Below are 565,265 nucleotides of genomic sequence, written 5' to 3' on the forward strand. Positions count from 1 at the left end.
CAGGCCCCAGATAGCTGAAATGCATATATATATATGTAAATGATTTAATGAGCCCTGACTCTTGGCGTCTTCCAGTGGCTAGAAAAGCACTAAATTTGTTAACTTGAGATGCTGCCTGTTGGGTTTAAGTTTAGTATTTCTAAGTCTACAGGTATAAAGTGGACACATTTCCAAGAGGAACAAAGAGAGACAAATCTCAACATTTGGAGCCCTGGCACTGATGGCAGACACTCCCAGAGAGATCCATCTGACAAAAAGAATAGTTGTCACTGCCTTTTCCCACAAGATTGTGGGATGGACATTGACAGTGGGGAATTGTAACCAGGAAGGGTTAATTTTGACTCCATGATGGATCTATTTCTTTGACTGTAACCCTTGTTTTTGCTGGTTTTGTTATTATAAACATATGTAGTGCCCTGCCTCAGAGAGCCCTGCCCCTTCTGCCTGACCCTTAAACTAAAGTGAAAGTGAAGTCACTCAGTCATGCCTGACTCTTTGTGACACCATGGATAGTAGCCTGCACCAAGCTCCTCCATCCATGGGATTTTCAAGGCAAGAGTACTGGAGTGGGTTGCCATTTCCTTCTCCAGGGAGTCTTCCCAACCCAGGGATCGAACCCAGGTCTCTCACATTGTAGACAGACGCTTTACCCTCTGAGCCACCAAGGAAGTCTCTTTGTTTAGCTCACAAAGAGATAATCTAACTCTGCCTGAGGCTTGCCATTCTAGGAGATATTTACAAGAATTAAATGGTCTTTTTACTTTGTTTCCTTATTTCCCCCATCTCTGATTCCTAAAAGAACCTGGCATGCATGCCCCGCCCAGATGGCTATTTTGAGACATTAGTCTGCCATCTTGGTCAGCTAGCTTTCCAAATAAAGGCATATCCCTTACCTGAACGCCTCATCCCTTGGGTTTATTGGCCTCTCATGCGGCGCAGAGCAAGGTTAGATTCAGTAACAAGCCTTGTCATCCCCCATGTCCCTAGGACATTTTTCTTGGTTTTTATGCTTAGAATCCTCAAGTCCTAGTGAAGCTGTATAGATGACTCTCTTTTGCCCTCTTTCCACTCTGTTTCTTTGAAGAGCAGCAGGCTTTTGAGAAGAGTCACAAGTTTCTTCAGCAGCTGGAAATTTGCTTTGCAGAGAACCCCTCACACCACCAAAAGATCATCAAGGCCGGCCCTCCAGAACTGTGCAGACTGTTTTCCCCAGGAGATCACTGAGGTATTCTGTCTTGTCCTGCTTCCCTCCCAGGGGCCCTGTCTCACCTCTAGACTGGGCAATCACCATCCATGACCCCCTGTACCCTCCAGTTCCTTCCTCCTCCTGGGGGCCCGCTCCGTCCTCTAGGGTTCCCTTCCCTCTGGGCCCCCCTCAGCGCTCCAGGCCAACCCACCTGCCTTCTGGGGACACAGTTCTGCCCTCCAGGGTCCCCTCTGTCCTCCAAGGTCATCTCCAAGGGCACCCTCTGCTCACGAATGTCCTGCAAGATTGGAGAAGGCAATGGCACCCCACTCCAGTACTCTTGCCTGGAGAGTCCCATGGATGGAGGAGCCTGGAAGGCTGCAGTCCATGGAGTCGCTGAGGGTCGGACACTTCACTTTCATGCATTGGAGAAGGAAATGGCAACCCACTCCAGTGTTCTTGCCTGGAGAATCCCAGGGATGGGGCATCCTGGTGGACTGCTGTCTATGGGGTCGCACAGAGTCAGACACGACTGAAGTGACTCAGCAGCAGCAGCAGAAGAAATAAAGAATAACCAGTGACAACACAATCACTAAAAATTAAACATGCGCTAGAAGGAATCAATAGAACTACTGAGGCAGAAGAATGAATAAGTGAGCTGAAAGATAGAATGATAGAAATAACTGCCAAAGAGCAGAAAAAAGAATGAAAAGATTTGAAGATGGTCTCAGAGATCTCTGTGATAATATTAAACACAAACATTTGAATTATAGGGATCCCAGAAGAAGAAGGATCTTCCCTGGTGGCTCAGATGGTAAAGAATCCGCCTGCAATGTAGAAGACCTGGGTTCGATTCCTGGGTTGGGAAGATCCCCTGGAGGAGGGTATGGCAATCCACTCCAGTATTCTTGCCTGGGGAAACCCCATGGACAGAGAAGCCTAGCAGGCTACAGTCCATGGGGTCACAAAGAGTTGGACACAACTGAGTGACTAAGCATAGCACAGAAGAAGAAGAGAAAAAGAAACGTATTAGAAAATATTTCAGAAGATTATAGTCAAAAAATTCCCTAACATGGGAAAGGAAATAGCTACTGAAGTTCAGGAAGCCCAGAGAGTCACATATAGGATAAGCCAAAAGAAAAATACACCAAGACACATATTAATTAAACTAACAAAGAGTAAACACAAAGAAAAAATGTGAAAAGCAAAAATTAACATGCAAAAGAATCCACATAAATCCAACAGCTGATTTTTCAAGAGAAACCCTGCAGGCCAGAAAAGAGTGGCAGGATATCTTTAAAGTCATGAAAGAAAACCTACAACCCAGATCACTCTACCCAGTAAGGATCTCATTCATATTTAATGGTGAAATTAAAAGCCTTATAGACAAAGTCTAAGAGAATTGAGCGCCACCCAAGCAGCCTTACAACAAATGCTAAAGGAACTTCTCCAGCAGGAAACACAAGAAAGAGACTCACAAAAACAAACTCTAAACAAGAAAATGGCAATAGGAACATACATATCAATAATTACCTTAAATGTAAATGGCCCTCAGCACTGTGGACTTGGTTTGCTCATACTGATTTGTATTTCACATAAAGTGACCCGGTAAGTGTTATAGGTCACCCCTTTATGTGGGAACCCATTTACCTCAACTGTTACATAAGGCCATGAGCTGTGTCTGATTTCAGGAGGATATTCCACAGAAAGTCAGAGTCATCAAGGGAATATTTCATTCAAGGATGGGCATGATAAAGGACAGAAATAGTAAGGATCTAACAGAAGCAGAAGAGATTAAGGAGTGGCAGGAATACATAGAAGAACTACATTAAAAAGGTCTTAATGTCCTGGGTCACCACAATGATGTGGTCACTCACCTAGAGCGAGACATCCCGGAGTGTGAAATCAAGTGGTCCTTAGGAAGCATTATTGCAAACAAAGCTAGTAGAGGTGATAGAATTACAGCTGAGCTATTTAAAATCCTAAAAGATGATGCTGTTAAAGTGTTGCACTCAATATATCAGTAAATTTGGAAAACTCAGCAGTGGCCACTGGACTGGAAAAGGTCAGTTTTCATTCCAGTCCCAAAGAACAACAATGTTCAACAAGGCCAAAGAATGTTCAAGCTATCATACAGTTGCACTCATTTCACATACTAGTAGGTTATGCTTAAAATCCTTCAAGCTAGGCTTCAGCAGTACATGAACTGAGAACTTCCAGGAGTACAAGCTGGGTTTAGATAAGGCAGAGGAATCAGAGATCAAATTGCCAACATCTGCTGAATCATAGAGAAAGCAAGAAGATTCCCCCCAAAATCTACTTCTGTTTCATTGACTATGCTAGAGCCTTTGTGTGGATCACAACAAACTGGAAAATTCTTAAATAGATCGGGAATACCAGACCACCTTACCTGTCTCCTGAGAAACCTGTATGCAGGTCAAGAAGTAACATTTAGAATCAGACATAGAACAACAGACTGGTTTGACAAGGCTGTATATTGTCACCCTGTTTATTTAACTTATACACAGAGTACATCATGTGAAATGCCAGGCTGGATGAATCACAAGCTGCAATCAAGATTGCTGGGAGGAATATCCACAACCTCAGATATGCAGATGATACCACTCTCATGGCAGAAAGTGAAGAGGAACCAAGAAGGCTCTTTATTTATTTTTGGCTGCACTGGGTCTTCATTGCTGTGTGCAGGCTTTCTCTAGTTTCGATGAGCAGGTGCAACTCTCTAGCTGCTGTGTGCGGGCTTCTTATTGCAGTAGCTTCTCTTGTAGAGCAGGGGCTCTAGGGCAGCATGCTCCATAATTGTGGCCCATGGGCTTCGGTGCCCCTTGGCATGTGGACTCTTCCCACACCAGGGATTCAACTCATGTCCCCTGCATTGGCAGGCAGATTCTCAACCACTGTACCACCAGGGAAGTCCTAAAAAGGCTCTTGATGAAGGTAAAAGAGGGGAGTGAAAAAGCTAGCTTAAAGCTCAACATTCAGAAAACTAATATCATGGCATCCGGTCTGATTATTTCATGGCAAATAGATGGGGGAAAAAGTAGAAACAGTGACAGAGTTTCTTTTCTTGGGCTCCAAAATCACTGCAGACGTTGACTGCAGCCATGAAATTAAAGCTGCTTGCTCCTTGGAAGGAAAGTTAATGACAAACCTGGACAGCACATTAAAAAGCAGAGACATTACTTTGCTAACAAAGGTCTGTCTAGTCAAAGCTATAGTGTTTCTAGTAATCATGTACAGATGTGAAAGGCCATATATAAGACTGAGCACTGAAGAATTGATGTTTTCAAGTTGTGGTGCTGGAGAAAACTCCTGAGGGTCCCTTGGACTGCAAGATCAAACCAGTCAATCCTGAAGTAAATCAACCCTGAATATTCTTTGGAAGAACTGATTATGAAGCTGAAGGTCCAATATTTTGGCCACCTAATGTGAAGAGCCCACTCTTTGGAAAAGGCCCTGATGCTGGGAAAGTTGGAAGGCAAAAGAAGAGGGAGGCGGAGGATGAGATGGTTAGATGCCATCACTGGCTTAATGTACATGAATTTGAGCAGACTCCAAGAGATAGGACAGGGAAGCTTGGCGTGCTGCAGTCCATGGGATCACAAAGAGTAGGACATGACTTAGTGACAGAACAAGTAGAAGAACAAGAAACCATAATGAAAAATGATATATATATACACATATATATTTCATTTAATTTGCTGTACATCAGAAACTAACAAAACACTGTCAACTATACCTCAATAAAAATTTTTTTAAAATCCCAGCTTCTACAGTTTGAAAACAGAGGATGAGGTCAATATGATTACATATAACAGGGATAAATGTAAAATTCTATTTGGCCTTCAAAACCTATTGATGGGCAATAGGAGACCTCACTTGATGAGTCTGAGTAAAAATAACTTAGTCGTTTAGGTGAAAACAAGCTTGGCGTATACCTAGGCTAATGCTGACTTACCCTGTCAGTGCAGTGTCCAAATCACAGAAGGGTAATATAATTTCATCTGCACTGGTCATGACACATATGAAGGTCTCTATTTCTGAAAAACACAAAAATTGCTGTTTTTTGTATTCTTCTGCCAGGCATGTTTTAGAGCATTCTCTAAAAAAAAAAAGAAAAGCCATTTCCTAGTTGGATTGTGACCCCACCCTAAACACTGGAGTCTGGATGCTCAAACCTTCTGGATTGTCTGAGACATAGAATCTCTTAAGGGAAATGAAGGAACCCTAGGCTGACAGCAACTCTCACCTGCTTCTCCCATCCAAACTGGGATAGGACTGAGGCAGAAGCAGGGCAATTCATTTTTCTTTGGGGGGCCAGGAAAACAGCACAGGAAGTTTGTTATCTCAGTACATTTTACAGGAATCTCCCAGAGGAAAAACTTGCATCTCGAGTTTTTATTTCCCATCTGCTTCCCTATTTTCCACCTCACTCTCTGCTCCAGGGAGTGTAACTGATCTTGGAGCCTGTAGGGTTGGGTCTGGGACCAGCCGCTCCGAGATGACGTAATGCTTTCTCTGGTACACAAAGCGGCCTCCCCCGGGCTCGGCCTTTTGCGCCCCTCCCACTCTGGGCTGGGCCGGATCAGGCCCCCGCCAGCACCAGCGCGGGTGAGTCCCCCTTTTTGAAAAGCCGGCCCAGGGAAACAGGGAACAAAGGCCTGAGAAGAAGAGCCTAGGCGCTGCCAGGAGGCCCAGAAATAGACATCACGTCATCCCCCAACCCAGCAGCGCCAAGCGCCATTTGGTAGCATCGGACGGACCCCACCATTACGATGCAGAATAGACATGGCAGGGCTCACGTTTCCTCCCGGCCCCAGCATCCAGCTGACCGGCTTCAGGAGTGGCTTCCTTTTTGCTCCCCACCCCCGCACCCCTCTTTCCCCAGAGGCCGCCGCCTCCCCTGGCTGCCTGCCACACAGCCCACAGTCTCCAAGCTGCCATCTTGATGCCCCATCCCCCTTGCCACCTCCCTCCCCCGCAGCCCTGAGGAGTGGGAGGGGGAGGAAGGGGCACCGCCCTGCGTGCCCCAAGGGGGAGGGCTCGGCCTACCTCGCCTCTCCTCCCCTCGAAGGAGGGGTTCACGTCCTTCGCAGGCTCTCGGTTTCTCACCTCCAGCGGTACTGACAGTGCACCATACGAGGTTTTCGCATCCTGGACGTCCCCACCCTTGCTGTGACTCTGGCCTTCTCGGCCCCTGCAGCCCGTAGCTCAGGTTCGGACGCTGTCCACTGCCCGCAATACCACCACCTTAGGCCCGATTCTACCCACCACCACAGGCCCGAATCTCCAGGGGCTGGCACTTGAAGGCCTTGATCTGGGCTTCACGCTCTGCCCAGCCGCGGAGCTCCCTTGGCTTGGCAACGGTTTCACCTACCCCAGGCTTAGTTTGCCAGATTTTTACTTACCAAAGCTAGGTCGGATGTTGGTGATCTCAGCAATGTAATCAGAGGCTATTGCTATAAATGCTTTTGCAATGGTCAGACAAGTCTGGGGCCTCCAGTGGGTACCGAGGCCGCCGCTGCAGAGCATTAGGTTAGGGAGGGGGAAGGTATCTGGCGGATGCCTCCTGCGACGGTCAGGTCCCTGGTTGACAGCTGCGGTCGCCTCTTAAGATGTTCCAGAGTTGCGCTGAGCAAAGGATGCAGCCAGATTGGTCCTGATGCCAGGACTGATGAAGGACCGGGAGGCCCCTCCTTCCTCCCAACGGCCTTTGGCTAAAGACTCCGCCTCTGTCCGAAATGTTCCGGAAGGCAAGCTCCGCCCTTTTCCGGAAGATGCCTGAAAGGGGGACTCCTTCCAACGCCAAGATTTCGAGAGAATGAGACCCCACCTATTTAGGGCTTGTGGGTCTATAAGATGAATTCCTCAAGGCCTGATGAAGAAGTGTATGTACTTTATCATATGAGATCTTCTAGATCTTGTAATTCGGATTCCCCAGGCTTAATATAGCAGCAGAATGTTCTGGGCGAGGAATTGAATTGTATAAGTAAAATGGATGGATTCTGTGACGTGTGAACGGAAGCTGCTTTTAAAAAAAGACTAATGAAGAGTACCAAAGTTAATCATTGTTGGAAGGTTCAGGTGCTGACAACTGCTTAGAAAGTGCATGGGAGAGAGAGCAAACCAACGGATCTACAGGACAGAAACTAAACTGGAAGCTTTTAGAGACTTGAAATTTGAAGAGTTAGGGTGACTCTCGGTTAGAGTCACTATTGGTGGTTATCTCCATGATTACATCAAGTTCGCCATTTTAGTCTAGATACTTTCATCCCGCTTCAATTCTGTCTGCAGACAGGATCAGGTCAAGTAAATTATTCAAATGTGTAAGTATTTGTTGGTGGTTCATGGCAACCCACTCCAGTACTCTTGCCTGGAAAATCCCATGGACCGAATAGCCTGGTGAGCTGCAGTCCATGGGGTCGCTAAGAGTCGGACACGACTGAGCGACTTCACTTTAACTTTCCTGCATTGGAGAAGGAAATGGCAACCCACTCCAGTGTTCTTGCCTGGAGAATCCCAGGGACGGGGGAGCCTGGTGGGCTGCCGTCTACGGGGTCGCATAGAGTCGGACATGACTGAAGCGGCTTAGCAGCAGCAGCACCTGTACCAAAAGCGGGATGAATGTATTTTTCCAGCTTTGACATTCTGTACTTCTAGAAAAGAGGAAAGAACATGGTTTTAGGAGTTATTTATTCAAAACACATGTATTGAATTTATTGGCCTTCAACTATGTTCCAGGCACCTTCCGGGAAACCAGATGAATGCATTAGAACCTAGAGTCAGGATACCTGATTCCATCTGATAGTTGTGCATCTTTGTGAAATCACCTACACAGCTGAGCCTAAATTTTGTCTTGTTTAAACCGGGAGGTATAATAATAGCCATTGTCATAGAATTTATTGTGATGATTGAAAAAAATCACCTGTGATAAGTGAAAGCATTTTACAAGCAGAGTATTATACAGATATCAATAATTACTTTGGATTGAATTAAAGACTTATTGTTGTTCAGTCAATCATTTGGGTCTGACTCTTTGCGACCCCATGGACCGCAGCATTCTGGCTTCCCTGTCCTTCATTATCTCCCAGAGTTTGCTCAAACTCATATCCATTGAGTCAATGATGCCATCCAACCATCTTATCCTCTGTTGCCCCCTTCTCCTTATGCTCTCAAATCTTTCCTAGCATCAGGGTCTTTTCCAGTGAGTTGGCTCTTCCCATCAGGTGGCCAAAGTATTGGAGCTTCAGGTTCATAATCAGGTCTTTGAATGAATATTCAGGATTGATTTCCTTTAGGATTGACCGGTTTGATGTCCTTGTAGTCCAAGGGACTCTCAAGAGTCTTCTCCAACGCCACCATTCGAAAGCATCAATACTTCAGTGCTTATCCTTCTTTATGGTCCAACTCTCACATCCATACATGGCTCCTGGAAAAACTATAGCTTTGACTATATGGATTTGTCAGCAAAGTAATGTCTCTGCTTTTTAATATGCTGTCTAGGTTTTGTCATATCTTTCCTTCCAAGGAGCAAGAGTCTTTTAATTTCATGACTGCAGTACCTGCCCACAGTAATTTTGGAGCCCAAGAAAGTAAATTCTGTCACTGTTTCCATTTTTTCCATCTATTTTCCATGAAGTGATGGGACTGGATGCCTTGATTTTAGTTTCTTGAATGTTGAGTTTTGAGTCAGTTTTTTCACTCTCCTATTCCACCTTTATCAAGAGGCTCCTTATCTACAGCAGGCCTTCCAGGCTTGCCCCAATAAAGGCAATTCCAACCTCCAAAAAAAAAAAAAAAAAGCTTTTTGGCTCTTTAGTTCCTCTTCCCTTTCTGCCGGTAGGATAGTGTCATATGCATATCTGAGGTTATTGATATTTCACCTGGCAATCTTGACTGTAGCTTGTGCTTCATTCAGCCTGGCATTTAGCATGACGTACTCAGCATATAAGTTAAATAAGCAGGGTAACAATATACAGCCTTCATGTACTGCTTTCCCGATTGTGAACCAGTCTGTTGTTCCTTGTTTGGTTCTGTTGCTTCTTGACCTGAATACAGGTTTCTCAGGAGACAGGTAAGGTGGTCTGGTATTCCCCATCTCTTTAACAATTTTCCAATTTGTTGTGATCCAGACAGTCAAAGGCTTTGGTGTAATCAATGAAGCAGAAGTAGATGTTTTTCTGAAATTCCCTTTTGCTTTATTCAGGAAACTATACTATTTGTAACCCAAGATTTCTTTCTGAAATTTCATGAATTCTCCATTTTCTTGGGTCCCCTATTCCAGGTGTATTGCGGCGAGAAGGACTGTTAACTTAAACCACTGACCCTTAATACCCAGTTTTGTTTTGAGTAGGATTGCTCCGTGGAGAGAGACAGGTACTGCCTTTAAACTTTTTTGCCCACAACGGAAGTACTAGCCTTTAGGCTTCATTGTGCCCTAAAATAGAATGGCGTCTGAGATTGGCGCATGCTCTTTGAAACCCTGACGCGGCGTACAGCGACCTGGGGGCGAGCACGTCAGTCGCTGCCGTTGGTTGACTTCCGGTGATACCGAAGCTGAGTTTCCGCGGGATCCGGCTGGCTGGTGAGGGTACTGGGTCGAGTGCGGTGGGGCGGGAACAGGCAGCCTGGAGCTGTACCTTCGGACGAAGGATGTCCAGGCTGAGGCGGTTTGGTCTAGGCCTGGTGCGGTTTGCTTGACAGAGGTAGGGACGTGAAGGTGTCTTTCTGGGAGTGGAGACTAGGGCCAGCGTTCCGCGTTGAGGTGAAAAGCGCAGTTAGGACCCCTTTGTGAAATCTTTTTCCAGAAGGGGTCCGCTTCACGGTTGCCTCCGGATTTGCCTTCATTCATGCTGTTGGTTTGATTGCAGTTCCAGAGATTGGGCAGAGCCTTTGTTGTAATGGATGTTCCTGAGCTGATCCCTGCACTCTCCTGACTGAATAGTAGCTGTGTTTTTTTTTTTTCCATTCCCCCTCCCCACTCCCCTTTTTTTGGACCTCAGTAATTTATCTGAAATATAAGACTTGTCTGAACTAATGCCACTACCCTAATTTTCCCTCAGCATTCCCTTATCAGAGGAATCTTTACTTGTTTATTGAAGTTTAATTATCAAGTTACGGACAACAGTTGGTTTGGCCTGTGCTGGGGAATGTCTCCTAGTGTCCTGGAAAATCTGAATGAAAGTGGTTTAAAACTAACCTTATAGTTCAAACTCTTAGAAAGTACTTTATGTTGCTGTCCTCTAGTCCAGGTTTTCACCTGGTGTCTGATAGATGGGGGTTCAGGCCTTACTTGAACATTATTAGTGATGAAGAACTCACTGTATCAATCACAAGGCAGTGTATTCTATTCTTGGACCTAGCTCGAAAACCTGAGAATAAAGTTTTTTTGGGTAGAAAGGTGCAGTTAGTTTCCATATAATGCTCTTGGTCCAGCCTGCATAGAATATGCACAGAATAGGAAGTTCACACACTCATTCATTCGGGGGAACAGTTATTGAGTGTCTGCAGTAGGGCAGATATTGCCGAGTACTAGTAGAACTTCTTGAAAGAATATTTTCCCTCAGAAAGCACATTGTGGGGAGGGTGATGGGAGAGTGACAAGAAGTAATCATAAAAGTGGTAAGTACAAAAAAAAGAGGTTTGCAAATAGTTTCTATAAGAACAAAGAAGATACATCCACTTTAGGACAGTCTTGCCATTAAAATGTGATCATTTGAAGTGAAGCCAAGAGTCCAGGATTTTCATAGAGAACAGTTAGTTTTTGATTAAAAAAAGTATATTACGGTCTAATTTTGTAGATGCAACTTTTGTTTTCAGTACAGAATTTGTTAGTATAGTTTCACCGTTTTACATATCCATACTTTGTTTTTGGATTGTTTCTGTTTATGGAAATACCTGTGTTTGTAAGCAACAATTGCAAACATTTACTGATCTAATAAATTATTATCTAATTTCATAGATGAAACTTTTATTTCATTGTATAGCAGACAGATTCAGGTTAATTCATGCAAGGTCACAAGACTAGAGAGACATCCACTTGGGAAGCAAATACTGGTAGTTTGATTCCACAGTTGACTCTCAGCATCATGCTGTTCTCCCTCCCTGATGGTAATAGTAATAACTGACACTGATTAATTGCTTACTATATAATTCTTATAACAACTCCATAAGTTTAGAAAGATTATTATTTTTTACAGTTGAGGAAACCAAAGTTGGGAGAGGTCACTCAGGCAAGATAACACACTAATCAGTAATAGAGTTAGGATTTGAATTCTGCCTTTCTAACCTGTCTCTCACTTTCCACCTAATGGGAGATTGTGCATTTGGTGTAATATGCAGTGTTCATGATTGAACATGAATAAATGAAAATATGTTTGAGGAAATGTTGTTACCTTTAATTAATAAGAAGGTGATAAGAACTTGCCTTTATCCTTTCAGGATGGAACAAAAGTGGGACTTGGAAAATGTTGCCCTGTAAGAAGAGAAGAACTACACTGACAGAGTCCGCACAGCATCAGGGCAACCAGGAGGAAGATGACGTAGACCTGCAGGCAGCTGGTAAACCAGAATCTGACCTGGGGTCAGTTAAAGACCTGGGGTCAGTGTCCCTGTCCTGGAGTCCAAGTCGTGGCAGAGCAGCTGACCTTGAAGTGCAGGCTGCAGGAATTCAGCTTGGTATGGAGGACCCATCTTTGAGCTCTAGGATGCTCACTGAGCATACAAATGTAGCAGTTCTGGAAGCCGTGGATGTGGCCGTCTCTCAGGAAATCACCCTAGCTTCCTTGGAGTCTTCCCAGCCTGTAAATACACACATTGGTAAAGGAAAACTCCAGGCCACTAGCTCAAGGAGAGGGAAGAAAATTACACTCAGACCTGAGTCAGTTACTCAAGAAGACAGAGGCGATCATCCTATTGCTAAGGAGCCTTTTTCAGAAGAGCCTAGTGAAGAAGTCAAGGAAGGAGGTAAGATACGGAAGATCTTCAGGTTATATTTTCTTTGTCAGTACCAGCTTGTCATTGCCTTTGTACTTGTCATTGCACTCTCTGCAGTGCCTTTACAAAACAGCATTTCTGAAAGGGGAGGCTGGCTGGGTTTGGAGTTGGAGCTGTGGTGCTTCTAAGTGTCAGCACTGAACGGTATGATTATGAATGGGTAGAAACTTTCTTCTCCCCTCCCATTTCCTTGATCATCTTTCATATTCTTTTCTTTCCATTCTCTTACCTTTTCATTATTTCTGGAGGAATGAACTGTGTATGTCTTTTGTGATTTGGTGGCTATTTATGGAGTGGACCTTGAGAGACTAATACCTCTGTCATTTGGTTAGGCTCTCCAGAGATGTCGTAGTCCTTAGGACTTGAAGGATGCGTGTGGTTTGATAGAGTGATGGCATGGAGTATCTTAGGCCATGAAGAGCCTGGCAGAGGCAGAAGCAGAAGAGGTATGAGGGATCACTTGAGTGGTAGATTGAATTGTGAAGGGCTTTTTTTTTTAATTTTAATTTTTGGCTGCACTGGGTCTTTGTTTCTGTGAGCAGGCTTTCTCTTCTTGCAGTGAGAGGGGGCTACTCTTCGTAGTAGTGCAAGAACTTCTCATTGCTGTGGCTTCTCTTGTTGCGGAACATGGGCTCTAGGTGAACAGACTTTAGTAGTTGTGCCACATGGGCTTACTTACTCTGTGGCATGTGAAATTTTCCTGGACCAAGGATCAAACCTGTGTACCCTGCATTAGCAGGTGGATTCTTAACCAAAGGACCACCAGGGAAGTCCCAGAAGTCTTTGCTTTTCATGCTTTGAACTTTTCCTGAAGGTTATAGCCAGTTAGTAAATAAAAGAAGCAGAAGGCATAGTTCTGATCTCAGAAAGCTCTTTTAGTCTAGTTGGGAAGACAAGACAAGAGCGCATAATTCGTTTGGAACAGTTTAAGACAATATGTGATTTAAGTGCTAGTGTGGTACAAGTAATTAGGATTTTTAAAATTGGAACTTAGTGGATTGATAAGATTTGATAGGTTGGGGTGAAGGAGTGGAAGTAGAATAGCATTTTCTACAAATACATGAAAGTGCTGTGTTTGTGAGGAAGGAAAGCAGGGTTTCAGATGGAAATGATAGATCCAGATTACGACACACAGCCATGCTGTTACGCCATTGAGACCTTAGAAAGCATTGCTGTAGGATGTTGGCAGTAAGGATGGAGAAGAAAGGTATATCTTAGAGATGTTGTTATTTAGTTGCTAAGTTGTGTTCAACTCTTAGCGACCCTATGGACTATAGCCTGTCAGGTTGCTTTGTCCATGGGATTTCCCAGGCAGGAATACTAGTGGGTTGCCATTTTCTTCTCCAGGGGATCTTCCTGGCCTAGGGAGCAAATCTGCATCTTTTGCATTGGCAGGGGATTTCTTTACCAGGGAAACACAGAGACATTACAGAGGAGGAATTTAATATTTCTCAGAAACTGATACCATTTAAGATATCTGGGTTGGGGCGTGGTGAAGTATGCTTTCCTGGGAAAGGTATTTGAAAGTTTTAATGAGTTTAGCTTTAAGTATGTGAAGTGTGAGGTGACTTTGGGGCCATCATGGAAAAATGGAAAACTGAGATTAAAGTTTGGTAAGAGGTATGATTAGAAAAGTTTTAATTGTTCTTCATAGAAAGGAACATGGAAGAAGATGACAGAGAAGGGAAATCGGGAGAAGTATCAGTAGTGAAAGTCAAGGAGGGTGGAGAGTTTTTTTTTTTTTTTTTTTGGTAGAGAGTTTTAAAAACAGATACTTCATTTAAAATTTAGTGACAAAAGAGATATAATGATGCATGAGAAAATACTACATTAAAAAAAAAATTTTATGAACCTGAGTCTGCTGCATTGGCAGGCCAATTCTTTCCCTGGTGCATTGCAGCCATGAGGGAAGTCTAAAAAAATACCTTATGTGAGGGTTGATGATATTTAAGAGTAGATTTAGGAGTTTTGGGAAAAGGAAATTGAATGATGACATTAATGAGGGAAGGATGAAAGCCCCAGTGATAATTTGTGCAGTGGAGTGGAATTGGAAATAGCTGCTGCTGCTAAGTCGCTACAGTCGTGTCCGACTCTGTGCGACCCCATAGACGGCAGCCCACCAGGCTCCCCCGTCCCTAGGATTCTCCAGGCAAGAACACTGGAGTGGGTTGCCATTTCCTTCTCCATGGAAATAGCTAGAGGGCAGCAACACTGTTGGAACTTTTTCCTTGGCTTCGTTGTATTTGTGACCTGAAGACAGGAAGAAATGGAGGAAGATGCGGGATTAAAGTGCTAGAGAAGGAATGTAAAATTAAGCAGGAGTTTAACGTCTCTGACCTGTTGAAGAGTGGAGGGTAGAGTTTTTATTTTTTAGTATAACATGGCCAACCGCTGAGTACTCATGATCCAGAATTGACAGTTGTTAAGATTTTGTTGCATTTTCTTCTAATATTTATTTATTTATTTGGCTGTGTTGGGTCTTGGTTGTGGCATGTGGGATATTTTTTACATTATGCAGGGTATTTCCTTTCGGTGCATGGACTCTGCAACTTTGTCGTGAGGTCTCAGTAGTCGTGGCACGAAGGCTCAGTTGCCCTGTGGCCGGTGGGAATCTTAGTTCCCCTACGAGGCATCAAGCCTGCATCTCTTAAGGCAGATTCTTAACCACTGGACCCACTAGGGAAATCTCTAGAGTTGTCTTTAATGGTAAGTTTATAAATGTTCAAGTGTAGGTAAAGTAAACATTTTTTAGAGTTTATCTGTAATACTGGTAATAATACTCCTCATTAAGCTGGGTCGGAATTCCCTAGTAGCTCAAATGGTAAAGAATCTGCTTGCAATGCGGGAGACCTGGGTTCAGTCCCTGGATTGGGAACACCCTTGGAGAAGGGCGTGTCTACCCACTCCAGTATTCTTGCCTGGAGAATTCCATGGACAGAGGAGCCTGGAGGGCTCAGTCCATGGGGTCGCAAAGAGTTGGACGCGACTGAGTGACTTTTACTACCACTACTACTACATTAAGCTGGGTAAATGAAAGTTGATTCTCCCACCTTATAATATATCAATTAGCCGTATATACAAGTAATACCAGTACAAGAAGTACGTTATGACTCCTTTCTCCCTCCAAGTAACTTTTTTTTTGCCAAATCGACATGTCACATGAAAAGCAGGAAGAAAAAAGGAATATTGTAAATTCATATGTGTATTTGCATTTTGGAAAATATTGGAAAATTGAAAGAAAATAATCACCCATAATTTTACTACTCAAAGTAATTACTGTTATAATTTAGTGCATATTCTTTTTGTTGTTTTGCTTAATTTAACATTTTGGTTTTTTAATTATCAAAATGTGGGGAAAAAGGCAGAAAAACATCTAGGCTATTTGGAAGTATCAGCACTGTGTTACAATTGATATATACTGTAAAATTGTTTCTAGACTGCAAGTGCTAGTGATTAAACCTTTCTTGGTAATGGTGTTTACCATTAATTCTCATAGAATTTTAATTGTTCTTTTAAAATTGTTTTAATTTTTCCTTTAAGTCTTTTTTCCCCTTTCTTTGTCTTCTAAAAATGATTAACTTAGGCAGATTTCAACTTATAATTGGTTGGTTTTTACAGTTTTTGGCTAATTATTTTCATATTAATTTGAAGTTGTTAGGCTGGCAGTAAATGAGCTACAGCCATGCTCTCTAATAAGGCTTTTCCTTCTCTGTCTCTTACCCTTCTTGACTTCTCTTTCTAAGGTCTTTGGTATCTAGCACATTGAGAGAGGAAAGGAAGAGTGGGATCCTGAGGAGTTCTGTGAGAAGGGAGTTAAATTGAGAAGCACTGTGATGGGATCAGGGAGAAAAGTATTGCAGAGAAAAGGAACTTTTTCTCTATGTAGGTATGGTGCAGCTGATAAACTGTCGGGGCAGTTTTGGAGTCGTTCCAGATGTTTGAGGTGGAAAAAGTATTATTGGAAGCTCTGTCTACCAAACTGAACTTTTGTATTTTGGTTAGATGTAAAGGTTCTGGTATGTTTGTTTTAAAAAATCATTTGTGTCAGTTCAATTTTTAAATGTTAGACATTGATTCTAAAAATTATTAAAGATTGTTGATTAATGAGAAAGCTCTGCTGTGTGATTGAAGTTCCTCCCTCTTATAAGACATTTGCCTGAGAGGAACTTTTAATTTGTTGGATTTAGGATTCAACTCCTTGTTGTACAGTCCCTTTTAAAGCCACAGTTTTTAACCTTTTTGACACTGTGAAGTAATCACAGACTCCAGAAGTAAAGGAAATAAGATTAACAGTAAATAGAATTATGGATTGAGTCATGCTTTAGTTGAAAGTAAAGGCTTTTTTTTTTCTTTGTTGGAGGGAAGTGTCTTCCCGTTTAAAATCTTGTTTATATCAGTTGAAGCTGCCAATGTTGATGGGATAGCAGTCGAAACAAGTACTATCTATTTTGAATGGAGTTCAGTATTAATAACAAATAACTTGATCTTTTTTTGAAAAAAAATTTTTTTTTGACTGTGTAATACACAAACATGGTAAAAAGTTCCTAAATACAGAAAGTACACAGGGAAAAGTTAGGCACCCTTTCACTTTGTCCTCTTTTTTTCCAAGTTACCTTCTCAGAAGCAATCACTGTTTAGCAGTGCCTTGTGTATATTCTACAGATCTGTGCACACACAATCCTGTATATATTCTTTTCCCCATGAATCCAGATTTTAATGTTTGCTTTTGATATTGCATGCATGTTTCTTTGTCTTTTTAATGTCCCTCATGAAAAAGGGGAAGAAAGGTAGCACTTACTAAGAGTTGATTTGAGGAGGGAATTCTGGCTGTTCAGTTAGAACTCGGTGCTCTCGCTGCCAGGCCCCCGAGTTCCATTGCTCATTGGGGAACGAAGATCCCACAAGCTGTGAGGCTTGACCAAAAAGAGCTGAGGGGAGGGAAGGAAAAAGTTGTGTAATGAACTCTGTGACCATGTGTTTACAGTGTTATGGGGATTTTTACTCTAATGCTCTGTAAGATTGATTTACAGAGTCATAAAGTTTAGGACATTTTATATATATATATATATATATATATATATATATATATAAAATTTACGGAGAAGGCGACAGCACCCCACTCCAGTACTCTTGCCTGGCAAATCCCATGGACGGAGGAGCCTGGTAGGCTGCAGTCCATGGGGTGGCTAAGAGTCGGACACGACTGAGCGACTTCCCTTTCACTTTTCACTTTCATGCATTGGAGAAGGAAATGGCAACCCACTCCAGTGTTCTTGCCTGGAGAATCCCAGGGACAGGGGAGCCTGGTGGGCTGCTGTCTCTGGGGTCGCACAGAGTCAGACATGACTGAAGTGACTTAGCAGCAGCAGCAGCATGTCATTTATAGTTGATATACAATCACTGATATATATTAGATACATATAGTTGATAACATGTATCGTTTGTAGTTGGCTAAATGTGGTATTAATGATCATCTATAAAAATGTCCCTTTGTCATCAGGAGCACAGCTCCCTGTCCTACAATTATGCATATGATTTTTTCATGGGGAAAAAATGCATAGCTCAAAAAATATATTAGAACTAGAAAGATCTTAGCAATTACTTAGTTCAGTTCCCTGACAGTAAGGATGAGTAAATAGCATCTGAGCTTTGATTTCAGTATTTTTCTTAGGACACTGTTTTTAAGAGAGAGGAATGCCTATATAGTGAATGCATCATTATTGAAGTAATCTAACTAAAAAGGACTTTGGAACAAGATGCTGATTTCTACGACAGAGTATAATTCAGAACGGTCAAAGTGTTGAGCAGTATTTGTGATTCTTTCAGGAAAATCTCAAATGCATTCTGGAGGGGAGATGCCTTCTTTGCCATCAGACGGCCACTCTGCAAAACCTGCCACCCCACCTAGGAAATCATCTCAGCCAGATGTCTGTGCCTCTCCTGAAAAGCCACTCAGGACTCGAGCTCACCAAGCTGAGGAAGAGACAGAGGATGGTGGACTCTTTATTCCAATGGGTAGGCTTTCTTTTCTTCTCATTAAAAAGCCCCTCTCTTTATTGAACTATAATAGGCAGAAAACTGCAAATATTCCAAGATATCCCAGTTCACTGAATTCTCAAAGGTTGAAAACACCCATGTAACCAGCAACCAGATCAAGAAATAGAGTATTACCAGTACCCAGAAGTCCTTCCTTTCAGTTACCACTGACACCTTACCCATCCAGATAAGGATGGGTAACCTTATCTTGACTTCAAGCAGCATAGATTAGTTCCCTGTTTTGTACAGTATATGAATGGAATCATGAATGTATGTTTTTTGACTGCCTTTTCCTTCAGCATTATGTGTAAATGAAATTGGTCCACACTGTTGCATGTGCTTGCATTTTCATTGCTGTATAGTATTCCATTGTTAGAATATTCTGCATTTTCTTTATTCATTCATCTCTTTGCAGTTTTCTTTCTTTCTCTCTTTATGGTTGCACTCGGTCTTCGCTGGTGTTCAGGCTTTCTCTGGTTTTGGTCAGAAGGGGCTGCTCTTTGTTGTGGGCTTCTCACTGTGGCGGCTTCTCTTGTGGCGGAGCACAGGCTCTAGGTGTGCGGGCTTAGTTGCTCCACCGCACGTGGAATCTTCCCAGACCCGGGATCCAACGTGTGTCCCCAGCATTGGCAAGTGGATTCCTATCCACTGTACCACCAGGGAAGCCCCCTATTCATTCAGCTCTTAATGAGCATTTGAATAGTTTCAAGTTGTAGGCTACTCTGATTGGTGCTGCCGTGAACATAGTATTAGAAATCTTTTGGTGAACATTGGTGCCTAATATTTGTTGGGTGGAACTGCTAGGTCATAGGATTAGGCCTCCTTCAAGTTTTTTTGGAATATATTTTTATTGTGAAATATAACATATACAGACAAATGAGTAAAGACTTCTTTATTTAGCTTAACAAACAGTTTTAAAGTGGACACTTCTGATTTCTTTTTCTTGTTACAAATAATAGACCTCCATTGCTGTGTAAGTTAGAAGTTGCAATAGTGGATTATCCATGTCTTGTTTCTGAACTTGGGCAAAGGTGTTCAGTATTCCTGTTTATGTGTAATGATAGCGATAAGCTTTTTATGGATATATTATTGTATCAGATTACAGAAAATTTTTCCTGGTTTTCTGAGCATTTTATCCCATATTGAATTGTGTTAAATGCTCTTTAAAAATCTCTATTAAGATGATCATATGGTTTTTCTCCTTTATTCTGTTTTTTATTTTTGTTGTTTCTGTGCAGCATGCAGAATCTTATTTCCCTGACCAGGGATCAGACTTGTTCTCCCTGCAGTGGAAGTGCAGAGTCTTAACCACTGGACTGCAGGGAATTCCCTCCCTTATTCTGTTAATGTGGAGAGTTACATTGATTCTTTTTAAATGTTTATTGAGGTTTATTGAGATGTAATTTTCTTTTTTTAACACAAAATTTATTTTTAATTTTTAAAATTTTTGGCTGTGCTGGGTCTTCTTTGCTGCTCTTGGGCTTTCTTTTTGTTGAGGCATGAGGGCTTCTCATCGTGGTGGCTTCTCTTTTGTTGTGGAGCACAGACTGTAGGCACTTGAGCTTTGGTAGTTGCGGGTGGCAGGCTCTAGAGCATGGGCTCAGTAGTTGTGGTACAAAGGCTTAGTTGCTTCATGGCATGTGGCATCTTCCCAGACCAGGGATTGAACCCAGGTCCCCCTCACTGACAGGTGGATTCTTAACCACTGGACTACTAGGGAAGTCTGAAATAGGATTTTAATACAATAAAATATTTTAAGTGAGTTTTGAGAAATGTATATATTCGTGCAACTACCACTACAGTTGGGGCTTCCCTGGTGGCTCAGAGGTTAAAGCGTCTGCCTGCAGTGCAGGAGACCTGGGTTCCATCCCGGGGTTGGGAAGCTCCCCTGGAGAAGGACATGGCAACCCGCTCCAGTATTCTTGCCTGGAGAATCCCGTGGAGAGAGGAGCCTAGTAGGTTGCAAAGAGTTGGACACGACTGAGTGACTACACTTTCACTTTAACCACTGCAGTCAACATATGGAACATTTCTCATTCCAAAAGCTCCTTCATTCCCCTTTGCAGTCCTTTGGGAACCACTGATCCCAATTTTTTTCTTATACTCTTGTGTTTTCTACAATATTATACATGGGAGAAGGAAATGGCAATCCACTCCAGTATTCTTGCCTGGAAAATCCCGTAGAGAGATGAGCCTGGTGGGCTACAGTCTATGGGGTCACAAAGGGTTGACATGACTGAAGTGACTTAGCATGCACAATGTTATGTATAGATGTTATACAGTATGTATGGAACCTTTTGCATCTGGTATCTTTTTGAATTTTTATTGAAGTATAGTTGATTTATAGTACTGTGTGCATCTGATACCTTTCACTTCGTGTAATGCTTTTGAGATTAATTCATGTTCTTCATCGCTGAGTAGTATTCTATTGCATAGATGTACCACAGTTTATCTGTTCACCAGTTGATGGACATTTCAGTTCTTTTTATTTATTTTTTAAATTTTATTTTCTTTTTAAACTTTACAAAATTGTATTAGTTTTACCAAATATCAAAAGACATTTCAGTTCTTTCTCATTTTTACCTGTTACAATTAAAGCTACTATAAACCTTCACATACAGTTCTTTGATAGAAATAAGTTTTTGTTTTTCTTGGGGAAATGACTGTGAGTGGCTTTGCTGGGTCCTATAGTAAGTGTATCTTTAACTTTATATGAACATGATAAATTGTTTTCCAGAGTAGCTGTACCATTTTACATTCCCAACAGGAATATATGAGATTTATAGTTGGTCCACATCCTTGTGAGCAGTTAACAGACTTTGTAATTCTCTCTCTTCTACTGGGTGTATTTCCTTATGGTTTAACTTGCATTTTCCCAATGAATAATGATATAAAGTATATTTTCATGTATTTATTGGCCATTTGTAGATTTTTTTTGTGAAATGTTTCTTCATTATTCTGTTGTTTGCCAATATTCCATTTGTAATTACTACATATTTTGCACAAGATAGTTTTAAACTATGTATATATTCTTATTTCTCCTCAAATTTAACCCCCTCTAGTTTTAGCCTCTATTGCTTGATCACCTGCAGCAGTTACTGTGTTGTTCTAAAGGTGCTTTTTATTTCTGTCATTCCTTTTACATTTAATAATTGGAATTTTTCTGTAAAGAAGAACAGTCTCTTCTCCTTCATTTATTTATTCAGTTTTTATATGAGTGTGGACTCATGGATATTTGTTTCATTGTTTGAATTACAGTGCCATTTATCATTATTTATTTTGCCTGAATTGTTAAGAGTGTTAGCCATGGGGAGCTACTTCAGGTTTTATTTTTATGGCTTATGCTTTCATATCGTGTCAAGGAACATTTGCCTAATCCAAGGCTACAAAGGCTTCTTTCCTGTTTTCTTCTAGAAGTTTCAGTTTTACACATTACACTTAGGTGTATATGCTCCATTTTGAGTTAATTTTTATATAATGTGTGAGGTATATTTGAGATTCTTTCTTTGCCTATGGATGTACAGTTGTTTCAGCCCTATTTGCTGAAAAGATTTCTTTCCCTATTAAATTACTTTTGCATCTATGTGAAAAAGTCATTTGGCAATTTTGTGTGGGTCTTTCCTGGACTCGCTGTTCTATTCTGTTAATCTGTGATTTAATATTTACGCTTTCACTAATATCACACAGTCTTGAAATCAGGTAGTCATGAGTCTTCCAACTTTTTTTTTTTTAAATACTTTAAGCTATTCTAGGTACTTTTAATTTCTATATAAATTTTAGAATTGACTTGTCATTTTCTTCAAAAATATTTTCTAGGCTATTGATTGATAATGAATCTATGAATCCATTTGGGAAAATTGCCATTTTTTTGGCCATATTGTGGTCATGCAGGATCTTAGTTCCCCGACCAGGGATTGAACCTGTGCCCTCTGCATTGGGAGCACAGAGTCTTAATCACTGGACCGCCAGGAAGTGCTAGGAAAGTTGCCATCCTAACAGTACTGAGTCGACTAATCCGTGAGTGAGATATCGCTGTGGTGAGAATGGGCACCTTTTCCTTTGTTCCTGACCTCTTACAGGAAATGCACTCCATTTTCACCACTAAGCTGGAGGACATTGGTCTACAGCTATTGTTTATCAGACTGAGGAAGTTCTCTACTATTCCTGGTTGCCGAGAGTTTTTGTCATGACTTGATGTTGGATTTTGTGAAAAGTTTTTTCTACATCTCTTGAGATTGTCTTTTGTTTTAGTCTGTTGATATGAATTATCTTGATTGATTTTCAAATTTCAAAGCATTTTTGCATGGCAGGGAGAAATCAACTCTTGATCATGATATAGGTGTTTTTTGTTTTGTTTTTTTTTAATTGCAGGATTTGATTTGCTAATATTTTGTTAAGGATTTATGTGTCTGGTCTGTAGTTTTCTTGTAATGTCTTTGGTTTGGGGATTAGGGTAATACTGACCTCTTACAATGAATTGGAAAGTATTCTTTCCTCTTGTGTGTTTTTTTTGTTTTTGTTTGTTTGTTTTTCGAAGAGTTTGTGAATTGGTTTTATTTCTTCTTTAAATGTTTTATTGAATGCACCAATGAAGCCGTCTGGGCCAGGAGTTTTCTTTGTAGGATGTTTTTAACTATGAATTCAATTTCTTTAACAGATAAAGGGCTATTTAATTATATATTTGTTCTTGAATGAGCTTTGACAGTTGGTGTCTTTCAAGGTATTTGTTCCATCTAAGTTGCTGAATTTATTGTTATAAAGTTTTTCATAATATTTCTTGGTCATCTTTATTTCGTTTCAGGTTTCTTTCTTTCTTTATTTTCTGGCAGCGCTGGGTCTTCATTGCTGCTTTCGAGTTTTCTGTAGTTGCAGTGAGCAGGGGCCACTCTAGTTGTGGTGCTTGGGCTTCTCCTTGCAGTGGCTTCTCTTGTTGCAGACCCTGGACTCTGGGCAGGTGCATGGACTTCAGTCATTGCCACACATGGGCTCAGTTGCTGCAGCTCACAGGCTCCAGAGCACGGCTCAGTCGTTGTGGCTCTCGGGCTCGTTGCCAAGGCATGTGGAATCTTCCTGGACCAGAGATCAAATTTGTGTCCCCTGCATTGGCAGGCACATGCTTAACCACTTTTGTCATCTTTTTAATGTCTTTAGGATCTATAGTGTATCTGTTCTTTTATTCCTGATGCTGTTAATTTATACCTTTCTCTTAATCACTCTAGCTAGAACTTCTTCAAAGAACAAGGTTTTGGTTTCATTAATTTCTCTACTTTTCTGTTTTCTATTTCACTGGTTTTTGCTATTGTCTACTATTTTATTCTGTTTCCTTGTTTTGGGTTTAATTTGTTCTTTTTCTAGTTTCTTAAAGTGGTAGCTTAGGTCACTGATTTGAAACTTTTCTAATAATACTACAGGATGTATCAGTTTTCCTTTCAAACAACAGAAATTTATTTTCTCACAGTTCTGGAGCCTGGGAAGTCCAGTATTAGGTGCTGGTAAATTCAGTTTTCACGAGAACTTTCTTCTTGTAGACAGCTGCCTTCTCGTTATAACTTCACACGACCTTTTCCTTGGTGCATGTGTGTGAGAGAGGGAGTGAGCTTTCTGATATCACTTCTTATAAGGACACTCATCCTGTGGGACCAGAGATTCACCTTCTGGACTCATTTAACTTTAATTACTTCCTTAGAAGACCCATTTCCAAATATAGCCATACTGGGGGTAAGGCTTTCAGAGTATGAATTTTGGGGGGACACACACATTCAAATTTTCTGTACAGGATTGCAGTTCTGTACAGGATTAGAGACAGGGAAGCCTGGTGTGCTGCAGTCCATGAGCTCGAAAAGAGTTGGACACGACTGAGCGACTGAACTGAACTGAACTGGAGTCCTGTTCTCTGTTGTTTTAGAACCTGATTTTTTAAATGTAATTTTTATAGTTATAGAGTACCATAAGGCTTATAATAATAAAACAAAAATCCACTGGAACTTTTTAGAAATGTGTTCTTTCATTTCCAAATATTTGAAGACTTGCCAGTTAGTTTTTTGTTACTGATTTCTAATTTAATTCCCTCGAGTTCATGTCACACTTTGTATGATTTCAGTACTTTTATATTTATTGAGGTTAATTTTGTGGCCCCAATATAATCTTTATTGGTAGCTCTTCCCTGTGTATTTGAGAAGAATATGTTTTCTTTTGTTTTGAGATACACTGTTTTATAAATGTCAGTTAGGTCAAGTTGATTGATGGCATTGTTAGGTCTTCTCTATTTTTACTGATTTTCTTTTGGTCTCTTCTGACAGTTATTGAGAAAGGCATATTGAAGTCTCCAACTTTAATTGTATATTTGTCTATATTTCCTTTCAGCTTTGTCAGTTTTAGCTCTACATGTTTTATTTATTTATATTAATTTTTTTTTTCTTATTTAACGTGTTTTGGCCACACAGCATGGCATTTAGGATCTTAGTTCCTGTACCCGCTGCTCTGGAAGTGCAGTCTTAACCACTGGACCACCAGGGAAGTTCCTAGCTCTCATGGTTTATTTTTTTTAATTAATTTATTTTAATTGGACGATAATTACTTCACAGTATTGTGATGGTTTTTGCCATACACCAACCAACATGAATCAGTCACAGTTTACATGTGTCCCCCATTCTGAAACCGCCCCCTCTTCTCCCTCCCCACCCCATCCCTCTGGGTTGTCCCGGAGCACTGGCTTTGGGTGCCCTGCTTCATGCATTGAACTTGCACTGGTCATCTGTTTTACATATGGTAATATACATGTTTCAATGCTATTCTCTCAAATTATGCTACCCTTACCTTCTCCCACTGAGTCCGAAAGTCTGTTCTTTGTATATGTGTCTCCTTTGCTGCCCTGCATGTAGGGATCGTACTGTTTTTCTAAATCCCATATATATGTTTTAATATACAGTATTTGTCTTTCTCTTTCAGATTTACTTCATTCATTCTATATAATAGGCTCCAGTTTCATCCACCCCATTAGGACTGACTCAAATGCATCCCTTTTTATAGCTGAGTAATACTCCACTGTGTATATGTACAAGAGCTTCCTTCTCCATTCATCTGCCAGAGGACATCTAGGTTGCTTCCACGCCATAGCTATTGTAAATGATACTGCAGTGAACATTGGGGTACATGTGTCTTTTTCAGTTCTGGTTTCCTCTGGGTGTATGCCCAGCAGTGGGATTGCTGGGTCCTATGGCAGTTCTGTTTCCAGTTTTTTAAGGAATCTGGACTGGCTACAAGGCCTCCTGCCCCTGGGCGGGTGGACGTGCCAGGGACCCTAGTAGGGAAGGGTGGGGTCACCCCCTTGTTCCTCCGCGCCCCCGCTCACTGCAAGCTCATGCACCGAGCTTGGGCGGTTGGCTGTCCTCGCCATGGGTGGCACAGGTCCCGTGGGCCCCTGGTGATCACCTTCCTTACCCCTTCCTCACCTTGTGGGTTTCTGCTGCCACTACATGGGGTGTGTTGCTCCATACCCCGCACCCTGCAGGCCCGGCTCCTTGTGTTCCCTTAGGGCTTCCCTGATAGCTCAGTTGGTAAAGAACCTGCCTTCACTGCACCCCGGTTGGATTGCTGGTTTGGGAAGATCCATTGGAGAAGGGATAGGATACCCACATCAATATTCTTGAACTTCCTTTGTGGCTTATTTGGTAAAGGATCTGCCTGCAATGCGGGAGACCTGGATTCAATCCCTGGGTTGGGAAGATCCCCTGGAGAAGGGGAAGGCTACCCACTCCAGTATTCTGGCCTGGAGAATTCCATGGGGTCACAAAGAGTCAGACATGACCAAGTGACTTTAACTTTCACTTTCCACACTGTTCTCTGTAGTGGCTGTACCAGTTTGCATTCTAACCAACAGTGTAAGATTCCCTTTCTCCACACCCTCTCCAGCATTTATTGTTTGTAGACTTTTTGAAGATGGCCATTCTGACTGTGGCTCAGATCATGAACTCTTTATTGCCAAATTCACACTTAAATTGAAGAAAAGTGGGGAAAACCACTAGACCATTCAGGTATGACCTGAATCAAATCCCTTATGATTGTACAGTGGAAGTGAGAAATAGATTTAAGGGACTAGATCTGATGAACTATGGACAGAGGTTCATGACATTGTTCAGGAGACAGGGATCAAGACCATCCCCAAGAAAAAGAAATGCAAAAAAGCAAAATGGCTGTCTGAGGAGGCCTTACAAATAGCTGTGAAAAGCAAAGGAGAAAAGGAAAGATATATTCATTTGAATGCAGAGTTCCAAGGAACAGCAAGGAGAGATAAGAAAGCCTTCCTCAGCGAGCAGTGCAAAGAAAGAGAGGAAAACAATAGAATGGGAAAGACTAGAGATCTCTTCAAGAAAATTAGAGATACCAAGGGAACATTTCATGCAAAGATTGGCTCAATAAAGGACAGAAATGGTATGGACCTAACAGAAGCAGAAGATATTAAGAAGAGGTGGCAAGAATACACAGAAGAACTGAACAAAAAAGATCTTCATGACCCAGATAATCACGACGTTGTGATAACTCACCTAGAGCCAGACATCCTGGAATGTGCAGTCAACTGAGCCTTAGGAAGCATCACTATGAACAAAGCTAGTGGAGGTGATGGAATTCCAATTGAGCTATTTCAAATCCTGAAAGATGATGCTATGAAAGTGCTGCACTCAATATGTCAGCAAATTTGGAAAACTCAGCAGTGGCCACAGGACTGGAAAAGGTCAGTTTTCATTCCAATCCCAAAGAAAGACAATGCCAAAGAATGCTCAAACGACTGCACAATTGCACGCATCTCACACACTAGTAAAGTAATGCTCAAAATTCTCCAAGCCAGGCTTCAGCAATACGTGAACCGTGAACTTCCAGATGTTCAAGCTGGTTTTAGAAAAGGCAGAGGAACCAGAGATCAAATTGCCAACATCCGCTGGATCATTGAGAAAGCAAGAAAGTTCCAGAAAAACATCTATTTCTGCTTTCTTGACTATGCCAAAGCCTTTGACTGTGTGGATCCCAATAAACTGTGGAAAATTCTGAAAGAGATGGGAATACCAGACCACCTGATCTGCCTCTTGAGAAACCTGTATGTAGGTCAGAAAGCAACAGTTAGAACTGGACATGGAACAACAGACTGGTTCCGAATAGGAAAAGGAGTTCGTCAAGGCTGTATATTGTCACCCTGCTTATTTAACTTCTATGCAGAGTACATCATGAGAAATGCTGGGCTGGAAGAAGCACAAGCTGGAATCAAGTTTGCCTGGAGAAATATCACTAACCTCAGACATGCAGATGACACCACCCTTATGGCAGAAAGTGAAGAAGAACTAAAGAGCCTCTTGATGAAAGTGAAAGAGGAGACTGAAAAAGTTGGCTTAAAGTTCATCATTCAGAAAACGAAGATCATGGCATCCAGTCCCATCACTTGATGGCAAATAGATAGGGAAACAGTGGCAAACTTAATTTTTTTGGGCTTCAAAATCACCGCAGATGGGTACTGCAGCCATGAAATTAAAAGACGCTTACTCCTTGCAAGGAAAGTTATGACCAACCTAGACAACATATTAAAAAGCAGAGACATTACTTTGCCAACAAAGGTCCATCTAATCAAGGCTATGGTTTTTCCAGTAGTCCTGTATGGATGTGAGAATTGGACTGTGAAGAAGGCTGAGCACCGAAGAATTGATGGTTTTGAACTGTGGTGTTGGAGAAGACTCTTGAGAGTCCCTTGGACTGCAAGGAGATCCAACCAGTCCATCCTAAAGGAGATCAGTCCTGGGTATTCTTTGGAAGGACTGATGCTGAAGCTGAAAGTCCAGTACTTTGGCTACCTGATGCGAAGAGCTGACTCTTTGGAACAGACCCTGATGCTGGGAAAGATTGAGGGCAGAAGGAGAAAGGGACGACAGAGGATGAGATGGTTGGATGGCATCACGGACTCAATGGACATGGGTTTGGGTAGACTCCGGGGGTTGGTATTGGACAGGGAGGCCTGACATGCTGTGGTTCATGGGGTCGCAAAGAGTTGGACACGACTGAGTGACTGAACTGAACTGATTCTGACTGGCATGAGATGATACTTCATTGTAGTTTTGATTTGCATTTTTCTAATAATGAGTGAAGTTGAGCATCATTTCATCTGTTTATTAGCCATCTGAAAATCTCTTTTGGAGAAATATCTGTGTAGTTCTTTTGCCCACCTTCTTATTGGGTTGTTTGTTTTTCTGATATTGAGCTGCATGAGCTGCTTGTATATTTGGGGGATTATTAATTCTCCTGGTTGCTCAGACGGTAGTGTCTGCTTACAATGTGGGAGACTTGGGTTCAATACCTGGGTTGGGAAGATCTGGAGAAGGAAATGGGAACCCATTGCAGTATTTTTGCCTGGAAAAATCCCATGGATGGAGGAACCTGGTTGGCTACAGTCCATGGGGTCGCAAAGAATCAGACAGGACTGAGTGACTTCACTTTGATTTTCACTTTCTTTGTCAGTTGTTCTGTTTGCTGTTATTTTCTCATTCTGAAGGTTGTCTTTTCACCTTGCTTATAGTTTCCTTCCTTGTGCAAAAGCTTTTAAGTTTAATTAGGTTCTGTTTGTTTATTTTTGGTTTTATTTTATTACTCTTCGAGGTCGGTCATAGAGGATCTTGCTGTGATTTATTTCAGGGAGTGTTCTGCCTATGTTTTCCCCTAAGAGTTTTACAGTTTCTGGTCTTACATTTAGGTCTTTAATCCATTTTGAGTTTATTTTTGTGTATGGTGTTTCAAAGTGTTCTAGTTTCATTCTTTTACATGTAGTTGACCAGTTTTCCCAGCACCACTTGTTGAAGAGACTGTCTTTTCTCCATTGTATATTTTTGCCTCCTTTGTCAAAGATAAGGTGTCCATAGTTGCGTGGATTTATCTCTGGAGTTTCTATTTTGTTCCATTGATACAGATTTCTGTCTTTGTGCCAGTACCATACTTTGTTGATTACTGTAGCTTTGTAGTATAGTCTAAAGTCAGGAAGGTTGATTCCTCCAGTTCATTCTTCTTCTCAAGATTGCTTTGGCTATTTGAAGTCTTTTGTGTTTGCATACAATTGTGAAATTACTTGTTCTAGTTCTGTGAAAAATACTGTTGGTAGTTTGATAGGGATTGTGTTGAATCTATAGATTGCTTTGGGTAATATACTCATTTTCACTATACTGATTCTTCCAATCCAAGAACATGGTATATTTCTCCATCTATTTGTGTCATCTTTGATTTCTTTCACCAGTGTTTTATAGTTTTCTATATACAAGTCTTTTGTTTCTTTAGGTGAATTTATTCCTAAATATTTTATTCTTTTTGTTGCAGTGGTGAATGGGATTGTTTCCTTAATTTCTCTTTCTGATTTTTCATTGTTAGTGTATAGGGATGCAATGGATTTCTGTGTATTAATTTTATATCCTGCAATTTTACTGTGTTCATTGATTAGCTCTAGTAATTTTCTGGTAGCATCTTTAGGTTTTCTATGTAGAGAATTATGTCATCTGCAAACTGAGAGTTTTACTTCTTCTTTTGCAGTCTGGGTTCTTTTTATTTATATTTCTTCTCTGACTGCTGTGGCTAGTCAAAAAAGCTCCAACAAAAAGCCCAGGACTAGATGGCTTCACAGGTGAACTCTACCAAAAATTTAGAGAAGAGCTAACACCTATCCTACTCAAAGTCTTCCAAAAAATTGCACAAGAAGGAAAATCCCCAAACTCATTCTGTGAGGCCAGCAATACCCTGATGCCACAAAATAAAGAAAACTACAAGCCAGTATCACTGATGAACATAGATACAAAAATCCTCAATGAAATTCTGGCAAGTAGAATCCAACAACATATTAAAAAGATCATACATTATGTCCAAGTGGGCTTTATTCCAGGGATGCAAGGATTCTTCAGTATTTGCAAATCAGTCAGTGTTATATACCATGTTTACAAATTGAAAGATGAAAACCATATGATTACTGAATAGATGCAGAGAAAGCCTTTGACAAAATTCAAGACCCATTTATGATAAAAACTCTCCAGAAAGTAGGCATATAAGGAACATACCTCAACATAATAAAAGCCATATCTGACAAACTCACAAGAAACATCCTCAATGGAGAAAAATTGAAAGCATTTCCTCTAAAATTAGAAACAAGACAAGGGTGCCCACTCTCACCACTACTATTCAATATAGCTTTCATAGTTTAAAACTCTGTTTTCCTGTACATATGCCTAATAACATACATTGATTGTTTTGGGTTTTTTTAGTATGCATTTATTTGGCTGCACCCAAGTCTTAGTTGCAACACGCAGGATCTTTAGTTGTGGCATGTGAACTCTCAGTTGCTGCACTGTGGGTTCTAGTTCTCTGACCAGGGATTGAACCCATTCCCCCTGTATTGGGAGGGCAGAATCTTAGCCAGTGGACCACCAGGAAAGTCCCTACATTGATTGGGTTCTGAAGTTAAAACAAATTAGCATTTCATGGATAAACCTATTTGGTCATGATGTATTAGATTTTCTAATATACTGAGGTTTTTGTGTCTTTGTTTATGGAAGATATTGGCTTTAATTTCTTTTTCGTGTGTTGGTATTAGGACCATACTGACCTTATAAAATGAATTGGGAAATTTTTCATCAGTATGTATTCTCTGGAAGAGTTTGTAGAAGACTGCTGTTATTTCTTTCTTAAATGTTTTGTAAGAATTAACCAAGAAAGCTAGCTAGGCCTGGGGTTTTGTCAAAAGGCTTTTAAGTTTTGGATTAAATTCTCTAATAATTATAGGATTATTTAGATTTCTTGTTTCTTTTTGTTTCAGTTTTGGTAAGTTGTGTTTTTCAAGGAATTTGTACATTTTCTCTGAATTGTCAAATATGTTGATACAAAGTTGTTTGTAATACTCATTTTGGAATGTCTTTAAAATTTTTATTGAGGTCATCTTTTTTTTTTTTTTTTTTTTGAGGTCATCTTTTTATTTCTAATTTTAGTATGGTCCTCTTTTTGTGTCTTTTTTGTTGATAAGTTTGGCTAGTGGTTTATCAATCTTTTTAAAGAACCAACTTTTTTGCTTTCTTTTTAATTTTTTATTTTATATTGGAGTATAGTTGATTAACAGTGTTAATTCAGGTATACAACAAATTGATTCATTTATACATGTACAAGTATCTGTTCTTTTTCAAATTCTTTTCCCATCGAGGTTTTTATGTAATATTGAGCAGAGTTCCTTATGCTGTACAGTAGGTCCATGTTGGTTATCTTTTTTATTTTTTGGTCACACTGTGTGATCTTTGTACCCTCCATGTGGGATCTTTGTACTCTGACCAGGGATTGAACCTGTGCCCCCTGTAGTGGAAGTGTGGAGTCTTAACTACTGGACCACCAAGGAAGACCCTATCCATTAAAAAATTTTTTTATTTACTTACTTGACTGCACTGGGTCTTAGTTGTGGCATGTGGAATCTTTTTCTTTCAAGTTTTAATTTTATATTGGAACATAGCAAGTTAACAGTGTTATGGTAGTTTCAGGTGGACAGCAAAGGAACTCAGCCATACGTACACATATATCCATCCTCCTGTGGCGTCTTTGATCTTTGTTACAGCATGCAGGATCTTTTAGTGTGGCATGTGGACAGTTCCCTGACCAGGGATTGAACCAGGGCCCCCTGCATGGAGAGTGCGAAGTCTTAAGTCGCTGAACTACCAGGGAAGTCCCCATCCATTTAAAATATAGCAATGTGTACATGTCAGTCCCAAACTCCCTAACTATACCTCCCTTCCACCTTTCTCCACTGGTAACCGTAAGTTCATGTTCATTTGTATCATTTTGGTTTTGTTTGGTTTTAATTGCACATACAAGCAATATCATAAGATGTTTGTCCTTTGTCTGGTTTGCTTCACTCAGTATGAGACTCTCTAGTTCCATCCTTATTGCTGCAAATAACATTATTTCATTCTTTGTGATGGGTGAGTAATATTCCATTGTATGTATGTTCCACATCTTCCTTATTCATTCGTCTGTCGGTGGACATTTAGGTTGCTTCCGTGTCTTGGCTTTTGTAAACAGTGCTGCAGTGGCAGTTGGGGTGCATGAATCCTTTTGGACCATGTTTTTCTGTGTGTGTATGCCCAAGAGTGGGATTGCATTGGGAGGCAGATTCATAACTACTGAGAGAAGTCCAATTTTGTCTTATTTTTCTTTCACATGTTGCTCTATAGATTAAAAATATACAGTCTTTGAAATTACTATAGTCTATCTTAAATTAGTACTTTTATCACGTCAAACAATGTAAGAACTTTACAACAATTTTATTCCATATATCTGTTTCTGCCTTTTGTGTTGATACTGTATTTTACTTTTTCATTTGTTTTAAACGCCGTGATACTTGTTTTTTTCTTTTTCATTGAAGATTTATCTATTTATTTTTGGTTGTGCTGGGTCTTTGTTGCTGCGCCGGCTTTTCTCTAGTTGTGAGTGGGGACTGCTCTCTAGTTACAGTGGGTTTCTCATTGTGGCTTGTTGCAGAGCATGGACTAGGGTCCTCAGGCTTCAGTAGTTGCAGCACGTGGGCTCAGTAGTTAGGCTCCCGGGCTCTAGAGCACAGGCTCAGTAGTTGTGGTGCACGGGTTTAGTTACTCCGAGATATGTGGGATCATCCTGGACCAGGGATGGAACCTGTATCTCCTGCATTGGCAGTTGGATACTCTACCACTGAGTCACCAGGGAAGCTTCTGAACACCAGTGGGTTTTCACTTTTTATCTCTTTAGGATTGTCGAGTTACTTGAATCTGAGATTTGATATTTTTCTCAGTTAAAAAAATCTTTGTCAATATTTTAAAAATATCATTTCTGTCTTCCTTTTCTCCTGGTGTTCCGGTTATATGTATGTTAGATTTTTTTCGCCATGTCCTGTATATATTTGCTTTTCTCTACATTCTTTTCTTTTTTCCTTCATGCATCAGTTTCTGGTGTTCTGTAGTCTAGTTCACTAGTTCTTTGTTTTGCTGTGTCTATTTAATTTTTCATGTCATTTTAACACTATAGATTCTGTATTTCTGGTGAAATTCTCCATCTTTTCCTTTATTTTCTTGAATGTATTAATCATAGTTATTTAAAAATCCCTTTTCCTGTATCTGACTCACCCATAGTTCTTTCTTGTTTTTACTGTCACCTGTCACCGTCCTCTACCCCCTGGTGTTTTGGCCTTTTGGTTCTGTTTTTACTCTGCTGTAATTTTCGATTGGATAGTGGACAATGTGGGTGAAAAATTCTAGAGGCTTTGGTGTTGTTATCTTCCTCCAGAGATAAGTATGTTTTCTTCAAGCAGGCAGATAATTGGGGAGGGTGAATAAAATTCAGCCTAGTGTTTGTTTTATGCTATATTAAGACTTCTTTGTTTCAACTTTCTACTTATTTCTAGATGGTGGCCTGTGTTTCTAGTGGGTGACTCCTGGGGTTTCATCACTTACTTAGTTTAGCAAGAATGCTGCTTTCAGCTTGGATTCTCCTTATGTGCTTCCCTTCTCTGAAGGATGACAACTCCTTAAATCATGTCTGTAGGGGTTGTTAGCCAGTGCCTTCAGACTGTGTATATATTTTATTCTGCTTTAATGTAATTTTATAGTTTTATATTATTCCACAGTTGTTTTTGGCATGAAGGTTTCATCTGATAAAAAATACATTGTTGTGGCCAGAATCAGAAGTCCTGGGTGTGTGACAGGGCTGTTAAGCGGCTTTTTTCATACACCAAAGCAGCTTTGGTGATTCAGATATTATAGAACCCACCCATATCGTTATTGACATCATCCACTTTACAGTACATTTACAGTGCAAATTTAGTTTCAATTTACTGCTTGCCTCATTAAATCTGCTCCTTAGCAAATACCTTGTTTTTTAGCCATATCCCACCTTTTTCATAAAAGGAAAAATTAGATTTCCTTCTTTATTCTAGTCTGATTTTTATAGAGCAGCTTCCTTTAAAAAATTTTTTAATTTCAGTTTTTTAAAATTCTGAGTCAATGGTATCCCAGTATTTTAAAAGTAAAATAAAAGGTAAGTTCTAAAACAGAGTAAGAAGTAATTGAATTATCTGTTTTTTCTTGGATTGTCTGTGCAGTGTATTGGAATGTATTAAATTTTCCTTATAGACCCACATTCCCTGTTAAACTAAGCCTTAAAACCAGAAATCAGAGGAGAAATATGTGTGATGTGATTTAGGAGGATGTAGTTAATTGGGGTGGTCTTACCCCCCAGTCATGCGGAGAAGGCAATGGCACCCCACTCCAGTACTCTTGCCTGGAAAATCCCATGGGCGGAGGAGCCTGGTGGGCTGCAGTCCATGGGGTCGCTAAGAGTCGGACACGACTGAGTGACTTCACTTTCACTTTTCACTTTCATGCATTGGACAAGGAAATGGCAACCCACTTCAGTGTTCTTGCCTGGAGAATCCCAGAGACAGGGGAGCCTGGTGGGCTGCCGTCTATGGGGTCACACAGAGTCGGACACGACTGAAGCGACTTAGCAGCAGTAGCAGCAATACCCCCCAGTCATTACTTTGATTCTTGTAAGATAATCGTTCTAAATGGGAGTTATGGTTAACTTCAGTGCTTTTTCCATTAAAAAAATATTTTCTGTAGTAAGTTTTATTATTTCCATTTTAATCCTGTGATAACTTTTCTTCTCAGTGCTTTAAATTTTTTTTTGTTTGTCTTGATTTTTATTGGGGTTAATAAATGTTTTTCAGTGTGTATTTTAAAGCAGTATTTCTCAAAATGTGGTCTGAAAACCAGTGCTAGTTGAGAACTGTTACTGGTTTGAAACAAATAATTCATGGAAACTGAGAGTAAAACTTTAAAAATTTGACATTCATAACATTGTAAAAATTGAAACATTTGACAGTATGGCTATATTCTTATTTTATAAAAATGTGAGTCTACAGTGGATTCGCCACAGAGATTTTGAGAAGCACTGCTTTAAAGGATAATTTGATTACTTATCACCTGTCTATATATAATTTTATAAATTTTTAGCTGCTTCTATTGTAAATTTTCTTTTTTGGTCTTTCATGAATTTTGGCTACATTTTGTAGGTTAAATTTTGTAATGAAGATTTTTATTTATTAGGTTACTTTTTAGCTAATAACATACTTTATTATTTCTAGTATAATAGTAATAGTTTTAACTTGTGTCTTTCAAACTTTTTTCTCTTGAATTAGTTTACAGTTGGCAGTGTTACTAACAACTTGATAGGTTATGAATATGAAACTGAATCAAGACTTCCTTGGGTGTCAGAAATCCTCTTCTTGTTCTGCATCTACTGGGTCTTTGTTTAAGTGCTGATGAATTGAGGAGGGAGAGGTGGGATTACAGAAACCAGGAACTGGCTAGATTGGTCTGCATGAGAAAGGATGCCAGAGGGAAGGGAAGAGCGAAGAGGAGATTTAAGAACGGTGAGAGAGAGAGGAGCTTTGGAGTTTATGGAGAAAAGAGGTAAATGAGGTGAGAAGAAAGACTTTGGGAAAAGATACGAATACAAAGTTTTAGAAAGTTTTGTTGTGTATTATGCTACATGAGTCCCTGCTTCCCTGGTGGCTCAGAGGTTAAAGCGTCTGCCTGGAATGCTGGAATCCCAGGTTCCATCCCTGGGTCGGGAAGATCCCCTGGAGAAGGAAATGACAACCCACTCCAGTACCCTTGCCTGGAGAATCCCATGAAGGGAGGAGCCTGGTAGGCTCCAGTCCATGGGGTCACTAAGAGTTGGACGTGACTGAGCGACTTCACTTTCATGCTACATGATTCCCCTTTTGCTGCTTTCTCAAATCACCATCAGTAAAGAGCTTTATCACTTTATCACTTCTGATGCATTCTAGAGTTTTATATTTCTTTTGCATCTATCACTGTGTTGGGATGTACCTCAGGATAGTCCACTTTAGTTTGTTACACAAATGTAAGTTGTGTATGTTTGAATTCTACCTTTTGTTTCTTAAAAGTCATTATCAGTTTTTTTCTATATTATTAAAAATTCTTTGTAGTCATTTTTAACTTGTTGTCCACTCCACCCCACCCACCAGGCTCACATAAAAGGGACTGAACCTAGTGTTTGGGAGATGTTCTAACTGACCTTCATGCCAAGGCAGCAACAAAAGCCTCTTGAAAGATGAGGGGGAGGTGGGTGGCACGCATGCATGCATGAAGTCCATTCTGTCCATTCGACAGATGGTATTTTTAATGACTCAGTTACAGTCCAGTATATGGGTGTACCACTTCACTTAACCATTCTTTTTTCATATTGCCTGTGCACACAAAAAGTGGTACCTGCCTTTTCAGTAAAGAACGAATGAAAAAAAAAAAGAGTGAATGTTGCTTACTCCCAATCCACAAGCCACTGTAGCCGCAGCTACTGTGGGGAAAGATATGAATACAAAGGTTTTAGAAAGTTTTGTTGTGTATTATGCTACATGAGTCCCTGCTTCCCTGGTGGCTCAGAGGTTAAAGCATCTGCCTGGAATGCGGAGTCCCAGGTTCAATCCCTCGGTCGGGAAGATTCCCTGGAGAAGGAAATGGCAACCCACTCCAGTACCCTTGCCTGGAGAATCCCATGGAGGGAGGAGCCTGGTAGGCTACAGTCCATGGGGTCACTAAGAGTCCACCAAGGGTGTGCCCTGAGGAAAATTCAGTTTAGAGATAAAAGGATACTGGCCCTCGATAGTAAAGATGCATAGCTAATAACTCCAGTGAACCCACAACTCTTGCATCTTCCTTTACATAGAAAAGCAGTAAAATCATTAACTTGAGATGTCATTTTTTGCAGTTAGCAGTAATCTTTTGACGTTCAACTACATATCTGTTTTTTCAGCAAAAACTTTTGTATATCCTGGGTTTTCCTTTACCTCTATGGTGCAGCTCCTCAGAACCATCTGAGAGGCTGTCTTCAAGGCTGTAGTCCTCAGTAAGGATAATAAACATAACTTGCAACTTTCAGATTGTGTGCTTTTCTTCAGTTGGTATTTGGGTGTTTTCCATGTTTTTGCATAAGTAATTGATGTTGAGATAAATAACTTGTTTAGTCTTTACATGTGTTGTTGTTCAGTTGTGTCCAACTCTTTGTGACCCCAGGGACTGCAGCATGCCAGGCTTCCCTGTCCTTCACCGTCTCCCAGAGTTTGCTCAGTAATTACATACGGAGTTATTTCCTTAAGAAGAATTATTGGATTGAAAGTTATGAGCACTTATCAAGTTCTTCATATATATTCATAAGTGAAAAAGCAGTTGTTTGAAGTTACTAATTTTCACAGAATAAATATTGCCAGAGTGCAGCTTGCAGGTCATAAAACCTTTTTAAACCAAGAAGATTGTCTTGATGTTAATTTTCTCTAATCCCTTGTTTTCATTCAGTAGCAGACCAAAAAGTTTCAGAGAGATGAGGCCCTCATTTTGGTATTGTGTGATAGTCTACCTCAAGATTTGCGAGAATTCTCCAAGCCAGTCTTCAACAGTATTGTGAACCAAGAACTTGCAGATGTTCAGGCTGGATTTGGAAAAGGCAGAGGAACCAGAGATCAAATTGCCAACATCCGTTGTATCATAAAAAAGCAAGAGAGTTCTAGAAAAACATCTACTTCTGCTTTATTGACTACACCAAAGCCTTTGACTGTATGGATGACAGCAAACTGGAAAATTCTTAAATAGATGGGAATACCAGACTATTTTACCTGCCTCCTGAGAAATTTGTATGCAGGTCAAGAAGCAACAGTTTGAACTGGACATGGAACAACAGACTGGTTCCAAATGGGGGAAGGAGTACTTCAGGACTAAATATTGTCACCCTGCTTGTTTAACTTCTATTCAGAGTACATGTGAAATGCTGGGCTGGGTGAAGCACAAGCTGGAATCAAGATTGCTGGGAGAAATATCAGTAACCTCAAAGATGCAGATGACACACCCTTATAGCAGAAAGCAAAGAAGGACTCAAGAGCCTCTTGATGAAAGTAAAAGGAGAGTGAAAAAGTTGGCTTAAAACTCAACATTCAAAAAATGAAGATCGTGGCATCTGGCCCCATCACTTCTTCTTCTTTTTTTTTTTTTTTTAAATGATCACATCTTTATTACAAAAAGCATACAGAACAAAGTTACATGTATTCATATTGAACAATCAAGATTGAAACATCAAGCTATGTAATAGATGGTAAATTTCAAACCCAGATTCACTTGTGCAGAATATACACAGGCAAAGGTTACAATACAGTTCCTTGGACCTTGTATTGCTCATTTAGATTAAGGATATTTTAAAATATTAGGAAGTAGGAGGGGAGGAGTTGGTGAGGGTTTTTTGAAAGAGAAATCCTGGACTTTCCAGGTGGGCTCAGTGGTAAAGAATCCACCTGCCAATGCAGGATGCACAATAGACTCAGGTATGATCCCTGGGTCCGGAAGATCCCCTGGAGGAGGAAATGGCAACCCACTCCAGCATTCTCACCTGGGAAATGCCATAGACCGATGAGCCTGGCGGGCTACAGTCGATGGGCTTGCAAACAGTTGGGCATGACTTAGCCACTGAACAACCAAATGGGGTGGGGAATAAAGAGCAGAAAGGCAGGATGGGAAGCAGGTTCCACCTGGAGCAGAGATCAGGTTGAAAATTGAGTTTAGTGTTTGTGTTCACATGTGGGAATGGACATTTTAATTTCTGAATTGAGGACTATCTTTTAACTAAAAGCAAGTAAGAAAGTTATGGCTCTGCCAGAATTTTTCTCTAGTGTCCGAACAAGATTTCTCTACCTTAATAAATTTTCAAGAGATAGTGAAAGGCAATAACAAAGGTGTATGTTGATCACATCACTACATTCGGTACTCGATATAGTGTTAAGTGTATGTGTAAAAATAGGGAAGTGAGCTGGGGCAGGAAGTGAGGCTGTGTTTTCGAAGGGACTGTTGCTTTGGTTTAATATTTTAATTCACTACAGTAAGAATAAATTGTTATATGCATATAATGTGCATGCATGCTAAGTCACTCAGTCCTGTCTGACTCTTTGTGACCCTGTGGACTGTAGCCCGCCAGGCTCCTCCGTCCACGGGATTCTCCAGGCAAGAACACTGGAGTGGCTCGCCATCCCCTCCGCCAGGGGATCTTATGGACTCAGGGATAGAACCCTCATCTTTTACATCTCCTGCATTGGCAGGCAGGTTTTTTTTCTTTTTTTCTTTCTTTTTTTTTTTTTTTAACCACTAGCGCCTGTAGGGAAGTAAAGTCGCTCAGTCACTTCCAGCTCTTTGCAACCCCATGGATTGTAGCCTACCAGGCTCCTCCATCCATGGGATTTTCTAGGCAAAAGTACTGGAGTGGGTTGCCATTTCCTTCTCCACCCATCACTTCATCATGGCAAATAGTTGGGGAAACAGTAGAAACACTGACAGGCTTTATTTTCTTGGGCTCTAAAATCACCACAAATGGTGACTGCAGCCATGAAATTAAAAGACGCTTTCTCCTTGGAAGAAAAGCTACGACCAACCTAGACAGCATATTAAAAAGCAGAGACATTACTTTGCCAACAAAGGTCCATCTAGTCAAAGCTATGGTTTTTCCAGTGGTCATGTATGGATGTGAGAGTTGGACCATGAAGAAAGCTGAGTGCCGAAGAATTAATGCTTTCAAATGGTTGTGTTGGAGAAGACTCTTGAGAGTCCCTTGGACTGCAAGGAGATCAAACCAGTCAACCCTGAAGAAAGTCAGTCTTGCATATTCATTGGAAGGACTGATGCTGAAGCTGAAACTCCAATACTTTGGCCTCCTGATGCAAAGAACTGACTCATTGGAAAAGACCTTGAAGCTGGGAAAGATTGAAGGCAGGAAGAGAAGGGGATGACAGAGGATAAGATGGTTGGATGGCATCACCAACTTGATGGACATGAGTTTCAGCAAGCTCCGGGAGTTGGTGATGGACAGGGAAGCCTGGCATGCTGCAGTCCATGGGGTCGCAAAGAGTTGTGCAAGACTGAGTAACTGAACTGAATAATCTGGAAGCTTTTCCTTTTATCTGGTTATATATGTGCTCCTTTCTTGTCGAACAGAGGTACTTCATCCTCTCCACCCTTTTTAATATGATTCAGAGTGGATGTTTTTATTGGTTTGCTCCTTGTTTTTCTCTTTTCTGAACTCAGTAATATAATAATAATAATGATAAATTATGTTTATATAATATTTCATGGGTTATAAGGCACTTTGATAGATATTATTTCACTTAATCTGCATGGCATCATTGGTGGGAAGATATCTGTATTTTACAAAAGAAAAAAATTAAGAATCTGTTGTCAAGGTAACCCAGTTAAGTTGTAGGTCTGAGACATAAGCCCTGGACGTCTGATGTATATTATCTGGGCAGTATAGAGTAATAATTAAGACAGTTCTAGAACTGAAGTGCTTGGCCTCAGAATGTGGCTTTGTCATTATTAGCTCTTGGGAAAGTTTCTTAATCTTTCTGTCTCACTTTCTTCCTCTGTACAGTGGGGAAAAGAGCAGTCCCTACCTCATAAGGTTGTCATGAGGAATCAGTGAAGTAATGTGTATAAAGTGTGTAGAAGAATGCCTGGCCTACTAGGAGTATTCAGTGAATGTCGGGTGTTACTACTGTGTTCTTACCACATCTGGCACTCTCACCACTGTTCCATCACAGCCTTCTTTGATTCCAGGACCAGACAGCCGGCAGGTGGTTTTTCTTTCACTGTTGACTTTTTGGGTTGTGTTCTGGGAGCAGTGGCTTGGGTATTCAGGTGATGTTCTTGGTTTATTTGCAGAAGAGCATGACAGTGAAGAAAATGAGAAAAGGCGAAAAAAGAAAAAGGGTACCAAGAGGAAAAGAGATGGCAGGGATCAAGAAGAAAGGACTTTGTCTTGTGACCTGAAGCTGGATGACATGCTTGACCGCACCTTAGAGGACGGCGCCAAGCAGCACAACCTGACCGCAGTCAACGTGCGAAACATCCTCCATGTGAGTGCGGCTGGGGCAGTTGTGTAATGGGAGTGCAGCTCTTTCACAGGAAGCAAAGGAAACTTTGCAGTCTTGGTATGTGAATTACTAATTTTATGAGTTCCTGGTGGTAAAATATTCTACATTTCAAGGTAGCTTTCTCTTTGCATTTGGCACAAGTTTGAAATGTGAACACACGTGGAAGAACTTAATTGGGAGGATAAACTGTTCCACAGCTTCCTTCCACTGATTTGATTGTTTCTTGTTTAGCAGATTCGAAGATAATGGGAGATGATAATGTTCAAGGTGGATTTACTCTTGTGGGTGGGTATGTCTGAAAAGATGCCCAGTTAACAGTTTACAGTACTTTGCACATAAGCAAATTCTCTTCTTTGCTATGTGGAAGTACAACTGTTTATAAGACTGCTGTTGTTTATTACTGTTTCTCTTAAGCAGATAGTTAACTCGAGAATTTTTTTTTTTTTTTATATGTGCCATTCCTGTTAGTATCAGCCAGTGAGGTTGATCCATTTGCTTACTACATTGTTGGAAGCTGTGTGCTTCTCTCCAAAATTTGCTTCTTTGCTTTCAGTTGCCTTGCTTTACCCTAATCTGAAGCCATTTGAGTATCTAGCTCTCACTTATCCTCTACATATATCTAGCAGAGTTACATAGAGATGAGTATTATCTGGATAATACATCTTTGGTTCATAAAGTGAAATTTCCTCTTTTTCCAGGAAGTAATCACAAATGAACATGTGGTAGCTATGATGAAAGCAGCCATCAGTGAGACGGAAGATATGCCAATGTTTGTGAGTAGTTCTTGTTCATTTAGTGTCATGAGGCAGAGCTGTCTGTAAACTGGCGAAGTATAGGAAGGAGGTCCTTTGGAAGTTTGTAAATAATGTAACAGTTAGGGACAAACTCAGTCACTCCTTGATTTTTATTGACTGTTTTCTTCTCATTTTCCTTCTTAGGAGCCCAAAATGACACGCTCTAAACTGAAGGAAGTGGTGGAAAAAGGAGTGGTGGGTGTTCTGTTTTTTTCTTTGTTGTATATTTAGCTTTGTTAATATTATCTAATTCCAGGTTATTTGTAGGGCAAAAAACTGTAGGAAAGATTTATTATGATCTAGGTTTTCCTCCTTAAAGAAATAGTTGTAAAAGGCAAATAGACATGTGGAGATGGAATATATGAAATTATTGTCATAGTTTATTTTTATTTTAGTTGCTTTTTTGGAAGTGCTAGGTAGATAACTTTCGGAATGTTTGAAAGCAATGAAGAGGACATTTTTCTATTCATGTTGTCAGATATGTGGCAAAGTGATTAAAGTAGTATATTTCAAATTGTGTTTCAGGGAACAGTTTTATCACAATCACCCTAGTATGGGTCCCTTATGAGTGTTTAATGAAAAATACATATTTTGGGGCTCACCTCAGACTGAGGAATTGGGACCCATGGGTAGGGCCTGGGAATATGCATTGTTGAATACTAAGGTATGCGAGCCACTTGAAGACTTTTGAAGCATTCTCATATAGTACAGCAAGCTCTTTGATGCTGGGGACTGTGTTTTCTTCTGCTTAACAAGCACATGTCCAGCTTGTGCTGACCTTTTGTGACAAGGTAGGAGATAGTCCTGAAGGAGTCCATTCTATCTCTGATAGTAAGGAAGGTTTGCCTCCTGGACTCAAAATACATATTATAGTTTTTGTCTGTTTGTCTGATTCTGTTCCTTGCAGCCCTGTCGAGGAAATACCTGTTCCTCTTTCATATGACTTTTCCTCTAGTTGAAGAATACTAGTATATCTTCTCATAACATTCTTTTCTTGCTAAATGTCCCCCAAATTAAAAAAAGAATTTTTTTTTGGCCAAGTTGCACAGCACATAAGGTCTTAGTTCCCTAACCAGGGATCGAACCTGAGGCCTCTGCATTGGAAGGTGGGTTCTTAACCACTGGACCACAAAGGGAAGTCCCATGCATTGGCTTTTTATTGACAATCACATCATATCTGTCTAATTGACTAACTCTGCATAAAGTGAAATTTCATCTTCGGGAAAGTAATTACAAATGAACATGTGGTAGTTATGATGAAAGCAGCCATCAGTGATACAGAAGTTATATGAAGTCTGCCTGACATAGAATCTAATTAACATTAATTCCATATTTGACTTGGGGAAAAAAAACCCAAGGAGGTCCAAATCAGGCCCTAGATTATGTTTACCAACCATGTATATAGTTGCATAGAAGGTGGACATCCCAAAACTGTAGTTTATATGGGGAGCAAGGTTTAAAGTCCATCTCTCTTGCTTTTTAATGCTTAATAGACTGATTCCTTCCTGATGGATTTGGCAGTAGGGAAATCTGTTGGTTTAAAAACAAACATGGGACGAACTATGGACCTGAATCACATTACTCCCTTTACCCTGTATTGGACCTGGCTACACAGAGCCAGATGAATAGCTACAGCATAGCAGGGCTGAGAAGATATGGAGGACCTAAGGATTCCTGTAGAGACAAAACCTAATGACCTACTGGAGTTTGTTCATGATGATTTTGTTTGGGTCACCATTAGATGGTCAAGAAATTATACACTCCAATTACACAGTCTAATGGCATTTTGTCAGAAGTATAAAAGAGATTTTAAAGGATTCTTTAAAAAACTTTCACCTCTACCAACTTTATTCTTTAAAAATTAAGAAAAAGTTAAAAGAATTTTAGAGTGAATCTAGATTCCATCTAGACTTAACAGTTGTAAAATTTTGCCATATTTGCTTTATGTGTATATATACCTATTTTTTTTTTCCTGTATTATTTTGAAAAGTTGTGTACAAATTGGTCCTTCACCCCTAAATCCTTCCCTAAGAACTTTCCACGGCTGGTTTTTTGGAGGCATACTTACGGTAGCTTTATGTAATTGATAAAAAAAAAATTAAAATTTATGTGATTGATTATTAATTGATACAAAGGCTGCTATTGCCTATAATATCATAGATTTGTGTACTGTGGTTGTTTACAAATAGTTTTCACGTTTATTATTCTATGTGAACCCAAGCTGTAATATAAAGTAGGCAAGACAGACACTTTGTTCATTTATGGGTAGTACAGATTATTATTAGGTTTAAGGCAGAAATGCTAATGGTGGGAAAAGATTTGTCTCTCCTTTTCTTCTGCCAAGCTCTGACAAGTGTTTGAGAGTATAGATCAGTACCCCTACATCACTGTGGTTACATGTTAGTCCCATGACTCCTTGTGATGGTAGAGAAGTAAAAATGAAAAACGGTCCATTTTAGTTAAGAGAACTTACCTATTTATATTCTTTATTGGTAGGTAATTCCAACATGGAATATTTCACCAATTAAGAAGGCCAATGAAATTAAGGTAAATTTGGAAGAGGTAATTCTATTCTTCTCAAGAAGGTAAATTTGGAAGAGGTAATTCTATTCTTCTTAAGAAAGACTTCATTAGTCTCAAAACCCTTTTATTTGTTAACATTTTTTGGACCTGTATATTTAGTTAAATTTCAGCTTTGGTTTTTTCCATTCTGTTACTCTTAGGTTTGACTCTCATGCTAGAAATTAAAAATTGTTTTTTAAAATTTATGTATTTATTATTTTATTTTTGGCTGTGCTGGTTCTTTGCTGCGAGGGCTTTGCTCTAGTTGTGGAGAGTGAGGGCTGCTCTCCAGTTGTGGTGCGCAGGCTTCTCATCGCAGTGGCTTCTCTCGTTGAGGAGCCCAGGCTCAACAGCTGTGGCGCACAGGCTGCGTTGCGCTGCAGGGTGTGGGATCTTCCTGGATCAGAGATCGAATCTGTGTCTCCTGCATCGGCAGGGGTTTCTTTACCACTGAGCCACAAGGGAAGCTCCTAGAAATTTTTTTTAACTCTTGACTCTTATTGCTTGCTTTAGCTGCTTGTGCTCTTAGGATTTCTTTTTACCTGCTCTGCTTTCTTCCCTTTAATTTCCAAGTACATATGATTCATATTTTCTAATCAATTTATTTTATTTATTTCTATAATTATACTTAATGTAGCCTCCTCAGTTTGTGGATATCCACCTTGAAGATGATGATTCCTCAGATGAAGAGTACCAGCCAGATGATGAAGAAGAAGATGAGACTGCTGAAGAGGTCAGTGGTTACCTGTGTGAGTGTTAGTTGGTAATATAGAAAATTTTTGGTTCCACAAGGCAGACTGTACTTTGCTTCCTGAGTAATATCACTTGTTCTATACAGAGGGTTGAAACACAGTACTTTTTTTCAACTCTTTTCTTTACATAAATCTTAAGACTGACTCCTTTTCATGTTCCCTTGGTTTTTTGCATGTCTTGTATTATGAAATATAATACACATATAATGTATAGAAGTGTGCATAGGATAAAACAAAAACTATACAGCTTGAATAACTATAAAGCTAATCCTCATTAAACTTCCTTAAAGTCATTAAATGTAATGTTGCCAGACACCTCTTATCACAATCACTTCTCTTCCCCTACAGATAACCACTATCTTGACTTTTTGGTAGTTACTTCCTTGCTTGACCTGGGTTGGGAAGATCCCCTGAAGAAGGGAAAGACTACCCACTCCAGTATTCTGGCCTGGAGAATTCCATGGACTATACAGCCCATGGGGTCGCAAAGAGTCGGACACGACTGAGCGACTTTCACTTAATTTCCTTGCTTATCTTTATGGTTATATCACCTAAATATACAGCTCTACACACTATGTTCAGTTTTTTATTGTTTCTGAAACTTACGTAAATGGAACCATTAGTGTATATATTGTTTTGTGTGGCCTTTTCAAAATTTGGTTCAACACAAGTCATTTGAGATTTTATGTTTGCTTGTGGCTGTAGTTTTTTCATTTTCATTATAGCTATGTAACAAGTCTATTTTTTAATGTGTTCTTTGACTTATTTGTTAAAGGATTTTAAATCAGTGCCTTACAGTTTTGCAGAGGTTATGACACTGATGAGTATATAGTGATCAGATCCCTGTTCCTACTTCAGAAAATTAAGCTTCTATTTAAATTTTATTCTTTTACTCTGACTAATTCAGTGATTGATATTTTATGATTCATTCTGTTGAGATACTTCAGACTCAGTAGAATGAGGTAGGGGCATAAATATGAAAGTGAACTGGATTTGTTTTGTAGAGTTTATTGGAAAGTGATGTGGAAAGCACTGCTTCTTCTCCACGTGGGGCAAAGAAATCCCGATTGAGGCAGTCTTCTGAGATGACTGAAACAGATGAGGAGAGTGGCATATTATCAGAGGTAAATCCATACCATGCTAATAAGATAAATTAGAAATACTGTATAAGTAGATTATTTAACTGTATAAATAGATAGTTTACCCATGGTGATTCTGAGCTGTCACCTTTTGCCAAACATGATTCAAGATCAGTAACCATGCCATTATCTTCCTTGTATTTGTGACTAGTTATAACTGAATTTCCAAGTCGCTTAAGTCAGTGAAGGGTTAAGAGAAAACTGGAACTCAGTGACAGGGAGAGAGATTTTTGAGTTTTTGTTAAGGGTCCAAATATGAGTGACTGGCAGGGTTTCTTTTGTCTACCCTCTTTTTTGTATGTGTTTTCTAATATTCTAAAGCCATTTTAATTTATCTCCCATTTTCAGTAACCTGAGTAGCATCCTGTTGGCTTCATTGGAAATAGGATGAAGCCTATTAAATTAATGTACTTGGCAATGTCTTTTGTTTTTTTTTTTTTTTTACCTCTGTCTGGCTGGGAAGAGAAAAATCGCTAGCATGTGAAAGATGTGCTTCTTTCTTCCTGCTTCTTTTTTTTCTCCCACTTTTCCTCCCCTCCCCCCTTTCATTTTTTAACATAGTTGCCTCTTTTAATTAGGCTGAGAAAGTGACCACACCTGCCATCAGGCACATCAGTGCTGAGGTAGTGCCCATGGGGCCTCCGCCCCCACCAAAGCCCAAACAGACCAGGGATAGTACCTTCATGGAGAAGTTGCACGCAGTAGATGAGGAGCTGGCTTCCAGTCCGGTCTGCATGGATTCTTTCCAGGTGAATGTAACTCTAGATTGCTGAGAAAGTGAATGGAGTAATTAGTTGTTGCTCAAATTGGGAAGGGAGAAAGGAAGATACTACATTCTGATATAATAAGTTTGTGTCATGAAATTGTAGGTCTTGGGTACTATTTGGTTTGTAGTATTTTATTGTGAGAATGGCATTTCCTAAGGAAGGAATAAAGGTATGTGACAGAGCATTTTTTTAAAAAATCATTTATCTGTTTGCACTGTGTGGAATCTTTAGATGCAGCATGAGAACTCTTCGTTGTGGCATGTGGGGTCTAGTCCCTGACTAGGGATTGAACCTGGCCTCCAGCATTGGAATGTGGAGTCCTAGCCACTAGACGACCAAAGACGTCCCACAGAGAGAATTTTTAAATGTGGAACATAGAAACAGTCTTCAGCCAGATTCCTCAAAATTAAACTTTACCACAGTTGCTTTAACATCTTCTCCTTCTTTCTCTTTGTACACATTTTTTTTTTCCTGAGTCACTTTGGAGTGTGCTGCAGTCATGATGCTCCTTTACCCCTAAATACCTTAGTGTATATGTCCTAAAAATGAGGACATTTGATTATGAAAATAAGGAAATATATAATATTATATATAAAATCTATTAAAGTCCTTACTTGGATTTTACCAATTGTCCCAATAGTCTTTTGTATAAACCCAAGGAAGAACAATTTCTTTGTGGTCCAGGATCCAGTTTAGGATTCCATGTTGTATTTAGTTGTCCTGTCTCTTAGACACTTTTAATAGGGAACAGTTTCTCAATCTTTTTTTGTCTTTCATAACCTTGACATTTTTGAACCTTATGAAGCAATTATTTAACAGACTATTCCTCTATTTTGACTTTTCTCATAGTTTCTCGTAGTTTTATCCAGGTGATGTACTTTTGGCACAGATCCCGGAAGCGATGTGTCCTTTTCAGTGCAGCATTTCGGGAGGCACGTGACTTCTGTCATGTTAAAGTTGATCATATGGTTAAGGTGGTGTCTGCTTTTTTTCTCCTTGCTGTAAAAATGTTATTTTTCCATTTTAAAATCAATTAATATGTATCTTTTATTTTAAGGTAAAACAGCTTTTCACCCACTTATTTTAGCATCCATTACTTATTCTTGATTGAAACAATCATTACTATGGTTATTGTCAAATGATGACTTTCTAAATCCCATCATTAGCTAGTTCTATTTTTGATAAGTTTAAGCATAAATTTTATTTATTTATAAAACTTTATTTTATATTGGAGTATAGCCAGGTAATAATGTTGTGATAGCTTCAGGTGACCTAGGTAGTTCTTTTTAATGTTTAGGTTTTCCCCAGTAGTCTTACCAGTCAATGAAAAATATGTCTGTCTTAAAATTTAAAAACAGAATATTGAATAAAACAGCTCTGAAAGGACCATTTAATTTTTTAAATTTTTATTAAAAATTAAAAAAAATTTTTTTGGCTGAGTTGAGTGGCATGCAGGATCTTAGTTCCCCAACCAGTGGTTAAACCTGTGCCCCCTGCAGTGAAAGTGCAGAGTTTTATAATCACTGGACTGCCAGGGAGTCCCAGGGGTCACTTAATTTGATCACCCTGCTTTGGAGTGAATGAGTAATTGTGTTGGGATATAATAGTTTTTATGTAATCATTTATTCATACACATACTGAATGACTGAAGGTGGGGAATAACTGTGTATGAGACAGAAAAGGTCTTTCCTCTTCTACCTTATTGTCTGTTGGAGAGATATAAACCATAAATGCATAAATTATTTCAGAGATGGGTAAGAAATGAACTAAATAAAAGCAAGGAAATAAGGTAGTGCCTATTGTAGTGCTGTACATAAGATGATTAGAAAAGTCCTTGAGTAGAGCACATTTGAACTGAGATCTGAATAAGCAGGAGGCAGGCATCTAAATTTTGCCTGGAGAATCCCATGGACGGAGGAGCCTGGTAGGCTGCAGACCATGGGGTCGCAAAGAGTCGGACACGACTGAGCGACTTCACTTTCACTTTTCCCTTTCATGCATTGGAGAAGGAACTGGCAACCCACTCCAGTGTTCTTGCCTGGAGAATCCCAGGGATGGGGGAGCCTGGTGGGCCGTCTATGGGGTCGCACAGAGTCGGACACGACTGAAAAGACTTAGCAGCAGCAGAAGGCATCTAAAAGATCTGGGAACATTTAAAAAAGCTTTTTTTGTGATATTTTCTGATTTAATGTTAAAAATGTCCCTTTGGCTAAGCTGTGGGAAATGAGCTATAGGAGAGCAAGAGAGGAAACAGAAATCTGTTGGGATATTATTGTAGTAGTCTAGGGAGAACTTCCTAAATAGATCTACAAATTCATTACAACCCCTTTCCAAATGCGAGCTGCTTATTTTGCAGAAATTGACAAGCTAATCCTAAAATTCACATGGAAATGTAAGGGACCCAGAATTGCCAAAACAGTCTTGAAAAAGAAAATAGATGGAAGTCTGTACTTAGTAATTTCAAAACTTATTGCAAAGTTACTGTAATCAAGACAGTCTTGTACTGGCATAAGAATAGACATAGACCAGTGGAACAGAATTGAGAGTATAACGATTAACTCTTAGGACTTCCCTGGTAGTCGGTTAAGAGTGCACCTGCCATTGCAGGGAACACAAGTTCAGTCCCTGGTCTGGGAAGATTCCGTACACTGCAGGGCAGCTAAGCCCCTGCGCCATAGCTCCTGAAGCCCGCATGCTCTAGAGTCTGCTTGCTGCAACTACTGAAGCCCTCATGCCTTCCAGCCTGTCCTCCACAAAAAGAGAAGCCATCACAATGAGAAGCCCACGTACCACAACTGGAGAGTAGCCCCTGATTACCGCAGCTAGAGAAAGCCCTTGTACAGCAGTGAAGATCCAGTGCAGACAAAAATAAAGGAAAAATTAAAAAAAAAAAAACAACCCTCTTAATTTGTGGTCAGTTAATCTTTTAGGACTTCCGTGGTGGCTCAAACAGTAGAGTCTGCCTGCACTGCGGAAGACCTGGGTTCGATCCCTGGGTCAGGAAGATCCCCTGGGTCAGGAAGAAGGAAATGGCAACCCACTCCAGTATTCAAGTTTGGAAAATCCCATGGGCAGAGGAGCCTGGCGGGCTATAGTCCATGGGGTTGCAAAGAGGTGGACATGACTAAGCGACTTCACTTTGAACTTTTTAATCTTTAACAAGTGTGCCAAGACCAATTAATGGGGAAAGAATAGTCTTTCAACAAATGGTGCTACAATAACTGGAAATAAATTCATTTGTGTCTTTTTTTTTTTTTTTTTAAGATTCCACATGAGTAATATTATATGTTACTTGTCTTTCTCTACCTGACTTGATTTACTTAGTATGTCCATCCATGTTGTTGCAAATGGCATTATTTCATTCTTTTTAAAAATATACTCTGAGTATCTTTTAAAATATATATATATATATTTATTTGGCTGCATCGGGTCTCAGTTGTAGGACATAGCCTCTTTGTTGCGTCATGCAGGATCTTTCGTTGTGGCACACGAGCTCTCTAGTTGTGGCATGTAGGCTCAGCAGTTGTGGGGTGTGAGCTAAGTTGCTCCACTGGGATCTTAGTTCCCAGACCAGGGATAGAACTTGATTCCCCTGCATTGTAAGGCAGATTTTTAACTACTGGACCACCGAGGAAGACCCTATTACTTCATTCTTTTTTTCCTAATGTTTTATTTTTTAAATTTTTTGGCTGCACTGTGCAGCATATGGTATCTTAGTTCCCCAGCCAGGGATCGAACCTGTGCACCCTGCAGTAGAAACCTGGAGTCTTAACCACTGGACCACCAGGGAAGTCCCCATTTTTTTTTTTTTTTAATGCCTGAATAACATTCATTTGTATATATGTACCACATCTTTATCCATTCGTCAGTGGACATGTAGGTTGCTTCTGCGTCTCGGCTGTTGTAAACGGTGCTGCAGTGAACATGGGGGTGCGTATATCCTTTTGAATCTTACTTAACGAAACAGAAACAGACTCACAGTCTTAGAAACAAACTAATGGTTACCAGGGGGAAGACTAGGGGCGAGGGCTAGACTGGGAGTTTGGGATTGACATGTACAGACTGCTGTATTTAAAACAGGTGACGAACAGGGACCTACTGTATAGCAGCAGGGGACTCTGCTTGGTATTCTCTAATAACCTAAATGAGAAAAGAATTTGGAAAAACGATAGAAAATAAACAAAAAACAATTGGTGCTGCAACAACTGAAAATTCATATGTGAAAGCATGAAGTTTGATTTTACCTCAAATCACACTTAAAAGTTAACATAGATAACTCGCCTAAATTTAAGAGCTAAAATGATGAAACTATTACAAGAAAACAGAGTGCATCTTTGTGACTTTTGATTACAATATTGTAATAGGTAGTGAACTCTTATAACTCAACAATAAAAAGACAACCCAATTAAACAGTGGGGAAAAATATGAACACACAATTCTGTATTCCTTTCCTTTTTTCTCAATAAAAAAGAATGAAGTACTGATAACATGCTACAGGATGAACTTTGAAAACATGCTAAATGAAAGCAGCCAGAGACAAAAGGCCGCATATTGTATGATTCCTTTTATATAAAATTTCCATCATAAGCAAATCATAGAGTCAGAAAGATTAGTGATTATTAGAGACTGGGATGAGGGAAGAATGGGGGGCATCTGCTAGGAAAAATGGAGTTTCTTTTGGGAGTGATGAAAATGTTTTAGAATTAGATAGTGGTGGTGCTCACTCAAGTGTAAAACCTACACAGTTATGCACTTTAAAAGAGTGAGTTTTATGGTATGTAAATTTTATCTTAATTTAAGGACGACATCAAGTTTTTTGTTCGTTTTTTTGTTGGTGGTGGTGCTGAAATTTTGGTTTTAAAACTGATGTCATTATAAGATACAAGGATATATTGTACAACGTGGGGAATATAGCCAGTATTTTATAATAACTATAAATGGAATATAACCTTTAAAAAAAAGATTGGTACTACCACCACCAACAAAAAACAACAAGGAAAAATAAAAAACAGTTGATGTCATTGTCCTTAATGTTTCTCAAAGAATAATAAACCCAAATGATTTCAAGAAAAGACCTTGTGGTTTAAGCTAAGAAGAGAAGCACACAGGATATGATGAAGTTTGGAGAAGCTGAAAGCATCAGGCATCCAGTGATAGACTTTTGTTTCCTTCCCCACTGTCTAGCCCATGGATGACAGTCTCATTGCTTTCCGAACTCGCTCTAAGATGCCACTGAAAGATGTTCCCCTGGGGCAGCTAGAGGCAGAGCTCCGAGCTCCAGACATCACCCCAGACATGTATGACCCCAATACAGCAGACGATGAGGACTGGAAGATGTGGCTGGGAGGACTTATGAATGATGATGTGGGGAATGAAGGTAACTGCTTTTGTTTGCATTTACTGTCCTCTCTGTCCATGGTCTCTATGGTAAAATTTTCATTAGTTAATATCGTAAGGAAAGGGATGTTTTCAGTTGATTTAATTTTGTATTTAACAATATACTCTAAATCAGTAGTTAAATCCCCCCTCCCTTTTTTCTGTTGAGTCTTTTGGGGAATCTTTTGATTGCTAAGATTCTGCCTCTGAAACATAAATGTACATATAATTTTATATATGATTGCATGAGAGCGCATCGTTTTACTCAAAGACTATTGTGTTAGTTAAGATTCTTCCTGATGCAAGTGAAAGAATCCTAACTCTCAGCTTGCTGAAGGGCAAATAAAACCAGACTTTGGAAAGGGCAGAAAAGCCTGCAGTGGAATTGAGGCAGTTTAGGCCCACTTTCTCTCTCTACAGCTGTTATCTGTACTTCTTTTTGTCAGTCAACTCGATTCTTAAACCTTTTTTTCTACAAGGCTGGAAATACGATCATACACACACCATTCACTTCTTGCTTTGTTCCCACATCAGAAGAAATCTCTTCTACAGGCTCTAGTTTTAAAAGTCCAGAGGAGCAACTGTGGTTTGGTTTGATCACATACCTACTCTCTTGGTGTTGCATGGCTTTGATAGGAAGACTGTTTAAGCATGGAGGTCTGTGACTGGCAGCACCTCATAAACAATGGTTGGGATAAGCAGTTACTCAAAAGAAGTGGTAGTGTTTCCAGAAGTAGGGAAGGAGAATTGATCAGACACAAGCAACTTTGACTGCAGTCATACGTGGTGTAAGAATCCTTGCTGCAACCCTTATTTGTTTTAGAATATAAGTAAAAGTTCTTTCTTTAAAACAGTGAATAAAGATTGTTAAAATTGTTTTTGGTGATTTTTTTTTTAAGTGTACTGTAGTGAAAATCAGGTATCACTCATCATTTTGTGCAGTGCTTCTGTAAATGTAGAGCAAATGAGAGATCGCCTTAGTTTGTCGTGATTTCCAGATGATTCCTTACCCCTTTGAGAATGTGCTGAAAGCTATGCAGCCACTCCCTGGAAAAATGTCCACATCTACATACATGAAGCTTTTTTATGTCACTTTCTTTAGGGAGATTTATAATTTTCTTGAGGTTCATTTATTGACATTTCCTTTTTCTATCAACCCATCTCAAAGTCCAAGGCTCACAAGGCTCAAAAACCTCTGCAGAAAGAAATGAACAGGGACAAAGATAATTCTATCAATTTTATAAAAGTCTCAGAAATTCATTGTGTTACTTTGTGTTTCAGAATCCATTTGTTATACTGCTAGAATTAGAACCCAGTTTAGTTTTCCAGGAACATGTCTCAAAGAAGTGTCGGGGGCATGAAAGCATTTTTTAAATGCGTATGCTACTTCATAAGCAAGCTCTGCATTTTATCCTTAGACCTAAGCTAAGACAAAATAACGATAGTGATTACGTCTCGTGGCTTTATTAGTCCAGCAGCTTTGGTGCCTTAATTGTTAACACCTTGGTTGAAAGAGCTGAGATACTGGCTATTGAGGAGGAAAGGTCAGACTGGGTTGGCTGTCAGGATTTTGGGAGCTTTGTTTCTCACGGAGAAGGCAGTGGCAACCCACTCCAGTACTCTTGCCTGGAAAATTCCAGGGACAGGGGAGCCTGGTGGGCTGCCGTCCATGGGGTCACACAGAGTCGGACACGGCTGAAGCGACTTAGCGGCGGCGGCAGCAGCAGCAGGACAGTGTTTCTCATAGTTAGTGTCTAGAATTTGAATCAGAATCAGAGTGTGTTAGGATGTTTGTGTTGGATGGTGTAAAGATGTAAATTCCATTCCAGGGCCTTGCCCTGTACCTACTGAATCAGAATCTCTAATGGGTATCGTCTAGGGATCTAATTCTTACGTATCCTAAAGGTTGGAAACTACTGGCATGGGAGGAATAGAAGAGTATGATAAGGGTCAATTGAGGAAATGGAATAATGGTTAGTGGGGAGGGTGAAAATGTTTTCTTTAAAACAATTGTTTTGTTTCCTTAGTAGGATCTATTTAAAAAAGAGAATATGAATCCAGTGACTAGGGTAGATTTATAAACCACATCTACCAGCTGAGTTTAATGAGTGCTGGTAAGTAGGAAATAATGCTAGATATAGATCATAGAACCAAACTTCAGCCATATGCTGGTTTATTTTTGTAGTATTATGTGGTTATTTTCATATGTTCCTAGTACCATCTGCTCTTCTATTAAGAGTGTCATTTGCAAAAAATAATTTAAGAGGTCTACTAATGGAGTGGGTACACCAAATTGAGATCAGCTGGATAGATGCTGACATTGGGTGTTAATATCAGTCAACAAAGTAATTAGACCCAGAAGTTAGGTTCTACAATTAAGGTACTAAAAGCCAAGCAGAACTCAGAAGAAACCTTCCCAAATGATTTTTCAGCATGTTTACCAAATGAATTCTCTGAGAATATTGGCTGGCCCACTTGTATGATACAAGCAGAAGCCTTCTTTGTAGATCTTGCACCTCAACAGATGGGGGTCCAAACGTATGTACCGTATCCATTTGATATAGGCTTTCTCCAGAACTTACATTATTCGCAACATTTGTAAAGAATCTGCTCTAAAGAGGCTTACGTAGAAAGTACTGTAGAGATTAGGAAGACAGGATTCCAATTCCCAAGGATTTAAAACATTTTTATTGGGGAGATAACCTATAGATGGGTGAAAAAGACTTCACATTTAAATAACTATATACAAACAATGCAGATTTATATACTGTAAACAGAATAAATGTTGAGTAAAGAATATCAGGTTAGCTAACACAGCATTGTATGTTAATTATACTCCAATAAAAATTAAAAAGATTATCAGGTTAGATTGGGGCTTATCAGTACAGATTTTTCAGTGATGGTGAATCAAAGATGTATGTGTATATATTTTTATTTTTAATGAAAGATACTCATTTGTTGTGAAAAATCAAAACATTATGGAAGGGCACAAAGTGGAAAGGAAGAATTCCATTCTTCAGTCTTTGTTAATTCTTTCGAACTATTTTCTGTGTATCTAATCAAGCACATATTTATCTTTTTTTCCATGAAAGGCATCATACTATACATGTTATCCTGCATCTGCAACTTGCTTCTTTCACTTACTGTAATTTAGAGATCTTTCTATTGTAATGTGTACAGATCTCCCTCTTCTGTTGAATGGCTGTAAGATGGTAAGGTGTTTTTGTTTTAATTTAGTTCCTCAGTTGCGCTAGCCGCATTTCAAGTTCTCAGTTGCCTCATGTGATTACTGTTGTACAATGCATATGTATTAGAACATTTCCAGCCTTGCAGGAAGTTCTGTTAGATGATGCTCATCTAAAGTTGTCTTGGGAAGAATTTCACCTTAATATAACAATTCTGTATATTATTGACTCCTTCACAATTTTTATTTAGCAGTCTGTAGGGAAAGAGCAAATTAGCCCAGATGGTGGTGGTCAGGCTCTCTTGCCCCACAGCCTCTTGCTCTCGCCCCACGTTTTGTAAATATATGGTTATGTAACAGCTGAGATCACTTAAAGCACTGTGTGTCACGATGTACCTTCTTGGTCATGGGCCACTTTTGTTCTGTAAACACATAAAAGCTGCCCCTAAAAAGCCCTTGAGGCTACATTATGGCTGTGTGTCAGCTGTGTCAACCACGAGAGAATACAGTGTGTCTGCTGCTTCGGCTGCTTGCCAGCCTGGAGAGAATAAACAGTGCAGTTCTTATGACTCCTTGAGTTTTCTTCCAGCGTCCCTGCTTGCGCCTTGCCTACCCTGGGTTCAGAGAACAGTGAGGAACAGCAAGACAATTGGCATAGTTGACAGGATACCCCCGAGGTAGAGGAGCCTGAGGCGCCAACACATAGCATGTGTTACCAGGAGGCTGCAGTTTTCTCGGTGTGGAAGCTGATGGAAGACTGGGAAGTGGCGGGTAGTTCACCAGATAGCATTGAAAAGGCATTACAGGTGGTGAGTTCCCGTTTGCCTGACAAGGTGGCATGGACTGCCGCTGGCACCATGGGGTGGATTTTCCTAACTGCCTTGAAGGCGAATTGGATAGTGCCCTCTGTGATGCTACGCAAGTGTGCCAGTTGCAAAGACGAGACGAAAAGTTGGAACCTTGCCTATGTATGCTGAAACAAGAGATGCATGGCCTTGAAGAGGAACCCAGTGCCTCGGACTGTGAGGTAATGAGGGACGATGCTCACAAGGCCCTATTTACAGCAGAAAGTGAAACATGAGCAGCGTATGGCCCAGCGGGAGCATCCTCAAGGGGCCCCCAGTGTGACTGAGTTCACGACGTATTGCCCATATACTCAGGTGGAGTTGGTTGACTTGGGTAAGCAGTTTCAGCGAAAGCAAGGAGAACCGTTGGCAGCATAGTTTTTGTGAGTCTGGGACACAGGAGTGTTTGGTATCCTTTGTTCCAGGGACAAAATAGAACAGTTGGCATGTATAACCACTCACCCCTCATTGAGACAAAGGTTGCAGAATGCTAGGCGACTCATGCAGGGGGTGCCTAACCAAACACATACCCTGATGGAATGGATTAATGCCACCATCCACACCATGTGGATGAATGCAGAACTCCCAGACACCAGCTATGGAGGCAACTGCAACTGGAGCAGCAGTTTACCAGGTGTGAGAAGCACCCAGAGCAGAGATACAAGCAGTTACATGAACTCGTGATGTGTGAGCTGTGATCCTGAAGATACAGATTCGTGATTGAGCTGTGAATGCCACAAAAAGCCCCTCTTTGAAGGCGTGGGCTGCCTCCTGTGGGAGGATTTGGTGAGCCCTTACTGAGAGAAGTAGAGGGAGAGCGTGCACGGCACCATTGAAAGTGTGAAGAGCCTGAAGGGGGCCCTAGCTGGCAGGGGCCGCTTTTGGGTTACACAGATGCAAATGTGGGCTGATTGGTGTGAAGGCATACTGTAAGGGCTGTGTCCTGTCTTTAGATCTAGCTGTGTCCTCTCTTGCAGATTTAGAACAGTGTACTGTGAAGGCTGTGTCCTAGATTTAGAACAGGGTTCTGTGAAGGATGTGTTCTGTGATGTGTTACTAACTTCTGACTCTTGCAGATTTAGAAGTGTGAAAGCATTTGGAAGGAATCGTGGGTGGGCTGTGAATGCTGCAGAAATCCCTCTTTGAATGGGTGGGCCTGGTGCCTGTGGGTGGTTTTGCGGGTCCTTAGTAAAAAGCCCTGCAGGGGTGGAGTTGCCCCTGTCGAGGCTTTCCTGCAGTCTCACAAGGGCAGATGGTGGGCTGGCCATGGAAGATAAAGGCACTCCACATGCAGTGGGGGGCTCTTCTAGCCCCATGAGGCAAGGGCTGCAACATGAGTTCCAGGTGATACCGGGCGTTGGGTTTTGCTCTGCACTGGGGATGTAACTGTTTGTTGTAGCATCTACTGCTGTGTAGAATGTGGGTTCGAGGGTCTGTGCTAACTCACCAAGGGAGTATCGTGGAAGATGGACTGCACGTGGATTGTGAGGCGAGAGACCCTGAAGGGGTGGAATGTAAGGAAAGAGCAGGTTAGCTAAGATGCTGACGGTCAGGCTTTCTTGCCCCACGGCCTCTCTCACTCACCTCACGTTTTGTGATCACACGATTAGGTAGCAGCTGAGATCATTTATAGCACTGTGCATGTATGTCAGATGTACCCACTTGGTCATGGGCCACTTTTGTTCTGTAAACATATGAAAGCTCCACCTGAAAAGCCCTTGAGGCTGCGTTATGGCCGTGTGTTGACTGGGTCAACCATGAGAGAATATAGCGTGTCTGCTGCTAACAGCCACTGTGCCAGCCTGGAGAGAAGACACACGTCTGCAGTTCTGTGACTCCTTGAGTTTTCTTCCAGCTTCCCCGCTTGTGCCTTGCCAACAGTGTGTGAACAGTGAGACAGAATCTAAACGACATGATAACATCAACATTAGAGAAAATTATGAGGGAGAAGAATATCCATATTTCTATATTCGTATATAACAAATGTTTAGTATTTTTTGTGTATTTTTAGTTATTTCTGAGTCTTATTGTAGGGATATAATTTCTTCATGCTTATGAGTGTTATATGAGTATTGTGTTGTACTTTTCTCATGTATATATTGAACATGTATATAATGCTTAAATTCTGCATGTATCTTCTGTCTTATACTGAGGCATCTTAATTATAGTCATTCCTTAATTATTGGGAATTAGGGTTGTTTTTTTTTCTTTTACTGTCAATGCCTTTGTATAAAGAATTTTGCAAAAATATTAGTTTAATGAGATGCACTATTCTAAGTGGGTTTACTGAGATAAATTATATGTTCATTTTTTTGACTTTGGCTGCATTTTGAGAAATTTAAGTCTTGTTTGGAGCGAGGAAGGAACTTAGCTTAGTGGGGAGAATAGGTGCGATGAGTCAGCTGTGGGAAATGATCTATACAGAGGCACTGAGAAAAAGAAGAATAAGTAGTTTAAAAACTTCGGAATAGGGAGTTCCCTGGCGGTCCACTGGTTAGGACTCTGCCTTCACTGCCAAGGGCCTGGGTTCAATTCCTGGTGAGGGAACTAAGATCCTGCAAGCCACATGGTGTGGCCAAAAAATAAATAAAAAAATTAAAACCTTCAGAATAAATGTGCTTTATTGGAATAGATTTCCTGTGGTGCTGAACATCTTAAATATTCTTTGGAAATATGAGTTTACAGTTGAATAAGTGTCTGAAACTTTTTTTTCCTAGATGAAGCAGATGATGATGATGATCCGGAATATAATTTCCTGGAAGACCTTGATGAACCAGACACAGAGGATTTCCGCACTGACCGGGCAGTAAGAATCACCAGTGAGTCTGTGTGTGTTATGAGTCCTGCTCTTGACTTTTCCCCATCTAGCTTTGTTTACTTTGCAGAGTTTTGAGGGTGAAGCAGCCCACTCAAGACATTTAAGCTTCTGCTGCCTATTTATTTCTATAATTCTTTACATTGACATCTATACTCAGGAATCCTATCCACATCCCACAGTCATGTGTTAGAGTCCAGTATTTGGCAGCGATTGTACCAAAATGAGTAAGACATGGCCTCTGCCTGTAGGATGTCAGCTTAGGGGGATACAGACAGGAACAGTTACAGTACAAAGTGATAGATGCTATAATAATAGCTTATATACTGGTGGCCTAAGAGAGGGTATAGTGTCCTATGTATACTATGGCTTGTGAAATGACTCATAAAATGATTCACCTTAGTTTAGAAGGAGCAATAAGAAGGTTTTGCTGAATGGGGGCAGAGAGGGGTTTTGTAAATAGAAGAATTTTTGCAGACCATGAAATTATGAAACAGCAATACATGTATTTTGAAAATAGTAAGTAGTTTGATTTAGTTATCTGAGTTGTGGTAGGAAGTTAAGCAATGTTCAGTTCATGGAGAACCTTAGATTTGATTTTTAATCTGTCAAAAAAGAAAGGTCAAAAAGTTTTAAGCAGGAAATCAATAGGAACTGATTTGGATTTTAGAAATATTATTTTGATTTAATGGCAGTTTAATGTATTGATTTTGGTGGGTAAAGAGCAAGATTGAAGGCATGGGAAACAATAACTTGGCTTGAGTCATTTTTTAAAAAAAATCATTCCATTGCTAGTTTGCCAATAATGGATAACATGTTTCGGGAACTGTTGATTTATATTGAGTGTGTGCAAGTCCCTGTACTTGGATAATATACACCATATGGTGAAGGTAAAATGTTGGCTCTTGACAAGGTTATGAAGAAAGATATATCAGTATCCAGAAGTGTTTATTATGTACCTAAAGAATGTAGGTCTTTCTGCAGAGAGAATTATGTAAGCACAATCCTTTAAATGTTCTGTTTTGTTGCTTTAGTTCATCTTTCATATTGTTTTTGAGATTAGAGTGTCATTTTCTTTATGAAGGTCTTCCATTTATTTTGGTATCTTATGACAGTTAAGGTTAGAAGAAGCATTGAAAGGAAAGCACCAAGAATCAAAGAGAAAGGGTAGGAAAAAAAGGCTTTAGGATTTAGATTTTGAGAAAACTGGGAAGGATTGTCTAGGAAAGTATGAGAAAAACCAAGAAAGTCTTGTGTTTCAGAAACCAAGGGAAGAGTCAAGAAGGAGTGACTGGTCCACAGCGTCATGTGCTGGTGGTTATGAAACATTATTTGCTTGAAGCAGAAAAATAGGAGTTTGCATTTCAGTTTAGTTCTCATCCTGGAATACATTTGCCTTCCCCTTTCGTTTGTCTGTGACTTTCTTCAGTTGACCTTGAAGAACTTGGGGGCTACGGGTGCTAAACCATTGTGCAGTGAGAAATCTGACTGGAAGTTTTGACTGTCCCTAAACTGCTAGTAGCCTACTGTTGAAGGCTTAGCAATAAAGTAAATAGTTGATTAACATGTATTTTGTATGTAATGTGTTTTATGTACTATATTCTTACAATAAAGTAAGTTAGAGAAAAGGAAATGTTATTAAGAAAATCATAAGGGAGACAAAATACATTTTTATACTACTGTTGTATCCATACTTCCAAATGTAAGTTTCTGTTAATCTGTTTACAAGATGAATCATCTGTCAGTATCTACATTAATATTATGTCATATAACACAGAATACTGGAGACATACATGTCACAAGCACTGGATATGAAAAATGAGAAGATAACGTGAAAAAGAAATTCGTGTTTATTTATGGTGTAAGGAGTCATGTATCAATAATGAAGAAGCAACACTATGACGGCTTGATGATAGCCTAGTGTAACTGATAGAATTGCTTCACAGTACTCTTGTCAAGTGGGCCTTAGAAAGCATCACTACGAACAAAGCTAGTGGAGGTGATGGAATTCCAGTTGAGCTATTCCAAATCCTGAAAGATGATGCTGTGAAAGTGCTGCACTCAATATGCCAGCAAATTTGGAAAACTCAGCAGTGGCCACAGGACTGGAAAAGGTCAGTTTTCATTCCAGTCCCAAAGAAAGGCAATGCCAAAGAATGCTCAAACTACCGCACAATTGCACTCATCTCACACGCTAGTAAAGTAATGCTCAAAATTCTCCAAGCCAGGCTTCAGCAATATGTGAACCGTGAACTTCCTGATGTTCAAGCTGGTTTTAGAAAAGGCAGAGGAACCAGAGGTCCAATTGCCAACATCTGCTGGGTCATGGAAAAAGCAAGAGAGTTCCAGAAAAACATCTATTTCTGCTTTCTTGACTATGCCAAAGCCTTTGACTGTGTGGATCACAATAAACTGTGGAAAATTCTGAAAGAGATGGGAATACCAGACCACCTGATCTGCCTCTTGAGAAATCTGTATGCAGGTCAGGAAGCAACAGTTAGAACTGGACATGGAACAACAGACTGGTTCCAAATAGGAAAATGAGTACGTCAAGGCTGTATATTGTCACCCTGCTTATTTAACTTCTATGCAGAGTACATCATGAGACACGCTGGACTGGAAGAAACACAAGCTGGAATCAAGATTGCCAGGAGAAATATCAATAACCTCAGATATGCAGATGACACCACCCTTATGGCAGAAAGTGAAGAGGAACTCAAAAGCCTCTTGATGAAAGTGAAAGTGGAGAGTGAAGAAGTTGGCTTAAAGCTCAACATTCAGAAAGTGAAGATCATGGCATCTGGTCCCATCACTTCATGGGAAAGAGATGGGGAAACAGTGTCAGGCTTTATTTTTCTGGGCTCCAAAATCACTGCAGATGGGTACTGCAGCCATGAAATTAAAAGATGCTTACTCCTTGGAAGGAAAGTTATGACCAACCTAGATAGCATATTCAAAAGCAGAGGCATTACTTTGCCAACAAAGGTCCGTCTAGTCAAGGCTGTGGTTTTTCCTGTGGTCATGTATGGATGTGAGAGTTGGACTGTGAAGAAGGCTGAGTGCCAAAGAATTGATGCTTTTGAACTGTGGTGTTGGAGAAGACTCTTGAGAGTCCCTTGGACTGCAAGGAGATCCAACCAGTCCATTCTGAAGGAGATCAGCCCTGGGATTTCTTTGGAAGGAATGATGCTAAAGCTGAAACTCCAGTACTTTGGCCACCTCATGCGAAGAGTTGACTCATTGGAAAAGACTCTGATGCTGGGAGGGATTGGGGGCAGGAGGAGAAGGGGACGACAGAGGATGAGATGGCTGGATGGCATCACTGACTCGATGGACGTGAGTCTGAGTGAACTCCGGGAGTTGGTGATGGACAGGGAGGCCTGGCGTGCTGCGATTCATGGGGTTGCAAAGAGTCGGACACGACTGAGCGACTGAACTGACTGACTGACTGACTCTTGGCTATAGATAAATGAATTGTTACAGAAATTTTATGGCATACAGTATTACAGTCATTAAAAAATTAAGATGATGGCATCAGGTCCCATCAGGCAAACAGAAGGGGGAAAAGTAGAAGTAGTGACAGGCTTTATTTTCTTGGGCTCCAAAATCACTGTGGACAGTGACTGCAGCTATGAGGTTAAAAGATGTTTGCTCCTTGAAAGGAAAGCTATGACAAACCTGGACAGCATATTAAAAAGCAGACATCACTTTGCCGACAAAGGTCCGTACAGTTAAAGCTAATGAAGAAGCAGCAATACGATAACTTGATGTAGTGTAATTGATAGAATTGCTTCACAATACCCTGCCTATACATTGATGAAAGAATTGTTACAATATTTTTATGGCATACAATATTACAGTCATTTAAAAAAACTTAAGACCCTGCCATTCACTCTCATCACTTCATGGCAAATAGAAGGGTAAAAAGTGGAAGCAGTAACATTTATTTTTTTGGGCTTCAAAATCACTGCAGATAGTGACTGCAGCCATGAAATTAAAAGACATTTGCCCCTTGGAAGACAAAATATTAAAAAGCAGAGACACCACTTTGCCAACAAAGTTCCATATAGTCAAAGCTCTGGTGTTTCCAGTATTCATCTATAGATGTCAGAGTTGGACCATAAAGAAGACCAAGTGCCGAAGAATTGATGGTTTTGAACTGTTGGGACTGAATGGAAATCAAACCAGTCAATTCTAAAGGAAATCAACCCTGAATATTCATTGGAAGGACTGATGCTGAAACTGAAGCTCCAGTACTTGGGCCACCTGCTGTGAAGAGCCGACTCATTGGAAAAGACCCTGATACTGGGAAGGATTGAGGGCAGAAGGAGAAAGGAGCAGCAGAGAATGAGATGGTTAGATAGCATCACTGACTCAGTGGACATGAATTTGAGCGATCTCTTGGAGATAGTGAAGGACGGTGGAGCCTGAGGTGGTGCAGTCCTTGGGGTCGCAAAAAGTTCGATACAACTTAGCACCTGAACAACATTACAGTCATATTCATGAACAGGATTGGAAACACTGTTAAATTTTTTATAATTGTGATAGATTGATACAGGCTTTCTCTAATTATAAGACAGAGGCATACTGTAAAATAATGTAATTTTTTGAAAGCATAATTATGAGTCAGTAATAAAACTAACACATAGTTGAAAGTGAAAGTGTTAGTTGCTCAGTCATGTCCGACTCTCTGCAAGTCCATGGACTGTAGCCCGCCAGGCTCCTCTGTCCATGGGATTCTCCAGGCAAGAAGACTGGAGTGGGTTGCCATTTCCTCCTCCAGGGGATCTTCCCAACTCAGGGATCAAACCTGGGTCTCCTGCATTGCAGGTAGATTCTTTACTGTCTGAGCAACCAGGGAAGCTCTACCATATAGTTAATTTTATATCACTCATTTTATGCCTATGTAAGGATAGGTTATCCATTTCAATACAAGTCTTGCACAAGATTTTCTAATACTTGGGCAATGATGATGGTGACACAAAAACATCTCATATACTTCTTGCCATACAATTATTAAATTTTCACACGAAGGCAAACACATCCACCACAGATAAGTTTATTAACTGTAGGCATGATGACTGTTTACTATTCATTAAGTCATAGTAGATCATCATAAAGGCCTCTGTCCTCTTTGTCTTCACATTGACTCAGCTGAGGAAGAAGAGGAGAAAGAAGGGGGTTGGTCTTGCTCTCCCAAGGGTGGCAGAAGCAGAAGAGGTGGTGGAGGAGGAAGGGGTGGCCGAGAGTGTAACTTTATGGAAATACATTATAATTTCTGTCTGACTTTTTGCTTTTTCATTTCTCTAAATATGTTTCTGTATGATCCAATCCCTCTTCCCACCATATGCTTTGGTTTCAGAGTCTATATATCATGAAGGCTTCATGTAAAAGAAATCAAAAGGAGTCTTGAATAATCAGAACTCTTCTGCCAGATTTTCTAATATCAGTTTGTTTTCTGACGCAGCTTCTCCTTTGTCTTCTTGCTCATGGTCTGGCACTGGTCTGGAAGCGTTCATCTCCATCAAGGCATCTTCTGTTAATTCCTCTGGTGTGGTGTCTGTTAGCTCTTGAATTTCTCTAAGATCCAAAAGTTGAATCTTTACCCCCATGTTTTTGGGCTATATTCACAGTCTCTTTCATAATTTCCTTGATTGGCTCTGTTGTAAATCCTGTGAATTCATGCATAACATCTGAACACGGTTTTCTCCAGTGGAAAGTTATTGTTTCAGGTTTGATGGCTTTCTTGGGTTTTTCTTTAACAGCGATGGCATCTTCAATAGTGTAATCCTTCTCCCAGACTTACATTCTCTTCTTCTGTAGCATTGATAATCCTTTCCATAGAGTATCACATATAATGAGGCTTAAAGATCCTTATGACTGCTGATCTGAAGGCTGAATTAGAGACGTGTTCGGAGGCGAGTTGACCACTTAAGACACCTTCAGTGTTGAATTCATTGGGCTCTGGGTGGCCAGGGGCATTGTCCAATACCAAAAGAAGCTTAAAACACGAGGTATTTCCTGACTTCAGGGACAAAGCATTGATGAAACCAATCCAGAGAAAGGGCCTTCTTTTTTTTATATCCAAAGACTGGTAACTCCTGTTTATCTTTTTCTTTCAAGGCTCTGGGGGTGAGCAGCTTTATAGAGAAGGATAGTCCTGGTCATAAACTAGACCATAGTCTCTGGTACATATCAGGCAATTTAGCGTTTTCTTGTAATGTCATGACTGTGCTTCTGCACTTCAGCTAGTAACAGGAGGGAACTATGAAATTATTGCAGAAGTACAGTATATGCCACTGTTAATTTTATGCAGTTACGATTTCATACTGAATCTTTATATTTGTGTTTCTCTGGCACTTTGTGTGGTCTGCATTTGCATAAATTTTGATAAATTTTTACTTTCAGAGTAGATTTGTGTATATTTTAGTGATAGTTAATGATAAAGTAGACTAGTATCTACATATAGTTTATGTGTTCATGACATACCTCACTTTCTCTTAAATGTTTTATGTTCTAGACTGGGGTTTGTCTGAGAGTTTTTTCGAATTGTTGCACATCCTCTTCCATTTTTCCAATAAATTTATTGAAAAAACTCTGCATATAAGTGGACCCATGTAGTTCAATTCCATGTTGTTTAAGAATCGACTGTAATTTCTCAGTGAGATCCTCCTCATTGAGGATTGACTTTCTTGCTTTGTATTCCATATGATTTTATATGTCCTTTTTAATGCTAATCTCTCTCATAATTGCTTATTTATATCTTGTCTCCTCCACTAGACTGTGAGTTTCTCATGATTTTTGTATTATTTATTGCCTTTGAGCAAGTGTTTTTCACGGTGCTGACAATATTTGCCGAAGAGTAGACTTTTCTGGGATGCCTGAATGAAGGGTCCTCCTTTCTAGTCATAGCGTTCTGTGATTGTAAGTAAAAACCAGGATAGAATTTTAATTTTGTTTCTACCCCTTGTTATCTTACGTTATCATGTTTAATTACAGTCCTTTTAAGAGGACTTATGTGGATGATAAAAATTTAAAAATAAGCTTAGAATCACAGAGTCTGGAATGCTTCTGTGATTATGTATATTTTCCTCCCACTTAAGCATTTGTTCATAGCCTCTCTGATGTGACCTTTTAATCTGTTTGGGAACCTCTGGTGACAGGGAGTTCATCAATTCTGCAGATGCTGTGTCCTGCTCTTGAACACCTCCTCAATTAACATTTTCCTTACTAAACCTGAATCTTTTATATTTCTGTTTTTCCTTTGTTCCTAAAAAATGTAACTTACTACCAAGTGTACATAGTATAGTGTGTTTCTTTTCCTACATTTTTTCTTTACTATGCTAAACATACCAAGTTTCTTCAGTTCTCTAAAGAGACTTTCCACACTTCAACACCCAGGTTACCTTCCTCTGGATATTAGCCTTTATTTTTAAGAAAATTTCTCCTACATTATGTGTTTTTATGAAACTCTTCAAACATGTGGACGCCCATATACCCAGGCTTCCCCAGTGGCTCAGTGGTAAAGAATCTGTCCGCAGTACAGGAGTTTCAGGAGATAGGGTTCAGTCCCTGGGTTGGGAAGATCCCCTGGAAGAGGGTATGACAACCCACTATAGTGTTCTTGCCTGGAGAATCCTATGGACAGAGGAGCCTGATGGGCTACAGTCCATAGGGTCGCAAAGAGATGGACACAACTGAAGTGACTTAGCATACACACACGCACCCATATACCCACCACCTAGTTTCTGCAGTTAAGTTTTCATATATTAACTTAATTATGCAGCTCTCCATCTATTTCTCTATCTGTTAATCCTTGTTTGTTTGTTTTTTTTAAAGCATTTCATAGTGAGTTGTGGATATCTAAACATTTCAGCATGCATATCATTAATTAGAACTCAGTATTGTTTACAGATTTTAGGTAATGTATACATACTGTAGTATAGAAATCTTCAGTGTACCATTCAGTGAGGTTTGTCGTGCCTCTTTGTTAGAGGGGTGTACTCAACCCCTAAGAAGATAGAGATTCATCACCCCAAAAAGCACCTACTTGTTCCTCCAGATCAGTCCACACATCATCCTCCCTGGTGAAACCACTGTTCTATTTTCTTGTATCATAGATTAGACTTGCCTCTTTTAAAGCTTCATGTAAATGGAATCATAGTATGTGTTCTGTTATGTAAAGCATCTTTCACTTAGCATGATGTTTCTGAGATTCATGAATATTGCTTGTATTACTTAATTTCCTTCCTTTTTATTGCTGAGTAGGATTCCAGTGTATAAATATACCAATTTGTTTATTTGTAATCAATCCCCAGGTGTTGATGGACACCTGGGTTCTTTCTAATTTCTAGCTATCTTGAATAAAGATAGCTCTGACCTTTCTTTAAAAGTTTTGTGGACAGATGTTTCATATCTTTTGGGTCAGCTCTCTAGGGGAGGAATCATTGGTCATAAAGTAGATCTGTACTTAGTTTTATGTTAAATTGCCAGACCTTTTTTCAGTGTCTTTCCTTGTACATTGTTTTTAGAGTTCCAGTCGCTGCACATCCTCACCAACATTTAGATTTTATTTTTTTAATGCCCTCTTGAGAAGGGCTTTTATAGTGATGATCACACTCTGCTGTGATTCAGTGATATGCTTGCCTTCTTGGTCACAAGCATTGTTTTGGAGCCATTGTGTCATATTGATCTTTTTGTGCACTTAAGAAATTGATTTTTCAAAATCCTAAATGTAAGACCTTAAATTTATCCCCATTATATTTCATCCAGTTAATTTGAGAAAATTAGAACTCTGTTATCTGTTGGTCTGGTGATCCCTTTTAGCTTTATATTATTTGCACATTTGATAAGTGTGTTTTCTGGGTGTTTTAGGTTGTGGATGGGATTGCTGAATAGTTCAGGCCCAAAAGTAGAGTCTTTTGACACACTACTGGAGACTTCTGTCTTGATTCCATTCAGTAGGATAGAACTGAATTCTATCTACCCATTCTCCTTTTAGTCCATCCAAGAGAGAATGTAATGACAGGAGATTTTGGTAACTAATAAACTTTGATTATCCATATCTTAGTAAAGTTTTCCTTAAGCTTTTAGATAGCCTCTTCAACACAGATTATGAATTTGTCACATTATAAAATCATCTAGCTTACGTTTTTGTTTGTTTTCTCACTAGAATTTAAGCTTCATGAGAGTAAGTTTCTGTCATGTATCTGAGCATCTAGAACAGAGATTAAGGCATATAGTTGTTCAATAAATGTTTTTAAATGAATGAGTGAATGATGGATATTAATACACATGAAGATTTTGTCCAAAGCCTTGCTGAAAAAAGCTTTCTTTGTTTTCTTGAAATTCCCTGTATTGCAAAATGAAATAAACATGTGGCAACAGAATACTGTTTGGCTTTTTTGCAGAAAAGGAAGTGAATGAACTGATGGAAGAGCTGTTTGAAACTGTGAGTAATGATCTTTGAATGAGAACTCTGGATACTAAAGCTCTGGATTCTATACTAAAGAGCTTTGGATTCTTCAGCAAGCTCTGTCCTTTGGTCTCAGGGCCCCTCTCTCCAGAACGGTGGTCTGACCAACCCATTCTCCTTGTAGTCCACCCAGGAGAGAATGTAATGACAGGAGATTTTGGTAACTAATAAACTTTGATTATCCATATCTTAGTAAAGTTTTCCTTAAGCTTTTAGATAGCCTCTTCAACTATCACATGATAATCCTTAAAGATTGCAAACTAATTTTAGATTATTCTGAGAACAGATAATTCCCTTTCTCATACATTTCTCTCTTGAAAGATAATCTGATCATTTTAAGTTATCTGTGGTGTGTCTTTACCACTACAAGGTGATAGACCGAGAAACTGTTTCTGGCATAAAGATTATTCCATGTGCAGAACTGTGCAAGCCCAGAAGTGAGAAAGGATCCAGTGCAAGCTCTTTCCGTGTGCCAGCATTATTAAAGTCCTGTAAACCAGTCTTCATTTTCCCCTGTCACTGTTGGAGTGACTTACATGCCCATTCCCCAGGAAAATCCTTCTTTTCCTTTGCCCTCAGTTTCAAGATGAGATGGGATTCTCCAACATGGAAGATGATGGCCCAGAAGAGGAGGAACGTGTGGCTGAGCCTCGGCCTAACTTTAACACCCCTCAAGCCTTACGGTAGGCTAACCAAAGACCTTGAGACCTAGAGGAAAAGTGTATGTCTGAGAGGGAGTTTTGAGAAGTTTTGGTTAACGATTTCCATCCCTGACTACCTGCTGTTACTGTTATAAGGATGCTGAACCCCATTGGCAGTGATGGGTGTGAAGTGAATAATTCTCCTTCATATGGGGCAGTGCAGCTCTAGACCAAGCTGTATCTGTTTGGGAAGGGAGAAAAAGCAGTAGCTGGCATTCATAGCAGCTTCTCCAGGTGAGTGGTGCTGGAGAGGTGTGTAGGACTCTGCATGGCCAGCCACAGAAGCTACCCCAAAGTTTAATAGCCACTATGTCCCTTTTGTTTTTCTGTTTGCTGTTAACATCTAGTAAAAGTTAATGAACCTTTGTTAGTCTCCAGGGCATTAACTGAGCAAACCATGAAGCACCTTCAGTAATGTCCTGAAGTCTGAAATGTGTTTACTGTCCTCTTCACATGAATTAGCACTTCTCTTGTCCCACCCAGAAGGTAGAGGCTTTTATCCCCCCCCCCCCCATATTTGTGATGAGTTTGCAGATTTCATCTGTACTTTGTTGTTATCCATCCTGAGTAGTAGCCTACTATCATTAGGTACTGGCTAGATGTCAGGGTATGGTTTGTGCTGTGGGTGGAACAAAGCAAAACCCAAGGACTCATAGCCTTTAATTAGTCCTTTGGTTTAACTGGAGAGCTCTGGATCCATCTGAAAGCTAGACCTTCAGGTAACGTGCGATTTAGTGAAAAAGACAAGGTATACTAACCAATGTGTAAAAGTCAGAAGTATCAGCCATTCTCCATTACATTAAATACCATAATATAATCACAAAAGAAATCTCAAGAGTTCCTTTTTGCCCCCAGGTTTGTTGAGTTATAATTGGCAAATAAGATTGTAAAGCATTCAAAGTGTACAGTGTGATGATTTGATATACATATCAATTGCAGAAGGATTTCCCCATGAAGTTAGTTAATACTTCCGTCACCTTACATATTTACCTCTTTTTTTTGGAGAACATTTTCAAGATATCTTAGAGTCTGTATTTTGACTGACTTCTCCCAACATTTCATAGAAAACAATTCTAGTGTAGCAGAATAGAACCTAAGCACTTTTTATCATGGGATTTGATCAGTAAACATATTTCATTTCCACTAGTCACCTCTGTGTATGAACTTTAAAAATTTAAGAATTACATAACTACTTAAAAATTCTTATTCCAGTTCAGTTACCTTCTGATATTCAGTTGCTCTGCTTGGGCTGCTGCTGCTTTTTTTCAGCTGGAAATGCAAACCTAGCTTAATATTTGAATAATTAAAATATCGCATGGAAAGTGCATTAACTGTGCTCCCCATCCAAGTAATTCTTACTAAAATCAGGTGCAGGCTCTTTTCATTATCTAGCTTTTTTCCTGCTTCTGTTCTTCTGTTCCTTGGCTAGTTATGCAGATAATCCAGAGTTTTCAGTTCTCAGTAAAACTGTATGGAGGACAGTCTCATTCTTTAGATTTTCACCCTGTGCCTGTCCATTCTCGCAGTAAATACTGTAAAAGGAAACATAATTTTTATCCTCAGAGGCTATTGAAAAAAAAATTATCATTTATATTGCTTCAGTCTAGAGGATTTATTGAATTACGATAACCTGCTGGTCATAGCTGCTTGAGCAGGTTGTATCCTGGTTTAGAATAGCAGCTTGAGTGTCTTCTTCTGTCTCTCCCTCAGAACTAGCATTTGGATTCTACTTCAGCCCCCAACAGAGTCTCTTTCTTTCTTGCAGGAGGTGGGGGTGAGAGGGTAGTGATAGAAAGCTTGGAGGAGGAATTTATTTAGAGGCTAATGCTTGGTAGGGTAATGCTTGAACCACCTTCTCACTATTCGTCTAAACTGCCATGTGCTTTAGGGCTTCCCAGGTGGCACTGGTGGTAAAGAACCCACCAGCCAGTGCAGGAGACGCAAGAAACGTGGGTTCAGTCCATGTTTCAGGAAGAGCCCTGGAGTTAGGAAATGGCAACCCACTCCACTATGCTTGCCTGAGAAATCCCATGGATGGAGGAGCCTTGTGGGCTACAGTCTATAGGGTCGCAGAGTCAGACAGGACTGAAGTGACTTAGCATGTGTGTAGGCACCATATGTTTTAGTTTATGCCTTTTCTACTCCAAGCTAGAAAATCTTTGAGTTTTTAAGAAAGGAAGTCAGGGCAACCTGATTGGATAGGAGCTGGAGAAAAGGAGAAACTGGACCTGGGGTGGGAGTAACATCTAGATTAGAGAACAGATGTTGTGCTTTGGGAAGATTCTGTATCACCATTAAGAATAAGTCCCAGATTAATGTAACTGTCAGTGGGATGTGAAAATTGTGGGTTCCCATTAGCTCCTTGGCTGCTTTGTTATCCAGACATTACCATATGTTTAGATTTTAGTTTAATTTCACCTTCATTAGTATATTACTTAGAGTACTGATTGTAGAAGAATAGGTGGGGGACGATTCAGAACCGTCTTATTTGAATCTGTGCTAACAACTATGGGAGAAGATTTGGGTAGGCTAGGAGTTTGCTTGTTGGCTAAAGTGAGACTTGAGGATTAGCAGTAGATGGAAGTTGCTCAGACTGGCTTAGCTCATGGTAGGAAGGAACTGGATGTGTTTTGGACCCATGAAAATATTCAAATCTAGTCATCTCCCTGTGGGGGACAGGTTTGAGGAACCACTGGCCAACTTACTAAATGAGCAACATCGCACCGTGAAGGAGCTACTTGAACAGCTGAAAATGAAAAAATCTTCAGCCAAACAGCAGCAGGAAGTAGAGAGGGTTAAGCCCCAGAGGGAGAAAGTTCATCAGACTCTGATTCTAGACCCAGCGCAGAGGAGGAGGCTGCAGCAGCAGATGCAGCAGGTAAGACTCTTCTTGGTAATGTTAGTATTGGATCATCTTCATCTTTTGAGATGAAGCCAAAAATCAGCAGCTTGTGAAATCAGAAATAGGTGTCTTGGTAACCATTGAAACCACAGGACCACAGCATCTTTACGTTGGTCAGGACCTTGAAAAGTCACCATGGTCACGTCTCTATGGCTCAGGTCAGAATGCATATCAGGACTCTGATAGTTTTCAGAATGATAGATTTCTAAGAATCTTTAGAAATCCTTTCTGAATTTCACAGCTTAACTGCCAGAGTAGTTTTTTTTTTTTTCTTTTTTTTCTTTTAATCTTAGTCCCTCTAGTTTGAAGTTAAATTTCCCCTGGTTCTGTCAGTTTGTTCAGGTGGAACACATCTGAGAAAAAACGTTTACACCAAGATACTGTGTTGTTCTCATAGTCTCTCTACAGAATAAAACGTGTAGGATAAAGTCACGAACATCTTGGTGTAAGGTCTTCTGGGTTCTGGAGATGACAGCATCATAACATGTCACACTGTATTATTTGCTTTCCCTCCCCAGCATGTTCAGCTCCTGACGCAAATTCACCTTCTCGCCAGTTCCAACCCCAGTCTCAGTTCGGAGGCCAGTACCACCAGGATATTTCTTGTAAGGTTTCAAATATCCCTAATCTAAAGAATTGTGTATGCAGTTAGTTAGGAAGTTATTTCTCACAGATGTTGACTCATCATAAGCTACATTTATTCTTCTCTCCTGTTTGTATTGGTAGGTATTCGTATGGCTTCCTGTGTTTGCTGTAAAAACATAAGTTACTGCTTCCCATGAAAGGACAGAGAGTGTATTCAATTGTCTATGACTGTTTCTCTTACTTTTTTATTGGGTACTCTTCCTCACCTGTAGATCCTCCCATCTTAGGCTTTCTTGTTATTCTTGTACTTCTCTTGTTATTGAATTCATTATTTATTAAGCTTGATATCAGTGTTTTACATATAAAATTAATTTTGCTCATGGCATTTTGAAATATTTTGGAGGAAGGGCTTTTAATTTCAAATTTTGGGGAATTCCTTGGTGGTCCAGTGGTGTGGGATTCGTTGCTTTCACTGTTGGGGCCCAGGTTCATTCCCTTATTGGGGAGCTAAATAAGATCCCGTGAGCAGCAGGGAATGGCCAAAGAAAATTCACATTTTAAAATCTGAACTTTGGGGGCAATAATAGCAATATTCTTTGCCTCTCAGGTAATTCTCTCTGGAGTCTGAGGTACCTCATAGTCAGAACTTCCTTGGATGGTCCGCAGACTATGTTTCCCTCTTATTGTGTTCAGGGGATCATGAGAAATACCTTGTTCTAGGTGTTATTCAGAGAAACAAACGAAGAATTATTATTATTTTTTTAAGTAATGGCTCTCACTCTTGAGAATTTTAATTCCAGCTGGGGAGCTAGAACATACATCCAAAAGGCTGAGGAACCCTGAGACTGAGAATAAAACAGGAACGAATTAATGTATCACACATGCCTAAACATCTGAGGACTCAGCAGAAGAGCAGTCTTAATGGAAAAACGTTAATTATGAAAGTCCTTATGATGATTTTTATCTGTTTTTAGCCTGTTGTAGGAAAGACTGCTTTTCTCTCAGAGGCTAAGGGCTACTGGTATTAATTGTCTGGAACTTAGATGTCCTTTGTGTCTTATTTTCCCAGAAAGAGCTGGGAACCTTTGCTCAAAGCTCCATCGCCCTCCATCATCAGTTCAACTCCAAGTTTCAGACCTTGTTCCAACCCTGTAACCTAATGGGAGCCATGAAGCTTATTGAAGACTTCAGCACACATGTCAGCGTTGACTGGAGTCCTCGTAAAACTGTGAAGAAGACTGGTAGGGAACAGATGGGTCCGCTCTAAGTTTTTACTTGCAGTGCAAGGTGGCTGTCTTACCCCACAGATCATTTCCTAGGGATAATTTCCTAGGGTTGGAGGAGACAGGGTATTTGTAATTTCTTCCTTCTCTCTTTTATCCTTCCTTTGTGTTCATTACCTAACTTGGAGAACTAGGTAGTAATACTTGGGTTTAAGTAGAGGATGGGGTCAGTGAACAGGACAGGGATGTGGGAGGTAGAGATGTGGCATTCATTGCTAATAATTGGACTGAAATAGATATGAGGGGAAGTATTAGGAGTTAGGTCAAGACAAACTGGTATCAAGATAAAGATGGAAGTCAAGTGGTAAAGTCAGGTTGTGTTTATTAGGTTTTTACTCTCTTCTTCATTAGGATCATTTTATTTCCCATGATTATAGTAGTATCTCCAATTATGTTGATTTGGGAGTTAGGAACAAAGTAAAAATGTTGTACATTTGCCTGTTCAGTATTTCAAAGAAATTTCCAGGTTTGATTTCTACCGTTCATTGGTTTAGTATTTTTAAGTAAATATTTGCCCCTTAAATCAAATATTTGTTTCTGATTGGTTCCTGGTTTAGCAAATTAGTTGTGGTTTGATCTGGATTCGGATTTGTCTTTGGATTTGATTTTAAATCCCTGACTCTTAAAATTCAATAGAATATAGTTGAATTTAAGGGCATTATATGATAGACACAACTTTTTTAGTTATATGTTGGTAATGAAAACTTAGCACCAGACTACAGTTATAACTTGGGCTTTGAAGGTGGGTCTGTGGTAGAGAATCAGCCTGCCAGTGGAGATGCGGTTCAGTCCCTGGGTCGAGAAGATCTCCTGGAGTGGGAAATGGCACCCATTCCACTGTTCTTGCGTTGGAGAACCCCTTGATCAGAGGAGCCTGTTGGGCTACAGTGACAGGATTGCAGAGTTGGATGCAACTGTGTGGGCGTGCACAGTTACAAGTTACATGCGTAGGATCCTGTGTTTTTCTTCTGGGGATGTAAAAATAACATTTTTGCAAGCAGAAATATGGCTCTAGAGGTATTTATCTCTGGAAAGACAGAAATGCCTGGAAATTGAGAGGCTTAGACAGCAAGATAGAAATGAATGAGACTGAAGTGTCTCATCCTCTTTATGGTTTTTTTGTCCCCAACCTCAGGAGGAATCTGGGAGAATTTAATGAGAGTTAAGTAAGAATCAAATAGAAATTTGGAATACCAGATTTGTGAGTGAGGTTAAAGAAGTTGGAATCTTATCCTGGAAGAAAGCATTGTTGAAGGTCACTTTTCTTTCAAGGATTTAAAAGGGGAAGGAGGTAAAAATTTTTGGAGTGTACACTATCTGCCAGGTATTGCTTGGTACTTTATAAGTGTTTATGTTACTTAGTGAAACAAAGACAAACAGTTGTCTTTGTTTCCTGTTACACAGGAAACAAAGACAATTTTTAAGTTTATCTTTTTGGTATATGTTAGGCTGAGAATGATTGTGGAGACTTTTGGGAGGGGGGTATGTGTATGGAAGGGCATCACGTTAGCTAGGGTTGGCTCTCTCTAAATGCCAAGATGCATTCAGAAGCTTTTGTGAAGCCCTCTCGTGTTCTGCAGTTTCATTTATCATGAATTTTTTTCTTATAGCCTGTAAATTGCCCTGTTTGCCGAAGCAAGTGGCTTGGATCCTAGCCACAAGCAAGGTTTTCATGTATCCAGAGTTACTTCCAGTGTGTTCTCTGAAGGCCAAGAATCCCCAGGATAAGATTTTTTTCACCAAGGCGGAAGACAAGTAAGGATTTACTGGGTGGGGAGAAAAGCACAAAATATACTGAGATAATAAGATTATACTGTACAATGAGGAATGGACTCAAAGGAGAGCAGTGCAGATGGACATAGGGCTACAGTGTGTGCGTGTCCCAGCAGTGCCAAATACAGCTCTTTTTAGGGGAGGACATACACGTTTTTGGAAACATTTTAAGTTGTTTTTTGTCTTTTATAGTAAAAACTAACCTCATAATCCTGTGAGTGGGTAATTTTCAAGGGAAACATTTTTATCCGTTATCCTGACAACCCTTACACAATAATTTTTCTCTGTGTATTTATGTAACTATTGGCAATTTAAGTATGATTTTGTTTTGCTCTTTTTAACTTAATATATTCTTGACCTTTTTTCTGAATTCCATGCTGTAGCATTGTCTTTTTCTTTGTCTCTGTATATTGTCCTTTCGGGCAGCATTCATGGCCCTGTCAGAGTCCTTTTGTTTACCACTTTTCCCCTCCCTCTCTTGTTTAGCTGTTTTAATGAGGCTTCACCAAGGATCTTTGTGCACAGGGCTTTTGAAACTCTCTGAGTTTTTATCTCTTTGGGTAAATTCTTAAGAGTGAGATTATTTGATAACGGTAATAAACACTTTCCTGGCTCTTGATGTGTGTTTCCCCACTCCATCAGCAAATACGTATACAGGTAACTGTAATTGAGTATGTTATGTTGTGAGATAGTGTTGGTGTGGATTTAATATGTCTAGTATGGTGCCCAATATTCATTTTATATTTGTTTTTTTAGGGCCATTCTTCTTCCCTCAAGCTTTGTTTGTATTATTACTGTAAAGCACATCATGTTGTGACATTTATTAGTGATTTATGCTTGGTTTTCCCTCTTCTCACTTGATGGGAACTCCTCATTGAGTCTTATTCTCATAGCCCTTCTTAGTACTCAGTAATTATCTGAAATTTTCTGTTGAGTTTCCATTAATGTGTACAAGACTTAGAGGTAGAAGAAGTAGGTTGCAGAATGTGGAGTTCGTCTGGGAGGCTTTTTTGCAGGGTGGATTGTCAAATGAGATTGAGTGTCACTGCCCCCTTCTCAGTTTGTTAGCTTTAGGCCTGAAGCACTTTGAAGGGACGGAGTTTCCCAAGCCTCTGATCAGCAAGTACCTTCTCACTTGCAAGACTGCCCACCAGCTGACAGTGAGAATCAAGAACCTCAACATGAACAGAGCTCCTGACAACATCATTAAAGTAAGTGCTCCCTGCCCGCTCCACTAGGTGCCTTGGCTGAGTGCAGCCTTTCCTTTTCTTTTTCTCAGTCTCAGTGAATAGCCTTTTATCTAACGCTAGTCCCTCCTAACTGCACACTAGCCCTCTTTCCTTTCCAAGGACATTGATCTATTATTTTCCTATGGAGTACTGTCTTCTTCCCCTGTTATGGATATTTCTGCTAAATTGTTCAAATGTAAAAATACTTATCAAATTTGTTTTCCTCTAGCTGTTCATTTTTTTTCCCCACTCTAAACCTTCTTCACAGAGTAGGCAACAGTCCACTTATATCCTTCTTAATTCTTTATACTTGGATATTTGTATCAGAGTTATAAAGTATACTTTAAAGTGGGGGTCCCCAGGCCACAGACTGATACTGGTCCATAGCCTGTTAGGAACGCGGCTGCACAGCAGGAGGTAAATGGCAGGCTAGAGAGCTAAGCTTCACCTGTATTTACAGCTGTTCTCAGTTGCTCACGCACAGCCTGAGCTCCACCTCCTGTCACATCAGCGGTGGTCGTAGATTCTCAAAGGAGCACAAACCCCACTGTGAACCACGTTCACAGGAGGGTCTCAGTTGCCAGCTTCTTATGAGAATCATCGTAAAACCATCCATGGGTCCCCTGCCCCTGTCCTGTGGAAAAATTGCCTTCCGCAGAATTGGTCCCTGGGGCCAGAAAGGTTGGGGACCACTGCTCTAAAGAGTAAAATATCTCTGTGAATCTTGTCATGAAAAACAATCATTTTTCTCCCTATTTCCTGCTAAGCGAGGTTTCTGCAGGGATGGTCCATTTACCTCTAATCTAGGATCTAGGTAGCATGCTTAGAATTGCTATCATTTGACTTTTTGGATTTGGGCCTTCTCTGTTAAACTGAAACCATGGAAGATGAAGACAGTTCTCTCCATGCTCTCTCACTGCTTCACCTCAGTTATAGCACAGTGTAAGTTGGATTTTTCCAGAGTTTATAAGCAGTGTGTAAAAACTCACAGCTGAGCCAGGTAGTGTATCATGATTACCTTGCTTTTCCTGCTGAATATTTTGTTTCTCTTGGAGTTAATGATTGCAGTTTTGGAGGGTGAGTGGGACTTGGTTTTGCTATGTATTTATTACCAGTTTCACTGAAGTCTGCTTAAGTTTTATAAATCTCTCTTCAGCGTGTTCAGGTATTTCAGGTGCTCCGCTGTCACCTGCATCGTCCTGAAGAAGCCGTTCCCAGAGCGCTCTGGTCCTGCTCCGCTCTACCCATGCTGCTCTCTTGGCTTGCTGCACTCATGTCTTTGGCTTTTTCTTCACGATTTTCCTGGGGGTTTCATTTCACCTCTTATTTGTGTTGGATCCTCTTCTTTCTGTCTTTAGAAGTATTTTTATTTCTTTTTTCACTGTGCTGGTTCTTCGTTGCTTCACAGGCTTTTCTCTAGTTGTGCAGAGCTGGGGCTGCCCTCCAGTTGTGGTGTGTGGGCTTCTCATTGCAGTGGCTTTTCTTGTTTTAGGTCACAAGCTGCAGGCTATGCGGGCTTCAGTAGTCTTAGCACATGGGCTCAGAAGTGTTGCGTGGGACTAGTTGCCTGTGGCATGTGGAATATTCTGGGAGTAGGGATGGAACCCATGTCCCCTTGCCCTGTCAGGTGGATTCTTAACCTCTGGACCGCTAGGGAAGTCCGGATCCTCTTATTTCTGAATCCCACAACTTTTTGGCCTTGTTTTAGTGGAGCAAGTCCTATATTTGAGAAAAAAATTTTTAGATTTATATTGCTTGTGTTCATGGTGCATCATGACATGACTTGACCAATGCAATTTCCTAGTTTTGCTATTGTGCTGTATACCTAGTTTTTATATATAACTATTGTTACTTTGTAACAAATGTACATAAGACCTGTCTATGAAACTATAATTATTAAAAATGAAAAGTTTTAAATATGTCTGTGTTCTTTTCTCCCACTTTAGTGAGTTTAACATTCGGGGTTGAAAATCACTCTAGTCAGAACAATTGAAGGACTCCATTTTCATCTAGTTTCTAGCACTGGCTCTTTGGAAAGTTGATGTTCTTTTGACTCTTGAACCTTTATATGACACGTGTTTTTTTCTCTTCCTCTAGGAGTACATAGGATTTTCTTTTTTCGCCAGTGTTTTGAAGTTCATGATAATATACCTTACTATGTGTCTGGTTTTACTAATTATGCCAGGTACTTGATGAACTTAACTTTGGAAACTCATAGGTTCCAGTATTGGGAAATGTACTTGAGTTTTGCATTGCTGGTTTCCTCCCCTTCTTCTGGTCTGTTGTCTCCTGTGGTGCTCAGTGGTCTGATGTTAGGCCTCTCAGGCTAGTCTTCTCATCTTGTCTTTCTTCTTTTCTCCCATCACTCTGTCTTCTTATTGTATTTTCTGGGATATTATTTCATCTTTTTTTCTAACCCTTCTGCTGAAGTGAGTCATTCCTTCTTCTGTCATAATATCTAATAGCTTTTGTTGTTGTTTATTGAATATTCTTTAATAGCCAGTGGCAGAGGCCTGTGGGAAAGCAGTAGAGGAAGGAGGCTAGAGTTTTCTCACGTGTCCTGGGCCAGCATTGCACACCTGTCCTTAGTATGCCCGACAGCCTCAGTTCAGAGAACGTCCTTTCCACCATGCTTCTGCCAGGGTAGGGCTCCATCAAACAAGAGGGAGCATTCAGGGTCTCACTGCCCCTTCAACAAATTTAAAATTTAAAACTTGTCTTTCTTATCTTGACCTGTTTTTAATTCTTCCACTTCTGGAGGTATCTGTTGTCTTATCCTTTTGCCTGTCTTTGACGTCAGTTTAGTTGGCCCTTACCTTTTCTAGGTATTTGGCTTTCTTCATTGTCCTGTGTCACTTGCCACTCATCTGTCGGCTCTTTAGCTTTGAAGATGTTACTTTTACCTTTTATTTCATTTCTCCTTTCAGGCTTTTATCTTTAAAAATTTCCTATCTGTTGTTTTCTTGGGGTTTCACAGGGAATAGAGACAAATGGATGTGTTTAATCTGCCTGTTTTTTTTGTTTGTTTTCTTTTATAATTTATTTATTTATTTTTCTGTGCTAGGTCTTTGTTGCTGTATGAGCTTTTCTCTAGGTTGTGATGAGTGGGGGCTACTCTAGTTGCTATACACAGGCTTCTCGTTGCGGTGGCTTCTCTTGTGGCGCACAGGCTCCAGGGCATGCAGGCTTCCGTAGTTGCTGCTCTGGCCTCGAGAGCACAGCGTGAATAGTTGTGGCGATGGGCTTAGTTGCCTTGAGGCATGTGGAATCTTAATTCCCTGAGCAGGGATTGAACCTAGTCCCTTGCACTGGAAGGTAGATCTTTCACCACTTGACCACCAGGGAAGTCCCTCATCATTGGTTTCTACTTGACTGTCTCTTCCGCTGTCTATAAGCTCCTTGGGAGCAGGGGTTGCCTCCTGATCTGTATGCTCGGCTTGTAGCGCAGTGCCTAGTGCTTATTGTCAGTGCAAGCTCATTCCCCTCTTCGTTTGCTCTGAAAACTGAGCTGTCTCAGTCTTTCCGTTCTTCTTTCCTTTCCTTCCAATATTCCTTGCACCATTATTTGCTTAAAGGGAAGCTTCCCTGTGGTCAGGATAAGGATTAATAAGGCACTCCCATTGTGGCTGCTGAGCAGGAGCAAATTTTCGAAAAGATGACTAACCATCTGCTTCCTTTTCTCTGTGACCTAAGCTTTTCTGGTGACCAGAATAAAGCTTATCAGAAGATACTAAGTAATGATAAAATATTTATTAATTGGAGATGAGCTTAATTTGAAATACAGAGCAGTCAGTATATGCTATTTGTGTGTGTGTATATATATATGTATGTGTGTGGGTGGATGTTTCTCAGACCACTGCCCACCACACTCCCCAGCCTGACGAGAGCAGTTTCTAGAAGGAATGTGACTCTTGCTTTATTTCTTCACACTCAGTTTTATAAGAAGACCAAACAGCTGCCCATCTTAATGAAGTGCTGTGAAGAGATCCAGCCGCATCAGTGGAAGCCGCCTGTAGAGAGGGAAGAACACCGGCTTCCGTTCTGGTTAAAGGTACAGCGGTCCTCCTCAAAGTGTGTCAGGAGCAGAAGGTCACTATGGACCTGGCAGGATGTTCAAGGCCTGCTTTACACTCTGCTGCTTTAGCTGTAGAATTAGGACTTAAGAAATCTTCAATCACCTTTCCTCTCCTATTTCTCCACCTCCCTCCATCCCCCACTGGGGATTCTCTAACCTTTTAACAATAGTGGTTAAAATGATAGTTTCTTAAAGGAAATTTAAGGAGTTTCTAGAGTATAAAATCGGGATGTAGTCTTCTTACAAATATCTGCTATTCTGCAGAAAAATCCTTCTTAAAAGATGTCTTAAGACTGTCCTGTAAAGGCACATAATATCTAGAAAGCCCAATTATTTTCCTCTCATTCTAGCATGGGCTAGATCTGAGTGTCCTTGTTCCCACTAGGCCAGTCTGCCGTCCATCCAGGAGGAACTGCGGCGTATAGCAGATGGTGCCAGAGAGGTCGGAAATGTGACCGGAACCACTGAGATCAACTCAGACCCAGGCCTAGGAAAAGGCAGCTCGGAACTAGAGAGTGAAACTCGGTATCCACTGCTGCTGCCTAAGGGTGTAGTCCTGAAGCTGAAGCCAGTTGCCAACCGTTTTTCTAGGAAGGCTTGGAGACAGAAGCGGTCCTCAACCCTGAAGCCCTTCTTTTTTGGACCCAGCCCCTCTCTCCAGCCTAGCTCCAGCTCTGGGAAGACACCAGCTAGGTCAGCTCACTCAGAAGCCCCTCCAAGCAAAATGGTGGTCCGGATTCCTCCCCTGATCCAGCCAGCCACGGTCTTACAGGCGGTGCCAGGCGGCCCTCCTCTGGGGGCCCCTGGGGGGGATAGTTTTGAGTCTCCAGCAGCGCTGCCAGCTACAGCTGCTGAGGCCAGGACCAGCTTCCCTCTGCCTGAGCCGCAGACCCTGCTGTCCTCCGCCCCTGTGCCCAAGCTAATGCTGCCCTCACTTGCTCCTTCTAAGTTTCGAAAGCCATGTGTGAAACGGAGAGCCTCCAAGAGAAAGGGACCCAAGGCCTCTGTCTGTCTGAAGCCTGCCCCTCTCATCCACCCTGCGCCTGTTTTCTTCACTGTTCCTGCCACCACGGTAAAGGTTGTGAGCCTCGGCAGCGGCTGCAACGTGGTGCAGCCTGTCAGTGCAGCTGTGGCCCAGAGTCCTCAGACCATCCCCATCACCACCCTGCTGGTTAACCCCACTCCCTTCCCCTGTTCATTGAACCAGCCCCTTGTGGCCTCCTCCATCCCTCCCTTAATTGTCTCTGGTACCCCTGTGAATCTTTCTGTACCATCTACTCCTGAAGATAAAGCCCCAGTGAATGTAGACATAGGTTGTCCTTTGGCTGAGGGGAAAAATGCCTTTCAAGGCCTCGAACCCAAATTAGAACCTCGGGAACTCTCTCCTCTCTGTGCTGCTGTCTTCCCCAAAGAGGAGCACAGCCCAGGACCTCCAGCTACAGACAGAGTGTGCCAGGAAAAGTTGTCGGAGAGCAGCACTTATGGCTGGACTATTGTGAAAACAGAGGAGGGGAGACAGGCCCCTGAACCACTGCCTCAGGGCTTCCGAGAATCTCTGACCACCTGCCCTGAGGATTTAGAGGAAATCGTTAAGATGGAGCCTAAAGACCCTGGGGAGGACACCTGTGGTGGATCCCTGGAGCAGGGCAGCCATGAGGAAATCAAAGAAGAACACTCTGTGGAGTTGGACACTGGCTTCCCAAGTGAGGAGTCAAGCAGGCCTAGAGAGGGGAAGAAACAGACAGGCCTCCAACAGGAGGAGGAGAGGAGTCAAGCAGCTCAAACCTTTTCGGCTTCTCAAGCGCCTCCTGGTGAAGGAAACTCAGGCGATGTGAGCAAAGGGTCCCCAAGGGATGCTTCCTTCTCCACTGACCCTGAAATGGTGCTTAGCAGCCCTCTGGGGAAGCCCGAAGACTTATCCAGCGTTGATGGTCAGTCAGTGGGGACCCCAGCAGGACCAGAAACTGCAGGAGAGAAGGATGGGCCAGAGGAAGAGGAAGAAGAGGACTTTGATGACCTTACCCAGGATGAGGAAGACGAGATGTCATCAGCTTCTGAGGAATCTGTACTTTCTGTCCCAGAACTCCAGGTGAGAGTTGGGCACTCTTCTCCAATATTTTGTGGATTCAGTAATAGATTTAATTTATTGATAGGCCACCTGCTTGCTTTTTGCACTAGAGATAGTCAAAAAATCATTTTTGACTTTTGAATGTATTACGGAGCATAGTTTGGGAGTTGAGGTGAGAGGAGAGGGAAGAGTTAAATGTTACATATTATATTGGATTTAAACTCATTTAAATATTAAATTGAATTTCCTGAGCACAATTTAAATGACTAAAAAAAGAAAAAGGGTCATAAGTATGGACCCTGGCAAAGGAAAATTACCTTCAGAGGAGACTTTTCAAAGCTCATCTGCTCAGGGACTCCCTGGTGGTCCAGTGGTTAGGACTTGGTGTTTTCACTGCTTAGAACTGGGTTCGATTTCTGGTCAGGAAACTGTTGACTAAAAAATTAATCATAACCTCAAAGTAGAGAATTATTTTATTTGGTAGGAATGTTAAGGATTCTGAACTTGGGAGGTAGCATCTCAGTTCTCTGAGAAAACTGCTCTGAGGAAGCAGGAGGGGGAGTCAGGCTATATACAGTTGGCAACAAAGAGGGTAGGAAGTCTGAACATCAGAGATTATTATTAAGTAGTAAGGAGAACCAGGTATCAAGTCAAGTTAAGGAATTTAGTGTTCTTCTATGTGTGGCAAGATGGAGCCTCTGGGCTCACTGAATTCATTCCTTTCATATGCACCTGAGCTATCTGGGGCCAAATCCTGTTTCCTGTCACCTTAAAGGGTGGAGAGGATGGTGGTTGGCTGCTCTTGCATGACACCCACTCCCCTCCAGTTCCTCACCAGTCACTGGGCGTTGGCATCTTCTGGATTGTAGGCCTTGTGTTCCCTTTTGAGAGCCCTCATTCACATTAGGAGGCCATGAATCACTGATAGCTGTGACATTTTTTGTCCTCCGGTATGGCAAGAAATATTTCACAGAACTAACATCCCTCATGCTGTACAGTGTGGCCAAAAAACAAAACCAAAAAACCCCGATCACCCCCTTTACCATCCGCTTCTCACCCTCCCTCACCAGTTGATTAGCCGCAGTTCCTTCTGAGAAACTTGGTGCAGTCAGCCCATGGTGGGCTATTACAGCCCTCATGCACACTCTTTGGGGGGGTTTGCAGGAAACAATGGAGAAGCTGACTTGGCTTGCATCTGAAAGGCGCATGAGTCAGGAGGGTGAGTCTGAGGAAGAGAACTCCCAGGAAGAGAATTCTGAGCCTGAGGAAGAAGAGGAAGAAGAAGCAGAGGGAATGGAAAACCTGCAGAAGGAGGATGAAATGATGGACGAAGCCATCGGAGACCCTGCCGAGAAGCCTCCTGCCACCTTTGACTCCCCAAAGGCTGCTCCAGAAGTGGAGACCAGCAGGACCCCACCAGGTGAGTAGGACAGGCCTGAGTGGGGGCGGGTCTCAGGAGGTCTCATTGACTCAGGACATGTGCAGAGTGGCTAGCTTATAAAACAGGTGCCAGTTCCCAGAAGAAATCCTCTGGATCCTGCCTGCCAGTCACCCTTCTCCCAAATAGATGTTTAACATGCTGCCGTTGTAGGGAAGAGATGCTCAGAAATTTAAAATTTGACTCTCCATCAGCTGGTAGATTTGTACTCTGTTCATGCAAGTTTTTATACTGGTTCTTAATTCACATGTCATGTATTACGTCAAGAGCTATGTTTATTTCAGAAAGTGCTGCTTGTTCCTCACCAGGGCATAATCCCTGAGAGCCCAGCATCAGACCACACCCACTCTTCAGACTTCTGTGTTCAATATGCAGTAGCTAAGCAGCTCATTACATCCCAGTTGGTGCAGTCATGTTGTTGACTCTGCATAGAGCTGACTTTACAGGAAGAGACGTACCTGTCATAGCCTTTTTCCAGCAGCTTTTCTCGCAAATTACTATGTAATGTTGATTAGGGGAGTTGATGGGGAGGGTGCATTTGATAAGTTGGGAAGAGCAGAGGTTGCAAGGACAGAGAAACAGTTGTTTTCATGTGTATCCTAAGGAGAGAGCATCAAAGCTGCTGGGAAGGGCCGGAGTAATCATCGAGCTCGCAGCAAGCGAGGCAGTCGGGCCCGGGCCAGCAAGGACACCTCCAAGCTGCTGTTGCTGTATGATGAGGACATCCTTGAGCGAGATCCACTCCGGGAGCAGAAGGATTTGGCTTTTGCTCAGGCTTATCTGACCAGGGTAGGCAAATGCTGCTTCCTGTTCCTACCAGCCCCTCTGTTTTTAAAATGAAGTCTGCCTTTCAGGCTGCACAGGAGCCTTCTCTGCCTCTACCTTTGTTTTCCTGGAAATACCAAAAGAACTGTGTGAGTGAAACCACAAGGACACCGAGTTCAGTCTTCAGCCGATTTATTATTCCTGCCCATCATACTACCCCTCTGTTGCCCTGAACCTGGGGAAAGGTGATTTCAGCATCATCCCTGAGAGAGTAGACTAATAAGGACCTTACCTGAGCCCTTGGCTTCAGAGGAACAGCATGTACACTGACCAGAAAGTGGGCCTCAGTGATCTTCAGGGTCATGAACCTGCCTGTTTTTCTCAGTGGTCCCTATCTCATTCTTTTGGTAACCACCTAATTCTTTATACCCCCAGCAAGTGGAGTTCTAGCAATAACAATCATGGGTTTTCTTGTTCCTGATATTTTACTAACATTCCTAATTTATGTATTATTTACCCTCAGATGATACCATGCTGAAATACATGTAGCAAGCACTCCTTATCTATTTCAACATGGAGGTGAAACCAGGAAGGAGAGGTCCAGGCTGTGAGCTAGAGAAAAGTTTACCTGATTTTGCGGGTAGCACTGTAATCCCTGGAAAACAGAAATTTTCCCATTCCTCGCTGTCAGAAAAAGAGCTCTGCCTTGCTCATGGCCCTGTGGCCTCCATTAATCATCAGATCTTAGGACCTGTCAGAGGAGTAGCCTCTGACGGATAATCTGGAGCTCTTTAACAGTAATTCTTCCTCCTTCCTCTGTCCCATCATTTCTTGGGGCCCAATGAAAGGGGATTGGATGATTGAAAGTCCTCTCATATAGGTCCGAGAAGCCCTGCAGCATATCCCTGGCAAGTATGAAGACTTCCTTCAGGTCATCTATGAGTTTGAGTCAAGCACTCAGAGGCAGACAGCTGTGGATCTCTACAAGAGCCTGCAAATTCTGCTCCAAGACTGGCCTCAGCTGCTGAAGGACTTTGCTGCTTTCCTGTTGCCTGAGCAAGCACTGGCCTGTGGATTAGTAAGTAGAGAGGGGGGCAAAGAGCACACAATAGGATCCCTGGGTCAGAGCAGGACTGGCTTGGGTCGTGTTGATCAGGACTGTTCCAGACTCCTGGCTGTTTCCGTAGATGGCCTTCCCCTAGACCAGGATCACGAGAGCCACCTCCTTTTCAAGGGATGGTCTTCCCAGCTCCTGTTCTCTCCTTTTCTTTCCATGTGGAGTGAAGGCTTTGACCATTGAGTGGAGACCTTAGGTATATCATAACCCTTTGCTCCTCACTGTTGCAAAATAGGCTTTCATTCAACAAATATTTATTGAGTACCTGCTGTTTCGGGCAGAGTTCTAGGTACTAGAAATGTAATAATTATAAAAGACTAAAATCCTTTGCCTTCATGGAGCCTATATTCTCATGGGGAAGGGCAGGTGTTAAATAGTATATTGTATATTGTAAATATATATGTTATAAAAGTGATAAAATATATAAACAGTAACATATATTTAATGGTTTATAGTGGTAATGTTGCAGTTTTATACACAGTGGTTTGGGAATGCCACAGTGGTTACATGACATTTGAAATGTTGGAGAATAAGTGTCTGAACTTGAGGGATAGCCCCGTAGTTCTGGGTTTCTTGTCATGATGGATAAACACAGGAGTAATGGATATGATATTATTATATTATTATGTTCATATTGTTATTAGCCTGATAGTCTTAAAGCAGTTATTGGTCATGGGATGATTATACATAATTTTTTCTTTATCATTATGAGGATCAAATGAATACATACGTGAAAATACTTGGTAAACTGGCATGTGTCTGATCTCACAATCTTTGAAAACTGTAAGCAACTTGAGATATAGAACTCTTAAATCTTTCATTTACATCTTAGTTTTCTTGAGTCGGTAGATGCCAGTAACCCAAAGTAGATAGATGCTAGGGTCTTAAAAAAAAAAAAAACTTACAGGGAATTCCCTGGCAGTCCAGTGGTTAGGGCTTGGCACTTTCACTGCTGGGGCCCAGGTTCAATCCCTGATTGGAGAACTAAGATCCACAAATCTTGTGGTGAGGCCAAAAAACAAAAAGATCTCACTGTTGTAAACCAGAGCGTTGTCATCCCCTATGCCTCCAGCACATTTTTTCTTGGTTTTTATGTGTAGAGCTCTCACGTCCTTCTCAGGCTGCAGAGATGACTCCTCTTTTGCCCCCTTTCCACTCTGGTAGTTTGAAGAGCAGCAGGCTTTTGAGAAGAGTCGCAAGTTTCTTCGGCAGCTGGAAATTTGCTTTGCAGAGAACCCCTCACACCACCAGAAGATCATCAAGGTTCTCCAGAGCTGTGCAGACTGCTTGCCCCAGGAGATCACTGAGGTATTCTGTCCTGTCCTGCTCCCCTTCCATTGTCATCTTGGCTTCTGGCCCTTCATTCTCCCTTCCCTTAGCAATCCTCGCTTCTGAGCAATGGACTTCCTGGAGGGGATGAAGATGGAAAGGAGGTTTTAGGCTTACCTAAGGCATAAAACACTTGGGTGAGGTGGTTACTATCTGAAACCAGAGCCTGACTGCTTCTCACAGGCTCAAGAATGCTATAAATACCCTGGAAGGGAAGTTTAGGGAAGGAGGTGATGGTCTGGGTGGATGGTTGGTTTCCCTCCTTGCTCTGTGTTGAGTTAGTGCCTGAGCTGGGGACCAGTAAGGCAGGGCTAGTGAGTAGTGAGTGTCACTGGGAATCAGACCTGTTAATGCAGGCACGTCTAACCAAGACTTGCTGCTACGTCACTTCAGTCATGTCCAACTCTGTGCGACCCCATAGACGGCAGCCCACCAGGCTCCCCCATCCCTGGGATTCTCCAGGCAAGAACACTGGAGTGGGTTGCCATTTCCTTCTCCAATGCGTGAAAGTGAAAAATGAAAGTGAAGTCGCTCAGTCGTGTCCAACTCTTAGCGACCCCATGGACTGTAGCCCACCAGACTCCTCTGTCCATGGGATTTTCCAGGCAAGGGTACTGGAGTGGGGTGCCACATGGGAGCTCCCTAAATGTGCATTGATGGAGGAATGAATGAAGACCTATTTGAAGTGAAATGAAAGTCGGTTAGTCGTGTCCCACTCTTTGTGTACCATTCTATACAGTCCGTGGAATTCTCCAAGCCAGAATACTGGAGTGGGTTTCTGTTACCTTCTCCAGTTAATCTTCCTGACCCAGGAATTGAACTGGGGTCTCCTGCATTGCAGGCTGATTCTTTACCAGTTGAGCTACCAGGGAAGCCCAAAGACCTATATATACACAATGAAATATTACTCAGTTATAAAAAAGAATGAAATATTGCCATTTCCAGTAATATGGATGGATCTAGAGATTATCATACTAAGTGAAGTATGATTTAATTCACTTGATAAGTATACTTATCATACTAAGTATAGAAAACATTTGGTTTATAATATAGAAAACCTATAGTCACCAAAGGGGAAAGGTTGGGTGTGGTGATAAATTAGGAGTTTGCGATTAACATGTTCACACTACTGTGTATAAAATAGGTAACCAATGGGGATCTACTGTATAGCACAGAAAACTATACTCAGTATTTTGTATTAGCCTGTAAGAGAAAAGAGTCTGAAAAAGTGTATATATATATATAATATATATATATGTGTGTGTGTATATATGTTTGTGTGTGTGTATACAGACATACTGAATCACTGTGCTGTACACCTGAAACTAACAGAATGTTGACAATATTGTGAATCAACTATATATATCAGTTAAAAAAGTAATAATTCAGGCATACCTCAGAGACATTGCAGGTTTAATTCCAGACCATCATAATACAGTAAATATTGCAGTAAAGTGAGTCACATGGATTTTTTGGTTACCCAGTGCGTGTACAAATTATGTGTACACGATGAAGTGAAGTGCGTGTGTGCTCAGTGAAGTGTGTGTGTCTGACTCTCTGCAATCCCATGGACTGTAGCCCACCATGCTCCTCTCTCCATGGAATTTTCCAGGCAAGAATAGTGGAATGGGATGCCATTTCCTACTCCAGGGGGTCTTCCCAACCCAGGGATTGAACCCACATCACTGTGTATCCTGCACTGGCAGGCAGATTCTTTACCCACAGTGCCACCAGGGAAGCCCAACCATAGTTTATTAAGTATGCAGCAGCATTATGCTTTAAAAACTGTACATACGTTACTTAAAAAGTGTTCACAATTTGTAAATCAAGTATATTTCAACTTTAAAAAAATGCTAGGGAATTCCCTGGTGGTCCAGTGGTTAAGACTCCAAGCTTCCATTTCACAGGGCCTAGGTTCAATCCTTGGTCAGGGAACTAAGATCTTGAATTCTGCACACAACAGCCAAAAAAAAAATGCTAATCAGCATCCAAGTCTTTAGCAAGTTGTCATCTTTTTGTTGCTGGAGGGTCTTGCCTCAGTATTGTTGGTGCTGACTGATCAGGTAGTGGTTGCTGAAGATTAGAGTGGATGTGGCAATTTTTTTTTCTTTCTTTCTTTAAAAAACATTTATTTGCCTGCACTAGGTCTTAGTTATGGCATGCGGGATCTTTTGTTGCAGCACGTGGGATCTACTTTCCTGACCACCCATCAAACCTGGACCTCTTGCATTGGGAGTGTGGAGCCTAAGCCACTGGATGACCCGGGAAGTCCCCACAATTTCCTAAAACAATGAAGTTTGCTCCACTGATGGGCTCTTCCTTTCATGAATGATTTCTCTGTAGCGTTTTACTTAGAGTAAAACTTTCAGAATTGGAGTCAGTCCCCTCAAACCTTGCTGTTGCCTTATCAACTAAGTTTATGTAACGTTCTAAATCCTTTGTTGCCATTTCAACAGTCTTCATAGCAGCAGCTTCACCAGGAGTAGATTCCATTTCAAGAAACCTCTTTTTGTTCATCTGCAAGAAGTGACTTCTTGCCGCTCAGGTCTCGTGTGGGATGCAGCGTTTAGCCCCATCCGCAGGCACAGCTGGCTTAGTCCTCATGCTGCTCCTGTCACATCTGCCGTTACTCCCTCCATTGAAATCTCGAACCCCCTCAAAGTCACCTGTGAGTGTTGAAATCAACTTCTTCCAAACTCCTGTCAGTGTTGACTATTTGGACCTCTTCCTGTGAACCACAGATGTTCTTAATGGTATCTATAATGGTGAATCTTTTCCAGAAGGTTTTCAGTTTTCTCTCCCCGGATCCATTGGAGGAATCACTATCTGTGTCAGCTGTAGCCTTATGAAATGTATTTCTGAAGTACTGAGACTTGAAATTAGAAATTACTCCTTGATCCATGGGCTGCATGATGGTTCTTTTGCTAGCAGGCACGAAAACATTAATCTCCTTGTACGTCTCCATCAGAGCTCTTGGGTGACCAGATGTATGGTCAGTGAGCAATAGTGTTCTCAAAGGATTGTTTCCTGAGTAGTAGGTCTCATTGTTTCCTGAGTAGTAGGTCTCAGCGGAGGGCTTCAGATGTTCAGTAAACCATGCTGTCCACAGATGTGCTGTCGCCCAGGCTTTGTTGTTCCATTTAAACGAGTAGAAGCAGAGTAGATTCAGCACAGTTTGGAAGGACGGTAGGATTTTTGGAGTGGTAAATGAACATTGGTTTCAAGTTAAAGGCACCAGCTATGTTAGCCCCTAATCAAAGAGTCAGCCTGTCCTTTGAAGCTTAGAAGTCAGGCATGACTTTTCCTGTCTAGTTACAAGTCATAGATGGCATCTTCTTCCAATAAAAGTCTTTTTCTACACTGAAAATCTGTTGTTAGTGTAACTCTCTTCTGGATAACTTGCTGTAGCTTTACATTAGCACTTGCTATTTCATCTTACACTTTCATGTTGTACAGATGGCTTCTTTCTTTAAACTCTATGAACCACTTTTTCTAGCTTCAAAATTTGCTTCTGCAGGTTTCTTCACCTGTCTCAGCCTTCATAAAATTGGAGAGAATTAGGGTTTGGGGGCTTCCCAGGTGGCTCTGTAGTAAAGAATTTACTTGCCTCTTTCCCAAGCATGAGAGTCCCAGGCAACTCCGTTTCCACCTTTGTGCCAGGAAGGTTCCCTGGAGAAACAAGTGGCAACCCACTCCTGTATTCTTGCCTGGGAAATTCCACGGACAGAGGAGCCTGGCGGGCTACAGTCAGTCCTTGGGGTGGCAAAGAGTCGGGCGTGGACTGAACAACTAAACAACAACAAGGCCTTTTTCTGGAATAGGCTTTGACTTAATAGAATGTTGTCACTGATTTGATCTTCTGGTTTGATCTTAGACGACAAAACTTTCTCCATATCAGCAAGAAAGCTGTTTTGCTTTCTTATCACTTTTAATTTCCTTCAAGAACTTTTCCTTCGCGTTCATGGCTGTTTGGCACAAGAGGCCTAGTTTTCAATCTGCCTTGGCTATAGGCGTGCCTTCCTGACTAAGCTTAATCATTTGTTGCTTTTGACTTAAAGTGAGAGGTGTGTATCTGTAGCTTTCCATTGAACACTTAGAGGCTTTATAGGCCCTAAGTATTCAAGTGAAACTGGCCTAATTTCAATATTGGCGTGTCTCAGGGAATAGAGGCCCAAGGAGAGGGAGACAGATGGCGAAACTGTTGGGTCAGTGGAGCAATCAGAACACGCACAATCAGAACAGAACAAGTCCACGGTCTCTTTTGGGTGAGATGCATGGTGCTTCCAAGCAATTACAGTAGTAACATCAAAGGTCATTGATCACAGATCGTCATTATAGACATAATAAACAATTTTGTAATATTGTGAGAAGTATCAGAATGGGACACAGAGACACAAAATGAACAGATGATGTTGGAAAATTGGTGCTGATAGACTTGCTTGACCCAGGGTTGCAATGAACCTTCAGTTTGTTAAAAAAACAAAAACAGAAAAACCAAAATGCTGTATCTGAGGCGCGATGAAGCAAAGACACTAAATCGAGATATGCCTGTACTCCTGTGTAGGCAAGCAAGGAGGGAGAGGGAGTTTAGGAGTTCGTAATCAAAGAGCATCTTCTGTGTGTCTCCCAGTTGATAAGGAAAGTAGATCTCAGAAGTATATTGGATTGATTTGGAATGGTGGTCTAGAGAGGCTCTGGAGACTTCATCTTTCCTTCTGCAACTCTCCCCAGCTCAAGACACAGATGTGGCAGCTTCTCAAGGGCCACGACCACCTACAGGATGAGTTCTCCATCTTCTTTGACCATCTGCGCCCAGCAGCTAGCCGGATGGGTGACTTTGAAGAGATCAATTGGACCGAGGAGAAGGAGTATGAGGTATAGGCCGTGAGGCTGCAGTGGGGGTGTCCAGGGGGAAGGTCAGGTCATATGTAGGAGGGACATCTGCCCAGAGTCTTTGTTGAGTGGGACCAACTCCTCCCCAGTTTGATGGCTTTGAAGAAGTGGCACTGCCTGATGTGGAAGAGGAAGAGGAACCTCCCAAGATACCCACAGCCTCAAAGAACAAAAGAAGGAAAGAGATTGGGGTCCAAAATCACGATAAGGTACGCCCGGTTGTCGGGGATTATCCTGAGTCGAGCCTTGCATTTTCTGTCTAAGTGGTTCTCTGGCGTAGGGTGGTGCCACGCCTCGGTGAGCTGAGGCGGCCATGGAGCAGGAACCTCAGGTCAGGTCGGGCTGCTGTGCGGTACACCCTGAGCCCATGGGAAGAACAGTGCAGTGGCTGAAGAGGTCCCCCCACGATTAACTCATTAGAAGGATCTGTTTCTGTGGCTCAGAGATAACTTCGCTTGCCCTTGGGTCTTCCTTTCTGTTCCTGTGAAAAATAGGAATCCTGGTTCTCCAGGATTCCGCATTTTAGTAATGACAACAACTGATACCTAGCCATATTCCAAAGCATCATGTATCTCCTGTATTTTACAGGGATTATTCAGTTAATTCTCATAGTTACCCTGTGAAAAGATTGTTTTGTTTGCATTTTACAGAAGAGGACACTGAAGTGCCAAGAGGGGCCATTCCCAGGGTCTCATGTTTGATTAGGGAGGGGTCTTTTGGCTCCAGAGCCCGCTTGTGCTCGTTGCTCTCTTTTCCCTTCAGGAAGTAGTTTTTTTTTGGTCCCTGTCCCTTTACTACACATCTTGTACTCTTTCTTGGGGAAAACCACTTCTTAGTACCTGAATGACCTTGGGCAATTTATTTAATCTTTGTTTCCGTTTCTTCATTGTTAATGGGGATAATAACGGTACTTCTGTCTTGGGTTTATTGAACAGAGAGTATCATTGAGTGAGCCTTCCATATGTACAAAGCCCTCTCTCAAGGGGATTGGAAGAGAGGGGAGAGCTCCAGGCACAGGGAGACAGAAACAAAGGCAGACGAGTGAGTAGATCACATCTCATGACGGAGCTCTCCAGTGACTTTGCCTCAGATTGTATTCCACTTAAATATTTCCTGCAGCATCTGGGCAATTGGGATCCGTCAGCCTATGGCTCATATAAGGATTGTTTCAGGGATGCACAGTAGGCTTTAATTGAGTTTGGCCATTCATCTCCCCAGGCAGTGTGAAGAAATGGCATATAATAAACGAGAAAGGAAGCAGGGGAGGGGTCCGGGGGCGGGCTTGTTCGGATGGCTCACAACTCGGCTCCCTCTTGGTGCCAAAAATGTTTGCTAGCTAACCAAGCCCAGATGTCTCCTAGGAGGCCGAGTGGCCAGATGCGGCCAAGGACTGCGCCTGCTCCTGCCATGAGGGAGGTCCTGACTCCAAGATGAAGAAGAGCAAAAGGAGAAGTTGTAGCCACTGCAGCAGCAAGGTGAGGAGAGGACTGGTGCCCAGGGGCATTAGAGCTGCTGGGGCAGGCCCCAGGTACTCTGCTGTGTGTGGTATTGTACCCCAGATCTGCGTGTTAGTGAATTCCTAGAAAGATCACACATGAATAAATAATATGCTGTATACATACTCATTAGTGTGTGTATGCAAATAGAACCTTCAAAAATATAAATAACAGATTTTACTTTTTAAAAGGAATCTTTTAGGTAAAGTTTTGAAATAGGGAAAAATACCAACCAGTTCATATATTTCCCTCTAAGATTTTTTTTTTAATGAAACAAACGTGTATGGGGAAAACAGCCGAAGGGTAATGCTGGTTCTCTAGGCTTGGTTGCCAGCAAAAATACAGTCCTTGGTTGGAGGAGGAGGGGTAGAATGCAGCACTCTGGTCTGGGCCCTTGAAAATCCTTGGAGCAGCCATGCATGTTGCTTGACTTGCTGAGCCATCACGGCAGGGCTTCTTCCTATGGTCAGCCCCCAAGACAAGTGAGGTCAGGAGACCCTTGACCCAGAAGGCCATCCCTGCAGGTCTGTGACAGCAAATCCTACAAGAGCAAGGAGCCCCATGAGTTGGTGGGCAGCAGCCCCCACCGAGAGGCCAGTCTTATGCCTGGTGCTAAGGAAGCTGGGCAGGGCAAGGACGTGATGGAGGAGGAAGCCCCAGAGGAGCGAGAAAGCGTTGAGGCAGCCCAGAGCAGGACTGGCAGGAGTACCAGGAAGGGAGAGATGCCTGTTGCAGGTGAGTGATCCGACTGCCAGCCCAGCCTTTCTCCCTTTCTTTCTGTCCCATTCTCACATACTTCACGCAGGGACGTCTTTGAGCCTGGAAAATACTGGTCTTTTCAGGGATAGACTACCACCTCTTTTACTAATAAACCAGTAGGAAACTCTTCTCCTGTCTAGCCTTAATTTTCTCTCCTGTGGCCTCAATCCTCTTGTAGGATTAAGAGTGCTTAACATCCACATGATCCAGCATTTTCTTCTTGTGTTCCCATTCCTGAACCCCTTCTCCTTCTCTGCAGATCCTCTATGATCTGTATTCTAAAGACTCAGCTACTCTCAGCTTTGGCAACGGACTTTATATAAACAACTCTAGCCCCTGCCCTCGCGTCACTCTTGTACATCAGAACTTTAGCACAATAGTTTGCCAGAGTGACCCCATGGCAATTTGTAGTCCTTAGATGCAGTGTGACCCTTAGGTCCTTATTTTCCTCCTAAACAGGATTGGCAGCAGGGAGCACTTTGCTGTCCCCTCAAGAAGTGACTTTTACAGACCAGCTCCTCCTTGATGGCCCGCCACCACCCTGCTCACCAGAGACTCCTCAGCTTCCCTCCACAGCTGGAACTGTGCTGTGCGCTGTCAGGAGTAACCAGGCTGGGCCTGCAGTTCTCTCTGGCCTCAGGGCATCCCCCAGACCTCAGCATGAGGGGGAGGGCCATAAGCCAGGGGCTGAGTTGGAACCATCCATGCCCTGGGATGCTTCCGAAACTGAGAAATTGCCTGGAACTGTCGAACCCCCTGCCTCCTTCCTGAGTCCTGTTTCCTCGACTGGAGACTTCGGGAGAAGACAGGTGCCTGGGAAAGCAGACACACAGGAGAGCTGGCTGCCTTCCGGCCGAGCTGGGGTGACCACAGCAGACAGGGTGTCCCCTCTCCGTGGAGTTTCTTCAGCAGGAATTGACACCGCAGAGACTTCTCCTAAAGCCCCTAGAGGAGGTTTGGCTAAAGACAGTGGACTACAGAGCAAGGGCCCAGCGGGGGAGCTGCAGGCGAAGGCTACAGAAGCTACAGTCTGTGCCAACAACAGCAAGGTCAGCTCCACTGGGGAAAAGGTGGTGCTGTGGACGAGGTAGGTACGCACGGGGGACGTGTGCGTTTGGAAAGCGCATGGGGCACGCCAGCTTCCTGACTGAGACTGATCGCCGTGTGTGGTTCCAGGGAAGCCGACCGCGTGATCCTGACCATGTGCCAGGAGCAGGGAGCGCAGCCGCAGACTTTCAGTGTCATCTCCCAGCAGCTGGGAAATAAGACCCCTGCTGAGGTAAGCAGGGTGGGCCCTGCTAGAGCTTCAAGCCCTAGAGGAACCAAGGAAGGGTTTGGCAAGAGGGCGGCTTGGCCAGCTAAGATGATGGGGGATTGTAAAGTTCTGCCCTGAGTAAGACCTGGACCTGTCAGCACGGATAGTAGTGGCTTCTAGAAGAGAAAGTGCAATTTTGAGGGAGAAGCCCCAGATTGCATTTTAGTTCTTAGAAGGAATGTGACTTCGGGCAGTGTTTAGCCTCTTGACCCGAGTTTCCTTATCTGTAAGGAGGACTCAACCCTCACAGCTGGTGTTCCACAGACTAGATGGTTCATGTTGGTGTATCATATAGCTTGCTTGAGTGAGTGCATGCCAAGTCGCTTCAGCCGACACTTCACGACCCCATGGACTGTAGCCTCCCAGGCTCCTCTGTCTGTGCGATTCTGCAGGCAATGAGTGGGCTGCCATCCCCTTCTCCAGGGATCTTCCTGGCCCAGGGATCAAACCTGTGTCTCCTGCATTGGCGGGCGGGTGGTAAATGTTAACGTGTCACTAACTTAAGAAGGGTGTCGTCAAGGCCCTCACTCTCCTCCTAGGTTTCCCACCGTTTCCGAGAACTCATGCAGCTCTTCCACACAGCCTGTGAGGCCAGCTCTGAGGACGAGGACGACGCGACCAGTACCAGCAACACAGACCAGCTGTCTGACCACGGGGACCTGCTGTCTGAGGAAGAGCTGGACGAGTGAGACCCGGCGTGTGAGGGGCCATCCGAGGATGGAGCCCGCCGGGCCCCCTGGTGGGCAGGGGGAGGGTGGGGCGCTTCGCTTCGCTCCTGCAGCTCTTGAGCTGAGTGCGCAGAGCCGGAGGAGCGGGGGCCAGGTGCAGTGACAGGCAGGCTGGGGTCACACGGTCCTGCCGCCCTGTGCGTCTTTTATGAGGACCTTAGAGACAGCTGTGAAGAGTGCTGAGGGAGTGGGCGCAGCTCCTTTCTGTGTGTGTGTTTTTCTGTCTGATGGTACATATTTATTGTTGTGTGGTCTGATCACAGTGTTTCTAAATGTAATAAATGTGTGTGTTGGTGTAGCCAGTCCCAAGACACTGAGCTCCTGCACCCAGCAGTTTTTATTGTAAACTAGTCCTTTCCTTTTCTTGGTGCTTTAGTCCACGAGTCTGTCGTCGCCGCTCTCGTAGCACTGGGCCAGGCTGCGCAGGTCCTGCAGCGTCTCTTCTAGGTCATCCTGTTCCACCCCAGCGTCCATGAAGCTGGCCCAGCGCCGCAGGTCGAGTTTGGAGAGATCTTTGGCCAAATCCCCCAGGGCCCGGTTCAAGGAGGAAGAGGAGCAGAGGGCCCCGAGCACTGGGATGCTCTCCACCGCTGCGGAGAGAGAGGATGGGAGCTGTTCTTCCTGGGGCTCTGTCGCTCGCACGGGGAAGTCTGGGCCTCTGGCAGACTTGACTGTACAGTAAACTACACAGTGTCCTGTCCCCTTTGTGTACCAGCAACCAGGGCAAGAACACTTCTCCCAGGAACCACAGAGTGAATAAAGGAGTATAACCTGGGCCCCTCCCCAGGACCTTCATCCATGAAGGGAACTGGAAAAGTCTCTCATGCTTGAAAACCTCTGGGTTTTCTTCACTTGCTACATACCTGTCCCTGTTGGGAAACCATCCAGAACCGAACCATGCTGGCTGAGGCTTGAGGAGAAGAGGGAGGGGTAAGGAGGGACTACCTTGCAGGGAGTCAGCAGCAGATGAGAAGAGCTGTGGGGGCGAGAGAACAGTAGCCGAGTGAGAGAAAGTCAGGGGAGGTCTGAGGTCTGCGAGGAGAGAAGAGAGCATTCTACTGACCTCCTGACTCTAGGCTGCTGCTGCTGCAAATACTGGGCCAAGACTTCTTCCCCAGTCGCGCACGCATGGAGCGGGGAGGGCAGAGGTGTCCCGGGGGCGAGCTGACTGCCAGAACAAAGCCAAAACCACCTTTAATCCGTGGCAGCGTGAATGAGAAACTAGGACTTACGTTCTCAGGCCGTCAGCTTGATCAGGATGCTCAGAGTCTGTTTTGCTGATAAGTGGGGCAGAGGGGAGGTGAGCAGGGTAGTGCCATTAGGCTGTCCTGGAGGTATCAGGGAGAAAAGGGTGTGGGACAGAAGTCTGACAAGGGCTCCTGAGGACCACCACTCCTTACCTGGTGTGGTGTGCTCTGTCCAGACCCCTCAGCACCACCGACTGGGCAAAGCAGCATGTTCCAGGAGGGTCCCCACATGCAGACAGAGGGGTCCATGGGGTGGCCTCTCCAAGCTGCATCAGGGTATCAGGGAGGGACTGGCTTGGAACTAAGGGGAAGGGGATAGTTGCTCCTGCTGTCACCACCTAAAGGCAAGGAAGAAGTCAAGTTATAGAGCCTTACTCAGCCCTGACCCAGCTCTTCACAAAGCTTCATACCTTTTTCCCAGAGAAGTTCAGCATATCAGCCAGATGAACCATGGAAACTGGTGAGGAGCGTAGGCGATAAGGAACAGTGACTGTGTCCAGGGCTGTAGCCAGGATGGCACCACAGTGGAAGGGCAGAGCGGCCTGTAAAGAGGGTATGAAGAAAAGCACTTGGCCTTTTGGGTGCAGAAGGGAGGCTGTGTCGGCAGAGTAGTAACGGCAGAGGTCTGTGTGCCTTGGAACAGAGCAGGCGTGTGTTTGGCCCCGGGCTGGACAAGCATAGGACAGTGTCATCTAAGAGGCCACATCGGGGCCGAGTTCAAGATGAGGCTTCAAAATAGATCCAGCAGCGGGTAAAGGCTGATTTGGGAGCGTGTGTGTGCGTGTGGTGCCCTCATTAGCTGTAAGTCAGAACAAGAGCATCGAGTCTTACATCATACTGCAGGAGAGGGAAGCTGACGGGCGGCTCGGGTCGCAGCCCCAGGCTCCCACCCAAGGATAAGGGGCAGACCAGAGAGCTGTGAGCAGACAGGTGCACCAGACCGAAAGCTGTGTTTAACAGACGGTAGATGTTTTTCTGCAGCTCCTGGTGAAAGAAATGACAGCAGTTTGTTTTAACCAATGTTCTCGCTGGGCTGCATTCCTTCATTTCTCCCTGGGGCTCTTCCCCTCACACCCCAGAAGAACTACTCACCCCAAGGCGGTACGGACCAGGGAGCAGGCCCCAGGTGATTATTCCCCGCCCTGAATACTCGTCTTGTAGCAACTCTGCAGCCTTGGCGCCCAGCCCAGAGAAGCCATCATGCAGGTCACACAGAATCTGGAAGCCCTGGAGAGGGGTGGAAAGTGAAAGTGGGCAGGATGAGGGACGTTTCTACCCCACTGCCCACCGTGGATGAGGGATGTTTCTACCCCACTGCCCGCCGTGCCCTCAGCTACCTGCAGGTAATCACACTCCTCCACGTAGAAATGCAGCCTGTCCTCCAGCTCTTCCAGGTACTTGGGTTCCTTCAGGATGCTCTCCCCTTGGCCGAAAGCCTCCAGGCGGCCTGCCTCCCTGCCGCACAAAACCACAGTCTGGGACTTACAGGACTCCCCAACTTCCGTATTTCTGCCTAAGATCTCTTGTTTTGGAGGAGGGCAAGGAAGATGGCCTCAAGAACCTCATCCAACACTGGTGGGGACCCACATTCTTGCCTTAGAGCCTCTAGCTCCCCACCCCGCCACCACCATGCCTCATACCCATCATGGTTGTACTTGTGAATCATACAGATGCTCCGGGGGTGGAGATGGACTCTGAGGAAGTCTGACCAGACTCTGATACTGCCCTCTGTGGGCATAACTGGTTTTGGAGTTACAGCATTGGTGAATGGTGGGAGACCTGAAGAAAAAGCAGAGGCAATGTGCCTTTCTCTGTGTTCCTGCACTGCCCAGTTCCCCATTCTGCAGTCCCTGGAGAAGTCTCACCTTTGCCATTGGGAATGGATTTGACCCTCCAGGTACCATCGCTACTCAGCACTCCCTGGAAGGGATAAAAAAATCTACATTTAGGTCCAGGCAGTCTAGAGGCAAACACTGATTTATTCCCCCCACCCCCTTTTTTTTTGCTGGCCACATCCTGTAACCTCCTTCCTGTTCTCATAGTAGTCACAGTCCTTTAGGAGGAAAAAAGTGCTTTTTCTTAAAATACCATTCTAGGGCACTGAAGGTGACCAAAATGCTCTTTTTCTCTGCCCCAATGGAGGCACTCTGGTTGTAGCACTGGGCTTACAAGTTCAGGACAGAGGCCCTCACCTCTGCACTCAGAAGGTCCTGGAGATAAGGGTTCTTGGGATAGAGTTCCTCTTTGTGTGTGGTGAGCTTCCCTTGCCTGAAAGAAAGTGGAAATTGATCCTAGTGTCAGCTTCTTTGAGTTCTCCAGCTTCCTGCGCTCCTTCCCAACTCCTCTCCAAAATCACAAATACCATGCTATTGCAGCATCTAGCTGTTTGTCCCTGTAGAGTCCACCTTCTTGCTTTAGAGAGCTCAGACTACCTGTACAGAAATAATAGGCAATGTTAGGTAAATCCCAGCCCCTCCCGTCCTGCAGCTAACCTTCCTCCCATCACCTGATAACCTGCTGACACCCTCACTCCAGCACTTGGCCTTTCCAGGCCTTCTTGTAATACACATGGGCTAGAAAAAACCCTTGCATAGGAAAATCTGGATTCTATCCTTCTTTTCCCAGCTTAGTCATTAGCTGTGGAACCTGGGCAAAGACCACAACCAGCGGTTCTAGGGGAGCGCCACAGCGCTGAGCATCACACTGTCCAGGGACAAGCAGCCCATTCTAGAGACAGCACTTGAACGGAATAGTTTTCTTTTCTTGCGTCCCCTCGGGTGTCGGCATACTGTGGTTAGCTCTCCCTATGGCTCCTCATCTCTAGTCCCACAGGCTAGTATAGTAGGAGTCAAGGATCTTGACGCGAACCGCTGCTAGAAACTCCACACGCGAAGGGGAACACTGGTAACTGGCTGACCCGGGCCACCACCTAACCCTTCAGATCCATGAGGATGAGTCTCGGCGTGTAGGTCTCTTGGCCATGTAATGTCCGGCCGGTCCGGTACAGGACGTCGGGGCACAGCTCTCCCGGCGGCTCTTTGGCATCGGTCGGCCTGCACAACGCAGCATCCTGGGGAGGCACAGAGGAAGGACTGGACTCGGGCGGCGAGAGGAACAGGCCAGAAGCAAAGACTTCTGGAGACCCGGAAAACTCAGCAGAGACGGCCAAAAGACCTTACCTGCTGGTTCCACCAGTGCGCTCCCACGAAACCCGCAAAATGTCCCAACTGCAAAGTGAGCACCTCCCGAGCCCCGCCCGCCATGCCGCGCGGCTCCGCGGAGTAAAGCCGCAGCTCCCTGCCCACCGTTGCTCCGTGCGGATTGGCTCAGCGGGATGTGGGTGGGGCCTCATCCCCGGCGTCCTATTGGTCCATAAACACATCCTTTCCCATAGGATAAAAGATTCGTTGGCTTTAAAGACCCCGCTTAGTATACCCCGCCTCTTCCTAGCGTGGACCAGTCCTGCTTACCAGTTGTCGCCCAGGGGCGGGGCCCCGCGGCGTTTGCCGGAAGTTGTAGGCACGCGTGCTCAAGCGCCACGCTGAAGCGTTTTTGGGTCTGCGTCTCATGTGGGCTCCCTGGCGTTGCTCACTGAAGGTTCTCATACATGCTCCTTGCGGCTCTTGCAGCTGTTGTTTCTTCTTTCAGAGAAATAATGCTGGCTAATAGCGCCTCAGGCAAAAAATAAAACCTTGCCAGAAAATAGACTCCTGGAGGACGAAATGGTAACGCACTCCAGTATTTCCCCTGGGAAACCCCATGAAGAGAGGATCCTGGCGGGTTACAGTGCAAAGGGTCGCAAAGAGTGGGGCATGACAGAGCACAGCACAGGAAACAGACGCTTACTTAAAGCCTCACATGCGTTTTCTTCTTCTGTCCAAAAGTCATAGCCTTCCTGATGTGACCCTGCGGACTGACTCGCTCGCTCTGTCTGTTATGTAAGTCATATGTAAGTATGTTAAGTAAGTTATGTAAGTACGTATTCTTTTGCTTCTGCCTTTTGTTCAGTATTGTTAAATTCTTCCCTGTTCTTACATATACTTAGAGTAGTTCATTTTCATTGCTTCAGAATTCCACCTTATGATTATACCTCAAATGATTCACTGCGGATAATAGACTTTGAAGTTGTTTCCAATTTGGGACTATTAGCTGCAACGGTTAACATTCTTGTGCATGCGGACATGCACACATTTCTGTTGCGTATACACCTAGGAGTGTACTTGTTGGGTCATGAGGATGGATATGTTTGGATATGGTAAATAAACGTCTCTAAATTTACCAATTTACAGTTTCACCAGCAGTATAGAGAGTTTTCAGGTGATGCTCCATAACCTTGCCAACATTAAAAAAATTTTGTCATTATCATTGATTTTATTTTCTTGATTATCGGTGAGATTGAGAGCATTTTTTTGTATGTTCATCACCTTTAGAATAGTCACTTTTGTGAGGTGTAGAGCATGTTCAAGTCACTTGCTCATGTTTCTTTTGGATTGTCTCATCTGTTTGTAGGGTAAGTATTTGATTCTGAATACAAGACCTTTGTCAGCTATATGTGTTGAAACGATCTTCTCCCACCGAATTATATTAACTCTCCCAGTATGTCAGTTTTTGTTTTCTTAGGCTATGTTATTAATACATACTACTTTACATTTCCTGATGGATTGAAACTTCCACCATTACAAACTATCCCTCTTTTTCTCAAATAATGCTGTTTTACGTTAATACCTGTTTTGATAGTAATATAGATGAACCAGCTTTTTTCGATTAGTGTTTACATGGTATAATTTTTTTTTCACTTGTAACTTTATTTTGTATTTTGAAGACAGTATAGGCCAGAAGCAAACACCAAGATGGGAGTATACATATATGTGCTTTGTCAGGGAAATGCCTGTGTGGAAACATCTCAGGGAACCAGAGGAGGCTGGGAGTCTCAGACCGTGAGGAAGGTATGAACCTAGTGAACAGTATAGGGAAGGAAGATGTCTGCAGTTTGTTTTTTTAACCCTTATTGAGGTGTTATTTATATACATTAAATGATTTGAGGTGTCATTTATATCCGTTTTAAGTGTTTGATTATGTAGATAGAGTTGTGCAGTTATTACCATAATTCAGTTTTAAATCATTTACATCATCCCCAAAAGATTTTTCCTGTGTGATTATAGGTAAACTCTGTTCATACCCCTAACACCAGGCAACCACTAGTCTACTTTTGCCTTTATAGCTTTGCCATTTCTGGACATTTCATATAATTATACAAAGGTGGTCTTTTGTGTTTGGAGTCTCATCGTAAGGTTTTTGAGTTCCTGTGTTGTAGCATGTGTTAGTATTTTGCTCATTTTTGGTAATCCATTTTTAAGTTGATAGTTGGATTATTTTCACTTTTTAGCTATTATGAATAATGTTGCTATGAATAGTCTCATGCTGCTGGAACACAACTCTTGTGTGGACATATTTTCATTTCTTTAGGGTAGATACTTAGGGGTGAAATTGCTGGATCATGGGATAACTTCATGCTTAACATTTTTAGGAACTGCCAAAGTGTTTTCCAAAGTTATATTTCTATTTTATATTGGCACTTGAAATGTTAGAGGATTTTTTTTTTTCCTCCTGTGTGGTGTGCTTTGTGGGATCTTAGCTCCCTGACCAGTTGAACCTGGGCCTGCAGCAGTGAGAACATGGAGTCCTAACCACTGGACTGTCAGCGAATTCCGATCAAGGGTTCATTTTTCTTCACATCCTTCCCACCACTTAGTTATTTTTTTGAATTTGTAGACATTCTAGTGGGTGTAAAGTAGTATTTTATTGTGGTTTTAATTTGCTAAAATCACCAGTCATGTTGAGCATCTTTTCATTATCTTGTCAGCTACTGATATGTCTTCATTAGAGAAATCTCTATTCAAATTATTTATCTTCTTATTAATGAGGGAATTTACCCAGAATATATTCTGGGTAAAGTCCTTTATCAGAAATAGGATTTACAGATATTGGCTCCATCTGTGGCTTGTCTTTTCATTTTCCCAGTGAAAATAAATTTTAAAATCTTGATAAAATCCAATTTATCAAGTTGGATTTGTATAGCTCATATCCTCTTATGGAAGAAATATTTGCCTAATTTTTATAAAGATCACAGCTTCATACTAAAGAAATATATGCCTAATTCAAAGTCACAAAGATTTCTTCATGTTTTCTTTTAAATGTTTTATATTTTACTTTTTACATTAGGTCTGTAATCTATTTTGGATATCTGATGTGAAGTAACAGTCAAAATTCATTTTTTTGCATGTACATATCCAATTATGACTTGATGTCTTTGTTGAAAATCAATTGATCATAAATATAAGGATTTGTTTCTGGACTCTCAATTTTGTTCCATTGTCTTCCTTTATGCTTAGCAACTGCCTTTGACTGTGTGGATCACAATAAACTGGAAAATTTTGAAAGAGATGGAAATACCAGACCACCTGACCTGCCTCTTGAGAGACCTGTATGCAGGTCAGGAAGCAACAGTTAGAACTGGACATAGAACAACGGACTGGTTCCAAATAGGAAAAGGAGTATGTCAAGGCTGTATATTGTCACCCTGCTTATTTAACTTATATGCAGAATACATCATGAGAAACGCTGGGCTGGAAGAAGCACAAGCTGAAATCAAGATTGCTGGGAGAAATATCAATAACCTCATATATGTACATGACACCACCCTTACGGCAGAAAATGAAGAGGAACTAAAGAGCCTCTTGATGAAGTGAAAGAGAAGAGTGAAAAAGTTGGCTTAAAACTCAACATTCAGAAAATGAAAATCATGGCATCTGGTCCCACCACTTCATGGCAAATAGATGGGGAAACAGTGGAAACAGTGGCTGACTTTATTTTTTGGGGCTCCAGAATCACTGCAGATGGTGATTGCGGCTATGAAATCAAAAGATGCTTGCTCCTTGGAAGGAAAGTTATGACCAACCTAGATAGCATATTCAAAAGCAGAGACATTACTTTGCCAACAAAGGTCCGTCTACTCAAGGCTATGGTTTTTCCAGTGGTCATGTATGGATGTGAGAGTTGGACTGTGAAGAAGGCTGAGCGCCAAAGACTTGATGCTTTTGAACTGTGGTGTTGGAGAAGACTCTTGAGAGTCCCTTGGACTGCAAGGAGATCCAACCAGTCCATTCTAAAGGAGATTGGTCCTGGGTGTTATTTGGAAAGAATGATGCTAAAGCTGAAACTCCAGTACTTTGGCCACCTCATGGGAGGAGTTGACTCATTGGAAAAGACTGTGATGCTGGGAGGGATTGAGGGCAGGAGAAGAAGGGGATGACAGAGGATGAGCTGGCTGGATGGCATCACCGACTTGACGGATGTGAGTCTGAGTGAACTCTGGGAGTTGGTGATGGACAGGGAGGCCTGGCGTGCTGTGGTTCATGGGGTCGCAAAGAGTTGGACACGACTGAGCGACTGAACTGAACTGATGCTAGCGTCACTTCACCTAAGTTACTATACCCCTTTTAAAAACTTATTTGGCTGCATCAGGTGTTGGTTGCGGCTTGCGGGCTTCTCTCTCGTTGCGGTGTATGGGTAGCTGCTGCTTCTCAGTAGCTGCTGCATGTGAGCCTGGGATGGCATGTGGGATCCTAGTTCCTCAACCAGGCATCAAACTTGTGTCCTCTGCATTGGAAGGCAGATTCTTAACTACTGGACCACCAGGGACGTCCTTTAATTACTGTAGCTTTTTTTTTTTTAACTGGAGGATAATTGCTTTATAATGTTATATATTACGTTCTGAAAATAGGAAAAGTCCTCCTGCCTTGGTCATTTAAAAAATCATTTTGGTTTTATTTCCATATCAACTTTAGATTGGTTGTCAATTTTTGCAGAAAAGCCTACTGAAATTTTAATATTGATTGTATTGAATTTATGGTTCAGTTTGGGGGAGAATTAATATCTTCACACTACAGAGACTTGCAATCTATGACCATGGACTGTCTTTTCATCAATTTAGATTTTTAAAAATTTCCTCAGTAATATTTTGTAGTTTCTGGTGTATGTCTTGCACTTCTTTTGTTCAGGTTGCTAAGTACTTTATTTTCCTGTATTTTTAGAATAGAATTACTTTATTAATTTCATTCTTGGATTTTTCATTGCTAGTATAGAGAAATACAATTGGTTTTTGTAATCTTGTGGTATTGTGACTTTGCTGAACTTGTTTTTAGTTCCAGTAGATGTTAGTTCTAGGAGTATGTTACCTGAAAGTAAAGATAGTTTTGCTTCTTTCTTTCGATTCTAATTCAGTCCACTTGCGTGATGAAGAACAGCCCCAAGAGGCCAGCTGTGCAGCAGGCTTAGCATGGAGACAGTAAAACTCGGGTCCTGAGGATCAGGTCTGAAGGATCTTAAGAAGCAAAGGGGATTGGATAGGGTAGGTGGTACAGTATTTGGAAAAAGATGAATTCGTATTTAACAAATTGCAAAAGTAATGAGGTAACTCTTCAATAAGGATTTTGTACATAAATGATAGTATACCATTCCACATTCATTAAAGGGAGTGAAGCGTATTGATTATGAGCTCGCCTTCCAAAGATGAGAGCATTTCCCAGCCTCATGTGCAGTGAAGGATCAGGCTTGCAATCATTCAGGTCCCGTCCAGTAACCATCTGGTAAGGGGAAGTGTGGTGACATCTTGCTTTTTGGGGAGGGGAGTGACAGCCCTGGAGCTTCTAGGGGCCAGTTGCCATCGTCAGGCTAGACTGCAGTGCCAATGTTCTGGCGGCCCCGCTGACTTCATCACAACACCCCTCCCCCGGTGTGGTTAGGTGTCGGCAGTGGCTGCTGACTGTGCCAGTGTGCCTCTTGGAGGCTGTGTGCGGCCTGTTTCCTTTTCTTTGGCTTTATATCTTTGTGGCTGTGCCGGGGCTTCATTGCTGCGCACAGTCCTCTGCTGTGAGCTTCTCCCGCTGCAGAGCAGGGGCTCTAGAGCGCGGGCCCAGTGGTCGTGATGCACAGGCTTAGCTGCCCCTCACATGGATAATCTTCCTGGACCAGGGACGGAGCCTGGGCCCTCTGCATTGGCAGGCGGATTCTTAACAACCACTGGACCACCAGGGAATTCCTTCCTTTTCTTTTTAAATTCCTTAGAGCAGGCATTGGATTTACAAGAAAAATTGACAATTTCCAAGATATGCAGAAACATCAAGGTATAAAAGAGTAAGTATACTATTGTGTTTAAAAATTTTTTTAGAATTTTTTCTCTAGAATTTGGTTGCTTCCCAACCAGTCCATTCTGAAGGAAAATCAGCCCTGGGACTTCTTTGGAAGGAATGATGCTAAAGCTGAAACTCCAGTACTTTGGCCACCTCATGCGAAGAGTTGACTCATCGGAAAAGACCCTGATGCCGGGAGGGATTGGGGGCAGGAGGAGAAGGGGACGACAGAGGATGAGATGGCTGGATGGCATCACTGACTCAATGGACGTGAGTCTCAGTGAACTCTGGGAGTTGGTGATGGACAGGGAGGCCTGGCGTGCTGCGATTCATGGGGTCGCAAAGAGTTGGACACGACTGAGCGACTGAACTGACTGACTGACTGAGGGAGCTGAGAGGAAATGAACCTGATATTCCATGAAATGTTTCTGTATGGTTTGAACTTTGTAACGCATTGTTGTTCAGTTGCTATGTCATGCCCGATTCTTTGCGACCCCATGGACTGGAACATGCCAGACTCCCCTGTCCTTCACTTTACCTCCCGGAGTTTGCTGAAACTCATGTTCACTGAGTCAGTGATGCTGTGTAATCATCTCCTCCTCTGCCGCCGCCTTCTCCTCTTGGCCTTGATCTTTCCCAGGATTAGGGTCTTTGGCAAACATAAAGACATAGTGAAGCCACTGAGTGGCATGAAGGGAACTGCACGGTGCTGTTTAGGAAGCTCACTGAGGTAGCCTGGTGGAAGGTGGGCTGGGGGAGGAGCCCGGAGTAGTTAGGAGCAGAGAAACAAATCAGCAAAGGATAACAGCAACTCGAACAAGAAGTGGTGGGTTATGTAATAAGGATGGAGAGGAGGAAGTTATTGAAAAGGTACTTCTCAAGGCTTGGGAGGTGCATCAGTCAGAGAAGCAGAACCATATTATTCAATAAAAAGCATTTGTTAAATGGGTTCAAGCTTTCCAGTTGTGGCAGCTGGTTAAACAGTCTGTGTAAGGGTGCTGTCTGATGCTATACCATCAGTCTAGCTAAACTGGGGATTGGTCAGCGATGGAGTTTCATTTTTGATAGGGAATCCTTGAAGAGGTGGTTTAGGGTAGGGACATTCAGACTCTATCATAGTAATTTTTCAAATAAAGCATTAATAAAATCCAAGTTATAAACAGTAGCTACCTGTCATTTAATGCAGACCCACTGTGAGGCACATGACATATATCATGTGATTTAATTCTCACAAAATCCCTGAAAGTTTAGCATTATTATTACCTTTACATAAGGTGAAACAGAGATAAGATAAAATTAGAGAAGGAAATAGGGTAAGACAGATAGCTAGTAAGTGGCTGTGCTAAGTCACTTCGGTTATGTTTGACTCTGTGCGACTCCATGGACGGTAGCCCTTCAGGCTCCTCTGTCCATGGGATTCTCCAGGCAAGAATGCCGGAGTGAGTTGCCACTTTCTTCTCCAGGGGATCTTCTCAACGCAAGGATGGAACTGGCGTGTCTTACATCTAACCTGCACTGGCAGGTGGCGAGGTTTCGTGGTAAACCTGCATTTACCACTAGCGCCACCTGGGAAAGCCCAAAAAGTGGGAACCAAACTTCTGACTATAACCAGCCACGTGGACCTGGTGAGAACCAGACTCTTCTGAAACTGATGTGAGTCTCTGTTTTCTCAAATCTCAGAAAGCTGGTAACAGATACTACTATTGTTAATACATGGATTAAAGGTGTTGATTCATTCCATACAGTGTGCTGCGCGGCAGTGGTCCCCAACCTTTCTGGCACCAGGGACCAGTTTCACAGAAGACAGCGTTTTCCACGGTGGAAGAAGGGGAGGCAGGATAGATCTGGGTGGATTCGGGCACATTGTGATTTGCTGTGCACTTCACTTATTTGTGCCGTGCACGGCTTTGTCTAGCAGCGCTCAGTGTGGGCTGCTCTTCACTGGGGCGGGACGGCTTCTCGTTGCAGTGGCTTCTCTTGTCGCGGGGCACGGGCTCTAGGTGCTTCGGCTTCAGGAGCTGTGGCTCTTGGGCTCTGGAGTGCGGGCTCAGTAGTTGTGATGTCCAGGCTTAGTCTCCCAGTGGCATGCTGGATCCGGACAAGAGATTGAACCAGTGTCCCACAAACTACAAGGCAGATTCTTCAGCCCTGGACCACCAGGAAAGCCCTGCTGTGCACCTTATTTCTATTAGTATCACATCAGCTCCACCTCAGATCATCAGGCATTAGATCCTTACAGTTGGGGACCCCTGCTCTGGGGGTTTAGAACTTATTTCTTTCAGGAAGCTGTAGAAAGGGGCTGTACCATACAAAGCTGCCAGACTCGGCTGGAGTTTGAGGAAACTTCTTAGGGACCATGATAAAAGTAAATAGGAAGTGAATGGTCTGGAAGAGATAAGTCAAGCTGTGAGTCCCAATCTCATAAACTGAATAAAGACTGGAAAATTTCTGTAGAATTTAGTCTCTTCAGACCCACAACAAGCAGAATGCCAAAGAAATTCAATTTGGCCAATTCCAAATAGGCTCTTTCCATCTTACAACACTTTAAGAAACATACTTAATTTTTAAGGAAAAGCTACATGATTATTTAAAACGTGAAAACCACAGCTAATAAACCGGTGTTAGTTTCAGGACATCTTGTTGCCATCACAGGCCCGTTACAAGGAACCCGCCACAGCAGAGGCTGGGAGCTGACTGCAGCCCCGTTGGCGCCACGTGTGCAGGCGCTGGGCTGCTCCTCCTGTATACCGTGGGGCCTCCCATCTGACTGGTCCATTAAAGAAACATCCATTGTCTTCCATGCACTTTGTGACCATGGCTTAGAGGTAGGCACAGAGCCGCTCCAGCAGCCCGGGATTCCTGTTACTTAAGAACAGCAGCTCCTTCTTCCCTTCTTCTGTATGAGCTAAAATAGAATCAAACATAGATAATTGGCAGATTTCTCCTGCAGCATTGTTACTCAGCAAAATCTATAGTCAGAGGCTACGTTATCCAAGTTATATTCTAATGTAATTAATACTCCCAAGACCTCACTTCTAGACCCTTTATTCTGCAATGCCCCCCACCCAAGTATTATTTTTTCTATGCATGATTTTCTTTTCTGCCTGTTCCTCCAACCAGCATCTAACCCTCCCTCTGTTCCAAGACTATACTCTGGACTTGAAGGGCTCTTGTGAAATCTCACCATGGTGCCTCCTAACTCATCATGCTGCAGTGACTTTATACACTCCCCCTTATTCCTCTAATAACCCATCCCAATTTGCAGCTAATTCTCTATCATCTAGTGACAGAAACACCTTTATTTTTCCTCCACCCCCTACCCCACACACCCCAGAGCTAAGGGCAAGGGTAGAATGAGCAGCTGGCACACTTTCAAACACAGATACTAGGACAGGTACTAGGACAGATACTAGGACAGGTATGGCAAGGATTTGGTTTGGTGCTGGAGTAACTCCTCACACGGTTTCAGTCATTCTGTGGGTGTCCCAGCACGTAAGCCTCTCAATCCAGGCTTGCTGAATGCTGAGTAGGTGCAACAGCGAGAGTGTGGCAGCAGCTAAGCCCCTGGAAGCTCTGCCAGTGCTCCTCTATGAGCACGAGCACCGTATTCTAGAGTAATACAAGAATTTGGGGAGAGATATGTCTCATATAAATTAAACTATAACCACCCGCCAACCTCACACTTTCTTTACCATCTAATCAGCCAGGAAGAGATCAAGATAAAAGGGAAAAAAGATGAAAAACAAATTACAGGCTGCTCCTGAGGGAAGAAATTAAGGTTCTGACTCAGTGGGGTTCTTCTGTGAGAGGAAAAAATTAAGCAACTGACCTTTCTCATGTTGAAGCCAATTGTTCTCCAAATAATACTGAAGACAACCTTCAAATTCCTTTGGGTTATAATTGGAAACCAGGATGGGAATAAAGGGATCCAGGGTATCAAATCCTTCCTGGAGAAGAAAAAGGATAAAGAAATAGTATTCGTTAAGTGACAAATTGGTATTTATTTAAACACTTTTCAGGGTAAGGTTTTTGCTTTTGTTGTGTTCCACCTGATTTCACATTCTCTGGGGCTGGTTACTGTTGTTCTACATGGCCACACACAGTATATTTAAAAAAGAGATACTGCTTGAGACACGGGGGCGAGGGGGAGCCACTTATCTGAGCGTATACCCGCATAAACATACACATCTTCAACTTTTTGGAGTTCTAACTTCAACAGGCAACAATAGTTTTGATAGTTCATATACTCCAAAACAAAACAAAAAAACCCAAAATGACAAGGAGTGGGGGGAAAAGATCCTGAATGGCATATAAACTGAAACAAATGAATCAAATTGTAAAGTTCAAACATAACACTGAAGGGAGAAGGGAAGCTAAGAGAAACTAACTTGCGAATGGAGTATTTGAAGAAAGACTCTGGCTCCTGTCTGACTCTTTGCAACCCCATGGGCTATACAGTCCCTGGAATTCTCCAGGCCAGAATACTGGAGTGGGTAGCCTTTCCCTTCTCCAGGGGATCTTCCTACGACCAAACCTGGGCCTCCCCCATTGCAGGCAGATTGTTTACCAGTTTAGCCACGAGGGAAGCCCAGGAACACTGGAGTGGGTAGCCTATCCCTTCTCCAGCAGATCTTCCCGACCCAGCAATCAAACCACTGTCTCCTGCATTGCGGGCGGATTCTTTATCTACTGAGCTATCAGGAAAGCCCAAAGACCCTTAGGCTAAAGATGAAAACTGCTCTGAAACATAGTGAAACTAAATAAAAGGAAAAAAAAAATTTTGTGTTCTAATGTCTGGCAAGGAAAGGGCCAAGACCCAGGCTTGCTGAGAGCAGAGGCCCTCCCCGTCCCCAGGCTGATCTTAAGAGGAGGCTGCAGCAAGCTGGGCAGCCACCATCAAGAAGGCCCTGTCAGGGGCCAGAGCTCCTTTGCCAGTGTAGGCTCCTCAAGTTGGGACTGCATAACTAAACCAGTGGAACTTTTTTTTTTTAACAGCTTTTTTCCCCCCAAAATGCTTTGTAGTTGTGTGTGCAGCACTTCACCCTGATATGTGTGCTGTACAATAAGAACCAAACCTAATCTATTCTGGGAGCAAAAAAACAAACCCGCTTCTTACTTATAGAGAGGCAAGGGTTAGCAGTTCTGAAATTACTTTTTCTGTAATCTAAGATTGAGCTAATATGTAAATACACTGTGAATGAGAGCAGAGTTCCTACTGGAGATGAGGTTTTCAAATATGGAAAGCAGGAGGATATAATGGATGCTGTGATGCTAGCTGGAATTAGAAGTATCAGACTTCTGTTTTTTTTAATGTAGAGAAACAGATACAGGTGTGTGTGCTTATGTATACAGAAACACATGTGTACAGAACATATACACACGTATGTATGTATGAATAGTGCATATATCTACTTGCTGACTCTGCTCGAGGGCCTGGAAGAAGGGACACCCACATCCTAGTAGTAATGAGCATACCTAGCACTCAGGTCTTGGTTTCTAAATACCATCCTCCTCCAAAATGAACCAAAGCTCCTTGAAGAAGTGGCTGATTTTAGCACTGGGGTATGGAAAATACAAGGTGAATCTGGAACATATTCTTGTGCCTAAGGTAAAGAAGTGCTTAGAAAAGACGGGGGCAGAGGAGGAGAGGTATGGAGAAAAATGATGGCGACACATTAAAGGGACAGAGAAGCCAGCTTCAAGGGCGCCTACCGGCCCAGTCTGGGATAACTTAAGCACCAAAATAAAGAACGATAGTCAAGGTTTGTGTGTGCATGTTCAGTTGCGTCCGACTCTGCGACCCCACGGACTGCAGCCTGCCAGGATCCTCTGTCCATGGAATTTCACAGGCAAGAATACTGGAGTGACTTACCATTTTCTCCTCCAGGGGATCTTCCTGACCCAGGAATTGAACATTTGTCTCTTGTGTCTCCTGCATTGGCAGGCAGATCCTTTACCACTGTGCCACTTTTAGAATCCATTAAATAAGAATCCACACTCTTATGTGTAGCAACAAATATATAAATACATAATGCAGAAAGGAAAATTCTTCAATATAAGAGAGGGTCAACTGATACATTTAGTAGTAATGATGGCGCTAGAAAATGTCCATCTTGTAACTGTCATGTGATTTAGGGCGGAATCACTGATGAGAACTAAAACTGCTAAGGGGAAGCTTGAGAAATAAAGTCTCAAAGTATATCTTCATGAGATATTTATTCATTATGAAGGGAAAAGAGTAACTTTGTTAAGCAGACAAAGTGGACATCACCATAACCAAGTGTTCAGAGTTTATACTGCCAGTAAGAGGAGAAATAAGCTTTACGTGTGTTCAGATATTATGCACTGAGAAGGCACAATATAACTTCTAACATCCCATATACTCAAGAAAAACACATCAGACAAACCCATAAAGTAACCCAACATAAGATAACTAGCATATACTCTTCAAGAACAGAGATATAAATATGAAGGTTATAAAAGACTAAGGATCTGCACCAGGTTGAAGCAGACTAAAGATTCAGGGCAGCAAGTGTGGTGCCTCGTCCAGGACCCCCCTTCCCTGTAAAGGACGCTAGAAAACTGGCAAAATCAGAATGCATTATATAGATAACAGTCAATGGCAATTTTCTGATTTTGGTAATTGGGATGTGTTAATACATTAGAGTCTCTTTGATTTTAGAAAATATGCATATAACAAGGGCTTCCCTGATAGCTTAGTTGGTAAAGAATCCACCTGCAATGCAGGAAACCCTAGTTCGATTCCTGGGTCAGGAAGATCCCCTGGAGAAAGGCTAGGCTACCCACTCCAGTATTCTGGGACTTCCCTTGTGGCTCAGCTAGTAAACAATCCGCCCGCAATGCAGGAGACCCAGGTTCGATCCCTGGGTTGGGAAGATTCCCCGGAGAAGGGAATGGCTACCCACTCCAGTATTCTGGCCTGGAGAATTCCATGGACTGCGTAGTCCACGGAGTTGCAAAGAGTCGGACACGACTGAGCGACTTTCAAGATATAAAAGAGGGCATCATATCTCAGGTTCAGTTCAGTTCAGTTCAGTTCAGTCACTCAGTCGTGTCTGACTCTTTGCGATCCCATGGACTGCAGCACACCAGGCTTTCCTGTCCATCACCAACTCCCAAAGCCTGCTCAAACTCATGTCCATTGTGTCAATGATGCCATCCAACCGTCTCATCCTCTGTTGTCCCCTTCTCCTCCCACTGTCAATCTTTCCCAGTATCAGGGTCTTTCCCAATGAGTCAATTCTTTGCATCAGGTGTTCAAAGTATTGGAGTTTCAGCCTCAGCATCAGTCCGTCCAAAGAACACCCAGGACTGGTCTCCTTTAGGATGGACTGGTTGGATCTCCTTGCAGTCCAAGGGACTCGCAAGAGTATCTCAGGTTACTATTAACATAATTCAGAATAAAAAAAAAAGATGGAGAGAAAGAGTAAAGCAAACATGGGAAAGTGTTAGCATTTTAGGAATCTAAATGTTAAGGTGCAGAGGAATATGCTTTTTCTCCAAGTCTGAAATTATGCCCCAATATATATATATGTGTGTATCTTCAGACAGAATGACTAAAGTAAACAAACTTTCTGTGATCCGACCTTTCCCAGCAGCTCCTGGGGCAGATAGGCTTTCCGGGGCTTAAAGAGAGACCCAGTCTGGCTCACAGTCAACACGATGGCACCTCCTTGCTGAAATAAAGAAGAAAAAGCTGAATTTCAGCAAGACAGAAAAATGCATTTTAATCATCTGCACATTTTTTTTTGCCATATAGAACAGTTAAATGGCAACTAAATTTTAATTTGTGATTTGACCCTGACAATAAATTGCTACATGATCTTAAATTTATCAAAATCCTCTCCAAAGTCGGTAAGAAATAAAAACACCTTGAACAAATGCAGTCAAGTGAAATTATGCCAATATTTAAAAAAAAATGCTTTTGAATAAGTGTACTCCAGTCAAGATGATAGATAAGCCAAATTACAGACATTAAATAAGATAAAAGAACTTTCTGTCCACGTACTTAGAGACTGGTTAAGTATTAGCAATGAAGCAATCAAACGTCTTTGAAATGAAAATACATTTTTTTCTGAAACGTGTTAGGCATTGTATGTACTCACCCAATCATTTTTCACCATTTTCCTCAGGTTGTAAATAAGGGCTAGTTCTTCCGGGGCAATCTGCATATTGGTCAACGTGTGAGAGGGAGAAGGAGAAGAGAGGGAGAGAAGAGAACATTACTTGCTTTACCTGGATGCTCTGAGATAGCTGCATTGACAACAACCAAAAACTCCTCAACTGGGATTTCTCTGGTGGTCCAGTGGTTAGGACTCCATGCTCTCACTGCCAAGGGTCCAAGTTCAATCCTTGATTGGGGAACTAAGATCTCACAAGCCATGCTGCATGGCCAAAAAACAACAAACTACATAACTGTGTACCTGGAGGTACATCTCTGGGATAGGCTACGCGGCCACTGGTCCTCAAACTGCCCTGCTTCTGGAGATTAAAAACAGTAGAAAAAATAACCACTGCCCCAAACCACTTATTACCTTGATGCTTCTGATCGTCTCTGCTTAGAATACGGAACATCATTTTGAAAAGACAATAGAAAAAATTGTGAAAAGGAAACACAGCTTTTGCTGTCATGCTCTTGGTGTTCAGCAGATGATAGAACATAGCATCACCTTGTCTTTCTGATACTATTTTCACTATACGTCTTATTTCATATATTCCAAAATCAAGAAAATATACTGCCTGGTTTAAAAGGCTATGTCTCAGCCTACATATATAAAGATCCCTGAAATCAGAGAAACCAAAATAGAGAAACTTAGTTTTCCTACCGGGCTTTTATCTTCTCTTTTCAGTGTGGTCCTTCCCCAGAGAGCATTGACTCCATCCACTGCCACCAGGAGGCGAAAAATACCCAGAGAACTTTGCCTCTTGAGCTCTTTAAGCACAATCCCAACTGCATCTGTGGCATTCCTCACTCGCATTATGCCCTGTAGGGGAAGAGGGACAGGGGACTGCAGTGCTGCAAGAGGCTGTCTCTGGTTATGATCGAGTTCACGTCCCGTCTTTTTTAAATACCTGTTCAACTACTTCTGCCAGAGGACTGCCTTTCTCAGTGCTTTCTCGCTTATTCCAGACATACTTGTCTTGAACTTTTATCTAAAAATAAAACAAAGACCAAAAAAGGCCACTTAGCCTGAGAATGAACCCATCCCTAGCTAGGAAGGTAGGGTAGGAGGTTAAGGTTATTAGCAGTCAGCTTTAATCTATTTTTCAAGCCAAGTAAGAGACCTTGGCAGGAAGTGAATGCTTTCTAGCCCATTTCTGCCTGGAGCTGGAGCATAAAGAAACACAAGGAAAAACATAAGGGATTCTGATCAAAAAGGCCCAGGATGAAGCCTTGCCATCTGAATTTTTAACAAGCTCCTAGGTGATTCTGACTTACATCCAGAGTTGAAAACCCCTAGCCCACAAGAATCACTTAAAAATAATTTTACAAATCTGTTTCTGGTTCCTAAAAGATCCAATCTGGAAAAAATTATGTAGTTGAAATGTTCGTTAGAGGATTTTAGGCTGTCACCTTGGAAAAGTCAATGAATCTGTCTGGACATCCTTTTGCTACACACAGATGCAGACAGCTTACTGCTGCCTCTATTTCCCATGCGTAAATGAGTTTCAGGGTATGAACTCACTGTGAATAAATGTATGCAAGAAAGAAAAAAACGGTATAGTTACCCCAACTACAATATTAGTTCTCCATAGTCTACTGGTACTTAGGGCACAAAGAAGATAAAATCTTAAGGACTGTCCAGCACCAAACTTCTGGGAGTCTAGTCACCTGACTCAAGAAACGCTCATTTGCAGTTTTGAAATTCTTCAGCCAGATTGAAGCTTCTAAAGGTTGATCAAAGCGCTGTTTGTTGTAGGTGGACTGCAGAAGATCCCGGCAGTTTTTCACCCAAAGGTGAGCTAATCAAAAGGCAAAAGAAAACAAACTAGGTAGAACTGAGTGTATTCAACTCAAAATACTCCATGCCCCTTTCTGTTACGGGAGATGACTTTAGATTCCCATATATATTTCTTAAAGCCTTCCTGCTTCAGAGGTTTATTTTTTGGTCTGCTGCTGCTGCTGCTAAGTCGCTTCAGTCGTGTCCAACTCTGTGCGACCCCATTAGACGGCAGCCCAGCAGGCTCCCCTGTCCCTGGGATTCTCCAGGCAAGAACTGGAGTGAGTCGCCATTTCCTTCTCCAATGCATGAAAGTGAAAAGGCAAAGTGTCTAGTTCATCGTAAATATTATCACTATACACAATACATGAACAAATGGATTAAAGGTCACCTTAGCTTCTTGGCAGTTTTAGTTAGAATATGTCGATGCAAACAACACTGAACAAAACAAGGAGAGACAGGGACTTCCCTGATGGTCCAGTGGTTAAGAGTCCACCTGCCAACGCAGGGGACACGGGTTTGACCCCTGGTCTGGCAAGATTCCACGTGCTGCAGAGCAACTAACCTCATTCTCTGTAACTACTGAGTCCGCACACTGCGATGAGAAGCCCATGTACTGTAACAAAAAGTAGCCTCTGCTCGCTGCAACTAGAGAAAGGCCACAGATAGCTAGGAAGACCCAGTGCAGTCAAAAATAAGTAAAATTATGTACTAAAGAAACAAAACAAGGAGGGATGTGTATGAAGTGTGAGAGTGTAATTTTTAAACTTCATGCTAACAACCCAGAATGCTGGCAAGCAGTACCATGGCAAAGGCTCTGTGGGTCTCAAAGTTGTTAGCTGATGGCATAAAGCCTGTGGTGAACACAAAGGTGGGAGTTCATGCTCATGGGCATCAGGTAACTACCAGAGGCCTGCGTTACCGAGAGGACCGCTGGGCCAAAATACTTCATTCCTATTATCAAAAGGTTCCCGAACTGGCTCACAGCAGTCTGCCTCTGGAGCAGGGCCTGCCAGAAAACTGCAGCCACAGTGCCACCACATAACAGAATAACCAACCCCACAGAGTGAGGGGAGGAAGGTCTTACCATCTGGAATATGCAGTATCAGCCAGTCTTGTTTTGCACAGAAATGAATAATATGGCAAAGACTGAGGGTCTTTCCTGTTCCCTTTTCGCCATCTAAAGCACTTGCTGTTAAAGAAAACACTACCAAAAGGGACACTTCCACTGTCAAGAAATACAGCATTTCTTCTTTTCCCACATTTGAGGGAGGAAAGCCCTGGCTCAGACGGCCTGGGCAAGCAGGAAAGGATACAGAGAATGTATCGTACAGCTGGGTGAGCAAAATCGGTGTTTTTCAGGTAATGCAGGAGCTCGAGGGCTGGTTTCCTTACCATCAGGCAAGCTTCATTGAATGTCTTCACCTAACAAGACAGGAAAAGAGGGAGGAAAGGGTGGGGCTGGAACGTCTAGCCAGCTCTGGTAATATACACCGAGCCTAATACAGCAACCATAGGATCAAACTGCCTACTCTTCATTTACTCAGTTAAAGGATGTTGGTATTGAATTTGAAAATTTAACCATGTAATTTAGCTAAAAATTAAAACACATCATCCCACACCGAGCACTTAACAGTCAGCTTTTGATTATTTCTGTAAATGAAGCATTAGTTAATTGAAATTTACAAAAAATTCTGATGTCTCATAACATAACTATGCATACTACTTAAGGTTGATACAAATATTACAAGTGTGTAAAATGCTGAACAAGGTATCTGATACATGCTAATCATCAAATTAGCTGATGGCATAAAGCCTGTTAATTCTTTAAAATTTATTTTTAGCTAGATCTTACTGTAACCACCTACACTTTTCTCTGAACTATATATGTACCAGCTCAGGAGCAGGTGTGACCAGTTGCCTCAGCTATGAGGCCATACTTGACAATACCAGCATATAGATATACCAGAGAACTAACACACAAAATTAATTCCTTTAAAAAAAAATTAATCCCCTTTTAGCCACCAGGAATAGTTTGGTGGAAAAATTTTGGAAGCAGTGATATGTGTGAAAATGGTTTGCAAATAAAGTATTTAATAATGTGTATTGATAAAAATAAATATCTAACAAATACTATTCACAAGTATGTTAGATAAGGGTTAAAATAATGTTGATTTTTTTTTTTTTAATCCTAACCAAACAACTGGATTGGAAGAGGACTTTGACAGGTAAGTTCAAATTTAACAGAAAGTGAAAACTTCAAAAACATGATACAGATATTAAAACAGAAATGCTGTTATTAGGCAATATGACAGTACTAAATACACAGACAACAGCGAGCGGGTTGGCTTTTTACATAAATGGAAGCCGTGGAAAGAATGAGTGATTCCCTCCAAAGCACTGGTGGGTAAGCCATTCTGAAAGCAACCTGGGATCAAGTTAGACCCTCAGAACCACGTTAGAGATTGCACTACGAATGTCTTGGAACAGTTTAATGATTTCTTGTAATTGTGTCCTATTTCCAAACAACAAAATTTTGGATGAGAGTCTGTGGTCGAGAATTAGCTCCTTTACTGGTGTCTCATCTGATTTCTTGAAACGAAGCACACTAAAGAAATGACATCCTCTGGCTTCTAAGCCAAATATCACCCGCACAGTCAAGTTTGATATTTCAATAAGAAGGAATAATTTCTGAGACTGAAAATAATTGAGCAGGAATTAGCCAAAGAACCAGTTTTGCCAATAAACCCTGCTTCCAGTTAACTGAATTCTTTCACTGGCTATTAAGGCAACCCAAGATCACACTCTTTGGGTTGACGTTATGACTACAAAACTGTATTTTCTGAAAACCCATGAGACTGAAGAACAATGAGTGACACATCTAAGCCATTTGTTGTTTCTGACTCATGAATACGTTCTTATTTTTCTACTCATATTAACTATTTTCAGGATATCTTGCTAAAGCAAATATTAAATTAATTTTTAACAATTTTTGAAGGCTGAAGTTTCTAGAAATCTGTTGGGTAACACAAGAAAAAAGAGTGGGGTATTATTTATTTACTTAAGAATATTTTGCCTGGCTTCAAAAAGGATTTAAATTGGTTAACTTCAGATCTGCTTAAAGTAATAATAGTAACAGCAGTATTCACAAAAGATAATCAATAGCTGAATTTATCTTTTTGAAGATGCAAATTAAATCTTTTAGTTTTCTACTCATTTAATTCTACAAACACCTTGTGTTACAAGTCCCCTCTACAACCCTCCCGCTTTGAGCACCTGCATTACAAAGCGAGGAGGCAGGCCATGGGGGAGTACGGTCTTCAGTTCTGGGATGGGTATGCTGTAGTGCTGGCCCACGTGCCGCTCCCCATGCTTGGTCTAGGAAATAAAAATGCAGACAAGTATAATGGAGAGCGACCAAGACTTTGAAAAAGCATCAAGGGCTTTCCAGACGCCACAGAGGAAACAGTTCTCAGAGCTGGAAAAGATATTCTATTCTTTAATTTCTTTCTTTTTTTTTTTATTCTTTAATTTCTTATCTTAGACAAAAATGTTCACTGTTGTCCCCAAATCCACAGTGCATGTATTGAACATAAAGCTTATATTGGCCTGAATGATGCAGCCAGTTGCTCAGCAACATAAACCCTAGATGTGGAGGCAGCAGAGACAATTCTTGCCATCTGGATTCTTCTGTGCTGTGTATAGAGATGCTCCAATCACGTGACAAGATCATCTGCATGCCACTGTTGCCATAGAAACCCCAGAGGAACTGGCAGATAAAGGGACTACAATTACAGGGAAACGCTGAAAGACACTTCAATGACTTCATTCACTTATCCTATTTCATTTTGTGCTTGTGAAAGTAGATGAACGCTAGAGACATAAATACAACACACCCTGCTGAGATGGTGTTTTGGGTAATGAGTTATTTTTTTCCCATTCCACATGTGCAGCATATGTTAAGATGGGGCAACTCAGGGGGCAAGGGTAGGGACAAAAAGGAGAGAAAAACTATTGGTTCCCTTCACATTTAGGCACAGATCACACAACTAATTTCATTTATAAGAGGCAACAATAATACTGAGGAATGAGAAATAAGTGTTTAGCCTAATGGGACCTGAGGTAGAAAATGCAACCAGATTGGTTACTAGAAAGACTGTGTTCTGGACCTGCCCTGCCATGTGATCCTGGGTATGTAAGTCGATTTCTTAGGATTCTCCAAACCAGGGTTGGTAGACTATGACTGGCTATCCATTTTCATAAATAAAGTTCTACTGGAGCACAGCCATTTGTTTATGGCACAGCTAAGCAGCTGTAACAGAGATCACTTTGGCTCATATGTCTAAAATATTTATTATCTGGTCCCTGAAGGAAAAGTTTGCTAACCCATCATACAGTAAGATCAACAATAATTACTAAATTTAACTTCTAAGATATTGAATATTTAAGTGTTTACTAGGTACCCACTCTCTATATATAACAAAACTGACAGCATGAAGTGAGTTCAATGGCAGGCATTAAATCAGAACAGATACAGGCTGAGCTGCCCGAGTTATGTTACTGGAGGATCAGATAGGGATGAGGAAGATGAAGGTTCCAGAATGCTGTCTCAGGTACATTGTCTGACTGTATGTAAATCTGCTTACCTTCCTTTGGTTTCAGTTTTCCTGATACATAAAACAATGGCAAACAAATTATAAGCCCTGAAAAAAATCCATATACACATTAGCAACTTACCGGATCGTTCTCAAGAGTGCGGGAAATAGCTCTGGGACTCTCAGTTGGAACCTGGTTATCCAAGTGAGCAACAGGGCACTGGGGTGCCTGGGTCCCTAAGTGCAAAAAACGTCCAGGGTCCAACTATAAAAGAAACCATTTTAGTTTTAAATTATTAGGCTTTTTGTGCTTGCTACAACACTGAGGTTTAAAGCCAGATGTGCAACAGGGGAAAATATTACTAACATGCATTTTAGTTTTATGTAAAACAGAACCTTGTTATTATTTATAATTCTCGAAGTCCAATCACATTATTCATACTCTGAATCTGTTTCAGCTGGTGTTGCTATGTCTGGGCGCTGTCCCACATGGAAACAATTCCATTAGAGACTGTTCAGGAGTATAGCTCAGCCATTAACAACTAGACTCAGGAAACTTCTTTTAATGCTCTTGCCCAAAGTGATGAATGGTGGTCAGTACTGTACAATTCCCAGCTGTCTAGTAATCCTAGTCACCTCAGTTATTAGGGGATTAGTGCAATGTTCCTATTTGTCAGGTATAATTACACTTCCTGCAACAATGTGCTGGCTAGCTCTGCCCTGAAATAAAGAATCTTTCATTAAGGACGAGTAATGAGGGAGTGCATAAAGCACCCAGCTAAGTGAAAATAAACCGCTCTACAGGCAAGTTGGTGAACTGCACATGGAAACCTCAAAACTGGGGGAAGGCTGGGCAAGAGGATGCAATTTCAGGAGATAAATCCAAGAAAAAGCTAACTGGAGAACTCCTAAGCTGAGTTAGGATAACAGGCCTTGTTTATAAGTAAAGAGATGCCAATTACAAGAGAAAGATTAGAGTACGGATCCAGCAGAGTCAGGAGGACAGGGGTGTGAGAGATGGTTATAGTAATGGAGTTGCTTGCTAGGTCAATAGGTAATAGGAAAGCTGCTTGTATTTATATTCAGTCTCACTAAGCAGCTGCATGAGTGTAGAAAATGTATATTATTTTTATACCACCTTTTGTAACACTTTTATCCATTTATAAGACCTTTAACTCCGTAACAGCTTTTTAACTAGTATCTTTGAATCTTTGACAGTCCAAAAGATTTGTCCTCCCAAACAGGTTTCATGTTCAGCTAATCAAAAAGTTGGGATGACTCTTGACTTATGTTAAAATAAGTCTCAAAGTCCTTAACATGATGACGAAGGCCACTGCTGTAAGCTCAACCCACCTTTCTAGTCCCGCCCCGTCCACACTCTAGTCGGCCAACCATGCTAAAACACATTATTCACTTTTATGCCTTCATAATTCTGCTCATTCTACTTCAACTTCCCTCTCCCCCTATTTAAATCTTACTTATCCTTTAAGACTCATCTCAAATGACATATCCTTTGTGAAGATTTGCCAGACACCTCCAGGCAAAAGCAATGATCTTTCCCTCTCTATTGATAGCACTTTCTTTGTATTGCATGCATTTTTACTCTGCCTGGAACTACATTCATGGTTTTCATTAACTGAGTACCTAAAAAATGCTAGGCAACACATATACACATTATTTTTGAGCCAAGAATCCTAGAAGATAGGTAGAGAATTACACTGCTTTATTATGAGGGACATCATGGTTCAGGGAAGTTAGATAATTTTGTCTAAAGTCATTGAGTTGGTAGGTATTGAAACCAGAATCCAAATCCAAGTCTTTCTGACTCCAAAATCTTTATCATGCTATCTTACATGTAAGTTTGTCTCCCATTTTAGGCCACACACACTTGGAAGAGAAGGGATCAGGTATTGTACATCTTTGTGTCTACTTCTCCGAGTACATAATGCACCACAAATGCTTCATGCTCATGCCCTGGAATAAAAAGTCTTTCCCAGAGACATGTGATGGGGGAGCACATACAGCATCAAGCTAACAGAGTGAACTGCACTGCACTACAGCTTGGTGAACTGCACATGCAAACCTCTGAACCAGATTCACATACATTAATACTGAGTTGGCCAAAAGGTTCGTTCAGGTTTTTCCATAACATCTTATGGAAATTTTTTGGCCAACCAAATATAAAGTAATAGGGTAAAGTAATACAATTGCTGCAACTTTGAGGATGCAGAGACAGCAATGTTTATCACATATCTAAATACGCTAATCTCCCAGCCTCCTTTGCAGATAGATTGGGGTCACATTATTAGTTCTGCTGCTGCTGCTGCTGCTAAGTCGCTTCAGTCATGTCTGACTCTGTGCGACCCCATAGACGGAAGCCCACCAGGCTCCCCTGTCCCTGGGATTCTCCAGGCAAAAACACTGGAGTGGGTTGCCATTTCCTTCTCTAGTGCATGAAAGTGAAAAGTGAAAGGGAAGTCGCTCAGTCGTGTCCGACTCGTAGCGACTCCATGGACTGCAGCCAACCAGGCTCCCCTGTCCATGGGATTTTCCAGGCAAGAGTACTGGAGTGGGGTGCCACTGCCTTCTCTGATTAGTTCTGCTAATAAGCTCTAAATGGAAATAACTTGGGTCACTTCTAGTCAGGCAGCTAAGAATGGGTAAAAATTCCCTTTTTTCTTCTGCTGTGGCAAACAAATCTACAATGTGAGATCAGTTCAGTTCAGTTCAGTCGCTCAGTCGTGTCCAACTCTTTGCAATCTCATTAACGTAGCCTGCCAGGCTCCTCTATCCATGGAATTCTCCAGGCAAGCATATTGGAGTGGGTTGCCATTTCCTACTCCAGGGGATCTTCCCAACCCAGGGACTGAACCCAGGTCTCCCACATTGAGAACAGATTCTCTACCATCTGAGCCACCAGGGAAGCCCCCATATCTGCTTATAAACCAATTTTGATTTTTTGGCTGCAGCGCAGAACATGTGAAATCTTAGTTCCCCAACCAGGGATTGAACCTGTGCCTCCTGCAGGGGAAGTTCAGAGCCCTAACCACTGGACAGCCAGGGAATTCCCTGCCTGATAATCATTTTGGAAATACAGCAATAGCAAAACAAAGCACAGACACAAAACACACAAAAAATACACAAAAACCAATATCATGTGCTGAGTTAAGCCAATGAGAATTCGAGGCCTGTTACCTCAACACAGCATCTGAACAATGCACCTTACTACTGATAAAATTTTTTCAGTTCTACTGCAGAGAAAACATGTCTCCAAATAAAGTAGCATTCAAATGGGAAATTATATTCAAAGACCACTAGGTGGTGCTATTTCTACAAGAAACCTATGACATTTTAGTTAAGTGTTTTTTTGCAGCAAATTAAAAGCTAACAAAATGGACTCCTTCCTTCTTAGTGTGATACATGGCATCACCCAGCTAGTCTCTCGTTTCCAGGGCAAACAAGCATATGTACAGCTACCTCTGCACTGTTCCAGAATGAAAATCACGCAGTTCTTGAAAGAGAGCATTCATGAGCTAATCAAGGTTCCTCTAAACCAATCTACAGAAAGCATACAATTTTCTCACTGACACTCCTCTGCAGTTTGGACTCAAGACTTTCTTGTCTGCTATTAGGAAGAAGAAATTGTAGCCTTTTAATATAATTAGTTGGGGCCAGAGTCCATCCATTTGTTGATATTTCCTTTCATTTTCATTTTGTTTTTTAAAAATGGGTTATTTTATGCACATAGGTTTGTCATGAATCTCTGGGGAAAAGATGACTACCATAAGAGGAAGGACTCCTTTTTAAGGAAATCTAATCTGCAATTAAATGATCAGATGGGAGTGACTAAGCCCTTCTGCTCAGTGCTCATCCTTCAGGATTTAGCTCTTTAGGATTTCCTCTGGATCCTCCTAATCCAGTTAGGTGCCTTCACCATACTATGACAAAATCATTTAATCATGATTCTGCTACTGGATTTGGAGGTCTGAAAGAAAAACGGGCCATAAAATGCAATACAGCAGAGTGGTTAAGGTCATGGCCTTTTAAGTCAGACAGACCTGCCATCTAGTGTGGGCTCAACAACTTCACACCGTGTTACTTCAGGCACGTTACTTAGCCTTTCTAATCCTCAATTTCTGCATCTGTGAAACAAAGATATTATCTACCTTATGAGTTGATCATGAAGATTAAGAGAAACAAAGCACTTAGCACAGTGTCTGGCACATAATGGATGCCCAACAAACAGAAACCGTTATTAGTGAGATGCGTCATCTTAGAATCCCGAGCATCTGCCTCATGGAATGTGCTGAAAAACTATTTGCTAATTAGATGAGAGAATGAAGTAAAGTAACAGAATTGTTCTTACATATGACTGTTATTTAATCAACTATCAGAAATTAGCAACTTTTTTTTTTCCCAATACTTCATTAAGGGATGAGAACTCAACTAGAGAATAATAAAAGTTAATAAACACAACTGTGCTTAAGCTTATTTATCTACTAAAAAATGTTAATTCTCTTATGATAGGGTAAAATTCCAAGGACAACTATTCTACTAAGACCTGTTATTGAATTTTTAGGGCAGTTAGGAGTGATGTGTATGGCAGAGAAAAGGAATTGTGAATGCTTTTTTTTGAGTGGTCAGTCAGCTCAAGTTCACCAGAGCATTTTATTCTGGATACAATCAATTTAGAAAGGAAATCCACCTAAAGACAGTTTGCACAAAGCACTTAGGTCAGTTAGGACTTACCTTATGGACCCTGGAGACAAGCCTTGTCATTCCTTTCAGCATTATCCCTGTGCTTTAAAAAAAAAAGTGAAAAGGTAAGCCGCAACTGGGAAAAGATATCTGCATGATGGGTTAGAATTTAGAATAAAGACTGCCTAGACACTGATTAAAAAATGAACAGAGGACATGAACAGGTATTTCGCAGAAAAGGGAATACAAATGGCTAGTAAATCTATGAAAAGAGTTTCACCCTGATGACAAATCAGGGAAATAGAAATTAAAACCATGACAAAAAAGACTTCCACAATCATCATATTGAGAAAATTAAAAAGACAACAGCAAACGCTAGAGCACGGGGAACACTGGGAACTTCCCTATACTGTCAATGGAACTATAAATACAAATATCTTAGAAAACAAATTTGAAACTACCTGTAAAGTTGAAAATGTACATAACTATGGCCCAGGTATTCTACTCTGTATTTATTTTAGAAAAACACATATACAGGTACACTGAAAAATATGTTTTACAATGTTTATAGTAGTAGAATATGAATAATCAAAAACTGTAAAAAGCACAAATGTCCACTGATATAAAAGAGTGTATAAACAGAGACACAGTCACACAATGGAATGCCATACAAAAGTAAACCGCAGTTACATGTATGGCATAGATGGACCTCAAAACTAATACTGAGGGCGAACTCTAATATAGAACATGATATAGTTCATGTGAAATTCAAAACACAAATCCTATTTGGGGAATACACATGTATGTAGTAAAACTGAAAGAGAAGGAGCATGATAAACACATATTTAGAATAGTATTTATCCTTAGGGAAGAGATAAAGGGACAAGACTGGGGAAGGGCACGGAGATCCAACCAGTCTATCCTGAAGGAGATCAGTCCTGGGTGTTCATTGGAAGGACTGATGCTGAAGCTGAAACTCCAATACTTTGGCCACCTGATGCAAAGAGCTGACTCACTGGAAAAGACCCTGATGCTGGGAAAGATTGAGGGCAGGAGGAGAAGGGGACAACAGAGGATGAGATGGTTGGATGGCAACACCGACTCAATGGACATGGGTTTGGGTGGACTCCGGGAGTTGGTGATGGACACGGAGGCTGGTGTGCTGCAGTTCGTGGGGTCGCAAAGAGTCAGACACGACTGAGCGACTGAAGTGACTGACTGACACAAAGAAAATTATAATGATCTACTTCAAATGATGGATAATGAATATATGATCATTTGCTTTTTTAATTTTTATGCCATATGTGTTATGTTTATTCATTTGTATGCTGCTGCTGCTACCGCTGCTAGGTCACTTCAGTCATGTCCGACTCTGTGCGACCCCACAGACGGCAGCCCACCAGGCTCCCCCATCCCTGGGATTCTCCAGGCAAGAACACTGGAGTGGGTTGCCGTTTCCTTCGCCAATGCATGAAAGTGAAAAGTGAAAGTGAAGTCGCTCAGTCGTGTCCGACTCTGTGCGACCCCACAGACGGCAGCCCACCAGGCTCCCCCATCCCTGGGATTCTCCAGGCAAGAACACTGGAGTGGGTTGCCGTTTCCTTCGCCAATGCATGAAAGTGAAAAGTGAAAGTGAAGTCGCTCAGTCGTGTCCGACTCCTAGCGACCCCATGGACTGCAGCCCACTAGGCTCCTCTGTCCATGGGAGTTTCCAGGCAAGAGTACTGGAGTGGGGTGCCAGGGCCTTCTCCGCCTTTGTATGCTGGAAGTATTTAACAGAAAAACCTTAATTGTGTGAAGTAAAAAATTGTTTAAAATACTTAAATGCAACTCTCAATATTCACTAGTAGATAATAAAGTTGAACTCATTTATTCAACAGCTACACAGCACCTGTTATATGCCAGGGCCTGTGAATAAGATGGTGAACAAAGCTGTTATGGTCTCTGACTCAAAAGAGCTTATAGTACAGTTAAGAGATGATGTAAACTCCTAAGAATTTTATTCCCTTTTAGTTTTCAAGTTTACTTTTTCTCTTTTAGAAACAGTTTATTTTCCATCAACCTCTTTCCATTTTAGCTTGTGGAAGAACAGCTTAAGACTACTCAGTGGTTGCGCCCTCGTCTTCAGGGGCCTGAGCGGCGGGAGCTGCACAGCGGTCTTCAGGAGGCTCCGCACGCCAGGCTGCAGCAGGGAACTGCCAAACAGGCACCAGCGGCACCTGCATGCCTGCAGCCCAGCCTGGCGCCTCAGGTCAAGCAGCAAGGAACTTAGGAGCTGAAGGGGTCTATTCACCGTAAAATTCCTCCAAGTCGCAGCCTTCTCAGCTGCTGCCTGCTCTTCTTTTTCAGTCTCTTCAGGATCTCTGTAAAAGTTGAGATCAGCCATGACCTCCCATTGGCGTTCACAGGAGATGGTGCCATGCATGCGCAGAACTTCCCCGGGTGAGTATCCACCACATCAGACCCACCAAGTCAGCTTTCTTATTGCATGGGATGACAACACCCACTCTCCTCTCCTCTCTGCAGAGTCTGTGTTACACAGAGCAATGGTGGGCAGCTGAACGTAAGAGGTCTCTGTGAGCAGCTGTAACCACCAGAAGTTGTGGCTCTGGCAGGCTGCCCAGATCTGGTTAGTGAGGTTCCAGGAGAGAAGCGGCCAGCAACAGGAGTGGCTCCAGGAGCAGCAGCAAACTCCAACACAGCTTCCTGGAGGACGTGACACTCACATCAGCTGGACTTTCAATGGCAACAATGGCACGACCTGCAACAGAAGTTCCGCCCAGGTTTTCAGATTTATGATGTAGATGCCATCATTTTTCCTTTTGTAGATGTACTGTTCCATTTGGAAGTCAAGTGTGGGTCCCAGCTGCAAGAAATTTAAGGACACCCACGCCCTTCATCTGCAGGACATAAAGGACTCTAGACATTGTGAAAGCTTTCCTTTAAATTAAAACGGGAATCCCAAACAATGCTGTTATGGATCCTTGTCTGGGCAGTGTAGAAAAGCTAACTTCTTAGTAAAGATGTCAAAGCACGCCTTAACTCAGTCATTCCAAAAAAACGTGTGATGTGCTTCTACATGCCCAATCATACAGAGCATTCAGCGGTGAACAAGCCTGGCGTGGTCTCCACTGGCCTGCCTCCTGTTTACATGTGGGATTCCAGGCTCCTTTGCTGTGTTTCAAAACCAAAAGTTCTAGAGCAGCAGTTCACAAAATGAGTTTGGTGAAACTAGTGATAAGATGCATCAATGATTTCTGGACAAAGAAACTTGAGAATACTATATAGTTATTCATTTCTTGAATAATTACAATGTATGTATCAGTTGAGTTCAGTTCAGTCGCTCAGTCGTGTCCGACTCTTTGCGACCCCATGAATCGCAGCACACCAGGCCTCCTTGTCCATCACCAACTCCCGGAGTTCACTGAGACTCACGTCCATCAAGTCAGTGATGCCATCCAGCCATCTCATCCTCTGTCGTCCCCTTCTCCTCCTGCCCCCAATCCCTCCCAGCATCAGAGTCTTTTCCAATGAGTCAGCTCTTCGCATGAGGTGGCCAAAGTACTGGAGTTTCAGCTTTAGCATCATTCCTTCCAAAGAAATCCCAGGGCTGATCTCCTTCAGAATGGACTGGTTGGATCTCCTTGCAGTCCAAGGGACTCTCAAGAGTCTTCTCCAACACCACAGTTCAAAAGCATCAATTCTTCGGCGCTCAGCCTTCTTCACAGTCCAACTCTCACATCCATACATGACCACTGGAAAAACCATAGCCTTGACTAGACGGACCTTTGTTGGCAAAGTAATGTCTCTGCTTTTGAATATGCTATCTATTTGCATATTTAAAAGCTTTGGGGAAAACTATAGTAAAGAGGAGGGGCTTCCGTGGTAGTTCAGTGGTAAAGAACCTGCCTGCCAATGCAGGAGATGTGGGTTGGATTCCTGGGTTAGAAAGGTCTCATGTAGAAGGAAATGGCAACCCAGTCCAGTATTCTTGCCTGGAGAATCCCATGGACAGAGGAACCTGGTGAGCTACAGTCCACAAGGTTGCAAAGAGTTGGATATGACTTAGTGACAAAAACAAAACCAAAAAAAATAGCAAAGAGAATGTTTTTTCCCCTAAGGTGCCCTGGGTCTTCGCTGTGGTGTGCAGGCTTTCTCTGATTGCAGCCCAAGGGCGGTCTCTGGATGTGGAGCACAAGAACGCGTGGGCTAGACAGCTGCAGCCTGTGGGCTTCGTTGCCCCAAGATCCTAGTTCCTCGACCAAGGATCAAACCTGCATCCCCTGCATTGGAGGGTGGACTCTTAACCACTGGGTCACCAGGGAAGTCCCCCAAATCTTTTTAATCCAAATTTACTTGGTCTTAGAACCCTTGGAACTCCACAAAACACTATTAATTACATTCTCCTGGGTGTGAGCGAAAGGGTTGCTGCTGTGGAACAAGCATATGCCCAGGCCTGAGGATGAACCTGCTAGGCCACAGGCAGAGTCGAGGGACCCTCTGCTCCCCATTCTCCCTAGCTCTGCCTTAGTGCCGCCATTGCTGCTCACCACCACCCAGGGCCCACCCCCACCCCCACCAGCACACGCTACCTAATCCAACTGTGCAGGAAAGAACTAAAAGAGCAAGGCTGCCCTTAGCTGGGGAGAGTTCCCATCACTCCCAGAATGGGTAAGCGTGACTCACTGCGCGTAAACTATTTACCCAAACAACATGGTTTATGTTAAACACTTGCTTTCCTTCTGGAATGTGGAATTTTAGTACACGCCAGGCAGCAAATGACTGCATGGCCCGCCCCAATTAAAAACCCTGGGCACTGAGACTGTTGACAGTTTCCCGGGTGGCAACAACATTTCATGTGTTGTCCACTTTTTGCTGAAGGAATCAAGTGTGTCTTACACGATTCTACTGGGAAAGGACTCCTGGAAATTTGTACCTGTTTCCTCCAGATTTTGCCCAGTGTGCCCTTTCCCTGTACTGATGTTGCTCTGTATCTTTTTGCTGTAATAAGTCACAGCTGTAAGCACAACTATATGCTGACCTCCGAGTCCTTCTAAGGAATCACAGAACCTGGGGGTACTCCTGGCAACCATCAACACAACAACCCAGTGCCCAAAACCACCCAGCATCGATTTCCACCGGATACAACCATCACCTGACACCCAACACCACCATCTCTGACCAGCTCAATTTTCTTAACTTCAGGTCTCCTTCCTTCCCTATTTCAATTACTTCAACTCCCTGCCTCCATCTGTGACAACCAACCTCCATACAAATTCTAACCCTCCATGTCAGCTGATTTCCAACCCTAAGCCCTCCACCCAACCTCAACTTTTCCAGTTCCCAAACTACTTATGACCCAGTGTCACTCCAACAGTATCTAGCCTACTCAACCTTGTTCCCTGTATCTTCTCAATGTGCCCTGGTACCACCACTGATATGAGACATCTGTGGGCTGCAGCTCTGCAGCGAGGTCGGGTCCTACAAAGCATGGTGACATAATCCTGAGGGGAGTACTTTCTCCATATACGCCTGTGGTCACTGAGGCCATTACTCTGGCTGTGTTTTAGAGATTATGGGAAATGCTGGTCAGGAAAATGTGACCAGCTTTCCATCTTGTACCCAGTCATCTTGTATCTTACCAGCCTCCATCCCTGAACTTCTCCAATCCATCCTTTCCACTGAAGTCTTGCTCTTAAAACCCTTCAATATTTTTCTACTGCTTTTAAAGGTAAAGGACACACACAGCTTACATAAGAATGAGAGAAGATATTTTAAGGAAAAAAGGAGAGTGAATCTCAAAAGTATAATCTCAAGGCAGACAATCTAGACTAAACCACATTTTCCAAGTTCTATAAAATACCTTTAAATAAAAACAAACAAACAAACAAAATCAAATTGACAGGCCAACTGAAAGCAGAAAGAATAGAATGTGTGCTCATTCTACATTCCAGTTCAGTTCAGGCATTCATTTGTGTCTGACTCTTTGCGACTCCATGGACTGCAGCACACCAGCTTCCCTGTCCATCACCAACTCCCGGAGCTTGCTCAAACTCATGTCTATGGAGTTGGTGATGCCATCCAACCATCTCATCCTCTTTCGTCCCCTTCTCCTCCTGCCTTCAATCTTTCCCAGCATCAGGGTCTTTTCCAATGAGTCAGTTCTTCACATCAGATGGCCAAAGTACTGGAGCTTCAACTTTAGCATCAGTCCTTTCAATGAATATTAAGGACTGATGTCCCGTAAGATTGACTGGTTGGATCTCCTTGCAGTCCAAGGGACTCTCAAGAGTCTTCTCCAACACCAGAGTTCAAAAGCATCAATTCTTTGGTCCTCAGCTTTCTTTATAGTCCAACTCCCACATCCATACATGACTACTGGAAAAACCATAGCCTTGACTAGACGGACCTTTGTCAGGAGGTAATGTCTCTGCTTTTTAATATGTTCTTTAGCTTGGTCATATCTTTTCTTCCAAGGACCAAGTGTTTTTTAATTTCATGGCTGTAGTTACCATCTGCAGTGATTCTGGAGCTCAAGAAAATAAAGTCTCTGACTGTTTCCCCATCTATTTGCCACAAAGTGATGGGGCCAGATGCCATGATCTTCGTTTTTTGAATGTTGAATTTTAAGCCAACTATTTCACTCTCCTCTTTCACTTTTAACATGCTCTTTAGTTCCTCTTCGCTTTCTGCCATGAGGGTGGTATCATCTGTATATGTGAGGTTATTGATATTTCTCCTGGCAATCTTGATTTCAGCTTTATCCAGCTTTATTCAGCCCAGCATTTCATATGATGTATTGGCATACAAGTTAAATAAGCAGCGTGACAATACACAACCTTAACATACTCCTTTCCCAATTCGGAACCAGCCCGTTGTTCCATGTCCTGTTCTAACTGTTGCTTACTGACCTGCATACAGGTTTCCAAGGAGGCAGGTATGGTGCTGTGGTATTCCCATCTCTTTAAGAATTTTCCACAGTTTGTTGTGATCCACACAGTCAAAGGCTTTAGTGTAGTCAATGAAGAAGTAGATGTTTTTCCGAAAGTCTTTTGCTTTTTCTATTTGATCTCTGGTTCCTCTGCCTTTTCTAAATCCAGCTTGAACATCTGCAAATTCTTGAGCATTACTTTGCTAGCATGTACTACTGCTAAGTCCTTCAGTCGTTTCCGACTCTGTGTGACCCCATAGACGGCAGCCCACCAGGCTCCCCCATCCCTGGGATTCTCCAGGCAAGAACACTGGAGTGGTTGCCATTTCCTTCTCCAATGCATGAAAGTGAAAAGTGAAAGTGAAGTCGCTCAGTGGTGTCCAACTCTTAGCGACCCCATGGACTGCAGCCTACCAGGCTCCTCCGTCCATGGGATTTTCCAGGCAAGAGTACTGGAGTGGGGTGCCATTGCCTTCTCCGGCTAGCATGTGAGATGACGACAATTGTGCAGTAGTTTGAATGTCCTTTGGCATTGCCCTTCTGTGGGACTGGAATGAAAACTGACCTTTTTCAGTCCTGTGGCTACTGCTGAGTTTTCCAAATTTGCTGGCATATTGAGTGCAGCACTTTAACAGCTTTTAGGATTTGAATTAACTCAGCTGGAATTCCATCACCTCCACTAGCTTTGTTCATAGCAATGCTTCCTAAGGCCCACTTGACCTCACACTCCAGGATGTCCGGCTCTGGTGAGCACACCATCATGGTTATCTGGGTCATTGAGATCTTTTTTTTGTATAGTTCTTCTGTGTATTTTTGCCACCTCTACTTAATATCTTCTGCTTCTGTTACATCCATACTGTATCTGTCCTTTATTGTGCCCATCTTTGCATGAAATGTTCCTTTGGTATCTCTAATTTTCTTGAAGAGGACTTTCCCATTCTATTGCTTTCCTCTATTTCTTTGCACTGATTACTTATAAGGCTTTCTTATCTCTCCTTGCTATTCTTTGAAACTCTGCATTCAAATGGGCATATCTCTCCTTTTCTCCTTTGCTTTTAGCTTCTCTTCTTTTCTCAGCTATTTGTAAGGCCTCCTCACACAACCATTTTGCCTTTTTGCATTTCTTTTTCTTGGATGGTTTTGATCACTGCTTCCTATGCAATGTTACAAACCTCCGTCCATAGTTCTTCAGGCACTCTATCAGATCTAATCCCTTGAATCTACATTCCAAGATATATACAAATCAGGGCACTTAAAAAAAAAAAGGCTCAAAGCCACTAATACTACGAAAAAATTGAGTAAAGATTTCTCCTTTCAGTTTTTTCATATTCTTTGAGTGCTGATTTGCAGCGCACAAATTAATCACATTGTTATTGGAAGGCAGATAAAGGACCGGTTTCCTCATGGTATAAGATGAAAAGAGTTATGCAGATGAAGGGTGTGATGTCTGCACAATAATGTGTATGTGACCATGAACTCCTTATTGCCAAATTCAGACTTAAATTGAAGAAAGTAGGGAAAACCACTAGACCATTCAGGTATGATCTAAATCAAATCCCTTATGATTATACAGTGGAAGTGAGAAATAGATTTAAGGGCCTAGATCTGATAGATAGAGTACCTGATGAACTATGGAATGAGGTTCATGACATTGTACAGGAGACAGGGATCAAGACCATTCTCATAGAAAAGAAATGCAAAACAGCAAAATGGATGTCTGGGGAGGCCTTACAAATAGCTGTGAAAAGAAGAGAAGCGAAAAGCAAAGGAGAAAAGGAAAGATATAAACATCTGAATGCAGAGTTCCAAAGAATAGCAATAAGAGATAAGAAAGTCTTCTTCAGCGATCAATGCAAAGAAATAGAGGAAAACAACAGAATGGGAAAGACTAGGGATCTCTTCAAGAAAATCAGAGATACCAAAGGAACATTTCATGCAAAGATGAGCTCGATAAAGGACAGAAATGGTATGGACCTAACAGAAGCAGAAGATATTAAGAAGAGATGGCAATACACAGAAGAACTGTACAAAAAAGATCTTCACAACCCAGATAATCACGATGGTGTGATCACTGACCTAGAGCCAGGCATCCTGGAATGTGAAGTCAAGTGGGCCTTAGAAAGCATCACTACGAACAAAGCTAGTGGAGGTGATGGAATTCCAGTTGAGCTATTCCAAATCCTGAAAGATGATGCTGTGAAAGTGCTACACTCAATATGCCAGCAAATTTGGAAAACTCAGCAGTGGCCACAGGACTGGAAAAGGTCAGTTTTCATTCCAATCCCAAAGAAAGGCAATGCCAAAGAATGCTCAAACTACCGCACAACTGCACTCATCTTACACGCTAGTAAAGTAATGCTCAAAATTCTCCAAGCCAGGCTTCAGCAATACGTGAACCGTGAACTTCCTGATGTTCAAGCTGGTTTTCGAAAAGGCAGAGGAACCAGAGATCAAATTGCCAACATCCGCTGGATCATGGAAAAAGCAAGAGAGTTCCAAAAAAACATCTATTTCTGCTTTATTGACTATGCCAAAGCCTTTGACTGTGTGGATCACAGTAAACTGTAGAAAATTCTGAAAGAGATGGGAATACCAGACCACCTGATCTGCCTCTTGAGAAATTTGTATGCAGGTCAGGAAGCAACAGTTAGAACTGGACATGGAACAAAAGACTGGTTCCAAATAGGAAAAGGAGTACATCAAAGCTGTATATTGTCACCCTGTTTATTTAATTTCTATGCAGAGTACATCATGAGAAACGCTGGACTGGAAGAAACACAAGCTGGAATCAAGATTGCCGGGAGAAATATCAATAACCTCAGATACGCAGATGATACCACCCTTATGACAGAAAGTGAAGAGGAACTCAAAAGCCTCTTGATGAAAGTGAAAGAGGAGAGTGAAAAAGTTGGCTTAAAGCTCAACATTCAGAAAATGAAGATCATGGCATTCGGTCCCATCACTTCATGGGAAATAGATGGGGAAACAGTGGAAACAGTGTCAGACTTTATTTTTCTGGGCTCCAAAATCACTGCAGATGGTGACTGCAGCCATGAAATTAAAAGACGCTTACTCCTTGGGAGGAAAGTTATGACCAACCTAGATAGCATATTCAAAAGCAGACACATTACTTTGCCAACAAAGGTTCGTCTAGTCAAGGCTATGGTTTTTCCTGTGGTCATGTATGGATGTGCGAGTTGGACTGTGAAGAAGCCTGAGCACCGAAGAATTGATGCTTTTGAACTGTGGTGTTGGAGAAGACTCTTGAAGGGTCTTCAAGTCTTGAGAGTCTGCAAGGAGATCCAACCAGTCCATTCTGAAGGAAATCAGTCCTGGGATTTCTTTGGAGGGAATCATACTAAAGCTGAAACTCCAGTACTTTGGCCACCTCATGCGAAGAGTTGACTCATTGGAAAAGACTCTGATGCTGGGAGGGATTGGGGGCAGGAGGAGAAGGGGACGACAGAGGATGAGATGGCTGGATGGTATCACTGACTCAATGGACGTGAGTCTCAGTGAACTCCGGGAGTTGGTGATGGACAGGGAGGCCTGGCGTGCTGCGAATCATGGGGTCACTAAGAGTCGGACACGACTGAGCGACAGATTTGATCTGAGCTGATCTGATACTCTTGCCTGGAAAATCCCATGGATGGAAGAGCCTGGTAGGCTGCAGTCCATGGGGTCGCTGAGGGTCGGTCACGACTGAGTGACTTCACTTTCATTTTTCACTTCCATGCATTGGAGAAGGAAATGGCAACCCACTCCAGTGTTCTTGCCTGGAGAATTCCAGGGACGGGGGAGCCTGGTGGGCTGCTGTCTATGGGGTCGCAGAGTTGGACACGACTGAAGCGACTTAGCAGCAGCATCAGCATACACTTAAACATGGTTATGATGAAAAATAAATGGTTATAATGGTAAATTTTATTTTATATACATTTTACCACAATAAAAAGTAGGGAAAAAAAACCGTAAGAAGACTCAAGGTTAAAATTAAAGATAAATAATTAGCGCAAGTGTTCTAGGAAGTAAAGATGATGGAAAAATTTCTCAATGATATCATTAAGATCCGCCTCTAATATTGCTTCACTGCCATCTTTCTGAGACTTTACCCATTGTCTATTTCTACTATTCTAAGGTGCAAGAGTCCTCCTTCCAACCCCAGTCATTCTTTGTTTAAGGTGTGGATAAAACAAACAAATCCCAGAGATAAATAATTCCAGAGTCTTTAAACCACTTGGAGCTTTTTCAGGTACACTTGGAAGGAACGTTTCCTCACTACTGTACTGCAAGTTCTGTCACTCTTTTGATGAAACATTTTGGATAGTGTTAGGACCCTCTTTTTTAAAAAAAGTATTCTCACATAGGCCAAATGTATACTGAAAATGAAATCAGAAAAAGCCTGTACCAAACTTACAAAGCTATCCCAAAGATTATGTACTAACCCTTCAGTGGTCACAAAAATAATTTTTTAAATTAAGCATTTACCATTGAGACATTCACAGATTCACATGCAGTTGAAATAAGTAACACATGTTCCACAATGTTCCACGCTCCAATCCCAAAGAAGGGCAATGCCAAAGAAGGCTCAAACTACTGCACAACTGCACTCATCTTACACGCTAGTAAAGTAATGCTCAAAATTCTCCAGGCCAGGTTTCAGCAATACATGAACCGTGAACTTCCTGATGTTCAAGCTGGTTTTCGAAAAGGCAGAGGAACCAGAGATCAAATTGCCAACATCCGCTGGATCATGGAAAAAGCAAGAGAGTTCCAAAAAAACATCTATTTCTGCTTTATTGACTATGCCAAAGCCTTTGACTGTGTGGATCACAGTAAACTGTAGAAAATTCTGAAAGAGATGGGAATACCAGACCACCTGATCTGCCTCTTGAGAAATTTGTATGCAGGTCAGGAAGCAACAGTTAGAACTGGACATGGAACAAAAGACTGGTTCCAAATAGGAAAAGGAGTACATCAAAGCTGTATATTGTCACCCTGTTTATTTAATTTCTATGCAGAGTACATCATGAGAAACGCTGGACTGGAAGAAACACAAGCTGGAATCAAGATTGCCGGGAGAAATATCAATAACCTCAGATACGCAGATGACACCACCCTTATGGCAGAAAGTGAAGAGGAACTCAAAAGCCTCTTGATGAAAGTGAAAGTGGAGAGTGAAAAAGCTGGCTTAAAGCTCAACATTCAAAAAACGAAGATCATGGCATCCGGTCCCATCACTTCATGGGAAATAGATGGGGAAACAGTGGAAACAGTGTCAGACTTTATTTTTCTGGGCTCCAAAATCACTGCAGATGGTGACTGCAGCCATGAAATTAAAAGACACTTACTCCTTGGAAGGAAAGTTATGACCAACCTAGACAGCATATTCAAAAGCAGAGACATTACTTTGCCAACAAAGGTTCGTCTAGTCAAGGCTATGGTTCTTCCTGTGGTCATGTATGGATGTGAGAGTTGGACTGTGAAGAAGGCTGAGCGCCGAAGAATTGATGCTTTTGAACTGTGGTGTTAGAGAAGACTCTTGAAGGGTCTTCAAGTGTTGAGAGTATGCAAGGAGATCCAACCAGTCCATTCTGAAGTAGATCAGTCCTGGGATTTCTTTGGAGGGAATCATACTAAAGCTGAAACTCCAGTACTTTGGCTACCTGATGCTAAGAGTTGACTCATTGGAAAAGACTCTGATGCTGGGAGGGATTGGGGGCAGGAGGAGAAGGGGATGACAGAGGATGAGATGGCTGGATGGCATCACTGCCTTGACGGACGTGGATCTGGGTGAACTCCGGGAGTTGGTGATGGACAGGGAGGCCTGGCGTGCTGCGATTCATGGGGTGGCAAAGAGTCGGACACAACTGAGCGACTGAACCGAACTGAACTGAACTGGTCCAGGTATCCTTGTGGCTTAGATGGTAAAGAATCTGCCTGCAATTCGGTAGACCCAGGTTCAATCCCTGGATCAGGAAGATGCCCTGGAGAAAGGAATGGCAATCCACTCCAATATTCTTGCCTGGGAAATCCCATGGACAGAGGAGCCCTGCAGGTTACAGTCCAGGAGGTCCCAAAGAGTCAGACTAGACTGAGCATCTAACACAACAATATATCCTTTACCCAGTTTCTTCCAATGGTAACATCTTGCAAAACTATAGTACAATATAGTACCAAGACACTGACACGAACACAGTCAAAACAGAAAACTTTTCCATCACTTTAAGGATCCCTCACGTAGCCCTTATATAGCCTCCTGCACTTCCCTTTCACAACCTTCCCACTCCTTAACCATGACAACAACTAATCTGTTCTGTTTCTATAATTTTGTCCTTTCATGAATGTTGTTACATAAATGAAGTCGTACTCTATGCAACCTTTTACTATCAGCTTTTTCCAGTCACCATAATTTTCTGGAGATTCATTTGGGCTGTGTGTTACATGTATCAGTAGTTTCTTCTATTTTAAAAACTTTTTTTTTGGCCATGCTACACAGCTTGTGGGATCTTGTGCAGCATTTGGTATCTTAATTCCCTGACCAGGGATCAAACTCATGCCCCAATAGTTTGTTCTTTTAATCCTGAGTACTATTCCATGGTATGAATGTTTATTCATAAACTGTTTATTCATCCACTGAAGGTCCAGGTTTTGGCTATTACGAATAAACTGCAATTAAACATTTGTTTACAGGTTTTTGTGTGAAGAGAACCATAAATTCTTAAGGTTAAGGTGATTTACTTCATACAGAGCTCATTCAGAACTGAATTAATACTACAATGATCTTATTACCAGTTTTTCTTTTTTTCCAGAAACAGGCACTGTATTAAGCAATTTATAGGCACTGTCTGACAACACAATCCTATGAAGTAGACACTATTAAGTGCACATGAAAACAGGGATGGATAGACTAACTTGCCTGAAGGTATATAGCCTAGAAGTGACAGTTCTGGCATTCAAACCAGACGCTGCGTTCCTTCCCATCAGCCACTGCATACACTGTATTGTCAATTACCAAGTGCCTGAGCATTTCCACTGATGGGGAACGCACTAAGCAGTCCATATGGTTTTCAGCTTTTATGGAAAGTTCTTTCACAATCTGAGGTAAAATGTCTCCTTGTAGCTTTCAATCCACTATACCCGTTTTTCTATTTGGTTTTACAAGCCACCTTTCACACAATGAATCGAAGGTAGTTATGTCCCCTATTTTATCTTTTCCTGGGTAACTGTTTTCAGTTTCTCAAAGCAATCATCATACAAGTCCTTTACATTACTCATCAATACTTTTCAGCTATCACCTACTGTTTCTAGATTTTATATTTTCGAGAGTAACTACTTTGTTATTCTGTAACACCATTGTTTCATTGAGAATACAGCTCGCCAATATCATCAGTTCTTTCTTTTTTAACCAAATATTCCTAAGTCCTAGTGTTAGTCACTCAGTCGTATCCGACTCTTTCTGACCCTCGGGACTGTCGCCTGATAGGTTCCTCTGTCCGTGGGATTTTCTAGGCAAGCATACTGGAGAGGCTTGCCATTTCCTTCTCCAGGGGATCTTCCTGACCCAGGGATAGAACCTGGGTCTCCTGCACTGCAGGCAGGTTCTTTACCATCTGAGCCCCCAGTGGTTATAAAACAAATATTATTATCTAGCAAAATCCCAGCAGCCTTTTTAATGGAAATTGTCAAGCTGATCTCAAAATTCATATGAAAATGTAATGAACTCAGAATAGCCTACAAAACCTTGAAAAAAAAAAGTTGGAGGGCTTACATTCCTGATTTCAAAAGTTATGGTATGAGCATATGCCTATAGATCTTATGTCTCACCTATATGCCTACAGATAAACTGAACAGGGTTGAGAATTCAGTAATAAACTCTTACACTACAGTCAGCTGATTTTTAACATCAGTGCCAAGAAAATCCAACGGGAGTAAGAACAGTCAAGAAATGGTGGGACAGCAGAATATTCACATGTAAAAGAATGAAATTATGACATCTAGCTAACATCACATAAAAAAATTAACTCAAAATAGATTACAGACCTAAATGGAAGTGCTAAAACTATAAAACTATTTTCTTCTAAGAATACAAGAGTAAATCTCTGGGATTTGGATTATGCAATGGTTTCTTAATGATGCCAAAAGCTCAAATAACAAAAATAAAAATAGGTACTTGGGCTTCATCAAAATTAAAAAGTTCGGCTTCAAAGGATACTATCAAGACAGATAATTCCTCAGCAGTTCAGTGGTTAGGAGTAAGTGCTTTCATAGCCAGAGCCAGGTTTGATCTCTGGTGGGGGAATCAGCAAAAAAAAATCAGCCAAAAAAAAAGAGAAACAAACAAAACACAACAAAACAAAGAAAATAAAAAACCCACAGAACGTTAGAAAAGATTTGCAAATTATGTATCTGATAAAGATATAATATATCTGATTATATATCTGTATATCCCTATACAAAGAATTGAGCAATAAAAAGAAAACATAACTCAAAAATGGTCCAAGAACTTAAACAGATGTTTCTCCAAAGAAGATATACAATGACCATTTAAGCACATGAAAGGACTCTCAACACCACTAGGAAAATACAAATCAGAAACACAATGTGATATAGGACTTCCCCGGTCCAGTGGTTAAAAATCCACCTTGCAATGCAGGAAGCATGGGTTCTATCCCTGGTCAGGGCACTAAAATCCTACATGGCTCGGAGCAACTAAGCCTGTGCACCATTACTCGAGAGTCCATGTGTGTACAACAAAAGATCCCATGTGACTAAGACCCAGTGCAGCCAAATAAATTTTGTTGTTATTCAGTCGCTCAGTTGTGTCGGACTGTTTGCAACCCCATGGACTGTAGCACGCCAGGCTACCCTGTCCTTCACTATCTCCCAGAATTTGCTCAAATTCATGTCCCTTGAGTTGATGATGCCATGCAAACATCTCATCCTGTTGCCCCTTTCTTCTCCTGCCCTCAATCTTTCCTAGCATCAGAGTCTTTTCCAAAGAGTCAGTTCTTTGCATCAGATGGCCAAAATATTGGCGCTTCAGCTTCAGCATCAGCCCTTCCAATGAATATCAGGGCTGATCTCCTTTAGGATTGACTGGTTTGATCTCCCTGCAGTTCAAGGGACTCTCAAGAGTCTTCTCCAGCACCATAGTTCAAAAGCATCAATTCTTCAGTGCTCAGCCTTCTTTATGGTCCAACTCTCATATTCATACATGACTACTGGAAAAACCGTAGCTTTGACTATATGGACCTTTGTTGACAAAGTAATGTCTGCTCTTTAATACACTGTCTAGGTTGTCACAGCTTTTCTTCCAAGGAGCAAGTGTCTTTTAACTTCAAATAAATTAATTAAAAAAAAAATACAATGTGATACCACTCCACACTCACAAGGATAGCTAAAATCAAAAAGAACAGACAACAACAGGCATTGAGGAGGATGCAGGAAAACCGGAATCCTTATACATTGCTGCTAGGATTGTAAAATGGCTCAGTCACTTTGGCAAACTGTTAGTCATTTCCTCAAAAGTTTTAATGGATTTACCAAATGACCTTCCCCTAGTTCTATACCCAAGAGAAATGAAAACATTTGCGCACATTACCATTTGTGTGGAAATGCTCACAACTGCTTAATTCATAATAGCCAAAATCTAGAAACAATCCAAATGTCCATTAACTGATAAACAGATGTGGTGCAGTCATTCAATGGAACATTATTCAGTAAATAAAAAGCAATGAAGCTCTGATACATGTTACAACATGGATGAACCTTTAAACAAAAGGAATGAAGTCTGTCACAAAAGATCACATGTAGTATACTTCTAATGATATGAAATGTTCACAATGGGCAAATCTACTGAGACAAAAAATTCCATTAGTGGTTGCCAGAGCTGGGAGAGGGGAGAATGGAGACTGACTACTGGTGGGTACTTTTGGGGTAACAAAAATGTTCTAAAATTAGATAATAGTAATGTTTATGCAACTCTATGAATATACTAAAAACTGACTGAACTGTACACTTTAAAGACACTGAGTTTAACTCAGAAGTACATGAATTATAGTATGTCAACCTCAATAAAGCTGTTATTAAAAAATATTGTTCTAGCCATATTAAAATAACCAAAAACAGAAGCTAAGATGCAGTGACTACTATATGCCAGACAATGTACTCATATGTATTACATGCTTTATGTTATTTTAGCATCACAGCAGCCTCTGAAGCATTTTATCAGTTGCTGCTGCTGAACAAACTACCCCAAAACTCAGTGGCTTAAAACAATAACTATTATCACTCAGAAGTCTACAGCTACAAGCTGGTTACTTCCCTTGCTCTGGACCAGATCTGGCTATCTTTGAAGTACTTCCTCATGCATCTGAGGTTAGTCTCAACTAGGATGACTGATTCTACTGTACACTGTCTCTCAGCTTCTTTGCAGAGTGGCCTGGACTTCTCACAGCAGGAGCAAAGGTCCAAGAGAACTAAAACACTTAAGATCCCTTCAAATCTGGCTCAGACCAGTAAAGACTGTTGCATTCTACTGCAGACCATGACAGGCCAACTTGACCAGGCTTCAATCCCTGGGTTGGGGAGATCCCCCGGAGTAGGAGATGATGGCACCCCACTCCTGTATTCTTGCCTGGAAAATTCCATGGGCAGAGGAGCCTGCCAGGCTACAGTTGATAGGACTGCAAAGAGTCGGACTCGACTGAGTGCACACGGAGAGATATCTAAGTTACAGGTATGGTGTCCTGTGTTGTTACAGTCCATGGGGCCGCAAAGGGTCAGACATGACTGAGCAACCGAGCACACGCATACAGTCCAGGTTGGGTTCAAATGGTAGGAAGGAGACTTTACCGCTTTGTGGGAGGATCTGTAAAATTAGACCATGGGGTCGCAAAGAGTCGGACACAACTGAATGACTTTCATTTTCACTTTTGCTGCAAAATTACAATTTTTCTAACAAGTGGAAACCACTGTGCTGTTAAAAAATGGAGAAGCTTGGATCTAAACATGGTTATTGGAATTGAGAGTAAATATTCCTCATCACTATACCATTTTTCTTCCTAGGTAGCCTCAACACTTTATTTGTGCAGCTATTTGTTGATTTTGACCTTAGTTAAGAATAACTGGACTTCCCTGGTGGCTCAGACGGCAAAGCATCTGTCTACAATGTGGAAGATCTGGGTTCGATCCCTGGGTTGGGAAGACTCCCTGGAGAAGGAAATGGCAACCCACTTCAGTACTCTTGCCTAGAAAATCCCATGGACGGAGGAGCCTGGTGTCCATGGGGTCGCAAAGAGTCGGACACGACTGAGTGACTTCACTTTCACTTTCTAAGAATAACTGAATTGTTAAAATTTAATTGTTTTGAAACTTTTTTGTCAATATTATCTATATTAATGAAAGTTTTTGAAACTTCACAACTTAAAAAATTTAGTTATAAAGTTAATCAATGAGAACTAAAAGTTGTTTTGTTGTTGTTTAGTCACTAAGTCATGTCTGCCTCTTTTGTAACCCTGGACAGTAGTCTGCCAAGGCTCCTCTGTCCATGGGGTTTCCCAGGCAAGAATACTGGAGTGGGTTGCCCTTTCCTTCTCCAGGGGATCTTCCTGACCCAGGGATCGAACCTGTGTCTCCTGCTTGGCAGGCTGATTCTTTACCACTAAGCCACCTGGGAAGCCAAAATTGTTTTGATAAAATTCCAAACCAGAAATTATTGAATAGAGTTGCAGTTTTCATATCAGTTTCAGCATCAGATGAAATTTGACTTTATTTTGTATGCATAATATTAGAAACTTGAGTCACACAGGTAGTTGCAAGGGATAAACATTTGTAATAGTTTTTTAGTTTTCATTTTTAAAAACTTTGGGCCAAAAGAACAGCAAAGATAGTAGAAAGAGTTTCCTACACCCTTCATCCAACTTCTCCTAATGTTAACATCTTACATGCCCATAGCACAATCGTCAAAATTAAGAAATTAATATTGTTACAATACTATTCACTAAACCATGGACTTTATTTGGATTTTGCAAACTTTTTTGATAATGTACTCTTTCTGTTATAGGTTCCAATTCAGGATCCTCCATATGGATATCTGCATGTTTTTCTGAAATCTATCACCAACATATTACCTATCCTTTAAAAATTGTGTGAAAATTATAAATTTGAAAAATATATCCTCAGCTATTTCATTCAAGTAACAATTTAATATGATACAGTTATCTGAAGAGTTTTGTAGCATAGCCTAGAACACTGGTTTCCAATGTTGGCTGCACATTAGAATCATCTGAGTATAATTAAAACTCTGCTATCCAGATTGTATCTCAGACCAATTAAACCACAATGTCTATTAGTGAGATTCAGACATAGGTATTTCATAGGTATTAGAGCTACCTCACTAATTCCAATGTGCAGCTAAGAGTGAGAACCACTGCATAGATGTCAGTGGTTAAGGGAATTTCAACCCATTTAAGAACAGGTAGTCTCTGGGTATGGTTATATAACCAATTCAGCATTCAGTACATATTTCTCCAAAAAGCCATGAGATTATCAAATGTCTTACATTAATGAAGATATATATATATAATGGCATTATTTTGGTTTACCATTCATGGAATTCTGACAAAAGATGATACATTAATCTGCCATAACTTTTTCTCTATTGAAACTTGACTGATTTCCCAATGATCAGTAATTCTTTTTCATTCATTTTTTTTTTTGCCATGTCATGTAGCACGTGGGATCTTAGTTCCCTGACCAGGCATAGGGATTCAATCCATGACCCCTGCATTAAGAATGTGGAGTCCTAACCTCTGGACCACTGGGGAAGTCCTAGGAATCTTTTTTTCTAAACCAGCAGCTTTGCCCCCTATGAAACATCTGGCAATGTCTGGTAGGAGTTTGGTTGTTGCAACTTGGGGGAGAGGTGCTCCTGGCATCTAGTGAATTGAGAGGCCAGGGTTTCTGTTAAGCATTCTGCAATGCATAGGAGAGGCTCCCACAACAAAGAATTATCCAGCCCCAAATTTCAGCAGTGCCAAGATTGGGAAAGAGTGTTCTAAATCTTGAGTACTATAGGAAAAATTTGGTTCTTGGAGATTATTCACTGCAACATTGTTTCTAATATTGCAAGAATGGAAAGAGTCTAATTCAGCATATCCATACCATGGAATACTATGCAGCTGTTTAGAAACAAAACAATCCCAAACGTTCTCTCCATATTAATGAGGAAAAAATCTCTAATATACAGTAAGTGAAAAACAAACCAAAAACAAAATGCAGAACAAGCTATACAGCAGCTATCATTTATGTACAAAAGGGGAAAATCTATCCAATTTGTTTGTAAAAAGGTAAATATTTTGAAGGATATACAAAAATTGATAATTCTGTTTGCCTTTAGGGAAAGGAATTGGGTTCTTGTGGGGGCAGGAAGAGAGTGTAGTGTCTTTTATACTTTTTGACCTCTGAGCCATGTTGCTATCACCCAGGGAGAAAGTAAATTAAAAAAAATTAAATCAACAAACCCCTAATGAATCCTTTAAAGCTACCAAATAGCTTTTCTGTATGAATTATATTACTCTGTTTAGAAAAATCCTGCTGCATCCAATTGTGTTAGGCTGAGGTTAAAGAAAATAAACAGTGGGGCCCCATCCCAACAACACATCTAAATCTACCCTGGCAAGGTTTGGGAAACCCTCAGGTTTCTCACAAGGGTACTTGTCATGTACCATTCTTCACAGGAAAAATAACATTGTTTCAAGCTTGTAAAAACATCTTTTTTTTTTTTTTTTTTCTTTACTCTGTGAGCCCAAGTTTCCTATCTGTAAAACAAGGGCAAGGACTATAGTAGTGTTTTCCAGACATTTTTCCTTCCTTTGGTAATATAACATTTACCGAGCTAAGAGCAATTTAAAATACCAACATATAAAAAATATACAAGGGCTGTACTGGGAAAAACAGGAATAAGGCACATCTGCTTTGATGTTCACTTTCTTCCAGCTACTAAAGTACAGAGGAGAACATCTGGGTTCAAAAAACAAAACAACCCAGAACCAGCACAATAGTGACAGCTAACATTTACTCAACATTTTCTGTAGATCAGGCACTGGTCTGAGTGCTTTATGTAAATTAACTCTGTATATTTTCAAAACAATTCTATGACATAAATATTATTATCTCCAACTTACAAAGATAAAGTGGCAAGTATGGCAGCATAGTTAAAAACATGGACTCAAGAATAACTTCTTAAAAAAAAAAGAATCTAACTTCTAGGATTTGAAATGGGGCTCTCCTTAGTTGTGTGACCTTAAGCAAGTTACTTAAACTTTGTGTTGTCTGTTTCCTCCTTTCTAAAACGGAGAAAACGGTAGTATTTACATACAGGATTCTTAAAAGGATTACATTACTTTTAAAAAATGGGTTATTACTATGACCAACTAGTTTCTACCCAAGTTTGCACAGCTACCAAGTAAAAGAGTCAGGCTTTGAACCCAGGCAGTGGGGAGTGTACATTTCTACTTTGCTAAAAGGCGATTACCTGAAGCATGAGTTTAAAATCATGGTACCCAAACAAAAATTGCAGAGTTCCTCCCTTGGTAAATAGAAAATTATTTATGGACTATTATACACATATATACATATATATATATATATATTTTTTTTTACTTATCATATAAGAGTTTGAAGCTCTATATTTTTATAGTATTTACCATAACTTGTCAAGTGTAAAGTTAACCCTGATGATGCTCCAGTAGGTTGTATTTTTAAATGTTTGAAACTTTATTTTAAAAGTGTACATCAGGATTTCCCTGGTGGTTCAGTGGTTGAGAATCTGCCTTGTAATGTGTGGAACTCGGATTCGATCCCTGGTCAGGGAACTAAGATCCCACACATCTTGGGGTAGCCGGTGAGCTGAAACTAGAGAGCCGATGTGCCACAACTAAGACCAGACGAAGCCAAATAAATAAATATTTTTAAAAAAGTGTACACTGAAAAGCTTTTCTTGCTAATCTGCATTCCACCTTTCCCTGCTGCAACATCCCAGCAAGGAAGCATTATGAGATAAATGTTTAATTACTTCTATTCTAGTGGGGAAATCTGAGCTCAGCTTAGCTAAGACTGCTGCTGTATAGCAATAGCATAGAGCCCAACTGTCTATTTACAGCTTGAGGACTGATGCCAGAAGCAGAGCAGTAGGGAAACTCTGGAAATCTAGGCGGTTTTGCTGAAGGCCTCTCACTATGCTTAAAGAAAGTGAATTGAAGTAAAGTAAAGTGAAGCTGCTCAGTCAGGTCCGACTCTTTGCGACCCCATTGACTGTAACCCACCAGGCTCCTCAGCCCATGGAATTTTCTAGGCAAGAGTACTGGAGTGGGTTGCCATTTCCTTCTCCAGGGGATCTTCCCAACCCAGGGATCGAACCCAGGTCTCCCACACTGCAGGCAGACGCTTTACCGTCTGAGCCACTTTCAGTTAAATCTTACCCTCTTTTAAATTAAAGTACAAAACCATCATCCAAGGCAAAGTACTCTGGAGGTAGTTGTGATTTGGCCCCCTTTCTGTGTTTCCTATTGCTACTGTAACAAATTACCACAAACCTGGTGATAATAATAAAACAACATAAATTTGTCATCTAGAGTTCTGTGGTTTAAAAGTCCAAATCCAAAGTGTCAGCAGGACTGTGTTCTTTCTGGGTGCTCTAGTAGAGAATGTTTTCTTGACTTCTCTAGGTTTTAGAGGTTGCCCTTCATCTTCAAAGCCTGCCTGCAGCAGCTGGTCAGGTCTATGTCCTCCTGCCTCACTCTGACACTGACTCTTTGGTCTTCCTCTTTCATCTTTCAAGAACTCTTGTAATTGCAGCGGGGTTACCAGATAATTCAGGGTAATCTCCCTATTTTCAGGTTAGCTGATTCGTAAGTATCCTTAATTTTCTTTTGCCATGTAATATAACACATTTACTGCTTCCAGGGATTACAACACAGACATCTTTCGCGGAACCATTATTCTGTTTTCCATACTTTCCTTAGTTCAAATACTTTAAGGTTCATTCATTCAATAAGGTCATTTTATTGAGCACTTAATATATTTTAGTCTCTGGTAGGCAGCGGGGGCATACATAAAAGAATTGAATGCTATTTTATCTGTCTATACTTAATGGGCAATTCATGAAGTGCAGTTACCAGAAGTTAAAGGCAGAGACTATAAGTAACTCTCTATATATACAAGTGTAGTGGAATTGTATTAGAAGTGTTTTTTTTCTTTGTAGCATATGCAATTATGTTGCTAAAAACAAATTTACTGTGAAGGCAATGTGATATAGTGAAAAAAGTTACATTTTTAAGAGCCAGGCAAACTCAAGTCTAAAGATAGTTATCTGACTTTTTTGAGCCTCAGGCTTCTCATCTGTAAAATGGGGATAATATGATCTATTTCAAAGTGTTATTTTAAGGATTAAACAGGAACGCAAGTTCTCCTGGCATAGTATTTCACAAATGTTAATTTTCTTTCCCTTCTAATGTTTTTTTTTTTTTCCTTCTAATGTTTTAAGTATCTAAAATTCATTTCAACATTTCCATGACTTGCTTTACACTAAACTACCAAAGAATATAAAAGAAATGTTAGACATAGTTCCTGACAACAAATTTAAAATGCTTTTAGTAGAGCAACACACTTGCATACATGGCACAATTAAAAAAGATCAACGGCTCCTGAACAGCTCCATGAAAAAGTTCAGACTTAAGGTTAAGAAAAGCAAATATAGAGTGAGGTAACTGAGGTGAATTTCCCTTTTAAAAAAAAAAAAACAAAAAAAACAAAGAAAGCAAACAAAACCAGACTCACATACTGAAATATGGTAAGGAGGAAATTTAGGAGTGTCTAACTTTAGAGCTTGAATGGCCTTTGAGATTAATCTAGTACAGTGATTTTCGAACCATTGCCAGATCCCTAGAAGTCCACAGATGTGAAGGAAAAGGGAAACCTAAGTGGATTCCTTGCCTCATGGATTCGGCTTTGCCTACAAGGTGAAACAAAAGATTACTAGAAGAGAGCTTTGGAATTACCTGTGGCTTTTAACAGTCCATAATTCTTTTGAATTCAATCAAGAAAAAGGAAATGTTCATGCAGAGTTTTGAGACACAAGTATCAGTAACTATGGAAATCTGATAGACCTAGATTTGCATTGTTTTATTAACGATTTGGAAGAACAGGACACAAACTACCAATTACATCCACAAACCTTATCAACATCACCGTGAACAATAACGTAACACTGCACTTTCCCTGTACCTAGGAGTTAATTTGACTCTACACGTATTATTTCATCGCACATCAGCCCTGAAGGCAGATTAGGGGCTCACTAATTGCTATGTTCAATTTTTCGTTTCTTGTTGACAACTAAGAAAAATAACTTTCTGAAGGACACATAAGACACGGCAGATGGAGTCCAGACCTGAATTTGATATATATGGTATCTTTATTCCCTAACCAGGCTGCCTAATGAGGTTGAAAATATATCATCCATTCATCATCCACCCACGAGGAATGCGTAAAAATGCACAAAAAACATCACTGCATATAAACAGTAGTGTGAAACTCGAGAAATTTAAGCTGGGTTTAAAAAAAAAGAAAAAGCCGATCATTGAGTGCGTTCTTTCCTGGGTCCTAGGTCCGCAACACAGAGCCCAAAGGGAAGCCCCCTGAGGAGGGTCGCCGGCCCTACCGGTCTCACTCCCTACCTCATGGAGATTCAGAGTCCCGCTCCTTTCCCTCATGGGTATAACCCCCGTGCCGGTCCATTTCCTCACCGAGTCACAAACTAGCTCTCCCCGCCCGGCAAACGGCAGACACTGTCAAGCGCTGTCTCCACGCCGCGCGTCCCGCAGCGGAGAAGCAAGCTCGGGTCGTAAGGCAGGAAGCTGCTCAATGCGCAGCCGCCGCGGCCTCCAACCACCCGCCAGCGGAGGGGCGCTATGCCGCCCCCGACCCGCTCGCCGCGGCCAGAAAAGGAAGCTGCGGCGCCAGGGCGCCGCGGCCCGCGAGGTAAATAGCCACAGGTTTCTCTCCGTCGCTCGCGGTAATTCGTGTCCTAACGGCAAGCTCTGCCCGCTTCGCCTGTCGTCTTCTCCCCCGCTTCTACAGCCGACGGGAATGGAACAGTCCAGCGGGGGGGATTGTGGGAGGCGCACGCGTGAGGGGTGGAGGGTATGTCGGGGGGGCCGGAGGAGGAGGAGGCCGCGGCGGCCGTGGCGGCGGTTGGTGGCAGTGGGGGCGGGGAAGGGGGGGAGGAGAGGAGAGGAGGTGGAGGAGGAGGCTTAGGCTCGCGCTGCTGAAGGTACGCGTGAGGGCCCACGCCAGAGCTGGCTTGACAGGGGCCGAGGGGAAGGGGAGGACTGTGCCACAAGGCGCCCCAGAGGGAGTGCGTACTGGCTGGCGGGCGCGCAAGGCGGCCGAAGGCGGTGGTTGGTGGGAGCAGCGAGCGACAAGCCCAGATACTCTCTGGCGCGTGCGGGCGGGCGTGCGCGCTCCGCCGCCCGAGTCGGGTGAGGGGGGAGGACGAAGGGGGAAAACGCGAGGAGGGAGGAGTGGGAGGTGGGGGGGCACGAGGCGCCCTTCGCTCCCTCCCTCCCAAGGAGCTGCCGCCGCCGCCGCTCTGCCGCCGCCGCTCCCGCCGCCATTTTGGGTTCGCTTTGCGGAGGGGGAGAAGATCCCCGTCTCGGTTGCGGGACCCGCCTCCCCTCAGTTTCCCCCGCTTAGCCCCACGCCTTTCCCCTCTCCTCTCTCGCATTTCCGCCAGTCCGCTCACCCGCTGGCCGCCTCCTGACAAGCGGGAGGGATCCGCTGTGGACCAAGGGAAGCGGAGGAGCCTGGTGGCGGCCGCCCCCTCTTCCCCACTTCCCTGCACTCTCATCTCCCTCGGCCTCGGCCTCTGACACGGTGAGTAGAACCGTCTGGGGAGGCCTCTGGGCCTAAGTACTTCCTCCGCGACTCAGCCCCTGGCTTCCTGGGAGCTACTGTCATCTCCCGGACCTGGACCTCCGGGAGAGCGGCGGTAAGGATGGGGGAGGGGAGGGGAGGGCAGGGGATCCTGAGCTCGCCGGGAAGTCCCTCCCGGCGGGGGTGAAGGGGTGTCCCTGACAGGCGGGCTTCTGCCTGGGGGAGGGGGCGGGAAAGTACGCGAGTGGAGGCGGAGTCCGCGGTGCCCCTGACAGGTTAGTTTGTGTCTTGTGGAGGAGGGATTGGAGCATCCCCCATAGTCCTGTTTGTTTCGTTTAAGGCATAAAAGTGGCAGGAGGGAAGATTTTCCGTACGGTCAGATCTGCGGTGTCTCTGACATGCTGAAGTGTATGTAGGGACGAGAGGATGATCTCAGTTTCGCAAGTTTAATAAATGTTGCTCGTTGCTTTGGGCATTGAAAGACATGTTTTTGGTCTAGAAGACAGATGGTCTGTTGGTGTATAGCGGCTGTGTTTGTGTGCGTATACAAGGAAGGAAAGTGTTCCGGAAGAGTTTGCTTGTATTTTTACAAGTGTAATGGAGTTCCCCCTTATACTAGCTTATTTTTAAAATAAAGCTTGGGATGTTCCTTGCTGGTTGATATGTTTGTATATTTTAGGGTTTGGGATTGCCTTAATACTTACTTGTAAAGAGAAGTCATGGCAGTATTTTGGAAATATAGCGTGTAAGTGGTGGGGTCAGGAATAGGAGAAACTTATCATAGTTAGCTATTCTTAAGAATAGTTTGTTGCTCAGAATAGAGTGAATTGTTCAGATGTGAAGGCCCAGAACATCTTTACTTGAACAATGTACTGTGAGTGTATCAAGAATGGATGGGGTTTTTGTTGACCTGAGTTTGTATTAACACTTTGTAATAGAATAAAGCTTTTATATTGTTCAAAATGCTCTTTTGGTTTGTTTGTAGTCATAAATCTGTGGAAATGGTGGGATGACTGTTTCCTCCCATTTTACAAAATAGGAAATTGAGGCATAAAGACATCATTTTTTCAAGGTCATATGTTAAGTTGGTGACACACTTGGGATACAACAGATACTTTTGACTCCTAGTCCAGTAGTATAGTCATCATATCATGACATCTCAGGAGATCTTTGTCAGACAAATCTGAGTCTATTGGAAAGATAGGGGCATATTGAATGGTATTTGGTAGAGATCAGTTGTGTCAGACAGAACATAGGTTGTCTTTGCCAGGTTGGCCTGTGAGAGATGGGTATTCCCTGAGGACATTACTTTTTGTTTATGGAGGAAGCAGAGCGTTTCTAACACTTGAGTTTGTGTATTTGAGGGAGGGATATTTAACTGGTAACATAGAAGCAGGGTGGGGGCTGACAGCTTAACTTTAAGGGAGAAAGGATCATCTTTCATTCATTCAACAAATATTCACTGAGTAACTACTCAATAAATGGTCCCTGCTTTGGGGTGAGAATAATCAGGGTGACTCTGTTGAAGCAGCTCGGCTACATTTGTCTTGACAGTGGTAAATACTGAGACAGTGATACATATTGAGTCGAGTGAGGCAGACAGGTCAGTGTGGAGTTGAAACTAGAAAACATTCCTCAAAAATATACTGTTTGGAGGGAATTTAGATCTTCCAGACGTTTTACTGTGGAAGGATACAAGTGTATTTAAGCATCTAATAGGGTGCCCAGTTTGTGGAAGAGTGTGCTGCCTTTTGCATTTTCTTTTGGCATTTTCCAGTAAACTCTTTTTGGGATCTGGAATTGTCAGTATATGTGCCTGTGAATATTGGAACTTTTTGGCTGTGCTGAAGAAATTCTTCGAAAGACTAATTTTGTAGTAAGGATCCCCTTCTCTGAACATGAGAGAAGTATACTTAAATTAAGGCAACTTAACTGTATTTCTCTGGAAAATAGTGTTTTTGATTTGCTGGATTAGTGGTTCTTAGAAGTTTTTTTGGGGTCCACTTATTCTTCTGAGAATGTGATGAAAAAACTCACTGTAGAAAATGTTGGGCATGAGCACCGTCACACAAATTATGCATACAATTTTTAGAAACTTAAATTCTAATGAAGTAGAGCTAATTTATATTTAAGTCTCATTTAAAAGTCTTTTTTTAAAAATGGTTTTGTTTGGGAGTAGAGATGTTGGTAAGAGTTTAAGATGAAAGATTTTTTGACAGTGAGCATGCTGACAGTAAGGGGAACTTTAAGATCTTTTTTATTCTGTTTATTTTCTATTCTTTGCAGATTAATTTCTGCAGTGTTAAAACATGATTCTAATTAGGTGATCAGAGAATGTGATATAATTGCTTTCTAGTTTTGCATTGGGACTGAGGAGTTTTGAAGCTCATTTCTTGGAATTTATAAATGTTATTGAGTTGTTTTTATGCAGGGGACACAAAGATGAATAATATATGGCCTTTGTCCTTGAAGCTATTCTAATTCAGTTGAAGTTATGAATTGCATGTTAGTGGGAGCCTTTAAAAGAACAAGGTGGAAGGAAGCATATTTCTAGAAGTTGAGATTTCATGACTTAATTGCCTCAGAGGTTTTGCTGTTATTCTTAGGAAGTTACGAAGTCTTCACATTCTGTATGCAACTTTGCAGCTTAAAAAATGTGTTTTGGTATCATTTGATGTTTTGAGATGAAGGATCTCTGGCTTGAAAAGGATGTAAATGTTGGTAGCATTTTTTATCTTGTTTTGGATGTATTTCTGTGGTGGGTTTACATAAAAAGGTCTTAATGTCATTTTTGGATAGACATGTATCTAGAAAATACTGGGGTGATTTGAAAGACTACCCCTGAATCTAGTACTGAAAATTAAAAATAATTACTGAATTTTTTAAAGAAAAGAAACTCAGAAAGGCATTTTAATGGTACAGATTACAGGATTCAGTCAGATAATGGAAAGGTCTTGAGAAAATTGGTCTGATTGTCTCTCTTGTCATGTCCTCTGGGTAAGAAGTCATGTAAATTTGTGAAAAGTTTATTTTCTCTAATTTTTAACTTAGTAGGTTCCTACATTTAAAAAAAAGTAACATCATTTATATGTGTGTGTGTGTGTAGTGTGTCTGTATCTTTGCATATGGATAACATATGTATATAGTCTCCTCTATGCATGAGATACTTCACAATTTAAAAAAACAACTATTGCAATAATTATGGAAAATACACAGGATCTTAAAGGATCAAGAATAGAGTGATTTTCATGTCCTGTTCTTGGGTTGTATTCTAAGATATGAAGCATAACTTCCCTGTCTTGCTCAGTGCTGTGTCTTTATAGTGTCAGCAGTACCACTTGAGGTTTTATTCTAAGTCTTCCATGCCTTATGAATAAAGAATTTGGACACATTCAGTCCTGCCTAAAATAATCTGCCTGCACATGGTGGGAAAGTTTTACCGTGTGTATAGGTAGTGAGTCTGCAATAAATAATTTCATATTGTTTTTTCAGGTATGCATGTTGATTTGAGTTTCTTAAAGATAATATATTCCCTTATATTACCTTAGTTTGTAATCCACTGTGAGGTCTATTTTGTGCCAGCCTTTCCAGAAGCATGAGCTAGCTTAACCCTGGCTATCATGAGACAGGGAAATGAAAGTAGTTTTTAAGCTATATTGCTAGTCTTTTTTTTTCTTAATGTCTATCTTTAAACTACTTGTAATTTATTTGGTTTATATTCTTTCATTTGGAAAGGTTAGGTTTCATGCTTATGATTTGTTATCTGAGTTAATAACTGTCATTTCATATTTTAGAAATCACTTTCTTAGTGACTGGGGGTGTTGGTGGCAGTGTGATGTCAACACAACATAATAAATTATGGCTTCAAGCAGTAATGAAATTTAGCTGATAATCTTATTGCTATTTCAGAGTTATATTTCCTTCATTGAACATCTAACTTTTTTTAATGTTTGAAGAATATATAAAATTTTATTTTTAGCATTAATTGTTTTTGCTTTCCATAGTTTCTAATCATTTGCTGTCAGGCATTTGCAAATTGATGACAAGAGTTTATATATTTTTTCCATTTAATTTTGTTCCTTTCTTGAAGTGTGGAAAATTTCTAACCTGGAGAGCAATGAAATAAATAACAAAGTTCTCATGTATTCAACATCCAGCTTCAAAAGTTATCCAAACCCAGTTATCACACTATATCCCTATCAACTAGCCTCTCTTCATCCTCCCTTTGTTTATTTCAAATATTATATCATTTGATCCATAAATACAGTGTATACATTTTCACTTTTAAATGGGGAATTATTTTCCTTTAGTTAGGTTTATATAATTTTTTAAATAAACTGTCTAAACTTTTCATACCGAATACTTACAATCTGTATTACCTGTCAGTAGGAATTCCTCTGCAACATAAAAAGAAATGAACTGAATAGAACTTTACTTAATTGCCTTTAGATGTTTGCGTTGTAAAATGCAGTTGGTTCCTGTGTTTCCTAGAAAAGTGTATCAGCTTTTTTTTCAAACACAGTGAGAAGTAATGTCTCTTAGTTTTTTCATTTTTTTTTTTTTTTAGTCATAGTGACAAATTGTTAAAAACATTTTCTAGATCCTTTTCAGTTCAGTTCAGTCGCTCAGTCGTGTCCGACTCTTTGCGACCCCATGAATCGCAGCACACCAGGCCTCCCTGTCCATCACCAACTCCTGGAGTTCACCCAAACTCATGTCCATCGAGTTGGTGATGCCATCCAGCCATCTCATCCTCTGTCGTCCCCTTTTCCTCCTGCCCCAATCCCTCCCAGCATCAGGGTCTTTTCCAATGAGTCAACTCTTCGCATGAGGTGGCCAAAGTATTGGAGTTTCAGCTTTAGCATCAGTCCTTCCAAAGAACACTGGACCCAGTTATCACAAAGAAATCAGATAATACTGATGATGTTGAACAGGAGCTGAAACTGGTCTAAAATCAACATGCTTTTTAAAGAGAATGAAATACACCTTGTTTTGAGTTTTGAAATTCCTTTTGTGGACATTTGAAAATACATGTCATTGCTTAAACTGCTAAAAATAAACCATGCTACAGAGCATGATGAGTAGAAAGAGGATAGATCAGATCAGATCAGCCGCTCAGTCGTGTCCGACTCTTTGCGACCCCATGAATCGCAGCACGCCAGGCCTCCCTGTCCATCACCAACTCCTGGAGTTCACTCAGACTCATGTCCATCGAGTTGGTGATGCCATCCAGCCATCTCATCCTCTGTCGTCCCCTTCTCCTCCTGCCCCCAATCCCTCCCAGCATCAGAGTCTTTTCCAGTGAGTCAGCTCTTCGCATGAGGTGGCCAAAGTACTGGAGTTTCAGCTTTAGCATCATTTCTTCCAAAGAAATCCCAGGGCTGATCTCCTTCAGAATGGACTGGTTGGATCTCCTTGCAGTCCAAGGGACTCTCAAGAGTCTTCTCCAACACCACAGTTCAAAAGCATCAATTCTTCGGCGCTCAGCCTTCTTCACAGTCCAACTCTCACATCCATACATGACCACAGGAAAAACCATAGCCTTGACTAGACGAACCTTTGTTGGCAAAGTAATGTCTCTGCTTTTGAATATGCTATCTAGGTTGGTCATAACTTTCCTTCCAAGGAGTAAGCGTCTTTTAATTTCATGGCTGCAGTCACCATCTGTGGTGATTTTGGAGCCCAGAAAAATAAAGTCTGACACTGTTTCCACTGTTTCCCCATCTATTTCCCATGAAGTGGTGGGACCGGATGCCATGATCTTCGTTTTCTGAATGTTGAGCTTTAAGCCAACTTTTTCACTCTCCACTTTCACTTTCATCAAGAGGCTTTTGAGTTCCTCTTCACTTTCTGCCATAAGGGTGGTGTCATATGCATATCTGAGGTTATTGATAGTTCTCCTGGCAATCTTGATTCCAGCTTGTGTTTCTTCCAGTCCAGCATTTCTCATGAGGTACTCTGCATATAAGTTAAATAAACAGGGTGACAATATACAGCCTTGACGAACCCCTTTCCTATTTGGAACCAGTCTGTTGTTCCATGTCCAGTTCTAACTGTTGCTTCCTGACCTGCATACAGATTTCTCAAGAGGCAGATCAGGTGGTCTGTATTCCCATCTCTTTCAGAATTTTCCACAGTTTACTGTGATCCACACAGTCAAAGGCTTTGGCATAGTCAATAAAGCAGAAATAGATGTTTTTCTGGAACTCTCTTGCTTTTTCCATGATCCAGCGGATGTTGGCAATTTGATCTCTGGTTCCTCTGCCTTTTCGAAAACCAGCTTGAACATCAGGAAGTTCACGGTTCACGTATTGCTGAAGCCTGGCTTGGAGAATTTTGAGCATTACTTTACTAGCGTGTGAGATGAGTGCAGTTGTGCGGTAGTTTGAGCCTTCTTTGGCATTGCCTTTCTTTGGGATTGGAATGAAAACTGACCTTTTCCAGTCCTGTGGCCACTGCTGAGTTTTCCAAATTTGCTGGCATATTGAGTGCAGCACTTTCACAGCATCATCTTTCAGGATTTGGAATAGCTCAACTGGAATTCCATCACCTCCACTAGCTTTGTTCGTAGTGATGCTTTCTAAGGCCCACTTGACTTCACATTCCAGGATGCCTGGCTCTAGGTCAGTGATCACACCATCGTGATTATCTGGGTCGTGAAGATCTTTTTTATACAGTTCTTCTGTGTATTCTTGCCATCTCTTCTTAATATCTTCTGCTTCTTAGGTCCATACCATTTCTGTCCTTTATCGAGCCCATCTTTGCATGAAATGTTCCTTTGGTATCTCTGATTTTCTTGAAGAGATCCCTAGTCTTTCCCATTCTGTTGTTTTCCTCTATTTCTTTGCATTGATCGCTGAAGAAGGCTTTCTTATCTCTTCTTGCTATTCTTTGGAACTCTGCATTTAGATGTTTATATCTTTCCTTTTCTCCTTTGCTTTTTGCTTCTCTTCTTTTCGCAGCTATTTGTAAGGCCTCCCCAGACAGCCATTTTGCTTTTTTGCATTTCTTTTCCATGGGAATGGTCTTGATCCCTGTCTCCTGTACAGTGTTGCAAACCTCATTCCATAGTTCATCAGGTACTCTATCTATCAGATCTAGGCCCTTAAATCTATTTCTCACTTCCGCTGTATAATCATAAGGGATTTGATTTAGGTCATACCTGAATGGTCTAGTGGTTTTCCCTACTTTCTTCAATAGGATAGAAAAAGAAGGTAAATATTCCTGGAGACTAGAGATTTGAAGTGATTGCTAGTTAAGTACAATATAGGCGTATATCCTTTTTTTCCAGAAAAGGCTGACAAGATGAACATGAATTCCATCATTAATGAAGGTTTGGTTAACTTATCTTCTAATTCTACAGTAAATAAATCATAAATCTTTGACTTACACTTCTTGTTTTACATTTTTTTCCCTACCTTTTCCACACTTGATACAAACCACTCCTCTCATTCAGTTTTATTTGTCCTAAGATCACAAGTGGACACTGTCCAATTATAAAGTAGCTATATCATGGCTTCTTGGTGTAAATGACATTGAGAATGTGATGGAGACATTCCGTATGATAAAAGTTTCTTAAATTCAGCATTGATGAAAATGAAAGCCCTAGAGTTTAAGGACTAACGTGAAGCCTAATGGGATTTAATGGAGAAAACTTAAAAGATTGTCTTTGAAAGAAAAACTGCCAATTCTGACATTTGAGAAAATGGAGAAGTGAATTAATCATGTATAATCATTATTGGATGAACAGTGTTTTATATATGTATATTTGAGGATACAAAGATAGGGAGATAAGAATTTCAAATAAGTAGAGATTCTATGTATACAACTGATAACTAAATGATAACACAGGTTGGAAAGTTATTTAGATGCAGAAGCATATAAAGATGCAGACTCAAGAAGAAAGAAGAGGAATCACCTTGAAACTGAAATTAGTTAGAGGTTTAAGTTAATTTTATTTTTCTGTGTGTGTTTAAGGGGGAAGAAACTCTCAAATGTAGAACAAGATCAGAGTTTAATTTTTTCTGAGTAGTTATTCTTCATTCAGCCAATCAACATTTTTTCCAGTACTTCATTCCTATTTCTGTGCTTGCTGCTGCTGTTGCTAAGTCGCTTCAGTCGTGTCCGACTCTGTGCGACCCCATAGACGGCAGCCCACCAGGCACCCCCGTCCATGGGATTCTCCAGGCAAGAACACTGGAGTGGGTTGCCATTTCCTTCTCCAATGCATGAAAGTGAAAAGTGAAAGTGAATCACTCAGTGGTGTCCAACTCTTAGCGACCCCATGGGCTGCAGCCTACCAGGCTCCTCCATCCGTGAGATTTTCCAGGCGAGAGTACTGGAGTGGGTTGCCATTGCCTTCTCCGATTTCTGTGCTTAGGTGTTGGGAAAAAAACTAGGATTTTTTTTTTGGTTTGGTTTTTCTTTGAAGAGAGTTGTGAATCTAGTAAGAGAAACATCATGTTAACAAATGTATCATATGATGTAATACATTTCTTTCTCCAAGGTAGAGAGCATTTTTAAGTCTTGGGGGAGAGAGGAAAGGCTAGGGATGGCTTCTGACCAGTGGGAAGAGACATGTTTTAAAGGATAAATATGAGTTATTCAGAAGGGTATAGTGAGGGCATTCTAGGTAGAGAAAGATCATCTGCAAGGATATGAAGTGAATATAACAACAGAATAAGTTCAGGAGACTGTAATTTGAATCAGTGTAGTACTTTCTACCATTCTCCTGTGATTTCCAGTGACTTCAGTACTATATAAGATTGGCCTTTGTGCTTAGAGATCCATAAAAAAAAAAAGATGAAACTATGTTCAATATACTCTACTTAGAGAAAATAGTGTATTGTTACAGTTCAAGGTAATTTTAACAAAGATTAAAATCAAGAAAATGATTCTGTTTTAGTTAGAATTTTTTTTTTTATTGGAATATAATTGCTTTACAATATTCTGTTAAACAGGAACATGAATCAGCCATATGTATACATATATCCCTTCCCTCTTGAACCTCCCTCCCACGTCCTCATCCCACCCCTCTGGGACATCAGAGAACACGAAGCTGAGTTCCCTGTGTTAAAAGGCAGCTTCCTGCTAGCTCTCTGCTTTACACATGGTAGTGGATATGTTAATACTACTGTTAATACTACTGTTCAGTTCATCATCCCTTCTTTCACCCTCGGTGTCCACAATTCTCTATGTCTGCGCCTCTATTCTTGCCCTGTTAATAGGTTCCAGTACCGGTTTTCTAGATTCTGTATATATATGGTAATATACAATATTATATATTGTATATAGCAATATATATGGTATATTGTATATGTGTTAAAATATATATGTATATTGGTTTTTCTCTTTTTGATTTAGAAAATTTTTACTACAATATACCCCATTCCTCCAGCATTTTAGTTATTCAAGCCTTGTCTATAACAGGTATCCAGCCAAGTAAAATAATAAATAATTGCTTTTCATAATAATAAACAAATCTGCCAGTCTCCACACTGGTATATTTCTCCTTCATTTGTTGAAAATCTCAAGTAGTGATTAAGATTGGGGACTCTTAAAATCAGATTGAGGGATTTCCCTATAGTCCAGTGATTCAGACTGTGTGCTTCCACTGCAGGTGGCGTGGGTTGCATCCCTGGTCAGGGAACTAAAATGCTGCAGCCGCGCGGTGCTGACAAAAAACTTATTTGTAACTTTTCACAAAATAATTATGGTCTTTGGTTTCCTTGACTGTAAAATTATGAGAATTGTTGTTGTTTAGTCGCTAAGTCGTGTCTGATTCTTTTTTGTCCCCATGGACAGTAGCCCCCCGGGCTCCTCTGTCCAACGGAGTTCCCAGGCAGAATACTGGAGTGGGTATTTCCTTCTCCAGGGGATCTTCCCAATCCAGGGACTGAACCCATGTCTCCTGCATTGCACTTAGATTCTTGACCCCTGAGCCACCAGGGAACCTCAAAATGGTAATAATACTTACTGCTAAAGTTTGTTGGAGGATTTTATGAGATAATATGTGTAAATGCTTAGCATGATTTATGTCATATAGCAGGTGCAAAATACACATTTGCTGTTAATTTCTCTTCTTCATTTCCTGAAAAGAAATTTTTTGAGGAAAACAAATGACTTTCCTTATACGTATTTTCTATAGGAGGTAAGAATATGAAAAATACATTTGTGAAAGTGTATATATAAACAACTTATTTACATGTATACATATTTTTTCCTAATTCTTGGTTTATCTTATTTTCCTCACATGTGAACTCTACTTTTGTATTGATTTCAGGCTAGGCTTTTGCATTTGGCTTTATTTATTTGGCTGCCTTGTATCTTGGTTGTGGCATGCGAAATGTTCCATCTTCATTGTGGCATGCAGGATCTTTAGTTGTGGCATGCGGGATCTTTTTTTTTTTTTTTTAGTTGCGGCATGCAGAATCTTTAGTTGCAGCATGTGGGATTTATTAATAGTTCCCTGACCAGGGATGGAACCCAGGCCCCCTGCATTGGGAGCATGGAGTCTTAACCACTAGACCACCAGGAAAGTCTCCTGCTTGGCTTCATCTTACCTTCTTCAAGGATTTGTTTCTAAAGTGAACAAGAATATATATTATTGTGTGAATATTTTGGGGTGAAGAGCCTTGTCTTTGTACAGTGTTGGCTTTAGTTATGACAGTTCTCCTTTTAGAGCTTATCAGTATTTCCTTTTATTTTTTAGGAATAAAAGTCTTCTAAAGCTTTGTAGTCTTCTAAAGCAGAACCCATCTGTTTTATTAAACCACCTCTTTTGGTTGAGAAAAAAGACCAACATGTAGTCATTGAGTGATTATTATGTGCCAGGCACTAGGATTCAGTGACAAACAAATAAGGTTCTTGGGCATTTTTCTTTTCATTTTCTAGGACATAATTTTTCAGTATTGATGTAACATATTGCTACCATCATATTACATGTGGTTCAAGCAAAACTTGTTCTTAAGGTAGAATAGAGATTTCTGAAGAAATGTCTTGGGATGTGATATTTTATGCCAGAGCAAATCAATTCTAGGGAAAAAAATCTCCTAACTTTTGAGGAATCTTTATTGTCTCCTATGTTTTATACAGGGAGTCTGTTGGGCAGTTAGTCAAGTCCTCTGTTTAGAGTCAAATAAAAAACAGCTTTCTGCTTCCTGTGCCTTCCAACAGAATGCATTCAACAAGTATTGATTGTATACATTTGGCCCTCTGTATTCATGGGTTCTGCATCTGCAGTTTTAACCAATCACAGATCAGCAATATTTGGGGGAAAAGAAATTCCAGAAAGTTCCAAAAAGCAAACATGAATTTGCCTCATACCATTAGCTATTTGTATAGTGATTATATTGTAGTATTTATAGCTATTTATATAGCATTCACATTGTATTGTGAATGTATTGTAAGTAATCTAGAGATGTTTTAAAGTGCAGAGGAGAACATGCTTAGGTTATATGCAAATACTGTCCCATTTTATATAAGGGAGTTGAGTATCCCTTGTGTTTTGGTATCTGTGAGGGGTCTTGCAACCAGCCACCTGCAGGTACCAAGAGAGGACTAAACTTTATGCCAATACTGTATTAAGCCCCCATTCTAGTATCCTTGCCTGGAGAATCCATGGATAGAGGAGCCTGGCTGTAGGGTTGCACAGAGTTGGACGTGACTGAAGCAACTTAGCACATACTTAAGCCCAGGGGTTACAGCAGTGAATGATAGTCAAAAATCACCGCCCTCATGGTGCTCACTTTATAGTGAGTAGTAAGATAATTGTATAAGTAGGTGTGATGTTATGGCATTTTGTGATAAGTGTTGTAAGAGAAATGTAAACAAGGTAAGAGGGTGAATGTTGGGTAGTTTAGAGAAGTCCGTTGAGCTAATAGTGTTTGAACAGAAATCTGAATGATACGAAGGACCCCATGAATCTGTCTGAGGCATAAGTGCTGAGGCAGTAGTGTGTTTGGTGTGTTTAAGAAATAGGAGTGAGATAGAACAGAGTGAACAATGTGGGGAAGAATAATAAAAAATAAGGAGAAGGAGGTAGCCAGGGCCTAGATAATGTAGGGACTTTTAAGACTTGACTAAGTGTTTAGGTTTTATTCTGGATTTGATTGGAAGCTATTGAAAGGTTTTGAGTGGGGAGATGACTTGATCTAATATGTACACTTTGAAAGGCAAGAGCGATGCAAGAGTGGCAAGTTATATGGCAGTTACAGTATTTGAGTCAAGAGATGGTTTGGAGTTGAACCTAAAGTGTGATCAAGAAGACGGGTTTAAGATATATTTTGAAGATAGTAGTGATGATAACCTGTATTGGATGTGTGGTCTGAGTAAAAGAGTAAGTCAAGAATGACTCCAAAGATGGCCTTAACAGCTGGGTGCCATTTACTGAGACGAGGAACACTGGCAGAAGCAAGTTACAGGAGTGCAGATGTTAAGAGTTTGGTTTGGATATATTGACTTTGAGTTATCTATTAAATGTTACCAGTGGAGATACATTGAGTAGGCAGTTGGATATATAAATCTTGAGGTTGGGATAAGTGTAAATTTGGGAGTTGATCAGTGTAGAAATGCTTATTTACAGCCATGGGACTTCATGAGATTACCTGGATAGTGAGTGCAAATAGAGAAGAGATGTTCTTGGACTGAGTTGTGGCATATTCTTGACGCTTAGTAAAATTGCCAGGGTTGAAAGAATCTTTTGATATTATAATATTAGGAATAATACATTCCTAACTAAGAAAACCTAGAAAGTAATAACTAGTCAAGACATAGAGACAAAAATAAGATGGTTGAGAAACAGATTGCCATTCTTTTACCTGTTAAATAGCTCTTTGTGTCGCAGAGCTCAGAACACTCATTTTATGTGAAATTAAGAGCAAGAGTGCCTATTTCTACTTGATTACTCTGAAAAGATGGCCAGAATGGTCATTAGTTTCCTAGACGTCCATTGTGAGAGGCAACATAAGGTTAAACAAACAAGTAGAAGTTTATGAAATAATGAATCAAGTATCAAAAGATGTTAAGCTACTTACTCATTAATATGATACCCCTTTCTAGCTTTGAAAACTTGCAGAATTAGAGTGAGATCAAGCAGTCTCCTAATTTCTTATTTAACTTGTCATTGGGCATTGTTAGACCTTCCTGGGAAGCTGGTTTTTCATCTATGGACTTAGTTGACATCCTAGAATACATATATGTGACTGTTAAGGGCTTAATACTGTTTAGGTTGACTTACTGCATTTTGCAGGTTTTTCTGGATGTGGGTAAGGATCCATTTAAATGTATTTGAGGTGTCAGAAATTGGAAGGAATAGGAATAACAGGTGATAAAAGCAATCACAGTCTACAGATTTTGTTGTTGATAATTTGAAAACCTATCAGAAGTCCTCTTAGCTAACGCATGAAACGTATTCTCTTGCTTGAGCATATGACTTCACACTTGCCAGTCTACCTCTACCATTAGGAAAATGAAGGGCCCATCTGTTGAATTGGCACTGTGCCCAAAAGGCGGCTAGTGTCGGACTTTGTCAGTTCAGGAAAAGGTATTAATTCCAGGACATTGAGGGGAAACTTTTCTAGTAACAACATATTCTCTAGGGTTTATTTGATTGCTTGTTGGCTGTTTGATAGAAAGCACCTGAGAATTAAGGATCCGTATCATGTATGATTTCTTTTTCCTAAGTCAGAAACATCATTTGTATGTATTTGAGACCCAATTCTCTTTCATATAAATGGCATTCTTTTTTTTTTTTATAAATGGCATTCTTAAGAAACATTACCAAAAATTTCCAGATAGTTAGAAGCATTTTTATTAAGTAGAACTGAGATGTTTTAAAAAGTAGTATGATTTGGGATTCAGATAAGCCTCAAAAGACATTTCTAGGTGTATCCGTTCCATGCAAATCCGGAAACTATGTTTACTGAGATTTAGAACTAGGTGATTAAAAAGTGGCGACCTCCAAGTTTCGTGGGCATCCGTTTTGTACCTTACCTGAGAAGCTGGCCTTAAAAACAGGATCATAACTCTTTTGGTGGTGGTGGTGGTCATGGACCCCATTTAGAGCATAATGAAACCTTTCTAACCTTTCCCCAGAAGTGCACATATGCCTATAAGATTTTTGGCATGTAATTTGGGGTGGGGGGGTTCTTGTGCAATTTTGATTGTAGGCTATTATACTTTGTTTCATAAGAATCTTAATTATGAATTGTTATGTCTTCAATAGGGATTGCATTTAAAAATGGAAATAAACTTATATGGTATCATGGTTGGATGGTAGTTTAAATAAATCTTTGCCAGACTGTCTGTATCTGTCCACCTTCCTTTTTTCTTCACCATTTTGGTAATGCAATAATTTCTGGAGAATGACTAGTTAAAGCAACATACCAGTGTTAGAACGGCAGGCTGGATTTTAGAAAAGTAACTGTCCGAAATTGGAAAAATGGCAGCAAAATGATAATGATCTATCTGTGTCCTACCCTGGATGGCTTCCAGCTAGGTTCCCTAGCTATATCCCACACACTCTGAAATGCATGCAGTTTCTGAATCCAAATCTGACCATGTGCCTTGGCAGGACATACTCTAGCACTGTTAGGATCCTGCCTACTTCTTTAGTCTTGTGTCTCATTGGGCCTCTTACCCTTGTGCTTCAGCTGTTTCGAACTGTCAGTCATTCCCACACACAAATCGTTTATATCTCCATGACTTTCATGTTCCTCCCAGTGCCTGGCTGCTTAGAGAACACCTACCCAACTTCTGAGACAAAGTTCAAGTTGATGCTGTGAAGCTTTACCTGGCCATCTCCCCTCTTTTGGTGAACAGTATGCACTCATTTCTCTTTGGATTTCTCTTTGGCATATACCTAGGAGTGGAATTGCTGGGCCACAGGGTAAGCATATTTTTATCTTTAGTAAATACAGTCAAACAGTTTTCCAAGTTTTATTGTATGACTTTATGACTTTATCAGGCTCGACATCTTCCCCAATTTTTAGTGTTGCCATTCTTTTTAATTTTAGCCATTTTGGTGGGTAATAGTATTTCATTGGTATTGATTTACATTTCACTGCTGAGGTTGAGCATCTTTTCATGTGTGTGTTGGACATTTGGGCATCCTCTTGTGAAGTCCTGCTCTTAATATATATTCTGAATGCAATTCCTTTCTCAGATCTGTGCATTGCAAATATCATCCCATGTGTGGCTTCCATTTTCACCCTCTTGGTGGTGTCTTTTGATGAACAAAAGTTCTTATTTCGTGAAGTCCTATTTGTTTTCGTTTTCTGATCTAGGTTGAAGAAGCATATAGTTGCGGGTAGAAGGAAAGGAGAATTACTTAATAGGCATAAAGTTTCAGTCAAGCAAGATGAATAAGCTCTAGAGATTTATTGTACTGATTGTACATATAGTCAACAATAACGTACACTTAAAAACTTGGTAGATCTCATAGTGTGTTCTTACTACAATAAGACAAAAGACAAAAGAGGTGTGTTCTAGGTGGTAGTCTTGAATGGAAACAAAAAGGAGAGGATTGTATTAAGAAAATAGCACTTCAGGAATTTCCCTAAAGGTCCAGTGGTTAAGACTCTGTGCTTCCAGTGCACGGGGTGCAGATTCAATCCCTGATTGGGAACTAGGATCTCACATGCCTTGTGATGGAGCCAAAAAAGAAGATAGCTAGTCAGTATTAGGATAATAGAGTTAGAAAGTACATCCAAAGGCTGTTGGGTTAGATTTCTCGATTTTATGTATATATGAACAAGACTTGAGAGGTGTGTGCATGTGGCAACGATGGTGGTGGCTTAGTTGCTAAGTTGTGTCCGACTCTTGGCAACCCTGTGGGCTGTAGCCTGTCAGGCTTCCCTGTCCATGGGTTTTTCCAGGCAAGAATACTGTACGTATATGGAGCATGTATATTTCAGTATATTTCAAATTTTTTTTAATACGTTTTTGTTGGATTTGTGCTTAGTTATAAAACTAATAAACTCTGTAATAGGTCAAGGAAAAATTATTTATAGGTAATTTTTTTCCCTGTTTACTTCCAAATCTTTTCCCCTAAAGGTAACCAGTGCTATCAATTGGTGTATAATCATCCATTCATATTTATTTCTGTGTACATACAAATATGTATTTTTTTTTACCCTTTACGAATATGAGATCATGCTTGCATTTTTACTTAAAAATAGCATATATGGCTGTATATTTGTGTATATGTGTATATATATATATTTAACTGTTTTTGTGTGTGGCACATCAAGGACTGCTATAATAGCCTTTCATTGGTGCTTTTGTTTTTCTATGATAGAAAATACGACTTTCCAGAGTGATGGTGGCCACTAGTGTCCCTGTCCCACCTTGCCAGTATTAGTTGATATCAGTCTTAAATTTCAGCCAAAGTAATGAGTGAAAAATACCTTGCCTTAGTTCACATCTGCCTGACTACCAGGGAGGCAGGTCATCTTTTGATGTCAATTTTCTGTGTATATCTCCTGTATATCTTTTCTTTTGTTCTAGTTTATAGAAGTAACTGTGTGTGTTAGAGATATTAATCCTTTTTCATATTTATTGTATCTTCTCCCAATTTATTGTCTTTGATTTTATTTACATCTTATGTTACAGGTATATAATGCTTTTATATAATCAAATCTGCCTGTATTTTCCATTGTGGTTTCTAGTTTCCTGATTTGCTTTAAGGTTTCTCAACCATAGGCTATAGAAATAGTCACAGATACTCTTCAAGTGCTTTTATTTTTACATATAGCTCTTAAATATATGAGGAAATTATTCTTGAGTTTAAAGTGAGGAATGGATCTTTGTTTTCTCCAAATGGGTAGCTAATTAAGTCCACATGCAGCAAACGTATGTCAAATAAATTAGCTTCTTGCCATATTGAAATGTTAACTCAGAAAGATTTTTTTATAGGGACTTCTCTGGTGGTCCAGTGGCTAAGACTCCACACTCCTAATGCAGGGGGCCCGGATTCCATCACTGGTCAAGGAATTAGATTGCACAGGTCACAACTAAACCTACATGCTGCAACAAAAATTGAAGATCCTGTGTGCTGCAACTAAGATCCAGTGCAACCAAAAAATAAATGTTGTATATGAGCCTATTAATATATTTTTTTAAGTTTTTACAGGATGGCCAGTAGTGTATTCTGTATTTATGCAAAGTAAGAAGGGAATCCCTTCCACAAGACCCTTTATTTTGATCTGCCATAAAAATGTTAAATAACTTTATTGAGGTATAATTTATTGAGGTACTGTACAATTCACTAATTTGAAACATACAATTCAGTGATTTAGTATATTCACATAGTCCTACACCCATCTCCACTATCTATTTAAGAACATTCATCTTGGTGCCCACTAGCAGGCACTTTCCAGTGCAGGTATCCCCTGTTACCCCAGCCCTAATTACCAGGGCTGTCAGCCCGCTAATCTACTTTCTTTCTGTATGGATTTGCTGGTTTTGGACATTTCATACAAATGGAATGTTACAGTGTCTTCTGTTGCTGGCTTCCTTCATTTAACATAGTGTTTTCCAAGTTCATCTATGTTATAGCAGGTATCAGTGCATCTGGCCTTCAATATCCTTGGGTTTCACATCCTCGCATTCAACTAACTGTGGATTGAAAATGGGTGGAAAAAATTCCAGAAAGTTCCAAAAAGCAGAATTTGAAATTTCTGCATGCAACTATTTACACGGCATTCACGATATACTGAACTGAACTGATGTAGCATTTACTTTGTGTAAGGAATGAGAAGCAATTTAGAGGTGATTTAAATGCATGTAGGTTATATGAAAATACTTTGCCATTTTATGTAAAGGGCATCAGTATGTTTGGATTTGGTATCTGGGAGGGTTTTGAAGCCAATCCCCTGCCTATACTGAGGATGACTGTATGCTGTTTTTTAGATGAATAACATTTCGTTGTATGGATAATGTTGCTGTGAATATGTACAAGTTTTTGTGTAGATAAATATTTTCATTTCTCTTGGGTATACACACACACACACACATATATATACACATACACCTAAGAGTGAAATTGCAAGGTTATGTGGTAACTCTGTTTAGCCTTTTGAGTAACTGCCAGACTGTTTTCCAAAGCAACTGCACCATTTTACATTCCGACTCCAATTTTTCCACAGAAAAGTTTTATGAAAAACAAATGTAAGATATTTACAAAGTAAATGGTGCCCTCTTGGAAGTGACTCTTGTTTAGTGTATAACCAAGTGGATTGGCCCTGAATTGACAGCCTTTAATCCTGGTCAAAGTGTAATAATTCGTTAATGAGCAAATCTTTCTGATGTTAACTTGTACTTTCCTCCTGTTGCCATTCTAGAATTCCATAGGGATAGAGATCACTGTCCCTGCACATTCCTTGCAGTCATGGACCCATCCCTCCTTTCTCAAAAACAGAATAGAAGTTATATATATTTGATCTTTGTTAACTTTATTAGGAAGAACTAAAGTAAGCTTTGATTAGATTATCTTCCTGACAGACAGTTGATGAGTATAATTTTTTCCTCAGGATTAGCTTTGGGAATTCTTTCTGTGTGTATTTTACTTTTGTGGCTTACTAATTATAATTTATGTCTGCTATTTCACTTTCCTGTTCTAAGTTTCTGCAATAATTTGTTGGTATAATATAGTATTTCTTTGGTCATGAGAGACATTCTTTCCTCCCTGTTTAATGTTTCTGAAATTAGGAAATAACACAGCTGATAATTACATTTAATGCAGTAGTAGTTTATAAAAAAATTTTCCCCTGGAAATGTGGTCATTGATTCGTGAAACTTCTTAGAATCAGTAGCATCTTGGAATTTAAGAAATATGTACAGTATATAAATATAAAAATAGCTAGATTTATTGCTGATTAGTACGGTGTTAGGAATTGTTGGTGATTCTCCCTATCTTTTAAATGAAGGGTTGTTCTGTAGTTGAGTAAAAAAGCTTAATTTGTCCAGCTTTGTAGTTTATGTTGTGTAAATCATTTAGGAACACAGCTCAAATTTTGTTGGTATCTTCATGAGGATATTTTAGCTCTTTGTGATTTCAGTGACTTATGTAACGTTTGTGATTCAGTGGTTTAATGTAAAATATCTTAAACCAATTAGGACACTGCTTATGCTTTTACTGGTAATACACATAGTGCTTAATTTTAGTTATTAAAACAATGTGAGGAGATTGAATAGTGTCTAAAGACAATTAACATACCAATTCTTTAGTATTTTGATTTCCATTTTATCTATTCTCTGTATACATGATTAAAATATAGTAATACGCACGTTTGCTTATTCAGTCTCTAGGTATTTATTGAATATCTCTTATGGTCCAGGCACTTTACTAAGGATAAAGCAGTAATAAGGCAGACAGGATTCTTATTATTATGAAGCAACTGGTCTCATGTAGAATATGGATATTAAGCATGTAGCTTACTAGTATAAGTTGCCTCAGGACTTACAGTATGCGATCAGTTCAGTTCAGTCGCTCAGTCGTGTCCGACTCTTCGCGACCCCATGAATCACAGCACACCAGGCCTCCCTGTCCATCACCAACTCCCGGAATTCACTCAGACTCATGTCCATTGAGTCAGGGATGCCATCCAGCCATCTTATCTTCTGTCGTCCCCTTCTCTTCCTGCCCCCAATCCCTCCCAGCATCAGAGTCTTTTCCAGTGAGTCAGCTCTTCGCATGAGGTGGCCAAAGTACTGGAGTTTCAGCTTCAGCGTCATTCCTTCCAAAGAACACCCAGGACTGATCTCCTTTAGAATGGACTGGTTGGATCTCCTTGCAGTCCAAGGGACTCTCACGAGTCTTCTCCAACACCGCAGTTCAAAAGCATCAATTCTTCGGTGCTCAGCTTTCTTCACAGTCCAACTCTCACATCCATACATGTCCACTGGAAAAAACCATAGCCTTAATTAGATGGACCTTTGTTGGCAAAGTAATGTCTCAGCTTTTGAATATGCTGTCTAGGTTGGTCATAACTTTCCTTCCAAGGAGTAAGCATCTTTTAATTTCATGGCTGCAATCACCGTCTACAGTGATTTTGGAGCCCAAAAAAATAAAGTCTGACACTGTATCCACTGTTTCCCCATCTATTTCCTATGAAGTGATGGGACCAGATGCCATGATCTTCGTTTTCTGAACGTTGAGCTTTAAGCCAGCTTTTTCACTCTCCTCTTTCACTTTCATCAAGAGGCTTTTTAGTTCCTTTTCACTTCCTGCCCTAAGGGTGGTGTTATCTGCATATCTGAGGTTATTGGTATTTCTCCCTGCAATCTTGATTCCAGCTTGTGCTTCTTCCAGCCCAGCATTTCTCATGATGTACTCTGCATATAAGTTAAATAAGCAGGGTGACAATATACAGCCTTGACGAACTCCTTTTCCTATTTGGAACCAGTCTGTTGTTCCATGTCCAGTTCTAACTGTTGCTTCCTGACCTGCATACAGGTTTCTCAAGAGGCAGATCAGGTGGTCTGATATTCCCATCTCTTTCAGAACTTTGCACAGTTTATTGTTATCCACACAGTCAAAGGCTTTGGCATAGACAATAAAGCAGAAATAGATGTTTTTCTGGAACTCTCTTGCTTTTTCCATGATCCAGCGGATGTTGGCAATTTGATCTCTGGTTCCTCTGCCTTTTCTAAAACGAGCTTGAACATCAGGAAGTTCATGGTTCACCTATTGCTGAAGCCTGGCTTGGAGAATTTTGAGCATTACTTTACTAGCGTGTGAGATTAGTGCAATTGTGCGTAGTTTGAGCCTTCTTTGGCATTGCCTTTCTTTGGGATTGGAATGAAAACTGACCTTTTCCAGTCCTGTGGCCGCTGCTGAGTTTTCCAAATTTGCTGGCATATTGAGTGCAGCACTTTCACAGCATCATCACAGTACGCTATATGAACCTCTAAAAAGGAGATCTCCCCTGGTCTAGGGGGTTAGGAAGTGTCTGCCTGATGAACTGACCTTTAAGCTGAGATGGAAAGGATGAGTGGTAGTCGACTTAGAAGGGAATAGAAAAGAGTTATAGGCAGAGAGAACTATGTGTCCTTCTGGAGGGAGGAAGACAGAGACATTTGGGAAACTGAAAAGTTCTTAGAACACTTAGAACTGTTTCTGTGTTATACATATATTACTGCTTTTGAGGGGTTTTATTTGCTCCTGCTCTGCTCACAGAAGAATGAGAAATGATGCAGCTAGAGTTAGGTAGAGGAAGATAATAATAACAAAAAAGTAAACACTTTGAGTGTGTGTGTGAAGTACTTTTGTAAGTACTTCTCATGGACTAGTTCATTGAACCCCAGAAACAGTTTCTGTTCACAGATGAGACAACAAGGCATGGAGTGCCTTGCCCAAAATTAATCTACCAGAACCTGGGATCTGAGCCTGTGCATTCTGGATCCAGTTTGTGTCCTGAAATACTGTACCATACTGAAAATCTAAATTATGTTTAGGATTAGGGACTTTTATATCCAAAGGTCAATATAAAAACTTCAAAGATTTTAAGCTGAGAAATGACATAATTAGGTTATTTTTAGAAATCATCTTTCTGACTGTATCTTGGGAAAAAGACTGATGGAGAGCAAGATGAATATACAGGGAAGTTAGAAAACCAATATTATATTTGGGGTCAGAATTAATTTTTTTGGACAAGTCAGTGGCAGTGGAATTAGAAGTATATGTAATCAAAAATTATTTATGTGGTTTTCACAAGTTTTAGTTGTTAGGTTGAGGAGTCAAGGATGATCTCCACATTTCTGGTGGTACTGTGATTACTTAGCTAACATGATACATTCTAAGAAATATTACAGTCATCTATAAGAATTTTAAAGAGCATGAAACCCAAGACAAATTAAATGCATAATGAACTATAAATTTGTAAAAGCCTCATATAGTTAATTTATATCTGGTTTTGAATGTTGAGATATAAAGTAATGATTACAATCTCTTAACTGTGTTTAGTAAAGACCACAGAGGAACATGAAAATTTATTATAGATGAGTCAAGCAAGATTTTACTTATTTTAAGCTAAAAATCTGCAAACATTGTTTAGTATGCAGTGTGGTGATTATAAATGTGTACATATCTAAAAAGAAAAAATACTGTTTTTACGTATTAAGAAAAGTTAATAAGATAAATTACTTTTCTTACCAAGTTAAAACAGAAACTTATAAAATGCCTTTTACTTTATATTCATATATTATCATAGCAGCTTCCCTGATGGCTCACTTCGCAAAGAGTCTGCTTGTAATACAGGAGACTGAGGTTCGATCCCTGGGTCAGGAAGATCCCTTGGAGAAGGAAATGGCAATCCACTCCAGTATTCTTGCCTGGGAAATCCCGTGGACAGAGGAGCCTGGCAGACTACAGTCCAAAGGGTCACAAGAGTTGGACATGACTTAGTGACTAAACCACTACCACTGTACATATCATGTACATATATTTTTGTCTGTCTGCTTGATCTTTCTATGTAAATGTTTCACAGGCATCTAAGATTTAAGACATTTATTACTGAACTCTTGATCTCACGTTTCTCATCCTGGAAAACAGTTTATAAATGTTAGCCCCATGAGGGCAGGATTTTTGTGGGTTTTTTGCAATGCTATACAAGTTTTTGTTACATAATGAGCACTTAGTAAATATTTGTTGAAGGAGTGTGTAAATGGTCTACCACCGTAGAATTCTCTAGTTGCTCAAGTCTTCATATTTTCTTTCCCTCTTCTCTTCCTCCTTATTGACAAATCATATCAGTTATACCTCTAAAATATCTCTTAATTCATCAATTTTTAAAAAATTTCCAGTGCTACTGCCTTAATATGTCAATTTTATGATTATTTCATAATCAACTCTTGCTATCTTTCTGATTATTCTTCCATAGCAACCAGAGGCGTTTTCTTAAAATGTAGATTGTATCTTGTTACTCCCTACTCAGAGCCTTTCTTTGCATTCCATATCTTTCACACAGACTAAAAAGGCCTTCTGCAAGCTATTTTTACTTATCTTTCCATTTTCCTTTTGTACCATTCTCCCTTTGGTTTACCTTTACAATATCAGGGAGTTTTTACACACACCATTCCCCTATTTTTGGATAATTTTCACCTCCATATTTTGCCTGGCTAATCCCTGCTCATACTGGGTCTCAGCTTATAGTTACATGTTTTTCTAAGATGTATTTCCCATCCTTCCAAGTTTCCTTGATACTACCTCAAATAGTAGTACCTTCACGTTTATTAGAAGTTAAGTACGTTTATATGATTAGTCATTCATCGGTCTTCACCTCGAAAATTTAAGGTTCATGACACCAAGGACCACATTTGTATTACTTATGACTATCTGCTGTAGATGTCACAATTCTCAAAACATGCTTAGAGACTCTGAAAATATTTATTGAATGGATGAAGGATTTATTGAAATTAAGAATGATGAATCCATAAAGGAAATGATAGAATGGTTAGAGAGGTAGTTGGAGAGCCAGTAGAAGTGTGATCGTAACAGCCAGGTGAGAGTTTCAAATAGCAAATGTAGCAGAGAGGAGTGATAAGATCAGGACTAAACATGATCTTTGAAGAAGGAAATGGCAGCCCACTCCAGTATTCCTGCCTGGAGAATTCTGTGGACAGAGGATCCTGATGGGCTGCAGTCCATGCGGTCGCCAAGAGTCGGACACAACCAAGTGACTTAACAGTAAACATGATCTTTGGGAGGCAGTGTAACCAGACAGACCTAGACTCTACCTTTTAATCGCTATTAACAAAGAGTTGGATACAACTGAAGTGACTTAGCACGCAAAAAGGCACGCCTGTTTTTTCATCTCTAGAAAGAGGGTAATAATAGTAACTGCTTCATGGTTGATTGTGATGCTTAAATGAAATAATCTATATAAAACTTTTAGCATAGCGCTTTGCACATATTAAGAGCTTGGTGAAATTTAGGTATTTTTATTATTTTTAAATTACTAATGCTAAGCCCACTGTAAGGATTCAATATTTGTAGTACTTAGAAAATATATATAGCTGACCCTTGAACAAAATGGGGATTAGGGGCCTGCCCCTCCAGGTGGTCAGAAATCCACATAGTCGGTTCCTTGTATATGCAGTTCCTCCACATGTGTGGATTCAGCCAACTGTGAGTCACATAGCACTGTAGTATATACTACTGAAAAAAATCTTTAAGTAGACCTGTGCATTTCAAACTCTTGTTCAAGGGTCACCTGTAATTAATAATTTTCTAAAAACTTTGTTCATAGATAAAATGATCTAGGAAAAGGGACTTCGTGCATATATTTAATGTTGTTTCCTCTAGAATTTGGGCTAGACGTTTTTGGATTGTTTCAGTGGTGTGAAAATATAAACCCCAATGTTGCACATTAGCTGAATGTTGAATTTGCCTCTTTGAGCATGAATGAAGACATTCTAGCATTCTTAGTTCTGTGTTTCTCCTTGAAACTGTGTTTTAAATTGAATATATTATAGTAAGAACCAAAATAAATTGTGTAACAATATGGAATCCTTGCCCTGAGATGGAAAACCTAGGTTGTATAGATACATCTTTCCAAAAGCTGAAAGAATATCATTCACAAAGAACAGTGCTTTAAAAGTTCAAAAACAACATTTTGGCAGCTGTTGTAGGGACTGCTTTTCAAGCAGTTTACGTTTAGCAGATAAAAAGCATTCTTTGTTGTGAAGTATCTTCAGAACTTGGATTTGTTTTTACTAGACACACTTAAATTTGGTATGTGGAGTTTGCCAGTCATGATTTTCCAGTCTTCCTAAATGGATTCACAAAATATGCCCTTAGGATTTTCTTTTTTCCTCCTTGATGAAGTTAAGGAAACATAATATTTCTCTTTTCTTACATATATTTCTAGGGTAGTGGTCAATATTTTCAAATTAAATTTCTTTTCCATTTATTGATGTTCTGTTAATAATTTGTGTGTCGCTTGGTTTCAGTTTTTTCCGTTTTTAAAATGAAGAGAGTCATGTTCTCCAAACTCTTCTCTGGAATGTTTTGGAAATAAGTGCTGGTAAAAAAATGCTTTGAGCTTTTTGGAAGAAATACAGAAATTCTACTTTATATTTGTAAATGTACATTAAAACTTCTGGTATTCTTTCATTATGAAAATTAAAAAATGTTGATAAATTTTAAAATGTGTATACTTTTGAGTAGTGAGTGTAAAAGCAGTTGTTTTTGAATAACTTATTATTTGTTTTTATTCCTAAAAGAATTTCTTTTTATAACTAACCAGTAAGATATTTGGCAGGCCCATCAGTTCACCATTAGTAACACGAAACCCTGGATTGGCATTAGAATTTAAGAAACAAGAAAGAAAGAGGAGGGAAAAGAATAAAAAAGCAACAAGTTGAAGCCAATAAGATGTAACCCACATAAGGCATGGAATGAATTGAAATATTTGTTGAACACTACCTATGTGCCAGGTACTGTTGTTGATGCTGGAATACTCCATTGAACTAAACTGACAAAAATCCATTTCCATGTGGACTTTACATTCCAATGGAAGGGTGTAGGCAATAAATAAATATATTGTACACCAGATGGTGAGAAAAGCGCAGGAGAAATAAAACAGGATAGAGTGTGAGAGGATGTGGGCTGGGTGTTTTCTGTTTTATAGGCAAAGACATAATAAAAGTGACAGTGCAGATCATGCAGTGATCTGGGGAAGGGTGTTCTTGTCGGGTAGAATAAGTGCAAAGACCTGAGGTAGAAGTATTTCGGGTTTGAAAAACAGAAGAATACTTGTGTCCACACCTCCTTGGAATTAAGCAGGAAAACTGGTAGGAGAAGAGGGAGTAGAGGAGATTGTAGGGCATTTAGACCATTGTGAGAACTTTAGCTTTTGCTTAGAGTGAGATGGGAAGTCATTGAAAGGATTTTTGAGTGGAGGAGTGACATAATATGATACAGCCTTTAAAGGGATTACCATGCTGTTGAAAAGGCTCTAAAGAGATACAAAGGCTGAAGCAAGGAATCAGTTAGGATGTTATTGAATAATTCAGGTCAGATATTATCAGTTGGATTTGATAACATAGCTGTCAAATTAGTGAGAAATAGGTTCTGCATACATTGTGAAGGTGGTGGTGGTGGTGGTTTAGTCACTAAGTTGTGTCCGACTCTTGCAACCCCATGGACTGTAGCCTGCCAGGCTCCTCTGAACATGGGGATTCTCCAGGCAAGAATACTGAAGCGTGTTGCCATTTCCTTCTCCAGGAATTTTGAAGGTAAAGTAGGCTTTTCTGACCAAGTGGACATATGGGGTATTTAAGGAAGGAATCAAAGATGATTAAAATTTTTTGGTCTTAATATTTCTGGTTGGAGTTGCATTTATTGAGATGAGTAAGCCTGTGGGAAAAACAGATTTGAGGGGCTCAGAAAAGGCAAATTGACTTTGGACATGTTAAGCTTGAAGTGCCTAATTATTAATTATATAGTCAGTGTGTCAAGTAGCATTTAGATAATATGCATTTAGAGTTCCAGGAGGAGTCTCAGCTGGTCTCTATCTGGAGATAGAAATTTTTGAATCATCCATGTTAGATGGAATTTAAATTCAAAAGACTGGGTTTCCCTGGTGCATCAATGATAAAGAATCTCTCTACAACACTGGAGATGCAGATTCAGTCCCTGAGTCAGGAAGATCCCCTGGAGAAGGAAATGGCAACCCACTCCAGTATTGTTGCCTGGAGAATTCCATGGACAGAGGAGCCTGGCGGGTTACAGTCCATCAGATGGCAAGAGTTGGGCATGACTTAACTGACTAAACCACCACCACCAAATTCAGTAGACAGAATCTGGTGATTTAGGAAGTGAATGTAAATAGAAAAGGAAAAGGCATACCCTGGGGCACTCCAGTGTTTAGAGTTGAGTGAGAAAAGGAAGAACTGGCAACAAAGACTCCTTAATCACACACTTTAATAATTCTGCATTAAAGTATATGCCTGTTCACAGAAATTGTGGTAATTAAGACCAAAATGGATTCAGATCAGATCAGGTAAGATTTTGTCATTTAGAGTATTATGAAAAAACTTTTAATTTTTTCAGAGTTTTGAATTTCAGGATGTGAACACATCATTAACACAGATATTAAGAGGAGGTGGCAAGAATACACAGAAGAACTATACAAAAAAGATCTTCATGACCCAGATAATCACGATGGTGTGATCACACACCTAGAGCCAGACATCCTGGAATGTGAAGTCAAGAGGGCCTTAGGAAGCATCACCACGAGCAAAGCTACTGGAGGTGATGGAATTCCAGTTGAGCTATTTCAAATCCTAAAAGATGATGCTGTGAAAGGCTGCTGTCAATATGCCAGCAAATTTGGAAAACTCAGCAGTGGTCACAGGATTGGAAAAGGTCAGTTTTCATTCCAATCCCAAAGAAAGGCAATGCCAAAGAATGCTCAAACTACTGCACAATTGCACTCATCTCCCACACTAGTAAAGTAATGCTCAAAATTCTCCAAGCCAGGCTTCAACAGTATGGGAACCATGAACTTCCAGACGTTCAAGCTGGTTTCAGAAAAGGCAGAGGAGCCAGAGATCAAATTGCCAACATCCGCTGGATCATGGAAAAAGCAAGAGAGTTCCAGAAAAACATCTATTTCTGCTTTATTGACTATGCCAAAACCTTTGACTTTGTGGATTACAATCAACTGTGGAAAATTCTGAAAGAGATTGGAATGCCAGACCACTTGACCTGCCTCTTTAGAAACCTATATGCAGGTTAGGAAGCAACAGTTAGAACTGGACATGGAACAGCAGACTGGTTCCAAATAGGAAAAGGAGTACGTCAAGGCTGTATATTGTCAGACAACTTATTTAACTTATATGCAGAGTACATCATGAGAAACCCTGGGCTAGATGAAGCACAAGCTGGAATCAGATTGCTGGGAGGAATGTCAATAACCTCAGATATGCAGATGACACCACCCTTATGGCAGAAAGTGAAGAAGAACTAAAGAGCCCGTTAATGAAAGTGAAAGAGGAGAGTGAAAAAGTTGGCTTAAAGCTCAACATTCAGAAAACTAAGATCATGGCATCCAGCTCCATCACTTCATGGCAAATAGATGGGGAAACAGTGGCTATTTTTTTGGGCTCCAAAATCACTGCAGATGGGTACTGCAGCCATGAAATTAAAAGACGCTTACTCCTTGGAAGGAAAGTTATGACCAATCTAGACAGCATATTCAAAAGCAGAGACATTACTTTACCAACAAAGGTCTGTCTAGTCAAGGCTATGGTTTTTCCAGTGGTCATGTATGGATGCGAGAGTTGGACTGTGAAGAAAGCTGAGCGCTGAAGAATTGATGCTTTTGAACTGTGGTGTTGGAGAAGACTCTTGAGAGTCCCTTGGACTGCAAGGAGATCCAACCAGTCCATCCTACAGGAGATCAGTCTTGAGTGTTGATTGGAAGGAATGATGCTGAAGCTGAAACTCCAATACTTTGGCCACCTGATGCAAACAGTCGACTCTTTTGAAAAGACCCTGGTGCTGGGAAAGACTGAAGACAGGAGGAGAAGGGGACAACAGAGGATGAGATGCTTGGATGGTATCACCAACTCAATGGAGATGAGTTTGAGTAGACTCTGGGTGTTGGAGATGGACAAGGAGGCCTAACGTGCTGCGGTCCATGAGGTCGCAAAGAGTCGGACATGACTGAGCAACTGAACTGAACTGAACACATCATGGAATAAATAGAAAGCACATGACACTGAAGAGAAATGAATACAATTTTTTAGGGACAATAAAAAAAACAAAAAGCAGCATTGACTAAATCATAGAGGGTGTGTTCTAGGAAGTAGGGATAGACATGTCTGAATAGTTAGAGCCAGATTATGAAGAGCCTTATGCCATTGTGAAGTGTTAATATATGAAATGGTAGACAGCAAGAATTGTCATATGTAAATGACTTGAAAATTACTCTTTGAGCTGTTTGTGTGAATGAATAGAATAGGAACACACTTCAGTCAGTTGCCAGTATTTGTTGAGTAACTACTTAAAATGTTCCTAGTACTACTAGTAAAATTGCTGGCACCTTCTGTTGAGCCTTGCTATGATAGGCCAGTCATTGGGCTATGCATTTTGTTTACAGTTCTTGTATGGGTTTTAAAAGTTATATCATATGATATTTGCTTTGAAAGTCCTACATTCTCATTGGAAAGAAAAGTCTTAAGGCACATAGTTTAAACTATAAAATATTCTACTTCATGTGCTAAATCGCCTCAGTTGTGTCCAACTCTTTGCGACCCTATGGACTGTAGCCCGCCAGGCCCCTCTGTTGGGATTTTCCAGGCAAGAATACTGGAATGGGTTGCCATGCCCTCCTCCTGGGGATCTTCCGAACCCTGGGATCTAGCCTGGGTCTCTTACGTTTCCTGCATTGGCAGGCAGGTTCTTTACCACTAGTGCCACTTGGAGAGCCCATTCTACTTCATAAATGGAACTTTCTAAGGGATGTGAAGTGAAAGTCACTCACTCATGTCTGACTCTTTGTGACCGCATAGACTGTAGCCTGCTAGGCTCCTCTGTCCATGGATGGAACACTGGAGTGGGTAGCCGTTCCCTTCTCCAGGGGTTCTTCCCACCCCAGGGATCAAACCCAGGCCTCCCTCATTGCAGGTTGATTTTTTACCATCTGAGCCACCAGGGAAGCCCCTTCTAAGGGATAGGATATTCTTTTTTTCCCCAGATGCAAGTCTTGGATCATATATTCAGATACATGTTTGAAAGAAAAACTAGTTTGTCCTCAAGAATAGTGAATTACTTTGGTTTTATATTCAGTAGTCATTAGATAGTATAGTAATATAGTTTCTTGAGAATCTTTTTTTAATGAAAAGGGTTTGCCTTGTGTAGATTATTCAGATTCTCTGGTAAGGTGTACCAACTATTGTAAAACAATAAATATGCATTCTGGGTTTTTGGTTTTTTGTGTTTTTGCATTCTGGTTTTAAAATATTTTATGGATTTGGGAGACTGAATTGTGACAACTGACTGCTATTGGGAAAACTTTTGAAGATATACTTCTGGTGTTTAGAATTTTTTTTTTTAATTTATTTATTTTAATTGAAGGCTAATTACTTTACAGTATTTTATTGGTTTTGCCATACATCAACATTCATCCACCACGGGTGTACACATGTTTCCAATCCTGAACCCCCCCTCCCACATTCCTCCCCATACCATCCCTCTGGGTCATCCCAGTGCACCAGCCCCAAGCATCCTGTATCCTGCATCAAACCTGGACTGGCGATTCGTTTCTTATATGATATTATACATGTTTCAATGCCATTCTCCCAAATCATCCCACCCTCTTATGGCAATTGTTCTAAATAATTTATATAGTTACTTAATGTTTGTCTTTCTCACTATATATAATGCTTATAAATTTAGGAACTGGATTTGTTTTGTTCAATACTGTAATTTCCAGGGTGTTGCCCAGTGCCTGGAACATGATGGATGTTTAGAAATATTTTTTAAGGAATGAATTCATGAGTATATGGATTCAGAGTTGAATCGTAAACCAGCATTAGAGATAATTCCAGCGCAAGAGTCTTAACCTGGAAAACCTACCACCTCTTAATAAATAAGATTGGAGTGCTGAAACTAGCCCAAAATATGATTCTTTACCTTGAATGAAATTGATTTTCATTAAGTAAAATGTGAGAAATATATTCCTTTGAAACTGAGGAATGTTGAAATATATATTATTTTTATCTTAGACTGTGTTTGCTTGACTATCAGTTGCAGAAGCTTGTTGGTTGGATTTTAACAGTGGTTCTTAAACATTGATTTGCACTATACCATTGCAGCTTGTTTATAATATCTGGAGAATAATAGACATATTCTAAAATATAAATTTATTTGTAACTAAGGGAATTTAACCATTTTGAACTGCATTTTGATCCATTTTAACTGTGATTTTGGGTTCTTCCTGACGTTCTTATCTCCTCTCTATACCCATTTCTTGTGTTAACCAATAATTGCCTCTGTTCTGATAAATTTTTGTTATGGTCTATCCTGCAGAGAAAGAGATGCTGGTTGCAAGTTTTGGAGAACCCTGTTTTTTATGGAACTCAATTCTATAAAATTTTCAAAAGATTCCTTGGCAATAACATACACTTGTGATGGACCCTAGAAATACTGCTATGTTAGGATTGGGTTCTGATTCCGAAGGATTTTCAAGAAAGAGTCCCTCTGCCATCAATACGGGCACACTGGTCAGCAAGAGAGAAGTAGAGCTAGAGAACAACACAAAGGAAGAAGAAGACCTTCGCAAGTGGAATCGGGAAAGAAACACTGAAGCAGGGAAAGATAATGGTTTGACTGATGCACAGCAACAGTTTTCAGTGAAAGAAACAAACTTTACAGAAGGAAATTTAAAATTGAAAATTGGCCTTCAGGCTAAGAGAACTAAAAAACCTCCAAAGAACTTGGAGAACTATGTATGTCGACCTGCCATAAAAACAACTATCAAGCACCCAAGGAAAGCACTTAAAAGTGGGAAGATGACAGATGAAAAGAATGAACACTGCCCTTCAAGACGGGTAAGTAGAAGTCCTGACAATATATGATCATTAACACTATTTGGACTAATACTCATTTTTATCGAACCTATGTACATATTTCAGGAATTTTTATTTTAATCTTTATGTTATTATTTCTAAATAGTCTATTTTGGGAGCCTCAAACAGATTTTGAGGCTTGTAAGAGAAGCGGGTGGTAGTATAACTATGCATGTATTTCAATTTGTAAAATTATGGCAAATATTTTAAATGGGGTATATCCAGATTGCTGCTCCTACATGGCCAAGTGGAAGGAATATTGAATTTTTAGTTAGAAAACCTAGAGTTGAATCTTGCCCTCATACTTACTAACAATATGATGATAGACAAATTGTTAATAACAGAGAAGAAACTGACACTCATAGATGTTAAATGATTATACCACCTACCTTTCAGGATGGTTCTATTCTTGCTGACCTCAAGAATTTTCTAAAGATGAATTCAAAAAGTTTTTTATCTGGACCTTTTTATTTGAAACAATGTTAGAGCTTGTTTTGCACAGCTGATTTTTAAAGGGCTTCAAGATGATTGTCTTTAGTAATCTTTCTATAGTATTTTTTAAAATAGTGCTAATAATAGGTTTTGTAGTAAAAAGATTGCACCCACAGTATGTACTTATTTTTAATGTTTAAGTAGTTCATATCCTACTTATATTGTTTGTAGGAGAATATAGTTTTTGGTTCCTGAGGAAAGCTATCTGTATACTCACAAAATTGTGGTAATGAGTAGGTGCTTATTCTTCCAACAGTTACTTTAACATAGGATGTTGACTATGTTACTACCCTCTAAATGAGTTCTTCATAAATAATGGGAAGAGCATGAATTATGGAGTCAGAAGCAAATTCAAATCCTGGCTTAATAACTGCACACAGGTTATTTGGTTTATCTTACTGAGCTGTGTTTTTCTTATTTATAACATGGAACTGTTTATGCCTATATTAAATGGATAGGCATTGGAAAAAACCCAAGTGCCCATCAACAAACAGTTGGCTTAAGAAGATGTGGTATGTGTATATGTGCATATATGTATATATATGGAATATTAGCCATAAAAGAATGAAATATTGCCATTTGCAGCAACATGGATAGACCTAGAGAATATTATAGTTAGTAAAGTAAGTCAGAGAAAGACAAATATTGTATGATATTACTTACATGTGAAATCTAAAAATAATATAAATGAATCTTTATAGAAAACAGAAACAGACTTACAGACAGAAAACAAATTTATGGTTATCAAAGGGAAGAAAGGGATGGAAAGACAAATTAGGAGTATAATCAACAATTGCACATGAAGTAGATATGCAGTGTGGATTTACTGTATAGAGCAGGAAATTATGTTCAGTATGTTATGATAACCTATAATGGAATATAATCTGAAAAAAACACTGAATCCCCTTTGCTATACACCTCAAATGAACACAATATTGTAAGTCAGCTTTACTTCAATTTTAAAAAATAATTAAATTTGTGTATAGTATTTAGTATGAGATAAATTCTTGTAAGTGTTCTATTCTCCCTTTTTACAGCCTAAGATATGGATTTATAACCTGGGATCTCTAGAAAGGTTTGGTTTTTTATGATTGCTCTTGGACTGTGATAATCTGTGAAGAATTTTGTGTTCATTTTGATGCATTTTTACATAGCTCTTAGCAGCTTTACTAAGGGTTTCATCACTCCAAAAAGACTGAGCATCAGTGGCTCAGGAGAGAAAGCTAGACTGTTACAAGGCATGTTGGTAGTCTGAGAAAGCTTGTGGAGCAGAAGTGGGCAGAGAGGGAGTTGTTTTATTTATTTTAAAGCAAGGCTTTACCAAAACAACCAAAACATTTCCCCCCCACAAGTCTTCAAAAATAGTTGGGTTTTTGTTAGTGGTGATTTTAAAGCAAGATTAGGCCTTAGATTTCTAGTAAAAACATAGAAACATAGATCATATATTTTATTTCTTAATAGAAGTTTTCTTTTGACCGTGTTCAGAGGGCAAAAATAATTGCCCTGTGAAAAAATGTTTTGCTAGAATGATTGCTGTTTATGTAAATTTTTTTTTTTTTTTTTTGACTGTGCTGGCTTTTCATTGCTGCGCACGGGCTTCTCATTGTGGTGGCTTCTCTTGTTGCAGAGCTAGGGCTCTAGGGCGCATGGGCTTCAACAGTTGTGGCACCTGGGCCCAGTAGTTACGGCTCCTGGGCTTCTAGAGCACAGGCTCAGTAGTTGTGGCACATGGCCTTAGTTGCCCCATGACATTTAGGATCCTCCGGGATCAGGGATCGAACTCTTTATGGCCTGCATTGACAGGTGGATTCTTTACCATTGACCACCAGAGAAGCCCAGTTTATATAATGGCAAAATATAATGATTCAGTTCCTTAAGTGAAATTTTCCCTTTCTCAAATTATGTGACATATTGTTAAATTTACAGTAGTTGACTCATGGACCCTATTATTTAGAGCAATCCAAATATGTCATTTTTTTTTTTTTAATTTTTATCCAAAATTTAGGAATTGTCACATTAATAACTAAAGTTTTAAAGTTTAGTTCATTCCTTTGAGAAGTATTAGATACTTTTTGTATCTTTTAGTTAAAGTTGTAGAAGTTATAGATTTTAAGGGTCCTATTTTTTAAAATGTATTTTCCCCCAGTTTTATTGTGATAAGATTTGACATACAGCACAGTGTACAGTTTAATATGTATTTGGTTTATTTTTAATTAGTTTTGAGATTTATCTTTCTATATTACATTTTGGCAAAATTAAAAAATTTTATAATGTTCAATGTTGGCAAGAATATAGGGGAAACAAGCACTCTCATGCACTGTTGATGGAGAGTGTATTGATACTGTACTTTCTGAGAGCAGTTTGCTTGTATCTGTGACAATTTAAAATGGACAATTCCTTGATTCCACAGTGTCACTTCTAAGAAACTATCTTATAGAATACTTGCTAGTGTATAGCAAGATACATGTGTAAAATATTTATTAGAAGTATAGATTCCTGATACCTTCTTATTGATTCTGACTCATTATGTCTGGGTATTTTAAAAAATGTCTTTATTGAGGTATAATTCATGTATCATACCATCCACCCATTTAAACTGTTACAGTTTGTGGTTTTGTTATTGATATATAACATTATTAATTTTTAAAAGTTGTAAAATATGTTAATATAGAATTTGCCATTTTGATCATTTTTAATTGTAAATTCAGTGTCACTAATTCCATTCACAGTGTTGTGCAACCATCCTCACTATCTCTTTCCAAAACCATCTCATACCGAATAGAAACTCTTTAACCAATAATCTGTCTTGTTACAGAGCCCCCTCCCCCAATCTTTGATGATTTATAATCTACTTCTGCCTCTATGAAATTGTCTGTTCTAGGTGCCTCGTATAAATGGAATCATGCAGTATTTGTCCTTTTGTCTCTGGCTTCTTTGACTAGCATAATGTCTTCAAGTTCATCCATTTGTAGCATGTACCAGAACCTCTTCATTTTTGTGGTTGAATAATATTCCATGTACATTTATGCCACATTTTGTTTAAAATTCATCATCTGTGGATACTTGGTTTGCTTCAACGTTCTGGCTATGGGAAAACATGCTACAGTGAACACTGGTGTACAAACATCTGTTTGAATTCCTGTGTTCCATTTCTTTGGGTACTATACTTAGGAGTAGAATTGTTGGATCCTGTGATGTCTTTGAGGAACTGCCAAACTGTTTTCCATAGCAACTATACCATTTCATAGTCCCACCAGCAGTGCATGGGGGTTTCAGTCACTTCAAATCCTCATCAGTACTTGTTATTTTCTGTGTGTGTGTGTGTTCGTGTGTATGTATGTGTATTTTAAATAATAGCCACTCTAAAGAGTATGAAGTTGTATCTCACTGTGGTTTTCCTTCCTTTTCCCTGATGACTAGTAATGTTGAGCATCTTTTCCTGAGCTTGTTTGATTTGCGTATCTTCTCTGGAGGAATGTCTGTTTAAATCTTTTGACTATCTTTGAATTGTGGATTTTTTTGTTGTTGTTGCTGAGTTTTCAGGGTTCTAGATATATTCTGTATATGACTTGCTAATATTTTTTCCCTGTGCTGTGAGCTGTCTTTTTCACTATCTTGATAGTGTCCTCTGATGCACAACCGTTTTCAATTTTCATGAACTCTAATTCGTCTATTTTTTCTTCTATTGCCTGTGCATTGATGTCATAGCCGAGATATCTCTTCCAAATCTAGCATCATAAGGATTTTCCCCTATGTTGTCTTCTAAAAGGTTTTACAGTCCTATCTCTTATGTTTCAGTCTTTGAGAGATTTTCAGGTACCCCTCTCACCCTGAACTTGCTCTCAACTGATTACTATAGCAAGGAAAACTTTGGACATGGAAAACTGTTACAAATCTAATGCCTAAGAGTATGGATACTGGACTAGCAGCTTTGATCAGTATTAACACTCCTATGGTTCAGACTTTAAAAGACAAAAAAGGAAACAAGCATTGTTACCATCAATATACTTCTCTCCCTTCTTTTTAAGCAATCATGTGATAACCCCCATATGACAACTAAGCAGAACAACATTTCTTAATCAAAATGAAGAAAACTGTTCTGTATAATGAAGTTGTCTTACTTGGAAAATTAAAAAAAAACAAACAAGTTGTTTGGAACCAAAATTGGTGCAAAGAAATTTCTAGGCGTTTCTAACTCCAACATCAGTGCCTTTGATAGCTCCCACAAATATATATATATATGTATGTATACAAGCAAATACATGTAATCCCACCCTCCCCATTTAAAAATATAAATGGTACTATACTGTACACACTTTTCTTCATCATTCATTTTTCCACTTATATAGCATATTAGTACATTCTAGAGGATTTTCCCGTACAAAAACTAAGAGAGCTTCTTTAGCCCTTAGAAATATGGTTAATAAGTGTTTTTTTTTTTCCAGTTTGTCATTTGTCTTTAGATCTTGCTTACTGTTTATTTTGCCATGCAGAAATCTTTAGTTTTTTAAAGAGTTTAGTTAATAAGTCTTTCCTTTTATGGCTTTGAGCATTTGACATGTCACTAAAAAGGCCTTCACTTCAAGTTTATTAAAGTTCTTATATATTTTAATGTTTCACTTTTTATTATTATTATTTTTGGCCATGCCACAGAGCTTGCAGGACCTTAGTTTCCCAACCAGGGATCAGACCAGAATCCATAGCAGTGAATGCTTAGCTTGTAACCACTGAACCATTGGGGAATTCCCTAATGTTTCATTTTAAATATATAAATATTTGATCCATTTGAAGTTTACTATGATATGTAAGTTGTGGATCGAACTTTATCTTTTTCCAAATAGCTGCAGGTTGTCCTAATACTTTAAGAATTCTTCTTTTAGTCCTCAGAATTGAGACAACGCCTTAATCGTACACTGAGTTTCTGTGTGTACTTGGGTCTGGTCTGATTTCCCACTTTGTGTCATTGTTCTCTATTTGCCATCATGGTAGTTTTAATTACTATGTTTTATATCTGGTAGGGCTAATCCTTCCTCATTATTCATGTTTTAGAGTGTTCCTTGCATTATTGCATATTAGTTTATAAACTTTATGTGATTTTAATAAAAACAGTTTTTTTCTAGAACTTGTTCAGTTGATTACAAAGTTAATATTTCGTTCATTTTTTTTTTTTTTTTTTAAATCTGTGGTTAAACTTGGAACCTGTTTGGTAGATGAGTAGCTCAGCTGGTAAAGAATCAGCCTGCAATGCAGGAAACCCTGGTTCAATTCCTGGGATGGGAAGATCCCCTGGAGAAGGGAAAAACTGCCCATTCCAGTATTCCGGCCTGGAGAATTCCATGGACTATATTGTCCATGGAGTCGCAGAGTCGGACACAACTAGCAAGTTCCACTTCACTTCACTTCTTTGAGAAGCTCTGAATTTGCTTTGCCAAGATTTAGGGTGTTCAAATGGGTTCCTGAGACCCTTCCCCCCAGCAAAAGGCTGCCTGCGTGCAGCTCTTTCTGCGGTGGGTGGAGAGCTGGAGGGTGTGCGCTAGACCTTGGACTGGCAAATAGACGCCTGGCGGGGTGGTCAGCGTGCTAGAATTTCCTCCCCAACAACAACTGAATTTTTAAGATATCTGAAAACCAAGGGGACTTCCCTAGTGGCTCAGACAGTAAAGAATCCGCCTGCAATGCAGGAAACGTGGGTTTGATCCCTAAGTCGGGAAGATCCCTTGGAGAAGGAAATGGCAACCCACTGCAGTACTCTTGCCTGGAGAATCCCTTGGACAGAGGAGCCTGGTGGACTACAGTCCATGGCGTCGCAGAGTTGCTGAGCCACACACACACACTCTAACATTTTTTTTTTTGGACCTTTGGATATTTTTCTTACTTCCTAAGAGGCCACAGTGCAACAACCATGGTATCTTATTGCTGGATTGAATTATTTTGTTGTAGTAGATGGATATTTATGGTGTTTAGCCTGCCATATGGCTAGAGTGGAAATCACCTGATTGTTTTATAAGAAATATATTGACTATTAAATGTATAATAGATCTTCCTGTCTCATTTTTGTTTGTTTATAGTGGAAAGAAATGTTTTCTTTTGAATTTCATATAAAAGTTTGGGTTTGGCTGTCATGTTACTTTATGCAGTGTCTATGTCATTTCATAAGTTGTCAGAATGGTATAGTCATTCTTCTGTTGCAGTATTTTAGAAAGTGAAAGTAGAGGTGGAAGTCATAATATTTACTTGTATTTATCACACACTAACTTAAAAGGAAAAGAGGCAATGGTATATTCCTTTTTAGTATTTAAACAAAATTCCAGCTTTGGAATTGTGCAGCATAGCTAGTTATATGTGATCTTAGTTTACTTAGGATACTAAATTGAAACATGCTCTTTTGTAACAAATGAAAAATGACTAAAATACTTATTTCCTGTAGCAAGTGATTAAAACTGAAACTTGTGTGAGAGAAAAGGGATTGGGGGATATCTCATACCACTGTATACTGATTTTATGTGTGTGTGCACACGTGCACTCAGTCATGTCTGATTCTTTGTGACCTGATGGACTGTAACCCACCATGCTCTTTTGTCTATGGGATTTTCCTGTTACCAGTACTGGAGTGGGTTGCCATTTCCTCCTCCAGGGGATCTTCCGAGCCAGGGATTGAACCCAAGTCTCCTGCATTGCAGGTGAATTCTTTACTGCTGAGCCACTGGGGAAGCCCCCATTATAAATTAGGTCAAATAAGATTGAGATTTGGTGTTAAGTTTTTGTTATTGAATAGTTTATTGGATGTCATTTTACCATAGTTGAGTGGATTGAATGAGCAAAGTGAATTACAAACAACGTTTACAGCTGTAATTGTAATTTCCCTGCCAAAAGATACTTTTTTGCTTGGAAAAGAAACGACTATGCTGACTTAATAGATTATTTAAGAAACAGTAAATTGTAGATGTAATTTTGAATTCACTGATGTAATTTTTATGGAGACCTATTAAAACCCTCATTGAATCCAGGTATTCTAATTAGGGCCTGTTGGCCTAAGATTTTTATTAAATTATATAACTGATTGATGTAGTTTCTTTAGTAAGAAAATATGCAGATAATCATGACAGTTAGCTCTGTTCTTGGTTAATTTGCCTAGTAGTCTTTAAATTGTTTCACACAGATTCCAGTTGTTTGTTGATGTATTTGGCTGTGCCAGGTCTTAGTTGCAGCACACAGGATCAGTAGTTGGGGCAGGCAGGGTCTTTAGTTGCAGCATATGAACTCTTAATGGTGCATATAGGACCTAGTTGCCTGACCAGGGTCCGCTGCGTGGGGAACAGGGAGTCCTAGCCACTGGACCTCCAGAGAAATCCAGTAGTTTCTTTAAATTATGCCATATATTAGATTAGCTTGGTTTTGGATAAAATTTATATATTTTTAATTGAGATACAATTCTAACACCATAAAATTTCCTCTTTTAAAGTGTGCAGTTCAGTGGTTTTTAGTATATCCCCTGTATATTAGCTACATACAAAGGTTTGCAACCATCACCACTAATTTCAGAATATTTTCATTACCTTGAATATATGTTTTAATTTGGCTATTACATTTTAGAAAACTGATCACAGGGCTAGTGTTTTTACTTTCTACTTCACAAAAGAGGGTCAAATTTTGTATCCCTTAATTTTGAGCATAATCTCTAATGTAGGCTTGTAGCAATGTTTTATTTATTCCTCCATAAAATATTTGATTGCCTTCCCTGTGCAGTAAATGAGTAATTATGATATAGTATGATAACTTACAACAAAGCTAGCAGAGGTGATGAAATTTCAACTGAGCTATTGAAATCCTAAAAGATGATGCTGTTAAAGTGCTGCACTCAATATGTCAGCAAATTTGGAAAACTCAGCAGTGGCCACAGGACTGGAAAAGATCAGTTTTCATTCCAATCCCAAAGAAGAGCAACACCAAAGAATGTTCAGACTGTTGTACAGTTGCATTCATATCACATGCTAGTAAGGTTATGCTCAAAATCCCTGAAGCTAGGCTTCAGCAGTATGTGATTAAAGAACTTCCAGATGTACAAGCTGGGTTTAAAAAAAGCATAGGAACCAGAGATCAAATTGCCAACATTCACTGGATCATGGAGAAAGCAGAGGAACTCCAGAAACACATCTACTTCTGTTTTATTGACTACACTAAAGCCTTTGACTGTGTGGATCACAACAAACTGTGGAAAATTCTTAAAGAGATAAGAGTATCAGACCACCTTACCTGTCTCCTGAGAAACCTGTATGTGGGTCAAGAAACAAAGTTAGAATCTTACATAGAACAACTGATTGGTTCGAAATTGGGAAAAGAGTATGACAAGGCTGTGTATTGCGCTCTGCTTACTTTTGTACAGAGTACATCATGCAAAATGTGGGGCTGGGTGAATCATAAGCTGGAATCAAAATGGTTGGGAGAAATATCAACAACCTTATATATGCAGATGATACCACTCTAATGGCAGAAACTTAAAGGAAAAAAGAGCATCTTGATGAGGGTGAAAGAGGAGAGTGAAAAAACTGGTTTAAAACTCAGCATTAAAAAAACTAAGATCATGGAATCTGGTCCCATCACTTCATGGCAAAAAGATGGGCAAAAAGTGGAAACCGTGACAGACTTTATTTTCTTGGGTTCCAAAATCACTGTTGACAGTGACTACAGTCATGAAATTAAAAGACACTTGCTCCTTGGAAGGGAAGTGATGACAAACTTGAACAGTGTATTAAAAACAAAGACATCACTTTGCCATCAAAGGTCCATATACTGTAGTTTTTCCAGTAGTCATGTATGGATGTGAAAGTTGGACCACAAAGAAGGCTGAGTGCCAGAGAATTGATACTTTTGATCTGTGGTGTTGGAGAAAACTCTTGAGAGTCCCTTGGACTGCAAGGAGATCAAACCAGTCAATTCTACAGAAAATCAGTCCTGAATATTCATTGGAAAGACTGATGCTGAAGCTTCAATGCTTTGGCCACCTGATGCGAAAAGCCAACTCACTGGAAAAGACCCTGATGTTGGCAAAGACTGAGGGCAAGAGAAAGGGGCAGTTGAAGGTAAGATGGTTAGATAGTATCACTGACTTAACGGACATGAAGTTGAGCAAACTCCTGTAGAGAGTGAAGCATGAGGAAGCCTGGCATACGGTAGTCCATGGAGTCGCAAAGTGTCAGGCATAACTTAGTGACTTATCAACAACAACAAATGATAACTTCCTTAATAGGAATACATATGAAGTGTTTATAGGACTATTTGGAGAAGGTAGTGAGCAGGAGAGTATGCATGGAAAGCTTTACAGTGGAACTTGTATTTAAAATTAGATGTTGACATTTTTGTTAGCATTTGCTAGACAAATTCTAATTTGAGGACAAAGTAAATAGTAAAGGGCAAAGGTGAATTTAGCATGTTTCCTAGAGTGTTTGTGAATTGTGCTGTCAAACAGTTTGACAGCCCTTTAGTGTAGGTGGGCACTAAGAAAATAATAAAGAATGGAGGACAAGTGGGGAACTTACAACTTTTTATTGCACTCAAAAGTTAAAATTGCTTTTTTGAAAAGTTTTTCTATTTGAGAAATTTAGGATTACTTGTAGTAAGTAAGAACCCTATCATTTGTAACTGTAATATTAAATCTTACCAAAGACATAGTACCTGAATTTTATTTTCTAAATCTGTTAATAGCTGACTACTTTGGTCTTCATGCATACTTAGTCCCTTTAGTCATGTCCAACTTTTTGTGACCCTATGGACTGTAGCCCACCAGGTTCCTTTGTCTATGGAATTCTCCAGGCAAGAATACTGGGGGGGTGGGTTGCCATGCCCTCCTCCAGGGCATCTTCCCGACCCATTGGCAGGCGGGTTCTTTACCATTAGCACCACTTGGTTTTCATGCAGGAGTGAAAGTCAAGCAGGAGTAATACTGGGGCAGGTTTGTAGAATTTCTTGAGAACACAGAACTGCAACAGCAGATGGCATTAGAGATCAGGTTTAAGGATGAGTTGCAAGGATTTAACTGTTAAGGGGGGAAGGGAAATGAGGTGCAAGGATTTAACTGTTTTAAGGGGGGAAGGGAAATGAGGTGAATCGGGGATTCAGAGTATAGCTGGCAAAGTTCAATATGACCCTTGGGCATTGCTGGTCTGTTTAAAGGTTTATCTGTAGTTTTTTAAAACCAACTATTTAAAAAATCTAGCAATTAAGAATTCTCTCCCAAGAAGAAAAGGAAATTTTTGTTGTATATCTAATAACTCCTTCTCCCCCAACTAAAAAAAGATAGAAAAATATGAAGGTGGCATACAGGATCTATTTAATAGCCTTAGCTTCTTTGTTTTAACTAAGTATCACTTTGCACCAACAAGTACCTAATATTAGCTGTTAAGAGTGGTATATCTGACTGGGTAAAGATTTACCTGGGAAAAGGGGCAGTAGTTTGCGTATTAACTGTGGCTTCCTTGGATATAAATGTGAGTCTTTCTTCAAACTGGATTTATGGTGTTCCTAAGGCTTTGGTTTCTCCAAAATCTATTTTCTAATGAGGGAATACATATTAGCAAAAGAAGATAATGTCTCAAAGATGTCAGAAATAAGTAGTGTTAAAGTGAAATAGTAATGAGAGCCCACTCTTTAAACAGAATAGGTTCTGAACTGTTAAATTTGATCTTTTTTTCCTCTATTTTTTAACAGTCAAGTTCTGGTCTGCTATGTGTATTTTACCTTCATTTTTGGAAAACATTTCAAAGTTGATGTGCAAGTCAAGAACTTGTAATAAAGTTCTGCTCCTCTATTAGGAAGTTGGAGTTTAGGAGGTGTGCAAAAGCATTTTGACAAAAATTCACAGATGGTAAATATATACATTAGAGTATTTTAACTGTTTTTAGCCAAACTACATAGAATTACTAACATCTGAGTAGGTATGTGAAAGTAAAAAGACAATCCCAGAATTCAGTAGTAACTTTCACAGTAAAAACGGTGGAAGAAGACAGACCTGAACCCCACCTTTTCATTTTTTGGCTTAATTGCTAAGTATGATTATCCTGTAGTTCCTTGTCTAGTCCTTGGTTGCATGGGTAGGAGGCTACAGAAGACTGCTAAAGAAATCACAGATTCTGAAAATTAAAAGCCAAAGGCAGGGGAGCTTGGTAACTTTTCTTTTTAAACTGTTTATTAATTATGAGTGTTAGGAATTCTCAAAGAAGTGGAAAATCTCCTAGGCATTCTTGGTGACATGTTTTTCTTCTCTTTCAGCCTTGAAGTAAATTGTCTAAGATAAAGATGAGAAATTAGAAAAGTAAGTTTAAGATTACTAAGTTCCTAAATAAAAAGAAAAATAGTTGCAGTATACAATAGAGAGAAGAAGTAGGATGATGGAGTGGAAAGACTCAGCTCAAATGTCACCCAACTCTTTGAAATGTTACCTGAACCTTCCCAGGCAGAGTTGGTTACTCTAACTTCTGTGCTTCCATTGCATATATTTCTCTGTTTTTAACATAAATCACATTATAGTGTAATTATTAATTTGTCTTTTACTAGTGAATGCTCCTTAATTGTCAAGGTGACGTTTTTAGTTTTTGCATTTCATTATCAACACAGAACATGCTTTAAAAATAGTTCAATAAAATTATAGACTGTGGGTTTATCTATCAGCATAAATACTGCCACCACCACCAAAAATACTGCCCTTAAAATACAGCTTGGGGATAAGAGAATTTGTTTGCCTATCCCTAAGATAGTGCTTATTCATGTAACTTTCATAAGTGAACTACTCATAAATATTTTCTCTTCTTTCATTTACTTTAAGTATGTACATATTAAAACTTATTAGGTTCTATTGTGATTAGTACAGTCAATCGGTTATTAATTTTAAGAAGTTAGTATTATTGGTAGTAATGCTTGCAACTGTGGCTGTTTCATGAATTTCCTGGTAAGGCACAGCTTTGGTAACTACTCTTCTAATAGGTCAAACAAAAACTTTACTTTGTTTTGTCACAACACAGAGAGGTGAGCTAAGTTATCTATGTTATCTCCAGTTAAAAACAACCCCCCACATTAGGCTTTTAGTTTAAGAAAATATTTTTAGTAGTCAAGTACCTTTTGAATGCATCTGACATATCTTAGTGACTCACCCACTAAAAGGTGGTACCAGATTGTTACCAACCAAGGGCTCTTGTGCCCAGGCAGGAAGTCAGACTCTGGCAGGGGTGTTAGCATCAGAGTAAGAATTTATTTGCAGGGCTCCAAGCAAGGAGAATGAGCAGCTCATGAACTTTGTTCTGATTGTTTGGTGCTAAGGTAACGGTGATGTTTCGGGAATGCCAACCATCTGATTATAATCGGCCTGGGGTCTGTGTGCTTGTGCCCAGCATGTAGTCACCATCTTCCACCTGGGTAGGAGTCTTAGTTTCTACAGAACGCTCCAGGATATACACCAGATTGTTATTCATGTCCCTTCAGGAGAAAGCTCGAGATCCCTGTGACACTACTGCCCTAATGGTGAGCTGCTTGAGCCTACTGTTTTGAACTCCTTGAAGGCCTAGAAGCTTTCCCCCCCACCCCAAGTAACAGGAATACAGAGGTGCTTTTGTACCCAGGAACCGGCAGGGTCTTGGTTGGTTTCAGTATCCTCTTTTCTTTGATACTTCTCAGTCCTCAGGGGAACAGGGGCAGGACAAGAAAGGAAATAAAGCTTCGGATAGAGAGGTTAGTCATAAACCCTATATGAAGTTGGTTTTAGGGAGAGTTTGTCTCCAGATGAACCCCAGGTGAAGCTTTTATTCTTACTGGTATCTGGTTTATGTTTACCCAGTGGTTTTTTTTTTTTTTTTAATACCAATTTTTTTGTATGTTTAAGCTCCTTAGTTCTTATAAGTGAATTCAAGATTTGGTAAATAGAAGATCGTCACATTCTTCTTACTTGTAACTTGTGAGCTGAGTGCCATCTGTGAGTGTAGTCTTTCTTATATCAACTTACGGGGAGGTTCAGAACACAAGTCCTCATTATCCCACTATTACTTTTCCACTGCCATGTTTATGTTGTCAAGGTTATTCAAGCAGGAATACCTGATGGTATATAGCTATCTCCAGGTTCTGCTTTGAATGGAATTCTGTTTTACCTTCATACTGATTGTTTGCTTTGAAAGCTGCTTGAGCTAGAATTACTTTGTAGTAGAGAAGAGAATGGTTGGCATAGATCCCACCTTCTCCAGGGCAGAGGCTATTATGCAAATTTCCCCAGATCTTCCCATTTCAATAAAGCCTTCTTTTCTCCCTTTAACACACACAAAACAGACTGTTAAGGGGGCAGCCAAGATCTGCCCTCAGCCTTGAAGACAAAATAAGGTCATTGCCACTCTTTTCCCAAAATACCACCAATTGTAGAATCTCCCATCAATGCTCCCATAAATGAAGGGGAAAAGCAGATCTCTTCTATTGCACAGTGCAGCTCTGCTATAAATGTACCAAGAAGATTAAAACTACCATAATTAGTTTCCTCAGGCTCAGCTTCAGTTCTTGCTTTCATTTTGTAGTTGAAACTTCTCTATTTTTTTAAATTTTATTTTATTTTTAAACTCTACATAATTGTATTAGTTTTGCCAAATATCAAAATGAATCCGCCACAGGTATACATGTGTGCCCCACCCTGAACCCTCCTCCCTCCTCCCTCCCCATACCATCTCTCTGGGTCGTTCCAGTGCACTAGCCCCAAGCATCCAGTATCATGCATCGAACCTGGACTGGCGACTCGTTTCATACATGATATCATACATGTTTCAATGCCATTCTCCCAAATCTTCCCACCCTCTCCCTCTCCCACAGAGTCCATAAGACTATTCTATACATCAGTGTCTCTTTTGCTGTCTTGTACACAGGGTTATTGTTACCCTCTTTCTAAATTCCATATATATGCGTTAGTATACTGTATTGGTGTTTTTCTTCCTGGCTTACTTCACTCTGTATAATAGGCTCCAGTTTCATCCACCTCATTAGAACTGATTCAAATGTATTCTTTTTAATGGCTGAGTAATACTCCATTGTGTATATGTACCACAGCTTTCTTATCCATTCATCTGCTGATGGACATCTAGGTTGCTTCCATGTCCTGGCTATTACAAACAGTGCTGCGATGAACATTGGGGTACACGTGTCTCTTTCCCTTCTGGTTTCCTCACTGGGTATGCCCAGCTTGCTGGGCAGGATTGCTGGATCATAAGGCGGTTCTATTTCCAGTTTTTTAAGGAATCTCCACACTGTTCTCCATAGTGGCTGTACTAGTTTGCATTCCCACCAACCAGTGTAAGAGGGTTCCCTTTTCTCCACACCCTCTCCAGCATGTATTACTTGCAGAGTTTTGGATCACAGCCATTCTGACTGGGGTGAAATGGTACCTCATAGTGGTTTTGATTTGCATTTCTCTGATAATGAGTGATGTTGAGCATCTTTTCATGTGTTTGTTAACTATCTGTATGTCTTCTTTGGAGAAATGTCTGTTTAGTCCTTTGGCCCATTTTTTGATTGGGTCATTTATTTTTCTGGAGTTGAGCTGTAGGAGTTGCTTGTATATTTTTGAGATTAGTTGAGCCCCTCTCCCCTAGGGGCTCTTGCCACCCCAGGGATCGAACCCAGGTCCCACACATGGCAGGTGGATTCTTTACCAGCTGAGCCACGAGGGAAGCCCAAGAATACTGGAGTGGGTAGCCTAGCCCTTCTCCAGTGGATTTTCCCCACCCAGGAATCAAACCGAGATCTCCTGCACTGCAGGCAGGTTCTTTACCAACTGAGCTATCAGGAGAGCCCAGACTACCAGGGAAGTCCCTCCATAACTCTTTGATCAACAAACATTGTAATAGGGGTGTGTATGCATGCGTGCTCAGTTGATTCTGTCATGTCCAAAGCTTTGCGACCCCATGGACTGTATCCCACCAGGGTCCTCTGTCCATGGGATTCTCCAGGCAGAATACTGGAGTGGGTTGCTGTGCCCTCCTCCAGGGGATCTTCCTGGCCTGGGTATTGAACCTGCATCTCCTACATTAAGGCAGATTCTTCACCCACTGAGCCACCTGGAAAGCCCAGAAGTGTGTATAATTAGTTTGTAAGAAGATAAAATTGTGAATTTCCATTTATATCTCAGCTTTCATTGCATACAGAGTAGTTTCAAAATCTGCCATGTACTAGGATGATAGGAGGATCTTTCTGGCACATATCATGTAAAAGACAAATATATAAACTCCTAAGACACATTACTGTTTTAGTGGATTCCAGTAAACTACTTTGAATAAGTTTTCCTGTGTTGATATTGTTATCTATAGAGTGTAACTTTAAAGCTTTTCTTTGTTCAAATGCTCTTTTTTTAACATGTAATAAGGCTATCCTTTCCTGTTTCATTAAGTACATGACAAGTTAATTTCAGAATCTCTTAGTATAGCAAGAATGATGAAAATAGCCTACTGTATTTCTGTTTACAGACTAGTTCTGTTACTGAAATTCTGTGCTGTAATCCTCTGAACACACAACTTGAGGATTTGAACAAAACATCCTATTCTTGGTTCCAAAATCTTGAGTTATGAGCACATAACCTTCACTTTGTTTGTTGTAAGTACCAATTAAATAATAATTTAAACTATCTTTTCCTTTTTTTGACATCCCCGTGAAGTCCCCTGAACCACCAGAGAAGTCCCAGTTTATATATAGTCTCTGGAATTTTGTACAAATTTTTTTTGAGATTCTGTTGTTATAGTTTGTGCATTACAGATATCTTTCATTCAGTGATCAAAACAGAATTTTAATTTTATCATCCTGTGCTGTCAAGTATTTATGTCTGATGTGTGAGATACAGAAGTAGCATATTTAATTATGTCATTAACATTTTCTTCTGAGCAGAGTGAGATTTTAGGAACAAATATTTCAAGAAAATGTTTTCTCAAAAGGAACTGAGCAAATCTCAAAAATTTTTTTGTCATCAGCTTAGAAGTTATTGGCAGTTTGTAGAAGCACTTCAGAAAGCTTATTCAGATATGAGTGAGTGAGTGAAGTCGCTCAGTTGTGTCCGACTCGGCGATCCCATGGCCTGTAGGAGCCTACCGTGCTCCTCCGTCCGTGGGATTTTCCAGGCAAGAGTACTGGAGTGGGTTGCCATTTTCTTCTCCAGAGGATCTTCCTGACCCAGGGATTGAACCCATGTCTCCCACATTGTAGGCAGATGCTTTACCATTTGAGCCACCAGGAAAGTCAAATATTAGGATTCATGAATCTTTTCCATAAAGACAATTTTTTTTAAGGTTAAAAAAATATTTATTGGCTGCACTGGGTCTTCTTTACTGCAGCATGCAGGGTCTTTAATTGCAGCATGCAGGATTTTTTTTCTAGTTGAGGCATATGGGATAGTTCCCTGACAAGTGATGGAACCCAGGCCCCTGCATTGGGAACACAAAGTCTTAGCCAACTGGACCACCAGTGAAATCCCCCTAAAGACATTGTAAGGCTTTTTTTTTTTTTTTTAAATGGAATGAGAATAACCCTTGTTTTAGATATTTTGTTCTCCTCTAACATTTTCTTCTTTTTTATACTATTTACTATGTCCAGATTAAAATTGAATTATAATGAATAACGGTGATGTATTTTGGAGTTTCTCTCATGAAATTTGGACCTAAATAGACATTTTTCTTTAATTAATTTTCACACAATGTCAAGAGTTCCCAAAGAGAAATTTTCTTGAAAGATTCAAGGATTGCTAAGAGTTAAATATTTCACTTAAAGGCTAGTATTAATATGTTTAATGTTGTTGTTAAAATTTTAGAAAGATTAGAATTATGACATAAGTGCAATTCTTATTGTTCTCTTATATGATTGTTTAAGTATTAATTCATGATCTTTTGTTTATTTATTTATTGACTGAACCCTGTGGCATGTGGGATCTTAGCTCCTGGACCAAAGATTAGCCCCATGCCCCCTACAGTGCTGCAAGAGTGAAGTCTTAACCACTGGAACACCAGGGACGTCCCCATGATACCTTCTAAAAGGAGATAGTTTAAATTATTTTTATAATTTTTTTTTCATGTTTCCCTGTTTGTAGGTTACCCTTTAATTAGATTCTGTGAATATATTTATAGAGGTCTCATTTATTTTTTTTTAATTCTCTTGTACTTCTTGGCAGTCACTCATAATAATGGCAAAATATGAAATCACTGATGTAAAAAACACATATACTTTCTTTTACTAGTGATTTTGAACATTTTTTTTTTGTTCTACTAATCAGTTAGTTCTCTTTGAATTGTTTGCCCATATATTTGCTTGTGTTTTGTTTTGAGATACTGGAGGACTTTTTTGTTTTGTTTTATTTTTTTAAACTACATCTGAGTCTTTTCCTTTATATATATATATATCTTGTTATTAATACCTTTCTCCCAGAAAGATTACCTCAAGATAGAGAAGAACTAAAAATTTACCTATAATTTATTCTAACCCCATTCAAGGTGGGAGGTTAGGACTGGGATTCTTCAAGGTCTGTACCCTCAGTGACCCAGCTCTTAAGAAGGGCTCAGAATTGGAAATGAAAAAACAGGAAAGTTATTTATCATGAAAAGCAACAGGAAGTAGACACAACTAATAGCAGGATTAAATTTTGCAGGAACTTCAAATAATATATTTATTGGATAAAGAATATAAAATAAGTTTATTTGAAGTGATTAAAGACTTAAAGAAGAATAAGCCTTTAAAAAATGACCAGGCAGATTTTCAAAAAGAAGCCAATGTCATATATTTTCTAGATATGAAAAACTGTATTTTCTTGATGAAAAATGCATTCATTGACGTTTAAAACTCAGTGAATAATTTAAGCAGCTAATTTAGACACAGCTGTGGAGAGAATAGTAAACCAGAAAATAACATTGAGAAAATGCCACTGTGGGCTTCCGAGATGGCTCGTGGTAAAGAATCCGCCTGCCAAGCAGGGGACACAGATTTGATCCCTGGGTTGGAAAGATCCCCTAGAGAAGGAAATGGTAACCCAGTATTCTTAACTGGGAGATCCCATGTACAGAGGAGCCTGATGGACTCCAGCTACGATTCATGGGTTTGCAAAGAGTCAGACACAACTTAGCAAGTAAACAGCCACCATCAGTCACCTCATGAAAAGGATGAAGGGTGAAACAACAGTCCACGAGCTTGGGAAACAGAAACGCGTAAAAGCACCCAAGGAGACAAATAGAAGAAGAAAAATATCAGTTGTGTAAAAGTGAAATTAGAAGCATCACATGTAAAACAGTGGGAAAGGAAGAATAAAATGGAAATGAACAAGACTCTAAAGGTTGGGAGTGTGATATTTATGAAAAAAAGAAGAAATACAAAAATGTGTAACTGATATCTTAAAAGAAGAAGGCAGAAATTTTAAACTTTAACATAAAGCAAAGAACCTCTTTGTGAACCAGGTGAAAGGATCAAATTACCTCCTGAGGATAAAATTCAAGATGTTCTCAAACATCAAAATCCAGAACCAAAGAACAGTGGGACAAAATCCATGATGTCCTCAAACTGGATAGTTTCATCTATACCAAAATGATAATGACAGACATTTTTGAGCACCTCATTCTTCAGGAAATTTTAGAAAGCAACCTTCAGTCTTTTTGTTAGCCACAAAGATATGTAACATGCTTACTTGCTCAGTTGTGTGCAACTCTTTGCGATCCCATGGACTGTAGTCTGCCAGGCTCTTCTGTCTATGGGGATTCTCCAGGTAAGAATATTGCAGTGGGTTGCCATGCCCTCCTTCAGGGGATCTCCGTAATCCAGGGATTGAACCCAGGTCTTCAACATTGCAGATAAATTCTTTACCAGCAGAGTCACCAGGGAATGGTGAATTTCTACAAACAATGTAGAAATGAGAGAGAAAATGAAAGTCATTTAAGTATATACTGATCTCTTCATTTAATATAGTAGGAGTCAGACAGTGTCAGTTGTTAAAACTGATACTGTAAAAAACTGGTGTAGTAAAAAACTTATATATATATATATGTCTAATTGGATAATGAGGCAGCAACAGGAAGAGAATGCTGATTTAATCACTGCTAATAATGTCAGCAAATATTGAAGGCTAAAGAGAAAAGGAAAGATATACTCATCTGAATGCAGAGTTCAAAGAATAACAAGGAGAGATAAAGCCGTCCTGAGTGATCAATGGTGAGAAACAGAGGAAAACAATAGAGTGAGGAAGACTGGAGATCTCTTCAATAAAGTTAGAAATACCAAGGGAACATTTCACTCAAGGATGGGCACAATAAAGGACAGAAACGGTAAGGACCTAACAGAAGCAGAAGATACTATGAAGAGGTGGCAAGAATACATAGAAGAACTATACAAAAAAGATCTTAATGACCCAGATAACCATGATGGTGTGATCACTCAACTAGAGCCAGGCATCTTGGAGTGCGAAGTCAAGTGGCCAAGGAAGCAACTCTGACCAAAGCTAGTGGAAGTGATGAAATTTTAGCTGAGCTATTTCAAAATAATCCTTAAAGCTGATGCTGTTAAAGTGCTGCACTCAATATGCCAGCAAATTTGGAAAAACTCAGCAGTGGCCACAGAACTGGAAAAGGTCAGTTTTCATTCCAGGCCCAAAAAAAGGGCAATGCCAAAGAATGTTCAAACTACCGCACAATTGAACTCACTTCACATGCTAGCAAGGCAGTGCTCAAAGTCTTTCAAGCTAGGCTTCAACAGTATGTGAACCGAGAACTTCCAGATGTATAAGCTGGATTTAGGAAAGGCAGAGGAACCAGAGATCATATTTCCAACATCCGTTAGATCATAGAAAAAGCAAGTGAATTCCAGAAAAGCATCTACTGCTGCTTCATTGACTACGCCAAAGCCTTTGACTGTGTGGATCACAACAAACTGTGGAAAATTCTTAAAAGACATAGGAATACCAGACCACCTTATTCTGTCTCCTGGGAAACCCATATGCAGGTCAAGAAGCAACAGTTCAGACCTTACATGGAACAACTGGTTTAATATCACAGATCCTTTCCAAACTTAGTCTTTTGTCTTCTTTTATGCTCTGATTTTCTCCATAGCACATTTCACTATCTGATATTCTCAATGTTTTACCTTTTTATTGCCTCTTGCCATTCTCACGCATTAGAATGAAATTTCTGTGTTGAAGGGAAATTTTTTTTCATTGCTGTTATTCCTAGCATTTAAACAGAAGGTACTTTAAAACTATTTGTTAAAAAAATGAATTACTGATGAAACAAGAGTTCAGGATTATAAAGTAGATAAAATCAGTAGTGTTTTTGAATACCATCAGTTTAGAGTTAAGAACGGAGAAGGCAATGGCACCCGCTCCAGTACTCTTGCCTGGAAAATCCCATGGACGGAGGACCCTGGTGGGACGCAGCCCATGGGGTCGCTAAGAGTTGGACACGACTGAGCGACTTCACTTTGACTTTTCACTTTTCATGCATTGGAGAAGGAAATGGCACCCCACTCCAGTGTTCTTGCCTGGAGAGTCCCAGGGACGGGGGAGCCTGGTGGGCTGCCGTCTATGGGGTCTCATAGATTCGGACACGACTGAAGCGACTTAGCAGCAGCAGCAGAGTTAAGAAATGTAACAAAAAATTTATTCAAAGAAATAACATTGTTTATAAAATATTCAGAAGGAAACTTGACAGCAAGTGTTTAGAAGCTGTATGAATAAAATTATCGGTATCTAGTAACACCAATAAGCTTGACTAGATAGATAAATTTACTTTAGTTATTGTGGAGCCAAAGTTAATGTTGAGATATCTTTTTTCCTATTTTAATATATAAAATTAATGGTACTTGGAGTTTTTCAATATTTTATATGAACTTCAAGGTCATCTAGAAGTATACATACGCAGAAATAACCAGGAAGACTTACGAAAATGTTCTAAAAAGTAATGGTTATGGCTGTACAATTCTGTGAATATATCAAAAACTTGAATTTGTGCTCAGAAAGGGTACGTTTTACTTTATGTGAATTATATCTCAATAATGTTATAAATAATCAAGGAATTCCTATAGGATTACAAAAAGTCAAATATTTTTTTAAGTATTAAAACATATTATAAAGTTATAGTGTCAACATATTATTGTATTAATGGCTCAGGAATAAACATAAATGTGAAAGTGAAGTCACTCAGTCGTGTCTGACTCTTTGCGACCCCATGGCCTGTAGCCAGGCTCCTCTGTCCGTGGGATTTTCCAGGTAAGAGTACTGGAGTGGGTTGCCATTTCCTTCTCCAGAACATAAATGTAAAAGAAGCAAAATGGAGAGCTTAGACCTAAATATAAATAAAAATATGTGATAAATGTATTTTAAGCCAGTGAATATGAAATGAGAAATGGAAAAACTGTAAGAACAATAGACAAAACCTTTTCAGGTAAAAGTTGTTTCCCTACCGTAGATTATGTTTTAAAAATCCAAAATAGATAAGTATTTTAAAAGTAAGAATGAGACCATAAAAGCATTCATTGAAAATGTGGTGAAGATTGTCATCAATAGGAGGATGTGATCATTTCAGTTATCTATGAAAACCAAACTATAAAGCTAAAGAGACTATTTTATCCAGTAAAATGGTTAAGAGCTTTAGCTCTGAAATCAGACTATGTTTAAAGCATATTTGAATCACTTAATGATTAAGTGACTTTGGTCAGGTGACCTAGTTTCTAAACTATATTCCCTTGTTTAAAAGTAAATAAATTTAATGAGGATAATTACATTAACCACATCATATGTTTGTTGTTTGGATCAAATGACAGATTGTGTGGTAGTACAGTTTTTCATATGTTTTTGAATGCACTGAACTTCTTTTTAAGAAAAACAATAGGAAGCAGGAAGATAGCCAGTAAACTGAGAGAGAAATGTGCAACATCAGAGAAACAACTACTATTCAAGAATATTGAAGGCTCTTCTAAATGTGCTGTGCTTAGTTAGTTGCTCAGTCATGTCCAACTCTCTGCGACCCCAAGGACTGCAGCCCACCAGGCTCCTCTGTCCATGGGATTCTCCAGGCAAGAATACTGGAGTGGATTACCATTTCCTTCTCCAGCTCTTCTAAATAAGAAATTATAAACTCCACAATTTAGAAAAATTACATAGGTCAAGACCTTCAACAGCTGTTACACTGCTGAGAAAATATACAAGGACTACAAAATCACATTCCAAAAAATGTCTTGTTCAGAATACCAGTCAGTAAGTGAAATGTAAATAGAAATGCCTCAAAAGTGTATCTTAAACAGGTTGTGAAACCTTAAACACTGATAATGGGAGTAAAAAAATATTTTCTTTACATTCAGCACATTGACATTTCACAAAAAGAAAACTCACATAGCTTAATGTGAAAATATTACAAGCCATATAAGAATACAAACCAAAAAGTAGAAAAAAAAAGAAAGAGTCAATAGATGAGTATAGACCTCACAACCAAAGAGGTGGAAATATTGAAACCATCTGAAAGATTTTGAAATGGTTTTTGGGCAAAAAGATAACCCATTGATAAAAACAGGACAATAAGAAATGGATTTGAAATGAACCAAATAGTAATTAATGTAATGACGTTTGAAATGAAAACTCAGTGAGTTTATTGGAAGAGTAAATGAGAGAATATTGTTTTCTGGAGATAGATATAACCAAATCACGCACTTGTCAAGGTTTGGGAACGTTAAGATGGACATGAATACTGTTAGTCTGATGTTTAATTTCAGAATTGTCAGAAGCAAGGTTGTCAGTTATTACTGGTTCTGCCATAAAGAATATCATAAGTCATAAGATATTATCTTGGGTTACAGATGCAGTGTTTATAATACTCTGAATTTTTATAATAAACTTTTTTCCATTAAAAAAAATCTTGATACAGAGCTGTCCTATTTGTATAATTACTAATTGTGTATATCTTTTGCTATGACAAACCTAGACAGCATATTAAAAAGCAGAGACATTACTTGGCTGACAAAGACGCGTCTAGTCAAAGCTGTGGTTTTTCCAGTAGTCTTGTATGGATGTGAGAGATGGACCATAAAGAAGGCTGAGCACCAAAGAATTGACGCTTTTGAACTGTGATGTTGGAGAAGACTTGAGAGTCCCTTGGACTGCAAGGAGATCCAACCAGTCCATTCTAAAGGAAATCAGTCCTGAATATTAATTGGAGGGACTGATGCTGAAGCTGAAGCTCCCAATACTTTGGCCACCTGATGTGAAGAGGGGACTCATCAGAATAGACCCTGATACTGGGAAAGATTGAAGGCAGGAGGAGAAGGGGACAACACAGGACGAAATGGTTGGATGACATCACCAGCTCAATGGACATCAGTTTTAGCAAGCTCCGGGAGATGGTGAAAGACAGCGAAGCCTGGTGTGCTGCAGTCCATGGGGTTGCAAAGAGTCGGAAACAACTGAGCAACTGAACAGCAACAACAGATAACACCCTTCAACCAAGCAGCTCCACTTTTAGAAGTTGATCTGAAGGAAATTATTGGATGAATAGGCAGAGATTTATATAATTAGATGTTCATCATCATAGTACAATAACAGATAGGCAAGGACTTTCCTGGTGGTCTAGTGGTTGAGAATCTGCTTGCCAGTGCAGCAGACGAAGGTTCTTTCCCTGATCTGGAAAGATTCCCCCATGCTGTGGAGCAGTGAAGCCCTTGTGCCACAACTATTGAGCCAGTGTATATAGCCTGCAAGCCACAACTGCTGAGCCTGAGTTCCTAGAGCCTGTGCTCCACAGCAAGAGAACTTACCTCAGTGAGAAGCCTATGCACTGCAGTAAAGAGTAGGCCTTGCTTGCTGCAACTAGAGAGTGCTCACATGAGGCAACGAAGACCTAGCCCAGCCATAAATAATCTTTTTTTTTGGGGGGGGGACTGTTAGGAGAAGAATTTAAATTAAAAAATAAATAGCCAAAAATTGTTTAAAAAGTAGCCAGTGTGAGTTTGATTTTATTAATTTTGAACTATTATGAAACCATTAAATTGATAGACTGACTTGCCGGGGTCCAGCCCTGGCTGATCCCAGGGTATTCGAAGGAGAGACGGCCTCGGCGACCTATTTATTTAAATATTCATCAAAGATATAAAGAGTAATAGAATGAGGATAGCTCAGTGAGGAAATTCAGTGGAGAAAAGCGGCTGAAATAAGGATAGCTCAGTGAGGAAATTCAGTGGAGAAAAGAGGCTGAAATAAGGATAGCTCAGTAGGAAAATTCAGTGAAGAAAAGAGGCTGAATAAAATTCCAAAGCAGGGAATTTACGTCATCTACGAAGGCCACAGGCGTCCTCCCGTTCTCCTGAAGGAGAGGAGACACTAAGGCCTCCTCGGTCAGATCTTAGAAGCCCAGGTAAAATTAGTAGGTTTGACGAGCTTCCCCGCCTCAGAGGAAAAATTCAGCCAGAAGGTGAAAGAAAGAACGACATGGGGAAACCAAATTTCGGTGAACAAGGCCCGCACTTCATTTTCCAAAGTAGTTTTTATACCTTAAGTTATGCATAGAGGATAATAGGGGAAGGGGTAGAGTCATGCAGTAAGCCAGGCTTTCTTCCTGCAAACTTATCATATGCAAAAGTTTAGGTGATTTGCATCATCTTCTGGCCTGGAGGCCTGTTAACATTTTAAGACCCTTTCTTCAGATAACTTATTTTTCTCTAAAGGTGATTAGGAATGTGCCACCCTCCAAAAGCATTAAAGTTGCATTCCTATAGGGCAAAGGTGTGGTGGGCTACAAGAAAAAGAATTAACTCAAGGGTCCAAGGTTACAAACATTAAAGCTACTACTTACACCAATTCTATTAATCAGTACACTGCCAGGGACACAGCAGGTAAGGGATATGGAGACTTAGCAGCAAACATTGGCCCAACAAGTGAAAAACCCTTCACCAATACAATTTCTAATCAATCTTTTAACTACTTAAAGGAATCTGTGTTTAGACAGTTTAGAACATCTCCTGCCTTTCACAGTTGGGAGGCTCTGAACAATCACATGTGGCCAGAAAAACCTTTTCAGGCAGGCTAGAGGATTTCCAAAGGAGTTTGTAGGTTGAAACACTGTCACACCCAGGAATTATTAACTGCAGCTGTAAGCTAACTCTTTTTTCAGAGAGAGGTAGTGGGGGACAGCCCCCCGTAAAGTCAGAGGTGTAGGTGAAAGCACAAAGCAGAAAGTAGGCAGACTCTGGTTTTGGGGGTAGATGCTCGAGAATTTCCAGGGGAACTCCCGAGGCTCAATCCCGCCTTTGCGTATGCCAAGCCTCCTTCCTCATGACCTTTGCCACTGATGGAGCTCGCTCCCAGCACTGACTCTTGATTTATTTGCATAAAAAGGCATCTTCCTTGTATTATTCCAGTGGGATATGAAACCACAATCATTTTGGCCCCATTTTTAAGAAAGAATGTACATGTGTTTATTTGAGTATATCATGAAGTATCTGAAATGTAAAATTGTTTATCTATGGATGGTAGTATTTATACCTTCCCTTTTCTAGTGAGAATACTTTTATCTTTGTTTTCAAGTTGAAAAAAATTATATGCTGGAAATGATGTTTTGATACAGTATCCTTTTCATTGGAAAATAATACACTCTTAAAATTGATACCTCTTACCCTTAGTTGTCATTTAAGAGATTCTTAGAATTGTAAGAGAGTAGTACCACCAGTACCAAATGTAGTTTTCAACATATTATTCTCTTTCACTCAGTTTATTCAGTGTCAGTATTTGGAAGAAAAAACTCTTTGAAACCAAATTATCTGTGTTTTCTGTTTTATTTTTATTTTTCCCTTCTTTAGTCATAGACCATTTACTAATAGTTAATGTGGAATACTAACTAGTTTAGGATGATTTTAATTAATCTGATACATTTATTTCTGACAAAGGTGAAACACCAGATTTCAATATAGTCTTTTAGCAGTTTACAGGAACCAGATTTTTTTACTTTTCTTTTAGGCAGAATTTTTAAAATATCTTGATGAAGTGTAACATAAATATAAGTGTAACAACTCAGTGAATTTTCACAAATTCAGCCACCCCTTGTAATGAATATTTAGTTTAACAAATAAAACTTTACCAGCACCCACTAAGATCTATGCTGCTTTCTCATTACTACCGCACAGGAGGGGTAATCATTTTCCTGACTTTTATTATCATAATTGGTGTACCTCTTTGTGAACTTAATATTCGGTATAAATAGAGTTATACAGTATGTAATTTTATTCTTATTCTGTATCCTTTCAGTCTTGTTTGTGAACAGTATCTATACTATGGTACATAGTCATAGTTTGTTCATAACAGATTTTTTAAGGTAAGTTATAACATTTTCAGATATATATTTTAAAATACTTAATAAAGCCTTTTTTTAAGCCTTTTATTTTTAAGTTTTGAAAAGTAACTGTAAAAGTACAAAATGGGAATATTGTTTTTTTAATAAGATGGAAATAAAATGTACTTCTTTAATTACAAGCTTAATATAATTCAGTTGTATATGAGACTGTCAACAAAGCCCGTTTCCTTTTGGGCAAAATTATGAGAGTCCAGTCCAAAACAAGAGATAGTTCTCTTAATTCTGAGTCAGTCAAATATTGGTCATATTTTGTTTCTTCCCTCATAGATTACTATTTTCATTACATTTTAGTTTATTCTTCCATTTTTAACCAGATATGTACGTATTAATATAGCCACATTCCTTTATCCCTGTCTTATACAGAAGGTATTGTTATAACAACTGTTGAAATTGTTGTTTTTCCCTTTAATAATACATACTCTAGATCATCATTGCATAGCAGTGTATCGATATTTCCTCCCCCCCCTCCCCCCCCGTTTTTTGACACTCCATTGTATAATATATTTTGATTTATTTAGCCAGTCCCCTGTAGGTAATTATTTAGATTTGTTTTCAGATTTTGCTATTAAAATAGTGTTACATGTTTAGCCTTTTGCAAACATTAGATTTTTGCCAGTGTGTCTTGGGTGTGCCAGTGTGTCTTCTCACCTAAAAGTGGGCAAAGGAATTAATGCATGTGTGGTACCATTTTATATACAGCACTTTTCCATGTATGTATGGATTTGGTTTTGAGTTTTCTATCCTGGTCCATTGGTTCCTTTGTCTTTTCGTGCACTACACTATTTTTGTGATAGAGGCTTTAAAAGTTAACATTTGATACAGTTATCCCCTTCTTTTTAGATTTTGCTAGTATTCTTGCTTATATATTTTTCCTAATGAAAGTTAGTAACTATTCTTATTCCTGAGAGACTCTTGTTGGTGTTTTTATGAGGATCATATTAAATCTATAAATTTGCTTAGGGCAAATTGTCATCTTTATGTCTTTCCTATCCACATGCGCAGTATGTCTTTACCTTTGTTCAAGTCTTTCATTTGTCAGTTATACCTCAATTCTGAAAAATCTTTGCTGAAACATGAAGAAAATAATCTTTGTCATCCAAAAGTAAAGCATACTGTTGTGTGAAATGATAAATTCATTTGTAAAGTATATAGTGAGGATGCATGACTTTTATAGCAATTTATATTATGACTTAAGATTTTATATAAAAACATTCTAAAGAAAATATGAATATATTATCTTTTCTTCTCACATGAAGAGAAAACTCGACTGTTCATTCAAGATTACAATAAAGAATGTGTTAAAGGAGTGAAAGTTAAGTCAGAGATTGACCTGTATTGGTTTAAAATAATTTAAATCAATTGAAGAGATAAGCAGTGAACCATTGTTTTGAATGAGGACCATGGGATATTGTAGCTAACAATATTTATCTTTTCAAAAACAGTAATTAATATAGTAATGTATATTTAGTCCATCTAAAGTTAGGTGAAAATAGACTGGGAATTTGCCTTTTTAAAATAATGTAAAAAAATATCAGGGATATTTCTGGTGGTATATGTGTTCATGTGGTTGAAAGTCAAGAAAGACTGCATCTTGATAGCCTCTGATACAGTAGTAGAGGAACTAACATACTGTGACATTAGTGTAACACTAGTTAGGTAGGTTTTTTTAAAAAAGCACTACTGCGTATCTTATATCTGATATGTGATCATCTAGTTCTATTGTAATGCTAAACTAAAATGGTATATAAGGTTTACTCTCTCTGAAACCCTTTTCTTATTCAAATTTTAGGATCCTTCAAAGTTGTACAAGAAATCAGGTGATGTTGCAGCCATTGAATGCCAGTCTGAAGAAACCATCCATCTTCATTCACAGGGAGAAAACAATCCTTTGTCTAAGAAGCTTTCTCCAGTACACTCAGAAATGACAGATTACATTAATGCAACATCATCTACTCTTGTTGGTAGCCGGGATCCTGATTTAAAGGACAGGGCATTACTTAATGGAGGAACAAGCGTAACGGAAAAGTTGGCACAGCTCATTGCAACTTGTCCTCCCTCCAAGTCTTCCAAGACAAAACCGAAGAAGTTAGCAACTGGCACTACTGCAGGATTGGTTAGCAAGGATTTGATCAGGAAAGCAGGTGTTGGCTCTGTAGCTGGAATAATACATAAAGACCTAATAAAAAAACCAACTATCAGCACAGCGGTTGGGTTGGTAACTAAAGATCCTGGGAAAAAGCCAGTGTTTAATGCAACAGTAGGATTGGTCAGTAAGGACTCTGTGAAAAAACTAGGAACTGGCACTACAGCGGTATTCATTAATAAAGACTTAGGCAAAAAGCCAGGGGCTATCACTACAGTAGGACTGCTGAGCAAAGATACAGGAAAGAAGCTAGGAATTGGTATTGTTCCAGGTTTAGTGAATAAGGAACCTGGGAAGAAACTAGGACTTGGCACTGTGGTTGGACTAGTTAATAAAGACTTGGGAAAGAAATTGGGTTCAACTGTTGGCCTGGTAGCCAAGGACTGTGCAAAGAAGATTGTAGCAAATTCAACAATGGGATTAGTTAATAAGGACATTGGAAAGAAACTAGTGAGTTGTCCTATGACAGGATTGGTCAATAAAGATGCCATAAACCTTAAAGCGGAAGCACTGCTCCCCACTCAGGAACCACTTAAGGCTTCTTGTAGTACAAACATCATTAGTCATGAAAGTCAGGACCTTTCTGAATCCCTGAAAGACAGTGCCACCAGCAAAACTTTTGAGAAGAATGTCACACGGCAGAGTAAAGAAAGCATATTGGAAAAGTTCTCAGTTCGAAAGGAAATCATTAATTTGGAAAAAGAAATGTTTAATGAAGGAACATGTATTCAGCAAGACAGTTTCTCATCCAGTGAAAGGGGGTCTTATGAAACCTCAAAGCATGAAAAGCAACCTCCTGTGTATTGCACTTCTCCAGACTTTCAAATGGGAGTTGCTTCTGATGCATCTACAGCAAAATCCCCTTTTAGTGCAGTAGGAGAAAGCAATCTCCCTTCCCCATCACCTACTGTATCTGTTAATCCTTTATCCAGAAGTCCCCCTGAAACTTCTTCACAGATGACTCCTAATCCGTTACTTTTAAGTCCTACCACAGAACTAATGGAAGAAATTTCTGAATCTGTTGGGAAGAATCAATTTACTTCTGAAAGTACACATTTGAACATTGGTCATAGGTCTATGGGTCATAGCATGAATATTGAATGTAAAGGGATTGATAAAGATCTAAATGATTCTAAAACTACACATATAGATATTTCAAGAATAAACTCTTCTCTGGGAAAAAAGCCAAGTTTGACTTCTGAATCCAGTATTCATACAATTACCCCTTCAGTTGTTAACTTCACTAGTTTATTTAGTAACAAGCCCTTTCTAAAACTTGGTGCAGTATCTGCATCTGACAAACACTGCCAAGTTGCTGAAAGCCTAAGCACTACTTTGCAGTCCAAACCCTTAAAAAAAAGGAAAGGAAGAAAACCTCGGTGGACTAAAGTGGTGGCAAGAAGCACATGCCGGTCTCCAAAAGGGCTAGAATTAGAAAGATCAGAGCTTTTTAAAAATGTTACGTGTAGTTCACTATCAAATAGTAATTCCGAGCCAGCAAAGTTCATGAAAAACATTGGACCATCTACATTTGTAGATCATGACTTCCTTAAACGCCGATTGCCAAAGTTGAGCAAATCTACAACTCCTTCTCTTGCTCTCTTAACTGATAGTGAAAAACCATCTCATAAGTCTTTTGCTACTCACAAACTGTCCTCCAGTATGTGTGTCTCTAGTGACCTTTTGTCTGATATTTATAAGCCCAAAAGAGGAAGACCTAAGTCTAAGGAGATGCCTCAACTGGAGGGCCCACCTAAGAGGACTTTAAAAATTCCTGCTTCCAAAGTCTTTTCTTTGCAGTCTAAGGAAGAACAAGAACCCCCAATTTTACAGCCAGAAATTGAAATTCCTTCTTTCAAACAAAGTCTGTCTGTGTCTCCTTTTCCAAAAAAGAGAGGCAGACCCAAGAGGCAAATGAGGTCACCAGTCAAGATGAAGCCACCTGTACTATCGGTGGCTCCATTTGTTGCCACTGAAAGTCCAAGCAAGCTTGAATCTGAAAGTGATAACCATAGAAGTAGCAGTGATTTCTTTGAGAGTGAGGATCAGCTTCAAGATCCAGATGATCTAGATGACAGTCATAGGCCAACCGTCTGTAGTATGAGTGACCTTGAGATGGAACCAGATAAAAAAATTACCAAGAGAAACAATGGACAATTAATGAAAACAATTATCCGCAAAATAAATAAAATGAAGACTTTAAAGAGAAAGAAACTGTTGAATCAAATTCTTTCAAGCTCTGTAGAATCAAGTAATAAAGGGAAAGTGCAATCCAAACTCCATAATACAGTGTCAAGTCTTGCCGCTACATTTGGCTCTAAATTGGGCCAACAGATAAATGTCAGCAAGAAAGGAACCATTTACATAGGAAAGAGGAGAGGTCGAAAACCAAAAACTGTCTTAAATGGCATTCTTTCTGGTAGCCCTACCAGCCTTGCTGTTCTTGAACAAACAGCTCAGCAGGCAGCTGGATCGGCATTAGGACAGATTCTTCCCCCTTTGCTGCCTTCATCTGCTAGTAGTTCTGAGATTCTTCCATCACCTATTTGCTCTCAGTCTTCTGGGACTAGTGGAGGTCAGAGCCCTGTAAGTAGTGATGCAGGCTTTGTTGAACCCAGTTCAGTGCCATATTTGCATTTACACTCCAGACAGGGCAGTATGATTCAGACTCTTGCAATGAAGAAGGCCTCAAAGGGGAGGAGGCGGTTATCTCCTCCTACTTTGTTGCCAAATTCTCCTTCACACTTGAGTGAACTCACATCTCTGAAAGAAGCTACTCCTTCGCCTATTAGTGAGTCTCATAGTGATGAGACCATTCCCAGTGATAGTGGAATTGGAACAGATAATAACAGCACATCAGACCGGGCAGAGAAATTTTGTGGGCAGAAAAAGAGGAGGCATTCTTTTGAGCATGTTTCTCTGATTCCCCCTGAAACCTCTACAGTCCTAAGCAGTCTTAAAGAAAAACATAAACATAAATGTAAGCGCAGGAATCATGATTACCTCAGCTATGACAAGATGAAAAGGCAAAAACGAAAACGGAAAAAGAAATACCCCCAACTCCGAAATAGACAGGATCCAGACTTCATTGCAGATCTGGAGGAATTAATAAGTCGCCTAAGTGAAATTCGAATCACTCATCGAAGTCATCATTTTATTCCCCGAGACCTCCTTCCAACTATTTTTCGGATCAACTTTAATAGTTTCTATACACATCCTTCTTTCCCCCTAGACCCTTTGCACTACATTCGAAAACCTGACTTAAAAAAGAAGAGAGGGAGACCCCCTAAGATGAGGGAGGCAATGGCTGAAATGCCTTTTATGCACAGCCTTAGTTTTCCTCTCTCTAGTACTGGATTCTATCCTTCTTACGGCATGCCTTACTCTCCCTCACCCCTTACAGCTGCTCCCATAGGATTAGGTTACTATGGAAGGTATCCCCCCACTCTTTATCCACCTCCTCCATCCCCTTCTTTCACCACTCCACTTCCACCTCCTTCCTATATGCATGCTGGTCATTTACTTCTCAATCCCACCAAATACCATAAGAAAAAGCATAAGTTACTTCGACAGGAGGCCTTTCTTACAACCAGCAGGACTCCCCTCCTTTCCATGAGTACTTACCCTAGCGTCCCTCCTGAGATGGCCTATGGTTGGATGGTTGAGCACAAACACAGGCACCGGCACAAACACAGAGAACATCGTTCTTCTGAGCAACCGCAGGTTTCCATGGACGCTGGCTCTTCCAGATCCGTCCTAGAATCTTTGAAGCGCTATCGATTTGGAAAGGACACTGTTGGAGAGCGATATAAACATAAGGAAAAGCACCGGTGTCATATGTCCTGCCCTCATCTCTCTCCTTCAAAAAGTTTAATAAACAGAGAAGAACAGTGGGTCCACCGAGAGCCTTCAGAATCTAGTCCATTGGCCTTGGGATTGCAGACACCTTTACAGATTGACTGTTCAGAAAGTTCTCCGAGTTTATCCCTTGGAGGATTCACTCCCAACTCTGATCCAGCCAGCAGTGATGAACACACAAACCTTTTCACAAGTGCAATAGGGAGCTGCAGAGTTTCAAACCCTAACTCCAGTGGCCGGAAGAAATTAACTGACAGCCCTGGACTGTTTTCTGCACAGGACACTTCACTAAATCGGCCTCACAGAAAGGAACCACTGCCTTCCAGCGAAAGGGCAGTACAGACCTTAACAGGTAAGAGGTTTATTTTGTTGCCAGTTGTTTGTGTTAGAGAAATGGTGCATTTTGCCTACTGGTTGCCTGGTATATGTACATGAGCTTTGAATAGCTCTGATGTTTTGTGTTTTTGTTTTTATAAATGTATTTTGAAATGTTATCTTCCACCGTTTAGTTTTCAGTAGATGTGAGAAGTAAGATAAGGCATGTCTTTGAGTTAATTTTTAGTTTTGAGAAGCGAGATCATTATCAAAACGAGATAATACTCAACTTTTGGAAATCAGGAAAAATTACTTTCTTGCTCAAAAAGGCCATTACAGTTTCTTTAGGGAGATATGGCTTTACAATGTTGTGGCTCTCTGTTAACAGCTTTGCAGGATTTTTAATATATATACTGTTATTTGGTTTTTGTGGGGTTTTTTTTAAGTATAATTGATTTACAGTGTTGTGGCTATCTGTTAATAACTTTGCAGGATTTTTAGTATATGCTAATTCAATTTATAAGTGTTTCTATGTTATACGGAGAATATGTTGTTAAGTCTGTACGTCTCATAATAAAAATCTAAGCATTCAAAACTGAATTTTGGGGCATTCCCTGGGATCCAGTGGTTAGGACTCTATGCTTTCACTGCTGTGGACCCAGGTTCAATCCCTGGTTGGGGAACTAACAAGCCATGCAGTGTGGCCGAAAACAAAATAATCAACTTTGTAAAATTTAACTGAAAATTTAGCAGGACTTCAATTTTCAGAGTACCTTTAGGTATCTTCAGAAAAGTTGCTCTAGTTGAATAAAATGACATGAAGCAAATTTAGATAATGCCTAAATGTAATGTCTAAAAAGTGTCTTGAGAATTGAAAAGAATATAGAAAACAAGAACGAGGAAGCATTGCCTGTTCATGTATAAGATATCTCTAAGTCAGGAGTTCTTTATCAAAGATCTCAAATTTGCCAGCTGATAAATTAACTCTAGAAAGTTCATGAAACCTCTGATGTTGTAAGTAAAATTATGTGTATGTGCTGCTGTGTGTGCTGTGCTTAGTTGCTCAGTCATGTCTTACTCTTTGCAACCCCGTGGACTGTAGCCCACCAGGCTCCTCTGTCTATGGGATTCTCCGGGCAAGAATGCTGGAGTGGATAGCCATTCCCTTCTCCAGGGGATCTTCCCAGCCCAGGGATTGAACCCAGGTCTCCTGCATTGCAGGATGTTCTTTACCATCTGATCCACCAGGGAAGCCCTATGTATATATATGCTTGTGTGTATTTTTCAGGAAAAAAATCCATGCATTTGATCAGATTCTCCAGGTAAACTCTCTAAGCCTCAATATCTCTTCTATAAAATGGAATTAGTTGGGTTATTATTAGAAGAAGTAAGTGTGATTATAGTGTTTATTAAAATGATTTGCACATAGTAAACACACTGCTGCTGCTGCTGCTGCTAAGTTGCTTCAGTTGTGTCCAACTCTGTGCGACCCCATAGACAGCAGCCCACCAGGCTCCCCCGTCCCTGGGATTCCCCAGGCAAGAACACTGGAGTGGGTTGCCATTTCCTTCTCCAGTGCATGAAAGTGAAAAGTGAAAGTGAAGTCCGCTCAGTCCTGTCTGACTCTTCGTGACCCCATGGACTGCAGCCTACCAGGCTCCTCCGTCCATGGGATTTTCCAGGCAAGAGTACTGGAGTGGGGTGCCATCGCCTTCTCCGAGTAAACACACAGATGTTAATTAATATTATTCCTCCAAAAGATTAAAAGCTTGTGCATTAGAGGAAATGATAAACCCCTCAAAGAAAAGAGTTTTTGTTCCTGATTTTAATTATTTGTGAACTTTTGAAAAATAGAAGCTATCTTGGTAGAGAAGCTGTAGTTTTTAATAGTGTAATAAAGAGAAAAAAATCACAAATTCTAGGTTCATTCAGCATATTTTTTGATAAAAATTAGTCAACAGCAGTTAATGAATATCTGCTGTCTGCCACACATTTTACTTGGTGGACCATTGTAATGTAATAGAGAATAGGGCACACAGGTTCATTGTTCTCATTGAACTTAATATTGGAGGAGATAGGTAATAAACAATAAAAGCTACAAATTAAATGTCATAAAAATTTTGACAAGCAGTTTATAAATGTACACAAAGACATACATACATATATATATATAATTTTTTTTTTTTTAAAGAATGTCCAGGGTTCTTTTTAAGTATGAAATGGGGGCCTAACTCAGGAAGCCTTCCCTGAGAAAGTGACCCTAGACTGTTACTTGAATGAAGGATGAACAGCAGTTATCTAGGTGAACAGAATTTCCCCTTATTCATCTGTTCATTCATTCATTTATTTATTGAATTGCAAAACATCTAGCATTCTTTCAGTCACTTTTATATAGTAGAGAGTAAAGACTTAATACCTTGCCTCATTAACTTTCAGCTTGGTGAGAGAGGACAAACTGTAGAGTGGTAAGCACACAAATAATGGTATGATTAATTTAAACAATGCTGTCAATTAATGTAACAGCATTAGAGTAAATAAGGGGAGGGGGGTACCTATTTTAGGTGGAGTAATTAGTTATAGCCCAGGGATGAAAATTTACTGTTAAGGGATATGAAACCACCAAGCTTTTTAAACTGAGAATTGGGTGAAGAGCACATTTGAAGATCTTAAAATATTAAGGAGCTTAGACATTAGGAAAAGTAGGGGAGAGGTCAGAAGGTTCATTGTGGTAGGAGAGGGAATACAAAACAGAATGGTGAGAGAGTTGTGAAAGAAAAAAGCCAGAGTGTATGTTAAAGATATTGATTTTATAAAAACCAAAGCAAAAAAAAACAAGTTTTGATTTTAAATTTGCATTTTTAAAGATCATTCTAGCTCTGTGTGAACATTGAATTGTAAATGTAAAAATAGTTACAGGGAAACCAATCAGTGGACAATTGCAGTAGCCTACATAAACTGATACTTAGACAAGGGTGTTGGCAGACTCCTTCATGAATGTTTGAGAGGTTCGTGCATTGTCCTGATATAGAGTAGACTGGAAGAGGAGGGATTTTGGGAGAGCACAGGTTTGCTTTTTAATATTTATAAACCTTGAAATGCCTTTATAAAATTCAAATGGTGATGCTGAGTGGGCATTTGGGTATCTAGTTCTGGAGCTCAAGAGAGATGTTTGGGCTAGAGATAAGGGCATTTCACTCTGAGGTTTTGAAAAACTTTGGTGATATTATTCACTAAAGATAAAAGGGTGTCTGGAAACAATACAGTTAGGAACAGACTCTCAAAACCTATTAAACTCTGTAAACAGAGCACCAAGAAAAGCAATAATTCTGGAAAATACCAGCAGCAGGTAAAAATATGTGTTAAATTGTTCAATAAGTAATGAAATACTACAGTAAACATAGGACTTTTAGGAAAGATGAAAGTAGCCTTATAGAAGCAGATATAAAGAAGGGTTAAAGCTGCTCAATGTAGTTAACATGTTAGTCACTCAGTCATGTCCAACTATTTGTGACCCCATGGATTGTAGCCCACCAGGCTCCTCTGTCCATGGAATTCTCCAGGCAAGAACACTGGAGTGGGTTGCCATGCCCTCTTCCAGGGGATCTTCCTGACCCAGGGATCGAACCCAAGTCTCCCACATTGCAGACAGATTCTTTACGGTCTGAGCCACCAGGGAAGCCCAGTGTATATCATAAATATAAATTGATGCCAGATATAGTTGGTTCTGGTTTATTGTCCTCATTTGTTTCTTTTGCATTAAGATTGGGGGAAACACACAGTAAGCATTTGTAGGAATATCTGTGACCAGTTGTTCCCAAAAGGATGCATGGGCATTCTGAACAAAACTACATTGCTCAGCGGTTTACTGCATTTAGTTTGTGTTCATGTAGTCTTCGTTTAGCTGCTGATCTTGTGTTTCAAAACATTAATGTACTTTGAAAAATCATGTATGTACTCACACAACTTCTTTGTCATTCTGGAGCTGTTTCACACTGTAGAAGCACTGTAACAAGACAGACTATATATCTGTGAATCTGCTTATCTGTTTATCTGCATGTCATCATGAGAGAAAGATTTCCCTACAGAGAATACAGAGTGAGAAAAAGAGAGAGCCTTGGGTAGCTTTGAACAATTTCATTATTTAAAGTAGTGGTTAAAAACCATTGACCTTTGGTTTGTATATGACCCATTGTGGTGATTTCTATAGTTTTTTTTTTTTAATGCTGAAATTTTAAAATCTGGAGATTTCACATAACTGTTCAGAGTTCTGCTTTCCTTTGAAAAGAAATCAAAACATCTGACAACACTTAATCCATATTTCCTGGATGACATCAAGGTTGGGTCTCAATAATGGCACCCCCTCTCCACTCCCCAGGTCTTTAGTCGGGGCATGCAGTCTTCCATTTGCCTCAGTCTTCACAGTTTCCTGATGTGTGTTATATCTAACCCAGTTTAACTATTTAAGTGGTTTATCTGGCTCCAAGGAATATTAAAGCTGTGGCCTCTAATTTAAGAGTTGTGAGAAGAAGCTTATAACATGTGGGGAAATTGAGGTGAAGGTGAAGTGAAATGACTTGAATGTGTCAAGTATATCACCTTCATGGACAATAAAGTCACCCAAGAGGCCATTTATTGGGGTTAGAGTAGAAAGGATGGATCCACATCTGGCTTCAGGGACCTTAGGGACTGAGATAGCAGGGAAATCTACCATATGCAGAAATACCTGCTTAATGAATAAGAAGCTGTCTTATTTCTTTCATTTGAAAAATAGAACATAGTAAGACCTCTGTGGAGAGTGAAAAAGCTGTCTTAAAACTCAACATTCAGTAAACTAAGATCATGGCATCTGGTCCCATCACTTCATGGCAAATAGATGGGGAAACAGTGAGAAACTTTAATATATTTTTGGGCTCCAAAGTCATTGCAGATGACAACTGCAGCCATGAAATTTAAAAACACTTGCTACTTGGAAGAAAAGCTATGACCAACCTAGATAGCACATTAAAAAGCAGAGACATTACTTTGTCAACAAAGGTCCATCTAGTCAAAGCTATGGTCTTTTCAGTAGTCATGTATGGATGTGAGAGTTGGGCTGTAAAGAAAGCTGAGCTCCAAAGAATTGATGCTTTTGAACTCTGGTGTTGGAGAAGACTCTTGAGAGTCCCTTGGACTGCAGGGAAATCAAACCAGTCAACCCTAAAGGAAATCAGTCCTGAATATTCTTTGGAAGGACTGATGCTGAAGCTCCAATACTTTGGCCACCTGATGTGAAGAACTGACTCCTTGGGAAAAACCCTGATGCTGAGAAAGATTGGAGGCAGGAGAAGGCGACAACAGAGGATGAGATGGTTGAATAGCACCACTGACTCGATGGACATAAGTTTGAGCAAGCTCTGGGAGTTGGTGATGGACAGGGAAGCCTGGCGTGCTGCAGTCCATGGGGTTGAAAAGAGTTGGACATGACTGAGCAACTGAACTGAAGTTCCTGTTCTGATCAATTCTCTGTCACCAACTGGGTTTCCTCTAATTTAGATCAGTTCTGATACTAATCACCTTGAGTTAGAGAAGACCCTACAATTGAGGAGCAAAGATTTTTTTTGAAGACTACCCCCGCTTAAGATGCCAGCTGCAAGTTTCAGTGTCGCCAGTCCACCCACACTTCTGTCCAACCTGCCACAGTTTAGGTCTTACCACAACCCTTCATTAAAAAAGAAAACCTGAAATGGGTTATTTATTTTATTTTTGGCTACATTGTGTCTTCATTACTGCGCGTGGGCTTTCTCTAGTTGCAGTCTGCAGGCTTTTCATTGCAGTGGCTTCTCTTGTGGCATCTCTCGGGCTCTAGAGTGCTTAGGCTTCAGTGGTTGTGGCACAGGGGCTTAGCTACTCCATGGCATGTGGGATCTGCCTGGATCTGGAATCAAACCTTTGTCCCCTGCATTGGCAGATAGATTCTTAACCACTGGACCACCAGGAAAGTCCTAAGCCCTCAGTTTTGATAATTTGGTGGAATGGCTCACAGAACTCACTGAAACCACTGTAATTACAATTGCAGTTTTATTATAAAGGATACAGATCAGAAATTGAAGAGATGAATAGGGCAATAGCTGGTGTGGAGAAAGGGACAAAGAGTTCCCATGCCCTCTTTCTGGAATATGGGTGTATCATCCAGTAGATCACTGTGTTCACCAACCAAGAAGCTTCACAAGGCCTTTGGGTTCAGAATTTTGATGGGGGTTTCATTGTATAGGCATGCTTGATTAAATCATTGGCCACGTATTTGCACTCAGTCTCTAATCCACCTCCATCCTCTGCAGGTTGGGCTCACCCAAAGTTTCAACTGTCTAATCTTGTGGTTGGTCTCTAATGACCAGCCTCCATCCTGAAGGAATCTTAGGGTTCACCTTAAGCCACGTCTTAGACATAGCAAAGACACTACTATCAGGAAATTCCAAGATTTTTTTTGAAGTTACGTGCCAGGAATCAGAGGCAGAGATCACATGTATTCTTTATTCTATCACAAGTCTAATTTAAATTCTTTTGTTAATTGATCTGTACCTTGGAATCTCTCTTCTTCACAGTACTCTTTAGTTAAGTGGGTAGAAATGTGTCTTGATTTACTAACAGGGTTGTTGTTTTTTCTCCAGGAGTTAAAGAATGAATAGGAAATAATAGGGAAATGTGGGCAGTTAAAATTCTTACAGCTTTGACAGACATGAAAGTCTTAACAGACATGAAAATTGGCTTACCTATTCACAGAAAACCAGCTGAGAAAAAGATTTTCAGTTAAGGAAAATAATAAGGAAAAAGTGCTAAATCGTGGCATATCTTCTAATTTGATCACTGAAAGTCAGAATTTGTTTTATTTAGGCAAAGCTTAAGAACTTGGTTTTTTATTCTTAACTATTATGATAGCTGTCCATTCAGCAGTTATTTTGTGTCTATTGTTTGCCAGATACAAGGAATAAGATATAATTTCTGCCTTCAGAGAATTTATAGTTCATTGGAATATATGAACATGTATACAAATAGTCATTGATAACTCCTAAAGTTGAGGTACTCACAGCATATTTTAGGGAGCAGAGAAGGACTCACTTAAAAGGAGCCAGGAAGATATTTTGAGTTTACTGTGCAAAGAATAAAGGGTAACTGTAAATAGTCTGATATGGGACCAGGAAATGTGTTTGGAAAGATAGATGGGGAACATAGAGCCTCTTGTTTATGTAAGATACCAAAGAGTTTGGAGTTTACCTTATAGACAATGGGAAATTAAGGGTTTTAAAGTAGAATGATTTGCTAAGATCATATGGATAACACTTTGATAGATGGATTAGAGAAAAATCAGGTAAACCAGTTTGGATATTGTCTCAGTGAAATATTATGGGGCCCTGAACTAAGGTAGTGATAGAGAAAACAATATTCAGAAGAAATAGATTTTATTTTTATAATTTTGTTTGTTTGTTATTGACTTGACTGGATCTTTGTTACTGCATGTGGGCTTTCTCTAGTGGCAAGCAAGAGCTACACTCTGGTTGTGGTATGCTGGCTTCTCATTGCGGTGGCTTCTCGTTGTGGAGCATGGGCTCTAGAGCACAGGCTCTGTAGTTGTGCTGCGTGAACTTAGTTGCCCTCAGCATGTGGAATACTCCCCAGCCAGGGATCAAATCCATGTCCCCTGCATTGGCAGGTGAATTTCCAACCACTGGACCACCAGGGAAGTCCAGAAATGATTTTTAAAAGTCGTAAAGAAAAGAGAGAGGGAAGATTTTAGAATGTCTCTAAGATACCTCTCTCAGGCAGTTGGTTGAATGGTGATGTGATTAAAAGAAAATATTAGTTGTTCAGTTATGTCCGACTCTGCCACCCCATGGACTGTAGCTGTCCAGGCTCTTCTGTCCATGGAATTCTCCAGGCAAGAATACTAGAGTGGGTAGCCATTCCCTTCTCCAGGGGATCTTCCAGGTATCCCCTGGGTTTCCTGTGTTACAGGCAGATTCTTTACCATCTGAGCCACCAGGGAAGCCTAATTAAATAAAAGGTGGTATGCAAAAGGAGACTGGAGATGGAAAATGGATTTGACTTACATGCTGTTTAGTGGGGTATATGAATCTGTAGCTCAAAAGAGAAATCAAACCTGAAGGTAAAGTTTTAGATCAGTGGTTGTTTAAAGGAATTAAGAGCAGGAATGATAATGTTTAGGGTGAACACGCTGGGTTTCCTAAGGGAGTTTTGTACTGGGGAGTATCAGATGCTGATCATTTAGATAAGGACTGAAAGACAGTTTGCTTTAGCAGATTATCTTCTGTAATCTAAGAGCAATTTCCATAGTGGCAGTTGTTAGATTTCTGGAGGTTAAGGAATGAATGGGAAATAATAGGGAAATGTGGGCAGTTAAAATTCTTACAGCTTTAAACATTGTAACAATCCTGATTGGTTTATTATTTACTCTTTCCTTATAATTTTGTATTCTCTGAAGGAAATAACTGCATCTTCTCGATCTATAATTGTCTCTGTCAAATAGTTTTCCTTCTTAAAGTATAAAAAGAGCATAACTAAACTGCATGTTATATTAAATTGATCTTCTCAGTCATCAGTTGATAATTTTTCCATACATAACTTGGAGATAGATTCATTATACATAAATTGCTTTCCTGTTAAAATGTCCAAAAACTATTTACCATGTATTCCGAAATGGTCAGTTAGCTTTGGGACATTATTATCCTGAAACAGCTGTCCAGTGCCCAAAGCTGGAACAGTTTAAGCAACTAAATAATGACATTATGCAATTAGAACCTAAGATTAAGGTAAATGTTCATGAGTCCGTGCTGATACAAATGATTAAGTAAATAAATAGAGGGTGAAAGTGAATTTGCTCAGTCGTGTCCCACTCTTTGGGACCCCAGGGACTGTAGCCCATGCAGGCTCCTCTGTCCATGGGATTTTCCAAGCAAGAATACTGGAGTGGATCATCATTACAGAAGTATTCCAAATAATGTATGTAGACTGTTCCCTCAAGAAGGTGAAAATTAACTCCTGAATATGGACTGAATTTAGTGACTTAATTCCCAAGAACAGATTATGGAAAGGGGAAAGTAGTAACTTTACAGTGAAGACCCCTAGCAGACAGCACTTTAAACCGAGTGAAAGTATAATTTCACCAATGATAAATCATGATGGTAATATGTATCCTCTGATATAATGTGATAGAAGGGAACTTCATTCCTCTGTTACTCTGTACAAAAACCCTTAATCCCAGTGTAAACATATGAAAACTTCAGAAAAACAGGAGCAGGGGCAAGAGTGGAGGACCTTGTACAAAATACTTGGCCAGTACTTCTGAAGAGTATCAAAGACCTGGAAAAACAAGGAAAGATTGAGGCAGCCATCACAGATCAGAGAAAATTAAGGAGACTTGATAACTAAATACAGTGATATCCAGATTAAAATCTGGAACATGAAAAGAACATGAGTGGAAAAATTATGCCAATGTCAATTTCATAGTTTTGACAAATATGCCATAGTTAAGTAAAACATTAAGGAAAGTTGAGTGTAAAAGACGTATGATAACTGACTTTATAACTTTTCTGTAAGCTTAAATTTATTCCAATCAGTTTAGTTTAGTTTTTTTTTTTTTTTTTTAAGTACTGATTGCCAAATGAAACCAATCTCTAACTGATTAAGGAAAAAATAAAAAATATTCTTTACTATTTGTGTTGAGTAGATTTATCATAAGGGTTAGTTAAAATAAAACAGGCATATTTGATCATTTATGTTGAATAAATCAGATCAGGGCACAGGCAGAAATGATAGATACACAGTCTAGAACAAGGCATTTAACCTTTCTGTCCTTGTTTTCATTGTAAGGAATCAAACAGATTTAATCACTTCAGCAGTTTTGAACTAAACAAATCTCAGAAAGCTTTGAAAAGAAAACTAGTTGTTTTATAAATGATAGCTTATTTTTTAAATTTTCATACTGTTCTATTAATACACTGTTATATATTAAAAGTCTAAAATCAGCTTGATGCAAATAAACTTGTAGTAAAATTATACTCTTAAATGTGGCCAGGTTTCTGGTTTCACCCAGTTCTTGATAACTAATTCTGTTTATTTAAGTATCTTTGTTAAGTAGACATGAAATAGGACTGGTGAGGAAGTTTCTGACTGGAGTGTCAGACACAATCAATGGTTTTCGGCATTTTCAATTCATAGCTAACTGCCCGTGCTAGAACCTGCAACCTATTCAGTTCAGTTCAGTCACTCAGTCATGTCTGACTCTGTGACCCCATGAACTGTAGCACGCCAGGCCTCCCTGTCCATCACCGACTCTTGGAGTTTACTCAAACTCATGTCCATTGAGTCGGTGATGCCATCTAACCATCTCATCCTCTGTTGTCCCCTTCTCCTCCTGCCTTCAATCCTTCCCAACATCGGGGTCTTTTCAAATCTTCTTTTTGTTTGGAAAAAGCTTATTTACTATAGTAGAAGCATAATGGTTGAAGCACAGTGTATTGAGTCTTATTTTCTTTTTAACTGAATGTGACGTTGATCAGAATTTTCTGATTTCTGACAGTTTCTCTAGGGTGATATATAAGATACACTCATAAGTGAAGTGTGAACATGTGGCGATGAAATCAGAAAATTTATTGTGGTGATTAGTACAGTTCTGGGAATTTCCAGAGGAATTCCATTTCAGTGAATTATCTGATTTGGACACTGAGAAATAACCTAATTGGAAGGAGAAAAACATGGACTTTTTAGCATAAAAATCACCAGCACAGACTCTGAATCATTCTTGTACTGCGTTTAATTGGTGAGTCAGATGAAATGCATTGCTTTCAGTAAATAAATTTCCCACAATTGGAAACAGCTGTTTTTATTGTGGAACCAGTTTTTATCTCAGCATTCAGCTCATTCAGAAGAAGCTTCCGGGATTCTTATGGTCTGTGAACCATAGCGAAGGATTCAGAACTTTCTGGAAACAAGAAGACTTGATCAGAGATTTCCACATCGTTGATATTTTATGTTCATATTCTTCTCCTATGGCGTCCATTTTAGTTATAACCAGTTTTGATTCAGTCACCATTTAACAAACATTACCAGTAGTCTTGACTTATAAATAATAGAAGAAGAGGAATTTCTTAGAATTTGGGGACATGCTTTAGTTTTGGTGGGAAGGAGCAATGTAAATTTTAGAAATTACTTTTAAATGTGTTATTTAAAAATAAATTTATAGTATCTATGAACTGATTACTGCACAGTGTCCGAGTCTAGCGTGGTTAATCTGTTTTTCCATAGTTGACCCAAAGATACGTATAACATTAGAAACCCGAAACAGCTCATTCAAACCATCCCCTAGTTACTGGGGATTGTAGTGCTGAACTCTCAGCAGAGTATAACCAAAACTCATACTATGTTGTTGTTAAAGTTTTAATAGTAGATTTAGACTAAAGAAATGCCTGTTTTATCCAACCAGCTGTCAGTTTCATTCACTGTGTTCTTTTGCCAGCTTACATTTGGAAGTTCCTTGTTTTTTAGCCTAGGACACTCAAGGCTTCAGTGAAGTAATTACGTTGACACTTTATTCCAGTGTTCTGTGATGCCTTCTACCTCTCCTGCACACTGTTATCAGTAGGAATTTTTTCTATTTATGCCGATATCTTTGCCTGTATGACTCTGTCCTCACACCCAGGCATCTGTAAATGTAGTTATTTCTTTTTTATCTTAGATTTGTTTCAGTTTGTCCTCTGTAGACATCAGTCAAGATCTCTTGTGACCAATCAACTTGAGAACAGCTTTTTGGTTTCCGCATGTTTTTGTGTATAATATAAAAATTTCCAGGTTCTTAATCCCTTTTAAATGTAGGTATGTTCTTTTTGCTTTCTTAAGTTTCAACATTCTTATCCATGGTTTCATCTTATGACTTTGCTATAAAAGTACCATCTCTTTTCCTTTTTTGTCTAATTTGGCACAGATGTTTCCCCCAAACCTGTCTCTGTCTTTAAAAGTTCATCCAATAATGGTCAAATAAAAACCCAGAGATTCCACAGTCAAAACCACTTGCAAGGCTCCCTCACATTTCCAAGGTTTTTTTTTAATTCTTAATTTCTTATTATTATCCCAATTAATAGTATTGTCTCTCTTCAGTTTCCCTCCTTAGTAGTAGTCCACCTTCTTTTTTACATGAATGTCTCAACTGAAGGAAAATAATTTACTTGTAGTTTTTACCTTACATTTATGTTAAATTCCAGTTCTATTTACATATTACGTTTATGATTTATCTTTAATTTCTCTTTCCTTCATTTATATGTATAGAATTCCTAAATATATTTCTGAAGCTGTTATCTGAGTGATGAGACACTCAGTAGGGTTTCTACCAAATAGTAAATTGAGGAGTTCCCATTAATATTCTCTGCTTGCTTCTGATGTAATGAGAAATGAGAACTCATTTCCATGAGAATTCTCCGATATTTAGAAGTATATGTGTTCCCCGTGTGTATTCTTTGAGGAAGTATCAGATTTTCATGAATTGGAATACAAACATACCTCCTGTCTTGTGAGGAGTGGAGAGTCTTCACTTAGCCCTCCAGGCAGATCTAAAATGACCGCTGATGCTACGGCCATACCACCCTGAATGTGCCCAATCTCATCTCATCATAAAATGACCACTGATGACACATGAACAAATATTCATCACAGGGTGGAGATGATAACAGGGCAATAACTCCTTTAAGGAATCAGCCATGATTTAGAAGAACCAAAGAGCCAAACAAGAGAAGCAGAAAACTACTTTCTCCACTGGTACAGAGCTGAACAGAGAACCAAACACTTTCTGGTTCTGACTCATCCTTTGAGCACATCATATTTTATTGATATAATCCCAAAGCTGGGGAAGCTATGATGAAGAGTCAGTGAATTAGGAGATACACTTCAGAGGAGCTTTTTCCAACCTTATGATTACCTACCAGCCCTGGAGTTACCTATCTTAATAGTACTTCTTAATTAGAGGTACTTATTTTACTAGTACTTCTTTATGTTTAAGATAGATGCTTGACATTCTCGAATAGTTCTGGTTCCTAATTGGATGCAAGGCTCTGTCCCTCTTTAATTTTAATATTGAGTGGTTGTTTATGCATATCAATGACATTATTAAGTATTTAGAGTCTAAAAGTTCTATGATAAACCTAAGGAGCCAATTAATATAACATCTGTTATTGTAAATTTAAAAAATAAGATAAAAATAAATAAAAAAACAAAATAAATGTCAAAAAAATATATAACATCTGTCAAAGCCTTCTGAGTTTTTTACATTATCTCATTTTGGAACTCAAAACAACCATGTCAAAAAAAAAAAAAAAACAACCATGTTAGTTAAGAATGTTTTATTAAATGCACATTCCAGTATGTTTACTTGCCTAGAACTTATTTTTCAATTCATAGCAGTGCCAGGAGTCAAAACTCAGGATACTGCGCTCCATAGTTCATGTGCTTAATACTGCTACCCTCCACTCTGCATTGCATTCTGAAACGGAAGTATGTTGGTCTCTTGAAATGAGCATACTCATTCTCTGGGCATTGTCTTGTTCTCCCCTATCCACCCAATTGCATAATGGCACTTAGAAAACATTGTGTTTCTGGTAGTATTAGAGAACATGTTTTATAATTTCTGTTATTAGGCCAGTTTTAGCATGCTTTTAAAAGTCTTTAACAGGTTATTTAGCTCTTTCGTATAAGTTTATATCATCATTTTCTAGTCTTAAACTTGATTGCTTTACATCTTTAGTTAATGTTTTTTTCCCTCAGGTATCCCTACCCTCCTCCTCTTACTCCTCCTGTAAGCAATGTTTTTAAGTGAAATAAAGGTCTAGATCAGCTGATTATCAAGCCCTAGAGATCTGTATCTTCAGGGATACAACTTTATTCCCCCTTAAATACGAAAAATTGTGAAGAACAGCTCTACTCTGTATGATCAGGGAATTCAGACTTTAAAATAAAAAATGAGGATCTTCCTGAATGAAGTTTTATTCGTTTCCTATTACATCCTAAGAATAGGCTGCTGGCCTCCATTACTTTCAGGAAATGAAAAATGGCTCCGAAGCTAAGTGAGCTAAGCCATCTCTCTCTCAATTGTTTCAGTTTCTCAGGAATTGCTGTACAAAGCTGCCAATAACGGTCTCCGGGGATCTGACCCCCATTCCACCTCCCACTGCCTCCTCTGCAGCTCCAGATGCCACCAAAAGAAGGAGCTTTGAAGAAAGTGCCTGTACCCTCTTTTACCCTGAGGTGGGTGAGGCCAGGCAGGGTGATTCTCAGGATATCCTGATGATCAAAGGTATAGTTGAAGCCTTCATCAAGACTTTCTTGAAGATGACCAAGAAATTTGGGAAACGTGGCCAAATAGCCTAGAAACTGAAGACGGAGCTCAAGAATGGATGGCTCAAATGCCACCTGAAGTGTAATACATGATAACATACAAGACCCTAAATAAGCTCCTTGAGGGCAGAAACTATTACACTGTTTTTACTATCTCTCCCTCACCCACCTCCACAATGTCTAGCATAGTGCCAAACATATAAACTATACTCAATAAATGTAAGTTTATAACAGAGAGAAGACTTTATAAAAAGTGCTTTCCAATCCCTTCTTTCCCTAGTGCTTAATCTAAGATTGCCCATTCATCAGAATAATGATAAAGAGAGTTCAGTGATGTCTCAAGCTTCTTGGCCACTGTTGTCTTCTGTCTTGGCTGTGTGTCTGAGTAGGAAATACTTATCTGTCCTGTCCAGTATAGGAATTTTTCAGTATTAATGCTTAAACTTATGTCTTCACTGATGCCTGGGCTTTTACTTCTTAGATATTTTATTGTGATAGTTTAGCTCTTTAATGGAAATCTTTTCTGAACCACACTCTAGGGGGATTTATTGTATTGTTGGTTTTTAAAAATCCCTTTGTATCTGTTTTTAAGATTCAACAATAAATAGTCTTGCTCCTTAATTATAGCTTACAGTAGTCATCACTGTGTTTCCAAAATGGGATATTCTGTCATAACATCAATTTCCCCCAAATGTAACTTGTTATTCTTGAATGGCAACACATAATCTTACATCTCACCAGAGCAATGCTAAAAAAAAAAGCCTGCTTGAAAGAATATTTATAGTGATGTGATTTAAGACACTGAGTGATTAAAACAAAGTTCATGGTTCACTATTTTTTTCCAGAAACAAAAATATTAGAAACTTAGCTCCAGTGAGTTCTTCTATTCCCAAGTTGTCCTGTTTGTCAGTCAGTCATTTAGTCATTTCAGTAAGGAGTTAACTCTGATTTAGAAACAGATCTTTAAAAAAATCTCATCTTCAGATATTTAATTTCTTGTACCTTTTGAGCCTCCAGTTATGTGTAAGATTTTGTTTTTTCAAGTTAAAAGTGAACATTTCAGACTGCTACTAGTTTTTTGACAAACAGTTGCTCATTATGTATTCTCAACAAGTGGCTTTTTTAGGGTATAAGAAGTCCAGTATCAGAACCAAGTATATTTTGTTCAGGAAAATAATCTTTCCTGAATGACATACTTTCTCTTGAGTAAGAGTTTTGTAAATTATGCTGCATTTATTTGAGGTTTTTGAGAAGAGTATGAGCCTTTTTTTTCTTTTAAGGAAATGGAGTTTCTTTATCTTCATGAACTTTTATGTGTATAACCAAGGAACCTTAAGTGTAAGTGATAAAGGAGGTTTAGTCTGTTGCATAGATAATCACAAATTCCTTCTGAATGATCTCTGTGGATTATGTGGCGTGTATGGATTTGAGGTTCAGCTTTTAATTTTCATCTCTGATTCTATTAAGTAAAATGCTCAGGTTGGACCTGCTTTTCTCGCATCAGTTGTTCCTAATTAATTGCATTGTAGTTTTGTCAGTTTATATGATGAATTTGAGTCAATAATCAGGAACAGAGTTGATCAGGTTATTGCTAGTGATTTTTATCAATAGATATCTTAATAATATGTTTGATAGCGGTAATACATAAAAACTAAATTATATATTTTTTCATCCTTCCACTATAACTAGTCTTTCCTCTGTTAATGTAAATTATGTATTTGAGACCTGTGAAATTCTGTGCGCAACATCCAGTGTGATTTCTCCTTCGAGTAATGTACTCTTACTGTCAGCTTTAAAGTCATATTATTACAGAGAATTGCAGTGGCAACAGCTAAAATATTACAGTTCCAACACAGAATGGTTTCACATTATTTCTGGACTTGGATTTTCCTATGATTTCTGTCTTTTCCTGTCTCTCCAGGTTCCCAGCCAGCCTCAGATAAGTCTTCCCAGCGACCATCAGAGAGCACAAACTGTAGCCCTACACGAAAGAGGTCTTCATCTGAGAGTACTTCTTCAACAGGTAAGGGCTATTGTTTTAATAGACTCTTAAGATAATTTCCCATCTGTTACTTGTGAACAGACTTGGAAAATATATATATATATTTTTTCTTTTTTGGCCTCACCTTACTATGGAGCTTGGGAGATCTCAGTTTCCTGACCAGGGATTGAACCTCTAAGCCAAATTGTAACTGCTAGACCACCAGGGAACTCCCTTACAATAGATTTACACTATAGACTACAATTTAAATTGGCTTGGAATATAATACTATAGAAAAAACAAGTAAATGGTCCTGCAGTATGAGAATAATAATGTATAATGAAAAAATAGGGCTTCTCTGGTAGCTCAGATGGTAAAGAATCCGCCTACAATGCAGGAGACCTGTGTTTGATCCCTTGGTTGGGAAGATCCCTTTGAGAAGGGAATGGCAACCCAGTCCAGTATTCTTGCCTAAGTTTAAAAAATTAGCCTGTCTGGCTAGTCCATGGGACCACAAAGAGTCAGATACAGCTGAGCGACTTAGCACCCACACATTGAAATAATAAAACAGTAGTCCCCTTTTACCCCTTTTATGACCAATTAAGCCTACTCCATGAGATATGGTGATTTTATTTTTTTCTTCCAGTTTTATTGAGATATAATATGCTCTGTATAAAGTGTACAACCTAATGATTTTACTTACTTATATCATGAAAGAGTCACCACAATAAGTTTAGTGAACATCCATCATCTCATACAGGTACAAAATAAGAGACACATTTTTTCCTTGTGCTGATAACTCTTAGGATTTACTCTCTTAACAACTTTAATATATAACATACAGCAGTGCTAATTTTACTTATGTTGTATATTGCATCCTTAGTATTTAATTTATCTTATAACTGAAAGTTTGTAGAGGTATAGTGATTTTGATGTAGTTTAAAGGGATAATTCAAAATGAATAGTTACAAAGATAGGCAGACACAAAAATAGAGATTTTGAAAGTTGAATTGAGATAATGGGGTATGGAATGTAATGGGGACTGTAGATTGGAGCTATCTAATAAAGACTTAGATATATATAAAGTTGTCTAGTAAAGTGATAGTTTCCAGTAGCATTTACACATCTTTGAGATTTGTGAAACAATTTGAGGTTGTAAGAAGAACCTCTATTAATGTTTATTTCAAATCAACTGTTAAAAGTTGTCATTTATGTATTTTAATATATATAACCTCTTCATGGGGCTTCACTAGTGGCTCAGACGGTGAAGAATCTGCCTGTAATATGGGAGACCTGAGTTTAGTCCCTGGGTTAGGAAGATCCCCTGGAGAAGGGCATGGCAGCCCATTCCAGTATTCTTGACTGGAGAATTCCACAGACAGAGGGGCCTGGCAGGCTATAGTCTGTGGGATCTCAGAGAGTTGGACATGACTGAGCAACTAACACTATACTAACCTCTTCATACAGTATATCATATCTGTATACTTTATACAGTATACAGATTGTGCTCTCAGTTTTCTTCTTACTGATAATATGTGTGTTTACCAAAAAAAAAAAATAGAGAATGATAATTGTCTTCTACCTTTTTAGAGGATTGGAGAGTAGGAAATCGTGGAGTTTTTTTTTAATTAATTTATAAGTCGGAGGATAATTGCCTTACTATGTTGTGTTAGTTTCTGCTGTACAATGACATGAATCAACTGTAAGTATACACGTATCCCCTCTCTGTTGAGCTTCCCTCCTACCCATCCCCCATCCCACCCCTTTAGGTCATCTCAAGCACCATGCTGAGCTCCCTGTGCTATACAGCAGCTTCCCACTATTTTACGCATGATAGTTTATATACATCAATGCTACTCTCTCAATTCGTCCCACTTTCTGTCACCCGCTCTGTCCACAAGTCCATTCTCTACATTTGCATCTCTATTAGTAGGAAATCATTTTTAATTTATCAGTATTATCAGGCAAAATGGGGAGTGATAGTTTCATTCCCAGCAATGGGAGTTATACATGTAAAGGGGAGAGCAGTAAGTTTAAAAAATTAAGGAGCCAGTGTGGTTGGAGTAAAGACAGCAACTGAATATGAAGCTGGAAAGGTATGTGAGGACCAATCATGTAGAGTCTCATTGATAACACTTAGAAGCCTTTGAAAGTTTTAGCAAGGAAGTGACATATTATTTCTTAGCTTTCTGTCCATGTGGTTTTGCTTAGCAGATCATTTAATGACCTATGATTGTGGTGCATGGTCGTGTCCGACTCTTTACAACCCTATGGACTGTAGCCCACCAGGCTTTTCTGTCCATGGGACTCTCCAGGGAGGAATACTGGAGTGGGTTGCCATTTCCTTCTCCAAGGATCTTCCCAACCCAGGGATCGAACCTGCATCTCCTCTGTCTCCTGCACTGGCAGGCGAGTTCTTTACCACTAGCACCAACATCAGAAAATTTCATTTCTTCATCAGCATAAGGCCTCACTGTCAAATTATATCAATATGGTATTTAATTTTTATTTGATTATTATCTTCACCATATTTGAAGTTTTTATTAGTACCATAGTGCCAAAGGTACAGTGGAGTTGAAATAGCAATGATAGTTTTGTCTCATAGTACTTTGTGGTTTATACTACTTTGGGGAGACTTTGAAACTCTTTCACAATGAGTGACTACTTTTGATGGTATCAGCCTTGATCAGGGTTCAGCAAACCACAGCCTATGGACTAAGTGTTGTCCAAAGCATCTTTATTGTTCAGTCTTCAAGCTAAGAATTGATTTTACATTTTTAAAGGATTTTTTTTAATTTTCTTAAAGGGAAAGAAAAAAGTATAATATGTGCAAGAAATTATATGTGTCCTCAAAAGTCTTAAAATATTTACTATCTTTTTAAAGAAGAGGTTTGCCAACTCCCAAAGAAAAAAAAGAATTAGATTTCAATAAGAAACACACCTATGAAGAAAATCACCAAAATGTTTTATTTTAGTAAATAATACTTATTTAGGGTTACTATATGTACAGAGCACTGGGGATACAAGCATGAATAAAATAAGGTTCCTGCCCTCAAGGATTCAGACATATTCACCAATTAAAAAGTGTTAAATTTTATAACAAGCCGGTATACAAAATGTTATGACACACAGAGGTACTCAACTACTAACCACTGACGTACTGAAAATGTGACCTATATGCTACTATAATTTGAGTAGACGAGTGGGACAAGGACATGAAGTTGAGAAAGTAATAATGGATTTTATTAGATACAGTGTATTTTCTTATTTGACAGAATTGAGATTTTATGATAGATGCAGTTGGGAGCTATCAAAGGATTTTGAACAAGAAAGATGAAAAGTATTTGGTGTATCGTATCAACCAGAGTAAGCTAACTTTTGCAGTGCTAAAAAAAAAAAATCCCAAAATTTCAGTGACTTAAAACAACAAAGACATTTTTTGTTCATGCTGTTTGACCATGATGGTTCTGCTCCATGTTATCTTCTCTCTAGTATCGAGTCTGATGGAGCAGCTTCTATCTGTCTGGAGTGTTACTTGTCTTATGAAAAAGAGTGAAGGACCATAGTGATGCACTAACTAGCTCTTAAAAGTTCTGTCCAGAGGTAATATACATTACTTCTCACATTTTAGTGCCAAAGCAAGTCACATGATTAAGTCTTATGTCAAAGAAGTATGGGAAGTATAATCCTACTAAGGGAGGAGCAAGCAGATATTTATGAATAATAATATAATGTGCCACATGTGCATTTTAGAAAAATGCATAACATTACAGTATGGAGAATGGAGTGTTGCTTGAGAAATGTGTAGAGACAGCAGATAATGGCTTTAGGTTTGGATATATTAAACTGTCTTTAGGTTATTGAGATAGAAATGTTAGCCATTTGGAAGGTGTGGTTTATAGTTTATGATGCCTGTGGTAGAGATACGGATCTAGCAGTGTGTATATAAACTTGAATCTGGCAGTGAATGAGGTTGCCCAGAGAGAAAGTGTAATTTGAAAAGATGACAGAGTTGGAGATTCAAGATACGTTAAATTTGAGAAGAAAGTGGATTAAAAGATGTCAGTGAATGCCATAAAATTTTAAATAGTTTTTTTAATATAAAAAGTAAAGAGTACATGTCATAGAAGCCTCTTAATGTCAGATGTCATACGGAAGTCAAGAAAGGTGTAGACAGAAAGTGTAAAATGATTGGGGAAAAGATTTTTTGAAAAACAGATGTAAAGTTAGAGCAGTTTGAGGGCTTTAGGTGAGGAAAGGAGACTATTAAAATTCAGGTTACATTGAAATAAATTAGAGCTCTTTATTTCCAGTGTGGTAGATTAGATGTGCAGAGTAAACAATCTTCTTGATGCCTGAAACTAAGTACAATGTGGGAAACATTTCTTAATACCTTGCTGAACTTTGAAATAAGTAAATAGAAAACCAGAAATGTCCAGAAAGCTTGATTCAACAAAAACAAATAGCGTTAGAGGTCTTTGACACCTGCTTGAGTCCTGGTGATATTGAGCCTGCTTATTGGAACACATTCAGTTGATAAGAGACAAAGCGCAAAGCCTAGGACTCTAGCAGACAGAGGTTTCCATCAGATTTCCCTTCATGAATGTGTAACACCCTAATGGTGACTCCAGTGCAAGAGCAGATAGAAACAAATCTATCACAGAAGCTGGATCCTTATTTCAGTTTTAGCTTTGGGTGAAGCAGAAGAAAGAGTTCCTGAACACAAGCTCACACTCACCTTCTATGTCTCGTGCAGATGTATATTGCTTGTGAGACAAAGAAAAACATGAATAAAATTTTGTTGTAGATCGGTAGCGCCTCCAGTTGCCTTGCAGAGCCAAAGGAAGATTTAATTTCTCTTCATTGTAAAGCTGAGTTTCTTTTTTGATTAGGGTATCCTTGATCTTGGTTTACCTGGCATTTGCATTTACTCTAGCAACACAGGAATGCCAGCCTTTATCTTGCAATTGAAAGGCAGATGAATCAACCAGAACTATGTATATTCAATTTGTTCAACTTAACATTTTAAAAAGGAAGACAGCAAAATTGAAACACTTAACAATGTATCATTACAGCATTTGGCATCAATCAAAAATTAATAGACATGCCAAGAAGCAAGAAAATATGACTAAATGGAATATGGAATAGTAGTGGGAACTGGCACAGAAATAGTATGTGATGGAATTAACAGACAAATACACTAAAATAGCTATCTTTGAGGATTTAAAGGAAAACATGAATATAGTGAATAGTGAATATGGAAGCTATTTTTAAAATCTAGGGTTAACTTCTTTAGATGATAAATATCTGAAATGAAAATTTCACTGAATGGGACAACAGTAGATTAGACACTCCAGAAGAAAAATTCTTTGAACTTGAAGCAATACTATTAAAATCTATCTAAAATGAAGTGTAAGGACTTCCCTTGTTGTCCAGTAGTTAAGAACACACCCTCCCAATGCAGGGGACGCAGGTTGGATCCCTGGTCAGGGAACTAAGATTTCACATGCCTTGTGGCAACTAAGCCCACTCATTGCAATTAGAGAAAGCCCACATGCCATGACAAAGACCCAGCACGACCAAAAATTTTTTTTAAATAATAAAAACGAAATGTAAATGTGGGGTAAGAAGACTGATATAAAATGAACGCGGTTTTATTAACTTGTACAATATCAGGAAGGCCAACATACATAGGAGCTGAGTCTTACAAGGAGGGAGTTAGAAATAAAAATCATTTGAAAAATAATCTTCCATAATTAATTAATAGTTTAATGAACGTTGTAAACCCATAGGTCCATGAAGTTCCACAAATCCTAACCAGGAAGACAATGAAATGATGTCTTTAAAATGCTGACAGGGGAAAAAAAAGTATCAGTTTAAAATTCTTGAACCAGAAAAATACCCTTCACAGATGAAGGCAAAATAAACATAATCAGAAAAACAACTTAAAAGATTTGTTGTCAGCAGGTTTACAGTACTAGAAATGTTCTTCACACAGAAAAGTCATGCTAGTTGGAAACATGGCTTTACCAAAGAATCGAAGCATTCCAGGAATTGTCAATAAGTAAATAGACAACACCCTGTTCTCATACTCTTTTTGATGTTCATGTGAAATTATACCAAGCTATTATCATATTCTGGGCTGTAAAGCTTCTTAATAAACTTTAAAAGATTGAAATCATATAGAATATATTTTAAGAACACAGTGAAATTGAATTAGAATTCAGTAACACAAATAACTTGTGTTACTAAGTAACACAAGGTATCTTGACATCCCCCCCCAAAAAGTGAAAATTTAGCAACACATCCCTTTTAAAAAAAAATTATGTATGTATTTATGACTGTGCTGTGTCTTTGTTGCTTCGTGAGCTTTTTCTGTAGTTGCGTCAGCTGGGGCCACTCTCTCGTTGCAGTGCACAGGTTTCTCATTGCTTCTCTTGTTGTGGAGAATGGGTTCTAGGAGCACAGGCTTCAGTAGTTGTGGTTCATGAGCTCGGTATTTGAGGCACATGGCTTAGTTACTCTGCATTGTGTGGAATCTTCCTGGACTGGGGATCAAACCCATGTCTCTTGCTTTGCCAGGTGGATTATTTACTACTGAGCCACCAGGGAAGCCCAACAACACACTTCTAAATACTGCATAAGTCAAAGAGGAAATCACAGATAGAATTTTTTTTAATTTGTTTAAATATTTTATTTGTTTTATTTGTTTATTTGTTTGACTGTGATTGGTCTTTGTTGCTGCACAAAGGTTTCTCTAGTTTTAGTGAGCAGGGACTACTCTTCACTGTGCCGCATGGGGCTTTTCTTTGCGGTGACTTCTGTTGTTGTAGAGCACAGGCTGTAGGTGGGTACGCTTCAGTAGTTCGATTCATAGGCTTTGTTACCCCCTCGCCATATGGAATCTTTCCAGACCAAGGATCAAACCTATGTCTCCTGCATTCAGAGGCAGATTCTTATCTACTGTACCACCAGGGAAGTCCAGAAATAAATTGAATAAAAATGATAATACATAAAAATTTACAGGGTATAGCTAAGTCTGTGTTCTTAGCTTTATAGCTACATTATAAAATAATAAAGGTCTAGGTCAGTAGCCCAAACTCTCACCTGTAGGAAGCTAAAGACAGTACGGCAAGTTAAACCCAAGTTAGGCAGAAGAAAATTTGACAAATACAAGAGTGAAAATAAATAGCATAGAAAAATTGCTGAAAGCTTATACTGGTTTACTGAAAAAATTCTTTTTTAATTTATTTTTTTATTGAAGGATAATTGCTTTACAGAATTTTGTTGTTTTCTGTCAAACCTCAATGTGAATTAGCCTTGAAAGTGAAGTTGCTCAGTCGTGTCTGACTCTTTGCGATCCCATGGACTGTAGCCTACCAGGCTCCTCCGTCCATGGGATTCTCCAGGCAAGAATACTGGAGTGGGTTACATTTCCTTCTCCAGGGGATCTTCCCAAACCCAGGGATCGAACCCTTGTCTCCTGCATTCCAGGCAGACGCTTTAACCTCTGAGCCACCAGGGAAGCCCAAAAGGTATACATCTATCCACTCCCTTTTGAACCTCCTTCCCATCTCCACATGCTGGCCTGTGAGGAGAGAGGCTATGGTGATGGCTCCACCCCCTACACATGACTCAGCAGTATCGCCTGGCTTCCATGGCTGCCGGCTTTCCTCCACAGGCATTTCCCACCACAGTCCCCTCACTCACATCCCCTCGACCCGTCTCTCCGCAGTCAACAGCAGCCTTCGCCCTGGGATTGCTCCACAATCCCTAAACTCCAGCTCCCAGCTGCTGCGCTTTCCAGGGGACCTGCTTCCCTGTCCGGGGTATGTATGGCTGCAGCAAGGACTGTCTGAGTCTCATTCCACAGGTGTGAATGAGAATAGCCACAGATCAGCTGTTTCACTCCCAGCTTTAAATGTTTCTCTTCTGACTCAGACAGTTGCCCTGATGTGGCGATCAGACCCCTGCTTCAGTTCCCCCACACACCAAGGGCACCTCCAGTCCTACTAACATTCCTGTTTTTCCCCCTACTTCCTTCCTCCTACTGAGTTTTGCGTGGTTCTATATATTCTTTTCCTTTGGTCAGATACTCTTGTAGCTGGTGTTCTGCATGCACTTCTGTGTCTGAAGGTGTATTCCTTATCTGAAAATTTTTTTAAAGATGTGAACTCTAGCCAAAAGGATTAAGAAAAAAGAAACTGAATTAACAGTATCAAGAATGAAAGAAAGGATATCACTGCAATTGCTACATACCACAGGAGGCTAATAAGGGAGCATAATGAACAGTTTTTTGCCGATAAATTTGATAAAAAGAGAAAAAACATTTACAAACTCAAGAACAAATAGCCTAAATAGCCTCATATCTATTTAATAAATTCAACCTGTAGTTTAAAACCTTTCTTTAATGAAAATTCAAAACCCAAATAGTTTTAATCATGAACATGCAAAGAAAAGAATACTAATTATACAAAAACTATTCCAGAAAGTAGAAACATTTTCCCAATGCATTTTATGAGGCCACCATTACCCTGATTCTGAAACCAAGCAACACACACATTACCAGAAAACTACAGACTAGTATTGTTCCTATGCATGAATGCAAATGATACAAAATGTTATCAAATTGAATCCAGTATGTTGAATGCTTAGCATACCACGTCCACGTGATTTTATTCCAGAAATGCAGGATTGGATTAACATTAGAAAATCGCTTATGAAATTAACAGTAAGTGAGAAAATTACAATTTTCTAAGTACCTAAAGAGAAAACATTTGACAAAATCTGACATCCATTTAAAAAGAAAAGCACCAATTCTTTCACATATTAATCAAACTAACAAAAATTAAACACAAAGAAAAGCTATTAAAAGCAACAAGGGAAAAGCAACAAGTAATATGCAGGGGAAACCGCGTACAGTTAATAGCTGGTCTTTCAACAGAAACTCTACAGGCCAGATGGGAATGGCAGGATATATTTAAAGAAATGAAAAGGAAAAATCTACAACCAAGATCTTGGATCTCATTCAGAATTGATGGAGAAATCAACAGCTTTACAGACAAACAAAAGTAAGGAGAATTTAGCACCACCAAACCAGCTGTACAACAAATGTTTCTCTAGGCAGGAAACACAAGAGAAGGAAAAGGCCTACAAACTCAAAACAATCAAGAAAATGCCAGTAGGGACATATATAGCAATAATTACTTTAAGAAGAAGTCATAAACAAGATGAAAAGACAGCAGTAAGAATGGGAGAAAATAATTGCAAATGAAGCAACTAACATAGGATTAATCTCCAGAATACACAAGCAGCTCAACATCATGAAATCAACCCAATCAAAAAATGGACAGAAGACCTAAACAGACATTTCTCTGAAGAAGACGTTCAGATGGCTAATAAACACATGAAAAAACACTCAACATCTTGCATTAGAGAAATGCAAATCAGAACTACAATGAGGTATCCCCTCACACCAGTCAGAATGGCTGGCCATCATCAAAAATCTACGAACAGTAAATGCTAGAGAGGATGTAGAGAAAAGGGAACCCTCTTGCACTGTTGGTGGAAATGTAAATTGATACAGACAATATGGAGAACATTATGGAGATTTCTTACAAACTAGGAACAAAAGTAACATATGACCCACTACTGAACATACACGCTGAAACAGGTTATATATGTATAATTGAAAAAGACAGATATGCCCACAATGTCCATTTCAGCACTGTTTACAATAGCCAGGACATGGAAGCAACCTAGATGCCCATCAGGAGATGAATGGATAAAAAAGATGTGGTACATATATACAATGGAATATTACTCAGACATAAAAAGGAATACATTTGCAATGAATGAGTCAGTTCTAGTGAGGGGATGAACCTAGAGCCTCTTATACCCAGTGAAGTCAGAGAAAAATAAATATCATTTATTAATGCATATATATAGAATCTAGAAAAATGGTACTGATGAGCCTATTTGCAGGACAGAAATAGAGACTTAGACATAAAGAACATACTTATGGACACAGAGGGGGAAGGAGAGAGTGGGATGAATTGAAAAGAGTATCACTGAAATATATACAATATCATATATAAAATAGATAGCTAATGGGTAGTTGCAGTATAGCGTAGGGAGCTCATCCCAGTGCTCTGTGACAATCTAGTAAGGTGGGATGTGGCAGAAGGTAGGAGGGAGTTTTAAGAGGGAGGGGACATGTGTATACTTATGGCTGATTCATGTTGAAGTGTGGCAGAAACCACCACAACATTGTACAGCAATTATTCTCCAATTAAAAATAAATTTTTAAAAAATGCCCCCCAAAAAAACCCCAATTCTTAGAAATAAAAGGCATACAGGTAAGACAGGAAGAAGAAAAAAAGTATATTTACAGATGATTTGATCCATAGGAAATTTTCTAAGTAGTCTGTCAGAAAAAAGCTACTGCACCTAGAAAATGAGTTTAAGAAAGATATATAAGCTGAACATAAAATATATTTCTGCATACCAGCAATGAATAATTAGTAATTGAAATGTAAGCAAAATACCATTTACAATTGTATTAAAAGTTATAAATATACAAGATCTAGATGATAAAAAGTATGAAGCATTATTGACAATGGTTAAAAGATTAAACAGATATTCTAGATTAATCATTTGTTTGGAGGAATCAGTATTGTTAAAATGTCACTTCTGTTAAAATTAATTGATAGATTTAATGGAATCTCAATCAGCATTCCAGCTGGCTTTTTAAAATATAAAGTTCCAAACTCTATAATTTATATAGATACATAAAATATCTTAAAAAGTAAAACATGTATGCTCTTTTTGAGAACAAAATTAGAAGACTTCTACTGACTGATACAAAGACGTACTATAAATTACTCAAGACTGTTTTTGGTGAAAGGATATATAGATCTTTCAGTGAAACAGAATAGACACTAGAAAAACAGACATTCCCATAGGTTTTTAAATTGATTTTCTGCACATATACTATATTTTTGTGGACCAGGGATAATCTTTTGTACCAAATGGTGTTGGAACTGCTGGATATACTTACGGAATAAAAAAAATCATTGACCTTATACCATATGTAGAATTTAACTTGAAATAGAATATATACCTGTATGTAGTTTCTCCAACTGTAGAACTTGCAGAAGTACACTTAGTAGGAAATCTTTATGACCTTGGGATATTCAAAGATGTCTTAAGTAGGATAAAAAGCACGAACTGTTAAAGCAAAAAAAAAAAATTTAGATAAATTGAGCTTCATCAACTTTTTAAACTTTTGCTCTTCTAAAGACATTAAGAAAATGGAAAAACACACAGAAGTAAAAAGAATTTGTAACTATGCATGGTAATGGTGATCATTTTGCAGTATATACAAAAATCATTATTACTGTTGTACATGTGGAACTAATATATGTCCTATGTCAATTATATCTCAGTAAAACTTTTTAAAAAATAAAACAGAACAAGCCAGTGAAGGTACCCAATAAAAATAATGGGGAAATTTTTTGAATAGCATCATTTCAAAAGACTGCTTATGAGTTGCAGTGAAGTACATGAAAATACTTCATGAACCACAAGGCTCTGCTCGTGACTCAGATGGTAAAGAATCCGCCTGCAGTGTGGGAGACCTGGGTTTGATCCCTGGTTTGGGAAGATCACCTGGAGCAGGGCATGGCAACCCACTCCAGTATTCTTGCCTGGAGAATCCCCAAGGACAGAGGAGCCTGGCAGGCTGCAGTCCATGGGGTCACAAAGAGTTGGACATGACTAAGTGACTAAGCACACGTGAAACTATGCTCACTTATTAGAAAAATGCAATTAAATTCTTAATGAGATATTGTTTGATATATATTAGATTGACTAAAGTTAAAAGGAGCTTCCCTGGTACCTCAGTTGGTAACGAATCTGCCTGCAGTACAGGAGACCCAGGTTCGATCCCAAGGTTGGCAAGACCCCTGGAGAAGAAAATGGCAAGCCACTCCAGTATTCTTGCCTGGAGAATTCCATGGACAGAGGAGCCTGGTGAGCTACAGTCTATGGGGTCAGAAAGCAAAAGATCTTAATGACCCAGTTAACCATGATGGTATGATCACCCTTGTTTGTAGAACTATGATTCTGCATGCCATGCAGTGTGGCCAGGAGTAAAATATAGCATGCCCAGCATAATGTCCTAGATAGAGCAGACTGCAAAAGCAAACAAACAAAAAAAAGAGAGATAGGATTTCCCTGAGTCCATCTGCAAATGCAGGAAACAAAGGTTCAATTCCTGAACTGGGAAGACTCCGCATTTCACAAGGTAGCTAAACCCATGCACCACAACTACTGGACTCATGCTCTGGAACCCACAAGTCACAAGTACTGAGTTCACATGCTGCAACTTCTGAAGCCCAGCTTCTAAAGGTTGTGTCCTGCAACAAGAGAAACCATGGCAGTAAGAAGGCCAAGCACTGTAACAAAGAGTAGCTTCCCCTTGCCACAACTAGAGAAAGCCCTTGAAAAGTAACAAAGACTCAGCACAGCCAAAAATAAATTAAGAAAAGTTAAGGGAAAAAAACAACAACAGAGATTTGGCAGACTAGAATTTGGTAAGATGGAATTAATTTAGAAAGTAAGGTGTGAGGTAACCCTAGGTGAGTGGCTCCGGAATGAAATTCCAAACAGTATACCCATTTTAAGATTCTGTTTTAAATTTATTCTTAAGAATGAAAAACCTTTGGTATTTCTGGGCAGTTGATGATAGGAAAGAGGAGACAAAAATAATTTTCAGAATTTTGAACCCAAGATTTATTCTTACACTTTCTTGCAATGTGGAAGCTGGGTTCCAAGGGCATCTGTCCTGAGAGAAACCCAGGTGAAAGCTGTGTTTCCTTTTCTAGCATAACCTTAGAAATCACCACATTCATATTTCCATCAAATTCTTTTTTCTAGAAGCAACTCACTAAGGGTAGCTCATATTCATGGGAGGGGAATTAGATACTCTCACTTGGTATGAGAAGCATCAGAGGAGTTGTATACATGTCTTAATAGCCTTGCAAGCAGTTTAGGGCAGGGAGATAAGATTAGCTTGGTCTTGAGTTGTTGTAGTAGTATGAAGAAAAGTAGATAGGGCCAAGAAATCAAACTAACATAAGACAAAAATTTATGGCTTGTGGGGAGAATAGATGATTTTGTCTGAGCGTAGATCAAATGATTCCAGCCACATGATTGGTTCTCAGTATATATAATCTTGAATAGTTGGCTTTATGGTATCATTTACTGAGAAAAGTAATCAGGAGGATTACTTTGAAACTATGAGAATAAGCATTTTCCCAGTGGGAAAGTAGGTCTAAAAGGTAAATGACAAGTATTAGGGATTAAGGATCTCTAAAGTTAGTTCAGTCACAAGTAATTGGAAGGTAATCAAAGTATGTTATCATAAAAACAGTGGAGGCAAGATTTTAAAGTGATGATAGTAAAATATAGCTGAAAGTAGGAAGCTTCCTCAAAGCTCTTAGATAGTCTCATCCACCAGATAGAGGGCAGTCAGACGAAGCAAAAAGAACTGAATTCAGCAACCTCCAAAACAAAAACCACGGTTACAGAAAGTTAAAATGAAAAGGCAGAGAATTTTGTCCCAGACGAAGAACCATGATAAAACCCTAGAAAAACAGCTAATGAAGTGAAGATAGGCAACCCTTCCAGAAAAGGGGTCAGAATAATGATAATGGAGATGATCTAGGACCTCAGAGGGAAAAAAGGAGAAGAAACGTTTAACAAAGACCTAGAAGAACTATAGAACAAACAAACAGAGATGAACAATACACAGGAAGGAATCAATAACAGAATAATTGAAGCAGAAGAACAAATAAGTGACCTGGAAGACAGAATGGTAGAAACCAGTGCCACAAAACAGAATATAAGAAAAGGAATAAAGAGAAATGAAGATAACCTAAGACCTCTGTGACAAAATTAAGTTCACCAACATTTGCATTATAGGGGTCCTTGGAGGAGAAGAGAGAAAGGACCCAAGAAAATATTTAAAGAGACATATATAGACATTTTTCTAAAGAAGACATACACATGGCCAAGAGGCTCATGGAAAGGTGCTCAACATCCCTAAGTATTAGAGAAATGCAAATCAAAACTACAGCAGTCAGAATGACGATCATCAAAAAATCTATAAACAACAAATGCTGGAGACAGTCTGGAGAGAAGGGAACCCACCTGTAATGTTGCTGGAAATGGAAATTGGTACAGCCACTGTGGAGAACAGTATGGAGGTTCCTTAAGAAACTAAAAATAGAACTACACTATGATCCTGGAATCCCACTTCTGGTCATATACCCAGAGAAAAACATTGTCCAAAAGGACACACACACTCCAGTGTTCTTTGCAGCACTGTTTATAGTAGCCAAGACATGGAAGCAATCTAAATGTCCACCAACAGAGAAATCGATAAAGAAGATGTACATATATACAATGGAATATCACTCAGCCGTTACAGAGAATGAAATAATGTCATTTGCAGCAACATGGATGGACCTAGAGGTTGTTATACAGAGAGACGTTAAGTCAGAAGGAGAATTATCATATGACATTCCTTATATATGAAATCTTAAAAGAAATGATTGTAAGAAATGAACTTAACAACTCACAGACATAGAGAAAGAACTTATGGTTGGGGGGCTTATGACTGGGGAAAGAGATAGTTTGGGAGGTTGGAATGGACACACACTGCTGTATTTTGAATGGATGACCAACAAGGACCTACTGTATAGCGAACAAGTGAGTGAGGTAGTGTGTGTTAGTTGCTCAGTCATGTCTAGCTCTTTACAACCCCATGGACTTGCTTGCCAGGCTTCTCTGTCCATGGCATTCTCCAGGCAAGAATACTGGAGTGAGTTGCCATGTCTTTCTCCAGGGCATCTTCCCAACGCAGGGGTCAAACTTGGGTCTCCTGTATTGCAAGCAGATTCTTTACCATCTGAGCCACAAGTGAGGCCCGTATAGCACGTGGAACTCTGCTTAAAGTTATGTGGCTGTGTGGATGGGTGGGGAGTTCGGGGGAGAATGGATACACGTATATGTATGGCTGAGTCCCTTTACCGTTTAGCTGAAACTGTCACAATGTTAATCGGCTGTACCCTAATAGAAAATAAAAAGTTTTCTAAAAAAGAAAAAATACAGCTAAAAGTTTTAAATTTTAAAAATACTGAATTTAAATGAGACAATTGGATATATTTGAAGGAAGATGTTGGTAATTTGAGAAAAATTTCCTTATAGTCTGATGAGATTGTAATCTAGAGTGGCTAGAATTTGTAAAGGAATAACTAAAGTGGTATCAATTTTAAAGTCATAGAGATTAGAAATCCATTGATTAACTTTGAAGAAGTATAACTGGTGATCACTTATAGTAAACTAGGCATCTTGGGAAGTGACCTATTATTTTTATAACATTGTAAAACTAATATAGCTTGCCAGAAGAAGTTGAAAATGTCCCACATTATTTATAGTCTTAAAAAGTTGCTATAGACACCAAACAAATACCACTAGATCATTGGGGTCACTAAGGTAAGGTTTATCTAAGACCATTTGTTTTTTGTTTTTGCTTTTTATTGAAGTATATTTGATTTACAATGTGGCATTAGTTTCAGACATACAACAAAGTGATTCGGTTAAGCTGGTAATCCCAAACTCCTAATTTATTCCTCCTCCCCACTTTGGTAACCATAAGCTTATTTTAGAGGTAAGACAACTTATTTTCAAATCTTAGCATCAACATGTATTCTTTCTGAAATAGTTTATCAAGGTGTTTTCTATCGTAATTTTAAACCTTTTCCCAAGAAGAGAATTTCTTTTATTCCTTTGCACTTTTAAAACATTGTCAGAAAAAACACTGAACTGCCTAGGTGGCGCTAATGGTAAAGAATCCACCTGCCAGTGCAAGAGGCACAAGAGTCTCGGGTTCAATCCCTGGGTCAAGAACATCCATCCTCTCGACGAGTAATTGGCAACCCACTCCAGTATTCTTGCCTGGAAAATCCCATGGACAGAGGACCCTGACAGGCTGTACAGTCCATGGGGTTGCAAAGAGTTTGGACACAACTGAGCACACACTGTTGTATTATAGAAACATCATATGTATTTAAAGTTTAGTTCTTTCTTCAATATTTAGCTGTCAAATCTCTTAACTGAACTTTTATTTTTAAAGAAATAAATTCCAGCGACTTCCCTGGTGGTCCCAAGGTTAGGAATCCACCTTCCAATGCAGGGGACGTGGGTTTAATCCCTGGTCGGGGAACTAAGATCCCATGTGCCATGGGGATCTAAACCTGTGTACCACAACTAGTGAAATGCCCGAGCACCACAGCAAAGACTCAGTGCAGCAAAGATAGTAGTAATAAAGAAAGAAACTCTTTTTCTGCTCCTCATCTCAGAGTAAGAATTGTTTTTTTACCCATGTATTATTAGGGGACTATGGGCCAACTTTGAACTTACTGTGGTTATTGTAATGTACCTTATTCGGGAAACAACTTGCCCGTGAAAGACAAATGCATATGATATTATGATACTTAATCTTGCTGTGAATAATACGGTGGTATTCCTTACCTTTTATCTTCTATAAAGTTATTTGAGTAACTAGTTCAGTTTTTATCACGTGTGATTTGTTGTCTTATTTAGTGAATGGAGTTCCCTCTCGAAGTCCAAGATTGGTTTCTTCTGGGGATGACTCTGTGGATAGTCTGCTGCAGCGAATGGTACAACATGAGGACCAAGAGCCCCTGGAGAAAAATATTGATGCTGTGATTGCATCTGCTTCTGTGCCACCTTCCTCCAGTCCAGTCCATAGCCTCAGCAAGGAGCGAACCCTAGGAAAACCAGACAGCCTTCTAGTGCCTGCAGTCCCCAGTGACTCTTGCAGTAGTAGCATCTCACTCCTTTCTGAAAAGTTGCCAAGCAGCCATTCCCCCCATCATATCAAAAGAAGTGTAGTAGAAGCTATGCAGCGCCAAGCTCGGAAAATGTGCAATTATGACAAAATCTTGGCCACCAAGAAAAACCTGGACCATGTCAATAAAATTTTAAAAGCCAAAAAACTTCAAAGACAGGCCAGGACAGGGAATAACTTTGTTAAACGCAGACCAGGTCGACCTCGGAAATGTCCTCTCCAGGCTGTGGTATCAATGCAAGCATTCCAAGCTGCCCAATTTGTTGGTTCAGAATTAAATGAAGGCGGAGAAGGAACAGCACTGCACCTTGGTCCTGATACAGTTACAGATGTTATTGAAGCTGTTGTTCAGAGTGTAAACCTGAATCCAGACCACAAAAAGGGATTGAAGAGGAAAAGTTGGCTATTGGAAGAACAGACCAAGAAAAAGCAGAAGCCATTCCCAGAGGAAGAAGAAGAAGAGGAGAATGCTAAAAGGTAATTCCTCATTTAATGTTTCATTTGTGTAGAGGAAACTAGCTTATGTGCAAATGTAACATATCTTTGCAGCTGAATCGTTCAGTTGATCTAGTAACCTTTCACTATGTAAGACCTGTTCTGTTCTAAGTGTTTGTACTTCTAGTTGTCAAAATTATGAATAATTAATAAGAAAGGGGGAATGTAACAATCTAGCCAAGGCCCTCACTATACAGATGAAGAAATCAAGACCCAGAAAGATGATGTTGTATAACTATGTGAGCAGAATTATTTTTACTCTCAGACTATCTTATCTCCTCTGTGCTCTAAACTTGTCATCCCTGTCATCAAATAAATTTTTTAAGTCTTCATGCATGGTAGATTGTTTTTTAATGGCTTCTTTTTTATGTTTTTACTTTTTCCCAAAAGTTATAGGGCAGAAAGTCAGAAATCACCCCCTGGAAAGATCATTTAATCCTTTTGTTATATATCCAATCAGATTGTTTCCCTGAAGATTATTTGATTTTGGTTTGTTTTTTGGTCTTGCCATGCAGTGTGTGTTATCAGACCTGTGCCCCCTGCAGTGAAAGGGCAGAGTTTTAACCACTGGACCACTGTTTACAGAGGTTTTTTGTAGTTCTCTATGCATACATCTATAAAAAATACTTTCTTATAGAGATTTACCTTTTTTTTCCTGAGAGAATATGTAGTTATAAATAAATCTGTGAAACTAGAAGTATACTGATTCAAGAGTTTAAATTATCTTTTCACATAATCTCAATTCTTCTCAAATCCTGTTCTTTTCATGGATAAGACTATTAACAGTATATTATGTATTTTTTTACTCTTCTTGATGCATTTACAAATATGTACATATACAAGGCTGTTGTCCTGTGTAAATGATAACTTTTTATATATCTTGAAGATCTTGTAATTTAGTATATATAGTATGTTACTGCATGCTAAGAATATATAATAATTATTCTCCTTCAAAGGATTATATATTACTTTTTTACATACATGTCTTAAATCAGTTGAAATTTACTCTTGTATAAGGTATGAGTTAGTGCTGCGTTTATTACCAGTTATTTATCAAGATTGCATATAATATGTAGTTTCTATAAGTTACATTCCCAGTAGATTTTTGTAGTTTTTTTAATTAAAATATTAAAAATATTTAGAACTGAATGAATACTGTGCTACATATTCAAACTTTGAAATGTATCAGAAGGGGTACCTAGAGGGTTATTTATAGCCAGTAATGCTTATGTTATTTTCAAGAATGCTGAAGATTGATGAATGAAGATATTACTGAACAAAACTGGTGTCTAGATTGCCTTTACACAGTAAAGCCAAACTACTGACAGCGGGTTGTGGTGAAGGAAAATGTGCAGCATTTATTATAAGGGCGCCACGCAAGAAGTTAGGACAACTAATGCTTAAAAAGCCTGAACTCCCTGGTGGGTTTTAGGAGAACATTTTTAAAGACAAGGTGAGGGAAGAGCATCCCAAGTATATGATCAGCTCATGCACAGATCTCTGAATGGTTGGTTGATGGTGAGGTAACAGGGTGGTGTCAGAGGTTACATCATCAGTCCTTAGGTGCCAGGAGGTCTGTGGTGTTCAGGATCATCAAGTAGTAGTTAATTTCTTTAATCTGATGGTCGTTTTACCATCTATAAAACAACTTCAGGAAATGTGCATCAGATGCTATTTTCGACGTTAAGTTTAGAGAAAACTAAAGCAGAGGATATAAGGGAGTGGTCTGTCCTGGGAAAGCCCCACAAGCTCCTGCTTGGTTACAAAGAGTCCAGTTCAGAAATCAGAAAAATGAGAATAATTCCCAAAATGTGATGGACAGAGATAAAACATATACATTAAATTAACAAAATAAAACTAAGTTATAGTAGAGAGAATCACTGAAGACCAACATTAGTAATACTAATGATAATTAATAAAATATATAAACTTGTGGTAAGGTTGATCAATATGGAAAGAAAAAGGGAATAATAAAATTAGGAAGTAAAAAGGAGTTAAACTATATATGAGAGATTAAAATATGACAACTGTAAGAACTTTATGCCTAGAAAATTATAAAACTCAGTTTTAGATATAGAATGGGTGAATATATAGAAAGAACATTGGTAATATTCCATGTTCTTGCCCAGTCATACCCCGCTTCCTTGCCAGTAGCTATAATCAGTCTCCTGATTTACACCTTTTTTTTAATACCATTTAAGTATTCAATGCTAGACAATACATTGATAGTTTAGTTTATCCTTCCTGAACTTCACTGAAATGGAGTTACATAGAATATATGCTTTTGTGCCACACCTTTTTTGCTCAACATATAAATGTAAAATTATCTCTGTTTTTGCATGTAGTTGTAGTTACCTCGTTTTTGTTGTTATGTGTTATCCATTGTTTGTGTATAATACAGGTTTTCTTTAAATTACTAAAGTATAGATGATCCATCAATTTCTGCTGCACAGCAAAGTGACTCAGTTATACATATATATGTTGGGGGGTGTATATATATATATATATATATACACACACACACACGTATATGTATTCTTTCTCATCTTTTTTTCCATATTGTTTTATCACAGGATATTGAATATAATTCCCTGTGGTATACAGCAGGACCTTGTTATTTATCCGTCCTATATATACTGGTTTGCATTTGCTAATCCCAGACTCCCAATCCTTCTCTTCTCTACCCCTCCTCCCTCTTGGCAACCGCAAATCTGTTCTCTGTGTCTGTGAATCTTTCCATTTCGTAGATAGGTTCATTTGTGTCATACTTTAGATTCCATGTATAAGTGATATCATGGTATTTCTCTTTCTCTTTATGACTTACTTCATTGAGTATGATAATCTCTAGGTTTATCCATGTTGATGGAAAATGTAGAGTTTTCTGTTTTACTGTTGGGTTATTTTCAGCTTGACACTATTATCCAAAAATATTGCTCTTAACATACCTCTAATGTTCCCTGCTGGATAGGATACTAATTTCTCTAGGGTATATACCTAGGAGTGAAATAAAACACCTGATTTGCCCTAAGACTTAATTTTAAGCTATGGTTTATTGAGCCAGGGGCGTCCCTGGTTGCTCAGTTGTAAAGAATGTGCCTGCAAAGCAGGAGATGCAGGTAACTCCGGTTCAGTCTTTGAGTTGAGAAGATCCACTAGAGAAGGAAATGGTAACCCACTCCAATATTCTTGACTGGGAAATCCCATGGACAGAGGAGCCTGGTGGGCTACATCCATGGGATCACAAAGAGTCGGACACAGCTTAGCGACTGCACCCCACTCCAGTACTTTTGCCTGGAAAATCCCATATTCGGAGGAGCCTGGTAGGCTGCAGTCCATGGAGTTGCTGAGGGTCAGACACAACTGAGCGATTTCACGTTCACTTTTCACTTTCATGCATTGGAGAAGGAAATGGCAGCCCACTCCAGTGTTCTTGCCTGGGGAATCCCAGGGACGGGGAAGCCTGGTGGGCTGCCGTCTATGGGGTCGCACAGTCAGACACGACTGAAGCGACTTAGCAGCAGCAGCAGCAGCATAGAACTGAGTATAGAACTAGGTAAGAGAAACAAGATCCATGCATGCAAGCTTGCTCATATGACAAAGGTAACCCTACATATCAATAAAGAAAGAAAACAGTATTCAATAAATGGTGCCCCCAAAGTTTTTATTTTTATTATTTATACTTTTTTATTGGAGGATAGTTGCTTGACAATGTTGTGTGCCCCCAAATTTTATATTGCATAAGAATGGGAATGAAAAAAAAAAAAAAAAAAGAATGGGAATGAAATTGGATTCTGCCTCTTTTTTTTAGTTAATTGTTTAAGTTTGGCTGTTGCTGCATATGGGTTTTCTCTAGTTGTGATGAGCGGCAGTTACTCTAGTGCAGTGTGCAGGCTTCTCATTCCATTGGCTTCTCGTTGCAGAGCAGAGGTTCTAGGGCCTGCAAGCTTCAGTAGTTGCAGCACGTGGGCTCTAGACCTCGTGTTCAGTGGTTGTGTTGCATGGACTTAAGTTATCCTGGGGCATGTGGAATCTTCCTGGATCAGGGATTGAACCCCTGTCCCCTGCATTGGCAGGCGGATTCCCAACAACTGGACCACTAGGGAAATCTTGGATTCTGTCTTAATCCATGTGTAAAAATCAGTTCCCAGTTGCTTAAATACATAGCATAAAAAGTAAACCTTCTAATTTTTAAAGTTAATACAGAATGAGGAAAACTTAATGACCTTCTTTGTTTGAAAGGATTTCATAAACAAGATATCAAAAGCAGTAAGCCTACAGGTAAACACTTACAATACTGTATTATATTAAAATTAAGAATTTATCAGACATCATCCACTTTAAAAGTATGAATACTTTCTACAAACTTGGAGAGGAAATTTATAACATAATTTATAAGTTTTTGTATCCAGAATATGTAATGAAAAGAGTGTTTCAAATCAATCCAGTATAATCTAGCAATTACCTTTTATATAACTTAAAACTCTTACCCAACTATCACCAGAATGCATTTTTTGTAAAGGTGTAGCAAGATTTATTATAATATATAGAAACTGGAAATATCCCTGGTTAACAGGAAAAGGAGTAAGTATATAGTAGTTTTTCATGCAATGGACTATGATATGGTAATAAAAATTAATGAATTATAACTGAAATGTAATGATAATAAATGAGTCTTAGAAACAAGATTTTAAGTGAAACAAGACCCTGAAAATTATGTACTAACTGATACTGTTTTTATAAAGTAAAAAAACCCACAAAAAATAAACAACATATTGTGTTACTATAGATAAATATATCATAACACCATTTTTTTTTTTTTTTTTTTTGGCCATGCCATGCAGCTTGTGTGATCTTAGTTTCCCCATCAAGGATTAAACCTTAACCATACCAAGGGAGCCTCAGTGCCAAGTCATAATCACTGGACTGCCAGGGAATTCCCATAAAGCCGTATTTTCAAATACCTTACCTGTCTTCTTTCTCTTTTCTTTCCTGAAGAATTCAATCTTAAAGCCATTAAGTAAGTATCTATCTGGGATGTGGAAATCACGGTGATCCTCAGCTGGATGTTGGAGCCTTAATGATGTGAATACTTGGGTTATAGGATGAGGGAAAGAGAATATCAACCCAACCTAAGTTGTCAAAGCCCTCGTGGAATGAGAAGGACACTCTTGTAATGAGAGTGCCCAGTTTGGGGTATCAGGGACCAGTAAGGTCCCTGCTAAGTCACTTCAGTCGTATCTGACTCTGTGCGACCCCATAGACGGCGGCCCACCAGGCCCCCCCGTCCCTGGGATTCTCCAGGCAAGAGTACTGGAGTGGGTTGCCATTTCCTTCTCCAATGCAGGAAAGTGAAGAGTGAAATTGAAGTCTCTCAGTCGTGTCCAACTTTTAGCGACCCCATGGACTGCAGCCTACCAGGCTCCTCTGTCCATGGGATTTTCCAGGCAAGAGTACTGGAGTGGGGTGCCATTGCCTTCTCCTAGAACTCCTTAATAAGAATTTTAAAAAGTCTATTAGTATGTATTTTCATTTCCATCATAAGCCCCCAAGGTGATTCTGATATATTTGGTCTATAGCTAGAACTTGGAGAAACATGGCACTTCAAGAATTTATATATGTAGAATGTATATCGGAGAAGGCAATGGCACCCCACTCCAGTACTCTTGCCTGGAAAATCCCATGGACAGAGGAGCCTGGTAGGCTGCAGTCCATGGGGTCACAAAGAGTCGGACACAACTGAGCGACTTTGCTTTCACTTGTCACTTTCATGCATTGGAGAAGGCAATGGCAACCCACTCCAGTGTTCTTGCCTGGAGAATCCCAGGAACGGTGGAGCCTGGTGGGCTGCTGTCTATGGGGTAGAACAGAGTCGGACACGACTGAAGTGACTTAGCAGCAGCAGCAGCAGCAGCAGCAGCAGAATGTACATAGACACATGTAAGCAGGAAAGCATATAACATTTTTGAATGAAGGAAGGAGAAGCATAGGGTAAGATGAAAGAAGTAAAAATGAATCTGATAAGGAGAATAGGAAAACATAAATCATAAAGTATGAAATCCGTTCATCTGTCTCATGACCAAGTAAGATTTCTCCCAGGTATATAAAACTTGTTCAACATTCAAAAATCAGTTAATGTGATTCATTACATTAATGAGTAAAGAAGAAACATCACATGGTCATAGCAATAAATGCAGAAAATTTTTTTACAAAAATCAAACATGTTCATGATTATAAACCTAGAAATCTAGGAATAAAAAGAAACTACCTCAACCTAATAAAAGCTGTATGTAAAAAACCCAAAGCTGACAACTTCAGTGGAAAAAGAGCTTTTCCGCTGTTATCAATAACTAGGAAAGGGAGTGAAGTGAAAATCACTCAGTCATGTCCAGCTCTTTGCAATTGCATGGACTATACAGTCCATGGAATTCTCCAGGCCAGAATAGTGGAGTGGGTAGCCTTTCCCTTCTTCAGGGGATCTTTGCAACCCAGGGCTCAAACCCAGGTGTCCTGCATTGCAGGCGGCCTCTTTACCAGCTGAGCCACAAGGGAAGCCCAAGAATACTGGAGTGGGTAGCCTATTCCTTTTCCAGCAGATCTTCTCAACCCAGGAATGGAACTGACGTCTCCTGCATTGCAGGTGGATTCTTTACCAACTGAACTACGTGGGAAGCCCCCAAAGAAAGGAGGCCCACTTCAATTCAACATTGTGTTGAAATTCCTAACCAGAGAAGTTAGGCACGAAAAAGAAAAGTCAGCCTGTGTTTGGGGGTTGAAAGACTTAAGATATCAGTGCTACCCAAAGCAATCTACAGATTCAGTGCAGTCTGTCAAAATCCCAATGATGTTTTGTGTGAAATAGAAAAATCCATCCTAAAATTCATGAGGAATCTCAAGGGAGTCCAAATAGCCAAAACAATCTTAAAGAAAAGAACAATGTTGGAGGACTCACACTTATAGATGTTTTTCTTTTTATTGTCCATTTTCATCATCTAGGACCTTTAACTCTGATATTTAAGTGATGAGAGCAGACATTTGTCTTACCCTTTATATTATGGAAACTGTATTCAGCCTTGCACTAAGTGAGGGGCAAAAAGAAAATCTAGAAAATTCCCTGATGTGTCATTGCTTTGGTCCCAAGAGGACCAGCCAGTCTGTGTGCTTATGTTTATTTTATAATTTCCAAGGATTTTAGTTTTGCTTAATGGGAGGATAGGTAGAAGTGTCTATTTCATCCTTGCCTCGAACTGTATTCACCTTAATTTTTAAAGGTGTTTTTGATTGATTTAAAATTCTCTTTTGACAGGCTCCACCCTTCCCCTCCTTTAAGCAATTATAGATGTTTTTTCTTGCCTTCTAGCTTGCATTATTTGAGACATGAAATCTGCATTCATTCTTATTTTTGTACTCCTGTATATAGATTGTGTCTTTTTTCTCTTACTCCTTTTATTTTCTTTGTCAATACTTTCCAACAAGTTTATTATGATATGCCATACTTGTTTTAGCTTATATTGCTTATGGTTTATTTAACTTCTTGAAACTTTGGGCTCTTTTTATCAAATTTAGAGAATTTTGGTCATTGCTCTCTTTTTTTTTTCATTCTGAATTTTTTAATATTATAAATGTCACATTATTGTGTGTCTGTTTCTGTTCTTTTTTATAGATTTGATTTTATTTTAGTCGTCAGTTAAATTACTTGTGGATAGGTCTGGATTCTTTTGAAGATAATTTTTAAGCTTTATTAGGACTGGCTTTTACTCCAGAGATAGTTGTCATACAGAGATGGATAATGTTACCTTCTGGGATCTCTATTGAGTGCCCACGGTGTTGGGCAGTGTCTTTCACTCTCCCTCGTGGATTCCGAGTATCTGTCATCATGTGTGAGCTCTGAAAATTGTTTGGGTTGTAATATTCTAGTGGTTCTTTGTCCAGCCTTATGGAATTTCACCTTGCACATATACAAACCTAGTACTGATAGATAATGTACTAAAGAAGACCCTTACACAGATTTCTAAAGTTGTTTTTCTCCTTTACTCTCTCCACTCCAGTACTCTGCCTCATGAATTCTAACTATCTCAACCCCTCCATAGTCTGATCTCTCTTTTCAGCTCATTACGTTGGCCGTTCTCTGCTTTTGGTCTACTCCCTCCACCTCAGTTGTTCTTATAAAGGCAGATTATCTCTTTCTATTTTTTTTTTTCCAATTTTCTCAGGAATCACAGTGCTGCAATACAATGTCTGATAATTGTTTCATAAACTTTCTCCAGGTTTATAGTAGTTTGCTGTGTTTCTGTTAGTTTCTATCAGGAGGACAAATCTGGTATCTGTTACTCCTCCATGACCAGATGAGGAAGTCCCCATATCTCTTTTTTTTTAATTGCTGTGATGTTTTTTTAAATAGATAATCATTCGTAGGAAAAAAAAAATTCACCATGAAATTATCTTTAAACTTCTCTTTCTAGCTTTACTGAAGCAGCAGTTGAGATTCCCAGTCCTCCTGAAACCCCAGCCAAACCTCCCGAACCTGAAAGTACCTTGCAGCCTGTGCTTTCTCTCATCCCAAGAGAAAAGAAGGCCCCACGTCCCCCAAAGAAGAAGTATCAGAAAGCAGGGCTGTATTCTGATGTTTACAAAACTACAGAGTAAGTAGTGGTACCTGTCAGCTGACATCCTTTGAAGACCTGTTATTCTTCCATGTTTTAAATAATACTTTGAATATCAAGGGAAAAAACCCCAATACAAATGTAATATACACAAATACAAATCTCATCACAAGTACCTCAGTGTTCACTGTACTCATGATATGTTTTGGGGGGCTAATTATTTTCCCTGATCTTTTATCCTCTCTCTGCCTTTCTAGATTATATTTCTATAGTTTGGATTCTAATAGTGCCTTTTTTGTTAATTGAAAATAAGAAAGGGAGCACTGTGCATGTATCTAAAAATAATCTTGATGATTTTCTACACTCATTGCTCATTTGATTCCTCACTTGTTAAATGCTTTCTGTGTTCCTAACTATTTGCCAGAGGAGTAAAGTACTCCTTACTTTTAAGAATTTCATATTCCCTTGGGAAAGTACAGCTTAAATAAGTCCTCTGATTGAGAATTTTTAAAAACCCAAAGAGCTATCAACTAACTATATCATTGAGTAAGAAGTGGTTCACAGGAGTATAGCAGAGTTTGGTTTTGGAGGTTTAACAGTAGTCTGCAAGATGGAATAGGGCATTTCAGTTAGATAGAATATCATGTACCAAGACACGTACTAGGATTCAGAAATTTTTCATATATTAAAACAACTCAGAAGTTCACTTTTTCTGAAATGTAATGGTGTGGAAAGTAAGCATTGTGTGATAGAGACCACAAAACCATGGATTTTACTGACTCAAGATACTTATCCTACTAAGCTACGTGAAATTTAAAATGCTGTTTTTTAAAAAAGGAAGTGAAAGTGCAACTTTGTGTTTTAAGATGATAACTCTGGCTACAGAGTGGAAAAATGAATGAGGGAGTTACTAATGGCAGAAATTGACAATAATCGTCAAAGGTCATGAGGTCTGAATTTAGTCAAGAAAGGAATGAAATTGAAAGAGGAACGATTATGTTTTAGAGATACATCTGATGTGGTTAAAGTGATCAACATGTAAACCGCAGCACTTTATTTTGCATTGAAATGACCTTTCATTAATTTGTCATCGAGATATCATAAATTCTTTGAGTCCATTTCTGCTGCTTATGTTGTGAAAATGTTTTATTAAGCTTACTTTCAGCAGCCAGTGATAGGAAATCCTCATAAATAATCAAGACTTTTTAAAGATAAACATTTATTTTCCTTTAATTTATAAGAAGTTGTGAAGTACACAATTCAGAGTTAACATGCTATCTTCACAGTATCTTCAGGGACCTAGACTCCTTTTATTCTGTTCTTCCATTTCAGCACGAAGCTTGCGTTCCTATGGTTACATTTTGTTCTAGGATAACTATCATAAAGTCTTCATTGCAGAAAGTATAAAAGAGGAAAAGGAGTAAAAAACATGTACCTTCTTTGTAAGAAAGCGTTGTGAACTGAATGTGTCTGCCTCAAATTTCATATATTGAAGCCCTAATCCCTAGTGTGGTGATATTTGGAGATGAAGGCTTTGGGAAGTAATCAGATCATGTGGTGGAGCCCTCCTGAAGGAGATTAACACCCTTATAAAGAGAGACAGAGAGATGATTTCTTTCTCTCCCATGTGAGAGTACAAGAAAGCAGTATCTGCAAGCCAGGGAGAAGGCTCTCACTTAGAACTGAACCCTGATCTTGGACTTCCCATCCTCCAAAACAGTGGAAATAACATTGTTATTTAGACCAGCCAAGTCTGTTGGTAATTCTATACAGCAGCTAATCTAAGAAGGAAACTTCAAAACCTCATAGCTACTGACCAAAATATAGACATGTAACCACACTTCCACCACAGGGAAGGCTGAAAAGTAATGGTCATTGTTTCAGATGACAGTGCAGAAAACAAATTAGCATTCTGTCATTACAAATAAGAAAATGAAAATATATTTTGGGAAGATCTTACACAGTTAGATTTTAAAGCAGTGTTTTTGCTGAATAGAAAAGCAGATATGTGTGAAATTTTTTGCTAAAATTTAAGTCTTACTTTTTTACTAATGTGCTTTTCCTGGATTAAATTCTGAAAAATGGGAGATTAATAATAAAATCAGTCTGTGCCTCAAAAGACCAGTATCATCAACTACATCAGTGTTTTAAAATGTCTTTAATCAGGCAAAAGTCTTTCACTCTGGAAAGGACCTCGTTTATGTTAGAACTCATTCATCTTATAGAAATAAATAGTAAGAAAATGGTTTATTGGGGATTTTTTAAAAAAAATTTGTCAAATAATACATGTGTGCATTTTTAAAAGCTACAAAGCCAATATATTCTTGTGGGCTGGCTGCTTTTTATTGGTAACAGTTAGGGTGTAGGTTGTTTGTTTTGAAAAAAATAAACAATTATTTAGAACAGTTTTAGGTTCACAACAGAATTGGTGGAAAGTACAGAGATATTGCCTATATCCCCTATCCTTATGCATGCACAGCATCCCCACAATGGACATCCTACACCACAGTGGTACCTTTTTGACAGTCAATGAACCTGTATTGGCACAGTATCACTCAAAGTTTGTAATAGACATTTGGGTTCACTTTTAGTGTTGTACATTCTGTGGATTTTGGTAAATGTATAATGACAGGTATCTACCATTGTAGTGGCACAAAATAGTTTTGCTGCCCTAAAAGTCCTCCATGCTTGAGAAATTTGGTTTTTTTGGTCACAGAATGGTACAAGACAATTCCAAGTTTATTCTATTTTGTATAAATCATTATAGGTTTTAGAGGGGAGAGTGTGAGTCGATTAAAATTGAATCAAGATAAGACCACACTATCAGTGTGGAAGATGAATTAGATGAGGAAATATTAGAAGTAAGAAGACTATTAGGATGTAAGAAGACTATTAGGAAGCAGGTTATACTCTTTGGTTTTCCAGGATAGATCTAATGTGATAGCAGTGGCTAGATGTTGGAAAAGGTGGACTCTTGAAATTTTTTGACATTAAAATTGAAATGAATTAAACACTGATTGGTTGGTAGGGAGTAATGGACTGGGCTAGAGTCTATGACTCTTGCCTGGAAAATCCCATGGGTGGAGGAGCCTGGTAGGCTGCAGTCCACAGGGTCGCAAAGAGTCAGACACGACTGAGCGACTTCACTTTCACTTTTCACTTTCATGCATTGGAGAAGGAAATGGCAACCCACTCCAGTGTTCCTGCCTGGAGAATCCCAGGCACGGGGTAGCCTGATGGGCTGCCGTCTATGGGGTCGCACAGAGTTGGACACTACTGAAGCGACTTAGCAGCAGCAGAGTCAGTGATGATCCCAATGTTTTGTTTTGTATTCCTGGGTGTGTGATGATGTCATTAACTAATATACTGGATGAAAATGGTATGGCCAGTATTCCTTGGATTAAGTGAGCCTCTATTACCATGAACATGACTATGTACATGCATGTATATAGGCACCAAAAAATGTCTTTGCTTAAAGCAAGTCAAATTTATTTTATATAGACCCTGAGGTCCGAAGTCTGAATTGAATCTCTCTAACCTAAAGTCAAGGTGTTAGCACGACTGTGTTCCTTGTAGCTTCTCTAGGGTAGAATTCTTTCTCTTCCCTTTGCAGAATCAAGAGGCTACTCGAATTCCTTGGCTTGGGGCCACTTCTGTCTTCAGAACCAGCAACAATGACATTGAGATCATTGAGTTTGAATCCTCACATTGAATCACTTCAACCTTGGTTCTGTTTTCACTCTTTTTTTTTCCACTGACTCTGCCTCATTTATATTCTTCTTACATTTATAAGGGCCCTTGTGATTAAGTTGAGCCTACCCAGATAATCCAGAATAATCTCTCTATCTTAAAGTCAAAAGATTAGAAACCTTAATTACATCTACATATTCCCAGCTTCTGGGAATTTTTATTTGAGGAGGAGGTTGTATCTTTTTGTGCCTGCCATTCACTTCTAGCTTATAGGATTTGGAATGGGGTATGGGGTTTTCACGTCTTATTTTTTATGTGTCTTTTGTATATCTTGTAGTTGTAAAAATGCTGTATTACTTTTGGAATTTAAGTTTTATCTAATAGGGATTTTAAAGAAAATGAAATACCAGATATACTTCAGGTGAATTGGAGAGTGAACTTTAGAGTATACATTATGGTAAAATAGCATAATGTTGAATATTAACACTACTTTGAAAGGGAGCTTTTGGTTCTTTTGTTGGGGGAGGTTTCTGCTTTTAGTTTAGTCACTGTCACACTGTTTTGGGCAGACTACTTAGTTTCCCTGGGAATGGTAAAAATAAAACTTGATATATAAAGTGAAGCTATTGAACTACATGTGGTTCATGGGGTCACAAAGAGTCAGACATGACTGAGCGACTGAACTGAACTGATTGAACTACATAGTTCATATCTTAAGACTATCCTGACTCAAAAATTGTGACTTCTGTGTTTTATAAAAATAAAACATATACTTTCATATGCTTTCTTTGATTTATAGGCTTCTTTTGAGTACTAAATCTGTTATAGGAAGTAGGATAACTATAAGTTTCAGGCTTACAGAACATTGCTTGTTTGCAGGGGAATTAATATATGTGTAAAATATAGATGTATTTATTATATATTAATACTATAATATTTATATTATGTGTATAATACATAATGTTTATACTTAGCTGTCATTTCGTCAAAATAATACATATCTTTGGAAATAAAATGAAAGCATGGTACCATTTTATATTTGATATATTATTTAAATTTTTAGAATGCTTTCATTTTAAATCTGTGGGAAACAGTAAAGTAGATGGTTACTATCTACTGTTTAAGAAACTGATACAGAAAAGTTAAAGAACTTAAGTTTACAAAATTTATCATCAAAATAATTATTGGGGTTTTTAATGCCTAGAGGTTCCACCACTCTTATTTCACCAGTAAATCATGCTGCTTTTTCAGAAACTGAGGTTCAAGGGGTACTGGAGTAAAATTTCTTTGTTATAGATAATCTCATGGTTACGGTTGGATTAAATTCCAGAATATGGTTCATTTTCCCCTGAAATTCTTTAGGAACATTGTAGGTCTAAATTCAGCTTAAATAGGAGTGCAGACTGGATGAATGCAAACCTCACACCATTCCTATTTAGTATCAATAGAAAGGCATGCCTGCGTGCTTAGTCGTGTCTGACTTTTTTGCTACCTCATGGATTGTGGCCCACCAGGCTCCTCTGTCCATGGAATTTTCCAACCAGCAGTACTGGAGTGGGTTGCCATTTCCTCCTCCAGGGGATCTTCTCGACCCAGGGATCAAACCTGTGGCTCCTGCATTGGCAGGCAAATACCCACTGAGACACCTGGGAAGCCATGGAGTAGCAATAGTTCTGAATTTCTATTGTTAATTAATAAACTTTTTTAGAGCAGTTTTAGGCAAAATAGAGCAGAGAGTACAAAGATTCCCATATATACCTTGCCCCCATCCACACTCAGCTTCCCTCATTTCAGCTAGACCTAATCCTTCATTTGACAGATGTGAAAACCGAAGCTAATAAAAGGTTAAATGACTTGCTGGAGTCCCACAGATCATTTTTAACAAAACAAGGTAAAAATTTCAGTTTATCTGATTTTATCTTAATCACTAAGAAAGCAAAAATAATGGGTGTTTATTTATTGAGGTATAATTGAACCACAAAATTATATTGGCTTCAGCTGTACAACATGATTAGGTATTTGTGAATCTGCAAAATAATCACATAAGTGTAGTTAAATATCTGTCACCATTGTTGTGTCTTCAACCCCATGGACTATAGCACACCAAGCTTCCCCATCTATCACCAGCTCCCAGAGCTTGCTCAAACTCATGTCCGTCAAGTTGGTGATGCCATCCAACCTCTTGTCCTCTGTCGTTCCCGTCTCCTCTTGCCTTCAGTCTTTCCCAGCATCAGGGTCTTTTCTAATTAGTCATTTCTTCACATCAGGTAGCCAAAGTATTGAATCTTCAGCTTCAGCAACTGTCCTTCCAATGAATATTCAGGACTGATTTATCTTTGGATTGACTGGTTTAATATCCTTGAAGACTGATTAATAGTCCATTATTTATTTGTGTGTGTCTATATATGTTGGAGAAGGAAATGCCAACCCACTCCAGTATTCTTGCCTGGAAAATCCCATGGACAGTGGAACCTGGAAGGCTACTGTCCATGGGGTCGCAAATATATATTTATATCACATTCATCTCTCAGGAGACACTTAGGTTGCTTCCTTATCTTCGCTATTGTAAATAACACTGTAGGAAACATGAAGGTATGGTGATCTTAAGATAATTTTTTTTGCTTGCTTCGGATTAATACCCAGAAGTAGAATTGTTCGGTCATTGGTAGTTGTAGTCTTAATTTGTTGAAGAACATCCTTACTGCTTTCCATAGTGGCTGGGCCAGTTTACATTCCTACCAGCAGCACACAAGGATTCCCTTTTCTTCACATCCTCACCAACAATTGTTATTTCTTGTCTTTTTGATAATAATCATCCTCACAGTTTGAAGGTGATAGTTCATTGTTGTTTTGATTTGCATTTCCCAGCCAATACTTTAATGTACCTGTTGGTCTTCTGTATGTCTTCGATGAAAAAATGTCTATTCAGATCACCTGCCCATTTTTAAATAAGATTGTTTGTTTATTTGTTTTTGCTCTTGAGTTGTATGAGTCCTTTTTAAATTTTGTGTATTAACCCCTTATCAGATACAATTTGCAAATATTTTCTACCTTTAAATAGTTTGACTTTTAATCTTGCTTATGGTTTCCTGTGCTGTGCAGAAGCTTTTTAGTTTATTTTTGCTTTTGAAGAAGCCTTTGCTTTGGGTATCAAATCCAAAAAAAAAAAAAAAAAAAAAAATCATAATTAGGAAATGTTCCAAGTAAAAGTTTTTAAAACAAAAGTAGCTTCATGTTTTAAAATTTTTAATTAACTATATTGTGGTTAAATATACATGTCATAAAATTTACTATTTTAATCATTTTAAGTGCACCATTCACTACCATTAAGTACATTACCTTGTTATACAAACATCACCACTGTCCACCTGCAGAACTTTTTCATAATCTCTAACTGAATTGTTTTATTTCTAAAATATGAAACTAGTATGGTTTTCCAGATGGCTCAGTGGTAAAGAATCCGCCTGCCAATGCAGGAGCCACAGGAGATGCAGGTTCAAGCACTCCGTCCGAAAGATTCTGTGGAGTACCTAAGTGTGATGGTATATGCAGAATGACTGGCAGACAGTAGACACTCAAGAGTAAATCTTAGCTGTTTCTTCTGCATCTCACTCTTCCAAACAATTGTTTCATATCTCCTAGAGTATGTTTTCTATCCTCTTTTTTTTTAAGTAAACAGTTTTATTGAGATGTAATTCACGTATACAGTAACCTATTTCAATGGTACAGGTCATGAGTTTTTGGTATATTACATTATTAATTTTTTTAATTCTGAAATACTTACAAAATTTGGCATTTTAGCCATTCTTAAGGTTATATTTCAGTGGCATTAATTCACAGTGTTGTATAACATAACCACTATTTCCAAAATTTTTTCATTACCCTAAATAGAAACTCTTTAATAGTTAAGCAAAAACTTCCACTCCTAGAATTCTCCTCAGCCCATCATAATGTGTCATGTACTTTCAGTCTGTATAATTTGCCTCATCTGGGTGCCCCATGTTAGTGGGAACATACACAATATTTGTGCTTTGGGGTCTGCATTATTTTATTTAACACAATGTCTCTGCTGCTGCTGCTGATAATGTCTCTAACTCATTTATGTCATAGCATGTATCAAAACGTCATTCCTTTTTATGGTTGAGTAATACTCCATTGTACATACATACCACATTCTGTTTATTTATCTGTTGATGAGCACTTGGGTTATTTCTCTCTTTTGGCTATCATGAACAATGCTACAGTGAACATTGGCATACATTTATCTGTTCAGGTTCCTGTTTTCAGTCCTTCATGCATAAACTTAGGGGTAAAATTGCTAGATCATACGGTGATTTTATATTTACCTTTTTAAAAAACCACCAAACTTTCCCACAGTGGCTACATTGCACCACTGAGTGTTCATCATACAGTTAATTTACTGATTTGCAATCTTTCTACTCTGTTAATTTGTTTTCGCATATAAATTTTCCTCTTAGCACTGCTTTTATTGCACCACATAAGTTTTGTTTTGTCCTATTTTTGTTTCCATTCATTTCAAAGTATTTTCCAATTTCCCTTTTGATTTTTTATTTGATCCAGTTGCTTACAAGTATGTCATTTAGTTTCTCATATAAGTGAATTTTTCAGTTTTATTTCATATCTAGTTTCATTCCTTTGTGATCAGGAAAGATATTCTGTATGGTTTAATAATTTCTGATTTATTGACTTCATTTGTAGCCTAACATGATCTTCCTGAAGAATCTTCAGTGTGCACTTGAGAAAACTATATAATCTTGTGTTGTTGGGTGAAATGTTGTTTCTGTTTCCGTTAGATCCTGTTGGTTTATAATGTTGTTCTAATATTTATTGGTCTTATATGTGGTTGTTCTAACATTTATTGAAATTGGTAAGTTGAAATTTGCCAACTGTTATTGTACAAGTGTCCATTTCTCTCAAATTCTGTCCATGTTTCCATCATATATTTTGGATCCTCTGATGTTTGGTGGGTTTTTTTAATATATAATTGTTATAACTTCATGGTGAATGGGCTCTCCTGTCAATATTTAATGTTCTTCATTGTCCTTTGTAACTTTTTTTACTTAAAGTCTCTATTTTTTGTTCCTATCTTTGGATCTAAAGTGAATCTCTTATATATAGCATGTATGTAGTTGGATCATGCTTTCTATTCATTTTTTTCCTCTGTACCTTTGATTGGAAAGTCTCATCTATTTACATTTAAAGTAGTTACTAATAAGGAAAGATTTATGCTTGTCATTTTGTTTTCCATATGTCTTACAGCTTTTTGTTCCTCATTTCCTCCATTACTGCCTTCTTTTGTACTTAGCTGGTCTTTTAGTTACCTGTTTGATTCCCTTCTCAATCTGTTTTATGTATATTCTATAGCTGTTTTGGGCTTCCCTGGTGGCTCAGATGGTAAAAAATCTGCCTACAATGCAAGTGACCCAGGTTCAGTCCCTGGGTTGAGAAGACCTCCTGGAGAAGGGAATGGCAACCTACACCAGTATTCTTGCCTGGAGAATTCCATAGACAGAGGAACCTGGTGAGTCCATGAGGCCTCAAAGAGTCGTACACGACTGAGCGACAAGCACTTCACTTATTGCTATTTTGTCTTTGGTTACCATGGAGATTACATATAACTTCCTAAAGATATAAACCTGTAATTTGGATTGATACCAACTTAACTTCAGTCACATGCAAAAATACTATTCCTATAAAGCTCTATGCCTCATTTTTATTATTGACATTACAGATTAAATCTTTATTCATTTTGTGCCCTAAAACACATTTATAATTATTTTTTATGCATTTATCTTTTAAATCCTATTTTCTATACTCTGTTTCTCTGTAGTCACCCATCATGATTAAACTACAAGAAGAGCCTCTAGCCTCTTTTGTCCTAGAAAAAAATCTTTTTTTTTTTTTTTGCACCACGGCATGTGGAATCTTAGTTCCCCCACCAGGGATTGAACTTGTGCCCTCTGCATTGGAAGTGCAGAGTCTTAACCACTGTACCATCAGGGAAGTCCTCAGAGTCTTTTTTTTTTCCTTTGGCTGCACTGGGTCTTCGTTGCTGCGTGTGGACTTTGTCTAACTGCAGGCTTACTCTAGTCGGGCTGCTCTTTGTTGCAGGCCTCAGGCTTTGCTGCAGAGCATGGCTCTGCAGCACACAGGCTGTTGTGGTGCACACAGTAGCTGTGCACCAGTACAGTCTAGAGCACACAGTGGTTGTGGCGTACAGGCTGCGTTGCTCCCTGGGATATGGGATCTTTCCAGAGCAGGGATTGAATTCATGTCTCCTGCATTGGCAGGCAGTTTCTTAACCACTGTACCACCAGGGAAGTCCCCCAAAAGTCAATTTATGATAATAATACTAATAATAAATAAAGATTGCATTAACAGAGCTGATAACTCTCCACATGTGATTTAGCTCCTAATGTAGGGTAAAACATATCAGATCACTGTTTGGTCTCAGGAATTATCATGATTTATGAAAGTTCAGTCTGCCACTTAGACATGGAGAAGCATTGGAAAGGAGTCCATAACCACATTTACATTCTATTCTGTTTTTTATAGAAGGTTGCGTGTGTTTACGTGCTCAGTCGTGTCCCAACTCTTTGCAGTCCCATGAACTGAAGCCATCAGGCTCCTCTGTCCATGGAATTTCCTAGGCAAGAATACTGGAGTGGGTTGCCATTTCCTGCTCTAGGGGTTTGTCCCACCCCAGGGATCAACCTTGCAATCCTGTATATCTTGCATTGGCAGATGGATTCTTTACCGCTTGAGCCACCTGGTTGTGTACAAATATGTTTGTATCTGGCTTTGAATAGGCAGCAGCTGTTGTTCTAGCTCCCTCTAGTGATAATATATTCCTGATGGACTTTTAATAACATGATTTACTGTACTCTAATAAAAAATAAGATTTAAGATACTTCAAAAAATTTATCCCATTCATACAATGGAATATTATGTAGCCTTAAAAAAAGAAGGAATTTTGACACCTCCTACAATATGGATGAATTTTTAAAGTCTTATTGCAGGTGAAGAGCCAGTCACAGTTGACTACTCTAGGTACCTGTCATTCCACATATGATAGGTACCTAGAGTAGTCAAATGCATGGAAACAGAATGGAGAATGCTGGTTACCAGGAGCTGGTGGCAGTTACTGTTCAGTGGGTACATAGATTCAGTTGCACAGATGGAGTGTTCTCTAGATAGATAGCAGTGATGGTTGTATAAAGTATAACTGTGAATGTACTTAATACCTTGAGATACACAGTTAAGATTTGTTATAATGGGAAATTTTACGTTATATATATTTTACCAGGAAAACTTTGCAAGAAATCCATTACCTCAACTTCTGAGATATTCCTCCAATCTGTTCTTTAGACTGGAAAATTATATAGCCTTCCCTTAGGAAATGTGTGTTTCAAGCTCTAAATGCCATCAGAATTCATGGGAGAGATAAGAAAACATAATTTTCTGATGAAAATTGGAAATTAACATGTCTTAAAGTGTAGAAATTACAAATTACATCATCATTGCTATAGCAATGATAGTATTGTAAACTAGAAATTTGGAAAGTGAAGTAATACTTTTTAATACACATGTAGTTATTTTTTTCTCTGTAAAAACACAATATTAGTATTTTCCAACCTGAGCATGTCTTAGAAATTACCTAATTTACCTCCCTTAAGACCTAGATAAGTAAATCTTGCATGCAGTGATACTATCTTCCCAAGTTAATCTGTTGGGGTTTTTTTTTTTCCCCCAACAATGGTTTTTGTTTGTTTTGAAAATACTCAAATCTCTGGCAAAATTAACACCTGTATCAGTTCAGTTCAGTCCCTCCCTCAGTCCCACTCTTTGCAACCCATGAATCGCAGCACGCCAGGCCTCCCTGTCCATCACCAACTCCCGGAATCTACTCAAACTCATGTCCATTGAGTCGGTGATGCCATCCAGCCATCCCATCCTCTCTTGTCCCCTTCTCGTCCTGCCCCCAGTCCCTTCCAGCATCAGGGTCTTTTCCAGTGAGTCAACTCTTCGCATGAGGTGGCCAAAGTATTGGAGTTTCAGCTTCAACATCAGTCCTTCCAAGGAACACCCAGGGCTGATCTCCTTTAGGATGGACTGGTTGGATCCCCTTGCAGTCCAAGGGACTCTCAAGAGTCTTCTCCAACACCACAGTTCAAAAGCATCAGTTCTTCGGCGCTCAGCTTTCTTTATGGTCCAACTCTCACATCCATACATGACCACTGGAAAAACCATAGCCTTGACTAGACGGACCTTTGTTGGCAAAGTAATGTCTCTGCTGTTCAATATGCTATCTAGGTTGGTCATAACTTTCCTTGCAAGGAATAAGCATCTTTTAATTTCATGGCTGCAATCACCATCTGCAGTGATTTTGGAGCACCCAAAAATAAAGTCTGACGCTGTTTCTACTGTTTCCCCATCCATTTATTTCCCATGAAGTGATGGGACCAGATGCCATGATCTTCGTTTTCTGAATGTTGAGCTTTAAGCCAACTTTTTCACTCTCCACTTTCACTTTCATCAAGAGGCTTTTTAATTCTTCACTTTCTGCCGTAAGGGTGGTGTCATCTGCATATCTGAGGTTACTGATATTTCTCCCAGCAATCTTGATTCCAGCTTGTGCTTCTTCCAGCCCAGCGTTTCTCATGATGTACTCTGCATAGAAGTTAAATAAGCAGGGTGACAATATACAGCCTTGACGTACTCCTTTTCCTATTTGGAACTAGTCTGTTGTTCCATGTCCAGTTCTAACTGTTAATTCCTGATCTGCATATAGATTTCTTAAGAGGCAGGTCAGGTGGTCTGGTATTCCCATCTCTTGAAGAATTTTCCACAGTTTATTGTGATCCACACAGTCAAAGGCTTTGGCATAGTCAAAGCAGAAATAGATGTTTTTCTGGAACTCTCTGGCTTTTTCAATGATGCAGCGGATGTTGGCAATTTGGTCTCTGGTTCCTCTGCCTTTTCTAAAACCAGCCTGAACATCTGGAAGTTCACGGTTCATGCTGAAACCTGGCTTGGAGGATTTTGAGTTTGAATTACTTTACTAGCATGTGAGATGAGTACAGTTGTGTGGTAGTTTGAGCATTCTTTGGCATTGCCTTTCTTTGGGATTGGAATGAAAAATGACCTTTTCCAGTCCTGTGGCCACAGCTGAGTTTGCACATTTGCTGGCATATTGAGTACATCACTTTCACAGCATCATCTTTCAGGATTTGAAATAGCTCAGCTGGAATTCCATCACCTCCACTAGCTTTGTTCGTAGTGATGCTTTCTAAGGCCCATTTAACTTCACATTCCAGAATGTCTGGCTCTAGGTGAGTGATCACACCATCATGATTATCTGGGTTGTGAAGATTTTTTTGTGCAGTTCTTCTGTGTATTCTTGCCACCTTTTCTTAATATCTTCTGCTTCTGTTAGGTCCATACCATTTCTGTCCTTTATTGTGCTCATCTTTGAATGAAATGTTCCCTTGGTATCGCTAAGTTTCTTGAAGAGATCTCTAGTGTTTCCCATTCTGTTGTTTTCCTCTCTTTCTTTGCATTGATTGCTGAGGAAGGCTTTCTTATCTCTCCTTGCTATTCTTTGGAACTCTGCATTCAGATGTTTATATCTTTCCTTTTCTCCTTTACTTTTCACTTCTCTTCTTTTCACAGCCATTCATAAGGCCTCCTCATACAGCCATTTTGCTTTTTTGCATTTCTTTTCCATGGGGATGGTCTTGATCCCTGTCTCCTGTACAATATCACGAACCTCCGTCCATAGTTCATCAGGCACCCTATCAGATCTAATCCCTTAAATCTGTTTCTCACTTTTACTGTATAATCATAAGGGATTTGATTTAGGTCATACCTGAATGGTCTAGTGGTTTTCCCTACTTTCTTCAATTTAAGTCTGAATTTGGCAATAAGGAGTTCATGATCTGAGCCACAGTCAGCTCCTGGTCTTGTTTTTGCTGACTGTATAGAGCTTCTCCATCTTTGGCTGCAAAGAATAGAATCAGTCTGATTTCGGTGTTGACCATCTGGTGATGTCCATGTGTTGAGTCTTCTCTTGTGTTGTTGGAAGAGGGTGTTTGCTATGACCAGTGCGTTCTCTTGGCAAAACTCTATTAGCCTTTTCCCTGCTTCATTCCGTGCTCCAAGGCCAAATTTTCTTGTTACTCCAGGTGTTTCTTGGCTTCCTACTTGTGCATTCCAGTCCCCTGTAATGAAAAGGGCATCTTTTTTGGGTGTTAGTTCTAAAAGGTCTTGTAGGTCTTCATAGAACCGTTCAACTTCAGCTTCTTCAGCATTACTGGTTGGGGCATAGGCTTGGATTACTGTGATATTGAATGGTTTGCCTTGGAAACGAACAAAGATCATTCTGTCGTTTTTGAGATTGCATCCAAGTATCCAAGTACTGCATTTCGGACCCTTTTGTTGACCATGATGGCTACTCTTATTTCTTCTAAGGGATTCCTCCCGCAGTAGTAGATATAATGGTCATCTGAGTTAAATTTACCCATTCCAGTCCGTTTTAGTTCGCTGATTCCTAGAATGTCGACGTTCACTCTTGCCATCTACTGTTTGACCACTTCCAATTTGCCTGATTCATGGCCCTAACATTCCAGGTTCCTATGCAATATTGCTCCTTACAGCATCAGACCTTGCTTCTATCACCAGTCACATCCACAACTGGGTATTGTTTTTGCTTTGGCTCCATCCCTTCATTCTTTCTGGAGTTATTTCTCCACTGATCTCCAGTGGCATATTGGGCACATACTGACCTGGCAATTTCTTCTTTCAGTATCCTATCATTTTGCCTTTTCATACTGTTCATGGAATTCTCAAGGCAAGAATACTGAAGTAGTTTGCCATTCCCTTCTCTAGCGGACCACATTCTGTTAGACCTCTCTACCATGACCCGTCCGTCTTGGGTGGCCCCACACGTCATGGCTTAGTTTCATTGACTTAGACAAGGCTGTGGTCTGTTTGATCAGATTGGTTAGTTTTCTGTGATTATGGTTTAGTGTGTCTGCCCTCTGATGCCCTCTCACAACACCTACCATCTTACTTGGGTTTCTCTCACCTTGGACGTGGGGTATCTCTTCACGGCTGCTCCAGCAAAGCAAAGCAAAGCGCAGCCACTGCTCCTTACCTTGGACGAGGTTGCCCCTCCTGACCTTGAACGTGGAGTAGCTCCTCTCGGCCATCCTGTGTCCGCTCAGCCGCCGCTCCTCAGACATGGGGTTGCTCCTCTCAGCCGCCGCCCCTGACCTTGGACGTGGAGTAGCTCCTGTCAGCCGCCACCCCTGACCTTGGACGTGGGGTAGCTCGTCTCTCCACCGCCCCTGATTTGGTGGCTGTAGCAACGCTCTCTGTCTTGGTGACGTCCAGGATCACTGTCTGCAGTTTGTCTGACATCTGGTTCCTCAGCTGCTTGGCCTCCTGCTCTGTCAGACATGCAGCCAGACCTGTATACCCTACCCAAATTTATCAACATTTTGCCACATTTGCTTTATGTCTCTCTATACACACATACACATTTTTGCAGGGGGAAAAAATTTTGTCCCTTGAAAATTTTGAAAGCAAGTTGCAGACATTCAACCCTCTGCATTTTAGCAATTATCCCCTTCAAGTAGTATACTTTCCTAACTGATCACAATACCGTTATCATATCTTAGAAAATAAGCAGTATATCAATAATATTAATATACAAACCATATTTATATTTTCCCAGTTGTCCTAAAAGTCTTTTATTTCAGTTTATTTTGTTTTATTTGAATCAAGAATCCAAACAGTTAACATTTATTACATGAGATTGCTATGTCTATTATTTTACTCTAGAATGTTCCCCATCTTTTGTTTTTTATGTAGTTGATGCTTTTTGAGGAACTTAAACTTATTTTATAGAATGTGCTACATTCCACAATTTTTAAATTATTTCTTCATAATTAGATTTAGGTTAAAGCTTGGTGTGAATATTACATATGTGACATTCTTAATATTGCCATATTGGATCATTTGGTTAAGGTGGTATCCACCAGATCTCTCCAACATAAAGACACGTTTTTATTATTGTAAATTAGTAAGTAAACCATGGGTGATATTTAAGGCTGTGGCTTATTCTCTAGCAGTCTTTTTTTTTTTTTTTTTTTAATATATTTTAGCATCCATTATGATCATTGCCTAAAGGGGTGATTTCATTTTTAGTTGCTAACTGGTAATTTTCTAACTCTGTCATTTCTTCAACACTTACTAGCTGATACTTTTCTCTGAACGTGAGCTTTGACTTTTCCTCCCCTTGCACTCTCTCTGTTTTTCTTCTCTTTTGAATATCATATGGATTCATAAAAATTTTAATGTATTACTGTCATAATCCATTGCCATCATTTTGTGGAGAAATGCTCAGATTTCCCATATTTTTTCACAGGAGACACTTTGGCTGGATCTTGTTTCTTTTAAACGTAACCTCATTCATCTTTGAGCATTTCCCTGCTTTCTGTGACAGAAAGGTACCATTCACTCAGGTCCTTTTGTTTGTTTTGGTATTTGTTTTTTACTTCTTTGCTGCTGTTTTTCAGATTTACCTTGTACTTTCTTTGCCTCAGATTCTGCATCAATTATTTGACTCAAGAAGTTCTGGTTTCTTTTAATGAGAATTATTATTTAGAAATCAAAATCTGGGTGCTTGGCATGCTGTTTGCTGCTAGGTTGTCATTGTTACTGAGGTGCAGCAGTGCTTTTAGGCTTATTCAGAACCATGAAATAAATAAATATATATTATGTACACATATACATGTATTAATTTTTTATTACCGTGTAACAAATTGCTACAATCTTAGCAGCTCAGAACATTACCCATTTATTATCTCACAGATTCCCTGGAATTTCAGCAGTCTAGACATTTCTGCTCTGTCTCACAAAGGGAATCAAGATAGCAACCAAATCTTTGATCTCATCTGAGACTTGAGATTTTTATCCAGGCTCTCTCTTATTTTATTGGACTCGTGGAATTCAGTGGTGGTTTGCTTATTTTAAGCTGCTAATAAAGAGACAGAGTCTGCTTCTTCAAGTCTCTGAGTTCAAGGAAAGGCTAAGCATTTTTTGAGATATATTTCATTAACCATACAGTTCACCCATTTACAGCATCTGTTCGCTAACTTTTAGTATATCCACAGAGTTGTACATCCATCACCACAGTCAGTTTCAGGACAATTTTGTTATCCCAGAAAGAAACCACACGTTCCTTGTTGATTAACCCCTAATTTCCTCATTCTTCCCAGGTTTAGGCAACAACTATTCTTCGTGTCCCTGTTGTTGTTGTTCAGTCACTAAGTCATGTCCTACTCTTTGCAGCCCCATCAGCTTCAGCACGCCAGGCTTTTCTGACCTTCACTATCTCCCTGAGTTTACTCAAACTCATGTCCATTGAGATAGTGATGCCATCCAACCATCTTATCCTCTGTCACCCCCTTCACCTCTTGCCCTCTGTCTTTGCCAGGATCAGGGTCTTGTTCAGTAAGTCAGTTCTTCGCATAAGGTGGCCAGAGTATTGGAGCTTCAGCTTCAGCATCAGTCCTTCCAAGGACTATTCAGGACTGACTGATTTCCTTTAGGACTGACTGGTTTGATTTCCTTGTAGCCCACAGGACTCTCAAGAGTCTTCTCCAATACCACAGTTGAAAAGCATCAGTTCTCTGGCACTCAGCTTTCTTTATGGTCCAGTTCTCACATCCATACATGATACTGGAAAAACCATAGCTTTGACTATACACACCTTTGTTGGCAAAGTGATGTCTCTGGTTTTTTGATATTTGTCATAGCTATTCTTCCAAGGAGCAAGTGTCTTTTAATTTCATGGCTACAGTCACAATCCACATTGATTTTGGAGTCCAAGAAATGAAATCTGACATAGTTTCCAGTTTTCCCCTTCTATTTGCCATGAAGTGATAGGACCAGATGCCATGATCTTAGTTTTTTGAAGACTGAATGTTAAGCTAGCTTTTCACTCTCCTCTTTTACCTTCATTGAGAAGCTCTTTAGTTCCTTTTCACTTTCTATAATTACAGTGGTATCATCTGCATATCTGAGAATATTGATATTTCTCCCGGAAATCTTGATTCCAGCTTGTGATTCATCCAGCCCGGCATTTTGCATGATGTACTCTGCGTATAAGTTAAATAAGCAGGGTGACAATAGACAACCTTGATGTGCTCTTTTCCCAGTTTTGAACCAGTCTGTTGTTCCATGTCCAGCTCTAACTGTTGTTTCTTGTCCTGCATACAGGTTTCTCAGGAGACACGTAATGTGGTCTGGTTTTCCCATCTCATTAAGAATATGCCACAATTTGTTGTGATCCACACAGTGAAAGGCTTTAGCATAGATTTTTTTGTCCCTATAGATTTGCCTGTTCTGGACATTTCATATATGAAGTCATGCTACGTGTGTTCCTTTGGGACAGTTTCACTTACCACATCATTTCCAACGTTTACATATGCCATACCATATATCATTCCTTTTTTCTTTTTTTTTTGCCTTTTTCATTCCCCTTTTTTATATTTTGCCAGATAATACTCAGTTGTAGATATACCATATACCACATTTTATTTATCCTTTCATCATTGATAGATGTTTGGGTTATCTCCACTTTTGCCTATCATGATTAATGCTTCTGTGAACATTTTGTATACATCCATATTGTCTTTCTTAATTTTGTAGTATTTAAATGTATAGATATATCATGGTTTATCCAACGAGCCTCCTTTGGGAAAGAGCATTTCAGTTGTTTCTAAGCTTTGTACCATACATAATGCTTTATCCATAACCTTGGCCATACGTTGCTTGATATGGTTGTGAGGGTAAATTTGTAGAAGTATAGTTACTTAGTAAAATAGTAAGTAAATATATAATTTTATAAACATTGCTAAATTATCCTTCTGTTACGGTTATTCCTTTTGCAGTCCTTTCAGAAATGTCAGAGAGTTCCCGTTTTCCCACAGCCCTGATTATATTGTCAAACATGTAAATTTTTATCAGTTTGAAAGGTGTGAATCTCACCAGGGAGTTTTAATTTCTATTTTCATCATAAGTGAAATTGTTGAGCATCTTTTCACGTGTATACATACCATTTAATTTTCTTTTTCTGTTAAGTGTCCATACTTTGGCCCCATTTTTCTATCAGATTGTTAGTCTTTTTTTCCCCCCTTATTTTTAAGTGTTCCTTATATATTAAGGAGATTTGCCATTTGTAAATTGCAAATATTTCTCCTTTTGTCCCTGTTGACTTTATGTCTGTTGTTATCCCAGTAGCATACTGTGTTGAACACTGAAATACGATGCCTCTAAGTTTGGCTATTTTGGCTTCTTCCAGCTGTTTGGCTAATTCTCAGTTTCTTGCTTTTTCCATATGAATTTTAAGATTACCTTGTTGACTTCTGCAAAAAAGACAGCTGGAATTTTGACCAAAAAAAAAAATGTATAGATTAACTGGGGGAGGGTTATATCTTAACAATATTAAGATTCTGATCCATGAACACAGGATGTTTTTCTAATTATTCAGTTCTTTTAAAATTTCTTTTAACAATGGTTTTCAATATGTAAGTTTTGTTTTTCTTTTGTTAAACATATCCCTAGGCATTTTTATTCTTTCAGTTTTATTGTAAATGGAATTTTAAAATCCATATATGTATGTTTATTGCTTGTATTTAGAAATACACTTGATTTTTGTATATTGATCTTAAATGGTGCAAGTCTCACTGAACTCAGTAAACAGTCCTAATAGTCTTTATTTTTTAATTACAATATTATCTTTATTACAATGGTTTGAACTGAACTAGCAATATCTTCAAGATATGCCTGTGTATTTTTTTGTGAGATGCCTATTCATATCATTGCACATTTTTAAAAATGTATTTATTTTTTAATTGAAGGATAGTTGCTTTACAGAATTTTGTTGTTTTCTGTCAAACCTCAGCATGAATCAGTCATAGGTATACATACATCCCTTCCCTTTTGAAACTCCCTCCCATCTCCCTCCCCATCCCACCCCTCTAAGTTGATACAGAGCCTGTTTGAGTACCCTGACCCATAGAGCAAATTCCCATTGGCTATCTATTTTACATATGATAATATAAGTTTCCATGTTACTCTTTCCATATATCTCACCCTCTCCTCCCCTCTCCCCATGCCCATAAGTCTATTCTCTATGTCTGTTTCTCCATTGCTGCCCTGTAAATAAATTCTTCAGTACCATTTTTCTAGATTCCATATATATGCGATAGAATATGATATTTAAAAGTCCTAATAGTGTTTTTATGGATTCTATAGTTTGACTCTGGACTTTGCATATGAAGATGACTTTTATTATGGGCTGTGCTCAGTCTCTCAGTTGTGTCTGACTCTGCAACCCCATGGACTGTAGCCCACCAGGCTCTTCTGTACGTGGAATTCTCCAGGCAAGAATACTAGAATCGGTTGCCATGCCCTCCTCCAGGGGATCTTCGCAACCCAGGGATCAAACCCAGGTCTCCTGCCCTGGAGGCGGATTCTTTACCAGCCAAGATACCAGGGAAGCCCAACTTGATTCATACAAAGGTCCATATTTTCATGTAGTCAAATTTTTGTTTTGTTTTTGTTTGTATTGTGCTTCTTGTTTGGGATCATTATTAGAAAAGCTTTCCCACATCCAGGTTTTAAACACAGTAAGAAATTCAGCCTTGTTTTCTTCTAGTAATTGTTGAATTTCAATTTTCACATCTAATTCCCTGATTTATTCGGAATTTTTCTGGTATGCAGTAAGTATTAAGCTAGGCTATAATCATTGGCTGTTTTGAGAAAGTTAAGCCTTACCAAGTGCCCACTTTATATAAATCACTGTACTAAGCACTTTACATATATTATCTCTTTTAATCTGCTCAACTACCTTGTGAAAGATCATATACAGTTATTGAAGAAGCTAAGCCTCAAAGAGATTAAATAATTTCTGTAGTGTTACACAGCTAGCAGGTAGCATGTTGTTGCTTTATTGCTAGGTCATGTCTGACTCTTTGCAACCTCATGGACTATAGCTCGCCTGGCCCCTCTGTCCATGGAATTTCCCAGGCAAGAATAGTGGAGTGGGTTGCCATTTCCTTCTCCAGCAGATCCTCCCAACCTAGGGATTGAACTTGGGTCTCACTCACTGCGACTTCCCTGGTGGCTCAGACGTCTGGTAAAGTGTCTGCCTACAGAGCGGGAGACCCGGGTTCAATCCCTGGGTCAGGAAGATCTCCTGGAGATCTTATTTTTCTGACTTTACTCTGTATGACAGATTCTGGCTTCATCCACATCACCATTATTGACCAATTTTGTTCTTTTTATGGCTGAGTCATATTCCATTGTATATATGTACCACAGCTTCTTTATCCATTCACCTGTCACTGGACATGTAGGCTCTTCCCATGTCCTAACTATTGCAAATATTGCTTCTGTGAATGTTGGGGTACATGTATGTTTTTGAATTACGATGTTCTGAGGGTATATGGAATTGCTGGGTCATATGATAGTTTTATTTCTAGTTTCAAGAAATTTATTCTTATTAAACATTAAGTTTTTGCTACCAAAGTAGATTATTATAAAAATTGTTTAATATTTCCCAAGGCACAACGTATATTTATTATTTATCTTATGCATGGTAGATGATAACCTAAAGAAGATTGCAAGATTTTACAAAAGCACTAATATGGTTCACCCATGTTCATCAGATGGTGATTTCTGACACATTTCTTTCTCTACCTCTCTCCCTGCCTCCTGTCTTTCCCTCTTATATACACACAGACATGTTTTTTCTCAGTTTTTTGATAAAAAGTTACATTTTAACCAATGACTCAGAAATATTTCAGAATGTATAGTTCCTATGAACCAGGAAATTTTCTTCAGAATCTTAACATCACTACAATACTTTCATCTAATATATATTTCATAATCAAATTTTACTAATTGTGTCAATTACGTCCTTTATAACAGTCGTTTTCTGTTGTGATTCAGGCTCTGGTATATGATTGTGCATAGCATTTACTTGCCATGTCTCTTCTCGTTTAACTTGGAATACTTCTCCAGCCTTTGTCTTTTATCATACTGATAAAATACTGATCATGGCATCCGGTCCCACCACTTCATGGCATACAGATGGTGAAACAGTGGAAGCAGTGGCTGACTTTATTTTTCTGGGCTCCAAAATCACTGCAGATGGTGATTGCAGCCATGAAATTAAAAGACGCTTACTCCTTGGAAGGAAAGTTATGACCAACCTAGACAGTATATTCAAAAGCAGAGACATTACTTTGCCAACAAAGGTCCGTCTAGTCAAGGCTATGGTTTTTCCAGTGGTCATGTATGGATGTGAGAGTTGGACTATAAAGAAAGCTGAGCACTGAAGAATTGATGTTTTTGAACTGTGGTGTTGGAGAAGACTCTTGAGAGTCCCTTGGAGTGAAAGGAGATCCAACCAGTCCATCCTAAAGGAGATCAGTCCTGGGTGTTCACATTGGAAGGACTGATGTTGAAGCTGAAACTCCAATACTTTGGCCACCTGATGCGAAGAGCTGACACATTAGAAAAGACCCTGATGCTGGGAAAGATTGAGGGCAGGAGGAGAAGGGGACGACAGAGGATGAGATGGTTGGATGGCATCACCGACTCAATGGACATGGGTTTGGGTGGACTCTGGGAGTTGGTGATGGACAGGGAGGCCTGGCGTGCTGTGGTTCATGGGGTTGCAAAGAGTTGGACACGACTGAGTGAACTCTCTGCCACTCTTTCAAGAAACCAGATAAACAATGATGAGTGGGTAAAAGAAGAGAATATTTTGAATGGAGACATGAGAAAGCAAAGTTCTAATTTTAGATTCTAGGTGATGGACATAAGGATTTCTTTCTTTTTTTTTTTTTTTTTTTTTTGGTGCAATTATTTTAAATTCCATCTGTGTGTGGAAAGGCTTACCAAAAAAAGTTGGCCGGGAATCAATAGAACTGGGAGGAACTATATCATGTGTCTTGTGTATTTGAACAAATGAGTAATTATGCCACTGATGCTATTGGAAACAGTAGATGCTCTTTTAAGAAAGAAGAGAACTATAGAATGAGGGAAGATGAAGAATAGCATGTGGCATTGGATTAGAATTATAGTATACATTTATATATTTCTAATTTCTAAATTTTACATACCAGTACTTTTTTATTGAGATATAGTTGACATATAACATTATATTAGTTTTAGATGTACACCATAATGATTTATGTGTACAGTATTAAAATAATCACAATAAGTCTATTTATCATCTGTAGTTACACCACACATAGTTACAGATTTTTTTCCTTGTGATGAGAATATTTAAGATCCACTGTTTGCAATATTCAAATATGCAATACAATATCATTAACTATAGTCACCATACTACATCACATCCACAGGAATTATTTATTTTATAATTAGGAGTTTGCACCTTTTGCCCAACTTCACCATCTCATCCTTCCCCATCCTACACTTCTGACAACCACCAGTCTATTCTCTATGTCTATAGTTTTTGTGTTGTTTTTATTTTGGTCTTTTTTTTTTTTTTGGATCGATTCCACATGTAAGTGAGATCATGTGATATTTGTCTTCCTGACTTATTTCATATAGTGTAATGCCCTCGGGATGCATCTGTGTTGTCTCAGTGACGGAATTTCCTCCTCCTAAGTAGTACTCTGTTCATCTGTGTGTCAGTTTTTGTGCCAGTACCATACTGTTCTGGTTAATTTAGCTTTGTAATATAGTTTGAAATCAGCAAGTGTGATGCCTTCAGCTTTGTTCTTCTTTCTCAGAATTATTTTAGCTGTTTAGGGTCTTTTATGGTTCCATACAAATCCTGCAAATAGGATTGTTCTATTTCTATGAAAAATGCCATTGGAATTTTTATTTTTATTGCATTGAATCTGTAGTATTTGGGTAGTTATGGATATTTTAACAATATTAATTCTTCCAGAACAATATTAATTCTTCCAGTCCATGAGCATGAATAGCTTCTCATTTGTGTGTATTTTTTTCTGTTTCTTTCATCAGCATCTTATAGTTTTCAGCATACAGGTCCTTCACCTCCTTGGTTAAATTTATTCCTAGGTGTTTTATTATTTTCAGTGCTACTACAAATACAGTGGTTTTCTTAATTTCTCTTTCTGATAGTTATTAATATATAGATATACAGCTGATTGTTGAATTTTGATTTTACTAAATTTAACATTTCTGGCTTTTTTTGATGGAATCTTTGGGGTTTTCTACATATCAACTGCAAATAGAGACAGTTCTATTTCTTCCTTTTTATATTTGGATGGCTTTTATTTCTTTTTCTTGCCTAACTACTCTGACTATAACCTCAAGTGGTATGTTGAATGAAAACAGTGAGTGAAGGCATTTTTGTCTTGTTCCTGATCTCAGAGGAAAAGCTGTTTCATTCTTTCATAATTGAATATGATGCTAGTTGTGGACTTGTCATCAGTGTTCTTTATTATGTATGTTGAGGTACTTTCCTTTACCCACTTTATTGAGTGTTTTTATCGTAAATAGATGTTGAAGTTTTTCAAATGGTTTTTCTTCATCTGAAGAGATGATCATAGGCTTTTATCCTTTATATAGTTGTTCTGGTATGTCACATTGATTTTACAGGTGTTAGACCATTCTTGCATCCCTGGAATAAATTCTACTTGATAATAAAATACAGTCCTTTTAGTGTATTATTGAATTTAGTTTGTTAATGTTTTGTTAAGGATAGTTGCATCTCTTTTATCAGTTATTAGCTTGTAATATTCTTTTCTTGGAGTGCCCTTACATCATTTTGTAAGGGTATCAGGGTAGTACTGACCTCATAAAATGTGTTGATTGGTTCTTTCCTTCTCCTGTTTTTGGAAGTGTTTCAGGATTTGTATTGGTTCTTCTATGTTGTTTGGTAGAATTCACCAGTGAAGCTAACTGTTTCTGTGGTTTTTGTTGCTGCTGTTAGGAGGATTTAACTGATTCAGTCTCCAGATTTTCTGTTTTTTCACGATTCAGTCTTGGTAGTAGGATATGTGTTTGCAGGAATTCATCTGTTTCTTTTAAGATGTCCTAATTATTGGCATATAATTGTTTGCAGTAGTATCATATGATCTTTTGTGTTTTTGAGGTATCTTTGTAATGTCTCCTTTTTAATTTTATTTTATTAGAGTTTTCTTTTTTGGTTGAGTCTAGCTAAAGCTTTGTTCTGTTTATATTTTTTAAAAATCCATTCTTAGTTTCATTGTCCTTTTCTTTTGTCATTTTAGTGTGTATTTCATTTATTTCCAATCTGATCTTTGTTACTTTTTCCCTTTTTTGGCCTTAATATTTATTTAATTCCTTCAGTTATAAAGTTAGGGTATTTAGTTGAGATTTTTCTTGGTTTGTTAATATAGGCATTTAATTGCTATGAACATCCCTCTTAGAACTGCTTTTGTGGCATCCCATAAATTTTGGTATGTTGCTTTTGTATTTGTTTTAAGATTTGTGTTTTTCTTTAATATGTATTATTTATTTATTTGGCTGCACTGGGTCTTAGTTGTGGCATACAGACCCTTAGTTGTGGCCTGTGGGGTCTAGTTTCCCAACCAGGGACTGAACATGGGCCCCCTGCTTTGGCAGTGCAGAGGCTTAGCCACTGGACTACCAGAGAAATCCCTCAAGATTTGTTTTACATCTCTTTGATTTCTTCATTGACCCTTTGGTTGTTCAGTAGCACTGTTCAATCTCCACATATTTGTAAATTTTCTAGTTTTCTTCTTTTGATTAACTTGTACTTCAGTACTTTTATGGTGGGAAAGATGCTTGATATTACTTCAGTCTTCATAAATTTTTTAAGATTTTTGTGGCCTAACATATGATCTGTCCTGGAGAATATTCCATGTACACTTGAGAATAATATGTATCTTGTTGCTTTGGGCTGGAATATTTTGTATATATGTTAAGTCCACCTTGTGCTGTGCTTAGTCACTCACTATGACTCTCTGTTGCCCCTTGGACTCTAGCCCACCAGGATCCTCTGTCCACAGGGATTCTTCAGGCAAAAATACTAGAGTGGGTTGCCATGCCCTCCTCCTGGGAATCTTCCAAACCCAGGGATCAAACCCTGGTCTCCCATATTACAGGTGGATTCCTTTACCATCTGAGCCATGAGGGAAGCCCTAGGTCCACCTTAGGTGTTTAATTAGAAGTCCACCCCTTGCCTGCAGAAGGAAATGGCAACCCACTCCAGTATTCTTGTATGGAAAAGCCCATAGACAGAGTAGCCTGGCAGGTTACAGTCCATGGGGCCGCAGTGTTGGACACAGCTGAGCAACTTCACTTCTTCATGTGTAATCTTTAGGGTTTTCTACATATAAGATCATGTTGTCAGTGAATAGGGATAATTTTACTTCTTCCTAATTTGAATGTCTATTTCTTTTTCTTGCCTACTTGCTCTGCCTAGAACCTCTAGTATAATATTTACCAGAAGTGGCAAAAGTGGACATTATTTGTAATTCTAGGGGAAAAACTTTTAGTCTTTCACCACGAAATATGTTGTTAGTTGTGGGTTTTTCATATATAGCTTTTATCATAGTGAGTTTCCTTCTATTTCTTGTTCATTAAGTGTTTTTATTATAAAAAGATGTGGAATTTTGTTATTTTATTGCATCAATTGAGATGATTTTGGGGTTTTTTTCCTTCATTCTATTAAGGTGACATACCACATTGATTAATTTTTGTCTGTTGACCCATTCTAAAATTCCAGGAATAAATCCCACTTGGTCATAGTGTATAAACCTTTTAATGTACTACTTTGGTTTGCTTGTATTTTGTTCAAGATTTCTATATCAGTATTTGTAAAGGATTTTTGTAATTTTCTTGTAGTGTCTTTTTACCTGTCTTTGGTATCTGTGTAAATGTTTACAAAATATGTTCTGAATGCCAAAAAAAAAAAAACCAACCCCTTGAGGCTACAGCTATGATGATAATCAGATAATAGGCCTTTTTCTTGGAAGGACTGGACATTTCTGTCTGCTGCCTCTTCTCTCTGCCCTGGGGGAGGGAGAGGGGTAGCTAGGTAAAAACTGTTTCTCTGTTTGTATCACTTCCTGACCCAGGATTCAAACCTGTGTCTCCTGCATTGATAAGCAGATTCTTTACCATTGCACCACCTGGGAAGCCCCTCAGTTTCCCTAGTCATGGCTTTCTCTGGCCAGCTTCTCCCCTGACAGGCATGACTTTCTAGGATGTGCTTGTGAGCATCCTCCTCCCAGGCTCTGTCTGGTGCATCCTCCATCCTTCCCTCCATGTCTTCACTTTCTTTTGGAGGTGTTTTTTCTTGTGAAGGGCTTCGCTGGTGGCTCAGAAGATGAGGAGTCTGCCTGCAATGCAGAAGACCCAGATTCGATCCCTGGGTCGGAGGGATACCCTGGAGACAGGAATGGCAACCCACTCCAGTATTCTTGCCTGGAGAATCCCATGGACAGAGCCTGCTGGGCTACAGTGCACAGGGTCACAAAGAGTCAGACACGACTCACCGATCAACATTTCATTTTTTCATTTCAGAGGGCCTGTAATCAGGGGCTCTGCCGCCCATGAGAGCTAGGTGATGAAGGGATGTTCCCTGGTTGGCAGTTGCCAAAACCAGGGCTCCAGTCATGTGTACAAGGTCCTTTGCAGGGGATACAATTGACCTGGAGTGAAACAGAGGGGTAATACAAAAAAGACACTTAAAAGTCTCCAGTCTTTGGAGAGTATTTTAGTCTGCCCCTCCCTGTGAAGATGTGTGTTACATTAGATGCCTGATCCTCAGTTCAGAGATTTAAGATAATTAAATGGCCCCTTACACAGAAAGCTGAATTTAAAAAAGGTAGAGGAACCAGAGATCAAATTGCCACCATCCGTTGGATCATCGACAAAGCAAGAGAGTTCCAGAAAAACATCTACTTCTGTTTTATTGACTATGCCAAAGCCTTTGACTGTGTGGATCCCAACAAACTGTGGGAAATTCTTCAAGAGATGGGAATACCAGACCACCTGACCTTCTTTTATGAAATCTGTATGCAAGTCAGGAAGCAGCAGTTAGAACTGGACATGGAACAACAGATGGGTTCCAAATAGGGAAAGGAGTTCATCAAGGCTGTATATTGTCACCCTGCTGATTTAACTTATATGCAGAGTACATCATGAGAAACACTGGGTTGGATGTAGCACAAGCTGGAATCAAGATTGCTGGGAGAAATATCAATAACCTCAGATAAAATGCAGATGACACCACCCTTATGGCAGAAAGCAAAGAAGAACTAAAGAGCCTCTTGATGAAACTCAAAGAGGAGCGAAAAAGTTGGCTTAAAGCTCAATATTCAGAAAACTAAGATCATTGCATCTGGTCCCATCGCTTCTTGGCAAATAGGTGGGGAAACAGTGGAAACAGTGACAGAGTTTATTCTGGGGGGGCTCCAAAATCACTGCAGATGGTGACTACAGCCATGAAATTAAAAGACACTTGCTCCTTGGAAGAAAAGTTATGATCAACCTAGACAACATGTTAAAAAGCAGAGACATTACTTTGCCAACAAAGGCCGTCTAGTCAAGGCTATGGTTTTTCCAGTAGTCATGTATGGATGTGAGAGCTGAACTATAAAGAAGGCTGCCGTCTATGGGATCACACAGAGTCGGACATGACTAAAGCGACTTAGCAGCAGCAGCAGCAAGGTATGGGGTTCAAATCCTCTTCTCCTTGGGGAGAAGCTTATATTTGTGAGTGCCCTCCTAATTGTTGGTTGTTGTTCCATGAGTGAGATTTGCTGTAAGATGTGCAACCTCTCCTCATTTTGATGTAATTTTTTTCTTGTTAGCCCAGTGTGTATGAGTTGCTGAGCTACTTTTAGAGTTCTTGCAGAGGGAGTTTTTATTCATGTAGGTGTAGGTTCCATGTGTATCTGGAAGGAGGTGAGTTCAAGATCTTCTTCATCTGCATCATGAACCAATATCCCTACATACATTATTTGTTTTCTTGTCTGTTTATTATTGAATCATATGAAATTTCCATTTTTCTCCAGCTCTGTTAGCTGAAAGAACCTAGAAAGTGATATCCCACCGGTCATGAACATACTTAGTGTATACAGTTTGGTTTCTAAATACCATTTCCCACTAAGAGAAACTAAGCTATGGAGAAGTGGCTAATGGAGGGATGGGTCAGGGAAAGCACAAAATGAGCCTGAAACATTGTGTTTATACCAGTTTTGCTGCAAGTTAGTAAGGAAATAATGTTTGACTGAAATGATAAATAGCCAAATTAACCTGTATTCTAGGAAAGGGCATCCCACTCCAGTATTCTTAACTGGAAAATTCCATGGACAGAAGAGCCTAGCGGGCTACTGTCCATGGGGTCACAAAGAGTTGGACATGCACATGCATGTGCACACACATGCAAAAATGTAAACTTCAAATTGCACTTCTACCACATATAAAAATTAACCAAAATGAATTAGACCTAATTGTGAAACTTAAAACTATAAAAGTTTTAAATAAGACAAAGGAGAAAATATTTATGACCTTGGCTTAGGCAAAGATTTCTTACAACAGAAAAAGCACAGTCCATAAAAGAAAAAGATTGATAAATGGAACATTTTAAAAATTAAAATTTTTGGCTCTTTAAAAAACAGTTACAAGAATTAAAAGATAAGCCACAGACTGGGAAGAAGTACTTGCACATTTCCTATATGATAAAGGACTTGTACACAGAAATATTATAAGGTCTTAAAACTTAATGATAAGCAGAAAAAAACTTTTTATCAATCAATTAAAAATGAGCGAGATTTAGATAGCACCTCACCAAAGAAGATTTATGGGTAACAATAAGCACACTAAAAGAATTACAACATCATTAATCATTAGGAAAGTGAAAATTAAAGTCACAGTAAGATACCACTACATACCTGTCAGATTAACTAAAAAAAATTTAATCGCTAATGTCAAATACTGATAAGGATTCAGAATAACTTCAACTTTTATACCTTGCTGATGGGAGTGCAAAAGGGTACAACAACTTTGGAAAACAAGTAGTGACTTATATTCTTAAATATATCTTACTGTAGGACACAGCAATCGCACTCCATTTCATTTATCCATGTTAAATAAAAATACATGTTCACACAAAAACCTGTACTTGAATGGTTATAGCAACTTTATTCATAATCTCTATAAACGGGAAATTAAATTTCTAAATGGATAGACAAACTAGTATATCATATAATGGGCTTCCGTGCTGGTAAAGATGGTAAAGAATCTGCCTGCAGTGCAAGAGACCTGGGTTTGATCCCTGGATTGGGAAGATCCTCTGGAGAAGGGGATGGCAACTCACTCCAGTATTCTTACCTGGAGAATTCCATGGACAGAGGAACCTGGCAGGCTACAGTCAACAGAATTGCAAAGAGTCAGACACAACTGAGCAACTAACACTGTCGTGATGGAATATTACACAGCATTATAAAGTGAAGAACTGCTGATAGACTCAACGGCATGAGTGACTCTCAAATGCAGTATGCCAAATGAAAGAAGGCTACCTACTGTATAATTCCATTTATGTGATACTCTTGAAAAGGAAAGACCATGGGACTAAAGAACAGGGCCTGGAGTTGGGAGATGGGTTTGGCTATAAAGAGGCATAAAGAAATTTTGTGGAATGATGAAACTGTTCTATATCTTGATTGTAACATGACTTATGCATTAGTCAAAACTTGTGGAACTCACTAAAAAGGGTGATTTTTTTACTGTTTGTAAATAATACATTAATTTAAAAAGTGTGCTGGGGATGGGGCAAAAAACGTATACTGATTTTGGGGTATATTCCATGCTAAGTTTTCTTTTCTACCTTGAATCCAAGTGAAAGAATTTACAATGACAGTATTTTATTTCTTAAAGATCATCTATAAATCCAGATAATTTTTTGCCTCACAACTCTTTTGTTGCCTTTTCATTCATAGTTCTCTTATATAAGTGATAGGTTCAAAATTTTCATATATAAATGACTATTCACATGGGTAGCTAAATTTGTAAACAGTATTATGACAAGTGGGGCTTCCCAGGTGGCACGGTGGTAAAGAATCCACCTACCAATGCAGAAGATACAAGAGACGCTGGTTCAATTCCTGGGCCAGGAAGATCTCCTAAAGTAGGAAATGGCAACACACTCCAGTATTCTTGCCTGGAAAATCCCATGGACAGAGGAGCCTGATGGTTTACAGTCCACAGAGTCTCAAAAAGTGGGACATGACTGCAACTGAGCAGACACACACATTATGACAAGTATAGCTTTTGATTTCTTAGCATTTCAGTGTTTATATTTAGAAATATATAGTTGATATCCCATTTTTAATCTTTTTCATTTTGTCTTTGATGAACAGTCTACTCTGCTTGACTTTGTTTTGTGTTTTAACATCTTAGTAATATTATCTTTAGCCAATGTAACAAAGGTTGCAGAATCCTATTCAGAATTTTAGTGGCTGTCTATTCACTGAAAATATAGTGCAGGTTGCTAGGTGAGACTTGCATTTGCTATTTGAATTCCAGCTACACTGTGGAAGCTACCTTTGTCACCAAATGACTTAAAACTAGTGCATGTTCTAATCTATGAATTCCCAAATTGTTTCTCCACCATTTACTATGAACAATGTCTAATAATCCATTAGCATTTAAAACTTGTTCTGAGTCATTTCTATAATCATCCAGCAACAACAACAAAAAAACAAGATTAATGAAGCTTATCTTTGTTATAGGAAGACTAGAGACAAAAAACACACACACATATATATATGTAAATACACACACATATATATAATTCCATTAAAAGTTTTGCAAGTGGGATCCAGGTATTAAAATAAATATTCTTGTGCCAGTACCATACTGTTATATTGACTATGGCTTCGTAGTATAGCCTGAAGTCTGTAGTATAGTATGAAGCCTGATTTCTCCACCTCTGTATTTCTTTCTCAGTAATGCTTTGGCTATTCGTGGTCTTGTTTCCATTCAGATTGTAAAATGTTTTGTTCTAATTCTGTGAAACATGCCATTGGTAATTTGATAGGGATTGCATTGAATCTGTAAATTTCTCTGGGTAGTCATTTTCGCAATATTGATTCTTCCAGTCCAAGAACATGGTATATCTGTTTGTATCATCTTTATTTCTTCTTTGGAGAAATGTCTGTTTAGATCTTCTGCTCATTTTTTGATTAGGTTGTTTGGTTTTTTGTTACTGAGTTGTATGAGCTCTCTGCATATTTTGGAGAGTTCTGTATCATGCTACCCTAGATGAATTCACTTATCAGTTCTAGTAGTTTTTGTATGAAGTCTTTATATATAGATATATCATGTCATCTGCATCTAATGACAATTTTACCTCTTCCCTACCAATTTGAATACCTTTTCTTTCTCTTAGCTGATTGCTGTTGCTAAGATTTCCAATACTATGTTGAAGAAAAGTGGTAAGAGTGGGCAGCTTTGTCTTGTTACAAATTTTAGTGGCGAGGCTTTCAGTTTTTCACTGTCAAGCATTATATTGAATGTAGGCTTGTCATAAATAACTTTTATTATGTTGATATGTTCCCTCTGTACCCACTTTGGTAAGAGATTTTATCATGAATGAATGTTTAATTTTACTGAATGCTTTTTCTGCATCTTATCAATGATCATGTGGTTTTTGTCTTTTAGAGATGATGTGATATATCACATTGATTATGTTGTACCATCCTTGTGACTTTGGAATGAATCCAGGTTGATCTTGTTGTATAATCTTTTCTTATGTGTTATTGGATTAAATCTCATTACTTTGATGTAATGGCCTTTAAGGCCAGTTTTATTTACATATGTTAATTAATATACAATGCAAAAATCTCCTGTAGTATGATTACAGCAGCTTGAGCAACATGCTTTACTTTTGTGTCAGAAGTGTTTTATTGTCCTTATAAACTCACCTACCAAGATGAGGAATCAAAAACCTTCCAACTCTCCTCTATCAAATTTCACATGAAGGACCTATAAATGTTGGGAAAACCTCTTACTCTAAAACTCTTATATTTCTCAATGTTCCTGAACTGCCAAGAGAGACATTACTTAACTCCCTTTAAATTATAGGATTCCTCTTTAGTTCCTCTTCACTTTCTGCCATTAGGATGGTATCATCTGCATTTCTGAGGTTATTGATATTTCTCCCAGCAGTCTTGATTCCAGGTTGTGATTCCTTCAGCCCAGCATTTCACATGATGTACTCTGGGTATAAGTTAAACAAGCAGGGTGACAGTATACAGCTTTGACCTACTCCTTTCACTATTTGGAACCAGTCTGTTGTTCCATGTCCAGTTCTACCTGTTGCTTCTTGACCTGCATATAGGTTTCTCAGGAGGTAGGTAAGGTAGCCTGGTAGTCCCATCTCTTGAAGAATTTTCCACGGATTCTTCTGATCTACACAGTCAAACGCTATTATATAGTCAATGAAGCAGAAGTAGATGTTTTTCTGGAATTCTCTTACTTTTTCTGTGATCCAACAGATGTTGGAAATTTGATCTCTGATTCTTCTGCTTTTTACATCTGGAGGTAAAAGCTTTTACATTGGAAAGTTTGTGATTCATGTACTGTTGAAACCTTGTTTGAAGGATTTTGAGCATTACCTTGCTAGCATGTGAAATGAGTGTAATTATATGATAGTTTGAACATCCTTTGGCATTGCCCTTCTTTGAGATTGTAATGAAAACTGACCTTTTCCAGTTCTGTGGCCATCGCTGAGTTTTCCAAATTTGCTGGCATATTGAGTGCAGCACTTTAACAGTATCATCTTTTAGGATTTGAAATAGCTCAGCTAGAATGCCATCACTTCCACTAGCTTTGTTCATAATAATTCCTAAGGCCCACTTGACTTTACACTCCAGGATATCTGGCTGTAGGTGAGTGACCACGCTATTATGGTTATCTGGGGTGGTAAGACCTTTTTTGTACAGTTCTTCTGTGTATTCTTGCAACCTCTTCTTAGTATCTTTTGCTTTCGTAAAGCAGTTATCTTCCAATAAAAATAGGAAGAAAGGGAAAAAAAAAAATAAAGCCTCCATAAAATCCTAATAGTATGGAGTTCAGAGAGCTTCCAGGTTGCTAAGCAATTGAAAGTACAAGGACAGTGATTCGCCCCGAGAGGCTAGGGCTGTCGCGAATTAATCAGACCTGAGAGAAGAGGTAATGGGGACCTCCAGTTTGTAGGACATAACTTGTGGGTAACCTGGGAACTTACTGTTTTCAGGTGACATCTGAAATTGAGTGAAGGCAGTCTTTTGGGACTGAGTCCTTAATCTGTGGGATTTAACAGTGTCTCCAGGTGGATGGTGTTAGAATTAAGTTAGTTTTAGGACACCGAGCTGGTGTAAAGAGAATTTGTTGGTGTGGTGAAAAACTTCCACACATATGATGACCAGAGGTGTCAGCAGTCATGTTCTGTGTAAAAGGAGGTACACTGGAAAGAAACAGTAGGGAAGCACTGGGTTTTTCCCACATAAAAAGAAAATAGGTTCTTTTTCTGAAGAGGAGCCTAAAAAGCACTTTACATTATACATACAGGTATATCACAGAGATCCTGCAGGTTTGGTTCCAAACCGCTGCAATGAAGTGAGTATTGGAGTAAAGGGAGTCACACGGAGGCCTTGTTTTCCCAGTGCTTATAAAGTTATGTTTGCACTATAATGTAGTCTGTTAAGTGTGCAACAGCATTATGTCTTTTTTAAATGTACATACCTGAATAAAAGTATTATATTGTCCAAAAAACCCAACCATCATCTGAATCTTCAACAGGTTGTAATCTTTTTGCTGTCAGCGAGTCTTGCCTTTATGTTGACAGCTGCTGACTGATCAGGGTGGTGGCTGCTGAAGTTTGGAGCAGTTGAGGCAATTTCTGAATACAAAGCAGCAGTGCAGTTTGCTACATCTTTGTTCCTTTTACGAATGATTTCTCTGCAGCATGAACTACTCTTTTTTTTTCATGCAATGACATTTTACCCACAGAACTTCTTTCGAAATAGGAGTCAATCCTCTCAAATCCTGCCACTGCCTTAGTAACTAAGTTTATGTAATGCTCTAATTTCAGCAAAATCTTCACAGCATATTCACCAGGAGTAGATTCCATCTCAAGAAGCCACTTTTCTTTTCTCATCTGTGAGAAGCAACTCCTCATCTGTGAAAATCATGTAAGATTGCAGTTCAGTCACACCTTCAGGTCCCCCTTCTAATTCTAGTTCTCTTGCTGTTTCCACCACATCTGTAGTACACTACCTACAATAAAGTCTTGAACCCCTCAGAGTCATCCATAAGGGTTGGCTATGTCTTCCAAACTTCTATTAATGTTGACATTTTGACCTCCTCCTGTGAACCATGAATGTTCTTAATGGGATCTAGAATCTTTTCCAGAAGGTTTTCAGTTTCCTTTGCCAGGTTCCATCAGAGGATCACTGTCTGTGCAGTTGTAGCCTTATGAAATGTATTTCTTAAATGATAAGATTTGAATGTGGAAATTTCTCCTCTATTAGTGAGAAATCTCTCATTGATCCCAATATCCATAGTATATTACACTAGCAGGCATGAAAATAACAATCTCATTATGTATCTCGGTCAGAGCTCTTGGGTTCAGTTCAGTTCAGTTGCTCAGTTATGTCCGACTTTTTGCAGCACCTTGGACTGAAGCATGCCAGGCCACCCTGTCTATCACCAACTCCCAGAGTTTACTCAGACTCATGTCCATTGAGTCATTGATGCCATCTAACCATCTCATTCTCTGTCATCCCCTTCCCCTTCTGCCCTCAATCTTTTCCAGCATCAGGGTCTTTTCACATGAGTCAGTTCTTCCCATCAGGGGGCCAAAGTATTAGAGATTCTACTTCAGCATCAGTCCTTCCAATGAATCAGGACTGATCTCCTTTAGGACGGACTGGTTGGATCTCCTTGCAGTCCAAGGGACTCTCAAGAGTCTTCTCCAACACCACAGTTCAAAAGCATCAATTCTTCGGTGATCCAACTCTCACATCCATACATGACTACTGGGAAAAACAGCTTTGACTAGATGGACCTTTGTTGGCAAAGTAATGTCTCTGCTTTTTAATATGCTGTCTAGGTTGGTCATAACTTTTCTTCCAAGGAACAAGCGTATTTTAATTTCATGGCTGCAGTCACCATCTACAGTGATTTTGGAGCCCAAAAAAATAAAGTCAGCCACTGTTTCCACTCTTTCCCCATCTATTTGCCATGAAGCGATGGGACTGGATGCCATGATCTTAGTTTTCTGAATGTTGAGCTTTAAGCCAACTTTTTCAGTCCTCTTTGACTTTCATCAAGAGGCTCTTCAGTTCCTCTTCACTTTCTGCCATAAGGGTGATGTCATCTGCATATCTGAGGTTATTGATATTTCTCCCAGCAATCTGGATTCCAGCTTGTGCTTCTTCCAGCCCAGTGTTTCTCACGATGTACTCTGCATATAAGTTAAATAAGCACGGTGACAGTATACAGCCTTGACGTACTCCTTTCACTATTTGGAACCAGTCTGTTGTCCCATGTCCAGTTCTAACTGCTGCTTCTTGACCTGCATACAGATTTTTCAGGAGGCAGGTCAGGTGGTCTGGTATTCCCATCTCTTGAAGAATTTTCCACAGTTTGTTGTGATCCACACAGTCAAAGGCTTTGGCATAGCCAATAAAGCAGAAATAGACATTTTTCTGGAACTCTCTTGCTTTTTCGATAATCCAGTGGATGTTGGCAATTTGATCTGTAGTTCCTCTGCCTTTTGTGAAACCAGCTTGAACATCTGGAAGTTCACGGTTCACGTACTGTTGAAGCCTGGCTTGGGGAATTTTGAGCATTACTTTAAACTGATAGTGGCACACAAATGAGTACCACAGAAAATGCCAGGAATGTTCAGAATCTCTAAGACAAATGGACAGAAACGACTAAATTCTCTCTGTTAATATCATGGAGCAGATATTTAAAACAGAGCACCTTCCGTGTTATAACCAACAGGGAAATAAATGGTTATGTCTAAATTAGAACCAAAATCAGACTTGACTAAGAACTAGGAAAACAGTTTCTCACATGATTATCTTATCCATGATGATGTCATTCATCTTAGGTATCAGCATTGCAAAATCAGGGAATCAATTTGATTCTTTTAGGGAGACTGTAATTGATGGGATGTATTCAGGGTTTTGGTTGGGATCTTCCTAGTGGCTCAGATGGTAAAGAATCCGCCTGCAGTACAGGAGACCCACATTCTGTCGCTGGGTTGGGAAGATTCCCTGGAGAAGGGAGTGGCTACCCACTCCAGTGTTCTTGCCTGGACAGGAGCCTAGCTGGCTACGGTCCAAGGGGTCACAAAGAGTCGTACACAACTGATCCACTAACAGTATCACTTTTTTTTTTTTTTTTTTTTCCCCATTCAAGGTTTCATTTATTTGAAGGAGTAAAACATTGAAGGTGACCCTGAGGGTGTGTGTGCGTGTGGTTATGTTTGTTAACTTCAGGGTGCCAAGTATACTCTTTGACCACTACTGCCCCTTGTATGCTTGCTTACCCTTTTGGCACCAGGGTAAGATACTAGTTTTGCTTCCATTCCTGTGTTAGCTAAATGAAAGCTTTTATGTTATCTGTTTAATTAGTTTGGTTAAATCTTTAATAAAGTGTAAACCAAATTTTCTTTCATACAGACTGCTTGGTTCTAGACATGGTTGTTTTCCTGATCTCTTTGACTTGGACAGTAAAGAAATACAGGTTTTGGTTGGTTAAAAAATTCATATTTTTGGTCACAAATCACTTTCTGGATCATTGTTTAAAATGAGAAAAGTGATCTTTAGATGTAAGTAGAACAGTCTAGTATCTTTCCTTTCCTTCTTTGTAATTGTTTCCCAAACTTTTTACCACTGCCTTTAAACTTCGTATGACCTAGTTTCTAACTTCACCCGGACTGCTTCAGTCTCCTTTGATTTCTTCTAATTCTCCAATCTCATTTAAACTTTCGTCTTATTCCAGCTATTTCCTCTGCCTGATTTTCCTCTTATTTTCCAGATCCTCTCCTGAGTGTGAGTAACATTTACATTTTAGCTTAATGTTACTTCCTCAGAAAAGCCTTCCCAAATACCTTGCTGTTCATCACATTTTAATTATTTGCCTAGCATTTATTATATTCTGTTTTTTGTTTTTTTTTTCTGGTTTTATTAGTTTTTCTTGTTTCCTTTTTGTATGCCTACCCAGGTAAACTGTCTTATTCCCCACTGTTTCTCAGCACTTGGAACAAGGCCTGGACTCAATGAGTGTTCAGTAATTGTTGAATAAACAAATCAGAGATTCACTAGAAAGAACCAGTCTTCTAATAAGAACTTTGGGTTCTTCAAATACCTTAATTTTTGGACCTCAGTTTTCTCCTCTGCAAAATGTGTATATTCACATACCTAGTTGTTACAAGATACAATAGACTAGACTTGTTTGGAGAAAGGTAGTATGTCATAATTCATGAAAGAAATATATTCACCTTGCCTTATTTACTAGAACTTTAAGCCGAAATAAAATCAGAGTCGACTGAATGTGGCCCTCTTCTTTATCTCATTTTCTTTTTTCTCCCTTCTTTTCTTCCTTTCCTTTTTATATATCTGCTTGAGATTTTTATCTCACAACAAACATTAGGAACACCGACCCAATAAGATGAGTGGAAGAAGTAAAAGATGATGGAAAAAAAAAAAAAGATGATGAAACATGATAGAATAAAATAATAAGAATAGTCATTGAATAGGAATTTAGCAAGAAACTGAGGTTTTCATCTTGAATCTCTTTACTAGTTAGTCAGCAAATCAGCTTTGTAGAGCATCGGTTTTCAAATCTGTCAAACATTTCTTGCCTACTTCACGGGATTGACATAAATGATAATATCTGAAAGTACTTTATAAACCATTAAACAAATATACAGCAGTCATTATGATCATATCTGAAATTTAGGTTCCTTCTGCAGAACTGTTGGAGAATGCTAATGAGGCTCTTTCTTATATATAATTACTATAAGGCAATTCCAAAAATTTAGATTTTAAAAATATATGAAAGTACTTAGTAACTCTCGCAACAAAAAGTATACATTAAGATTTAAGTCACTGTTAAAACAAATACTTCTCCCCCCCACAATTTTATTTACCAACCAGGTATGTATATAAATCATCTAATTTTGACATGTAGAACAAGTCACACAGAATAGTTTCTTGCACATAAACCATTTGTTACTGCTTATTTTCTTTGTCCCTAATTAGGAGAGTCACATGAAATGACTAGTTTGGGTTCAAAATTATAGAAAAAGAAAATACATTTGTTTTGTAGATAGACTTTTAAAAATTATCACTCTAAAATGTGAATTTGGAATTTTTGCTGCTTTATGAAATTCAATGGACATGAACTTAGGCAAACTCCAGGAGATGGTGAAAGACAGGGAGAACTGGCATGCTGCAGTTCATGGGGTCTCAGAGTCAGACATGACTTAGTGACTGAAGAGTGACAACAGCAACATTTTGTTAACTAAGTATTTTTGCATAAATTACTGTGAAGCCAAGTGCATTCTTTATTATATTTATAAAGGTGATTTTTAACTCAAAATAGCATTGCATTCTCTTTTTTTTTTTTCCCCTCTCTCGTTTAAATTTTATTATTTATCTTTGGCTGTGCTGGGTTTTCATTGCTGGGAGGGCTTTTCTCTAGTTGCAACAAGTAGGGACTACTTTTGTCCCAGTGCACAGGCTTCTCATTGCAGTGGCTTCTCTTTCACGGAGCACAGAGTGTGGGACATGCGGTCCTCAGTAGTTTTGGTGTGTGGGCCCTTTAGTTTAGGTCCCTAGGCTTTAGAGTGCAGGCTCAGCAGTTGTAGCATATGGGCTTAGTTGCTTCACGGCATGTGGGATCTTCCTGGATCAGGGATCAAACCATGTCTCCTGCATTGGCAGGTGAATTTTTTACCACTGAGCCACCAGGGAAGCCCAGTGTTGCATTTTCTTAAATTGAGTATGGTTGACCTACAACCCTCTGTTAGTTGCAGCTGTGCAACTAATTCAATGTGATTCAATGTTTCTACAAATGATTACCACTAAAACAAATGCTTGATAGAGTGATTTTTTTTTTTTTCTGTATTTTACAAGAGGAAATTCTCTTGCCTTTGACTATTTTCCATTCTTTTCTAATCACAGCCCAAAGAGCCGATTGATCCAATTAAAGAAAGAGAAGCTGGAATACACTCCAGGAGAGCATGAATATGGATTATTCCCAGCCCCCATTCATGTTGGTGAGTACTCAGTATATACAATATATTGCTGAAAAGAAATGGTATTTCTTGAGTTTAGGTGAAATGTAATTAATGTCTTTGTGTTCTCATTATTTCTGTATCTCCAGGAGGTCAAGTCTTTACCATTTAATTTGTAGTCACTCTGAAGAATTTTTCAAACTCTTTTGCTTTCTAGGGGTCAAAATAATATAAATCTTATTCACTGAAGTGTCAATAAACAACACTCTATCTGTAACATTTGATTCTCTAAGTGAGTCCTCTAGGAAAACCCAACTATTTCATTACTTCAGTTTCTAATGTTTTCTGTGTTCAAAGGGAGATGATTTGTGGATATGTAATAATCAAAGGGGGAAGACCCACTGCTTTTTTGATCATTTATATTCTTGAAAATTGATCAAGGTTTTCTTGTTCTGTTTATTTTTGGAGCAAATGTCAAGTCTTTGTTTAGCATTCCGATAATAATACCTTCCAGAATCTTATCAGATAAGTATACCTGTAAGTCATCCTGGATTTCTTTCATTCTTTCCACTCCTCATCCATTCCATCTCCAAGTTTTGTTATTTTCCTCCTTGAATATATCCTGCTTCTCTTCAAATCCCATTGCTGTTATATTCAGGTCATGCCACTACTGTCTTTTGGGCCATTGCAGTAGCCTTCTAACAGAGCTGTCTACTTTCATTCTTACTCTTTTCCAATCCACTCTCTACACAGTAAAAGGAAAAATCATTTTATAATTTAAATCATATTTAAAACCTTTCAGTGACTCACCATTAAACTATTAACTCCTTTTCCCAACACTTGGGAATGATCTGGTTCCTGACTAACTCATTATTCTGCCTCTGCTGTTTCCCAGATTTCCTTTATTCACTGTATTATGTCATGCTGGTCTTCTTTCAGATTCTAGGCCATTCCAAGCTGTTTATAGCCAAAAGATCATTTTGCTTATTATTACCTTTACCCAAAAAGATCTTCCCACAGTGGATTTCTTCTCATCCTATGAGTACAGGCTAAATGTCAGTACCAGCTTAAATATTATTTTCTTTAAAATTATTTTCCTGATTGTCCTACCAAATAGCATTCTTCACTCTATATCAGTTCTGTATCACAGCACCCTGTTTATTTTTCTGTCATCTTTAATTGCTGTATTTATTTACTCTTTTACTAATCTGTCTCCTTCACTAGATTATAAGCTTCAGGAGTATAAGATCATTTGTCTTTCTTTTTCTCCTTTGATTTTCCAGTGCTTGGTGCCTAATAGAAGGTTAATAAATATTGGATATACAAATGAAAGAAAAAAAGGAGAAATCAGAATAAGTTATTGAATGTAGGAAGAGAATTTTTTTTTTTTTTTTCAAGAAATTTTTTTCAAAAAATTCTTGTGTAGTAAGATGTTGACCCTGTACTTTTAGTATCCTCTTCACCAGTGACTCTCTTGACTGGTGCTGTTCTCTGTGTTATGATTATTTAGTTCCTTTTTTCTCCCTAGAAGGCCCAGCACCAGCAATGTATTTAAAGCAGCAAGGATAGACAAGTTATGCAATAAAGATTAGTTTGCTTCAATTATTCTGTATTGGGTGGCTAGAGAACAGTTTAACTATAACATAGCATTACAAGCATACCTTTCCACCTTTTGGGCGCCTGGATCAGGAAAGTTCTCTGGAGTAGAAAATGGCTACCCCCTCCAGCATTCTTGCCTGGAAAATGCCGTAGACAGAGGAGTCCATGGGATCACAAAAAATCAGACACAACTGAGTGACTGAGCACAGCACACACAACATTATAAGATTTAATTCTCAGCTAGATAACTGGAGAAGGAAATGGCAACCCACTCCAGTATTCTTGCCTGGAGAATCCCAGGGACGCGGGAGCCGTCTTTGGGGTCGCACAGAGTTGGACACGACTGAAGCAACTTAGCAGCAGCAGCAAACTGTACTATTGCTTACTTAAGAAAGGTAAGAGTAAGTTCCATATTCTTTGGGCTTACTACCAAAGTTCTTTTGAAAGAGCCTTTTGCTTTTAGTAGTGAAATCATGACAGTGGAAGAAGATTCTCAACAGATTTAGCTGTTTCCTAGACTCTGCTAGTGATAAACAGGCTTTGAAAATAAGACGTAATTTTAAAAATGCCATAAAAAAAAAAAATGACCATTTTGGTCTCACTGGTTTTCCTCTGAATGGGAAGTTGGCTAACTGATAACTCACATTTTGGGAAGAAGTTCTAACTTTTCAGGTGGATGATAGAGTCAGTTAACTCCAAGGGAGATGAGATGAATGATGGATAGGCCAATATTTATGTCAGATATCTGGCATGAATAGTGTTTAAGAGGTCCAGAATGGAAATCCCTTAATTTAAATAAAGATTTTCACTCTTAAATCCCCACTTTAGTCTCTCGCTAAGACTAATCTGTACTCAGTAGTCTATAAATTAAGTAAAGAATGGAAAAACCTAACTAAGTAGTGGGCTTTTTTCCTGTGAAACAAGATTTAACATCAGGCTGTCACAGGACTGATTTCTTTTTGTGGACAGTGTTAATTTGTTGTTCAGATAATCTGTGATTGGGGTACAGAGTGAGGCCTGCCAGCTGTTGGAACAGGCCACTCCCAGCATCATGTAAACACAGAGTGTGGCTTTGAGTCAGCCAGGCCTACATCCAGCTCTGCCTTTGCCATATTAGTCATGTGACTAGAATAGTAAAACAAGTAAAATAGTAATGCATCCTGTCATCAATGGAGTAAGTGGAAAATAATATTTTTTTTAATTTTTAATGAAATCAGGTTTTCTTATCTCCTCAGAGAAATGAATTTCAAAGAAATTTTACTTTTTATAATAAGTACTCATTTAACAAAATATATATTTTACCTTTACATAACTGTGGTGTTGGAGAAGACTCTTGAGAGTCCCTTGGACTACAAGGAGATCCAACCAGTCCATTCTGAAGGAGATCAGTCCTGGGTGTTCTTTGGAGGGAATGATGCTAAAGCTGAAGCTCCAGTACTTTGGCCACCTCATGCGAAGAGTTGACTAATTGGAAAAGACTCTGATGCTGGGAGGGATTGGGGGCAGGAGGAAAAGGGGACGACAGAAGATGAGATGGCTGGATGGCATCAGCGACTCGATGGATGTGAGTTTGAGTGAACTCCGGGAGTTAGTGATGGACAGGGAAGCCTGGCATGCTACAGTTCATGGGGTCTCAAAAAGTCGGACATGACTGAGCGACTGAACTGAACTGAACTGATTTAGTCAATTCATTTTTTATAACAGTTCTACAGTGAGTTCAATGAGGCAAGCATGATGTTTTCAGCACGTGGTTTCTATGATAGCTGGATATACCCATATGAAAGGATAAAATAACTCAAAATGGATCATCAACCTAAATACAAGAGCTAAAATTATAAAACATATGAGTAAATTTTTGTGACCTTGCATTAGGTAATAATTTTCTTAAATGTCTGACACCAAAATCATGTACAATAAAAGGGAAAAAAAGACAAATTAGACTACATTAATATTTAAAATTTTGTACTTCAAAGAACACCACCAAGAAACTAAAGCAACCCACAAAAAAAACATTTTCAAATAAGAGGCTTGTATCCAAAATCCCATATATATAAGAACTGTTACAACTCAATAATGAAAAGACAAACAATACAATTTTTAAGTGAATAAATTATTTGAATTGATATTCCCCCCAAAAAAAGATAGAAATGGTCAATAAGCATATGAAAAGATGGTCAATAAGCATATGAAAAGATGGTCAACATCATTAGTCATTAGGAAAATGGAATTGAAAATCATAATAAGATATCACTTCACACTCACTGAAATGGCTTTAATTAAAAGATTTATGAGAATGTGAAGAAACTGGAACCCTCATACATTGCTGTGAGAACATGAAATGGTATAACCTCTTTGGAAAACATTTTAATAAAATAATCAAGTTAATGACATTTAATATAAGACCTAGCAATTCTGTTGCTTAGGTATGTACCCAAAAAATTGAATATATATGTCCAGAGACCTCGCTGGCAGTCCAGTGGTTGGGACTCTGTGCTTCTACTACAGGGGACTCAGGTTCCATCCCTGGTCTGTGAACTGAGGTCCTGCCTGCCACACACATAAGCAATATGTGATGTAGCCACACAATGTAATACTGTTGGGCAATAACAAAAATTTAGTTCTGAGACATGTGCCATATAAAATCCCAGGTCTAGGTTTGATTTGAAAATCATGGCATTCCAAGAACCAGGGAGATTGCAAACTGAATTTTTAAAGGCATCAATGTATGCCAATACCAAGAAAATAGAATAATCTGACAAAGATTTTACAGTAGTTATAATTTGTAAAAAACACTTTAACAAACAATTATTAACATACTTAAAACAAAAAGATAGAGCCTTGACAAAGAAATGAAAGGAAAAACAAGTAGAAATTTTAGAATAAAAATATGCAGTAGCTGAAGTACAATGCTCAGGGATAGAGTCAGCAACAAAATGAAAGATACACAGGGAACAATCAGTGAACTAGATGATGTAATATTACCCAGTATGAACAAAAGAAAAAGTAGACATTAGGAGAGATAGGCTGTGGGACCATAACAAAAGAGCTTATATTTATATTCTTGGTGTCCTGGGAGGAGATAAGAAAGAAGATAGAGATGAAAAAGTGCTTGAGTAAACAAATGGCTTGGAAGCTTCCCAAATTTGGCAGAAGATATAAACCTTCTGATTCAAGAAGATGAGCAAACCCCAAACAGAGTATAGGCCAAAGAAATCCAGGCCAAGACATGTTTATCAAACTTCAGCATGCTAAAGACTAAACAGTTTTAAAATAATAAGAGAAATGACTCTGTATGCATAGGTATAAATCAGATCAAATGACAGTGGGTTTCTCATCTGAATTCATGTAAATGGCCCATTTTTCAAGTACCTAAAGAAAAACTGTCAAACCAAAATCCTATACCCATTGAAAATATCCCTCCAGGAATTGAGAGAAGCAAAGGCTTCTTAGGTGAAGGTTAACAAACATAAGACAGTTTGTTGCCAGCAAACTTAACCTATGAGTAAAGGAGGTTCTCTAAATGGAAAGAAACAACCTTGGAACATCAGTAAGGCAGAAAGAATCCAGTCAGCAAAAACATGGGCATTTACATTAGGCTTTCTTTCCTTCTTCTTTTGAATTGAAAGACTTTCCTGACAATCCATTGGGTAAGAATCCATGCTTCCACTGCAGGGGACGCAGGTTCTATCCCTGGTCAGGGAACTAAGATCCTGCCTCCCAACTAGTGCAGCAAAAACAAAAAAAAAAAATTAAAAATAGAACTGCCATGTAATACAGCAGTTTCACGTCTGGGAATATATCCAAAGAAAATGAAAACAGTAACTCGGAAAGATGCATGCACACACATGTTCATAGCAGCCTTATTTACAACAGCCAAGATATGAAAACAACCTAAGTGTCCATCAAAGCAGGAATGGATAAAAAGAGTTGTTGTATGTATATCATACTATAATACACGCATGTGCACACATATACACAGTGGAATATTATTCAGCCATAAAAATGAGGAAATCTTGCAGTTTGCAACAACATGGTGGACCTTGAGGGCATTGTGCTAAGTGAAATAAGTCAGACAAATACTGTTTGATCTCACTTTTATGTGGAATCTAAAAGTGTGTGTGTGTGATAGAAAAGGGGATGACAATATGTGTGGTTACCAGAGTTGAAGGGTTGTGGGAAGAGGAGTGGGAGTACGTGGTCAAAAGGTACAAACTCCTAGTCAAAAAGTACAAACAAAAAGGTACAAGATACATAGGAACTAGGGATATAATCAACAACATGATAACCATAGTTAACACTGTTGTATATATGAAATTGTTAAGAGAGTAAATCCTGAGTTCTCATTGCAAGGAAAACATGTTTTCCATTTTTTTTCTTTGTCTGTTGACTGTCTTTGTAAGAGATGATGATGCTAACTAAACGTATAACTGTAGTCATTTCACAACATACATACTCAAACCATTATGCTATACACCTTAAACTTTTACAGTGATATGACAATGGCACCCCACTCCAGTACTCTTGCCTGGAAAATCCCATGGACGGAGGAGCCTGGTGGGTTGAAGTCCATGGGGTCGCTAAGAGTCAGATCCGACTGAGTGACTTCACTTTCACTTTTCACTTCCATGCATTGGAGAAGGAAATGGCAACCCACTCCAGTGTCTTGCCTGGAGAATCCCAGGGATGGGGGAGCCTGGTGGGCTGCCGTCTATGGGGTCACACAGAGTCGGACATGACTGAAGTGACTTAGCATAGCATCTCAATTATATCTCAAATGAAACTAGAGGAATATTAATTAATGAACCAAGCCAAAAAAAAAAAAAGATTGTGTTTAGGAAGAAGAGAATTCAAGAAACTGAGGAAAGATGATAATATTGCTTAGTAGCTATTCCTTAAAATGAAACAATTAGTGGAGTACCTCAAAACTTAAGCCATGGAATATATCTTTTCATTTCATTCAAAAATTTAAGACCTGCTCTTTGATCAGCCAGTTTTCTAGATGCTTGTGATACATCAATAAACAAAATCGTAAAGATCCTTGCCTCTGTGGAGCTGACATTCTTCCAAAGGGGAGACAGAAATCACAATATTCCTGTCTTTCTGAATCTCACCTGTTTTTCCTCAGGCTGATAAAACCAAAAACTTGAATCCTTATCATATTTTGCTTAGTGAAATTTAAACAGTTTCATCTTGTATCTTTTATCATTCTTTATAAACCCTTGGGCACACATTTCACTCAAACAAACACTACCACTGCAACTTTTCTTTGGATGGTATTGGGATCATTTTCATAGAATAACAAAGGAAAAATGAGTAATTCTAATCTATTTATAGAGCAATATTATAACCTAATACTCAGATTATATATAAATGAGCTGAACTTTTTCTGAAGGTCAGTCACCTTATTTAGGGGACAAAGAAGGCCAAGTTTCTGTTAGATTTTAAGGTATCTTGAAAAGAGGTAGAGCCATTATTACCTCTCTCCTTTTTATTGAATAACTCCTCTCCTTTGGTTTCCTTGTTTGCCTAGCTACTTGATTAACAATAGAATGCTTTTTTGAAATATTCTTCCTCCTATTGTTCATATCTTTTTCATATTAGAATTGGTTTTATAAAAAATCATCATGGACCTTTCCTTTTTAGATTTCAAGGTCAACACAATCTCCTGTCGTCTCTTCCTTGAAATGACTTTTTTGGCCCACAAAATGAGTTTTATTTCAAAGGGAAAAAGTAAAGGATTTCTTTGCTCCTTTTCTAATATTCAGTGGCAGGATTTGAGATCTCAAGGTTCAAGTATACAATAAGAAAAATCCACAAAAGATATGATTTCATCTAATTTTCAGGTGAAAGTGATTTTTTTTTCCCATTTTAAAAATGAGGATTAGCTAAAACAGTATTTTTTCCAAATGAGGAACTCCTGAATATGTTCTTCTCAGGTATCCTCTCCAGCAGAATTTGACAAGGATCTTTTTCGGTGAGTCTCACATATTAAAAATGAATTACCTGGGTCTGGTTTCAGACATATTAGAGGAAAGAAAAGGCTGTCCCATCATTTTTTTCCCCAACTCTTAGTATATGGATTAGAGAAAAGTCAAGGTGAAAGTCGCTCAGTCATATCCAACTCCTTGCAACCCCATGGACTGTACAGTCCATAGAATTCTCTAGGCCACAGTACTGGAGTGGATAGCCTTTCTCTTCTCCAAGGGATCTTTCCAACCCAGGGATCGAAGAGAAATACAAATAATACCAAGAAAGGCAACATATAACATCTGTGGAGCTGTTTCTAGGAAAGCTCAAAATGTTGGACAGTGGGGCAAATTGTGTTTTTAAAGTTAGTTGAAGTATGGGACTTCTCTGGCTGTTAAGATCCTATGCTTCCACTGTAGAGGGCATGGGTTTGATCCCTCATTGGGGAACTAAGACCCCAGCATGCTATGTGGCCAAAAAAAAAGCTGACGTGAATAATGGATGCCTTTCTTTCTAGAAAGAGAAAAGTATTATTTTTAAATGTTCAGAACTTATACTCTGCTCCTTCATACTTTTACAACCTCTTCTCTACAGAAAATACACTAAGAAAAGAGTTAACCCTTTACATCAAGGGATTTGTCCTGTCTTCTGAGAGCCAATTTTGACTTGCTAAAAAATTACATTTATTTGATTGTTGTTAGAAACAGTACATACTCATAAAAATTCCTAATGTAGAAAGATGTGAATTGAAAGATAAAGTTCCCCTTCCCAGAAACATACTAGTTTAGCATATACCCTTTCAAACTCTTTCATATATATATAGAGAGAGAGAGAGAGAGAACTTATTTTTTCCTGATACTTTGTTACCAGATTTTTCAGCATACAGAAATTTGAAGAAACTGAACACAAAATATCCCATCACACAAAAAAAATCCCATCACCTAGGTTTTGTCATTGATATTTGCCTGATTTATCATGTATTTATCCATCTGTTGTTCCATCCTGTTTTTGGATGCACTGCAAAGTAAACTGCAGGGATTGATATACTTCCAGCTAAATATTTCATCATAGTGTCAGAATCAAGATCTCAGTATTTGTTTATAGGGTTTTTCTTTTGATTTGAATTTACCCTCGATAAAATCCACAAATCTTAAATGTACTTTTGCTCAATTTTTAAATTTTTTCCTACTCCTCTATAATCCAGACCTTTCTCAAGAACATTATTGTCATTCCAGAAAGCTCCTTTGTGCCCTTTCCTAGTCATTCCCCACCATATTTAGCCATTTAATGGATTTTTTTTTTTTAAGTCAGCCCTAATACTGCTCTAATATTATTCTGCAACTTGGAAAATAAGTTTTCATGTGAGTAAATATATACCTCACTTCATTTAACAGCTGCACATTCATTATTTAAATACACCAAAGTTTACTTCCTTGTTGTACTTCATTACAGACTTTGTAGTTACACACTCAGCTTTGGTTCCCTGTCGAGAGATGGACTCCAGTCTTCTACCAACTGTAACCTCAGACAGCAGCTTGTTATATTAACCTCCATAAGTTATTTCACTTAGATATAACTATAATCCATATTGCTCTGTCATCAGATTTATCAAATGAATAAACTCACTGTATTACATGTTAACATGTAATTGCATGTTAACAAATAACATTTTTATGGAAAATCAGTTCAGTCGCTCAGTTATGTCCGACTCTTTGCAACCCCATGAACCACAGCACGCTAGGCCTCCCTGTCCATACCAACTCCCGGAGTCCACCCAAACCCATGTCCATTGAGTCTGTGTTGCCATCCAACCATATCATCCTCTGTTGTCCCCTTCTCCTCCTGCCCTCAATCTTTCCCAGCATCAGGGTCTTTTCAAATGAGTCAGCTCTTCACATCAGGTGGCCAAAGTATTGGAGTTTCAGCTTCAACATCAGTCCTTCCAATGAACACCCAGGACTGATCTCCTTTAGGATGGACTGGTTGGATCTCCTTGCAGTCCAAGGGACTCTCAAGAGTTTTCTCCAACACCACAGTTCAAAAGCATCAATTCTTCGGTGCTCAGCTTTCTTTATGGTCCAACTCTCACATCCATACATGACCACTGGAAAAACCATAGCCTTGACTAGACGGACCTTTGTTGGCAAAGTAATGTCTCTGCTGTTCAATATGCTATCTAGGTTGGTCGTAGACTCCTTTGCTTCCAAGGAGTAAGCGTCTTTTAATTTCATGACTGCAGTCACCATCTGCAGTGATTTTGGAGCCCAGAAAAATAAAGTCAGCCACTGTTTCCACTGTTTCCCCATCTATTTGCCATGCAGTGATGGGACCAGATGCTCTGATCTTCATTTTCTAAATGTTGAGCTTTAAGCCAACTTTTCCACTCTCCTCTTTCACTTTCATCAAGAGGCTCTTTAGTTCTTCTTCACTTTCTGCCATAAGGGTGGTGTTATCTGCATATCTGAGGTTATTGATATTTCTCCCGGCAATCTTGATTCCAGATAACTCCCCCCTATTTTTTTGAGGGCAAGTTTATTACATTTTCGTCTTAGTCTGGATGTGGTAGTAACTTTCCCCAGAAATTTTTAATGAGAAAAGTGACTTTATTTTACATTTTTGCAAATCTCCTTGATGTCTAGCTAATATAGGACAGTTGGATTTTCTAATCTGTTTTTGCATTCTATTTGTTGTGATGTTATTACGGTTTAAATATATGAAGAAATCTGACTTCACATGGGTAAAAAGTTGTCAAAGAGAGGAAGATTTAATAATTTCACATAATTGTAGATATTCTTTGATATTATAGCAAAAATTAAAAATGTTCCTTAACATTCTAATGCTGGAGTATGAAATCAATGGATTTTTTATATCGTTGCCTTAAAATCCAGGTCTCTATTCTAAGTTAAATAAATTTTTACCCATGTATGATTTTATCACTTCATGCATTAGACATTGGAAAATATTAATTCACTGAATTACATTGCTCTTCCATTTCCTGTATGTATCCCTGACAATTCATATTTGTGATTTGCCACTTATTTCATGAGAAAAACTTAAGTATTGGAAAACAGAATCGCATGATAATTAGTAGACACAAGTTTTGCAAAATTTCAGTGTTCACTTCAAACTAAAATTTTATCATTGGAAATATATTTTCAGTTGGAGTTCTTGAAGTAACAGGTTCACTGGATTTATTTTCAGTTCCTAGGTTAGAATAACCATTGTCTGTCAGTTCTTTTAAGTAAAAATGTCGTTCTATTAAAAAAGCCAACTGGTTCGGCCCACCATTCAAATATTTGCACAAGTGCATTTCCTTAAGATAACCATCATACCTTAGTATATAGCAGAAGTGCTTTATGCATACTTGCATTGTGTCATGCAGAATAAAGATTTTGGTTTGTGGGTCAAGATTTAATATTTTTACTACTTGATCAAGAGCATTCTTAGATAATGCCGTATAGTTCATTTCTACTGGTTTCGTTCTAATAGAGATTTGTGCCACATGCCTTCATTCATACTAAAAGTACAGCTTTACCCACTATTCCTTTTACCCCATTAGTACAAATGTCAGCATAATGAAAATGCATATAATATCTTAGTTGTGTTACCAAAATAGTTTTGACCTCTCGGATCCCTTGGGGTAAGCAGAGCACACTTTGAGAACTGCTGGTCTGGAGACCATGATAAAACACATCCAGATAACAAGGAAACATCTAAATCCTGCAAAAAGTGAGTCGAGCATCATAGTGCTTCATGAACAAAAAGATCATATAGAGTAAAGAAATTGGGGGGCAGGGTGCCTCTTTATGGTAGAAAGGGGCTTTGAAACTGGCTATAAAAAGTAGTAGTATTTCAATAGGTAGGAAGAAAAATGTTAACAGATCATAAATTTATATGTAAATACTCTTGAGTTATTTAAATTCAGAGTTTCCTATTTTGGAAAATTTTATACTCCTTTTGTAGTTAGCCTTAAATTATGTACAATAATGGAGGAAAGATAATGGATGCTCTGGTTAGTGACTTTAATGATTGACCAATTCTTAGTATTTAAGTGTGCTTCATAATGATGACTTATTTTGCAGTAAGTTTGCTATGCTAGCTGTTTTATATAAGCTAAAATTAAAACATCTTTAGCATATACCACATGGAGCACAGTGGAAAAGAATAGCAAAAATTAAAAATTGGTGATGGAAAATTCATAAAATTTAACATGAAATGTTTATTTTTTTTACTCAGTGCATGTTAAAGCTTGTGGCTATTTGACTCTTTGTATAAAATAAATACTGAAATGGATAGTATTGTTTTGTTTCAGGAAAATATCTAAGGCAAAAGAGAATTGATTTTCAGCTTCCCTATGACATTCTTTGGCAGTGGAAACATAATCAGGTATGAGCTTATCTTACCATATTTCATTCTTTTTTTTTTTTTTTTTTTTTTTTCAGTTTTATTTGTTTATTTATTTTTTACTTTACAATATTGGTTTTGCCATACGTTGACATGAATCCGCCATGGGTGTACATGTGTTCCCCATCCTGAACCCCGCCTTCCACCTCCCTCCCCTGGTATTTCATTCTTAAGTGCTAAATCGGGGAGAGGGAGATGCAAGTCTTTTTCTCTGCCTCCTTGTTATGCTCTTATCTTAGGAAATACAGAGAAGTGTCCCTGTGAAGGTCAGAGACTAAGAAAAATGAATTTGCATCCATATTTAATATGACCTATTTGCCTTTACTCATAACTTCAAAATAGCAGTAAGTTCCTGCTTCCTTAGGAAACCTTCAGTTATTATTCAGGACTTTTATTCTGGTAGCAAAGATTCTGTTCTGTAAGAATCCTGTTTGATGCAGGTCTCAAGAGAATTTAGATGTACTGCCAGCAGCATTAAGAAATTTCAGGCTTTATTTTTGTTGGCTCCTTCCCATCAGTTTGGAATTTATTTTTCACATACAAAAGAGAGTCTTCTACCAAAGGAAACAGGGAAAATATTTAATACTCTTGTACTTTTAAATATATTGGGAACTAAAACTGGGAAGGTGCTGTTTTTCTTTCTTTCTTACCTAATTGAAGTTGCCCCCAGTAATTTTTATATTTAGCAAAAGCCCCCAGAATCCATATTGGGAACTACCATTGGGAAATAGAAGTAGTCATGCAAATGAGGTAAATAGGCTCCTGAGTTTTGCCAAAATTCCACCAAAGTTTAATCTTGGAAAGCCAAAAGCAGTGAACATTCCATCTGCATTCTCTTCTTTGATGGTCTCTCCTGAATTTTAAGAGGGTCAGTATGTTAGATATTTGTCTCAGAGAGTTCATAACAATAAAGGAGATAGTGTTTTGACTTACTGTACCCACTGAAAAATGATCGTGGGATTATTCTTATAGATTAGTACACTTTAGCTTCAACAGCTTAAACCAAGCTCTTGTTTGTTTCTTTGTTTGTTTTTTGGTATTGTCTTCTATAGTAAAATACTCACAGACTGACTAATAACTTTTTTTCGTAATGCATTCTTTATTGCAGTATGAGAACACCATTATCCTGCCTGCCATCTCCCCTTTGTTCACTGAATTAATTGCCTTAATTAAAATGTAAAATGTATTTTCCTATAACAATCATCCTGAAAAAGCCGGGATACTTATCTTTTTCATATCATATACCTACCCTACCCATCTGAACAAGCCCTGTGCAAGTTTTCCTTTCTTTTCATAGAGGGAAATAAAGTCTTAATTTATCCAAATGAATAGCCTTAATCTGCAGTGTGATAATCATTTAAATCTGTCCAATAACTTGCTGAAGAAACATCTAACAAAAAATACATTTTCTTTAATCTACTTATGATTGTTTCTGTTGAATATAGTTCTCTTACCCTGATCTGGTAAGTCACCTTTTATTCCAGGGTAAAAAGTGATCACACCTCAAATGTATCCAACCCAGAAAGTAAGTGTTTCCATATGGGCAGAGTACATAGTTAATTTCTTTTTTTTAGTGATTTATACTGTTTTCTGGCATTTGAAGTTGAATGCTATATTGGGATTTTTCTGTTTTTTCTTCTAGCTATACAAGAAACCAGATGTCCCACTATATAAAAAAATTCGTTCAAGTGAGTAAAATGGGAGCTGTTTTTTCTGCCTCCATACCATCAGTGTTCTCAGCCTGGCACTTAAAAATTACTCTATATGTTCACAAACTATTCTTTGTTGTCTTCTCTCAAGATGTCTACGTTGATGTCAAACCCCTTTCTGGTTATGAGGCTACCACTTGTAACTGTAAGAAGCCAGATGATGACACCAAAAAGGGCTGTGTGGATGACTGCCTCAATAGGTACTGTACTAAACTAATTCTGTAAGCACAGGCTTTAAGATCTGTAAGACACTTCATTTAGGGGAAGTCCCTGGTGGTCCAGTGTTTAAAACTCTGTGTTTTCACTGTCAAGGGCCTGAGTTCAATCCCTAGTTGGGGAACTAAGATTCCACAAGCCACGTGGTATGGCCAGAAAAAAAAAAAAAGACTTCATTTAAAGGAAAAAGTTAAGTAGACTCTTTGATATCCTCTCAAGAAATCAAAAATGATACATGAAACCTAACCAATGGACTGTCTTGGTCTGCTATAACAATCATAGACTTAAATAATAGAAATATATTTCTCACAATTCTGGAGGCTGTGAAGTCCATGGTGAAATTGTCAGCAGATTCAATGTCTGGTGAGGACCTACTTCCTAGCTTACAGACAGCTGCCTTCTCCCTCAATACTCACATGGCCTCTCCTCAGTGCATGCTCATGGTAGAAAGATACTTCTCTTTCTTCCTCTTCTTAGAAGGCCACTAATGCCATTATGAGGGCTTCTCTGGTGGCCCAGTGGTAAAGAATCCACCTGTCAATTCAGGAGCTACAGGAGAGGCGAGTTTGATCCCTTGGTCAGGTAGATCCCCTGAAAAAGGAAATGGCAACCCACTCTAGTGTTCTTGCCTGGAGAATCCCAGGGACAGGGGAGCCTGGTGGGCTGCCATCTATGGGGTCGCACAGAGTCGGACATGATTAAAGCGACTTAGCAGCAGCAGCCAGTATTCTTGCCTGGAAAATCCCATGGACAGAGGAGCCTAATGGGCTATGGGGTTGCAAAAGAGTCAGACAGGACTGAGACATTAAACAACAACAATCCCATTACAAGGTTCCCACCTTCATCAGCTAATAAAACCTATTTACCTCCCAAAGCCCCTACTTCCAAATAGCATCACACTGAAGGCTAGGGCTTCAACTGAATTTTGAGGGGACATATTCAGCCCAAAACATGGGCTAAATAGAGTAATAGGAAGCAACATCATCTAGAGTCTTATGTACTCAGGTTTAAATCCTCTTGCTGCTATGTGACCTAAGGAAAGTTCTTTAACCTCTCTAATAAAAATAATACTAGTAGAAGGGGGAAACTAAGTTGGTAGACATTAGGGTATAGAAGATATATTAATACACATGATGATTGAGTCAATGATGCTAATGAGAGATAGTAAGGCTGTTGTCAGAGATAGGAAGTGTGAGTTCTCAGTGAGATTGAGATTTCAAAGTGAAAATGTCTAATTGAGACAAAGGATTCTATCTCTATTAACCTAAGCAGATATGTAGCAAAGGAGAATTAATGAACTTCCCAGCAGTGTTCCTTGTTCTAGATAGCTTTCCTAGACAGATAGCTGCTTCTCCAATTTTGATCTCTAGTCAGCTGTCCTGTGGGCTGAGGGAATCAGTGTTTTTGCTTTAATGTGCAAGCTGGGAAATTCTACCTTACCTACATCACTGTAAATCTTCATCTTGTCATTGTACATACATACACTTGTACATAGTAGTAGTAGTAGCTTGGTGATTTAGGTAGTCGATGTTTTATGCAGACTATTTTCACTCTCAAGTATTTTATATATGTGCTTTTATATATCATTGTAATGCATAAGCTCATCCTTTTTAGATTGATGTGCTTTTTTGTATGATATTTTATTTATTGTCTATGAAATTAATATAGCTGCCTCATTGCTTATTTCCTTTCTTTCCTTCAATAGTTCAGGAAGTTGTTGTTGTTTAATTGCTTTGTTGTGTCTGACTCTTTTGTGATCCCGTGGACTGTAGGCCACCAGGCTCCTCTGTCCATGGGATTTTTCAGGTAAGAATACTGGAGTGGGTTTCCCTTTCCTTCTTCAGGGGTTGGGTCCTTCCCAACCCAGGGATGGAACCAGAGTCTCCTGAATTGGCAGGATTCTTTACCACTGAGCCACCATGGAAGCCCTCGTATATTCTTAGTATAGAAATAAATATGTTAGTGTTTCCGCAGGATGCTGAGTGGACAATTAACTTATTAATTGACAAGAAGCATCAGTGTTTGCAACTTGACTTGGGTATTTTCAGTATTATTAACTTTTGAATTTAGACATTATTACCTTGTTAATAACTTTGTTAACCAACCTAACCTTATTAAAATAAAAATTAATTATATGCATTTTTTTGGCTGCACTGGGTCTTAGTTGCGGCATATGGGATCTTTTAGTTGCAGCGCATAGGATCTTAGTTGCAGGATGTGGAATCTTTTTAGTTGCACCATGAGAAAACTCATTTGCAGCATGTGGGATCTAGTTCCCTGATCAGGAATCAATCCTAGGCCCCCTTCATTGGGAGTGCAGAGTGTTAGTCTCTAGACCAGTAGAGAAGTCCCTTTGAATTCATTTTTTAAATTCCTATTTTAAAAAATGGGTTCGTATAGGTGATATGTAGTGTTAATTGACATGTAATTATTCCTTTTCTTTCTAGAATGATCTTTGCTGAGTGTTCCCCCAACACTTGCCCCTGTGGTGAGCAGTGCTGTAACCAGAGGATACAGCGGCACGAGTGGGTGCAATGTCTAGAACGATTTCGAGCTGAAGAAAAAGGTTGGGGAATCAGAACCAAAGAACCTCTAAAAGCTGGGCAGTTCATCATTGAATACCTAGGAGAGGTTGTCAGCGAGCAGGAGTTCAGGTACAGTGGTAAATCATACTCCAGGAAAATGGCAGAGGTACCAGATTAGAATGGAAAATGAAATATTTGAAGTTTACTTTCAACTTAATCATTAACTGGGTTTTAATCATTTCTCTCCTCTTTAGGAACAGGATGATTGAGCAGTATCATAATCACAGTGACCACTATTGTCTGAACTTGGATAGTGGGATGGTGATTGACAGTTACCGTATGGGAAATGAGGCCCGGTTCATCAATCACAGCTGTGACCCAAATTGTGAAATGCAGAAATGGTAAGAAAACAGGGGAAGGTGAACGCAGCAGAGCAGAAAGCATTGAGGACATCCTGAGATTTATCTTAATAATCAGCTTATACAAAGCAGCTCAGGCAATTCTCTGTTACGACAGATCCTCCCAGGTAGAGAGTAAGCTCGTACTGTTTCTTCACACTTCAACCTAACTACTCCCAGAAGAATGTAATATTTATTTATGTGTGTGTGTGAGACATATATGATAATACCTACTATTTATTGACTGCTTACTATGCACCAAGCACTGCTACATGGTTCTTATATCCATACATTTAGCATGTTTATCACATCCTCACTGGATTTGTTACAATGATAAGTAAAAATAAGTGAGATAGATTAGAATCTAACTTAGAATGAAAAAATGCATCTAAAAAATAATCTCACCTTTTGACATGGCCCATACAGAGTGTGTTGTTGTTGTTGTTAAGTTGCTAAGTTGTGTCCAACTCCTTTGCAACCCGATGGACTGTAGCCCACCAGGCTCCTCTGTCCATGTTATTTAAAAAATAAAATTAAAAAAAGAATAACTCAGAAAAGATAACATGATAGGGGAGGATTCTAAGAAAATGAGAGAGTAGGAAGCAACAAGAATCTATCTCCCTTTAGACAACTGCACTAGCAGAATCTGTCTGATAAAACTGTTTGGAACTCTGGAGTCTGTTGAAGGCTTGTAACGTCCAGGAGATGTTTTAGATGGTCAGTTGTGGTTCGTTTCAGTCATTTTGAACTCTTAACTCAGTAGAGCTACTCATCCCTACCCCCAGCCACATGGCAGGCAGCTGTGCAAGTACTCCTGGAATAGCTTGCATACAGCTTGCATGTGCTAGGGCAGATAAAAGGGGCCCCTTTCTCCAAATACTGAATATCTGTACTCTGATTGCTGATTCTAATCACAGAGGTGCACACAAAGAAGCAGGCAGCCACTGTTGTACCTCCCATTGTTGCAAGTCCCTCTCCCTCCAGCTGTAGTGACTTTCAGGAGATTTTAAGGTACCCTCTTTTGCCCACCTTCATTTTTCATTTTTCGTCTTTTAGGACAGAAATTAAAGACTTAAGACATGCCAAAACAACTACATATGTTGGGGAATATAGTCAGTGACTACACATATCCAAGGGAAGGATCAGAAAAGACATAAGACACTACTAGGTTTACACTTGAGGCTGATCCTTGAAACAGGAAAATAATAATAACAAAAAACAGCGAATAGGAAAGGGGAGAATCTAATTCCCAAGTTACCACATTACTCGATTCATATGTCCAGTGTTCAGAAAAATCACAAGGAATATAAAGACATTAGAAAATATGGCCCATTCACATTGAAACATGTAAAATATCATATATGAAACGAGTTGCCAGTCCAGGTTCAATGCACGATACTGGATGCTTGGGGCTAGTGCACTGGGATGACCCAGAGGGATGGTATGGGGAGGGAGGAGGGAGGAGGGTTCAGGATGGGGAACACATGTATACCTGTGGCGGATTCATTTTGATATTTGGCAAAACTAATACAATTATGTAAAGTTTAAAAAGAAAATAAAATTAAAAAAAAAAAGTAGAGAGAGAGATGCATAATATTCATTTTAAAAGGCCAGAAGGAAATACTCTTAAATGACTTAATACTGTTTATCTTTGGAGATGGAAATACATTTTATTTCTGTTTTCAAAAAAAAAAAAAAGAAAGAAAGAAAATATAGCCCATTCAGAGAAAAAAAAATAATTCAGAATAGTAATTCAGTAGAATCTGTCCCTAAAATGGGCTAATGGCAGACACATAAGACAAAACTTTTAAACAATTGTCCTGATGACGCTCAAAGAACTAAAGGAAATTGTCATGAAAAAATCTTTCATGGGAAAGTCATGAAACTGATGTGAAAAAAATGGAAATATCAATAAAGAGATAGAAAACCTAAAAAGAAACCAGAAAGGAATTCTGGAACTGAAGAAGTACAATAATTGAAATGAAAAATTTACTAGATGGATTCAGAGGCAGGTTTGGACAGGCAAGAGAAAGAATCAGTGAACTCAAAAATGAGGTGAAGTGAAAATCACTCAGTCATGTCCGGATCTTTGCGATCCCATGGACTATGCAGTCCATGAAATTCTCTAGGCCAGAACACTGGAGAGGGTAGCCGTTCCCTTCTCCAGGGATCTTCCCAACCCAGGGATCGAACCCATGTCTCCCACACTGCAGGCAAATTCTTGACTCGCTGAGCCACCAGGGAAGCCCAAGAATACTGGAATAGGTAGCCTATCCTTTCTCCAGTGGATCTTTCCAACCCAGGAATTGAACTGAGGTCTCCTGGATTGTAGGCGGATTCTTTACCAGCTGAGCTACCAGAGCAGCCCATAGGACAATATAAATTATCAAGCCTGAGGAAAAAGATAAAGATTGAAGAAGAGAGAGCTCTAAGCGGCCTTTGGGGTACCATCGAGCAGAACAACCATATGTATGTATTGTGGATGTCCCGGAGGGAGAAAACAGAAGCAAGAGAAAATATTTGAAGAAATAATGGTTGAAAACTTACCAAATTTCATGAATGATGTGAATATAAATACCTAGGGTGTGTAACGAACTCCAAGTAAGATGAACTCAAAATGAGACACATATCAAGACATGTTAAAATCAAACTTTCAAAATTTAAAGAGCAAGTCTTGGAATCAGCCCAAGACAAATAAATCATTACATACAGTGACATTTTGGAGGCCAGAAGACAGTGGGCCCGTATATGTAGTGTGCTAAAAGAACATGTCAACCAGGATTCCTCTATGTAGCAAAGCTATCCTTCATAAATGAGGAGGAAATAAAAACATTCCCAAATAAAAGACGAGGGACTTTTTGAGTGCTAGAACTACCCTGCAGAAATACTCAATGGTCTCCTCCAAGGTGAACTTACAGGACACCAGATAGTACTTCCATGCTATATGGAGAAATAAAGATCCTAATAAAGGTAAATACATGGGCAATTATAAAAGGTAGAATTAATTTGACAGTGTTTTGTAGCTGTACTTTTTTTTCTACACAGTTTAGGAAACTAATGCACTAAGTGGAATTGTTAGTTAATTTTTTTGTGCACATAATATAAAAAGAGGTAATTTTGTGACATCTGGAAGGGGTAGAAATGGCTGTAAAGGAGTAGTGTTTTTTTATGTTATTCAAGTTAAGCTACTATAAATAAAATAGTTTTATAACTTAAGGATGTTCAGTTTAATCCTCATGGTAACCACAAATGCAATACCTACAGACATGTATGAAAAGAAATTCAGGAAGAATGTAAACATTTCACTCCAGAAGATTAACCAAACCCACTAGAAAGCAGGAATTCAGGCAAGGAAGGACAGAAACCTCTAGGGCATATAGAAAATAAATTGTTCAGTGATGAGTAATTCCTTATCAGTAATTAATTTAAAGGTAAATGGATTAAACTCTCAAAAAGAGAATGGGATTCAACATCATTTATTTTTTAATTTTATTTTATTTTTAAACTCTACATAATTGTATTAGTTTTGCCAAATATCGAAATGAATCCGCCACAGGTATACCTGTGTTCCCCATCCTGAACCCTCCTCCCTCCTCCCTCCCCATACCCTCCCTCTGGGTCGTCCCAGTGCACCAGCCCCAAGCATCCAGTATCGTGCATCGAACCTGGACTGGTGACTCATTTCATACATGATATTATACATGTTTCAATGCCATTCTCCCAAATCTCCCCACCCTCTCCCTCTCCCACAGAGTCCATAAGACTGATCTATACATCAGTGTCTCTTTTGCTGTCTCGTACACAGGGTTATTGTTACCATCTTTCTAAATTCCATATATATGCGTTAGTATACTGTATTGGTGTTTTTCTTTCTGGCTTACTTCACTCTGTATAATAGGTTCCAGTTTCATCCACCTCATTAGAACTGATTCAAATGTATTCTTTTTAATGGCTGAGTAATACTCCATTGTGTATATGTACCACAGCTTTCTTATCCATTCATCTGGGGATTCAGCATCATTTATGATTAAAAAAACTCTACAAAGTGGGTAAAAGAATGTATCTCAACATAATAAAAGGTGAATGTGACAACCAACAGGTGAAAAATTGAAAGCTTTTCCTCTGGAATCAAGAATAAAACCAAAACAAGGATGTCCACTCCTACCACTTCTGTTCAACATAATTACTCCAAGTTTTACCCAGATGAGGTAGCTGCTTCTGAGGCTAAGTCACTTCAGTCGTGTCCGACTCTGTGCAACCCCATAGACGGCAGCCTACCAGGCTCCGCCATCCCTGGGATTCTCCAGGCAAGAACACTGGAGTAGGTTGACATTTCCTTCTCCAATGCAGGAAAGTGAGGTCACTCAGTCATGTCCGACTCTTCACGACCCCATGGACTGCAGCCTACCAGGCTCCTCCATCCATGGGATTGTCCAGGCAAGAGTACTGGAGTGGGATGAGGTAGGCAAAAAAAAAATTAAGTAAAGGCATCTAATTGAAAAGGAACAAGTAAAACTGTCTCTTATTTGCAAATAGTATTACATATAGAAAAATACTATATATATGTATAATATAGAAATATAGAAAATTACATATAGAAAAAATATTGTTTGCAAATAGTATTACATGTAGAAAACCCTAAAAACTCCCATCAGAAAACTTTTTAGAACTGAAAATTTAATGAAGTTTCAGGAGACAAAATATAAAAATCAGTTGCATTTTCATACATGAGTAAGTATCAGAAATTAAAAAACAATCCCTTTGCAATGGCATCAGAAAGAATAAAATACCTAGGAATAAATTTAGCCAAGGAGGTAAAAGACCTGTACACTGATAACTGTAAGCTACTGATGAGAGCTTACAGGAGACATAAATAAATGAAAACATACTCTGTGCTCATGGATTTGAAGAGTTATTACTGCTTAAATGTCTGTACTACCCAAAGCATCCTACAAATTCAGTACAATAAAAATAAAATTCCAATGGCACTTTTCTCAGAAGTATAATAATCCTAAAACTTAGGTGGAACCACAGAAAAATCTCAAATAGTCAAAACAGTCCTGACAAAGAACAAAGTTGAAGGCATCATACGTCCTGATTTCAAACTATATTACAAAGCTATAGTAATCAAAACAGTATGCTACTGGCAGAAGAACAGATACATAGATGAATGGAATAGAATAGAGAGCCCAGAAATAAACCCATGCATGTATGGCTGATTGATTTATGGCAGAGGAGCCAAGAATATACAATAGGGAAAGGGCAGTCTCTTCAATATAGGGTGTGGGAAAACTGAACAGCCACATGCAAAAGAATGAAATGGGATCACTGTCTTTCAACATAAACAGAAATCAATTTAAAGACTTGAGTGTAAGACCTAAAACGATGAAATTCCTAGAAAAAGAGGATAAGCTCCTTGTCATCAGTTTTGACAATGATTTTTTTGTTTGTTTTAACACCAGAAGCAAGGCATTAAAAGCAGAAATGAACAAGTGAGACTGGTAAAACTAAAATGTTTCTGTACAATAATGGAAACCATAAACAAAATGAAAACACAGCCTACAGAATGGGAGAAAATATTAGCAAATCTAGTAAGGTGTTAATATTCAAAATATATAAGGAAAGCATACAAGTCAATAGCAAAATAGAAAATCCAATTAAATATAGTTGGAAAATCTGAATATACTTTTAAAGCAGACATATAGATGACCAACAGATACATTAAAAGGTGCTTGATGTCACACTAACCATCAGGGAAATGCAAGTCAAAACCACAATGAGATACCACCTCACACCTTGAGAATGGCTGTTCTCAAACAGATAAGAAGTAATGAATGTTAGTGAGAATGTAAAAAAAGGTTGGGGGAAAACCCTTGTGCACTGTTGGTGGGAATTTAAATTGGTACAGCCACTATCAAAAACCATATGGAGGTTCCTCGGAAAATTAAAAATAGAAGTGCCATACAACACAGCAACGCCATTTCTGGGTATTTATCTGAAGGAAAAGAAAAACACTAACTCAAAATGATTATCTGTATCCCATGTTCATTATGGCGTTATTCATAGTAGCTGAGGCATGGAAACAACCAAAGTATTCATCAGTGGACAAAGAAAATGTGGTATGAGTCTACAATGGAATATTTAGCCACAAAAATGCAGGAAATACTACCATTTGTAACAAAATGAATGGCCTTGTTATGCTAAATGAGATAAAGAGAAAGACTAGTTCCATATGATCTCACTTGTGTAGAATCTTTTGGAAAAAAAAAAAAAGCAAACTCATAGATAGAAATTGGAAGTTGCCAGAGGTAAGGGTTTGCAAACTTGGAAACATAGGTGAAGGTGGTCCAAATAAATAACACCTGAGGATGTAATGTACAGCCTGGTGACTATACTTAATAATACTACATTGTATATTTGAAACTTGCTTAGAGAATGAATCTTGAAAATCTTATCACAAGAAAATAACTTGATACTATGCATGGTGATGGATGTTAACTAGAGTCATTGTGGTAATCATTTTGCAATATATACGTATAATAAATCATTATGTTACATCTAAAACTAATATAATATTTTATGTCAATTATGTCTTAATTTTTTTTTTTAAAGATTGGCAGAATAGATTCCCTGGTGGTCCAGTGGTTAAGAACTCACCTTGTAGTACAGGGGATGCAGGTTTGATCCCTAATCAGGGAACTAAGATCCCACATGCTGCTGGGCAACTAAGCCCACTCACTGCAACTAGTGGGCTCGCGTGCCACAACAAAAGATCCCATGTGCTACAACGAAGACCTGATGCAACCTAATTAATTAATTCAAAAAATACATCATCCAACTGTATACTGTGTATAAGAGACTCACTGAAGATCCAAAGGCACAATCAGGTTGAAAGTGAAAGGATGGAAGAAGATATTCCATGTCAGTAAATAGTAGCCAAAAGAGAGTGGGAGTGGCTAAAATAGACTTTAAACCCAAAAAGGTTAAAAGAGACAAAAAAGGACATATGTTTCTTAAAAAGATTCAGCAAGAAGATATAACAGTTGTAAACATTTACACACATGACAGAACTTCAAAATATAGGAAGCAAAAACTGACAGTTGATGGGAGAGAGAATTCTGCAGTAATAATTGGGAGACTTCAACTCCCCACTTGATAATGAAAAGAACAACCGGAGAGGTAAGTAAGGAATAGAGAACTTACATAATAAACCAACTAGATCTAAAACAAATACCAAGACCCCACCCAACAACAAACAGCATTTACATTCTTCTCAAGTGCACATGGGACATTTTGTTAGGCAGAAATTCAGTCTCAGTAGATTTTTTTTTTATTTTTTGGCTATGCCACATAGCATGTGGCATCTTAGTTCCCAGACCAAGGATTGAACCCACGCCCCTTGCATTAGCAGTGCAGAGTCTTAACCACTGAACCAAAACTGGGACACTGAGACACTGATTTCTGTTTGTTTTTTTTTAGGCCACACTGCATGGTTTGTGGGATCTTAACTCCCCAGCCAGGTCAATAGTTTTTATTTATTTATATTTTTGGCTATGCTGGGTCTTCATTGCTACACAGGCTTTTCTCTAGTTTTGGTGCACAGGAGCTACTGTCTAGTAGCAGGCTTCTCATTGTGGTGGCTTCACTTCTTGTGGAACATGGGCTCAAGGGTGTGCAGGCTTCAGTAGTTGTGACATGTAGGCTCAGTAGTTGTGGCTCATGGGCCCTAGAGCACAGGCCCAGTAGTTGTGGCTCAGGGGGTTAGTTGCTCCACGTCATGTAGGATCTCTGTGGATCAGAGATTAAACCCATGTCTCCTGCATTGGCAGGTGGATTCTTTACCACTGAGCTACCAGGGAAGTCCCCAGTAGATTTTAAAAGATAGATATTATAGAAGGTATCTTCTGTAACCACAACAGATGGAAGTTAGAAAATCAGTAACATAAAGGAAACTGGAAAATTCATGAAACTTTGGAAAGTCACGAACTTTTAAACAACCAGTTGGTCAGAGAAAAAATCACAAGGGAAATTATTAAATACTTAGAGATGAATGAAAATAGTATAAAGTACCAAAAACCTATGGAATGCAGCAGTAGCAGCACTGTGGGGGAATTTTATAGCTATAAATGCTTACATTAAAAAACAAGAAAGAGCTCAAATTAACAACCTGACTTTACAACTTAGAGTGGAAGTGTTAGTCACTCATTTATGTCCAACTCTTTGTGACCCCATGGATGCCAATCTCCTCTGTCCATGAAATTCTCCAGGCAAGAATACTAGAGTGGGATCCATTCCCTTCTCCAGGGGATCTTCCCAACCCAGGGATTGAACCTGGGTTCCCTGCGTTACAGGCAGATTCTTTACCATCTGAGCCACCAGGGAAGCCCACTTTACAACTTAATGACCTAGAAAAATAGCAAACTGAATCTAAAGTTAGGGCTGGAGAATCCTATGGACAGAGAAACCTGGTGGGCTACAATCTGTAGGATCACAAAGAGTTGGACACTACTGAAGCAGCTTAGCACAGGCACAACAGAAATCTAAAGTTAGCAAAAGGAAGGAAATAATAAAGATGAGAATGAGAACAGAGATAAATAAAATCTAAAATAGAAAAACAATAGAGAAAATCAGTGAAACCAAAAGTTGGTTCTTCAAAAAGATAAAATTAACAAACCTTTAGCTACAGAGATGAAGAAGAAAGAACTCAAATTACTAAACTCAGAAATGAAAGTGGGGACATTACTACCAATTCTACAGAAATGAAAAAGATTAAAAGAGAATACTATGAACAGATGTATACCAAAAAATCTGATAACCTAGTTGAGATGGACAAGTTTCTAGAACCACAAAACCTACTGTGACTAAATCATAAATAAAAAATCTGAATAAACCTGTAACTAACAAATGTATTGAATCAGTAATCAAAAATCTCCCAACAAAGAAAAGCCCTTGACTTGATGGTTTTACTGATGAATTTCTGAAGGAGATCAGCCCTGGGATTTCTTTGGAAGGAATGATGCTGAAGCTGAAACTCCAGTACTTTGGCCACCTCATGCAAAGAGTTGACTCATTGGAAAAGACTCTGATGCTGGGAGGGATTGGGGGCAGGAGGAGAAGGGGATGACAGAGGATGAGATGGCTGGATGGCATCACTGACTTGATGGACGTGAGTCTCAGTGAACTCCGGGAGTTGGTGATGGACAGGGAGGCCAGGCGTGCTGCGATTCATGGGGTCGCAATGAGTCAGACACGACTGAGCAACTGATCTGATCTATCAAATTAGTACCAAATCAATTTTTTCCAAAAAATTGTAGAGAAGGAAACACCTCCTAATTTACTGTATGAAGCAACCATAACCCTGATACCAAAGCTTAGCAAAGACTCCCCTAGAAAACTATAGACCAATACCTGTTATGAACATTGATGCAAAAATCCTCAGCAAAATACTAGCAAGCAGTTCACCAGCATATTAAAGAATTGTGCACAGTGACTCTGTGGAATTTCATCCTGAAAGGCAAGGATTGTTCAGCATAGGAAAATTGATCAGTGCGATACACTACATCAGGAAAGTAAAGGAGAAAAGAAGTCACGTGGTCATCTCAACTGATGGAGGAAAAAAGCATTTGACAAAATTCAACTCCCTTTTCATGATAAAGATACTCAACAAAATAGGAATAGAAGGACTGCCTTAACATAATAAAAGCCATATATGAAAACTCACAGTCAGAGTAATATTCGGTAGTGAAAGACTGAAAGCTTTTCCTCTAAGATCAAGAACAGGACAAGGATGCCCACATTCACCATTTTATGCCAAATAATATTGGAAGCTCAAACCAGAAAAAAAATAGATATAAAAGGCATCCAAATTGGAAATGAAGAATAAAAATTATCTTTGTTTGCATATTGTATGGTCTTCTCCAGTTGCATTTGTATATACAAACTGAGCATTTTGAAAAGGAAATTACAAAAACAGTTCCATTTGCAGTATCATGAAAGAATGAAGTACTTAAAATTAACTTAATGAGGTGAAAGAATTGTACAATGAAAGCTATAAAACATTGTTAAAGACATAAATGAATGGCAACACATCTCATGTTCATAGATAAGAAGATTTGATTTTATTAAAATGGCACTATTACCCAAAGTGGTCTACAGAGTCAGTGTAATTCCTATCAAAATCCCCATGACATTTTTTTTTCAGAAATAGAAAACCTATCTGAAAATTCATATGGAATCTCAAAGGACGCCCAAATAACCAAAATAATCCTAAAAAAGAGCAGAAGTGGAGGATTCACACTTCATTTGAAAACCTACTACAAAGTTAGAGTAATCAAAGCAGTATGTATGGTATAGGCATAAAGACAGGCATATAGACCCATTAAATAGAATAAAGAACCTTGAAACAAACCCCTACATATATGGTCAAGTAATCTTTTACAAGTGTGCCAAAACTGTTTAGTGAAAAAGGGATACTCTTTTCAGTAAAAGGTACTAGGAAAACTCAGTATCCACCTGCAAAAGTATGAAGTTGGTCCCCTACCAAACACTGTACAAAAATTAATTGAAACCAATCAAGAACCTAAATGTAAGGCCTAAAACAATAAAACTTAAAGACATAGAACAGTAGTTTCACAACACTGGACTTGGAAATATTAACTTATATGCAGAGTACATCATGAGAAACGCTGGACTGGAAGAAACACAAGCTGGAATCAAGATTGCCGGGAGAAGTATCAATAACCTCAGATATGCAGATGACACCACCCTTATGGCAGAAAGTGAAGAGGAACTCAAAAGCCTCTTGATGAAAGTGAAAGTGGGGAGTGAAAAAGTTGGCTTAAAGCTCAACATTCAGAAAACGAAGATCATGGCATCCAGTCCCATCACTTCATGGGAAATAGATGGGGAAACAGTGGAAACAGTGTCAGACTTTATTTTTCTGGGCTCCAAAATCACTACAGATGGTGACTGCAGCCATGAAATTAAAAGACGCTTACTCCTTGGAAGGAAAGTTAGGACCAACCTAGATGGCATATTGAAAAGCAGAGACATTACTTTGCCAACAAAGGTCCGTCTAGTCAAGGCTATGGTTTTTCCTGTGGTCATGGATGGATGTGAGAGTTGGACTGTGAAGAAGGCTGAGCGCCGAAGAATTGATGCTTTTGAACTGTGGTGTTGGAGAAGACTCTTGAGAGTCCCTTGGACTGCAAGGAGATCCAACCAGTCCATTCTGAAGGAGATCAGCCCTGGGATTTCTTTGGAAGGAATGATGCTAAAGCTGAAACTCCAGTACCTTGGCCACCTCATGCGAAGAGTTGACTCATTGGAAAAGACTCTGATGCTGGGAGGGATTGGGGGCAGGAGGAGAAGGGGACGACAGAGGATGACTGTCATCCTGGATGGATGGCATCACTGACTCGATGGACGTGAGTCTGAACTCCAGGAGTTGGTGATGGACAGGGAGGCCTGGCGTGCTGCGATTCATGGGGTTGCAAAGAGTCGGACACGACTGAGCAACTGATCTGATCTGATCTGATGCTGCTGCTGCTGCTAAGTCACTTCAGTCGTGCCCGACTCTGTGCAACCCCAGAGACAGCAGCCCACCTGGCTCCGCCGTCCCCGGGACTCTCCAGGCAAGAACTCTGGAGTGGGTTGCCATTTCCTTCTCCAATGCATGAAAGCGAAAAGTAAAAGTGAAATCGCTCAGTCGTGTCCGACTCCTAGCAACCCACTGGAGCAAACTCCATGGACAGCAGCCCATCAGGCTCCTCTGTCCATGGGACTTTCCAGGCAAGAGTACTGGAGTGGGGTGCCATTGCCTATACACGGAATCAAAAGGCTGCCCACAGAATGGCAGAAAATATTTGCAAGTCATATATCTGATAAGGTATTAGTATCAAGACTATATAGAGAACCCCTGAAACTCAACAACAAAAAAACCAACCCAATTCAGAATGGACAGACAACTTTAATTAATATATTAATATATTTCTCTAAAGAAAATATGCAGATGGCCAATAAACAAAAAGATACTCAAAATGACTGATCATTAAGGATATGCAACTCAAAACCATAAGATACTACCTCACACCCTCAGAATGGCTACTGTGGAAATAACAGAAAACAATAAGTATTGACAAGGATGTTAAGAAATAGGAACCCTTGAACTCTATTGGAAATATAAAAATGATATATCCGCAGTGGAAAAGGGTAGGGATGTTCCTCAACAAATTAAAAATAAAATTACTGTATAATCCAGCAGTCCAGCTTCTGAGTGTTTATCCAAAAGAATTGAAAGGAGGTTCTCAAAGAGATATCTGCAGCCCCATATTTTAGTAACATTATTCATAGTAGCTAAAATGTGGAAGAACCCAGGTGTCCATAATGAATGAAGGGATAAGGAAAATCTGGTTTTAACATACAATAAAACTCAGCCTTTAAAAAAAAGAAAGTTTTGCAATATACTACAACATGAAAAGACCTTGAGGACATTAGTCAGTTCATTTCAGCTGAGTTGCTCAGTCATGTCCGACTCTTTGCAACCCCGTGAATCGCAGCATGCCAGGCCTCCCTGTCCATCACCAACTCCCGGAGTTCATTCAAACTCACGTCCATCAAGTCGGTGATGCCATCCAGCCATCTCATCCTCTGTCGTCCCCTTCTCCTCCTGCCCCCAATCCCTCCCAGCATCAGAGTCTTTTCCAATGAGTCAACTCTTCGCATGAGGTGGCCAAAGTACTGGAGTTTCAGCTTTAGCATCAGTCCTTCCAAAGAACACCCAGGGCTGATCTCCTTCAGAATAGACTGGTTGGATCTCCTTGCAGTCCAAGGGACTCTCAAGAGTCTTCTCCAACACCACAGTTCAAAAGCATCAATTCTTCGGCGCCCAGCTTTCTTCACAGTCCAACTCTCACATCCATCCATGACCCCTGGAAAAACCATAGCCTTGACTAGACGGACGTTTGTTGGCAAAGTAATGTCTCTGCTTTTCAATATGCTATCTAGGTTGGTCGTAGACTCCTTTGCTTCCAAGGAGTAAGCGTCTTTTAATTTCATGGCTGCAGTCACCATCTACAGTGATTTTGGAGCCCAAAAAATAAAATCTGACACTCTTTTCACCGTTTCCCCATGTATTTACCATGAAGTGATGGGACCAGATGCCATAATCTTCGTTTTCTGAATGTTGAGCTTTAAGCCAACTTTTTCATTCTGCTCTTTCACTTTCATCAAGAGGTTTTTGAGTTCCTCTTCACTTTCTGCCATAAGGGTAGTGTCATCTGCATATCTGAGGTTATTGATATTTCTCCCGGCAATCTTGATTCCAGCTTGTGTTTCTTCCAGCCCAGCGTTTCTCATGATGTACTCTGCATAGAAGTTAAATAAGCAGGGTGACAATATACAGCCTTGACGTACTCCTTTTCCTATTTGGAACCAGTCTGTTGTTCCATGTCCAGTTCTAACTGTTGCTTCCTGGCCTGCATATAGGTTTCTCAAGAGGCAGGTCAAGTGGTCTGGTATTCCCATCTCTTGAAGAATTTTCCACAATTTATTGTGATCCACACATATTATGCTAGATGAAATAATCCAGTCACAAAAAGACAAATACTACTGTGTGATTCCACTTACATGAGATGTTTAAAAGTAGTTAGAATCATAGAGACCATAGAGTAGTGGTTGTCTGAGGCTGGAGGAAGGAGAGTTTGAAAGTTATTGTTTAATAGGGACAGAGTCCATTTTACAGGACAAAAAGAGATGGAATTGCATGGTGGAGTTGACTACACAACATGAATTTCCTTTTTTGTTTCCTTTTTCTTCTTTTGGCCACACCTCACAGTATGTGAGACCTTAGTTAGCTGATCAGGAATTGAACCTGTGCCCCCTGCAGTGGAAGCATGTAGTCTTGATCACTAGACCACTAACGAAGTCCCATATGGATGTTTTTAATACCACTGAACTGTACATTTTTAAGTGGTTAAGGTTATAAACTCTGTTACATGTGTTTTAACACAGTGAAAGAAAACTAGGCTCATATGAACAGCATTCCGTAAGAGTGTCCACTGTCACCACTTCTCTTCCACTTCATTAAACATTAGAATAAACAATGAAAGTTTGTAGGACATCAGTACTGAAGACCACCAAACATTATTGGGAAAAAAGACCACCTAAATTAATGTAGAAATACACCATGTTTATGGATTATAAATCTCAATATTTTTGAGATGTCAGTTCTTACCAGATCTATAAATTCAAATTCAATTTTTATGGAAATTGACAGGCTGATTCCAAAACATGCATCTAATTGTGAAGGACCTTAAAAAGGTAAGATGATCTTGAAGAAAAAAATTTAAGGACTTAAACTACTAATTTCAAGACTTACTGTAGAGGTACAGTAATTAAAAGAGTAGGTGTTTGCTTGGGCTAGATTAATAGACAAATGGAATAGCGTAGGGGGCTTCCTAGGTGGCTTAGTGGTAAAGAATTCATCTGCCAGTGCAGGAGATGCAAGAGACACAGGTTTAATCCCTGGGTCAGGAAGATTCCCTGGAGGAAGAAATGTCAACCCACTCCAATATTCTTGCCTGGAAAATCCCATAAACAGAGGAGCTTGGTGGGCTACAATCCATAGGGTCACAAAGAGTCAGACATGACTGAGTGCACACAGCAGCAGCAGGAATAGAGTCCAGATAAAGACACATAAATGTACTGTCACCTGATTTTATGACTTAGGTTCCACTGCAAGTCAGTTAGGAAAGGATGGCTTTTTAATAAGTGGTTCTGAGTCATAGGCTCCTGCGTCAATACACACACAAAAATTAAGATGACTCTTAGACCTAAATATCACCACTGAAGCAATCATGTTTCTATAGGCAACATGGGAGAATATTTATTAAATTTACTTTTTATTGAAGTATAATTGAATTACAATGTTGTGTTAATTACTGCCGTACAGCTTAGTGACTCAGTTATACATATTTTTTTTTTCCTTTTCCATTGTGGTTTATCACAGGGTATCGAATATAGTTCCCTGTGCTATATAGTTATGACCTTGTTGTTCATCCATTTTATATATATCAGTTTGTATCTCCTAGTCCCAAAGTCTCAATCCAGTCCTTTTTACTCCCCTCTCCCTTGGCAACTGCCAGTCTGTTCTCTATGTCCCTGATTCTGTTTCTGTTGCATAGATAGATTCATTTGTGTTGTGTTTTAGATTCCATATATAGGTGATATCATATGGTATTTGTCTTTCTCTTTCTGACTTCTTTCACTTGGTATGATAACCTCTGGTTGCATCCATGTTGCTGCAAATGGCATTATTTCATTCTTTTTTAGGGCTGAATAGTATTCCTGTGTTTGTGTGTGTGTGTGTGTGTGTGTGTGTGTGTGTGTATACACTACATCTTCTTTATCCATTTATCTATCCATAGACATTTAGGTTGCTTCCATGTTTTGGTTATTGTGGATAGTGGTGCTATGAACATAGGGCTATATGTATCTTTTTGAATTATAGTTTTGTCTGGATATATGCCCAGAATTGGGATTACTTAATCATATGGTAATTCTATTTTTAGTTTTCAGAGGAACCTCCATACTGTTTTCCATAGTGGCTTCACCAACTTACATTCCCACCAACAGTGTAGGAGGGTTCCCTTTTCACATGGGAGAATATTTTCATATACTTGGGATAGATAAAATTATCTTAAACAGGATATAAATAGCACTAAAGATAAAAGAACTGATAAAATTAACGATTTCTAGTCATCCAAAGGAAAGTTTGAGTGTAAAAGCACGCCATACACTGAGAAAGGGGTATTTACAATGTGTTTATCTGACAAAGAACTTACTTCTGGATGAAATTTGGATGAAATTCTGGATGAAATAAAAAAGGACAATACAATTTATAAAAAAGGTAATAGACATGTCAGAATATAAAAGTGGTCAGTAATCAAAAGGTGCTTAATATTTTAGTCATCAGAGAGAAATATTAATTAAGCCATATTAAAATTCAAAGTGTTAACAAGGATTTAACACGATGTGAGTGGTCTGTTGTGTTACTGCTAGTGGAACTGTAAATTGGTATGACAACTTACAAAAGATGTTTGTACCTACCAAAGCTAATAGACACATCTAGTAAACTAACAACCCTACTCATAAGTGTATCCCCAACATAAATGAGGGTTTATATTCAAAAGACAGGTGCAAAAAAATAAAAAAGACGTGCAGGAATGTCCACAGAAATTTTTTTATAAGGCTGTGCCACACAGCTTGTGGGATCTCAGTTCCCTGACCAAAGATTAAACCCAGGCCATAGCAGTGAAAGCCCAGAATCCTAACTGCTAGGCAATGAGGGAATTTCCCAGAAATTTTTTTTTTTAATAATAATAGCTCAAAACTGAATATAGTCCAGTGTTTATCAGCATTAAAATAGATCAGTAAATTTTGCTAAATTCATATAATGGAATACTACACAGCAGTATAAAGGTATACTATAATAGAGGGCAACATTGAGTCAAAGAAGGTAAGCATATAATTGTACATAAAATTATATATTCTATATGATTACATTTAATTAAAGTTTAAAACAGATGAAACTATAATCTCTATGGGGATAGAGATTAGAATGGTGGCAATTCTTTGGGGGAGGGTACTGACTGGGAAAGAGGTTACACAAGTGTAGAGATACATAAAATTCAACAAACTATACATTTAAAATTGTGTATTCTGTGTAAGTTATGCCTCCCCCCCATGTTTTTAATACAATATATTTTAGTATAGGATCAAATTTTAAATGTTATGGTATGGAACAAGGGTCAGCACTCTTGGAATGTGGTGGTGTGCCAATAAAAATTTAGAAAGACCTGGGGGAATTTGTCTGCCTCCATAGTTTCCCAGCCACTGGCATAGACTAAAATAAATGGGACCTAATCAAACATAAAGCTCTTGCACAGCAAAGGAAACCATAAACAAAACAAAAAGACAACCTAGAAACGGAGAGAAAATATTTGCAAATGATGCAACCACCAAGGGCTTCATTTCCAAAATATACACACAGCTCTTATAACTCAATTACAAACAAAAAAAATCAGTTGGGCAGAAGAACTAAATAGACATTACTCCAAAGAAGATGTACAGATGACCAAGCATTTGAAAAGATGCTCAACATTGCTAATTATTGAAGAAATGCAAATCAAAACTACCAACAAGGTATCACCTCACACTGGTCAGAATGGCCATCATTAAAAGGTCTACCAGTATCAAATGCTGGAGAGGGTGTGGAGAAAAGGAACCCCTCTTATACTGTTGGTAGAAATGTAAATTGATGCAGCCACTATGGAAAACAAGATGAAGATTCCTTAATAAACTAAAAGTAGAGTTGCCATATGATCCAGCAATCCCACTCCTGGGCATATACCTAGAGAAAACACTTAATTCAAAAATGTATGCACCTTAATGTTCATAACAGCATTATTTACAGTAACTAAGACATGGAAGCCATCTAAGTGTCCATCAAGAGATCAGTGGAATTTGCAGGGTGGCAGTGGAGACACAGGTACAGAGAACAGGTTTGTGGACCCAGCAGGGGAAGGAGAGGGTAGGACGAATGGAGAAAGTGGCATGGAAATATATACACCACCATATGTAAGATAGATAGCTAGTGGGAATATGCTGTATGACTCATGGAGTTCAAACCAGTGCTGTGACAACCTAGAGTTGTGGGATGGGGTAGGAGGGAGGTTCAAGAGGGAGGGGACATTTAAAGATGAACGAATAAAGATGTGTCTATATGTATGCTCTGTGTGTGTGTGTGTGTGTGTGTGTGTGTACACTACTCGGACATAAAAAAGAATGAAATAGTGCCATTTGCAGCAACATGGATGGACTTAGAGATTATAATACTAAGTGAAGTAAGTCAGAGAAAGAAAAACAGCACATGATATCACTTATATGTAGAATCTGGGCTTCCCTGAAGGCCTAGATGGTAAAGAATCTGCCTGCAATGCAGGAGACTGGGTTTGATCCCTGGGTCAGGAAGATCCCCTAGTGAAGGGAATGGCAACCCACTCTAGTATTCTCGTCTGGAGAATTCCATGGACAGAGGAGCCTGGCGGGTTACAGTCCATGGAGTCACAGAGTTGGACACTACTGAGTGACTTACACCTTCACTTACGTATGTGGCATCTAAAATGTACAAATGAACTTATTTATAAAACAGAAACAGACCCGCAGGCATAGAGAATCTTAAAATTTTCAAAGGGGATAGGGATGGGGAAGGATAAATTAGGATTTAAGGATTTGCAGATATAAACTACTATATATAAAATAGATAAACAGGGCTTCCCCGGTGGCTCACTGGTAAAGAATCTGCCTGCCAGTGTAGGAGGTAGGGTTTCATTTCTGATGCAGAAAGATCCCACTTGCCATGGAGCAGCTAAGCCTGAGAGACACAACTGCTGAAGCCCACACACCCTAGAGCCTTGCTCCACAATAAGATGTGCCACTGCAATGAGAAGCCCTCGTGCCACAACCTCTGCTCACCACAACTAGAAAAAAGCCTATACAGCAACAAAGACCCAGCAGAGCCAGAAATAATTAAACAAACAATAAAATCCTACTGTATAGTACAGGGAACTATATTCCATATCCTGTGATAAACTATAATGGAAAAGAATATGAGAAAAAGCACTCAGTAAATGTTAGCTAAAATTATATGTTACTCTATAAAGCATCTAGAACAGTACATGGTACCTTATTAATAAAGTAGATAAAATAGAACAAAAGAGACACTTGCGTACAGGTTAGAAAGGTGGAGATCAGTAGAAACTAGAAGATTTTTATCCATAGGAAATAATTGTAATTTGTTTAGTAAGTAAACTAATGCCCTATGTTAAAAGGACTTTGAATACCAAACAAGAAAAGTTTGATCTTTGACAGCAGAAAGCATGTTTTCCAGAAAACTGGTTTAGGACTATTAATCTGTCAGTATTATACAGACCGGATAGAAGAAGAAAGAGATTAAAGATGGAGTGACTGGCCAGGAAACTTGAATGATTGGATACAGAAACAGAGGCAAATTTGAAATCAGTATACCAGCCTTTCTGGTTCTCAGGCATGGTATTATGAATCTCTGCCTTTAACTCTTGTCCCTTTCTCTATAGGTCTGTTAATGGAGTGTACCGGATTGGACTATATGCTCTTAAAGATATGCCAGCTGGTACTGAACTCACTTATGATTACAACTTTCATTCCTTCAATGTTGAAAAACAGGTAAGAATGATAAATTCAAGAGGGAGTTTGAACTTTATAATAGTACTCTATATTAACATGGGCCTTCGGTGAACATTACTGATTTGTAGCCACTAACATACATTGGAAAAGATTCACTCTTTGTTCCACTTATCTAGGATACCTATATCACAGTTACTCTTTCAGAACTCTGTAGAAGAGACTGTTCAATTATTTTTTGTCTCCAGTCAGGTCTTAATTTTTCTCGTGAAGTTTTTCCAAAATTTAATCTTTCCTTTCTACTACAGTGGAAACCATTTATATTTATTTTACTCACAATGAGACAATGAGTTATGTTCCTCTGTATGAAAATTTCTTGATTCAAACTTATTATTGGGTGTCCAGATACTCAGGCATTCTGTTTAAACTTTTAGATTAGACTTCAGACTAAAAGCGTTATTCTCTTTCCCTTCAAAGCAACTGTGTAAGTGCGGCTTTGAGAAATGTCGAGGAATCATTGGGGGCAAGAGTCAACGCATGAATGGACTCACCAGCAGCAAAAGTAGCCAACCAATGACCTCACATAAAAAGTCTGGACGGTCAAAAGAGAAAAGGAAGTCTAAGCACAAGCTGAAGAAAAGGGTAAAGAATAATCTCATGGTTTTCTCCAAATATCTGCATGTAGGCAATTAATGAAATAAGGGATATACCAGAGGGTGGCATCTTTAGAGTGGTTTTTGTATTCTTTGAGGTGATTTATGATTTATCTTGTTTTTCCTGCAATCTAATCCGTCTGTTTGTTAGAGAGGCCACCTCTCTGAGGAACCCAGTGAAAACATCAACACTCCAACAAGGTTGACCCCTCAATTACAAATGAAGCCAATGTCCAATCGGGAGAGGTAAAAAGAAAATTTTCTTATCTGCACTCTTTAAATTATGTGACTTGCTTGACAGTTTAAAAATTATTAAACATGTATATAGTTGAGACATTTGTTTTTTGCAGGAAGACTTTAAACAAGCATTCAGGGGTGAACTTGGGTGGAGGAAGGAACTTATTTCTAACTGAAATTTAACTTTTTATTAAAATGAGACTATAGGCCAAATAAAAAAATATGTGTGTGTGTGTGTGTATAGTAGTTGCAGTTTCTAAGAGTTTGTCACCAATATTTATAGTTTTGTATGTTATAGGCATTACAGATACCTCAAAATATCATTCACACTCATCTCTACCTTAAAATCACTGTGGTTATTAAACCCACCACTAGATCTTGTCATGTGTTAAAAATTAATGTTCATTTCTATATCACAACTTCAGGGTTTTTGTTTAATATTCTGCAAACTGTATCTCAGTTTATTCAGTTTGCTTTTAATCGTGTATACTAAAAGTTACTTAAAATTTTAATACTTTTAGTTAACATTGTTGAGAGGAGGATTACATGTACTTCACCAGACTGCCAAGGAATGCATGGCACAGAAGAGATTAAGAATCCCTGTTTTGTTGATAAATTAACAGAGCAATAAAAAGGATCTTTAGTAGTCATCTTTGCTTTTCCCTATATTGAGATATTTGTCCATGTCTGAAGTAAGAGAAATAAATATGTATGTCCTATTTTTCAAATTGTCTTGGGACATTTCCTGCATCTTCCCTGACTATGTATTCCAGTATCTTAGCAAGTTCATCCTTATCTGTAACTTTACTATGATTTTAGCCCCTTTCATCCTATTTTCACTTTGAATCATACAAATTTTACATTTCAGTAAAAGAAAGAAGTCCAGTGGCCTCTTCTTTGGCTGCATAGCAGCTGAGGTTGCTTTTTAAAACTCCTTATGCCCAGGCCACACTTCAAACCACTTACATCAGAATTTTCAGAAGTGGAACCCATGTATCAATAGTTTGTACAACTCCCCAAGTGATCTCAATGTGCAGCTAAAGTCACAAACTATAAAATTAGTCTAACCTCCCTTTACTGAGGCCCATAGTTTGAGACTTAAGGTCCCATCTGTTTACATGTTTGTTAGAGTGAAAATCAAATTATGGAATCATCAAAATTGTGTAGGGTTAATCAAGATGCATATAATTCATTTAAGTTTAGAGATCCATGCAGTAGCACTGTACCTAATATCTTAAATATCTTTACCTACATCTGACAGTCCAGTTCTCCTTGTTACAGCTGACCCTAAACCTATACTTCATCTTGGCAAATTCCTTTAGAATTCTACAAATACTGCATAAAGCTGTACGTTCAAGTCAACAAGCTTCAGTTGCCAAAATTGTTGCAGCTTTTAGGTGGTATTTGTCAGATATGTGTAAATATTATAGAGAAATGTTTTGTGTTATGTGAAAAAAATCAAGATGCAAAACTGAATAATGTTTCTCCATATGTAGTTCTCTTTAAAATAGCTGGTTTCACTGATAAACATTTATATCATCATACCAGTGGCTTAGAGTAAACATGTAGTTAATGTTCATTGGATGGATGAATAAAGGAGCTCCTTTCTTCCTTCCTTATAGAAACTTTGTATTAAAGCATCATGTGTTCCTGGTCCGAAACTGGGAGAAGATTCGGCAGAAACAGGAGGAAGTAAAGCACACCAGTGATAATATTCATTCAGCATCATTATATACCCGTTGGAATGGCATCTGCCGAGATGATGGGAACATCAAGTCTGGTAAGGACCAGGAGACGTTCTTGTTAGTTTACAGGTATCAGCCCACCATAACCTATCCATCCCAGCACTACACTTCTTTATCTCTACTCTAAGGAATAGGAAGAAACCCCCTTCCATCAGCCTTCCAGACATCACCTACAGTCTTATAATTACTAGATATAGTGGATCTTTTGTGTTTAGGATCCTTTCCTACCTAGAAAATAACTTGCAAACAGGATAAACAGTGATGCCAAATGCAGGAGAAAATGACATTAGTGTTAATTTCAATACTTTGTTCTCCTCCACATTGAGATCAGCATTATACAGAGATGTTCAGATTTTCTTTTTCTAACTTTCATGAGTGACTAATGTACCAGTACTCCAGAGTTCAGATCTGATATCCAGAACAGACCTTAAGAAGAAAATTTTACATATCCAAGTATCCTTTATAACTGAAAATTAAGTATTAAAAGCTCATGCTTTTTTTTTTTTTTTTTCACACCACCCTTTGGCTTGAGGGGTCTTAGTTCCCCAACTGAACAGGGATCAAACCTCATGCCTTCCTCAGTGAAAGCACAGAGTCCCAACCACTGGATCACAATGGAATTCCCCTCATACTGTTCATTTACTCTTTCTTTCCCTCATAAAGAAGCAAGAAATTCCCTGGTGGTCCAATGGTTAGGACTTGGTGTTTTCACTGCCAGGGCCCAGGTTTAATCCAAGTTCAGAGAACTAAGATCCTGCAAGCAGCACAAGATACCAGGGGGGGAAAAGTAGAAGCAGTCTGCATGGTGTATAAGGCAACATGTTGAGTAGGGACTAGATGGATTTAGAAATTTGCCCAAAATCTTGTATCTTCTCAGTGATTTGATTGGCATAAATTCTGTGAACTTACTTTCCAACTAGTTCAAGTCTTCTGAAAATAACAGCAGTTATTTCCTGAGTATTTATTATAGGTCAGGCACTGAGCTAAAACGTATTAAAGTGTTATTCCATTTAATCTACACAGATTACCTCTTGAGGGAAGTACAGACATTGTGCTTACTTTACTGCACTTTGCAGATAACGGTTTTCTACAGATTAAAAGTTTTGTGGCAACCCTGTTTGGAGCAGTCTACAGTGCCATTTTTCCAAGAGCATTCTGTCCCTTTGTATCCTGACAATATTTCAAATTTTTTCAATATTTGTTACAGTGATTTGTGATTAGTGATCATTGATGTTACTATTGTAATGGTTTGGTGGCACCTCAAACTGTGAACTTAGTAAATGTTGTGTGTGTTCTGACTGCTCCGGCTGGCTAGCCTTTCTCTGCTACCCTCTACCCAACCACACCCCATCTCCTGGCTCTCTCCCTATCTTTGGGCTTCCCTAACACCTAAAATACAATAGTATTGAAATTAGGCCAACTAATAACCCTGCAGTGGGCCCTAAGTGTTCAAGTGAAAGGAAGAGTTGCATGTCTCTCACGTTAAATCAAAAGCTAGAAATTAAAAAAAAAAAAGCTGGAAATGATTAAGCTTAGTGAAGAAGGCATGCTTAAGGCAAGACATGCTAAAAGCTAGGTCTCTTGCACCAAACAGTTAGCCAAGTTGTAAACAGAAAGGAAAAGTTCTTGAAGGAAATTAAAAGTGCCACTCCAGTGAACACACAAATGATAAGAAAGTTAAACTGCCCTATCTTGGGCTTTTTGTTGTTGTTTTTTTGTTTTTATTTTTTTATTGATGGATAATTGCTTTACAGAATTTTGTGCTCTATTTTTGATATGGAGAAAGTTTGAGTGGTCTGGATAGAAAGTCAAACCAGCCACTACATCCTCTTAAGCCAAAGCCTAATCCAGAACTGTCTTCAGTTCTATGAAGGCCTAGAGATGTGATGAAGCTGCAGAAGAAAAGACTGAAGCTAGCAGAGGTTAGTTCATGAGGTTTAAGGAAAACTCTCTATAACATCAAAGTACAAGGTGAAGCATCCATTTCTGATGTAGAAGCTACAGAAAGTTATCCAGAAGATATGGCTAAGATCATTAACGAAGGTGGCTGCACTAAACAACAGATTTTCTGTGTAGATGAAATAGCCTAATACTGAAAGATGCCATCTACTTTGCCTTTGCTGTTTTAAAGAAATGAAGTGAAAGTTGCTTAGTCATGTCCGACTCTTTGCGACCCCACAGACTATAGTCTATGGAATTCTCTAGGCCAGAATACTGGAGTGGGTAGCCTTTCCCTTCTCCAGGGGATCTTCCCAACCCAGGGATCCAACCCGGGTCTCCCACATTGCAGGTGGATTCTTTACCAGCTGAGCCACAACAGAATCTAGATAATAGCACATCTGTTACAAAGTGGTTTACTAAATATTTTAAGCCCTCAGTTGAGACCTACTACTCAAGAAAAATTATTTCCTTTCAAAATACCACTGCTCATTGACAATGTACCTAATCACCCAAGAGCTCTGATGGAGGTGTGCAATGAGATTAATACTGTTTTCATGCCTACTGGTACAACATCCACTATGCAGCCTGTGGATTGAGCAGTAATTTCCCTATTCAAGTTTTATCATCCAAGAAATAACATTTCATAAGGCTACAGCTGCACAGATACTGAACCTCTGATGGATCTGGGCAAAGAAAATTGAAAACTTGGAAAAGATTCTAGAGCCCATTAAGAATATTCATGGTTCACAGGAAGAGGTCAAAATATCAACATTAATAGGAGTTTGGAAATCCTGTCCAAACCTCATGGATGATTTTGAGGGGATCAAGACTTCATTGTAGGAAGTAAACTGCAGATGTGGTAGAAACAGCAAGAGAACTAGAATTAGAAGGGGGACCTGAAGGTGTGACTGAACTGCTGCAATATTGTGGTAAAAAAGAAAGTGACTTCTTGTGATGGAATCTACTCCTGGTGAAGATGCTGTGAGGATTTTGCTGAAATGGCCCAAAGGATTTAGAATATTACATAAACTTAGTTACTAAGGCAGGGGCAGCAACAGGGTTTGAAAAGGTTGACTCCAATTTTGAAGTAAGTTCTATGGATAAAATGATAACAAAGAGCATTGCATGAAGAAAAAAGAGTATTGCATACTGCAGAGAAATCCTTTGTAAAAGAAAGAGTCAAAGATGTGGCAAACTACACTGCTGTCTTATCTTCAGAAATTGCCTCACCCAGCCCTTCCTTCAGTAGCCACCACCCTGCTCAGTCAGCAGCTATCAATATCAAGTCAAGAACCTCCACTAGCAAAAAGATATAACTTGCTGAAGACTCAGATAATGTTTAGCATTTTTTGGCAATAAAGTATTTTTTAATTAAGGTATATATGTTGGTTTTTTAGGCATAATGCTATTGCACACTTAATAGACTACAGTATAGTGTAAAGATTTTTTTCACATGCATTGGGAAACCACAATCTCTGTGTGACTCTCTTTTTTGCAGTATTTACATTATTGTAGTGTTCTGTAACAAAATCTGCAGTATCTCTGAAGTGCCTGTACTACCACTATTCGCATTTTATAGTTGAGAAGCTAAGACACAGAATTTAAGTATCTTTCCCCAAATCAGACAGTTAGTAGTGAGGCCAGAATTCAAAAGCAGACACACATATCTGAAACCCAGACTTGGAACTACTATACTCTGTTGCAGCTGGCCATTAGTAAGGTCCCTCTAAATTGTAGGATTTGTCTCTCTAGTAAACCCAGTGTTTTCTTATTTTTTTAAGGAGGAAAGAAGAAACTCCATAACCACTAATCTGCTTAGTCACTTCAAGAAAAATAGAGAAAATAGCAGAAATCCATTACAGAAGAGAAAGCCACATAGAGCTCCTCTTTTCCTGAAACTAATTTTTACTCTATCCTTCCAGATGTCTTCATGACCCAGTTCTCTGCCCTGCAGACTGCTCGATCTGTTCGAACAAGACGGTTAGCAGCAGCAGAGGAAAACATTGAAGTAGCTCGGGCAGCTCGCCTAGCCCAGATCTTCAAAGAGATCTGTGATGGCATAATCTCTTATAAAGGTACCCCAAATTCTTTCTCCTCAGCTTTTTTAAAAAATTATATCACTTTGTTCACCTGAGGTATCCAAGACCAGGAACGCATAACAATTTAGGACTGTGATTTTAGGTGGTTTACTTAGTTCTTCATTTGTCAGAGTATAGAATTATAGGACTAATTACAGTCTTCAGGAATTGTTGTCTCTGAATCCTTGGCTGTTTAGGTTAATTTTTTGTATTTATTGGAATGTTATCATAGTTAAGCACTATATTTAAAAATCACATATTTTAGCTGTAGGATAGAAGTAGGTCTTTGTCTTGAATATAATTTTCCTGAATGAGGCAGTGAGTTAGCAATTTCAGGAAATACTTTAAGAAAAAAGTATTAAAAACGTATGACATCAGTGGTTCTTATCTGTTGATTGACAGGTATCTTTGAGAATAAAGTTGTGGACTCTTACCCCAGAAAAATAGTATATACCTAATTTTGCCTATATTTTAGAGGGTTCACAGGCCCTTTCTACATTAAGGAAAAGGATAAAAGTTACAAGTAAATTACTTTTGAAGCATTTTCATGCAAACATTTACCCCACTTTTCCTTTTCTAAAATACATCTTTTGGATTTGTGTTAAGGGTAAGGGTGGAGAAGGGGAGAGTTTTTCAATTTAGGTCCGTAGTTTGGTAATGCACATGACTTTTTCTAACCACGGAATTTGTAGATGTTTAAATTAGAAATTTTAACAAATAATTGCTGCTTTTGCCTTCAAATTTTTTTGTTTTTTGTTTTATAATTGAAGTATAATTGATGTACAATATTATGTAAGTTACAGATGCACAGTATAGAGATTCATAATTTTTAGAGGTTATAATCCATTTATAATTATAGAATATTGGCTATAGTCTTGTGTTGTACAATATGTCCTTGTTGCTTACTTTGTACATAATATTTTGTACGTTCTTAATCTGCTACCCCTATATTACCCCTCCCCCATTCCCTCTCCCTACTGGTAATCACTAATTTGTTCTCTATTATCTCTGAGTCTTTTGTTGTTGTCCTTGTTAAAATCAGCCTTCAACTTTTGCTTCCTTCCTTTCCCTAAATTCAGAGGAATTTGATTTTCTTTCTCTTTTCTTTCTCTACTATTTATCTTCATATTTTAGTGGTTTTTTGCCATTTGTTAACCTCAGCATAGAGGAAGGGGCAGACCAACCTATCCTAATATGTAAAGTTTTGTGACACCTGTTCCCTTTACACTCCCTAAAGATCACACTCTGTGTTCTCAACCAGCCCTATCTGATCTAATATGAAATTGAAGTAGATGTATCTGTATGTCATTATATTCTAGGCATGAAACTGTAGGCGCTTTCTCTCTGTGTAGTGAGTTATTAGAAAGTAAGAGAGCAAGTGAGAAGCAGCCCCACAACATGAATTTTATTTTTGTAATACAGACCAACTGGTGCAAGAAGATGGATTCCAGAAAATATTTACAGTACTGAATTATTCATTATCTGGAATCAAGTTGAATCCAAACCAACAGAGTACTATTAACTGTGGGCAAATAGTAAGAACTGGAAAACATTTTTTGAATGTAGTTGAGTAGGAATTTGCCTTAAGCATACTAGCTGCTACGTTAAATTCCCATATCTCATTTTTCTTAGGAAGTTTTCATTACCCAGCTAATGCTGTTTTACATTTCAACTATACTTGAATATATATATATATATACACACACACACACACACACACACACATACATATACACACACACTGTATCTTTCATATTTCAGGTAATCCTGAATGTATCTTCTGATCTCTGCCTTTAATTACCCACATTTCTGAAAAGTCTTTTCATTTTTCACTGATCTCAAAAAAAAAAAACTTAGATTTTTTTTTTTTCCCCTAACTTTTTAAATTTTGGGGATTCTGCTTTTTCAGTTAGGAGTTAATACTTGTCTCCCTGTAGAGTCAGTCTGTCTACTAAACCTTGCATTTTTTTGCAGATTCTTCCCGACAATCACTGGCAGCACCACTTTTGAACCTACCCCCAAAGAAAAAGTAAGTTTACATATGTGGGAATCATCTGAGTTTTAGAAAGGTCCTAAGTGTACCAGATTGACACCCTGGCTTTATGTTACAGGAATGCTGATTATTATGAGAAGATCTCTGATCCCCTAGATCTTTCCACCATAGAGAAGCAGATCCTCATTGGTTATTATAAGACAGTGGAGGCTTTTGATGCTGACATGCTCAAGGTCTTTCGGAATGCAGAGGTATTTTTCACTGACTTCAAACAGATTTAAGAAGTTTGTTCTGAAGAGGTCTATTGTAGAAGTTTAAGATGTTTACCTTCTTCTCCTAGCATCCTTCATATTTCTGATTAAGAAAGGCAGCAATTTTTATTGAGTACCCTTAGGGTAAATTCTGCTTACTTGAAGTGCCTTGCTGTGTGCCTGCTAAGTCACTTCAGTCTTGTCTGACTCTTTGCAACCCCATGAACTGTAGCCCACCAGGCTCCTCCGTCCACGGGATTCCCTAGGCAAGAATACTGCAGTGGGTTGCCATAGGGTTATAGTTTTCTAAATATTGGAGCTATAATAAATGGAGATAATAATACTAGAATGAAAGGTTAAATCATACTCCCAAAACAATTTTTGTAGAAACTTAGTTGCGTGTTGAACCTTTACATTTACGTAGTAGACATTTTGCTACATTTAAGTCGTATCTGTAGGCTCTACTCAATAATTATATGTGAAATACACAGAAACATGTATAGGCAAATAAATACATATCTTAAGGATGAATCGGCATATAGTACACTAATATATTGTAGAATAGGTGAAGCTCATTGGGGAGAGGTGGGCTTGAATTGATACAAATAAGATGTAGAATATTGTATGATACATAGAGGATATTTTTCAGTGATTTTGAAATACCTTGGAGAGATGTTTGAAGGTCAAAAGAGACTACAAGATGACAGAGGAATTGAGACTGAAGACAAGAAATGTGAGAAAAACAGACAGATGGGAGAAGAATTGGAGCAGTCTTGAATTGTTACATGCTTTCTCCTGAACCCAGCTTCCAGATATATTTAGACTTATAGCTTTGTGTCCCTAGTATCTATAAAACAGAGGTAAACAGAGAGATTCTCCACATTATTCTTGTGGTACTTAATCATGTTCCGTGGTCTCTGTGTTTTTTATCCTTGTGGACAGTAAAGTCTGTGACAGGAGTTGAATGTCAGGGTGATAGAGCAAATGGGAAAATTACCATGCAGATTCTAATTTTAATTCATTTTAGTTAAATTGTTTTCAATTATCTGGCCCCTATATTTGGTGGTATTAAAAATGTATTAACCAAATGGGAAGATAAAGAAAATCCTGCCACCTCTTCAGGTATATTTTTAAGCCAAACATAATATCTTTCTCCTGCTTTCTTCAGAAGTACTACGGGCGTAAATCCCCAGTTGGAAGAGATGTTTGCCGCCTACGAAAGGCCTATTACAATGCCCGGCATGAGGCATCAGCCCAAATTGATGAGATTGTGGGAGAGACAGCAAGTGAGGCAGACAGCAGTGAGACCTCAGTCTCTGAGAAGGAGAATGGGCATGAGAAGGACGATGATGTTATCCGCTGTATCTGTGGCCTCTACAAGGATGAAGGCCTCATGATCCAGTGTGACAAGTGCATGGTGAGAGTCAAGAGGTGAAGCAGAGGCCTAGTCCTGATGAGTGTGGTGACTCTATTCAAAGCATCAGCCCCTGCCTCTTTTGACTTCGCTTGACAAGCTATTTATGAACTTTAACTTTGCCTCAGTTTCTGTTATCCCTTACTGTTCACCATATTGTCCTTCTCCTTTTTTATCTCTCTCTTTCATTTTTTCCTCCCCTTTTTTCTACCTCCTGTTCTTTGTGCCTGCTTTCCACTGCACACTTCTGATGTAATCTGGATCAAGAAGAATGATAATATTTAAGGCAGTGCTTTACCAGAAAAACACTAGGGGTACTACACTCAACATAGCATTAATGTAGATGGAATTCGATATATAGAGCTCCTGATGAAGGAGTCAAGGCCTGGATTTGAGCCCTAGTATCCCCATTTGATACATCTGAACTCATTACCTTATGTAAAATGGAACTATGAGTAACACATAGGATTGTTAGAATATAATTAGATAAGGTTAAATAAAAACATTTTGTAACTATAAAGCTTTCCATAGTGGCCATATTATTGATGCATATTACTTTGTAAGTAATAGCTTGGTACTGTATTCGTTCATCCTTCTGTTCTCTATCCATCTCCTTATTTTGTTTGCCCAGATCCATGTATTATAAACGGTCTATATACTTATGTTCAGAGACGTCCTCATTCTTTCCTCTTACTTTACCATTTATCTCTAATTTCTTACTTACCTCCTTAACCCCTAGTTCCTGTTTTACTTTACCCTGTCCTGTTGCTTTTCTTTGTTTTTTTGTTTTGCTTCACCTTGCAAGATCTTAGTTCCCCAACCAAGGATTGAACCCAGGCCATGGCAGTGAAAGTGCTGACTCCTCACCACTGGACTGCCAGGGAACTCCCGCAGATTTTTTTTATTCTTAGTCCCCAAGACTTCTCTCAGTGAGTGTAACTCCGTACATACACACACACTTCTTTTTTTCCTGCAGGTGTGGCAGCACTGTGACTGTATGGGAGTGAACTCAGATGTGGAGCACTACCTTTGTGAGCAGTGTGACCCAAGGCCTGTGGACAGAGTAAGTTGCCTTCTGATAATACTCCAATCTAAAAGCAGGAGATGTTGCACATGGTATTTTATCTACCCTGCTCCTGATGTAGTGGATTTCCTTTGATAAGTTATTCAGCCTCTCTGGGCCTGTTTCTTACAATTTCTTATGCTTTACATTGAGGGTAATAATTCTGCCCTTCCTTTTCTCAGGAGTGGGACAAAAGGAAGAATAGTTAGAAATCTATGGAAGAAATGATACTGTATAAAAACCATGGTTTTTATAAACACTATCTACTATCCATAAAAGAAGTAGCTTACAAAGTTTAGAACTTGTGTACTCTAAATATCACTTATTTTAAGCAGTGTTTAAGGAAAAGAGCTCTGGACTCAGAGTCAGCAAAAAATTAGTCTCAGCCCCATGTTTTGTTTTGTTTGGGCCATGCTGGGTCATTGTTGCTATATGCAGGCTTTCTCTAGTTGCAGCAAGCGGGGGCTCCTCTTTCAATGAGGTGTGCAGACTTCTCATTGCAGTAGCTTTTCTTGTTGGCTTCTCTTGTCTGGCTCTAGGGCATGCAGGATTCAGTAGCTGCACTGTTCTTGCTCTAGAGTGCAGGCTAAACAGTTGTAGAGCTCAGGCTTAGTTGTTCCACAGCATGTGGAATCTTTCCAAAGCAGGGAACAAACCCGTGTCCCCTGCTCTGGCAGGAGGATTCTTAACCACTGGAGCACCAGGGAAGTCCTTAAGCCCATTTTTTAAGAGTTGGTAGGTTGGGTAACTTGCCCAGTTATTAAATGGGTTTTTTCTTAGCTCTGCCATATTTATATGTGTGATCTTCTATAAAAGGAGATATTTAGGCAATATTTCTTAACAGTGGTGCTGTTGTCATTTTGAGTGGACCGCTCTTCAATGTTGTGAGGTTTACATTGCAGAATGTTAGGCTTTCTTGGCCCTTGGGCACTAAGTCCTAGTATAGGTTCCTCCAGTCATTGTGACAAAGTCCCTCTTCACACATTTTCAGATGCCCTTTAGATGGCACAGAGCAGCTACAGAATTAGTGCTCCATAGGGTATAGTTTGGGAAATTTTGTCTGTCAAGTTTGTCCTCTCTGTTTACTTTTTCAAGTTTAAAAACTCTTGATTGCAGTCACCTGTTTTAATATCTGTGCTGTATTGAAATGACTAAGCAGTAAGTCTTAATTGCTTGGAGAGTCTAGGTTTTAGTTCTTTTTCTCTTGAATAGAGAGGCTGGAAATAGTAGTCACAGCCCTTATCTCTTGGCTTTCTGCTCTTACCAGGAGGTACCCATGATCCCTCGGCCCCACTACACGCAACCTGGTTGTGTCTACTTCATCTGTTTGCTCCGAGATGACCTGCTGCTTCGTCAAGGTGCATACACAGAAGCTGACTCTACTTGCCAAAGCTGACCCTTCTGAACAATAGGGAGTATCTGCTGTCTGCATAATAGTCCTTGTCTCCATATACCTTTAATAGCAATAGAATATAGGTTTTTTAATATCCTCAAGTTACTTAGGCTTAATACATTTATCTTCACCAAATAATATTTAAGGTAGTGTTTTACAAACTGAAAAACATTATGCTAAAAATAAATTGGAGACCAGAGTGTTACAAAGTTAGTGTTAGGACTGGGAAAGACATATAGCATTCCAGAGGTAGAGGACCTCCCTCATGTCATTCTCATGGTCTTGAATTGATTCTCATCACCATTAGACTGCTGGTTGTAGTTACATATTTCTTGTTTTAGATTTTCAGTTCTTTGTATGTCGACCTTGGGTGACACTAGTGAATACCTAGCATAACTTATACAGGAATCATTTTAACCTTCTCCTGTGTTCTGTGCCTTCTGCATCTTTAATCTCCTGTGCCTTCCTAGGTGACTGTGTATATCTGATGAGGGATAGTCGGCGCACCCCTGATGGCCACCCTGTCCGTCAGTCCTATCGACTGTTATCTCACATTAATCGAGATAAACTTGACATATTCCGCATTGAGAAGCTTTGGAAAAATGAAAAGTATGTGTTGAGGTTCTATCTCTTTTCTTCAAGCTGTACCCTACCAGAGCAGTGCTGGATAGTCACTACAATCTTGATAATTAAACTTCTCCCTTCTCTTTTTTCTTTTAAAGAGAGGAACGGTTTGCCTTTGGTCACCATTATTTTCGTCCCCATGAAACCCACCACTCTCCATCCCGTCGGTTTTATCACAATGAACTATTTCGAGTGCCGCTTTATGAGATCATTCCCTTAGAGGCTGTAGTGGGGACCTGCTGTGTACTGGATCTTTATACATACTGTAAAGGTGAGTGATTTGCACTACCTAAAAAATGACCTCCTGGCTGCTGTTCATTGATCTACTGCTGCCCACTCCACACATATAGTCGCTCTCTGATAAAAGATTGTCCAAGGCTGGTTTTCAAGCTTCAGAGAGCTATATACTTTCTTTTACCTGGTGCTTTGGTACTCAATAAATGTTAATTCTCCTTTCAATTTTAATTCATTTTTTTCATAGTGTGTATTTAGCACTCTATTAATACTTGTGGGAAGATAAGTTATTAGGGTGGTGCAAACATAATTGTAGTTTCGGACTTTGACTTTTAAATCATTATAACTAGATTCACAAAATAGGAACCATAACAATCAAAAACATTTTTGCCAACAAGAAGTAAGTTTGTTTATACTTATAGCGTAAAAATCCATGCTTCGGGATTCAACAAACTCTTAGAAAGCATTTTCTGCCTCTTGCTGGTTGTGGAAGCATTTTCCCTGCAAAAAATTGTTGAGATGCTCAAAGAAGTGTAGTTGGTTGGCAAGAGGTCAGGTGAATATGGTAGATGAGGCAAAACTTCATAGCCCAGTTTGTTCAACTTTTGAAGCATTGGCTATGCAATGTGCACTCCGACACTGTGGAGAATTGGGCCCTTTCTGTTGACCAGTGCTAGCTTTAGGCATTGCAGTTTTGGGTGCATCTTTCAATTTGTTGAGCATACTTCTCAGATGTAATGGTTTCACCAGGATTCAGAAGGCTGTCATGGATCAGACCAGCAGCAGACCAGCAGACAAGTGACTTTGACCTTATTTTGGTGCAAGTTTGGCTTTAGGAAGTACTTTGGAGCTTTTTCTTGATCCAGCCACTTAGCTGGTTGTCTCCAGTTGTCATATTAAGTCCAGTTTTCATCACAGCATCATAATCTGATAGAGAAATGTTTTGTTGTTGCACAGAATAAGAGAAGACAGCACTCCAAAACAGCAATTGTTTTGATTTGCAGTGAGCTTATGAGGCACCCACTTATCCAGCTTTTTCACCTTTCCAATTTGCTTCAAATGCCCAACCATAGAATGGTTGACGTTGAGTTCTTTGACAGCTTCTCATGTAGTTCTAAGAGGATCAGCTTCGATGATTCCCCTGACCTGGTTGTTGTCAGCTTCCATTGGCTGGCCGCCGCACTGCTCATCTTCAGAGCTCTCATCTCTACAAACTTCTGAACCACCGCTGCACTGTACATTTGCTCGCAATTCCTGGGCCAAACGTGTTGTTGATGTTGCAAGTTGTCTCCGCTGTTTTATGACCCATTTTGAATTTGAATAAGAAAATCGCTTAAATTTCCTTTTTTGTGTAACATCACTTCACTAGTGTAAAACAAATATAAACAGCAAGTAATGTCATTAGCAAAAAAAAACATAAACTAAGAAATGTGAATTAAAATGATGTATAACATAACCACACTTCAGAATGTATTTCAGTATCAAAGTTCAACAATGCAAAAACTGCAGTTACTTTTGCACCCACCCTAATACTCTTTCCCCCCAATTCCAAAATCCTTACGGCCATCATCAACTCGGTACATTAAATGAACAAAAAAAGTACAACAGTTTCATAAGGTTTGTGGCTAACAGTAGAATCAATCTAATTTCAGATTCCATTTCCAACAGTTTTTACCTGTGTGCCCTTGGGCAAGTTATTTAACCTACTGAAAATAGGGATTAGTATCTATTTTAGAGAGTTTTGTAAGGATTCAATGAAATAATCTACAAAATCACTAAGCCCAGTTTATGGCTCACAGTAAAACTCACTGTAAGTTAGTTATCATTAGAAGCAGAGTTTAGTTTCCTAGGTCTTTCTGTTAGCATCACAGCAAAATAGTCCAGAAGAATTCCTTGCAAAAGCTAAGTGCTTAAAACTCCATGCTACTGATGACTCCTCCGTCCCCTACTTGATATAAAGTGTTCATTACCAAATGTGCTTCCCTCATTTGAAGTGTCATTCTTTTCTTATAACTTCCCCATGATGTGCTCTGTTTTTCCCCTGAAATGTTCTCTCAAAAATCCCTGCAGCACTCAGTCTGTGTTTCCGGTTTCTTTCCATCCTGTAGAATACCCTTTCACTCTGATTCCCTTTCCCCTTTCTTTGACACTAGTGTCTCCTTTCTTCTGCAATCACCAAATCCCTACTTGTTCCGCCTCTCAAAACAGCTACCATGTTTCCCTGTTAGGAAGTCTCACTTCTCTCCCACTGATACGTGATGGGCAGCTCAGGGTGAGGGAAGGGAAAATAAGGGGAGTGTTCTTTAACAGTGTTTGGCCTCATAGGGAGACCCAAAGGAGTGAAGGAGCAAGATGTGTACATCTGTGATTATCGGCTAGACAAGTCAGCACACCTGTTTTACAAGATCCACCGGAACCGCTATCCTGTCTGCACCAAACCCTATGCCTTTGATCACTTCCCCAAGAAGCTGACTCCAAAAAGAGATTTCTCAGTAAGTCTCCTTCCTCTCTTCACTGTCAGGACAATCTAGTTCATGCATGGAATTCACAGTGAGAATTTTCAAGTGGCTCTCTGCTTCTTCACCCTGTTTCCATCCCAAACTGGAAAACACCCTCTCTGTGGATGTTTGAAAAGCAAAAATACATTCATTCTGTATTTCCTGGTGTGTGCTATGCCTTAGGGAGTTGTTATTATATTTTAGATAGGTTTCCTCTTTTTTTCTCTCTTACATCTCTTTACCATCTTTGTCCTTGAGCCCCATTTTGTAGTTTTTTGGTTTCTCACACCCATAATTTTGAGAAACAAAAAGAAAATAACTGAGAAACCTTTGGTGAAAATAATTTAGTGCTTTTTATCCTTGGATTTAAAGTATAAGACATTATCATCACTATTAAGAAGAAAAAATTGTTATTATCCTACTACACAGAAAGTAACTGCTGTTTTCATTTTCAACCTTTTTCCTGTGTGTTTGTTTTGTTTTTTTCAAATTATTGTGAATATATTCCTCCAGTTATTTTGTGCCATTTGTTATCATTTCATAAAGGTTCTGGTTATCCATCTGTTTGCTACAATGAAACCCTGGACTAAACTCCTCATCCATGAGTCTTTTTTTCAGTGGGCCTGTCAGAATTCAGAGTTGTCATCCTAGAATGCTTAGAAATAGTCTAACCAGAATGCAAACCTTTATGTCCCTATTTTTCCTAGTATTATCTTTGGATTTCTGTGAATCATATTTCTTTTATATTCTCTCTGCCCACCACCAGGCCCTGCCTCTCATTCTTTGGTCTTGCTTGCTCACTGTCAGCTTTGAAACTCCAACCTTAACTTCTCAAAAGTTAGGATGGGACAAAAGGAATTGTGACCCTTTCCCTTCTACTGTCATTCTAGGCTTATAAAATGCTAAAAAAAAAAAAACACACAAAACCCGTTGTGGCCTACAGATTACTAGAAGGACTGAACTTCTGACCCTAAAACACAGTCCTCCAACTTGTAAAGGTTTTAGCCCAGTAGCGCCTTTTTTTCTTTACTTCCTTGCCTCCCCACCTCCTTTATCCTGAGTTAGCCCCAAATCATCTGATTCAGCTTTGCCAGCATTTGCAGTACACTTACCAACTTACCACTTCAATGTCTTCTCTGCAGCCTCATTATGTCCCAGACAACTACAAGAGGAACGGAGGGCGGTGAGTCCCACTGGGGGGATGTGATTAACCAGTAGCTTGAATGGAGCAAGAGAATAGCCACTTACCCATTCAGCCCCACCCCTAAGACTGAAAAGTCTCTGACAGAGTAGCCCAATATAGTGCCAAGAATAATATGGAAGAACTGCACTTCAGTAGTTGTAGACTCTTTATGGAGCCATATTTGGGGCAGGGAGGGAAATTTGTAAGATCAGAGAAAGAAAATGATTTGGAACAGAACTCTGGACATATTTGGAAAAATCTCTCTTTTAGGTTTCTGAAAGCTTTCCCTAATACCTCAAGGTATATCAATTCTTAGGTCTTCAAGGAACAGAAGTAGCTAGAAGTGCATGGTTTTAGCTGAGCAGTTTGGACTCACAGTTTTTATTTGTGCTTGTTTTGTACACAAGACGGGTATTCTGGTGGAGGGGGGACCACACCCTGTAGCATGTGGGATCTTAGTTCCCCAACCAGGGATCGAACCCATGCCCCCTGTAGTTGGAAGCGCAGAGTCTTAACCACTGGATCACCAGGGAAGTCCCGAGAGGGGTATTGTTACAGAAAGTACTGAAGGCTTTTTTCAGTTTCCTTCTCTATTGAATGGTAGTGTAACAGTTACTTTACCTATATCAGTAGCTTTTTTCTTTTAGGAAATCAAATGTATTTCTTAAAAAAAAATACCAGATAATAGATGAAAGAAGAAATTGAAGAAAAGTAAAAACTACGGAATTGCTCATTGTAGTTGGACTGTGGGTGTCACAAGGTTGTGCCATACTTCTGTGTACTCGTGAAGCAATCAGAACTAGCTCAGCATTTTACCAGCTCCGGTCTATCTTATGGATTCCTGAAAGAAAGAAGAAAAATTGCATTTTATAAATAGAAATTAAATTTCAGAGAAGGATGGTAATTTTTTCAAAAAATAATAAAATGAAGACCATAGGGACTTCTCTGCTAGCCCAGTGGCTAAGACTCTGAGCTCACAATACATGTAGCCCAGATTCAATCCCTTGTCAGGGAACTAGATCCCACGTGCCACAGTGAAGATCCTGTGTGCCACAACTAAGACCCCGTGCAGCCAAATAAATAAATGAAAATAAACATTAAAAAAATAATAAAATGAAGACCATAGCCAAGTTTCTTACATCTTGAGCCAAGGCTCTAACAGCTAGCCTACAGGATCCAGAGGTCTTTTCCTTTCATCCCCCTTCCATCCCCAAGTGCCCTGCTTAGCCTTCCTCTCTAAATTCATATATCCTTCCGGCAGATCATCCTGGAAGTCTGAGCGCTCAAAGCCACCCCTGAAAGACCTGGGCCAGGAGGATGATGCTCTGCCCTTGATTGAAGAGGTTCTGGCCAGTCAGGAGCAAGCAGCCAATGAGATGCCCAGCCTGGAGGAGCCAGAACGGGAGGGAGCCACTGCTGAAAACAGTGAGAGTGAAAAAAAAACAGAGGAAAGTAGTCAAGAACCCCAAGCAGCCTGTACCCCTGAGGAGCGACGGCATAATCAACGGGAACGACTCAACCAGATCTTGCTCAATCTCCTTGAAAAAATCCCTGGGAAAAATGGTAAGTAAAATCAGGCTCCTAAGATAAATGCAATATTAGCAGAGAGGGAATGAATAAGAGCAACTTCTGATTATTTGCCTAGAATGGAAAATATTCTTTAAGTGGCACAGGTTTTTCATGGGTCTGTTCTTAAATTCCTCTTGGGAATGAAACTGGGAGGTGAGAGGATCTCCTCACTGGAGGGCAGCTTATTTCAGTTTGGTCTGGCTGCTGCTGCTGCTAAGTCGCTTCAGTCGTGTCCAACTCTTGTGCGACTCCATAGACGGCCGCCCACTAGGCTCCCCGTCCCTGGGATTCTCCAGGCAAGAACACTGGAGTGGGTTGCCATTTCCTTCTCCAATACATGAAAGTGAAAAGTGAAAGTGAAGCTGCTCAGTCGTGCCGACTCTTCACGACCCCATGGACTGCAGCCTACCAGGCTCCTCCGTCCATGGGATTTTCCAGGCAAGAGTACTGGAGTGGGTTGCCATTGCCTTCTCCGTTTGGCCTGGAGGAAGACCTGAATTGCTGGTGGGTTGGCAAAGGACCCATTGAACTCCTGTGATTTCCTGAGAGCTCAAATCTGGAATAAGGAGTGGTAGAGTAGAGTTTGATGAGCCTCCTTGGTTCTGTTTGCAGCCATCGATGTGACCTACTTGCTGGAAGAAGGATCAGGCAGAAAACTTCGAAGGCGTACTTTGTTTATCCCAGAAAACAGCTTTCGGAAGTGAACCTCAAAGAATGAGAACATCAAGCATCTGGGATCCAGTGGAGCCTACAGTCCTGCCTCCTGTTCTCTGAGTGCAGACAGGGGTGGGAAGGGTCCGTCCAGCAAGGGGAATGGGGCCACGTCGTCGACATTAGGTACTTAGTAAACCTTGGAGCTAGTGGAGAGGAAGAGGAAGGGGATCTGTCTAGACAGTTCAGCTTAACTTGTTTTCCTCTCCATTGCTTCACCCTGAGGGTTAATAATGTAGGGTGGAGGGCAGAGCACATTGGGGATGACCAGAATCTTTTGGTACTTTATAGCACTTGCCCCTCCCCTCAGCTTGGGTTTCTCTGTGTCATCCTCTGATCTTGCAGGCACTGCTAAGAAGCTGCTTCCTATACCCAGGTATAACTCAGACTCCAAAGGGACAGGGACAGGATCCCCACCCCTACCCTGTCTGTTCTCTATAGGCTCCAAGAGCTCCCCTAGAGACCTAAAACACAAACAGTAACTGGGCCTTGTTCCAGATCCCTGTCTAGGAAAAGTTTCTCTCGCCTCTTTTCCCCAACCAGGTCAAAGTAAAATGTGAGTTGACAACTCAAAGCACTTGTAACGGCTGCCCCTCTCCCTACCTCTTCTATCCCCAATGGAATCATGGAATAGGGAAGGCCCCCATGGGGTCAGAAGGGTACAGTCCTTATTGTAATTATTTTTGTTTTCACCTTCATACATATTTTTTTCTAAGAGAAGGCCAGGCCCCGCCAGCACATGTGCTGTTTATGCGCTGTGGTTCTTGTGTGTCTGCTGTGCTGTGCGAATGGAGATTCATTTTAAAGAAAAATCATTTTAAAACCTGAGTAAAAATGAACTCTAACCACCCCCCCAACAAAAGTCACTACATAAACTGTTGAGCAGTATTCACCTATCAGAGTATTTGTTGTGAGTGTAGATTATCAACTGAAAACACTACTTCTTGTTTTACTTGTACAGTTTTCAGTGTCCATCTCTTAAAGAGACAGTGTGTTCTCCCTGCCCCTAGTCCCATCTTCCTTCACCTTCCTGATGACTTCATCTTCAGGAGGGATATCCAGGGTGTCACCTTCCTTCCCATTCACTTGACCAGGAGTTACCAGATAAATTGTCTCTTTAAAAATAAAACTTAAAAAGCTTTGCTTTGTTGTCTTCTCAGACATACATATGCATATATGTTTTAGATGTTCTTATAAGAGAAAAGATGGTTTTTAAATGTGCCAAGTTGTGTGTTGTATATATATATGTATGTATATATATATATATATCTGCTGCGTGATTAGTAAGCAATACAATAGTTAAACATTTCCCCATTACTTTTTTCTAATATTGGACCAATGCTGTCCTAATTGTACATTTCCTCTTAGGATGACGACGCTCTGACTTGTTTAGGTAGAAACATTGACCACCTTCCATTCCATTGAATCTTTCTTTTTCTCCTTTCTGTGTCAATCTTGAGGGAAAAAAAAAAGTAAAAGAGACAGGGGATGCCAAAGATCCCCTTGAACAGAGAAAAAGCAGAATAAATATTTTATTAAAGAAAAAAGAGAATTAAGAAAATAGTTTGGAGTATTTTCTTACTGTAGAGAAGCACTGTACATTACTAAGAGACCTGGGTATAAGATACTCACGTGTGGAGCTGGGAAAATCGCATGTCCAATCCCGATTGAGTGGTTTCTTTTGGTTTTCATTGCAGGGAGCCGGGTGGGAGGGAGGTGGGAACAGGGGCACTTTGGGGGTCTCCTTTTAGTCAAAGCAGGAAAATGACAAGAAAGAGATTAAAATTCAATATTTCCTTTAATAGTGTTAAACACTAAAATTTTAAAAAAGTCTCAAAAAAAGAAAAAAGGAAAAAAAAAAACTTTGTAAAATGAGAGAACAGAAGCAAAAGACACTACGCTCTGTCGTTTTATCTTTCTTTTGTTGAAAGACTAAAAACTGAAATGTTTTTTAGACAATCAAATGTTAGGTAAGTGCAAAAACTTGTTTTTTCTTACTGGTGTAGAAATTAATGCCTTTTTTTATTTTTCGGTTATTTTATAATAACAAAAGAACCCCCTAGCTGCCAGGTGGGTTTTGGTGTTTGAAATGCGGGGCAAAGCACTACATCACTGCAAATAGATACAGAGTTAGTCTGCATGTCTGTAGGCTGTGTGATTGCGGAAAATATAAATGCTGCTAATATATTTCCTTTTTACAAAAGCATATCTAAATAGATGATTGTTTTGATGTTAATCTTTGTAAATTATGTATTACCAATTTTAACATTGGATGTAATTGCATAAAAAGCTTGCATCTCAATCCTTGAAAGTCTAGTATTAAATGGAAAAAACTTTTCCTAACTACAGAGTGGTGAGCTTGCTATTTTTTTTCCTCTTTCCTATCCTCCATTTATATTCCCAGGATCTTCTCCATCCTGTTTCCAAAGAGATCTGCTTAAAACCACATCAGCATCCTAGGCCCCACATGGGCATGCTAACCACTGTTGACTGTTGGATAAAGCTTTTCCTCGGCACTACAGCCTTTTTGGTCTGGGCCAAGCCTAACCAATCAACATAATCATCATCTACACCTGTACCCCTTGAACACACAGACATCTAATACTCTTTAACAACCTCTGAGGTTGGCAGTAAGTTTAGGCTACATTTTCTAGGCTACTATGTTAGACTGTTTCCATTGTAAGCAGTGTACATGTATTCATTTATTTCATCTTCATAACAGCCCTTTTGGTAGGTACCAAAACCAAATTTTACAGATGAGGAAACTGAAGCAACAGAGAGGTTAAGTAACTCACCCAAGATCTTGTAGCTAGTTAATCCTCATAATAGTTCCCTGTAGTTATTCCCATTTTCGTAGAAGTAAAAACTGAACCTCGGGAAGGTTAGGTAAACTTGCCAGATCATCCAGTAACTAGTGTTGGAGCCAGAACTCCAAAATCTTTTAAGTTCATCCGCAAGTAGGAAAGTGTCAGAAATAGCCAAAGCCTGACCATACTAAGGAAGATAAATCCATTCCTGCCAACTGAAAGACCTAACAAACTCCTGTCCTAGACAGGAGTCAGACGTTTAATCTTTGAGTTCAGCTGGAATACAGTTGCTCAGAAGCCTCAAGACAGTTGACTACCAGAGCTCAATCTCGACTCCTGTAAGAACTTAGGGTTTATCCCACTATTACACAACAGTCTATCCATGGCTGCAAAAATAATACCTTAGTAGTTAATTTAAGGTTTCTTTAATCTTTATTAAACCTTTAATATCCCTTTAACATCTACTTAAAGCTATTCTGTTTGGATAATATATAATGATAATAGCACAGAACTAATTTTATATCAATCTCTGTCCTATCTCAAGATGTTCTGTTACCTGATAACCATTAGGCTCCAGCTGCCAGTATCACCAGGTCTCACTGATGCTCTGACAATATTGTTCTAGGACTCCTCCCACTTTTGAGGGTTACCCACTATAAAACCAAGCACATAGGGATAAGAGTCAGAAAAAAGGAGAGGGCAGGTTGAATCATAGGAAATGAAAGCTGTGTACAAGTAAAGGATTTCTGAAACTTCAGAATCATGGCCACCCCCCCACGCACACCAAAGATCTCACTTTAAGAAATATTGGTCCCAAAGCATAGTCTTCCATATCTACTGTTTTATAACTTAAAACATAAAAATAAAATTTCTTTTGCAGTAGTAGTTTGCAATTGAAGAAGCTTCATAAACTTGAGTACTCCCACTCTTAAGAATATATTGAGTGACTAGGAATTCTCAGAGGCAGTCAGAATCCAGTTTGAAAAACATCACCCTAGAAAACACCTGAAATGCAAACTGAGGTCTAAAGCTGAGAGGACCGCCAAACACAGAAAGCAAAATTAAAGCAAGGAGCAGATGAATGTCATAAATTGGCCAGGAATGGGAAATATTAAATCTTAGAAAATGGCAAAAGTATGAGACAGCTGAGTCTAACCAACCCTACCCCTGAGTATTTCCAAAGCGTCAGCTCTTACTTTCTCAAGTCCTTTCTCCTAACAGCAGCCCGTTGTGCTCTTAACCAAGTTTCCAAAGATGAAGGAAAATTTTAAATGTTTTTCTTCTGTTTCACCTCACAGTTTTCAGCTGCCCCCTAACTTTCCTATTGACTGATTATAGCTTTCTATTCTTCTAACCTTTTAGTAATTCTCCTGTAGGCAATCATTTGTAGTGATTTCTACCCCCATCCTCCAGGCTCTAGAGCATTTAACTATTCTCATTTCAAAAGACTGAAAGGAAACTCATTAACTCCTAACAAAGTAATAGATGTCAAGTTATTATGCTTCCTAAAATTATATCACCACGGAATGGTGATATTAAATAGAAAAAAAAAGTGTCCCTTTTTAACACCTTTTAATCTTTCCCATCACCTCAGCTATGAAGCTTGTAAGTACAATTTCATGGACTAAGTCTTCCCAGCTCTCCCGTAACTACTCAGGCTCCTACTGTATCAGTCTAAGCAAAGCAATCAAGTCTCAGACTAGAGATGCACGTCAGTGAGTCAGGCACCAATCGGGCTACCTTTCAAGGAACAGAACTAGACCCAGCTAGGAAGGCAGCATCTCCCTTGGGCTCCCCACGACACAGCCTCCCGCCCCTCCCCCATAGCCTATGTCCTGAAACCCACAGTGACGACACATTCAACTCCCACTCTTTATTGGGACAAAGGAGGAAGGAGACAGACTGACCCCACAGGCCCACCCACCAGGGGTGTCCAGACTTCAGCACCTAGTCCAGCATGAGTACATCATAAATACAGGCAACGTGGGATGGGTGGGGTGGGGGAAGGTTCCATACACAGGAAGAAGACTAGAGAGGCCCTTCAAGTCTTGGGAACTGAGGTGTATATAGAGGTGCAGTCCATTTATGGAGGAAGAAGATAGAGGGGGGCTAGATTTCCATTTTGCAGAATACAGATTGGAAAGAGGAAAGAGATGGCATGGAGGGAAATTCATTTTTATATATTTTCGAAGAGCAGATTTCACCTTATAGATGGGTATGGGAGGGAAGGAAAAAAGTTTATTTTAGATATTAGCAGAAATGGCTACGGGAGGAAAGTGTCATTTTGCAGACAGGGAAGATACTTTAGGGACAGTCAGTATACATGGGTGAGTATTCACAGGCCATTCCATTCCCAGGTGACAGAAGGGAGAGAGAGGTGCAGGAAAGGAAAAGGTGCTAGGCCTAGAGAACCAGGGAGGTATACCCCACGGGTACCAGCCCCTCCGCTCCATCCCTCCCACAGCGGAGCCAGTCCTCATCCACAGTGGCGATGACACGCAGCACTTCCCCTCGCTGGAAGCTCAGCTGGTCAGGTCCTGCAGCAGTGTGGTCACAGAGAGCCCGGACTGCCCTGTGAGGAGCCAGAGGGAGATGCTGGGATGAAGTGAGGTGGGGGTGCTTGTCGCCAGCCTCACCTCCCCCCCTCCGCGGGATGTATGTCCCTGTTGGTTCAGCTCAGTAAACATCAGTTGGGCTCATGGGGACCACGTCTCTTCAACATGTTGAGTTGTTCGGGGCCCCAGCCCTCTCCTAAGCTCCAGACCCACTCTTTAGCTCCTTAATTAATGTAATTTGTACTTCTCTGGTGCTTCATGTTCAACATATGCAAACTAACTCATCTTAACCCTCCAAACTGGTCCCTCCTTTTAGGTCCCCTATAGTGGTAAATGGCATCACCTATACAGTTATTCCTGGTAAAAAACAAGGGATCTCAGTCTCTACACCCAATCAGTCACCAAAACCTGTTTGATGTTGGTTTCTCCCACCACTCCATTTATCTTCAGCTTCACTCCCATCATCTTAGTTTAGGCCTCTATACTCTCTGGACCACTGGCATATAATCTAACTGGTCTGCCTGAATCCTGACCACCCTCTCCATTCTCCACACAGCAATAGAGGTCCTTCTAAAACTTATCATCCCTGGGCTTAAGACCCTTCAATGGCTCCCACTGCCTCGGAGTGATACCCAGCTTCCTTCACTGGTCTACTGACACCTCTAACCTCCCCATCACCACCGCCAGGATCCTCCACTCCAGCCATGTACTCATAGTTCCTCACTTACCACACTTTGACTTCTCCACCTTTGCATCCTATTCCTTCTGCAAGATGCATAGCCCACACCATCACTAGGCTTCTCTGAGTCCCCAGACCTGGGGAAGAAGCCCTGTCTGTATGGCTCCAAAGGACTATCTTCCTTTCCCAGAGTGTTTAGCACACAGAATTGTAAGTGCTGATTTATTAACTGGTATCCCCACTAGACTACAAGCTCCTTGAGGGCAGAGATTCCCTCCTCCAGTATAATGTTAAGCACATAGTATGTACTTGAAAAGTACTTGAATGGAAAATCAAGAAACCTGATTCAGGGGTTTCCCTGATGACTCAGTGGTAAAGAGTCCACCTGCCAATGCACCCCTGATGCATTCCATCCCTGATCCAGGAAGATCCCTCATGCCACAGAGCAGCTAAGCCCATGCACCACAACTATTGAGCCTGTGCTCTAGAGCCCAAGAGTCACAACTACTGAGGCTGTTGCCTCCTAGAGCCCTGCTCCACAACAAGAGAAGCCAGAGCATTGAGAAGCCTGTGCGCCACAACTAGAGAGGAGCCCGAGCAGCAACGAAGACCCAAAACAGCACCCCCCCCCCAAAAATAAGCCAAATTCAACAGATTGAGAACCTAAAAGAAGCCAGACCCTAAAGATGACACAGCCCCTGGTGCCAAATTAGAAGGCCCCACTAAAGGGAAGCCCAGTCCCCCAGTGGACACACACGCATTCATCGTACACTCATACAGTAATAAAATTGGCCAGTAACTGGGCATCTTCTATGTGCCTAATACTTTTATAAAATCACGTTTAGTCTTCAGAACAACCATTAAAAAAATATAAAGTATCCTCTGTTTACAGAAAAAGAAACTAAAGGTTCAGAGAAACTAGTATCACACTAATAATAAACAGCAAAGATGCAATGCAAACCAAGCACTGTCTGACTTTACATCACCTCCCATCCACGTGAAGTCAGAAAAACCCACACATCTAACATAACACATGCACGCCAGTGCTTTCCCCCTGACCCTCCTTACCTGTGGGTCTGCGCCGTGCTGGGTTCTGAGACCTCAAGCTCCTTAGGAGACGAGGGAGCCTCAGGAGGCGCCGCCCGCTTCACCAGAGCCAACACACTCACTGTCGGCGGCAACCAGCTGGATGGTCTCCTGGAGGAAAGGACGCAGGGTCACAGAAGTCATGCCACCTCCAGAAAAACCACCAAGAATCTGGGACCTTGGAGGGAGGGAGAGGCTGAGGGACCCAACTGCGGTTCAAGAGGTCAGGAGTTGGTCACTGCTGAGGGCAGAGTGGCAGTCATGGGACACAGTTGCCTTTAAGGTGATTAGGGAGGTGACAATGGAGGTCTACCACACCAAAAGCCACAAAGGGACCTACAGAACCAGCAGGCTTAGCTCCAGAGGGTCACTAAAGAGTACCTGAAGCCATTAAGGAGCCACCAATGGTCAAACCCTGGAGCAGGAGTCCGCAAATATTTCCTTTTTTTCTAAAGAGCCAGAAAGTATTTTTGGCTTTGAGAGCCAAGAGGAAAAGTGGACAATATCATGCAGGTATTTAATAACTGTTAAAAGTTCATGACTTAAGAATATAACCATCATGGCTTGTAGAAAAGCCAGGCTGTTAACCTCAGACCTAAAGAATCCCTTCCAAGTTTCAAATTAAGAGTGACTGAGGGAGTTCCCTGGTGGTCCAAAGGTTAGGACTCTGCTTTCACTGCCAGGGCCTGAGCGCAATCCCTGGTCGGGATCCTGCCAGCACCCAGCGCACCAAAAACAAACAAATTGGGCTAACTGAGGGCTCTGAGAGGGGGTCAGAGGTCATGGAGGGGGCCAGGGACCCCATTACCTGGACTTTGGGGCTCCGCTCTCAGTTTCTGGGAGGCCCCCAGGCACTCCAAACAGTCTCCCCAGCCATACGCCTCTGCCTGGTACTGCTTCCTCTGTGTGCAGGGACCTCTCAGGTGCGGCCTCAGCTGCAGTCTGGGTGCGCCTGGACCCCCACCGGGGAAGAGGCAAGCCCTCGGCGCTGCCAGACGCATAGACCCGGGAGGCCTGGGTCAGCTGCTCCCACCAGCTGCAGGGGCTGGGAGAGCTTGAGGGGGCAGAAGGGCCCGGAGGGGCCTCCCCAGAAGCCCCCCGGAGGCTCTGGGCCAGCCGACCCCCCCAGTGCAGCACGGCTTGCACAGTCTGCTGCAGGGCTGGAGGCGAGCCTGGGGGGGGTGGGGCCTGCGGCGGCCCCAGGGGCAGGTGGTGGTGGTGTTCAAAGAGCAGGTCCAGGTGGAAGGTGAGCACCGACAGTGGCTGCAGCAGGAGCAGCAGCTCCGTGGACAAGGAGGGGCAGCCAGCCCGGGCCAGGGAGAAGAAGCCAGTGGGCAGGTACAGGAGGGACAGCAGGCCTGGGAAAGAGCAGGCTACCATCAGCCCCTGCTCTGGGCCTCTCCAAGGGCTTCAGCTGGCCAATCAACAAACACCCTCCTGGGCCTCGCTCTACACTGGGCACTGAGGCAGAGAGAGGGGGACTCGGCAGGATACAGGGCTGCCACATCCCTGCTGTGGAACCACCACCCAGAGAGGGGTGTGGGAACAAGTATGCAAGCATGCTGCATCGATTCAGTCGTGCCCCTTTGCAACTCCATGGACCATAGCCCACCAGGCTCCTCTGTCCATGATTCTCCAGGCAAGAATACTGGAGTGGATTGCTGTCCCCTCCTCCAGGGGATCTTCCCAACCCAGGGATCGAACCTTCATCTCCTGGGTCTCCTGCATTGGCAGGCAGATTCTTTACCACTAGTGCCACTTGGGATGCCCAGTAGCAAGTATATAAGTAACAAAAAGGAGGACTTGAGGGCCATGGGAGCAAAATGGGTAGGTGGGGTAGGGAATGGGGGTGGAGCCTCACACTGAAGAAGGACCCAAAGGATGAATGAAAGTTCATGAGGAGGCAGGAGGAGCAGGAAGCCCTACTGGAGAAGGAGGCACAGCAAAAGTAGGGCCCTGGGGCAGAAAGAACTGAAAAGGAGACTGTCGACCAGGGAAAGCCCCAGACCTGAAGGCAAAGGCCAGATAACCAAGTCTTTGCAGGTTAGAGTGAGGATTAGGGGCATTCCTCCTATTAATAAGACTCCTTAAAAGAGTTCTAAGCAGGACATTCCTGGTGGTGCAGTGGATAAGAATCCACCTGCCAATGTAGGGTACACAGGTTCAATCCCTGGTCTGGGAAGATTCCATGTGCCGCAAAGTAGATAAACCCATGTGCCGCAACTACGAAAACCCAAGCACCCTAGAGCCTGCGCTCTGCAACAAGAGAAGCCACCACAATGAGAAGCGTGCTCACAGCAATGAAGCATAGCCCACACTAGCTGTAACTAGAGAAAGCCACACAAAGCGATGAACACCCAATGCAACCAAATAAATAATAAATTAATTTTTCAAAAAGAGTTCCAAACAGAAGAGTAGTAAGATTGGAGATCTGGATCGAGAGCATTCTGGCATCAGGGGAACCATCAGAAGAGATCCCTTTTCCTACTCCCCCTAGTCTAGCAAGCCCATCCTCTCAAAGCCCATTTGAGCCTCTGACCTGCATCTTCCTGGAGACTGGAAAACCACAGCTCCAACTGCTTAGTGCTGGGGGAGAGAGGAGGGAATAGAAATCAGGACACCAGCCCCCTGTGGGTGGAGGATGGGAAATAAGACCAGGACAGGGAAGGCCTTCTCTGGGGACATGGGGCAACCACCATATATCCCACCCAGGACACCCCTGCAGTCCCCAGGCTGTGGGAGGGACACCAGAAAGAAGGCCACTCACTTGAGGAGGCCCAGGATAAAGGCGTGGAAGCGGCTACGGCTGCTTCTCAGCGGGGCCAGACGGCTGACCTGGCTATACAGGGTACCGAGGGAACGAGTGCTGGAGCCTGAGGACACAGGGCACTGTCAGCCAGACCCCAGCCCTGCCCTCTGCCCAGTCCCACACTCGCCCCCTTCACCTGGCTTCACAGATGCCTCCACCACACTCCAGGGGCTGCTCCGCCGCTGCCCAGTGATGAGGTCTTTCCGGAAAGGCTTCAGCCCGTCGGCCACCAGGGCATGGAGGGCCGGACAGAGGGTGGTCAGCACCAGGTGCCCCACGTCTGGGCTCAGACGGCTATCCCCCAACTGGGCCTGGAGGCGGCACAATGGGCATGGGTCCAGGGATACCTCCAGCCTTCCCCTGTTCCCTCAGAGCTACATGCCCCTCCTCACCCCTCAACACCCTCCCTACAGGCACCTTCACCTTCTGAACCAAGTTCCGGGCTGCCCCAAAGTGCGAGATGATTTTATCCACTGAAGCACTAACAGCTATCAGGAGACCTAGGAGGGGGGCCAGGAAAGAGAAGAAGCGTCAAAGCCCTTTGTCTCTCCCCAGGCAAACTCCGAGGGAGGAGGGCCTAAGTGAGGGGAAGTTGATTTCCAAACCAAGGGTCAAAAGTCAGGGTATCCTACCTTTTTTCTGCTCCTGCAGCTGGCCAGTCCCACTCTGGGCTTCTGCCATCCACAGTCGCTGGGCCCCGGGGACGCCGGCGAACGACCAGGAACTACGGACTGGGATAAGGGAAGAAGAACGCACTGACACTTACCAGGGGTCACCCCCAAGGACTCCAGGCTTTCGCAAGGGTCATATCCTATGGGTCTAGACACCCCAGCCCCTGAAGTCTTGGGAAAAGGAGCCTAGGGCTGCAGGGAGCACAGGGCAGCACCCGGAGTGAAAGCCTGCACGTATCTCAGCACTGCCGTCCTGCTCCCCACTTCTCGGTTCCCATTTCCCTTCCTCACGGCCCAGCTCCCACTCCTCGATCCCGGAAGTCTCAGCGTGGGGCAGCCGTGCTCACCTCCCTCCCGCCTGCCAGGCTGGGCCCTGAAAGGCGGGAGATGACAGGGCAGGGAAGGGAGGGGCAGCCTTGTGCCCGCCACTGCCCCCCCACCCCCTGGCGGGCGGTGGGGTGGAGGGGGAGGGGGGACGTCAGGTCCCCGGGGACCAGGGAGCACGTGGGGAGCCTGGACCAATGGAAAGACAGACAGACGGGAATGGGAGGAGAGACGGAGGGAGAGCAGACCCAAGGATTGGGAGGCTGGAAGGCGCCGGAAAGGGGAAACCTGGGTCCTGCGCCAGCTAGGCGGAGGGCCCCTCGCTGCAGCCCACTAGGGCTGGCCCCAGGGGGAAGGAGTGACTAGAACCCCCTTCGGCCAGTGAGCTGAGCGAACTTCACCCTTCACCCTTCCCGTACAAGGTGGGGGTCAGGCTCGAACTGCACTGGCCAGGGAATTCCACAGAGGGTGTGACCCAAGGTCCTTAACAATGGCCTTGCTGGGACCCCCTTAAGCTGTGAGTGGAAGCTGGCTAAGCCTATATCCACTATGTCCCGGCCACGCAGCTGGGAAAGCAGCAAACTTCGCCCAGCACGGGGAGTTAGCAAGACCAGACTCCCCAGGACCAACGATCTTGGAATCGCCCAGGTCGAAGGGCTGGACCCAGCCGGGTAACCCGGGAAAAAACTAAAGCAAAGGTCTGGCCGAGGATGGGTGGGGCTTTGGAGTGGGCGGGGCAGCCCCGCCTGAGGCGTGGCCCGCGGGGCTGGCCCCCATCCGTCTTACGTAGCCTGGGCGGAGGCGGTGGGCTCCTGGTCCAGCGAGGGGCCTTCGGCGGACGAGGTGGCCGTGGCAGCGGGGGGGCGGGTACCTGGCAGGGTGGGGAAGCCACGGGGGGAAAGGTGCTACTTCTGGGAAAGAGCGGGGACAGCAGCAGTGCCAGCTCAGGGCTGGCCAGGCAGGGAAGGTCCCCCCTAGCCGGAGGCGAATAGGCCCCCACCGGGGACAGGCGGACGGGCAGCAGCTGCTCCTCCGGGGTACTCGGTGCCCCCAGGAGCCGCAGCCCAGCGCCTGGCCAGCTAGCCAGAGGCGCCAGGAGCAGAGACCCAGCTGCGGCCGCGCTCCCACCCTGCAACAGGGGGCGCCCGTCAGCCGAGAACCGAAAAACCAGGGGCCGAGGGAGCAGGAGGGGACCGGCTGCAGGCGGGATTGGCGGGGTAGATGCGGAGGGGTAGGAGGCCAGCGGGATGGGCAGCCAGGCAAGGAGGGGCGGGAGAAAGAGGGAGCAAAGAGTTAGTCCCCGTAACCCAAGGACCCACCCAGTTTCCCTTTCCCGGAGCGCTCCCGGTAGCAGGGGACGGGAAGGATGGGTGGGATGGGTCACACAGAATGGAGGGGAGACAGGGGGTCGGGTCGGAAGCTTTGGAGGTGTAGGGAGGCCAAAGGCCAGCCCTCCTCTCGCCACCTCCTATGGCCACTTACCTTCAGTGCCAACCTGAGGACCTGGCTGCTCCGGCTCCTTTGAAGCTGGGGCCTCCTCACCAGCAGCTGGGCTGCCCGCCCTGCCCTCCTCGGGCTGCCCCTCTGCTATGGGCTGCAGCCCAGGTCGGTTCTTCTTCCTCCGGGGAGGGACGGGTGGCGGTGGGGGCCGAGGTGGGACCAAGGCCCAGCCAGCTGGGGGGTCTCGGGGCGGGACTGGCGGGGGCGGAGCCCGGCTCCGGGACCTGAGTTCCTTGAAGGTGGTGACTTCCCGGGGAGGCGCCTGGGAGCTGCCGAGCGACCCTGTGGGGGGCAGCTCGGTGTCCGGAGAGAAGACGATGAGCCAGTCACTGCGGTCTTTCTTGGCCTGCGGCACGAGGGGCAGCCCTGGGCCCCGCTTGCGCTTCTGGGCCAGCTCGTGGAAGGACGTGATTGTCCGATGGGGCACCGGCTCCTCGCTGACGTCACTTCTCCATCCCCCATCAATTTTCCCTGCATCAGTTTTCGAACCAGAATCAGTTATTCCTGTATTGGTTTTCCAACTGGAGTCGAATTTTCCAGGTTCAGTTTTCCAACATTCAATAGTATTCCCATTGACTTTCCAACCCGAGTTATTGTTCTCAGTGATTTTCCAGCTAGCATCAGTTGTCTCTTTGTCAATTTTCCAAATGGGGTTTATTTTCCAACTGGGTTCGGTTTTCCCAGCATCGATTTTCTCATCATCAGCCTCTGGGAGGTCAGAGGTAGGGAGGTCCTGCTCCTCGGCCTCCTCCTCTTCCTCTAGCCCTGGGGAAGGGAGGTCCTGGCCAGTGGTCAGGGCATTACAATTGGAGTCCAGGCCTGGACCGGATGGAGAGGAAGCTTCAGAGCAGGAATCCGGAGAGCAACAAAAGCTGTCTGGGGAGCAGGTGTCTGGGCCTGCGGAAGCCAGGGGCGAGCCTTGCTCCAGGGGAAGGATGCTGGGCTGAGGGTGAACATCCTCGTTGCCAGGGAGGTCCCTGGAGTAGACTGAGATGGGGGACTCATCCGGGCTAAGATCTGAGCAGGAGCTGAGAGAGGAAGAACAGCCCGGGTCTGAGGGAGAGGCAGCCCCCTCCTCCTCCTGTGCTAGGTCCTGCTGGTTTTCTAGGCCTGCCCCATGCTCCTGGCAACATCGGCAGGGCACGGCTGGGCTGTTGGAATTGGCGTCCACCAAGGTTCCACTGCAGGGGCCCCGGTTCTCCTTGCCCCCGGTGTCCCCTGGGGGAGGGGATGTGCTCAAGGGCCCCTCCCGGAGCTCTGGACGGCGGGACAAATGCAGGCCTAGAGAGACATGCTGGAGGTGGATGTGGTTGAGGTTGCAGAGTAAGGCCCTCTGAGGGGACAGCATGGTGCCGGCGGCGACGGGATGGCCTCTAGAGAATGAGGAGGATCAGGCCTCTCAAATCCACTTGCCTGGCAACCGCAGATGCAGCCCTAGAAGAGAAGGATAGTGAAACCCAGCCAGCGAGGGTGCGGGCCGCGGGAAGGACACCAAGGTGACTTAGGTGCTGGGGCAGGCGTGGAACGGCCCCTTGGACAATATTTAAATGAGATGCAAATAGACATCGACTAGCTATTAGTTTCCGCTGCTGCAGTGTTTGCAGGTGGAGTCGAATGTAACCCCCACCCCCGAGAATGGGGCGGGGAGGGTCAGAGAATGCGGCTGCGCCCTCAATCTCCTTGGAGGTGCGGAGGCTTGTAAAAGAATGGGGCCCAGAAGGGACCCTGGGTCCTCTCTGCTGCAATCTGGCCCTGCCCCTCACTCCCAGGGGAAGGGGTCGAGAGGCCCCGCCCAGATGATCTGAAATGGAGTGAGGGGACGTGCGTCCTGCTGGTTGATGCAGGAAAGGGGCAGGCGTGGGGGAAAGGATCGAGCTGCAGGAGCAACCGTCAGCCTGTCAACTCCACCGGGCAGGCCGGCCGGCACGGGCCGCGGCTCCGGGCTCCAGCCTACAGCCGCGGTGCACCTTCACCCTGCTGCGAACACCAGCATGTCTGTCCCATTCTCTCTGCACTTGTCTCTATGGTGCAGCTCCACCCCACCCTTTCTCTATTTTTTACTGCTCCCCTCTCTTGCCCCACCCCGCGAGCCCCGATCCAACCATCCACACCCGCAGGCCAAGTCATCCTCACCAGGGTCCTCCTGCAGCCGCTCCGGTGTCTGGAGCCGCGTCCGGCTCCGCGGCTGCGGTCCCCGCCCAGCCCGCACAGACTGGAGGGGAGGGGCGCTGGGACTACCCGCCAGCGCTGCGCAGCCGCGCCCCTCCACGCATGGGCGTGGCGAGCCTCAAACCCAGCCCCCAGCGCTTGACGCTTTTGCCTGTGTCACCCACCCAGGCCCAGCTCAATGGCTTTTGATGCATCCTAAGGTCCCACTGAAGGGACCTTTTAGTCCCAAGGGGGTTCCGGCTTTCATGCAACTGACCCCCACCCTGCCCATTCTGGACAAAGCTGCGCTCCTGGCTGGCACAAGCAGAAACGGAAGAACCACAGGTTAGACAATAATTTATTGAGAAGCCTCCCTTCCCCACCTTCACAGACTCTAGGTCATTTTTTCCGCTTGTAGATCTTTTGTGCTAACCCAAGGAAGATGGCTGGGGGCAGGGGCGCAGCATACTGCTCGATGAGACCCATAATGTGGTTGTAACTGTCTTCCTCGTATTGCATATACACAGCCGACAGATTCATCTCCTCGTAGAGCGCCTTCACTCGGGCCACCTTCTCAGCCTCCTTCTGCCCATAGTTCTCCTGAAGGGACGGAGGTAGGAAAACGAACTTATTAGCCTTCCCCCAGCACCTCTAGGTCCCTCCACTCCCCCATCCAGAACCTCTCCAATGCCCTTTATTCATTCCATTCCTGCCTCTAGTTTCAAGGGTCTCTGAGTAGCTATAATCTCGAACTCCAGCCCCCCCCCAACGCCGCCCCCTTCCCAAATGCTCACTCAGTCAGTGGGGTTCCGGCCTCAGCTTCTTCTACCCCACGGTTTCTCAACCCGTGGCCCATTTGAAATTTCTGCCAGATAGTTCTTTGTGGGAAGCTACTGTATGTGTGGTATTTGGCAGCATCTCTGGCTTCTACCCACTAGGGATCCCAGTGGCACAGGCACACACACACACACCAAGTTATGATGACAAAAAAAAAATGTCTCCTGACACTGTCAAATGCCAGGGCGTGCGTGCGTGCATGTGTGTGTCAAATCACCCCCATTGAAAACCCACTGCTCTTTCCCCTACTCCACAGCTAGGGGATCCACAGCACAGCCTAGGGCACCTGCAGGATTTGGCGCTGTTCTGGAGAGGCCCGCTGCAGACACTGAACCACCAGCCAGCTGCACTTGTTGTCCTGGATGTCTGTGCCGATCTTACCCGTCACGCTGGGGTCCCCAAAGAGATCAAGGTAATCATCCTGGGCAGAGAGGGTTCAGAAAAGAAGGAACGAAGAGGCTGTAAGGCAGGGAAGGAGCAAAGCTGGAGCCTGTTTTCTGCCAGCGCCCCATGCCTTCCTACCTGAATCTGAAAGAACTCTCCCATCTCCAGCAGGATCTTCTTGGCATGGGCATGCTCCTTCTCCCCATCAATGCCTGCCTACAGTGAAAAGGGGGTTAACAAGTCATACGCCAGAGGTGCCTGCATCTTCCTGGCTGCTTCCTCCCACGAAGAGGGTCTTGCCCCAGTACAGACCCCCCAAGTCTTCTCTCCTTTCAGACACCCTTGGCTTCCCTGATAAAGGAAGTCCTGGCTGACGGTCCACCCCCTATCCCACTGATTTTAGCTATGGGTCTTCTTGCAAGTCACAGCAGAGGTGAGTTCATTCTGGAGGCTGTCAGACTCTCTTCTCTCACAAGGCTCAGTCCCTGAGTCGCTCTGATCCTGCTTCCTAATCTTTTTACCATTTCCAAATTCTTTCACTATGGAAAGGAAACTTGGAGAAGGTCAGCATAGATAGTTAACCCCATGGATTGCCTCTGAATCTAGTCTTCTCCCTCAGCCTGAATTATCTCCTCCCCACTCCTACTGCTGTACACAGATGGAGAATTCCTTGTTCCCCCTTGATGGGCTGTCCACTTTCATGTAAACCACTCAGTTCTTTTTTATAATTAGTCCCACGGGTGGGGATTTTATCCACATCTTATAGCTGAGGAAACAGACTCAGCAAGATTAAGTAGCTTGTTCAATATCTCTCAGCCATTCCTAGAGGGGGTGTGCCTGCTCCGTGGCCTCCTTATTGAAAGGCCCACATGAGCAGGGCAGCAAGGGATGAAGAGGCTCACTCACCATATACATGGCAGCAGCTACAGGAAGGTAAAAGGAGTAGAAAGCTGTCTTGTACTTGACAATAGACTTATACCTGCATGCATGGAGAAGATAAACTCCTTAGAAGGATTATGCACCCTCTCCCAGCCCTCCCTCTCACTGTCCAGATATGGTTCCCATGGTCCCTCACCTCTTTTCTGTGAATCTGCCAAGATCCACGTTGCCCTGGGGGGCTGTGATGAGGTCCAAGGTCTGTCCGATCTCAGTTTGATAAGAACTCTAAGGAGCAGGAAGATGGCCTGTGAACTGGGCTTTCTCCAGGGCTGGAGAACTCTGAAATCTTGGGCCCTACATCCCACAGTAGTTGATAACTGGGTGGTCAGAAAGACAGGAGGAGGAAGAGAGGGCTCCCAAACTCAAGGCCCACACAGTCACACACATGCCCTTTACCACTCCTTTCAATCACAGAGACACAAGGAAGCCGCCGCCACCACCCGCCCCCACTCCCTCCCTCAATTACTTCCCCTTCCAGGCAAACCTGGGTATCACCCTAAAACAAGACTGTCCCAAAGAGGACAGTGAGCATCGCATATCTGGACGAGAATGTCCCATAGAGGCCAAGGCCACCGTGGGGGCCCTAGTCTGCACCCCACCTGCAGGAAGAGCTCGATCAGGTCCAGGTAATAGGGCTGCTCCCGACAGTACAGCCTCAACAGGCGGTAGATGGATGATTCCAGAAGGAAAGCATCATTGATGGCATCCAAACCTATGCCTGGCTGTCAGGGACACAGAAAAACAAGCAATCAACTTCTGGCCTAGACTCATACCAAGAACCCGTAACACCTCCTCCATAGGCTCCATGTGACCCTTTCCCAGTGGTCTGTTGCCATGCCCACCGCACTACCTTCCCGCCCACTTACCTTCTGATACCAGCAGGTCTGCCCCCGTCGGGTGAGGGATGAGTCCATAATGTCATCTGACACCAGGAAGAAGGCTTGAAGCTAGGAGGATGGAAAGTGGAATAAGAGTCCCAGGGCTCCTTATGATTGTTCCTTCTACCAGCAATAGATGCTGCTTTTAAGAATCACTCAACAGGGAAGGTAGGTCAGGATGAGGCCGAGGACTGGTTTTTTTTGGCCACACTGTGTGGCTTGCGGGATCTTAGTTCTCCAACCAGAGATCAAGCCCGTGCCCCCTACATTGAGAGCACGGAATCCCAACCACTGCGCTGCCAGGCAAGTTCACTGAGGACTTTTAATCTGGGCTGTGGGACTTTGGAAGATTGTATGACTTCTTTGGCTCAGGCTTCCCAACTATAAAAAGGGACAAAAAACTCCCTTGTTTTCAGAGTAAGAGACATAACAGATCTCCAGACAATCCCTGGTATCAGGGAGATGATGAAATATCTTCATATACTGTACTCCTCCCTGGCCAAAAACTTCGGGGAGGGTTTCAAGCAAGACTTTTTCATGCAGCGTGACTTTACATGACTTCAGGAACAAGAAAGACTGGTTCCTGCATTCTCTCCGGGCACTGCTTACCCACTCCAGCAAACAGGAACAAAACCGCACCTCAGGAAGCTCACTTAGGAGCCTGGGTCTAATAGGGTGGAACTGAAGTCTGACTCCTGGTAACTTTCACCCATGCTCTTAAACATCCTCAAAGGGCTTCCTCTTCTGAGTGCCAGCCTCCTGGAAAGTACCAGACTATGCTGGCTCCCTGCAGGACTGTGAACTAACTACCTTGAGGCAGAGACGAGGTGTTTGACTGTATGCCATTCCCAAAGCCCAGCACAGTGCTGGTCCATAAATGTCTGTCTAAGAAATACATGAGAGAATGAAGCACTGTAACTTCTCCCAGAAATACTTCTAGCAGCCAGGCTACATGTTCCGGCTCCCTCAAATAGCTTGTGAAGACATGGTGTGTTTTTTTTTTCTTTTTGGCCACACCGCATGGCTTGTGGGATCTTAGTTCCTCGACCAGGGATTGAATCTGGGCCCCACTTCAGCAGTGGGAGTGCTGAGCCCTAACCACTGGAGTATTACGGGAAGTCCTTGAAGATATGGTTTTTAATGTCTTGTGTGTGTGCTCCAGTGGATCTGCACGGCTCAGAGGAAGTGCCCACCACTAGCCACCAGCTCGGGTGTGCACAGTGCCGAAAGGGCTGTTGTCGTTCCAGGCCAAGTCCTCGGGAAGGAGGTCTCCATCTGCACCTTTTCCTCTGACGTCACCCTGGAGTAGGGCCTGGGCTTTCCACATTGGGGCACACATTTTATTTACAGTGTGTCTATGTGGAGTGGCATTGTTCCCTGAAGCCACAGCTCCACTGCCTCCCCTGAGTGGCTACAAGGGCCAGCTGGTTTCAACCAGCACCACTCAACCAAGATCGTCTCTGAAGGGCATTCATTCCGTGGCCTCCCTCAATCTCCTCTGCCCCCCCCCCCCAACTGCACTTTCTGTTTATTAGGAGAACATTAGATCTACAGGGATTTTACCACAGTATTGGGTTGGGTTTTTTAGTAATCTCCCTAGGTATGTGTTACAGTGGGAAGTAGCAAGAAACACACCACATTACCCACCCTGCATCCTTACCGAAATGCCTCCCTGCCTGTTTCCTCTAGATACGAATCAGACTGGGCTGTGAGCCACTCTATCAAATAATTGGCCTAGACTTTAAAAAAGTCCGTTATAATGGAGGAAGTATTCTAAAGACTGAAGAAAAACTAACAAATGCAATGCATCACTTCTACTTGGATCCTAGATGTTTTTTGTTTTTTTTTTTTTTAAACCTTATAGTAGACAATTGGGGAAGAATTATGAATATTTAAATATGGAATATATTAGGTAATATTATGATATCAATGTTAACTATCATGACTGTTGCTCTGATTTGAATGCTTCCCCCCAAAATTCTTATGTTGAAATCCTAAACTTCAAAGATAACAGTATTAGAAGGTGGACCCTTTGGGAGGTGCTCAGATCATGAGGGTGGAAGCCTGATGCAAGGGATTAGTGCCCTTATGAAGGAGACCTCCAAGCGCTCCGTTGCCCCTTCCACCTGAGGACACAGCAAGAAGATGCTGGCTACGAATCAGGAAGAGAAGTCCTGACTCCTGGTAAGACCCAGTCATGTGGGTGCCTTAATCCGGACATCCCAACCTTCAGAGCTGTAAGAGATAAATTTTCTGTTGTTTATAAGTTACCCAGTCACTGGTATTTTGCTGTTGTTCAGTCGCTAGGCTGTGTACAACTCTTTGCAGCCCCGTGGATTGCAGCACACCAGGCCTCCTTGTCCCTCACTACCTCTCAGAGTTTGCCCAAGTTCATGTCCATTGAATCAGTGATGTTATCCAACCACCTTATTTTGTTATAGCAGCCCAAACAGACTAAGACAGATGTGAAAATGCTATTGTGGTTATATAGGCAAATGTCCTTGTTTTTAGGAGGTAAATGCTGAAATAGAAAAGAGGTTGAAGGAGATGTGGTAGAAGCGAAAGGAAGATAAAAGCAGAGATTATAACAAAAATCATCCAAAACAATGGTGCACTGCTCAAACGGGATCTTAGGGGAAGTGGTCACAGTGCAGCTGCGTTTAAGAAAACATGGGAATTCCCTGGAAGTCCAGTGGTTAGGACTCAGCATTTTCACTGCCGGGACCAAGGGTCATCCCTCATCAGGGAACTAAGATCCCACAAGCAGCACGGTTTGGTCAAACAAACCAACCCAACCGCAGGTGAACCCACAGCGCAGCTAAGGTTAGTAACAACTGATTTTACCAGGTGAGCTGCTGGGCCCCCCACAGCTCTACCCTTACCCTCCTGCCCTTCACTCCTTGCCTGCTGTCTGTGGCTACGGGCTCCTCAGCACCACCGATCCCTAGAAGGGCACCGCTGTCACCAGGGGCCCCACCCTCAGTGAGGCCATCATCCTTTTACCCCCTTGGAGGCAAATCCCTACTGTATAGCCCCATCTCCCTTACTCGCTCTAGGTTGGAAATTCCACCACCTGCAGGACAGATAGCTCCACCTGATCTGCTCACGCCAAGACTGCAGCATGGCCAGTGCTGAGCTCATCACACCCTCCCTCAGGCCAGCTGCTCCTCTCCACAGGCCAGGATCACCCGTCATTCACCAAGCCCAGAGTGTCTTCCCTCCTGGGCTCATCTCCCCACTCCTCAGGGCCTAGCACCCCCCAACTCCAGAACCTAGTCCCCCCTGGAAAGCCTAAAATGGAGACTTTAGGCCAGGTGAGCAAACCATACACCTTCAAGAACCAACTGAGCTTGGAGACAGGAAGACTGAGCAAAACAGACAGATCCACACAAGAGAGTCCATCTCCAGTCTTGGGGAAGAGGCTTCAACTTTGGCCAACTGTTGCTATATGGGACTCTGGACCCATATCTAGCAATTTTCCATGTGATACAAGACATCTGGGGTTTCATGTGAAATCTCTCCTTTTGTTAGATTTAGGGAACTTAATTTTAAAACATTTTCAAAAACTACCAATAGGCTTCGAGTTTTCAATCTCTGCCATAGAATAATCTTCTAGAAGAACTATCTCACTTTTGTGGCTGTCCTCTACTCAGAAGAAAGAGCTGACAACTTCACGGCCAGTTCCAAGGCCCGGGCCCACCGCCAGAGTACAGGTGAAACATGTACCTTCTGGTAAAACAGCCTCCCCACGTGTTAACCCTTATTCACTAAGTTTGGCCCCAGCACACGAGAGGCACAGAAACACAACCGAGAAGCGAGTTTCAGGCCCATTCCTCCTGTCCCACCCCATCCCACCCAGGGCACCCCCACTCTAGTAAACCTCGTCTTCGCCTGCTGTTCCCCATCCTTCTCACCAGTTCCACACACCAGCCCACAGTCAGGGCCCGCTGGAGACTGTCAGGATCTTGTTTCCCAGGCTCCACAAGCTCCCGGAACGTTACCACCACCGTCAAACCCCGATTGTACTTGCCTCCGATGGCATTGTACTCCAGGACCTGCAGAAAGAGCAGAGGGACAAGGAAGGCATCAGGGTCTGTGGAGCAGCTATTCTGAGATTTTTCCTTGTTTTCTCCCACCGGCGACCAGGGAACCTAACTTTATCCTCCTCAATCCCAACCCCTCCTCCAGGCAGCCTCTGAACTACTACTCTCTTGGCTTCTTCCAAGTTGTGGAGCACAGCTGGAAGTTCCCCAGTCCCCAGGCTCTCTCTGCATTGTCTTCTTCAGAACACTGGAAGGCTCCATACTGGAGATTAAAATCTGCTCCCAAACCCAGACAGGGCTTGAACCCGGGGGAAACTCTTGTGCGTGCCAAGGGAATGGCTAGCTCAGGTCTCTCCCATCCCCATTCCTCCTTTCTCAGCCACCTCCTCTGCACCCCCCTTCACAGTTCAGCCTCTCTGCAAATAAAAAGACTCTCACTTAACTAAGACAAGCCCCCTCCTCCCCAAGTTAGCCAGAGGACAGCTTGGAGGGCACTCAGGTTGGGGGGACCATCGGCTCCTCCTTCAGTGGAATCGCCTTCTGCTGCCCTGTTGTCAACCAGATGGAGTTCATTGGGAAGACTTCCCTTTTTAATCTCCATCCCAGTACAGACTTCCTTTTCCTTAGTTTGCCTCAGACAAATGAGACAGCATTACAAAAGGATTACTAGATACTCCAAAAGAATAAGGCAACTTAGGTATCTCAAAAAACAGTTCCTGCCCTAGAGGAGGGGTTTCTGATGGAACACTACCTTCCCTCAGCCCCACCTCAGACTGCTTCCTCCCTTCCTCCCAGGTCCCTGCCAAGGTAGCCCCTTATGATTTCTGGACACCTAATTCCCTGTCTCAACAAAATCAAAGACTTACCCCGATCAAGGCCTTCACCCCCAGGGAGCTCCACCCCTATGCAAAGCAGTATGCCTGGCCTACCAGAATCACAAAGCTGGATTGATTGGACCTGCCCGGGCTCCGCCCCCTCCAGAATGGACCCAGAGTCTCTCAGATAAAAGTCTGTTTCGACACCTGTCAAAAGTCACCCCAGAGCCAGAGAGAGACCCCACACATGTGCAGAGATTGCAAAGGTTCACCCTCTCAAGTTGTAAATCCCTCACCTCCTTGAGTCGGGTAATGGCATCTCCTATCTCTGGGTGCCCAATGTCCTCCTCAGTCAGCACCTTGACAATCTGGGAGAAGTGCTGGATGAAATCCTGCCTTTCTTGGGCATAAGCGTCCAATTTCTGGTCTCCATTCATTCTGAGGGAGGAGTAAAATGCTCTGACAAGAGGGAGGACAAGTCAGAAACCTAATCAGCTGCTCCCCTCCCCCAAGGCCCCTCACCCCTGCCAAACTCACCGAGGCTCCTCTGTCCACGCTTGCCGCCAGCAGCGGGCACTGTGCCAGGCCCCCAGGACTGGGCACCCGTGCCCCAGGGTGGGTCGCTGTAGGGGACCCAGCAACCTGTCCTGGGGCACCCAGCACGGGGCTGGCAGCAAGAAGACCCCCACAGATCTCAGCCAGCGGGACAGGGGCAGCATGGGAGGTGGCATAGGCAGGGGGCATTGAGCACTCCCTGCAGGGGCAAGCACCAGAGGCAGAAGCACGCTGTCAGCTCCCCAAGTCACCCTCCAACCTTTCACCCCTGTACCCAGAATGCCCCACTCTCTTCTGGGCTAAGCTGGAGGGCACTTACAGAAAGAAACGCAGGGAACAAAAAGTACGGCTGGGTAACCGAGACTCAGCTGATCACACTTGAAATAAGAAGGCTAGGACTCAAAGCCACCTAACTTTACCCGGTTGAGGAACCGTCAACGCCTCCACCAGGGAGCCTCTGGAATTGCTCTACTCTTACTTTCTTCCTCTAAATTCTGGAGCACAGACTGGAGAATCCAGAGTAAAGGACCTCAGGACCGGGGGCTGGGAGGATTTTTGTATCACCCTCTTTTATAGAGGCCAAACTGAGGCTCTAGGAGGTAGGAGGATATCCGGGGAATGGCAGCGCCAAATCTAGAACCCAGGTCTCCCTCGGTAGGCAGGGAGAGGGGAGCGCAGGCTTTGACACGTGAAAGCAGAACCCCTGGGGCTCTGGGACTGGACCCTCACAGAGCCAGGATTGTGCTGACAGCCTCGGAGCAACACTGGGTGGGTGGGTCGGTTTCGCAACGGAAGAGCAAAGCAGGGTGCAGTTATATTGGGATTCCAGGAAACCACATGGCAGAGTTCGGGAGTTTCTGCACATCCACGGTGTCAGCCAGTCGGTCCCACCAACTCCCAAAACGGGGGAACAGCGACGCAACAGACTGGACCTCCTGTGCCTTAAAGTTGCGCTACAGAGGTAAGACCGAGTTTCTAGCCCCTGCCTCCGGTCCCAGCCCTCAACCTCTCTCACCTGTTCCTGGAAGCGGGTTGCAGATCCAGATTGTTGGAGGGGTACTCCTAAAAGCTGGACCGCTCGGCGCTCGGGTCGCTGGATCTAGTAGTTCTCGACCTCCTTTCACTATAGGCAGCAATGCTTCACTAGACTACAATTCCCGAAATGCCACAGGAGGGGGCAACGATTACGCGATCTAGCGCGGGCTGGCTGAGCGGAGACGAGCCACATTGATTGGCTACTTCCCCTCGTAAGAGCATGAGGCCCTGTAACCAACAGCCAATGGAAGGGCTGCCCCCCGGGACCTAAAGCTAAGAGGGCTAGAGTGGGCGGAAGATGGGGTGAGGTTGCAAGGAGTCCTAGTGAAAGAGAAACAGATTTGGAATTGCTTGAACTCAGGCTCTCAACAGTCGTTCTTTACTACTCAAATTGTAATTATTTTCCTGTGCAGTTGAGTAGCACGTTACTAAAACCCCAGGGGGACCAACATGGCTACTTAACTGGTTGTCTAACTTGGGCAAATCATATAACTTTTGAGCCTCAATTGACGGCTTTGAAACTACCTTCCCTTATTTGTTAAATTAGGATAACACCGTGATATAAAGTATATAAAGTGCTTTAAGTGCTCAAAGCGAAGACTCAAGCAGAAACCAGAACCGTTATCCCTACACACACGTACACACACACATTTACTCACCCACCGTGGGTAACACACACACACATACACACCCCGTACACACACACAGACTCCTTACCCACCCACTATGGGTAACACACACACCCCCCATATACATACACCCTATACACACACACTCCTTACACACACATACCCTTTACACATACACACACACTTTTTACCAGCCACCATGGGTAATACACACATATAAGTTTACACACACATCATGGGTGACACACACACACACACACCCTGTACACACACACCCCTTAAACACACACACACCCCTTATACACACACACATCTTATACACACACACACACACACACACACACCTCACACCTTACCCACCCACCATGGATAATTATACAAAAACTGAAACCATAAAACAGAAGATAACATAAGGGCCAGTCAGTTCAGTTCAGTGCTCAGTCGTGTCCAACTCTTTGCGACCCCATAAATCACAGCACGCCAGGCCTCCCTGTCCATCACCAACTCCCGGAGTTCACCCAAACTCATGTCCATCGAGTCGGTGATGCCATCCAACCATCTCATCCTCTGTCATTCCCTTCTCCTCCTGCCCAGAATCCCTCCCAGCATCAGGGTCTTTTCCAATGAGTTGGTTCTTGGCATCAGGTGGCCAAAGTATTAGAGCTTCAGCTTCAGCATCAGTCTTTCCAATGAATACTCAGGGTTGATTTCCTTTAGGATGGACTGGTTGGATCTCCTTGCAGTCCAAGGGACTCTCAAGAGTCTTCTCCAACACCACAGTTCAAAACCATCAATTCTTTGGCACTCAGCTGTCTTCACCAACTCTCACATCCATACATGACCACTGGAAAAATCATAGCCTTGACTAGACAGACCTATGTTGGCAAAGTAATATCTCTGCTTTTCAATATGCTATCTAGGTTGGTCATAACTTTCCTTCCAAGGAGTAAGCATCTTTTAATTTCATGGATGCAGTCACCATCTGCAGAGATTTTGGAGCCCAGAAAAATAAAGTCTGACACTGTTTCCACTGTTTCCCCATCTATTTACCGTGACGTGATGGGACCAGATGTCATGATCTTAGTTTTCTGAATGTTGAGCTTTAAGCCAACTTTTTCACTCTCCTCTTTCACTTTCATCAAGAGGATTTTTAAGTTTCTCTTCACTTTCTGCCATAAGGGTGGTGTCATCTGCATATCTGAGGTTACTGATATTTCTCCCGGCAATCTTGATTCCAGCTTATGCTTCATCCAGTCCAGCATTTCTCATACTGTACTCTGCATACAAGTTAAACAAGCAGGGTGACAATATACAGCCCAGACATACTCCTTTTCCTATTTGGAACCAGTCTGTTGTTCCATGTCCAGTTCTAACTGTTGCTTCCTGACCTGCATACAGGTTTCTCAAGAGGCAGGTCAGGTGGTCTGGTATTCCCATTTCTTGAAGAACTTTCCACAGTTTATTGTGATCCACACAGTCAAAGGCTTTGGCATAGTCAAGAAAGCAGAAATAGATTTTTCTGGAACTCTCTTCCTTTTTCCATGATCCAGCGGATGTTGGCAATTTGATCTCTGGTTCCAGGGTAAGCCTTCATATTTTGGATTTGGCAATAGATTCTTAAATGTGACACCAAAAGCATAGGCAATGATAGCAACAACAAAAAGGCAAATCGGGCTTCATCAAAGTGAAGAATGTTCGTACATCAAAGAGCACTATCATGACTGGAAAAAACACTACAAAATGGAAGAAAATATTTGCAAATCATATACCTCATAAGGATTCAATATCCAAGATATAAAAAGAACTTCTAAGACTCCACAACAAAAACACAACCAACCCAATTAGAAAATGGGCGAAGGACTTAAGTAGACATTTCTTCAAAGAAAATACACAAATGGCCAATAAGCACTTGAAAAGAGTCTCAATACGATTAGTCATTCAGTTCAGTTCAGTTCAGTAGTTCAGTTGCTCAGTCGTGTCCGACTCTTTGCGACCCCATGAATCCCAGCACACCAGGCCTCCCTGTCCATCACCAACTCCTGGAGTTCACTCAGACTCAACGTCCATTGAGTCAGTGATGCCATACAGCCATCTCATCCTCTGTCTTCCCCTTCTCCTCCTCCCCCAATCCCTCCCAGCATCATTGCTGCTGCTGCTACTGCTGCTAAGTTGCTTCAGTTGTGTCTGACTCTGTGCAACCCCAGAGATGCCAGCCCACCAGGCTCAGCCGTCCCTGGGATTCTCCAGGCAAGAACACTGGAGTGGGTTGCCATTTCCTTCTCCAGTGCATAAAAGTGAAAAGTGAAAATGAAGTTACTCAGTCGTGTCTGACTCCTAGTGACCCCATGGACTGCAGCCCACCAGGCTCCTCCGCCCATGGGATTTGCCAGGCAAGAGTACTGGAGTGGGGTGCCATTGCCTTCTCTGCCCAGCATCATTAGGTAAATGCAAATCAAAACCATAATGTGATACTACTTACACATTAAACTAGCTATAGCAAAAACAAAACAAAAAAAATGAAAATAACAAACATCAGTGAGGACAGAGAAATTTGAATTCCCATAAATTGCTAGTGGGAATGTAAGGCAGTACAGTTGCTAACAAAAGCAGTTTGATGGTTCCTCAAAATATTAAACAGAGAATTACCGTATGACCCAGAAATGCCCCTCCTAGGGATATACCCAAAGGAAAATAGAGATACAAACAAACTTGTACACTAGTGTTCATTGCAGCATTATTCACAACAGCCAAAAGGTGGAAGCAACCCAAGGGTCCATCAACAGATGAGTGGATAAACAAAATGTGGTATACATTGATACATAAATGGAATATTATTGAGCCTTAAAAAGGGGAAATTTTGACACATGATACCACATGGATGAATCTTGAAAGCATTGTGCTAAGTGAAACAAGCCAGAAACAAAGGAAAAAATATTATATGATTCCCTTTACTTTTGATCCCACTAGAGTAATCAAATTCATAGAGACAGGAAGTAGAATAGTGGCTACCAGAAAGCAGGGAGAGGGAAGAATAGGAAATTATTATTTACTGGGTACAGCATTTCATTCTGTTGAGATTTTACAAGTTCTTGAAATGGGTAGTGATGATTGTTGCTCAACAATGTGAATATACTTAATGCCACTTAACTGTACACTTAAAAGTGGTTAAAATAGTAAATTTTATGTTAAGAATATTTTATGACAATAAAACTTATTGTACCTACCTGGAGTAGAACTAGGGAGAGGTCTAGGAAAACATCATTATGTAGTAAAGAGCAACCCAAGCAAGGAGGGTGTGACATTGCTACCTTTTGGCAGGGTTGGGTTTCTAGGCCAGTCTGCCTCCACCTTGAGACAGGAGTCTGTAAGGAAAAAAGTGGAACCTCAAAAGAAATTAGAGATCAGGTCGACAGAACCTCAGGTGCTAGGAAATTCCTCAGAGAAAGGCACAGAGCTTTGGCCTTTGGCCAAAGGAAAGTCTCATTTCACTTTCCTCATCCTATACCATGATGTCCCCCACACCCAAGTCATCCCACCCTTCCCCTCTCAGCCCCACGCAGCTGGCCAGGCATTCCTAGGCCATTGAAGGTCCACATGAAATAAGGGCGTTGAGGAGAAATTCCCTAGCACTTTGTAGCAGGTGGAGCTCCTAGAAGGCCAGGAGGAAGATGGCTAGAAAGTTGAGATCAATGCCAAGGGGGAGGGGACTGGGAAGGGATGGAGTGAGGGGTTAGCAAATGTAAGGTAGCAATAAAGAATAGATAAACAAGGCCCTACATATGGCACAGAGAACTATATTCAGTATTCTATGATGAATCATAATGGGAAATAATATTTTTAAAAGGTGTATTTTATATATACTATATATATCATATATAAATGTATAAGTGAATCATTTTGTTGTACACCAGAAATTATCACATCGTAAATCAAGGGGGCTGCGACGCGCGCGCTAAAGCGTGGCCGAGAGGAGCTACCCCACGTCCGAGGTCAGGGGCAGAAGCCGGGAGGACCCCATGCCCGAAGAGCGGCGGCCAAGAGGAGTTACCCCACGTCCGAGGTCAGGGGCAGCGGCCGAGAGTGCCAGGCTGCGACGGCGCAGTACCGGCCGAGAGGAGCTACTCCACGGCCGAGGTCAGGGGGGGTGGCCGAGAGGAGATACCCAGCGTCTGAGGTCAGGGGCGGCGCCCAGGAGGAGATACCCCACGCCCTGAAGCCCGAGGCCAGGGGCGGCGGGCAGGAGGAGCTACCCCACCCCCCTAAGCCCGAGGCCAGGGGCGGCGGCTGGGAGGAGCAACCCCACGCCCTGTCTGCGCGGGCACAGGAGGGCCTAGGGGAGCTATCCCACATTGAAGGTCAGGAAGGGCGGCGGTGAGGAGATACCCTTCGTCCAAGGTAAGGCTGTGCTTTGCTGGAGCAGCCGTGAAGAGATACCCCACACCCAAGGTAAGAGAAACCCAAGTAAGATGGTAGGTGTTGCAAGAGGGCATCGGAGGGCAGACACACTGAAACCATAATCACAGAAAACTAGTAAATCTAATCACACTAGGACCACAGCCTTGTCTAACTCAATGAAACTAAGCCATGCCTGTGGGGCAACCCAAGATGGGCGGGTCATGGTGGAGAGATCTGACAGAATGTGGTCCACTGGAGAAGGGAATGGCAAACCACTTCAGTATTCTTGCCTTGAGAACCCCATGAACTGTATGAAAAGGCAAAATGATAGGATACTGAAAGAGGAACTCCCCAGGTCAGTAGGTGCCCAATATGCTACTGGAGATCAGTGGAGAAATAACTCCAAAAAGAAGGAAGGGATGGAACCAAAGCAAAAAGAATACCCAGCTGTGGATGTGACTGGTGATAGAAGCAAGGTCCGATGCTGTAAAGAGCAATATTGCATAGGAACCTGGAATGTCAGGTCCATGAATCAAGGCAAATTGGAAGTGGTCAAACAAGAGATGGCAAGAGTGAATGTCAACATTCTAGGAATCAGCGAACTGAAATGGACTGGAATGGGTGAATTTAACTCAGATGACCATTATATCTACTACTGTGGGCAGGAATCCCTCAGAAGAAATGGAGTAACCATCATGGTCAACAAAAGAGTCCAAAATGCAGTACTTGGATGCAATCTCAAAAACGACAGAATGATCTCTGTTCGTTTCCAAGGCAAACCATACAGTATCACAGTAATCCAAGTCTATGCCCCAACCAGTAACGCTGAAGAAGCTGAAGTTGAACAGTTCTATGAAGACCTACAAGATCTTTTAGAACTAACACCCCAAAAAGATGTCCTTTTCATTATAGGGGACTGGAATGCAAAAGTAGGAAGTCAAGAAACACCTGGAGTAACAGGCAAATTTGGCCTTGGAATATGGAATGAAGCAGGGCAAAGACTAGTAGAGTTTTGCCAAGAAAATGCACTGGTCATAACACACACCCTCTTCCAACAACACAAGAGAAGACTCTATACATGGACATCACCAGATAGTCAACACTGAAATCAGATTGATTATATTCTTTGCAGCCAAAGATGGAGAAGCTCTATACAGTCAGCAAAAACAAGACCAGGAGCTGACTGTGGCTCAGACCATGAACTCCTTATTGCCAAATTCAGACTTAAATTGAAGAAAGTAGGGAAAACCACTAGGCCATTCAGGTATGACCTAAATCAAATCCCTTATGATTATACAGTGGAAGTGAGAAATAGATTTAAGGGCCTAGATCTGATAGACAGAGTGCCTGATGAACTATGGAATGAGGTTCGTGACCTTGTACAGGGGACAGGGATCAAGACCATCCCCATGGAAAAGAAATGCAAAAAAACAAAATGGCTGTCTGGGAAGGCCTTACAAATAGCTGTGAAAAGAAGAGAAGTGAAAAGCAAAGGAGAAAAGGAAAGATATAAACATCTGAATGCAGAGTTCCAAAGAATAGCAAGAAGAGATAAGAAAGCCTTCTTCAGCGATCAATGCAAAGAAATAGAGGAAAACAACAGAATGGGAAAGACTAGAGATCTCTTCAAGAAAATCAGAGATACCAAAGGAACATTTCATGCAAAGATGGGCTCGATAAAGGACAGAAATGGTATGGACCTAACAGAAGCAGAAGATATTAAGAAGAGATGGCAAAAATACACAGAAGAACTGTACAAAAAAGATCTTCACAACCCAGATAATCACGATGGTGTGATCACTCACCTAGAGCCAGACATCCTGGAATGTGAAGTCAAGTGGGCCTTAGAAAGCATCACTATGAACAAAGCTAGTGGAGGTGATAGAATTCCAGTTGAGCTCTTTCAAATCCTGAAAGATGATGCTGTGAAAGTGCTGCCTCAATATGCCAGCAAGTTTGGAAAACTCAGCAGTGGCCACAGGACTGGAAAAGGTCAGTTTTCATTCCAGTCCCAAAGAAAGGCAATGCCAAAGAAGGCTCAAACTACCGCACAATTGCACTCATCTCACACGCTAGTAAAGTAATGCTCAAAATTCTCCAAGCCAGGCTTCAGCAATATGTGAACCGTGAACTTCCTGATGTCCAAGCTGGTTTTAGAAAAGGCAGAGGAACCAGGGATCAAATTGCCAACATCCACTGAATCATCGAAAAAGCAAGAGAGTTCCAGAAAAACATCTATTTCTGCTTTCTTGACTATACCAAAGCCTTTGACTGTATAGATCACAATAAACTGTGGACAATTCTTCAAGAGATGGGAATACCAGACCACCTGATCTGCCTCTTGAGAAATCTGTACGCAGGTCAGGAAGCAACAGTTAGAACTGGACATGGAAAAACAGACTGGTTCCAAATAGGAAAAGGAATATGTCAGGGCTGTATATTGTCACCCTGCTTATTTAACTTATATGCAGAGTACATCATGAGAAATGCTGGACTGGAAGAAACACAAGCTGGAATCAAGATTGCTGGGAGAACTATCAATAACCTCAGATATGCAGATGACACCACCCTTATGGCAGAAAGTGTAGAGGAACTACAAAGCCTCTTGATGAAAGTGAAAAAGGAGAGTGAAAAAGTTGGCTTAAAGCTCAACATTCAGAAAACGAAGATCATGGCATCTGGCCCCATCACTTCATGGGAAATAGATGGGGAAATAGTGGAAACAGTGTCAGACTTTATTTTTCTGGGCTCCAAAATCACTGCAGATGGTGACTGCAGCCATGAAATTAAAAGACGCTTACTCCTTGGAAGGAAAGTTACAACCAACCTAGATAGCATATTCAAAAGCAGAGACATTACTTTGCCAACAAAGGTTCGTCTAGTCAAGGCTATGGTTTTTCCTGTGGTCATGTATGGATGTGAGAGTTGGTGAAGACAGCTGAGCGCCAAAGAATTGGTGCTTTTGAACTGTGGTGTTGGAGAAGACTCTTGACAAGAGTCCCTTGGACTGCAAGGAGATCCAACCAGTCCATTCTGAAGGAGATCAGCCCTGGGATTTCTTTGGAAGGAATGATGCTAAAGCTGAAACTCCAGTACCTTGGCCACCTCATGCGAAGAGTTGACTCATTGGAAAAGACTCTGATGCTGGGAGGGATTGGAGGCAAGAGGAGAAGGGGACGACAGAGGATGAGATGGCTGGATGGAATAACTGACTGGATGGACATGAGTCTGAGTGAACTCCGGGAGTTGGTGATGGACAGGGAGGCCTGGTGTGCTGCGATTCATGGGGTCGCAAAGAGTCGGACAAGACTGAGCGACTGATCTGATCTGAAATCAACTATAGTCCAAAAAAAGAAAGGGAAAAAAAGAGAATGGAGAGTGAAAACAATACAAAATATGGACTTCCTAGGCAGAGTACATCATGAGAAACGCTGGGCCAGATGAAGCACAAGCTGCAATCAAGATTGCCGGGAGAAATATCAATGACCTCAGATATGCAGATGACACCACCTTTATGGCAGAAAGTGAAGAAGAACTAAAGAGCCTTGATGAAAATGAAAGAGGAGAGTGAAAAAGTTGGCTTAAAGCTCAACATTCAGAAAACGAAGATCATGGCATCCGGTCCCATCACTTCATGGAAAATAGGTGGGGAAACAGTGGAAACAGTGTCAGACTTTATTTTTTGGGGCTCCAAAATCACTGCAGATGGTGATTGCGGCCATGAAATTAAAAGGTGCTTACTCCTTGGAAGGAAAGTTATGACCAACCTAGACAGCATATTAAAAAGCAGAGACATTACTTTGCCAACAAAGGTCTGTCTAGTCAAGGCTATGGTTTCTCCAGTGGTCATGTATGGATGTGAGAGTTAGACTATAAAGAAAGCTGAGTGCCGAAGAATTGATGCTTTTGAACTGTGGTGTTGGAGAAGACTCTTGAGAGTCCCTTGGACTGCAAGGAGATCCAACCAATCCATCCTAAAGGAGATCAGTCCTGGGTGTTCATTGGAAGGACTGATGCTAAAGCTGAAACTCCAATATTTTGGCCACCTGATGCGAAGACCTGACTTATTGGGAAAGACCCTGATGCTGGGAAAGATTGAGGGCAGGAGGAGAAAGGGATGACAGAGGATGAGATGGTTGGATGGCATCACCGACTCAATGGACATGGCTTTGGGTGAACTCTGGGAGTTGGTGATGGACAGGGAGGCTGCGGTTCATGGGGTCACAAAGAGTCGGACACGACTGAGCGACTGAAGTGAACTGAACTGAGGCAGTCCAGTGGTTAAGACTCCACGCTTCCACTGCAGGGGGCAGGGGCCGACCCCTGGTCTGGTCTGGGAGGATTCCACATGCTGAAAGGCAACTAAGCCCATGTGCCACAACTACCGAGCCGGCACTCTAGAGCCCAGGCCTCGGACTAGGGGAAGCCATTGCAATGAGTAGCCCCCACTCGCTGCAACTAGAGAAAGCCCATGTGCAGCAACAAAGATTCAGTGCAGCCAAAGATAAAAAATATTAAAATTAAATTTTTAAAAACTAAAAAAAAAAAAAGCCAGAAAGGGGAGACAAGGGCCCAGGTTGAGACAGTCCCTGATAAGCAGCCTGACTATTTGAGATGTGCAAAGCCTTCTTCCCTTTTTTCTTCTCTACACAAACACTTTATTTATGGAATAGTTATTAAGTCACTGGCATTTGAAATCTGCACGTTCACATATATTTTATCTCACTGAACCCTCACCTGAAAGATTTTCCCCTTGATGTGAGGACCTCAGTCAAAGCTTACCAGCCCAAGAATGACACAGCCATTTCCAGAATGTGTCTCATCAGCTTTAAATCTGCACATCTCGACACAGACGCCACTGAGGAGCCTGTGGATCCTTCCCAGAGCCATGTCTTCCTTCCGTCACCACCTATCTGTGAAGGCCCTGGATCACTGCTATCCTGCTCTGCTCCTTGCCTGGTGGGGTGAGGAGGGGGAAGCATTAACAAAGGATACAGATAAGAGATAGGCAGAGGAGCCACAGGAAGTCCAGAGCAGTCCAGGAAACAAGGGATAACTTCAGGAAGAAGGAGCAGGCTCACTGGGCCCTGTGGAGGCTGGGTCAAAGATCCTTCAAGAAGGGGCACAGCCTGCTAGATGATGTGCTGAAGGAGGAGTGAGAACTGGAGAAAGTCCCATTTAATTCCCACCTGGCTTGTCTTCTGTGGTCTGATGGGAGTCAGGTATCAGGGGCCAGCTAACTCACCCTGAGAGAGAAGAGCAATTGAAACAGGCCAGGGGACTTCCCTAGTGGTCCAATGGTTAAGAATCCACCTGCCAATGCAGGGGATACAAGTTCAATCCCTGGTCCAGGAAGATCCCACATGCCTTGGGGTTGCCCACGCTCCACCACAAGAGAAGCCACAGCAATGAGAAGCCTGCACACCACAAGGAAAGCTAGCCCCCACTCACCACAACTCACCCATGGGCAGCAACGAAGACCCGGTGCAGCCAAAAATAAATATTATTTTTTAAAAAGAAAGAAACAGGCCAGGAAGGGAAGCCAATTCCAGGCTCCAGTCTTCCCTGTTCTTGCCAGCTAAAGTGGAGCTCCTGGGGTCTAAGTGCCACCTGGGTGCAAGTCGTGATTCCACCCGAACTAGCTGAGTGAACTTCAGCAAGCCCTGTGACATCTCTGAGTGGGCTCCAAACTGCTAATTGAGGATATCAGTGTAATTCATGTCATCTGTGTTTGTTGTTAATGACTCAGAGGATAAATGTGTGCCTTATCTAATTAGCTTATAGGGCAGAGTTGAGGATCAAGAGTGGAAAGTAAGAAAAAGGTCTTTATAAGTATTCAAGTCCATCTAAGTCCAAGGAACAGTCAACTACAAATTGGCACTTGCCAGGAGCATTTGCCAGCGACTGAACAACAATAAAGGCCTTTGCCATCTGCCCTTGAGGGGCTGAACCCCGTGCTGATGCAGGTGCCATGATCTTCGTTTTCTGAATGTTGAGCTTTAAGCCAACTTTTCCACTCTCCTCTTTCACTTTCATCAAGAGGCTTTTTAGTTCCTCCTCACTTTCTGCCATAAGGGTGGTGTCATCTGCATATCTGAGGTTATTGATATTTCTCCCGGCAATCTTGATTCCAGCTTGTGTTCCTTCCAGTCCAGCTTTCTCATGATGTACTCTGCATATAAGTTAAATAAACAAGGTGACAATATACAGCCTTGACGTACTCCTTTTCCAATTTGGAACCAGTCTGTTGTTCCATGTCCAGTTCTAACTGTTGCTTCTTGACCTGCATACAGGTTTCTCAAGAGGCAGGTCAGGTGTTCTGGTATTCCCATCTCTTTCAGAACTTTCCACAGTTTATTGTGATCCACACAGTCAAAGGCTTTGGCATAGTCAAGAAAGCAGAAATAGACATTTTTCTGGAATTCCCTTGCTTTTTTGATGATCCAGCAGATGTTGGCAATTTGATCTCTGGTTCCTCTGCCTTTTCTAAAACCAGCTTGAACATCAGGAAGTTCACGGGTTCACATATTGCTGAAGCCTGGCTTGGAGAATTTTGAGCATTACTTTACTAGCGTGTAAGATGAGTGCAATTGTGCGGTAGTTTGAGCCTTCTTTGGCATTGCCTTTCTTTGGGACTGGAATGAAAACTGACCTTTTCCAGTCCTGTGGCCACTGCTGAGTTTTCCAAACTTGCTGGCATATTGAGTGCAGCACTTTCACAGCATCATCTTTCAGGATTTGAAAGAGCTCAACTGGATTTCCATCACCTCCACTAGCTTTGTTCGTAGTGATGCTTCCTAAGGCCTACTTGACTTCACATTCCAGGATATCTGGCTCTAGGTGAGTGATCACACCATCGTAATTGTCTGGGTCATGAAGATCTTTTTTGTACAGTTCTTCTGTGTATTCTTGCCACCTCTTCTTAATATCTTCTGCTTCTGTTAGGTCCATACCATTTCTGTCCTTTATTGTGCTCATCTTTGCATGAAATGTTCCCTTGTTATCTCTAATTTTCTTCAAGAAAATTAGAGATATCTCTAGTCTTTCCCATTCTATTGTTTTCCTCTATTTCTTTGCATTGATCCCTGAGGAAGGCTTTATTAGCTCTCCTTGTTATTCTTTGGAACTCTGCATTCAAATGGGTATATCTTTCCTTTTCTCCTTTGCTTTTTACTTACCTTCTTTTCACAGCTATTTGTAAGGCCTCCTCAGACAGCCATTTTGCTTTTTTGCATTTATTTTTCTTGGGGATGGTCTTGATTCCTGTCTCCTGTACAATGTCACGAACCTCTGTCCATAGTTCGTCAGGCACTCTGTCTATCAGATCTAGTCCCTTAAATCTATTTCTCACATCATGAACTCCTTATTGCAAAATTCAGACTTAAATTGAAAAACGTAGGAAAAACCACTAGGCCATTCAGGTATGACCTAAATCAAATCCCTTATGATTATACAGTGGAAGTGAAAAATAGATTCAAGGGATTAGATCTGATAGAGTGCCTGAAGAACTATGGACAGAAGTTCATATCGTTGTACAGGAGGCAGTGATCAAAATCATCTCTAAGAAAAAGAAATGCAAAAATACAAAATGGTTGTTTGAAGAGGCCTCACAAATAGCTGAGAAAAGAGAAGCCAAAGGCAAAGGAGAAAAGAAAAGATATGCCCATCTGAATGCAGAGTTCCAAAGAATTGCAAGGAAAGATAAGAAAGTCTATTTAAGTGAATAATGCAAGGAATTAGAAGAAAATAATAGAATGGGCTCTCCTAGGCCCAGCCTAACCCCCACTGGGCAACACTTAGCAGGTCGAAGGCCAAGGTGTCCTAAATGACCCTAGGACCCTGGGAAAAGAGAGTGTCAGACCTGCTCCTGCCCCAGTCATCAGGAAGTCTCAAGTACTCAGACAGAACAGAGCTTTGCAGTCAACCAGCCCTGGGTTCGAACCCTGCTTTTGGTCTTCACTAGTTGTATGATTTGGGATTTATTATCTAAATTCGGTGAAGGTTATTTTTCACCTCCTTCAGTTGGAGGTAGCATGTATCTCACAGGTTGGCAGCAGCCCTTCCTCAGGTGGCTGCATCCCAGGACACTGGGGCAATATTGGCATAGCTGTTATATGGAGGTGGCCAAAAAGTTCACTCAGGTTTTTCTTCTTTTTTAGAAAGTTTATTTTTACTTATTTATTTGCTGCATCAGGTCTTGTGCATCATACAAGACCTTTCATTGTGGTGCACAGACTCTCTGGTATGGCACATTCTCTAGCGTGGCACTTTCTCTAGTGTGGCACTCCCTCTAGCGTGGCACTCCCTCTAGCGTGGCACACTCTCTAGCATGGCACACTCTCTAGTATGGCACACAGGCTCTAGAGTGCCCAGGCTCAGTATTCACAGTGTGCAGGCTTAGTTTCTCTGTGGCATGTAGAATCTTAGGTCCCTGACCAGGGATAGAACCTGCGTCCTCTGCATTGGGAGGTAGATTCCTAACCACTGGACCACCTGGGAAGTACCCTCATTTGGCTTTTTCTTTAACAGCTTGTGGAAAAACCTGAACAAATTTTTGACCAACTCAGGTTTGTGGTCTCTTGTTAGGAAAAACAAATCTAAGTCCTCTAGGAGACCTTCCCTCACTGAGTTAGCCATCTCTGTCTTCTTGTGGTCCCTGAGCTCACCTGAGGCATACGCTGATCACTGAATACAGTCAGCAGCTGAATTCTTGTCTGTCTTCTCCACTGCTTGGAACTTCTGCAGGACAGGGACACTTCCTTCTTGTTGTCACCCAGAGCACAACACAGGATCTGCCCCAACAATAAGCTTACATGGAATTTATTCTGATTTTTTTAATAACATATACTAACAAGTATGAGAAATACAGTATTCTAATAAACCCTCAGGTAACTGTCACTCAGATTTCACAATCGCCAACATTCTGATTTTATTAAATTACCTCCCTCTTCTTCTCCCTCTACAAACCACCTTTCTTTGCTGGAATATTTTTAATCAAATCCCCACCATTAATATTATCATACCAACAAACATTTCCAGATATATTTCTAATACATAAGGAATTTTTTAACACAACACACAAAATTAATGGTAATTCTTTAATACTGCCTAATGCCCAACCCATGTTCAAATTTCCTGAATTGTCTCCAAGGTATCTTTTGCAATTGGTTTGATCGAATCAGAATCCAAATCAGGTCTACTCATTGCATTTGGTTGGTATGTGTATAAAGTCATTTTTAAATAAATGCTTCCTCCTTCACCCCTTTTTCCATGCTATCTAATTGTGGATGAAATCAGGTCATTTGTAGAAGTGCCTATATCTGGATTTGGCTGATGGCATCCTTAAGTTTTTGTTTAATTCTTGCCTTTATTTCCTATAAATTAGTAGTCAGGTTGGAGGCTTCATCAGAATCAGAATTCTGAGGCATATACTCATTCCTGTTCTATTCTATCCTAAGGCACACAAAAAAATCTATCTTTTGCCCCACTTTTACTAGTGCCAAACCTAATGGTTTCAGTAGCTCCTGATTGTGTTTTAAATTTAACTGAATGGAAGAAAGAGACAAGAAAGCCCATCTAATGATGCTGGAGAGCTGGTGAAATCTAGATAGTTGAATAGGAATTTGATTTGGCAGAGAAAATAGGGACGGTGTGGGAACCATGTGTGCAAAGGCAAGACACTGAGAGGAAGTGCAAGGATTCTGGCATGGACGGAGGAGTGGAGAACTGGAAGATATAGTTAGAAGTGATCAGGTTTCAGGTAATCAAGGCTTTTACATGCCCTGAGGAATCAGTGATGTCCTTGATCAGAGCAGGCAGATCAGACCTGATTTTTAGATAACTTTGGCTGCAGTGGCAGGCTCCCATGCAGATGGGGACCTACTAGTGATGAGACTCCAGGCAGGAAAAATCTGGGCAATTAACGAGCAGAAGCAGGCCACAGTCCCTGGGAGGAAGGGTGCATTTGGAAAATGTTTGGAATTGAGAGATTCTGTTGGTTGATGTTAGTTGTGGGTGGTGAGAGTCCCCCAATTTTACTGAGATGCAGAGAGAAAGCTGAGGGGGCAGTGTAGGATGGGGTGAGGGTAAGGGGTATAAAAGAAGTTGCTTGGCTGTAGCAGAAGGTGCAGTGTGGAGAGGGTCTGACCAGTGAGTGTGGCCTCTCCCGTGGTGGTGAGAGGTGGACTGTTGGATGTGAGGGTCTGCAGCCCAGGAGAGTGGCTGGGGCTGGCTGGACCCTTCTGAGTCACACTGACAGCTGGGCCCCCTCATTCATCAAAGTTATTTATTAAGCACCTATCAGGCACTAGGAGTACAGCAAAGGACAAAACAGACAAAATTCCTTTCTTCCTGGAACTCTCTAGGTGGGGTGAAGTGAAAGTCTCATAGTCGTGTCCAACTCTGAGATCCCATGGACTGTAGCCTGCCTGGATCCTCTGTCCATGGAATTCTCCAGGCAAGAATACTGGAGTGGGTTGCCATGCCCTCCTCCAGTGGATCTTCCCGATAAAGGGATTGAACCTGGGTCTCCTGCATTGCAGGCAGATTCTTTGCCAACTGAGCCAGTAGGGAAGCCCCTAGGTCGGGTGGAAACACATTTAACAAGTGACATGTATAAAAGTGAGCAGGGAAAGAGAGCAAAGCAGGAAAGGGAAGGTTGCAGTGTTAAATGACTGATCAGAGAAGGCCTCACTGGTAAGGCGATACATGAAAAGAAATCAGCAGGAAGTAATAAACAAGGTGGGCTTCCCAGGTGGTTAGTGGTAAAGAATCCACCTGCCAATGCAGGAGAAATAAGAGCCACAGGTTCTATCCCTGGGTCAGGAAGATCTCCTGGAGGAGAGCATGCCAACCTATTCCATTATTCTTGCCTTATAATCCCATGGACAGAGGAGCTTGGAGGGCTACAATCCATGAGGTCGCAGAGTCAGACACGACTAAGTGACTTAGCACTCACACAATAAGCAAGGTATTACTTCCTTATCTAGAGAAAGGGCATTCTGCATAGATAGGGGTGGGAACAGCAAATGCAGCGGCCCTCTCTGAGGCAGGAACTGACTTCCCACGTTTGAGAAACAACAAGGAGGTCAGTGTGACAGGATTAAAGGGATAGTAAGAGGACTACGGGGCTACCCAGGTGGTGCTAGTGGTAAAGAACCCTCCTGCCAATACAAGAGACATAAGAGACGCAGGTTCGATCCCTGGGTCAGGAAGATCCCCTAGAGGAGGGCATGGCAACCCACTCCAGTATTCTTGCCTGCAGAATACCACGGACAGAAGAGCCTGGCGGGCTACAGTCTGTGGGGTCGCAAAGAGTTGGACACGACTGAGCAACTAAGCACAAGAGGAGGACTGGGAGGGAGCAAGGTCTTGTAAGGACTTTGGCTTTTACTCCGAGCATGATGGGGCTCATTAGCGGTAAGCAGAGCATTCTTGTCTCATCCTCCACCTCCTCCTCCCCAAACCTCAATGTATGGCTCTTCCACTCACCCATCCTCCCACCAGAGTGGACCCTCTGCCCCGCCCTAAATGCAACATGAGACTTAGGCCAAATAGGACAGGCCTTCACAAAAGGCTCCAGGAGGAGGAGGCAAAGACCGGGGCCCATACACCCATGTTCATAGCAGCATTATTCCCAATAGTCAAAAGACAGCAACAACCCAAGTGTCCATCAACAGAGGAATGGATAAACAGTGTGGTATATACATATGATGGAATATCATTCGGCCTTAAAAAGGAAGGAAATTCTGACACATGAAACCACGTGGATGAATCTTGAAGGCATTATACTAAGCGAAATAAGCCAGGCACAAAAGGAAAAATAATGTATGAGTCCACTTATAGAGGGTACCTAGAATAGTCAGAAAGGCAATGCCAAAGAATGCTCAAACTACCGCACAATTGCACTCATCTCACATGCTAGTCAAGTAATGCACAAAATTCTCCAAGCCAGGCTTCAGCAGTACGTGAACTGTAAAATTCCAGATGTTCAGGTTGGATTTAGAAAAGGCAGAGGAATCAGAGATCAAATTGCCAACATCCGTTGGATCATTGAAAAAGCAAGAGAGTTCCAGAAAAACATCTATTTCTGCTTTCTTGACTATGCCAAAGCCTTTGACTGTGTGGATCACAATAAACTGTGGAAAGTTCTGAAAGAGATGGGAATACCAGATCACCTGACCTGACTCTTGAGAAACCTGTATGCAGGTCAGGAAGCAACAGTTAGAACTGGACATGGAAAAACAGACTGGTTCCAAATAGGAAAAGGAATATGTCAGGGCTGTATATTGTCACCCTGCTTATTTAACTTATATGCAGAGTAGATCATGAGAAACGCTGGGCTGGAAGAAGCACAAGCTGGAATCAAGATTGCTGGGAGAAATATCAATAACCTCAGATATGCAGATGACACCACCCTTATGGCAGAAAGTGAAGAGGAACTAAAAAGCCTCTTGATGAAAGTGAAAGAGGAGAGTGAAAAAGTTGGCTTAAATCTCAACATTCAGAAAACAAAGATCATGGCATCTGGTCCCATCACTTCATGGGAAATAGATGCGGAAACTGTCGGGAGCCGCATTAGGCATTACTGACCAAATGGAGGCACGGCCCCAGACCCCTCTCCTCATTCCACAGGCACAGTCCAGGGATGAAGGAGTTAGGCCTTGCACTTCTGACTTGTCTTTTCCTCTCCTCGGCTGAGTTGACTGAAAAGGAATATTAAGGTGCTTATTGCTCTTGAGAGGAGCATGAGAAGGCACAAAGCCTTCTGCGGCTGTGCTCAGAGAATAATTCATAAAGTTAACCATTGACATTCGTTCAAGGACTTTTACAAAAGAGCGTTCCAGGGTGAGCACGCAGGCCGCAGCTTGAGGCCATGGGAGGGATTGCTATCTGAAGCCTATTTGGGAGGAAAATGTTTATGGCAAAAGAGTTTGCTGAATTTAGGTCTTAGGAATAATTAAAATCGTTAGAAGCTAAAGATTTAAGGAATGCTGTAATGTTAGCATATTCTACTATAGCTTATAGAAATTAGGGACTTTAGAGATATTAATAGCTAGAAGTCCTTTCTAAGAAATAGTGAGCTTAGGATACTAGGGGCAAACAGGACTTAGAAAGATAAGAAAAACTGAGGAATGTGGTATGCAGCCCAGACATTATCATGAGTTACAGTGTATTCACAAGGACACATGAGAAAAAGTAGATAAGAGAATCGCTGACAAAGGAACTCCTTTTGAGGGGCAACGATGATTTATGGAGACAACAAATCTGGGTCAGTGGGAACTGAAAATATCAAACCTCTGACCTAATGCCTTTGTAAAAGTATAAAAGAGAATCATAAGCTTGAAATAAACAGGCAGTCCAAGAAAATTGAGAGGCTTCCTCAGTTTCTCGCCGACACCACTCACCCCTTTAGTTTGAATCCCTGCTGGAGCTGGACTCCAGCAAGAAACAGTGGAAACAGTGACAGACTTTATTTTGGGGGGCTCCAAAATCACTGCAGATGGTGACTGCAGCCATGAAATTAAAAGATGCTTACTCCTTGGAAGGAAAGTTATGACCAACCTAGATAGCATATTCAAAAGCAGAGACATTACTTTGCCAACAAAGGTCCATCTAGTCAAGGCTATGGTTTTTCCAGTGGCCATGTATGGATGTGAGAATTGGCCTGTGAAGAAAGCTGAGCGCCGAAGAATTGATGCTTTTGAACTGTGGTGTTGGAGAAGACTCTTGAGAGTCCCTTGGACTGCAAGGAGATCCAACCAGTCCATTCTGAAGGAGATCAGCCCTGGGACTTCTTTGGAAGGAATGATGCTAAAGCTGAAACTCCAGTACTTTGGCCACCTCATGCGAAGAGTTGACTCATTGGAAAAGACTCTGATGCTGGGAGGGATTGGGGGCAGGAGAAGAAGGGGACAACAGAGGATGAGATGGCTGGATGGCATCACTGACTTGGTGGACGTGAGTCTGAGTGAACTCCAGGAGTTGGTGATGGACAGGGAGGCCTGGTGTGCTGCGATTCATGGGGTCGAGAAGAGTCGGACACGACTGAGCAACTGAACTGAACTGAACTGAGAATAGTCAGTTCATACAGCCAGAAAGTAGAATAGTTGTTGCCAGGAATTGGGAAGAGGGAAGAGTAGGGAGTTACTGTTTAATTGGTATAGTTTTTCTGTTTGAGTTGATGAAAAAGTTTGGGGAATAAAGAGTAGTGGTTGCCCAACATTGTGAATGTACTTAAAACCACTGAATTATATGTCCCAAAATGATTAAAATGGTAAATTTTATCTTATGTATGTTTTTCCACATCCTTTTTTCAAAAGAAAAAGGAGACCTGGGCCCAGATTGGCCTCTGCCTGTAACTCCTCTCTGGCTAGTATCCTCCCATGCAAATGAGAGGTTCCATGCATGGACTTCAGTGAATCCCTTAAAAAAGCTGTAAGCAAAATCGAGGCCTCTCTTCAGATGCAAGAAGCGTAAGATCTACTTTAAGTGGGAAAAAAATAATGCTCAGAGTAGTATGGGTAGTATCATACTGCCACTTGAATAAAAAAAGGAACAATTAGGGACTTCCCTGGTGGTGCAGTGGATAAAAATCCACCTGCCAGTGCAGGGAACATGGGTTCAATCTACTGAGCCCATGCTCTAGAGTCCAAGAGCTCCCACTACTGAAGCGCGTTGGCCAAGAGCCTGTGCTCCTCAACAAGAGAAGCCACCTCAATGAGAAGCCTGCATACTGGGAGAAGAGTCAGCCCTGCTCCCCACAACTGGAGAAAGGCCACGCAGCAACAAAGACCCAGTGCAGCCAAAAATAAATTAATTAATAAAAATTAATAAATGAATTGATTTTTTAAAGCGGGAACAATTATATATTATTTGTATCTGTATCATCTATTTCTTGGAGAATACACAGAAAGCTCAGAAATCTGGTAACCTCTTGCGGGGAACTCAGTGGCTGGGCAAGGAGGTGAAAGAAGAAACTCTTGACCTATATTCTGTACCTTTGAATTTTAACATTGTGTAAATATCTATACAAATAAACCTAAATAGGGCTTCCCTGGTAGCTCAGTGGTAAAGAATCCGCCTGCCAGTGCTGGAGACGCAGATTCGATCCCTGATCTGGGAAGATCCCAGCAACTTAAGTCCGTGGGCCACAACTATGCAGCCTGTGCTCTGGAACTAGGCAGCGACGGACTAGTGAGCCCACGTGCTGCAACTGCTGAAGTCTGGGCCACGTAGAGCCGGTGCTCTGCAACAAGACAAAGCTACTGCAACCAGAAGCCTGCTCCCGGAAAGGAGAGAAAACCCCGCGGGGAGCAACCAATACCCAGAACAGCCAAAAATAAATAAAAATAAACCTAAATACATTCTGGACGAATTAGATGGCACTTCTGGAAATAGGGCAGGGAAATAGGAAATAGGGGCAGGGCCCCACCGCCGATATTCTGCTGAGTACAGAGGCAGAGAAGTCATCGCGTTTGCCGGAGAACAAGAGCAGTATTTCCGTGCTCTCTGTTCCCGCAGTGCTCACAGCAAGTCCTGGTACGTTATCGCGTGGAGAGCTCCCGAAGGTTTATTATCTCGGTTTGCAGATGACGAAACCGAGGCTGAGAGAGTCTCCGCCTCACTCTGGCTCCGGGTGGGGACAGGGGCGCGGGCCAGGGACCTCCTTCTCCCAGGGGCCCCAGCCTCGCCCTTGTGCCCGGCGGGCGGCTCGCGCGCGCCCCTCGCAGGCCTGCCGGGGTCCTTTTATCGGATTAGGTGGGCGGTGTTCTCTGGTTGGCAGAATAAAGGCACCTTGGGCTGGGGACAAAGCCTAGACACTGTGTGTGTGTGTGTGTGTGTGTGTGTGTGTGCGTGTGTGTAAGAAAAACTGTGTGAGGTTCCAGTGTGTCTGAATCTTCGTGAGTCTGCTGTATGCGTGTGCGCCGGCAGTGTGTTGACTCTGTTAGAGTTGGGGGTGTGTGTGCATGGGTGAGATGGGGGTGTTTGTGTACATGTGTGCGCATGTGTCCCAAGGCAGGGCAATCTCTGTCCTTGACTATACAGCTCTGGTATCACCTCTGTGAAACCACCCTGACCTCCCTGGACAGCATCACTCAGTCTCTCTCCTCGTGCCCTCCCTCCTGGACACAGCTCCATCACCCTGCCTGAACCACACTCTGTATTAAACCTTACTGCTGACATCCCTGTCCCTCTCCTGTCTGGGCAGGGAGCTGATGTCTGTAAGGGCCAGGGCACATGATGGCCCATTCATGCGTGTGTCCATGTTTGATGTCACATGAGAGGCCTGTATATGTTGGAAGGTGTCAGGGGGTGGGGAAGGGTCCCATCTGACAAAGTTAAGTATATCCATTCTGTGTGGATCCTGGGGGGCCTATAGTCCTGCTCCCAGATTTCTCAACCACAGGCCTCCTACTCAGAGCTGCCCAACCCTATGACAAAGGGCAGGCTATCCCTCACGTGGTTACTTATGGGCCCAGGATCAGCCAGACTGCTTGTCCTCTGTGGCCTGATTCTAGGGCAAGGCGTCTGTCTGTCGGCTGGATAGGACAGGGGCTGCCTTGGGACACTGGGCCCCACCTCCTGTTGGCCGCCTGAGACTTGGATCTCTGGGATTCTTGTCCTCCCAACTGGTCCTGGAGTCGGTTCGAAATTGCCAGGTCAAACTTCATGTCTCTCTGCAGCCCCCAAGCACAGGGCCTGCATGCCCAGCCCCCGAGGTCTGTGATGCTCCGTTCACGCAGCGACAGCTGTGGCGCGTCTTTATTTGTTCTGTCTTCTGTGGAGAGAGCCTAGGACGCCAGGGTCACGCCCCCGGGGAAGCCCTTCCTCCTGTCAGTCTTTCTTTTCCAACCAAGGTCTGAAGCTTCTCCCCTTCCCTTCCAGAAACAGTGCTGAAAGGGAAGGAATAGAGCTTAAACAGTTACCCTACTCAGACTCTAGAACTACCCTCTCTGGAGTGGTTGGCCCAGCTCTACCAGTGGCAAGATTTTTAGCACCAGGCAAGTGTGTCAGACCAAAGCCTTTCTCAAATTGGGTAATTCAAAGACTGTTTCATAAGAGGATTATGTGCAAAGGTATGGGCAGAGCATTGGTGAACCACAAGGAATAGTGAGTGCATTACCCCCAAGCTAGTAGCAGGGGCTTAGTTACACCCTCAGGGGCCCAGGAGATGGAAGGAGCAGGGTTCCTAGAATCTGGAGAGAGAGGGCCGCCCAGAAAGCAGACGGCAGGTGCTGTGATCTACAGCACCCCCACAGAGGGAGGGTAGGAACACACCCGGACTTAATCTCCTCTACCTCATCTGCCAGTGCCATTCTCCAGCCAACCCCTATAGAAGTCACGGGACAAGGCCTTCAGCCTCCTGGCTGCAGAGCAGAGTGGAAAGGCTAAAGAGAGGATGTGGAGTGGCAAGAGAAGAAGTCCAACACACCCTGCTAGCCTGAGTTCCCTCATCGGTAAAACAGGCTATTAGAGGAATTCCCTGGCAGTCCAGTGGTTAGGACTCTGTGCTTTCACTGCTAGGGCCTGGGTTCAATCCCTGGCTGCAGAAATAAGATCCCACATGCAGCCAAACTAACTTAAAACAAACCAGGCTATCTGTCCCACCTTGCTTCTAGGTTGTCATGATGATAAAAGGTGAGGGTGTGTTTGAGGCCTTGCATGTTGTACCAGCACATGCTGTGTGCTCAGTGAACAGATTCAATGATCTGCCTGTTGATTTTAATGATGAACTGACATGGCAATCTTGTGTGCCTCCTAAATCAGTTCAGTCGTGTCCAACTCTATGACGCTATGGACTATAGTGGCCAGGCTCTTCTGTCCATGAGATTCTCCAGGCAAGAAGACTGGAGTGCATTGCCATGCCCTCTTCCAGGGGATCTGCCTGATCTTATGTTTCCTTCATTGGCAGGAGGGTTCCTATCTAAAACAGAGACCTTGAATGTTTTCCCCTGCAAATCTCTCTTCCCTTCCTTACCTAACTGCTCAAGCCAGAGTCCCTCAGTGCCATCCTTTTGGGTCTGGAAGCCTTGCTCTGTCTCTCCCCAGTTGGCACCATCATTCCATTCTGTCTGCTCTTCTCCAACATACATCTCAGATCTGGTTCCCACTCTTCATCTCCACTGCCACTATGCTAGTCCTCCCACCTCGACTTCCCCTAAAATGCCTCACTGGTCCCCCTTCACCTACTGTCTGGTCTCTCAAGCATCAGTTGACTGCCACCCTCCTGTATGAGACCACCGCCCTGCAAGGCCCTGCTTCTGTCTCCAGTTTCACAGGGACCATGCGCCTCTACTCTCACCGCAGCTTGCCCTCTCTGCTGCTGCTGCTGCTGCTAAGTCACTTCAGTCATGTCCGACTCTGTGCGACCCCATAGACGGAAGCCCACCAGGCTCCCCCGTCCCTGGGATTCTCCAGGCAAGAACACTGGAGTGGGTTGCCATTTCCTTCTCCAATGCATGAAAGTGAAAAGTGCCAGGCTTTTCCTTCCTCAGAGTCTCGGCATATGTTATTTCCAACCCCATAGAAAATTCCTTGCGCCAAATTGTCCCCACTGGTTCTTTCTCCTCCTCCAAATCTCAGCTTAAATATGATCACTTCAGGGACTTCCCTGGTGGTCCAGTGGTTAAGATTCCATGCTCTCAGCGCAGGGGGCCCAGGTTCGATCTCTGGTCAGGGAACTAGATCCTGCATGCTGCAACTAAGACCTGGCATAGCCAAATAAATAAATATCGTTAAAAACATAAGATCACATCAAAGCAGCTTTCCCCAACCACCTCATCTAAAACGCATCCCCTTCTCCTCACAGGCTTCTCTGTTCCAGCACCATGATCCATTTCTTCATAGAATTTACAAAGTATGTAATTATATATTTATTTGCTTAACACTTGTTTATAGTCTGTCTCATCTCCATACTAAAAATTCCACAGAAGAGCATGGGCTCTGTTTTGCTTACCACTGCATCCTTAGGACCTGGCACAGAGTAGGTGCTCAATAAATATTGCAAATGGTCATGAAGTAGACAGGAGCCAACGTGATAATGACAATGATGCTATCAGAGCCCTTCTAGAGAATCACATTGCATGATCAAAATGTTCCCCATCCCCTTTCTTCAACCTCCAGTCCCTATACTAGATCCCCTGCTTCCTAGATTCATCTAGGGCTAACTTCAGTAAAGTACAAAGGGACCATAGTGAAAGTGAAAGTCACTCAGTCGCGATCCCGCGATCCCTATACTGGCCATGGAATTCTCCAGGCCAGAATACTGGAGTGAGTAGCCATTTCCTTCTCCAGGGGATCTTTCCAACCCAGGGATCAAACCCAGGTCTCCCGCATTGCAGGTGGATTCTTTACCAGCTGAGCTACCAGGGAAACCCCTCAAAGGGACCATATTACTGGCAAAAAAAAAAAAAAAAAATCTCTGTTCAGGTTGATGACCAGACAGAATGGATGGATTAAAAATTTATCAGGAAAAATGGATGAGAGAAGGGCAGAAATGCCAGAGGACAGGGGCAGAGAGCCAGCAGGTTCAGGGGAGGGACTCTGCATGGGGATAGGGGTGGCTCACTGGGTGTGTCCTTTTTCTTTTTTCTGGCTCCTTTTGATAAGACCAGCAGTTTTGTTATCCTCTCCCCCTTCTCTCTCCACAGTCCAGGAGGCTCCAGCTTCGAATTTTGAAGCTTGTCCGTGCAGAAGAACATGCTCCCCAGCTGGCTCTGGTCATGGATTTCTAAGTCCCAACGGGATGTAGTGAAGTCCATCCTGACTGGGGCTCCAGGAGGTAAGAAGGGGCATCAGATGTCATTAAAGAGAAGGGAAGAAATGAAAGTAGGAATCAAGTGTGGGTGGGAGAACAAATAGGCCATATTTGCTGCTGGCTAGGAGGTATTTGGGGAGGATCTGTGTTCAGAGTCTCCTCCATGTTAATTTATAGACCCCAGTCTGGGCCTCTTCTCCCAACCCCAATAGGCAAGGCAGAGGGGAGCTTGCAGCCTGGGAGCCAAGGGGCATTCCCATGACTACTGGACTCTGGCCCCTGGTGCACAGGACTTCCAGTGACACTTTAACCAGGATACAGAGCTGATTCCCCACCCAGCCGGCCTCCTGCCTCCGACAGCTAACAGTATGGAGCAGATCCCCGGAGACAGGCAGGTGTGCAGTGGCATGGAAGGTGTGGTTGGCACTGGGGCTCCTCTTCCTCTGAGCTGGGCTAGGGCAAGCTACAGAGACTTCAGGACCTGGAGGAGCACTGAAGGGGCTGAGGAAACTCAAAGGAGGGAGTGGGAGGCCAGTCAATTGTCAGGGGCTGGAGGGAAGAAGACAGGAACCTTAGGAAAGGGAACTGGGTGATTCTCAGCCTGGAAATGAAGGGCCACTGTGAACTAGATATCAAAGGGGGCTGAGGCTGAGAGGTCAGCAGCTAAAGGGCAAGAAGTCTGAGGTTGTGAGGGACCAGATAGCTAGGTGATCAAGAATTTGAGCCTGGAGTTAGTCAGACCTAAATGGGAATCTTATCTCTGTTAATTAGAAGCTATACAAACTTGGGCAACTGATCTAACCTTTCTCAGCCTCTGTTTCTTTACCTAGAAAATGGGAATAATTACAGAGCATATAACAGTACCTGCTTACTAGCATCCTGGTGACTAAATAAGTTAATGTATGCATAATGCCCAGCTCAGAAGACTCAACAAAAACTGGAGAACTGAGGGAAGGAATAGAAAGCGCGCTGAGATGAAAGGATGGGGGCCAGCGGCAGGTGCCCACACAGCCCCTTTGTACTGCTGGACCTGCAGGGTAACTGCAGCGGGCTAGTGTAGCCCAGATGACTCAGGAGCTGGGCATTTCCTTCTTCCAGCGGCAGCAGCTGCCAGCCGCTATGGCAGACACCTTCCTGGAACATCTGTGCCTGCTGGACATCGACTCTGAGCCTGTGATCGCTCGCAGTACCAGCATCATCGCCACCATCGGTAAGCACCCCCACCCCCCCTGCAGCGTCACAGGGCCTCGTGTGTTTTTCTCAAGGTGCTGCCTCATCTTTTGTGTTCTTTGAGACTTCTCCTTGTTTGATTGAGGGATAAATAAATAAATACATATTTAAAATTTTTATTTATGGCTGCACGGGGTCACTGCTGCAAGAGGGTTTTCTCTAATTGCTGAGGGCAGGGGCTACTCTCTGGTTGTGGTGTGCAGGCTTCCTCATTGCGGTGGCTTCTCTTGTAGAGCATGGGCTCTAGGGCAAGTGGGCTCCGGACCTGCAGCTTGGAGTCTCTAGAACAAGGCTCGGTAGTTGTGCTGCTCAGGCTTAGTTACCCTGAAACATGTGGGATCTTCCTGGATCAGGATTCAAACCGGTGTCCCCTGCATTGCAAGGGAGATTCTTAACCACTGGACAACTTCAGAAGCCCAGCAAATATTTGTTGAGTGCTTGGTAGATAAGCTTCTGGGTCCTGGAAGTAGGTCAGTGAAATGAAATAAACAGACAGGGACTTCTCTGGTTAGGATTCCATGCTTCCACTGCAAAGGGCCCAGGTTCTATCCCTAGCTGGGGAAGTAGATCCCACCTGCACAGCATAGCCAAATAAGTAAAAATAATTTTTTTTTTTTTAAAAGAGACTTCCCTGGTGGTCCAGTGGCTAAGACTCCATGCTTCCAATGCAGGAAGCCTAGGTTCAATCCCTGGTCAAGAAACTAGAACCCACATGCCACAACTAAGACCCAGCACAACCAAATAAATAAATATTAAAAAAGAAAAAAACAGACAAAGATCCCTACCCTTGGGGAGCTGACACTCTAGCTGGGTGGGACAATAATAAATGCAATAAGTTATTTAAAAACTAAGGAAAGTATTTAGTATATTAGAAACTGATAAGTACTATGGGAAAAAAAGAAAAATCACGCATGGTAAGGGGCATTAAAATGCAAGGGCAGGAGGGAGGTTGCAGTCCTAATAGGGAGTCAGGGTAGCCATTGATGAGAAAATTAGACCTGAGCAAAGACAGATGTCTGAGAGAAGAGAGTTCTAGGCAAAAGCAATAGTCAGTGCCAAGGCCCTAAGTCAAGGAGGCTGGAAACCATCAAGGGGAAGAGCAGCAAAAATGAAGAGGTTGGAGGAAGGGGAAGATCGTGGAGGGTTCAATAGGCCATCTTTAGAATTTGAGTTGCGTTTCACTCCAAGTGTAGTGTGAAACTGAAACCACTGCAGAGTTTTGAGCAGGAGTTACATGCTGTTACTCAGGTCTTAAGAGAACTGCCCTGGCTGCTATACTGAAAGTAGATTGGGGTTGGGGGTGGGGGTGAGCCCCAAGCTGCTCCTGCAGTATTTCTGGTTTAGACCAGGTGGTGGAAGTGGAGCTGCTGAGAAGGGACAATATTCTGAATGTATTTTGAAGGTAGTGCCAACAGGATATGATGGATTGGATATCGGGTGGGGGTGGGGGTGAAAAAGGAGTCAAGGACTAGTCCCAGTTTTTTGGTGTGAGGCGCTAGAAGAATCCATTATCAACTGAGCAGGAGAGACTGTGGTGGAAATGTTTGGAGGAGACATCAGTTCAGTTTGGGGCTTGTTGAGTTTGATTGCACATATTAGACATGCAAGGGTGGTATAGAGTAGGCAGTCAGATACACAACTCTGGTTTTGGGAGAGGGGTCTAAACTGGAGATGTAAATTTGGAAGTTGTTGACATACTGATGGTATGTAAAGCCATGAGACTAGTTGAGACTACCAAGGGGGTGAAAGGAAAATGAGAGAAGAGGAATGGTCATCTGATGGGAGCTAAGGCTGAAAGGGAGCAGCCAGTGAGGTAGAAGCCAACCAGGGGTGGTGTCCTGGAGGCCAAGCCCAGAATGTATGTCAAGGATGTGTGTCAAATACTGTTGGCAGACCAGCTAAGATGAGGACTAACCACTGGATTTAGCAACAACACAGAGGTTGTTGGTGACCTTGACAAGAGCAGATGTAATGGAGAGTGGGTACAAGGAGAATAGGGGGGAGGGGATACAGAGATAACTCTTGTCATGAATTTTGCTGCACCGGTGAGCAAAGGAATAGGGCTGTGTAGCTAGAAGGGGAAGTGAAATTAGAATTTGTTGTTGTTGCATGAAATAACACCAGGCTTACATGCTGATGGGAATGATCTAACAGAAAAGGAAAACATCAATGACATAGAGAACTGGGGGAACTGCTGAATCTGTTTTTGATTGGGTGAGAAGGAAACCCAGTACACAAGTGGAAGAACTGGCTTAGGGAGGGACTGGAGAGGCTGGTCAGCTGGGTCTCAGTTACTCAGCTGTCCTACTAGCAGGGAAGGAATGGAACTCAACTCTCCTCAGTCCAACAGGAAGGAGGCTCTAAAGCTTGGCACCCATCCCCTTCTCATTCACTGGGGTTCCCCCACACTGCAGCACGGAACATCAAGGCAAGGCAACACTGTCGCCTCAGGCCTGGCTGAGCCCACCATTCTAGGGCCTTACAGTGCAAGGAGGCAGGTCTTAGCTGGAGAGGGGAACGTAGTCTCTGATCTGTGTGCCGGGGTGGGGTCAGGGGACAAAGGTCGGGTGACAGGACTTCTGCGGCCTGGGGCGGCCCCGAGGGTGATGATGGGTTCGGTTGTCACTCAGGTTTGGTGAGAAAGTTGTCTGAATCGGGCGGGTCTCTGGTTCCAGGGCCGGCATCTCGCTCCGTGGAACGTCTCAAGGAGATGATCAAGGCCGGGATGAACATCGCGAGACTCAACTTCTCCCACGGCTCCCACGAGGTTCAGGGCGGGGCCACGGGGAGACGGGTGGGGCTAGAGGATGCCCCAAGGTCCCGGCCAGCTTCCCCTGAAATCCTCGATTTGTTCTGGTCCCCAGTACCACGCTAAGTCCATCGCTAACATCCGGGAGGCGGTGGAGAGCTTTGCAAATTCTCCGCTCAGCTACCGACCCGTGGCCATCGCCCTGGACACCAAGGGACCAGAGATACGCACTGGGATCCTGCAAGGGGTGAGAGAGGACCCGCGACCCGCCCTGTTCTGGGGACGGCAAAGGGGGTGGTGCGGCGTGAAGGAAGTTATCCGTAGGGCGGAGCATTGGGAGGGGCCGGCTCTGACCTCCGCAGGCCGATCTCAGTGATCCTCTGGCCCCGCCCCTAGGACCCGGCGTCAGAAGTGGAGATAGTGAAGGGCTCCCAGGTGCTGGTGACCGTGGACCCAGAGTTCCAGACGCGCGGGGACGCGAACACCGTGTGGGTGGACTACCCCAATATCGTCCGAGTCATGCCGGTGGGGGGCCGCATCTACATTGACGACGGGCTCATCTCCCTAGTGGTCAAGAAAATCGGTGCGGACGGGCCTCCCGCCCTGGTCCTGCGCAGTGGGCCCTCTTCCTTTCGGTCCCGCCTTCGCCCTTCCCTCCCACCACGCCTTCCCGAGTCCCTGGCATCCAGACTTCTGGGCTACCCTGGGCTGCGGCTGGATTGGCGGGTTAGAAGTTTCTTCCACAGACGTCCATGTGCCATTCTGTGCAGAGCCCAGGCTGAGCATGAAGAAACAAATAAGACATCATTCCGTTTTCTTGCGGGTCCAAGCCCGGTGTTCCCACTGCTGTGACTATGCCCCCGCCCTCACCCCTAACCTAGGCGGATTCTTTCCATACCCGCAGGTCCAGAAGGGCTAGAGACCGAAGTGGAGAACGGCGGTGTCCTGGGCAGTCGGAAGGGCGTGAACTTGCCAGGCACCCAGGTGGACCTGCCCGGGCTGTCCGAGCAAGATGTCCAGGACCTGCGCTTCGGGGTGGAGCATGGCGTGGACATCGTCTTTGTCTCTTTCGTGCGGAAAGCCAGCGACGTGGCTGCCGTCCGGGATGCTCTGGGGCCGGAAGGACAGGGCATCAAGATCGTTAGCAAAATCGAGAACCACGAGGGCGTAAAGAAGTGAGACTTGGTCTTTGTTCCCATCAGGCCCTACGTATCCCCATCTCCCTCCTCTTTCCCTGCCTGCTTCTCTGGCTTCTCTTGGGTCTTTCCCAGCCCTGACTTCCCCAACCGCCCAGGTTCGATGAAATCCTGGAGGTGAGCGACGGCATTATGGTGGCACGGGGTGACCTGGGCATTGAGATCCCGGCTGAGAAGGTTTTCCTGGCTCAGAAGATGATGATCGGCCGTTGCAACTTGGCGGGAAAGCCCGTTGTCTGTGCTACACAGGTCTGCCATGCGCCCTGGGGGCACGGCCCTCTATGAGTCTGGGGACACTGAGGGTGAATACGCACACCTTAGGTCTCTAACACGTTTTGCTGTCCAATGTTTGACCCTCAAACAACAAAGCTATGAAGACTTACTGTGACCCCCGTTTTCAGATGAGGAAACAGAGCAGCCAGGATCACACAGTTTGTGAGTGTGACTCTGGTTTTCAGGGCCTTCAGAGTGTGGATGTCAGAGACATAGTCGGGGCAGGGTCCCCAGTCAGATATGCCTCCTACAGTTCTGACCTCAAGATATCCCCCAGATGCTGGAGAGCATGATCACTAAGCCCCGGCCAACTCGGGCAGAGACGAGTGACGTGGCCAATGCTGTTCTGGATGGGGCAGACTGCATCATGCTGTCAGGGGAGACTGCCAAAGGCAACTTTCCTGTGGAGGCTGTCAAGATGCAACATGCGGTAGGAGCTCAGAATGCAAGGCAAATGTGCTGGAAAACCACCCCCCTTCAGATCCCAGTACCCTTGCCCAGCCTGACCTCCTGGTGCCCACAGATTGCCCGGGAGGCAGAGGCTGCTGTGTACCACCGGCAGTTCTTCGAGGAGCTACGCCGGGCAGCGCCACTGAGCCGGGACCCCACGGAGGTCACCGCTATTGGTGCTGTGGAGGCTGCCTTCAAGTGCTGTGCTGGCGCCATCATTGTGCTGACCACAACTGGCCGGTGAGGAGAACACTGGGAACACACCAGGACGGAGCGTTGGGTCCGGGGCAGGCTGGGATGGGCCCCAAGCATGACTTTTGTCTCATCATCAGAGATCTTTCTGGGGTAAGAAGAGAGGCAGCTATGGGAGCTGGAAGCCTAGAGAGACAGATCTTGGAGCACACCAGGAATTGTGCCTATCTCCCCAAGGGGTTGGGAGGGCAAGGTGGCATCACTGGGTGTACTGACTTCCAGGCCATCTGGGCTCCCAGGGCTCAGAAACAGGTCCTCTGCATTTAGCCCACAAAGCCTTGCAATGCTGGGGTATTACAGAAGGCTCCAGAAGGTCTGAATTCGAATCTTTGCTCTGAAACTTAGCTATGACATCTTGGGTAGGTCACCCAGGTTCTATAATCCTCCTGCACTTGCTCATGGGATTATGAGGATTAACAAGAAACATTTTTTAAGTGAAATACTATATAAAGATGCATTCCCAGAAGGGTTTTCTGTTTTTCAAAGAGGTTTCTCCTTATTATCTCATTTGATAGATTTTTTTTAGTCATCTCACAGTTTCCCCATGTGGTCAGAAAGGCAGGTATTCTTACACCCACTTTATGGGTGAGAAAACTAAGGCCCAGAAAAATGATGATGACTTACCTAGGGTCACACAGCTTACTGGTGGCACCTGGAACCCGAACCCAACACTCTTCCAATATTCTGGGCTGACCCTGTCTGCCTCCTTCAGCTCAGCCCAGCTTCTGTCCCGGTACCGACCTCGGGCAACAATCATTGCCGTCACCCGCTCTGCTCAGGCTGCCCGCCAGGCCCACCTGTGCCGAGGAGTCTTCCCTGTGCTCTACCGTGAACCTCCAGAGGACATCTGGGCCGACGATGTGGACCGTCGGGTCCAATTTGGTATCGACAATGGTGAGACCCCTAGCTCCCTCCCACCCTCCCCTGGATTTGTATCCTGAGTCCTCCAACCCCACTTCCTACACTCACCCAAGGGGTCTTGCCTCTCTCCTCTGGTCCCAGGTTTTCTCTGTGAGATTCACTAAGACTGAGATACTTGAGTCTCCAAGCGTGGGGGGAACATGCTGAGAGAGGGCAGAGGGAGCGAGGGCAGGGACCAGGGCCATCCCTAAGTGGTTGGCACAGCTGCTGCCTCCACCAGATGGCTGGAGCTGGGCATGACACAAGGAGCAAGAGATGAGAGGAGAAAGAGGGACCCAGGGCCCTGCAGCTGCAACTGAAATCGAATTGACAGTTGTTATGCTCATAACCTGGGCTTCCCTGGTAGCTCAGCTGGTAAAGAATCTGCCTGCAATGCAGGAGACCTGGGTTTGATGTCTGGGTTGGGAAAATCCCCTAGAGGAGGAAATGGCAACCCACTCTAGTATTCTTGCCTGGAGAATCCCCATGGACAGAGGGGCCTGGCAGGCTACAGTCCCTAGGGGGTCTCAAAGAGGTTGACAAGAATGAGCTACTGAGCACAGCGCATGCTCATACTCCCCCTCTTTCCGTCTGCACAGCCATGCAGGTGGATAGACTTGCTACTCAGCAACCTGCTCCATGGCACCCCATGGGCACAGCTGCAGCTCGCACCTCCTACAGTGGTCACGCTCCCTGCAGTGCCCCCTGTGGGGCACACTGTACAGTTTGCCTCCGGCCCCTCCTTCCTTATGATGCCCTTGAGGAAGGCGGTGAAGGGTGGTGGCTGGTTCTCTTTACAGGGCTGGCCTGGGTCCCTCAGTGGCTGATTATCATCTTCTTTCCTTCCTCCCCTCCAGGAAAGCTCTGTGGCTTCCTCCATTCTGGGGACCTGGTGATTGTGGTAACAGGCTGGCAACCAGGCTCCGGCCATACAAACATCATGCGGGTGCTGAGCGTAACCTGAGGTGCCCCTCCTTCTCTGACCAAACCAGCCCTGGACCCGCCCCTCTCCACTCCCTCCTGCAGCCCCACATCTAAGTCTTTTCTACTCCCAATCCTCCCTACCCCAGGCCACATCTGCCATCCAGTTGCCTTCCAGGGCACTCCCTCCCTTTCTCTATTTCATGCAGGCCTGAATAGTCTGCATCCAATTAAGCACTGGCCATCCAACAGCACCAATGGTACATTCCCTGCATCTAATGCTCTCAACTGGTCCCTAAGATGCTCTGAGCCTTTAATCCCAGCTCAACTATTAATTCTATTCCCTCAGGTTTCCTATAGCTGAGGGTGGAGGGGAGGGGAGCAGGGTAATCATGGCCACAGTCTCCACAAAAATCTCATCTTAAAAATCATCTCCCAAGGAGAGTGTCACCTCTTTCTTCATTGTGACTGGAAGCTAGGGGAGATGGAAGCCGGGGAGCACCGGAGCCAGGCGGGCACACCTCGTTAGTGTCTCACCAGTTCGAGGCTTGCAGGCCACTCCCCATTTGCTCTCACACCCATCTCATGCTTTACTGGGTCAAGTGTTCTGGCCTCCTCCTGCGTCCTGAAATGCCCACTTTGTTCCCACACACAAACCAGGAGCCAAAACAAGTGTCTCTATTTTCTTTTTAAACCCAGATGTTTGGAAGCCATATAAAACTTCTCCCATACACGCAGAACCCCAGAACTCCCCGCCTAGGAGAAAAGGAGCGTTAGGGTCCTGGCCCCACATTCTTTGATGCTGGAGAGTAGATGTGGGGACAGAGGGGTGGGCTACAGGATTCTCTTGTCCCTGAGAAGGCAGAGGTACTGGCTAGCCTGCCCTTCCCTAGGCTTGGATACCTCGGGCCCTCCCCTTGCTCCTGCACCAACAGCAAACTCAACAGGAAAGAAAAAGAACTAAAAATAAGAACAGTCCTTCTCCCCATCTCAGATGGCCCTTCCTGGTCCTACCTAGATAGGGAGAGTGTTCAAATATTGCTGCTGATGGGAGTTGCACAAGGACCACAAGAGCTGGAATGGAGGGCCCTGTCCATTCCTGTTTCCCTAGTAGGAGGGGAGGGCAGGGATGGATAAAGGAATGGGTAAATAAAGTGAGTTGATAATAAATAAAATTAGCAAATGAATGAATAAATTATTAAATGAATAAATAAGGGAGGGAGGAAAGAAAAAAAATTCCATCTAGGGATTCAGCCACTTGCCCCCTACCTGGGGGGATCTAGACTGGCACACTAAATAAGGGGGTGTCAGCAATCCCATAGCTTCAAGGGGGCCATCACCCGGACAAGGGCACAGGAAGGAGAAGCCTCCTAGTTTACAAAAAGGTAGTTCTACCACAGAGACAGAAAGCACAAGGAACTCGGTAGGAAGTGTGTTCCCACTCGGGATATAGACAGGGAGGGTCCACGCATGGCAGTAAAGCTGGGTGCCCACACCAGGGGCCTGAGACATTTGTTGACATCAATGAGGGCACGGGTAGTTGGCAGTGCCCAGCTATGCTAGCTGGACAGGAAGATTAACCATGCCAGGCAGAACCTGAAAGGTCATGGACAGGAAAACAGAGACATCTAGTTACTTGGCAGTGATGGTGATGGCAAGTACTTGTGCTTAGTAAGATGGGCTCATGGGCTTGGGCCTGCACCTGGCAGGACCATGGCTAGGGGAAAACCCTCATTAGAGGACTCGGAGTCGCTTCTACTTGGCAGTGGAGACCTACAGCGCCTGGCGCAGTGCCTTGAACATGGTAGGCGCTAAGAACCTTTGATGAATGGGTGCATGGATTAGGATGGGTGTCAGGCTACAGGGTGCCTGAGCTGAGGACAGAGACCATCTTCTTGGTACTAAGGGGAGATAGTCCCATAGGGCAGTGTTTCAGGTCCCCTTGGTGTCCCCAGGAGGTGTCTGCCCTCAGGCATATGCTACTGCACCCAAGGGCTTACCTAAAGGTTTCACATGTTGGCAGACAGCTGGGGGCCCCGGGGAGTAGCTGGCTCAGGCACTGGCAGCCTGGGGGGCTGGGCTGTCCCTGGAGGCTTGGTCAGGAGCCCTGAAGGGGGCAGGCGTTCACTTCCTGAGCCCTTACGCCCAGGAGAGCCATCACCTGCTGCCCTCTGAGGCAGAGAAGGTTGGGAGGCTGAGAGCGGGCGGCCCCGAGGTCCTAGTCGCCGTCCACCCCCTCCTGGGGGAGGCCCCAGCAGTGACACCTGTGAGCGCCCAGCCCGGGATAGGCTGGCATGGAGGGTTCGGGCGGGCGGGGCTGGCAGGCGGGAAGTGGATGCCCAAGGCCCCCGGGCTAGAGGGCCAGCTCGGACAGGCACCAGGGGGGACGCTGGGGAGCCTGCTCCTGCTGATCTTCGAGCAGAGCGAGCAAGGAGGGTGACTGGAGAGTCGGGCGAGAGGGGAAGAGGGCCCCGCTGGTGCGTCAAGGCAATGGCCACACTGGAGGTCACGGCGGCTGCTTGCAGGGGTGCGTGCACCAGTGGCTCCCACAGCACCGGCTTTCCACTGAGCCGAGCACCTGTGCTGGGCGCCAGGCCCTGAACACCCCGGGCCATATCCCTGTCGTGTTGAACCAAGTGCTGCTCCATGACGCCCCCGCTGCTGCCCGGACTTGGCTCAGAGCGCTTCCGCTGCAGTATGGAATTCTTCTTGCCTAGAAATTATCCCGGGGAGAAGGAGTTAAGAATAGGATAGGAATTCAAGATGAAGGTTGGATATCAAAAGAATGAGGGTAACAAGATGGAGTCCAGGCACACGGGCGGGGTGAAGGTAGGGGATGGGGATCAAGTGTGTGGAGATGGAGTTGGGAGATGGAGATTGGGAGATGAGGGTTGAAGGCAGAGGGTTAGGGGATGAGAGTATGTATCAGAGATGGTGAGGATCAGGGACTGCTACTCAAGGAAGGAGGGTTCAATGCATGGGGACTTGGGGCGATATCTCCAGGGTTCAGAGATGCTGAGTTATAGGGACAGTAAGCCGGTGTGTTGAGAGCCCTACTGGGGGGCATCTGCTGGGACTCAGGTCCCCTGGGGTGTGCCAAGGCACTGGAGCCTGGGCCCTGGGATCCTGGGGACTCCTTGCCATGGACAAGGGTGAGGGCGCAACCTGGACCTCACCGATACGGCGCAGCCGATCCATGGCCACTGTCTCAAAGGCCCGGCGCATCATAGGGAACTCCTCGAGCACGGCGTTGAAATGGTCCACACTGAGTGAGTACAGGCGGCAGTAGGTGTCCGCACGCACGCTGGCTGTGCGTCGGCCCCGAGTCAGCAGGCAGATCTCTGACAAAGTTGGGAGGAGGCCTTCAGAATCACTGTCTGCAGAACTCCCTCTCACTGGGCCTGCAGCAGCTGACCCAGATTCCTCAGGCTCCTCCCCAGATGGGAGCAATTTATGACTCCCCACCCATCCAGAGGCCCTGAGTGCTCCAAGCACCCCCACTCTCCCGCATAATTACTGTCCTGCCTCTGTCCAAATTAAAGCTGATAAACAGGCAGGTCTTGCTGCACTCCTAGTTATTCCACTTCACTTTAATTCCCACCCCACCTCCATGGCTTTAGCCCAAGGGGTAGGCCTAGGGCAATGCCCTCTCTTCCCTCCCCCTTTGAAAGAACACCAAGGCAACCCAGAAGGAGAAAAGCAGTGCCAAAGGGCAAAGGGCAACACAGTGGGGATGCTGGAAGGTGGTGGGTGATTTGGGGACTGAGAGATTATGAGTCTCAGACCCTTTTAGGCAGCAGCCAGGAGAACTGTAGAACTACCACAGGCTGGGTCCCTGATTCTCCCACCAAGTCATTCCCCCAGGGAGCCACAAAGCTCCAGCCCCTGGGATAGCACTGCTTTATTCCTATCTTTCCCTCATCTTGTGGGATCCCTGGGTCTCACTGGCTCAGGGATTTTCAACCTGACCATGCACTAGAATCTCTTAAGAAGCCTTTAGAATTACAGAACTCTAAACCCCAGACCCAGAGATTCTAATTGAATAGGCCTGGGGAGGGGCTGGAACTCTGTGGTCCTGGAGCACAGCCAGGTGAAGACCCAGACCCAGGGGAGCAGCCGCCCTCCTTTCTCTGCTCCAGACCCCCCACCCACCCACCCTGAGGCCTGCTGACCCCCAAAGTAGGATCCGTCAGTGAGGCGGGTGTCCCGGGCGCCACGTGCCAGCACACTGAGCAGCCCATGCTGGATGAAGTACATCTTCCTGCCCACGGAGCCCTCACGCACCACGAGGTCCCCCGGCTGGAAGACCTCAAAGCGTAGCTTGGTGAGCACGGCTGTGACGAAGCTGGGGTCAGCATGGGCAAACAGCGGCATGTGGGCCACCAGGCCCCGGCAGGTGAAGTTAATGATCTCCTGGGCAGGGGAGGGGCCTGTCAGGCAGGCTGTGCCCCCTGCCCCGAGGTGCCCCCATCGAGCTCATCTGTCTCCAGAAGCCCCACCCCTGGGGTCATGATCTGCCAAAGGATGCGGATGCTTCAGTCGGCCTGGGACCATCTCTAAGCTCCTGCCCTCAGAGCTTTCCCATGAGCCCTTGCAGGACCACACCCCACCCCACCCCAACAGAGATTCCTGCAGCCCCTCCTCATGTATACTTCACCCCTGAAAGATCATCAAGGAAGACCTTAACTCCTAAAAGTGCTCCAAAGGCCTGAACTCCCATGGGGCCCTCTGCAGGCCCCACTTGCTGTAGGGGCCCCAGCTGACTAATAGTCCCCACCCTAGAGGTCGTCCCTGAAGCCCAGGTCGTTGAAGAGCCTCCCTCCAGGGCCCCGCCCAGTCCCACCTCCCGAAGTGGTTCGCTCAGCTCGCCTAGGATGCTTTCCTCATCGAACATCTTGCCCTGGTAGCGGTGCTCATAGTACTCGTGGATGCGCTGCCGTGTATCAGCCGGCAACTTGTGGAAGGACATGTACTGCTCCACCTGCTTGTACTGGAGAGCCAGCCGATGGCCAGCAGGCAAGAAAACACAGAGACAGAAGTGGAGCCAGAACAATGTGGCAGGGGGAGGGTTGTGGAGGAAGGTCACAGCCGTGGGCCACAGCCAGAGGGTAGAAACATGGAGACAAAAGGATATATGAGTAAGGGTGGATACAGGGAGGACACGGCACAGTCACAGGAAAACCCAGACGTGGAGGAGTCCAAGGACAGGTGCATTGGTACAAAGAAAAGGTACACACGGGACAAATGGATACCGGGCAAGGCAGGACACAGAGAGCCAACAGGGATGCATCAGAATGGGCTCCACGTGGAGCTCCCCAGCCGCCAGCACCCCTCCCCTTCCTTTTCCTGCCCCTGCTGACCTTCTCCTGGTACTGACGCCGGGAGGAGTCCAGGGACTGGATGAGGGCGGTGGCATGACCGATGAACATGGCGTAGCACGTGGCACCCACGATCATGCTGAGCATGGTGAGCCAGACGTCGGGCATGCCTACAGGTGCCTGCTGCCCATAGCCAATGCAGAGCATGTGGCTCATGGCCTTGAACAGGGCGTGGGAATACTGGCGGCCCCATGAGTGGTTCTGGGGGGCAGAGTGTATTGCAGAGCTGGGCACAGACCCCTCAGAACCTCATTCTCCTCCCGCTTCCCACTTTCTCTTTCAGTCCTTCTGTCTGCCGCCTTCTACTTCAACTTGCCTGCCAAGGGAGGCACTTAGGTTTGGTTCTGGGGGGCCCTGAGGCAGAAGGGGCCTCTTTTATAGCATGGGAGCTGCAGTTTCTCCCTAGGTTTCCTTCCCCATATGCTCCCCCCTCCAATACAAGTACTTCTTCTGGGCCTCTTTCCTCTCACCTCCCTACCTCCTCACTTCTGTCCTCTCATGGTCATCTCTCCAGCATCTCCCACTTGGCCCCTGTGTTTACCCCTCCTGCTCAGGGAGAAGAGCCCTTGGAAGGCCCAGAAAAGGCTGAGCGGTGGGGAGTTCTCACCACCATGTGGCTGATGGAGACCCAGCAGTCAGGAGGGAAGTCTTGCAGCATGGGGACCAGGAACTGCAGACAGCCATCCCAGTGACACAACAGCAGCATCATTCCGATGAGGTTGAAGATGCGAACCACAGCACTGGCCAGGTCATAGGTCATGTGAAAGATCTGAGGAGTCCGAGGAGGGGCTGTTGTGGACAGGAACCTCTCCCTGCCAGGACTTTTCCATACCTGGCCTTGCAGATTCTCTCTTCAAATTTCTCTCTGGCCCTAGCCTCCGTGAATGTTAAGACTGTGGCTATAAAACAGCATATATAGCTAATACAAAGGAGGTTGTATTACTACTCTCATCTCATAGATAGGAAAACTGATGCAAATCATGTGCCTCAAATCACAGCAAGTGCCACAGCAGAAACTCAAAAAGGCCTGCTGCACAAGCTGCCCAAGCATAGCCTGGGAAAGGGGAGAGAGGGCACTTCACAGTGTAACAGCCCCAGGGCGTGTATAAGGATTAGTGCCAGAAGCTCTCTTCCCTTCCAATAATAATAATAATAATAATAGGTAATCTACTGAGAACTTACTGTGCCAGGCACTGCGCTAGGTGCTTTACAGGTATTAACTCCTTTAGCCCTTATAACCTTATCATATGTAAATATATTTAACATTTTCACTTTATAAACAAGTAAACCAGGCCTCATATAGTAAATAGCAAAATTGGGATCTGACCACAAGCAATGAAACTGCAGAGTTCACACTCTGAACCACTAAACTCTGCTGTTTTCCTGAAGCTGAAACTCCAGCCTTCCCCACACTCTACAATTAGTAGCTCCTCTTCTATACCTTCCTCCTGGAGTCTAACTAACCCTTCAGTGTTTGTCCAGCAACTATGCTCCATTCTCCTGCACCACCATCCTTGCATCCTGTGAATCCAATCCCCTGAACACTCATTCTGTCCCTGTTTCTCCCCCACCAACACTGGAGACACCCCTCCCTCAGAAGCCCCACTCATCTGCCCCACCCCAAAAAGTTGCTGGGAGCCCCACTCATATCGCTGTCTGGAGGAGTCTGCAAGCCCCCCCGCCCACCTCCCCACCCCACCTCCTCCCACTGGTGTATGTAGCGGATGAGGCGGGAGAGGCGGAGCAGCCGCAGCAGGCTGAGGATCTTGGTGAAACGCACGATGCGCAGGGCCCGCGCTGTTTTGTAGACCTCAGCATCCAGTCGTGGCTCCAGCTCCACCACCAGAAAGATGTAATCCACAGGAATAGAGGAGATGAGGTCAACCAGGAACCAGGTGCGCAGGTAGCGTGTGCGGATGGCCCGGGGTGCCAGCAGGATCTCAGCACCCTCCTCTACCACGATGCCTGTGCGGAAGTTGAGCACCAGATCCATCAGGAAGAAAGTGTCAGAGAGGACGTTGAAGACAATCCAAGGTGGAGAGTTCTCTTCCTTGAAGAAGGTGATGCCCACGGGTAGCACAATGAGGTTCCCCACCATCAGCAGGAGCATGATCAGGTCCCAGTAAAAGCTAAGGTAGGGGTGGGATGGGAAGGAAGACCACAGTGAGAGTCAGCCACTAAACTAAGGGCAGATAGTCTCAGCCAAAAGTGGACAAGGATACAGAACAACGGGATGACCATTTACAGCTAATGGGAGTGTAAACTGGGACCACCATTTGGAAAAATAGTTTGGAATTATCTTGTCAAGTCAAACATTTGCATTCCCTGCAACTTGGCAATTCTATTCCTAGGTATATACACATTCAAGGGAAAGATTCCAGGAGATATATATAGGTATAACAGCATTAAATCTGGAAATAATCCAAATATCCATCAGTAGAAAAATGTAGATAAATAAGATAAACACAGTAGATAAATACACTGATGCCCTGGAATATCACACGACTGTGAAGTCACCCAACTGCAGCCTACATTCCACAGTAGGAATGAATCTCACAGATTTAATGTCAAGAAACCAAAGGATACACACTGTAGGACTCCACACACACAAAGTTCAAGAATTGATCAAACTCAACTTCATTATTTAGGGATTCACAGAGAAGTAGTAAAACTGTAAAGAACAGTTAGGAAATAAGTACCACAAAAGTTAGAATAGTGGGTGTGGAAAAGGAATGTGAGAGCAGCACGGAGCCTTCCGGGGTATCCCCAGTGTAGTCTCTCTCGACCTAGACAGTTGTTACATATGAGCTTGTTTTACAGTTACTCCTTCAAATATATGTGTGTGTGTATACACACACACACACATATACATCCTGGTATATACTATACTATTTATATATATATATATATATATATCTGCCTTATCTATTTTGGAGAAGGCAATGGCACCCCACTCTAGTACTCTTGCCTGGAAAATCCCATGGACAGTGGAGTCTGGTAGGCTGCAGTCCATGGGGTTGCTGAGTCGGACACGACTGAGCGACTTCCCTTTTACTTTTCACTTTCACGCATTGGAGAAGGAAATGGCGACCCACTCCAGTGTTCTTGCCTGGAGAATCCCAGGGACGGTAGAGCCTGGTGGGCTTCCGTCTATGGGGTCGCACAGAGTCGGACACGACTGAAGTGACTTAGCAGTAGCAGCCTTATCTATTTACTATATCTCTACTGTATATATTAATATATATGCCTACTAAATATACCCATAATATGCACATATATATTTTTATATAATATATATATGTAATGTCCTCATTATATGTATATAATCTATGTCACTATTATTAAATATTTTTTAAGTTAAAAAAAGATAAATATCCTTTGCTGATCTCACAGGGCTATTAAAAAATATGCACTGATATGGATGTGGATGGGTGTGACAGTGTTGTACAAGACTAGTTGGTGTTATGACTCACCCACCCTTAATCCCAAGATTTCTGAAGAGACTGCTGCTTTACCCATTTCCAGCTCTCTTCCCATTCCTAGTTTAGGACTGAAAACCTTCCCTAGCTTTCCCAACCCCAACCCTCCTTTCCAACACAGTTGGACTCATGGTTCCTGTTTTTCTGCTGGAATCTGTTTCCCAGATGGGGATGGTTTGTCCTGCCTCCTGTTTGAACTAGATTTTCAGATATACCCTTCCCCTCTTCAGAGCACTTCGGCAGGGCTGCACAGACAGAGAAGCTCCACAGCAGATCCTGAGACAGCAAAGCCTGAAGCTCTGCACTCCTTTCCTCCCCTAACCTCCCCATGCCCACTGAGACTTTGGTTGCACCCAGGCAAGGGCATGGTCAGGGGAGAGCCATACTGCTGTGTGGAAGCTGTGAAAAGAAGAGGTCATTCAAAGAAGATCATTGGACAGTCTGAAGGTCTCAATTAGATATGGGGGTTTCAATTTCAGGACACACCTAGTTGCAGCATCAACTGAGGACCCAGCCCCTTCTGACTCTGCCTGAAAAAAAAATCAATCCTTTCAGCCCCTGAATGAAGCTTGGTGGTCCCCAAGTCCAGGCCTCCAGGAAGCCCTGTGTGATTTCAATCAACAGCAAGCCCTGGATCTCCTCTTCTTCTCTTTCCTGGCCAACTGGAGAAATCCTGTACTGTAAGCTGGGAGAGGAGAGGGAAAGAGGGTTTGCCTTGCCATAGAGCATCTTCACAGCCTGACTCACAGGCAGTCACAAGCCTGGCGGGTGATACAGAAGAGAGGATGGAGAAGAAGCACAATAATAATGGGGATACATGGTTTATGGGGATACATTTGAGGGTGAAACGGAGAGGGGAGGAGGGAGATGCACAGCAGACTAGAAAAGGTGCACTAGTAGGGTGATATTGAGACAGTAAAAAAGAGGGGAGTGAAAGGAACAATGAGAGAAAAAAGAATATTAAGGGAGTGTGTATGTCTGTGGATTAAAATGACATCTAGGTTTCCAATGGTGTTTCCAGGCTCCTGATTCACACCTAATCCTCTCTGCTCATTTAGCTCCCCAGGATAGGTGCTTTGCATATATCCTTGCCTCATCCAAAAGCTGTCCTTCATTTCCTCCAAGGACAGGGTTGCTCTCCTCCCCTAGCGACCTTGATGTAGAGGTACAGCCTGATGGGGACTATGGAATGGCCCCACCCCCTCTCTTCATCCCTTCTCTCTGGTAGTCACCTGGGCGGTGGTCACATGGGCAGTAGACTTGCCCCTCTGTTGCTGCCTCAAATCACTCTGAGTCCAGGCCCTAACCCGCCGAATCCCGTCTTCAGCACCAGGGACAGCGATCAGAGCTGCTGTCTGGACACTCCCTTTCTCCCCTGGCATCCCTATTTTTTTTTTTTTTTTTTTTTTGGTAGCCTGCCCTGCTGAACTAGGCTGGTACTGGGGGTAGAAATGGGGACAGTGGGGACAGCTCGGTTTCTCCTTTAGGCTGACCCTGAGTTTCGGAACATGACAAAATTTCCCAGATCCCCAGCAAGCAGAACTGGAGGAGACAGCAGTCCCTAATTCCAATATTCCCCTTGGTCCAGGTGGGGTGTCGGGTTTTTTAAATGGGAAACCCAGGTCTCTGGTGTCCGCTTCCAGGTCTCTTCCAGCACCCCTAGCCTGAAAAGTCACCGAGAACCTCCGGCTGGGGATCCTTTACCCAAGAATTAGGTTGGGGGAAGTGACTCTGTCGGCCCACCAGGGGACCCCTGGGCCGGAAATGAAGTGTCCGTGGAGGGTGGGGCGGGCCCGGCTCCTGTGTCGCGGCCTTGGGGGTGGGAGCTGTGTCCCCTGCCCACCCTGCCGGACCCCCAGTACCGGAAGTCGCTGTACGGGTGGATGATCCAGGCCCCCGCTGACTTGACCCGCTCCTGCTCGATTTCCACTGCTTTGTGGCTGCCGAACACGCGAAGAGAGAACTTGTTGACCGTGGGCTGGAGCAGGGTTCCGAGCTGCCTCCTCTTGGGCTCGGGCCCGGGCCTGGACCCAGGGACCGGACCCGAGGCTGTGGTTGTAGACGCCGGGGCAGCAGGAGGCGCAGCCTCCAGCCCAGCGGTCGCCCCGTCGTTGGCCCCAGTCGTTGGCCTCTGCTCCGCCTCCATGACGCCCGTCAGCTTACACGTTTGGCCTCCTAGACCCTGCTGCGGCCATTCGGGACCTCCGACCCCTCCCGGAGTCGGAGCGGGAGCAGCCGGGCGGGCTCAGAGCGGAGGCGTAGTCGGCTGGGAACTGCCAGAGCGCCGGGCGGAGGGGGTGTGTGCGACAGACTCCTCCGAGGGCGGCGGGCGGGTCGCGCTGCGCCCCCTGGCGACAGCCGAGCGGAGGCTGGGCAGGGCGGGCGGAGGCGGGGTCGACCGAGAGCCATCTCGGAAAGAGGCGGGACCAATGTAGTCCGTAACCCGAGGAACACTGAAGTAGGCGTGGCTTAGCCAATGTGGGCCGTCCTCCAAGTATAAGAAGAGAAGGAGGGGAAACGCTGCAGAGCCAACAGAGAGGGCGTAGTCTAGGGCTGAAGGGCTTTTATCCACTGAGCGCCAGGGAGGCGGAGCCGTCCGCATCTGGCGGGAAAACCGGACGCTGGCTGTAGCTCGTGAGGCTTGCGAGGGCGAGGAACTGGGAACCAGTGGAAGACATGGGGAATGGCTTTTGAGCTTCCTCTTATCCACTCTGCCTTAAGGACTTCCTGCATTTCACTTTTTTTCCTCGCAACACTCTCCTAGGCATACTCCTTTCCTCTGACTTCTTCATATTGCTCCCTCTAGTATTTAATTTCCAAACTCATCTGCCAGCCCTCACCAAGAGCAACTCTGCCAGTCACTGAGTGGACGCTGAGGATGAACATAAGGATGAACACAAAGTCCTGTCCATAAAGCCAGCGCTTGTCTATGCTTGCAGACAGGACAGGTAAATTACAGCGCTATGTGATGGAAAGGGCTGTAAATTCTCTTTTGGGGGGCGGGGCGCGTGCTGGGCAGCTTGCAGGATCTTGGTTCCCTGACCAGCGATTGAACCTGGGAGTGAAGGTGCAGAGTCCTAACCACTGGATTGGCAGGGAATTCCCTAAAAGTTCTTAAATATCTCAAATTCTTCCCCTTATCTCCACTTCTTATTGTCACTGCCTTATTTCAAGCGCTCAGAATTTGTTCGCATAGATTATTTCAGATGCCTCTTAAGGGGTCTCTAAACTCTCTCAGGGAAATTAGTTTTCCAGTCTGCCAAGAGTTACCTTCCTAAATCCAAATGTAGCTTTATTACTTGCTTAATGTCCTTCAAACTTCCCCATCTTCTGTGGGATTACAGTTAAACTCCTTAGAATGACATACAAGGCCCTGTAAAATCTGGACCTAGTTTTAACAACCTCTCTTCTGATAGTTCCTCTCTTGAAAGCCAGGACTCCAATTCTGTTTAAATGCTTCGTTTTGCTTTGTCTCTAGACCTTTGTATTTTCTCTGCCTGGTCTTCTCCAATTCGCTTTTCAACAGTTGGTTCAGATGTCATCTCCTCTAGGAAACCTAGACACGCATTTATAACTCTTTTTTTTCTCAAGCTAGGGTCTAGTCTACAGCTTTCCTACAGTGACCAGGGCACCACTGTTCATAACAGCTCTTGTCACAAGGCTGCCATTATTTTATGAACAGAAGGTCTTTCTCTTCCATTAGACTATGGAGCTCTGAAGAACAGGAGCCTTATACCTGACACAATGCTGAACACAAAGTGGACACTTAGTAAATAGTTGTTGAATGAATAAGGCAAAGTGTTCATGGAAGAGGAAGTGAACTACACTGCCTCCTCACCTCTTTATTATCCTTCCTCATCTATTTTAGGAACTTTTTCTAAACTATTTCTGGCCAACTGATGTAAGCACCATCTGATTATCTTCCATCCTGGCCCCCCTCTGATATTTCTTTACTTGAATATAGTTATTCTCAGGTTATTTTTTTCATTTCCCTTCAGTTCAGTTCAGTTCAGTCGCTCAGTTGTGTCCAACTCTTTGCGACCCCATGAATCGCAGCACGCCAGGCCTCTCTGTCCATCACCAACTCCCGGAGTTCACTCAAACTCATGTCCATCGAGTCGGTGATGCCATCCAGCCATCTCATCCTCTGTCATCCCCTTCTCCTCCTGCCCCCAATCCTTCCCAGCATCAGAGTCTTTTCCAATGAGTCAACTCTTTGCATGAGGGGGCCAAAGTATTGGAGTTTCAGCTTTAGCATCATTCCTTCCAAAGAACACCCAGGGCTGATCTCCTTTAGAATGGACTGGTTGGATTTCCTTGCAGTCCAAGGGACTCTCAAAAGTCTTCTCCAACACCACAGTTCAAAAGCACCAATTCTTTGGCGCTCAGCTTTCTTCACAGTCCAACACTCACATCCACACATGACCACTGGAAAAACCATAGCCTTGACTAGACGGACCTTTGTTGGCAAAGTAATGTCTCTGCTTTTGAATATGCTATCTAGGTTGGTCATAACTTTCCTTCCAAGGAGTAAGCGTCTTTTAATTTCATGGCTGCAGTACCCATCTGCAGTGATTTTGGAGCCCCCAAAAATAAAGTCTGACACTGTTTCCACCGTTTCCCATCTATTTCCCATGAAGTGATGGGACCAGATGCCATGATCTTCGTTTTCTGAATGTGGAGCTTTAAGCCAACTTTTTCACTCTCCTCTTTCACTTTGATCATTTCCCTTATTATTACTCAATTCCTCCTATAGCATCTTTAACTCACCTAGTTTTTCTCAACGCCTCCTTCTTTTTCTTTTTATTTTTTAATTCAGCAAATTTACACTTCTCATATATTATGTGTAAGTACATAACATAAAGTTCTCAAATTTTCCCTTCTTTGGCACTTGATTCTCCATCACTCCATTTTTCAAACCTTACCTCCACGGCGATGCCCCGCCCCTCTCCCAAAAGTGCATAGCTTTTGTTCAAGAGGAAAGGTGGGAGCCCTCTTTGCTGTGGTTAGGTTGTCGAACTGCTTTTTAAGAACTGAATATTTAGAGGCTATGCTGGAGAATCACACCACATCACAAGCCTCAAAAAGTTAGCAGAGTGGCGACATCCCGTAAACGACAAGCCCTTCTTTTCAACTTCAAACCTATCAATCCTAACAAAACAAGACACAGAAGTCTCATGAAATAGGTAAAAGATTGAGGAAAACTACGGAAGGACACCGCCTAAATTAAAAGACACTTACTCCTTGGAAGGAAAGTTATGACCAACCTAGATAGCATATTCAAAAGCAGAGACATTACTTTGCCAACAAAGGTCCGTCTAGCCAAGGCTATGGTTTTTCCAGTGGTCATGTATGGATGTGACAGTTGGACTATGTAGAAAGCTGAGGGCCGAAGAATTGATGCCTTTGAACTGTGGTGTTGGAGAAGACTCTTGAGAGTCCCTTGGACTGCAAGGAGATCCAACCAGTCCATTCTAAAGGAGATCAGTCCTGGGTGTTCATTGGAAGGACTGATGCTAAAGCTGAAACTCCAGTACTTTGGCCACCTCATGCGAAGAGTTGACTCATTGGAAAAGACTCTGATGCTGGGAGGGGTTGGGGGCAGGAGGAGAAGGGGACGACAGAGGATGAGATGGCTGGATGGCATCACTGACTCGATGGACATGAGTTTGAGTGAACTCCGGGAGTTGGTGATGGACAGAGAGGCCTGGCGTGCTGCGATTCATGGGGTCGCAAAGAGTCGGAAACGACTGAGCGACTGAACTGAACGGAAGGACACTAGGTGGGGCAGCTCTGCCCGGTAATCCCCGGCGACTCTCTCCCCGCCCCATGAACTTCCGCCCCCAGCAGCTCCTCTACTCCAACGGGCCGACGGCAGCGAGCTACGCGAGGACGCGCAGGCGTGCGCGGCCCTGGGGGGGCGGAGCCCAGGGGTAGCTGGGAAGCGACGCAGGACGTGCGTACGTGCTCGCTCGCGGTGGCGGCGGCGGATCGGAGAGGCCAGAGCCGGAGACCGAGCTGGGATCGGGCCCCGGGCGGGGGCGGTGCGAGCGGCGCCAAGCGAATCCTGGGGGCGGGGACGGAGCCGGGGCGGGAGGGACTGGAGCGGAGCCCGGGAACTAGGCGGGAGGTCCCAGGGTCTCGGGTTGGGGGGGTGGAGCCGCACTTCGTCGCCGCGGGGGTGCCGGGACTCCGGCCGCAGTGCCGCCGCCATCACGGACTTCCTGTGGGACAAGCGCACGGGCCTCGCCGCCAGAACGGTGAGCGCGCGGGCTGGCGGGCCGCGGGGCCGCGCGGAAAGATGGCGGCGACCGTGGGGCGGGCGGAGAGAAGATTGGATTGGGGGCAAGGGCCCCGGACGAGATTAGGAGAGGGGCTGAAAAGCCCCATTCTAGAGCCCCATTTCTAGGGGCTGAAACCTGGAAAGTGGCAGAGGTGCAGTGTAGGAAGATGAGGTGGAAGGTCGACCTGCCTTAGATGTATTTTGGGAAGACCAGTAGGGAAGTTGGGAGAGATCAAAGTAGGAGAAGGAGTGATGAAGTGCGAATAGGAGTGGTTTCAGAGATGAGAAAGAGCAGAATATCAAAGTTGGACCAGAGAACCGTCGTGTCACTTGGAGGATATGGAGAGAGTTTGACTTCAGGAGTGAGTTCTGTATTTTCTAAGTGAGAAAGGGGAAAAAATAGATAAAAGAAGTTGAGAAAGGTTGTAGGCTGGAGATACTTGGGGGATGGGGAGAAGGAAAGCCTGTGAGGAACTTTGGTGGCAGTGTGTATGTGGTAAGATGACATTTGTGTGGCTGTGCTAAGCACAGTTGGATTACCTGGGAGAATAGTGTGTTTGCATCTTCTTGGTTGTCTTAAGCACTATTGGGCCGAGAATGAATCGAATGCCACCCTCCTCCTCAATTTGAGAAGTAGCTCAAAATGGGAACCAGATGTTGGAGCCTCTTAAGCCTTTTCCGCACCTAATGCTGAAAAACCCCCACCCACCCAACAAGACTTCTGTCCCCCCTATCTTTGGATCTATCTCATTCTGTCCTAGTCTCATCTTCCCTGATTTTGACTGACTTCTCTCTGATTCTTTCCTTGAAGGAAAAAAAGAGTTTGTGCATCATGCCATTTCAATCCAATCACTGAAAGGTGGCCAACTTAATTTTCTGGTACTGATATTAATTAAACATCAGTTATTCTGTACTTAGTAAGCACAAAAGCGGGGAGGCTGGATGAGAAGCTGACTGCAGCCTGGAGCCTCCTGTATTGTATTAAGACTATGGGAGATTTGGCCAGTGATGTGAGAAATGATTGAGATAGTTCAAAGGGCCAAACCCAGATTCCTGAAACTTACTTATATTTGGTTTACACAACTATACCTGGAAACCTGGGAAACTGGATTCCTGCCCTCAGGACATGGATGGCCTATTTGGGGAGATAATCTACACTTTGAGTAATTGTAAAACATTTGTGATAATATTGTATAGTAAATCATCATTCTCTTTGAGTTGTGAGGAACTCAGAATGCTACAGATCTACCCTAGATAACAGCCAAGGATGAATTGTTGCAGTCTTCGTGAGTTGCACAGTCTCACCTGTAACGAGCTGTGGCCCAGACCGGAGTGTCATCATGAGACCCTGTTTGAGGAAAATCAGAACAGAGCAATGAGCTGAGTAGGAGGAAGATTCCTAAAGTTTTCAACCAGAGTTAGTATACTACTCTATCAAGGAGAAATTGTAAGCCCAGAGGAAGACTGAGGAGTTGTGAGTGGTTTAAAAAAAAAAAAAAAGTTGGAATTGAAGAGCAGAAAACAGCATTTCTAGGGCAGCCAGTCCTTGGAGGGGATTTCTGAAAACTCAGATTCTGCCCCTACTATTTCTCCTTTCCCTTTCCTTACAGATGCCTCATCCTCGAAGGTACCACTCTTCAGAGAGAGGCAGCAGGGGGAGTTACCATGAGCATTATCGGAGCCGAAAGCATAAGCGACGAAGAAGCCGCTCCTGGTCAAGCAGCAGTGACCGTACGCGGCGGCGCCGACGGGAAGACAGTTACCATGTCCGTTCCCGGAGGTGAGGGTTCAGGAAGAAAAACTCAAATTAGACCCACTCACTTATTTGTTTATTCAACAAAGATTTATCAGTTTCAACCTAAGTAGCTAATATTACGTGATGCTTAACCCACTTACACTGTGGTGTTAAGAATGTTATCGTAGAGGAAGTATGTTTGAAAGGGGCTAAGGAAGCCTCCAGCAGGTTTGATTGCAGTGGGGCAAGATGTATAGATCAGGGAAAACTTCCCAGAGAACGTGGCATCTAAGCTTGTCTGAATGACAAGAGAAGTGTTGTAGGCAAAGGGAAAGCAAATGCAAAGGACTAGGAACTTGAGATGACTTATCAGTTAATAGATAAAACAGAGTTAGATCTCCATGGTTTTAATAAGTCAGCCGCATGTTCAGTGGGATGGATGGGTTAAGGATGGTTCGGAGCAAAGCTGCATGTCAGTCAGAAATGGCTTGAGAAAGAAACAGCTCTTCATGCCATTACATCTCTGGAGGGGAGGAGGAGGCCCTCAGGAGGAGTTGTCCCGCAGATGTCTTTTTAGAGGTTATGGTGATGTGCAGATGTGGGGATCATCCTCTGTGCTTAGTTACTTCACTGCCCTGGCTCTTGTTCCTCTCAGAGTGGCTTGAGTGTGTGAGAACTACTTTTCTCACGGTACTCCTTTTCCTCAGTGAGGGGGGACCTTGTTAAATGGTATGGCAAGGACTGTGACCTGAACAGATGCAGCTGATTAGGGTGTGTGTTGTCCAACAGCAGCTATGACGATCGTTCATCCGATCGGAGGGCGTATGACCGGCGATACTGTGGCAGCTACAGGCGCAACGACTACAGCCGAGAGCGGGGAGAAGCCTACTATGACACAGACTACCGGCATTCCTACGAGTACCACCGGGAGAACAGCAGTTACCGCAGTCAGCGCAGCAGCCGTAGGAAGCACCGACGGCGGAGGCGGCGCAGCCGGACATTCAGCCGTTCGTCTTCGGTGAGTGCTAGCCCAGGCCCTTCCTCTCCCCACTCTTCTTCAGCCCTCTGGGACCCGGTAAGTGAGGAACATTGGGGCATGAACACTGAGGTGCTCGCTTGGAAGCTCTCCAGCTCTTGGAGGGCGCTGAATCTGCTTCAGAGGTGAATGGGCACAGAGCATTTGTGAATCCCCGTGCCCTCCCTGGCATGCTGGGCTTATTGTGTTGGGAGCAGCTCTTCCACCCCCCAGAGGCCTCCATTTTCTAATGGGGACCTTGCTTTTGAACAGCCTTTTTCCCCCAAGCCCTGGACTCTGGCCCCCTCAGCAGGTGGGCTTGGGTGGGAGCAAGGGGAGACCTGTGCCTGCCTGGAAGGGCACCGTGTAGAGCATGGGGTTGTGGGTGACATTGGCAACAACACCACTTCTCCGCTCTGCCCGTGCCTCTCCCCGTTCCCATTTTGGGTTTGGGGACTTGGGATTGCGCGCCGCTCTCTCTTCTCACCCCGATCCGCCTTACTGCATCTGACGTGTTCCCTTCCACTGTCCCCCATCATTGTCTGTCCCCCCTGGCTGGGCGCCTGTGACCGGTGACCCCTCCACCACCCACCCCGCCTCCCTCCGGCCCCCGCTCCGACACCTGGCTTGCTCCGACCCCCCCCGCCCCCCGACAGCAGCACAGCAGCCGGAGAGCCAAGAGTGTAGAGGACGACGCTGAGGGCCACCTCATCTACCACGTCGGGGACTGGCTACAAGAGCGATGTACAAGCCAAATCGTAACAATCCTATAGCCTGTAATGGTCCCATAGCCATCCTAACGTCCTGAGCCAACCCAAGCCACAGCCTCTTTTGCCTTTTCTCAGTGGTGTTGTTTATCTGGGTGGTTTGAGTTGCTGTTGAGAATTGACCTCTGCTGTCCACTCCCAGCTCTCATGGCCCCTGGGTTAAAGGTGGTGGGAATCACGCAGGGGTTTTCTTCCCCTGTGACCATCTGTATCTGTTCCCCCTTCCTTCATCTCCTCACCCCAGATTGCTGTGCCCTTTTTTCTTCAAACTGAACTCATTCTCCACCCTTTCTTCCCCCCTTCTCCCCCACCCTGCTTTTTTCATTTCAGATGAAATTGTAAGCACCTTGGGAGAGGGGACCTTTGGCCGAGTTGTACAGTGTGTTGACCATCGCAGGTAAATGTCAGCCCATTCCAGACTCCACACCTGCTAGCCATAAAGAGGTAGTGAGGGTTATCTGGGGCTTTTTTTGGTTAATGAGCCAAAGATAGGATTTCTTAATCCCCAGGCAGCCCTGTTCATTCTTAGATATTCTTGAGATTCCAGCAAAAGCCTTTCCTGCCATCCTGTAGGGGTGGGGCTCGGGTTGCCCTGAAGATCATTAAAAATGTGGAAAAGTACAAGGAAGCAGCTCGACTAGAAATCAATGTGCTGGAGAAAATCAATGAGAAGGACCCTGACAACAAGAAGTAAGCGGTGCTGGAATATGTGGGGCGTCTGAGAGGCTACACCTCAAGACGGGAAAACCTTCCCAACATGGACTAGACAGGCAGAGGAGTTGTAGACTGTCTCATCTTCTGTTCATCATCGTAGAGTAGTAGGACATTACTGTTACTGAAAGGAAGGAAGGAGGGGCAGGAAGGGAGGGTCTGTGACATTCTGTAATCCATTCCCCTTGTTTTGAGGGCAGTTAGATTGCTCTGCAGTTGAACTCCAACTCAGGATGACCTTTGTAGGAATGTGCCCTGGAAATGGCCCTAAGACTGAGAATCAACATTTTTCATCAAAAAAGTACTTTAGCTTTTAATAGAACTACGCTGATGAAGTTGCAGGTGTTTATGTATAGTCTTTCTGTTCACACACGTTGCATAATGTAAAATTTAATACGAGTATTACTGAAAGACATAAGTCGGTGTAAACATGGGCCCAGAGATGGCTGATGGTGAGTGAATTTCAAGAGCGGGAGCTGGGGTCATGTTGACGGAGTGGCAGTTTGACAATTCAGGGTCCACACTGGAGCCTGGCACTCAGCAGCTCCTATTTAACTGTTTGAGATGTTGCAGGAAAATGGTTTGAAGTTTGTCAAGTCGTACTTCTCTTCCTGGGTCTGCCAGAAAGGCCATTCTGTAGTTGAACTGAATTTTCTTGGTGATAATAGCTGGCATGTTCTTATCCAAGTATGTGCAATCAGCAGCAGTAGTCCTTCTTTGTTGGAGGGGTGGTGGACAGATGGGAGCTCATCAGACATCCCCCTTCCATCTCTTTTCCCAGCCTCTGTGTCCAGATGTTTGACTGGTTTGACTACCATGGCCACATGTGTATCTCCTTTGAGCTTCTGGGCCTTAGCACCTTCGATTTCCTCAAAGACAACAACTACCTGCCCTACCCCATCCACCAAGTGCGCCACATGGCCTTCCAGCTGTGCCAGGCCGTCAAGTGTGAGTGGGGTGGGCCAAGGCGGACTTGGGGCAGCCCCTTCCTCCCCTGGACCTCTCCGGTCTCAGTTGTACACTGGTGAAGCCCCTAAACAGTCGACTCGATATCTGCAGTCCTTCTATCCTGTCGAGTTGGCGTCTCTTCCTCTTCTGACTTAAGTTCTTCACTGCTGTCATCACTGATGGCTTCTCCTCCACATCCAACCTAGCAGGAGCTAGAAAGGAAAGCATTCGAAGTCAGAGCTCTTAATTACCTCTCTTTTTCTTGGCTCCCCTTCTTTGGGAAAGTAAGTCAGGCACTAAGCACAAGGAGACAGAAAGAGTCCTCGAGCTAGAGGTTTGCATTCATCTAGAGTTGAGGTGCCCTCTGCTCTCAGCAAGCCACCTGGGAGCAGGGGGTAGCCAAGGCTCCAGGTTGAGAATTCAGACTAGTACATATATCCTCCTCAGTCATCAGAATAATACAGTTTCACAGAAGTAAATTCACAGGAGTCAGATAGACACACATTAAAGCACAAAGATACAACTCATAGGGATTTCTGTGATAGTCCACTGGTTAAGACTCCACGCTCTGTTGCAGGGTTCAACCGTTGGTTAGGGAAGTAAGATCCCTGCATATCACGAGGTATGACCAGGGGACGGAAAAAACCATAGCAAACCATCTTTATACATTGGCTGAAAAATATATATATAACTTATGTTAATAAGCGTAGAGTTTGTTAGACTAGGCATTTCATTTGGAAGTAGAGCAGAAAGCAGCCAAGTGCTTCCGGACCTGCCTCCTCACCAGCTTTGAGCTAGGTGACCAAGCTTGGGGTCAGCTGGTAGTAGGTAGTTCTGGCCACCTGGACCAACCCTGACCTGGCCTCCTCCTCTGCAGTCCTCCATGATAACAAGCTGACACATACGGACCTCAAGCCTGAAAATATTCTGTTTGTGAATTCGGACTACGAGCTCACCTACAACCTAGAGAAGGTAAGGTGGACAGGGTCTGTCCCTTGGCCAGTGCGCTCAGGTGGCCATTGCCACTTTGCCTTTCTCTTGGCCCTTTTTGTCCTCCCTTTTACTTTTTTCTCCCACACTTTCTGCTCTGGCTCTGCAAAAAACGGAATACCAAAATAGATGGAAAGGGAGAGATTTAAGATTTAGATTCAAAGAGAATTTGGAAGCAGAACTTCAGTTAACTTTCCTGTATAATGAAAATGCTTACAAGGTTCTTGGTTTGGTTTCTTTTCTATAAGGAAAGCTCAGCTCTGTTGACTAACTGGAGATCAAGGGGATCTCAGCTAAGGAAGCTATTCCTCACTTTGCTATCTGCTATATATTATCGAAAAACTGTATACCAGTCACTTAGGTATACTCTTCAGATGCATGCTATTCTATAGTTACTCCTAAATCCTCTTTCTCCCCCATTCCTAAAGTAATCTTATGGATATGGGGGAGGCTGTAAAAGCAGAAGACATGTGTGGGAGCAGGCAGGAGGTCAGAGTTGGTTTTTTAAGGCTCAGAAGCACTTTAGAGAATAGCAGCAGAATCTTGGTCTGTTTTTTCTCTCAGTCTCGGTGCAGAGGTTCATGTTTTTCCTGCTTTGCCTCCTAGAAGCGGGATGAGCGCAGTGTGAAGAGCACAGCTGTGCGGGTAGTAGACTTTGGCAGTGCCACCTTCGACCATGAGCACCATAGTACCATTGTCTCCACCCGCCATTATCGAGCGCCAGAGGTCATTCTTGGTAAGAGGGGGAAGGACAAGATTGTCCAAGTATGTGAGGTGGTATGGTGGTGAGGGGGGCCCCGAGCCTCATAATACCTTTCCTTCCCATCCTTACCTAGAGTTGGGCTGGTCTCAGCCTTGTGATGTGTGGAGTATAGGCTGTATCATCTTCGAATACTATGTTGGCTTCACCCTCTTCCAAGTAAGTGGTTGGGTGTCTTATGAGACCACCAGGCATTCTTCTACCTGATTTCCTTCTCTGCTGAGAACCTGCCTGTTCATTCCTCCACATTGCTTAGCTTCCTAGCAGCTAGACCCCAGCATCCCTTCTCAGTCCCTTGCTCAGTTCTGTCTTTGTTTCCCAGACCCATGACAACAGAGAGCATCTAGCCATGATGGAAAGGATCTTGGGTCCCATCCCTTCCCGGATGATCCGAAAGACAAGGTAAACCTGGAGTGGGAGGAATGTAACCCTTCTCCTTTTCTCGCCACAGAATTGGTCTCTATCACATTTTCTTGTCTTCAACACCTGCCTTGCCCTCAGCTACTTTCAGATGGGAGAATAAGGGAAATTAATCCCATAACAAGAGGAACCTCCTGATTCCTTAACTTCCCCCTTCCCCTCTAGGAAGCAGAAATATTTTTATCGGGGTCGCCTGGATTGGGATGAGAACACATCAGCTGGGCGCTACGTTCGAGAAAACTGCAAACCACTTCGGGTGAGCCGGACTGGGAGTGAATAGTGCCCACCACCCAGAGGTCCCTTTCTTCTTAAGGTGTTTTGCCCCTGGAATGCCTTTCACAAGCAAAGAGTTAGTAAACAAGGGGAGGAAAACTGAAAGAAGACATCTTTTGTTGATAGGAGAGAAAGGGAGTGGTTTTATGGAAGGAATGAGGTTAGACAGCCATTTATTTCTTGAGCCAACCAGAGAAAATAAACTGCCTTTGAAGAGCTTACATTTTATTGAGCTAAAGAAGATTCATGAAGTTGTCAAGGATAAAAATAAGTAGAACTTTCAGAGAGTATGAAGGAATAATTGTGCTAGTGGGAAGGCAGGTTGAGCTGTAACATCAGAAATGGCCCTGGTGTGGTCCTAGTCAAGTAGCATCATATGGTCACGAGCAGAGCCTTGGTCCTTCAGGATTGAAAGCTAGGGCCTTGAAGAAGGCAGGGCTTACAAGGCACCATGCCTCACCTTTTTCCTGCCCTCCACCACCAGCGGTATTTGACCTCAGAGGCAGAGGAACACCACCAGCTCTTCGATCTGATTGAAAGCATGCTAGAGTATGAACCTGCCAAGCGGCTGACCTTGGGCGAAGCCCTTCAACACCCTTTCTTCGCCCGCCTTCGGGCTGAGCCACCTAACGCCAAGTTGTGGGACTCCAGTCGAGATATCAGTCGGTGACGATCTGTCCCTGGGCACCCCTGTGTCTCTTAACAGCAGTGGGTGTCCAGTCCAGGACACTGGTGCTTTTTTATACAAGAGAACAGAGCCAGAGCTCACTCCTTCCTCCTGGCTCCCTATGTACCTGTGAATATGTGAAATAGTGTAAATATGAAAGAACTTGTACCACCGCTTCAACCCTTGCCTTGTACATAATGCTATTCCATCTCACACTCTTCCCACCCTCACCTGCCCCTTCAACAGCTGAGTTGGATCTGGGCAGAATGAGGTAACCAGAAGGCATCTACACCATGTTTTATAAGGAATTTTGTACAGTCTTTGTGAAATAAAATGATGTGCTTCACCCGACCCCCATCCCTGGAGTTTGAGGTTTGGAGGTGCTGGGGTGGTGGGATGATTAGATTGGCAACGAAGGGAGTCCCATCTTACCCTTCAAAATTAACCTCAGGCTACCAGTTTATCTGAGCGATGGGTGGGTAACATTTGACTGTAAGAAAGGGTTGTAAAGTTAGCACATATTTGATCTGGAATAATGAGGTTTGGGAAAGAGGTTCGGTTAGTATAGCTGGGCCCCAGGGTAGGGTCAGAAATGCAGATAAAAAACTTCCTGAACTGGGCTCCTGGGATACCGCCACCACCGGTCAGAGGACTCCTATCATACTTCTCTTTCGAAGGCTAGGACGGATCGCGATTCTAACGCGAGGCCTACTGGGATGTGTAGTTCGTTAATCGAAGGAAGTTACGTGGGGAAGGGGCGGTACTTGGCTACTGAGACCGAGTTAGAGGTGTCACGTGGGGCACTTCCTTCTTTTCCTTTATTCGAGACGCAGGCGCAACTCGCTGCTGCTGCGGGGATCCTTGTGACCCTTCCGGTCGGTACAACCAATCCGTGCACAGGGAAGCGGGGCGGACCGAGAAGAGCGGAGCGGAGGGAGCTCTGAGAGCCGCTGCCGCCGCCACTGCCGCGGCAGGGGCGTGGAGGGCAGGGGGCGGCCCAAGCCGAAGTTGCAAACATGGCTCAAAGCAGAGACGGTGGAAACCCCTTCGCCGAGCCCGGCGAGCTTGACAACCCCTTTCAGGTGACTTGCGCCGGCCCCTTTTAGGCGGCTGGGGTGGTTTCTCGGTTCTAGAGGGTCGGGCTAACTTGTATTCCTGTTCGTGACATTTGATCCGAGGAAGGGCCGCCACGTGGGTGTGACGACGACTCCAAACCAGTGAGCATCCTTGGGGGGCGGGCCCTGCCCCTTAAGGCGCTGGTACTGGTAGTGTGGGGTGAAAGGTTGGGGGCAGATACATTGGGACAAGAGCGTGGCCCAAAGCTGCAGTTCTTGGAGCCACAGCAATTGAGAAGAGGCCCCTATGAGTTCCCGCAGAGGCACCAGGTGCCAACTGAGCCGCAGTTCTCTGCCCACAGGACCCAGCTGTGATCCAGCATCGACCCAGCACGCACTATGCTACTCTTGACGTCTACAACCCTTTTGAGACCCGGGAGGTGAGATTCTGGAGAGCACAGGAAGCCCGGGAAGGGTAGGGTATGCCAACAAGGCCACTGTGTTGAGGTCCAGGAGACTTTTCTGCACGCAAAAGAAGGAAGAAGCACCGTGATCTTGGCTCCCTAGAAGAGGCCAGTCTGCCATGGGATGCCTAACCCATCTAAAGACATCACGGCCAGAGATCTCAGTTTGAGCTCTAAATGTCAGTCTTGGGATTACCTGGATTCTATCAGGGCCTGATGAAGAGACCCTGTCTGGGGAGGCTTTTTTAAAGATGAAAAGGGATGGGCTTGGTTGGAGTTGAGGAAACAGTATGCTTAGGTACACAATTAGAAAGCAAGGGATGAAGAAGACTAGACCTGGTTGTCTCACTGGAATAGAAAAATGTAAGAGTTTTTTAAAAAGTTTAAGGAGGTTTATTTCGTAGATGAGTGCTTTGAATCTTGGCTAAGGAACTTGATGTGAGGGTAGCTGCAAGTTATTAGTTCTCTGATATAAACACAATAGCTTTCTAATAACTGGGGGAAGGGCTGCCACTTTAGGTAATGAGTTTTAGGTCTAAAGGTATTCAAGTAGACTCTAGCCTTCTGTGTTATGAGGGACTAGATGATGCTTAAGGTCTTTTCCAAACTCAACAGCCACCACCAAGCTATGAGCCTCCTGCCCCTGTTCCGATAGCTCCACCCTCAGCTCCACCCTTGCAGTCCTCAAGAAAACTCAGCCCCACAGAACCCAAGAACTATGGCTCCTACAGCACCCAGGTAGGAGGGCGTATAGGTACGGGTATGGGGAGAGGGCATCCCTGAGGTTCAGGACTCACATCTCCGGCTGCTCTTACTGGGCAGGCTTCAACTGCAGCAGCCACAGCTGAGCTGCTAAAGAAACAGGAGGAGCTCAACCGAAAGGCAGAGGAGTTGGACCGAAGGGAGCGAGAACTCCAGCATGCTGCCCTGGGCAGCACAGCTAGTAAGTGGATCCTTGATGGGGTTGTGGAGGGCATCTGACAGCTTTGAAGTCTCAAAAAAAGGAGCTCAGAGCATGGGCACTGGAGCCAGATTGCAGAGTTTGAATTTGGGTGCAGTGGCTTATTAAGGATGAGCTCTTAGGCAAGTTACTTAATCTTGAGTGCCTCAGGTTCCTTACTTGTAAAATGAGAATAATGTTGGTACCTGTTTAACAGGATTGTTGTGAGGTTAAACAAAGTTATATAGATAACTATATAGTTATATAGATGCCCAAATCCTGGGCATAGTGGTTAGAAGTTATAAGCCATAGTAAACAAAAGTCATAATAAACACTACTAATATAATTTTCCCTATTTGCCCTTGTCTTCTTGAACTCTTGAATTGGAAATAGAAAATCCAGGGGTAAAAGGAAGGGGGAGTGATTTGTTGGTCTCTGTCTCACTAGTGGGACCCTCCTGCTCTTTTTGTGCCTTACAGCTCGACAGAACAATTGGCCCCCTCTACCTTCTTTTTGCCCAGTTCAGCCCTGCTTTTTCCAGGACATCTCCATGGAGATCCCCCAAGAATTTCAGAAGACAGTATCCACCATGTACTACCTCTGGATGTGTGAGTAGTCAGAAACCTTTTTGAAGGAAAAGTATAGGCAGTAAGTTGTACATCATTCCTTTTCCTGGAGCTCACTCGCCCAGAACTAGATACTTTGAATGAAGTATCATTGAAGGCTCATTTCTCTGGCATTTTCCGGATTACTCCTTTTACAGTACTCAGAACTTATTCTCCAGTCTTCTAGCAAATGTACGTTCTTGCTCTCTCCCCCTTCTCCTTGTCCATATGCATAAATGTATTCTGGATCCTTTTAAAAGTTTGCAAACAGGATGACACATAGTTGAGATTTGCTGGTTGTCTCCCCTGTTGAGGATCCTCTGAAGGTGGAAGCTGCTTTCCTTTCCCTACTCTGCTGCATTCGGTGAGGGTTGTGGGGTGGGTTTCTCAGAGAAGGAGCTCTCACTGACCCATCATCCTGTCCCTCTGACCCTTAGGCAGCACTCTGGCTCTTCTTTTGAATTTTCTTGCCTGCCTGGCCAGCTTCTGTGTGGAGACCAGCAATGGCTCAGGCTTTGGGCTCTCTATCCTCTGGATCCTCCTCTTCACTCCCTGCTCCTTCGTCTGCTGGTATCGCCCCATGTACAAGGCTTTCCGGTAAGAAGGGGCAGTGGGGATGATGGCAGGGAGGGGACTTGGAGGGGCCCCTTTCTGCTCCTACAACCCTGATTCTTTGCCTACACTTCCCATTTTTTTCTCTTTGCAGGAGTGACAGTTCATTCAATTTCTTCGTTTTCTTCTTCATTTTCTTCGTCCAGGATGTTCTGTTTGTCCTCCAGGCCATTGGCATCCCAGGTTGGGGGTTCAGGTCTGTGAGACTGCCATTTACGCTAACCCCTTCCTCCCACTCCTTTTGATCAAGTCAGCATTGGGTACTGGAGTTGTTCAGAAAAAGGAACTGTGGTTTTAATCCTTGGGAGATGCTGATTTAATAGGGGTACAGGACACCCTCCATGATAGAGAGCCCAGACAGTACTGTCAACAGACAGATTAAGGGAAAGCTGGCTGGACATGCTCAGTCTGAGGAGGCTTCCTGGAGGAGGCATGTTTACACATGTTGAAGAGGAAGCATCCTCAACAGAAAGGTCTGTTTGGAGTGAGGATGTCTGGAAGAGCTTGGAGAGCTAGGATGGTTCAGAAGCTGAGATTAAACTAGTTTGGGACTGTAGTGCATGGCAAGCTGCCAGGCCCACAGGGAAACGGCCCCTGGTTTGATGAAGACGGGACCAGTGGAGAAGCTGGAAGGACTGGGACCTAACTGTGAGCAGTTCTCCTCACTTCCGTGTATTTTCTCCTCCTCACAGTGGCTGGATCTCTGCCCTGGTGGTGCTGAAGGTCAACACAGCTGTAGCTGTACTCATGCTGCTGGTTGCCCTGTTCTTCACTGGCATTGCTGTGCTGGGAATTGTTATGCTGAAGCGGGTGAGGGGCTGTAGGTGGGGCCTGGAGAGTGATATCATGTGTCCCTGGGGACTTGACTGGAACATTCAGGAGCAACTGGGGAGGGCCAGGCAGATGGAAGGATTCTCAGCTAATGGACCTGAGCGGCGGAGGGCGGGGGTGGGGGGTTGTAGGGGTAGGTGTGCGTGTGTGTTGGTAGGGAGCCAGGAAGGAAAAGCTAGAGCTACAGGCTGGTGAGTGGTCCTGATGGTATTAGATTGGAGTGGGATTAACAGTGGCTGGAACATGCTGTAAAGTCTGTGCTTTCTACTTGCAGATCCACTCTTTGTATCGCCGCACAGGTGCCAGCTTTCAGAAGGCCCAGCAAGAGTTTGCAGCTGGTGTCTTCTCCAACCCTGCGGTGCGAACCGCAGCTGCCAATGCAGCCGCTGGGGCTGCAGAAAATGCCTTCCGGGCCCCGTGACCCCTAACTGGGATGCCCTGGCCCTTCCACTGAGGGAGGCGACTAGCCCCCATCCCTGAGGTCTCTGGGACTTTGAGACATCACTGTTTGATGTCTCCACTATAGTACCCCCAATCATACAGCCATGACTGCTGAACCTGACTTAAGGGTGTGGGGAGCCCACCGTGACCCAGTCACTGCTTCCCTCCCACCCCTCGATCAGGCCACACTGCTGCCACAACTACACACCCGACCCGCTTCCCTCTGCTGTGCCAAGGCTGTTGCTTCGGTTATTTAAATAAAAAGAAAATGGAACTGGAACACAAATCCCCGTTTCTGGAATTTTAATGGGAACTAGGTCTTACAGAGTCGGGCACGACTGAGCGACTTCACTTTCACTTTTCACTTGCATGCACTGGAGAAGGAAATGGCAACCCACTCCAGTACTCTTGCCTAGAGAATCCCAGGGACAGGGGAGCCTGGTGGGCTGCCGCCTATGGGGTCGCACAGAGTCGGACACGACTGAAGCAACTTAGAAGCAGTAGCAGGTCTTACAGAAGATAAAGTGGAGGCGACTGGAGTGGAAGCTGAATTGTGGACTCTGGAGGGAAGGTCGGACCTGGCCTTAGAGAGCTGTGGCGGCGGGACAGCAGAGCCTACTGGCTGGCGCAGGAAGTGGGAGGGAAGTCCCCGGTTGGGCGTGGAATCGCGGAGCTGCCAGGGAACTTCGCTCTCCACCCCGCTCCTTTAATGACTTTCTCCTTTAAGAAAGAGCCGCTACCTCTGCTGGGAACGCAGCGGCCGAGGGGCATGAGAGGCTGGGCGGGGCCCAAGTAGGCGCCGAAAGCTTTAGCTCGGGCCCTACGGGGCCGGAGCTCTGCTCCAGACCAGCGGGGGCGGCCAGCTCGCCCGGCCGTCCGCCCCATCCCGCCCCGTCCCTCCCTCTTCCTCTCCCCCTCCCTCTCCCCCCAGGGTCTCCGACTGGGACTACAACTCCCGGGGTGCACCGCGCTCGCCCTCGTACCACGCCCCTCCTCCCGCACCATCTCATCCCCCATCCCCCGTCTCCAGTCCTGGACCTGCTGCAGCCTGAGCTAGGGGAGCAGGAGCGTGGTGGGGAGGGGAGTGGGGCTGGCGACCCTAGAGACGGCGGCGCCGCAGCCTCTCCCCACCAGGCGGCCTCGGATCCAACTGGACACTCTGAAGGCACACCGACCGCGCCTCTAGAGTCACCCCACGCCGACCCGACCCTCTTCTCTAGACTTCTTTCCCATCCTTCTCGCCTTTTACCCTTCCCACCCTTCCCGGTTCTGGAACGTCTCCCTCTCTTCACTCCCGGACCGGCCCTTTTCGGCGCCCCTCTTCCCTAGGGAGATGCGATGAGCCGGTGCCCTCGCGTCCTCATCGCCGTAACGGGCACGGTGCCCGTCCAGTACCCGTGGTGGGGAGGGAGCACTCCGCGGCCCCTCCGTGAGGCCTCCCCCTTGGACTCCCCCCCAGCTGGAGTCCCTGGGCCATGCCTCAGGGGACCCAGTCAGGGGGTGGGCTCTAGAGGGAGGGGGGTGGAGAGGAGGAAGGACGGGGCCTTGGGCACCTCTGAGATGCTCCCAAGCGCCAGGGGGTGCCGAGCAAGGCTCAGGCAACCGGGCGGCAGGCATGATGCCCTCGCCTAGCGATTCCAGCCGCTCGCTGACTAGCCGGCCCAGCACTCGGGGCCTTACACACCTCCGCCTCCACCGACCCTGGCTACAGGCCCTGCTCACGCTGGGGCTGGCTCAGGTGCTCCTGGGCGTCCTGGTGGTCACCTTCAGCATGGTGGCCTCCTCCATCACCACCACCGAGAGCGTCAAGAGATCCTGCCCGTCTTGGGCTGGGTTCTCGGTGAGTTGGGTGCACAGTTGTTGGGTGGGGGAGGCTCCTTGGGCCCCACCCCTCAACACCAGCTGCCAGTCCAAATCCTGGCCTCTCCTGGTGCGGGGCTCACCCAGGTGCCTCCCCTTCATGCTGAGCCTGTGCCCGCTTTATCCCCAGCTGGCGTTTTCCGGGGTTGTTGGCATCGTGTCTTGGAAGCGGCCGTTCACTCTAGTGGTAGGTGCCAGGGTCTGATGCCCACTGGGAGGCAGGTGCCTAGCACCTGAGGGGATGCCCATTTATGTCCCCAAGAAGGGAACTGACCCTTCCATTCATGTTGACTAGGTATAAAAGCCTGTGCATGAGAGTGGCTCCATTTGTGGTAGAGGGTATTTTGGGGGTCTCAGCCCTGAGTCTATGCCCTCTTTTCCCCAGATCTCCTTCTTCTCCTTGCTTTCGGTGCTCTGTGTCATGCTCAGCATGGCCGGCTCTGTTCTCTCCTGTAAAAACGCTCAGCTGGCCCGAGACTTCCAAGAATGCAACTTGGTGAGATCTGAGGAGGGAAAGCCTGAGTGTGCTAGTTGGGGGAGGTGTGTGGAACAGCTTGGCTTGTCCGGGTTCAGGCTGCCTCACTCTCTCCACTCCCACTCAGGATGGAAAGGTCTGCGTGTGCTGCCCCTCTGTTCGTCTTCTCAGGCCCTGTCCAGAGTCGGGGCAGGAACTGAAAATTGCTCTTAACTCCACCTGTGATGAAGCCCGAGGGGCCCTCAAGGTGAGCATGCACCCCCATCTCCACCATTCCTTTCCCTCCCACCATCTTCCTGGCTCTGGCTCTTGTGTCTCCTCCTGAGTCCTCACAGGCCCTGAATATGTGGGACTTACTGCACCCTAGGCTCCTCTCACATTCCTCTCTCTCGCCTTCCCCAGAACTTACTCTTCAGCGTCTGTGGGCTCACCATCTGTGCCGCCATAATCTGTACCCTCTCTGCCATTGTCTGCTGCATCCAGATCTTCTCCCTGGACCTTGTGCACACGGTGAGTGGGAAGCTGGGGTCAAGGCCAAGAAGGTAGGCTGGGGGCAGGGGTGTTTGTGTGCTGGGACTGGTCTTGGGGGGAGGGAATGGCTGCAGCGCTGGCTTTTGAGCACCAGGGGCTGTGGGTCACCTAATAGGCATGTTGACTGTAGGAATATTTAAGAGGGAGGGTGAGGAGGGGAATCACTGGGAGTAACAGAAGTGTGTGATGTCAGCCCCAGGGCATTGGAGAATGGGACTAAAAGTTGGGCGGAGTCCAGAAGGTCTTAGATGGGGGCAGGGATAACGGGTTGATGTTCTGGTGGGGATAGAACAGAGAGTGATTCTGGGTGCAGAAGAGTCCATTAAGAGGAGGAATTTCTAGATGGGCAGGGTAAGAGGTGAAGGTCCTCAGCTGGGGCAGTTAGAAGAGGAACCTGTTCTGGCAAAGGAAGGGGCCAGAACTGAGCTTCTTGGAGGGGGCAGGGTCAGAAAATGTAGAGGAGAGAGGAATGTGGGAATCAAGGAGCTGTGTTCCCAGAATCCAAGCTTGCTGACCTGCTTGCTCCCCAGCAGTTGGCACCTGAACGCTCAGTCTCAGGCCCTTTGGGGCCTCTGGGCTGTACCTCCTCGCCCCCAGACCCTCTCCTGCACACCATGCTGGACCTGGAGGAATTTGTACCACCCGTGCCCCCGCCACCATACTACCCCCCAGAGTATACCTGCAGCTCGGAAACAGACGCGCAGAGGTGAGGCCAGGCAGAGTCCTAATGGGGGAACTAAGGAAGGAGACTGGGGCTGGGGCCAGATTGGTGGGGAGGGATCTTTTCAGAATAGTTCTTTTCCAGGCTTTGACCCTTTCCCTCCTTCTGCCAGCATCACCTACAATGGCTCCATGGACAGCCCAGTGCCCTTGTACCCTACTGATTGCCCCCCTTCTTATGAGGCCGTCATGGGGCTACGAGGAGACAGTCAGGTGAGAGCAGGGCTTGGTGCAGGCTGGGGAGTCCAAGATAGAGCCTGAAAAATCTGAGTGAGCTGCTGGTACTGGATAAAGATAATACTAGTTCTCGTGATCTAAAGCACTAGAACATCCACTGTCTCTTTGATCTGCCTGAGAAGGTAGTGAGGTGGGTGGGGTAAGAACTATTATTTCCATTTTACAGACGTGGAAACTGAGGCCCACATAAAGTGACTTGGACAAAGTGACAAAGCTGGACTGGAATCTAGGTCTCCAGAGCTCTGTCAAGCCTATGGGGTGGCCATGTCGGTGTGCAGGGCTGGATGTTTGACCCTTGTGTCTTCTGCAGGCCACTCTGTTTGATCCTCAGCTGCATGATGGCTCCTGCATCTGCGAGCGAGTGGCCTCCATTGTAGACGGTGAGCAGAAAGTAGGGAGGGTGGACCAAGACTGGGACGCCTGGGATAGCGGAGCTGGTGGGGGGCAGGGCAGAAATTAGACTGAGTTGGTGGTTGAGTGACAAGCGAGGGCTGGGTTTTCCTGGAATCCTGGACTTAGTGGTCTCCTCTGAGATAACACTGGAGGCAGGCTGGCCCCCAAGGGGCTTGCCCTGAGGAAAGAGGCGCTGCCTCGCCTGGCCAGGCTGATGCTACCCAGCCGCCCCTACTGCCCACAGTGTCCATGGACAGCGGGTCTCTGGTGCTGTCTGCCATTGGCGACCTCCCGGGGGGCTCCAGCCCATCGGAGGACTCGTGCCTACTGGAGTTGCAGGGCTCCGTGCGCTCCGTTGACTACGTGCTCTTCCGCTCTATTCAGCGCAGCCGCGCTGGCTACTGCCTCAGCCTGGACTGCGGCCTTCGGGGCCCCTTCGAGGACAGCCCCCTTCCCCGGCGGCCCCCAAGGGCAGCCCGCTCCTATTCCTGCTCTGCCCCCGAAGCCCCACCCCCACTGGGTGCCCCCACAGCAGCCCGCAGCTGCCACCGGCTGGAGGGCTGGCCGCCTTGGGTGGGACCCTGCTTCCCCGAGCTGAGGCGGCGGGTCCCCCGGGGAGGCAGCCGGCCAGCTGCGGCCCCTTCCCCCCGAGCCCCAGCTCGCCGCTTCAGCGATAGCTCAGGTTCTCTCACCCCGCCGGGGCACCGGCCTCCTCACCCGGCTCCCCCACCACCGCTGCTGCTGCCACGGTCCCACAGTGACCCAGGCATCACCACCTCCAGCAACACTGGTGAGCCCCCACGACGTTCAGGAGAGGGTAGGCACTGGGAGTGAGAGGGCCAATGATGCCCGCCAGGATTTGGGACGTTACTGGGGTTTCTGAGGAGGCAGAAATTCTGATTCACACCTACATCAGACACTTATGTCACCCGTGAAAAACACACCAGTCAGTAGCTTAGTGGTTAAAAAAAGAGCATTTGGTTGTTGGAACCCAGTCTCACAGGCCCCAGCTTGGGTTAGTTACCTACTCCTTCCAGCCTTGGTTTCTCACCTGTAAAATGGGTATAATAACAGCACCTCACCATACATACTGTGGCATTACTGAGGAGAGATGCAGGTCAGATGCTTCCGCCCTGGCACAGAACATGCTTGTCATTACCATTATGTGCCAGGGACTGGGGAGGATGCAGCAGAGAGTGATGGCGCCTTAGTCCCTGATTTGGTGGATTGTTCCATCTAGTTGCTGGCAGACATGGGCAGTGACAATGCCCCCTTGGTTGGGAGTGGGCTGTAGGAGCTGGGCTTGGGTTCTCAGGAGGGCGGTGAGATGGGTGGGGGTGTCTACAGCGCACTCCCAACTCCGTCCGTGTTTCTCTCCCCTCTTCTTCAGCTGAATTCAGGGACCTTTATACCAAAGTGCTTGAGGAAGAAGCTGCTTCCGTTTCCTCTGCAGATACAGGTTAGGCACATTGTTGGTGCCCAGGGGGTGGGGGATAGGGCAGTGCTGCCTGGCCTTTTCTGCACCTCCCATTCCACCCACTCTCCCTCTCTCTCTCTCCAGGGCTCTGCTCTGAAGCCTGCCTCTTCCGTCTAGCCCATTGCCCTTCCCCCAAGTTGCTCCGTGCCCGCTCAGCAGAGAAGCGGCGCCCTGTGCCCACCTTCCAGAAGGTCCCCCTGCCCTCGGGCCCTGCACCAGCCCACTCCCTGGGGGACCTGAAGGGCAGCTGGCCAGGCCGGGGCCTGGTCACCCGTTTCCTCCAGATGTCCAGGAAGGCCCCAGATCCCAATGGGAATGGAGCCCATGGGCATAAACAGGTAGAGTCAGGGGAGCCAAGGAAGACACCCAGGAAAGCCTGGAACTTCGAGTTAGGGGCCACACTGATGCTCTCTCCTGTGGCCCTATCTAGGTGCCCCGGAGCCCCTGGGGCCGGCCAGGCCGAGAGAGCCTCCACCTTCGCAGCTGCGGCGACCTGAGCTCTGGCTCCTCCCTGAGGCGTCTCCTGTCCGGCCGCAGGCTGGAGCGTGCTACCCGTCCCCACAGCCTCAGCCTCAATGGGGGCAGCCGGGAGACTGGGCTCTGACCCAGGTGTCCCCCAACACTGAACAGATCCAGATGAATGCTGGGGCCACAGTAGCCCCCAGCACCTCTTGCACTGGCTGACGCACAGAGAAACCTGCTGAACAGTCCCAGAAGTATCCGTCTCCCTCCTACCTCTAGGGGCTCCTGCTGCTTGCCTCTGCCGTCTGGCCTGGGAGAGCTCCTGTCCTGTGCTGCATGGGTGTTCAGGTTCTGGGGGACATGCCTGTGCTTCCGGTGCTGGAGGAGGAAAATAAAGTCCAGTTCCTCCGGCGTGACAGTAACTCTGATTCACCAGGGGTTGTGGCCAGGGCACAGGCATGTCCCGGGTGTTTCAGCATAGGGGGCTGTATGCCTGTGCAATGGGGTGGTGAGGCATGAAGGGTCAGAAAAATCAGGCTGGCCTCTCAGCTCTACCACTTCTAACTGCATGACCTTGGGCAAGTTATTTAACCTCAACTGCCTGATCCATAGAACATTGTGAGGATGAAAGTTTGTAAAGCTCTTAACACACTAAGCCTTCAATAAATTTCAGTTTTTCCCTTCTCTTCTGGATCATTCTTTATCACCATTGAGATTTGTGCTAGCATCTCTCTTCGTTATGAAAACTCTCAAGACACCAATATCTATTTCCAGCTACCACACAGTATCTCTTCCCCTTTTCATAGCCAAACATTTTCTCTCTTCCTTCCTTCTACTCAAACATCCATTCTCTCCTCACCCATCAGGCTCCTTCCCCTCCCTCTCCCCAGGCACTGCTCTTGAAACAGATTTTTCGGTAACCAAAAGAAGTATCAGACCCAGTGGCCGTTTCTCTTGCATGCATTTCACTTGACCTCTAAGAAGCATTTAACCCATGTAATCAGCATCTTTTCTCTTGAATTTTCCCCTTTCTTGTCTTTAAAGACATCACATTGTTGTTGTTTAGTTGCTAAGCTGTGTTTGACTCTTTTGAGACCCCCATGGACTGTAGCCCACCAGGCTTCTCTGTCCATGGGACTTCACAGGCAAGAATACTGGAGTGGGTTGCCATTTCCTTCTGCAGGGGATCTTCCCAAACCCGGGATGGAACCTGAGTCTCCTGCATTGACAGGCAGATTCTTTACCACTGAGCCACCAGGGAAGCCCAGAGACATCATACTCTTCTATATTTCCTCCTCCTTTGCTGTCACGGTATCATTTGTCAGCATTCACACCTCTGCCTAGCTGATTAACACTGGAGAGCCCCAGGGCTCTCCCCTTGGCCCTCTTCTTTTCTCTACCTCCACTTTGTCTGTAGGTAGCCCTACAAGACCAAGGCTTTCACTGCCATCTATGTGTTCACGGATAATTCTCTCCTTTACCTCTCCATGAGCTCCAACCTCCAATGTTACATCTCTCCTTGGATATTTCAAGGGTGTCTCAGACTCAACATGGCCACAATGGAACTCTTGATTCCCAACCCTTGTGCGTGTTCCTCTCCGAACATTCTTCTCTTAATACATGGCACCACCACTCACCCCCTGCACTTTCCATAAGCATAGGAATTACCCTCATTTCTTTTTTCTCATCTGGCATGTCCAGTCTTACCCTGAACTCTTCCATGTCTCACCAGCTACCTAGCCCTAGTCACCACCCTCTCTCCTTGCCTCTTAATTGATCTATTTCCATTCTTCCCACAATCCATTCTCCAGTCAGCAAAGTGGTAAGAAATCATGTCATATTAAAGTTCTGCCTAAATGTAATGGCGTCCCATTGTATTTAGGATGATCTCCAAACTCCTTATGAAACTATGGTCAGGTACAACCTGGTCCACTCAAACAGCCATTGTGCAAGAGACCACCAGCTAACTCTTCACCAACACGAAACTCTGCCCTATAGCTGTTGCTTTCACCTAATTCGAGAGTCTTAGTTCAATATTCATCTTCTCGTTGAGCACTTCGCATTCTATCATACTGCCCTGTTGTTTTGAATACTTAACTGCTATCTCAAATTATCTTGTTTGTGTCGTCCCATAGAATGCAAACTCCTATGAGCAGGGGGTTGCTCACTGCACTTGGTCTAACACTTAGTAGGTCCTCAACAAACTCACTAAAAGCATGAGGTCTTGTAAACAGCTTCGGGACCCTATGACTTTGGGGATAGTAGTGGGGCCCTCAGGAGAGAGGGGGGAGGGAGGGGGCACTGCCCATAGATGGCGTCAGGCTGCAAGGCTTCTTGAATAATTCACCATCATAACAGCCCAGCTTCAGGGAAAGAGGGTTAGGGCGCGGCCAGAACGACAAAATGAGATAGGAGGGAGTGGAGATTGGGGTTCCCAACGGGGCAATTTCTGGGCACTAAATGTTCCCTATCCCGAGACTCCCAAAGGAGGAAACTCAAGAGTACAGCTCAGCTTCCAGTGACTCGGACTCACTGAAGGAAAGCAACCTCGCCCATCCATTAGGGTGTGCTGGCGAGTATATACGGAGACGCATGCGCGCTTCTTGCTTCCCGCGCCCTCTTTCCAAATAGACCCCCGAATACGCTTGCGCCATATTTGGGCTACGGCTGGTCAGCGGAAACAGTCCGTCCTCAGCACTACCAATAAGACGTGCGGAAAGTGCCTGCGTCCCGCCCCTTGACGATTACGGGTCTCCCTTCCCGAGCGACGCCCGGGTCCCGCCCAACCGGCCCTGCGCGCCTTGCGGCTGCGCGTGGTGAGGCGCACCCTGCCTCCGCTGAGCCCTGTTCTCCAGCCCCGCCTACCAGCTTTACAGGCTGCTCTGGGATTTCCTTTCGCCTCCGGTTGGGGCTGCTGTTTCGCTTCACCGACGGTAGGCGTAATGGATTTTGCACTGCTTAGATCTTAACTCTCCCTTCCCTGCATCTGCAGCTCACCTTTTTAATCAGCACTGTTACCATTAGTTGTAGGGATGGTCGTGTTTTACTTGTGATGAAGAGGGGGGAAATCTTCAAATCCTCTTCTACTAACTTGCATTTTTGAGGGCTGGAATGGGGAAGAGTTCTGTATAATTTATCCATTCTTCAGTCATCCGACAAATATTCTGTGAGCACAGCACTAGCGCCGCGTGCTGTGCTCCCTACTGGCCATACACATTGACCCCTGCGCTATTAGGCTTTGGCATGGACAGATCAACAGACAAAGGAGTTAGGCCACTGGGTGCTATAATTGACATTAAGTCATTTTTACAATTAACTGCAAGCAGCAAGAGCTAAAAGGAGATGCGAGATTTGTGAGCTTGTGTTACAGGAGGGTGTGTGCGTGTGAGAAAGAGAATTTCTCAGACATAATGACAGGGGCTGAGATCTGAAAGAAAGATGAATAGGCATTAACTAGGCCTGGAGGTGAAGAGTGGTGCAAACTGAAGAAGAGTCTGTGAGGATTCTGAGGAGAAAGGATAGAGAACAAGGGGGCCAGTCCATGGCAGGCTGTAATTAGAGATTGGTCCCCGTGCCTTGGCATTTACCCTTTACAGTCTGATTTCTACACAGCAGCCAAAGTGATCTTTTAAAAATATAGACCTGATGGCAGCGCTTCCCTGCACCAAACTGTCCAGTGAATTTCCATCTTGGAATAAAATGCAGACTCCTTACAGTGGCCACGAAGGCCTTACAGACTCTGACCCCCAACCTTTTTCTCTAATTTCACTTCCTGCCACTCTCCCCCTCACTCCCTTTGTCCAGCACTCCCTACCCCTTTATTTTGTTTCTTAGTGCTCATGGCCATCTGAAGTTCTGTTTGTTGTCTATCATCCCCACTAGAACATAAGCTCCACCAGGTCAGGGACTTTATCATCTTATTCATTACTGTATCTAGAACAGTGCCTGGCCCATAGTAGATGCCCAGTTATTATTTGTCAAATACGTGCATTGGGGAGCACATAGCAAGGGTGCCCTGCGCATTTTGGGGTGTCAGGAAAATGGTACTGATGGTAGAGACATTAAGGCTGAAGACTTACTGATGAAAAAGAGTATTTATTCTTTTTTTTTTTTTTTTTAAGAGAGAAGAAAATATCCTAGCTCAGAGCAGAGGCAAGATGGAATGTGGCCTCTTAGGCGAAATGTGATTGGAGCATATAGTCCACATGGAGAGATGAGAAATGAAGCTGGAACAAAGATGCCAGGTCCCGTAAACCCTCTTAAAAAGCAGTATGGAGCCATTGAAGGATTTTAGGAGGGAGAGTGGTAGCTTCAGTGTTTGTATTTGAGTTACACCATTGAATGCTTCTTGAAGAATGGATTGGAGGAGAAAAGTAGAGTGTAGGAGGTCAAATGAGAGGTGTTTCAGTAGTTAACAAGAGAAATGATAGGAAGAAGGATTTAGGGAGAAGACAGAATCAGGCACAAGCCCCAGGTTCTTCAAGGAAGAGGTTCTGTTCATCGGGATAGAGAACACAGGAGGAAGAGTGGGTTTGGCTGGAGGAGATGATGCCCTTGTGATGGTGCTGCTGAAGTGTCTATGAGACTCCAGCAGGAAAGGTCTGGAGGGTAGAGTTATCACAGAGTCCATCTCAAGAGGAGGATTGGGATTGGAAGTGCAGATTTTGGAACCAAAAGCAACTAGAAGATAATCAAAGCCATGGGTTGTCTCTGGAGAGAGCGTGACGTATGAGAAGAGAAGGTCTAGGACAAAACCCTAAGGAGCAGACAAAGGAGGCGAAGCCTGCAAAGGAGAAGGAACAGCCAAAGAAGGGAGAGGACCTCCAGAGCAGCAGAGTACGAAGTCATAAGAACAAAAGGGAATGCTTCTAGAACAGAGGGGCCAGTGTCAACTGAGGTAAAAGGTACAGTTAGATAAGTGCTCTGTGCTTAGTTGCTCAATTGTGTCTGACTCTGTACTGTAGCCCGCCAGGCTTCTCTGTCCATCAGGATTCTCCAGGCAAGAATCCTGGAGTGGGTTGCCATGCCCTCCTCCAGGAGATCTTCCCAACCCATAGATTTAAACCAGGTCTCCCGCATTGCAAGCGGATTCTTTACCGTCTGAACCACCAGGGAATCCCTGGCTGGGCATTATTCACTAGACTTAGCAACAGAGGGATCATCAGTGACCTTGGCAAGAGCAGTTTTGGGGAGCCAAGAGGACCAGCTTCACCCCATGCAACGTAAGAAATGGAGAGAAGACTCACCAAGTGTAGCAACTCATCCCAGAGGTTTGGCTGTGAGTAATACTACACACATTGTTGCATGAGGTTCTCATAACAACCCATGAGGCAAGAGGTTTGACGATGAGGAAACTGAAGCTCCAAGAAGTCAAGTACCTTCCCAGTATCTCAGTTCTAGTAAGGAATGAAGCAAGGGTTTTAATCCTGTATAATCACTAGGGTGTCCATGTCAAAACACCCTTCCCCTTCCTTATTGCTTCCTCTTGAGGGAGATAATTGGTGGCAGCTTGAGGGAGCAGGGGTGGGAAGTAAAGGCCTGGGACCAAAGACTCCTTCCGCTGTACCGGGAGGGAAAAAACAAAGGCTAGATAACAATAGCAATAATAATTCCAGCCATCCATATGGAGTTTTACAGTTCACAAGGACCACCTTCTCATACCTTTTTATCTGCAATGAGACTCATGACAGCCTTGCATGGGAGGCTCAGGACAGTGAGGAGTGTTCGAGCAGGCTCACAGTTGTTCAGCATTTGAATCATACTTCCTGTTGCCTCAACCAAATCCCCTCAATTAAGTCTCACTCTGGCTCTAATAGTCCTCTTCAGAGTTAGCTTCATTCTTCTGGAAGTTCACCATTCTTTTGCTTCAGATCACACCAAAGACATTCCCTGAAACACTGACAAGCAGGGCCTTAAACAGTGAATGTGGTTAGTAACTTAACTCATTCATTCATTCAGTAAACCTGAGCCCCAATTCTGTGCTTGTCTCTTGAGGAAGAGTTTTAGGTTTCAGATAAATAGGAACTGTGAAATTTGCCCTGTGGCCATTTAGAAACTTACAGAAGGGACTTCCCTGGTGATACAGTGGATAGGAGTCTGCCTGCCAATACAGGGGACACAGGTTTGATCCCTGGTCTGGGAAGATGCCACATGCCATGGAGCAGCTGAAGTCCATGTGCCGCAACTATTGAGGCGTGCAAGCTCTAGGATCTGCGAGCTGCAAGTACTGAGCCCGTGTGCTGCGACTACTGAAGCCCGCACATCTGGAGCCCGTGCTCTGCAGCAAGAGAAGCCATCACAATGAGAAGCCTGGGCAAGCGCAACAGGGTAGCCTCCACTCACCACAACTAGAGGAAGCCCATATGCAGCAAGGAAGACCCAGTGCAGCCATTAATAAATAAATAGATAAATAACTGTTTAAAAAAGAAAGAAAAAGAAGCTTACCAAAGACTAAAAATATACTACTGAAATGTCAGGGAGACTGTAAGACATGATGACTAAGAGCTGCTTGGGCTTCAGAGTAGGAAAGAGCTGCATTTAGGCTTGACTCTGCCACTCACTTAACCTCTCTGAGTCAGTTTTCCCCGTAACATGGGGCTGTCAGGCTAATGCATGTAGTAAGCACCCATGAAAGATTAGCTATTGGTATCTTGAGAAAAACGACAGGAAAGCATATGAGGTACAAACACTTTCCATTTGCACTGGACTTTACAGGTATGCTATGGTTATTGTTTAAGAGTTGGTTAATTAAACCAACTATTGCCATAATCACTCAGCAACATGTCAAATTATGTATCAGATCATCAGTTGTACACATTAAACTTACACAATGTTACATCTCAGTGGCAGTCGCGGTTTAGTCGCTAAGTCGTTTCAGACTCTCTTACCCCATAGACTGTAGCCCACGAGGCTCCTCTGTGCATGGGGTTCTCCAGGCAAGAATATTGGAGTGGGTTGCCATTTCCTTCTCCAGGGGATCTTCCCGACCCAGGAATCGAACCCAAGTCTCTTCCATTGCAGGGAGATTCTTTAATGACTGAGCTAGAGACATAAAAAATTTTATCTCTATAGAGCTGAAAAAAAAGTTTGTTGATGAATCCGGAGATGAAGCTACAACCTAGTAATTAAGGGGCAGAAGGGTCTCACTGGAGGGAGAAATCATTTGGTGTCAGTAATCAGTAAGAGTGGTGTTTCTTCAGATCAGAAACCAGAGCTGAAAGGACAGATTAAAGGTTGACTTATCTCTTGGTATTTTTTGAGTCCTCCTCTGCCATACCCGACATGAGAGTGTCTCTCTTTGACCATGGACGTGACAGTGGGACCAGGAGGAGGCACCCTCCTTGGGGAGTTGACTTGAGACCTACAGAGTAAGGAGCCTGTGACATGGTGCTTGCCAGGCTCCAAGGCTGGAGTTTGCTGTCTGAGCCAAGGGTTGGCTGAAGTGAGATCAGAACTTCTGTGCTGGGTCAGCCAAACTATTTTTGTGCTTCAGCTTCTCACTTATATCTATTTCCCAGTTGCCCTCCCTTGGTGTTTAGCTAAGTCTTTTTAAAGTGCTGTGCAAAGGGAAACGAGGAACGCATTTGTGGCCACCTAGTATGTACTCTTGCTTGGAAAATCCCATGGACAGAGAAGCCTGGTAGGCTTCAGTCCATGGGGTTGCGAAGAGTCGGACATGACTGAACGACTTCACTTTCACTTTTCACTTTCATGCATTGGAGAAGGAAATGGCAACCTACTCCAGCATTCTTGCCTGGAGAATCCCAGGGATGGGAGAGCCTGGTGGGCTGCCGTCTCTGGGGTCGCACAGAGTCAGACACGACTGAAGCGACTTAGCAGCAGCAGCAGCAGCACGTCCATCGTGACTACTGCAGCCTGGGCATTTGAGGTGACTCCCCTAGGGCAGTGGGTCTCAGTTGTCCCCTAGAGGGCATTTTGGAAACATGTCTTTAGTGGAGACCATGATTAGGAGCAATTGGCTTTTCTAGTAGTCACGTACGAATGTGAAAGTTGGACCAAAACAGAGGCTGAACGCCGAAGAATTGATGCTTTCAAATTGTGGTGCTAGAGAAGACTTGAGAGTCCCTTAGACTGCAAAGAGATCAAACCAGTTAATCCTAAGAGAAATCAGTCCTGAATATTCATTGTAAGGACTGATGCTAAAGCTGTAACTCCAGTACTTTGGCCACCTCATGCGAAGAGTTGACTCATTGGAAAAGACTGATGCTGGGAGGGATTGGGGGCAGGAGGAGAAGGGGACAGCAGAGGATGAGATGGCTGGATGGACATGGGTTTGGGTGGACTCCGGGAGTTGGTGATGGACAGGGAGGCCTGGCGTGCTGTGATTCATGGGGTCGCAAAGAGTCGGACACAACTGAGTGACTGAACTGACTCAGCATATTAGAGCACTTCCAACTATGTAATATATTTAGTTGTAAAGAGTTTCAGTGTGGTAGTATTCCTACCAAAACCATGAACCAACTGCAAATATGTAATGAAATTTTTTTTACTGACTTCATTCAGGTTTAATTTATATACTATAAAAGTTTCTCCTTTTAAGTGTACAGTTCAGTGATTTTGAGTAAATTTATAGAATTTTGCAATTTCGATTCCCACTCCAGCTGCAGGCAAGCACTAATCTGTTTTCTGTCTCTCTAGATTTGGCTGTTCTAGAATTTCATATAAATGGAATCATGCAATGTGTGGTCTTTTTGTCTGGCTTCTTTGACTTACCATGATGTTTTTGAAGTACATTCATGTCATAGAATGTTTGGAGAAGTAAATGCAACCCACTCCAGTGTTCTTGCCTGGAGAATCCTGGGGACGGGGGAGCCTGGTGGGCTGCCGTCTCTGGGGTCGCAGAGAGTCGGACACAACTGAAGCGACTTAGCAGCAGCAGCAGCAGCATGTCATAGAATGTATTGGTATTTTGTTCCTTTTTATTGTTGAATACTATTCTGTTTAATGAAATACCACAGTCTGTGTATTTGTTCACCAGCTGATAGACATTTGGTTTGTTTCCATAGATAACGCTGCTATAAATATTCATGTGCAAGTCTTTGTGTGGACAAATGTTTTCTTTTCAGTAGCTACCTAGAAGTGGAGTTGTTGAGTCAAATGGTAACTCTGTTTAACACTTTGAGAAACTGCCAAACTGTTTTCCAAATTGGCTGCACCATTTTACATTCCCAAGTTCTAATTTCTCCACATCCTTGCCGACACCTGTCATTGTCTGTCTTTTTGATCATAGCCATCCTAATGTATATGATGTGGTATTTCATAGTGGTTTTGATTTGCATTTTCTTAATGAAAAATGTTGTCAAGCATCTATTTGTGTTCTTGTTGGACATTTGTACATTATCTTTGGATAAATGTTTCTTCAAGTCCTTTGCCTGTTTTTTAATTGGGTTATCTTCTTATTTTTGAGTTATAAGAGTTCTCTGTATATTTTGGATACTAGGCCCTTATCAGAGATGTGATTTGAAAATATTTTATCCCATTCTGTGGGTTTTCTTTTCACTTTCTTGATGGCATCCTTTGAAACACAAACATTTTTCATTTTGATGAAGTCCAATTTATCTTTTTCTTCTATCATTTGTATTTGGGACTCATAAATAAGAAACCATTGTCTAATGAGACTTTGAACTTAAGCTATAATGAGATGAGAATTTGGGGGACCTTGAGAGGAAGGAAGAGTGTTTACCTGTGGGAGAAACATGCCTTATTGGGGAACAGAGGGCGGACTATGGTAGATTGCCTCCTAGATGGCTCCCAAGTGATCCCCACCACCTGGTGTGCATGCCTTTATTTAGCCTCTCTGTCCCACACACATCTCTATGGAAGACCTGTGTAGGGACTTTGCTGGTAGTCCAGTGGTTAAGACTGCTCCTAATGCAGGGGCCACAGTGTCGTTCCCTGGTCAGGGAACTAAGATCCGGCACGCCACACATGTGTAACAAAAAAATTAAAGCAATTACCCTTCAGTTGGGCTTCCCTTGTGGCTCAGCTGGTAAAGAATCCACCTGCAATGTGGGAGACCTGGGTTTGATCCCTGGGTTGGGAAGATCCCCTGGAGAAGGAAAGGCTACCCACTCCAGTATTCTGGCCTGGAGAATTCCATGGACTGTATAGTTCATGGGGTTGCAAACAGTTGGACACGATTGAGGGACTTTCACTTTATCCTTCAATTAAAAAAATAAATAAAATTTAAAAAATATATATATTAATAAAAAGAAGATGACTGTTATCCAATAGGATATTGTAAAAATGATAATGTGTGGCTCCTGAGGCTAGGACATTGTGGCTTCTGCCTTACTCTCTCTTAGACCGCTCACTGGGGAGGAATCTAGCTGCCATGATGTGAGGACACTCAAGCAGCCCTGTGAATTATTCCATGTGGTGGGAAACTGAGGCCTTCTGCCAACAGCCAGCCCCCATTTATCACTTATGGTAGGTGATGAACTATGTTAGGCTTCCCTGGTGACACAGACAATTTACTGCCTGCAATGTGGGAGACCTGGGTTCGATCCCTGGGTCGGGAAGGTCCCCTGGAGAAGGGAATGGCAACTCACTCTAATATTCTTGCCTGGAGAATCCAATGGACAGAGGAGCCTGGTGGGCCATAGTCCATGGGATTGCAAGGACTCCACATGACTGAGTGACTAACACTTTCACTTTCAGTTAATTTGGAAGCAGAGCCTCAGCCCAGTGAAGCCTACTGCAGATGACAGCAGCCCTGACCAATGTCTTGGCAATAATCTTTTTAGAAACTGCAAGTGTGAACCATCCAGATAAGCCACTCCTGCATTCCTTTCCCACAGAAAATGTGAGATAACAAATGTTTATTGTTGCCTAAAACAAAGAAAAAGAAACCACTGGCTAATCTTCCTTATTCCAGAAATGTTATAGTTTTAGCTCTTATATTTAAGTCTGTGATTCATTTTGCTTTGATTTTTTATTATGGAGTGGGGTAAGGGTCTAAGTTTATCTTTTTTGCACATGATATCCAGTCATCTCAGCACCATTTGCTGAAAAGAAATTCCTTACTGAATTGCTAAGGCTTAGAATCAAATAGTAAATTTGTTAAGACTTGTGGAATGCATTGAATCTTATTTATAAAGACTGACTTTTAAGCATTTTTATTTATCATGTATTTTATATTTTTACAGCATAATAATAATTACATTTTGTAAAAATTACATGAAAATTACACACTGAAATTATTAATTCATGGGCTGTTTTTCCTTCTGTTAAATCCTAATTTATTCCATTTAGGTTAGTACATATCTGACTATTCTATAATGTCTTGTAGATAATCCTTCCTAAGCATTTATTTATTGAAAACATATTTTCCTATAAATAAAAGTCCCATTATCTTTCCTTTATATTTCAATTAAGGCAACAGTATTTAGTCTCTTAAATTATGTGTATAGGTAAGTCATAGTATCTATACCTTTATTTCAGGATAGTAGAGAGTGTGTGAGGAAATACTTGGTATGAAAAGGGGGTGCTCAGGCTGTTGGGTGGAGATTTCCCGTGAAAGGGAAAGTGAAGCTCAGGAACAGAGGCAGACCAGCCCCTCCCCAGCTGAAAACCAGTCCATCTTGCTCAACCCGGGAGTCCTGGATTCTGTTTCATTATCGACCAGTTATCCCCTGACCAATGCCTTTGAAGAACACAGATCCAGAAATGGTGCCACGTAGCCAGCACTTTGGAAGCCAACTTGGGCTTCATTTTTAGCAGAGAAAACACACCGTGGAAAACGGGACAATTTTAAAACAATACGAAGCAACACTGCAGACCCGCACAGCAGCTTTTGAAAATAACCAGCAGCTAAGGTAGCATTTGGGACGCCAGGAGGCACTCACCTCCAGGTGTGATGTGTATCACAGGACTCTGGATACGAATCGGTTATCAAACACAAGTCTGTGTGCTCAGCGCAGTGAGGCCAGATAAGACCAAAACATGTCGAGTTTGGAGCAAAGAGAGGTTTACTGCAGGGCCGTGCAAAGTTGCTTATGCCTTAAAAACCCCCAACTCCTGGAAAGCTTTCAGCCAAGCCCTTTTACAGAGAAGGGTGGGGGGCGTGGTTAGTTGTTGCAAACTTCTTGGTGTCAGATCATTTTTTCTTAAGGTCAGGTCATGGTCAGGTCACCATGTTGCTGTAAACCTCCACCAGAGCAAATGTTATTCTCTGTTCTGACAAAGGGCAAAGTCCTAAGGCTCAATTTCCGCCCTCCAAGGCCAAGGCTAAGAGGAGGAGTCCCTGGGTTGGCCAGTTACTCTGCCCCAGAGCGTTGGTCCAGCACCCAGTCTGTGTCCTTCCACCAGTGCCCAGGCCCTGCTGAAGAGGCAGATCTCAGCGGGTGGAGCACTCAGGGGCAGGTCCCCAGAGCCTGCCCAGCCATCATCACTGAGGGAGCCAGGTGTCCAGCACCCAGCCAGTCCTCAGGTTTTTCATTTAAACTGGAGCGAATTATTTGTGTCAGGTCAGTGGGAATACATGTGGTAGCAAATGCCCATCAGGTTAGTGCCCAGCTCACAGCAGTTGCCCTTCTCAGAACAGCTCCACCCGCAGAGGTAGACCTGAAGTCTTGATGGGCAGTGTCCTTGCAGCTTAACCCTGACCTCTGCCACCTCCTAGCAGGTGGACAGCTGATCTCAGCTGTATCAGTTTTAGAAATGTGAACGGAGAGACTGAAGCTGGTTGAAGCTGTGCATGGCACTTAATGGCAGTGCCATGCACTCCAGTTGCTGAGGCCTCTGTGGATGGTGACCCATGAAGACTGGCACTGCCATTAGACCCCAGATGGGAAATGGAGGAGAGGACGCAGCCGTTTCGAAGCCTGGGCCTGGCCAGGGAACGGTGTGGCGAGGGCTCTGGAGCTTTGTGGGACACAGCCCTCAGCCTGTCCCTAGACCCCCCCAGCTCACTTGCTGGCCCCGAAGAGAAGGCCTCTCATCTTCTTCACCCACTCTCTGCCTTGAGGACCACTGCCCGGTTGAGTGTTGGTAGCCATAGGGTCCCATGTGTACCTGCTCTACCCCTTATTACAAATCCAGGTCCCACCACTGAGTAGTCAAGGGACTTTGGGCAATTTCATGACCATTTAGAGTCTTAAGTTCCTCATCTCTAAAGTGGGGAAAAAATTAGTATCTGCCTTGTGAGAATGAAATGAGACAATGAACATAAAGCAGCGTAGAATAGGTACTCAATAAATAAAATAACCAACTTTATGAAGAAGATAAAATACAAAAGCCTCAAGGGCAAATCACCTTGATAGAAACGAAACGAAAGACTCAACAGAGTCTCTGCCTGCAAAGGGAAACAGGCAAGGGAGAGGGACTTGAGAGCCAGCAGAGCAGGTCAGGGCAAATATAGTATGTGCTTAATAAATATTGGTGGACCAAGTGAGCTCGAGGGAAGTGAGATATTGGATGTCACCTGCTCTCCTCCCCAGAACACGTCATGTACAGCATTTCCTTGAGAAACAGGAAGTCTGAATTGGACATAGTGATGGACCTACCCATCCTGGGCCAGACCTTCTGCTTGAATGAGTAAGATCTCATTTGTGGAATTCCAAGCTCCTTATGTAAACTCAGCCCTACCTTGTAGTATTTGGTGCCAGTCTTCATTAACATAGTGGTGAGCCCCTGCCTGTCACATGGGAGACTGGGTTCGATTCCCCAAGGGGAGAGGCAACACACCCTTGTTGGGCTTCCCAGATAGCACTAGTCATAAAGAACCTGCCTCCCAATGCAGGAGACATAAGAGACAAGGGTTTGATCCTTGGGTCAGGAAGATCCTCTGAAGGAGGAAATGGCAACCCACTCTGGTATCTTTGCCTAGAAAATCCCATGGACAGAGGAGCCTGGCAGGTTACAAACCGTGGGGTCGCAAAGCCTGAAGTGACTTAGCAGTATGCTGGGCGTTATCATACTGACACCTTACAACAGTTCTGTGCGATGGGAGTTATCACTTCCCTTTTATAGATGAGAAACAGAGGCTTAGAGTGATTAATCAGTTTGTTGCAGTTCAGTCACTAAGTCATGTCTGACTCTTGGCCACCCCAAGGACTGCAGCAGGCCAGGCCTCTCTGTCCCTCACCATCTCCCAGAGTTCGCCCAAGTACATGTCCATTGAATTGGGGATGCCATCCAACCATCTCATCCTCGGCTGTCCTCGTCTCCTTTTGCCTTCAGCCTTTACCAGCATGAGGATCTTTTTCAGTGACTTGGCTGTTCACATCAGGTGGCCAAAGTATTGGAGCTTCAGCTTCAGCATCAGCCCTTCCGGTTTATTGATGATCAAACAGCCAGTAAATAGTGGAGCCACGACTCAAACCAAGCTCCTCTCACCAAGACCATAGCTCCTCTCGGGTTATGGGGACCTAGAAGAAGAAATGGTCAATTTCTCCTGGAGTTTATTTGGAAACACTTCACTGAGATAATTAAAAAAAAAAGACAAGTGGTTCCCGAGGGTCTACTGCGTACCAGGCACTGTGCTTATCTTACTGATTGTAGTAATGACCTTGTGAGGTGGTGGCGTTTAACAGATGCGGAAGTTTAACTGGGGAGGAAATAGGCTCAGGGAGCGAGAGTCAGCCAGGTCTTAAATGTGTATGTCACTCCCACTAAATCTGTGATGTGGCCCACGAGGCAACACAAGCTCCTTCTCACATCCACTGAGGATACAGCTTTGTACCACACTTTGCAGTTTCTGAACTGCTTTACACAACCTCTCTGTCCTGTGAGAAAGGGGAATCAATTCCTTCTCATCTGTATCTGCTGATGAAACAAGAGAGGCCGGGGGAGGCACCGGGCCCCTGCCCAGGTCCCATCCTCCCTACACTTCTCTGGTTAATACTCCTTATCCCTCACCCCTTCTCCATGAAGCCCTGTAGGAAGGGTCTCTGTGCACAGCTGTTACCAATTTTGTCCTTATCTGTAAGCATCTGTGTGTCCGACTCCTGCAATCTTTGCCCTAGGGCAAAGATTGCTTAATCATCCCTCAGGATTTTGGCCTCAGTATTTTTGTACCATGATCCTCTTTTATTAGTATTAACCATTATCAGCATAACTTTAAAATATTTTCCTTAAGAAGGCACGGTGCCTGCTGTGGTTCCCATCCTTTGGGATTCGGGAACCTCTACCCAATCCTTCATTCAGATCTTTCATCTAGATTCTTCCTAAAGCTGTCATCCATACATGCCTTCTAGAATTTCATAGGATGTATAAGCCCTCAGGAAGCCAGTCAGTCGCCCTTTACAAGTATGGTTGCAGTTGCCTCACTTCCTGGGTCATGTGACACTCCCGTGGTTTCACGTGACTCGTTTCATTATGCCGGAATTAACCCGCAGAGCTAATCTGGTGTCCCCTGCATCCCTGTTTTTATTTAGTTGATCCTCTATCCCTCAGAAGTTTGGGAACCCCAACGTCTTCCTGCCTGGTGATGGAGCTTTCAAGTCCTTCCAGAGAGGTGAGTGGGAACAAGGCTTCTAATTGTTGCTGTCATGCCCTTTCTGGAATTCTGGCTAACCGGGCTCTGGAATTCAATGAATGACAGGCTCTCCTTGAAGCAGGTCATCGTGGCTTTTTGATGGAGGGAAGGTGGGATCGAAGGAGAAGTGGTTGGGAAGAGGGGTGCAGGAGGGTCCTGCTTGGGGTGGGCAGAGAGCTATTACTAGCAGAGAGCTTGGAGGGAGGGCTGGACTCAAGTGTCCATGGGCTTTGTTCCATTCTGTTAAAGGTGGGAGACTATAGGCAGTCAAGCCCTGCCTAGGAGAGTAGATGAGAGGTGGAGAGGGGCTTGTCTTCTAGCCACTCCTCATTGTGTTCTCAGGAGTATCCTATGCCTCGGGGCAGAGTAGGAATCATGGCTGCCAGCCTCATGGGATTACTTCTACTTCATACAGTGTCGTGGGTATCAGGTAAGTGAGTCAGAGAGAAGGGAAGGAGCCCCAAGGCTCCCCTTCTGCCATATGGTCTTTGGCAGTCTCTGGCATACTGGTGGTGGGCTTAAGTAGATGCTCAATAAATCCTTTTGCGTGACTGAGAGCAACAGTGGGGTGGGGGTACAGCAAGATAATTTTAAAAAATATTTATTTATTATTTATTTGTCTGAGTTGGGTCTTTGTTGTGGCATGTGGGATGTAATTTCCTGACCAAGGATCAAACCCCTTCCCCTTGCATTGGGAGCTCAGACTCTTAGCCATTGGACTGCCAGGGAGGCCCAGGAATTTTTGAAACAAGTATTTTGTCTTTCTTTTCAACTAGTGCGTCCCTTCTCCCCATCTTCACCCCTCAGCCCTTGCCTCTCTGTGCACCCTCCCTGCCAGGTGCCCGCCCCTGCAGCCCTAAAAGCTTTGGCTACAGCTCGGTGGTGTGTGTCTGCAATGGTACATACTGTGATTCTCTGGACCCCTTGACCCTGCCTGACCCTGGCACCTTCAGCCGCTTTGAGAGCACTCGCAGCGGGCGCCGAATGGAGCTGAGTCTGGGGACCATCCAGGCCAATCGCACAGGCACAGGTAACCACCCTTTACCCAGGCTATGGTCCTTCTGGGGTCAAGTCATGCCAGCGATCAGCATGGAGTTTCTCCCCTGTGCACTGACGCCTTTTATTCCCTGTGGATGTCCCCAGGGTTGCTGTTGACCTTGCAGCCAGATCAGAAATTCCAGAAAGTGAAGGGATTTGGAGGGGCCATGACGGATGCTGCTGCCCTCAACATCCTTGCCCTGTCACCTGCTGCACGGAATTTGCTACTCAAATCATACTTCTCCGAAGAAGGCGAGGAGGAAAGGGACAGGACGACATAGTGCAGTTGGCTCTTTGACCTTTCCTTTCACCCTGACATCCACCCATCCCTGACATTTGGGTCTCTGTTAATGCCCGGTGGGGAAAAAAAATTGTCCTATCCATCTGCTGAGTGCCGGGGGCCTCCAGCTCAGATAGTCTGCCCTTCACCCTGCACCCAAGTTCTCTTTGGCCCTGACTCAGGAATTTCTGCAGGAATTGAATACAACATCATCCGGGTGCCCATGGCCAGCTGTGACTTCTCCATCCGCACCTATACCTATGACGACAGCCCTGATGACTTCCAGCTGCTCAACTTCAGCCTTCCAGAGGAAGATGTCAAGCTCAAGGTGGGCACTCTGGCTGCCTCAGGCCCCAGCAGCATTGATGCCTGGTGGTTGAGGGGCCTCAGGCTACAGCAGTTTGCAGAGAGACATAGAACTCGGGATAGGAGGGTAGAGGTTGATGGCTAGGCCAGATACACTGGTTGGGCCAGTCTGTCTATGTTCCAACTCTGGGTGTCTCTCCTCACTACCTTTGTTTCCAGATACCACTGATTCACCAAGCTCTGGAGTTGGCCAACCGCTCTGTCTCACTCTTTGCCAGTCCCTGGACATCACCCACTTGGCTCAAGACTAATGGGGCTGTGAATGGGAAGGGGACACTCAAGGGTCAACCAGGGGATCTCTACCACAAGACCTGGGCCAGATACTTTGTCAAGTAAGGAAACAGCAGGGCCATCGGGTCTGGACCAGCCTCCCCTCTCACACACCCTGGTCTGCGTCCCAACCCTTGACCTATTCGGCTGCCAGATCTCAGCTCATCTTTCTACCTTCTGGGCCTTTCAGGCTTAGGCCCCTCAGTCTTCCCCATTCAGTCCGACCTCCTAGTCCCCAGGGTCCTGGTCCCCTTTCTTGGCCTTGATCCCTCACACCCTTGCCCTCGCCAGGTTCCTGGATGCCTACGCGGAGCACAAGTTACGGTTCTGGGCAGTGACAGCCGAGAACGAGCCTACTGCAGGGCTCCTTACCGGGTACCCCTTCCAATGCTTGGGTTTCACTCCTGAGCACCAGCGAGACTTCATTGCCCGTGACCTGGGTCCCATCCTCGCCAACAGCACACACCGTGACGTCCGACTGTTGATGCTGGATGACCAGCGCTTGCTGTTGCCTCGCTGGGCCCAGGTGGTAAGGACCAGGACTCCCGTGGGTACCTTGTCTAGATGCTCAGTTGTGTCTGGCTCTTTTTCGACCCCATGGACTATAGCCCTCCAGGCTCCTTTGTCCATGGGATTTCCCAGGCAAGAATACCAGTGAGTTGCCATTTCCTTCCCCAAGAGATCTTCCCGACCCAGGGATTGAACCTATATCTCCTTGGCAGGCAGATTCTTTATCACTGAACCACCTGGGAAGCCCTTAGTACCCTAGTGACCCCAAATCCAGCATCCAGATGACTAGCCCCTGAACAGAGTACCTTCCCTGCCCCAACTTTGATTCCTAGAGTACCCTGGCTGGGGCCAGGTGCCCAGGTGGCACCCCTGGGATCCTGGGGATAGTGGTGACCCCCCTCTGGATCTCCAGAGCCCCAAGAATCTCCCAGGTTATCACTTTAACCCCCTCTAAGTTGTGTTCATCCTGCGCCCACCTCTCAAGTTCTAGTGCCTCGTCCAGATCCCTTGTGTAGGACCCAGGCTCCATGGCTCTGTCTCCCCAGTATCCCTTCCCTTTCTCTCTACAGGTGCTGGCAGACCCAGAAGCAGCTAAGTATGTTCATGGCATCGCTGTACATTGGTACCTGGACTTCCTGGCTCCAGCAAAAGCCACCCTGGGGGAGACGCACCGCCTGTTCCCCAACACCATGCTCTTTGCCTCAGAGGCCTGTGTGGGCTCCAAGTTCTGGGAGCAGAGTGTGCGGCTGGGCTCCTGGGATCGAGGGATGCGGTACAGCCACAGTATCATCACAGTAAGCCACCTCAGTCTCTCCTTCCGCACAGCAGACCACCTTGGACCCCTCGCTAGTCTCATCAGAGGCTGACGGGGGCTCTCCTCTCCAGCTTTTCCCCAGCTCGCTTACTCTTGGGGGCAAAGTTTGGGGATATCACGATGCCCTCTATTGCCTTCCCTTCAGAGATCTGTGCACCCCATCACCTTGTTCTGAATGCTTGAGCCGTTGTATCTGCCTCAGATTTCTCAGTTTCTCTGGTGATGCTTCTGTCCTCAAAACCCCTCCCTCCTTAGATTTTTAGTTTTTGGCTGTGCTGGGTCCTCGTTGCCGCTCGGGCTTTCTCTCATTGCAGCAAGTGAAGGCTGCTCTCTAGCCTTTGTGCACAGGCTCCTCATGGCAGCGGCTTTTCTTGTGGAGCACAGGCTCTTGGCATGCCAGCTTCAGTAGTTGTGGTGCACGGGCTTAGTTGCCCCACGGCATGTGGAATCTTCCTGGATCAGGGATCAAACCCGTGTCCCCTACACTGGCAGGAGGATACTTAACCACTGGACTACCAGGGAAGTCCCCTCCTTAGATATTAAGGATATAAAACACACCCCTCCCAGGGCTGAGGCCCCACAGCCCATCTCCCTCATGTGACACTTAACTGTGTTCACTGGGGGCCCAATGTGGAACCTTTGTCTCTGCCCTGTTCCTGCCCTAGAACCTCCTCTACCATGTGGTCGGCTGGACCGACTGGAACCTCGCCCTAAATCCTGAAGGGGGACCCAACTGGGTGCGCAATTTTGTTGATAGCCCCATCATTGTGGATATTGCCAAGGACACATTTTACAAGCAGCCTATGTTTTACCACCTTGGCCACTTCAGGTGAGTGGAAGGTGGGCACTCCGACTCCATGCCAGGCCTAACATCTCCTGCACTGGGCTTGTATCACCCACTATGAGGGAGCAGGAAGGTGTGGAGAGTGGGAACCTTGGGAGGCTCGCATCTGTCCCTTTTGCACCGTGTAGGTAGGAAGTGACTAGATGGCATTTGAGACAGACAGTTCCTCAATGCCTGATGCTGAGGCTAGGAGGCAAGAGGGCAGGGCATACCTAACCGCATGGCTGGAGGCCTGGAGAGTTAGGGCAGGTCTTAGGAATGGTTCTGGGGGCCGGTGTGCAGGGGGCAGGGTGGTGTAGATGGTAGGGAAGGTGACTTCTCAAGTGATAGACTGATGGAAGCTACCCTCAGGGCTGGGGTCCCTGACAATGCCTGTTCCCACTTCAGCAAGTTCATTCCTGAGGGCTCACAGAGAGTGGGGCTGGTTGCCACTAAGAAGAGCGACTTGGACGTGGTGGCACTGTTACGTCCTGACGGCTCTGCGGTTGCGGTCGTGCTGAACCGGTGAGAGCAGCGGGACCTGGGAACTGGGATGAAGACGAGACGGTGGGCTTGGCGGGATCACACACTCCGCTTCTCCTCCCTACCTCCCCCAGCTCCTCTAAGGACGTGCCTCTCACCATCAAGGATCCCGCCGTGGGCTTCATGGAAACCGTCTCACCTGGCTACTCCATTCACACCTACCTGTGGCGTCGCCAGTGATGGAGCTGATACCCACGCTTGCGCCTGGGCTCAGCATGGACATTAAAGGGACATGGTCAGCCCACAAGCGGTCTGTGGCTACAGAGGGTACAGCAGGACCAGGGGGAGCTTAAGTGACGTAAGCCCAGAGGCAGTGGTTTGGGTGACTCATTCTCCCCTCTAGTTGGTGCCAGGGGCTGGAGGGCCCTAGGGAAAGGATCGGGAAGCCCCAGTGGTCCTCCACCCCCGTGCTTGTATGAGCGTGTGCTATGCGCTGGTTGCCTGTGGAAACTGGGCCCCGGCCCAGGGTGAGCTCACTGTCTGTACAAACACAGGGGTAGGGGGTGGGGTGGATGGAGAGAGAGGTTAAGGAAAGGAAGAGACGAGGAAAGCCGGACCCAAAACTGGGAACTGTTTGTCTTTCTTGGAGATGCAGAACCAGGCCTGTGCAGATGTCAGCACCAAGGCACAGGCAGTGAACGAAGCCAAGCACCAGAGGGCCCCCCGTACCAGCTAGGAGAAATGGCAGCTTCTTGAAAGACACAATGTCTGATCTCAGTCCATGTGAGCAGTTTTATTTCTGGGGGGGGTGGCACCCCATTTCCACCATACCAACAATGGGGAAACACAGGAGCCTCTGGAATGCATGACAGTAGAAAAATCAGTCCTGAGAGCATGAGGATAAATCATTCCTCTTCATCCTCCTCAGCCATGCCCAGGGCCTGGGTGCCTGGGGCCCGGGCAGATGGTGCCCGCTGGATGGAGACAATGCCGCTAAGCAAGGCATAGCCGGCCATGGCTGCCAGCCCCGCCAGCACGGTTAGGATCTGGTTCCGGCGCCGGTATGGCTCCTCCTCAGTCTCTGGGTTTGCTGGTGTCTGGCGTGGAGGTGGTGCCTCAGCTGAGGGGAGAGGAACGGAGATGGGTGGGAGGCTGGTTCCTGGATCCCTGCCCACTCTCCCCAGGACCAGCACCCCCCACCTCCCCACCCATCCGCCCCTTACCTCCTTCCCAGGGGAAGTACAGGCTGAGGATGTGGGCGCAATAGGCACAGAGATTGTGCAGCCCCCGCAGGTGGGCCTGCAGCTTCCCACTGGGCAGCTTCGCCTGTTGCAGCAGGGCCAGGTAGCTGAAGACGAAGGCATCCAGGGAGGCGGGACTGCAGCAGAGAAAAGAGTGGGATGGAGAAGGGGAGAGATGGGGTCAGAGGAAGAGTCGTCCCTGGGAAGATAGGCTCTGGGCAGCGGGGACCACCGGGGGAGAAGAGGACACACAGCCCTGGCCCTGGGGTGGGGAAAGTGCCCCAGGTGGCGCCAGCCTGGCCTTGAATGGGACTCTATCCCAGGGCTGCATAAAGGGCACATTGAGTGCCCCACAGCTCAGCAGGCCCGTCCCGGGCCTGGCGGCCCTCCACCCTCCTGTACCACTGAGGTGGCTCTGGCCTCACACACAGGCCTGCCTTCACCAGACCCAGTGTCTGTGCCGAGCGCCTCCTGTCCAGAGCTTGAGCCCCCACCCTAGCCCCTGTGGCTACATTTGAACCTGTATCTTCTTCCAAGCCACCTATGACTCCCCTGGAGTGAGACTCACGCATCTCCAAAGAAGAATTTCTGAGAGCCCAGGCGCTGAGAGAGAAGAGTCAGGCATTCTCGGGCCTCCTGGTATAGCTATGGAGGGGACACAAGGTCAGCCCGCGGCTGCGGGTTGGGTACCGCCTCCCCTCCCAGGCACTTGGCCCCTCTGCCATCATCCTGGGGGCTCCTGTCGTACAACACCCTCCTGTCCCAGAGGTACCTCCTTCTCCAGCTCCTCCTCATCCTCAGGCCTGTGCTCCCCACACAGCAGCTGCAGCCGTTCCATGTACTGCCGCTGCATACGGCCAGGCAGGAAGAAGTTGAGGGGAAAGGGCATTGCCTCTGCATACCACTTCCGGGTCACTTCCACATAGTTCTTGGCGTCTATCCAAAAAGTATGTATCTGCATTGGGTATGTAGGAAGGAAGAGGCTGGTCTGAGCCACCGCACCTGCCTGACTCAGGGTGGGATTCTGGTTCCCGTGCTGGGTGTGTGTGTGTGTCTGTGTAGGCCTGGGCACTCACCAGCACTGGGAGCAGCTTCTCCTCCAGCAATGACATGAAGGCCAAGGTGTCTGCTCCCTGGCGGGCTGACAGGTCGTAATCAGCATTGTACTTCTGTGGAGGAAACGTCCACGATGAGGTGGATGCTGGGGGACTGCGGGGACGCTTCCTCAACAAGGGAGGCCTCCTGTCTGGCACCACCCACCCTGACCTCTGAGCACAGCAGAGGTAGAGCAAGGAGCTTTTCTTGCGGAGGCCCCCTCGCCTGGGCCCAGTCAGTAGCCTGTTGCTGTTGGCGGAAAGCCTGGACCTTGGAGCCTGCTGGCCGTCAAGGTCCTGCGCCCACTAGGGGGAGGAAGGAAGGCCCAGCCACAAACCAGGAGCAGCTCCCAGAGTTTCCACGGAAAGCTGGCGGGATGCCTGCTGACGGCAACTTTCTAACAGTAACTTCCCCAATCCAGACACCACAAAACTAGCAGCGCAGAGCTCAGATGCAAGCTGGGCCTCAATCAATGCCTCGGGAACTAGGGGACGCCATCCTCACGCTTCCGGGACCCAGTGAACCCATGTCGAGGGCTCCCTGGCTAGTTCTCTCAATGCTCAGCTCTTGGCCGCTCTTGTTTCAGTCCATGCTCCAGGCGCCACCACACACGCATTCCAACCATATCCCCAGGTCTCAGCCTGCCACACCTTCCTAGGCTCCAGTGTCTGCTCCTCAGCACCCTCCTCCACATCCTGAGTAAACTTTGTCCCCAAGTAACCTCTTGAGTGTGATCGTTAAACCTCTCTGAGCCTCATTCTCCTCCATGGAATAGGGGTGATAATCTTTCTCTCAATATGGCTGCGGTAGGAGAAAACTCTTTAGAAACAGGGAAAGCTGTGCTCATACAAAAAGAAACAGTGGCCCAGTCCCACCAGGAGTTTTGGCTTTTACCTGGATCCCTTCTCTCCATTCCTCTCAAGCCTCCATTAATTCCCCAGTTCCTCCACCTTTGGGAAAGTAGAAATTAATAAGAGGGGTCTACTTCTGACAGCATGCTCCCTTTTGGAAGCAGACCATGAAAGCTGGAAGAGCCCTGGGAAAGTGTCCTGGCTAAGCCCCTGGTCTTACAAATAAGCTTACAGCTCTGAGAGATTAAGCAGTTTGCCCAAGGTGGTCACATAGCCAGGGACAGTGAAAAGCACAGCGTGGGCCTCTCTAGCCCTCTTGTGAAGCTCTTTCAACTTTCCCGTCGTGGCGCTTGGTCTTGCCCATCCTGAGCCCCGTATTATAAAGCCTGACCTGGTCCCTGAAAAGAGAGTAATGGCCCTTAGAACTCGCTCTCTGACCCCATCTTCCACCCCAGCCCCCCACTGGTCTCATCTTTGAGGGCTGCATCTGTTATTTCCTACTCTCCTTTCCCTTCCATGTGTCAACAGCCTGTTCATCTCTCCCTCCCTGCCCAGCAGGCAGAAGGCATTGCGGCTCCAGATGTCTCGACAGTGGCCTAGTTGAATCTCTAGCCTACTGCATCACAGCAACATGTCTGTGTCTCCTCCACGAGACTACATGTCCCTTGAAGCCCTGGGTCACCTGCGTCTGGTTTGGCATACACTTGGTACTCAATAAATGTGTGTGGCACTCTATTGACTGAACATCTCTCGCTGGCAGTCACCCTACCCAAACCACCTACCTCTTTTCGAAGGTGGGTGATGATCCTGTGTGGTACTGAGATGACCTCTCCATGACTGGTCCGAAGGGCAGGCAGAGTTCCTGACATTGAGAAAGAAGTTCCACCAGACCCTTAGCCACCTATCCACACATAGCCACAACACACCCTTGTCTGTCTCCTGCACTTCCCCTTGTACACGCCCTTCCTCACCCCCCAGGAACACTGGGTACCTGAAGGACTCCGCCAGGGGTTGGTGATCTTGTGCACCTTGAGTGGGGCACCAGTAAATCTGGCATAGGTCTGCAGGGAAGGAAGCAGAAGGCAGAGAGGCCAAGGACATGGCCCACACAGGGGAATCAAGACAAGAAATAACATTTATTGAATACCTTCTGTGCTATGCTCTACACTGAGGGATTGCTTCACACAAAAAAGGTAGACGTTATTGTTCCCATTTTACAACGGACAAACACAGGCCTTAGAGACCTTATGGACATGTCCCTGATTACAAATCAGCCAGGAAAACCCTTCCCTCTTATATCCTCTCCTTCCATCTACCTGGTGAACACCTAGCCTCACTTGGAAGCACTGGCCATTCCTTCTTGGGCAGTCTGTTTGGTCTGTTCCCACTTTAGCATCTGAACATTTTATTACACTTGTTTGCTGACGTTTCTAACTTTATGTAAACAATTCCAGGGGAGGGACCAAATGCTATTCATCTTTGCATGCCCATGGTTGGTATCTGGAAGAGGCCTAATACAATGAAATGAGTAGAGTGAAAATGAAAGAGTGAGTGAATGAGTTAACTAGTTTGACTTCAAAGCTCTTTCTACAGAGCCTTAGCTGTGGGTGGGCCTTTTGGTTCAATAAACAATAACCTCAGTAAATGCCGTTGAGTGAGGAGGAGGAAGGGGAGACTGAAGGGAAGGCAGTAATGCCAAGCCGGAGAACCTTGAGATCATCCAGCCTTTGTAAAGCTCCGGATGAAGAAACGGCGCCCAGAGGGAAGAGACCGCCCCAAGGTCACATAGCCAGTAAATGGATGTTTAAGAACTAAAATTCATCTTCTGAACCCCCGACCAGGCCTCTTTCCATTGCTAAACAAAACCTAGGCTAACAAGGCACCGAACAGAGTTCATACCGGCCAGGCACGCTCTTGGATTGCCTCAGTTTACCCCCCTGTGCCCGTACTGAGGCGCCCTGGCAAAATTCGGATGACCGGCTAGTCCGGCCCCCTCCCCAGTCCTCCAGGGCGCAGCAGAGAGCGCCGGCGCCACCCCTCACCAGCACGGCCAGGCTGTCCAGGTCCACTGACGGCAGCCCCCAGCCCCCTGACCAGCAGAACAGCTCCATGGGCGCCGCCATCTTGCCTGCCCTCTGTCCCGGAAGCACCTCCCCCTGCGCTTCAGCCCTCCACTGTATGGATCCGCCCCCCTCCCTTTCGGCAGATCGCGCTCGGGACCCAGAGGAGGCTGTCAGGAGGGCGCGGCTTGTCCAGGCCCGAGAGGCGGCCTGAAAACGGCGTGGGGCGGAGCCGAGGGCTTCTGGAGAGGGCGGCCGCCGCCTGATCCAGAGGTGCCTCCCGAAGGGGGATGGATCCTCAGCCCTGCGCGCCTTGGAGAATCAGGGAGCCCCGATGGAGGGGAGCCCTGAACACCCGAGGACGCAGTGGGAGCAAGAGAAGGGGATTTTGTGCTCCATGACGGGTTCTGGGGGCCCTCACAAATCTGCAAGACGTCTGGGCTGCTCTGGGGCCCCTCAGGGCTCGGCCCCGAGCGGGGGCTGCGGGGGGGTCCCCCGAGCCGCATGTTTTCCACAGCGCGTTATGTTTGGAACCAGCCCCGCGCCTCTTGTTGCCATGGAAACAAAACAGGGGCGGTGGCGGCGGCCGGAGCAAGGCTGGGCTGGGGCCTGTGTGTGGGGGGGGAGGGGAGGTGGGGCTCGCGGGCTGTTGCCTTGGTAACGGGAACCGAGGCGCCCCTCCGCCTCATCCGGGTCACGGCCTGTACGCCAGTACCCCCCAGTGTTCCCAGTCTAGCCCCCGGTCCCTGGCCGGTCCTCTGGCCTACTCCTGTCCTTGGTGTCCCTTTCCTCTTTACTGATTTCTTTACTCCAGCCTCACCGACCAGTGTTTTAGGCTCTCCCTCCAGTTCCCACCGGACGCTTCCAGATTCCAAGTTTTCCTAGGAGTGAGGGGGCAAGGAAGGCACAAGCACAAGTCATGGGACACCCCCCCCCCCAACCCCCCATCCTGATGAAGAGCACTTGCTCTATCCGAGCAGCAAACTTCATTCCATACGGACATCCCCTGGGCACTATAGCAAGCTAGTTTCGGCCACTCCCTTGGAATTCTCTCATGCCAGCTGTGGAATAATGCCCACTGTCTGGCACTACCCCTGCCAAGGGTTCCTGCCTTCTCCAACTGTGGCTTCCAGAAAACAGTAGCATTCGGTAGCAGCCCCCAACAGCGAGATGCCTGGAGATGCGGAGAAAGGGAGGCACCTGGGGGAGAGCACCATTAGGGAGAGGCAGGAGGTTAGGAGGCCTCCAGGACTCTTCCCCAGTGTCCCTGGTTCCCGGGGCTGGGGATGTCTCCAGGGTGATTGGCAGCTCTTTGTTTCAGCCCCCCCTCACCGCCTGCCGGGCCCCCCCCCCTTCAACTCCCCCTTCCAGTCCCTCCGCCCCCCGCTCCTGCTCTCCGCCTAGCCTTTTCCCCTCCCAGCCGCCTGCCTGCCAGGGGTAGTGAGCCGGCTGAGCGGCATGGAGACACAGGAACTTCGGGGGGCCCTGGCTCTTCTCCTCCTTTGCACTTTCGTATCTGCCAGTCAGGACCTGCAGGGTAAGCCTGTACCAATCCTCTTAGCCCCTTCTCTGCCTCCTCCCCATTTGTCCCCAGCCGACTAGCAGGGAACATGTGGGCCAAAGGAGAGGGGAGAGTTCTGAAATTGAATCGGAGGGAAGAGTTGATGAAATTATGGCCCTGTGGGGGAGGAGTTGACACTGGAAGGTGGTGGATGAGTGGGAGCTGGCCAGGGTCAGCATGAGGCCAGGGCAGAGGACTCAGGGGCTGGATGCTAGCTAGGGTTGCCTGGCTGGGTTGGTGTCTGAGCATCCCCAGGCACCCCAGGGTCTGGGAGAGCAGCTCAAAGGTGGGCTTCTTCCACCCCTGGGTTCCTGGTTGCCTAAGAACAGGATGGGGGTGGGGAGCAAGAGGTCTGGGCTCTCCTGGAGGTCTGGTGGTGGGATGGGCCTGTGGGTGTGGGAGAGGTAGTTGGAGCAGATGACACAGGCACAGATTCTTTACTGGCTGGAAGGGAAACCACAGATTGGCCAGGACACAGGAGGCAGAGGAGCTGGGTCCTACGTTCCTGTGGGAGAAAGCCAGACAGTAGGAGGGTCACAGCCTTCAGTGGGCAGCTGTTCTCATCTAGACCGAGTGCGCCGAACCCCCAGGATGGGAGGAGGGGCACTAGAGTGTGGGATGAGCCAAACCCAGCGGTGCAAAGAGAAACTGCCTTCCCATTTCTGTGCTGTGGGCACCAGGTGCTTCTGCTGGAGATCAGCAGTGACTCCTTTGCGCCACCTGGTGGGAGCATCTCAAGTTTGTGGGGTTCTGTTTCTGTATTTTCAAGTGAGCCTCAGGCCTGCTGGTTCCCAGAGTGCCAGTAAGGGAGGCCAAATGCCTTGTCCTCTGATAGCAACAAGGGTTGGATTTCAAGGGGTAGTGAACACTATGGGGTGGGGATAACGGATGCCCCACCCCTGAAGGCTCAGAGGAGAGGGCGGGCCTTAGCATTTAACAGAGGTCTGACCTTGATCATCCCTGCCTGGCCAGTGATCGACCTGCTGACAGTGGGCGAGTCCCGGCAGATGATAGCTGTGGTGGAGAAGATCCGGACAGCCTTGCTCACCACTGGGGACATCTATCTCTTGTCCACCTTCCGCCTGCCCCCCAAGCAGGGTGGTGTCCTTTTTGGCCTCTACTCTCGCCACGACAACACACGATGGCTGGAGGCCTCTGTCGTCGGCAAGATCAACAAAGGTGACTAGTGGGCATCTCCTTTCCTGCAGTGGTGACCCCTTTGAGCACTCTTCCTCATCCCCATTCTCAGAGCCCTCTTTACTCTCCTTGGGCTCCACTGGGGGCTGAGGACCCATCAGGCTATGTCCAGGCACCAGGGGCACCTGGCGCTTAGGAGGTGCCTCGAGAGGCCAGGCACCCAAGAAATGGGGTGAGGCATCTGTGGGTGTGGGGAGTTGGATGTGGGATGTCTAGGGGGAGGGGAGGCTTGTCTCTATGCCCCAGCAGTGGTATAGAGGTTTCTTAGATCCCTGGAACAGTTCAGGGGGTACAGAACCAGTTGCCATCCTAGCAGGGGATAGAGTGGCCTCATGTAATCACATGGCATGATAGAGTGGTAATGGATAGATAGGTCGATCTGATAACACTGAAGGATAGAGGACAGAGTGATCTGATGACACTGAAGACTAAGAAAGTCCTAGTCTTTGAATCAGTTTGAAAAACATTTTTCATGTACCTGTTATGTACAAGGTATTGAGAGATACATAGCTGAGTAAGCACTGACAGCCCTAGAGATGTGGTATTCAGAAGAACTGATCCAAGGCTCAGCTGGGAGACAGGGGATGGGGGACAGTGGCATACTGATCTCCCCTTCTGGGCAGTGCTGGTGCGGTACCAGCGGGAGGATGGCAAAGTGCATGCAGTGAACCTCCAGCAAGCAGGCCTGGCTGACGGGCGCACACACACGGCTCTCCTGCGACTCCGAGGTCCGTCCAAACCCAGCCCTGCCCTGCAGCTCTATGTGGACTGCAAACTGGGCGACCAGCATGCTGGACTTCCGGCACTGGCCCCCATTCCTCCAGCAGAGGTCAATGGGCTGGAGATTAGGACTGGACAGAAGGCTTATTTGAGGATGCAGGTGAGCGGAAAAGGAAGACCCTCTGAGTGTCGGTGAACAGTTTGCACCGGTGGGAGGAGGAAGTTGGTAGGTCCCCCCCCATGACAATGTATCTCTCCCCCTGCAGGGCTTTGTGGAATCCATGAAAATGATTCTGGGCGGGTCCATGGCCCGGGTTGGAGCCCTGAGTGAGTGTCCATTCCAGGGAGACGAGTCCATCCACAGTGCAGGTAACACATGCTTCTGTGAGCGGGCATCCCGGGCCCCAGTCCTGCCATCTTTGATACTTTCCATCCTCTTGACCTCTCTTCCCTTAACACCAATTCTTTCGGCTCACCTATTCCTCATCTATTCCTGGGGCTTCTTGACTCCTTTACCCCAAATCTCCTTCACCTCTGACTCTATGATCTCCAAATAACACATTCCCAGGAGGCACGGCTCAACAAAATCTCCATTAAGGTCCTCCTGCCTATCAGGGTGGCCAGGAAAATAGAAGGATCAAAAAAAAAAAAAAAAAAAAAGTATAACTCTGAAGACCTTTGAGTGGGGGAAAGGAAGGTAGTGGCTTGGTCTTTCTCGGTTGACTGAGCTAAGGGACTTTTTTAGTTCCCACTGGCATCTGTCACCTACCAGCAGTTTCCCTAAGCATTTCTCATCTGCCTGGTCTCTCTGACAAGGACACTCAGAGGTTCTTAAGTAAAAAAAATGTCCACTTCTCCCAGATCTTTCAAAGAGCTCTTGTGGCAGAAGCTCGAGAGGGAGGAAATGGAATGTATTGGGGCCCTGGCCCTGCGTCGGGTCACCTCTCGCTTGGACCCCTTCTGCCACAGCCATCCTGGGAGCAGGAGGATCTGGGTCTTGATCTGTGTGGCAGCTCCCTTAGAGGGACCCTCATCCAGTGAAAGGAGCTGGTGGGGCTGGCCCATCACCACTGCCCTCCTGCCATTCATACCTCATCTGTATTTCAAGGCACCAGCCCTTTTCTCCTTCCTTCTCCTCAACCAGCCAGGCCCCTCCTCACACCTCCACCCTCTGTGTTTTCTTGTCCTCTCTAGTGACCAACGCTCTCCACTCCATCCTAGGTGAGTAGGCCATGCCAAGATGAAGGGGCATGCGGGTGCGGAGGAGATACAGCAGCCTGAAATGAAGTCCTCTTCAGCCAGGAATGGGGTGGGATTTAAAGGTGGGGGTGGGCAACGGTGGCAGCACCCGGCTTATTACCCAGAGAGGGGTCAGGGCTAGTGCCCCAGTTCTGAGCCTCTCTGCACCCTGGGCCCTGACAGGGGAGCAGACCAGGGCCTTGGTCACCCAGCTCACCCTCTTCAACCAGATCCTGGTGGAACTGCGGGATGACATCCGAGACCAGGTTTGTTGGGCCGGCGGGTGGCACTGATTCTGGGTAGGGTGGCAGGTGCCAAGAGCTGATTCCTCCCCATCCTTCTGTCTACCAGGTGAAAGAAATGTCCCTGATCCGAAACACCATCATGGAGTGTCAGGTGTGCGGTGAGTGGGAGAGTAGGGGAGGGCTCCACATGGCATCAGTGTGCTCCCCCACCCCCCACCCCGGGGCTTTAGCCTCCACTTCTGGTGAACAAAATGGTGACCTCTGGGTGGCTTTGACTGTGTCCAAACCCACCCCCCAGGCTTCCATGAACAGCGTTCCCACTGCAGCCCCAACCCCTGCTTCCGAGGCGTGGACTGCATGGAAGTGTACGAGTACCCCGGCTACCGCTGTGGGCCCTGCCCTCCTGGCCTGCAGGGCAATGGCACCCACTGCACAGACATCAATGAGGTGAAGAGGGCCCTTTCTGGAAGAGCATAGAAAGCTGGGGTGAGGGAGTTTATCAGCAGCCCAAGAAGGTGGGGTGAATGTTGGGCAGAAGCAGAGGAACCTGGGGTTGGAGACCAAAAAAGACAGGTGAGAAGGGAAGGAGACAGGTCTGGGACAAAGACAACAAGGTCATGCAGGGAAGGAGCCAGGAGCTTGGCAGGGGCATTGTGAGAGGGCCGGCTAGAGGAAGCCCACAGGAGGCCAGGGTGGGATCAGAGCACCATGAAGTTGGGGGAGGGGAGGCCTGCAAACAGGGAGACCGGAGCAGTGGTCCTGGGATCACAGGCGGGGACCTGACCCCTTCCTTCTCATCTGACCCCCAGTGTGCTCATGCGGACCCTTGCTTCCCGGGCTCCAGCTGCATCAACACCATGCCTGGCTTCCACTGTGAGGCCTGTCCCCGAGGCTACAAAGGCACACGGGTGTCTGGTGTGGGCATTGACTACGCCCGGGCCAGCAAACAGGTCAGGGTGGGCAGAGTATGTAGACAAGAGATCTGGGCCTTGCAGGGATGAGCGCTTCAGGGTTGGATGTCGAGCCCTTGGGATAAACGGGATGAGGCTCCTGGCTTACCTGCTAGCTTTGCCTTGGTTTTGGGTCTGGGCTTCATGTCTGTGTTCACAGATAAGGCCACACAAGTGCTCTCTTCTATACCTGAGGAGACCCAGAGTAAGTCTGGTTCTACCCCAAGTCTGCTCCTTCAGGTCTGCAACGATGTCGATGAATGCAATGATGGTAACAACGGAGGCTGTGACCCGAACTCCATCTGCACCAATACTGTGGTGAGCTGAACTCTGCATGCGTGGGTAGCGGGAGCGTGCAACCCCTCCTCAGATTTCCTGCTCCCCTCCTCCTTTTCTACCCAGGACGTTATGCATGGTAGGTGTTCCACATGGACTGGTTTGGAATTCTGATTCTGCCTCTTACTAGCCTTTAGCAAGTTATTTACCTTTACTGAGTTTCCACATCCTCCCTTGAAAAATGGGGCTCTTACTCTCCTTGAAAGGTTGACAGGAGAACTAAAGGGGATAAGTGATAGACCGGGCCTGTCATCTGTGAGGGTCCCTCCTGCGCGCCTCGAGGGACGGGGATACTGTTGGTCATGGGGGGCTGACCCTCCTTCCTGAGACACTGCCTCGCTCCCTCCTCCTAGGGCTCGTTCAAGTGTGGTCCATGTCGCTTGGGCTTTGTGGGTAACCAGAGCCAGGGCTGCTTCCCGGCCCGGACCTGCCACAGCCCGGCCCACAGCCCTTGCCACACCCACGCTCACTGTCTCTTTGAACGCAACGGTGCAGTGTCCTGTGCGGTGAGCCAGGCCTAGGGTTCAGAAGAAACAGGGGATCTGGGGAAAGGGGTCGGGCTAAGGGCCACGTCTAGGGACTGGTATGGGGGCTTGCGTGGGAACGGGAGGTGGGCCTGGGCCCAGAAACTGGTGGGCCTGAAGAAGGTGGGGTGTGGGGAGCCAACCCAGACCACTAACTCCCACCCTTTGTGTCGCCCCAGTGTAACGTGGGCTGGGCCGGGAATGGGAATGTGTGTGGGCCCGACACGGACATCGATGGCTACCCGGACCAGGCACTGCCCTGCATGGACAACAACAAACACTGCAAGCAGGTACAAGGGGCAGGCGAGCAAGCGCGCAGGGCAGGGCGCCCCAGGCCGGCACAGAACGGGACTCTTCCATCCATTTCTTCTCCCTGACCTTTAGGACAACTGCCTTCTGACACCCAACTCTGGGCAGGAAGATGCTGATAACGACGGCGTGGGGGACCAGTGCGACGATGACGCCGATGGGGACGGCATCAAGAACGTTGAGGTGGCGCCTAGACGTCCTGCCCCTTCCAGCTCGTCGGCAACTGTTGCCTTATCCCACAACCCCGTCCCCCTTGGCCACTGGCAGCTCCCAAGGAAGGGTCCCAGAGCTCCACATTAGGGAGGCATAAGCCTGGTACCCAGAATGACGTGGACTACATGGGAAGTTGGGTGGGTGGGATTGCGCCACAGTAGTGGACCATCACAGGAGTGGGACCGTAGACAGGCTGCAGGGACAAGGATGGGGCAAGGTGGCCTGACTCTCTGCCTCCCACCCCAGGACAACTGCCGGCTGTTCCCCAACAAGGACCAGCAAAACTCAGATACAGATTCATTTGGTGATGCGTGTGACAACTGCCCCAACGTTCCCAACAATGACCAGAGAGACACAGACGGCAACGGGGAAGGGGATGCCTGTGACAACGACGTGGATGGCGACGGTGCAGGCCTGGGGCTGGGGGCGTGGCTGGGGACCCTGCGAAGAGTCCAGATAGGGCAGCAATGAAGCACGCAGGCCGAGAATTCTGGAAGCGTGATGCTTGGGGGAAGTCGGACTGGGTGAGAGGCTACCTGTGGCAGATGTCAGTGGGCACGTGAAGGAGGGTGTAGGGTTAGGCCAGGAGTGGGCAAAAGGACGAGACGAGCTCCAGGCAGATTTCCTGACTGTCCTCTGGATGGGAGACAAAGCCCAGGACTTTCACCAACCTAGAAGACAAGAGTGTGACTATGTTCTAGTGGTAACCCTGTGTGACCCCCCCATTATATTTCCAGGCATCCCCAATGGACTGGACAACTGCCCTAAAGTCCCCAACCCCCTGCAGACAGACAGGGATGAGGACGGGGTGGGAGATGCTTGCGACAGCTGCCCTGAAATGAGCAATCCCACCCAGGTATAGGGGAATGGAGAGGGCAGGGAAGGGGGGCTGACTGGTGGATGAAGCCCAGCCCTTTGGACGGGAAGTGGTCAGGTCACCCTTTTTAGAATTCTCAAAGGGAGATGGTGAGAGCAGGTCCCTCTCTCTCAGACAGATGCAGACAGTGACCTAGTGGGAGATGCCTGTGACACCAATGAAGACAGGTAGGGTTTGGGCCAAGAGATGGAAATTTAGGGGAAACCTTGCCTTCCTCTAGCATGTTCTCAATCCCCTCTAGGGTCCAACTTTAACTCTCCACTACTGTTGAGCAGGAGGCGATGCCCATAGTCTACCTCCCATTCCTACTGCTGAACCTCCACCTCATCGGGCTGACTGCAAGGGTTCTGGCCGAATGGAGGGTACACCCCAGAGAGATTCCTAAGCAGAAGAGTGGGGAAGGACGCGGTACCTTTAAAAGCCTTTATTTGGTGCCTGTTCTTCTGGACAGTGATGGGGATGGACATCAGGACACCAAGGACAACTGTCCACAGCTGCCCAACAGCTCCCAGCTGGACTCAGACAACGACGGACTTGGAGATGAGTGTGATGGGGACGATGACAATGACGGGGTTCCAGATTACGTGCCTCCTGGTCCTGATAACTGTCGCCTGGTACCCAATCCCAATCAGAAGGACTCAGATGGTAAGGCTGGGGTCGCCAGAGGACTGGACTGCTGCGGGGTTTGTTCAGGGAGAGGTGGCCAACCTTGCTGGGGAGAGAGGTTGACACCTTGAGGCCTGAGGTGGTAGTGCTGGCTATGGCAGTGGCCAGGGCCTCCCTGAGCACCGGGCTTCATCCTGCCCAGGCGATGGCGTCGGTGATGTGTGTGAGGACGACTTTGACAATGATGCAGTGGTCGACCCCCTGGATGTGTGTCCTGAAAGTGCAGAGGTAACCCTCACGGATTTTCGTGCCTATCAGACCGTGGTCCTGGATCCTGAGGGTGATGCTCAGATTGACCCCAACTGGGTCGTGCTCAACCAGGTACTGGGGCAGTGAGCTGGGTGGGTGCTGTCAGACCTGACTAGTAGGCAGAGCCTAGGGAGGGCAGCACACTGGAACCAGGGCTTTTGTCTTTACTGCACACCACCAGGGCATGGAAATTGTTCAGACCATGAACAGTGACCCCGGCCTGGCAGTTGGTATGTAAGAGGCACCCAATTCAGCAATTTCAATAATTTCCAAATGGAGGGGTCCTCCAGGCAGAGGATGGGCTACTGCCTTCCCACGGGGCATCCCATCCCACCCCCACCCCACAATGGGAGTTAGCAGCTTTGCTACCCCTGCTCCTGATCCCACCTCCCCTCCCACCCCCCTCCAGGATATACAGCCTTCAACGGTGTGGACTTTGAAGGCACCTTCCATGTGAACACTGTGACGGACGATGACTACGCAGGCTTTCTCTTCAGTTATCAGGACAGCGGCCGCTTCTACGTGGTCATGTGGAAGCAGACAGAGCAGACCTACTGGCAGGCCACGCCCTTCCGGGCTGTTGCCCAGCCGGGGCTACAGCTCAAGGTCCCACAGCTGCCCAGACTCCCTAGTCCAGGGCCCCTTCCCAAGGCCTCCCCCACCAACCCTGGGGCCTCCCCACCGCGTGAGCAGGGGCAAGCCTCTTACCCAGACATCTGGCCTGGAGGTGGGCTCCCTGGGGCTCCAGAATATTCTCCTGACTCCCTGTTCCACCTGCACCTACCAACCCGTTGTCTTCCCTTCCTCTGGTACTATGGTTGACCCACTGTCTTTGCTGATGCCCCGTAGGCAGTGACATCAGTGTCTGGCCCAGGTGAGCACCTCAGGAACGCCTTGTGGCACACAGGCAATACTCCTGATCAGGTACGACTGCTGTGGACTGATCCACGAAATGTGGGCTGGCGTGACAAGACCTCCTACCGCTGGCAGCTGCTGCACCGGCCTCAAGTTGGCTATATTCGGTGAGGGGAGGGGCTGAGCCCTCCCAAGAGACCCCAGGCCCAGCCTTTCCTTCCTCTCCAGCTGGGATTCACCAGTGACTTCTCTACTCACTGCTATGGTGCCATGGGCCTGGACTGGAACCACCTCTCTCTACCTCCCCTCTCACCACAGACTAGCTGCCCTGGCCCTTCTTGCTTCTTAACATCAGGCAGCCTGGGCTCTGGTGCTGCTGAGGACCTATAAACAATGTTAGGCAAGTCCTTCTTTTGCCGTGCTCCATTCTCCTCTCTGTAAATTGAGGGTGTATCTGGGAGCCTCCAAAGCCCAGGCCAGTCTGTGGAGAGGCACATCAATCCACCTCATCACTGGTCCAGCCCAGAACCTGCCTCATCAGAGTCTGACTGGAAGGGATCATCATTTACAGAAGAGCCAACAGAAGCCCAGACTCCGCACTGCATCTCAGTAGCCAGGCGGAGGCCTCTCAGTTCAGCTCTGGGTCCACAACTTTGCATTTCCTAGTTGGTGGGGATGACAGGGAAGGGAGGGGAAATGGCCCAGAGCCCCGAGTGCAGGGACTTGGGTTGGTTCCCCTTTAAGGTGCCTGGGGCTGCGGGGCGCCAGGGCAGAGGATGGTGGGGGTGGACTAGAGCCTGGGAAGCGGGTGACTTCACCCCCCAGCCCATTGTACTCATCGTCATGGCAACCCAATCCTCGCTCGGAATGTGGCTGGTGCTTTGAGATGCAAAGGGGGCTGGACAAAGAGCCAGGGGCCCCAGGCCTGAGAAAAGCACCCCTCCTTCCCCCCTTTCCTTCCTCCCTTTTCCCCACCTCCCTTCTCTCTCAGGCCCGGTGAGCCCTAGGGGGGTTGGGGATGAACAGGGCTGGGTCATGGTGGCGCAGTGCCCACTGGCACCTAGCACCAATGGACACTCCTATCCCGGACAGGGTGAAGCTTTATGAGGGTCCCCAGCTAGTGGCCGATTCTGGGGTGATCATTGACACATCCATGCGAGGGGGGCGTCTTGGTGTATTCTGCTTCTCCCAAGAAAACATCATTTGGTCCAATCTCCAGTATCGATGCAATGGTGAGGCTCTAGACGGAGAACAGCCTGACCTCTTGTGCCCTCATGGGAGAGTCACATCTTCTGACTTTAATCATATCTCCTTTCTCAGACACAGTGCCCGAGGACTTTGAGCCATTCCGGAGGCAGCTGCTTCAGGGAAGAGTGTGAAGAGGTGGCCACTGTATTCAGGATCCTGATTTTAGACCCTCGGGCCTTGGGGTCTATCCTGGAGTCTAATTTACAGCCCCTCAGCTAAACACCGACCCTCCTCTGGCACCCACCACGAGTTCAGCCCCAGAGGGGTGGTGACCCCACTGTTCAGGAGATGGGAAGTTTTCAAGAGGGTATTTCTCAGGCACTAACCCCAGGAAAGATAACAGCACATTGCCATAAAGTTTCAGTTCTTTTCTAAGCCAGTGCAGTTACTTATTTTAGGGATTTTCCGGGGCAGGGAGAGGACTAGTAGAATGTAAGTTAGAAATCTAGAGGGAGTTTGGTGAGGAAGGTGTGGACGGGGACTAGATGGAGGACGGGGGTTAGGTGAAGGATGGGGTGCTGGTCGGAGGATGGCTAAAGTCCTCCCAGCCCCACTTACTCACGGTGGCAGCGGCGACACTCCAGTCTAAGAGCAGCCGGGATCGACAGCCAGGAGGGCTGGGGCTGCCCCGTTCGGGGTGAGGGGGAGGCCGGGGGGCCGAGGGGGCCGGAGGCCGGGACGAGTGCAATATTGGCAGGGGAAAGAACAACACTGCACCGCGTCCCGTCCCTCCCGCCCGCCCGGGGCCCGGAATCCCGCTCTCCACCGCTGGAAGCCGGACCAGCCCGAGAACCCAGGACGCGCTGGGGAGTTGGGTTCACCTTGGAGGCCAGAGAGGCTTGGCGCCCAGAAGAGGGTGAAGGGGGTGGTAAGGGGAGGGAGAAGGGGAGACCGCGATATCCCGGAAGGCCGCTTTCCGACGCCCGGGCGTTGCGCGCGCTTGCTCTTTAAATACTCAGACTGCTAGGCGCGGAGCCGTCGCCATGGTGACGCGTGTCCCAGCAACCGAACTGAATGGCTATTGCCTGGCAACGCCCGGGGTTGAAGTTTTGTGGCCGCCCACCTAGATACTCGCGCTTTCTCTAGCCTGCGGGGGCGGGGCGGGGGGGGGCTTCCCCGCCTCTTCTGCCAGCTCCCCGGCGCGATGACGTAACGCCCCCAGCCCCGAGCCCTCCCCCGGGTCCCGCCGCTGCACAAAGCCGCGCCAAATCGGCTGAGCCGCGCGGGCCTGCGACCTCCGGTCCTGCTCCTCTGGCTTCACTCCAATCCCGCCGCACCGAAGTGTTCTTAAAGTTCATTTCGCAATCTGTATTCTTTGGGACTAACAATTGTTTCCTAATGCGGACGTAATTGCTTCTGTCGGTCTAGACTGCAATACAGGACCTCCGAATGGGGCCCGATAAACTCCACGTGCGCCGCTGTGGCCCCAAACACTCCTCGGTCCCACATGTTTCTGCCCTTCAAAATATAACTTGGTCTTCCCAAATCACGCACCCTCATATACTGTTTTGCACCACCCCACCACCTTGTGCGTACCTGCCCCAAACGCCACTCTGCTCTCCAAAGGATAGTTCCGTGCTCCTAAATACCATCTGTCGCCCCACTTACTCTCTGCTTCCTAAATGCGTAACTAATCTGCCCCATTCCACCTCCCACATTCCGATGTCCTCGCCCAAATACCTGGGTGCCCCTTCCACATAACTCAGGACCCCACCCACTTAGCGCCATTTCCTCCAGACAGCGCCGCGACAGGTCTGAGCCCCCTCCTAAAACCCCCAACCCCTCCATCGATGATACAGTGTGTTCCTCCCCTTCTCTGTCCAAGCCACTGCCTCTCCTGGCCAGGGCTTGCTCTCTCCAGTCTCTCTCTGCCCCCAGTTAGGCAGTGCCACCCAACCTCCTCTCTCCTGACCCGGGTAGCCCCTCAGCCCTCTCGGGCAGGCCGGGTGAAGCTCTCGGTGACCACTAGAGGGCGGGAGAGCCCGGCCAGCGAGCCGCCGCTACCTGGTGGATTCGGGGAAAGGAAAGACCCTAGGGTTTGGTGGAATTTCGTACTTCGCTAAGTGGAAATTTCTTCCCCCGCCCCCTTCTCGAGAGAAAGTCAAGGAACTTGGGCTACTGGAAAGTCCGGCAGGGGCGGGGACTGTGGGTTTCGGGGTAGAACCGTGTTTAGGACTGGATAGGGAGAAGTTAGAAGGGTGGGGCTATCCGGGAAGTAGTGGGGGGAAGGGGTCCAAAACTAACTCCGAGTTTACTCATTGTCGAGCCTTCCCCTCCTTTCTCAGCCCCCAGAGTGGGACTCCAAGCGACCCAGTGAGAATGGGACAATGGTGTGGAGGACCCACAATGCCGGCCCTGGGCTAGAACTTTGACCTAGTCCAATTTCTCTGTTATTCTTCTCACCAAGGCTGTTGTCCTGGGGCTAAAATAGGACCATGGGGACCCAGGTCAGGTTCCAGACTTCCTCCACCACCTTCTGGAACCAGGGAGTGGTTGGTGAAAGGGGGGAGGCCAGCTAGAAAACAAACAGGTTGTCAGACAGTTGAGTGATTGAAGCCCACATACCTTATTTGAGGGGCCAGAAATGGTTGGGGAGGAGGAGGAAGAGGTTGGAGGTAGGGAAAGGGGGAGGGGGTGGAGCTTTGTCACCTGTCACCTGCTCTGGCTGAGCCTAGGGCGGGCGGGGGACCGGTATAAAGCAGCAGGCGCCTGTGTCCGCTCCACCTCGTGGGCAGCTCCGGCCTGAGTTTGTTCTGTCCCCTCCCCACCACTTCGCCACCACCATGACACCGGACATCCAGGCCCCTTTCCTCTCCCTGCTGCTGCTGTTCCCAGTGCTTACAGGTGAGGGGCACAAGGTGGGGAGGGGGCTGCCCTGCTCCTGTGGTCTTCTCAACTTTCTGTGGGTTTTGCTTCCTGGGAGATGGCATCCAAGAGGCAGAAGTTGCAGACGGGTGGCCTAGTTTCTGCCAAAAGAAAGAATAAAGGAGTGAGGCTAAGGAAAACCTGAGAAGAGACCCCACACACACCTGGAGGACTGTGGGTACCAGGAGCAGACATATGTCCTGAAGAGAAGTCTGGAGGGGTTGGGGGTGGAATCAGGAGAGGAAAATCTTAGGAGCAGAAAAGCCCACAGTCCAGGAGCAGACAGATATAGGAAGAGAGACGGAGGTTGCCAGCCAGGAAGGAGAAAGAGAGCTGACTCAGGGGCCCACTCCCCAAATCCTCCTGGCATTACTTCCCCAGATGCCAGAGAATGTATTTTCTCCTTATGCCGATTTTCCCCCCAAACATACTCTGTAACCTCTATTTCTTACAGTTGCCGATGTCACTACCCTGACAACCTCTGACCCCATAAACCCCCGCAGAACTACACCAGTTTCCAGTACACAAAGCAGCCCAATGTCCAGTCCCACTAAAGAAATTTCTTGGAGCATAACTACCACCTTACTCACAGCCAGCAGCCCTGCCCCAAGCCCGGCTGCCTCTCCAGGCCACGACGGAGCCTCGACTCCAACCAGCAGCCCTGCCCCAAGCCCGGCTGCCTCTCCAGGCCACGACGGAGCCTCGACTCCAACCAGCAGCCCTGCCCCAAGCCCGGCTGCCTCTCCAGGCCACGACGGAGCCTCGACTCCAACCAGCAGCCCTGCCCCAAGCCCGGCTGCCTCTCCAGGCCACGACGGAGCCTCGACTCCAACCAGCAGCCCTGCCCCAAGCCCGGCTGCCTCTCCAGGCCACGACGGAGCCTCGACTCCAACCAGCAGCCCTGCCCCAAGCCCGGCTGCCTCTCCAGGCCACGACGGAGCCTCGACTCCAACCAGCAGCCCTGCCCCAAGCCCGGCTGCCTCTCCAGGTCACAACAGTGCCCCATCCCTGACCAGCAGCCCTGCCCCAAGCCCGGCTGCCTCTCCAGGTCACAACAGTGCCCCATCCCTGACCAGCAGCCCTGCCCCAAGCCCGACTGCCTCTCCAGGTCAGCATGGTGCCTCATCCCCAACCAGCAGTGACACCTTATCCGTGACCACCAGCTCTGCGTCAAGCTCCATGGTCACTTCAGCACACAGGGGCACCTCATCCACGGCTACCATGACCCCAGTCAGCAAGGGCACTCCATCCTCAGTCCCCAGCTCCGAAACTGCTCCCACTGCTGCCAGCCACATTACCAGGACAGCCGCCAACAGCCCTAGCATAGCACTTTCCACCTCCTCCAATCCTAAGACTTCTCAGCAGTTGTCTGTTAGGGTCTCCCTGTACTTCCTGTCTTTTCACATTACAAACCTCCAGTTTAACTCTTCCCTGGAAAATCCCCAAACCAGCTACTATCAGGAGCTGCGGAGAAGCATTTTGGATTTGGTGAGTAGCTGCCTTTCCTCTAACATGCACCCCCACCCCCCACCCCCAAAGCAGCCTTCAGAACTCTATGCGGCACTTGCATCAAATCTTAGTCTTTTCCCTCTCACCCCAGATTTTGCAGATTTATAAACAGAGGGATTTTCTGGGCCTCTCAGAGATCAAGTTCAGGTACAGTTCTGGGTGTGGACTCTGTGGGACTGGTGGATGTTGTCATGACTGTGAGGAGGGTGTACTGACCCAGAAACTGGGACCCATGGCTGAGTTCCCCATTTCTTTGTAACCAGGCCAGGATCTGTGGTGGTAGAATTAACTCTGGCCTTCCGAGAGGGTACCACGGCCGAGTGGGTGAAGGCACAGTTCAGTCAGCTTGAAGCACACGCAGCCAGTTATAACCTGACCATCAGCGGAGTTAGTGGTGAGTCCACTTCCCCAGCTGCCAGCCAGCACCACCCTGCCCGGGACCCTCTCTCTCCAGCATCTGGGTGCCTGCTTTTTCTCTTGGAGCTGGTAGGGGGAGAGCCACCTCCTTTGGGAGACTGCTCTGACCACTGCTTTCCTTTCAGTGTACAATGCCCCGTTTCCTTCCTCTGCCCAGGCTGGGTCTGGGGTGCCTGGTTGGGGCATTGCCCTGCTGGTGCTGGTCTGTGTTCTGGTTGCGCTGGCCATCATCTATCTCATTGCCCTGGTAAGTGCTCAGTCCCCAGCCCTGACCAGAGTCCCCCTGCTGGAAGGAGCCGTACGCTCCCCATAACCTCCTGTCTCCCCAGGTTGTGTGTCAGTGTGGACAAAAGAAATGTGAGCAGCTGGATGTCTTTCCAGCCCTAGATGCCTACCATCCTATGAGCGAGTACTCCACCTACCACACCCATGGGCGCTACGTGCCCCCTGGCAGTACCAAACGGAGCCCCTATGAGGAGGTGAGGGTGGCGGGGGTGGCGGCAGGGGCGAGGCTTTGTCTGGGCAGTGGTTCTGAAAGGGTACTGGGAAAACCTAAAGAACTGAGAAGAGGTGACACGAAATAAGCAGTGACTGACAAGGCTGGGGTGGAGGTCAGAGGGGTTCTGTGGGAAAGGCTTAGGGAAGAAGGGGGACCTCAGGAGGGTGTGCCCCCCGCAACCAGCACCCCCAGAAGAGCATTCACTGCTCAACTAAACTGGGATGCCCAGAGGTGACATGAATGGGGCACTGTACCCAGGGGAACCCTTCATGGAAGGAGCACCTTGCCCCAGCTTGTCTCCTAAGAATGGAGGATAGATTGGGAAAGGCTGGTGGGGAGAAGGGGGTCTCTGAGTTGGGAAAGAAGTCTCACCAAACCAGGTGAGCCTGGGTGCAAGCTGGGGAGGCACAGACCCCTTCTTCCTTCTTTCTGCCTTTTCCTCCGTGACCTAGTAAATAATTACTTTGCCATCTGGGGCTGAAAGGCCACTCCAAGTGGGGGAAGGGAGAGTTTCCTTTTCCTGACTTTTCCTCTGCCTGGGGACTTCCTTCTTCCAGTTTTGCAGAAACGTGTACACCTCCTTGGGCTGGAGGAGCAGAGAATGGAGGGAGAAAGGGTCAGGAGGGGAAAGCAGGGGGCGCTGAGGGCGAAGGGGAGGGAGCGAACCAGAGCAGGAGGAGGAGGGGGAGTGGCCCTGTTTACAGTCATCTGGCTGGTGGTGGGGGCCAGCAGGTGCTCTCTCCGGATTAACCCTTTGAAAGCTAGTCAGGCTCCTGGACCATTCATCCTATCCTGGGGTGCCATCCAGGGACCCTGGGGAGGAAGGTTGTCCCAGGAAAGCCTCTGCCGCTCATCCTGGGTCTTTTCTGCCCCTATCTAGGTTTCTGCAGACAATGGTGGCAGCAACCTCTCTTATACAAACCTGGCAGCCACTTCCGCCAACTTGTAGGGACACGTTGTCTTCTGAGAGTCCAGCCAGTACTGGCTGCCACCCTGGAATTCTTCACTTCTGGGGACCCCTGCCCCCAACTCTGTTCTGGGCTAGTGAGCTGGGCATTCAGGTGGGCTGCTCACAGCCTCCCTCACAGGACCTACCAAGTCCCCTAAACCATCTTAGCCTTGGTGAAGCCCACCTGAGCCCCTGGGGACAGGCCGGAGGCAGCGGAATGCTGGAATACTGGCTGGAATGCTTAGAAAGGGGAGTGGGAACATGAACATGGCTGAATAAAATGCGGACCTCCTCCACGCCCACTACCAGCTTCTGATCTGTTGTCTATGACCTGTGGATGGGTGAGGGGCAGTCAAAATGTGTGTGTGTGTGGAGGGGGGCAGTCTGGAAGAAACCTTTGGGAGAGGAGGGGAAGGGAAGAAGGCCAGAGGAGCGGGGTTCATTTGAGAAGCAGAAGGCTGGAGAGGAGATGGCATTGGCATGCAGGTGGACGGACTCCTGTTGCCTGTCCTGCATGGTCAGCAGCGCACAAGGAAGGAGGAAACAAAAGCCTGAGGCTCCAGCAGCTAGCATGACCCAGCTCTGCCCGCCCGAGAGCTGGGCTCGCCCCTATCCCCGGGCCTGGATTTCACTCCCGCACCCTCCTCTCCCCTTGGCATGGTGCCCTCAGGCGGCTCTATTCTTAGCTGTCCGGGTGTGAAGTAAGTCCTAAGGCAGCAGAGTCAACAGGGCCACGATAAGGTCCGTGTCAGGTCCAGGGCCTGGCGCCAGACTGCCCCACCTGCCTACTGGCTCTGGGGTCTACTACCTGGTGCCCCAGGGATGGGGAAATAGTTCTGGTTCTGAGGTCAAAGACTTCCCAGATGGCTCAGTGGTATAGAACCGGCCTGCCAATGTAGGAGATACAAGACTCAGGTTCAATCCCTGGGTTGGGAAGATCCCCTGGAGAAGGAAATGGCAACCCACTCCAGGATTCTCGCCTGGGAAATTCCATGGATGGAGGAGCCTGGCGGGCTACAGTCCTTGGGGTCACAGAGAGTCAAACATGACTGAGCACGCACACACTCCCTGGCTGACGCACTGATGCCAAAAGCTCAGCTTCTCCGTACACCAGGACTGAATCGAATCTCTGAGACAGAGTTTTAGGTGAAGTAGAAAAGAATAGCTTTATTGTGTTGCCAGGTGAAGGCGGCCACAGTGGGCTAATGCCCTCAAAACCATATGTCCCAAGTTGGAGATTTACAGTAATTGCTCAAAGAGCACATGATCAGCTCATGGACATTTTTCTGATGGGTTGGTGGTGAGGTAACTGGAATTCAGCATCATCGACCTTCAGGACCAGCTGCTCTGGGGTCTACATACCATCTTTAACTTTTCCCACCTGCAGGGGATATCAGTTTCTACAAAACAGTTCAAAGATATTGTGAATATCCATTGATGGGGAAACAGGGTGTTGCTCAAGACTGTCCTTGACTGTTTCTCTCTGGTCTCCCATTCCCTCCTTTCCCTAATTAACAACTGCTTGACTCTGCCCTTGGAACTCAGGGAAGGTCATGGAGGCTGAATGAAGGCTGTCTCCTATAATCCAAGAAATGGGGGACACAGAAAGGCCTTGTGCCAGGAGCCCCTGATCTCTTTGGGCACCCTAAGTCGCATTCCTGCAGGGCTCCGCCCAGACGCCCCATAGGGGTGGGAGTGGGGGTGGTGGGAGGGCGGGTATCCGATGCAAGCAGCCACCAGAGCGATGTGCCCCCTGGTGGCCATGGTTGGTTTGGACCTGGGCTGGGCACAGGTCTGGCAGAAGACTGGGGAGCACAGGGCTTGGGGACCTCCTTCCCTCAGGCACCAGCTCCACCACGCACCCCTGCTCTGAGAAATAGCAGGGAACCCGCCATCCCCTTGGCCTGCCACATCCAGCACAGAAGCTAAGAGGAATGGGCTCCGGGAAGGCAGACATCACAGGAAGGCCTGGCATCACAGTTTATTGTTTATAAACCATGAAAATAACAGCTGTTGCTTGGCACAGGCCTAGCAGTGCTCACCGCAGGGGGGCAGCAGCAGGCACCAGAGGCCTTGCCAGGCCCAACCCAGTGGGGACACTCAAGCTCAGCTGGGACCCCAAGGGAGACTTGGCACGTTGGCATGGGTGCAGGACAGGTTAGAGCATGCAAGGGGGAGAAGAGGGGGAGAAAAGGCATGCGGCTGGGGGTACAGGGACCCAAATAAATAAAGCAGGATGGGAGGGTCCCTTTCCCTCACCAAAGAGTACCTGGGCACTGTCCAACCAAAAAGCCTCTCTGCCCCAAGGCTGAAGTTCAGCATGGATGGGCCAGGGAGCTTGGCAGGGCGGAGGGCAGAGCTGGGGAGCATGCCCAGTGTTCCGGGTGCCTTCCCTCCCAATCAGCCTGGGGAGGAACGCAGGGCAGGTGTGGGGCAGGGGCTCTCTCCATGATTGGGGCAAGATGCCAAGGGCAGGGCATGGGGCAGAGACGTGGTGGGGGTGGGAACCTGGATTAACAGGCAATAGGGAGAATGGGGGACATCCAGAGAGGTGAGCAGAGGAGAGTCCCTTGGTCAAGAAAGGCCCTGGGAAGACACAGACAGGGGAAGGGACAGGACCATGTGGGAGGAAGAGCTTAAGGGAGAAGCTGCCAGAGAGATGACCCGGCTTCAGGAGGCGTGGAGGGCCAGGGCCCAGCAGGGGCCCGGGAGGCTCAGTCCAGCTTGGCGAAGCCCCCAATGGTGACCTTCCTCTCCGGCTTAGTGCCCACGGGCTCCTGTAGCTGCACTGCGCCACCCCCGATGAAGCAAAAGGCAGGGCACACAGGTCCCGAGCAGTCCAGGGGGCACTCCAGAAGCCCTCGGAAGGACACGGCATCGAGGAAGGAAACGCGACCCCGCTCGTAGTCCAGGCAGATGCCCAGGCGGGGCGGCAGGGGCACTGTGCAGCTGGCCGCCGGGCCGTCCCTCCCTGTCAGCCCCGCATTCGCACTGGCCCCGGCCCCCAGCAGGATCTTGCCCATGCCGATGGTCAGGAAAGCGAAGGGTGGCGACGCCTCCATGGTGGCATCCTCGGCACCGCTGTCGTGTCCACTGTCCGGGTCGTACCTGCAGGAATGGGTGTTGGGTAGAAGAATGTCGGGGGTGGGGTAGATGGTACCCAAGGGCTGAGATGTTGGGAGGATAGGATGTCGGGGAGCACGCAGTTCCAAGGATTGATTTGGGGACGTTGAGAAGAGAACACATTGAAGAGACGGGCGTTATAATGTAGGGCTGGGGTTTGGTTTGGTGAGAATGGGGAAAGGCAAGCACATTGGCCATTGGGGGAGGGGAGGAAAGAAAGGGTATCGCTCAGGCACACTGGAGAAAGGTAATGCTTCCAACGCAGGCAAGTGGCGAAGAAAATGGCGCTGGGATATCGTGCTGGGAGAGGGTTTTGAGGGTTAGAGAATCTTGGAAGGATGAGGGGTTAGCGGTGGGGAGAGGCGGGGGCAGAGAAAACATGCTGGGAAGGGGGATGCTGGGAGAGAGATGAGGGCGGGTCAGTGTCTTAGGTGAAGGATGTTGCGGGGATGCAGGTTGGGGATCACAGGTTTAGGAGGGAACTGATGTTGAAGAGAAGACACTTCTGAAGAAATGGGGTATTGAGGGATAGAGTGCTGAGGGGGAAGAAGAGCATGTGTGGGTGGCTGAAAAAGAGGATGCTGGGGATGAGAGGGTATGGAGATGGAAAGTTTAAGGGAAGAATTTGAGGAGGCTGAGACAAGGTGTGGGGGAAGGAAGTACTGGAGAGAAAAAGCTTTGTGGTGAAAAGATGTTGCCAAAGGGGTGTGAGGAAGAAAGGGCACGGAGACTTGGCGAGATAGTGTGTTAGCCTGAGTGACGGAGGGGAGTGGAGATGGCTTCCTTTTCCATTGCCCCTTTCCCCAGTCACTCCAAAGATCAACCTCCAAAACGCTTTCACGGAGCCCACAGTTCTCCTGACCACAGCGCCTCCAGCCTGCCTCACGTTACTTCCTCCTGATTTCCTTCCAGCTCCATCCCAGCAAGTGTGTGCTCCCCTCGTCACCCCGCCGTGTTCCCAGCTCCCCAACCCAGATCCCCAGAACCCCATACCTCCCAGAGGGGCCTGACCTGGGGCTGATCACGTCGGGGGCACCCTGGAAGCTTTCCTGAAGCTTGCTCTCCAGCCCGACGCCCACCTTGACCAAGTAGGAGGCTGGGTCTACGGCGCAGGCCCAGTAGCTGCGGCCCTGGGTCACAGCCACATCACCCAGGACCACGTCCACGCTCAGGTGGCAGCCCGTCAGCAGCCGCTCGGCAGCCAGCAGCAGGGGCAGCCCTGGGACACTCCTCACCGCTCGCTGGTCCTTGCTGATGGCCAGCCGCTCTCGGCTTGTGCCCCAGCGGCCATCCAGGAAGAAGTGCAGGACTGGAGTAGGGGAAGGTTAAGACAGAAGGAAGGACTTCAGGGACAAACACTGGCACTGGGGATCTCGAGGTGTCAGCACGAGACACTGGGAGATTTCAGAACACGGAACAAGTTGCCAAGGGACGGGCAGGGGGCTCTTGGGAACAGGGCCTGGAAAACTGGAATGGGGAGCATAAGGGGAAGAAGAAAGGGCATCCCAAGTGGGCATGGGACCCCAGGAAGAGTTTTAGTGATGACTAGTGGGCATGGAAACCAGTCTCCCAGACCCAGCTGACTCGCTCTGGCTGCCTCCTCTATTATGCCTATACTCCAGAGCCTCTGCTATTTTCTGGAGAGTCACTTGACCAACATTTATTGAGCCCTGGTGCTGTGCTTAGTCGCTCAGTTGTGTCCGACTCTTTGTGACCCCATTGACTATACCCCACAAGGCTCCTCTGACCATGGGATCCTCCAGGCAAGAATACTGGAGTGGGTTGCCATTTCCTTCTCCAGGGGATCTTCCCAACCGAGGGATCGAACCCAGGTCTCCCGTATTGCAGGCAGATGCTTTAACCTCTGAGCCACCAGCTCAAATTCTCGGCTAAGACTTTACACATTAGCAAGTCACTTAATTCTTACAACAATGTTATGGGGTAGGTGTTGTTACAATACCTACAGAAGAGGAACTGCAGGTTCAGAGAGGGTGGATAATTCACCCAAAGCCACACAACTGGCAAGAGGCAGAGCTGGGATTTGAACCCAGGCAGTCTGGCTCCAGAGCTAGTGAGGATGACCCACTGAGTTATGCAGTCTCTATGGGGCCCGGCCAGCAGCAGCTGTCCGTGCTGGGGTCCCAGGCACCCAGGGCCCACTCACCGGGCGCGGGTGGAGTGTGCAGATGCACGTCCTCGCTGTACTCGCCGTAGCCGGCCTTGTTGCAGCCGCGGACACGCAGCACGTACACAGAGCCCGTGTCGGGGTTCTCCAGCAGGGCGCTGGTACCCCTCACTTCCTCCCGCCGCTGCCAGCGGGTGGGGCCTGGCTGGGCCGGCACGTCGGTGCGCCGGAACTCAATGGTGTAGTGCCAGGCAGGTGGTGAGTGCGGGGGCAGCCGCCAGCAGAGGAAGATCTGGTCGTAGGCAAAGGTGCGCTGGGTGTCGATGACCGGAGCCTCGGGCACTGTTGGAAGAGACAGCGGGGGTCAGTCACGGCCTGGCCATGGGCATGGTGTGGAGGGTGGGCGGGAAAAGGGAAAGCAGCGGGAGCCGGGGGGGTGAGTGCGAGTGAGAGGGATCTGGGAAGACGCCTGTCTGGGCCCTGGTCGCGGGAAAAGGAGAGGCAGGTGGCCTGAGGCCAGTCCTGGGCTGCCACTCCCTCGATCTGGGCCTCAGTTTCCTCCTCTGTCAAATGAAGGTATGAGATCATGTGTTATCCTTTCTTTCTACGACCCTTTTTAGTCTATGAATACAGAGGAGCCCCAGGGAAAGGTAGGTAACGGCCACTGGAGCCCACCCAGGCAAGAGGGCGCTGAACAGGAAGAGGAAACTGCACGGGAGACAGATGCGAGGAGAGGCAGCAAGGCAGAAACTGGGGACAGAGGGCCAGCGCAAGCTCGATGGCACAGGAAGGGTCAGGGGAAGAGAAGGAAAGCCTAGGGGGTAAAGGTCATAAGGACAAAAAGTCAGAAAGGCAAGGATTAAGGGTCAGGGCAGAGGATGGTGGAGGCGGTCTGGTTAGGGCAGGAAAGAGAAGGAAGCCATGGGTGGGGAGCAGGGCTGCGTGGGAGTGGCAGGGCAGGGCAGGGGACCTGGCACAGGGGGCAGGACCCCCAGGGCAGGGCCGCTGACTTGCCTGGGGTGCTCCGGAGCAGAGTCCGCGGTGGCCACAGCCTACAAACAAAGAGAGGGAGAAGCAGCGCTGAGCGCGGTGGGACGGGGTGGCCGGGTGGGCTAGGTGGGCAGGACGGCTGGCCAGGCCAGGCGGGAGGCTTGGGAGTTAGTTCCCTGGTGGGCACTGCCCCCCGGGCCCGCTGCTGGGGAGGAAGGGAGGAAGGCTCTAATGGGACATGGGGCCTGGCCATCTCCTCACCTCGCAGGAAATTAAGCTCTGTCAGCAGCTTCATCTCACGCCCCACATCCAGCTGGCAATGGCGGAAGGAGGAGCTGGCAGCTGGCCGGAATGTCTGGAGGGCCTCTGTGGCTCGGGCAATCCTGGGATGGGGGCAGGCAAGGGTCAGACTTTCCTGTAGCTCAGATGGTAAAGAATCTGCCCGCAATGCAGAAGACCTGGGTTCCATCCCTGGGTCGGGAAGATCCTCTGGAGAAGGGAATGGCAATCCACTCCAGTATTCTTGCCTGGAGAATCCCAAGGACAGAGGAGCCTGGCAGGCTACAGTCTGTGGTGTCACAAAGAGTCGGACAGGACTGAGCGATCACCACCACCAAGGGTCAGGCACTGCTGTCTGGGCCACCACCCTTCCCCTTGATTCTGCCATGTCTGGCCCTAGAGCCTTGGTATCGGCTATGGCTCTCTTCCCTGTCCCTTTGGGCAACAGCTGGTATCCATTTGGCCTGGTGAAAAGTCCTCAGGGCCCAGCTCTCTGCTGGGCAGGACTCTCGACACTGCCTGATACATGGGCTACACCCACGATGCCCCTACCCTGCATGAGCCTGTGACCCTGTGTCATGCCCCCTGAGTACCTGTTATGCAGTTGTTTGGCTGCTTGCACAAAGCAAGGCTGGTCTGTTTCTTTAAGAACCTCCTGAGCGTAGCCCACCAGACCTGAGCCGTCCAGCAGGCTCCGGTGCTCCTGGATCTGGGCGCTGAGACGGGCCAGCCGTTCTTGCTGACACTCCTCAATGGCCTGAAGCAGTGATGCCCGCTTCTCCTCCAGCACAGCCCCCAGCCCCCGCACCAGCTGGGACACCTCCTCCTTGGCCTGCTGACCACTCACCTGTCCAGAGAGCAACATTGACTGCCTCCTTCTTGAAGGCTGCATCTGCTCCAGCCTCCTGGGGCAGCACACCATGACTAGGATCACAAAGGATCTGGGGAAATCCTACCTACCCATTCAAATGGGACCAGGCTCATGGCTCCACGGTCTCCTGTACACCCACATAGGCTCAACTCCTAACCATTTGTGTTAAGCTTCCTGGAGGCCCACACCATGATCCTGACTCCTTGAGGACTCCCCCAAATAAAAGAGGCCATGACTACACTAATATGCACCTGGACCGCACTAACGTCCACCAGCATGTGTGCCATCCTTATCGCCCTTCCCCACGTCAGCTGATTCAAGCAATCTGGCAAAAGGTATCAGAGGCATCGCCTCACCCTCCTTGGTCCAAGGATGTGTGCCATCCCCAGCAAGCAGCTGAGCCTGAGGCATCTGAGCTCCATCCCTGGGGCTTTTCAAGCTCTCCCTCTCCAGGGTGATAGACACCCTGTCTCCACTGTAGCCTTGGGTACCGCCTGGCCTGGGGCACTGCCATTTCTGACAACCTGGTTTAACCAGAACCTTGACACATCCACGGACCCCACATGGTCATCCTGAGTTTGCAGCCAGGTGAGTGGTCTGTGCCCATCTCCACCCCCTTCCTGCTCCCACTGCCAGGCAGGGCCCAGGGCCCACCTCCGTGCCCTCCCTCACCTCCGTGTGCCTCACGGTCTCCTCCAGCTCACAGATCTGGGTCTGCACTGTGTCCTGGTTTCCCAGGATGTATGTCAGGCTCTTTGTCAGCTTGTCCTGAGGGGGAAAGAAAGAGGTGGGCATCATGCCTGGCCCTGAAGCAGCCAGCAGTGCAGAGGAGAGGTGAGCAGGTGTGGGTGTGGGCAGTCCTGGTGTTGAATGAGGCAGGGTCCTCACCTTGAGGGCCTGGAAGGCACTGACCACTGGCGTGATTTTGTGGCCGCTGTGGGTGCGCCGCACACGGCAGAGCTGGCACACCAGTCGTTGGCACGTCTTGCAGTAATGGGTCACCTCTTCCTTGTGATCTGGACACATTAGTCCCTAGGGACAGAAACAGCAAGGAAATAGTCAGCCAATGGCGTGTGTAAGGGTGCTGAGCTACCACAGGGCAGTTCCCTGCCCGTCCTCCCCTGGGCCGGCCCCAAGCTGGTGGAGGGGAGTTCAGACGCGGTGCTCCATGGTGCCACCTGCTGGTATGCCCTGGCAATCAAGGAGAGCCTTTCCTGCAAACCACCTTGCTCCTCCCTTCCTCTACATGTGGTAATAACAATAACGGTTAATAATTAGCCATGTCTATCTTGTTTACTGCTGTAGCCCCAACACCTGGGATAGCACCAGGTACTTGATAAATATTTGTTCAATGAATGAATACATGACAGACCTTTTCACTGTATATAAATAACTTTCACAAACATTATCTCAGGAATCCTCCCATCAACCCTGCAGGTATGGAGATTGCAGGGCAGATATATTAGAAGCCTCATTCAGCAGATGAGATGGAGGCTCAAAGATGGTCAAAGATTGGTCCAGTGGCTTTATTGTTATAGAAAAAGGAGTTTGGCAATGGCAACCCTGTGGCCACCTCCTTTTGGAAGCCCACAGTGCCGGGCATGCCCTCCCACCCAGCACCACCGTGCCCTCCCCCCCCTTCGCAGGCCCTGCAAAGGCTGGCTCACCTTGGGGCGAAAGGAGAGGGTGGGCAGGGTGGGTTCGTGCTGGGCCTTCTGGGTGCCCCAGGGATGGAAGAGCTTGAAGCACTCGTTGCAGAAGGTGGCGCGGCACTCGGTACAGCCCTTGGTGGCTTCTAGTGGCGGGGGCTTGCACAGCTGGCACAGGATGGCACCACCCACACTCACACTCTGGCGGTACCGCTCCACCACACGCTCCAGGGTCAGGTTCCGGAAAAGCCCTGCCAAGCCCCGCTCCCCCAGCTCCACATCACCCTGGCAGGCTGGGCACGGGAACATGATCACCTGGGGGTGCAGAGCACCTCGCTTCCGCCCGGGGTATGTCCCAAAGCCTGTGGATGGGCCAGGAAGTAGGGAGGTGAAAATCACAGCTGGCTCAGGGTGGGGAAGTCTGTTCAATTAAAGAATTAATTTTCATTGTGCCAGAGCTCAGCTCTTAGCAGAGCCTGGATGGGCAGTACCCCTTGAAAAACAGACAGGTGCCCCTGGCCAGGGACGGACCCCTTCCATCCTCCTGATGGATATCCCAGCATCCCCATCCCAACCCCATGGGTGCCAGCCCCACCTGACTTAAGCAGCCGGTCCAAGCGGTCTGGTTTGGGGAGAGTTCTGCGGGAAAGGCGAGGGCTTCGGGTGGATGGGGTGGAGGCAGGAGAAGTGGGCTCGGAGCTGGGGTCCCCACCATGGCCTATGTAGCCCTGCTGGCCCAGGACTTCCCGGGCACAGGCCTGGCACACGTTGTGGGTACAGGGCAGCACCAGTGGCTGCTTATACATTTCTTGACACACTGGGCACAGCAGTTCCTTCTCCATGTTCTTCATGCTCGTCTGTGGAGGGACCAGGAGGTTGGATCAGAGCTTGGACACCTGGGTATATCTCAACAGGCGCCTCAACTGCATTTAAAGACCCAAGGGTTCTTGGAAATGAGGAAGAAAAACTACAAGGGACCCTACAAGCTATGGATTTTTCGCCAGCATCAGCCTTGGCCTGGTTCACAGGCCTTCCAACTCCGTGTCCCCAGCACGCGTCCCTCCTGCAGAGCTACATACCTAAGGAGGATAGACGGCTGGAGCTCAGGTCTCCCCCAGTCTCAAGCCCCACCCCCTGTCCTAGTCTCAGCCAGACCGACAGCCGCTCTCACCTGGCCTTTGCCCCCCTCCCCCGTCTCCCGGCAGCCTGCCCCAGGCACATCTCTCAAGGACACCGCCCATTCTGCAGCTCTGTGCAGAGGCCCCCCCCCCCCAAACCCCCGCCTCCCCGCTTCTCTGGCATCCCCCTTTCCCTCCTCCCCCGCGTGATTTCTCCTTATAACCAGGCTCTCTCCATCCTCCTGCTCACCCTGTCTGTCCTCCTGCGGTGGCTCCGGCCTGCAGCAGCCTTCGCCTCCATTGCCCATCACTAACCCATCTGGCTCCTCCTAACCCATACCATTTTGCCCCCCACCATCCGGCTCTCCTGCTACCACCCCAGGCATAACCCGGCCTATCGCAACCCCTCCCAAGGTAGGGTAGAAAAGAGCGCGCCGCCTATTTGCCCCCTCCCCACCGGAAGTACCCCTCCCTTTTTCGGTGGCGGGGGGTCCTCAGGCTATGCCCCACCCCCACACCTCACCTTGGTCCCTCTCTTCGCAGCCATCCCGGTCAGGGGCGCAGCTGACACAAAGGAGGGAGGGACAGGGAGGGAGGGGGAAGGAAGTGGTGGGGGGGAGCAGGGTTGGCACCGCCCCTGGGAGAGCCGGGCACGGGTTGCCATGACAACCGCAGGCTCGGAGGCAGCCCTGAGTGGGGGTGCGGTGGGGTGGGGTCTCGTGAAGGGGTCCAATTTGGGAACTGCACCGTGGTGCGGCTCCTTCCTCGCCCCCCGACCTGTTCTCAGTTTTCTTGGAAAATACCCAATCACTCACGCCCCTTCCTCATAGCATAGCCCCATTGCCCTGCAACCCCAACCTCGGTGCACGGCTGGAGGCTACCCCAAGCCACCCGCTGTATCCAGGCAGCTCCATGTTCCTTACACCCCAGCAGATGGACGCCTTCACGGCATTCACCTCCGGGCTGCCCCCGGGATTACCCTCTCATACCTGCATCCCGATCCTCCCAGTCCTTTCGGCCATTGACAACCCCCTGGCTACATTCCAGCATCTTGCGGGACTCCCACCTGTTCAAGGTCCTGGCCTGCCCCGGACCCCTATGCTCCCCCTCCCCTTCCCCTCGACCCCACCTTAACTCACACTGATGCGGACCAGTGCATCCATGATAGAAGTGAAGGTCTGCATATCCTCACCCTCAGCCATGGCCCTAGCATGCCCGCCCGCCCCCGGGTGCCCGATACCGGCTGCGGCTGCGAACCCCGGGCTTAATGCAGGAGCCGGGTGGGGATGTGGGGAGGGGTGAGGGTGAGATGTCACTGCGCATGCTCCAGGGACCAGCATCTAACAGCGCCCGTCGAGGTAGGAGGTGGGAAATAGTTTTCCCCACGTGGTTCTCAGAAGGCGGTCGCGTAGCGGGGCAGTAGTTAGGTAACATGGAATGGTATTTGAGGGGGAGCCATTTCTTATGTTCAAATTCTTCACTGGCTTCTAATCTTACTCACAGAAAGCAGAAGGATAGTTTTAGAGAAAGATAGACTCCAGGATGAAAGGACTAGAGTTTGGTTTGGGCAAGAGTCCACGGGAGATATCAAGGAAGTGTTCATGGGGGGCTTAGTTTTGAAGAACAGGCTGACATAATTGACAAAGAAGACAGAAGCAGTCCATGGGCCCGGTGATTTGAAGAGTTAAGTGCAGCTTGCACTGAGAGGCAGCAGATGCTCTGGGTGCGGGGAAGAGCCGGGAACCAGGGTGGTGGCCAAGGATGCTCCTAGACGCAGTATTTCCTCCCTGCAGGAAGAGGGCGCTGCATTCAGGCGCTGAGGGGGAGAAAGAGGAAGGCGTTAAGGGAGAAACAAGGCCACGTTAGGGCTTGACGCATGCGCACAGCCAATTGTCCCCGGTTCGGCTCTCCTGGGCAGAAGCACGGATTGGACCCAAGGGCAGGGCATGATGGGTAACGGGACCAACGGGATCCCCTCTACCCCCCCAACCCGGGCGGACTAGGTGGGGTCGGAGTTGGGCGGACCAGCTTTCCTGGTCCTCTCCCCACAGAGCTGACGTGTCCTGGGTTCCAGGCGATGGGCATTTCCACGGGGCGGGAGGGTTCGGGGTGAGGAATTCCTGGAGGGTCGCCGCGAGGTGTGGGGAGTTGGGGAAGGTGGCTGCAGTCCTCGGAGTGCTTGGAAGTGATAGGGCTCTCGAACTCCCGGAGCTGCTGAATCTGCCTGCGGTTCCTGCAGGGAGGGCTGGGCCTGACTCTCCGTCTCTCCTCTCCCCCGCCCCAGTGGTGGGTACAGGCACGTCGCTGGCGCTTTCCTCCCTCCTGTCCCTGCTGCTCTTCGCTGGGATGCAGATGTATAGTCGCCAGCTGGCCTCCACCGAGTGGCTCACCATCCAGGGCGGCCTGCTTGGTTCCGGCCTTTTCGTCTTCTCTCTCACTGTATCCTCTCAGCGGGGGAGTGGGCAGAGTTGTTTGAGGGTAGGAAGGGTGGAGGGTCAGGCGGGCTTGTACCCTTCCCGTTAACCCGCACATCTCAGCCCCCATGGCACGACCGACGCCTTAACTCCCTCAACCCAGGCCTTCAATAATCTGGAGAATCTTGTCTTTGGCAAAGGATTCCAAGCAAAGATCTTCCCTGAGAGTAAGTGAAAATTGGAGGTTGAGTATTTGAACCCTTTCTTGTAAGCCTCACCTCTAATCTGCTCCAACACTGTGCTGAACTTCCAGGTGCTTAGACAGTAAAGGTTGTTGAGGAGGAGGAACCATGTGTACTCAGACTGAAAACAGATGATACTTTTGGATACAGTACTCTTTACTCTTGGAATTGGAGCTAGGAGAAAGGGCTTCTGAAAGCAAGAAACTCATTTACTTTCTGGCCAGTTTCCGGGGAAGGTTTGAGGGAATAGGCAGGTCTGCGCCTGTAATGAATATATCCAAGGAGGGTGTTCTTTGTTTCCACCAGAAAAAGAAGGGCCAAATTCACTGAAGGGTTCCAAGGTGACATGGACCCAATACTAGTGAACTATACTTGTTTGAGATGATTGTGAAGAGCCTAAAGTATCAGATACACTAGCTTTCTGTGTCAGCAGGAATCCTCACCAAAGTAGAATAACTGTTAGATTGTTTTCCATTTGAAAGGATCCTTGTTGTTGCTCATGTAATCAAGAATTGATGATTTAGTTACGTATGGAGAATTAAGTTCATAAAGCAAATTAGGCGTCAAGGCCAGATCACCTAAGGATGCCACATGCCCCAAATTGATGGCAGATGCCATCTCCTGTGAAGCCTTCACCTGTCACTGTGGCCCTCATTTCTTCACCCTCCTTACCTCTTGCCCTCTTCACCTGGCCGCTCTGCAGGCTTCCAGAGCTCCTTCCATACAGCAGAACATCTCTCTATTAGGTTTTGTTTTTCTGTGTATTGTCTTCATTTGCTTCTGAAAGAAGCCTCTGTCATGGGCAAGCTGCTTGGCCCTCTTCACCTGCCCTCCTCAGCTGGGCAGCTGGGATTGCCCTTGCTATCTGCCCTCCCACCTTCTCTCCAGTCCTACTCTAGCTGTCTGGAGACTCTTTTCTGCCCGCATGGGTGTGTGTGTCCACACACTCTGCTCTCCACTTTATGTCCAGGGAGTGAGAACCTCACTTCCAGCACTGGCCAGCCAGTTTAGTGAATTGATCCCCTTTGGCTGGCTTCTGTTGAAAAGGCTGTGACCCTCTTCCTCAAATGCAAGCAAGCCTTACCCTTCAGACTCTGCTGTCATCTTTCCTTTTTACTGGAGGCAAGCCAGGAGAGGGAAGTTAGGTGATATTTGGGGCAGAGCTGGAAATGAGAATGCATCTGGTACTTCCATGTCCTGGGCATCGATAAGGCCATCTGATGTCCCCCTGCTCTCATGCCTTACCTCTCCAAGCAGGTCCCCCAAGATTCAGAGAGCCCCAGATTTCTCCTAGACCCAACATATGAATGCCTGGTGTTTCCATTCTGACCACCACCCTCCTTGTCACCTTTTGCCTCCCCAGTTCTCCTCTGCCTCCTGTTGGCTCTCTTTGCATCAGGCCTCATCCACAGAGTCTGTGTCACCACTTGGTAAGTGCCTGACAGCTGGATAAGGGGTGTAGCATCCTGCCCTTTGGCACTTGACCCTCCTGTGATGGTTCCAGACTTCCCCATACCTCCCTCCCGCTCTGTTCTCCTTCCTGTCCCCTTCCCCATTTTCCTAAACCTGAGCCTAGATTCTTTCCCTCATGCTGGCGTCTGCTGTAGGAGGCACCAAGCTGGCAGCATGCCCACTAATGCCACCACTCTTTTTCTTCACCCTGTAGCTTCATCTTCTCCATGGTTGGTCTGTACTACATCAACAAGATCTCTTCCACTCTGTACCAGGCGACAGCTCCAGTCCTCACGCCAGCCAAGGTTACGGGCAAGGGCAAAAAGAGAAATTGACCCTGAATGTCTAATAAAGTTGGTTCTTTGTAGCTCTGAGCTGTGATACACTGTGGGCCTCTCCTGCCCATGCGTGTACATGGGTATGTGCAGAATGCTGGGGGGGGTGGGTACCTGCTGCTTTCAGTCCTTGGGGATGGAGGAGCTTTCCTTCCTCCAAGGTTCATTTTTACCAACTGTTTATGGAGTGCCGTCGGTGCCAGGCACTTTGCCAGGCACTGGAGTGGCGTATGCTTGTGTAAGAGTCTCGTAGAAGAAAAGCGTAAGAACGATCTGCAGTCCTGCCTTTTGGGAAAAGAGGTGAAGACTGCAATGCAGGAAGGCCTGCTCATCGGAGCTGGAATAGATCTTGAAACAGAGGAGTAAACGAGGGAAAGGCCCCTCACCCCTGCGTCTCTCCATGGGTTTCCATTTACACCTCTGGGGGCTTTGTTATTCCACCTCTCCACCCTGAGCAAACGAGCCCTCCGGCACTTCTGCTCCAAGTCTCTAGGTGGGAATTCCCTACTGATGTTGCCCTCCTAAACCTGTGTGTTCTCCAGCATGGACAGATGCCTGTGTTTAGAAAGACTCCCAGGTTGATCACTGTCTCTATCCTCTTTGGTCTGAGTGCCTTCATTTTTTTCCTGTCTTGTAACCAAAGGACTAGGAAACATCTTGCTGCTGCTGCTAAGTCGCTTCAGTTGTGTCCGACTCTGTGCAACCCCATAGCTTAAGTTGTAATAATAGCAAAGTATAGAAAACGATAGGGACAAGGCCACCAACCTTGGAGCCGGCCTTAACGGAAGTGAGGGAATGTGACCTCTCAGGTCTTACTTTGTCCATGCTGTGCCATGAGGAATGCCTCTCTGACCAGAGTGTCTGTCCTTTGGAGCACCTAGGCACCCTCCCTCTTGGGTGGTGTGGGCTTTAGGGTGCTTACTGTGCCTTGGTCAGTTTGATATTCTCCACAGAGCCTGATGATGGGCAGTGAGGACCAGAGGGTTGGTTGAATGAAAGAACCTGCCCTCCTGGAACAGAAAATTCAATACATGGGATGTCCCTGAGTTAGGGAATGAGACCCAATAAAGGTGAAGAAGTGAGTCAAAGGAACTCTGGTCCAGGATTAGACATCCCCACCCTCCCCATTTGTAGCCAGAATCCAGACCCTTTAACCTCTGTCTCTAGGCTGAGGGAATACCATGCAGTTTGCCCAGGTTACCTGCAGAGGGTGCCACAAGCTCATGTCTTCCTCCAGGAGACTGGCAACACTCACCAAGTTGGCATTGAGGGCTTAGAGAGTTCCTACTGGGTCTTAAGGTTCTTGCTGAGTCTCTCCAGTGGAAGCCAACTTTTGGAGGACATGAGAGACTGGCTAAAACCTGAATCAAGACTCCTTGCTCCTGGCTGTGAGTGGAGGCAAAGACAGTTCAGTGGAGACCAGAGCCTTCCTGAGAAGGAATGGTAGTCCTAAGCTTTGACTTACCTAGTGATGGTTGGGGGGGTTACCATATGTGGGACCCTTGGGGAGAAGAAATGGTGCCCCAAAAGGGTTCTGGACCTGCAGGAAGCTGGGTTAGTTCTATGTCTCAGTCTGTCAAACCCTGTCCTGGAGTGGGCAGAAGGCCAGGTGCCAGCCCAGGTGAGCACTGACACGGGAAATCTGACCACCTGGGGGCATCATACCTTCCAAGATGAGAACTGGGGCCAGGTTACTGGAGGTTGGGGAGGAGCCCAAGCAGGTGCCAGGACAATGCCAAGGTATCTGGGCACCTGCTGCCACCCACTGCATAGGCCTCAGCGACAGTATGTGGCCAGGAATAATGATCCCTTCCTCAGGGAATGGGTGCATTAATCAGGCAGGCTGGCGCCGACGTCAGCTCTCCACCCAGCCTGTCCCTGGGGTGCCTTGCCAGCTGCCTGCACCTGACCTACCAATTAACCCTAGCAGGGGTATCCCAGCCATCTAACACCATCATTAAATAAGGGGGCGTGAGGCCATCAGAGCTTCTGGAAACCTGAAGGTGAGAAGGGCAAAGGTGTTAACCTCTTGGCCCCAGGACGCCTGGGGCTCTGCTCCACCCTGGAGGCTGGAGGCCTAGGGGAGAGATGGGCGGTCCGCCCCTGGAGGACTGGGGGAAGCCAGATGTTTCCTCCTGCTCCCTCACACGTGGCCCTGACACCCGCTGCCTGCTCCGGAAACAGGAGTAAATAACACAGGGTGGGCTCCTGTCCCAGAGATGGACTCCTTGGGGCAGGAGGTGATGCCACCTAAGAAGAGGGCGGTGGGAAGGTGAGACGAGGGGGCTCCCCTGCCCGGGCAGAGGCTGGACCCCCCCTAGGACTGGCGCTGGCAGGAGGGGACGCCTGGCATTTAGGGCATCTCGAGGGTCAGCAGGGAAGGGGGCGCCCAGGGCAGGCAGGGAGGGGGAGTCTGCGCCAGGCCTTGGCTCCAGCCCTTTCCGGACCTTATTGTCCTTGGTGAGAACAGGACTCGGACCTGTTCCCACTGCCCAGCCCCCCCCAACTCTGCTCCCCAGGGGAAGGATGTTGGGAAACAAGAGAGACCCAGAGACTGGTAGAGACAGAGCGGCTGAGAGACACAGAGACAGAGACAAAGGGAAACGTTTCAGTCAAAAGCGAGTATTGAAACTCATTGTAGCTTGAGGGAGCCCTGGGCACTGTGGGAACCGGGAAAGAATGGGAAGCCGGAGGCCCTGCCCTCAGGGACCTCCGGACTGGCCTGCCCGTGCACACTGCTCCTTAACTTAGGGTCACTCACAGAGCCGCCTCCTAAGCAAACAATAGCCAGAACCCTTGTGTGGGCACAGTTAGTGGCACTTGATTGCTTCACCTCAGGTACATTTCTTTGCCTCCCTGCCAGCAGACTGGAAGTTTCTCAGGGGGCAAGGCCAAGATCCTGCTCCCAAATCCTCCCTCCCTACTCCCTGGGGGCTGGGAGCAAACTGGCCACCGTAGGTTGCGCTGTGAGTGCTATTTGGTTGAGTTCCTGCCCTGGCAGAGAGGCCACCTAATTGGCTCTAGAATTGGGCACCACATCCCCTGGGGTGGAGGGCAAAGTGCAGAATGCCTGGCCTGGGGCAGGAAGCAGACTTTAGAGCTGCGTGCCCGGCGCCCCACTTTCCCTGAGCCACGAAGAGCCCGCCATTCCCGCCCCAGCCTCTGCAGCCCTGGCGCTTGGGCTGGGCCCCCTTCCTTCCAGCTCTCCTACCTGGGATGTTTCCTTCACAGGGAACTGCAGGCCTGACTTGATAATGTAACATTCTATGATAATGGGCATAGCAGTTATTAGGATTCTTTCTACTTCTGTATGTACTTGAAAATTCCATAATAAAAGTTAAATCTTGTGTGTTGTATCCTTCTTTCTGTTCTGTGGGAGAGTGACAGGGAGACTATCTGAAACCACACCTAGAAATAACACCCGAAGCCTAAATTTGAGGCCCTGTGTGACAATGAGACCTGAGCCAAATGGCCCTTATGGTCTGTGAGGAGCCCTTCTCTGAGAATTCCCCTCACCTCAAATAAGCTGGAAGTTCCCCCTACTTTTAGGCTGAAGCCACACCATCAGGGGGGACTGAAAAGTGAGATTCTTCTCCACAAGTCAAGACCCCACAGAAAAATCTTCCCCACACCCCTCTTCTGGGCCAAGAGTTGCCACGAGGGCTGACAGGCTACTTCAGAGCAATTTCTGGATTGAGGTGCCTGTACACTTGTGTGAGGGTCTAGGCTCATCTGCCAGGGAGACCCTTCCCCTTCCTGCTCTCATCCTCCAGTCCCCATCTCCAGCCCTTGTGTGTGAATGCTCAGTCGTGTCTGACTCTTTGCGGCCCCACTAGACGATAGCCTACCAGACTCTTCTCCTGGCAAGAATACTGGAGTGAGTTGCCATTTCCTTCACCAGGGGATCTTCCCGACCCAGGGGTTAAACCTGAGTCTCCTACGTCTCCTGCATTGCAGGCAGATTCTTTACCGTGAAGCCTCGGGCGAAGCCCCTGTGATGGAGGCCTTTTTTCTGACGCAGACAGCTACAGGTTCTGGACATCTGTGGTACAGTAGGAAAGAGCCCAGGTCTTGAAATCAGACAGACCTGAGTTCTAGTTCCGCTCTGACACCAGGTGAGGGTCCTTGTGCAAGCTGAGTTAAATTCCTCACCTGTAAAATGAGGATAATACCTGCTTCAGATTGTGGTAAAGACGATTGGAATTAAATAACAATGTGGAAGAGCCTAGCATAGCACTCAACCCACTAGGCATTTGACAAATGTCATTTTTGTCCCTTACATGACAGCAACCACGACCTTTTCAGCCAACTTAGTGCTTTGCAGATATTCTCAATTTCATCACTTACCTCAACCTTATAAGATTGATATTCTTACTGTGTACTTAACTTTATATGTCAGCCCGGTTGGGCCACATTGCCTGGATATTGGGTCAAACATTACTCTGGATGTTCCTTTTTTGGGGATGCCATGTAGCATGTGAGATCTTAGTTCCCTGACCAGGGATTGAACTTGTGCCCCCTGCCATGGAAAGGAGGTGTTCTAACCACTGCACTGCCAGGGAATTCCCACTCTGGATGTTTCTTGAGGGTATTTTTGAATGAGATTTACACTTAAAATAGGAGTAAAGCAGATTGCCCTCCATAATGTGGTTGGCCCTCATCCAATGCACTGAAGGACCACATCGAACAAAAGACTGACCTCCTCAGAGAAGGAGGGAATTCAGTGGCAGATAACCCTGGGACCTGAGCTGCTCTGGTCTGCTGGATGCTCTTGCTGGTCTGTGCTCACGTGGCCTGGGACCTGGCCCTTTCCCCACTGTTCCCAGCTGTGGTCAGTTGAAGTCAAGACAGAGGAAGATCTTTCAGATTTTGGGTTTGCCAGCCTCTACAACCCATGAGGATGGTCTTGATCCCTGTCTCCTGTATAATGTCACAAACCTCATTCCATAGTTCATTAGGCACTCTGCCTATCAGATCTAGTCCCTTAAATCTATTTCTCACTTCCACTGTATAATCATAAGGGATTTGATTTAGGTCATACCTGAATGGTCTAGTGGTTTTCCCTACTTTCTTCAATTTAAGTCTGAATTTGGCAATAATGAGTTCTTGATCTGAGCCACAGTCAGCTGTTAAAGTGCTGCACTCAATATGCCAGCAAGTTTGGAAAACTCAGCAGTGGCGACAGGACTGGAAAGGGGCAGTTTTCATTCCAATCCCAAAGAAAGGCAATGCCAAAGAATGCTTAAACTACCACACAATTGTACTCATCTCACACGCTAGTAAAGTAATGCTCAAAACTCTCCAAGCCAGGCTTCAGCAATACGTGAACCGTGAACTTCCAGATGTTCAAGCTGGTTTTAGAAAAGGCAGAGGAACCAGAGATCAAATTGCCAACATCCGCTGGATCATGGAAAAAGCAAGAGAGTTCCAGAAAAACATCTATTTCTGCTTTATTGACTATGCCAAAGCCTTTGACTGTGTGGATCACAATAAACTGTGGAAAATTCTGAAACAGATGGGAATACCAGACCACCTGACCTGAATCTTGAGAAACCTATATGCAGGTCAGGAAGCAACAGTTAGAACTGGACATGGAACAACAGACTGGTTCCAAATACGAAAAGGAGTATGTCAAGGCTGTATATTGTCACCCTGCTTATTTAACTTATATGCAGAGTACATCATGAGAAATGCTGGGCTGGAAGAAGCACAAGCTGGAATCAAGATTGCCAGGAGAAATATCAATAACCTCAGATATGCAGATGACACCACCCTTATGACAGAAAGTGAAGAGGAACTAAAGAGCCTCTTGATGAAAGTGAAAGAGGAGAGTGAAAAAGTTGGCTTAAAGCTCAACATTCAGAAAACTAAGATCATGGCATCCGGTCCCATCACTTCATGGGAAATAGATAGGGAAACAGTAGAAACAGTGTCAGACTTTATTTTTGGGGGCTCTAAAACCACTTCAGATGGTGACTGCAGCCATGAAATTAAAAGACACTTACTCCTTGGAAGGAAAGTTATGACCAACCTAGATAGCATATTCAAAAAAGCAGAGATATTACTTTTCCAACAAAGATCCATCTAGTCAAGACTATGGTTTTTCCTGTGGTCATGTATGGATGTGAGAGTTGGACTGTGAAGAGGGCTGAGCACCTAAGAATTGATGCTTTTGAACTGTGGTGTTGGAGAAGACTCTTGAGAGTCCCTTGGACTGCAAGGATATCCAACCAGTCCATCCTAAAGGAGATCAGTCCTGGGTGTTCTTTGGAAGGAATGATGCTAAAGCTGAAACTCCAATATTTTGGCCATCTCACGCGAAGAGTTGACTCATTGGAAAAGACTCTGATGCTGGGAGGGATTAGGGGCAGGAGGAGAAGGGGACGACAGAGGATGAGATGGCTGGATGGCATCACCGACTCGATGGACAGGAGTTTGAGTAAACTCTGGGAGTTGGTGATGGACAGGGAGGCCTGGCATGCTGCTATTCATGGGGTCACAAAGAGTCGGACACGACTGAACGACTGAACTGAACTGAACAACCCCATGAACCAAGACCTTAAAATAAACTTCACACATGTATCTTCTACTGGTTCTGGTTCTCTGGAGAATTCTAATACACCTGTTTTAGTGAAATGAAATAGGGTAAAATGAAAGAGAGGCTAAAATAACCTGCTTAGAATTATAAGGGAAGGCAGAGCTGCAGTTGAAGTTCAGGTCCAGTGATATTTGCCATGATACTTAACCAGGGTAGTTACAACGCAGCACCTGGCCCCTGCTGCCTCTGGCCTCATCGCCTCACACTCTTCTCCACGCTCGTCCATTCCACCCCAGCCCTCGTACATCTCCTGTGACACCTCACGGGCTTTGCACATGCTGTTCCCACTGCCTAGAACAGCCGTCTGGCCGTTATCTACACTTCTCTCTCCATCCTTGGTCTCATTCAGGTCTCCACGCAAACGTTTCCCTTTCAAAGACGCCCTTCTGATCCTGCTGTATAATATGGTACACTGTCTTCCTTTAGCCCCTCACTTAGCTATATTTTTCTTCACAGAATTTCTCACTATTTGATATATTCAATAGGTGTTTCCTGTCCGTCTCCCATCATTTTGTTGAAGGAGCTTGTTTTCACTGCAGGCTTCATTAAAAACAGAGATTTTGTCCCTTTTTAGTCACTAGAATACTGCTTGATGTATAGTATAGGAGGTGTTCAATACACGTTTGTTAAAAGAATCAAGAACCCAGACTTCCCTGGTGGTCCAGTGGTAAGACACCAAGCTCCCAATGCAGGGGACCTGGATTTGATTCCTGATCAGGGAACTAGATTCCACATGCTGCAAAGAAGACCTGGTGGAACCAAATAAGTAAAACGAAATTAAAAAAAAAAAAAGAATCAAGCACCCTACTAGCCACACACCATTGTCACACTGTGAGCTCTTTGCTGGAATTCGGCCTCCAGATTACATTACGTCCAAGCTGCTGGATCCTCAGAATGTCTCTCTCGGCTGCCAGGCCTGTTCCTGTGTCCCTCCTCCCTCAGGCTATCATCTTTTCCCATCTTGGTCTCCTCTGATTCGCCTGACTCTCTCATTCCCTTCTCCAATCAGCGGCACAATCTCTGGCCCATCATTTCCCCTGAATGCCTGGCTGTGATTTTGTCTGTATGTGTTTTTGTTGATTGCATGTCTGTCTGTCCCGTCACTCCGATGGAGCTGCAGGTGCCTTGGGGACACTGATGGAATCAACACAGCCTAATCACCTGGAAACTTCCTCAAGGACCCAGTAATCACCATGGCACCTTTGGGCATCCAGAAAGCTCGGCTGCCTGACGGGACACACACCACGGCCACCCACTCCTCTAATGGGGGAAGCTGCTGACCTGAGGGACCAGCCTCAACACAAACACTTTCAAGGGGTCTTTCTTAGATCACCTGACCCTGGCCAGGCTTTCCAGCCTCACCTCCTGCCACTCTTCCATGAAGCAGTCTTTGTGCCAGAGATGGATTACTCACTATGAATCAAGCCTCCCAGCCTTTGTTCAGGCTTTCCCTTTGCTTTGTACACTCCACCCCCAACCCCTACTTGAAGTCTCTTACTCATCTTTCCCATATCACCTCGGGCTTCAGGGCCTCTTTTATAGAGGCTCATGCCTTCCCCCAAACAGTCAATCCCTTCCTCCGTGTTGCATGTAATTTTGCTTATTCTCCCATAGTTAATGTACTTTAGCATAAAGGTTCCAGATTTACATCTCTGGAATTTATGTCTCTCTGAAACTAAAGCTTGCCAAAGGAGAAAACTCCAAAAAACATGAGAAAACTGAAGCTCAGAGAGGTTAAGCTACTTGCCCAAGGTCACATAGCCAAGTAAAGGAAAGAGCCAGGACCCAACCTCAAGACTTCTGGACTCGAAAAGCTCAAACTTTTAGCCCCCAAGCTGCACTGCCTTTCCTATTGTCAACTTAAAAAACAGTCACAACCTAAAAGTTGAGAGTTATGTTTTATTTGGTGAGAATTTTTAGGACTTCAAGCCCAGGAGACAGAATCTCAAGTAACCCTGAGAGAACTGCTCTGAGGAGGCAGGGGAGGAGTCAGGTTACATCGATATTTGCAACCAAGGCCAGGTATTCTGAACATCAAAATTATTTCTTGTGAATTAAAGAACCAGATACCTCAAGTGAAGGAATTTAGTGCTTTTCTATGTATGGGAGGGTGCAACAGTCTGGGCTCATTCCTTTCATAAGGATCTCAGCGATCTGGGGCCAACATCCCGTGTTGTTCACATCCTGAGTCCCTCAGTGCTCGCTGCAGGGAGTGGCTGCAGCCTGATGTCTGCCGAATCACAGGTATTCTCCTTCTTCGGTGCCCTAGGGGCTCAGAAATTAACATTTGGAGGGCTTGCGTTGCTGGTGACTGTGACATCCTTGTTTACTGATATGGCAGGAAATATTCCATTTCTCAATACCCTGCCATAATCACTTGTATTTGTGGCCTGCTGTGACTGCAGAAGAGTGATGATCTGCAAAAAGATTGAAGAGAGAGGAGCTGGACCATAAGAATCTGCTGGCTTTTGTCCAGTGCTATAAAAGCCAAAGACCCCATGTCTAGCAGATGGGAGTCTCTGCAGTAGTTATATTTCCTGGAATCAGGAGAGCTGGGTCAGTTTTCCTGGAGACTATCGAATGCTAACCTGTCCTTCCTTCTGCCCCCCTCCCATCCTACATTTATAGGAGCCCTCTGGGTTTCCCACACTGTGCTTGGTCCTGAAGTTACAATGTTCCTAAGTGGGCTAAGCAAAGAAACGAAACACCTACAGCTCAACATGGTAAGTGCCATCTATGAAAGAAAGTCTGTGGAAGCTCAGAAGAGGAAGATGGTGTCTAACCAGCAAAACAGGGTCAAGGTGCAGGAAGGCTGCTTGGAGTGAAGGAGGAAACAGACAGAACAGGCTCCGTCTTGAAAGCAGGACTCCATCTTGGGCTGGACTGTGGACTTTGAGCTATATGCCCAGTATCTACGGAAACGACATACCAACTGGAAAACCAGGCCCCCCTCCACCCCTCGATGGAAGAGCCCCAGGGCCCTGTCCCCTAAAAGAATACCCTTATTATCTGTGTAACCAAATAGCACCATAAATTCTATTATGCTTATTGGGGTATGACCACAGGCCTATTGATAATTGTCCACTGTTAACTACCTAGGCTTAAGGCATGTGAATCAGGGTTAACTTTGTATCTTTCTTTTCCTTTGTTCAGACTAGTTTCAGGGAATTTGGGGAGGTGGGTTTGGGCACGTACACTTAGGGTATATACTGCTGCTGCTGCTACTGCTAAGTCGCTTCAGTCGTGTCCGACTCTGTGCGACCCCATAGACGGCAGCCCACCAGGCTCCCCCGTCCCTGGGATTCTCCAGGCAAGAACACTGGAGTGGGTTGCCATTTCCTTCTCCATAGGGTATATAAGGTTTTCACAAAAAACTGGTCGGGGTCCTTGGCTAAGAGGAGACTCTGCCTTCGGCCCGCAGGTGTAATAAACTGCACTCCACTATCTGCATCGTCCTTCTGAGTGAGTTTGTTTCCTAGAAACCGTGGCTACAACAGGAGGACATGATGCCTGAGCTGGACATTGAAAAATATGTAGCCACGAAATATGTATGCCAACCATGGCATATTGAGTGCTTCACTTCCACATTGTTTTGTTTAATGCACTGGGATTTTATTTTAGTGTAAGCCATGAAATTAAAAGACGCTTACTCCTTGGAAGGAAAGTTATGACCAACCTAGATAGCATATTCAAAAGCAGAGACATTACTTTGCCAACAAAGGTCCATCTAGTCAAGGCTATGGTTTTTCCTGTGGTCATGTATGGATGTGAGAGTTGGACCGTGAAGAAAGCTGAGTGCCGACAAATTGATGCTTTTGAACTGTGGTGTTGGAGAAGACTCTTGAGAGTCCCTTGGACTGCAAGGAGATCCAACCAGTCCATTCTGAAGGAGATCAGCCCTGGGACTTCTTTGGAAGGAATGATGCTAAAGCTGAAACTCCAGTACTTTGGCCATCTCATGTGAAGAGCTGACTCATTGGAAAAGACTCTGATGCTGGGAGGGATTGGGGGCAAGAGGAGAAGGAGATGACAGAGGATGAGATGGCTGGATGGCATCACTTGACTCGACTGGACGTGAGTCTCAGTGAACTCTGGGAGTTGGTGATGGACAGGGAGGCCTGGCGTGCTGCTATTCATGGGGTCAAAAAGAGTCGGACACGACTGAGCGACTGAACTGAACTGAACTGAAGATGTTAGGTTGAACTCTAACTTACTTTTTCAAATGCTAAAGTGTTAGGCATTCAGTCATGTCTGACTCTTTGCAACCCCATGGACTGTAGCCCACCAGGCTCCTCTGTCTATGGGATTTCCCAGGCAAGAATACTGCAGTGAGTTCCCATGTCCTTCTCCAGGGGATTTTCCTGACTCAGGGATAGAACCCGAGGCTCCTGCTCTGCCGTCAGATTCTTTACCATCTGAGTCACCAGGGAGGCCCTTCAAAGGCTAAGCTTGTGGCAAGTGTTTTCCAAATAATTTATCTTTCCTCACTTGAGATGCCATTTCTATCATATGCTGAAATGGTATATGTTTGATCTTTTTTTTTCACTTTAAAAAAGATATTTAGTTTATTTTTGGCTGTTCTGGATCTTCACTGTTGCACGTGGGCTTTCTCTAGTTGAGGTGAGTGGGGGATACTCTTTACTGAGGTGCTTGGGCTTCTCACTGTGGTGGCTTCTCTTGTTGTGGAGCACAGGGATCAAATTGGGTGTCCCTTGCATTGAGGTGGATTCTTAACCACTGGACCACAAGGGAAGCCCATTTCTTCACTTTTTATTTTGTTCCATTGATCTAGGTTGCTGTTATTTAGTCGTGTCTGACTCTTTTGTGACCCCATGGACTGTAGCCCTCCAGGGTCCTCTGTCCATGGGATTTCCCAGGCACGAATACTTGAATGGGTTGCCATTTCCTTCTCCAGAGGATCTTCTGGCCCAGGGATGGGATTCGTGTCTCCTGCATTGGCAGGTGGATCTTTGCCACTGAGCCACCAGAGAAGCCCCTTGATCTAGGTAACAAGATGTGCTACCATAGTGGCAAAGTTAGGAGGCTCTATGGTCTGATTATCTGGGGCGTGCCCCAGTTTCTTCATTTGTGAAATGGAGATAATAATAGTACCTACTTCATAGGGTAGCTGTGAAGATTGAGTGAGATTGTGCATATAAAGTACTTATTAGAGTGCCTGGCACAGGGTAATCAATCAATGAATGTCAGCTGCTATGACGATACTATCTGCCCATTCCTGTACCAGTAACTGAGGAAGATGAAATTACTAAGCACAAAGTTTTGAGTCAGTTGCAACAGTCTGCTACTTACTACCCACGTGACCTCAGGCAAGTTACTTACCTTTTACCTTCTCTGCTTTGGTTTCCTCATTCATCCCTGGGGATATATTAATAAAAGTACCTATTGCAGCCTGCTGTGAAAATCAAACATGCCATGTCAGATAGGACAGGATACATAATAGCCCCTCAATGAATGTTTAATCTTCTGCTGGTTATTATTATGGCATTATAATTTATTAGCTGTTTTCATGTGCTGTAAGGCAAGCTCCTTCTCATTATCTTCCCCCTCCAAATTTTCTGGGGAGTGGCAATCTTTCAAGGCCAGGTCTACTATGGGTGAACAAGATAGAATTTCTGGATCTGCAAGGCTGATGGCTGCGTCTTGAACTGTGTTGAAAGTCAGTGTGACTAGTGAGGTCATGAAACCAGTAGGATTTTGGGAAGAATGGAGAAGGGAGTTGCAGTGGGCCTTTGAAGCTCATATGGCAGGTTTCTGAAAATATTTTAATTTTGCCTTAATTTTTACTTTAACAAAGGAATTTGCATATTTTCAAAGGCCATCTAGTTGTATAAGATAGTCAGTGAAAAATAGCAGGGATTTCTCTGGTGGGCCAGAGGCTAAGACTACAATCTCATAATGCAGGGGGCCTGGGTTCAGTGCCTGGTCAGGAAACTAGATTCCACATGCCACAACTAAGACTCGGCACAGCCAAATAAATCAATAAATATCTTTAAAAAAAATAAAGGAGAGAAAAACAACAGTCCCCTGCTCCATTTTCCTACCTCTATACATATACTTCTCCATAAACCGCTCTCAAGTTTCTAGGACACTTTTCTTTTGTACTTCCCTCTGTATTTCTAAATAACACACTCATGCTATTATTTCTTTTTTTTTCTATTTTAGATATAATCAGTCAATTGCCTGCCATGGAAAATGAGGATATAGTTCTCTCTAATCCTGATTCCTCATATACTCCCCTCCCCCACCCTCTCAATTTAAATATATTCCAAAATTTTAGTTAAATCAACGCTTGTGTTTACATTATTATGGCTGTGAAAATATTCTACACACTGAGTCATGTAGTGTTTGTACTAAGACTCTGTGAATCTGTAAAAACTGATTTTGTTAATTAACCTTGGGGACATGGGGCTGAGAAACTCCATTCTCTAAAATCATACAGTCACAACTTTTCTATTTGAAATCAGAAAGTGAGAATGGGACATATCCGGCTCTTGCTGGAGGTTTAACCTGTGGTGATTACTTTGATACAGAGAAGCAGCCTCAATTTCCAACCTAGGTGCTAAGCTTCAGATATCGGGGTTTTGGACATATCATCCCACACTTATCTTAATTATGTAGTTATCTATTACATAATTATCTAAACTTATTTAACTTAACTTTGTAATTTCCAAGTGGACCTGCAGTTTACTTCTCAGTCCAGGCCGTTGTTAACTCCTTCTCTTACATCTGACTGGAACCTATCAAAATACTACTTCATTTAAATATCATCTGAACTCAACTGTTTCCCATATTCTGTAATGATTTGGCTTTTTCCTTTGTTTGATGAGTGGCTCCACAGTTCCTCTGGTTTGTGCTCTGTCTTGTAGCAGCAAGTGAATAAACCCAACTGTCCAATTACAGTTATGTTCTTAGTGGTCTTTATCAGACAGGCATTCTCTTTCTTTCCTTTTATAACTCTTTGTTTTCCCTTAAGTTGATAATTGCCTGGCCTTTTCTTTTCTTTTTCTTAATATTTATTCATTTATTTGGCTTCACTGGGTCTTAGTTGCAACAAATGGGCTCTAGTTTCCTGACCAGGGATCTATCCTGAGGCCCCCTGCCATGGGAGCACAGAGCCTTAGCCACTGGACTACCAGGGAACTCCATGCCTGACCTTTTGTTTTTTTTAATTGTATAACTGGATCACTTTTTAAAAAATTTTATTTATTTTAGTTGGAGGCTAAATTACTTTACAATATTGTAGTGGCTTTTGCCATACATTGATATGAATCAGCCACGGGTTTACATGTGTTCCCCATCCTGAACCCCCCTCCCATCTCCCTCCCCATCCCATTGCCCAGGGTCATCCCAGTGCACCAGCCCTGAGCACCCTGTCTCATGCATTGAACCTGGACTGGTGATCTGTTTCACATATGATAATATACATGTTTCAATGCTGTTCTCTCAGATCATCTCACCCTCGCCTTCTACTACAGAGTCCAAAAGACTGTTCTATACATCTGTGTCTCTTTTTCTGTCTCACATATAGGGTTATCATTACCATCTTTCTAAATTCCATATATATGTGTTAATATACTGTATTTGTGTTTTTCTTTCTGGCTTACTTCACTCTGTATAATAGGCTCCGGTTTCATCCACCTCATTAGAAATTATTCAAATGTGTTCTTTTTAATGGCTGAGTAATACTCCATTGTGTACATGTACCACAACTTTCTTATCCATTCGTCTGCTGATGGACATCTAGGTTGCTTTCATGTCCTGGCTATTATAAACAGTGTTGTGATGAACATTGGGGTACACGTGTCTCTTTCAATTCTGGTTTCCTCGGTGTGTATGCCCAGCAGTGGGATTGCTGGGTCATATGGCAGTTCTATTTCCAGTTTTTTACGGAATCTCCACACTGTTCTCCATAGTGGCTGTACTAGTTTGCATTCCCACCAACAGTGTAAGAGGGTTCCCTTTTCTCCACACCCTCTCCAGCATTTATTGCTTGTAGACTTTTGGATCGCAGCCATTCTGACTGATGTGAGATGGTACCTCATAGTGGTTTTGATTTGTATTTCTCTGATAATGAGTGATGTTTTCTTTTACTTGGTTTTCTATATACCTGCCATGAATTCATCCCCCAGATTCTGAAAGCTGTATACACACCTTCTCTTAATACCCTAAACACACCAGGTGATTGCTCTGTCCCCACAAGTGTTTTCCCTTAAAGACATCTTCCTGGAGCACTTCGTCCTCTGGCTCCAAGTCCTACTGGTTGCTCCTTTGAATTTCTCTTTTAAAGTATGACAACCCTGTTCTAACACCTATCTCAGAGCACCACGTTTAGCTGTCAATGCATCTGTTTTCTTGATTCCTGCTTTCTTCCCTCCACCAGAGAAGGGGCCGTGTCTTGACATCTCTATTTCTCCAAAGCCTAACGCGACGCTCGAGAAACTTTCCACTGAATGAATGAATAAAAAGCGTAAATAAGTGAATGAATGAATGAGTGGAATTTTTGCGCAAGAGAAGTGAGTTTGCTGCTGCTGCTAAGTCACTTCAGTCGTGTCCGACTCTGTGCGACCCCATAGACGGCAGCCCACCAGGCTCCCCCGTCCCCGGGATTCTCCAGGCAAGAACACTGGAGTGGGTTGCCATTTGCTTCTCCAATGCACGGAAGTGAAAAGTGAAAGTGAAGTCGCTGAGTCGGGTCCGACTCTTCGCGACCCCACCGACTGCAGCCTACCAGGCTCCTCCATCCATGGGATTTTCCAGGCAAGAATACTGAAGTGAGTCTGCTGCTGCTGCTAAGTCACTTCAGTCGTGCCCGACTCTTAGCGACCCCATGGACTGCAGCCTACTAGGCCCCTCCATCCATGGGGTTTTCCAGGCAAGACTACTGGAGTGGGATGCCATTGCCTTCTCCGAAGTGAGTTTAAGAGGAACGATATTACATCCCCACCTTGTTGCAAGACTTAAGGGTGTCTTTAGGTTGTCTACAAGCCCCACGCCAGCTTTGAGCGAGGTCTCGAGGGAGAGAAGCAGCACTGAAAGATCTTCCGGCCCAGGCTGCAGCTGCAGCAGCAGAGCCTGCTGAGTGCAGCTTAGGTCAAGACAGTGGCCGGGCATCCCTCGAGGACTACAACTCCCAGAAGACAGCGCGGCTGCGGAGCGAGAGCCGCGGAGGATTCCGGAAGCTGACGTCGGCGCTGTGTGGAGCCGAAGACGCCGGGTGGGTCGGTAAGTGTAGGTGGAGGGCCGATTGGGGAGGGCGGGAGCGTTGGGGCAGTGGCCCTGAGGTTAGGTGGTATGGAAGGTGGGTGAGGGAGAAGGACAGGGAGTGGTCTCGGATGAAGAGCAGGTCGCGGGGTGTCAGGGACCTCGAGCTCTGCTTCCTCTTCCCACAGTGTCCATGACGAAATTAGCGCAGTGGCTGTGGGCGCTGGCGCTCCTGGCCTCCACCTGGGCGGCCCTGACCATGGGAGCCCTGGGCCTGGAGCTGCCTTCGTCTTGCCGGGAGGTCCTGTGGCCACTGCCCGCCTACTTGCTGGTATCTGCCGGCTGCTATGCCCTGGGCACCGTGGGCTACCGCGTCGCTACTTTTCACGACTGCGAGGACGCCGCCCGCGAGCTGCAGAGTCAGATCCAAGAGGCCAGAGCCGACTTGACCCGCAGGGGACTTCGCTTCTGACACCCTAACTCTGATTCCCTCCCGGACAGCCTGTTCTCCCATTCCCCATTAAAGGGCCAGTTTATTTTCTAAGCTTGTTTGATTTGAGTATGGATGCTGGGAACAGATGTGTACTAACTGTTGAGAGGCTCCTTGAGGTTCTCTCAGCCTTTATTTTTTGTATTTTGCTGGTGCTTCTTCCTTTTTGCTATGAAGGCGGCACAGACCCCCTTTCTCAAGATCTCTCAGAATGGAAAAGTCATTTCACTTTCCTGGTCTTTTTAGCCCTGTTAGGAGAGATCTCTTGAAGTCTGTTGTTCATAACACCCAAGCCTAACCCTACTAGTCCAAGAGCAACTGTGAATCAGACAGTTGCTCTACCCTTTACCAAACCAGGTGGATTGATTATCCCTGAATATAGAAGGAGCCTTGATGGGCAGGGGTAGGGAACAGTTTTATTTTAAGGCACATTCTAAAGATTTCCCCCCACCTCCAAAAGTAAAAAACAAAATCTTGAAAAAAAAAGAAAAAAAGTGAATTCATCTCCCAGGTTCCATCCAATCTTCTAACTAAAGCTTTCTTTAGTCCCCGGATTCTCAAAGCATTCTCTTTTCCTTTACCACAAACCACTGCCCCTGTGGAGCTAACCAGCAGCAGTGGCTGAAACAAGTTTCTTTGGTAATAGGTTGGTATTATAGGTGCCCAGTGGTCAGGTGAACTCCCTCGGGTTTGTAGAAGCTGATAGTTCCTGTCTTGTTCCTGGGGAGTACTTCCAAAAAAGCCAGAAGCGAATGAAGCTGGTGAGAATTCCTGGAAGGTTGGGCACCTGAAATCACAAGGGCTGCTGTGAGGAGAGGAGCTGCTTTTCCACTTCATACACCTGCCACCCTGCCCTTGTTCTGCTTACCACAATGTAGGGATCTCTTAGTCGAAACCCATAGAGTGTCCAGGAGGCAGAGGTGAGGAGGGTGGCAATGGTGAGTGAAAAGGAGAGACGCTGGGTTGATTTAGTACGAATGACCTTGGCCTATGGGAAAGGATGAAAGATACTCCTAACCAGGCACATGGTAAATCTCCCACTTTGCCCAGAATTTCCTCAAAAAAAAAGGTCAAACAGCCCCCATGATCTTCTGTTACCCAACCTTTCCCTCCTGCCTCCCACTCACCCAGCCCCACTGCCCTGTCTCCTTCCAGGATTCGGGTCTTCCCTTCCTCTGGACCGAAAGCTACAGTCTCTTCTGTGGGAGATTTATCTCCCTTACCTCCCCGGACACCCCCACTCACCAAGTCAGCTAGTGGTGAGAGGTACATACTGATGGTGAAGACACTGCAGAAGAGGCCCAGGTGCTGAAGCCGCATCTCAGGGTCGGGCACCAGGAGCCAAAAGTAGGCAAAACCCAGGACAAGGACCCCCAGCAGGGTTGTAGTCTGAAGGAGCACGGCACGCTACAGAAGAGAGAGTAGCCGTATTTCTGGATGTGCCAAGAGCCCTCTGACTGCTGCTGGAATTAATTCATCCCGCCCTCACCCATGCTCCAGTGGGGGAGCCAGCCTTTGCCTAAGCCTCCATCCAGTATGGCACTTGCCACAGCCTCTTTCCCACCAGTGACTTCAGCACGGGTCTTCCCTACCCAAACCCTGGAGGTTTCTAAGAGATGGAAAGTTAACTTTTGGGGGGTGAGCTTGCTACAGAGTAGGAGCTTAATGCTTGTGTGAATGGGGAAGCAGAGCTAATCATCTCACTCGCAGCCACTGGCACTGACTTTGAAGGAACTGTGGAGACAAAAATCTCTTTTCAGTCTGTTGGGCAGCAAGGCACTTTCAGGCTTGGCAGAGCTATCAGCTTTGCCAGAATGGGGACAATATGTGAATCTCAGAAGGCTGACTTTATGGCGGAAGGAGGACTGCAAGGCTGAAGGGGTCTTCCAGGAAAAGGTGGCAGTGCCAGCCTGTTATAGTCTTCTAGGAAAAACAGTGTTTGCCTTGCCAGCAAGGCAGGGCAGGGCGTGCAGCAGAGGAAGGGCCTCTACCTTCCGATGGCAGTAGTGCAGATACACCAAGATATACAGAGTCTGAAGCACAGCACCCACGGCGTTGACGACGATTAGCGTCCAGTTTCCCTTCAAGGCCCCATAACTCAGCCAGCTCAGGTTGCTGCAGGGTGCAGGGGAGGGACATTGTCCCGCGGGGTTGAGTGTGAACGGGGGCGGCGGGGGGCGGGGGGGGGGGCGGGTACCCAAGGGGCCTAGTCCACATTCCTCTTCACCCCTCCCCAGCCTCCCTCAGATAGCCTTTCCCCCAGCAGGCATCGCCCCCTCTCACTTGACATCCGTGGTGAGAAAGGGCAGGAACTGGACACTGTCCACGCTCCGGGTCATCCGCATGTGCTTGAGGTCCGAGCTGTAACGGGGCCCCGAAGGCAGGGGGGAGAGGTGGAAAGGGAGAGCCAGGCTGCTGGGGAGTCGAAATCCCCGATGCCTGTCATCCTTTCCGGACAACCGCAGGTCCCCAGCCCTACCCTCAACTCCCTGGCCTTCTCTCTCAGGTCAAATGACCAGCCTTGCCCTTGTACCCCGTTCCCCTCGACCCGATTCCACTTTGAGCCTAGGTTCCAGATGTAACCTGACAGAGCGGCCACGTCTCTGTCCCCTCTCGCTCCTTTCCTGACTTCCTGGTCCTGCCCCAGCCCAGCCCGTCCGCTCTCTCACAGGCCGGTGGAGAACATGCCGAGGGTGAAGAGCACGCAAGCTCCAGAAAGAAGCGAGTCGGCCAATCCGCCCGCCTCCATCCCTCCCCGAGTCGCAGATCCCGCTCTCCGCGCCCAGGGCCAGCTAGCAGGATCCGGAGCCCCAGACGCCGGAGCCCCGCCCCTTCGCGCCCCTGGCTCCGCCCCTGCGCGCTCGGCGGTCCCCCCCGGAAACTGAACCGGAACCTGGCCCACCCCTAGAACGTCAAGCACGAGCTCAGGCCCCGCCTCTCCGAGGGCTTGTCCCGACCCTGCGCAGCGTTTAGGGTCTTCACGTTGCCGTTTTCCGTAAGGCCCCCTTCCTAAGGCTTCGCGCGTTTGTCCCGGCATCAGCCGCTCCACACTCTCTGCTTACTCCTTGGATCACCTAGACCCCCAGCCTCAACTCTTTCCCCCTGGCCCGCGAGCCTACGTGGTAGAACTCGAAACAAAAGCTTGCTAGGCAGACTTCAACATGCTTCCGATGCAGGACCCCAGCTCACAGCTTTAAGTTGGCCAGAGTTTGGGAGATTTTTCCCCGTTTGCTGAAGCCTGTTTCCGGTTTCTTCCCTAAATAACTGGAACTGCCAGGAATCACCGAGTCTTTGTGAAATGCCCTCCCCCTGCAGCCAACACTGCCAACTTTCTGTGACTTGGCGAATCCACTGGCCAAATGTATCACTGACCCCCCCCCCCCCCCCCCGCCTCTCGCCAGTCCAACCAGCTTGCTGCTGGGAACTTTCCCTCCCAGCCTCCCACACGTCTTTGCTGGTGGGGCTGTGAGGCGGGCCGCATGCCTCAGCTGGCGTTCCAAGCGGCTGCCTTGACTCACCCAACAGCGTGAGTACCTGAAGAGTAAGTATGCCGAAGCCCAGCGCTGAGAGGGTGGGAGTGGGGCAGTGGTTGGACAGAAGGAACTTCCAGAGTGGGGTGCAGCCTGGAACTGCTGTAGGGAGCACTCCAGTCCTGGACAAACCTCAGAGGAGGAAACACCCACCCTTATGGGCTGGTGAAACGCATTATTTCTAGAGAGAGGAAAAAAACTTCAAACCCCCTTGCTACTGATGCAGTGCAGAGCCCGGCAAGTAGCAGGACTCAATGGTCATAAATTAGGAAGGAGGGGCAGAAAATCATGTCCAAAAAAACAAACACATTCCTTTATTTTGAGACAAAGAACACTGTATAAAAAAAAAATTCCAGTTGTAGAAATCAGCATAGACACACATCAAGTTCATATACATTCCGTACTTGTGGGCCCTGCCCTTCAGGCTACATACTAGGCATAGACTCTGCACGTGGGCACTGCCCTTACAGTTACACTCTTAAGAACAGGTTGGCACAGCCCCCCTGCTGGTGCAGCTCTGCGGAGTGACGTCCCAGGATGAGAGAGGATGCAGTGTCTGACTACAGACCTCCCTGTGGCAGCTCCACAGAGGCAAGTCCTGGGGGAGATGCTGGGTCAACCCAAGCAAGCATGCTGCTTCTGTCCCTGGCTCCCAAGCAGGAAACTGTCTCTTGCTCTTCTGTCAGAGCCATCCTGGCTCTCCATGGGAGGGGCATCTTTGCCAAGCTCAGTGTCCATCTTGTGACCCCCAAGCCCCTTCCAGTTCGGCTCCCACGGTGCCCTTAGGAGGCCATGTCTGTCTAGCTTGTTTCTTTGGCTTAAGGGCAGGAATGGCGGAGAGAAGACTGTCTCCACTTCTTTGTCCATCCTTCTGACACGGACGTGGGAATGGCACTGTCAGGCTCTCTGACCTCCTTAGGGTTGAAACCCTAAATATCGACCCGTTTTGCGGCTGCTGGGGGGCAGCTTGAGCATGTGGTGGGAGTGGTTCCCAGGACTGGGGCCTTGGGAGGGGCCCCAGGTAGGTGAGGGAGGCCCGCCTGCCTCCTCAGCCTGGTTCCAGTCCTTACAGTAGATGGGGTGCACACCCTCACGGGATTTGCAGCAGCAGGAATGGCAGGAGCAGCACAGCCCAGGCTAGTGGGAAGAGGCGAGGGGCGGCGCTGTGCCCGATGCTATGCAGGACCTGCACCTCCGGGTCATCTGCGAGACGAGAGGGCAAAGGCCTCCCAGGTGAGTGGCCCTACTGCTGGCACTGGCCCTCAGTCCAGCGAGGTTCCCCCTGCCCCTGCCTGGCAAAGGAGTCATTTTTTATACCCAGCCTCTTCAAGCAGACCCCGTTTTATGCCCCAGGCCCAATTTGCTCCAGCCACCTACCTGCTGGAAGTCTCTTCTCTTGTGCATTGGGATGAGCCTGAGGGCTGTGAGCTGAAAGATAAGGGTGGTCATAGGTCAGGTAACTTGGTACACGCAGGAAGCAAAAGAGTGGGGGTGCTGGCTGGACTGGGCAACGGGATTTCCCAACCATCCCAGATCTCTCGACTTGGCCCAGGACAGGATGGAGAAAGAAGGCCCACAGGACCCTGACACTCACTGATTTTGCCAGCGATCATCACCTTCAGCCTCAAGCAACGGTCTTCCTGGTGGTGGATGGGCTTGGCTACAAAACAAATCCAGAGAGTTTTAAGGAAGGGAAACTTTGTTGGAAGAAAATATAAGTACAAATGCCTCTGGCCCTGCTTTCTCTTGGTCCCTACTCATTTTAATCCCTCTCTTCCCTCTGATCTTTGATTCTCACCTTCCCCACTTCCCCAGAAAGTTTTTGCCCACTTTCTGCCCCAAGTTCAATCCAAATTCCCATTCTTGGGAATAACCCTTGACTTTCGAAGTGATGATATAAAGAACATAGACACTGTCCCTTCCCCACAGTCCTTTCTCCACTCCTCCCAGCCTGAAGTTGGGGTGACCTGCACAATATGCTCCACTTCCCCAGCCACCATGTCCTTGCTCTCCCTAAGCCCCCTGATAGGGTGAGGCCTGGATCCATTCTACACAAAGTTGATCTTACAGTTCCTAAAATCTGCCCTCAGGATAAAGTTCTTAGCACTTCTTGGGTCCCCATGCCCTAACCTGTGTACTTCTCCAGGCTCCTGTCTCCCCACTCCCAAGTGTCCCTCCTGCTCCAGTCAGTCTGAACCACTTGGAGTTCCCTGAGGATGTCATGCTGTCTTTGTACATGACCTCTTGTCTGCAGCTCCTCTGCTTGCCCTAAGCTCTTGGGTCATCTTCCCCAGAAAGCCTTCTATGAGGTGCACCCCACTCCCCCAGACTGGCCGGTGTTCAAGTCATTTTCTCAGGGCCCCTGAGCTCATAGCTACCATATCGCCCTGTTCTAATGGTATTAATAGATGTATGTCCCTTTCTAGATTCTGGAGGACAGAGACCCTGCAGTGTTTTATTTATCTCTGTGACTATAGTGCCAGGCAGAGTGCCCAGGACACAGTAGCTCACTCTGCATTTGTAATGGGAATGAAGAAAAATAGAATTCAGGATTGGAAGGGGCTGTCTGCTGCTTGCCTCCCCACTAAGCATGTACTGAAGCGTGTACGTCATGTCAGGTGTGTCCCCGAGTATGTGGACCTGTGTGCATGCCTCCCGGGCACTCACAGATGTAGTAGTAGCTGTGTCCCTCTTTGAAATCCTTGCTGAGGGTAAACCCTGTGAAGCGGTGGAACTTCTCAGACAGCTTCTCCGGGCCATGCTTGGCTTTGGGACTCTTGCAGAACCAGCGGGCATGGTCCTTGGGTTGGGGTTGGCACAGCTGGTACTGCTCGTGCTCCACCAGGTACAGTGTGTACTGCTCCATGGCCGCATCTGGCACAGAGTTATCCTCGTAATGAGGACAGATGATGTCCAGGTAGTCATCTATCCGCACATGTACTGTGTAGTCCTCATTCCAAAACCTGGGCATGCGCAAAGGTGGAGAGAGTGGGTGGTCACTCAGAAGCCAGGCCAGAGCCTTTGAGCTTCCGAATACTTACATGACCCCTCACATTTCACACTGGACCCTACCCCAAAGATTTCTTAAAAAGTCTCAACTCTTAGTATTTACTGATCTTGATCTCTGAAATATCTTTCCACTATCTCCAAACATTCCCCCCACCATCATTGTCTGCCACTAATCCTCTAAATAGCATCCACTTGGTATCTTTCAGGTACCAAAGCACTTCCCATAACCTCCCTGATATTTACCCAAGGATGGGCTTCTAAATATTTCCTCAGCTCACTCTTCTACCTATCAATATTTCTCCAACTCTGTTCTACCACTTGTTCCTTTAAATGCTGTTAGGCTTCAATCTGAGACCCTACTGGCCCATTCAGTCATCAAAATCCACGTAACCTTTTCTCTTTCCCATGCTAGTGCTTGGCACCCAACGATCTGTTCTCACTTTTCTTACTCCTCTCATTTTCCCCTTGACCCACTGACTGTATCTCGTATTGTTCAACTTAACTTTTCTCCCAATACCCAGGACATCCGTGCCCACAGATAATGCCCAGTCCTTTTATGTTAAATTGCTTTCATCAATTCTTCCAGTCCCCTCAAATCCCCCCCCTTCTCAAATCAGTGCTCAGCTCTCTTGGTCCACTTCTCTCAAAGCACCCCAAAACCTCTCTTGTCCTTTTGTCTCCAAAAGCCATACATTCACCTCCTGTGAAATGAGCTCTAGAGAAGGCCCTCCTTCTTCCCAAGGTGGAGCCAGCTCCCCTCCCCCAGCCCATTCCCCCCAGGCTCCACAGGCTCCAGCCTGACTGCCCACCGGCCCCTCCCCCACCCAGCTCTAGACACCTGGCTCCAGTCTGGGTGGGGTCCTGGGGGAAAAGGACTTCCCCACCTCCGGCTCCCAAGCTGGTCAGCTTCTCCGAATCCCCCCAAGCACTGCCAGCTAGAGACTCAGCAGAGTTGGCTGCCAACTTGCTTCAAACCAAAGCCAGGGGCATGGGTTGGGGGGCGGGCCAGGGCTGGGGTTAGGCCAAGAGGCCTCTGAGGTGGGCACCCACTGCCCAGTCAGCATGACCCTTAAGAGGCCTGGCCCTACAGGACATGCTAGCGCACTGGCTAGGCTTACCAAGGCCCTTCCCCCACTCTGGGGAAAAGAGAGAGAGAGAAAGAGGAGCAGAGAGTGGCTTTTAAAATTCCTCTCTGGAGAGATAAACATAGAAGCCATTTCAGAACAGGTATTTCAGCTCTGGGCCTGGCGTCTTTCCTCCATTCCCCGTGACGGGCACTGACTCATTCCTCATCTACCTCTGCCACCCGCCCCAGTATTCATGAGAACCTGTGAAAATTTCCCTCATCAAATGTGGTCAGCCCCCAGGACCCCAGGATGGCCCAGTGCCCACTTCAGGCAAAGGGAGCTTACAGGTCTGAATCGGAGGGGGTGTTCCTGTCCCTGGAGTACTAAGGAGGCCAGCACACAGTTCAGGCGGCTCTGCCCTTCTTCCCACGCTGCCCCCTGCCTGGGGCCTGGAGATCCCAGGGCTGATGCCCACCGCCCTGAGTCACCCCTGCCAGCCTCACACCCGCCCAGCTCACTGCCACCTCATCTTTGCCCTCGGGCTGGGCCTGGCTTGGCTGCTTGTGGGCTGCTCTGGGCTGGTTTCCCTTTAGTCCTGGGCAGAGTAGTGTGTGTGTCCAGATGGACAGGGCAGAAGCTGCATTGGGTGGGTGCACCCATCACCCTCCTCCTGGGGGTACAATCTGCTTCACTTAGCACTCCTTTGACTCTTGCTCACTATCTGGGAAAGGGGGGCAGCGGCGTCAGGGAAGGCGGGGAGGGGGGGCAAGGAAGAGGCTCCTTCCTGAAAGAGAGGAAACCTGGGAGCTTGGGAACGGAAAAGGCCAGGGTCCTCCCCCTACTCACGGCTTCCTGTCCCCTCCTCCTCCTGCAGCCAACACCTGGCATGGGCATAAACAGGGACTTTGCTCTCTCCCTCTAGGACAAGACTGGGTCAAAGAAGCAAAGAACAGACCGCAAGGGGTGAGATGGGGGAGCGCTGACTACAGTCCTATCAGACCCATGGGCAAGAGGGCATTGCCCCCTTGGCTTGGCAGGTAGCTGTCTGTTCCCTCCCTCCCCAACAGACCCCCCACCAGGCAGTGCTGCCCCAAGGTCAGAGGGAACTGGCACAATCTATTTCTCAAGGGGAGTGGGGGGTAGGCTGCTGGGGCTGGGGGTGGCCCAGCTGAGTGGAGTGTTTTCGCCTGACCCCAAGTTGCCCAGCTCTCCTCTCCTTACTCCACCCTACCCACCTCTCCTGTTTTCCCACAGATATTGTTCCCCTAACTTCAGAAAACTCAAGAACAAAGAATCTGATGGGAGCTTCTTCCTCCCGGTACCATTTGCCTCACAGCCCTAAATCTGCCCAGGAGAAATTAACTCCTTCCTGCCCAGAGCCCTTTGTAACCCTTTTAACCCCTTCCTGTCCTCCGGAACCATCCCAATGACCTCTGCCTCTCCCCTTCTTTTCAGTTTTACTACCTGAACCTCAGACACAGGTGACTCATTCAAGCCTACCCACACACAGCCTATGCCTCACTCCTGCCACCTCAGAAGACCCTTGGGGGGGGGGCATTCCAGGGACACCTTAAAATCAGAATAAACACTGAATTCAGGCAAGCCCAGGTCCCTCCTGAAGGGTCTTTCCAGGATTACTGTAAGAATTGTTCTTACTCCGATGTCAAGACCTGTCAGTGTAGGTAAATGCCCAAATACACAGAGGCCTTTGTGGTGGAAGGGCTTAGAATAAGAGCCCTGAAGGTCAGATAGAGTGCCCCTGCCAGAGGCAGGAGGTGTTCAGCATCGAAAGGACTGACAGTCTAAAGGATGTAGAGTAACAGACAAGTTACAGCTCAGTTTAGCTCAAGCAGACAGATCTTTTACTACACAGACACTCTTACGACATGGGAGCAGACTGATCCTCAAGAGCCTTCCTTACCCTTCCAGTTAATCCCTCTTGGCTTCCCCCTTGCATACGTCCAGTCTCCTCCCTTTGGTTATGGCGGGTCCAAAGCAGAGCTTGTACCCACCACCAATGAATGAAAGGGAATGCAAACGGGCATACACTCCGAGGCCGATTGACAATTGTAAGTCATATAACAGCAGGCTGTGTTGTTTTTGTCTTTCCGTAATTTGCTCTGTTACACTTAGATGTAGAATATTCATGAGCTCTTACTGGGCTCCTAACTGCCTAAGGTTACTTGGAGAAGCCCCTGTGGTTATTTTGTATCCACTGTGTGCCTAGGGCGCATGTGCAGGCGTTGAAAGGTCTCTGGTTTTTTTGTAGCACATCAGTGAGCTCTCCTGGGTGTGTCTGGGATGGATTTTAGAGATCAGCTTGCATCCCTTTCAGCGAGGCCTCCCGTTGTTGCTCATGTCTAACTTCCCACCTAACAGAAGTAACAGCTGTAGCAGAGGGAAGGAAAAGAGGGGCAGAGACCGTACGGTGCAAGCAGATGCGGGCAGGGCCCTGCCCTGGGGTGGAACTCCCGGTTATGGGCGAGAAGAAAATCTATGGGAGCCCTCCCGCCGCTGGTCACCTCCCCAAGACTCAGGTTAGGGGCCGGGCGGGACAGTTAACCTGGAGAGGGGGAGCGGTGCCAACCGGGCGTCCAGGCTGTCGGCCGGTGACTCGGGCTTACTTGGGGTTTGAACTGTTCCAGAAGACGGTGTGGCGGTTAGCAGCGGCCAGACTGCAGCACAGACCCAAGAAAGAGGCCCAGAAGAACTCCATAGCGCGGGGCCTGGCCAGGCCGGGCGGGGACGAGGGGCTCCTCCGAGTCTGGATTCCCGCAGGGTTTCTCGGCAGCGCAGTCAGCACGGCGCTCGCAGCTCTGGCCCCTCCGCTTCGCGACTCCGCCTTTTGGGCAGGCGCCGCCCGACACCCCGCCCCGCCCCCGCCCCGCCCGGCGCGCGGCTGCCCGGGGCCTGGGGGCTGGGGAGGTGGAGGAGGGGAGGGCAGGGGGAGGGGAGCGGAGCGCGCACCTCTGCTCGGTAAATCTGCTCGGCGCTGTTTGCTCACTCGTGGGTCCGCGTGAAGCTTTGTGGGTCTGTGTCCCGGGCGCAGTCGCGTGCGGGAGAAGGGAACGCATTCCACATGCGGGTCTGCGAACTTGTGGGTGCTTGGCCTGGCTGGCGACGCGGCGCGCCGATCTTGGCGGGTGCGAGGTTGTGGACAGGTCCCGCGCTTTTCCCGAGCCTTGTACGCCCGGGCTCGGGCGCCCGCGTTCCCACACTTTCCTCCTACCCACCCCCTTCCCGGACTCTGTGCTCGGCTGCCCCTCCCCACACACGAGGCTATTTGTTTTTGTTGGGTTTGTCAATGTTGTCTTTGTTCGGGAGATTGTGTCATCGCCTAGATGCCGGGAGTAAAGTGCGACCCTGTGTGTGATCAAGTGTGTAACGTGTGCGGCTAGGGCTAAGGGCGCCTCTGACCGTCAGTGCCTGTGAGAAGGAGGAACAAGGGATCGTGGGCCCCCGAGGGGGTTCGCTCTTGTTTCTAGGGCTCCAAAGGGCACTAGTGACCTGTGTGTGTGTGCGCGCGCCAACACGTGTGTACCATGAGAACAGACTTTGAACATGGACTGACAATCTCGGCCTGAAGGGTGACAAACTGAAACCACACATGTGCATCTGGCATGTGTAAATACGTGTGATGGCGCGCAAGCGTGAAAGCGTTTGTGAGTAGTATCACAGCCGCGTGTGGGGAAGCGTGTGAAACTTTGACGAACGTATGCTAATGTCTGTGAACAGTGTGTGAAGAGGAGGGGGAAACGTGCACTTGCGAGCCGGGGCTGCGGGTTGAAGGCCCGGAAACGGTGTTTGTGCGCGGCGTCCCAGGCTGGGCGGCGGCTGTGTCTGGCCCAGTTTGGGCTGGGTCTTCCAATCCGTCGGGCCCCAGTATCCAACTCGGCCCCCTCCCCCCGAGCCGTGTAAACAAACCCGCTGGAATTCGCCTCTCGGGGCTCCTCTCTCCGCCGGGGTCTGCTGCCGTCTGGAGCTGGGGATTGGGGGGTGGGTGTCTGCCTCACAGCTCTCGGGGCGGAGAGGGCGGGCAGGTGTTTGATTAGGGGGGTGTGTGTGTGTGTGAGAGAGAGAGAGAGAGAGAGAGAATCTGGAGCTGGAGGTCCCAATGCTGTGTGCCTGCGTGCCTTTGGTGGTTCCTGTGTGCGATTGTGTGACTCTTTGTATGCCCGCCCAGAGTTGATTTTGCGAGTCTGTGCACCCCTGGCCAGCCCTTCCACGCGGCTGCGCAAAGCGGGAAGCTGCAGACCCGCCCCTCCCGCCCCCCCCCCCCGCCCCCCGCCTCTCCCCGCTCTTCCCCGAGAAGCTCGGGCCCAGCTTCCCTAGTTCCCAAGCTGTTTCATCCTCTTCTTTTACGGCCAGGCCCGGCCACAACGCCTGTAATTACCGGGGCTGTGGGGGGGAGGGGGGTGGGGTGCCGGGACGCCGCGGCTAGTCCGGCGCTGACCCCTGCCGGGGAGGAGCCTGGGGTTGAGGGAGGGCCCGGGCGGGTCCCACCCCGCGTGGGGCTCAGGCTGCTAGAGGCCCGACTCATTTCGATTCGTCCGCGTAGGATAAATATTTACCCCCGGGCGGATTAGGTATTTGCCCGGGTAACCCTACGGCTAGGTCCGGGGCAGGCTTTGCGCAAGGCCCCCACCCCCTCGCACGCACCTGCCCCAGGCGACGTGCCCGGCCACGCGTTTATCCCAAGTGCAGCCACCCCTCCCGCCGGGGCCGAAGTCTACCCGCCGACCAGCCCCAGGGCAATGCACCTCACGCGCGTTTTGCTCACTTGGGAGGACACCTGGGTGTCGTCCACTCACGTGTCCCCGGCGAGATACTACCCCCCCCCCACGCTCTTGTCCCGTAGGCTCGAAGTCCCACGAGGGCAGGGGTTTTTGCTTGTTCACTGCTGTATTGCCAGCGCCTGGCATAGCCCCTAGCACACGTAGTAGGCGGTCAAGAAATATTTGTTGAGTAAGTGAAATCACTATTCGGTGTTACTTCTGCAAGACGAACTTCTCTGAAAAGAAACCAGAAAGGTTAGAGAAGGAAGGGGTGATGGTTCTTCAGAGAGGGTGGTCCACAACTGCCCCCGGAGGAGACGGTTTGGGGCACATCCCCCCTCCCCAGTTTTTTTGACCGCCGGGATTTCTGGGCGGGAACGTGTGGGGTCCCTGGGCTGCGCCGCTCAGACCGGGCAGGTTCGGGCTCGCTCGGCCCAGCCCGGCGGGGCCACGTCCGTTCCCGCCCTGCCTGCGTCTAGGACTGGAGCAACCCGGGTGGAGAAGAGGTGGGGGGAAATTCTGGGTACACGAACGGAACGCGGAGCCCTCTTTCCCCAGCTTGGCACTGCCCCCCAACATTCTTTCTTAAGGGTTGGAGCTCATCACTCTTCTATTCCTGGGTTTGTGGGTACGGGGATCTTTCATGCGAACTAATGGGGCTCCTCTAGATCCTGGCTATTGTGATGAACACAGAGGATAAGGGTGCGTTTAGGATAAAACCGTTGCTCTTGGTTAATTCTTAGGCCACTAGGGGAAACAGACAAGCCACCATTTATCAACAAACTTGCTAAGTGGAAAAGCCGAGATTGCAGAGCCACAATGCGCACTTGTGCTGCCTGGACACTTCGAGAGCCGCTGCGACACCTGGTGGGCTGGGAGGAGAGTTGCAGGCACTGAGCGATCCAGACCGAGACGGCAGAAAGGACTTTGGCTCGGAGACAGACCTGCAGACCAAGTTAGCCCGGTGCCCTCCCTCGTCGCAGCCCCCAGCCTGCCCAGGCGGGTCTAGTCTTGGTTCTTGCTTTGGGTTGCCTCTCACCACAAAGTCGTGCTTCTGTGTTGGCTCTCAGCACCGCCACCCTCAGGCGAACATCTGGGCTCAGTGGCGGGAGCTGTCTGAGGTGTCTGTCTGTCTGCCTGCCTGTCTGGGAAATTCCCCTTATGAGTCCTTTCTGGGAATTCCTCAGAGACAAGATTAACTCTCTGAGTGCCCTGGGGGAGGCCTGGCCTCTGGAGGGAGGTGCTGTCCACCTGTGGGGGCACTGTTGGCCTGGAGGTACCATTTCCAGTGTGGAACAGGCAGAGCTACTTGATTGCTACTCCCTTGCTGAGCACCCTGTGGTTTGGGATAGGGAAGGACCAAACCACAAGGCCCTGGGGCACAGCTAACCTGGCCCAACCTCTAAGAGCATCACTGGGCAGTGGGGTGATGGGGAGGGTGCAGGGAAGGTGATCCTGAGCTTGGAGCAGCCTCTGCCCCACTCCCCACATCTTTAAAAAAAAACAAAGTGTATGTTTCCCATTTTATTAGTGATATGTGTGTGTGTTTTTCAAAAGTTGAAAAAGAGAACAGGAGAATAAGGGAAGCTACCAGCTACTGTGAATATCTTCAACCCTTCCCTGCCAGCCTTTAGTCTGTGAGGTTTTGTTTCTTTGTCTTTAGGAATTGTGTTAAATATGATTCACTTCTATTGTGTAATTCTTTTTCTGCCCTTTAACTTTATGACAGAGATATTTTCATGTATAACCTCTTTGTAAACAGTATTTTTAACCACAGCATAGTGTTTCTTTGAATGGTTCAGAGATTGCAGTTGTAATGGGGCAGAGTAGAGATAAACACATCCCCACATTCAAGTACTCCTCAGCCACTGAGCAATTGAGTTGATTGTTTCCTAGAAATTGCAAATAACTCTGAGGTTGACTTTCATTCAACAAGTTCTTCTGGCACATCTGCTCTGGACCAGACTCTGAACTGGGGCTGAATCCTCAGTGGAGGACAGTAGGTGAGGGCCCTCCTCTACTGGAGCTTACAGTTTCAGATGGTACCTGGGCATAAGAGTATCTGGATTTTGGAGAATTTCATGGATATGTGTGTGTACTATGTCGCTTCAATTGTGTCCAACTCTATACAACCCTGTGGACTGCAGCCTTCCAGGCTCCTCTCTCCATGGGATTCTCCAGGAAGAGTATTGGAGTGGGTTGCTGTGCCCTCCTCCAGGGGACCTTCCCAACCCAGGGATAGAACTCTTGGGAAATACTTCTGATATTGCCAAACCAAACCAGATTCTTTTGGCTACTAGTCTAGTTCTCTTAACTGAGGGCCAGAACCTAATGGATCTATCTCTCCTCCACATCCAACTCAAAAGGGGGCCAAACTCTGTGGGAGAAGATGGAATTCTCCCCTCCGGAGTCCCCTGCAGGGAAAAGGAGATTGGGCAGGATGGGGAGTGGGAGGGAGATGGGAAGAGCAGTGTTAAGGAAGGTAGGACCATAATTTCTACCTAGAAAGCAACAGGAAGTTTTTTTTAAATGCTGCCTCTTCCACCAAAAATTAATTAGTCACTTACATCAACTTCTGTACTGGGAAGTCCTGGGGGCTCTGAAACATATCTTTGTCCTAAAGGAATCTAATCTACTTGCAGATATATACTGAGAATATAAAGTAAGGATTATAGTCGAGGTATAAGTGGAACAACAGGCCGTGGGATCACAGAGGAGGATGTTTCTTTGGGGTCAGGAGTGCTTCACAAGGAAGGGGATATATATGTTTTTTCCTCTGCCTGCCTTTGAGTCTTTGCCAACCTGGCTGATTCCAGAGGAGATATTTGAAATGGGTTTTGAAAGATAAGTAGGCATTCACATTCAGGGATAAGGGAACAAGAAGCACAAGTAGAGAGGTGAGAGTTGTGCAGTGAATACTCAGGTATAGCTAAAATTACAGAACGGGTCTGGGGCAGTGTGGCAGGAGATGGAAGCAGAAAGTGGTTTGGGGCCGTGCTGCCAAGGGCCTTAAATGCCATGCCCAGGATCGTGAGCATTATTCTGTAGTCCATAGATGCTCAAGTAGGAAACATAATCAGATTTGTGTTTTAGGAAAATCACTGCAGATACCAGACTGTGGGTAGAAGAGGAAGCTCAGAGGCCGGGGTGCTGGTTAGGCCCGAGCCGCGGGAGTTCCGGTGGGATCGAGGAGGGGCAGAGAGGAGAGCAGAGGGCAGACTAGACGGAGTTGGAGGAGCCACGGGCAGGAGACAGGGAGGAGTCTGGGATGGCTGGTGGGTGGAAGTGCCGCTGACATGCAGGACATGGAGGCCAGGGCCAGACCCGGGAGGGACAAATGAAGAGGAATGTTTTGGACATTGTATCTTTAGGAGTGATTTCGGCTGCATAACGGAATGCCCAACTTCTAGTGGTTTAAACAAGAGGTTTTGGGACCTCTCTGCAGGTCCAGTCATTAGAATTTGGCGCTTTCACTGCCATGGCCCAGATTTGTTCTCTGATCCGGAAACTAAGATTTCACAAGCTGCATGGCGTGGCCAAAAATAATAATAAAAAGATGGTTTATGTTCCCCCCACACCAAAGTCTTCTGATGTGGGTCAGCAACTCAACAGTGTCGTCAAAGACGCAGTGCTCTCTGCCTCTCTGCTCGGCTGTCCTCATGACTCTGGTTACTGGATGACTATATTAGAGCTACATTCGAGCTACAGGAGCCACAGGATGAGGGGGTGGGAGCAAGAGAGTTTCTCTTCCTAAGGAGCTCTTTTTATCTGATAAGAAAATCGAGCAGCTTTCTAGACAATTTACTCTCAGGGGACAGAGCTGTGTCCATGGCTACACCAGCATCTGTGAAGGAGAAGCGACTGTTCTGAAGGGCTGGGGCTGAGCCTGGGGCCCCCTCCCCCAAATAGAATCTGCTCTGTTCCCCGAAGAAACAGGGGTCTTGTTAGCCTGGGAGCAGGGATGAGCACTCAACAGTGCTCATGTTGCATTTGAGGGGTCAGTGGAATTTCCAGGTGGAGGTGTCTAAGGGCAGCAGTGGGGGATGGGAGCCAGGAATCCTTGCCCTGTGATCCTAACTGGAAAGAAATTCTTCCCTCCCAGCTACTCAGCCTGGGTTTTCCGGGGTAGAAAAGCCAGGTGAGGGTGGGCAGGAAGACATTTACCCCCAATGCAGCTGATGATAAACCTCATTTCTACTCCTCTGCCTGCCTATACCTCCCTTCTCCCCAATCTTTCACTATAGCATAGTGTAAAAGCAGGAGTTTAGACACTTTTATTTCAGAGGTATTACTTTTCTCTTTCCCAGACGTATTATTTTTATGTAACTTTTTTTTTCTAATTATGGAAGAAATACATGATCAATGCAGAAAACTTGGAGAAGCACAAATGAAAAACAAAATCACTCATAGAAGTTAAGTCTTAGGAGCAAGCACACTTCACAGTTCTTTCCCCCATGGCTCTGGAAATTTTTATGGTAAATATCTTGGAGAGGTTATAGTTTAATGCCCGTGTGACGGCCAGCTCGGAACCCCTTACGTTTGTGTAACATTTTACGATCTTCCAGTGTTTTCAGCTGTGTATTTTATCACGTACTATTCCACCTTTATAGACTCCTACACATTTTGAGGTGGGCATAGGCCATCACTGACTAGTTGAGGAAACTGAGGCTCGAAAAGATGATGGTATTCAGCATCCAGAGGGCAGGGGTAGCCTCAGTAGGGCTGGGTTCACACCACCTTATTCCTTCCCCACACCTCACTGTCCAACTGTCCTGGGTATAAAGGAAAAGCCCTAGGCCCAAAGTGCTGAATTTGCTGTGGGCAAATGGAGGGGAGTATGTATGGAGAAGGGAAAGGAAGAGGGTGGAGAAGGGCAGCTCCTTCCCTCCCCAGAGCCCTTGGGAGAGACGGGGGAGAGGGAGGTGAGAGGGGAGGGGCCCGGGTCAGGCTGAAGGGATCAGTCTTCCAGGGCTGCAGCCTGCCCTGGCCTGTCCCTGCAGGCAGTAGATGTCCAGATAATGGCTCACTTTTTACTTCACCAAACATTTTTTGAGGTCAGGTGTTTGTTTATCAGGTACTCTGTTGGGCACTGCAGGGGCTTCCGAGGTAGCTCAGTGGTAAAGAACTCGCCTGCCAATGCAGGAGACAGAAGATGTGGGTTTGATCTCTCAGTCGGGAAGATCCCCTGGAGAAGGGAATGGCAACCCACTCCAGTATTCTTGCCTGGAGAATCCCATGGACAGAGGAGCCTGGCGGGCTACAGTCCATGGGGTGGCAAAGAGTCAGACATGACTGAGTGACTAAGCAGTGAGGTACTGCAGGGAAAGCTGGATGAGGCAACCTGTGAGCAGGAGAGCAGTGCCCTCGAGAGCTGGGTCTGAGTCCTAGCTGTGAAAACCTGGAAAAGATGTTTGATGACACAGAGCCTCCATTGTTTTCATCTGTAAAATGGGGGCAGGACTGCTTTTTTTCCCTGGAATTATCATTTGGATCAAAGGAAATAACAGCTGTGAGGGGCCTGGTGGGGACCAGACTGTCAGTAAGGACTGGTGTGTGTTTTTCTTTACCTGGGCTGACTGGGGAGAAATGTGCTGTGAAGAGATGGGGGTGAAGAGCAGGAGCCTTCAGGATCCAGGAAAGGCAAGGGGGGAGGAGTCTTAGGAACACAAATATTTGTTCTGCCAGGCAGTACTTGATAAATGCCCAAGGGACACAGCAGCCAAGAGCTCTGAGGTGCAGGGGGGCAGAGGTGAATGGGGGAAAAAATCCTTTTGAGGGTTCCCCAGGTAGAGATGGTGGGCAAGGGCATTCCATGCCCAGGGAGACAGTACAGGCCTCTCTCCCCTGATCTGCAGGGGCAAGGGGAAGGAGACGGGGAGAGAATCTGTCCCCTTCCATGTTCTTTATTGTTCCCCCGGCTCCATCTTGTCCCCTCCTTCACCCTCTTCATCCGCTGACTGTGGGTCAGTCACTGCTGAGTCCTAGGGATCCTGAGCTGGGTCTTAAAGAGGTGTAGGGATTGATGGGGGAAAGGCACGCGGCATGGGAGGGTGACAGAGCTCGGGGCTGGGCACAGGGAAGGCGGCTGGGACCACGCGGAGAGGAGGGGCCGGAGTGGGCACATCGCGGGAATATAGGCGGAAAGTGGTAAATACCTCAGGGTGTGCTTCTGGTGCCCTCTGACCCAGTGCTGTGTGACTGAAGAAAGAGCTCCTCACGTGGGTGTGAGTCCCCGTGTTGGGAGGACTCTGGACAGACATCCTGGAGGAGGGCCTGTGGTGGTGTGGCTCACAGGGAAACTGCTTTTAACTGGACTGAGGACAGTCCAGACTGGGCTGGAGCAGGCGAACCCAGTATGGCCTCAGAGACAAGCGGAGGGGGTTGTATTTCCTTGGGGAAATCCACCCTAGCCTGAGGGAAGGCAGAGAGAGAGGGGAGGTTTGGAGACCTGAGAGTGGATAGTGGGCAGGTTGCCCTGGGAAGAATAACATCAGCTCGCGTTTATGAACATGTTTTCCATCCCAGGCTCATTGGAAGCACTTTGCATACATTAAACCCTTACACCTCACAATCATCATAAGAGATCAGGAGTATTATCATCCCTTCATTTTACAAATGAGTGAAGTGAAAGCGCAGAGAAGTTCCTAAGTTCCCCAGGTCACACAGCTAGTGAGTGGTGAAGCCGGAATCTGAAACAAGGCAGTCAGGCCGGTCGGTCCCGATTTAACCACTGCACCAAACTGTCCTGCTGTTTCTAGAGAGAGGCCACTAGTGAGCCCGCTGGGGGCACAGAGAGAGGCAAGACCACTCTGGAAATTAGCTCTGCACGACATCGCGGCTGTTTGGAGGTGGCAGAAAGACAGAGTTATTAGTTCAGCATGTGGAGCCCAGGTGGGAGGCAGGGCCATGAAAGCCTCCAGATAAAATCCTTGCTCTCCCAGTCTTTTCTGTTAGAGCTCGGTCAATGAGGTGCTTCAACCCAGGCCTCTTGTTATGTATAAAGGAAGGACCCAGAGATGTGAGGAGTTAGAATTCATTTTTTCTTAGACCCTTCCTTTGATCCTGGCTGTAGTTCTCTACGTTGGGCTGCCCCATGTACTTTGATCCCTGCCATCTCCCAAGGTAGGTTCCCAGCCTTTCCGTCCATTGTGTGAACTACTGGAATTCCTTCAATAAATCATTTTTTCTGCTTTAAGTACAGTCAGTGTCTGCCACTGGCAAGCCAGAACCGGGATGGGTACAGAGCGAGTTGCTGATGATAACAGGGTCTAAAGCCTGGGAGACTAGAAGGGTCATTTGCTGTTGTGTGCTTTGGGGGACGTTCTGTTTCAGGAGGTTAAGTTTAAAGTGCTTGGAAAAGCCTGGAGAATGGATTGAGAAGAAGTTTCTTACTAGGGACTGAGCCTGAAGACAGTGCTTTGAGCTAGAAATGTGGTGATGAAGCAGAGGATTAGGGTCTGAAGCCCTGGAATTGATGTGAGAGAGTGGAGAGCTGACTTGAACAGTGCCTGCAGGGAGCCAGGCAGGAATCATGCAAGAGTAAGGGAGCCCAGGTTTATTTGTCAGGAAGGCCAAATGCAGGCTTCAGGCGAGCATCCCATCGCTGTAGTCATCCCCGAAGAAGGAGAACATCTTTAATGTTTCAGTAAGAGCCCAAGGAGAACTCGCATTGTCTTCATTGGGTCACATTCCCATCCCCAGACCAATCCCTGTGGCTGGGGGCTATGTGCTGCGGCAGGCTGGGACAGGCTCAAGACACTGGCTGGCTAACAGACCTGGGAGGTGGACTGAGGATGAAGCGCGGGGTCCCACAGGAAAACTGGGCTTCTGTTCCCAGAAGGGAAAATGGAAGCTGGGCAAGCACACAAGCAGATGTCCTCAAGAGGAGCTTGGTAGCTTGAGAGGTTTTCAGAATGGAGGGAAGGATCTTTTTTGGATGAAGAAATCTGGGCCCGGCTATAGATAAAAAGAAGAAAACTATTGGAGAGGGCCTGGAAATACATTGTGGAAACTGAAGAAGCAGGCTCCAGGAAGGATGTGTGGGGATGGGGTTCAGGAGGGAGGGTAGGAGTTCATCTTGGCCAAGGGAGGAACAGCTGTTTGTGAGTGGAGGCAGGTAGGGAGATGACGGTGAGAAGAGGCTGAGAGGTATTGGAAGGAAGTTGTGAGATCCTGTTCCCAGGCCTTACCCAGGCTAAGAGCTTGGGCTTTGGAGGCTGATTATAGAGATTCAAATTCTAACTCTGTCACTTAGTAGGATGTGACCCTGGTGCCTCAGTTTCCTCTTTTAATTCAATGAGGATGATAATAACAGGGCCCACCCACAGGATCACGGAGAGGATTAAATGAGATAATGTATGCAAAGTACTTAGAAAAGCTGGTGTGTCTGGCATATGGAAAAACCTCAGGATTAGCTATTATGATGGTAATTATTATGATTTCTATTACAGAGGGCTCACAGTGACAGTAATGAATTCCAGCACAACTGGGTCGGGCTCCTACCTGCTGACACTGGACCTCCAGCCCCCTGCCAAGTCCCCCTCAAATATTGCTGATGGTCCCCACAGGCCGTTGCACGTGGGCTCATCATCGTGTCTGTGCGCGCTGCGCGGCAGATGTTCTGCTGGGTGCAGGGTTTTTCTGCTGGTGGGGTGTGGGGCAGCAGGCATCTCCCTCTCCTCTCCAGAGTCACCTCCGTCAGGGGATCGGGAAGGTCCCTGAGAAAGGCCGCTGGCGTCTCCACGTGATGTTTGGTGAGTCAGTTCTTCAGTTTTCATTCCGCAACTACTTCCATCTATGAGGCCCGACAGGCTTCCCTGGGGCTAGGCTGAGGATGGTTGGCATATTCGCCACCTTGCCATACGCCTCTCTGAGGACAACAGCTTTGCCACGGAGCCTTTGGGGAGCTTGTTCAGCCCCTTCAGCAAGGGCCCTCCTGTGAGGTGTTCTCTCCCGGCTGCTTGGGGATTGCCAGCCCCCGTGCACACACAAGGTTCTTGGTGAGTGACCTGCTGCAGCCCCTCCTGCCACAGCAGCCCAGCCCAGCCCCTCAGCAGAAAGCTCAGGCAAAGAGATCTGCCCCAGGCCAGGGCAGCCAAGGATAAGGGTGAGGGGTCCGAGGACACAGCTGTCAATCCCCGGCACCAGGCAGAGCTGGGCCCCTGGCAAGGCGGGTGGGGGTGGGCCCTCTCTGCAGTTCTGTGCTCGGCTTAGTCACCAGAGGCCTGGAATCAGCCCCGAGGCACCAAAGGCCCTTTGTTGTTGTTCAGTCACTAAGTGTCTGTGTCAGAAGCACACCAGGCTTCCCTGTCCATCACTATCTCCCTTATCAAAGGCCCTTATCAAACCCAGTTATCTGTCTTCTGCCCCCACCCTTCTACTAGGCAAGGACAGACCCGAGACTTCCTCCTCCCTCCACCTAGTCTCTATCTCTTCCCACACTCCTGTTTTAAACAGAACTCTCTCCTCCTTGTCCTTCCAAAAAAGAAAAAAAAAAAAAAAAAAAAATCCCCATGTGTCATTAGGTGCACCTGCGTCCTCTGTAGACTTGGAGAAGGGGAGGGTGCTGGGAGGGAGGCAGTGCCTGACACCACCCAGCCGGTGACAATGCCCCTCCAGAAAAGGTTAATTAACCTTCAGCTCAGTTTAGTCGCTCAGTCACGTCCCACTCTTTGTGACATCATGGACTGCACCCCCAGGCCTCCCTGTCTGTGTCTGTGCGCGCTGCACGGCAGCTTGCTCAAACTCATGTCCATTGAGTCGGTGATGCCACCCAACCATCTCATGCTCTGTCGTCCCCTTCTCCTCCTGCCTTCAATCTTTCCCAGCATCAGGGTCTTTTCCAGTGAATCAAGGTCTTTTCTAATTGACTTTAGAACCGGTAGGTACTCTACAGGGACAGAAAGCAGCTCTGTGGTTTGCTGGGATAGGGGCTGAGGTTGGGGCTGGGGATACTGACTGGAAGAGAGGCATGAAGGAACTCTCTTGGGAGATAGAAATGTTCTTTATCTTGACTGGGTGGTGATTACAGGGATTGACTTAATAAAGTCAATCATATGACTATTATTGCGTGCAAATTATACTTCTGTAAAGGTGATTAAAAGGGCTTCTCTGCTGGCTCAGTGGTAAAGAATCCACTTGGCAATGCAGGGGATGTGGGTTTGATCCCTGGGTTGGGACGGTCCCCTGGAGAAGGAAATGGCAACCCACTCCCATATTCTTGCTGGGGTAATGTCATGGACAGAGGAACCTGGCAGGCTACAGTCCATGGGGTCGCAAAGAGTCAGACATGATTGAGTGACTGAATAAAGACAACAACAAGGGTGATTAAAAAATACAACAAATAACAGCCAAGTTAACTGGAGACTCTGGTTTGTGAACCAGTGAGAGGGACAGTGAATGAAGCAGCCAGGGGGGCTCCTGAGGGTCTCCTGCAGATAAAGACACTGGGCCAGAAGCTGGGGGACTAAGAGGGGTTCGTCTCAGCCAGCACCCTCCAGATGCCCCAGCCTCTGCTCTGAGGTCCTTTCCTTTGCCCACAGCCACCCTCATTCATTCTAGGAACTGTCCAACTCATGGTAGGAAACTATATCCTTGAGAAGTTTCCTCATAAGTCTACCAGGAGCCTGATAAATAGTTTTGTCCTGGGATGCTTGTGTGGCTCACGTCCTGAACAGGGAACGCTGCTTCTGTCCCATCGGCTACTGGGAGTGCCCATAAAATAAACACAACTGAAAAAGCCAGTGTTCACAGAAGACACAGATGAAATGAAAAAAAGAAAAATCAAAATAAACAAAACCCCCTACATCCCCCCTGAGCCTCACATAGAACAAGCAAGATCCCCTAGCTGGGTGGGATGTAGAGCAGGCCTGTTTGGGGTGATATTTATACAAGGGTCTTGGTTCCTCCCTCGGGCGAGTAAAGCAAGTTGTAAAATTTGAAGGCACATTTTAAAATTGTTTAAAATCCTCCAAATGTGTTTCCTGTCTGGCACTGCGTATGGGGACTCGGTAATATGTGTGCCTGTGTGGCCTGGAGTATGTGTTAACGAGGGAGTTTAGAGGTAGTGATACCGAGGAGCGGACGAGAATCATGGGCAAGAAAGGAGTCTGTTGTTGGCCAGGGTATGTGTTTCTCGCGATGGAATGTATGTAAAAGGCCTGGGGCCCCGGGAGGGTGGTTTAGTCTGGGAAATTAGCATCTTTTTAAAAAACCACCCTGCTTGTACGTCATTAGTTAAAAGGCCTAGAAGGGTAATCATGCAGGTATGTGATTTTTTACTTCTGAAGCGAGTAGGTGTGATGATATTTGACAACATAGAATAATTAGAGTGTCGCCATACACATTTTGATCAATTAGATGCTGATCAGTCCTCCTGCACACCATGGCCTTCTACCTTTGCTTAAGCTGTTCCCTCTGCCTGGATGCCTTCACCAGCTGTCAGAGTCCTAGTCATCCTTCCCAGCTGGCTCGGTACCACCTCCCCGCAGTGTGAATTAATCACTCCCTCTTCTAGGCCCCCATGACATTTTGTCTTTTACAATGTTTACTTCGTTCCTTCCTTTCTGAAATTTAGCTGAATATGTGTCCGTTCCCTGTCACACATCCTTGGAGGGCCAGAACTGACTTGGCTCTCAGAGTCTTCCTTGCAGTCTGTGCCCAGAGTGGGCTCTCGGATACTGTTTGCGGAATTAAGCTGCATGTTTTTTTGAAGAAGATTACTTTGCGGCAAATAAAGACCCTGCATTGGCACAGAACTAATTTGATAAAAGCCATCACACTTTAGGGTATCTTGATTTCATACTCTTTGAATTTGCCTCATTTAGAGTGTTACTGTAATTACATTGCATATAGAACCAGTGGGATTCAAAATCTGATTTGAAGAACATGTGGTATTAGGTTATTGTAGTTCTGATATATAACGTTTATCTTCTTAGGGAATCAATCCTTTGTTTGGGGATAGGGCAAGATGGCCTGTGGTAAATTTGTCTTTATAATGAAACTTCCTGGCATCTGACTGATGGAGAATGGTGACACTCTGGCAGCTGGGCACCGTTCCCTGCTGTGGTTTCTGGGACGGATAACATGGAACTCAAAACTGAGAACGGAAAAAACACTTGATTTGTATGAATAATTGAAGGCACCCCAAATGTATCCTGGTTAAATAGAAATGTTAAAGGGAGGGGCAATCTATAAGCCTAGCTGCTGTATTCAGCTCTCAAAAAAAAAAAAAATTACGAAAAACAAACATTGAAGGCTCCTGAGTGTTCAGAAGTGAGGCTGTGTTGGAACAGAGCTGGAACAGATGCGTGGGGTGGGCTCTCTCATGAAGGTGGGTATTCACGCTTTTTTCCTTTGCTTCCTGGCTGCCCCCTGGGAGGATGTGGTGCTTGCAAAGAGACAGGTGCTTAGGAGCCAGGCAGACGGGGTGGGGGTGGGGTGGGGATTTAAGGGGTCTCAAGTCTCAATTCTTGAGCCTTGAGTCTCAGTTCCCTCATCTGCAGCCGTAATAGAATCTGCCTGCAATGCAGGAGACCTGGGTTTGATCCCTGAGTCAGGAAGATCCCCTGGAGGAGGGGACGGCTACCCACTCCAGTATTCTTTCCTGGAGAATTCCACGGTCAGAGGTGGGCTACAGTCCATGGGGTCATAGAGTCAGACATGACCCAGTGACTAACACTTTCACTTTCTTTACAAGAGTTCGGGATACTCCTGTAAATTGCTCAGCATAGCACCTGACGGATGTAAATACATGTGTAGTAGCTCTTCCACTTAACTTGTGGGGGATCCCCCATCCTCTTCTTCCAGCCCATCTATGCTACCTTTTCTTCCAGATTAGGCTTACCTGATTTAGCAAATAAAAGTGGGGCATGCCCAATTAAATTGGAATTTCAGATAAACAATGAAGAATATTTCAGTATAAGTATGTCCTGTGTAATATTTGGGACATACGTACACTAAGAAAGTATTCATTGCTTATCTGAAATTCCAGTTCAACTGGGGGTTCTGTAGTTTATCTAACAACTCTATGTCAAGTTGCAATTTCCTTCGCAAAGTCTCCTGGGTCAACTTAGCCCCACCCTTTGAACTCCTGTAAACTTTCATGACTTTGATATTTGTTTGACATCTAGGAAACAGTACCACTTTTACTTATTATCAGTAATAACAGTGACCTCTTGCTGAGCATCTGTAAAATGTCAGGCATGTAGGGTTACACAACCAGCCAGATTAGCCCTCACACTAACCTTGCATGGCTGGAATTAACATCATCAGAGAGGCCTAAGCGGCATGAATACCACCCAGCTGGTACACGGTGGCACCGTCCTTTCAGTCCACGTGGGCAGGAATGAAGCCATGCCCATGCTGCTGCCCCCTAGGTTTCTGCCAGTGCCTGGCCCACAGCGGCAGCTGCCCACATTTATTGTTATGGATGGTGGTGACCCAAAGGAGCACCGACCAGTGTCAGAATTGATTTGGGGCTGGACTTCCCTGCAAGTGCAGTGGTTAAGACTCCATGTTTCCTTCCACTGGATGGGGTGTGGTTTCAATCCCTGCTTGGGGAACTAAGATTTCCAAGAGCCATGCCCAAAAAAAAGAGTCCTGAACAATATCAATATAGAGACATGGGTTTTCAGACAAGATCAAGGAAGTTTCTAGACTTCTAGAAACGTCTCAAGTGCCGTTTGCTTTAGTGTGTGGATAACTTAGCTTTGTTCATTCCAATACTGTGAAACTCATCACCAAGCAAAATCCTCTCTGACACCACCTGCCATAGAGCCTGGCATAGGATGCTTAGTGTCTACCTAGCATGTGGCAGAGACCTGGGGCTGGCCCGGACCGATGAGACCCATACTCCTCTGGGGTTTTTGTTTTTGGTTTAAGCTCAGGAAGCAACTATAGGGAGCTATGGTCCTTTTTGCAAAGATGTTAGGCATAACTGAGCAGCCTTTTCCAATATCCAATCTCCACGGGTGTTCTTCACCCAGGCGCAGAGGATCTGGGAGTGGGGGTGAGGGCAGATAGATTTATGATCACCAAATGGAAATGCAGCTCCTTTGTGGTTTGGACCTCAATTATCATATTAATGTTACTTCCCTGCTTGTGCTCCGAAGTTAGACAAATGCATCATGGTCAAGCACATTTTGTTCCCAGGGTAGAAAGAAGTGACTGATGAGCGTGGATGGTTATAGCTGTGAATACATCTGAGCAAGGGGGTGGACCTTCACCTTCATAGGCTGGCTGCTGCTTTCTTCTTATTCCCTTTTTGTCTATTTTTATTCCCATTCTAACATATGTATTCTGGGGAGCTGCTTTTTTTTAATATAGTTTTTTAACACCAAAAATGTTTTGTATTGTGGTATAGCTAGCTGATTAACAATGTTGTGACAGTTTGATATGAACAGTGAAGGGACTCAGCCATACACATACATGGATCCATTCTCCCCCAAACTCCCCTCCCATCCAGGCTGGCACATAACATTGAACAGAGTTCCATGTTGGGGAACTGTTCTATAAGTGGATGGGAGAGTGAAGGTACCAATCTTTCCTCATGATTACCAAAGAGTAGGTATCATCTCCATACTAGAGTGGGAAGAAAGTGAAAGTGTTCGCTCAGTCGAGTCTTTGCCACCCCATGGACTGTAGCCCACTAGGCTCCTCTGTCCATGGAATTCTCCAGGCAAGAATACTAGAGTGGGTTGCCATTCCCTTCTCCAAGGGGTCTTCCTGACCAGGGATTGAATCTGGGTCTCCTATGTTGCAGTCAGATTCTTTACCATCTGAGCCACCAGAGTGGGGATCAGTTCAGTTCAGTTCAGTCGCTCAGTCGTGTCCGACTCTTTGCGACCCCATGAATCGCAGCACGCCAGGCCTCCCTGTCCATCACCAACTCCTGGAGTTCACCCAGACTCATGTCCATTGAGTCAGTGATGCCATCCAGCCATCTCATCCTCTGTCATCCCCTTCTCCTCCTGTCCCCAATCCCTCCCAGCATCAGAGTCTTTTCCAATTAGTCAGCTCTTCACATGAGGTGGCCAAAGTACTGGAGTTTCAGCTTTAGCATCATTCCTTCCAAAGAAATCCCAGGGCTGATCTCCTTCAGAATGGACTGGTGGATCACCTTGCAGTCCAAGGGACTCTCAAGAGTCTTGGGGTTAAAAGCCTTTCCAGTCTGGCAAATCTGTAGATGGTGGATCTGGGACTGGAACTCAGTCTGTCTGACCTTGAATCCTCAGCTTTTTCTGTAGTGATGCACAAATCCTGTCCTTCAAAAAGACTTGGGGAAACATGAGGGGTTAATCACACATGTCTATTTCTTAAAACCATACTAGAATGACTGTGAATCATTATATAATAATAATTACATAGCTCCTTCAAGTATAAGAGGTTTAGCACATTTTGAAAGATAAGCAACAGGTGAAGGAGTGGGAACTGATTTTTTGAGAAATGAGAAAGCTCTAAGGCGGGTGCCTGCAGAATGAACTCTTGCCAAAGGGTTTTGGAAGAGTATGGCATCTCTCAAGGCACAGTCTGGCCCAGGGCTGGTAATGGAGATGGGTTTAGGGAAGGGGGCAGTTAGGCACCCAGCTCTTTCCTGCATCCTCAGAAGTTAAACAACTATACCCCTGCAAGCCCTACCCATAGACAGCCAGGGACTCCCTACTCACACATTTATATCTAACCCAAAGCTCATCTTAATCATCACACTTGCAGGTCTACTGCTTATGTGACAACTCCCATCAGGAAATCTGATTGCCATCCCATATGCTTGGGATGGCCAAAACACACTCTTGATTTCTACCCCTAAACCCATTCCTCACCCAGCAACTCCTTCCTCAGCAAATGGCACCACCTAATTGCCAAAACCAAAACAAAGTGAAAGAGGAGTTGTCTTTGACTGTCGTCTCTCTCCCAGTCCTCCTCGAATCTTGTCAGGTCTGCCTTCCAGAATCTGACCTCAACCACTTGGGCAGGGCCACCATCACCTCTCACCTGGATCTAGGTCATAGCCTCCCCTCAGGGCTCCCAGCTTCCACTCTCACTCCTATAATCCTGTTCTGTACACAACCACCAAGAGATCCTTTTTGATGTAAATTTTATCCTGGGTTCCCTGGCCAAACCCTCCTGTGGCCCCCAGTCACACAGTACAATTCAGGTTCTCACTGTGGTCTATCAGCCTCTTCATTATCTGGCCCCTGGCTCCCTCCTCCATCTTATCTCAAAAACTGTTTTCCTCCTTACTCACCATTGTCCAGCCACACTGGCTTTCTTGATGCTCTTTGACCTCCTTAACTATACTGTTGCCTCAGAGAATTTGTACTTTGAACGTCAGGCTGGAAGACTTTTCCCCAAGATATACACTTAATCAGTCACTATGTTGCCTCCATTGAGATGTCTTTTATGATAACAAGCTTGCATGAGCTAGAAAGGTCACATACATGCACTCCTACTCATCTTCATCCTCTTATTTTGCTTTATTTTTCCTCATAGCACCTGTCATTATTTGACATTTATATATAGACATATCAGTTTGGTTCAGTTCAGTTGCTCAGTCGTGTCTGACTCTCTGCAACACCATGAATCGCAGCATGCCAGGCCTCCCTGTCCATCACCAACTCCTGGAGTTCACTCAGACTCAATGTCCATTGAGTCGGTGACACTATCAAGCCATCTCATCCTCTGTCGTCCCCTTCTCCTCCTGCCCCCAATCCCTCCCAGCATCAGAGTCTTTTCCAATGAGTCAACTCATGAGGTGGCCAAAGTACTGGAGTTTTCAGCTTTAGCATCATTCCTTCCAAAGAAATCCCAGGGCTGATCTCCTTCAGAATGGACTGGTTGGATCTCCTTGCAGTCCAAGGGACTCTCAAGAGTCTTTTCCAACACCACAGTTCAAAAGCATCAATTCTTCGGCGCTCAGCTTTCTTCACATTCCAACTCTCACATCCATACATGACCACTGGAAAAACCATAGCCTTGACTAGATGGACCTTTGTTGGCAAAGTAATGTCTCTGCTTTTGAATATGCTATCTAGGTTGGTCATAACTTTCCTTCCAAGGAGTAAGCGTCTTTTAATTTCATGGCTGCAGTCACCATCTGCAGTGATTTTGCACACACACACACACACATACATATATATATATATATATATATGGATCTTCCCTGGATTGGGAAGATCTGCTGGAGAAGGAAATAGCAACTCAACTCCAGTATTCATGCCTGGGAAATCCCATGGACAGAGGAGCCTGGCGGACTACAGTTCATGGGGTCACAAAGAGTCAGATATGACGTAGAGACTGAGCAAGCATGTATATATTAATATATATATATTCTTTTCTGTTTATGTTCCTTCTCAGTAGATTTGAAGTTTCATGAGTCAAGGACTCTTTCCCCCTACTGTAGGGAACATTGCTGGGAAGATAGGATTTGAAAAAATAATCGAGCCTTAGGAACACCAGGCAAAAATAGGTAAAAGGAGCATATGAATAAAAATAATCTGTGTACTGAATGATGCAACCCCTTGCGTCTTTCCCTACCTGCTTCCTGAAAGCTAAGGTTGCACTCCCAGGAACAAAATTAGAGCATTCTTTTCTGGAAAAAGTTCCAGAGAATGGTCCCAAAGAAAAGGCTAACCTTTCAGAAAAGATAAGAAAGCCTCTACTCAGGGCTGTTAGTCAGTCATGTCTGACTCTTTGTAACCCCATGAACTGTAGCCCGCCAGGCTCCTCTGTTCATAGGATTTCCCAGGCAAGAATACTGGAGTGGCTTGCCGTTCTCTTCTTCAGAGGATTTTCCTGACCCAGAGATCAAACCCGGGTCCCCTGCATTGCAGGCAGATTCTTTGGGGCTTCCCTGGTGGCTCAGAGGTTAAAGCGTCTGCCTCCAATGCGGGAAACCCAGGTTCAATCCTGGGTTGGGAAGATCTCCTGGAGAAGGAAATGGCAACCCACTCCAGTATTCTTGCCTGGAGAATCCCATGGACAGAGGAGCCTGGTAGGCTACGATCCATGGGGTTGCAAAGCATTGGACACGACTGAGCGATTTCACTTTCTTTTCTTTCTTTACCATCTGGGCCACCAGGGAAGCTCTAGATGTCCTTCTTTCCCTCCCTCTTTGCTTCTGTCCTTCACTCCTTCCATTTTCCCCTCCCTTTCTTCCTTCTACAAATATTTGTTGAGCATCTACTAGGTGCCAATCTACTAGGTGCTCTCTTTGTAAACAAAGCTGATGTAGACTGTCAACTACAAATGGGCACTCGCCATGGGCACTTGCCATCTCCTCTACAAGGACTCAATCATGTGCTGCTGCAGCTGCGGACCTTCAACACCTGCTGGAAGGAGTTCAGGGTGGAGAGCAGAAATGAGGCAGTCTGCTGGTGAGGGTGGCGGTGGGGGAGGGGGACTGGCAAGACAGGTCTTCAGACAGATATTTTCAGGAGCCCGTTTTATGAGCCCAATTCTGATATCTCCCTATATCTAGAAAAACACTAAAATCCTTCATGGTGATGACTGTTCCTCGTGACTAGAAAAAGCTTCACAAGACTAGTAGAAACCTTCTGGAAAATTTATGTGCTTGGTTCCATGTATTCCCCCTTCACCAAAATCACGTATATACTGACCTTTCCCCTACGCTGCCTCTTTGGAGTAGTTTCTCAGGGCTAAATCTGAGGTGCAGTCCTCATTTTTCCCCAAATAAAATTTATCTTACAACATTCACATTGTACTTTTTTTTTTTTTTTAGATCAACAAGATCTTTGCCTTGAAGAGCTAGTATTCTGTTGGGGTGCAATCAGGACCCAGCTTGTACATACAGTTACCCAGCAGATTTTTTTGTGCCTCATGCTGAAGTATGAATGGATATCCAAGGATCAGCAGGCATTTGAGGAGGGACCCAGTGGGAAATAGAGATAAAGCACATGTTGTTGTTCAGCTGCTCAGTCGTGTCCGACTCTTTGTAACCCCATGGACTACAGCATGCCAGGCTTTCCTGTCCTTCACCATCTCCCAGAGCTTGTTCAAACTCATGTCCATTGAGTCGGTGATGCCATCCAAACATCTCATCCTCTGTGGTCCTCTTCTTCTGCCTTCAATCTTTCCCAGCATCAGGGTCTTTTCCAACAAATCGGCTCTTCACATCAGGTGGTCAAAGTACTGGAGCTTCGGCTTCAGCATCAGTCCTTCCAATCAATATTCAGAACTGATTTCCTTTACGTTTGACTGGTTTGATCTCCTTGCTGTCCAAGAGACTCTCAAGGGTCTTCTCCAACACCACAATTCAAAAGCATCAATTTTTTGGCGCTTAGCCTTCTTTATGGTTCAACTCTCACATCCATACATGACTACTGGAAAAACCATATCTTTGACTGGATGGATAGTATGAATGGATAACCAAGGATCAGCAGGCATTTGAAGAGGGAAACAGAAACAATGGGAAAAAGAAAGAGATAAAGCACATAGAGAAAAAGAAATCACAAAGAAAATAAGAAATCTTTCAAAAATGGTAACTAATATTTTTCAAAAAGAGAAGATTCATGAAATAACAAGATCATATTAAAAATCAATTAGAAATTTAATCAGAAATTAGATATAGTGAAAACAATTAACTAAAGGAATGGAAAGTCTAGCTGAGGAAATCTCTACGAAAGCAAAAGAAAACAAGGCACTGGGCAGTAGGGGAGGAAATATAAAAATTAGAGCGACAACCCAGGAGACTAATATATCCAACTAATAAGGGAAAGGAGATGGGAGGAAGCTATCAAAGAAATAATGAGGGTTTCCCAGGTGGAGCTAGTGATAAAGAATCTGCCTGCCAATGCAGGAGACCCAAGAGAGGCAGGTTCTATCCCTGGGTCAGGAAGATCCTCTAGAGTAGAAAATGGCAACTTGCTTCAGTATTCTTGCCTGGAAAATTCCATGGACAGAGGAGCCTGATGGGCTAGAGTCCATGGGGCCACGGACAGTCAGAAGCGACTGAGCACATTCTATCAAAGAAATAATACTAGAAACTTTGTAAGAACCAAAATTTTAGAAAACTGAAAGCGTTAATCTCTCAGTCACGTCCGACTCTTTGTGACCACATGGACTGTAGCCCATCAGGCTCCTCTGTCCATGGGATTCTCCAGGCAAGAATACTGGAATGGGTTGCCATGCCCTCCTCCAGGGGATCTTCCTGACCCAGGGATCAAACTGCATTGCAGGCAGATTCTTTACCATCTGAGCCACCAGGGAAGCCCCAAAATTTTAGAGGGAGAGTGATAACAGATTTGCATTCACACTCAGGATCAGGAATTAGTCTTAGATTTCGCAGTGGCAATGCTAGAAACTAGGAGACCTTGATATCCTAAGGGAAAATGTTTCCCAACCTAAGATTCTACTCCAGGCAAACTAGCAATTAAGGATGGGATTAGGATCATGAGCACTTCAAGACACTTAAATACATAAAGCAAAACAAATGTTTCTCAGGAAGTTCTTGGAAATATGTCCACAAAGAAGAAGTAAACAGAGAGAACGGGACATGGGATCCAGGAAACAGGGCTCTAACACAGGAAAAAAGGGAAGGGAATTCTCAGACTGTCGGTGAAGGTAAACCCAAAGGTGTAGCTGTGCAGCAGAACCAAGGGCCAACCAACCCAGATTAGAGTAGGAGAGTGAAGGACTCCAGAAGGCTGTCTCCAGGAAAAAGGGTGCTGCCAAGCTACTGGGTGAGTATGACCACATTGAGAGGAAGAGGGTTTGGGGATAAGTGAATAATCAGAAAAAGAAAATAAAAATAAGTCCAGACAATATTTTAAATTTACGTTCATTTTTTAACAAGTCGCACATTCACATGGAGGAAAAATCAAAATGATATAAAAAGCAAAATAAATGGGCTTCCCTGGTGGCACAGGCAGATAGGAATCTGCCCGCCAACCCAGGAGACCTGGGTTCAATCCCTGATCCGGGAAGATCCCACATGACAGGGAGAAGTTAAGTCCATTTGCCACAACTACTGAGCCTATGCTCTAGAGCCCAGGAGCCACAGGTACTGAGCCCATGTGCTGCGACTAGTGGAGCCTGTGTGCCCGAGAGCCCATCCTCTGCAGCAAGAGAAGCCACTGCAGCGAGGGCCCCTGCACCGCAACTAGAGAAAAGCCCTCCCAGCAATGAAGTCCCAGCACAGCCGGAAAAAAAAGCAAAATTAGTGACTTTATGCACATGGTTTCCTCCCAAATAAGCATCCATATTATGTTAACTTCTCACAGACGCTTCCAATTTTTTTTTTTTTTTTTTTCCAATTGTGGTAAAAAAACCCATGAAGAATCTGCCCGCAGTGCAAGAGACACAGAAGATGTGGGTTCAGTCCTTGGGTCAGGAAGATTCCCCGGAGGATGAAATGGTAACTCACTCCAGTATTCTTGCCTGGAAAATTCCATGGGCAGAGGAGCCTGGCAGGCTATAGCCCATGGGGCGGCAAAGAGTCAGACAACTGAGTGACTGAGCATGCACAAAAAAAACAAATAAAATTATTATCATAATCATTTTCAAGTGTGCAGTTCAGTTTGTTAATTATATTCATATTAAGTTCCAGTATTTTTAAAATAAGGTTATGTGTCAATATGAATAGACTCTTATTGAATTTTTTTGGGTGCAACGCAGCATGTTGGATCTTAATTCCATGAACCTGTGCTCCCTGCGTTGAAAGGTGGAGTTTTAACTACTAGACCCTGGGGAAGTCCTGATACTATCTTATTTTTTTAATACTCTATATACATTGTTCTACACTTTGCTATTTTCATTTTCCATTATGTCCTGGAGACCTTTCCATGGAAAGCTTCCTCATTCTTTTGTCAAGTGGCTGAGTGTTCCATTGTGTGGGTGTACAGTAGTTTATGTGACCAGCCTCTTTAGAAAGACCCATGGTTTTTTTCCAGTACTTTACTGTTGTAAATGAATGCCACAATGAATAACTATATACATACATCGTTTCAAGCGTGTGCTGCTATAGCTCCAGGACAAATTCCCTGAAGTAGGATTGCTGGGTGAGAGGGTAAATGCATTTGTAATTTTGCTTGATATCTCCAAATCCCGCTCCATGTGAGCTGTGCTGTTTTGCCATCCCACTGGCAATATATGAAAATGCCTGTTCCCTGAAGCCTCATTCACAGACTGTGTTGTAAACTCTTGGATTTTTGCCAAGCTGATAAATGAGAAATGCTATCTCAATGTAGTTTTAATTTTCATTTATCTTATGTGTGAGATTGAGCATCTTTTTAATAATTTAAGAGCCATTTGCATTTCTTTTCTGTGAAATATTTATGTTCTTTGGCCATTTCTCTTCTGGGTTGTTGGTCTTTCCAGATAATTATTAACTACAAAGAAAATAAACAGTTTTTGAAGAAATAGAATGGACCATAGTATATTACTTGGCTCAACCATGAATAATTACTACAGTTTCATAACTATCTAAATACTTAGCATCTATCTAAATGCTAAATATTGAATGAACTTTAAGTTTGGATTTAACGATATTGGGAAAGTAGCAGCACCATGCATGTGTTTGTGCGCTGAGGGTTAAGACACGGAGAACTAAATCCTCACCTTCCAGACGAGAAAGTCATAGAGAAAGATTAAAAAAAAGAAAGAGCAAACAGCAGTACTCGCTAAGTCAGATTGTTTAGAAATATGAAGGTAAATATCAGAGAAAGCAACTAGAAATTTTGAGGGTGGTTGCCTCTGGGAGTAGGGACTGGGAATTAGGGAGGAGTGTGACAGGGGCTATTGTTTTTCAATAAAGTTATTTAGTCCTATTTGACTTTCTAAACTACGTAATGCATTCCTGTGATAAGACAAAATTCAGTTCAGTTCAGTTCAGTTGCTCAGTTGTGTCCGACTCTTTGCGACCCCATGAATCGCAGCACGCCAGGCCTCCCTGTCCATCACCAACTCCCGGAGTTCACTCAGACTCACGTCCACCAAGTCAGTGATGCCATCCAGCCATCTCATCCTCTGTGGTCCCCTTCTCCTCCTGTCCCCAATCCCTCCCAGCATCAGAGTCTTTTCCAATGAGTCAACTCTTCACATGAGGTGGCCAAAGTACTGGAGTTTCAGCTTTAGCATCATTCCTTCCAAAGAAGTCCCAGGGCTGATCTCCTTCAGAATGGACTGGTTGGATCTCCTTGCAGTCCAAGGGACTCTCAAGAGTCTTCTCCAACACCACAGTTCAAAAGTATCAATTCTTCGGCACTCAGCTTTCTTCACAGTCCAACTCTCGCATCCATACATGACCACAGGAAAAACCATAGCCTTGAGTAGACGGACCTTTGTTGGCAAAGTAATGTCTCTGCTTTTGAATATGCTATCTAGGTTGGTCATAACTTTCCTTCCAAGGAGTAAGTGTCTTTTAATTTCATGGCTGCAGTCACCATCTGCAGTGGTTTTGGAGCCCAAAAAAATAAAGTCTGACACTGTTTCCACTGTTTCCCCATCTATTTCCCATGAAGTGATGGGACCAGATGCCATGATCTTCGTTTTCTGAACATTGAGCTTTAAGCCAACTTTTTCACTCTCCCTTTCACTTTCATCAAGAGGCTTTTGAGTTCCTCTTCACTTTCTGCCATAAGGGTGGTGTCATCTGCATATCTGAGGTTATTGATATTTCTCCTGGCAATCTTGATTCCAGCTTGTGTTTCTTCCAGTCCAGCGTTTCTCATGATGTGCTCTGCATAGAAGTTAAATAAGCAGGGTGACAATATACAGCCTTGATGTACTCCTTTTCCTATTTGGAACCAGTCTGTTGTTCCATGTCCAGTTCTAACTGTTGCTTCCTGACCTGCATACAGATTTCTCAAGAGGCAGGTCAGGTGGTCTGGTATTCCCATCTCTTTCAAAATTATACACAATTAAAATTATACACAATTAAAATAGGTGGTATGTACATTACAATATAAAGCCTCCCCCTTTTCAGTAGGAAGATACAATGGAGTGTGATACACAGGAGTGTTTATGCTGGTTATTGCAGCCAGAAGGGTTAAAGGAGACTGAAGAAGACCCAAAAAGCAAACAAAATCATGTTTACAGACTCAACTGATGCTGAAGCTGAAGCTCCAATACTTTGGCCACCTGATGTGAAGAACTGACTCCTTGGAAAAGACCCTGATGCTGGGAAAGATTGAAGGCAGGAGGAGAAGGGGACAGCAGAGGATGAGATGGTTGAATGGCATCACCAGCTTGGTGGACATGAGTTTGAGCAAGCTCCGGGAGTTGGTCATGAACAGGGAAGCCTGGCATGCTGCAGTCCATGGGGTCGCAGAGTCGGATAGGACCGAGCGACGGAACTGACTGACTGACTGGCTCCTCCAAAGTCAGAGCATATGTGCTCAGTCGCCAAATTGTGTCTGACTTTTTTTGACCCATGGACTGTAGCCCACCAGGCTCCTCTGTCTGTGGGATTTTCCAGGTAAGAATACTGGAGAGGGTTGCCATTTCCTTCTCAGGGGATCTTCCCAACCCAGAGATCAAACTCACATCTCCCCAATTTCTGCATTGGCAGGAATTTACCACTGAGCCACCAGGGAAGCCCTCCAAAGTCATAGGCCAACTTCTCTTTCCATTCACAGTGGGATAATAGGGACTATCCTCTATTTTCCTGCATTAAACAACTAAAAAATGGACAATGCACATGAAACAATGATATTTAGACAACGGACAACAGGCAGAACAGGCTGGTGGTCCCTGAGAGACAGAAAACAAACAGGATGAACTCTAAGATTTCCCAAGATTACTGCCTAAAGAGAATTTCCAGGCGATGATGTGTGTGTGTGGTGGTGGGGGTGGGGTGGGGGGGGGGCGGAGCGGGGTGGCCAGGCTGAGCCTGGTGGCCTCCCAGAGTTGAGGAGAGGGAGCTGGGCATGTGGGGAGGCCGCGGTGAGCAGTTCACAGGGCAGGACACTGCAGAGGAGGGAGCTGCGTGGAGACAGAGTTCTGGAGATCCGCAGAGCATTCGCTCCAGGCCTTCAGTTGCGTGCTGAGCAGTGTACGCGTGCAGGGGTAGAACCACGGGGAAGGTGGCCATCCCTTGAGCTCAGACAAGGCCGGGCGTACTTTGTGTTCCTGTTAACAGAACCAAACTTGGGTCTGCTTGCCTACGCAATGTAAAGCCAGTTGATTGACACCAAGCTGTTGTGAAAGAGGGGGCCGAGTTTATTGTAGGGTGCCAAGCAAGGAGTCCAGGCATTTAGTTCTTAAAAGACCTGCACTCTTGGGTGCTTTTCTGAGAAAGGTTTTTCCAGACAAGGTGAGGGAAGGGGGTTGTAGGGTACTAATCAACTCATGGACATTCTTCTGCTTGGTGGGTGGTGAGGTAATCCGAGTCAACATCATGAACCTTCTGGTTCCAGCTGGTCTGGGACAGCATATCATTAACATCTTCCACCTGTGGGGATTTCAGTATCTGCAAAACAGCTCAAAGGATATGGCTCAAGATATTGTCCCTAGCCCTAGAGGAGGAACTAAAAGTCCTGAACTTCATTTAATGGCTAAACTATTGTTATTTTGTCTTGCTTGACTGTTTTCCTTTGTTTCTACATTTCCTCATTTCTCTGGTTAAATTTATTCTTTGGAACTCGGGGAAGGCCTAGGAGGCTAATGTTGTTTTTCTACAAACAAGAAGGCAAGTGGAGCACGTGGGGCACATTTGTCCTGCGTAAGCTCCAAAGCATCCTGCTTGGTGATAGTCCCACCAGCCCAAGTGAACAGAATGCCGAACAGTTACCATTCTGTGCCAGGCATTCATCTACTGCCTCGAGCTCTAAATTGATTCTTCATTTCCTGCTCTGGGACAGTAGAGATGAACTCTTTAAATATATTTTGTTATTTCAAAATTATTTTTTCTTCCAGTTTTGAGATATAATTGACATACAGCATTGTATCAGATTAAGGTGTATAGCATAATGATTTGACTTACATACATTATGAAACGATTGCCTGCCACAATGAGTTTAGTGGACTTCCATCATCTCATACAGGTACAAACTAAAAAAAAAGAAAGACAAATATTTTTAACTAAAAAAATAGAAAAATATTTTTTCCTTATGATAAGAACTCAGGATTTACTGTCTTAACAACTTTCATATATAATATATAACAGTATTAATTAGATTCGGAGAAGGCAATGGCACCCCACTCCAGTATTCTTGCCTGGCAAATCCCATGGACAGAGGAGCCTGGTGGGCTGCAGTCCATGGGGTCGCTAAGAGTCGGATACAACTGAGCGACTTCACTGTCACTTTTCACTTGCATGCATTGGAGAAGGAAATAGCAACCCACTCCAGCACTCTTGCCTGGAGAATCCCATGGACAGAGGAGCCTGGTGGGCTGCCGTCTATGGGGTTGCACAGAGTCGGACACAACTGAAGTGACTTAGCAGCAGCATTAATTAGATTAATCATCTTGTACATTATGTCCCTAATCTTAAGCTCCTGGAGGCCTGCTCAGTCCCCCAGGGCCTAAGGAATCTTATGACTCACAAGGTGAAACAAACAACACCATAAAAGTTAAAAAAAAGACTTCCCTGGTGGTACAGTGGATGAGAATCTGCCTGCCAATGCAGGGGACAGGGGTTCATTCCTTGGTTAGGGAAGATTCTGCATACCATGGAGCAACTACGCTCGTGGGCCACAACTACTAAGCCTGTGCTCAAGAGCCTTTGTCCTGCGACTACTGAAGCCTCTGACCTGGAGCCTGTGCTCTGCAACGAGAGAAGCCCCTGCAATGAGAAGCCTGCGCGCTGCAATGAAGAGTAACCCTCACTCCCACACTAGAGAAAAGTCCTAATGCAGGAACGGAGACCCGGCGCAATCCAAAATAAAAAAAAATATGAAAAATGTTAAAAAAAAAGAAAATATGTTGCCTAAACAGAAAGTTAAAGAATAATCAGAGCTGCATTTTTATGATGCAGGGAATGCAGGTTCGATCCTTGGTTGGGGAACTAAGCTCCTACATATATTGTGGGGTAACTAAGCCTGTGAGCTGCAGCTAGAGAGTCCATATACTGCAGTGAAGGCGCCGCATGATGCAGTGAAGATCCTGCAGGCTGCAACTAAGACCTGAGGTGACCAAATAAATTAATTAAATTTAAAAAGTGAAACTTGTAGCAAAACAGGTGCCTGTTACAGTGATTTGATATTTCTTTTTTAGTTAAGATTTACTTATTTTTGGCTGTGCTGGGTCTTCGTTGCTGCCCATAGGCTTTCCCTCTAGTTGTGTTGATGGGGGGCTACTCTCTAATTGCAGCGCGTGGGAGTCTAACTGTGGCTTCTTTTGTTGCAGACCACCAGCTCTAGTTGTGTGGGCTTCAGTGGTTGCTGCTCAAGGGTTCTAGAGCGCAGGCTCAGTAGTTGTGGTGCGTGGGCTTAGTTGCCTCATGGCATATGGAATCTTCCTGGACCAGGGATTGAACCTGTGTCCCCTGTGTTGGCAGGTGGATTCTTAACCATTAGACCACCAGGGAAGCCCTGATATTTCTACACAGTCCGCAATGGTCATCTTTGCTTTGGGCATGATGTGCGTGTGTGCTGTGCTCAGTCATGTGCAGCTCTTTGCCACCCTGTGGACTGTAGCCCGCCAGGCTCCTCTGTCCATGGAATTTTCCAGGCAAAAATACTGGTGTAGGTTGCCATTTCCTCCTCCAGAGGATCTTCTGGACCCAGGGATCAAACGCACATCTTCTGTGTCTCCTGTTTTGGCAGGTGGACTCTTTACCACTGCACCACCTGGGAAGCTTGGGCATGATGTTAAGCTCTGTCAATGGCGGGGCTGGAGAGACAATGTGGGAGGAAGAATTTTTCCTTCTGGATTCTGGTGTGCTGTCTCCCCAGGCTTCTGTAGTTAATGCAGCTTCTCAGACGCAGCTAGGGGAGGGCTCATCCTTGGAAACTTTCTCTCAGCCCTAGAAGTAGTGGCTGTTCCTGATATCTTCTATTCTCGTATGCCTTTTGGAGAAGGCAATGGCACCCCACTCCAGTACTCTTGCCTGGAAAATCCCATGGACGGAGGAGCCTGGTAGGCTGCAGTCCATGGGGTCCCTACGAGTCAGACACGACTGAACGACTTCACTTTCACGCATTGGAGAAGGAAATGGTAACCCACTCCAGTGTTCTTGCCTGGAGAATCCCAGGGATGGGGGAGCCTGGTGGGCTGCTGTCTATGGGGTCGCACAGAGTCCGACACGACTGAAGCGACTTAGCAGCAGCAGCAGCATATGCCTTCAGAGTTCTGTTTATTTCTTACTAGTGAATGTCATGTTACAGTTATGTTCCTGGCTGATACATGGGCATCAGGTAGACTTCTCAGAAGAGTATTACCTCAGTGACCAGGCCAAACTAGCCCTAAATGAAATGCTGTTTTGGTCTTGACAAATGGCACTTAAAAGCAAGTTTTAAAAGGTCAATCTGTTTTCAAGTAACCTAGCTGTGTCCCTGAATGAGGCTCAAAAATATTCAAAGCAATTTAAACAAAAAAGTCCAGTACCAAACATCATAAAATTCAGTGTCTGACATCCAACTGATAATTACTACACATGTAAAGAAGAGGGGAAATAAGACCCAAAATGAGAAAAATCAACCAACCAAAATAGATCCAGAAATAACACAGATGATAGAATTAGTAGTCAAAGGATTTTAAGTAACTATTATTAAATATATTCCATGTGTTTGGGAAGATGAAGAAATACAGAAACATGATAAGGAAAATATGAAAAAGATAAAATTAGACATCAATTGAACTTCTGGAAATGAAAATTACAGGGACTGGGATGAAAAATACACTGGATATATATATATATTTTTTAGCTAAGAAGTGGATTTATTCAGATTCAGAGAGAAGCACACTCCACAGACAGAGTGTGGGCCATCACAAAGGGTGAGTGTGGCCTGGATGGAATTTAAAGCAGATTAGACACCACAGAGAAAAGCTGGGTGAACTTGAAGACTTAGCAATAGAAAGTAGCTAAAATGAAACACAGAGAGGAAAAAGACAGAAAAAGAAGAAGGAGAGAAGGAAGCAGTAGTTGTAGAAGCAGTGATCAGAGAGCCCTAGAATAATATCAAGTAGCACATATACCTGTTTGAAGAGCCAGAAAAGTGGGGAGAGGGGTGACAGAAAAATATTTGAGGAAATAATGGTCAAGAGATTTTGCACTTTTGACAAAAACTATAAATGCATATATCTAAGAATCTCAGCAAACCCATAAGAAATATGAAAGCACAGCATAATCTGCCTAATCACAGCCGAACACCACTGATGAAGAGAAAATCTTAAGAGCAGCTAGAGCAAAAAACACATTAAGAGGAAAAAGAGAAGCAGACTTCTCGTCAGAAACAACACAAACCTGAGACAATGGAGCAACGTCTTTAAAATTCTAAAAGATAAAGCTGTCAACCGAGAATTCAGGGGAGATGTCTTTCTAAACTGAAGAGGGAAAAAAGATGCATCCAGACATTCAAAAGCTGAAAGAATTCATCACCAGCAGATCTGCACTATAAGAAAAATTTTGAAGTCCTTCAAGCAGAAGAAAAATGATACCAGATGGAAATCTCTGTCTACACAAAGGAATGAAGAGCTCCAGAAATGATAAATATACGGGTAAATATAAAAGACTATTTTCTTGCTTTAAATTTCTCTTTAAATGATGGTGGAGGGATTAAAAAAAATATTAATATGGGTGGGATTTATGGGATATGTAGAAGAAATAAAGTGCAGGACAATAACAGCACAGGCTAGGAGGTGGGAAACAGGCAAAAGTGAGGTGCTTATATGATAAATAAAGTGCACTATAAATAAATGGTCTAATATTACTTAACGAAGATAGTTTATGATATATTAAAGATGTATTCTGTAATCCTAGAGGAACCATGCAAAAAAAAAAAAACCCCAACGTTTTAAAGTATAACTTAATAAAATAGTAAAGAAGATAAAACGGAGTCACGGTCACAGGCACCCACAGGGCCTCTCTGGCTGTCCGCTCTGCAGACTGAGCTCTTGGGTTGGCTTCCTCATGCCAGAGGGGCGGGAGGGGAGGCGGGGGGTGTCCCACTGAGCCTCCAGCTGTTTAGGACGAAGTACTGTCAGAAAAGAGCTTCCTCTCCTGCCACCTTCTGGCAGTAAATCCAGCCTATTTTTAACTCAGGCCTCTGCTTAAGTGCTTTTGGCTAAAAGCGAACCTGCCGCTTCTGGCTCCGCCGCTGTCCCCAGCCCCCGGAGGCTTACGGGGCTGCCCAGCTGCCCCGCCACCGGCCCTCCCTAGCTGCGGATGTCGCTGTCAACACCCACGGCAGGCGGCCCCTCAGCCCGGGCGCAGATGTGCGACGAAAACCTCTAGGGGGCGCCATGCACACGGAGACGACGGGAACAGAGCCCGCAGGGTAGTCAGTCCTGGGAGGGAAAGGGATCGCAAACTCGTGCTGGAGAGGGGCGTGTGTGTGTGTGTGTGTGTGTGCGCGCGCGCGCGCGTGCCCGCGCATAAAGACGCTCTGTGGGAAAAGGATGTGCTCCACTGCGAATGTGAATGTTTTTGTGACTGCTTATGCTATGAAACGTAAACAACAGCCTCTGCCCTTTGGGTAGCCGCCCCCTCTGCCTGGCCTGTCTTCCCTCCTAGTCCGCCAGCCAACTCCCACACGCTAGCTGGCAATCTGCCACCCATCCGTCAAGCCACTTGCCTCCCCAAAAGCCTTCTCTGACAGGCCCTGCCTACAGGCCCAGCCAAACGGCCCTTTCACTGTGGGTTGTATTCCAGAGTGAAGGGTTGTATACCTTGTATAAGGTGTAAGAGTATACCTTAGCACAGGACCAGGGCGTGCTCAGCCCTCAAGGAGTGAGGAATGCTCCCAAGGCAGGTTGTGAGCCCTTCCTAGGGGTCAGACCAGGTCCTGGCAGGCCTCAGTACACAGAGAGGTGCCAGGATCACCCTCCAGGCTTGGTCTGGGGCGTCTGTGCCCAGAGTGGAAATTGCTGGTGCCCAGAGAGGTGGATGTGGGGACATGGCCCCACACAGAGTGGGACAGGCTCTGTTGGTCCATCCCCAAGTTGGTCCCCCAGGCTTAGGGTCTGGTGTGTGTGTGAGTGCGCAAGGATGTCTGTGGTGTGCAGAGAGGGGTCCGTTTCATTGTTGACTCCCTGTTGAGCAGCCTATGGCAGGAATGGGGGTGTTGCCCAGGGCCCCCTGGGAGGAGCTGTGGTGGGCATCTGTTTCTAACGCCCACGTGGATGCGTGTCTCTGTACATACGGCAGTGGGTGAGAAGCCCCTCACTCTGCGTCTGCGAGTGTGTCTGGGCATATCCTGGGGGTCCTGGGGTTTGTTTTTGTGTCCTGTGTAGCTGTTGACGCAACCTGTGGGTTCCAGAGGGAGTGAATGTGGCACTGGTCCCTCCCTTAGATGTCCCCGGACTCCAGACTTGGTCCAGTTGGTTTGGCTGCTTCCCTTCCCGGCAGCAAACACTGTTTGTTTAGGTGGGACCGTCAGAGCGGTCTGTGTTGGCAACTGTCATCTGTCGGATCCCGGTCCTCAAGTGTGTCACCCTGTGTGACCCTGGATGCACGTGTGGTCTGAGTGCCTGGGAGCCCCTCCACCCGTGTGTGGGCTTGAGTTCGCTGAGTGTGTTAGTGTGACCTTCCTGTGTGTGCTGGGTGCCTGTGAAGGGTGGGAGTGTGACTTGGAAATGTGTTGAGCACACACGCCTGAATGTGTGTGAAAGTGGCGACGGAGTGTGTGTCAGGGGTCTGCCCACGGGCGGGGGTGCCGCTGGGCTTGCAGCGCCTGAGCTGTTCCCTCAGCCCAGGGAGGCCCCTTCCACTTCAGCTGTGTAAACAGAGGCTCTGCCTTCCTTTCTGAGGCCCCTGCAGGTTGTCATCCCCCTCCGCCGCCCCCTCCTGGAGCAGGGAATTTCATTGACTGTGTGGGGTCGCCAGTTTGTGAAGTTATATGACTCGGTGTGAATTGAAGTGTGCAAAATTGTGTGTGAACCTGAACGCAAGGCCAGAGCGTCCCCCCTGGCCAACAGCAGCCTCTCAGGGGCAGGTCGGGAGACTCCAGGCCACTTGAACTGAGCTCTCTCGGGTCCCCAGGCCGGTCCGTCTACGGTTTTGTAGCC

At 43.8% G+C, this 565,265-nt stretch overlaps 20 protein-coding genes and 3 long non-coding RNA genes across 64 annotated transcripts; 12 read left to right on the forward strand and 11 right to left on the reverse strand.

Annotated features, from left to right (window-relative positions):
- The first annotated feature begins 6,901 nt into the window (after positions 1 to 6,901).
- LOC129654638 (GON-4-like protein) lies at positions 6,902 to 97,727 on the forward strand. Of its 16 annotated transcripts, none has more exons than XM_055584021.1 (32): positions 6,902 to 7,092; positions 11,645 to 12,169; positions 18,026 to 18,214; positions 41,029 to 41,222; positions 41,939 to 42,013; positions 42,179 to 42,229; positions 44,531 to 44,581; positions 45,234 to 45,329; positions 46,353 to 46,472; positions 47,066 to 47,236; positions 52,439 to 52,631; positions 59,377 to 59,478; positions 68,885 to 68,925; positions 69,529 to 69,632; positions 72,330 to 72,528; positions 73,071 to 73,157; positions 74,207 to 74,378; positions 76,031 to 76,175; positions 77,254 to 77,404; positions 81,357 to 81,473; positions 81,883 to 83,586; positions 84,730 to 84,985; positions 85,608 to 85,792; positions 86,649 to 86,846; positions 88,050 to 88,193; positions 92,946 to 93,089; positions 93,197 to 93,316; positions 94,469 to 94,582; positions 95,128 to 95,338; positions 95,822 to 96,449; positions 96,539 to 96,641; positions 97,217 to 97,727. In XM_055584021.1, the coding sequence occupies exons 2-32, from the start codon at positions 11,671 to 11,673 to the stop codon at positions 97,364 to 97,366; spliced, it is 6,714 nt and encodes a 2,237-aa protein (XP_055439996.1). In that variant the 5' UTR covers positions 6,902 to 7,092; positions 11,645 to 11,670; the 3' UTR covers positions 97,367 to 97,727. The 16 variants fall into 16 exon arrangements, with proteins under 16 accessions (XP_055439996.1, XP_055439997.1, XP_055439995.1 ...); XM_055584022.1 differs by lacking the exon at positions 6,902 to 7,092 and adding an exon at positions 7,121 to 7,530; XM_055584020.1 differs by lacking the exon at positions 6,902 to 7,092 and adding an exon at positions 9,628 to 9,788.
- MSTO1 (misato mitochondrial distribution and morphology regulator 1) lies at positions 97,725 to 101,978 on the reverse strand. Of its 3 annotated transcripts, none has more exons than XM_055584037.1 (14): positions 101,832 to 101,978; positions 101,587 to 101,722; positions 101,015 to 101,084; positions 100,845 to 100,920; positions 100,518 to 100,572; positions 100,293 to 100,431; positions 99,990 to 100,107; positions 99,745 to 99,879; positions 99,484 to 99,636; positions 99,063 to 99,194; positions 98,806 to 98,990; positions 98,469 to 98,573; positions 98,269 to 98,381; positions 97,725 to 97,995 (listed from the first exon to the last, which is right to left on the reverse strand). In XM_055584037.1, exons 1-14 carry the CDS (start codon positions 101,913 to 101,915, stop codon positions 97,778 to 97,780), a joined length of 1,719 nt encoding a protein of 572 aa, XP_055440012.1. In that variant the 5' UTR covers positions 101,916 to 101,978; the 3' UTR covers positions 97,725 to 97,777. The 3 variants fall into 3 exon arrangements, with proteins under 3 accessions (XP_055440012.1, XP_055440014.1, XP_055440013.1); XM_055584039.1 differs by having other exon boundaries at positions 97,725 to 98,022; positions 98,265 to 98,381; XM_055584038.1 differs by lacking the exons at positions 101,587 to 101,722; positions 101,832 to 101,978 and adding an exon at positions 101,521 to 101,554.
- Positions 101,979 to 110,267: 8,289 nt separating this feature from the next.
- On the reverse strand, positions 110,268 to 152,971 carry DAP3 (death associated protein 3). Of its 3 annotated transcripts, none has more exons than XM_055584055.1 (13): positions 152,832 to 152,971; positions 127,150 to 127,201; positions 122,543 to 122,665; positions 121,082 to 121,183; positions 119,122 to 119,230; positions 118,893 to 118,985; positions 117,697 to 117,827; positions 116,937 to 117,017; positions 116,690 to 116,848; positions 115,970 to 116,029; positions 115,451 to 115,540; positions 111,673 to 111,790; positions 110,268 to 110,748 (listed from the first exon to the last, which is right to left on the reverse strand). In XM_055584055.1, the coding sequence occupies exons 2-13, from the start codon at positions 127,189 to 127,191 to the stop codon at positions 110,663 to 110,665; spliced, it is 1,194 nt and encodes a 397-aa protein (XP_055440030.1). In that variant the 5' UTR covers positions 127,192 to 127,201; positions 152,832 to 152,971; the 3' UTR covers positions 110,268 to 110,662. The 3 variants fall into 3 exon arrangements, with proteins under 3 accessions (XP_055440030.1, XP_055440029.1, XP_055440028.1); XM_055584054.1 differs by lacking the exon at positions 152,832 to 152,971 and adding an exon at positions 151,834 to 151,954; XM_055584053.1 differs by lacking the exon at positions 152,832 to 152,971 and adding an exon at positions 151,765 to 151,900.
- On the forward strand, positions 151,951 to 357,227 carry ASH1L (ASH1 like histone lysine methyltransferase). 9 transcript variants are annotated; one of them, XM_055584044.1, is made up of 29 exons: positions 152,825 to 152,962; positions 167,684 to 167,849; positions 184,002 to 184,522; positions 213,182 to 217,745; positions 234,003 to 234,104; positions 250,734 to 251,478; positions 259,956 to 260,135; positions 300,071 to 300,165; positions 312,002 to 312,075; positions 313,736 to 313,781; positions 313,894 to 314,002; positions 316,466 to 316,672; positions 316,798 to 316,944; positions 336,096 to 336,204; positions 336,640 to 336,804; positions 336,967 to 337,061; positions 338,675 to 338,832; positions 342,661 to 342,813; positions 344,791 to 344,845; positions 344,928 to 345,060; positions 346,229 to 346,477; positions 347,451 to 347,537; positions 348,805 to 348,895; positions 349,401 to 349,539; positions 349,653 to 349,825; positions 352,114 to 352,280; positions 353,429 to 353,469; positions 354,731 to 355,032; positions 355,651 to 357,227. In XM_055584044.1, the coding sequence occupies exons 3-29, from the start codon at positions 184,103 to 184,105 to the stop codon at positions 355,740 to 355,742; spliced, it is 8,898 nt and encodes a 2,965-aa protein (XP_055440019.1). In that variant the 5' UTR covers positions 152,825 to 152,962; positions 167,684 to 167,849; positions 184,002 to 184,102; the 3' UTR covers positions 355,743 to 357,227. The 9 variants fall into 9 exon arrangements, with proteins under 9 accessions (XP_055440021.1, XP_055440024.1, XP_055440022.1 ...); XM_055584046.1 differs by lacking the exons at positions 152,825 to 152,962; positions 167,684 to 167,849 and adding an exon at positions 151,951 to 152,068; XM_055584049.1 differs by lacking the exons at positions 152,825 to 152,962; positions 167,684 to 167,849 and adding an exon at positions 152,078 to 152,102.
- A 3,547-nt stretch (positions 357,228 to 360,774) lies between these two features.
- RUSC1 (RUN and SH3 domain containing 1) lies at positions 360,775 to 370,439 on the reverse strand. Of its 3 annotated transcripts, XM_055584062.1 has the most exons (11): positions 370,314 to 370,439; positions 368,163 to 369,614; positions 367,467 to 367,877; positions 366,318 to 366,416; positions 366,109 to 366,185; positions 365,822 to 365,996; positions 365,644 to 365,749; positions 365,416 to 365,462; positions 363,685 to 364,234; positions 362,859 to 362,987; positions 360,775 to 361,128 (listed from the first exon to the last, which is right to left on the reverse strand). In XM_055584062.1, exons 2-11 carry the CDS (start codon positions 369,526 to 369,528, stop codon positions 360,960 to 360,962), a joined length of 3,129 nt encoding a protein of 1,042 aa, XP_055440037.1. In that variant the 5' UTR covers positions 369,529 to 369,614; positions 370,314 to 370,439; the 3' UTR covers positions 360,775 to 360,959. The 3 variants fall into 3 exon arrangements, with proteins under 3 accessions (XP_055440037.1, XP_055440035.1, XP_055440036.1); XM_055584060.1 differs by lacking the exons at positions 367,467 to 367,877; positions 368,163 to 369,614; positions 370,314 to 370,439 and adding an exon at positions 366,704 to 366,864 and having other exon boundaries at positions 366,103 to 366,185; XM_055584061.1 differs by lacking the exons at positions 367,467 to 367,877; positions 368,163 to 369,614; positions 370,314 to 370,439 and adding an exon at positions 366,704 to 366,855.
- A 230-nt stretch (positions 370,440 to 370,669) lies between these two features.
- Positions 370,670 to 379,942, reverse strand: FDPS (farnesyl diphosphate synthase). Of its 3 annotated transcripts, none has more exons than XM_055584057.1 (10): positions 379,795 to 379,942; positions 378,521 to 378,683; positions 377,281 to 377,421; positions 373,355 to 373,435; positions 373,088 to 373,210; positions 372,625 to 372,713; positions 372,456 to 372,528; positions 371,688 to 371,765; positions 371,452 to 371,586; positions 370,670 to 370,928 (listed from the first exon to the last, which is right to left on the reverse strand). In XM_055584057.1, the coding sequence occupies exons 2-10, from the start codon at positions 378,659 to 378,661 to the stop codon at positions 370,728 to 370,730; spliced, it is 1,062 nt and encodes a 353-aa protein (XP_055440032.1). In that variant the 5' UTR covers positions 378,662 to 378,683; positions 379,795 to 379,942; the 3' UTR covers positions 370,670 to 370,727. The 3 variants fall into 3 exon arrangements, with proteins under 3 accessions (XP_055440032.1, XP_055440034.1, XP_055440031.1); XM_055584059.1 differs by having other exon boundaries at positions 378,521 to 378,662; positions 379,795 to 379,901; XM_055584056.1 differs by lacking the exon at positions 379,795 to 379,942 and adding an exon at positions 378,762 to 379,066.
- Positions 379,943 to 381,353: 1,411 nt separating this feature from the next.
- Positions 381,354 to 390,461, reverse strand: LOC129654649 (uncharacterized). The gene is made up of 3 exons (XR_008715553.1): positions 390,300 to 390,461; positions 389,576 to 389,794; positions 381,354 to 382,176 (listed from the first exon to the last, which is right to left on the reverse strand). It is a non-coding gene; the product is annotated as an uncharacterized LOC129654649 (long non-coding RNA).
- Positions 390,462 to 405,662: 15,201 nt separating this feature from the next.
- PKLR (pyruvate kinase L/R) lies at positions 405,663 to 413,165 on the forward strand. The gene is made up of 9 exons (XM_055586695.1): positions 405,663 to 405,807; positions 408,362 to 408,594; positions 408,692 to 408,823; positions 408,973 to 409,159; positions 409,481 to 409,751; positions 409,871 to 410,021; positions 410,323 to 410,735; positions 411,460 to 411,641; positions 412,505 to 413,165. Exons 1-9 carry the CDS (start codon positions 405,663 to 405,665, stop codon positions 412,609 to 412,611), a joined length of 1,821 nt encoding a protein of 606 aa, XP_055442670.1. The 3' UTR covers positions 412,612 to 413,165.
- A 65-nt stretch (positions 413,166 to 413,230) lies between these two features.
- On the reverse strand, positions 413,231 to 423,766 carry HCN3 (hyperpolarization activated cyclic nucleotide gated potassium channel 3). Its single transcript, XM_055584063.1, has 8 exons — positions 423,288 to 423,766; positions 419,646 to 420,075; positions 418,554 to 418,715; positions 417,929 to 418,147; positions 417,412 to 417,558; positions 416,741 to 416,981; positions 415,745 to 415,909; positions 413,231 to 415,281 (listed from the first exon to the last, which is right to left on the reverse strand). The coding sequence occupies exons 1-8, from the start codon at positions 423,569 to 423,571 to the stop codon at positions 414,578 to 414,580; spliced, it is 2,352 nt and encodes a 783-aa protein (XP_055440038.1). The 5' UTR covers positions 423,572 to 423,766; the 3' UTR covers positions 413,231 to 414,577.
- A 3,765-nt stretch (positions 423,767 to 427,531) lies between these two features.
- On the forward strand, positions 427,532 to 436,343 carry CLK2 (CDC like kinase 2). 4 transcript variants are annotated; one of them, XM_055584070.1, is made up of 13 exons: positions 427,532 to 427,685; positions 429,319 to 429,488; positions 430,233 to 430,461; positions 431,115 to 431,202; positions 431,556 to 431,622; positions 431,799 to 431,915; positions 432,718 to 432,884; positions 433,762 to 433,856; positions 434,481 to 434,610; positions 434,711 to 434,793; positions 434,957 to 435,036; positions 435,220 to 435,310; positions 435,812 to 436,343. In XM_055584070.1, the coding sequence occupies exons 2-13, from the start codon at positions 429,319 to 429,321 to the stop codon at positions 435,995 to 435,997; spliced, it is 1,503 nt and encodes a 500-aa protein (XP_055440045.1). In that variant the 5' UTR covers positions 427,532 to 427,685; the 3' UTR covers positions 435,998 to 436,343. The 4 variants fall into 4 exon arrangements, with proteins under 4 accessions (XP_055440045.1, XP_055440042.1, XP_055440043.1 ...); XM_055584067.1 differs by lacking the exon at positions 427,532 to 427,685 and having other exon boundaries at positions 431,118 to 431,202; XM_055584068.1 differs by lacking the exon at positions 427,532 to 427,685 and having other exon boundaries at positions 430,236 to 430,461.
- A 147-nt stretch (positions 436,344 to 436,490) lies between these two features.
- Positions 436,491 to 441,228, forward strand: SCAMP3 (secretory carrier membrane protein 3). Its single transcript, XM_055584071.1, has 9 exons — positions 436,491 to 437,076; positions 437,412 to 437,489; positions 438,129 to 438,251; positions 438,336 to 438,456; positions 438,933 to 439,061; positions 439,496 to 439,655; positions 439,765 to 439,866; positions 440,363 to 440,480; positions 440,776 to 441,228. The coding sequence occupies exons 1-9, from the start codon at positions 437,011 to 437,013 to the stop codon at positions 440,920 to 440,922; spliced, it is 1,044 nt and encodes a 347-aa protein (XP_055440046.1). The 5' UTR covers positions 436,491 to 437,010; the 3' UTR covers positions 440,923 to 441,228.
- A 142-nt stretch (positions 441,229 to 441,370) lies between these two features.
- ENTREP3 (endosomal transmembrane epsin interactor 3) lies at positions 441,371 to 447,781 on the forward strand. Of its 2 annotated transcripts, none has more exons than XM_055584064.1 (12): positions 441,371 to 442,782; positions 442,933 to 442,989; positions 443,188 to 443,298; positions 443,405 to 443,524; positions 443,680 to 443,787; positions 444,339 to 444,514; positions 444,642 to 444,741; positions 445,076 to 445,145; positions 445,403 to 445,948; positions 446,549 to 446,617; positions 446,720 to 446,973; positions 447,066 to 447,781. In XM_055584064.1, exons 1-12 carry the CDS (start codon positions 442,558 to 442,560, stop codon positions 447,237 to 447,239), a joined length of 2,010 nt encoding a protein of 669 aa, XP_055440039.1. In that variant the 5' UTR covers positions 441,371 to 442,557; the 3' UTR covers positions 447,240 to 447,781. The 2 variants fall into 2 exon arrangements, with proteins under 2 accessions (XP_055440039.1, XP_055440040.1); XM_055584065.1 differs by having other exon boundaries at positions 444,342 to 444,514.
- A 2,215-nt stretch (positions 447,782 to 449,996) lies between these two features.
- On the forward strand, positions 449,997 to 471,102 carry GBA1 (glucosylceramidase beta 1). Of its 3 annotated transcripts, none has more exons than XM_055584072.1 (12): positions 449,997 to 450,030; positions 462,496 to 462,575; positions 462,939 to 463,026; positions 463,435 to 463,626; positions 463,740 to 463,886; positions 464,109 to 464,242; positions 464,440 to 464,612; positions 464,842 to 465,079; positions 465,630 to 465,854; positions 466,540 to 466,703; positions 467,106 to 467,222; positions 467,315 to 467,957. In XM_055584072.1, exons 2-12 carry the CDS (start codon positions 462,549 to 462,551, stop codon positions 467,418 to 467,420), a joined length of 1,611 nt encoding a protein of 536 aa, XP_055440047.1. In that variant the 5' UTR covers positions 449,997 to 450,030; positions 462,496 to 462,548; the 3' UTR covers positions 467,421 to 467,957. The 3 variants fall into 3 exon arrangements, 1 of the variants encoding a protein (XP_055440047.1); XR_008715554.1 differs by lacking the exon at positions 449,997 to 450,030 and adding an exon at positions 470,923 to 471,102 and having other exon boundaries at positions 462,428 to 462,575; positions 467,315 to 467,538; XR_008715555.1 differs by lacking the exon at positions 449,997 to 450,030 and adding an exon at positions 470,926 to 471,102 and having other exon boundaries at positions 462,428 to 462,575; positions 467,315 to 467,538.
- Positions 467,955 to 472,933, reverse strand: MTX1 (metaxin 1). The gene is given in 9 exon segments (XM_055584073.1): positions 467,955 to 468,300; positions 468,404 to 468,558; positions 468,990 to 469,066; positions 469,194 to 469,376; positions 469,498 to 469,590; positions 471,150 to 471,229; positions 471,359 to 471,428; positions 472,410 to 472,721; positions 472,724 to 472,933. Coding segments are annotated over 9 exon segments (1,395 nt in total). The 3' UTR covers positions 467,955 to 468,085.
- A 908-nt stretch (positions 472,934 to 473,841) lies between these two features.
- Positions 473,842 to 484,181, forward strand: THBS3 (thrombospondin 3). Its single transcript, XM_055584075.1, has 23 exons — positions 473,842 to 473,964; positions 474,961 to 475,167; positions 475,809 to 476,065; positions 476,172 to 476,274; positions 477,100 to 477,126; positions 477,328 to 477,410; positions 477,496 to 477,547; positions 477,688 to 477,836; positions 478,199 to 478,339; positions 478,580 to 478,657; positions 479,029 to 479,181; positions 479,379 to 479,489; positions 479,584 to 479,691; positions 479,968 to 480,127; positions 480,459 to 480,577; positions 480,713 to 480,765; positions 481,050 to 481,243; positions 481,407 to 481,585; positions 481,695 to 481,743; positions 481,923 to 482,119; positions 482,363 to 482,535; positions 483,461 to 483,600; positions 483,689 to 484,181. The coding sequence occupies exons 1-23, from the start codon at positions 473,886 to 473,888 to the stop codon at positions 483,745 to 483,747; spliced, it is 2,871 nt and encodes a 956-aa protein (XP_055440050.1). The 5' UTR covers positions 473,842 to 473,885; the 3' UTR covers positions 483,748 to 484,181.
- On the reverse strand, positions 479,968 to 481,141 carry LOC129654657 (uncharacterized). Its single transcript, XR_008715556.1, has 3 exons — positions 481,011 to 481,141; positions 480,258 to 480,392; positions 479,968 to 480,162 (listed from the first exon to the last, which is right to left on the reverse strand). It is a non-coding gene; the product is annotated as an uncharacterized LOC129654657 (long non-coding RNA).
- A 2,218-nt stretch (positions 484,182 to 486,399) lies between the features above and the next one.
- Positions 486,400 to 490,160, forward strand: MUC1 (mucin 1, cell surface associated). Its single transcript, XM_055586798.1, has 7 exons — positions 486,400 to 486,460; positions 486,936 to 487,969; positions 488,082 to 488,137; positions 488,254 to 488,384; positions 488,533 to 488,654; positions 488,737 to 488,886; positions 489,787 to 490,160. Exons 1-7 carry the CDS (start codon positions 486,400 to 486,402, stop codon positions 489,853 to 489,855), a joined length of 1,623 nt encoding a protein of 540 aa, XP_055442773.1. The 3' UTR covers positions 489,856 to 490,160.
- Positions 490,161 to 491,838: 1,678 nt separating this feature from the next.
- TRIM46 (tripartite motif containing 46) lies at positions 491,839 to 501,212 on the reverse strand. Of its 3 annotated transcripts, none has more exons than XM_055586800.1 (10): positions 501,150 to 501,212; positions 499,488 to 499,749; positions 498,911 to 499,254; positions 498,132 to 498,275; positions 497,916 to 498,011; positions 496,966 to 497,219; positions 496,355 to 496,476; positions 495,143 to 495,445; positions 493,990 to 494,287; positions 491,839 to 492,963 (listed from the first exon to the last, which is right to left on the reverse strand). In XM_055586800.1, exons 1-10 carry the CDS (start codon positions 501,210 to 501,212, stop codon positions 492,570 to 492,572), a joined length of 2,280 nt encoding a protein of 759 aa, XP_055442775.1. In that variant the 3' UTR covers positions 491,839 to 492,569. The 3 variants fall into 3 exon arrangements, with proteins under 3 accessions (XP_055442775.1, XP_055442776.1, XP_055442777.1); XM_055586801.1 differs by lacking the exon at positions 501,150 to 501,212 and adding an exon at positions 500,534 to 500,557; XM_055586802.1 differs by lacking the exon at positions 493,990 to 494,287 and having other exon boundaries at positions 492,887 to 492,963.
- A 600-nt stretch (positions 501,213 to 501,812) lies between these two features.
- On the forward strand, positions 501,813 to 504,485 carry KRTCAP2 (keratinocyte associated protein 2). Of its 2 annotated transcripts, none has more exons than XM_055586804.1 (5): positions 501,813 to 501,949; positions 502,295 to 502,449; positions 502,588 to 502,651; positions 504,030 to 504,096; positions 504,333 to 504,485. In XM_055586804.1, the coding sequence occupies exons 2-5, from the start codon at positions 502,357 to 502,359 to the stop codon at positions 504,451 to 504,453; spliced, it is 345 nt and encodes a 114-aa protein (XP_055442779.1). In that variant the 5' UTR covers positions 501,813 to 501,949; positions 502,295 to 502,356; the 3' UTR covers positions 504,454 to 504,485. The 2 variants fall into 2 exon arrangements, with proteins under 2 accessions (XP_055442779.1, XP_055442778.1); XM_055586803.1 differs by having other exon boundaries at positions 501,819 to 501,963.
- A 15,651-nt stretch (positions 504,486 to 520,136) lies between these two features.
- DPM3 (dolichyl-phosphate mannosyltransferase subunit 3, regulatory) lies at positions 520,137 to 520,817 on the forward strand. The gene is made up of 2 exons (XM_055584079.1): positions 520,137 to 520,294; positions 520,462 to 520,817. The coding sequence occupies exon 2, from the start codon at positions 520,467 to 520,469 to the stop codon at positions 520,743 to 520,745; it is 279 nt and encodes a 92-aa protein (XP_055440054.1). The 5' UTR covers positions 520,137 to 520,294; positions 520,462 to 520,466; the 3' UTR covers positions 520,746 to 520,817.
- Positions 520,818 to 520,919: 102 nt separating this feature from the next.
- On the reverse strand, positions 520,920 to 523,841 carry SLC50A1 (solute carrier family 50 member 1). Its single transcript, XM_055584076.1, is given in 7 exon segments — positions 520,920 to 521,489; positions 521,491 to 521,550; positions 521,632 to 521,751; positions 522,009 to 522,170; positions 522,755 to 522,878; positions 523,047 to 523,124; positions 523,433 to 523,841. Coding segments are annotated over 7 exon segments (1,272 nt in total). The 5' UTR covers positions 523,801 to 523,841; the 3' UTR covers positions 520,920 to 521,129.
- Positions 523,842 to 524,580: 739 nt separating this feature from the next.
- Positions 524,581 to 531,124, reverse strand: EFNA1 (ephrin A1). Of its 2 annotated transcripts, none has more exons than XM_055584078.1 (5): positions 530,994 to 531,124; positions 526,961 to 527,256; positions 525,888 to 525,953; positions 525,671 to 525,721; positions 524,581 to 525,496 (listed from the first exon to the last, which is right to left on the reverse strand). In XM_055584078.1, the coding sequence occupies exons 1-5, from the start codon at positions 531,083 to 531,085 to the stop codon at positions 525,384 to 525,386; spliced, it is 618 nt and encodes a 205-aa protein (XP_055440053.1). In that variant the 5' UTR covers positions 531,086 to 531,124; the 3' UTR covers positions 524,581 to 525,383. The 2 variants fall into 2 exon arrangements, with proteins under 2 accessions (XP_055440053.1, XP_055440052.1); XM_055584077.1 differs by having other exon boundaries at positions 524,581 to 525,585.
- LOC129654661 (uncharacterized) lies at positions 525,377 to 531,000 on the forward strand. The gene is made up of 3 exons (XR_008715557.1): positions 525,377 to 525,526; positions 529,292 to 529,406; positions 529,624 to 531,000. It is a non-coding gene; the product is annotated as an uncharacterized LOC129654661 (long non-coding RNA).
- Positions 531,125 to 565,265: the final 34,141 nt, after the last annotated feature.

Source organism: Bubalus kerabau, chromosome 6 (genome assembly GCF_029407905.1).
Source record: "Bubalus kerabau isolate K-KA32 ecotype Philippines breed swamp buffalo chromosome 6, PCC_UOA_SB_1v2, whole genome shotgun sequence".
In the NCBI taxonomy this organism is placed as follows: Eukaryota; Metazoa; Chordata; class Mammalia; order Artiodactyla; family Bovidae; genus Bubalus; species Bubalus kerabau.

What these genes read in the sequence shown, in the direction of transcription:
- LOC129654638 (XM_055584021.1), top strand. Translation starts at nt 11,671, where the DNA reads ATGTTGCCCTGTAAGAAGAGAAGAACTACACTGACAGAGTCCGCACAG. An exon ending in CTCCTGACAACATCATTAAA is followed by an intron (nt 77,405 to 81,356) that starts GTAAGTGCTCCC and finishes CTTCACACTCAG; the next exon opens with TTTTATAAGAAGACCAAACA. An exon ending in CCGAGGAGAAGGAGTATGAG is followed by an intron (nt 93,090 to 93,196) that starts GTATAGGCCGTG and finishes ACTCCTCCCCAG; the next exon opens with TTTGATGGCTTTGAAGAAGT.
- MSTO1 (XM_055584037.1), bottom strand. Translation starts at nt 101,915, where the DNA reads ATGGCGGGCGGGGCTCGGGAGGTGCTCACTTTGCAGTTGGGACATTTT. An exon ending in CTGGTCCGTACCGCCTTGGG is followed by an intron (nt 99,637 to 99,744) that starts GTGAGTAGTTCT and finishes TTCTTTCACCAG; the next exon opens with GAGCTGCAGAAAAACATCTA. An exon ending in CAGCAGCCTAGAGTCAGGAG is followed by an intron (nt 98,382 to 98,468) that starts GTCAGTAGAATG and finishes TCGCCCCCACAG; the next exon opens with CTCTTCTCATCTGCTGCTGA.
- DAP3 (XM_055584053.1), bottom strand. An exon ending in TTGTCTCCAGGGTCCATAAG is followed by an intron (nt 122,666 to 127,149) that starts GTAAGTCCTAAC and finishes TTTCTTTTATAG; the next exon opens with TTGGACCCTGGACGTTTTTT. An exon ending in CTCCTCGCTTTGTAATGCAG is followed by an intron (nt 119,231 to 121,081) that starts GTGCTCAAAGCG and finishes CTGTCTTGTTAG; the next exon opens with GTGAAGACATTCAATGAAGC.
- ASH1L (XM_055584046.1), top strand. Translation starts at nt 184,103, where the DNA reads ATGGACCCTAGAAATACTGCTATGTTAGGATTGGGTTCTGATTCCGAA. An exon ending in TGAGAGTACTTCTTCAACAG is followed by an intron (nt 234,105 to 250,733) that starts GTAAGGGCTATT and finishes TGTCTTATTTAG; the next exon opens with TGAATGGAGTTCCCTCTCGA. An exon ending in ACCCAAGGCCTGTGGACAGA is followed by an intron (nt 347,538 to 348,804) that starts GTAAGTTGCCTT and finishes TGCTCTTACCAG; the next exon opens with GAGGTACCCATGATCCCTCG.
- RUSC1 (XM_055584062.1), bottom strand. Translation starts at nt 369,528, where the DNA reads ATGCTGTCCCCTCAGAGGGCCTTACTCTGCAACCTCAACCACATCCAC. An exon ending in CCCGGAACTTGGTTCAGAAG is followed by an intron (nt 365,997 to 366,108) that starts GTGAAGGTGCCT and finishes TGCCGCCTCCAG; the next exon opens with GCCCAGTTGGGGGATAGCCG. An exon ending in GGAGGCATCTGTGAAGCCAG is followed by an intron (nt 365,750 to 365,821) that starts GTGAAGGGGGCG and finishes CTGTGTCCTCAG; the next exon opens with GCTCCAGCACTCGTTCCCTC.
- FDPS (XM_055584056.1), bottom strand. Translation starts at nt 378,955, where the DNA reads ATGCCACCTCCCATGCTGCCCCTGTCCCGCTGGCTGAGATCTGTGGGG. An exon ending in AGACCTGCTGGTATCAGAAG is followed by an intron (nt 373,211 to 373,354) that starts GTAAGTGGGCGG and finishes TGTCCCTGACAG; the next exon opens with CCAGGCATAGGTTTGGATGC. An exon ending in TGATCGAGCTCTTCCTGCAG is followed by an intron (nt 372,714 to 373,087) that starts GTGGGGTGCAGA and finishes CCTGCTCCTTAG; the next exon opens with AGTTCTTATCAAACTGAGAT.
- PKLR (XM_055586695.1), top strand. Translation starts at nt 405,663, where the DNA reads ATGACTCAGGAGCTGGGCATTTCCTTCTTCCAGCGGCAGCAGCTGCCA. An exon ending in CCTAGTGGTCAAGAAAATCG is followed by an intron (nt 409,160 to 409,480) that starts GTGCGGACGGGC and finishes CCATACCCGCAG; the next exon opens with GTCCAGAAGGGCTAGAGACC. An exon ending in GTGCTGACCACAACTGGCCG is followed by an intron (nt 410,736 to 411,459) that starts GTGAGGAGAACA and finishes TGCCTCCTTCAG; the next exon opens with CTCAGCCCAGCTTCTGTCCC.
- HCN3 (XM_055584063.1), bottom strand. Translation starts at nt 423,571, where the DNA reads ATGGAGGCGGAGCAGAGGCCAACGACTGGGGCCAACGACGGGGCGACC. An exon ending in TGAGCGAACCACTTCGGGAG is followed by an intron (nt 416,982 to 417,411) that starts GTGGGACTGGGC and finishes TCCCCTGCCCAG; the next exon opens with GAGATCATTAACTTCACCTG. An exon ending in TGACGGATCCTACTTTGGGG is followed by an intron (nt 415,910 to 416,740) that starts GTCAGCAGGCCT and finishes CAACTTTGTCAG; the next exon opens with AGATCTGCCTGCTGACTCGG.
- CLK2 (XM_055584070.1), top strand. Translation starts at nt 429,319, where the DNA reads ATGCCTCATCCTCGAAGGTACCACTCTTCAGAGAGAGGCAGCAGGGGG. An exon ending in GGACTGGCTACAAGAGCGAT is followed by an intron (nt 431,203 to 431,555) that starts GTACAAGCCAAA and finishes TTTTCATTTCAG; the next exon opens with ATGAAATTGTAAGCACCTTG. An exon ending in TCACCTACAACCTAGAGAAG is followed by an intron (nt 433,857 to 434,480) that starts GTAAGGTGGACA and finishes TTTGCCTCCTAG; the next exon opens with AAGCGGGATGAGCGCAGTGT.
- SCAMP3 (XM_055584071.1), top strand. Translation starts at nt 437,011, where the DNA reads ATGGCTCAAAGCAGAGACGGTGGAAACCCCTTCGCCGAGCCCGGCGAG. An exon ending in ATGGCTCCTACAGCACCCAG is followed by an intron (nt 438,252 to 438,335) that starts GTAGGAGGGCGT and finishes CTTACTGGGCAG; the next exon opens with GCTTCAACTGCAGCAGCCAC. An exon ending in ATCCCAGGTTGGGGGTTCAG is followed by an intron (nt 439,867 to 440,362) that starts GTCTGTGAGACT and finishes TCCTCCTCACAG; the next exon opens with TGGCTGGATCTCTGCCCTGG.
- ENTREP3 (XM_055584064.1), top strand. Translation starts at nt 442,558, where the DNA reads ATGATGCCCTCGCCTAGCGATTCCAGCCGCTCGCTGACTAGCCGGCCC. An exon ending in AAGCCCGAGGGGCCCTCAAG is followed by an intron (nt 443,525 to 443,679) that starts GTGAGCATGCAC and finishes CGCCTTCCCCAG; the next exon opens with AACTTACTCTTCAGCGTCTG. An exon ending in GAGCCCATGGGCATAAACAG is followed by an intron (nt 446,974 to 447,065) that starts GTAGAGTCAGGG and finishes GGCCCTATCTAG; the next exon opens with GTGCCCCGGAGCCCCTGGGG.
- GBA1 (XM_055584072.1), top strand. Translation starts at nt 462,549, where the DNA reads ATGGAGCTTTCAAGTCCTTCCAGAGAG. An exon ending in ATCATACTTCTCCGAAGAAG is followed by an intron (nt 463,887 to 464,108) that starts GCGAGGAGGAAA and finishes GAATTTCTGCAG; the next exon opens with GAATTGAATACAACATCATC. An exon ending in GTTGCGGTCGTGCTGAACCG is followed by an intron (nt 467,223 to 467,314) that starts GTGAGAGCAGCG and finishes TACCTCCCCCAG; the next exon opens with CTCCTCTAAGGACGTGCCTC.
- THBS3 (XM_055584075.1), top strand. Translation starts at nt 473,886, where the DNA reads ATGGAGACACAGGAACTTCGGGGGGCCCTGGCTCTTCTCCTCCTTTGC. An exon ending in AGGCTTATTTGAGGATGCAG is followed by an intron (nt 476,066 to 476,171) that starts GTGAGCGGAAAA and finishes CTCCCCCTGCAG; the next exon opens with GGCTTTGTGGAATCCATGAA. An exon ending in ACTGCACAGACATCAATGAG is followed by an intron (nt 477,837 to 478,198) that starts GTGAAGAGGGCC and finishes TCTGACCCCCAG; the next exon opens with TGTGCTCATGCGGACCCTTG.
- MUC1 (XM_055586798.1), top strand. Translation starts at nt 486,400, where the DNA reads ATGACACCGGACATCCAGGCCCCTTTCCTCTCCCTGCTGCTGCTGTTC. An exon ending in GCTGTTCCCAGTGCTTACAG is followed by an intron (nt 486,461 to 486,935) that starts GTGAGGGGCACA and finishes TATTTCTTACAG; the next exon opens with TTGCCGATGTCACTACCCTG. An exon ending in GGAGAAGCATTTTGGATTTG is followed by an intron (nt 487,970 to 488,081) that starts GTGAGTAGCTGC and finishes CTCTCACCCCAG; the next exon opens with ATTTTGCAGATTTATAAACA.
- TRIM46 (XM_055586800.1), bottom strand. Translation starts at nt 501,212, where the DNA reads ATGGCTGAGGGTGAGGATATGCAGACCTTCACTTCTATCATGGATGCA. An exon ending in CCCTCTCCTTTCGCCCCAAG is followed by an intron (nt 498,276 to 498,910) that starts GTGAGCCAGCCT and finishes TTCTGTCCCTAG; the next exon opens with GGACTAATGTGTCCAGATCA. An exon ending in GCACACTCCACCCGCGCCCG is followed by an intron (nt 494,288 to 495,142) that starts GTGAGTGGGCCC and finishes CCCCTACTCCAG; the next exon opens with TCCTGCACTTCTTCCTGGAT.
- KRTCAP2 (XM_055586803.1), top strand. An exon ending in AGCAAAGATCTTCCCTGAGA is followed by an intron (nt 502,652 to 504,029) that starts GTAAGTGAAAAT and finishes TTGCCTCCCCAG; the next exon opens with TTCTCCTCTGCCTCCTGTTG. An exon ending in AGAGTCTGTGTCACCACTTG is followed by an intron (nt 504,097 to 504,332) that starts GTAAGTGCCTGA and finishes TTCACCCTGTAG; the next exon opens with CTTCATCTTCTCCATGGTTG.
- DPM3 (XM_055584079.1), top strand. Translation starts at nt 520,467, where the DNA reads ATGACGAAATTAGCGCAGTGGCTGTGGGCGCTGGCGCTCCTGGCCTCC.
- EFNA1 (XM_055584077.1), bottom strand. Translation starts at nt 531,085, where the DNA reads ATGGAGTTCTTCTGGGCCTCTTTCTTGGGTCTGTGCTGCAGTCTGGCC. An exon ending in TGGAACAGTTCAAACCCCAA is followed by an intron (nt 527,257 to 530,993) that starts GTAAGCCCGAGT and finishes GCGCATGCCCAG; the next exon opens with GTTTTGGAATGAGGACTACA. An exon ending in AGAGAAGAGACTTCCAGCAG is followed by an intron (nt 525,586 to 525,670) that starts GTAGGTGGCTGG and finishes CTCCTTTGCCAG; the next exon opens with GCAGGGGCAGGGGGAACCTC.